Source organism: Hyperolius riggenbachi, chromosome 1 (assembly GCF_040937935.1).
Source record: "Hyperolius riggenbachi isolate aHypRig1 chromosome 1, aHypRig1.pri, whole genome shotgun sequence".
Taxonomy (NCBI): Eukaryota; Metazoa; Chordata; class Amphibia; order Anura; family Hyperoliidae; genus Hyperolius; species Hyperolius riggenbachi.
The window spans coordinates 170,488,492-171,008,940 of record NC_090646.1 but is presented as its reverse complement, the minus strand read 5'-3'; the positions used below and the strand labels follow the sequence as shown (position 1 = coordinate 171,008,940).

Here is a 520,449-nt window from a genome sequence, read left to right as displayed (position 1 = left end):
CCAAGCAATTTTCTACATTTCACAGGTCTCCCATTCATTAGCCAATAACTTTAGCAGTACTTATCACAAATAAATTATCTATACCTTGTTTTTTTTGCCACCAATTAGGCTTTCTCTGGGTGGTACTTTTTTGCTAAGTAGTATTTTTTTTTTTTTTGAATGCATTTTAAAGGGAATAAGGATAAAAAAGATGAAAAAAGTCATTATTTCTCAGTTTTCAGGCATTACCATTTAAAAATAAAAAAGTATTACTGTAGATCAAGCCCAAATATTTTATTAGTCTATATGTCCTGTTTATTTCAACATTTAACCACTTCACCACTGAGTGGTTTTACCCCCTGACCACCAGAGCAATTTTCACCTTTCAGCGCTCCTTCCATTCATTCGTCTATAACTTTATTATTACTTATCCCAATGAAATGAACTATATCTTGTTTTTTTCGCCACCAATTAGGCTTTCTTTAGGTAGGACATTATGCCAAGAATTATTTTATTCTAAATGTGTTTTAATGGGGAAATATGAAAAAATGTGGGATAAAATTATTATTTTTCAGTTTTCGGCCATTATAGTTTTTAAATAAAGCATGCTACTGTAATTAAAACCCATGAAATGTATTAACCCATTTGTCCCGGTTATAAAACCATTTAAATTATGTCCCTATCACAATGTTTGGCGACAATATTTTATTTGGAAATAAAGGTGCATTTTTTTCAGTTTTGCATCCATCCCTAATTACAAGCCCGCAGTTTATAAAGTAACAGTGTTATACCCTCTTGACATAAATATTTAAAAAGTTCAGTCCCTAAGCTAACTATTTGTTGTTGTTTTGTTTGTTTTTTTTTTATTGTATTTTTTTTTTTTTTAATTACAAAAAAAAAAAAAAAAAAATTGGGGAGTGTGGGAGGTAATGAGTTAATTTATTGTGTAAATGTAATGTTTGAATATGTAAAATGCTTTTAGGGTGTAGTTTACTATTTGGCCACAAGATGGCCACAGAGTGTTTGTTTACATACGACCTGTAAGCGTCCGGAAGGACGCTTACAGGAAGCAGTAGGAGGCTGGGAGACTCACAATGATCTCGCTGTTTCTGAAAGAAACAGCAGATCATTGCGGGGGCTAGATCAACGAACGGGAATGGATTTTCCCGTTCATTGATCTCCGGGCGAGCGGGCGGCGGCGTGCACGAGCGGCGGGTGCGCGCGCACGAGCGTCGGGAGCGCGGACAGCGGCGGTAGCGCGGAAGGTACGGATTTCTCCGTCCCTGGTTTTTTTAGGGGGGAAAAAAGGGGCGGAGAAATTCGTACCGCTGGGGGTAAAGTGGTTAAATTATCTTCCTAGTACAATGTATGGCGACAATATAATATTTGTAAATAAAGATGTATTTTTTTCCATTTTTTTTGCTTTGCACTTTACTAGCAATTACAAGCCGTATTCGCCAAAATAACAGTAATATACCCTCACGGCATACATATCTAAACTGCTAAGTCCATTTACTAGCTCCCACCCCCGTAGTTAGCAAGATGTGCCCCTTTATTACCCTCCACCCCCCATAGATAGCCAGGTGTGCACCTTTATCCCCCCCATAGATAGCCAGGTGTGCCCCTTTATCTCCCCCCCCCATTATAGATAGCCAGATGTGCCCCTTATTAGCCCCTCCACCATAAAAATCCCAGATGTGACACTTTATTAGCCAGATTCGCCCCATTGTCCCCCTACCCCCATTGATAGCCAGGTTTGCCCCTTTGTTCTTTTCCTCCAATAGGTAATCAGATGTACTTTCTATTCCACCCCCCCCCCCCCCCCCCCATGGATAGGCAGTTGTCCCCCTTTACCCCCCAGTATAGCCAGATGTGCCCCTCATCAGCCTCTCCCCCAGTATAAAAGATATATATGTGCCCCCTTGACCCCCCATAGATCGCCAGGTGTGCCGCTGTATTCTCCCCCCTCCCCATAGATAATTAAATGTGTCCCTTTGTCATTGCCCCCCCCCCCCCCATATATAGCCAGGTGAGCCCCTTTGCCCCCATAGATAGCCGAGTGTGCCCCTTTGTTGCCACCTCCCCATAGATGTCCAGGTGTGTAATGATCCAAGAAAAGTAAGTCTGCGCTAAGGAAAAAGAAAGGACACAGTTCAGACAACGTGGTGCGCTTTAACTATTGTACTGCCATATACACAAATTGTCCAAAAAATTAATGTTAATAAGCGCTCAGAGGCTAAGATAAAGTTCAGTCTCACAAGTCACCACTCCAGAAGTCTTCAAAACCGCTGTAAAGTAGATCCTATAAAGATCCAGGACACAAGACCACCTCCGCAGTATCCAGCCAACACGTCATATGAAAAAAGAGATACAGGACATAGCGTAATCCAGTAATACATCAAATGCCCGTCACCTCTATAGTGCACACTATCCCAGCACCTGGTGCAGTAACACACTCCCCCTGTGTGTCCGCACTCACCCAGATAGCCTCCAATCAATCCGGAGGTATGGATATACAGGCAACACGGGGATTAATGAACCAGTCACGATGCAGATCTAAAACTCAAAAAAGGCTCCAATAGTGTAAAACCATTTAATATAAAAGTTAAAATTTCAAGGATGCACTCACAAGGATCCGTAGGTCATGCGCATATAACAGATAACTTGAAGCGGTCCCGGATAGCCGCTGCTGCGTATGCCGCCTTGCCTCCTTGCGTCTCCTCACTACTGCCGGTCACGTGATGCGTAGCTCCGCCCTTGGGCCCTTGGGCGGAGCTACGCATCACGTGACCGGCAGTAGTGAGGAGACGCAAGGAGGCAAGGCGGCATACGCAGCAGCGGCTATCCGGGACCGCTTCAAGTTATCTGTTATATGCGCATGACCTACGGATCCTTGTGAGTGCATCCTTGAAATTTTAACTTTTATATTAAATGGTTTTACACTATTGGAGCCTTTTTTGAGTTTTAGATCTGCATCGTGACTGGTTCATTAATCCCCGTGTTGCCTGTATATCCATACCTCCGGATTGATTGGAGGCTATCTGGGTGAGTGCGGACACACAGGGGGAGTGTGTTACTGCACCAGGTGCTGGGATAGTGTGCACTATAGAGGTGACGGGCATTTGATGTATTACTGGATTACGCTATGTCCTGTATCTCTTTTTTCATATGACGTGTTGGCTGGATACTGCGGAGGTGGTCTTGTGTCCTGGATCTTTATAGGATCTACTTTACAGCGGTTTTGAAGACTTCTGGAGTGGTGACTTGTGAGACTGAACTTTATCTTAGCCTCTGAGCGCTTATTAACATTAATTTTTTTGTGTAATGATCCTGCCCCCTCTCCCCCTTAGATAGCCCCCAGATAGCCATTATGCCCCCCTCCCCTAACCTCCGTGCTGCGATCGGGCAAGCGGCATGGAGGATTAGCATGTAAACAGCTCACCTTGCCTCGTTCCAGCGTGATCGGTGTCCCCTCCGTGCATTACCGCTGCCTGTGTCATTATGCCGAATGGACCGGGTCCCGGCTTGATGGCGTCATCAAGCCCGAATCCGATCCATTCGGCATAATGACACAGGCAGCGGTAATGCACGGAGGGGAGGTTGATCGCGCTGGAACGAGGTGAGGTATGTTGTTTACATGCTAATCCTTCATGCTGCCCAATCGCAGCATGGGAGAAGAAGGGGGGAGGGGAATGCTAAATTACAGGGGATCGGGCAGGGGGTTAGAGGATCCCCTGGAGGGCATCCTTAATTAGTGTAGTTAGAGGGAGGGGGTTAATGAGCTCAGACGCGTGCTAGCACGCGTACTGTGCTCATTAAAGGGAACTGACTTATATTCACGTCATGTGGCTTTCAAGAGCCACTTACGATGACGTGAATATACTGTATGTAGGATGTGAAGTGGTTAATATGGACATCATAAATTTCACCATAGAGTTTGTGTTCATCTGACTGCTCTCTGCTAACAGATACTCTAAACAGCTGATTATAATGCGACTGGCTCACACACACTACAGAGCCGCAATTGTTTACACATGTAACTAGCTGAGTAAATAAACAGGCTGCTAAATAAGTTACTGTTTAGCAGCCTGTTTGTTTATTTAGTTAGCTAGTTAACTGGTTCCGGACCGACGCAGTACGAATCCTACGTTCAGCAGGTGGTTCTGTGGCTCTAACTGGACGTTGTTTCAACGTCGCAATGTATCGCGATTCCCCGCCAATCTCGCCGCTCTGCACCCGCTGCAGTTTGCTTGCTCTGCCTTCTATAAGACAGCAGAGCTCTGTAAGTAGGTCAGGAGCCGCAGGGGATCACATGGCCCCGGGAGGATTTTTTTAAAATAAAAATTGCACTATATTCTTCTGCTAGCACTTCGCTGGCTACTTATGTCCCCCAAGTGCCTCCGGTCCCCACCGATCGCCCCTGATCACCGCCATAATACTTACCCCCCCCCCCCCAGGGATCCTGCAATGGTGCAGCCACAGCCTTTACCTCAAGGCTTCGCTATGGAGAGGATCGGGACTGTGCATGACTTCGATGGCGTCATGTCCGATCATCGCCATAGCGACTAGTGAAGCTGGATCGTGAAGCTGCGGCTCTCATGGGATCGCAGAGGGGTAAATATTGCCGGCAGCGATCGGGGGGAGGGGTTTAGTTGGGTGTCGGGGGGCTTGGGCGACATAATTAGCTAGTGAAGTGCTAGCTTAGGCATATAGCACAAATTTTATTTTTAAAAAATCCTCCCGCGGACGCAGCCTCTAAAACTACATACCGCCAGGGGGGTTAAGGGGACAAAGTCAACTGGTACGGAAGTGGTTAACATGAAAAGCAACAGCATGGGGCTCTATAGTGTGTGAGCCAGCCACGTTATAATCAGCTGTTTAGAGAGTCTGTTAGCAGAGAGCAGTCCGATGCTTTCTTAACCTGCTGAGCGTTCTGTACGAGCTGAGCTCATCCGGAGACGCCAGAGGCTGCCGCTCAGGCCCTGCAGGGCTGATTTAGACGAAATAAAAAGGAGCACACGCAGCCGGCACTTTGCCAGCCGCGTATGCTACCTGATCGCCGCCGCAGCGCGGCGATGCGCCGCGTGCAGCGGCGAAAGAGGATCCCCCCAGCCGCCCGAGCCCAGCGCAGCCGGATCAAACAGTTCCGGCCAGTGCTAAGGACTGGATCGGAGGCGGCTGACATCAGGACGTCGGCTGACGTCCATGACGTCGCTCCGCTCGTCGCCATGGTGACGAGGAAAGCAAAACAAGAAGGGCTGCTCATCGCGGCCCTTCTTGTTACTTCTGATCGCCGGAGGCGATCAGAAGTGCGGATTAGGAGCGCCCTCTAGTGCGCTTTCATGCAGCCAACTTTCAGTTGGCTGCATGAAATAGTTTTGTGTTTTTTTAATTAAAGAAAAAACCGTCCGGTCGCCAGCCTGGCGATCTTAATAGAATGCCAGGCAGGTTAAAGAGCAAGCGACACTCATGCTAACCTAGAAATAAAAAAAACACATAAGTAGATAAATACTACTTCTACTTGTATAACAGATGTATTGTGCTATCCACTTAATGATTCCTGTGAATTTTATAAAGAAAAAGCAGAAAATCCTATTCTAGGCAGTGGCCATTTTGCCAAGCTAATGCTGACATATACTCCCTGACTCTTGTTCCCCCTCCCCTCTCTTTTCTTGCTCATTGGGTATTCATTAGCTGCCCTCCTCCCAGAGTCTTCAGACACTCCCACTGAGGTGTATACTAGGAACTGCACTGGTTTTGTTTTTTCTCCTCCAATCGCTGAGTCACTTCAGCCTTGCTTGTAAACACATTTGACTAGACGTGCTTCAGATAAGAAGCTAGGCAGGGAAATAAATGGAAGAGGAGGAATATATTATACAGTGGTTTGCAAAAGTATTCGGCCTCCTTGAAGTTTACCACATTTTGTCATATTACTGCCACATACATGAATCAATTTTATTGGAATTCCACGTGAAAGACCAATACAAAGTGGTGTACATGTGAGAAGTGGAACGAAAATCATACATGATTCCAAACATTTTTTACAAATAACTGCATAGTGGGGTGTGCGTAATTATTCAGCCCCCTTTGGTCTGTGTGCAGTCAGTTCCCATAGACATTGCCTGATGAGTGCTAATGACTAAATTGAGTGCACCTGTGTGTATTCTAATGTCGGTACAAATACAGCTGCTCTGTGACGGCCTCAGAGGTTGTCTAAGAGAATATTGGGAGCAACAACACCATGAAGTCCAAAGAACACACCAGACAGGTCAGTGATAAAGTTATTGAGAAAATGTAAAGCAGGCGTAGGCTTCAAAAAGATTTCCAAAGCCTTGAACATCCCACGGAGCAGTGTTCAAGCGATCATTCAGAAATGGAAGGTGTATGGCACAACTGTAAACCCACCAAGAAAAGGCCATCCACCTAAACTCACAGGCCGAACGAGAGCGCTGATCAGAAATGCAGTCAAGAGGCCCATGGTGACTCTAGATGAGCTGCAGAGATCTACAGTTTAGGTAGGGGAATCTGTCCATAGGACAACTATTAGTTGTGCACTGCACAAAGTTGGCCTTTATGGGAGAGTGGCAAGAAGAAAGCCATTGTTAACAGAAAAGCATAAGAAGTCCCGTTTGCAGTTTGCCACAAGCCATGTGGGGGACACAGCAACCATGTGGAAGAAGGTGCTCTGGTCAGATGAGACTAAAATGGAACTTTTTGGCCAAAATGCAAAACGCTATGTGTGGTGGAAAACTAACACTGCACATCACTCTGAACACACCATCCCCACTGTCAAATATGGTGGTGGCAGCATCATGCTCTGGGGGTGCTTCTCTCAGCAGGGACAGGGAAGCTGGTCAGAGTTGATGGGAAGATGGATGGAGCCAAATACAGGGCAATCTTGGAAGAAAACCTCTTGGAGTCTGCAAAAGACTTGAGACTGGGGCGGAGGTTCACCTTCCAGCAGGACAACGACCCTAAACATAAAGCCAGGGCAACAATGGAATGGTTTAAAACAAAGCATATCCATGTGTTAGAATGGCCCAGTCAAAGTCCAGATCTGAAAACTGCTGTTCACAAACGCTGTCCATCTAATCTGACTGAGCTGGAGCTGTTTTGCAAAGAAAAATGGGCAAGGATTTCAGTCTCTAGATGTGCAAAGCTGGTAAAGACATACCCTAAAAGACTGGCAGCTGTAATTGCAGCATTAGGTGGTTATACAAAGTATTGACCCCACTTTGCAGTTATATATATTTTTTTTTAATGTTTGAAATCCTGTATGATTTTCGTTCCACTTCTCACATGTACACCACTTTGTATTGGTCTTTCACGTGGAAGTCCAATAAAATTGATTCATGTTTGTGGCAGTAATATGACAAATGGAGATGTCGCGAACGGTTCCCGAACCGTTTGCCGGCGAACATATCTGTCTCCATGTGCTCTGTACTACTTCCGGGTCGCTATGACCCAGGAGAAGTACGCCTGCGCTGGCCCGGCGGTGCGTGTCCTAGATCGCGCTCCTGTTGCCGGGCACTCTCTGCGCATGTGCATGACATCATGAGTGACGTCACGCTCATGCGCAGCGAGTGCCCGGCAACAGGAGCGTGATCTAGGGCGCGCACCATCGGGCCAGAGCAGGCGTACTACACCGGGTCATAGCGACCCGGACGTAGTACAGGGCACAGAGAGATTCGCCCGGCGAATGGTTCAGGCCATCTCTAATGACAAAATGTGGAAAACTTCAAGGGAACCGAATACTTTTGCAAACCACTGTAGATAAAAAGAACCCCCAGCATTCAATTGTTTGGATTACTGAAGGGCCAGTGATCCTAAAGTATGTGTTAACTCCAAATCATAACGGCAGAAAACGTTTTGCAAGTTTTGATTGCAGGATTAGAATCTTTATCACTTACACTCAGACAGTTGCTGTTGAAATTTGATTTTTATGGTGACAATACACTTTAAGAGGAACATCTGATGTAATGACGCAGGAGAGTAGAGGGGTGTTAGGAGCTTTTTTTTTTTTTTTTTTTTTTTTTTTTACACAAACTCTATGGTGAAATTTGTGCTGTCCATATTAAATAACTGATGTGGGGATAATGGAACAGCATAATTTTTCGCCATAGTGCCCCTTTAACTCATCTATTGCCCAAAGAGCACTGTGGGGACAAGAGGAGCAGGTAAGATCACATTGGTATGGTAACACAGAGTGTACTATTATGGCTAGCAGGATTGCTATTCTTGATATAACAAGATGGCAGAATGTCGTTCATGTTTACAATGTGGACTGATGATGATGTCACTTGTAGACTTGATAAAATTATAGTCTGACAAGGGGAACCGTGTAATGTCCAGGTCAGTGATTATGGTGAATTTGGTGGAGATGAGGTCAGGGCGTGGGAAAGGTTAAAGAGCCTGGCAATAGGAGAAGCTGGGTGGCGGTGGAGCTGTTGTCATCTAATGGGAAATTGGAATCTCAGAGTATGATGGAGGGGAGGTTGGAGCAGAAGATGATGATGATGTGAGGGAGCCAAGAGGAAGAATTATTTGGGGCACTGAATCTAAAAAGCCTAAATTATAACCTCAAGTAGGATAGTAACTTGTATGGGAAGCTGCACCTTCAGGAAGGTGTAAATGAATACATGCACTAATAAGGTGGAGTTCTAGGGCTTTAAATCCGGTCCACAAGTTCCTTTTTTATAAATGCTCAAAGTTACATTTTCAGACATCTTCAAAGTCTACAATGAATGGCTTGTCTGGGTTCTTTTATGAAAGTCTCTAATTGGCTTTTTTGTGACCCAAGTTGGATGAACTTAGACTTGTGAAGAAAATGCTGAGATTAGATTTCTAAATGAAGGAGGCTTTTTCTATTACTATCATTTGTATATTCCTGTCTAATATATTTACTGTATTTTTTGGACTATAAGACTCGCTTTTGTGTGTGTGTGTTTGGGGGGGGGCGGGAGTCACTGCATCTCATGCTGGGCATACACGGCTCGAGAATGCGCCGGTATCGAGCTGTCGGCCGCTCATTTGCGCAGATCGATTCCCACTCGTCCCCGCGGGCGCTGCTAATCAGTGTTTCGTTTGCTCCCATTTTTCTCCCTGCCGGTATCGAGTGCAGAATCAATCCGGCGGGGTATCGGACAGGATGAATATTATCAATCGAGCCATCAGCGGCTCGATTGAGAATGTAAAAGGAGCCGTGTATGCCCAGCATTAGAGTCCAAATGCAGAGTTCCTGACTTGTGAACGCCTGCCAATACCTCCAATCGCTGCAATGTTAGGGACTCCCTGTACTGTGCCTATGGATGCACCAGGTTTAGTCTATATTATTTTCCACTGGTTTTTGTCCTCTAAACCTAGGTGCGTCTTATGGTCAGGTGCATTTTATAGTCTGAAAAATACTGTACATGGTTTGGGAACTTTGGCAAGTTATGCTAGAGTACAGGGGCAATTGAGCATGTAAGCAACACTGCAGTGAAAAAAATCTGACTCTCAGTGGGATATTTTTGCTTATTTACGGTTCAGTAAGTGTATTTCTTTCTTTCACATTTGGAATTGTACATGTTGCTTTGCTGAATAAACAGTTGTACTAGTTGTAAAATTAGATCTTTACAACAACTGAGCACCAGCAAAAAAAACTGGCTATTTTCTTTATAATCTGCAGTTCTTATTAAGAAAAAAAAAAAAAAAATTAGCCTAAAGACATTTTTTTTTTAAATTATGTGCATATGTTAAACAATGTCACAAACTGGGAGCTATGTATTGCGGAGGAAGGGGATCAACTAGACACCGGGAAAATGTATGGGGGGGGGGACGAGTCCTAGACACCAAAGAAATGTATAGGCGAAAGAGGGGCCCACAAGACACCAGGGAACTGTTTATTGGGGGGTGGGGCACTAAAAATTAGGAACTGTATAAGGGAGGGAGTGGGTCCACTAGACACCAAGAAACTGTATGGTGGGGGCACTAGACTATAGGGATCTATTTAGGAGAGTTAGATGGCCACTAGACATCAGGGAACTGTGTAAGGGAGGGAGTGGCAACTAGACACTTGTTGGTTGCTGAATTTGTTATTACCTGGAGTCCTCCAGATTACTGCATTTGTCATTATTTTTTAGTCCTCGTGATTGCTGCCATTTGACATTACTTAGAGGCCTTACAGTTGCAGGCATATGACATTACTTTAGAAAAAGAGTAGTACAATCTTACAAGGTGGGTATGGTGCAGGTACAGCACTGGTAAACTAATACAAAAAGAAAGAGAATCAGCACAAACCAGTATATGCTGTTCAAAAACTGCACAATTTATTTACATGATTATAATACCATCACCATAAATGTTAAAAGGTAGTATCAGTTATAAATCTGACACATTTTAAAGTAGTAAAGGCATACTACTTTAAATTGTCATTTTAAATTGTCAGATTTAGAGCTGATACTTCCTTTTAACATTTATGGTGATGGTATTATAATCATGTAAATAAATTGTGCAGTTTTTGAACAGCATATACTGGTTTGTGCTGATTCTTTCTTTTTGTATTTGACATTACTTGTAGTCCCTCTAAGCACTGACATCTAACGAATTTTACAGAGTACATGGTCATGTCACTGACCTGTCAGCAGAGGAGCTCACAGTCTAAAGGCCCATACACACGTCGGATTTGCGCGAACGACGGGTCGTTTGAACGTTCCGTCGTTCGCACGTTTCCGCATGAAATCCGGCGTGTGTACAGACTATCGTTCGGGAGTTAAGACTGGTTACCAGCGATCCGCCCGGCGGATCGTTGGTAACCAGTGTTATCTCCCGAACGATAGTCTGTACACACGCCGGATTTCATGCGGAAACGTGCGAACGACGGAACGTTCAAACGACCCGTCGTTTGCGCAAATCCGACGTGTGTATGGGCCTTAATTCTACCATAGTTATAATCTAGTATCCTACCACATTATTATGTATTTATATATTATTAGCATCTGATGCAGCACTTTAAAAGTCTTCTCACTCACAACCTAACCTATGTCATATGTATGGTAACTAGGTCTTTGTCCAAAGTTTTGCTGGGCAGACCCATTGTCTCTGAATTACACTGCTGCTAACTTCATGAATATTTGGCCCTGCCCATGACACATCGTGACCATGTCTACTTTCAGGTGTATGATCACACCCATTTTTTACCGCTGCAGTAAGCCAGCTTCCCTACCACTAGATCTAGCACCTTCTTAGCAAACTCCCTAAACAATGCCTGGAGCAGCACCAAGGAACTGTATAGGGAAAGGGGTGCAGTAGACCACTAGGGTAGTGTAAGTGAGGGGCCCACTCCTGGTTAGATGCAGAGAGAAGCTGGTAATGTATCACACCGCTCTGTTCCCATACACTGCTGAATATGCGGGGGGAGGGTTCGGTGGTATGGTTATTGGGTTGCGGCCCAGCTAGAGTTTTGATCTTTGGTGGGGGTTTGAAGGGTTTTGCCTTGGGGCCTGGCTGGATTAGTTCTGCTGGGGGCCCACAGACCTCTTGGCAAGCCCCTGGCCCTCAGTGTGTTCAACTCTGCATCCTCCTCTCTTCCACATATTAGTGTAGAGGAGAATGACAATGCATGGGTAGTTAGTCTCAGGACAAATCCCCTTTAAAAGCACAGTATGTGTGTTTAGAAATGCAAGACAGATTCTCTTTTGTTTTGAGAAATTTTGAACAACAATTCATTTTCCAAGAATAGCTGAATGGTTTCCAGTGAGATGATTCAGGAGATATTTAGGGCAATGTTCAGAAGCATCATTGTGAGGCAAAATGAGCAACAAAATAGAAAGCAGCAGCAATGAGCCATTTTCAAATTCATAGTTGGCTAATTATTCATGCACAGGTTTGTTCTTTTTCACAGTATGCAAAATGTACCAGTATTGTTTACAGAGTCTAGAACGTTGGCTCCTTATTCTGCCAAGCGTATCGGTTTCAGCAATATTTTTACAGTCTTTGTAACCAAGATATATTTCATTACAATTAAATCTCTGTTACAAATAGCAATTAAAGTCAAAAATAATTTATTGCAGTGGTAAACTATTTTTGTACGTTGTGTATTTTTGTTTCCTTTTGTTCTCTTTATAAGCTGCAGAAGTGTTTATTTACGTTTGCCTTTCATTTTAGTATTTTGATATTATTTCAATATGTTTTTTGCTGTCAGTTATTGTTGTGTACAAACTCTGTCAATGAGTCTGTCTGTATTGTGATGACTTGTCATGACTTTTTCTGTATTCCCATGTACATTCCCATGTATGCTATGAAGCTATAAACATAAACTGCATCTATCAAAACCTTTGCTTGAGAACCAAGCTATGCATTTTTTTTGTTTGATCATTCACTAACAAATTAAATTTAAGCTTGGTAAATTTCCAGCCTAGGACACTATAGTCATGATATTCTGACTGACATGCATTAAATTCTTCTAACTAACAACTCTCTACTGTGAAGATATGAAAAACAAATACGTGCCACAAGGCATGATAATATTTATTAATAGAATAACCCACATTACAGTTGCCTTTACCTAAAGAAAAGTGGAGTAGTGCATGAGCTGAAGGAGAACGAACTAGGTGCTCTCGCCGTGGCCAGCAGTAAAGGACGACCCTCAGTCTTATCCTGGTCCATCTACTTGGAGCAGCACGCGTCTCACCTCTCAAACGAGGTCACGTGACACTGCGTTTAGGGGGGGCGCCCGCTTCATCAGACCTGATGGATGGGCAGTACCCGAAACTCATAGCAACACGTAACCTTGTTTGAATAGTTGGACGCGCACTGCTCCAAGTAGAAAGACCGATCAGTGGTCCTCTGCGCCAAGGTCGGCAGTCTCTGCACAAGTGCAAGGCTGCGCTCCTGTAGCCCAGAGTGCAGCAAACACGTGAGATAAAAACCTTTGGAAAATGAGTAATCGATCTGCTGCATATATGTTTGGCAGGAAGTTTTGAAATATGGATCGTTCTAATGATGTTGTATACATGCAAATGATCATGTCATGCAAAAATGGTTTTATTGTCCATTTACTTCCCTTTTTATGCTTGCACTGTTCATAGTTAGGAAATATCTGATGATCTCATGCACACCTTATGGAAAGGATAATTGTCGAGAGAGAATATCCACCAGGATGGATTTGAGAGACCGATCTCTTTTGTCACTATCTTTGTAGGTCTTTTATAATGTTTATCTGCAGGCTCATTGTTGAGCGTTTGTCTTCCAAAGATTTTTTTTTATCTTACGTCTTTGTGCGCAGCAATTCCTTCTGCAACTTACTTTGGCCCCATCTTTCTTGATTTGTAGCATCACTCTCTTCAGTATGGCACTTTAAAGGGGCCCTGAGCGCTACATAAAAAAATTAAATTTGGGCTTATCTGGGGCTGCAATTCACAGTCAGTATGAAACGTGTTAAGCAACTATCCACTGTGAACTTAGCCTCAGGGTTCTTCAACACTTCTGGTACCTCAAGGAGGAAATGGTCACATGCAGTTTTCATCAATTCTTTGAAAACATTCCAGTAAGAGAAAGGGTCATTTCGTACTTTGGCCCGTATGCAGTTAACTTTTTCTCCTAGGAGATAACTTTTCATATTTTTAAAATATTGTGTCAGAAATGATCACCTAGGAGAAAACTCAAGAGAAAAAGTTAATCGCATAGGGGCCTTTGTTGTTTATATTGGGCAATAACACAATGCAATAACACATGTGAATGCACTGCCCATGCAATTGCATGGGCATGTGCACATCTGTACGTGGGGTAACTTTTGCAAAAATGTGTTAATTCCATAGCAACTGACCATGTTATAAAGTAATATGTCCATTTTACTCACACAGTCTGCAGGGCTGGCGCTGCCATCCAGGCAAAGGGGGCATTTTCCCAGCGGCCCCCGACCTGCCGACCTGAGGCTTTTTCCAGCCTACTGAAGTCTTCCTGGTCCCTCGCAGTCATCCCGGGCTGCTCAGCTCACCCGGTGTCCTCCTCCAGATGCTGGATGCATGGCCCTGTGGCCGGGAGTGCTCTGCACTTGTGCGGTAATTTAAAATTGCTTCTATGCATGCACAGAATGCTTCCAGCAATGGGAGCAGGATAGAAGAGGGCTGTGGACAGCGCCATGCATGCGCAGTGGCCGGCAACTTGCCAAGACGGAGGTGGATAGCGGAGCGCAGTATCACTGCCAGGGAGCAGGGCTATTTCAGGGGACTGGAAGAAGCCCCAGGTAAGTAACGGGGCAATTTTTTAAATTAAGTATTCCATTAAAACTACGTTCACACTGAGGCAATGCATTGTGGCGGACAATATAATCACATTTCTAACACAATGCACTGTAATGGTATGTTCACATTGGTGCACAAGCAGTGTGGTACAACATATTTGGCATAACAGAGCAGGCATAGTTACTGTTGTGGTGAAGCATACTTTTTCATTACCTATGTTTCATTGTATGCATCACAATGCGCTTGTAACGCACAATGTGACTTTCTCCTTCTATTGCATAGCAATCCTGTTTACACAGCGTGCGCAACACCCCAGTGTAACTCTAGCCTAGACCCCCCCCCCCCCCCCCCCCCCGTTACTCCTACTTAATTCGGCTCTGGTATCCTTTAAATGTTGGGTGAAGTCAAATAAAAAAAAATAGAACTCATAGTTATTTGTAAAACACACACACACACACACACACACACACACACACACACACACACACACACTCACACACACACACACACACACTCACTCACTCACTCACTCACTCACTCACTCACACACACACACACACACACACACACACACACACACTCACTCACTCACTCACTCACTCACTCACACTCACACACACACCTTTGTTTGTTTTAAGTGAACCAAAGACGAAGCACACTCATGTATTTTACCATATATATCAGTGGGAACATTAGAGAAAACGCTTTGCTCAGGAATCATTATAGCTGAGCCTGTCTTCTCTGATGTCTTTTCAAGCCCAAGCCTGCTCCCTTCTGGCTCTGCTATAATGACTCAGCTATAATCATTCCTGAGCAAAGCCAGACTGAATGCTCAGTTGGGGATTTTGTCAGGGCTGTTAAGAAGCAGGCTAAGCAGTGAAGAATGAAACAAGAGAGCAGGGTAGGTGTTTTCTCTAATGTTCCCACTGATATATATGATAAAATACATGAAGGTGCTTCGTCTCTAGTTCACTTTAGTAACCATTGCTATGGATTACAGCTTACCACTTCTCTATTATTATACAGTATCAAGTCATAAATATTTTTGATACAGAACTTGTGTTGCCAGTAAAGTTCCAATTTGTGTTTGATCAAAAAATTATCACTTAGATTTTTTTATGGGTTTTTTTTAGAGGAGCTGTCAGCCATACCATCTCAGAAAAAAACAAAATTTCGGCAATAGCAGGTGTAGCGCCTCACTGAGGCACTACACCTGCTATTGCAGAAATTCTGTTTTGTCCCCATGTTTATTGCCTGATGAAGCGGGCTGGGCCTGCAAAACGCGTTGCACTTTTTTGGGGTACTATTTAATAAATGTGATTGCTACTATTCAGACAGTATTTCGTGTCTGCTTTATGGAGGTAAGTCCACCACTTCCTCACAGCAAATTTTAAAGTTTTTATCCTGCTGGCACCTCTGTTCTCCTACTGCTAGGCCGTGTCCACCCCTGGTGGAGGGGTGATCTACCCCCTTTTCGCATCTACAGAGAGCGACTTCTTATCCCTGAGTGAGGACAGGTCTAATCTCCTCACCTGCCTATACAGTGGTTGCCTTTGTGGTAACCCACGTTTTGTGAGTATATTTTCTCACGATAACCTTTACTTCATTTATGCTTAAATTGAACCTTAAAGGGAATGTCCAAGCAAAATAAAAAAATGAGTTTCACTTACCTGGGGCTTCTACCAGCCCCATGCAGCCATCCTGTGCCCACGTAGTCACTCACTGCTGCTCCAGTCCCCCGCTGGCAGCTTTCTGACCTCGGAGGTCGGCGGGACGCATTGCGTACATTTTTACGCATTCCCGCTAGTGCAGGAACATTAACACATACATTTTTACGCATTACTGGTTTAATGCGTAAAAATGTACGCATTGAACCAGTAACGCGTAAAAATGTATGTGTTAATGTTCCTAGACTAGCGGGAATGCGTAAAAATGTACGCAATGCGTCCCGCCGACCTCCGAGGTCGGCAAGCAGCCAGCAGGGGACTGGAGCAGCAGTGAGTGACTACGAGGGCACAGGATGGCTGCATGGGGCTGGTAGAAGCCCCAGGTAAGTGAAACTCATTTTTTTATTTTGCTTGAACCTTCCCTTTAAGCCAGAAAAAAAGAGTTTTACTCACCTGGGGCTTCTACCAGCCCCCTGCAGCAGTCCTGTGCCCTCGCAGTCACTCACTAATCCTCTGGTCCCCCGCTGCCAGCTAGTTTCGTTTTTGCCGACAGGCCCGTCAGGACTGGCCATGCGTATCTTTTTCTGCATTCCCGATTGTAATTAGCGCTATTGCGGGCCGCAACACATACAAAAATACGCGTTGTCGCATATCTATGCGTGCGTAATGCGGCAACGCGTATTTTTGTACGCGTTGCGGCCCGCAATATCGCTAATTACAGTCGGGAATGCGGAAAAAGCTACGCGTGGCCAGTCCTGACAGGCCTGTCGTCAAAAACGAAACTAGCTGGCAGCAGGGGACCAGAGGATTAGTGAGTGGCTGCGAGGGCACAGGACTGCTGCAGGGGGCTGGTAGAAGCCCCAGGTGAGTAAAACTCAATTTTTTTTCCCTGGCTTAAGTGTCCCTTTAACATACTACACTATATTGGGCTCTCGGTTTCTCTACACTTTATCATTGTGATAAGTAGTGATAAAGTTATTGGCGAATGAATGGGAGGTGAAAATTGCTTGGGTGCGTAAGGTGAAAAACGACTAAAGGCTGAACTGGTTAAAGGAGAAGTGCATGAAAGTAAAATATTGCCTTGATATTTATTTGACCGATGCTCCATTTTAGAGATGTTTGCTAGACGTACACCATTCAGGAAATTAAAAATGATGACTGATTAATAAAGCAATACAGGATCTTCTCAAAAAATTAGCATATTGTGATAAAGTTCATTATTTTTTTGTAATGTACTGATAAACATTAGACTTTCATATATTTTAGATTCAAATACACACAACTGAAGTAGTTCAAGGCTTTTATTGTTTTAATATTGATGATTTTGGCATACAGCTCATGAAAACCCAAAACACCTATCTAACAAAATTAGCATATTTCATCCGACCAATAAAAGAAAAGTGTTTTTGAAACAAAAAAAGTCAACCTTCAAATAATTATGTTCAGTTATGCACTCAATACTTGGTCGGGAATCCTTTTGCAGAAATGACTGCTTCAATGCGGCGTGACATGGAGGCAATCAGCCTGTGGCACTGCTCAGGTGTTATGGAGGCCCAGGATGCTTCGATAGTGGCCTTAAGCTCATCCAGAGTGTTGGGTCTTGCGTCTCTCAACTTCCTCTTCACAATATCCCACAGATTCTCTATGGGGTTCAGGTCAGGAGAGTTGGCAGGCCAATTGAGCACAATAATACCATGGTCAGTAAACTATTTACCAGTGGTTTTGGCACTGTGAGCAGGTACCAGGTCGTGCTGAAAAACAAAATCTTCATCTCCATAAAGCTTTTCAGCAGATGGAAGCATGAACCCACTTTTGAACCAGAAACAGCGGCAGAAGCACCTGACCTGGGCTACAGAGTAGCAGCACTGGACTGTTGCTCAGTGGTCCAAAGTACTTTTTTCAGATGAAAGCAACTTTTACATGTCATTAGGAAATCAAGGTGCCAGAGTCTGGAGGAAGACTGGGGAGAGGGAAATGCCAAAATGCCTGAAGTCCAGTGTCAAGTACCCACAGTCAGTGATAGTCTGGGTGCCATGTCAGCTGCTGGTGTTGGTCCACTGTGTTTTATCAAGAACAGGGTCAATGCAGCTAGCTATCAGGAGATTTTGTAGCACTTCATGCTTCCATCTGCTGAAAAGTTTTATGGAGATGAAGATTTCATTTTTCAGCACGACCTGGCACCTGCTCACAGTGCCAAAACCACTGGTAAATGGTTTACTGACCATGGTATTACTGTGCTCAATTATCCTGCCAACTCTCCTGACCTGAACCCCATAGAGAATCTGTGGGATATTGTGAAGAGAAAGTTGAGAGACGCAAGACCCCACACTCCGGATGAGATTAAGGCCACTATCGAAGCATCCTGGACCTCCATAACACCTGAGCAGTGCCACAGGCTGATTGCCTCCATGCCACGCCTCATTGAAGCAGTCATTTCTGCAAAAGGATTCCCGACCAAGTATTGAGTGCATAACTGAACATAATTATTTGAAGGTTGACTTTTTTTGTTTTAAAAACACTTTTCTTTTATTGGTCGGATGAAATATGCTAATTTTTTGAGATAGGAATTTTGGGTTTTCATGAGCTGTATGCCAAAATCATCAATATAAAAACAATAAAAGGCTTGAACTACTTCAGTTGTGTGTATTTGAATCTAAAATATATGAAAGTCTAATGTTTATCAGTACATTCCAAAAAAAAAATGAACTTCATCACAATATGCTAATTTTTTGAGAAGATCCTGTAGGTAAACCATAGATGACAAACCCAATTATCTGTCCATTTAATGTATGATCAACGAAAGCAAACCTTCTGTAAAATTTATTTTCACCACACTGGCTTCCAAGGTCAGTTTGGTTCCAGAAATATTGCAAATGACTTTCTGCTGTTAAATGGTTTAAGATCTCATAGGGTCAATAGATCCCATGCCTTTTGTACCGTTCATTTGAGAACTTCCATCGATCATACAAATAATATGCCAACTATTGGATTATAGGAAACCAATTTCCTTCTACTGGTAAGTTCAAACTGTAATTTATAACATAGTGTTATTTATTTTGCCTGTGCTGGATATATAGCTTTACTCTGTTCCAGTAAACCATAGAAATATGGCACCATTTTACAGTTACTGATAAAGATATGTTAAAGCGGGATGACACTCAAAATAAATATCATATTACAATGAGTCCCGGTTTATCTGGAACTCAACTCACAAACCGCAGCAATCGCCAGCATCACTCAGAGTGGTGACGGCCAACTTCCTAGGCTGTTTGTGGGCTCTGGTGTGCTTTAAAGACTGGGTTCCACGGCTCTCCCAAGGTTAATATACTTTGATTACTTTCAATTACTGTACTTTAACATTTAATACTGAGTATATGGCATGTGTGTAGAGAGGGGTATAGTAATGTATTAGCTAGGCGTATTTTTAATATTGAGTCTCAAGCAACCAGAAAGCCACTTATCACCTGATCCCCCTTCACTGCCGGAAAACCGAGACTTCACTATAAAATGAAAAAAGTACCCTTAAAAATATATACAGTATGTAGTTCATTTTACACTGTAAATAAAGCATGATCATGTCCAACTCTGATTCTCAAACCATTTATGAGCTGCTGTGCATTCTGGGGCAATCTTCATGATCTGCAGCTGCCTCTGTCTCTGTTGGCACCCAGTAACTTTGAGTGATGGTAGACAGGAGTGCCTCTAGCCATTTTGTCACTCCAGGCGAGAAAACCTGTGGTGCCCCCCAACCCCCCCCCCCCCCCCCCCAATGAAAACACAGTAATTTTAATGCGGCAGCGCTTCACCAGAAAATACACCTATTGCAGAAGTGATTACCAGGAAATAATCGTAATGCGGCAGTGTTTCACCAGAAAATGCATGCCACCAATAGCTTGCCCGATTGATGAAGCAACCAATTTTGTGCTGCAATCTGTTGCATGTATTAATTGGACATGATGCAAGATGTGGGGTATGCGACGGTAACGGCGTGCTTTAATGGAATGAGTGGCGAACGCGATGGAAACCCCGGGCACTGCCCCCTCCAATGTAAAGTATTCCCGCAGTATACATTACCATTCAGTGTCCACAGCTGGTTATGTCTTTACAATGTCTCACCTACTCACGACCCACGTGGTTGCCGGCATATACATGGGTACTTGTGTGACGTCACACATGGCTACACCTACAGGTAACATAAACGCATGGGGCAGACTTTACATTGGGGGGCAGCATCAGGCCAGCAAGGAGGTGGATGTGGCTTCACAAGACTGATTCCCATTAGCATTTCATGCTGAAATCGATCGGGAATCGGCCTGCGGTGTATGGGCAGGCAACAGATCTTTCTCTGATCAAATTTGGTTGAACTCGATGAACGTATGTCTTTTTTCAACCAAAATAACTATGTAAAAAAAAAATTTGATCAGAGAGAGATCTGTCTCTTGATCCATCTGCCCATCATCACTAGATGTATGGGCACCTTAAAAAGCAGAACAACGTCATAGATAACTTCTCTTTGTGTGCACAGTACAGCCCTCACCCCCCCCCCCCCCCTCACCCACTGTCAGCGTGCATGTAGCTACCATATAGTTTCTTTACCCCAGCAGGTGGTCAGTGCTCTAATCAGGAGTCACAATCTCCTGACCTCCTGGCAGCGCTGATAAGAGCAGAGGAGGAGTCTCTCCTGACAGGCAGCTGTGCACAATGAGCTGCTCAGAGCTGTATACTGACATTACACAGTTCACAGCCTACATGCCAATATACTCAGCTTTAAGTGGGCTCACAATGCACAGCTGCCTCGTCCGGAGAGAAGACTCGTCCTCTGCTCAGCACTACTGCGGCTGCCTCCACTAGTCCCCCCCTACAGCTCACCAGCCTCAGACACCTCTGCCGCCTCGTTAGGTTCAGGGGGGGACACAAGACAAGAGGAGCACGATCTGGTAAGTCACGCAGGCAATGTGGCAAGCCTAGTCACTCCAAACTTATGGCTGGCGGGGTGGAGTTACAGGCAGAAGCAAGAGACAGATCCACATGCTCTGTGGCTGCTATCAGGAAGGGGCAGAGAGGTGGTGTGAACTGTCCATGTGCACTGTGTGGGTACATTGCTACTTGCTTCTGCTTGCATGAGCTTTCCCACTAATCCAGATCTGGCCTCCTTTCCTGGGTCATACAACAAACTTCATATGCAATTTAACATCTTGCTAATAGACTGTGTTTTCTATCGCTGCAGCTTGCATCAGTGGTTTGATTGAGCAGGACACCTCTATTGTTCTACATTGGACTGGCCACTTTATTTTTGGGATCCCTGACCACATTAGGTGGTCTCAGCTAGGAGCGGCTGTGTGTGGATGTGTGAGCAGTGGTTGTGCTGATTGTTTGGCCGCACTACGTGTGTGACATTTTTTATGATAGTGTTTTTGAAAAAGTTTAATTAATTAAAGTTTTTGTATTTTTATAGAAAAAGCCGTACTTGTTAACTTACTGCACATGCCTCCCAACCCCCCATTTCCCTTGATTTTTACGTTGCAGAGAGGTGGGGCAGTCCAGTAGGCGGCACAGGCTGAGCTGCCTGTCATAGAGGTGGCCAGCATAATAAAACAAACACACACAGGCTGCATAAGCAGCCGCGACGAGTGCCCCCCCCCCCCCCTGCGTTGTGTCCCCCCCACCCATGCGCTCCAGGCAAACATTTGTAGTTGCCTAGTGACAGCGATGCCCCTGATGGTAGAGATGGACGAAGCTACAGATCTCAAAGTAAGACTCATGAAGGAAGCCTGGTAAGTCTCCAGCATCTTTTGGGCTGCAGAGCTAGAACATAATACCCTAGAACACAGAAGCTTATTCTCTCCATAGGGTTTGTAAAGTAATTTGAGAATCAAAGAGTTAAAAGTAAGACTGGAATCATGCTTTATTTACAGTGTAAACCTTAGTATTGGGAAAAAAATCTAGGCACCCTAGCCTCATGCTAGAGAGCAGCACGACTAAGTGGAAAGCATCAAATCGCTGGAAAGGTAATTTACATTTCACTTATGATGACCTATAATCATCACAGAAACATGCCCTAGATCAGCAGTGTATGCAATGTTTTATGATATAGATAAACCTACCCTTACTTACGGTAATTTGTTTCTCATTTCTTTTGCCTCCAATTTTGCATGTTCATATGTAGTCCTGCCAACTGGATGGCGTACAATTAGGTCCATAAATGGACAATCGCAGAATAATTTCCATGGTGAAAAACCCCAAGTGAGCAACACTCTCCAGGGGTAGGCGTATCGATATCAAAGTCTACCATAAAAAGAAGGAAAGTAAACACAGAGGGTGCACTGCAAGGTGCAAGCCAGTTATAAGGCTCAAGAATAGAAAGACTAGATTGGACTTTGCTAAAGAATCTCTAAAACAGCAAGCACAGTTGTGGAAAAACAGGCTTTGGACAGATGAAACCAAGATCAACCTCTTCCAGAATGTTGGCAAGAAAACAACTATGGAGAATGCATGGACCAACTCATTATCCAAATAAGCTGTTCCTAATGATAACAAGCCTAGAGCATGGTATCCTCACATTAGCATCTGTAATACACAGTAGGAGGTGTGATGTCACTCAGAGGTCAGTGTATCGTGACCATGGTGCTTAGTTGCCAAATCATGGGGGTGGGATAGAGTGGAGAGGGTAGAGATCCCGTGACGCCTGCATACCCCTTACATTTCTTATCGTTTCATAAGGATGTGAAAGTTTGGTGCTCCTTGACAAATATATATTGAATCTTAGTACATGATAATTGGTGCTAAACAATTTCCAAGCATTTACTACTGTTTTTAATTAGCTAAAATACTAATTTGATGGTGTTTAACCCTCCTGTCGGCTGATTTTTTCTGCCAAATAGGCAGAAATCCGTTTTTTGTTTTTTTTTTTGTTTCAAGTAAAGCTACCAGAGTGGTAGGTACATGAAACACCACTAGAGGGCGCATGTGTCCCTCTAGTGCGATCGTCGCCGGCATCAATAGCCAACAGGGGAATGCATATATAACGCATTCCCCTGTTTGGCTTGGGATTAGGTCATGGACGTCAGCTGACGTCCTGACGTCAGATGCCTCCGATCCAGCCCATAGCGCTGCCTGGAGCTCATTGGTCCAGGCAGCGCAGGGCTCTGGTGGGGGGGGCCTCTTCCGCCGCTGCGTGCGGGCGATCGCCGCTGAGCGGCGGCGATCAAGCTGTGCGCGCGGCTAGCAAAGTGCTAGCTGCGCACACAGCACTTTAAATGGGACGGATCGCCCCACCAGGCATAGCCAGAGCTCAGCTCGGGCTTACCGCCAGGAAGGTTAAATAAGATTTATCATTTTCTAAAACTCTAAATTTGTTATTCTTGGTTAAGTATATCAAGCCCAAGTACCCCACCGGGAACCATTCAGAAGTACCCCCTGGGGCACGCGTACCACACGTTGAGAACCTAGGCACTACAACATCTTCATATACATATGTTCTTCCTTCAAAGCTATAGTATCATAGATAAGCTACTTTTAAGTTTCTTCACAAAGTTCATAACTACTTTTAGGAAAATGTGTAGGCACATGATTAGACTGTTGAATACAGGCTGATATTTTATATTTCCACCAGTAGACCTAAGCCCGTTTAAAAATGGGCTCTAGGTCTGGCTGTCACCGCCACCACATCAGTGCGCATGCGTGCGCACCCGCCCGGCTAACTGGTCCCGTCCTCCTGTCCCAACGGCTGTCCGTGCTGTGCACATGCGTAGTAGCTAAAAGCACAGACCCAAGGACACAGGGACAGGAGTATGCAGGGACAGTTAGGTTTTATTAGGTAAGATTTGCATTTAACTGACCAATAGGAACACAAGGTAGCACCTACTGGGTGTGTTGTGTGACTATATATCATCTATAGTTCCCTTGAAACTAAATGCAGAAAGATAAAAATCTAAATATTGCAGAAATAATGACAACCTGGCAAAAGTTTAATAATGCCACATTTCAGGGACTGGTCCTCTTTTTCAGGCATATTTCAGATGCGATTTATCTATAAAGCCTGATGAAAGACTCTGCATACAGACAGAGTGCAAACATGTCACTGACAAATGTTCTTTCAACATCCTGAAAGGAATAGACACAGTGACAAGGAAAACCCGCAAGAAGCTGCAATGAAAAAGGTTTTAATTGTGGAGTTGGATTTACCTCATTTAACATAAGGCAAAACATTTAGACATAAATTATATTATTTATTGGTTCACTTTAAAAGGTTGAAATGCAGCACTGCACATATTTCTGGACAGCAGATGCTGCACAGTTTATTTGGTAAGTGGCACACATCCACTCCCAGGCAGCAACAGAGTGGAGAGTTGGAGAATAGGGATGGTCAATGAAATGCTAATAATTCTGAGTTGATGTTAATTGTATGCAAGTTCATCCAACTTGGAATTGGTGCAATCAGATGTAACAGGCAGGAAAGCCATTACCCAATTCATCCACTACCTACACCTTAATGGCACAGAGGCACAGTCGGTTAGGTGCAGTGCTATTATTCAAGGAGAGGTGCCAAGACAAACACTGCCTCTAGTTTTCCCTTATACAGTGGGTTGCAAAAGTATTCGGCCCCCTTGAAGTTTTCCACATTTTGTCATATTACTGCCACAAACATGAATCAATTTTATTGAAAAGATCTGGATCTTTGATCCGAATCTCGGATCATTTTACAAGGGAAGCATTCGGGGGTGAAATGACTATCAGGACAGGAGAAGGGGACGGGGGTGGACACACAGAGAAGGGGAGAAGATGGACTGAGGGCAGGGAGTGGACAGAGAAGGTAGGAGGGACGAGCAGAGAGCAGAAATGTTTGTTTGCACACAATACCCACATGCTGCAATCATATGCTTTACATATATTTCACCTATATGTTCATCTGTATACTCCCAACTCCCATTCCCCAAAGCATTCCCAGAAGTAAAGTGCAGCTGTTTAGAGCAGTGCAGGGGGATCATATTGCCCTGCAATCACAGTGCCTGCCCTGTCCTAGCCCAGCATGCTGCCTGTAATGTTACTGAGCTGTGCCAAAAGTTTCCAATGTGTTCACTGTGCACAACTATGGAACAGACAGCCTATAATGAGCAGCACATTTCAGCCAGTATGTGTGCTCTACACATATCTGGCAGTGGCAGTGTCCCCTCTCTCTCATCTACCTGTAGCTGTGCAAGGCTACCTCCCCTTCAACAGAGCGATCCATCTCTGCTCTGCTTCCAGGACCCCACTGCCCGCTGAGAGGGGGCGTGTCGTTCCTGGCCCCGCCCCCTTTGCATTCCGAATCACTCATTTTGATAATTCGGATGATTCTACTCACAAAATAGATTCGGATCAAAGATTCGAATCGTTCATGATCCGGACAACGCTACAATGGAATGGTTTAAAACAAAACATATCTATGTGTTAGAATGGCCCAGTCAAAGTCCAGATCTAAATCCATTCGAGAATCTGTGGCAAGATCTGAAAACTGCTGTTCACAAACGCTGTCCATCTAATCTGACTGAGCTGGAGCTGTTTTGCAAAGAAGAATGGGCAAGGATTTCAGTCTCTAGATGTGCAAAGCTGGTAGAGACATACCCTAAAAGACTGGCAGCTGTAATTGCAGCAAAAGGTGGTTCTACAAAGTATTGACTCAGAGGGCCGAATAATTACGCACACCCCACTTTGCAGTTATTTATTTGTAAAAAATGTTTGGAATGATGTATGATTTTCATTCCACTTCTCACATGTACACCGCTTTGTATTGGTCTTCGACGTGGAATTCCAATAAAATGGATGCATGTTTGTGGCAGTAATGTGACAAAATGTGGAAAACTTCAAGGGGGCCGAATACTTTTGCAACCCACTGTATGCCCATGGTAGATTGTAATAGCAGTACAGCACCCATTCATATCACACACTGCTGATATGCATTGTTGTTGCCTACCAAAAAGTGTCCTCAATTCTTAGAACCCAATAAAATATATATTAACTTTCCAGTGTCCCCAAAATGCTTCCCACTTTCCAGTATTTCGACATCCTGACTTAGCTTTCCAGTGACCACCAACATGAATTCCAGCTTCCCAGTGCCTATGTGTCATGCCCCAGCCTACCAGTACCCCCCAAAATGCATTTCTGCATCCTAATGTATCACTGTATCATGACCTAATTAAACCTCCACTTCAAGGTAAGACTGTTATTTTATCCTATATACATCTTGTCCTTTGCATTTTTAGGGCACCTCCTCCCACCTCATATCAACTGAAAACACTCCTACTAGTGGTACGCTCTTTGAATATATATCCAGTGGTCCCTTCTTGTTTTTTTGTTTGTAGCACAACCCACCAGATCCAAAGGAAGACATCTTAACTGCATCTTAACTGCATGGAGACGGAATTCTCTACATGCTCGATACAGTGGTTGCAACCCTCATTTATGAGTAGTATGTGTTTGAATAGTTGTTGTCTTACATCCAGAAATACAGCAGAATCCCTTTATAGTGAACATCAAGGGTCCTGGCCAAGTTGTTTACTATATCAGATGTTTACTATCAGCATTGGTCATACATTGTATATTTATACAGGTGCATTTGCTGGGACCTTGGAACAGAGTTTACTATAGCAAGAGTTGGGTTCAATGATGTGCCAAGCCATTTAGGGTTGGAGTAGCAGATGCTCCACTTTATTTTTACCTGAGGAAGCGGGTAAGCCCGCAAAACGCGTCACAAGGTGGAGTTGTTTTTTTTTGTGAATAAAGAACTACTGTTTGAAAATTGGCAACCTGTGTCCGACTGCTTGCCCACCACTACCTCTTTTTAACGTTTTTAAAGTGTTTTACTCTATCTGGTGCCTCTGTATCATCGAACCCAATCATCATTTTCCACCCTTGGTGGAGGGGTGTATCCCCACCTATCTTCCTTATACAGAGAGCGACAATTTTACCTGAGTGAGGACAGGGTTGTTATCCTCACCTGCCTTACAGTGGTTGCCTATCGGCGGCCCATGTTTTTGAGTACAATCACATATTCACCTACATGTTTATGCTTATCAGTACATGCTGCTCTATTGGGGCTCTCGGTTTCTCTTATTTTTGTTTTACAATAGCAAGAGGTTTATTATATCAGTGTTTACTATAACGAGATTCTAATGTACTACACTTTATTGGTGCTCTTAGTGTTCATCTTCTGATGGCAGCCTGGCTACACTCATTAAAGTGAGAATAGCCTTTTTAAATATGGCTGGCACATTTCTACTCCTTCTGGCCATGGCTGCTCTGGATTTGATGAGCAGAATCAATATATTTCTTTTCTTGGAGCTTCTGTCACTAGATCCGGAGTTATATAATGGCCATATGCAAGTTACCAAAAGCACACTTTACCTTAATTAACAGTGCACGTCAGTGGAGCAAAATCTTGTTCTTTTCAGTAAATATTCCAACATTTTTTTTACATATGTAGCAAATTTAAAAAAAATCTCCTGAGGTTTGACTTGCTCTGGGAACATAAACACAAGAGGAATTCATGTGAGGAACTGAAGAAGAGCTGGAAGCACTGAAAGCTTCTCACTTCATAAAAGACTGCAGGAAGATTAAAGTATTCCGAACTTCAAAACTTTATGACCCATTGGTGCATTTACATTCATATACAGTATATTCTTGATACTTTTTTTTTTAACCATGATTTAAGTTTTTAGCTGTAGTAAGACTTATAAACGTCTACTCTTTTTTATATAAACCACAATACTTACACTATTAATCAAATTATATACTGGATATTCTTTCCTAGAATAATAGTAACTGGAATGTCTGAATGAAAAGCTGAATTTTCGCTGTGGGAAAATGCTGCAAGTGCTTTAAAGATGTCTCTGGGTGACTTCTCACACTAACTACCAGACATTTGTTTTCGTTTTAGTCATCTTAAATTGAGATGGATAAATAAATGGCTTAATTTAGGGTTCATAAAAATTGCACATACAGTACAAACACTAAAGACAAACATACCATACAGTAATCACTGGAAGCATGTCACTAAAGTAAATCGTGTGTGTGTGTGTGTGTGTGTGTGTGTGTGTGTGTGTGTGTGTGTGTGTGTGTGTGTGTGTGTGTGTGTGTGTGTGTGTGTGTGTGTGTGTGTGTGTGTGTGTGTGTGTAGTATATACACACACACACACACACACACACTTAGCACATTGGTCAGGATTCACAATGCTTTTTCACCTGTTTTCATCTTATCTATGTTACTTTTTTTAAGCTCCCAAAGAGCAAAAATATAATATCATTATGGTAAGAAAAGTAATATTGAAATGAAAAGTTAATCAGGAACAACTTACTTTGAGTAGTTGAAAAGTCCCATAGTAACATTGTGGTGTGACCATACAGTGAGTCTCACTGCAGTATGCCTCACTTCCACTGTAAATATTCAGATTGCCCTGTAAACACTGCAAAAGCCCTAACAGAATGGGCCACACCGCAAACAGTGTGTTAGCCCTATAGGAATATAATCGTAGCGGTGTTTTTGCCACTACTGGTGCTCTGTTTTTTCCTTTTTTTCTGGCTGCAATCCTTTCTACAAACTAGTGTAACTCAATAAATTAGAATTTAATCAAAATGTTAATTTAATTCAGTAATTCAATAAACAAAATTAAACTTGTATATAATATAAATTCATTGCACACAGGCCCATATTCAATTAGACGTAATAAGAAGTATTATTCAAGCTTCTTATCACTTGGCTTCACTCATGATTTACCAGCAAATTCAATTGCCAGCTTCACCTGAGCGATGTCCAGGCAAGAAGTGCCTCACTCAGGCAAATAGTAGCTATTCACCTGGAGCACTAAATTGACCAATGAAAATACTCCTCAGAAGGATTGTCATTGGCTGATACTCTACACCAATGGGGAGCCCTGAAAGAAGGCTCAAAGATGCTTTGCCACAACAGCTTTCCAAATGCTGTAGCGCTGGAGAGCCATTGAGTAGCCCCACATGCTCCCAGCGAGTAGCTGCGGTGCTGAGTGTGCTAATCAGAGGAGCAGCACTGCAGGTGCAAGGGGCAACGGAGCCGGGGTTTGCAGAGCAGAGGAAACGCTTTTTCTTTTTTTTTACGCTAAATAACTAAGAGTTCAAATGTGACTCCCTTTACCTATTTACAAAAGATGGACATCAGGGGCCTCCATAGTAAAGGAGGCTCATGATTGTCAAAAGAAGCTAAGTTCGCATTGGCGATAAAGACTTTTATCCTGCTTTGAGCAATTCTCATCCAGCGTACGTACAGTATATGTACACCGCCGGTGAGTTGGGCACAGGGTGAGCCAAATGACAGCTCACCCTGTTGCCGCTCATATTCCTGGAAGCATTTATTTATTTATTGTATTTATAAAGCACCAACATATTACGCAGCGCCGGACATTAGTTTAGGTTATCTGCCAAATATGTCATGCGGAAAGCTGGTTTGGATGATTGGAATGCTAGAATTAACATTTCTGTCAGAGATATTAACAATCTGAGATATGCAGATGATATCACTTAGTTGGCTGAAACTGAGGAAGGATTGAAGTGCCTAGTCATGAATGTCAAACAAGAAAGTTTTAAGTTAGTCTATTGCTTAGCATGAAGAAAACTATAGTCATGTCATCTGCTCTATTGTAACAGATTTAATCTTCCTGGTATCGAAGATCTCTGAAGATGGTGACTGCAGCCATGAGCTTAAAGTGAACCTCCGGACTAAAAATCTACTCAGCAGAACTGAAAAGGCTTAGTGTTTCTTTAACAGTTTCACAGCATCAGAACTTTGTTTTTCTTACCAAAGCATAATTTTTTAGCTGCATTTTTAGCTAAGCTCCACCCATCAAAGAAAAAAAGCCCTGGCTTTTTTTCCCTGATGTTGTGCAGAGCAGGATGGGATTTTCTATGTTTTTATTCACGTTGCCTAGCAACTGGGAGAGGTGCTCAGGACACAGGACAGTTGGAACTGTGTCTCATGCTCCCTGTCACCTCCTTTCAACCAAAAAGATGGCTGCCATCATGAAATCAAACATTTGCATGTTCTTTTAAAACAGTGTGGGTAAGAGATTATATTACCTATCTATTTTAATTAACATAACTAATGTAACTTAATGACAGTATGTTTGTTTAGGCTGAAGTTCCTCTTTAAGACTTACTGGTTGTTTGGGAAAAAAGATATGGCGACTTTGTGCAAGATACTAAAAGATGGAGATGCCCTCCCAGTAGTAACATATGGCTGTGAAAGTTGAACTATAAATAAGGTCATGCATAGAAAAATCGATGCTTTTCAACTGTGGATGTAGAGAAAGCATTTGAGAGTCCCCTGGGTTGCCAGAAGATCAAACCAGGCTATACTTAAATAAGTGTTGACTAGAAGGATTTGACACTACTATTAGTATTAGAACTCAGATCCCATAAGGAGTTAATTCACAAAGCTAAATTATTTTTCACCTGAACTGTAAGGCCTTGTTCACATCATTTTGTGCAGATGGCCGTGCGATCGGAATGCAACGCGTACGATCGCTCGCCATCTGCCCTGCTATGCGCTGCTGATCTCATTTATTACAGTGAATGGGTCAGCACTGCGCTTACAGACAAAATGTATGCAGCAGTGCGCCCAGCTCTGCCTCTGCTCTTCCCAGTCCCTGTCTCTCCTCTGCCCCTGCCATATGTTTGTATTGAAACTCAGTTGTCCCACTGCTCAGTCTGCAACTCATTTGGGCATGAAATCAATGAGTTCTTTGATCCTGGTCTGAAGAATATTGACCTTAGTGGCCTATTCACCTCGCAAACACTCCAAATGCTCTCCTTGGCAAGTAGGTTGTCATGAATTTGCACAAGTATAGCTCAGATGTCTTTAATGCAATTTATGTACAGTGACATCTCAGGTGCCTAGAACTTTCTTTTAACAGTACAGTGAAAAGTGTTTTCCACCTGGTGGCTCTCCTGGGATAATCTAGCAGATGAAGCTACCTGACCATTAGGGTATGACTCGCTATGACTAACTTGCAGGTGTCCTTCAATGTCTGCAGGCATGCAAACGAGATTTCTTTCCTCTGCTGATTTTACTGCCTTCAGTTGTTTTGCTATTGGTCTTGGTCAAGCTGAACATGACCCAACATTTTCCTTTTATAGTTGCTTTGAATAATCTCTCGAGTGATGATGGACAGCAGTATCTTGACCACTAGTGATATTCTGCCTCTAGCTTATACCACCCTTGTGTTGACCCACATTATGCCCTCCTTGAAATCACTCAGTTCTGTGGCACAAGGGATTCAAGGCATACTAATGAAATGCAGTACTCTGTCACCACATTGACATTTGTATACAGAAAGACAAATGCATAGTTATTACCCTACAACAGGGGTTCTCAAACTGGGTGCCGCGGCACCCTGATGCGCCCTGGGCACCTTTCAGGGGTGCCTCGGCATGCATCCCCATCCTTTATGTAATACCATCAGATAATGCAACCGCGCATTGATATACAATGTGGCTGCATTACCTGCTAGTTAAGTTTTAGTCCCCGCAACCATGGTTGAAGTTGAACATAAGAGGAATCATGGGGTCTAAGCATCACTAGCTACTTGGAGTGGGTCATCGCCTGATAAGGGTCATAACAGCATTTTGGTAGTTGTTTTTGCCGTGGGGTGCCTTGAAAAAATTTCAAAGCCATCAAGGGTGCCTTCACCCAAAAAAGTTTGGTAACCACTGCCCTAAAACACATTTGCATGAAATCCAAGGTGTCGCTTTACTTATGAGATTTCTCTGTTTTCACACTTACTAACCACTTAAATCTAACTAAAATAATAACATCCTACATTTTACTCCACTGTAATTTTTTACTTTACTAACCGTTTATAACAAATAGGTAACGTGTCATAAGTGACACATTCAGCATATGAAATTCTAGGGCCTACCCTCTCTCCTGTATGTTCCTGCTGGTACATTACTATACAACTCAGGAGAAGTGACAAGTTCTGAGGTATGCTACTTTGTTTCCGGTGACCAGGGGAGATGAACTGATCTAAAGAACATGTCTGTGACTGTAATGCCTTCTGCCTGGGGAGCAATTTGTATAGCTCTATTTTAATCTTCGGTCTTGGAAGGCTTCCTTCAACTGCCTAATAAGATTCTTAACCTCCCTTAGCTACTAGCCTCTGTTGCTCAAACTCCAAGAACAGCTTCTGACTTAGTGCGATGTGCTTGTTGTAAGCTGATTTGAAGTACCTGAGCTGTGTTGGAATGAGTACATTTTCAATGCTATTGAGTATTTGATTATTTGGCTGACACGCTAAATGCCAAGTTATTATGGCATCATTATTAAAACAATGGAGCTACATGCCTGCTACTAAACGGAATTAATCACCAGACGCGGTGTGACTGCTTGGGATATGTAGCGAATGGTAGCTATGTGCAATATTGGAATGTGCAATCCGGCTGTGATCCTGTTTAGGTCTCACTCTTTTGGCATTTGTTAGAGAAAATTAGATTGCAATTATACAACATTAGATACATTATTTTTATCAGCACCTTACTGTTTACTACCTTCTGGGCTCTTCTTGAGTTGAATTAACCTTTTAGTGAGTTGCAGAACATGGGTCTAATTAACCAGTTTTCCGACCGGCAACAGACCTCTCACTTTATATGCTTTTACTGCGGCCTGTGCCAGCCTTGCTCAGGACTGAGTTTTGATTAATCTGGCATTTTTAGTTGAGAGGTATTTTTTTTTACATTGCCATATAGTGTGCTGATTGCCATCTCAGTCTTGCAAGGAGCAGCAACATTCTGTTAGAAAACAATTAATTTTACTTGTCTTCTCATGTCTTTAAATAAAATATCAGTTTCATCAACTATCTTAAAATGCTGCCCCATAGAGGGTGATGGAACCATTGGCATTCGAGCTACATTAACATTGTACAATTGGTTGCCTGGTTACAGGCGCATCATTTGGGATGGAGGTTCGGGACTCTAGCTCCAAATCTCCTAACACTGTGCCGCAATTGTCAGTGCTCTGAATCTCTAGTGGCGCCAGTGTCTGTTGCTAAGGTGCCGCTCTCTCTTTTCTCTCTTCCACATCCTGTGTCCTCTTAATCAGAGTACAGTGCAGTGGTCAGTATCGATTGGTTCCCTAATATTGCTAATTTGATCATAACATTGTTTGTTACGATAATGCTGGCTGATCAGTTTCTGTTGTGCACATTAGTCATATTCCTTATTCCTTGACCATTTACAATCACAAATCAGTGGAAAGACAAATAAAAAGTAATAAAACAATGCATTTTTGAATTAATAATCTTAATAAAATATGTATTTGCATTTTTTAAAATTGTAATTGAAGTTTGACATTTAACACTTTATAATAAATAGGTAGGGGTTCAAACATAATCCTCTTTAGCTATTAACCTGGGAGAGGCTGGATATCTGGGCTTTATTGTTTTGGGGGGTTTCCGGATTCCACCATAGGACCACCATAGAGCCTACTCCCACCTGAGTGGCAGGGCCGGACCGAGGCATAGGCTGGAGAGGCTCCAGCCTCAGGGCACAGTGTAGGAGGGGGCGCAGAATTCATTCAGCTGTCATTCCTAATTGTGTTTGAAGCAGAAAGAAATAAGAAAAGGGGATACATGGCAGTGACTGCAAGCCAGATAACTAGATATTAAGGTGTTGGGGAGGTTGTGGGCCCTGTGGCTCCTCTTAGTCTAATAGCAATCAGTGTTTGATGGCTGGGGGGGCAGGGATGGAGGGGCGCACTTTAGTGTCTCAGCCTTGGGTGCTGGAGGACCTTGTCCCGGCTCTGCTGAGTGGCAACCATTTAGCGGCACACACTTGTATGGCACTGTATGACCTGAGGAGGTGCGATATTGCCCACATAACACATTGTCAAAATTACAGAATACATTTTGATCTGCTTATTGTTTTTGATTTTTGGGGGTAGTAAGGAACCTTCACTGACCCATTTTATATGCATGTGTTCAGATTAAGTCGGGTATAGGGGGAAGGGGGAGGGTGTATTCTTACTGCTGACCTTTTATCCTGGGCCACCCATGCCCTTGTTATGTTTTCAGGTGGAACTTTAAGGTAGGCCCCACCGTTTTCTATTTATTAAATAGTGGGTTCCACTGAGTTATATAATATTAAAAAAAGTTCTGGTATACATGTATTAGACCGTTTATTTAGGTATGCACCAGAGAGACCAAAAAAGGAGAGTAGTGAGCATATTGCACTACCCCTCCATCCTAATCTAAACCAGACCACATAACTTTCAGCATGTCAGAGTATGGTGCAAGGGAGGGAGGTTCCTAGCAAAGTATGATTGTCCCAAGCTGAGAGACTAGGGCCTCTTCCCCACCTTTCGTGTACCCCCAGGAAGGACGTTGGTGGGAGTTAGGGCGGATTATGGAAGCTGTCTTTAATAATAATAGGTCTTTACTGCCTGGAACACTCAGACCCTTGGTTGTCACTTTTCCACAGCATGGCTGTTCTGTTATAAAGTATATATGCAGCATCATATACATTCTATCACCAGCTAGCTCCCAATCTAATCCTTGCCATTGTCAGTCATTGTCTTATGATCTTATTGTTATCAACTCTAAGGTCAATTTTTGAGAGGATCCAATGAATGCTCTAAAAACACTCTATATAATTATTTTGCATTTAAAGTTATAGCATGTTGTCTTGTGTATTGGTGCTCATACTATACTAAGAATACATACTGTTAGCTTTATAGGAACATTATTCTCTCTCTCAAGCAAAATACCTTTCTGTTTTCCACTTTTTAGTATGTATTGAAGTTTATCCGTATAATGCAGTTTGAGACCTTCCTTTAATACAGAATAGGTGTCTTTATTATTCAGCCTCAAGGCCTCTCTATGGTAACCTCCTAATTTACTGCACCACTGCTTGTCCTTGGGTGATAATCATAGAATCATTATTTAAAGACTTCATGGCCTCCCTCTCCTATTAGTAAGGTTAGAAAATGTATGAACTCTGGCCTTCTTAAGGTCGTTAAGGACCATAGTTTCAAAGGTGTTCTTTGTTCATTACACTCCTGCAATGGATGAAATTGGGATCTATTTTTCAAAGCACTATGTTTGAAATAGTAATTATACTCTGTCACTGAGCTATTTCCTTTTTTTAATAGAATATGTTTTCGGAAATAATTATCCATGGGCATGAATTTATGTCCATTCTATGAAAGGGAGATTTCTGCAGAGGATAGTTAACTCTTACTTAAATTAACAATACCCTGCTACCAACTTCTATATTTTCTTTTCTTTTTTTTTGGCAAGCCACTTTCCTACTGTGCTTCTACATCTTTTGCAATTAAATATTAGGGCTGGTTCACACGGATGTCTACCGAGCTCGGCTCCGCATATAAACGCTGGTGTTTAGACACTGGCTTTTGAAGGCTTTTGGAAAGATTTCAAGGCTTGCGGTTTGGGTCCTTACCAGGGATGCTCGGATGTGCCTCATCCACGAATTCGGCAATCCGCGTGGTTGCAAAAAAAAAAATCCGCATTCGGCCCCGCCGCATGCGGATTTTCGTTCGCGTCCACGCAACCACGCGGATTTTCTGCCGTGAATCGCGTAATCACGCGTCGATTCCCGCCCGGAGGCGGATTTTCTTTTAACGTTAATAACAAAGCCCCCATACATGCTACAATCCCCCAAATAGCATGGATTATCGAGGTGATAAGGGGCAACATAACTTCAACATAAAAAATTCCCCCAAATTTTTTTTTTCTAGAGAAAATGGATTTAAAAGTGAAATCAACACTTTAAATGGGGCTATTAATTGGTAATAAGTGGTTTTAAAAAGGGATATAGGCGTTAAGCAGTCAAAGAGGTGAAGGCGAGTTCCAATGGCACTTGGCGGCGAAGGTACCGCTGGAGGAGGATGAGTGGCTGACGCCAAAAAGGCCCCAGAGAGGTTTTTGTAATTTTTTTTTTTTTTTTTTTTTTTGCAGCAATTAGCAATGACATCGCAGCAGAGTTGTCAGTGGACACGGGCAGTGTGAACGCAGAGTGCAGTGGTGGTAGCGACTGAGTCAGGAGAAGGACTATGCGGGCGGTCAGTTCAGCAGCACAGAAGGACCACGGCAACATACTGGTAGTAGTAGTAGCAGCACAGCGTCATAGTGCTGGCCAAAAAATTAAATGCACCCGGTGACCCGGGCAGTGATAACGCAGACAGAGTGCATTGGTGGTACCGTGGTAGCGACTGAGTCAGGAGGAGGAGGAGGACAAAGCGGGCGTTCAGTACAGCAGCAGCAGCAGCACAGAAGATCCATGGCAACATACTGGTGGTAGTAGTAGCATAGTGCTGGCCAAAAAATTAAATGCACCCGGTGACCCGGGCAGTGATAACGCAGACAGAGTACATTGGTGGTACCGTGGTAGCGAGTGAGTCAGGAGGAGGAGGAGGACAAAGCGGGCGTTCAGTTCAGCAGCAGCAGCACAGAAGGACCATGGCAACATACTGGTGGTAGTAGTAGCAGCACAGCGTCATAGTGCTGGCCAAAAAATTAAATGCAGCGTCATGGCAACATACTGGTGGTAGTAGTAGCAGCACAGCGTCATAGTGCTGGCCAAAAAATTAAATGCACCCGGTGACCCGAGCAGTGATAACGCAGACAGAGTACATTGGTGGTACCATGGTAGCGACTGAGTCAGGAGGAGGAGGAGGACAAAGCAGGCGGTCAGTTCAACAGCAGCAGCAGCAGCAGCACAGAAGGACCATGGCAACATACTGGTGGTAGTAGTAGCAGTACAGCAGCAGCAGCAGCACAGAAGGACCATGGCAACATACTGGTGGTAGTAGTAGCATAGTGCTGGCCAAAAAATTAAATGCACCCGGTGACCCGGGCAGTGATAACGCAGACAGAGTACATTGGTGGTACCGTGGTAGCGAGTGAGTCAGGAGGAGGAGGAGGACAAAGCGGGCGTTCAGTTCAGCAGCAGCAGCAGCAGCACAGAAGGACCATGGCAACATACTGGTGGTAGTAGTAGCAGCACAGCGTCATAGTGCTGGCCAAAAAATTAAATGCACCCGGTGACCCGAGCAGTGATAACGCAGACAGAGTACATTGGTGGTACCATGGTAGCGACTGAGTCAGGAGGAGGAGGAGGACAAAGCAGGCGGTCAGTTCAACAGCAGCAGCAGCAGCACAGAAGGACCATGGCAACATACTGGTGGTAGTAGTAGCAGCACAGCGTCATAGTGCTGGCCAAAAAATTAAATGCACCCGGTGACCAGGGCAGTGATAACGCAGACAGAGTGCATTGGTGGTACCGTGGTAGCGACTGAGTCAGGAGGAGGAGGAGGACAAAGCGGGCGTTCAGTTCAGCAGCAGCAGCACAGAAGGACCATGGCAACATACTGGTGGTAGTAGTAGCAGCACAGCCTCATAGTGCTGGCCAAAAAATTAAATGCACCCGGTGACCCGGGCAGTGATAACGCAGACAGAGTGCATTGGTGGTACCGTGGTAGCGACTGAGTCAGGAGGAGGAGGAGGACAAAGCGGGCGTTCAGTTCAGCAGCAGCAGCACAGAAGGACCATGGCAACATACTGGTGGTAGTAGTAGCAGCACAGCGTCATAGTGCTGGCCAAAAAAATTAAATGCACCCGGTGACCCGGGCAGTGATAACGCAGACAGAGTGCATTGGTGGTACCGTGGTAGCGACTGAGTCAGGAGGAGGACAAAGCGGGCGTTCAGTTCAGCAGCAGCAGCAGCACAGAAGGACCATGGCAACATACTGGTGGTAGTAGTAGCAGCACAGCGTCATAGTGCTGGCCAAAAAATTAAATGCACCCGGTGACCCGGGCAGTGATAACGCAGACAGAGTGCATTGGTGGTACCGTGGTAGCGACTGAGTCAGGAGGAGGAGGAGGGCAAAGCGGGCGTTCAGTTTAGCAGCAGCAGCAGCACAGAAGGACCATGGCAACATACTGGTGGTAGTAGTAGCAGCACAGCGTCATAGTGCTGGCCAAAAAATTAAATGCACCCGGTGACCCGGGCAGTGTGAACGCAGAGTGCAGCAGCGGGAAGCGACTGAGTCAGGAGGAGGAGGACAATGCGGGCGGTCAGTTCAGCAGCAGCAGCAGCACAGAAGGACCATGGCAACATACTGGTGGTAGTAGTAGCAGCACAGCGTCATAGTGCTGGCCAAAAAATTAAATGCACCCGGTGACCCGGGCAGTGATAACGCAGACAGAGTACATTGGTGGTACCGTGGTAGCGACTGAGTCAGGAGGAGGAGGAGGACAAAGCGGGCGTTCAGTTCAGCAGCAGCAGCAGCAGCACAGAAGGACCATGGCAACATACTGGTGGTAGTAGTAGCAGCACAGCGTCATAGTGCTGGCCAAAAAATTAAATCCACCCGGTGACCCGGGCAGTGATAACGCAGACAGAGTGCATTGGTGGTACCGTGGTAGCGACTGAGTCAGGAGGAGGAGGACAAAGCGGGCGTTCATTTCAGCAGCAGCAGCACAGAAGGACCATGGCAACATACTGGTGGTAGTAGTAGCAGCACAGCGTCATAGTGCTGGCCAAAAAATTAAATTCACCCGGTGACCCGGGCAGTGATAACGCAGACAGAGTGCATTGGTGGTACCGTGGTAGCGACTGAGTCAGGAGGAGGAGGAGGACAAAGCGGGCGTTCAGTTAAGCAGCAGCAGCAGCACAGAAGGACCATGGCAACATACTGGTGGTAGTAGTAGCAGCACAGCGTCATAGTGCTGGCCATAAAAATTAAATGCACCCGGTGACCCGGGCAGTGATAACGCAGACAGAGTGCATTGGTGGTACCGTGGTAGCGACTGAGTCAGGAGGAGGAGGAGGACAAAGCGGGCGTTCAGTTCAGCAGCAGCAGCAGCACAGAAGGACCATGGCAACATACTGGTGGTAGTAGTAGCAGCACAGCGTCATAGTGCTGGCCAAAAAATTTAATGCACCCGGTGACCCGGGCAGTGATAACGCAGACAGAGTGCATTGGTGGTACCGTGGTAGCGACTGAGTCAGGAGGAGGAGGAGGACAAAGCGGGCGTTCAGTTCAGCAGCAGCAGCAGCACAGAAGGACCATGGCAACATACTGGTGGTAGTAGTAGCAGCACAGCGTCATAGTGCTGGCCAAAAAATTAAATGCACCCGGTGACCCGGGCAGTGTGAACGCAGAGTGCAGCAGCGGGAAGCGACTGAGTCAGGAGGAGGAGGACAATGCGGGCGGTCAGTTCAGCAGCAGCAGCAGCACAGAAGGACCATGGCAACATACTGGTGGTAGTAGTAGCAGCACAGCGTCATAGTGCTGGCCAAAAAATTAAATGCACCCGGTGACCCGGGCAGTGATAACGCAGACAGAGTACATTGGTGGAAGCGACTGAGTCAGGAGGAGGAGGACAATGCGGGCGGTCAGTTCAGCAGCACAGAAGGACCATGGCAACATACTGGTGGTAGTAGTAGTAGCACAGCGTCATAGTGCTGGCCAAAAAGTTAAATGCACCCAGTGACCCGGGCAGTGTGAACGCAGAGTGTAGTAGCGACTGAGTCAGGAGGACAAAGCGGGCGGTCAGTTCAGCAGCTCAGAAAGAGGACCATGGCAACTTACTGGTAGTAGTACCATAACACCAAAAAATTAACCAAGGTAGGCACTAGGCAGGTAGTAACTGTCTTTATAAAGGCAGGCATAGTTAACAACAGCACATGCAGCAGCCACTTCATGTCCCCCTGTGTCCGACAATAGGGGCCAGGAACTCACCTTCCACCCAAGCCTGGTTGATTTTCAGGAAGGTGAGTTTGTCCACAGAGGCGTGGGAGAGCCGAGAGCGCTTCTCTGTGACCACGCCACCGGCCGCACTAAAGCATCTCTCTGAGAGGACACTGGAAGGAGGGCAGGATAGGAGTTCCAGGGCGTACTGCGAAAGCTCGCTCCAGATGTCCAGTCTCTTGACCCAGTACTCCAAGGGGTCCACGGGGCTGTCGGTGTCATTGAGCCCGCTGGATGACCCCATATAGTCAGACACCATGGTGGTCAGTCGTTGCTTGTGCTGGTTGGTGGTGGATGCTGTGGCGGGCACCTCTGTTCTGGGCTGCTGCACTGCATACAGGCTCCTGCTTAGGCTCTTCAGGTCTCCGGGGCGCCAGTTGCTGCTGCTGCTGCTGCTGGTGGTTGTTGTTATGCTGCTAGTGGCAATGGCAGGCACCTCTTGCTGGCTTGGCAGAGCAGTTACAGTGGGGGTGGAAGGCTGGGGGAATGCTTCCAGTAGTCTGCGCACAAGGGCCTCCTTCAACTGCCTTGTGCGTTGCTCGGTGGTGGATGGCGTCATTAAGTCTCCCAGCTTCCCCTTCAGACGGGGATCAAGCATCAAGGTAATCCAGATGTCCTCCCTTGAACGCATCTGGATCACCCGGGGGTCCCTGCGAAGGCAGCGCAACATGTGCACAGCCATGGGAAACAAGTGGGCCCTGCCAGCAAGATCTTCCTTGTTCTCGCCATTGTCCCATAACGCATGCCTGTCCTCTTCCTGTGCCATGTCGTTGTCCTCCTCAAACCGCCATCCACGTACAACGCCTGCTGCACTCTGCTCCTCCTCCTCCTCCTCATTCAGGTTAGGGACCTCCAACTCTTCCACTACCTGCTGTGAGCCCTCCTCTGAGCTGGACTGTGCTGCCATCTGCTCCTGTTCTTCCAACTGCCTCAGGGCTTCATCCCCACGCTCAATTAAATTGTCCATTGCCTGCTCCAGTAGACAAACCAAGGGCACCCACTGGCACACAGAGTCCCGCTCCTCACTGACCATCTTGGTTGCCTCCAGGAAGGGACTCAGCACCAGGCATACTTGCTGCATCAGTGTCCACTGAGTGGCAGTAATCATGGGGACTTGCTGGTTGCTGGGGACACTTGGGTCTAGCATGTAGGCCCTAAGAGCCAGCCTGTGCTGACACAGCCGCTCCAACATGGCCAGAGTCGAATTCCAGCGAACTGGCATGTCGATGATCATCCGGTGTTGTGGCCTTCCATACTGCTGCTGTAAGGTGGACAAGAGTGCAGAGGCAGTGGCTGACAGGCGGAAAAAGCGTACCACCGCCCGGGCATCCTGCAGCAGCTCGCTCATCCCCTGGTAGGTGCGCAAGAAGCGCTGCACCACAAGATTGAGCACGTGGGCCAAGCAGGGGATGTGCTGGAGGTTTCCCTGCTGCACTGCTGCCACCAGGTTGGCCCCGTTATCGGCTGCCACATACCCCACTTCCAGGCCTCTGGGGGTCAGCCACCTCCGCTCCTGCTTCCTGAGGGCGGCCAGGACGTTGGTGGCCGTAAGCCTCTCCTTCCCCAGGGTCACCAATTTTAAAAGGGCTTGGCAGTGCCGAGGCTTGGCGCTGCTGCTGCCGAGGCGGGCTTGCTTTCCGGGTGCAGAGGGAGTGTCGTGACAGGACCCTTCTGCATCCCCCCTGATCCCGCGTGGTGGCACCACTAGCTGGGCTGATGCGCTCTTGTCCTCTCTCCCTTCCATCAGTGTCACCCAGTGGGCCGTAAAGGACAGGTAGCGACCTGTCCCAAATCTGCTACTCCACAAGTCCATGGTCACGTGGACCCGCTTGCCCACAGAGTAGTCCAGGGAACGGGCCACGTTTTCCACCACAAACTTGTGGAGTGCTGGGATCGCGCTCCTGCTGAAATAGTGGCCACTGGGGACTTGCCACTCGGGGATGCCAAATTGGAGCAGCGTCCGCATGGCGCTCCCCTCCTGCACCAGGGAGTAGGGAAGCAGCTGTGATGCCATGGCCCGGGCCAGCAAGCCATTTAGTTTGCGGATCCGCCTGTGGCTTGGAGGCAGAGGCTTGGTCAGACCCTGAAAGGTGTCGCTCAGCAGGGTCTGACGACGCTGGGATGCAGGGGAGACAGAGGAGAGAGACGAACACTGGCTGCCAGCCTCAATGTCTGTGTCCTGAGTAGCCGAGGTGGAAGAGCGCTTGCGTGCTACTACTGCTGCTGCTGTGGGGGATTCACGACCCTGAGGGAGGGATGATGCTGCTGCGCTGGTGGGCCTTCTGCTCTCAGGAACCCCTGCCAGTAGTGCCTGCTTCCTCTTAAAGTCCGCATACTCGCGGCAGTGGCGGCTTCTTAGGTGGCCCTGGAGGGATGAGGTACCCATCTTGCTCAGACTTTTCCCACGGCTCAATCTTTTGCTGCATAACCTGCACACCGCATACCTTTTGTCATCAGTACATTCCTCAAAGCAATCCCACACTGGTGACTTTAATTTACTGCGGCCCCCACTAGCAGAGGGTGCAGCGGAACAATGTGTGGTAGTAGTTGCCGGGGGTTGCATGGTGGTGGTGCCGGCTGAAGCAGTGTCCTGTCTACTTCCTCCACGCCCACTGCTGCCGATGCCCCTGCCCCTGCCTGACATATGGCGATATCCTTGCCTAGGCCGAGGTGACTCGTCATCCTGCTCTGCCTCTGAACATTCTTCCACGGACTCAGCAGGCTGCACATAGTTAGGGTCCACAACGTCGTCATCATCAGCAGCATCATCATAATCCAGCTCTTCCTCTGACTCCCCCGCCTCCTCTTCTGTCCCTACATCCCCAGACACAGACCCCTCTTCTTCATCACCAGAACTCAACAATGCTTGTGATTGTGGCCCGATCTCAATCTCTGCCACATCAGTCCCCAGTAAGTCCTGAGCTTCTTGCATCAGCAGGTTCCCAGAAGCCGGACTGAGGGACAGAACGCTGTCATCCTGGGAGGGCTGCTGACCAGTGGGTGCTGGGGTGGATGTCACAACAAGCATGGGACGTTGGCTGCTGCTGCTGCTGCTGCTTGGAGTGGTGCTCACAGTAGAGGTCTGGGAGGAAGTCATGATGTCCATGAGTATGTCAGGTTCCATTTGCTCAACCACCACACGGGGACCAGAAACTTTAAAATATTTGGACAATGGCGTCCACTGACTCGGCCCATGCTTTGCTGCCCCCCTTTCTGCTGCATCACGACCACGTACAGCTGGGCGTCCTCTCCCTGGACGTGGAGCAGTCCCAGAAGTGGCTGAGGCAATTGAACTCCCTTTCCTCTCACCCCGCGAAACCCTGCCAGACATGTTGCTAGTAATGAATCACTGGATGCAGTGGGCACAGTACAAAGTCACTGAAGGATGCAGTGGGCACAGCAGTGGGCACTGGATATACAACTAGGCCACTGAAGGATGCAGTGGGCACACTACAAGGTCACTGAAGGATGCAGTGGTCACAGTACAAGGTCACTGAAGGATGCAGTGGGCACAGCAGTGGGCACTGGATATACAACTAGGTCACTGAAGGATGCAGTGGTCACAGTACAAGGTCACTGAAGGATGCAGTGGGCACAGCAGTGGGCACTGGATATACAACTAGGTCACTGAAGGATGCAGTGGGCACAGTACAAGGTCACTGAAGGATGCAGTGGTCACAGTACAAGGTCACTGAAGGATGCAGTGGGCACAGCAGTGGGCACTGGATATACAACTAGGTCACTGAAGGATGCAGTGGGCACAGTACAAGGTCACTGAAGGATGCAGTGGGCACAGCAGTGGGCACTGGATATACAACTAGGTCACTGAAGGATGCAGTGGTCACAGTACAAGGTCACTGAAGGATGCAGTGGGCACAGCAGTGGGCACTGGATATACAACTAGGTCACTGAAGGATGCAGTGGGCACAGTACAAGGTCACTGAAGGATGCAGTGGGCACAGCAGTGGGCACTGGATATACAACTAGGTCACTGAAGGATGCAGTGGGCACAGTACAAGGTCACTGAAGGATGCAGTGGGCACAGCAGTGGGCACTGGATATACAACTAGGTCACTGAAGGATGCAGTGGGCACAGTAGAAGGTCACCGAAGGATGCAGTGGGCACAGCAGTGGGCACTGGATATACAACTAGGTCACTGAAGGATGCAGTGGGCACAGTACAAGGTCACTGAAGGATGCAGTGGGCACAGCAGTGGGCACTGGATATACAACTAGGTCACTGAAGGATGCAGTGGGCACACAAGGATGTCACACTGTGTAATGAGATGCTCATATGCCAGCGAGCGAGCAGTGGGCACTGGGCACGGCACAAGGTCACTGACAGAATGAATGAACAGCGCTGGCAGAGAGTGGCGGCGCCGGCGGTGTGACTGGCTGCCTGCAAATAGTACAAGTGTATAACTGTCACTGGAATATACAAGTGAACACTGCAGCTGCACTAACCTGCCTGCCTGCACTACACACAGATAATCCCCACTCCCACTACACTGACTACACTGCAGCACTGAACCTGCCTGCACTGCACACAGTTAAATAATCACTAGACTCCCACACTCCCACTACACTACACTGACTACAACTAACTACAGCAATCACTCACTGACTAGCTAACTGTGTACAGTATAAGAGCAGTGTTAGCAAAAAAAACGCTTTGTTTTTAACACAATAAATGCACTTGCTCAAACAATAATGGCCTGGAGATAATCCTCTCAGCACCACAGTCTAGCAAGGACAGAGCTTTTCCATCATGGCCGCCGCTTTATATTCAGGAGGGGAGGGCATAGCTCCCCTCCTGTGATTGGTTGCTAGGGCCTGGCTGGGGCACTCTGATTGGCCTGCAATGTGTCACTTCCGCATAGTTTGACGCATTTCCGCAAACCACGACTTCAGCGCCGGGTTTCACGAGCGTGAATGCGGATTTCTGTCCACATTCACGCGAAGCCGAAGTAGATTTTCGTGGTTGAAAATCTATTCACGGCTTAGCGTGTCCGAGGCGGAATGCGTCAAAATGGTCGTGAATCCACGCGTAAGCGTGATCACGACCTGGCGGTGAGCACCACTGGTCCTTACACTTCTTTCCCGGCATTTACCACCTCTGAAAGCAACATGTTGCTTTTGAGAAGAGACGCAATGCCAGGATCTTCTGCCAGGCTATCATGAAAGCCTGTAAAAGCTTGTCCCGAACGCTCCCATTCACTTAAATGGGACAGCTGGTAGATCCAGATAAATGTCGCATCTAAACGCAGGCAGTAAATGCCGGGAAAGCGTCCATGTGAACCAGCCCTTAAGAAGCGTATGATAATCTCCAAAATGGGTATTGGGATTGTGTCTCATTGAAATGTTAGATAAAGCTGAGTATGTGTGTTTTTTATACAGTGTATTCATGTATTGAGTAAAACATTTTTGAACCTTTGGCCTTTTAAACAGCTTCATGTTAATTATCAGTTGCCATTCTTCAAGGTGGTAACTAATATCTCCACTTTTTGTTGTATTAGACAAAAGGTATCCATACACTCATAGATTGCCACCTGATGTGGCAAAACAATTGATCCCTTTCAGATCAGAATCTAATGCTGGGGATACATGGTACGTTTCTGTACGTTTCTGTACCGTGTATCGACCAGCTGATCCGGCCAGCTGATAATATTCAGCTGGCTCGAACATGCCGCTCGACCCGCGCACGCTCGATTCCCGAGTGGACAATGGCAGGGAATCAAGCGGCTGATAAGGACCGCCGGCGGGGACAAGCGCGAATCGATCTGCGCGGACGAGCAGGGACACGACGGGCACGCGGTGGGGGTCGATCCGGCGGCTAATCGGGTGCTGGATCAACCCGTGTATGCCTACCATAAGGAATGAGTCCTTCCTCACACAGCACATCACTGGCATTTTGTGGCCTGCAACATCGTGACCCACACCAGTCTTTTCAAGAAGTTTCAAAGCTTGAGCCAGAAGTTTGGACAGTGAAACAAAACTAAAGCCTCATACACACGAGGCACAAATGTCTCACAAGAGACAAAAAAAAAACAGCGACAGTTCGTCGCCAGGTCCCTCTGTGCAACAGCCGTACACACGGCGCACAGAGGGACAGAGATGCGGCGGAAGCTGTCGCCGAAGGTTCCTCCCCGTGCCGGAAGCTCCGTTCATGGAGTATGGGTTGCTGTCGCTAGTCCGCATACACACGCAGTACGCGTGGCGGACCAGCGACAGTCGCGGCGAAGTTGCCTGGACAGCTGTTGCCGGCGATTGGCCACGTCAATCGCCTTGGCGACAGCTCTGACCACCGACGGTTAGTGGCGCGCGCCTCATACACACGGGGGACCTGTCGCTGCTACATGCGCGCGCCACGTGTTTGTGGCGACAGATGTGCCCCGTGTGTATGAGCCATTAGATCAGAACAACAGACTAAAAAGTCCGCTATCTGCAGATTAAAATTGGATGTGTCTATGGACCTTTAATCCTAATGTAGCCAAGATGACATCAGCTTCCATGAAGAGCAAATGCTGCGGATATCTCACAACTGTAGTGACCCAGGACCAAAACACGCCAAGACAGAGCTTGTTATCAACAGCCTTTATGGTATATTAAACATTGCTGTTAGTTTACACAAAAAATTGGATGTCCTGAAAATGATTGTGTTCCTTAATTACCCCTACTAAATCAACATTTTAATAATTGTTACTAGATTTTCTCTAGATAGCAAACTAAATTCAATATTTAGTAGGGGCATACCTTTATTTTATGGCTGCGTGCATGTTATTATAAATTACAATTTTATCTGTACTAAGATATTGCAATCTTATTCAATAACAGTTTTATTTATACTGGCAGCTTTTATAAAGGTCAGAGGCGTTCTTTGAAGTAAACTGCTGTAGCACAGAAATAAAATGTAAGCATATAAATTATACTAGTAAACATGTGTGTGTTGGGCACAGCAACATGTGGAGAGTGGGACAGAGTAGGAGAGGCAGATACTGGGACTAGGAGATGAGTGGTTGGGTAAAGAATGTGAGTAATAGATTGTGGTAGGGGGATTTTTGGAGTGAGTTGTAATAGATGGCTGGATAGATAATTTCTGAGAGATCTGATTTCAATCATTTTTCTGATTGATTTTCTCATAGAAGTGAATGGAAATCAATCGGAAAAATTATGGGAAAATCGATCGCCCAAGTAAATCTGCAAAATTGGGGTTCATAAAGCATTACCGCATTCGGTAATGCAGAAAACAATTAACTTTACCGAGCACTTAGTAAAATATCAATTCATAAAAGCGGTTACCGCATGAAAAGCTGAAATTACCAAGCAGTGAGGTAAATTACCGACTTATGCAGTAAATACCTCAACACATGTCAGCAAATGTCAATTCATAAAGCCTACAACAAGTGGTAAAGCCACAAAGCAATACCGACTGCTTTGAAGTGGTGAAAAGAATGCGGTATCTGTGTGAGGAGACTGTGCTGGGAGCGTGACTCACAAGCAGAAGTAGTGATAGCTGCGACTGACTGGAGCAGAACGTCAATAGAAGCAGGCGATGTCTTCTGCAAGTGTGGATGATAGCATCTGATAGGACCCACAGCCTTCGCCGGTGGTGGGACAAGCTTTTAAACCCCCCCCCAGGCAGTAGCAGAGTGAGATTGGAACAAAACAGGCATCCCCTGAATACCTTAGGCTGTGTGTCTGTTTAACCTCTTGGGTACCTGTTTAAAAATATGTAGGAGCTAGTGAGGAAAAATAACCTAAGCATGGTATATGTAAAATTTCTTGGAAGTTAATCTAAGCTGTGGCAATTAAATAGAATGTTAAGAAAGACTAATACATAGATTTAGAGCAGATTCAGAGCAAGCAGAGGCAGTATAACAAAACATGTACATCTAAAGGAATGTTGGGATGCCTCTTATACTGCCCTCTGCATGGAACAGCTTATAACAACACAGAGACACCCCACTCTCTTCTGCTGTTTATGTCAATGGGCTTCGGTAATTTATCCCACTTCTATCGCACCTGTGACATTTTTTATGAATTAGCACACAAAAGTCTAAAATACCGAATGTGATATTTTCCCCACCAGATATTTTTTCATACAGCCTTTTATGAATTGACCCCATTGTGTTTTCCCAGCATAAAGAAAGTTGGAAGGTGTGGAATGAGGATGAGTAATGGCAGACAGTGACTTGATGTTTGAGAACAGTGTTTCTCAACATATTTTAGCTTATACCCCTTTAATAATGACTACATTACCCAAGTACCCCCTACTGTTGGTAGCTCCATCTCAAGTACTCTTTGACCAATATACTGTATATTTGTATTTGCATTTACCAAACATTTATTCTTCTACCAAAAAATGTCTGCAGACTCTGCACTTACAGACATTTTTTGGTAGAAAAATAAATGTTTGCGAAATACACACTATCTGCATGTGTTTAACACTAGTAGTCACAATACAATGTTTCTTGAATAAAATAGTGTAGGTATTTTAAAACAGACATTGATTGTGTAAGAATGAATGTTAGTTAAATATACACGCTAATCATGCTTTGTCTGAGTGTGTGTAGTGTTAGTAGTCGCAATGTTATGTGACTTATAAAAAAATGGCAAAATTATGCTTTTGGAAACAAAATGATAACAGATTCATAGTATAAAAGTATACACTCTAGTGACAAATTGGTAGTAGAGTCATACTTTAAAAGTTAGTGATATTGTAAAAGCTAGTTATACTTTAAATTGATATGCACACTTAAAGTGAACCTGAGGTGAAAATAAACTGATTAGATATTCAGTTGTATTTATCCTGCTACTCGTAAAAATGACATTGTTGTAGTTACCCCATTGTTTTATTTTATATATATTTAAACATTTACAAAGTAGATTGAATGTTTTGTTGTCTCTGCTCAGTGGCAGCCTATTAAGTGTCCCTAAATGAATATATGAACTATTGACCTTTTTCTCCCTCTGCTCTTTGCATTTTGCCAGGAAAACTTTTATGACTGTAATTTTCTTATCAGTGATGCTCACTATATTCCCGACAAGATACCAACAAGAGAGAAGCAGTCACTTCCATGAACCTGAGGTGAAAATAAACTGTTGAGATAAACAATTATATTTACCCTCCTACTCCTAAAAATTACTTTTGTAAGTATCCTATGGTTTTCTTTTATATTTAAACATTTACAAAGTAGGTTGAGTGTTTTACGGTCTCTAATCAGTGTTAGCCTATTAAGTGTCCCAGGGTGAAAATACATGAACTATTGACCTTGTCCTGTTTCTCCACTGTCCTCAGAAGTTGTATTTTGCCATTAAAACTTTTATGGCTGTCGTTTGCTTATTGTCAGTGATGTTTACTAAATTCCCAACAAGGTACTGACAAGACAGAAACTGTCACTTCCATGCCTAGGAATGAACTCTTTCAGGCAGAAAAATAAAACAAGTAACAGCCTGGTTATTAATATGTTTTGCACTGTACATACACATGTTTATCTCATCATGTCACGTCGCCTTGGGTACACTTTAAGGTCTCACTACAATTTATTATTACAGATTAGCACAATTAAATTATACGTGCTAAAGTACTTTCCATTTCTCAAATACAGACTCATAGTTTATTCAGAAATGTATTCCCATGACCTTTTAGGGTCATTTCATTCTGACATCGATTTCCAAGTGTGTGGTAATAATTAGAAAATCATATTTTCCCAGTGCAGGATTGCAAGAAAGTTACATTGTATTTTATGTCCTGTATACTATTAAATCTATACACTGCATCTAAAGCATTTTATTCGGTTCTGATTGTTTTCTTCCCTGAAAGATGTTCTAGAGATTTTATACTAAAACATTTTATCCACAAAAAAACAAAAAATAGTGAATGTTTTCAGTCATTATTTATTTGACTAATAACAGAAGAATCTTATGACGGGGCATTTATCTTAACCTGGAAGAAATGATCAGAAACCATCATGTACTGTTTATTAGGAAGAATCATCCCTTTCTTAAAGTGAACCTTAAGCCAGAAAAAAAAATGAGTTTTACTCACCTGGGGCTTCTACCAGCCCCCTGCAGCAGTCCTGTGCCCTCGCAGCCACTCACTCATCCTCTGGTCCCCCGCTGCCAGCTAGTTTCGTTTTTGCCGACAGGCCCGTCAGGACTGGCCATGCGTAGCTTTTTCCGCATTCCGACTGTAATTAGCACTATTGCGGGCAGCAACGCGTACAAAAATACGCATTGTCGCATATCTATGCGTTCGTAATGCGGCAACGCGTATTTTTGTATGCTTTGCGTCCCTCAATAGCTCTAATTACAGTCGGGAATGCAGAAAAAGCTACGCATGGCCAGTCCTGACGGGCCTGTTGGCAAAAACGAAATTAGCTGGCAGCGGGGGACCAGAGGATGAGTGAGAGGCTGCGAGGGCACAGGACTGCTGCAGGGGGCTGGTAGAAGCCCCAGGTGAGTAAAACTCATTTTTTTTTCCTGGCTTAAGTGTCCCTTTAAAGGGACTCTGAGCACCTTTCATAGGCATGCCTTTAAGCCAGACGATTTCCAACAAAGTCATGCTATGACCCCTCTGGAGAAGCATCTTGCAATGGCCATGTGTGTCATTTCCTCTTCCTGCTTCATTCAGTGATGCACTTCTCTAACAGAGAAGACAGGGGTGACCCAGAAGTTATAGCATAGCCAAGATGGCAGCCGCAATTTTTAAATTGAAATCGAACGAAAACTATTTGGTGTCGATTGGTGATTCAGCTACAGAAAGGTATGCATCTTTAAGTACTTTGCAGTACTGGTCGGAGTCTTAAAGGCATATCCATGAGAGGTGCTCGGAGTCCCTTTAAAATCCCTAGCCCTTTAAAAGCTCATGCAGTGTGAACTGGCCCTTTTTCCACTGCACAGCTGAATCGCAAAATCGCTAGTGATTTTTAAATCGCTAGGGTTGCTACATTATCATAGAAATCATGAGAAGTATTTTCCACTATAGCGATTCGATTTGTAAATTGCAAGACACAATCGCTTTCTGGAGCGATAATGCTATGCAAATGAAAAATCGCAATTGCATAACAAAATTAATGAAAAATCGCAATCGTGGGCGTTTGTGATTGCGATTGCTAGTGGAAAAGGACCCTGGAGGTACTGATATGGTGTTTTTTTTTATATAGGCTAAGGCTAAGGAAAACGTCCCCGGGGGGTACTCACCTCAGGAGGGGGAAGCCTCCGGATCCTAATAAGGCTTCCTCTGTCCCACGGGGGTCTCACTGCAGCCCTCCGAACAGCGGCCTGACAGACCCGACAGTCTGTTCAATATTTACCTTTCCAGGCTCCAGCGGGGGCGCTGTTGCAGCTCTTCTGATGGAGATAGGCGGAAACAGACGATTTAGGTCCGCTCTACTGCGCAGGCGCAGGAGACTTGCGCCTGCGCAGTAGAGCGGCCTGACTGAGATCGGCTATTTCCACCTATATTCGTGGGAAGGAGCGGATACTGCACCTGCACTGGAGCCAAAAGGTAAATATTTACATTGCCACCGCTCCGGGAGGATTTTTGCCGCCACTGTGGGACCGAGGAGGACGGGGGAAGCCTCGATCGGATCCGGAGGCTTCTCCCGCCCGAGGTGAGTACCTCCCAGGGGAGGTTTTTTCGTTATAGATTTTCTTCAAAGGGGAGGCACTTTGTGAATTGGCACTGACCATTTCTAGTGACTTAATAATACCTCAAAATTGAAAAAATGATTTTGTTCATAAAGGGTTCCAGCGTTCATTAAAAGTTACCTGATATAGCAGATAAACATGATTTTGTTTATAAAAGGCTGCGGATATAGCTGATAAACATGATTTCATTTATAAAAGGGCATCAAATGTAGCAAGTAAATGGAATTATGTTCATAAAAGGACGTTGGATGTCGCCAATGAGTGTGATTTTGTTTCTAAAAGACACTGCATGAAGCCGCTTTTAGGATATAACCCTAATCCTAACCTTAATCTCCTCCAGGGCCTAACCTTAATCCCCCATAGTGCTGCCTAACTTTAACCACAGTATTCAGTGAGATTGTTGTAGGCACAATTTTTGAAAGATATAACCGGTATTTGGCATGATCATTGTAGCCGCCAAAAATATAAACAATGTTCTGTAAACGGAAGTCTGTGGCAATGCCCTTTTTACACAGCGTACTCTGTCGCCTTTTTCAAATGATACCCCTCTTTAGGCATCTGCAAGACTGAGTATTTGTGTGCAAGATTATTGTGTCTGTTCTAAATTTTGCAAAGGCCTTTTTGGAAACCTTCTGACTTCAAATGAATGATCATATTCATGTCACCACTAACAATCTGATTGATTATAGTGGACTTTGCGGTATGTGACTTTTATATCTGATATTTTCACTATTTTGCTCTCTTGGTCTATTTTTTTCCTCCTAATAACCTTTTGCAGGTTTTATGAAGTGCTGTCAAGTCCCCCACCTGAAGTAAAGGTCATAACCTACATTTCCCAAAGTTTTCATTTTATAATATTAAAGTTTTTTTCTGTAAGGTGTGTTCAGGAGGAAAAAGCCTTGCTCTGTTTATCAGGTGAATTTAGTCCTTTTACATTTCATGGAGTCTGTTAAACCATATTTATACAAGACTGTCAATGCAATTATGTCAAACCAGGCTATTAGATTACTGTCAGGAGTGTAGCCAACTCCCAGTCCTTGGCCTACTTTAAAGGAAAATGGTGCCAGAAAATTGACTGTTATATTAACAAGGACTTTTTCACAGAAATTAACAACAGCCTGTATATAATACAGTGGGATGTGAAAGTTTGGGCAACCTTGTTAATCATCAGGATTTTCCTGTATAAATCATTAGTTGTTTTTCGATAAAAAATGTCAGCTAAATATATCATATAGGAGACACACACAGATATATTTGAGAAGTGAAATGAAGTTTATTGGATTTACAGAAAGTGCGCAATAATTGTTTAAATAAAATTAGGCTGGTGCATAAATTTGATTGATTCCAAAACCTTTAGAACTAATTATTGGAACTCAAATTGGCTTGGTAATCTCAGTGACCCCTAGCTTACATACACAGGTGAATCCAATTATGAGAAAGAGTATTTAAGTGGGTAAATTATAAGTTTCCCTCCTCTTTTAATTTCCTCTGAAGAGTAGCAACATGGGGGTCTCAAAACAACTCTCAAATGACCTGAAGACAAAGATTGTTCACCATCATGGTTTAGCGGAAGGATACAGGTAGCTATTTCAGCTGCCTGTTTCCACAGTTAGGAACATATTGAGGAAATGGAAGACCACGGGCTCAGTTCAAGTTAAGGCTCGAAGTGGCATACCAAGAAAAATCTCGGATAGACAGAAGCGACGAATGGTGAGTCAACCCACAGACCAGCACCAAAGACCTACAACATCATCTTGCTGCAGATGGAGTCACTGTGCATCGTTCAACCATTCGGCACACTTTATACAAGGAGATGCCGTATGCGAGAGTGATGCAGAGGAAAACTTTTCTCCGCCCACAGCACAAACACAGCCGCTCAAGGAATGCTAAAGCACATTTGGACTAACCAGCTTCATTTTGGAATAAGGTACTGTGAACTGATGACACTAAAATTGAGTTATTTGGGCATAACAAGGGACATGAGGAAAAAGAACACAGCATTTCAAGAAAAACACCTGCTACCTACAGTAAAATGTGGTGGTTCCATCATGCTGTGGGGCTGTGTGGCCAGTGCAGGGACTGGGAATCTTGTCAAAGTTTAGGGACGCATGGATTCCACTCAGTATCAGCAGATTCTGGAGACTAATGTCCAGGAATCAGTGACAAAGCTGTAGCTGCGTCGGGCTGGATCTTTTAACTAGACAACGACCCTAAACACTGCTCAAAATCCACTAAGGCATTCATGCAGAGGATCAAGTACTACATTCTGGAATGGCCATCTCAGTCCCCAGACCTGAATATAATTGAAAATCTGTGGTGTGAGTTAAAGAGAGCTGTCTATGCTCAGAAGCCTTCAAACCTGAATGAACTAGAGATGTTTTGTAAAGATGAATGGTTCAAAATACCTTCAACCAGAATCCAGACTCTCATTGGAACCTACAGGAAGTGAGAGTCAGCATTTATGCACCTACCTAATTTTGTTCAAACAATTACTGTGCACTTTTTGTAAATCCAAAAAACTTAATTTCACTTCTCAAATATCATAGTGTGTGTCTCCTATATGATATATTTAACTGACATACTTTATCATAACAACCAACGATTTATACAGGAAAATCATGATGATTAACAAGGTTTCCCAAACTTTTGAATCCTACTGTAGCAGCATACAAACAAAGATAAGCCTTTTACAATATCCTGTATGTAGTCATCTGTTAGCTCTAGATCTACCGTATGTAAAACATAAAGGTGGCCATACACTCGTTAGATTAGCAGCAGATAGGTCATCAGATAGATTTCTGATCTATCTGATGTGTTTAGGAAATTTTTTTACTAGGAACAGATTTCCAATAGATTTCAGTATGAAATCTATTGAAAATCGATCTGATGACATTTTTTTTGCCATCAGATTTCCATTAGGGCCAATGCAAAATGATAAGCAATCTCAACAGATCGACCTAGATTTTCCAGCCTGCCAGATTGATTGAAATCGATCGAAATCGATTGAAATCGGCCACAAATCGGTTGATTGGTCAATCGATTTGCAATCAACCAATCGATCGATCGATTTCGATCGATCGATTGGCCAAAAATCGGCTGAGTGTATGGGCCCCTTTAATTGCTATATAAGTCCAACAGCCACAGATAGGTTTGTTTTGCCTTTCAGTAATGAAGAGTAAAGGAAGCCACTTGAGATGGTCTTCAATACCATAGTAGGAGACCTAGTGTATCTACTGGCAATAATCTGGGGTAATAGGATTGTGTTATAGATAAAGGGACAAGTAGTGGTAAGCAAACATACACAAATCTGCTGGCCTCGACTCCACGTATAATCCCTACACACTGCAAGAATGCAGGAGTCACTCAACAAGTATTGAAAGTTCCTTAATCATTAATAAGCCTCGTGACTCTATAGGATAGCAAAGGTAAAAAAAATTACCTTTACTCAAAGCGAACGTGCATGCACCAATAATCTCAATAAAATCATTTAAAACAGAGAGCGCTCCAACTCTGCACTATGTATGCACCTGCATCCAGTCACATACACAACACACCTATAGGTACCAGTACCTAACCACTGGCCGGCCTCTTCAGGGTGGGGGAGACAGCAGGATACACATGCAGCAGTTGTCTATTAGAATTATGGAAAAACCAGTGAGCTCACGTGACCACTTGGACATTCCCGTGTGCGAATGTATCGCCCATCCATTTTTAGTGCATGCACTTAAGCTTGGAATAAAGGTGTTTTTTTCACTTTTGTTAACCTATACAGTAGAATCACAAGGCTTATTACTGATTATGAAACAATTAGTGGTAACAACAGATTTCAAAGGCATTCATTCGTTACTTCAACCCTTGTCTCCGTTCCTTGTGCTGGGAACACACAATGCAATTTACCATCCGATTCACGGTAATCAGACGATTATGTCCAACTCTGATCGAGAAAGGGATTGAGCTTGCAAAGTTATTATTGGAAATTCATCTCTTTATCGATCGGGAGCAGTTTGGACATGTACACACGCTACAACTTCCCCTCCGATCAGCCATCGATAGGATAGGAAATTGCATTGTGTCTTCCCAGCATTACTTAAAGAAAAACCATAACCAAGAATTGCACTTCATCCCAATCAATAGCTGATACCCCCTTTTTCCCATGAGAATCTATTCCTTTTCTCAAATCATCAGGGGGCTCTGTATGGCTGATTTTGTGGTGAAACCCCTCCCACAGTGTGATGTCAGCGCCTCACAGCTCTGAGGACTTGACAAAACTGTGGTAGCCTTGTTGCATTGTGGGAAAAAAAGCAAAAAAAAAAAACTGCCAAAAAAGCAAGCAGCATCTCCATACAGTGACATCACCTGCCAGCAGTAAAAATGTCACCATATGATAAATGTCTGAATGTAAATCAGGGAGAGGAAAGCTTTTACAATGGGCAAACACTGACTAAATCATTTATACATAATTATTGTAAAAAAAAATATTAAGCACTTTTTTAATTTATTTTTTTCACTGGAGTTCCTCTTCCTAAATCTGTGAGCAAGCATTTTAGTGGCAAGGATCCTGAAGAGTCCATTCTTCATGGTTTACTTTAAATGTCATCTTGAAGGATGGGTTGCTGGTGCAGGAGTGTGTCTGCTTGTTCAGGATTCATGACAATGTGGCACTTTCCATCGGGCATTTGAAAATGGAGAGTGTCTGGATATGCCATTACAAATGTGATCCTTCTTCTGTATCCTGTATAGGGTAGAGCATATTTTACATGTCCCTGCATTTGTAATCAACCTCAACAGAATAGTTTCTGATGGTGAATACTTTTGCTTTCTGAAGAATAATCAGAGATTTAGTTGTTGTTGGTTGTTGTTGTTGGTTTTGCAAACAAATATTATTGGTTGTTTGTGGCTCTGACCCTTCTTTTCAGAATTTGATCCCCAGTCACTCAATGATCAATTATAGCAGGTTTGAGGCCTCTGCCAGACTGCCATCAACAGTGTAAGAACAACTGCAATTTAAATATTCCCCTTGACAATCTGTAGGTGAATTTTGATTGGCTGTCGCAGGCTCCTCCAACTTTCCTGAATATGAATCCCACCTCTTGTTTCCACCTATTCCTTTAGATTGTAAGCTCACAAAGGCAGGGATCTCTCACCTTTTGTGTCTTGAAATTGGTTCATCATGTTACTTTTGTCATTGTAATTACCAATTCTGTATTTTGTATTGATTCAGTATTTTGTTATCAAATTTGTATATTGGTGTATACTATTGTCTGTATTATTATGTACCCCATGTTTGTTTCTTACTTTGTACAGCCCCACGGAATATGTTGATGCTTTATAAATCATTAATAATCACCCATTGACCAACTAGGCCAAGTTTGAGAACCCTGCCATTAAGAATGGCTGCAATTTAAAATTTTCCATGTAAAAATTTGGCTGTTGTTGGCTTCGTCCACTTTTTTGTAACCTTGACACATAGTCACACCTTGACAAAGGTTTGTGAGCTTTGCGGTCCTTGGCATCAATAATGTGAGAATGGAAGCAGTTTAAATTTTGCCATTGAAATCAATCAAACTAATCTGGCTGTTTGTGGTTACAATCCCTTTTCTAAGTTTGACCCCAGTGACCCAATGACTGACTGTACCAGGTTTGAGGCCTCTAATATTAACAATGTAAGAATAGGAACAATTTAAATATTCCCCTTGAAAATCAATTGATGAATTTTCATTGGCTGTTGTAGGCTCCACCCACTTTCCTGAATATTAATCCCAACCACCCAGTTACCAACTGCGTCAAGTTTTTGACTAACAGTCTAAAAATGGCTGCAGTATACATTTTTCCATTTCAAATTTATTAATTCTTTTTTATCTCAGTCACCAAGTGACCAACTGTACGAAGTTTGGTGACTGGCTTTATTACTGTGAGAATGGCAGCCTTTTACATTTTCTCAGTGACGTGAAAGGGTGAAATCTGATAAGCTGTTTGTGGTATCGCCCAGGTGTGCAGGGGGCGTGAGACCCTCAGAACATATCATCCCAGGTAGTACGGAATCTGTACACTAAGTTTCGTTGAAATCGGACACGTACACAAATTGTTTGGGTTTTTTTCTCTTGTTTTCGGAGCAGCAAATTTTTTCAGCAAGTACCTTTTTTTTATTCAAATATGATTGTGGATGTGGATGTGTGTGTGTTTTTCACTCTCTGGGCTATGGCATGAAGCTCCTGCTTTATGACTTATTTACCTTGAACTATTATTGCAGGTTTATACCTGTATCTTTATTTAACTCTATTATTATGTGCTGTTTTGATACAAAACTTTTTTTTTAGAATATTTTATATTCATCGCAATGATTAAAAATAAACAAAAAAACTTACACCAAGGCAGGTTCTCTTGCGAGTGCATATTATGAAGAATATTGAAGCATGTCTTGTGTCAGGCATGTCCTTTTCCTGGTATTTCTGGTATGTTATAAACACCTCTGGAAAGAACATTTGGTTCCACTAAGTATAACTTTTACTATTTCAATGTCAAAAATAAAAATAGTTATAAAGGCGCCAAACCAACTCACTGTTCACTGCTTCAAACGATACTGATTTTTGTTTCAGATAACATCGGAGTATGTTAAAAACCTCAGCGCTCGTGGCACATGTATGTACAAATACTACTGTTTCTCTGGTGCTGCAAACTCAGATATAGATCCAATCACACTTCTGCATCTCATGTGCACCCGCCACCACTTCAAAGGCAAATAGAAAAATGTAGTAAAAAGTATTTAATATTCTCATCAGCAATGAAAACAGATCCAGTCTCTTAGCAAAAAAGGTTCTAAAACTCACATTGCGGGCCCTAGTGACAGGCACCCAACAAATTTACAGTGCTTATCAACTAGTCATATAGTTTAGTGCCCTGCTCCACCCTACTGATTTCACCGTCTGGGCTTCCTCAGTAGGAAACCCCATCTTCTTGGCAGAACTATTACAACTTTCCCAACAACTGGCACACATAGCGTTTTGCATTTTGTCCAAAAAGTTCCATTTTGGTCTCATCTGACCAGAGCACCTTCTTCCACATGGTTGCTGTGTCCCCCACATGGCTTGTGGCAAACTGCAAACGGGACTTCTTATGATTTTCTGTTAACAATGCCTTTCTTCTTGCCACTCTTCCATAAAGGCCAACTTTGTACAATGCATGACTAATAGTTGTCCCATGGACAGAGTCTCCCACCTGAGCTGTAGATCTCTGCAGCTCGTCCAGAGTCACCATGGGCCTCTTGACTGCATTTCTGATCAGCTCTCTCCTTGTTCGGCCTGTGAGTTTAGGTGGATGGCCTTGTTTGGTAGGTTTACAGTTGTGCCATACTCCTTCCATTTCTGAATGATCGCTTGAACAGTGCTCAGTGGGATGTTCAAGGCTTTGGAAATCTTTTTGTAGCCTAAGCCTGCTTTAAATTTCTCAATAACTTTATCCCTAACCTGTCTGGTGTGTTCTTTGGACTTCACGGTGTTGTTGTTCCCAAGATTCTCTTAGACAACCTCTGAGGCCCTCACAGAGCAGCTGTATTTGTACTGACATTAGATTACACACAGGTGCACTCTATTTAGTTATTAGCACTCATCAGGCAATGTCTATAGGCAACTGACTGCACTCAGATCAAAGGGGGCCGAATAATTATGCACACACCACTTTGCAGTTATTGATTTGTAAAAAATGTTTGGAATCATGTATGATTTTCGTTCCACTTCTCATGTGTACATTACTTTGTGTTGGTCTTTCATGTGGAATTCCAATAAAATTGATTCATGTTTGTGGCAGTAATGTGACAAAATGTGGAAAACTTCAAGGGGGCTGAATACTTTTGCAACCCACTGTAAGTAGATAAATACTTGATCTACTTACATAAGACATGTATTGTACTGTCCACGTTTTGATTTCAGTGAATGTTATATAGTAAATGAAGAGAATTCTGTTCCTGGTGGGAACCATGTCTTTTGCTCACAGTTTAGGCTAAATCCTGATGTCAGCCCTTTACTTTTTTATTTTCTCCTCCTATCAATGAGTCACCTGAATCTTGCATGTAAACACAAGTGAGCAGGGGATTGTGTTTCAGATAAGCAGCTAGGCTGGAAAATAAATGGAAGAGGAGGAATATATTATAGATAAAAGATCCCGCAGCATGCAACTGTTTGGCACTGACTACTAAAGAGCCAGTGCACCTTAACCTTCCTGGCGGTATAAGCCGCGCAGGAGGTTTTCTCAGGCCCCGCTGGGCCGATTTGAGTAATTTTTTTTTTTTGCTGAACGCAGCTAGCACTTTGCTAGCTGCGTCAGCTCTTCGATTGCCGCTGTCCCGCGCCGATTCGCCGCATTCCGCGTCGCAGCACAGCCCCCCCCCCCTAGACCCCTGCGCTGCCTGGCCTATCTGCGCCAGGCAGCGGCAAGGGGTGGATCGGGACTCCCTTAGACGTCACGACGTCCATGACGTCGGTGATGTCATCCCGCCCCGTCGCCATGGCGACAGGGGAAGCCCTCCAGGAAATCCCGTTCTTTGAACGGGATTTCCTGATCGCCTATTGCCGGAGGCGATTGGCGGGGCTGGGGGGATGCCGCTGAGCAGCGGCTATCATGTAGCGAGCCCCAGGCTCGCTACATGATTTAAAAAAAAAAAAAAAAAAAAAAACGGCTGCGCTGCCCCCTGGCGGTTTTTAATATACCGCCAGGGAGGTTAAGTATGTAATAACTCAAAATCATAACAGCAGAAAAAGTTTTGAAAGGTTTTAAATTCAGGATTAGCATCTTTATTACTTAATACACTCAGACCAGTTGCTGTTGAAATTAGAGGCAAGCTTGAGTTCAGGTGGTTGTGTTGAGAAGGAGCTTCAGATGATATGGCCGTACTCCCTGCTCATCCCTTAAACCAGCTTCCACTCAAGAACTGGTCCATGATGGTATGTTTTAGGCCCGGTTCACATTAGCGCTCGCTATCCGGATTTTCCGGATCTGATCCGAACCGCATACTGTACAAACGGAACGTACGTTCTGCATAGCAATGTAAAGGCTATGCGGACGTTCACACGTGTCCGTTCCGTACAGTACGGAGCCGGATCGGATCCGGACTCTTTTCCAACATGCGCTATTTTTTGGGTCCGGCTCTCCGGCCCACGCACCCGGACCGGAGCCGGACCTGAGCCTGACAGCACCATCAGGAACACAGAAACCAATGGGGAACGGAAGGCACAGAACACACTGCCTACAAAAACCTGACGTTCTACCCCACTTCCTATGCGTATCCAATCGGCCATTTCGGATGGGGACACATGGGCCAAGCATGTCTGGAGTGGAGCAGCAGTGACAGACGTGCTGGAGCTGTTTGGCAGAATGTCGGAGGTGGAGGTGAGGCCTACAGCGGAGGAACCTGATTCTACACGTGCACCAGGTGCACCTTTTGCTGACCCCAACATTTTTTTTTTTAAATTTCGCTATTTTTTGCCCACGGATCCGGATGGCAGCCTGATGCATGCCTGATACAAACGGACCGGATCCGGATCGGAACCGTACGGTTCTGATCAGGATCAGGTCAGGATCCGATCAGGATCTGGTCTGTTTACTTGCCAAAACGCAAGTGTGAACGGGGCCTAAGAATTGTATATTTATAGGTTATGTTTTACATTTGTATATTTATTCCAGAACAAAATAGAGAGAACAAGAGAAATTGACATGGGGTATGTGCAATCAGAATTCCTGCATTTTAGCAGTATTAGTAGCTTGGTCATGTTATTTGCTATGAGGATATTTTAAGGCCAGAATAGTGTTTATATTTCACACTGGAGATAAGTATTTTTATCTTCATCTTTTGAGATTCAAAATCATTGCCAATTGGCATTTTAGTTAGCAGAACCCCACATTAAGTCTATCTACACTCAGGCTAAATATAGCTGGAAAGTGTCTTTACAGAACATTGTCATCAAGCTGATAGTCATAAACACCAGCAGGAGCAGCACATAGCAACATTTTTCCTTCGTCGGCAAGATCTATATGTAGCCATGGGGTGTGCCATACACTGTGAACACCTGCTTATATTATTTTGCTTTCTATTTAAAGGGTTAGCAGCAAACATTCAATGAGCTGTTTATCCATTTCACAGTCTAGAATGTTCCAACTCAGTCAATTGCATTTTTTAACATGATAAAATATCATGATGTTATTTATATCAAATGAAAACTCGGCTGCTTTACAAAAATGTTACATTTCCAGATGGTTAAGTTATTTCAGAAGCCTGCTGGAAACACGGGGTCATTCATTACTAATGACGTGACCAAAATTTAAACGCCAACATACACATGCTTGCTAACACGTATAAATGCACTACATTGCATTTCAAATAGGTGCTAATACATGCTGTTTTTGAGCAGAACTTCCAGGTGTGATAATTATGTTAATCTTTCTTTATAAAAGAACCAAGTTCCTAGTAAGTTCTGCCCTTTCCCCAAGGAAACAAAAAATATGTTAGTTATTTTTTTACTTGCTCATTTCACTTTATGGCCTGGCTCACACATAAATCTGCACATTTCCGGTGCGGTCCAGTACTGGCCTGTCCTGTCAGTTATGCATAAGCTCTGCATCCGTTTTCTATCAGTTCTACCTGGACCAGAAATATACACCCATAGAAACACATACAAAACTAATACAAAACTGACTTAATTGGACTTGAAATGTACACCTTTTATGTGTGAACACAATTATAGAAACACGTACAAAACCAAAAATGTACAGATTTTTGTGTGAACACAGCCATAGAAAACATGCAAAACTAATGCCACCTGTCAACAACTGACAGGACAAGACTGGACACCTTTTTATGTGTGACCCAAGCCTTACTTCCCTCCATTGGCAAGTAAGCAGTATAGATGAAGCACATACAACCCTAGGGAGGAACTGGACAGACTTTGCAGTCGGCTACAGGTTCTACAGCAGGGATGGGCTTCACCTAAATGGGGATGGTGCAGCTGCATTGGGGGAGAAGATGGCTAAACGGTTGGAGGAAATTTTAAACTAGGATCTGGGGGAAGCGGGAGGGTAAAGCCTCAATATGTAGACACGATAAGGTAAAAAGACAGTGGGAGCCTAACATTATGCGGGGTGGAGAGGGGGGTGGGGACAGTGTAAAGAGTAAGGAGGTTGGTAAAACTTCAAGTAGCCCATTTCAGGTAACCAAAATTAGAAAATGTGGTGGTAAAAATATAAAGTGCATGGTAACCAATGCTCGGAGCCTTGCAAATAAAATGGACAAACTAGAGTTCATTCTGAATGACAAAGGCTATGACATTGTGGGAATAACCGAGACATGGATGGATGAAAGCCATGACTGGATAGTAAATTTAGAGGGATACAATGTGTTTAGAAAGGATAGAGCAGGGAAAAAAGGTGGAGGGGTTTGTCTCTTTGTTAAGAATTCTTTTACAGCTGTCCTGAACGAGGAGATGGAGGAAGATTGTGAAAATGTGGAGTCCGTTTGGGTAAATCTTCATGGTGGAAATAAAAGTTGCCAATTGCTTATTGGGGTATGCTACAGGCCACCACATAATCATGAAGCTGCAGAACTGCACTTACTACAGCAGATTGAAAAAACTGCAAGCAAAAATGAGGGTCATAGTTATGGGTGACTTCAACTTTCCAGACATTGACTAGAGTATTGAGGCTACTGGTAAAAGCAGCAGATTTCTGGCATCACTACAGGACAGTTACCTGACTCAAATGGTAACGGAACCAACTAGGGGGAATGCGTTACTGGATTTGATCATTTCAAATAGACCAGATAATGTATCAAATGTGCAGGTTCAGGAACATTTGGGAAATAGTGATCACAACATAGTAACGTTTGATCTGGGGTGACTGATGGGGCAGAGGGACCACTAAAATTATGCATTTTAGAAAAGCAAAGTTCAACAACTCCGGCAGGCACTAAGTTTGGTGAACTGGGATAATGTACTACAAGGGGAGGACACTGAAGGGAAAGCTTTTAAACTTATTCTCAATCAACATTGTAGTATGTATATCCCATATGGAAACAAAAAATCCAGGAATAAAAAAGGCCTCTATGGGTGAATAGAAAGGTTAGAGATAAAATGAAGGGGGAAAAGAATGCCTATAAGGACCTAAAACAAGAGGGGGCCGAGGCTGCATTAAGCAATTATAAGGAGTGCAATAAAAGTTGTAAAAAATAAATTAGGCTGGCAAAGATTGAAGCTGAAAATCAAATCACTAGGGATATCAAATCTAACCTAAAGAAGTTTTACAAGTACATCAACTCTAAAAAAAGAAAGGTTGACTGTATAGGACTCCTAAAGGATGAGGTGCGGGAACTCAATGGTGGATGACCAAGGTGTAACGATCGGTGTAGCACAGAGAGAATCTGATTACCGGTGATCTGCAGTATCACTGGGAATACAGATATATACCAGATTATAGATGATCTGCAGTATCACCGATAATCCGATATACAACCTAACCTCTGGACACCTGAGAGGAGTGTTTGGTGCAAACAGTAATAATGAGAGGACTGGGCCTCAGAGCAGTAAGGAGTACTGCCCAATTCCTTCTGGACTCTCCCGGAGGGAGGAGTCAGGCTGAGAGAAGGAACGACAGAACGAGAGTGACACTCAAGAGGGAGTGTCACTATCAGGACTGGGAACCGCCTCTAACAGTAAGGTCGGTTCTCGAGGTCGGACAAGCCAGGTCGTAAACACACGGACAGACAAAGTACAGATTCAGAAGGCAGAGGCGAAGTCTAAGGTACAGGCAAGGTTCGGCAACAGGGTATCAGAAATATCGAGGTACAAAATCAGAAGGCAGATGCAGAGACTAAGGACGAGCCGGGGTTTCGGCAACAGAGTATCAGAATGACAAAGTACAGGATCAGAGTTCAGGAGAATGGTCAGGCAGGCAGAAGGTCATAACAGATAAGCACAATCAAACTAGTACTTTATACTATCAACAATTCTAGCTAAGTGTAGGATTACAGCTCCAGCTGGTCCCGGCACCCTTTCGGATCTGACTCAGGTCTGCGTGCTACCACGCAGTGATCGCAACGCCAGACAACCAGCAACTGAACAGCCAGCAGCATATATACCAGAACACTCTCCAGGCCCCTCCCCAAGTGCCGGACCAATGAGAGGTGTAAAAATTGTCAGCTGACCAGCCTGGTCAGCCTGACTCACTTCTGGCTGTTATATACTGTAAGCTCTGCCTCTGTGCGCACGCGCGTGTCACTCTGAATCTTGGTGGACTATCAGTCCCAGCCACACCAGTACTGTCTTGCAATGTATCCAGCGAACCAAGCGTGGGAGCCGCCGCACCGCTACCTACACCAGCGGCGGCTTCCCCACGCTCATCCCCCTTGTCAGGGACACTGTCATGCGGCAAGTCCGCCGCCTCCAATGCGGATTCCGCCGCTCCCAATGCGGATTCCGCCACTCCCAATGCGGATTCCGCCGCTCTGCCTATGCGGCATGCGGCGGTTTTTCCGCGTTGTGACGCCATGCTGGACGCGGAACCAGCCACCTCACCCCGAGAAACGGCGGCTTTTCCGCGTTTCTTCACAGTACCCCCCCCCCGCCGAGGAGTGGACTCCGGACAACTCCTCCCAGGTTTCTCGGGATGTAAGGCATGAGACTCCTTCCTTAACTCGTCCGCATGCATGCGAGTCCCCGGTACCCATTGTCTCTCCTCAATGCCATACCCTCTCCAATGTACCAGATATTGTACCGAATTCTGGACAATGCGTGAGTCTAATATTTTCTCTACCTCGTACTCAGGTTTGTCATCCACCATCACAGGAGGAGGAGGAGCGGGACCCACATGGACTGCAGGTTTAAGCAGGGACACGTGGAAAGATCTTACGCCCCGCATGCTAGCTGGAAGATCTACGGCATAAGTGACGTTGTTGATTTTCTTGGTCACAGAAAACGGACCCACAAACCTGGGGCCCAATTTGGCTGAGGGCTGTTTCAGGGTCAAATGACGTGTGGAAACCCATACTAAGTCCTCTGGTTGAAACTTCCATTCCCGAGACCGTTTCTTGTCAGCTTGACCCTTTTGACTTAGAAACGCCTTCTCCAAATTACTCTTAACAATTCCCCAATTGTCTTTGAGTGACTTCTGCCAAGCCTCCAGTGCTGGAAACGGAGTGGAGGCCACTGGCAATGGGGAAAACTTAGGCAATCTACCGGTCACTACCTGAAACGGAGAGAATCCCGAGGAGGAACTTCTCAAATTATTGTGCGCAAATTCCGCGAACGGCAAAAACCTGACCCAATCGTTCTGCGCCTCAGCAACATAGCATCTCAAAAACTGCTCCAGTGATTGATTGACCCTCTCCGTTTGCCCATTGGTCTGTGGGTGGTAGCCCAACGAGAATGACAGCTCCATGCCCATTTGATGACAAAATGCCCTCCAAAATCCCGACACAAATTGGACTCCCCTATCTGACACGATGTTCTCCGGGATGCCATGCAGCCGGAAAACGTGAATGACGAACAATTCGGCCAGTTCCTGAGCCGAGGGGAGTCCCTTCAGGGGCACAAAATGGGCCATTTTGCTAAAACGGTCGACTACCACCCAAATGACCGACATGCCTTCAGACCTGGGCAGTTCCCCCACAAAATCCATGGACAGGTGGGTCCATGGCTCACTCGGGGTGGGCAAAGGCTGTAACCTTCCCACAGGTGCCAGCCGGGAGGGTTTACTTTTAGCACATACCGCACATTCTCTGACATATTCCTTGCAGTCTGTTGCCATAGAAGGCCACCAAGCACACCTGGCAACCAGATCCTGTGTTCTGGCAGCTCCGGGGTGACCAGCATTCTTATGGGCATGAAACATTTGTAGAACCCGTAGACGAAACGGTAATGGGATAAACATAACCCCCTCAGGTTTTCCCTCAGGGACCTCCTGCTGAAAGGGACCCAAAACCTCTGTCCAATCCTCCCAGGTCTCTGTGGCTGCTAACACTAACCTCTGCGGGATGATGGACTCAGGAGCGGGGGGCTGTGCTGTCTCTGGTTCGAAACATCTGGACAGGGCGTCTGCCTTGATGTTTTTGCTGCCTGGAGTGTACGTGATTATAAATCTGAACCTTGTAAAAAATAAAGACCAACAGGCCTGAGGGGGACTCAGTCTCTTAGCCCCCTCGATGTATTCTAAATTCTTGTGATCAGTGTAAACCGTGATCGTATGTTCTGCCCCTTCTAACCAATGGCGCCATTCTTCAAATGCCAATTTAATGGCCAGAAGTTCCCGATTGCCTATATCGTAGTTTTTCTCTGCCGGTGAAAACCTACGGGAGAAATAAGCGCATGGATGTAATCTGCCCTGCAACCCTGACCGTTGAGACAGCACCGCCCACACCCCAATCTCCAAGGCATCAACCTCCACAATAAAGGGGTAAGACGTGTCTACATGTCTCAAAATGGGCGCTGAGCAAAACAATTTTTTCAGATGAGAAAAAGCTGCAACAGACTCAGAGGACCAGTGGTTGGTATCTGCCCCCTTCTTTGTAAGACTGGTAAGGGGGGCAATTATTGTGGAGTACCCCTTTATGAACCTCCTATAGTAGTTCGCAAAACCCAAAAATCTCTGCAAAGCCTTCAACCCCACTGGCTGTGGCCATTCCAAGACAACTGTGACTTTGGCAGGATCCATCGACAGGCCTGCGGTGGAAATCACATACCCTAAAAACGTGACGGTGGTCACCTCAAAAATACACTTCTCCACCTTGGCATAAAGCATATTTTGTCTCAACTTGTCCAACACAAATTTAACGTGGATCCTGTGCTCAGAGAGGTTGTTGGAATAGATCAGTATATCGTCGAGATATACCAACACAAATCTACCCAACACCTCCCTGAAAACCTCATTGATTAATTCTTGGAAGACGGCTGGCGCATTGCACAACCCGAAGGGCATCACTAAGTACTCGTAATGCCCGTCGGGTGTGTTTAAGGCCGTCTTCCATTCATCGCCCTTTCTAATGCGGATCAGGTTGTATGCACCCCTCAGATCTAACTTTGAGAAGATCTTAGCGTTTGTGACCTGCGTGAACAAATCGTCTATCAATGGTAACGGATAACGATTCTTTATTGTGATTTTGTTCAGGCCACGGTAATCGATGCAAGGTCGAAGACCTCCGTCTTTTTTCTTAACAAAAAAGAAGCCGGCCCCTGCAGGCGACCGGGAGGGGCGAATGAACCCTTTGGCTAGATTGTCGCGGATGTACTCCTGCATAGCCACTTTCTCGGGTCCAGACAAGTTATACAGGTGACCCCGGGGGGCATACAACCGGCACGGAGATCGATAGGGCAATCAAAAGGGCGATGAGGAGGTAACTTATCAGCCGCCTTGGGATCAAATACATCCGAAAATTCTGAATATTGCTCGGGAACCCCCTCCACATGAATCTTAGTCTGCCCTAATGTCACTTTCCCTAGACACTGCTGGGAACAGAAACCTGACCAACTGGTTAATTGTCCTGCAGCCCAACTGATCTGTGGCGAATGGAGCTGCAGCCAGGGCATACCTAAAACAATCGTGGAGGTAGTCATGTGTAATACAAAAAAACTTAAACTTTCCTTATGCAGTACCCCGATAATGACTTTCACCTCTGGTGTCTGAGATAGCGGACGGTCCCTTTGTAGCGGGGAGTCTTCCACGGCAGTAACCTGAATGGGTGGTTTTACTGGGGTGAGTGGAATGCCCAACTTCTCTGCAAACTCGGAACTCATAAAATTAGCTGCTGAGCCTGAATCAACAAAGGCCTCCGTGGCGTCAGATTTGTCCCCCCACGTAATCGTACATGGAAGGAGCAAACGTTTTTCTTTTAAGGGTATGAGTCGGGCGCCTAGGGTGCTACCCCCTACAACTCCTAGGCGGTAGCGTTTCCCGGCTTATTAGGACAGTTTCGTACCCTATGCCCTCCTTCAGCGCAGTACAGACAGAGTTGCTCAGTCATTTTCCGTCTTCGCTCCACCTGGGTCAATTTTGACCGACCGATCTGCATCGGCTCAGGAGGAGGCAAGACCGGAGAAGATGAGCCAGAGGAGGATGGCGTTACCAGGGGTGCAGCGGGAGGTGCCGCGTAAGATGTGTACCTGACACGATGACTACCCCTGGTCTGTCTCTGATGGCGCAGCCTGCGGTCGAGTCGAATGGCCGACGAGATGGCCTCATCGACCGTTTTGGGCTTGGGCTGGCTCAACATTAAGTCGGAAACCTCATCCGACAACCCAGACAAAAAAACGGTCCAAGAGGGCATAGGTGTCCCACCTGGCAGTCACTGACCACCTTCTAAATTCGGCCGCATAATCTTCGACTGGACCTTTGCCCTGCCACAAAAGCTTGAGCTTCCGCTCAGAGGTCGCGGCAAGGTCTGGGTCGTCGTAGATTACCGCCATGGCTTTAAAGAATTCCTCTACAGAGGTAAGAGCTGTGTCTCCGGGAGGTAGGCAATACGCCCAGGTCTGGGAATCGCCGGACAATAAAGTTTTAATAAACGTGATTCTCTGGGTCTCAGTACCAGAGGATCGGAGTCTCAATTCAAAATAGGATAACACTCTACTCCTAAAATTGCGGAAGTCAGATCTGTGGCCTGAGAACCTCTCGGGTACGGGCATCCGTATATCAATGCTAGGAGGAGATCGCACCTCATCCACTGACGTCTGGAGGGTTCGTACAGAGCCTGACAAAGCCTCAATCAATGCTTTGTGTTCACCCAGCACTCGATTGACATTATCCACCGAAGTGGCAAGTTCCCCCAGAGGACCAGTGCGTGCGTCCATTTTGGTTTGTGGTCTGGCGTTCTGTAACGATCGGTGTAGCACAGAGAGGATCTGATTACCGGTGATCTGCAGTATCACTGGGAATACAGATATATACCAGATTATAGATGATCTGCAGTATCACCGATAATCCGATATACAACCTAACCTCTGGACACCTGAGAGGAGTGTTTGGTGCAAACAGTAATAATGAGAGGACTGGGCCTCAGAGCAGTAAGGAGTACTGCCCAATTCCTTCTGGACTCTCCCGGAGGGAGGAGTCAGGCTGAGAGAAGGAACAACAGAACGAGAGTGACACTCAAGAGGGAGTGTCACTATCAGGACTGGGAACCTCCTCTAACAGTAAGGTCGGTTCTTGAGGTCGGACAAGCCAGGTCGTAAACACACGGACAGACAAAGTACAGATTCAGAAGGCAGAGGCGAAGTCTAAGGTACAGGCGAGGTTCGGCAACAGGGTATCAGAAATATCGAGGTACAAAATCAGAAGGCAGATGCAGAGACTAAGGACAAGCCGGAGTTCGGCAACAGAGTATCAGAATGACAAAGTACAGGATCAGAGTTCAGGAGAATGGTCAGGCAGGCAGAAGGTCATAACAGATAAGCACAATCAAACTAGTACTTTAAACTATCAACAATTCTAGCTAAGTGTAGGATTACAGCTCCAGCTGGTCCCGGCACACTTTCGGATCTGACTCAGGTCTGCGTGCTACCACGTAGTGATCGCAACGCCAGACAACCAGCAACTGAACAGCCAGCAGCATATATACCAGAACACTCTCCAGGCCCCTCCCCAAGTGCCGGACCAATGAGAGGTGTAAAAATTGTCAGCTGACCAGCCTGGTCAGCTGACTCACTTCTTGCTGTTATATAAGCTCTGCCTCTGCGCGCGCGCGCGTGTCACTCTGAATCTTGGTGGACTATCAGTCCCAGCCACACCAGTACTGTCTTGCAATGTATCCAGCGAACCGAGCGTGGGAGCCGCCGCACCGCTACCTACACCAGCGGCGGCTTCCCCACGCTCATCCCCCTTGTCAGGGACACTGCCATGTGGCAAGTTTGCCGCCTCCAATGCGGATTCCGCCGCTCCCAATGCGGATTCCGCCGCTCCCAATGCGGATTCCGCTGCTCTGCCTATGCGGCATGCGGCGGTTTTTCCGCGTTGTGACGCCATGCTGGACGCGGAACCAGCCGCCTCACCCTGAGAAACGGCCGCTTTTCCGCGTTTCTTCACACAAGGTAAGGCAGAGTTATTAAATGCTTTCTTTGCTTCTGTCTTCACAAGAGAAACATCACTGTTGCAAATTACAGATGCAGAAAAGTCTCAATCTTCCAATTGTAATATGAAATACTTAACGCAGGAAGAAGTGAAGGCAAGACTAAATAAATTAAAAATAGACAAGGTACCTGGCCCGGATGACATGCATCCTTGGGTTCTAAGGGAATTAAGTTCAGTTATAGATAAACCCCTTTATCTTTTTTTTTTACTCTCAAAAGGTTTTTATTGAGCCATAAAAGGTAAAATATGAGTACAGATTCTTACATAATACTGACAAGGTGAAACATACATGTCAAACCCTTGAGCTGGTACAGTGAAAGGAAAACAGGGAAGTCAGATTATCCCTTCCTGGAGTCTGTTAAATCAGTAATAGTCCAGCCATGGAAGAAGAAGAGTAAAACATACAAGAATTTCGGTTATTACAACCTATTTAACTTTAACAGAAACTTATATAACAAACAAGATCAATGAACGGAGAGCAGAGTATTAGATATTATTCCCTTGTCCCCCTTGGGGGGTGATGGAGAGTTGTGATCTGTTAGGGTGTGGTTCGTCCCGGAATGCATAGATTTTTACCATAATTAGACTTGAGCCATGGGCCCCATGTTTTGTAGAAGGGGTCTGTTTCATCCTTAATTAAGCCTGTTAAATATTCATTTATACAAATATTTGAAATTTTTGTTATTATCTGATCCCAGTTTAGCTTATGAGACAGCCATGAGTGTGCGATGTGTATTCTACAGGCTGTGGCTATTTTGGTATAAAGGAAATTCTCTGTTTTGGATAGTTACTCTGAATTTACATTCAATAAGGAGTTTAGTGGGGAGGGGATTATGTTCTTTCCACTAATCTCCTTGAAGAGCAAGGCAGTTTGCCTCCAGATATTGGTAACTTTTGGGCACTTCCACCATATGTGATAAAAGGTACCCTCCTCCTGACAGCCTCTAAAACAGTTTCTGGAATATTTGTTTGAATAGTGGCAGAGTTTTGTAGGTGTGAGGTATGTTCTGAAAAGTACCTTCAGAGAGGTTTCAACTAGGGAGGAGTTGCTTGAGCATTTATAGCAGTTCCTCCATATGGTTGTCCAAGTGTCCTCTGATATTGACTCCCCTATGTCCCTCTCCCAAGCCCTCTGGTATGAATGTGTTCCCATTTCTTGTGGTTTAATCAGTTGTCTATAGATTACTGAGATTGCTCTGGGTACTTCACCCTTCCCAATTAGATTACGTTCTATGACTGATCTCTCAAAAGGGAGTGATTGTGGGCCCTGACCTTTAATAAAATGCTGTATCTGGAGATATCTGAAATGTTCCCTTAGGGGCACACCATGTCGTGTTCTTAGTTCTTGGAAAGATATTACCTCGTTATTGGGGCATAGGTCCCTGAATGTACTAAAACCGTTCTCTGTCCACCATTCAAACTGTGTTGTACTTAGGTCTGGAGTGAAGTTTGGGTTTCGAGTGATCGGGATTAGTGGTGAATTGCTTGATATCAGCTTATATTTAAATCGTAGAGTATTCCACAATTTAAAAGCGTCTTTCGTCATAGGGTTCTTGAATGATTTAGGAAGAATGCAAGGATGGGCCATCCATAAGATGTCTTGTATTCTATAGGGAGAGGTATAGACATCTTCTATGTCTTTCCATTGTGAGTTGTGAGAGTTGAAGGAAGAGCTTAGAATTTGGGCTAATCTGGCTGCCTCTTGATATTTTATTAAATTTGGGGCTCCCAGCCCTCCCAGCTCCTTGTGTCCGTATAATATTGAAGCTCTAATTGAGGGCTTCTTTTTTCCCCATATAAATCTCCTCAAGTCCCTCTGAAGTGTCTCTAGTCTTGACCTGGGTAGTGATAATGGGATTGATCTAAAAAGATATAGGATCTTTGGGAGAACCATCATTTTAGTAGCAGTTATCCTGCCTAGCCATGATACTCTTAGCCTGCTCCAAGTAAGTAGTTTATATTTAATGTGTTTAATTAGTGGGTTATAGTTCAAGTCCAGAATTTTATCCAGGTCCGAGGTAAGGTGTACCCCTAAGTACTTTAGAGTGTACTCCTTTCATATAAAGTCAAAGTTGCCCTTCAGCTTCTCCTCTGTCTCTGGGTTGTGCTGTACCAACAAAGCTTCTGTTTTGTCTGGGTTGGCTTTCAGTCCTGACACTAGGCCGAAGGTCTTAAGTGTATTTAAAACGTTGGGGATGGAGATATGTGGATTTGTGATGGTCCGCGAAGGCGCTGCATTTATACTCCTTATTACCAATTAGGGGGCCCTGTATATTGGGGTTCATCCTTATATATTCTAATAATGGTTCGAATGCCAGAATGAAAAGGGCAGGGGAAAGAGGGCACCCTTGTCTGGATCCCCTTTCAATATTAAAACTTTCTGACTCAAAACCTGCGTTAAGTATATTGGCAGTAGGGTTGGAATAGAGTACTTTTAATATAGTTAAAAAGGGTCTGCCTATACCATATCTATTTAGCGCCTCGTATAGGTATGACCAGTTAAGTGAATCGAATGCCTTCTCTATGTCTACTGCCAGCAGTAGCATAGGAAGGCGATTCGTATGGGCATGATAGAGTATGTTACATAGTTTTCTTATGTTATCCGGTCCCTGTCTGCTTTTTAAAAACCCCACTTGGTCATTTTTGATTGGGCTAGGTAGTATATCTGTTAACCTCAAGGCTAGGATTTTGGTTAAAATTTTGTGGTCAATATCTATCAAGGAGATAGGCCTATAATTTTTGCATAATTTGGTGTCTCTTCCTTCTTTAGGGATCACTATTATAGTGGCTTTATTAGATACCTCTGAGATTTTGTGGCCTGCTCTTATTGATTCAAGGTATATTAGAAGGTGGGGGCTATAGTTTCTTGAAATTTTTTAAAATATTGCGGTGTTAAGCGATCTGGGCCAGGGGCTTTGAAGGGTTTGAGGCCCTTGATTGCTGAGGTTACTTCAGCTAGGGTGAAGGGGGCGTTTAGGGATTCCAGTTGATCCGGTGTTATTTGTGGTAGGGGGACCTGGCCACAGTTGCTTGTAAAGCTAAATGATCACAATTACCTTCTCTTTTAAGTAGGCAAATTTATATTCAGACTAACACTGATGAACCTCCCAAGATTCAGACTGCCATTGAGTTGTGTATACTCTTTTCTTCCCTGTAGGAGGTGTCTTTCTACCTAGTGTATAACTTGAAAGCTAATGTTCCATACTCACAATAATTTTTAAAAAAACTAATAAGAATTCTGGACACTGGGCAAAGTAGTAGTACATTTATTGTGCAGTTGCTCTGCACATATTTATTGTAGGATTTATATATGTTAGTTGCATGCCTTGCAACACCCTATAATCCCAGCACAATAGCAATATGTTTTTCTTCCCCAGTGTATCATTCATATTGATCTTAGCTGGGATTATTTCCTATCGCTCCTTCCTCTAGAGTCAAATTCCTGTAGAAAGAGCTGTTTTGCAGCTGTAAATTTCCTTGTGCACCAGAGGGGGTTGGTATTTATAAAAATTAGTGTTTATACAGAATAATTATTTTAAAAATACACCAAGAGGTGGATTAAGCACTGAAGTAAAACAGTTTTTCTATAGGACAGCGTTGTATTAATTAGATAGGGCATTATCATTGCATAGCACTTTTAGACCTACATTTCATTATTAGAAAGGGAATTTTGCCAAATAATTATGCTGGGGAATTTACAAACTCTGATTAGTTTTAATGCTGTCCAGGCAAAACTCTTCTCACTTCTTTTTGCCAAGGAAACCAAGAACTCTAATGGACTAATGTGAGCCAAGCGTGTACCTAGAAAAGAAAAAATAGCAGAGGCCTTCTTTTACCTCTTCCTGAAAATAATAATTGTTTACTTCTCCTTGTTTTTTTGTTGGGGAGGTTTACCCCACTTATGTAAAAATGGTGCTGGGATCCCATGAGGCAAGAAATCACATTAAAGGAACACTATCGATTAACATGTTTTTTTTAACCTGAGCTTGGGATAGTCTGTGAAGTGCTCCTAACTACTGTTGTATACAGTTCACTACTTATCTTTTTGTCTTTACTGTATCAAATTCCTTTCACACTTCACTGACAGACCATAGTGCTGGACCAATGAATCATGAGGGGAGGGGGAATCCCTCTCCCTACATCTGTTAACTCAGTGTGTACATTATACCTCTAGCAGATGACAGGTCTCACTAGCTTACTGTAGCTGCTTGTGTCTCTGAATGAGCTGCCTGCACTGAGAGCAGAGGAAATGTATCTTGTTATGTGCAGCATAAACTTTTGTAGTTGTATGTGAAACCTGATACCCAGACTCTTTATACTAAACATTTTTTTTTCTTTGCTTTGAAAGATAAATACTCTGTAGTCTCTCATATGCAAAGAACAGCACCGATGTTAAGGGAAAGATTAGGCTCTGTACATACTCACTCACAGGGGCTATGCCAACCCCTAACAACAGAATAAATAAAGCCAAATAAGGCTAAAGTAAAAAGTATGCAAAAGTATAATAAGTGTGAGGCCAGTTTCACACTGCGGATTGGTGGCAGCGGGGTGGTACGGCCCAGGGGCCGCACTGCCAACAACAGGCCTTCAGGGATTACCGCATTAGTACATGGTAATCCCTATCTGGCAGCCAGGCCAAGCAGGAAGTGACGCTCACTTCCTGTGGCCAAAGTGATCACGTGCGTGGAAGTGTACTGCTAAAATACGCCTCCGCGCATATGCGACGTGTAAAACATGCAGCGGGCATTTTAACACACACGCGTCGCCATAGACTTACATGACTTCCGGTTTGCGGCACGTTGCCGCAGAGCCCCACGGTAATGTAGGTTTGCCCTCACACATGGACACATGGAGTGTCAGAAGCTCTAACCAGTCAATACTCAAATAAATAAGGCCAGAGTGTTCACTGGAAGGGTAGATACTACTATTAAAACTCACATACTTTGGTCACATAATGAGAAGGCTGGATTATTTGAAGAAATCCTTGATGCATGGAAAAATTGAGGGCAAAAGAAGAAGAGGACAATAGAGGCTAAGATGGATAGACAGCATATGTGAAGCTATGAACATGCCTATGCAACAGCTGAAAGAAGCCATGATTGACAGAGCCATCTGGCATGCAGAAGTACATATGGTCACAAAGAGTCAGGGTCAGTTGAACAAATGAGGAGTCTTGATTGTGTTGCTTGTTCCTCAAATTTTATGTTTCTTATACTTATTCGATAATTTCTTGTACTGAAAACTTAAAATGGTTCAATAAAAATGTTGAAAATGAAAAATAATACCGTTTACACCGTAAATAGTTGTCAGACCCAAGCTCTTTCTAAGGTATGGTTGTTACTTCAGCTTGGGAGAAAGAATTTCATAATACATGTCAAAAACTGGAAATAGACAAGTCTCGAGTGTAATGCTTTGCAATGTGATTGCATAAGTAGACACTTGTGAGAACAGTTCTTCCTTTGGTAGCATGTAAAATCTATTCACTTCATTTCAAGGCATGTATGAAGTGAAATCACTGGGTGATGTTTTCATAAGAACGTACGTAGTTCCATTTCTTAGGCACTTTGTTTACCGTGTCTCAGACACCGAATGTGTGAGGAGAACTAAAAGCATTTGTGACTTTATTTTCACAATGGCTAAAAATTCAAATGTGGTTGATGTGTAATTCTCAGTTTCTTCAGAGCTTGGGCTCGTTTTCTGTGAAGCAATGCAAATGCTTTGTTATATGTAAAAATGTGCTCTTCAGACTCGAGGCGTTGATTTGAATGCAGTAAGTAATGTCTGTTCAGTTGATCTGTAACAATTTCCAAATGTAGCTCTGTAATTCCTAGGAAATCTCATCTACTTTATCATTCTTACTGCATACCGTTTTCTTCCAATCAGCACAATAGGATTTCAGCCCAGAATCTACATGGCATGTTTAAAATAGTGTTTATCTTAAGCCGCGTCTACACGGGGAGAGATTGTGGCGATCCGGCAGCTCGATTAGCCACCGATCACCTCTTCCGCGTGCCCGCCGCGTCCCCGCTCGGCGCGCGTGCGCGGGAATCAATTCCCGCTCGATTCCCGCTCGTCCCCGCGCCACGCCGCTTATCTGCCGCTCGATTCCCTGCCATTGTCCCCTCGCGGGGAGCGAGCAGGGAATCGGTGGTGCGGAGATCCGTCCTGTCGGATCTTATCAATCGAGCCGCATCAGCGGCTCGATTGATAAGGAGCATCGCGGCTGCATCTACGTGTGTAGATGCGGCTTTAGGCCTCTTGCACACTGCAAGCGATTCAGATTCAGATTCCGCTTTTTAATCGGTTTTTACTTCCAAATCAGATTCAGATTTGCAGTTTGCTCCCTGCACACTGCAAATCGGAATCTGAATCGGATGTAAAAACTGATTAAAAAGCGGAATCTGAATCGGAATTGCTTGCAGTGTGCAAGAGGCCTTATACGGTAGCAGTTTTTATGTGCTTTGACACCAGTTGTTTACCTGGACTGCCACCTTGCAGCATGAAGGTGGCCACTAATGATACAATTTGCCAAGCGATCGTATATGAATGATTAATAACATGAACGATTGAAAATGATCATTTTGCACCACTAATGTTGGCCACTAACGATCCAATTTATTGTTTTTCCAAACTTACCAAATGTATGTAATGGAAGGGTAAACTGAGTGAATATATTGGATGGATACTTCAGGCAGTCCCTTATATTACATAGAAATGGGAAGATTGGTCAACAAAAGTTTGAATCAATAGTGGGCACCTTATTGGACAAAAAATCATAACCAATCCGGTCAGATTGACGAGAATCATGCAAAAATGGGATCAATTCCATGAATCTGCCCAACGCAGTACAAAGCTGTGAGAACCTTGTTAATTTACCACTGAGCTTGTGCTCCTGTCCCTGTTTACACTCCTGCCCCACATCACTCATACAATGGAGGGATTTTCCTATATGTATATTTATTGAGATTTTCCTACATAGTGGCAGACACTAAAATGCATATATCTATGGAAATACTTATACTCATGCTAATTTGGAGATTACATAATAAATGCAGATTGGGAGTAACAGGAGAATAAATGAATATCAAAATGTTTTATAGAATAGTATAACAATATTATACAAGAAAAGAAAGAAAATTGCCTTCTTTTTTAATTTTTTGGGCATATTTTACCTGCATAATGAGCATTATGATGGACACCACTGACAATACCAATAGCTTTGTACTGCCCAATGCAGAGCATTGATCATTTACCACTGAGCTTGTGCTTCCGTTCCTCCTCATACTCCTGCCCGACATCAGTCATACAATATAGGGATTTTCCTAAAGAGTGGCAGACACTAAAATGCATATATCTATGGAAATACTTATACTCATGCTCATTTGGAGATTACATAATAAAATGCAGATTATGCAGAACATCCACAATTGGGAGTAACAGGAGAATAAATGTATATCTAGATGATTTATAAAATAATATAAAAATATTATGGAAGAAAAGAAAGAAAATTGCTTTCTTTTTTTCATTTTTTTTGATATATTTTACCTGCACACTGAGCATGAATGAAAAAAACATTTTCCTTAAATGTGTGACAAAAGGAAAGCCTTGACTATCCCCCTGAAAAGCAGTGCAGCTTTTGAATTCGTACATAGAGCAGCTAAGAAGTTATAATGAGCTGTATGTATAAATGAAGCATAATGCAAAGGTTTGTTCTTATCACCAATGTATGAAATGTGATAGCCTCAGTCATAAAGGAGTTGTGCTAACAGGAGAACTAGGATAAGAAGCAGAGGAGAGAATCTGTCAGCAGTACTGAGTTTAGACAACCTGTTACACAGCCTCATTAGAGTTGTGAAGTCAAAACCATTAAAAGTCAACTAAAACTGCCAAACCAGAAAGGTGGAAATCCAGTAGAAAGCTAATGAAGTCTTGTTCACAGATCATTCCTGCCTGAGAGCCATTTGATTGATTTGTGAAAAACAGTCTTAATCATTTTTCAATCAATACAACGATCTAATTTCTACCAAGGGCCGTCATTTCAATAGATTTTTGCTATATTCAATAATTTTATCTGATCTAAAAATATTAAAGGTATTAAATAGTGTATGCCTACTTTAAGAGGAACTTGACGTTAAAGGGATATATAGGTTGACATATTTATTTAATTTTAAACTATATATAGTACATTTCCTGATCCTCTCCCTTTAAAGAGACTCTGAAGCGAGAATAAATCTCGCTTCAGAGCTCATAGTTAGCAGGGGCATGTGTGCCCCTGCTAAAACGCCGCCATCCCGCGGCTAAACGGGGGTCCCTTCACCCCCAAACCCACCCCCGCAAGACTTGGTCGTCAACTTGGTCGTGAATTTTTTCTTCCTGGAGGCAGGGCTAACGGCTGCAGCCCTGCCTCTAGTCGCATCTATCAGACGCGCATCGCCACCTCTCCCCCGCCCCTCTCAGTGAAGGGCCGCCGCCTCTCCCCCGTTTAGCCGCGGGATAGCGGCGTTTTAGCAGGGGCACACATGCCCCTGCTATCTATGTGGTCTGAAGCGAGATTTATTCTCGCTTCAGACTCTGTTTAAAGGCGATTTGGCGGCCAATTGACCATCTGATTGGATTATTATCGAATCGGTGCCGCCAAGTACATACCCACTCGACGATGCAACCAATTTGCATTAATAGATCGGACCTGCTGTAAGATGTTGGGACGTCGTGGTCGGTTGGGATGCGCAGTGGTAAAGGCTAGAGATATCGGGATGAGGGACAAATGTGACAAAACCCCTGATGCTGTCCCCCTAATGATCAATGTGCTCCCCTGGCACAGCACACTATACATTACCAGGGCCGGATTTCTGGAAAGGCCACAAAGGCCACGGCCTAGGGCGCTAAAATCAGATAAGATAAGAAGGGTGGCATGACTTGGAGAGAGAAGAGGTCATATGTCAAAGTAAATCATCTCTTCTGGTCCCGCAGCGCAGCGCCCTGCTCTGCTGAATTCCAGAATTCCCCAATCCCTGCTTCTCTCTCTCACATTTCCTGATATGTTATAACAATCAGGATCAATCATAACTGTCACCATTCCTCTGTATGATAGACATACAGATGATGTGAGAAATGCCAAGGATTTACATTACAAAGCAGATAGAACTAAGTTACGCTGAGTTTTAATGCAGGCATTCACAGACATCAGTGAGCTCTGCTAGTTTCTTTACTTTCTCTTTTACAGCTTTGACACTGACCCAGCAGTTGTAAATTACTTTAACTAATCCTAATTTATGACTCTCTCTCTTTTTTTCCTAGCGAGCAGTGATCCTTTGTCTGATTCAGTTAACTCTTTCCTGGCTCATTTCTGTTCTTCATCTCCTACCATCTATGAGAACTGCTTGCTTCCCTTTCATTGCTAAACTGTGACTTTAAAGGACACCTGAACTGTTACTACCTCTATGCTAGTGTGTATGGTTTGGCATCCTTCTGCTTTCCTTTAGCAGTAAAGCATTGTACCATCTTAGCCATCAGCGAAAGCAGAACGTTTTGATTTAGGATGATACCATTTAATTGCTTAAAAGAAAAAGAGAAAGCTTTCTGCTAATAACCCTTCTTCAGACTTTGTTCCCGTATACTGTCTATATGTTAGAGCACACCACCATATGTACATTCAACATTCAAAAGAGATGCATAGATTTTTCAGCAAATATAAATAAATGTCATTCAGATGCTTTAAAGTGGAGCTGAACTCTTGCACAGGACAGAAGGAAAACAGAGACTGTACCATGTATGTATTTAGAGAGCCTGTCTAATTACCCCTTCTCTGTGTCTAATCACAAGTTGTAATTTATCTCTACAATGTGTCACCTGACTGCCACAACATCTAAGCTCATTTGAAAGCACAGGATGTTAAAAATATGTCTGCTTCCATAAAAGCAGGAAGTAGACACACTGTAGATTTATTGCAGGATTTGTATCAGCTGTAACAAAGAAATGTTTTTCTTTAAAGGTTATGTTGTTGCGTATCTTTTAGAGCAGAGAGGAAGTTCTGAGTTCAGGTCCACTCTAATTACAACAGAACATCCAAAGTGGGTCTTGACAGGATGTTTGCTACTTCTGTTCTCTGTTTTAGATGGGCTTCTCTCCATTGCACTGCCCTGCCACCTGTTTGTGGCTCGGACTGCAGCCAATCTCACAGAGGACAAAGAAGCAGCGCATGCTCTGGCCACTTACGCTCCCTGTAATTTCTTGCTCCTTCCCAGATGTGCACAGCAACCAAGGCTGGTACAGTGTTATGCATTCTTGACAAGTACCGGTCATACATCAGCGTCATTTCTCAATTATGCATGCCCAGAACACTATCGGCTGCTGTGCACATTCGGGCAGGAGCGCAAATTACAGGAATTATTTGTTGTCTGGGGGGCAGAGCAGCACAACTGAAATGAGCCCATTCAAACCAGTGATTGCTAGTCAGAGTGTTGGACAAAATATTTTTTTTTTGCGGGGGGGGGGGGGGGGGGGTGAGGGGCACTTGGTGACAGCAGGCCTAGGGCACTGGAAAGTACAAATCTGGCCCTGTACATTACCTGTCCATGGCTGCTACTGGCTCCTGGCTGGCTCCAGGCACTGTCCTCTGTCCATACACATATGTCACACATACACCCACGTTACTCTGGCAACCATGTGGGGCGTGTTTATGGATGGAGGAGCCCAGAGCAAGTGGTGGACAAGCAGTGGGTGTGGACAGGTAATGTAGAGTGCACTGGGCACCGGGGGAGGAGGGCACATTGATCATTATGGGGACAGAGATAGACCGGCGAGGCGGCGGATGCGGCATCACAAGGCCAATTCCGGATTGATTTCAGCGTGAAATTGATCAGGAATGGGCCAGTGGTATATGGGCAGGCGAAAGATCTCTCTCCGATCAGATTTGATCAGAGAGAAATCTGTCTCTTGGTCGATCTGCCCATACATCATCTGATTTATGGGCACCTTTATACTTTAGACCATAGACTCTGAAGAATCAGATTAGATGTTTCTGACAAAAATTGGAGAATATTAGCTGCAGGTGTGTCATTCACTCACTCCTTAAGCCAGGACAGCCAGGCAATTGGCATTGTTTAAAAGGAAATAAATATGGCTGTCCCTAAATACCTCTCTCTTCAGATTCCCTTTAAGGCCAGCCTCAGAGTGGAAATGTGGAAATTACCACAAATAAGCCTGGCCACTGATACAGTATATACAGTATCATATGCATACGGCATTTCACAAACACAGCTGCGATTAAACAGTATATTTCAGTGATATATGGAAATTCAACTCCTCCTGGCCCCTCTCTACTGTTTGACAGACACAAAGTATAATTAATAATTGTTCCTTACAATCCCAGTGATAATGCAGCTTTTGTAAAATTATGGAATTATCTTCTTACCTAAGAATTATACTACAAGCTTTTACTGGAGTATAAATAGCTAAGGTGCCGTTTATGAGACTTTCATTGCATTTTATTTCATTAAACAGCAATCAAATAAAAGATAAGGAAGCACTTTCAGCTACATTGTATTGAAACCAAGCAATATTCTTTATCTTGGCATTGCTTGAGTACATCGGGCTACCCGCAGTGCCTGAAATCTTCTGGTTGAAAGTATTCTGACACCATTCTGATTCCATCTTATTGGCAAGCCTATACGTTTCTACAGAGTCTTTCTGCCATTTCTGTAAGACCTCTTGCACACTGCATGCGATTCCGATTTTACATGTGATTCCAATTTGTGATTCTTAATCGGTACTGCATGCTGCGTTTGTTCTGCATTTTTCATCTTATGTTGATAGCATCCAGGGAAAATCAGAATCGTGAATCGGAAATCTGATTTGTGATTTTCAGTGTGCAAGAGGCCTAAATGTACTGTATTTCCACTGACCACAGTCCAATTAAAAAAATTGGATTTTCCAGAGCTCAGGAAATCACAGGAGCACCGTAAATTAACAATGTGATCGCAGTGCCCCATTTTCACTGCGGAGATCAGAACTGATGTGATTGAATTGCACTTTTTGCTGCAGTTTTCTTGTGTTTGTGTTTAGGTTGTAGTCTATTGGAGTGCATGAAAATTGCACCGTACAGACAATCATATCTGAAAATAGCTGCAATTCGCAATCAGATTGCAGTGTGTTTGCAATCACAATTTTTCAGTGGAAAAGAGCCTCAGAACTTCATTCTATTCAACCATCTGTTAGAAAGAAACTATTTACCAGCTCCAATGATGTATCTGGGGCACATTTATTGAGCCTTGTAGACACGCTTAGATTTCTTTGCCCAAAGCCATCATTTATCATGATCAAAACTGAAAGTGTAGCATGGGTACAGTGATCGGCTGAGTTGGATAATGCTCTGTCATCCGCTACTCTGATTAGTATATAGATTGACAGCAGACTGTCTACTACCTCTTCCCCTGTATTCCTCGGGGCCGAATCATCCACAAGGCAAACTTAGGCAGCTGCTTAGGGCCTGGAGAGCGTCTAGGGGCCTGCTGGATGCTAGCCCCCAACAAATCTTGGCAGGTGACCATCACAGGGGTCAAAAACTGCTATCTTGCCTAGGGCCCCATTTCATCTTAGTCCTTTTCTGGTATTGCTTATCACAGAACAGAATCGTTAGAAATAATTAGTTTTCTTTCTGATAAAGCGTTACCTCAAACAATCACAAGCTTTTTTTGCTGGTGCCACACCTCTACTATGCATGTCACATAAAAGGAGGGAGGATATAGTGATGAGAATGTCGTTCAAGAGACTGTAGCTACACACAAAAGCAAGGTGGATATTCATGACTGTAGAAATGTAAAACTAAGGTGACAGTAAACTGAGGGGACCTTGTTTAGCTACCCGCAGATGTGCAGTTGTAGTCGGACAATTCAATATTCTTTATAAAAGCCCGTATCCCAGGAGACATTTTGTCAGTGTATTGATATGTGGGATGTAGGGATTTGGGACAATAATTATGGTAAACACTGTCAAGCTGTAATAATGGCACCAGTATAGACAACAATGATAATATAATTTATGCCAGTTGCAACTGTATAATTAAGGTGCATGGATCGGCCCAAGAATAGAGGTGTTAGGTGGCACGAATATTGGTGGAGGGGGTTTTTAGTGGCAAAGGTGGTGCTGATAACAGTGGAGATTGTTGCGGAGCTAGGTAAGAGGCATCAGTAAAGGGAGGGCTCATGTGAGAATAAAGTTTAGTAGTAAATTCCAGTGGATATTGCAGCAGGGAGTGCCGGGTAGTGCTAGGCATTGATAGGTGATAGAATATTATCGGTAATGTTTACCAATATTTTACTATCAGAATCAACCACTGCTCAATAGAAGAGTATCAGTAATTTGACGAAATGCTACTAACAGCTTTCCCTGGCACAATTGTGTCTACACAGTGCGCCATATTTTCCTGATGCTGCTTTTACATGTAAACTGTGGGGAGAGTTGAGCTTATTAAACAAGGAGAGGTAGAAAACTGTCATTTTGGCCAGTGTTTTTTTTGTTTTGTTTTTTTGTCCTGATGCCCACTCACAGGTCCTTCTTCTCTAAGTACAAATGTATTTCATGACCAACTGGCACAGGAATGAAGCATCTTAAAGCGGTTTAAAACCCTGACATAATATTCAATATAAACATGTTTTCCTACTTTGTATATCATATTTGCATTTGTGCATAAGTATTATTATTCATTTAGAAATTATACGTTCCCAAAAGTACATTTTTTTTGCTTTGTGAGCTGACTTTGCATTTTATTAATAACTGGTTTATTAACTATGTATTGAATTCAGAAATACTTTCTCTGTATGTATCCACCAGCTTCTCCATAGTCAGAGAATGTGTCACATTCGTCACTTGATACATTTAGGTAAACACAAGATAACATAATCTACAACTTCAGATGCGTCCACATTTCACTGCACTGAACTTTCAAGCTGTGTGTGTAACCCTTTGAATGCTGGTCTAGTAAAAAAAATGCTGGTTGTACAGTATATAATATGCTGTAAATAATTTTTTAGAGCAAAGAAGAAATGGCTGGGTTATATTACGCTTTAAGAGGAACTTTAACCAATGATTGAATTTCATTCCAATCAGTTGCTGATGCCCCCTTTCCCATGATAAATCTTTACCTTTCCTCTAATAGATCAGATATGGTTGATATTGTGGTGAAACCCCTCCCACAGTGTGATGTCATTAATATGGTCCTGACAGTTTGTTGTCTGTGAACCTTGTTGCATTGTGGGAAATATGTGGGAAATAACAGCTTTTTCCAACTACCAAGCCTCTGTGCATAGAACACACAGTAGTGGTCATTCCATACAGATCACCTGTCAGAACTAAAGAAGTCAATCAGAAGTAAATCAGGGAGAGGAAAGATTTTACAATGGGCAAACACTGACTAAATAATTTATAAGTGAATATTGAAAGACATTTTATTCATTATGTTATTTTTTCACTACAGTACAGTTCTTCTTTAGACACAGTGCCAACAACCTTTCTCTTTTGTTGTAGCAATCTATTGTGGGAATTGCCGTGTGGTGGGCTACATGTACCATGTGGTTTAGCTGCTGGACTCTTTCATGCTATCTGTTTTATATTTTATTGGGGTCTTTTCTGTAATAAATTGTTTCTGCAGTTAAAACCCATTGTTCACAGTGGGTTAGTCACTGCATATTGTTAGTGAGCATATTTGTCGTAAGAATGGAAGGAGAATAAAACCAAGGTTCACCTTCTATTGAATTCAGTGGAGTACACTGCGAATTTATGTTTGCCCACATTTGCACATACAGTACATTTGCCAACAGTAGTACTTGGGCAAGTTCAGTCACCACAAGTCAACAGCAGTAGTTATAGCCCTTATGCAGCCTACATCAGTTCAGAAGAAGAAAAGGCCTTGTAAATGCAGTCAATCATCTTCACTAATAAAATAATACATGACCTTCATATCATTCCTTGGTGAACCAGAAGAAAATGATGCTGTGGGATGCAAGCTGGACCCTTTACATTTGCATAATGCCTATGCATAATTTTCTTCACCTTCATTGTGTTATCCACTCTCTTAGATATTATTGTTATTACTGCGATGAATCTTTTACTTACAAAGCACCGACTCATATTCATTCTTGCTGGAAGATCATGCTACGAAATACTTTGCGGTGACATAAATAACTTATGCAATACATTTAATGCAGCTTCTTTAGACTTATGTAGAATTCACTAGATACAGTATATATGTTTTATAGCCTTTCTTTCTGTATGCCAAGGCCATTTTTATTCTAAGAAGAATATACAAAACTATGTAATATGCCTACTAATATATAAGGCATGTTCCTTCTCTCCAGCTATGAGTTATGTTTTTTTCCATAAATGGCCTAAATTTAAAATGTCTGAAAACAAACCAAGCAACATATACGGTATGTGCTTTCAGAATTACACTCTGTTTTAGTGCAGTGACATTGTTAGGATTAAATAGCACATTAAAGTGTTGTTGATTTCTGAGTCTTTTAGCAAGTTACCATGCCATGCGCAAAGAAGTGTGTTAGGAATAAAAAGACCATTATTGCAAAAAATTGCTACATTTAAAGTGACCCTGTAGCTAAAAAAGAGCCCCTGGAGAGTACCTACCTTGGGAGGCAGAAGCCTCTGGATCCTAAAGAGGCTTCCCCTGTCCTCCTCACCAGAGGTGATCTAGTGGTAGGACTGCAGTAGCAGCTTTACACTCAGGTGAAAGTAACTGAGCCTGATGGGGTCCCCTCTACAGTGCAGGAGTGTGGTAGACCATAGTCATATGTCCATCATAGTCTAGGGCCAATTTAGGGAGAATCCAATTATCTGTATGTTTTTGGGATGTGGGAGGAAAACTGAGCGCGTGAAGGAAATCCATGCAAAAATGGGGAAAACATACAAACTCTGTGCAGATAGTTCTCGTGCTGGGATTTGAACCAAGGACCCAGAACTTCAAGACACAGGGCACCCGAGGTGATGTGACATGATGAGATAGACATGTGTATGTACATTACCAAGCAAACAAATAACTAGGCTATGTTCCGTTTTTACATTCTCTGCCTGAAAGAGTTAAAAATCAGGTATGCAAGTCACCGTTTCTGTCTGGGTCGGGACGGGGACGGACTATATTGTAACCATTACTGATAAGGAATTACAGTCATAAACCACTTTCCTGGCAGAAAATGGCTTCTGATAGCAGACAAGAGATAAAAAAGGAGCAATAGTTCATAGATTGTAGCTTTGGCATACTTCAATGTATGTGTCATTGAGAAGAGGCCATGAAACAGTAAAAACATAAAACTTAGATTTGAATATAACGTAAAACTGTGGGATAGCTGAAAAGGTCATTTTTAGGAGAAGGAGGATAGATACAATTGTTTATCTCATCATTTTTTTCTCACCTGAGATGTCCTTTAACTTTCACCTCCTAGTTCAGCAAAACGTGTGATTCATGCTGTAGGTGGCTAATTTTAGGTGGGAAGATTATGGCCATGCCCTTATTGGGCTGCATCCATCTCCTACTGTAAAAGAAACTATTGGCTCAAAGAAAAAGAAAATTACATTCTCACTATAGGACTTCAATTTTAGCGCTTTCAGTAATGAATTAGTAAATAATTAGAAGACTTGATGAACATATGAGCATCACAAATATTTTGTAAAGTCACTTAACATCTTCCCGTAATCTTGGCATTGGAGGCAGCCCGTATAATTGCATTTTCACTTCATATCTGTCAATCAAATTTTAATTGTAATTTTTTGCTTCCATTTTCTCAGTCTGTGTCAACATTCATTCTTCTGAGCCATCCGGATGGCTCCATTCCCTGCCAAGAATCAAGCAGCACAAATAGCCTGTACAGACTTGAGAGATTATAATAATAACAAAATAGAAAGCCTTTATTCTTGGAAGATTTACATTATTGAAACGTGCAAGTGGTGTGGCACAGTGCACTGACCTCAAAAGATAAATCATTACGCCAGTGGAAAATATTTGCTGAAAAAATGAATGGTTATCTTTTATTTGTATTTTTCTTCCAAAGCATTGCTTTTTGTGTATATTTCTGTTCTTGCACCTTATCTCAGACCAGGAAGTTTATTTTGAACATGTTCAGAATATGAGGGTGATTTATTAAAGCGAGCTATGCAGGGAAGGGTAAAACAATGATGCCTAATGGAAAGGATAATAATGGGGAATTCTCTGTATGGGACTTGACGCTTGGTGTATAAGGAGCTGGCTAAATATTAGTGACATAACTACAATTCATGGGGCCCCCAGCAAAACTCTGATGGGGCCTCCCATGTTCATATCCTTCCCTTACCTTCCGTTGGTGCCCTTCACGGCCCGAGGGCCCATCTCACAAGGGGTCATAACACAAGTGTGGCCATCATGGTCTTCACACCCAGTGAAGCCACAAAAACACCTGGGCCCATTTGCAATTCGCTTTTACTCCTGAGTTTTCTCCTAATTGATATTTTCGCTCATTGTCAATAAAATGCCTTTTAACCACTTGAGGACCGCAGTGATAAACCTCCCTAAAGACCAGGCCAGGTTTATGAGAAATAGGCCACTGCAGCTTTAAGGCCAAGCTGCAGGGCCGCACAACACAGCACACACGTGATCCCCCCCCCCCTTTTCTCCCCACCAACAGAGCTCTCTGTTGGTGGGGTCTGATCGCCCCCCAGGTTTTTGTTTATGTTTGTGATGATTTGCTCAGCTGCCTGTGCAGGCAGGCAGCTTTTTGACCATTGTGTAGGTTTGCATGCTGCAGGACTCTGGAAAGAAGAGCTTCTGTCAGTTTTGCAGCTTGTGCTTGCTGAGGAATTTGCATACGTTGTCATGCAAATTGCCTGGCCACATTCATTGGAGGCGTGTACTATAAGTACTATGTGTATCCCACAATGCTTTGCTGTTCATAAGGAGTCTTCCTGTGAAACACTCTGGAGAGTGTCAGCCATGCTCTTGGTTTGAAGATCAGCTTAGAGTAATTCCTGGAAACTGTGCTAGGCAGATTCCATAGTGCAGTTAGTTTATCTGTTTATCTGTTTGTTTGTTCTGTTGCTGTTGTCCTGTCCCAGCGGTGGTCGACAGGAAATGGTTCTGATCTCTGTTCTTGGAGTATAGCTGGTGCAGCGGTTGCTACCAGCTATCTCTTCTGTTCTGTCTCCTGGGATCGCGCTAGCCACTTTTCGCTAGCGCTGTGGATCCTTCTGTTCTGTCTCCTGGGATCGCGCTAGCCACTTTCCGCTAGTGCTGTGGATCCTTCTGTTCTGCTACTCTGTACCTGGATCGCGCTAGCCACTTTTCGCTAGTGCTGTGGATCCTATCTCTCGCTTGTCCCTGTTTTCGTGTGTCTGTCTTGTCTGCTACGACCGCTTGCTGGAGGCTCGGTGAGGTAACCGTTAAGCAAGCGTTCGCCTCCTCTGTTTCATGTTTGTCTGTCGATGGTTAGTTAGGCGTGCTTGTCTCTATTGTGCTTATCACGTGGAGACCGTGCATAACCACGTGCACTGTTGCGAATGAGTGCGGTGTTCGAGGTTAGCTAGCGTTTGTTATTTTCCGCATCTTCTCATTGTATTATTTGCTGTGCCTTTGCTAACCTCGTAGACGGAATTTCCGATTTGTATGATTTTGTCAAATATGGCTCTTGTACCTTTAAAAGATTTAAAAAACTTGAACCTGAATCAGCAGACGAATTTTTGTCTGAGTGTGCGAAGCTGTTAGCAAACCCTGAATTCCAATGCACCCCAGTGTCTACCTGGGCCCCTCCAAATGGTCTACATTCTGTTGGGGGGCGAAATGTCAATGTGGGCTTATGATGTGTTAGATCATACCACCCTGAGTCAAAGACCCCTGGAATTCTTGGCCTTTTTAATTCACAATTGGCTGAGATTACCTCAATTACCATACCCCCTTAATGAGTTGTTGTCAGCAGCTCAATCAGCTGTTCCATCTACTCTTTCATCCATAAAGCAGCCATCCAAAGCCTCTAAGTCTAAACGTAAAAGATCTAGGAAGGCTTCCCAGCGGAAAGATCCATTGCCCATAGCAACCACAAATAAAGAGGTTATTTCAGTCAAGTCTGAAATGGGCAAAACCTTTCAGTGTGACAATCAGTTCAATGTGTCTGTTGCCACTTCAGGTTTTAAACAGCAGACATGCAAAGTTGCAAAAAAGGGAAAAACAAAAAAGCGCAAGCATCTGAATAAAACACTCCCTAATGATGTGTATGATGATGTTGCTCAATCTCCAGGTTTTTTGCCCCAATCCAAAGCTTATGTGGATCCTGCTATAGGTAGGATCGCACACTATATTAAAGCAGTTAAAAAATCTGTTCTTGTTCCTGAACTCCACCCATATGGAGATTATCTAGATACTGGCCTGTTTGAACCCCCATTTGCTTCCTGGGATGTTGGGGCCTTGCTGGAAGAATTCGATTTTGATTGGAAAGCCTTTTGCGATTTTTACATTGCAAAAAGCGAAAATGTCTTGAATGCTTGTCTAGATTCAATGTACCTTCTGATTGATTCTGATGAATGTGACAAGGATGATGTGGATCTGGTGATTTATGTGTGGCAGACGATTTTGGATGAGTTGCACACACACCAACCAATTGATTGCAATAAAGAGACATCGTTGTCGGATGATTGTTCCTGCCTTTCTGGGGTAAAGCATGTGAGTCTTGACTTTGTGCAATCTGAAATGAATGAGTGTGCCGCTGTGGTTGATTCCTGTGCGAATCCTGAAGGATTCTCTCCTGACAGTGTGCAGTTTGAATCTGTGCGATCTGATGCCTGTTTCTCGGATGTTCCTGCAGATTGTGATCGGCATGAGTCTGCCGGTTTCCTCAAGGATGTGTGGGATCCTTTGTCATTTAGAAACAGATCTTTGAGATCTTCCATCTGTGACCCGGCTATGGGGAAAGTTTCTCGACTGTGCAGCGTCAAAAGTAAAATTAATGTGCCTAATAAAGTTTATCCTGATGATGTCGCTATTTCTTCTGCAAATGAGTCTCTGTCAGGGACTCGCTTGTCCCTGTTTTCGTGTGTCTGTCTTGTCTGCTACGACCGCTTGCTGGAGGCTCGGTGAGGTAACCGTTAAGCAAGCGTTCGCGTCCTCTGTTTCATGTTTGTCTTTCGATGGTTAGTTAGGTGTGCTTGTCTCTATTGTGCTTATCATGTGGAGACCACGCATAACCGCGTGCACTGTTGCGAATGAGTGCGGTGTTCGCGGTTAGCTAGCGTTTGTTATTTTCCGCATCTTCTCATTGTATTATTTGCTGTGCCTTTGCTAACCTCATATTCTGTTCTGATCTGCCTTGTGTCACGTCTGGCGATCGCACCTCTCACGATCGCTTTCCTGTTTCATATCTGCTGTTGTGTGTGCACTGTCGCGGGGTGGCGACTAGGTTGGCGCACACACATACAACCTGTCCCTTTGCTCGTCTCATTCGCAATCGCCTCTCTTGCGATTGCGTTCTGCACTTCGTACAATTCCTGTCTGGCATTTGTGGAGGTACAGAGGATTGGTTCCTCTGCACTCCCCAGCGCCTCTGCACTCCCCAGGGGGCTCTTCAGCCCGCAGCACAGATCAGAAATCAGGCAGGGCGATCAGACTTCCCCCCTTTTTTCCCCACTAGGGGGATGTCCTGCTGGGGGGGTCTGATCACCGCCGCGCTGCTGTGCCTAGTGGGGGGGGGGCTCCTCAAAGCCTCCCTCCGCAGCACTAGTCCTCCCTCTGCCTCCTTCCCTCCCTCTCTCGTCCCCTGTGTGCGGCGCAGGACAGAAAGCCGTCCTGCGCCGGATAGGATAGGCTTTAGCTTATCAGATGCCGGCGATCCCCGGCCAATCAGAGGCCGGGGATCGCCGATCTCCTCTACGGCGCTGCTGATCTTCCCCGCGTGTTTACATTTACCCTGCGAGCCGCGATTGGCGGCTCGCAGGGTGTTCACGGAGACACCCTCCGTGAACTGACATGGAACGTTTCCATGCAATCCACTTCAGGATTCAGGGGCGTAGTTAAGCGTACGCAGAATCCTGAAGTGGTTAATAATATTTTTTACTATTTTTGTTTTTATTTTATAATCCCCCCTCTCTCCCTCCCCCCGCCAGCCAACCAGCGTGTTCAGCTTTCATAGGCTTCAGACTATGACAGCCGATCACTTCCATAGCAAAAGAGGGGACAGCCGTGTGACAGTACAGTGCTGCCTCAGATCGCAGTGCTGTGCCAAGTAGAAAGACGGCGGTTGCGAACAGTCTCCCGAGCGGCGATCGCCAAGCAGGAGATGCGCGCGCAATCTGGGCGTGATCTCCTGCAGTAGCCGGCCCCAGGACTTTATGCCAATTGGCATTAGATGGTCTTTAGGTAGTTAAACCCCCAGCAAGCAAGAAGATATGCAAAATAATTTTGATAGTACTTTTTCACCAACTTTTAGGTACTTTTTCAATTGTAAAATGCTTAAAAGTTATTTTAAAGAGAATATGAACATTATTTCCTAGGAGATAACTCAGGAGAAAAAGTTAATTGCATATGAGCCATGATCTGAAGTATAGACCTGTATCCGAGGAAGGGAAGGTTCGTAGTCGGGGCCCCAAAACAGCACTTGGTCCCCCTGCGATCGCAGGCACTGCTCCCCTCTAGTTGTGCCCCTGCTAAATATGTAATATACACTCACAATAAGAATTACACCAGTGGAGACATTTTTGCAAACATTATTTTAATTTTAATGTTAAAAACAATATTTGCAAAGAATTAAAAAAATCTCCAGCCTGACTGACACCATCACAATTTGCAGAAGTTCTCTTTTCCTAAAAAGATACTAAATCGTTTGTAGAGCTTTCATCTTTGTGAAAAGTAAAAATAGCCAAATATGCTTACCACTTCATTACTGATCTTATTTAGTAAAGCATCCTTTCGCCCATAAGTTATAATGGGTTATGGAAACTACAGGTTGCTTAGTCATGCAAGGCATTCTGTGAAATGAGCAGTCCATAGCACAGCATGGATGAAGTGTGTTTTGATTATGGTGGTGTTAGTTGTAATACTCATGTCTATGAGAACCACAGAGGAGTGTGTCATCTGTTTGACTTGGTTTTTATTCAGAAATAGACTCCACAGGATTGGAAAATGTTTATTTTTCAAAGCAGCATCCTTCACATTGAAAACAGTTTTACAGCATTTCAAAAATGATTCAGAGACCAGTATCAGACTTCTTTGTGACATTGTTGTTAATGTTGTGCTCTATGGAGTTTTTCACCTTAGTGACTGAGGAGAACATCTTTCTGCATAGTTATTGAGAATTTCCTGAAATCACACAGTGCTAAATCTGGCCCATATGTAGGTTATTACCACTGTAGTCTCACCAACTTCAATTATTGCTGCCAATGCAACAGCAGCAACATACGGCCATGCATAGTCATGGAGAAAAAATAGATGTTATTTGTGCTCTATTATAAGAACTCTCTTTTCTTCCCCATGGCTCCATACATATTTATTTTCAGGACTTATACATAGAAGTCACTTATTTATGTTTCAGGAATCAGAATCAGGAATCAGGAATAAGAATCTTTATTTCGCCAAGCATGACAGGATCATGCCTGGAATTGGGTTTGGCACATACAGAGCTCAGCAATTCCAAAGACAAAAGAATAAAAATAACCGACAATAGTGCAATATACAGGAGATATACACGGTAAAGCATTGACAAGATAATACAGGAGCATGTAGCAAGAAAGTAAGTTCAGATCGCGATATCAGACTAAGAGAACAGTGCAGATGAGTGCAGCTAAAGCCATTACAGTTCCAGGCAGACAGGATGTCTGTGACAGGGCCAGACTGTGAACCTAAAAAGGAGGTGGTGGAGGCGGAACATGAGATGAGTTCAGGAGGTTGACGGCGGAGGGAAAAAAACAGTTCCGGTGCCTCGTAGTCCTGGTGGGGATGACCCGGAATCTCTGCCCTGAACGTAGGCGACTGAAGTAGCCCTGGCCGGGATGGGAGGAGTCGTTGGCTTCCTTGAGCACTCTAGTGCGCAGTCTTGTGTTGTAAAGTAGTTCAAGTGATGGGAGGGGTTTCCCGATGATTCTCTGCTGATCTAATGACCCTCTGGAGTTTGTGCCTGTCACTGGCAGAGGAACCAGCGTACCAGACCAGGATGGAAGAGCAGAGTATAGACTCTGTGGTGGCAGAGTAGAATCTTGTGAGAACCTGGTGGGGCATGCCGAACTTTTTCAGCTGGCGGAGGAAGAAGAGTCTTTTCTGGGCCTTCGCCAGGGTGGAGCTGGTGTTAGCCCTCCATGTCAGGTCCTTTAAGATGGTGGTGCCCAGGAGGCGAACACTGGTTACTCTTGCCACTTCAGTGCCATCAATCTGGATTGGTAGTAGTAAGGGGGCATGCTTCCTGAAATCGATAATCATCTCCACGGTTTTTGCTGTGTTCAGGACCAGCCTATTCTCCCTGCACCAGTGGCAGATTCTGTCTACCTGCTGACGATAGGCCCTCTCGTCATTATTGGTGACAAGGCCAACGATAGTGGTGTCGTCTGCAAATTTGATAACCTTGACCGAGTCTGCTGTGGATCTGCAATTGTTCATGTAGAGGGAGAACAGCATCGGAGATAGGACGCAGCCCTGTGGAGCCCCCATATTAGTGGTCCGAGGTTGAGAGGAGCTATCACCCAGTTTGACAGATTGTGATCTGTTGGATAGGAAGTCTGTGATCCAAAGGCATAGGGTGGAATGGACCCCGAGTGCTGCTAGACCCTCATGAAGTGTGCGTGGGCAGATGGTATTGAAGGCCAAACTGAAGTCCAGGAGGAGTATTCTGGCATACGAGTCTGGCCTATCCAGGTGGTCACTGATGAGCTCCAGGCAGATATTGATGGCATCATCAGTGGACCTGTTTGCCCTGTACGCAAACTGGAAAGGGTCAAGAAGGGCCGTGGTGGAGGACTTCAGGAAGGACAGGACAACCCTTTCGAGGGTCTTCATGATAACCGATGTTAATGCCACAGGCCTGAAGTTGTTGAGGTCGGTGACTCCCTGTTTTTTGGGGACAGGAATGATGGTGGACCCCTTTAGGCACACAGGGACTTTGCCCATCTGGAGTGACTTGTTGTAAATGGTGGTGAGGATGGGGGCAAGTTGCTCTGAACAGGCCTTCAGGCAGGCAGGGGACATACCGTCAGGGCCCGAGGCTTTCCTGGGGTTCAGTGCTGACAAGTGGCGTCTGACAACGGATTCGCACACCTCCAGGGGGGTGAATTTGGGCTCGAGGTGTGGACTGCTAGGGCCAGTGGGGTGACAGACGGTGACAGATGCCTCGCAGGTGAATCCTGGCACTCGAACCTGCAGTAGAAGTTACGGAGTTCCTCGGCAAGGTCGATGCTAGGGGTGGCATGTTGTGGGGGAGGCTTGTAATTGGTGACAGCTTTAAGGCCTTTCCATACAGCACGTGTCTCATTTGAGCAGAGGGTTTGTTTCATACTTTCAGCGAACCCTCGTTTGGCTTCCCTCAGTTCGCGGTTAAGGTCGTTTCTCGCCCTTCTGTATTCCACAAGATTGCCTGACTTATGTGCAGCTTCCTTGCTCTTCCGTAGTTGCCGCAGCTTATTGGAGAACCGTGGCTTATTGTTCGGGAAGACTTTGTAAGATTTTGTTGGTACACAGGAGTCCTCGCAAAAACGTATGTACGAGGTAACGTTCTCTACCCACTCATCCAGGTTTGGTGCTTCTAGAGCTTTCCAGTCAGTACAGTCAAAGCAGGCTTGAAGACGGAGCTTGGCCTCACTTGACCAGACTTTGGAGGACTTGAGGACCGGTTTCTGTGACTCCAGGCGCCTCTTGTAGGTGGGGATGAGGTGGATGAGGCAGTGATCGGAGGAGCCCAGCGCTGCCTGTGGGACGGCTTTGTATGCGTCCTTCAGGACCGTGTAGCAGTGGTCAAGTGTGGCTGAGTCTCTGGTGGGGCAGGCAACATGTTGGTGGTAGCGTGGTAGCTCATGGCGGAGGTTGGCTCTGTTGAAGTCGCCCATAACTATGAACAAAGAGTCTGGGAGAGAGACCTCCCACTGAGAGATGGAGTCACTCAGGTCAAGCAAGGCAGATTTGACATTGGCATCTGGTGGAATGTACACTACGACAAGGACGTATGAGGAGAACTCCCTTGGTGAGTATACTGGCCTACAGTTGACAAGAAGGGGGGGAGCATTTCCTGGTTAGAACTGTAATGTCGGGGCACCATGCGGAGCTGATGAGGAAACAGATGCCGCCACCTCTCTTTTTCCCAGACAGGGCAGTGTCCCGGTCAGCTCGGATGAGGCTGAAGCCTGGGCATTGAAGGTGCTCATCGGGGATGTCCTTGTGGAGACAAGTCTCTGTGAAGCAAAGGACTGGAGTGTTCGCATTGAGATCCCTCCTGTCGCAGAGGAGGAGCAACTCGTCCATCTTGTTGGGGAGGGAGCGAACGTTTGCTGGAAGGATTGATGGAATGGCTGACCTTAAACCTTTCCTCTTTAGCCTCACGAGTGCAACTGAGCGGCAGCCCCTATGCCGCTGTCCTGCGTGGAACCCTGGGGAAGAAGCCGAGATTAATTGGGTATGGCTCCAGACGAGGTCGTGTAGACGTGTGCCCTCGGGGGATGGAAAACCATATGCTTCCCACTGAAGGAGCTGAGATCTGGTGTGGGTAATGCGACTGGATGATGGAGTGAGGGGAGCAGGTCCATGGCCACTGACATTGAGTCGATGAGCGGGGGTAATGGCAGAGCGCCATTGGCTGCTGGTAGGTGGCATGGCCGGGAGTAAGACGAAACAACACTGACCATGAGCTCTAGTGCAGGGATCTGAACAGCAAAGAGCAACACAGACCAAGTCCATATAACCCAGAGCAGGTAGACAGGGCAACACAGTCCAAAGGCCCCAGTGCCAGTAATAAGATCAACGCAGACCGAATGCCTCAGAGCAGGAATAGATCAACACAGTTCCAATTCCCCAGAGCAGGTAAACAAAGCAACACAGGTAAACAAAGCAACACAGTTCAACTGCCCCAGTGCAGGTAAAGATCAATGCAGTCCAAATGCCCAGAGCCGGTAAACAGAGCAGCACAGTCCAAAAAGCCCCAGTGCAGTGATAACATCAACACAGTCCATATGCCCAGTACAGGTGGCAGAATAATGCAGTCCAAAGCCCTAGTGTAATTTCAGTGCATATGCCCCAGCCTTAGAAATCCAGCACTGTACATGAGGGCATCCAGCACAGGAACCCAGAGCAACAGTTCGTATGCACAGATCCCCCCCTTTGTATCATGGGAAGTTGGCAGTGTGAGATCGAGCCACAGCTAGGAACAGGGAGTAGCAGCAGGTGAGGAGGCCGCAAGCTTACCTGCTCATAGTGTGGGTGGCCGGGGGAATCCCATCCGGGCAGCGGTTACCATGGATACAGCAGAGCGGGGACCTTGATGGAGCAAGGTCTGTTTCCACGTGGGTGGTTGAGGTGCCTTGAGACTCCTGCAACTGACTGGATGCCTAGCGGTGGGGCTTGCTGGAGTGAGAAGGGGGGCATCAGCTGCATGCAGTGGGTGGCCTACCGTGTGGGGACTCGGTTGAGGGCTGGAGCTGATTGAGCGGCAGAGTGTGGATGTGTTGCAGGAGCGGGCTGCAGTAGGCAGGCAGTGAGGTTACTCTCCTGCAGGTGGTGCCGGTTAGCCGAGAGTCGCTGTCCGGATCCTGGTACAGCAGCAGCGGAGATGGATGGCAGGGGCCTCCCACCTGGTGAGCACGTGGAGGCTGGTGGCAGAGGAGTGCCGGGCCGGGATTCCAGAGGCCAGAGCGGGACCCTGCTAGTGGTGACGGGGGGGCAGCGGCAAGCTCCTGATGGAAGAGGGAAGCCCCTGCCCGGAGGGGTGGATGGCAGAGGGGAGAGCTGGTGGCTGAGGGTCCGTGCTGGGGAGCGGCGACGGCTGGAGGGAAGCAGCTTACATCTGGAGGTGGAGGGTGCGTGCTTCACGCCCTGGCATCGGCGTGCTGGAGCCAGGCAGAGGGAGCCTCTCGTCTTGATGGACCGTGGATCCCGAGGAACTGCTGTGCCCCGATCGGGATCTTCTGTGTTAGGTCAGTGGACACTGTGCGCAGAACCTTGTATACTTCTGCTAAAAACTACTGCTACTGCTGCTAAACTACTAAACTAAACTACTGCTAAACATAAAAACATAAACTGCTGCTACTAAATATACTACAAACAGCTAGAAAGAAGGAAGTTTCCAGGAGCCATGTGCCGAGGCAGCCATGGTCGGCGCCATCTTGATGTTCTTCCACAGGGACTCCAAGTGCTAGGATTATGCCATGCATATGAAAGAGCAAGACTTTACCTGCCAAGGGACACACACAGAGTTATTTTGTGGAAGTGAATCCACATGTTTCCATTCAATTTTTTTTTTATTCCAAGCAAAACCTTTCAGTGTGGTCTTAGTTGGGTGTGGACATTGGCTCTGTGAAGACGACTGCATCTCCACCTTACCTTCAGTCCCAATACCCTAATTTCCTTTGCAGACTTCACCTTATGTGGCTTGTCCCCACTCAGCCGAGAGATGACCGTTCATGTCGTCTCAGCACTTGATTACACCCAGGCTTTTAAGTACACAAGATATTAAGGCTGAGGGCTAGAAGGCCGAAGTACCACCAGAACTACACTAGACATGAACAATAGGCAGAATATTGGACAGTCCGGGTCAGCAACGAGAGATCAGAGGTGAGGTACAAAATGTTATCTACAGCAAATCCAGTAACAAGGCAAAGGTCATACATGGGAAATCAGATAGCACAGTACCAAAAATAATAGCAAGTCAGTCCAGGCGCCAATCCAGTAGTATATTGGGGCTTGAAGGGAAAGTTTAGAACATAAAGTTTAAGTATTTGGAACCAATATCGAGTTCTAAAGTTATGTAATGCTAAGATATTGCCACAAAAAAAAACAAATGCTCCTCCCCCTCATTTGTTTAGTTAACTCTGGCTCTTCTTGACCACATGTACTAATTAAAAAAAACTGCAAGCTACCAAGTAACTTGGACAAATATATTTCTATCTTCTGCACAATGGGTTTGATTCTATAAAGCGTGATAACTGCTATCACAGTAGTTATCACACGATCGGCTGGGCGCAGTGCTTATCACGCAAACAGCGGTAGTTGACGTGATAAGCGAAGGTTATCGCGTGATTACGTGCGGGTTTCACGTAAAGCGTGCACATGATCACGCGATAACCTTATCATGTGAACTACCGCTGTTTGTGTGATAAGCACTGCGTGCAACCGATCGCGTGATAACTGCAGTGATCAGTGCTGTGATGTAAAGAAGTTATTACGCTTTACAGAATCAAGCCCAATGTGTTCAAGTATTAGAACTCAGTATAATGATGTAAGCATCATGCAGGATCATGTTTCCAATTTCTAGGATGGGTTTTGTATGTAACAGTTAATCTCCTCACTGAAGTGTATTTTTTGGGCACAACAAATAAATATATTAAATGTTTGAAGGCAAATACATAGTTGTTTAGAGATTTTTACATTATAAAACATACTCATACATATATATTGTTTTGAATTATCATTTTATACTAATTAAAGTGACACTGAAGCGAAAAAAAAAAAGTATGCTATAATGAATTGTATGTGTAGTTTGGATAATTAATATAACATTAGTAGCAAAGAAAAGCGTCTCATGTTTTTATTTTCCGTTATATAGCTTTTTTTTTTTTATAACATTGCATCATTCTCTAATTGCAAACCACACACTGTATTTTAAATTATGAAACAGAGCAGAGTTAATGACCCTGTGACTCCTCTGCTGTAAAACCTTATCTGAAGCTGTCTTTCACTGTTTCTTTGATGTATAAGTGCTTCAGAAATTAGGACGGTCTCCGACCCATGTTGTGTCGGAGAGCTCAGAGAAGCTCTTTTGCATTGATAACAACTGAAGTTTCTTAACTCTTCCTGTACTGGAAACAATATGAGATGGGTTTCTTTGCTACTCTAGCTCTATTTCCTAGCTGAGCTACCCATAAAATGCATTATTTCATAAGTTTATTTTCACTTCAGATTCCCCTTAATCTACATAAATGTATCTGGGTGTAACATGTTTGGAATTGCCAGCATGAGTTGCTGAATACTGTGAAACAGAAGCTTAAATTAAATTTGCTATGGATCTATGACTCTGTTTGGACACCAAGTGTTACCACAGCCAACCTCTATTTAATTATCTTTCATTGTGATATCATGGAGTTGTACATAATTGTGGAGTGTGACTATGATTTCCCAGTGTCCTCTCTTCTGGAAATCACGGGCTCCTTATTTGCTTTCAAAGCTACTGGGCTGTATGAGAGACTCGTTTGGGACTTGGTCTTTCAGAAGTTGCTTATTAAGCATTACCATAGCCCTGTGAGTGTAACAGAGACATGCATGGAAATGTGTAGTGGGTGACTTTTGCGTTCTTATATAGTATACACTATTAGAAATCATTTATGCAGCTTTGAGCCCTGATCACTGCTATAATTACTTGTCAGCAGATTAGCATTTCACATTTATTCCTGCTCGCTGTCTTCTCAGAATAATAATTGCCTACAGTGACTTGTTTCATTTGGCTTAATTGCTGAACTAACTGACTCAGGGCTAGCGGGTTCATAAACATAAAAATGACTATATGAATTAATGAGCAACTGGACGGTGTGCCTGCTAAGAGATTTTAATTTTGCTTCATATTAATCAGTATGAGTGTATTTGTACTGTGACCATTAGTACTGCTCCAATATGAGCGAAAGCAGTGAAATCATTGTGAAAAATAGCTAGCCTAGCTACATGATAAAAAAGGGAGAAGTTGGGCTTTAATGACAAAAGATAACGTTTTACTATATGTCCTGAAAGCTAGAAACCTATTACATTTTTGGTAAATCTTATCCTTATATATTTTCATTCAAAGGATGAAATTGTTAGCAAGAACATCTGGCATCTCATTCATTAATAAACACTGTGTGCTATGCAAGGGTTCAAAGACTTTTTAAATGAAGACTGGAGCTTGTCAAATCACGTTCACAATCCCCTTGTTGTTTCCTAGCAATCTTTGCATGCTAATGTATTTGTGCTCATAAAATTCATCCACATCAGGACTAAGGATGAGTACAATTACCCAGCGTTGCTCCTTCTGGGCAAAATGTACTTGTATTCTGTGGAGAAGCAGAATTTACGCAGAATGCACTGAAGTCGCTAAAAAAAGCTGAATTTGCTTGATTTTAATGACTATTTAATTCCCAACTGAACCTTAAATAAGGGCTGGAACCCACTAGAGTGATTTTGTGAGCATTTAGAGAGCTATTCAAACCGCTAGCGATTTCCCTAAACGCTCAGCTAATGTTAATGGATGGGCCAAATTTCACTGGAGCGATTGTGATAACCAAAATCGCAAACACAGGACATGAAGCATTTTTGAGATTTAGCGTTTCTGCAATATAAACTATATAAACGCTGGCATAATCGCTCATTAAAACCTACACGGAGTGATTTTTCTAGCGTTATTACTGCACACTGTATCGTTATTACTGCACACTGTAACAAAAATAATATTAATTGAAAGGACCAATCAGAATTAAAAACGCTAATCGATACACAACAGCTCATGAAATCGCTTACAAACCGCTCATACAAAACGCTAGCGATTGCGATTAGCGATAGCATTTTGTAGTGGGTTCCAGGCCTTAAGGATGTTAAATTCTTAACGTACACATTGTCTAGGAAAAATTATAAGTATTAGATTTGGCATTGCATTTGGCAATTTTAAAACTGGTGTTATAGTTGTGCTTACCTGCAACTGCACACATATTCAGGAGGAACTGTAACAGCATATAGTACTGTAGGATGCAGTACATTATTCAGGATACCCACTTTTATGTTAAAAATCCTGCTTTCAGCATTAGAAACACTTCCTAAATGTAAATTGGTATGTAGTCCCGCCTTCCCACTTAAGGTGCCCATACACTAGAACGAATATGCGCAGATTCGACCAAGAGACAAATTTATCTCTAATCGAATCTGATTAGAGATAAATATGTCTCTAATCGAATCTGCCAATACACTACAGGCCGATTCCCGTCCGATTTCAGCATGAAATCATCCGGGAATCGGTTGAGCCGCCGCTGTCCGACCCGCTGCTGTCTGCCCCGCTGCTGCTCCCAAAATGTATAAGTGTATGTAAATTGTGTAGTGCATTTATACATTACCTGTCCTGAAGCAGCTCGCCGGGTCCATCCGTCCATCTCACTGGGTAAGCCGCTTACACGCTAGCGACGCATAGCATCTGACGTCAGCCGCTATGCGCCTTCGTGACGTCAGAGCGCCGCCGGCATGTATGTGGAACCCGGCGAGATGGACGGAAACCGCGTAAAGGCTGACACCGGACAGGTAATGTATAAATGCACTCACTGCATACATTTATACATTGCGGCGGCGGGGGTTTAGTCGTCTCGTCACTTGTTCGCGATTCGGCCGCTGTACCGCCGCGCACCCGACCAACCAACCTCAGCCCGAAATTTTCCAGCATGCGCTATCAACCGTGCGGCCAATTTCTGTACCGAAATTGGTTGCTTTGTCGGTCGGGCATGCAACTGGCAGCACCAATTTTCATCCAATTTCGATTATAATAATCGAATTGGATGGTTGATTGGTCACCTAGTGTATGGCCCCCTTAAGGCTTACCCTAGGCTGTTTATTATGCAGAATTCTCCCCCCCGCCCCCCGTGAAACGCGGCCCCCGGTGCCCTGGAAACGTCGCACGCAGTGCGCCTAAAATGGCATACTTAACTTTACACGCGATGCAACGTTTTCGGTTCGCAATGTGACTTTGCGTGCACAATGCGAATTTTTCTGCGTGATGTGACATTTTACACGCAATGTGACTTTTTACATGCGAAAATGGGCTTTTCACAGCCGTGCTAACAGTTTGCACTGATTAGTGAATCAAGCCCAATATGGGCAATTGAGCTCCAATACACCAACCAATGTGAGTGTATAATGACTGCAATTAGGCTGTGTAAGCCAAGATGGGCCTAGTTCAATAATACCTCTGAATCTCTTTATCAAGGACTTGGATTTAAAGTTACTTTAAGGGCATAATCAGACTTTTGCTGAATAACAACAATAACAATAATATTTATACAGCGCTTTTCTCCCTGGGGACTCAAAGCGCTGTATAGGCCTCACACCACTGACTGTAAAATTAATCTGTGGTGAAATTTCATGGAAATGAAGATCTGCTAAATCTGAACTGTGGAAAAGGTACATATATTTATTTGCCTTTGCAATCTGATGCTCTTAAAGGAACCTTAAAGAGTAACTGTCAGGCTGCAGAAGCTAATTTAAACCTCTATTCTCCTGTGTTAAACAGTTTAGAAGGAAGCCAAAAAGGCATTAGTGAAGATAAAAATCTCTCTTACCTTTGATGTGTGCTTATCAGCAAAGCTGTTAGACCCAAGCAGGACGCAAGCCGCATACTATACTGCAAAGCATTCTGGGGCCCTCCCCTCGGCTGCTAATGAGACGTTACAGCAGCTTGTAATCAGTCCAGCGCGTAGCACTGATAAATCTCCGGGCAGAGTACACTGCAGGAGTCAGCTATTGTTCCCAGCCACATGGCTAATTAATATTCACTGCACACTGTGTTATTCAGTACGAGCTTTTCTGTGATCAGGAAGCAGGGAGGACATGACGACACAATTGGCTTCATAGAAGACAGAAAAACATGGAACCTGCCACGAGCTGTCAGGAGCATCAATCTCTGCATATACTATATAAAAATTCTGTGAAGTACAAACGTGGACAGTGAAATGCATATGTAATGTAAGTACAGCCTATATTTAGCTACTGATATATGTGTTTATTTTCTCTGAGACCTTATACCTAACAGCTCCTCTTTAAGTCCAAGGCTTTGGAAAAAAGTGAACTAGGCACATCTGGGCATACAGTATCTAAAAAAGAAGGAGCGCTCTAAGTGCGTTACCCAGGATGAGACTTTTATTGCGCTTAAAAGTGATTACTTACAGAAATGAAGATTAAAAACGCTTATCAGCAGGTGGGCTACCCGCTACACCCCTCAGCGGCAAGGCTGCACGCGCTGTGGCCAGCAGCAGCGTGTCCGATGTACCAGGAAGCTCGTCTTGCGAGGCGGTGGGCGGGGCCTAGAATTGTGGTGCGTGTGACGTCATGACGCGTTTCGGCGCGCTGCGCCTTCATCAGATGACGTCACGCGTACAGGGAGGCGGATTTATATCCGCATAGATGCCGTAGTTATGGCAACAAGTGGGGAGAATTAAAACAAACTTTATTGTTCGTGCACAATGTGCGCAAGCTGGTCAGCTTGCTGTGTCGTTCGGGGATACACTGCTAAAAATTCAAGCTGGCTCACAGCGCGTACCCCTAGAGTACTTTATAAATTTTACAGTGATACAGTTAAGACAATATTGTAAAATAAACAAATATATAGCAACCTATTAAAAAATAATGAATTTAAAAAGCATGATATAAATATATAGCAACCTATTATAAACAGAAAACACCTAATATAATTTAGTTATTGAAGGAATTATTTTCTCTGAACCCAAGGCATGCCAGATATTATTACTATTGTAAATCCACAGATAAGAAAATAAAATAAAAATAAAAATGAAAACAGAAAATTATAAAAACCTATTTAACAGCCCTTCTATTTATGTGCGGATCTGATGCATACATGACAATGGTTCTGAGATGTACGGCTGAAGGAAAGTTTTGGTGATGGAATTAACATATCATAATGGAATACCATTAAATGGATGGGCTTGGATGGGCGGGGAGGGGGGGGGGGGGAAGGGGGAAGTGGAAGGAAAGGGTTCAGGGAGGGGGGGGGGGGCGGCAAGGATCATGTGGCCCACAATAATAATCGCACAGTGAATACTAAATGATTATTTATATGTGTGTATAAAAACCCCCACATGCAATCAGTTCTGCCATTGGGCTAATGGAATTGGCTACATACAGACATGGAATCGCACTGTTCAACCATTACGAGTTAAATAAACAGCTTTAACCGGAAATACATAGAATACTATGAGAAATATGACCAATTCCTACTATGGACATTATCTATCTCATGGGTACTCACCACCCTCATCTAGTGTCAGAAACTGCTAGGAATTATATTGGAAGCTGTGGAGAGAGATAGAAGCAACCGGTTTAATAAAGAATGCAAATATTCATAGGCTATAAAAAAATTATGGGCTTAAAGAACTATGGATAATGGAAGTATGCATACATCTTACATATAAGTGGAAATTTCTAACCCTTCGTTGAGACCATTTGGGCTCAAAGAATTCATTTTAAAAATCCAGTACGTCTCTCTCTCACAGAGCCTCTTATATCTCTCGCCTCTATGGAGGCTCTTGGAAATCGTTTCAAGGCCTAAAATGCAGAGGGAATCAACACTACTGGAATGGCATTCTTTAAAATGACGTGGGACACTATGTTTTTCACCTCCGTCTAGTATATATCTCTTATGTTCACCAAATCTTTGTCTGAGTGGACGCGTAGTGCGTCCCACATACTGTTTTGGGCAATCACAGGACAACAGGTATATCACATGATCACTGCCGCATGTAATAAATTGTTTGATTGTGACCTTTTGTTGTCGTCCATCTACTGTTTCTTTAGCTCTGTGTTTGATAAATGGGCAGCAACCACATCTTTTTACATGACATTTATAATTACCTGTGATAGCAGGAAACATAGTTTTAGATGCTTCAAGAGTTTTCTTAACATTACTCGGTGCCATAATGTTTTTTATGGATCTAGCTTTTTTAAAAATTACACTCGGTTTTTCAGGAAGTATGTCTCTCAACAGGGGATCTTGTTGTAATATAGGCCAATTTTGGGTTATTATCTTTTTGATTTTTCTGGACTCTTCAGTGTAAGGGGTAATAAAAGAAAATTCAGATCTCATAGAGGCCTTTATAGAATGAGTTTTAGGTTCATATGGTGTAGCACTGAATTCCTCCAGTGTGGCCTGGAGAGAGTCTGGCCTATAACCCTTTTCCAAAAATGTCTTAGACAATATTTCACCTTGTTTGTAATAATCCTCGTCCAATGTGCAATTACGTCTTAGCCTACGAAAATGGCTTCTAGGGATGTTTTCTATCCACTTTGCATTATGGCAACTAGATGCATGTAAATATGAGTTACCTGCTGTAGGCTTAAAATGTGTTCTAGAGCTAATCTCGCCATTATTGTTAAAATATAATTCTAAATCTAAAAAGGTCAACTCTTGATCGGAAACCACATGTGTAAATGCCAAACTAAACGCATTATTGTTACAATATTTTAAAAATTCTTCTAATGATTCACGATCACCTTCCCAAATTATTATGATATCGTCAATGTATCTGCTGTAAAAAATCAAATTCCTAGCAAATGGATTGTCTGTCCATATGTGTTGGCTTTCCCAGTATGCCATATACAGGTTGGCAAAACTGGGTGCAAATCCCGCCCCCATTGAGGTACCGCAGGTTTGCAGGTATAGTATATTCATAAAATTAAAATAGTTGTGAGACAGGGCAAACTGTAACAGATCCAGAAGAAATTGAGCTTGTGTGAATGGTAATGAACCATCTTGTATAAGAAAATATTGAACTGCCTCTAGACCTTTTTCGTGTGGAATGCATGTATACAGGGATGTAACATCTAAAGAGACCCATAAATAGTTTTGTTCCCACCTGTATTTTTTTATAATATCTAACAAATGGGATGAATCGCGTATATAGGCCTGTGTGGCCAAAACTAGAGGCTGAAGGAAGTGATCTACATATGCAGAAATATTTGCAACCAAACCCTCCATCCCTGCAACAATGGGCCTCCCCGGTGGGTTAGTGGCATCTTTATGAATTTTAGGGATGTGATAAAAGTAGGGGATGGAGGGGTAGGGTACCACAAGAAACCTTTTCTCGGATTCGTTAATAACTTCACCATCAAAAGCCCTATCAACCAAAGATTTCAGCTCATCAAGATAGGCCAGGGTGGGATCAGTTGGGAGTCTTTGGTAGGTACCCACATCAGATAACAGTCTTAACCCCTCTTTTTCATAATCATCGTAATTCATTAATACTATGCCACCACCCTTATCAGCCTGCCTTATTACTAAGGATTGGTTGTCTGTTAGCTGCTTTAGTGCATTCCTTTCCAGTGCATTCAAATGTGAGTGTTTTTTGTTGGAACTCTCCTTGCATAGACCTTTCATCTGGTCAAAAACAAGCTGGTAATAAGTATTAATAAACTGCCCCTTAGAATTGGTGGGATAAAAGATTGATTTGGGTCTAAATGGTGTGTAACGTATGTTGGTATCTGGAACAAACCTAAGCCAGTCCTCCTCTTCCGCTATTGGAGTAATGGAATCGGTAAGGGAGAGCCAGTTATCATCATTAGAGGGGAATGGAAGGGAGGAAGAAAGGGATTCTTCATTCATACCGTCAGGACTTGTGTGGTCAGCTATAATAGGAGTTTTGTGGGATTTTATAGCAAAGAACCTTTTGATAGTCAGAGACCTAATGAATCTATGAAGGTCCTTGTATAGCTGGAATTCGCTGGGTCTGACCGTAGGGGCAAAATTAAGTCCCTTCTGTAATAGAGATATCTCCCATGTCGTAAGGGCATATGAAGATAAATTAAATATTTTTATAGTTCAGTGGCTGATGTCTCTGCTCCTACGTTTTTCCTCTCTTTCTTTGATGGCTCGCCCCCCTCTAGTTCCCCGTCTGCATCTTCTAACCCTCTTTTTCTCTGGGTTCCCGGGGTGTGGGGGAGCTTTGGCCCTAAAAAATGATCTTGCCCTGGATCTCTCAGGCCACCATCTGGGCTTATTATGTGAACAAATGAGGTTGGCAAAGACTGGTCAGGTCCTGTGTTTGGCACACTATCTTGTTCAATTAGCTCCCGCCAGTGAGGAGGGACCTCACTGACTGTTTTCTTAAGAGGAGGGGGAGTTTTCAAAGTCCTGGTTTCATTAGTGGAACTCAAAATACTTGAGTGCTCTTGTCGTTTGGGAATGGCCCCTTCTCTATACCTATCTCGGTATCTGTCTGAATATTTAGGATGGTGGGTATTATGACTAGTCTTAGCTTTATGAAGTCTTATTGGGTCATCATCGGGTTTATAGACCTTATTGACCTTTGTATCCCTACCGGGATTTTTCCGATCTGTGTATGAATGTTTATTCCTTTCCTCGTGATGATAATCACTGTCTTTATGTAGGTTTTTTCTAAGGCGAAATTTATTGTCATCACGAGATCTTACATTAAACCCCTGTCTAGGAGATTGCCTTGCCCCTCTGGTGAACTGATCAAATTTGTATGGTCGCTTACGGGTTTTGAACGGGGACCTAAACTGTTTATATCGTATATTGGGGGAAAACGGTTTACCTTTATCCTTGTTGATAATCTGTTTGGAGATATGTTCCTCATCGTCAGGTTTAGTTGGACATTGTTTGGGAAAGTTGTTATTGTCAGGATTGAAATTTGTGTGAGTAAATTTATTGCCATCCTTAAGTGGTGATGACAATTTTTTAGGGTCATTACCCCATTTAAAAATATTACCTCGAGCATAGTCTGTCCTGTCTCTCTCACATTTCTTAAGCTTTTTATTAATTAATTCATCCTCTATTGTTTTAGTGGAAGCAGCAACTTTCTCATGCCATTCCGCAAACTCTTTCAAGGACTGAAATTTACTGAGATCTGATTCTATGGCAGGAATGACCTTTCTTACTCGAGATAAATTACGTTCTCTCTGTACTACAACTATCTTCATCCACTTTTCAGTGCATTCGATAGCTGCTTCTTTCCAAATGAGATGTAAATCAGAATCCAAAAAATCGCAATCATTCTTATTTCTCATCCCTCTCGGAGCAATTTGGGCATTGATATACTCCGAGAGGAACGAAGAATCAATCCACTGTGTGCGCTCATATTTCTTAGCATCTTCAAGTTCTCTAAACAAAGAAATCATATGCATTACATTAACAGCATGATTATGACCTTCTGTGGGTATAATGACAGATTTAGAAGTCCCTTGAGAGCCAGCTGTTATTTCATCTACAATACGTTTCATGTTGTTATGAATTTCAATTTTAAGTTTATCCCATTTAGAAATATCAGGATCATTACCGGAATTATTACCGGAATACAGACTGGACGTCATGGTGAAGGTAGTCACTGGTGGTGCTGCAAGGCGCTGACCCAATCTCAGCTGGCAACCAGAACAGTTAGACATTGGATGTGATTGGTCAAGGCTTCCTGGAGTTGAAAGCGCAAGGAACACTTTTTTGTCTACTAACATCTGGGCAAACACAGCCTGATTGCAGTCATTATGCAATTACATTGGTTGGTGTATGTGAGCTCAATTGCCCATATTATGGTTTAACATATGCATGCATGTCCTGTGATAGAGAGGGGTCTGTTTTATAAGTTTTAGAGGGGACATCGCTGTATTGTTTCAGATGGTTTACACACATACATTTTGAATAAATGGCCATTTATGATTATTATCTATATCAAGCAAGTCGACCCGACATCTTGCAGCATGTCCAACCGATATATGCAACCAATTCTGGCCCAATATTGGTCGCATTGTCAATCAGGTATGCAGTTGGCGGCACCAATTTTCATCCGATTCCAATAAACAAATTGGACGGTTGATCAGCCACCAATTCGCCTGATGTATGGCTACCTTAAAGTGAACCTAAAGTCAAAGGAAAAAAACGAAATTTACTCACCTGGGGCTTCCCTCAGCCCCCAGCAGCCGATCGGTGCCCTCGCAGCCCCGCTCTGACACTCCAGAACCCGCCGGCGAACACTTCCGGTTTGGCCGTCACCGGCTGACAGGCATGGGAACTCGAGTGATTCTTCGCGTTCCCAGCCTGTATATCGCCCCCTATGCTGCTATTGCGACCTCCTGGCCGCAATAGCAGCATAGGGGGCGATATACAGGCTGGGAACGCGAAGAATCACTCGTGTTCCCATGCCTGTCGGCCGGTGACGGCCAAACCGGAAGTGTTCGCCGGCAGGTGCAGGAGCATCGGAGCGGGGCTGCAAGGGCACCGATCGGCTGCAGGGGGCTGAGGGAAGCCCCAGGTGAGTAAATCTCATTTTTTTCCTTTGACTTTAGGTTCACTTTAAGAAAGGCCTAGAACATAATGCTAGCCCACTAACACACTTTTCCTGATCTTCCAAGTGCTCCAAATTCTAAGTACTAGCATTACTTATATGGATAGACAGTTTGAATAATTGCTCTAAGCTAGCTCTACACCGACTAATCAGTATACCTATACATAACTTTACTAAATTGTGGATAACTATATTAGGCCAATTATAGATTGTATATTTCACCAAAGGGTATCATAGTATCACATATCGTAAAAATCTTGAAAAACCTTATTCTGTGTTAATATTTATAGCTGTGGCAGATTTACAGCCATTGTGCAGATCTTTATTTCAGTTGTTAAACTTGGAGATGCACCTGTGAGCGGCAGTCACAATGGATTAGAGATTAAAAGGTCAAAGAATGTACATAAAATATAGTAACACTAACATTTGAAAGTGGCTTTGACATGCTGTGGCCATAGGGCTAAATCAATAACCTCAGCTATGTGATCAAGATGTCATATGTTGGACAAGTATCAATAATATTACTTAATTTATTACACACATGCTCTGACCTTTTTATTTCTAATTTATTATGACTGGTGTTTTCATTTAACATGTATCTGCAAAGTGCAGGTTTGTTGGGCTTGTATAATAATATTGGTAGCATAGATCAGAATGTCTGTAACAAGGCTAGTAACCAGATAAGTAGCTGTAAGACATTCTCACAGCTACTAATCAGATCCAAGCTTCTACTGGAAAATGACATTTCTGAGAATGACAGTTTGTGCAGCTGAAACTTTGGCATGATGATGACCAAAGGGCAAAGGTGTGAAGAAACACCTATAGCGAAAATCAGAAATACATCTTCATTAATCTTTCTATTCCAAGCTGCTGAGAGATAACTCTTGACTGGATGTCATGGTCTAACGTACATCAGGGCTTGGCTTTTCTTAAAGAGACTCTGTAACAAAATTTTCAGCCTTATTTCTTCTATCCTATAAGTTCATATACCTGTTCTAATGTGCTCTGGATTACTGCAGCCTTTTCTAGTTGCACTGTCTCTGTAATATATCTAATCTTCTTTTCTTTGCCAAGCTTTGTCGACCCAGAGAGGAATGCGCTGCTCTGCTGTGATAGGGAGAAGGTATGCATGCCCCCTGCATGCCCCCTGCAGGCTCTGTGTGTGTGTTTCGTTTATTAGTCACAGACAGGGTCTCTGCTCTCAATTTCAGCTTGTCTGAGAGGGAAGGGAGCTGCCCATGCTGAGAAAATGTGAGAATGCCTGACTGGAGTGCAGATAATTCACTATGTAATCAAAACTTGTAGTATACTGTAACATGATATATATATATATATATATATATATATATATATATATATATATATATATATATATATACACAAACATCACTTCCTGGTTAGCGGCCATGTTTTTTGTTTGTAAACACTGCCTAAAACTGGCGATTAAAAGCCAGGATCGTGGCGGGGAGCGGCGGAAATGGCAAAGAGGGATCCAGGAGATCACAGTGACTCGATTGATATGTTTTTTTATTGGACAAATCGGACAGTACAGATTCTCTTTAAAGTGTACCTGAATTCAGAGAATCACTTACAAATAAATCATATCATTCTCATATCACATCAGTTCTCTTTACAAATATGATTTGGTTGGTAAGTTTTGTTTGCGCTGCTGAAGCTCTTTTCATAAGAATTATATGTTCTTTACTGTTTTTCTTCCAATAATACTTTTTATTTCAGAATCCACATACAAACAAGCAGTGGCGTAGCTAAGGAGCTGTGGGCCCCGATGCAAGTTTTACAATGGGGCCCCCCAAGCACTCTATACATAACAATTTATACGGCGCACCAAAATCTGCCAATGGCAACTACAGTGTCAGAGGTGCAAGAAGGGGATGGGGAACAGTTTGTTAATGATTACCACTATTCAAAGTATCTACAGAAGTCATTATTATGCACATAGGACCAATAGAGAGCTAATTCTGTAGTTAAGGGAGGGCCCTTCGGGGCCCCTCTGGCCCAAGGGCCCCAATGCGGTCTCTACCTCTGCACCCCCTATTGCTACGCCCCTGCAAACAAGATAAACAGTGTACAATATGAAAGGTACCATGTATACATATAGCATGTCATTCACATAACAAGGTATAACGTGATGCATAGTGCAACTACTGTATATTGTACTAAAGAAACCTAAGTGGTCAGATCTTATTGCTATATTGATTACACATCCTGCCCATACTGGAGGTATTTGATACCCCAACCATTACCAGTATTACTTGGCTGGCTGGAGGTCCACTAATGCCATCAGTGACTTTGAAGTGATTGGAACAAGGGTCATAGGCCAACCAATCACAATGCTAGATGAAAGGATAATTAAATCGCAGCAAGAAATCTAGTGAAGGTATACTTTAAATGTTATATTAGATAGATGTTATTCATCTAATGATGTAGGACTTAGGATCTCAAGAGTATGCTAGTCATACCAAGAGTAGAAGAGCAGCACCTTGAGATATGAGAAAGAAAGAAGAACCGAGAGCCCAATATGGTGTAGTATGTACAGGCAGGAGGATAATTAGAACGAGTATAAATAAATACTCACAAACCAGGGTTACCTCCAGGCAACCACTGTATAGGCAGGTGAGGAGATTAACCTGTCCCCACTCAGGATTAGGAAGTTGCTCTCTGTAGATGTGAAGAAAGATGGGGTATCCCCCTCCACCAAGGGTGGATGTTAGACGTATTATATTTGAGAACAGAGGCGCCAAAAGGATAAAAACAATATTTAAAAGTTTTAAAATTGCTTAGGAGGCAGTGGTGGCCTTACCTCCTACAAGCAGGCACAACAAAACTGTGTATTCAAAAAATGGTAAGTTTATTGGTACACTCCAAGGGTAGATTGCAACGTGTTTTGCAGGTCAAGCCAGCTTCATCAGGCAAATACAGGAAGGAGTACACTATTAGGGGTAAGAGGCAAACATTTGTGTATGACCGGACATAATATACAATGTACAGGTATAAATAATAATAGTGGTGATCCATAATAGTAATAATAACCGTAATCATTATTATAGTAATGGTGAATATTGTACAGTCAAAATATGTTGCAATTAGTGTAATTTACCAGTGTCAAAAAACAGTGTCAAAAAAACGGGGTCAGGAAAACGGGGGATAGGGGGGGGGGGGGAGGGGGGAAAGTTTGAGTGGACGGGGGGAAAAAGAAAGGAGGGAAGGAATGGGGGGGGGGGGGTGGAGGGAATTTTTTTTAGCATACAGCATATCCATATGCATTATATACACCGCATGGAGCGTTAATCACGTTCACAGAAATGCACATATATGCACGCGAACGCACCACACATGCGTCCACGTACATATACATACACACCCATGCAAACACATTAGGCAATAATCAATGAGGTACTGGGTGTCCAATTCTAAGAGTGTATAAGGGTAGGGTAGTGAATATCAAAGTGCAGAAACAAGGGTCAAAGTATCATCAAGAATTACCAGCAGTATGTCCGGGTAGAACCTGGCGCCTCAGTAGCCAGGCACTACTGAACTGCCGCTTAAATAGTAGTGAGGAACGCCCTCCAATTCATTAGAATATGGGGCGGGCACTGGGTTTCCCGCCATGCGTACGTCGCGTCATTACGCAACGTGCGCATGCGTACATTGAACGTGTCATTGCGTCTACAGGATGCGTATATGTCGTCGCATACGTCTATAGCGCATGCGTATTTGTAAGGCGCCATGTGTAAGGTGGCGTGGGTTGGACCAATGCGTCTATAAGGACGCATGGAAGGCGGAAAAAACTGTGGGGCATGAATATAAAACAGGGATAGTGTACGGATGGAATAAGAATTCCACATAAAAACACATAAACATAAAAATAAACATAAAATTGGTATGATAAATAATCATAAATATTGTCAGCATAATAATAATATTAATAATCATAAGACAATCATAAAATAATAAAAATAATAATAATAATATTGAAATAATAAAAGTGATAATAACCATAGTAATAATAGCAATAATAAGACCTGAACGTATGACAAAGAGCGATAAAAGAGGCGACTAGTTAAAGTGGTCTAACACCCAGCATTTCAACTTTGCTTTAAAAGATTGCTTACAGCTTATAAACTATTATGCCAGATTTTTTTTTTAGCAGAAATTCAGTGAATGGATTAAACATGACATTTTAGTGCTGCATTTAGCTAGAAATCCTCCTCCGTGCTTGCTTGTTTAGTTACAAATGTATCTATCTACAATGTAACAAACAAACACTGCTCTGAGAGAACAAAGAGGGCTTCCCCGGCAGGCTTTTCAAAGGTCTATTTGTATTCCAAATAAAGATACATTTGTAACTACAGCTAAGAATGGATGCGGATTCCTAGTTAAATCCAACACTAAAATGTCATGTTTAACCCATTCAGTGAATTTCTGCCTAAAAAAAATCTGGCATAATAGTTTGTAAGCTGTAAGCAATCTTTTAAAGCAAAGTTGTAATGCTGGGTGTTAAACCGCTTTAAAATATATTGTTGATTGGATATGGTTAGTGAATTTTCTCTAATTGTTCGTTCAGACCCTCTGGAATGAGGGTTCTCAACATATGTATCCAGAACATTTCTCTCGCTTTCAGTGTCTCAAAAGCGCTGTGCTGTTGTTGGTCAATGGATTCTATGAGTGTGATGTGAAATAGAGTGGGGTCATTGTCGTGATGAGTGCCGAAGTGTGTGGAGACGCTGTGGAGGGGAAAGTTTTTTAGTATATTTCTTTTGTGTTGTCCAATCCGGCTACGTGCTGGTTGCGTGGTGCGGCCCACGTACTGAAGGTGACAAGGGCAGGAAATAATGTATATAACAAATCTAGAGGTAAAAGTTATTGAGTTTTTGATTGGATAATTGGTTTTGGTGGTGTTGGAACAAAAAGAGGTGGTGGCGTTAATGAATGGACAGGCTTTACATCTGCTGTTGTTGCATGGGTAGCAACTAGTGATGGGCGAACATCCAGATGTTCGGGTTCGGGGGGGTTCGGCCGAACATGCCCCCGATATGCGGCATGTTCGGGCCGAACCCAACCCGAACATGTCCCTATAGGGTTCCAGCATAAAGGGAGAGCATGCCCCGAGCGCGGGGGGGGGGTCGGAAATTCCCCCCACCCCTCCCCGCTAAGCTCTCCCTTCTGCTGGACCCTATAAAATTAAATCTAAGTCCCCCGAAGGTACCTTGCAGGCTGGCAGGAGGAGGGCAGGAAGCGGGCAGCCGGAGAGCATAGGCGCTAGTACCATCTGATACTTCCGCCCTCTCTCTGACACACTTCCTGTTTACATTTGTAAGTCACGTCAAGAGAGAGCAGAAGTACCGCGATGACGCGTACAAGGGTACGCGTCATCTACATGATGACACGTACCCTCGTACGCGTCATCGCGGTACTCCTGCTGTACTAGTAGCAACCTGGGGTTTTTTTGTTCTGTGGATTTGTGTTGGCTAATGGTGTCTGGAATTTGCTAGGAGGTTTCGCAAGTTGAGTGCTCTTCTGAAGGTGATTGAAGGTGTTGAGGGGATTAGTTGTCGCAGATAGGGGTCTTTTAGTAAGATTTCCCATCTATTCTTTAAAATTACCCCCCCCCCCCCCCCAATAGCTTCAATTACAACACAGGACCAACCTCACTCCCAAAACCACAACGTCACAATAATAAAAAAAAAAATCAATACCCATACACACCCCAAACTAAAAAAGGCAATTACATCTACTTCCCGTACTGGAGGTGACAAACCAGTCACCCGCATACCTCTAATAAACCCAAATTTCAATTTTTCAGGAAAAAATGCTCCATTGTCCCTATTACCTACCACATCATCTAAAATAGTTGAAACCAAACCCATTGACAATCCCTCCCCCACTCCACCAGAATCAGAACAGAACTCGCCCATTCCAGCCTCACAGATTAGCATTAATGATTTTGAACCCACTACCCCAAATCCCTCTGTTCACGACAGTCCTCGGCCGACCTCCACTACTAAACAAACTACCACCTCCCCTGCAGAGAATAACACTACCGTACAACCCACCACATTCACCCAGACTTCCATTGAGACTTTCTTTCAACCCACAGAAGGCCCCACTACCTCCTAAACCACTAGCACCAAGGCCGATATAACCCTGTCTTCAGCTTTTTTAGACCTACATGCCACACTGTCCCAAATCATTTTAGCAACTCAACTCCCCAGTCCCAAAGCTTCACGCATCATACTGCAACCAAAGAAAAAAAGGCAACTACCCGATTCCGAAAAAGAGGTAAGCGTGGTAAAAGAAAAACGGGGAAAACATTAATTACTACCAATCCCACCCCTGCACCAGAACAAACCAAATGTATCTTTAACCTATCCGACTACAAACTATCCCACTGTGAAACTACATTACTAGAGAAGGGATTATCCTTTTGCCCAACCAATCAGTCCAATATGTTTGAGATTTTTTCCGATCTAAATGCATATGTACGCAAATTAACACTTAAACGACGTTTTGCAATAAAAAAAACTAAACCCTTCCCCCCCCAATGACCCTACAGCTCTCATCATTACCAGTAACGATACAATACCAGTATGCACACTATCCCCCTCGGAAATCAATACTGAAAGATTTATCACGACACACCTAAAGGGAGGTCGAGATTCTACCCCACAGCTTCCAAAGGCAACTACATTGATACCTTTTATTCATTAGTACTCTACGACCTACAAAATATTCACACCGACAGTCCCAAACCCATATCAAACTTGACCCGTCAACAAAAAACAGCCATTAAGACATAACAAAATAACCACAACCTTACCATTAAACCAGCTGACAAAGGGGGAGGGATTGTCATTCTTAATACAAAAGATTATCTGGAAGAGGCGGAACGCCTCCTAGGCGATACAAAATATTATGCTACTCTGGACATTGACCCTACCACGGAGCTTAATAAGATACTGAAAACTTTCATAATAATGCCTTATCCAATAACATCATCTCCAAACGAAAGAAATTACATTATTAACCCACATCCTAAAACACCATTTTTTTATTACCTTCCCAAAATACACAAAACCCTAGTTAAACCACCAGGAAGACCTATCATATCCGGTATCAATTCCATGACAAGTAATCTATCACGTTTTGTTGACCAGCATCTACAACCCCATGTACGTTCACTCAGTTCTTATCTCAGGGACTCTTCACATCTCATAGAACTCCTCAATACCGTTACCTGGCAGGATGACTATGTTTGGCTCACTTGCGATGTAACGTCACTATACACAAACATACCACATTCCTACGGCATTTCAGCCATCAAACACTATCTATCTACCAATCTCGCTATGCCCTCCAGTCAACAATCCTTTCTAGTCCAGTGCACAGAATTCATCCTACAGAACAATGTTTTCACCTTCACAGATAAAATCTACCACCAAACCAATGGTACAGCTATGGGGTCGTCATTCGCCCCCTCCTACGCAAATTTATCTATGGGACTCTTAGAACTCCAAAAAATGGAAGCCAATAACCTCTTCACTGATAATATAGTTTTTTACAAAAGGTACATAGACGACCTCATTCTCATTTGGCAAGGCAATATCGATCTGATTCCCCTTTTTATCAATTATCTAAATTCTAACTCAGCTGGATTACAATTCACTTCACAACATAATCCTTCCTTGCATTGAATACTTGGACCTCATATTGTTTATAGAATCCAATACCATAAAAACCAAAACTTACTTTAAACCGGTAGATGCTAACAATTACATACATTTTGATAGTTTCCATCACCGTCCCTAGACCACTAACATACCATACAGCCAATTCAGAAGGATCCATAAAAATTGTTCAGATATTTCAGACTACAACACACAATCAGATATCCTGACACAAAAGTTCCTGGCACGAAAATATCCCAAAAAACTCATTAAAGATGCAAAATTTAAAGCCAAAACAATACCACCACATAACCCATCCCAGAACCATATCAAGCCACCTAGCGAGAATTGCTCCCAGTTCATCACACGATACAGTGCCCAACACCCTCAAATTCGTACAATTTTAACCACTTTACCCACCACTACAGTATATCTACGTCAGATGTGGCGCCCTCCAAGCCACAGCCACGTAGATATACTGACCTGGCTGCAGCCCTGCTGTGCACGGTCGGGTGTTCTTTAGAGCGCACCCTTCGGCACTGTCAGCTACAATACTAATTGGTGGAAGGGAACATGTTCCCTTTTGGCCAATTAGTCCACCCCCTCCCATGAACGATCGCTGCAGTAGTGAACTGCAGCGATCCTTCACTTGTCCCCCTCGGCGCACAAATAGTTTAAAAAATGCACAAGCAAGCAGCCACACTCACCTACCTTGGTCCTGCGACTATCCTGAAGCCTGATCGTCCGATCACCGCTCTGCAGTCAGCCGCATATTGCCGGAAACCCGGGTCCCGGCTTGATGACGTCATCAAGCCGGGACCCGGGTTACTGGCAATATGCGGCTGACTGAAGAGCGGGGATTGGAGGATCAGGCTTCAGGATAGTCGCAGGACCGAGGTAGGTGAGTGAGACTGCATGCGTGTGTATTTTTTTTAACTATCTGCACGGAGGGGGCTGACTGATGGGGGGGGGGGCATCTGGCTATAGATTCTTGGGGGGAGGGGGATATGCAATGGGAGGCATACATATTTACTGGGGGACATCTGAGTAACCAAGGGGAGGGGGGGTTACAAATTTTGCACATCTGGGCACCCGAGGGGGGGGGCATACCTTAATACTGGGGGCACATTTGGCTATAATGGGGGGCAGTGCTAATCCTGGGGGTACATCTGGCCATAATGGGGGTAATCCTGATCCGGGGACACATCTGGCTATAAAGAGGGGCACTATTTCTGGGGGTGCATCTGTCAATCTATTCTGGGGGTGGCAAACACAGGGGACTCATCTGGCTATGCTGGGGGGGCTGATATTGAGGACACATCTGGCTATACTGGGGGGGGGGGAGGGGGTGATACTGGGGACACATCTGGATATCTATACTGGGGGGACTTTAACTGGTGGCACAGTTTTTATGTCAATCGCACTTTATATTTTTAAACAGAAATTGGTCAAAATTGAGAAATAGTACATTTTTTATTTTCTCCCCTTTTTCCCATTAACATGCATAGAGAGGAACATTTTACTTGGGACCAAATACCCCCCAATGAAAGCTTAGTTTGTCTTGAAAAAAAAGATATATAGATCATTTATGTGGCACGAGTACAGATGAAGTTATTGGTGATTAAACAGGGACACCGCTAAAGCGTCAAAACTGCTCTGGTCAATAAGGGGAAAACAAGGTCTGGATGCAAAGTGGTTAAAGAATAGATGGGAAATCTTATTACAAGACCCCTATCTGCGACAACTAATCCCCTCAACACCTTCAATCACCTTCAGAAGAGCACTCAACTTGCGAAACCTCCTAGCACCTAGCAAATTCCAGACACCATTAGCCAACACAAATCCACAGAACAAAAAAACCCCAGGTTGCTACCCATGCAACAACAGCAGATGTAAAGCCTGTTCATTCATCAACGCCACCACCTCTTTTTGTTCCAACACCACCAAAACCAATTATCCAATCAAAAACCCAATAACTTGTACCTCTAGATTTGTTATATACATTATTTCCTGCCCTTGTCACCTTCTGTACGTGGGCCGCACCACGCAACCGGCACGTAGCCGGATTGGACAACACAAAAGAAATATACTAAAAAAACTTTCCCTCCACAGCATCTCCAGACACTTCGGCACTCATCACGACAATGACCCCACTCTATTTCACATCACACTCATAGAATCCATTGACCAACAACAGCACAACGCTTTTGAGACACTGAAAGCAAGAGAAATGTTCTGGATACAAATGTTGAGAACCCTCATTCCAGAGGGTCTGAACGAACAATTAGAGAAAATTCACTAACCATATCCAATCAACAATATATTTTAACTAGTCGCCTCTTTTATCGCTCTTTGGCATACGTTCAGGTCTTATTATTACTATTATTACTGTTGTTATTATCACTTTTATTATTTCAATATGATTATTATTATTATTATTATTATTTTATTATTGTCTTATGATTATTAATATTATTATTATGCTGACAATATTTATGATTATTTATGATACTAATTTTATGTTTATTTTTATGTTTATGTGTTTTTATGTGGAATTCTTATTCCATCTGTACACTATCCCTGTTTTATATTTATGCCCCACAGTTTTTTCCGCCTTCCATGCGTCCTTATGGACGCATTGGTCCAACCCACGCCACCTTGCGCATGGAGCCTTACAAGTACGCATGCGCTATAGACATATACGCATCCCGTAGACGCAATGATGTGTTCAATGTACGCATGTGCCCGTTGCATAATGACGCGACGTACGCATGGCGGGAAACCCAGTGCCCGCCCCATATTCTAATGAATTGCAGGGCGTTCCTCACTACTACCCGCCACCTCCTACCGCAAGTCTCCCGACGATGTAATTACAGTGTATGTGTCACTGAAATTACTGTATATTGGATCCCTGGCAAAGCATCTTTGAAGCTCCTGCCGGGGCTCGCCGTTGGTCCACTGTCGGAGCCAATGAAATGGTCCAGACAGTGGACCAATGGGGAGCCCCAGCGGGAGCTTCAAAGATGCTTTGCCGGGGCTCTGATACACAGTAATTTCAGTAACACATACATACAGCATCGAGGAACTTGGGCGTCTTTGCGTTGCACTGTTACATTACAGTTAGCTCTACCAACATGCTGCCACTCCCATTTTTCCAGCAGTTTATCCCTATTCTGGTCCAGCCTCTCAGTCAAAATTGAGAATCCTATATGGCCCTGGAGCCATAAAGTTTGCCCAACCCTGGTATAGTGTGGGGAGTGGAGGCACATGATTGTTTGGGGCACCAAATAGTTATGGGGGGGGGGGGGGGGGTTGACCCAGGTTTTCTTGCCTGGAGTGATAAAAAGGCCAGAGATGGCCCTGGGGGTTGGGTAAGCAGCATTACTCACCTATGGACGCTGCTCCTGTGTTCCTTTCATCCATCTGTAGGTTGCCGCAGAGACCCGCACACAGAGAACCCGCACACTGCCTCATTATTATTTTCCTGGAATAGGCGTGCATGCGCTCTCCGTAATGCATGTCCGGAAATGTGTCATCTCTGAACTCGCATCCACATCTTTCCGCATGAATTGTGGCAGAAGCGTGTGCACAACACTGCCAGGAAAATTAAAATTTGGCAGCTGCAGTTGGTTCATAGAGAAGATAGTGACCTCCATACAGGTCGAGGGCCAGAGTAGCAGCACCCTGTAGGAAAGTAATGACGATCACCCCAACCCCCACCCCGCACACTGGCACCCTCCATTAACAACCTCCCTCTTGGGAAGGTTAATTTTTAAAAAACGTTGCCCTGGTGCTCAGCTCGGTTTAAGCTACATACACGCAGTAGATTAAAATTGACCAGCATGTCCATCAAAGACCTCCTCAGGTGAGAATCTAGCATGTGTACAGTGGCCCCCGATTCTCCTTAACAAATTGTTTAGTGATCCACAAGGACATTGTTCTTCTCACTCACCCCGCCCACTCTGTAACACTAAAGGTTTATACACACCTACCAACTATTTGTAAAACTATCTACCAAACTTAGTTTCAACTGCATGCTTTCTTCTGTTCCAGAAGACATATCATCATCATTGTCCTTGTCGTCGTCATTTTCATCATCATCATCATCATCCTATCTCTTGTAGAGCAACTTACTCAATACTAATACGTTTTCTTCTTCGTATTTTTTTTTTATAAACCGTTAATATTCCACTTTGATATTTTCTCATACAAAAGATCTTTTCATGTTCTCAACAAGTATGCAGTTTTCTATGTCTCCTATTTATACATTGTTGGTAAAGCTTTTCAAAACTATGTTGCATATTAAACAAACAGTTAATGTGTGTAATCTTTTGCGCTGCATGATTCATGGCATAGCACAAGCTTCATCTTATCTTTTACAATTCACAATACAAAAGCTAAAATGAGCACTTGTGTTATCCTTTTTTCTTGCTGTGTGTCTAATCCTGCTTTAATGAGACTTTATCAAGTTGTCTCTGGAGGTGACTTTATAAGCCAGAGTAATTACAAAGGGCTTGATAACAGATCCTTTTGTTTTCTTCTGTCCTAAAAGCAAGATGTGATTAAAGGAAGAGAACTATACATACAGTATGAGATAAAAAGCACAAAATCTATTGGAGGTCAAGTAGCTATGTTTCAGGTTACTAAAATTTGGCCTCGTTATTAGTGATGATCAAGGAGACACGAAATCTATCAAATTTTGCGGCCTGATCATCCATCTAATTTTATAATGTTATTGGATGGGATGAACATCGGTGCCAAAACAAGCATGCCTGATGAATGATTCAACCAGTTTTGGGCCTCAATTGGTCGAATATATCAATCCAGCAAGCTGGAAAATCTCAGGCGTGCAGTGCCATAATGAACACAACAAAACTCCCGGCCACTGCCCCTCCCCAAATGTTAATGTGCCCCCTCCCCGATGCCCGTACATTAAAATCTCTCACCTGCCCAGCTGTTGTGAGTGTCCAGCTGCTCCTGCTTTCCCATTCACGCCCCGCATGGATGCCGTGTATAGCACTGGCACGTGTGGAACGTCACACAGCGCCACATGCTATACACTGCATGCTATCTCACCCCCTTGTGGGGTGAGAATGGGAGAGCAGGAGCAGCTGGTCACACGTGGAGGATGGACAGGTAGGAGATTTTAATACATGGGCACCAGGGTGGGGAACATTGACATTTGGGGGACAGCAGTGGAGGCGGGATTGTTTCCCAAGTAATTTTATGCTGAAGTAATTCGGGAATTGGCTTGCGGTGTATGGACAGCCAACATATCTCTCTCTGATCACAAAATTTTAATTGTATTATTTTATTTATTTTAAGTATTTATATAGCACTGACATATTACACAGCACTATACAGAATATATTGTCTTGTCACTAACTGTCTCTCAGAGGCACTCACAATTTAGTCCCTATAGTATAGTACAGTAATTGGACCAATTCAAAGCTACATATAAATTGCATTAAAATTGACATGGAAGCAGTGGCGTAGCTAGACATTATGGGGCCCTATAGCAAAACTTTCATGGGTCCATAAAATGTAGGCATTCTTGAGAAAAGCCACCTACCTCTACAATATGGATATCAGTTAACTGGGCAGTGGCGGCGCTACACTGGGGCTTGCCCAGGCTTCAGCCCCAGCTGGCAACTTGTTAGCCCCTCTTAAAGCCCCCCCGCTGGCCGTGGCCACCGCAAGTCTGTACTTGTCAGATGACAAAAAATGATCGAGGCGCCAGCCGCGCTAATAAGGGATGCAGGGGCCTGCTTTATTCCTCCCTCCCTCCTCCCTTCCTATGAATGCGCCCCCACCTGCTGTGAATGTCCCCCCCCCCGTAGGCAGTGTGTGCGGAGCAGAGCGGAGCGGTAGGTCCTCTTACCGCAATCCATGCTCACCGGCAACTAGTCTCTTGCTTCCTGTTTACCATGACGTCACAGGAAGCAGGAGACTAGTTGCCGGTGAGCATGGATTGCGGTAAGAGGACCTACCGCTCCGCTCTGCTCCACACACACTGCCTACGGGGGGGGGGGACATTCACAACAGGTGGCATTCAGAGGAAGGGAGGAGGGAGGGAGGAATAAAGCAGGCTCCCGCATCCCTTATTAGCGCGGCTGGCGCCTCGATCATTTTCTTCCTGTCTTCTCTCCCCAGGGCAATCTCCTCACACACAGGGGCACCTTCCTCCCCACCCACGGGCATTCTCCCCCCTCCACTGACGACCCCCCTACCCACTGGCACCCTCTTCCCCACCCACTGGCACCCACCTCCTACCCACTGAGACTATCCTCCTACCCACTGGCACCTTTCTCCCCCACCCAGTGTCACCCTCCTTTCCACCCACAGGTACCCTCCTCCCCACCCACTGGCACCCTCCTCCTACCCACTGACACCCTCCTCCTGCCCACTGGCACCCTCCTCCCCACCCAGTGGCACCCTCCTTTCCACCCACAGGTACCCTCCTCCCCACCCACTGGCACCCTCCTCCCCACCCACTGGCACCCACTGAGCTGCCCTGGGGCCCCCAGCCCACCACCAGCAGCCAGGCCTGAGCTGCCCTGGGGCCCCCAGCCCACCACCACCAGCCAGGCCTGAGCTTCCCTGGGGCCCCCAGCCCACCACCACTAGCCAGGCCTGAGCTTCCCTGGGACCCCAGCCCACCAGCCACGCAGGCATGAGGCCTCCAGCCCACCACCAGTCAGGCTTGAGGTGCCCTGGGGCCCCCAGCCCACCACCACCAGCCTGACTACATATACTGGGGACAGCTATACGCCTGGCTACATATACTGGGGACATCTATACACCTGGCTACCTATGCTGGGGACATCATGTCTATCATTATGTGCATGAACTGGTGAAAAGTTGTCCCTTATGTGCATTTACTGCGCGCAGTCTGTCATTATGTGCATTAACTGGTGAAAAGCTGTCCCTTATGTGCATTTACTGCGGAAACGCAGTCTGTCATTATGTGAATTAACTGGTGAAAAGTTGTCTCTTATGTGCATTTACTGGGGAAATGCTGTCTGTCATTATGTGCATGAACTGGTGAAAAGTTGTCCCTTATGTGCATTTACTGCGGAAACGCAGTCTGTCATTATGTGCATTAACTGGTGAAAAGCTGTCCCTTATGTGCATTTACTGCGGAAACGCAGTCTGTCATTATGTGAATTAACTGGTGAAAAGCTGTCTCTTATGTGCATTTAATGGGGAAACTGTCTGTCATTACATGCATTAACTGGTGAAAAGCAGGCTCTTATGTGCATTTAATGGGGAAACTGTCTGTCATTACATGCATTAACTGGTGAAAAGCAGGCTCTTATGTGCATTTACTGCGGAAACGCAGTCTGTCATTACGTGCATTAACTGGTGAAAAGCTGTCCCTTTATGTGCATTTACTGCAGAAACGCAGTCTGTCATTATGTGCATTAACTGGTGAAAAGCTGTCTCTTATGTGCATTTAATGAGGAAACGCTGTCTGTCATTACGTGCATTAACTGCTGAAAAGCTGATTCTTATGTGCATTTACTGGTGAAAGGCTACCTGTCATTATGCGCGTTACGTTAGCTGGTACAACTACATTAAAATTAGCCCCGCCCACATGACATCATGACCACGCCCAAATTTTCGCCGCGCCGCAAATCCCCCCCCCCAAGCCCGGCCTGCCAGCCCTCGTGCCCCCTTTGAGCCCCCCCAAAAATCTGAAGCTGAAGCCGCCACTGTAACTGGGAGATTTGCATTCTCATGTGTTCTACACTGCATATAGTCCATGAACACTTAGATAAAATTATAGAGTGGAGGAACATAAGAAAGTTAGTGAATACATCACCTTCTCTACCCCAGGGCCCCATAGCAGCTGCTATGGCTGCTATGACTATTGCTACGCCCTTGCATACAAGACAGAATTATTATATCTTTACCCACCTCTAATCGTCCTCATTAATCATAGCTATCTGTAATTGGTTGCATTGTCGATCAGGCATGCTCTTTGCAGCATCACCTGCCAAGTCAAGTGATGTATGGGCACCTTAAAAAGAAACCGTAACCAAGAATTGAACTTCATCCCAATCAGTAGCTGATACCTCCTTTCCCATGAGTAATATATTCCTTTTCACAAACAAATCATCAGGGGGCTCTGTATGGCTGTTATTATGGTGAAACCCCTCCCACAGGAACCTGTGAGGACCATGGTCCTGGCAGATTCCTGTCTGTGAACCTTGTTGCATTGTGGGAATTAGCGGTTTCCAACTGCCCAAAAAGCCAGCAGCAGCTACTTCCACTGACATCACCTGCCAGCAGTAAAAATGTCACCATGTGATAAATGTCAGAATGTAAATCAGAGAAAGTTAAGATTTTACAATGGGCAAACACTGACTAAATCATTTAGACATAATCATTGTAAAAATTAAGCATTTTTTAATTACATTATTTTCAATGGAGTTCCTCTTTAAGTCTTTCTGTGTCCGGCATCTTTTTTGAATTACCACTGCTAACGTCTCTACCCCTTGACACTACCGCATGCAGGGATGTCACTACATGTGGCAGTGTCACATGGTACAGGCACCTGCCTTGGAAATTTAAAAGGATGCTAGACACTTGAGGAGTCGTGTGACAAGTGAACCTGCAACACTCACCATATGTCCAGAGGGTACACATACACTTTGGAGGATAATGGCCGGGGGTCTGTCGGGTCGGTCAATCATTGAAAAAACAAACGCCATAACCAGTTTGCTCCCAATCAAGCCCTTTTAACCAAGATTTTTCCAGCATGCAATAGACTGGAAATTGATTGAAATGATGGACAGGTGGCCGTGTTGGGGTGGATATCAATGCCAACCATTGAGTAATGTATGGTCACTCTTACAGCTGTCTTCATCTATTGATACCAAGCTTTTGTTATAGAATGGTGGAGTAGCAGAATTGCCACATAGCTTGTCACCACTAATTTATATATTTTCAGCTGAGCTTCAAGCATGTATGAAAAATCTCCATTTAATCCAGTAAAGTTCTCAGCAAAGAACGAGTAATAGCATTGTGTGTGCAGCTAAAAACAATTACATTTTGTTGATAATAACGCAAGTAATCTTTGCCCAGCTCAACTGAGCAGTTAAACTGGTTATGGTGAAACTTGAAATGCGGCTCCATTCAGCTGTGGCGCAACAATTCCTATTAGGCATAAATAAAAATGCCCCCATACTGAAATTCAGCTTTCTGCTTGCTAAAGTGAAATGCATTGAAGTCATTAATTGAAGCAAAGCCAATTTAGAGCAGGCCTTCTCCATCGCCTGGATCCAGAAGCCTGAGCATCTAGTGTAGCTAGCAGGTTAAATAGGTTTAAAAATATAATTATTATGGATTTACATGGCACTGGCGTCTCTCAGAATGCTTTTATAAAGCACACCAAATAGTCTAGGGTCAATGTGTTGGACCACTGTGCTTTTGGGATGTGGAAGGAAAGTGGAGCACTCAGGGGAAAACTATTTCTTTAATTTAGAAGAAAAGACAAAAAACATTGATATTGTGTTTTTCTCCTGGCAGACTTAAAGCGCCAGAGCTGCAGCCAATTAGGGCCACTTTATAGGCAGTAGCAGTGTTAGAAAGCCTTGCCTAAGGTTTCCTCATTGAATAGGTGCTAGCTTACTGAACAGGAATTGCCAAGATTTGACCCCTGGACTCCTGTGTCAGAGGCAGAGCCCTTAACCATTACACTATCCAGCCACTGCCTCTTTGTATCACTAGAGAAGTCCATACTGATAGGGTGCTGTTCCAGGATGAGGCAACTATGATAAAAGGATTTGTAGTGGTCCCGACATTTTGCATGGCGCAAAACTTTGCAGACATTTTTAAACCACACCTCACCACAAAATCAAGCTAAGTCAAAGTGCTGGACCTTTCATAATCACTTAAAGAGAACCAGAGACAAAGCACCCTCATGTATTTTATTACATTTATCAGTGGGAACATGACAGTAAACACCTACCCTGCTTTTAGTTTCATTCTTATCTGCTTAATTAGTCTATTAGCAGCTGTGATAAGAATCCCCAACTGGCTCAGTCTAGGTTTGACCTGGAATCATTATAGCTGAGTCACTCTTCTGTGGAGTCTTTTCCAGCCCAAGCCTGCCACCTCCTGGCTCAGATTTCCTTCTTTGCATACTGAGAGCTGTGATGACATGGGAGGGGCTGCTGCTGCTGCTGAGAGAGAAGCTGTGAAACAGAGCAATATGATCTGTGTGCTCTGTGTGCCTCTGCATAAATAATGATGATGACTGCAGTTTCATTCCTATGAGAGACACTTCCTACAGGCAGTTGTACATCATACCAAAATGAAAGCACACAGATGAAAGGCTGTAGCAGCCATTCTCATATAGCCTAGATAGCAGCCTAGTCTCATATAGCCTAGACAGCACATCCAGAACAACTCATAACCCGGAAGCAGAAGGGATATGAGCCGGCGGCCATATTTGATTTTTCCTGGAGCAATAATGGATAAAAAACACTAAAAAAGGCACACCAGAGCGGCGAAATTATCAGGTAGAGCATTTATTCTTTACAAGCTATCGACTGATATGTTTATTTTGTGTGAAACGTTCATCTCTGGTTCCCTTTAAGCATTCCGCAGGCTGCCATTATAACTCATATGGGATGGGCGTCTCTGGTCCATTTAAGGACCAGACTATAGCCAACAGAACAGAACCCACTAAAAGCACCAACCTGACAAAATAATTATAATGAAGCAATAATCTTTGTATTTAGAAACTAATTTTCAAAGTTATAAAAACAATTAAAATCACACAAAGGTGATGTGGGGGGTAAATCCATAATATTACATACAGTAATATAAGAATGATAAATAACAAGGATGCCACTCTCTCAATATAATTATATATGAAAAGTCAAATAATACAATGCAAAAAACACCAGGAAAGGTATCGCCAGGAAAATAAATAAAGACAGGCCAGCAGGGAGGCCTGAATATGTGTCACAAAGTGCCAAAGTGAAGGAAGTCGTGCTTACATGTGAAGTAGGAGAGAAGAGGACCAAGGTTCACCCATCCACTGAAGCCCAGCGGCTGGGTGAACCTTGGTCCTCCTCTCTCATACTTTACATGTAAGCATGACTTCCTGCTCTTTGGCACATTGTGGCACATATTCAGGCCTCTCTGCTGGCCTGTCTTTATTCTCTGTTCTTGGCAATTTCTTGCCTCCTTTCCATTATTTTCTATCTATGTTTTAGGCAGTGTTTATTGGCACATATTACTGGTGTTTTTGCATTGTGTTATTTATTGACCTTTCATACAGTATAAAATTGTATTGAGAGAGTGGTATCCTTGTTATTTATCACTGTTATATTATGTAATATTATGGATTTACCCCCCGCATCACTTTTGGGTGATTAAAGAGAAACTGAACTGAAAATTAAAAGTCAAAATAACCATACACAGGTCATACGTACCTCCTGTGTAGTCTACTCATCAATTTCTTTCTCCTCTCCTATGTCCTGCTTGTCCACTATGATCAATGGAGTTCTCCATCCTTCATTTTGAAAATGGCCATTACACCATAACAGCTTTCTGGTCAACACACTGTTAAACTGTAACATCACCCACTTGAGCCATAGGGAAACATGGACATTACGTTTACGTGGCACATCAGTTGTCTTCTCAGCTATAACTGACAGCAACTGATATATTTCAGTTCTGACAAAATTTTGTCAGAACTGGATCATTGTCAGAAGAAAATGCTGAGCTTCTGCGAGGAACTGATGGCAAGGTAACTATGTAATGTTCATTTGAAGTTACCTTGTGTTTATTTTAAATAATTTTATGCAGTTCAGGTTCCCTTTAACCAACAGCAACTGATGTAGTGTAAAAGGACCCTGGGCTCCTTTTAAATTATGTCCATTGCTTTCAGTTATAACTGAAAGGCCAACTGTACAAGGTAATGTCTATATTTCCCTATGGCCTCTTTCAGGCTTCTTTTACGCTGAAAATCACAATTCCAATTTCTGATTTGCGATTTCATTTTGTGATTTTCACTGGATGTTAGCCACACAAGAAGAAATATGCAGATTGGACGACTCGCATCAAAAATTGTAATTGGAATCGCATGTAAAATTGCATTAAAATCAGAAATCAGAATCACATGTAGTGTAAAAGAGTTGTTTGCTGAAAAATTAAAGCTTTTTCACAATGCACTGCTATGGAACAACTGATCAGTGTAAAAAGGCCTTAGACATAGATTGGATGGCATATGTTAAATATTGCTGATTAAACCAAATCATACAGATCCATTGATACAATTATATAAACTGTACAGCTAAGCTATATTGTGTATATTGTGTTTTATTTTTTTACTTTGGTTCTAATCTTGGGTTCAATTTTAAAAGCAGGCCTTTTTGTTGGTACCTCCTGAGGCTCCTGATGCTGAAAGTCAAGTTTGAATTAAAGGACAACTGAAATGAGAGGGATATGGAGGCTGCCATATTTATTTTCTTTTAAGCAATACCAATTGCCTGGCAACCCTGCTGAACCACTGCCTCTAATACTTCAAACATGCAGCAGATCAGATGTTTCTGGCATTATTGTCAGATCTGAGAAGATTAGCTGCATGCTTGTCTCTTGTGTTATTTAGACAATACTGCAGCCAAATAGATCAGCAGGGCTGCCAGGCAACTGGTATTGTTTTACAGGAAATACATATGGCAGCCTCCATATACCTCTCACTTCAGTTGCCCTCTTAGGAGGGACCCGACCCATTTTGTTGGTGCTATCTTTATGTGGGCAAACCATCTTGAACACCTGAACAGCTAGCTATTGATGACCTATTTGGGGGTGGGTACACAAAACTTTTAGTTAACAATATAAATTAACAACAAGCAGTATGTCCATGGCTACCAGTGGATTAATGCCTCCCACAGAGATTACCAAAGTAAATAAGTTATCAATTATACACCTCCAAACTATCCTCAGCAAATATCTAGCTTACAGATTCCAGAAAGAACTTTAAGAGGAACTCCAGCGAAAATAATGTAATAAAAAAGGGCTTTATTTTTACAATAATTATGTATAAATTATTTAGTCAGTGTTTGTCCATTGTAAAATCTTTCCTGATTTACATTCTGACATTTATCACATGGTGACATTTTTACTGCTGGTAGGTGATGTCACTGGAAGTAGCTGCTGCTTCCTTATTTTAGCAATTGGAAACAGCTGTGAACAGTTATCTCCCACAATGCAACAACATTTACAGACAGGAAACTGCCAGCACCATGGTCCTCACAGTTTCCTGTGGGAGGGGTTCACCTCAATATCAGCCATACAGAGCCCTATATAGAGAAAGAGGACAAAGAACTGTACATAAATCTGCACCACCAATTCAATTATGCAAAAGTATAAACTTTATTGAACAACAAGGAACCATAAAAACAAGAATGATGAAGTGGTCACGTGGACCACACCACGCGTGGAGCATCCTTGTGCCTCCCTCTGCCTGAATCCAATGCTGTCACACTGTGTCATCTCAGTGGAACCCTGGGCCGGTATAGTATACTGTACCACTTGGTAGTTACCTATTCATAGCTGTATGCCTGCCTCAACACCACAATTTGATTATTTATTGCTTATCATTTGCGCTGATTTGAGCATATGCTTCACTCTACATTGGGCCACTTTTATTTCCTATCTTCTCTAGTACTTGCACCTTTATCAGGCATCTTTATTGTTGCATGACCCGGGTCTCCACTTCTTACTTGGGGCTCTTATTCTGAACCCCAGGCTAAGTGTATTTGCGGCTCAGGTATCACTTATTATTCAGAGGTAAGGCATTGTTAATCATGACATTATCATGCATTTTAAAAGGTCTTCTTCAGTGGTTTACAACCCTTTTTAAATGTTTTTATGGTTCCTTGTTGTTCAATAAAGTTTATACTTTTGCATAATAGAATTGGTGGTGCAGATTTATGTACAGTTCTTTGTCCTCTTTCGCTATATATGACTCTATATTCTGTACTTTGCACACCATTTGCAAATGGGTGTGCAGATGCCCTTGTCTATATAATGAGCCATACAGAGCCCCTGATGATCCGTTTGTGAAAAGGAAAAGATTTATCATGTAAAAGGGGGTATCAGCTACTGATTGGGATGAAGTTGAATTCTTAGTCACAGTTTATCTTTTAGGCCTTTTTCACAGTAGGACGTTGCGTTTTGATGCGACGTTAAAGTCGCAACACAAATTACAATGCAACGCCCCAAAAAGCCACCGCAACTTAATGCCCCATTATCGTCACATACAGTAGAGCATACAGGCAATGAAAAGTATGATTCCAAGTTATTACTGAGCATGTGCAAACAGTCCAACTCAGCTAATAACGTGTATTACGCACAGCATGCAGCACTTTCTAATAACGCTACACGTTACACACGAATGCAATGTGTGCACTGTGAATGTCGCACAGACTTAGTATTGCTGTGCTTTAGTCTGCGTTGAAACATTTTCTAACGTGCAACCTTAACATCCCACTGTGATAGAGGCCTAAAAGCAGAATGATATAAAATAAAGGTTTCAACCTTTAATATTCTATAAAAGTCTAAAAGCCTTTTTTTTTTTACCAGTTTGGGATTCAAGAGAGCTTTCCAGCACAGATGTATCCCCATAACAAGATGCTTTGCAATGAGACCGACTTGCATGTCTTAATTGAAAAATAACAAAATTTGGTGCTCACAGGGATGTTTTAATTATGTTTGTTACCAATCAGCCGAAAGAAACAAAAGTCTCTTAATCAAATATATTGCAATTCTCCAAGATGTTTTCTTCCTTCCAAAATGTAATATAGTGTAATCAGAATTAAGTACAGCTCTGAAAGATTACCATTACTCCATGGCGAGTTGTTGGGTGACTGGATTATTATCGGCAGTACAAGGTTTGAAACAATATTTCTTTACTGTAAACATGACTGTAATAACTGAATTGTTTGTGGCAGAACACTTCCTCATCAGCTCTCCAGGTCATGTTATTAAAATCCTCATCCTAGTGATATCGGTATTTGCAATTAATGTTGAATGTTTTGTTCCCCTTGCTAATAATATACTACTTTGAAAAACTGCTGCAAACAAATGTGATATATTTACTTTTTTGTGACCTTTGTTGTGTTGATGCCGCCCATACACTTACAGTGCCCATACACTATTTCTCAGGAAATTCAATCATCGGTCTCAAATCTGCTGAAGATAGTTACCCGATCATAATTTTGATTGATATCTGACAGAAGTCTACTGACATTACGGAAAGACAGGATGTTTTTCTGCTTGTCCGGGGGTAGGGTTGGGGTGCAGTGGTATCTATGCGGGGGTAAGGGAACCTAGGGCTGGTGAGACATCCCCCCTGCTAATGCTGTTCTCCATGGGACCTTATGCAGCAAAGCACTGTGACATACACCTCTCCAGCCGGCCTGCTCCTTCCTCTGTGCTTAAGTCATCTCCCAGAACCCATAGTAACCTGGTGGCATATATATATATATGCACTCACATACACCACTGGCTCTCAGGGTCACTACGGGTACCAGGATATGATGAAATGAGGAAGGAGCATGCTGGCTGGAGAGGTGAGTGCCACAGTGCTTTGCTGTGCTAATACACTGAATAAAGTCCCAGGGAAAACTGCATTAGCAGGCGGGACACCTGGTGGAGCAACAGTAATTCATTATCAAATTAAAATTAACAAATCTGTCTTTAGGGCACATCTAGAAAAGGTCTGCCAGTGTATGGCAGGCTTTATAGACAAGTGCACAGCTAGATATTTCAGCAGAAATCTTGTCTAGTATTAATCTTACAACTGCAGCTGCAAGCTTTCTACTGTCAGAGCAATGCAATTCTATGCAGAACCTTGATCAGATGCTGCTGCAGCCACTCACACACTCCCATTGCTTCCCAGCAGCTTTAGGCCTCTTTTCCACAAACTGTTTACAGGCAGTGAAATGCCTCTCAAACTCTCACAACTGCTTGCTGCTGCCTGGCAACTGCTTGTTGCTGCCTGGCAACTGCTTGCTAAGCACACAGCTCAACAGTTCATGGAAAAGAGGCCCTACTCCTGCCTGCTGATTTCCAATCCACATACGATTGATATTTTAATAGTGTAGTCAACAGAGCTCCCATGATTAAAGTGACACTAAAGCAAAGAAAAAATATCATATAATGAATTGGTTGTGTAGTACAGATAATTACTAGAACATCAGTAGCAAAGAAAATAGTCTCATATTATTATTTTCACTTATACAGTTTTTTTTATAACACTGCATCATTCTCTAATATTTGCAGTTTAAACATTACACTCAGCATTCTAAATGAGTTCTCCTCCTATATCCTTGTCGGAGTGTACATTCCTCCTGACGCTGATACCAAATCTGCCCTGCTGGAGCTAAGTGCGACCATCTCGCAGTGGGAGACATCCCAGCCAGACTCACTATTTGTCATCATGGGGGACTTAAACAAGGCCAATCTTCGCCGGGAAATGCCACACTACCACCAGCACGTGGCTTGCCCCACCAGGGGCATGAACACCCTCGACCACTGCTACACAGCACTGAAGGATGCCTACGAGGCTGTCCCAGAGGCGGCTCTGGGCTCCTCCGATCACTGCCTCATCCATCTTATCCCCACCTACAGGAGACGCCTAGAATCGGCAAAACCGACCCTCAAGACCATCAAAGTATGGACAGATGAGGCCAAGCTTAAACTCCAGTCCTGTTTCGACTGCACTGACTGGGAGTCCCTGGAAGCGCCAAACCTGGATGTGTGGGCCAATAACGTCGCCTCATACATCGGTTTCTGTGAGGACTCCTGCATACCAAGTAAATCCTTCAAGATCTACCCGAACAACAAGCCAAGGTTCACCAACAAGCTACGGCAACTCCGGAGGCGGAAGGAAGTCGCACACAAGTCCGGCAACCTGGAAGACTACAGGAGGGCGAGGAATGACCTTAATCGGGAACTGAGGGCCGCCAAAGGGGAATATGCTGAGAGGATGGAACAAAACCTGCGCTCAAACGATTCACGGGCCGTGTGGAAGGGGCTTAGGACTGCCACCAACTACAAGCCTTCCCCTCAACACGCATCACCCAGCCCAGAACTAGCCGAAGAACTTGGAAAGTTCTACTGCAGGTTTGAGAGACAGGAAGAATTGGGGGAGCACCTGGAACCTCTAACTCCGCCTCCACGCACCGGGGAGAACCTCACGAGCCCACCCCTCTCTCTAGCGGTGGGAGAGGCTGATGTCCTGAAACTCCTGTCAAACACTAAACATCAGGAAAGCCCCTGGCCCTGACGGAGTGACTCCAGCCTGCCTGAAAACTTGCGCCAGGCAACTCGCTCCCATCCTCTCCGCCATTTTCACCAAGTCACTAACTGAAGGGAAGGTCCCCGCCTTCTTCAAGAGGTCGACCATCATCCCTGTCCCTAAGAAACAAGGGGTTTCCGAGCTTAACAACTTTAGACCAGTGGCCCTTACGTCCGTCATAATGAAAACCCTGGAGCGAGCAGTTCTATCCAACCTCAAACTCTCCACCTTGCCCCTTCTGGATCCCTATCAGTTTGAGTATAGGGCAAACAGGTCCACTGATGACGCAGTAAACATCTGCCTTGAATCTATCTATGACCACCTGGATAGACCAGACACGTACGCCAGAATACTACTCTTGGACTTCAGCTCGGCGTTTAACACCATCTGTCCACGCATTCTGCAGGAAGAACTAGCTGCACTGGGAGTGCACCCAAGCCTACGACTTTGGATCACAGACTTTCTCACCAACAGGACCCAAATCGTCAGGCTGGGGGACATCAGTTCACGAAGTATGACCACGAACACAGGCGCGCCTCAAGGATGCGTCCTGTCTCCACTGCTGTTCTCCCTTTACACAAACAAATGCAGATCCAGGGCAGACTCAGTTAAAGGGACTCCGAGCTCAGAAAAAAAAGGCAAGTTGTACTCACCAGGGGCTTTTTCCAGCCCAGTGCTGGTCGGGAGGTCCCACGCCGGCGTCCTGGCTCCTCTCCTTCTCCCCGCTCCGGAATGGCTGGCAGGCCGCAGCCCGGGCGACACTCTCCCGAGTGTCGGGCTGCTTCTTCCGCATATGACGCGGATTACGTCACACGCCGGCCGCCTCGCGTCATCACGCCGGCCGGCGTGAAAGTACTGCGCATGCGCGAACAAAGCGCGCATGCTCAGTACTTTCACGCCGGCCGCCGTGATGACGCGAGGCGGCCGGCGTGTGACGTAATCCGCCTCATATGCGGAAGAAGCAGCCCGACACTCGGGAGAGTGTCGCCCGGGCTGCGGCCTGCCAGCCATTCCGGAGCGGGGAGAAGGAGAGGAGCCAGGACGCCGGCGTGGGACCTCCCGACCAGCACTGGGCTGGAAAAAGCCCCTGGTGAGTACAACTTGCCTTTTTTTTCTGAGCTCGGAGTCCCTTTAAGGTCATCAAGTTCGCCGACGATACTACTATCATTGGACTCATCACCAAGGACAATATCCAGGAGTACTGTCAGCAGGTGGAGAGAATCTCCCTCTGGTGCAAGGAGAACAGGCTGGTGCTTAACACCGCAAAAACTGTAGAACTAATTGTTGACTTCAGAAGGTCTGCTTCCACCCCACCCCCAATTCACATCGATGGTACGGAGGTGGCAAGAGTACCCTGCGCTCGCCTCCTGGGCACCACAATCTCCAGTGACCTCACTTGGAGTCCCAATATCACGGCGATACAGAGAAAAGCCCAGTAGAGACTGTACTTCCTCCGCCAGCTGAGGAAGTTTGGCATGGCCCAAGAGATTCTGACCAATTTCTACTCTGCTACCATTGAGTCGATCCTCTGCTCATCCATTCTGGTCTGGTACGCTGGCGCAACCGCCAGCGACAGGCACTTACTACAGAGGGTCATCAGGGCGGCGGAGAGGGTCATTGGGAGACCTCTCCCCTCACTTGCCCTCCTACACAACAAAAAACTGAGATCGAGGGCCCTGAAGATCACTAACGACCCCTCTCAGCCGGGCCACTGCTACTTCAGTCCGATGCCATTGGGACGGAGGCTTCGGGCCATCTACACAAAGACGGCTAGGCACAGTAATTCCCCTCAGCTGTCAGCCTCCTGAACTCCCTCCACGTACTCCCATCAGGGCACCCCCACAACATATAGAACTGTCACGGACAGAGCCAACTGCTGCTCTAGTATGTAAATTGGAAATGCAAATGTAAAGTAAAATGTAAATGATATTGAAATGCAAATGTAACCATCTGCTACTGACATGTGTAATTGTAAATTTCTGCTCCTGTTGCTCTATGTCTGATCTCTTCTGAGCCAAATGTACTGTGCCAAACCCAATTCCGGGCATGACCCAGTCATGCTTGGCGAAATAAACTATTCCTGATTCCTGATTTCACAGAGCAGGCTAGTAAACTTTTTAACTTTCCTCTGCAGAAAAAACTAAATACAGTGAGAGACACTTGAGATAATACATTTCAGAAGACAAAGCTCTCTGCAACTTTGAAAGTCATGGAGAGATCAGAGGCTCTTTGCATAGATAACAACTAAAGTTTCTTAACTCTTCCTGTACTGGAAATAATATTAAACTCATATCTCTGCTGCTAATGTTTTATTTCTTAGCTGTACTACACATACAAATCGTTATATCATAAGTTTATTTTCACTTCAGATTCCCTTAAGGCCTCTTTCACAGTGGGATGTTGCGTTTGATGCGACGTTAAAGTCGCACAACGTGCCCCTAACGCAGCGCATGTAGGTTATGAAATTGGACGTTATTTTGCACTGCGTTATGTGTCTCTTGGTGCGCCGTTTTAATCACATACTGATGGATCAAAAACGGCGCATGTGTTACATTTAAAAAAAAAAACATTACTGAGCATGTGCAACACACATAACGCAGCAGATACATTGCTAAACGCACAGCATGCAGCACTTTTTAAGAACGCTACACGTTACACACTAACACAACGTGTGCACTGTGAATGTCGCACAACTTTGCATTGCTGTGCGTTACTCTGTGTTAGGTTGCTTTCACAGTGGGACGTTACAGGCGCACGTTAGTGCAGCCTGTAACGCACCCCACCGCACAGTTATGAAAAATCAATGGGCTGTTCACAGTGCCCACGTTGCGTTACATTGTAATGCAAGACGTCAAGACAACGTACTGTATGCAGTACTTTATACGTGGCTAAGCCGCGTTAGACTGCTTGCACATGCTCAGTAATGTTGGGGAGGAGGGGAGAGTGGCCAGGCACATGGCTAATTAATATTCACTGCACTTTGTGACCTGTGCAGTGTTTACTTCCTGGAGCGGCCGCTCTGTGCGGCGATTGGCTGGCGGGACCACGTGATGCCGCATGCGTCCAAGAGTACACATCCCGGCATCACGGACGCCAAAGTGAGCTGCACAACGCAGCTCGCTTTGACGTCCACATCCAACACCACCAGGCATTGCATTAGGGGCACGTTATGCGACCATAACGTCCCCTAAAACGCAACGTCCTGGTGGGAAAGTAGCTTTACAGTATTTTATAATGTGCGACTTTAACGTCCCACTGTGTAAGAGCCCTTAAGGAAGATGCTGTTTTAGCTTATCCTCAGTGTTGCTTGCAAATTTTCGCCAAAGTAATTTTTACATAGAGAAAGCTATTTTCAATTTTGAGAATATATTCACAAAAATACATTGTTTTTTTAGCAAGATGGTCAAAGGAAATTATTTTTTACTGATGCGAAAGTTCATAAAAAAGCAAAAAATCAAAAAAAGCAAAAACCACTCCTTTTCACACGAAAATTCTTAAAAATTGCAAAAAAAAAAATCACTTTTTTTTTAACGCGAAAAATCCCATAAAACGTAAAATATCACAACCATACAGTATTTCAAAATGATTTTCAAAGGCTTTTTCGCTTGAAAGTCAAATGTAACATTATTTTCACAAAATTTATGCGAAAACAATATCACCATTTTCACTTATCACTGTCCTCAAATCCATATTTGTGTTATATTGCAAAGTATAGGTAACATGTAACAACTAAGGGATACTTGCTTACGCTATAGGTTCTAAATGTAATGACCAGGCCTGTGCCTTAAGGTTATACTGAAAGGCCCGGTGCACACCAAAAAAAGCAGATCCGCAAAATGCTAGCAGATTTTGAAACGCTTTTTCTTATTTTTCTGTAGTGTTTCAGCTGGCATTTTGCGGTTTTGTGAAGCGTTTTTGGTGTAGTAGATTTCATATATTGTTACAGTAAAGCTGTTACTGAACAGCTTCTGTAACAAAAACGCCTGGCAAACCGCTCTGAAGTGCCATTTTTCAGAGCGGTTTGCGTCTTCCTATACTTAACATTGAGGCAGAAACGCCTCCGCAATCCAAAATCTGCAGCAGCCCGGGAGTATGCGTTTCTGCAAAACGCCTCCCGCTCTGGTGTGCACCAGCCCATTGAAATACATTACCCAAGCGTTTCCACATCCGCAAGCGGATCGAAAAACGCTGCCGCACCGCTCTGGTGTGCACTAGGCCAAAGAGGAAATGTAACTATTTTTTTTACCCATAAAGGGATTTGCTTGTATTGCTAAATTTGAGGGGTTAGGACAGCACAGAAAAACAAAATAAATAAAAATACATTAGAAACTTTCTGGGCTTCAATAGTTTCATAATTAGTACATTTTGTTCCTTGAAATTGCGGCTTATTTATTTCATATCCAGCAACAGGGAGAAAATGATCTGTTCAGTGTCACTACAATGTTCGCATGCTCTCTTTAGAAAAGTTAGTCTAGAAACCATGAAATTCCAGACTAAAAATAATGAAAACTCCTAACATCCCCACTATTGCAGGATCCAATATTAACGGCTGAAACCCACTAGAGTGATTTTAAGAGCGTTTAGGGAGCGATTCAAACTGCTAGCGATTTCCCTAAACGCTCAGCTGATGTTAATGGATGGGCCAAATTCCATTGGAGCGATTGCGATTACCAAATCGCAAAACGCAGGACATGCAGCATTTTTGGCGTTTAGCGTTAGCGATTAGCGTTTCTGCAATTTAAAGTATATATAAACGCTGGTGTAATCGCTCATCAAAACCTACACAGAGTGATTTTGCTAGCGTTTTGGAGTTACTGCACACTGTAACAAAATTAAAATTAATTAAAAGGACCAATCAGAATTAAAACGCTAATCGCTACACAAGCGCTGGAAAATTGAATACACTTTTTAAAATTGCTCCTGAAAACGCTCATGAAATCGCTTGCAAACCGCTCACACAAAACGCTAGCGATTGCGATAAGCGATAGCGATTTGTAGTGGGTTCCAGGCTTAAAGCGACACTGAAGCGAAAAAAAATGATGATTTAATGAATTGTGTGTGTAGTACGGATAATTAATAGAACATTAGTAGCAAAGAAAATAGTCTCATATTTTTATTTTCAGTTATATCGTTTTTTTCTGTTTTTTTTTTATAACATTGCATCATTCTTTAATATTTCCAATTTACACACTACACTCAGCATTCTAAATTATTTCACAGAGCAGGCTAATTAACTTTTGAAAACACTACACAGATAATTTAATGTGTGCATCAAACCAAGTTAAACCTGACAAATCTGGCTTTGCAAATTTGGCCTAATTGGCTTCTCACGAGACATTGCTCATGCAAATATGCATGGGTGCGGACGGCCCTCCCCGGCGCTGGCCAAGCTTGTAGTTCCCAAGCAGTGAGAGTGCCCCCCCCGGTTGTATGGGGGCATTGGGAAGCCTCCCCGTGGCGCTCCTGGATAGTGCTAATGTAGCATGAACTAATTCCCGCAGGGCAACCGCTTTGCGGTATTGGTTTTTGACCCTGCATAATTTGGCATGCGAAAGCAAGTGAGCATGAGCTATGTCTCGTGAGTAGCCAATTAGGCCAAATTTGCAAAGCCAGATTTGTTAGGGTTAAACTTGGTGTTTGAAGCACGCATACATTTTCTTGTGATAAGTAATTAACTTTTGAACTTTACTCTGCAGAAAAACAAAATACAGTGACAGACAGTAAAGATAATAAGCTTCAGAAGACAGAGCTCTCTGCGACTTTGAAAGTCATGGAGCTCAGATAAGCTATTTTGCACAGATAACAACTGGAGTTTCTTAGCTCTTCCTGTACTGGAAACAATATTAGACTTATATCTTTGTTGCTTAGTGTTGAGCCAAAATTTCCGTAATGTCATGTTTCCTCAATTATGGACACGAATTTTGCCGCTACGACACGAATTCGTCATTTTGTAATTGCCATACAAACCGTAATTTGGAATTCCGTTTCATGTTTTTTATAGAAATAAAAGTTATTTTAGTTATGAAAATGGACGTAATTTTGTTTCTAATAGTAACTATGCACATGTAGGTAATGACTAAACTCAGGAAAGTCACTCATTGATTGCAATTACTGATTGCAATTACTGATAATGCAAAGGCCCCTGCACATGCTGTCGCTTTAAATGTATCAGAATGCTCTATCTGCAGCCACATCTAAGGTGCTCTTTGCCATCGTGCACTTAGCGGTCATGTTGAAATACTTGGTTTTGGGCCTTGCAATATCTGATAATGCAAAGGTCCCTGCACGTGCTGTCACTTTAAATGCATCAGGAGGCTCTACCTGCGGCCACTTCTAAGACAGGTGCGCTTTGTCAAGGTGCACTTAGCAGTTATGTATGCTGAGACACTTGGTTTTGGGCCTTGCAATATCAGATAATGCAAAAGTCCCTGCACGTGCTGTTGCTTTAAATGTATCAGGAGGTTCTACCTGCAGCCGCTTCTAAGACAGGTGCTCTTTGTCAAGGTGCACTTAGTGGTCATGCATGCTGAGACACTTGGTTTTGGGCCTTGCAGTATTATTATTATTTAGCATTTATATAGCGCCGACATCTTACGCAGCGCTGTACAGTATATATATTGTCTTGTCACTAACTGTCCCTCAAGGAGCTCACAATCTAATTGCCATTGTCAAATGTCTATGTATGTATCATGTAGTGTATGTATTGTAGTCTAGGGCCAATTTAGGGAGGAGCCAATTAACTTATCTGTATGTTTTTGGAGTGTAGGAGGAAACCGGAGTACCCGGAGGAAACCCATGCAGAAACGGGGAGAACATACAAACTCCTTGCAGATAGTGCCCTGGCTGGGATACGAACCGGGGACCCAGCGCTGCAAGGTACCTGCAAGTGCTGTCGCTTTAAATGTATCAGGAGGCTCTGGACTGGAACACAATTTCGAGAATGGACAAATCTCCAAAATTCGGATTTGTTTGTGTTACGTAAACGATCGTAATTATGAAAAATGATCGTAATTACAAAGTTCCCCATAAATGCGAAATTTCACATAATTTTGTAAAATTCACGAAATTTCGATTACGACCATAATTGTAATTTCACAAATTACGCAAAATTTTGCGTAATCGTAATTAGGTCATTATGCTCATCTCTACTGCTGCTAATGTTTTATTTCTTAGATGTACTACACATACAAATCATTATATCAAAAGTGTATCTTCACGTCAGATTCCCTTTAAGACTGGCCAGTCAGACACTACAATGATGGAAGTATGAAAGTATGCACAAACTGTGGGCCATATGCAATTCATTTTTTCACCTGAGTTTTCTCCTAGGTGATATTTTTAAATTTGTCAATAAAATGCCTTTTAACCACTTGCCGACCGCGCACTCATAACGCGCGTCGGCAAAGTGGCAGCTGCAGCTGCAGGCTGATTAATCAGGAAGCAGCCGCTCGTGCGAGCGGCTGCTTCCTGTCAATTCACGGCGGGGGGCTCCGTGAATAGCCTGCGGGCCGCCGACGGCTAGGGGGGCCAGGTAGGAGAGGGAGGGGGAGGATTTCGCCGCGGAGGGGGGCTTTGAGGTGCCCCCCCCCGCAACACCCGCAGGCAGGAGCGATCAGACCCCCCCAGCACATCATCCCCCTAGTGGGGAAAAAAGGGGGGCGATCTGGTCGCTCTGCGTGCACCCTGATCTGTGCTGGGGGCTGCAGAGCCCACCCAGCACAGATCAGCTACAACAGCGCTGGTCGTTAAGGGGGGGTAAAGGGTGGGTCCTCAAGTGGTTAAGCCAACAGCAAGCAAGAAAATACTCAACATAATTTTGATAGTACTTTTTTAATTACTTGTTTGTACTTTTTTAGTTGAAAAGTGCTGGAAAGTTATTTTAAATAGAAGATGAAAAATTATCTCCTAGGAGAATTGCCTATGGCCCCAAATCTCTGTTCTGCTTCTAGCCCATTTGTATTATGAATAACAGTTGGAGTGAACCAATGGCACACTTTCCAGAGGGGGCACTCAGAGCTCGCTCTGTGAGCATGTGAACCATCACCCCAGCCAGTGGCATAATGATCTGCCAACAAGGGAATTTGCTGTGGGGCCACCTGCAATAGGCCCTCTGAAGTGCAGGGCAGCAAGCTGAGCACAGGAGAGACATGACACACCTCTCGAGGCTCCATCAAAGATTTACCTTCCTCTTAGGCATCCTTGTCTCTAGGTTACATAAAGAAAGAGGACGCAGTAGTCATAGAGACAAATGAATTAATCCCGAAGAGGAATGTCAAGCTGCATGCTACTCTGCATATGGGGAGGGCATCAAATCTACCTATACTGTGGATACATCAGATTCAGGCTACCAATACTGGGTGCTTCTCTTGCTATCTATATTGTGGGGATTCTTCTGGATAACTATACGGGGGGTCCCTCTTTTTACCTTTACTGGGGAGGCTACTTATACTGGGGGGTTCATCAGGCTACCTATACTGTCGGGCTACTTCTGGCTACCTAGACAGGGAAGGGGGCACATCTGGTTACCTATACTTGCACTTTGCAAAAATTATGTGGATTTTGCGTAGCAGTTTGAGCACTTGGTCCAAAAAAAGTTCACCATCACTGGTGTAAAAGGTGTGTCAGTTCACGTGTGTGTTTTTTTTTTATTCTTTTTGCAAAAAGATAAGAAATATAAGTAATGAGATACAATGCACATGGGCCCATATGCAATTAACTTTTTCTACTGAGTTTTCTCCTAGGTGATATTTTAACACTTGTCAATAAAATGCCCTTTAAACCACCAGCAAGCAAAAGAATTATCAAAATAATTGTGACAGTACTTTTTCACCTTTTTGGTCCTTTTAACATTGCAAAGTGCTTAAAAGTTATTCTAAAAAGTTATTCTAAATCAAATATAAAAAATTATCTCCCAGGAGAAAACTCAGGAGTAAAAATGAACTGCATATGGCCCAGGATGTCTTCTTGCAATAGTATGCATAGTACAGGGTTATCCAAGGGACTGACCAGAGGAAAACACCAAGATTTCCATTTTAACCTCTTGAGGACCAGAAGTTCATACCCCCCTAGTGCCCAGGCCATTTTTTACAATTTTCCACTTCACAAATTTAATGGTTTATTGCTCGGTCATACAACTTAGGCCTCTTTCACAGTGGGACGTTAAAGTCGCACATTATAAAAAATTATAACGCAGACTATCACACAGCAATACAAAGTCTGTGTGACATGCACAGTGCACACGTTGCGTTGTGTGTAACGTGTAGTAATATTTAGAAAGTGCTGCATGCTGTGTGTTTAGCAATACATTTGCTGCGTTATGTGTGTTGCACATGTTCAGTAATGTTTTTTGTTTTTTTTAAATGTAACGCATGCGCTGTTTTCGTTCCATCAGTATTCAACGAAAACAGCGCACCAAGAGACACATAACGCAGTGCAAAATAACGTCCAATTTCATAACCTACATGCTCTGCGTTAGGGGACTTTAACGTCGCATCAAACGCAATGTCCCACTGTGAAAGAGGCCTAAGCCACCAAATTAATTTTAACCCCTTTTCTTCTCACACATAGAGCTTTTTTTGGTGGTATTTGATTGCTTTTGCTAGTTTTATTTATTTATTTTTATTAATAAAAAAACACATTTTTGAAGAAAAAAACTATTTTTTTTATTTCCCCCCTTCCCTAAATTGGCCCTAGACTAAGATACATACACGACACTATACATACATATAGACATATGCCTATGATAGGGATTAGATTGTGAGCCCCTCTGATGGACAGTTAAATGACAAGGCTATATTCTGTACATCGCTGCGGAAGATGTCAGTGCTATATAAACGGATTTATGTATATAAATAAAAAAATCAGCCTGACAGCGCCGATCGCTGCCTGGCAGGCTGATGGCTGGGGCTCGTTGTGTACAGTGACAGGAGCTCGCGCTAGTGCGAGCTCCCGTCACATCTCGCTCCTCGCGAGATGACACCATATGGCGTCCTGGAGACCTGAGAGAGCCACTCTCTTGCCGCCATCCTGAGTTAGGCGGTCGGGAGAATTCTAGCAGTAACTTGATTGCTGTTCAAGTAAAGAGTCTGTAAAAAGTATTATGCTTATGAGTTTGAATATGTACATTTGAAATCTGCTGAAATTCACTCTGCAGTGTTAATACAGTACTATTCTACCTAAGCCCGTTTAAAAACTGCATGTTAGTGCGCATGCGCGCACACGCCTGCCCGACTCCCTGGCCCCTCCTCCTGTCCCAACGGTTGTCTGTGCTGTGCACAACCAGGGACACACAACCATGAGGAGGATGACGCAGGGACAGTTAGGGATTATTATAGAGGATATATTAATAACACAAAACTCAGAAGATCTGCTATATCCCCAGCAGTCAGGAATAGAAGGTTTGCACAGGAGAATGATTCTTTTTTTGCCATGGAAAATACAGAAATTGTAAAAAAGTCCAAATTATTTTGAGTGATGCTCTCATTCTATTAAACCCATTACCATTTAATTAATGCTTTTAAATGCAGCACCAAGAGAAGAAAAATGGTGTTCACACTTCCAAAAACACAATATGTGTCAGATATTTGGAAGATACATGGACAACTGATTATTTCAATGTTATTTTCTATTCAACAGCTTTTCTGAATAATTTTAACTTGCATATTTATGCTGCAACATATTACGTATTTATTTGCTGACATATTTTTTTTCCTTTTACTATGCATATTTTGAGTTTTTCAGTTTAAACTTTGGTAAAGTAAAACTGGTAGGTATTGGCTATCCATACTATTTAGCCTGCTTCTGTAATTTAATAGAGGTGGAAGCAAAGAAAAAGTGTTTTTGATCAACCTGAAATTCTAATTTTTATGTTCTCTTTCCGTCCCTCTGGATAGATGCGTATGTACTGACATTGTGCTTTTTGTCTGTACAGCAAATATTGCAATAATGTGGTATACGCTATGCATCTATCCAGTAGATTGGCCTGTTTTGTGCTGAGACTGTATGGGCTCGATTCACAAAAGGGTGCTAACTCAGTTAGCACGCCTAAAAGCTTTGGTCGTGCTAAATAGGGTGCTAAGCAGTTAGCACGTCCAAAGCTTTTATTGATCGTGCACAAAGTTTAGCGATGTGCGTGAAACGTCGCACTGGGTGCGGCTAAAAATTCGCACCAGGTGCGCCCGAAACGGCGAACCGTGCAATGTTTCGGGCGCACCCGGTGCGACATTTTAGGAGCACCCAATGTGACCTTATCGTACGCACCGTGCTAAACTTTGCGTGCGCTTATTTAGCACGCAACACTTTACCCTTCCTAAAGGGCTTTAGGCATGCTAAGGGGCTTTTAGGCGTGGTAACTAAGTTAGCACCCTTTTGTGAATCAAGCTCTATGAGTTTGTGGTGTATGTATCCACTAGCAGAGGCTTTACTCCTGGAGTATGAAAACGGCATACACCGATTGGTACTTTGCAGAAATTCACATTGTTCTTTACATACTTCCCTAAACTAGGTATTAAATATCAATAAGTTGCGTATGAACATGAAGCATGAATAAACCTACTATCACTGTACAGTACTAATGGCAATAACATAGCTACATAGTAATATAGTTACATAGTAAATGACATCCGTCCATCAAGATTGTTTTGAAACATGTAGAAAAGGGTGCCACTACAGGCATGTTACTTTGTAGCCACAGTTTGCATAGTGGATCGGCCCCGCTATCTGCTATTTTATTGCCGCTAATAGACACTGATCATGGCTATTAACATAGCCGCCTATGTCAGCACCCAAACTATCGGCAGGCAAGGTTAGGCTTTGGCAGAGGGGTCCTTAGTAATAGGTATTGCATGTAGCGATCTTAGGTTTAGGCATTGCCACGATGGTCTTAGGGTCAGGCATCACCAGGAAAGTCTTAGGGTTGGACATCAAGAGGAAATGCTCTTGTAAGGGTAAGGTAAAGCCTGTTGCATGTGCATGATAATTTTAAGTAACTTTTGCCCCAGCCTTCCAACCTGTCCACCACTTCCCAACTATCCTTAAGATGGGCAACACCTCCCTAAGAACCATCCTCTATACTTATCCAGGTCAAGTGATTTCTTGGAAGAAGAGAGGCCACCTCACCATAGCAGCAGTCTGACCTCCTTTTGTTACTGTTGAAAGGGGTATGGCTTTTCCCAATAGTAGCCACAGATGTTAGTTAATTATTTTAAAGAGGCAGTAACTCAAAGCTGTCAGCATAGTTTCATGGCTAATTAAAAGGGAAAGCGCTTCAAAACTGTCTTGAAGAGACCTGGGCCTCAATAAAGGGGACATATGCCTGAAAGCTACCACCAAGAGACTATTACCCTATTAAAGGGCAATAAGTCTAAAGCTTTCATGTAGAGAAAATGTCTCAGAGCTGCCTCAAAGAGACTAGTGTCTTATTAAAAGGCAAAGTGCTTCAAAGCAGTAATAGAGAGACAAATGTCATATTAAAGAGGAAACAAACTCAACGCTGCCACCATGAGACTACTGTAGCATTTAGGAGATATGTACTTGAACATTGCCCTAGACCGGAGAACCAGAAGCCTCGTTTAAAATACAGTAGTTTCTAGTATGTCCTCAGAGATATTAAGTGTTCTTAAACTTCACTGCAGGATCCGCACCCTTGTAAATAAGAGATATGGGACTAGTGGTTAGCAATAACAAATGATGTTGATTCAGAGAAACATAACTGGCAATGATACCTGAAAGAGTACTGATATGAACAGTGCCATGATGGGATTATTACAGTGTTGGCTAATTTAGAACAATACTGCGCAAAAGGTGGATCAGCGCATCACCAGGCCGCCTCCGAATGGCCTCCAATCAGAGGTGCGCTGAGCATATACATAGGTTAGGATTTAGTTAGTGTTAGGTCCCCTCCCATGAAGGATGACTTCTCCGCAGTGAGAGGGATGAGTACTTAACAAGTTGCATGTAAGCTGTTACAGGAAACCAAGATCCTCCAGTGGTAGACAGGTTATGTGTATGCTAGGTGTGTATTTTATCCCACAAGTGGGGCTTGCACTCTCTTGCAGGTAGGCACTTATCTGTCTTTAAATAGCGCTGTTCATTTCCTTGCTATGTACTAATTTAGAACAATAACCTCATTGAGAGCTGTTATGTTTTCTACAAAGTCATTTTATTCTTCAGGGACTGTATTTAAAAAGTGCCGACAGAATTAAACATATTAACAACATGTCTTTACTATGCTCCTGGCAGTTTTAGTGTTAAACCATTAGACTAAATATATTTGAAGTAATAACATGTATTACACTTAAAGGGAATTCTGCCAAGGAAATTGGAAGTTTTATACTACTGATCCATGTATATGATAAAGAGTTTTCAGTGCAATTTCTGCTTCATCTACACTGAATGTAGCATGGACTAGGTTAGTACTCTTATCTTGCAACACTAGGATCTAATAGGTTCTAATTTCAAACAAGACACTATCACACCATCTGCTAGGAGTTTACATGTTTACCTCATGCTTCCTTTTTTTTTGGGGGGGGGAGGGGTGTCTTTTAATACCCAGCACCGGGTGTCAAATACCCTAGGGACGCCACCAGGTGGGACGCATACACCCGCCACACCCTTCTGCTCATTTCTGCTCACTTCAGCTCACACACATACTCCACACGTACTGACACACACACACACTGCATGATATTTAAAGAGAACCTGAACTGAATATAAAAAGTCAAAATAACCATACACAAGTCATACTTACCTCCTATGTAGTATACTACTCAATCTCTTTCTCCTCTCCTGCATCCCATTTATCCACTGTGATCAATGGATTTCTCTGTCCTCCATTTTAAAAATGGCTATTACCCCCTAACAGCTTCCTGGTCAGCACACTGTTAAACTGTAATATCAGCCACTTGAGCCATAGGGAAACATGGACATTACCTTGCACATTCAGTTTTAACTGACAGCTCCTGTATAAATGACAGCAACTGGTATATTTCAGTTCTGTCCAAATATTGTCAGAACTGGAAGCAATCACTGTAAGATGAAAATGGTGAGCCTCTGAGAGGAACTGACGGTGAGGTTATCATGTAATATTCATTTGCAGCTACATCATTTGTTTATTGTAAATTATTTTCCTCGCTTCGGGTTCCCTTTAACCATTGTATAATGCGGTAATTCATAATAATACCCAACACTAGATGAAGACTAAAAATATTACCCAGCACAATTATGAAACCAATGAAGCATAGAATATAGAGAGCACTTAAGGTTCTTCTTATATAAACTCTGCAATGTTTTTTGTCCATATTTATAGATTCAAAAAGCTTAAATGCAGACCAAGAATAAATAGTTGATGAGAGATTAGTATACAAACAAGTATTTTGGCTGTGTTTGGAAAATTAGTTAATTATTTAAAGCCTATGCAAGGCTGAACAGGTTATTGGTTATAACTCTGAAGCAGTTAAAGCAATTAAGGTGCAAAATAATCAAGTCTTACCCAGCTATTAGGCAAGCACCTCCCTGTAAGCTCACAAAACAGCACACATAGCATTACACTTCACTGGCAATATTCCCAATAACAACACAGGTGTACAGAATCAAGCTGTTGTTTACAAGAGAAAACCTTGTGAAAGGGAAAATAGATCCCAGTTGTACAGACATGTTCATATTGCATTTCTTAGTAACTCAAATTGTTACAAAAATGTAATACTGTAGTTATCAATTAAGAATCTGAAATTCAGGCAGATCTAGGTCATGTCCTCTAAAGATGTACCAGTGCTGTCAGTTTGCTAGGATTTTTTGTTGTTCTACATGATGAGGGCAGTTTACTTAAAGTGGTTTAAAACTCCGACAAAATATTCAACGTAAATGTGTTTTCCTACTTTTTATAACCCATACAATTATCATATTTGCATTTGTGCACATTTATTATAATTCATTTATAAATTATAATTTCCCAAAGTTCAGTTTATTTACTTTGAAAGCTACTGGTGCATTTTATTCATAACTGTTGTAATTCTGTTTTAAATACAGCCATCAGTGATTTCTGACCTGTGTATCACTCCAGGACTCATTAGCATAAGTTTCTGCACAGCCAGAGAATGTTTACTGAGGGCTCGTTTCCACTATCGCGAATCCGCATGCGTCCAACGCATGCGGATTCGCACATGTAATGCAAGTGGATGGGCCTGTTTCCACTGTAGCGTTTTGAGATGCGTTTTTTTTCAGCGGTGAAAAAACGCACAAAAGAGCCGCAGAATTCGCCTGCGAGTGGAATGCATGCAAATCACATGCAATGTATTTAATAGAGAAATCGCATGCGGTTTCCCCATGGGTTTTTTGTCGCGAATTTGCATGCGAATTCGCATAGGTACCAATGTAAATTCACACAGGCAGTGACATGGTTAAAATCGCATATACCCTCACCTATGCGAATTTGCGGCTAAAAACGCATGGGGAATCACATCCACATGCGAATTCATCAGCGGTGGAATCCAGGTGATTCCGCACCGCAATAGTGGAAACGAGCCCTAAATTGTATCAAGTAAAGAATGTATACGGAAGATAAGCTAATCACCAGTTCGGATGCGGCAGCCCCTGCAGGAGAAAAAGTCAGTCCTGTGATGTAACCCTTTAAATGCTATTTTACAAAAAAACAAACAAACACTGTGTTAGTATATTATATGCTGTAACTAATCTTTTAGAGCAAAGAAGAAATACTGGGTTATATTCCACTTTAAGGTCCATTCATACTACATAAAGCACCACCTTTTATGAAGCATAAAAGCATAATCAACATCCATTGTCTGAACCATTGTGCTATATAGCAATAAAAGTTCTATAGCTCTGTACATATGCTAGATAAAAAACAGCACACATGAGAAGTGGAACGAAAATCATACATGATTCCAAACATTAAAAACAACAACAACAAAAAAAAACCTGCAAAGTGGGGTGTGTGTAATTATTCAGCCCCCTGAGTCAATACTTTGTAGAACCACCTTTTGCTGCAATTACAGCTGCCAGTCTTTTAGGGTATGTCTCTACCAGCTTTGCACATCTAGAGACTGAAATCCTTGTCCATTCTTCTTTGCAAAACAGCTCCAGCTCAGTCAGATTAGGTGAACAGCGTTTGTGAACAGCAGTTTTCAGATCTTGCCACAGATTCTTGGTTGGATGTAGATCTGGACTTTGACTGGGCCATTCCAACACATGGATATGTTTTGTTTTAAACAATTCCATTGTTGCCCTGGCTTTATGTTTAGGGTCGTTGTCCTGCTGGAAGGTGAACCTCCGCCCCAGTCTCAAGTCTTTTGCAGACTCCAAGAGGTTTTCTTCCAAGATTGCCCTGTATTTGGATCCATCTTCCCAACAACTCTGACCAGCTTCCCTGTCCCTGCTGAAGAGAAGCACCCCCAGAGCATGATGCTGCCACCACCATATTTGACAGTGGGGATGGTGTGTTCAGAGTGATGTGCAGTGTTAGTTTTCCACCACACATAGCGTTTGGCATTTTGGCCAAAAAGTTGCATTTTGGTCTCATCTGTAGAGATGGCCCAAACCTCCGATTTTCGGTTCGCAAACCTCCCGCGAAAGTTCGGTTCGCGCAAACTTTCGCGAACCGCAATAGACTTGAATGGGGAGGCGAACTTTGAAAACTAGAAAAATGTATGCTGGCCACAAAAGTGATGGAAAAAATGTTTCAAGGGGTCTAACACCTGGAGGGGGGCATGGGGGAGTGGGATAGATGCCAAAAGTCCTGGGGAAAAATCTGGATTGGACGCAAAACAGCGTTTTAAGGGCAGATTTCACATTAAATGCTAAATTGCAGGCCTAAAGTGCTTTAAAACATCTTGCGTGTCTATACATCAATTAGGGAGTGTAATTAGAGTACTGCTTCACACTGACACACCAAACTCACTGTGTAACGCACCGCAAACAGCTGTTTGCATAGTGACGGCCGTGCTGGACTGGTGAGCACCATGGCGGGATTGCTCTTCCTCACTCAGTGATGTCAGGTAATGTCTGACTGCCTTATCAACTTTCAACGGTTCTTTCTCTACCATTATTAAAGCTTACATCTACTTTTTTAAATACTTGTTCTGCTTGCTGTTCAGTACCTGCAACGAGAATCTTTTATGAAGGGCAAGTCTGCCATTGCGAGTGACCACGGGTAATGGCAGAGGAATCCTGTTTCGATTCTGGTCCGGAGTGGGAGCCTAAGAAACGGGTACCACCACCACACATCCAAGGAAGGCAGCAGGCACGCTGTGGGCAAAGGAGCAGGAACGGCTACCACACATCCAAGGAAGGCAGCAGGCATGGCATGCACGTCGCGAGGTAGTGACCAAAAATGACAATACAGGAGGACTTTCGAGGCCCTGCTGTATGTGAGATTAATCAACTTTAAATCCTTTAATGAGAATCTGTTATGGAGGGCAAGTCTGCCATCCATTCAAGTGAAAGGTATGCACTGACTGCCAGGTATAATGCAATGTGCAGTCAAAGATGCAGTGAAAGGTATGCAGTGACTGCAAACAGCTGTTTGTGTAGTGATGGCCGTGCTGGATTGGTGTGCACCATGACGAGAGTGCAGGTGATGGCGGATTTCCAGCCCATATGGTCGCCGGGCTGAGGTAGCTGAATGACAGAACAGTGACTGTCCAGCTGATCAAATTTGGTCTGTCCACAATGAAGCAACAACCTTATTATCTTTGGTGTGCCACCCCCCGAGACACTCATATAGCCGTCGGTCATTGCTTCATTGTGATACACAAACCCCTTCACCACCGCAAGGTAATGATCATGAAGGGGAATGGGCACATGTACATGCCTTTTGTTTTGTTGTTGCAGCCGCAGCGCAGCCAGAAAAAATAGGCAGGTATGTAAATGCACCAGAAAAACTATTATAGCAGCCGCTGCTAGTAGCCGCTATAATAATTTTTCTGGTGCGTGTACATGCCTGCTTAGCATTGGCCTTAACAATTCAGGAATCTGCCTGGAGTCCTGGACTTTGTTGGTGGTAGCGGAGAAGGCAGTCAAGCGGCCTGCGGGCAGAGTTGCTGTTTGGGGAACGACTTAGTCTTGGGGCAGGAGGCAGCTACTCACACCGCGTGGAGGCAGAGATGCTGTGTGTGGCGAGTGACTTAGTCTTCGGGTGGGCAGTAGCCCTCTGGGATCCATGCCTCATTCATTTTGATATAGGTGAGGTACTGAACACTTTTGTGACTTAGGCGACTTCTCTTCTCAGTGACAATGCCTCCAGCTGCGCTGAAGGTCCTTTCTGACAGGACGCTTGAGGCAGGGCAAGACAGAAGTTGGATGGCAAATTCGGACAGCTCTGGCCACAGGTCAAGCCTGCACACCCAGTAGTCTAAGGGTTCATCGCTGTACACAGTCTCTACATCCACACTTAAGGCCAGGTAGTCAGCTACCTGCCGGTCCAGGCGTTGGTGGAGGGTGGATCTGGAAGCACTAAGGCGAGGCGTTGTACTAAAGTATGTCCGCATGTCCAACATCACCATGAGATCGCTGTAGCGTCTTGTCCTTGCCTGTGTGGACATGGGTGAAGGATTACTGGCAGTGGTACCTTTATTGCGTTGTGCTGTGACATCACCCTTATACGCATTGTAAAGCATAGTTGCCAGCTTGTTCTGCATATGCTGCATCCTTTTTGCCTTCTGGTGAGTTGGTAACATGTCCGCCACTTTGTGCCTATACCGAGGGTCTAGTAGCGTGGCCACCCAGTACAGCTCATTCCCCTTGAGTTTTTTTTATACGGGGGGTCCCTCAACAGGCTGGACAGCATCTTTTTTTACGTTATATATGTGACCATATATGGCATGACCCATTTCTATATATTATGAACCATAGATGTCTCATTATACATTTTAATGATGTGGCACTAACACATGACATAATCCATATAAAGTGGGAAGTTTCTCAATTATCTAATTAAGTATTCAAAGCATCCATTTACCCATGGATCTCTATTTGAGAACATCTCTTGAGAACATCCCTTCCTTTCCTTTTAAACCCTTCTTGCAATGAGAATAAACCACTCACAGCGACTTCATTTTAAGGAGGCTATCGTCTGCACGTCTTGTGGAGGAGGACTTCTGCCAAGACTTGGTCCCCGGTCCAAGTGGGACAAAGCCTTTCTGCTGGCCACCCCGTATGGGACAGTCAGCCACAGATCCAGGTGAGAATATTCCACGGCCGGCTGGCCATTTTTATTGAATGACAAGCTGAGTGCCCTCTCCCCCCACCCATTGTTTTTCCACCCATCCCCCACATCCCACTGTCTACTGCTGATTATATACCACCTAGAGTGGCTCCCAAGAGAGCAGCACCATCTGATGACAACTACACAGACTTGCACACAATTGTCAAGATCAATCCCTCTGTCCAACACAGGGGTTTAGGCTCCTTTCCTCTTCCCTCCATGTGTTAGACCCCTTGAAACATCTTTTCCATCACTTTTCTGGCCAGCATAAGTGTTTCTAGTTTTCAAAGTTCGCCTCCCCATTGCAGTCTATTGCGGTTCGCGAAAGTTCATGCGCACCAAACTTTTTCGGAAGTTCGCAAACCCAGGGCATCTCAGGGCATCTCTAGTGTACTGTTTGTCCACTGTGATTGATGGAATTCTCTGTCCTCCATTTTAAAAATGGGGATGACCACAGCTTCTGCATTAATGCACTGTTAAACTGTAATATTGGCTACCTGAGCTATAGAGAAACATTGACACTACCTTGCACATCAGTTGTTCTATCAGTTATAACTGACAGCAACTGATATATAACTAACAGCAACTGTTATATATCTCAGTTCTGACAAAATTTTGTCAGAACTGGAAGGAAGCGTTGTTGGTGAGCTTGAGAGGAAAATGAGAGGAACTGACAGCTAGGTAAGTATGTAACATTAATTCTAGACTTTTTGTTGCCTGAGGCAAACTAGTGAGGATGCACCCCCCTCCCCCGTGATTTAGAATGTTCACAAAGCACCCCACAATTTACTCTGCTTCATTTAATGTTCTCACATGACATGCTGCAGCTCAACAAAAAAGCACACTGGCTAGCGGTGACAAACAAACTGCTCACCCTCAGCCACTCTACTCCTCCTCAGTCAGGACAGCAGTGCCACCTCCTTCCTTCTGCTGTGCAAATCAAATGAAAGGCTGCTGCTCTCCTGCCTCCACCCGCCTCACTGTCAGACTCCTCACACAGCACAACAAGCTGCTTTTTCCCAATGATGACCTCTTTACCTCGCTCTCCTCTCCCTTTTCCTCCTACTCTGACTACATGCTGTACATGTAAACACAGTACAAAAATGCTGCCCCTGTAATCTCTGCGTCTGATACAAATGTTTCACCTTGCTTAGAGAACCAGCCCTGTTTGCAGGTACATCATGTGTTTTTTTAAATAAGGTTTTAAATAATTTTAAATAAGATTCACTTTAAGAAGTAAAAACAACATTCACATTGTGCTGTTATATTTATACGAAATGTGTAGTGTGATACAAAGTCTAAACAAGCAGGGAGGGAGACCGCTAAATCAGATCAGATCAATATGTCAGTGACATAATTATATGGCGGAACTGGTTTGGGCAGCCTCATCCTTTCCAAGTCCTTAACTATGTTATGTAAGCATATGACAGCTACAGTAAGTGAGAATTTATTTGTAAAATCAATGCCTTCAGGCTGCTGTAAACTTCTATGGAGAAAACAATATATAACTACACACGTTATTGAGTATACATGATTAGATTGTCAATATTTAGCATCAGGGATCCGCTTCAAAGCACAGAAATAAAAGATGAAGCATTCTGACTATTAAATTACCAGACTGTGTTATAGCCATATTAACATGCATACCAATCCCAGAGTAATTGGATTGTTAATGTTAATGCTTTCTTCTGACACTCACATTAATATTGAATATTAAATAAAAGCATAATGTCTCAAAAAACTTTGAGTGAACTTTTGCAGGAATTAAAAGTAAGAACACTAACACCCTTACATCAAAGCTGTGTCACTACATTTTCAAAATCAAATTGTTTCCATTGTAGTGAATCCTCTGTTGGAGGTCAGCTTAAAAAAAGAAGAGAAACGTTTGCAGAAAACCTGAAAATGCGACTTTCTTGTATCTTCAGTTGGAATTGAACTGGTTTTGGAAAGGGCTTTAGGTAGGACCAGTTTAAGAACTGCATGGAGAGGTCACTAGGAGCAATGACAGTGTTGGGCTTCGCCTGAACCTGAACTGAGGAAAAATGCATGGATGGGAGTGCAGTCGCAAAGAGGAAGAAAGTCCCGCCAGCAGTGGTGCGGTCGAGGAGGACACTACTGTAGTATTTGTTCTTATAAGGTTTCTTTTAAGTGTATCTGAACTCAGGACTAATGATGCCAACAAAAGCTGTGGGTAAGTTCTCCGTTACAAATATGATTGTACATACAGATTCTATTTGAACAGCTCTATCTTTTTCTCTCTATCGGCCAGTGCACACCAAAAACTCGAGCAGATCCACAAAACGCTAGAGGTTTTTAAAGCAGATTTTCAGAGCGATTCTAGGCATGTTTAGAGAGGTTTTTTAACCGTGTACATCAAAAAAGGGCGTCGGGTAAAAAGAGCGCGTGGTGTAAACGATAAGCAGTATTATCGTTTATAAAAATATTGTGTAGAATTTCGTTTACAAATAGTGTTTTAAGAATTTATAAATCATTAAATAATGTGTATGAAATCGGCAATTCTTAAAACGTTAATCTTCCCTGTTTCTAAACTGAAACTTATAATTACGTTTGTTAAAAAAACAGTATTATTTGTTTAAACATTATAATTATATATTGTTATGAATAATGTTGATTTATTGTTTATTATTATAATAAAATGTGAAAATATTGTTTATAACAATGATATTAATATAAGTACATTCATAATATGTGTTGATTAGTATTATGAAAATTGTACTAAAACTATACCTAACCCTACTCTCACATAGAACCCTCCCTGTACCTATCCCTAACCCCTAGACCCCCTGGTGGTGCCTAAACCTTAGACCCCCCCTGGTGGTGCCTAAACCTTAGACCCCCCCTGGTGGTGCCTAAACCTAAGACCCCCCTGGTGTTGCCTAAACCTAAGACCCCCCTGGTGGTGCCTAAACCTTAGACCCCCCTGGTGGTGCCTAAACCTAAGACCCCCCTGGTGGTGCCTAAACCTAAGACCCCCCTGGTGGTGCCTAAACCTAAGACCCCCCTGGGGGTGCCTAAACCTAAGACCCCCCCTATGAATAATAATGTTTTACAAACATTAATAAATGAAAAATTTAAATAAAAAAATTTAAATATTTTTTTTTGGGTGGATAATAATGTTTTAGAAATGTTTTACAAATAGTATTTGTAAAAAATATATTGCAATTTACGTTACGTAGTGATCGCTTTATTTTGTGAATAATAATGTTTTAACACAGTGAGGGTTAAAATGTTAAATAATGTTTTAATTAAATAGGATAAATATGTTTAGTATTTTTATAAACGTTATTTGTCACAGGCTCATTTTCTAAACGTAAATCATCACAAGCACAGTTATAAAACATTAAAAATCTCCGGGCGCCGTTTGTAAAACGTTAATAATTTCTGGCGCCCTTTTTTCCCTGTTCGGCGCCCATTAAACGATATTTATAATAGTAGTGAATGGGGCGCCCTTTTTGTCCACTTGTCTCATGCGCCCAAATCTCCTGCTTCCTTTTAACCACTTCAGCCTTCAGTCGTTTTCACTTTATGCATCCGAGCAATGTTCACCTCCCATTCATTAGCCTATAACTTTATCACTACTTATCACAATGAACTGATCTATGTCTCGTTTTTTCCGCCACCAATTAGGCTTTCTTTGGGGGGTACATTTTGCTAAGAGCCACTTTACTGTAAATGCATTTTAACAGGAAGAATAAGGAAAAAATGGAAACAATGCATTATTTCTCAGTTTTCAGCCATTATAGTTTTAAAATAATACATGCCTCCACAATGAAAACTCACGTATTGTATGTGCCCATTTCTCCCAGTTATTACACCGTTTAAATTATGTCCCTATCACAATGTATGGCGACAATATTTTACTTGGAAATAAAAGTGTATTTTTTCCGTTTTGCAACCATCACTATTTACAAGCTTATAATTAAAAAAAAATAGAAATATTTCATGTTTACATAGATATTTAAAAAGTTTATGTGTTTTTTTTTTAATTGTAATGTTTTTTTGTTTATTTTTTATTATTAAACATTTTATGTGGGTATTTTTGGGAGGGTGGGATGCAAATCAATTTTTTTTTTACATATTGGTCTATTTTTTAATTTTTTTTGCATTTTCATGCAGTTAGCTTTTTGGCCACAAGATGGCAGCCATGAGTTTGTTTACAATGACATCACTCTAAGCATAACACAGACGCTTAGAGTGAAGTCGGGGGAAATAGGAACAGAAAAACCTCAGCTTCCGTGCAAAGCTGACGTTTTTTCTCGGGGGGAGAGCAATCAGTGATCGGGCACCATAGCCCGATTCACTGATTGCCTGGCTAGCGAACCACGGGCCGGGAGTGCGCATGCACGCGTGCAATCGGCCACGGGGGCGCGCGGCAGTGCACATGGCCTCTTGGGCGTAGCTAGTACGTCCAGGAGGCCAAAGTAGTTAAACATGCCTAGCTTTTTTGGCATTTGGCATTTTTGTGTAGCAGATTTCATATTTTGTCACAGTAAAGCTGTTACTGAACAGCTTCTGTAACAAAAACGGCTGGAAAACAGCTCTGATCTAGAGTTTTTCAGAGCGGTTTTCCACTTTCCTATACTTTAACACTGAGGCAGGAACACCCCAGAAATCTAAAAAATGCTGCAGCCCCCGAGTTTGCGTTTGTGGAAAAAACTAACTTCTTTTGTGTGCACCAGCCCATTGAAATACATTACCCAAGAAGTTTTCAAACAGCTAGCGTTAAAAATGCTCCAGAACCACCCTGGTGTGCACCAACCCTTTGACTACTGAGAAAGTCAATATTAGTGCCTATTTGATTTAATGGGCCCGGCTCCACTAGTGTAAAGAAACTTCTGGCAGGAGAGCAGCTAATTTGGGTTTCTTTTCTTTTTTTCAAATTCTTTATTGAAAATTTTTTTTACTCCAGCATAAAAAATTGTACATCGACTAAGGCAGTGTATGATAGTTATGCTATAAAATATACAACATTGTCAAAAGTAGAGCCTTTGAGTGACTAGTTGAATGGGCCGTATGTTCATACAGTATAACATTTTTTCATCCATACTAGTTTTTGAGGTAAAGTAACTGAAACAGAGTCATTCTGTAAGGATTAAGCTATAAGAAACCCCAAGAGGTCCCTGAGTTCAAGATACTGTTTTAACTTCCAAACAGTGACCAAATAAAGCAAACAAAAATAAAGGTTCCTGGACATCCCTATCATAAAAGGTGAAGGAGGGGGAGAGCCTCAGATATGTGCTCGAGCTGAATGGTATACATAGGAATGCCATGTTGGGGAGAACAAAATTTTTAAACCTGCGGAGTAGCCTGGTGGAAAATCTGGATTATTGAGTATCGAGTGCAGAGGGGAAGGCCAAGGAGCCATATGGTGATGTATACCTACTCGAGCTAAAATCTGCAGAGTATTGTTAACTAGTGATGAGTGTGTCCAAATTGGTTTAGGAGTTTGAGAGATCCATGGAAGAATGTGTAACGGGAAAGGTGTCATAGCTTGTTCTATAAGGGTCCATTGTTTGGTAAGTGAGTTCCTGTTCCAATCAACCACCCTGGTTAGGACATCTGGGGTTGCTAGGCCGCCATCCTGTCTAGATCTGCATAGGATTTGATTTTGTATTCTTGGTGGTTTGCCTTTCCAGATGTATCTATTAAAAAACCTTTTGCGTCTGCCTCAGAAAAGCATTTGGAATACAGACCGGTAACGTTTGAAAGAGATAGAGTAATCTTGGCATTGTGTTCATTTTTAGGACCGAGATGCTACCAAACCAGGATAGTTGAGGGAAATCCCATTTTTTTTAGGTCTGAAGTGAGGGTGTCAAGAAGCGGTGGAAAGTTAGATTTAAAAATATCCCTAATATCAGGAGTGATCTTTGTACTAGATATGTGATATATGCCGATTTCCATGTGTAGGGAAATTGTGCCACTATTCGCTCCTGCATTGCATGTGGTAGGTTGACATTGAGGGCCTCACAACTCTCTCAACTTTGAAGAGAGAGAGATCGCCAAATCTAGAAAATCCCCGTATTAAGTTTGGAGGGGTTATTAGAGGATTGGCGAGGAAAAATAATAGATCATCTGTGTAAGCAGCAACCTTCTGTTGGCTATCCCCTATTTGTGGTCCAAATATGTCAGGATTCTGTCTAATGTGACATAGGAAAGGCTCCAGGGCCAGGGCAAAGATGAGAGGTGAAAAAGAACATCGGTGAGAAAACGCGGAAAAGCCGCCGCGTGTACTGACAGCAAGGCAGCTGATTCCGCGTCCAACGCGGCGGTCTGCACGCGGAAGCGTGCATCTAGTGACATGGCAGAACGCGGAAAAGCCGCCGCATGTAATGACAGCAAGGCGGTTGGTTCCGCGTCCAGCGCGGCGGTTTGCACGCAGCAGCGTGCAGCTAGTGTGGCTGAGCCTGTTAGTTCACACGGGTATAGGAATATACGCGCGCGCTGAAAGGCAGAACTTTTATGATGGCCAAGGAGGGATCAGCTGACCAGGACGGTCAGCTGACCTCAGTGCTGGTAGCCATTGGTTGATCACTTCAGGGTGGCGCCAGAGAGCAATGCACTATATATGGTTACTGCTGGCCACTCTCAAGTTGTCTGCCGTTGCGAACACTACGTGGAAGCACTCAGACCTTAGTCAGATCCAACAGTGTGTTTGAACCAGGAGGACCTGGGAATTCACACTGAGCCAGATTACTTGTGTTGTTATTCTGTTATACTTCAGACTAGTTCCAGAGTGTAGAGACCACGGACCTCACACCCAAGACTAGGGAACTTGTGTTATCATTCTGTTATACTTAAGGCTAGTTCCAGGGTGTAGAGACCACGGACCTCACACCCAAGACTAGGGAACTTGTGTTATCATTCTGTTATACTTCAGACTAGTTCCAGGGTGTAGAGACCACAGACCTCACACCCAAGACTAGGGAACTTGTGTTATCATTCTGTTATTCATCAGACTAGTTCCAGGGTGTAGAGACCACGGACCTCACACCCAAGACTAGGCATTGTTTGATATTTGGGGGCGGGGACACCAGAGAGGAAGTGTATTGGCGTGGTCGACCAGCGGCGAGGGGGATGAGACGGTCCGAGGTCCGGTTTCAACTCTAGCCCTGCCTGACGGCCACCATATGGGGGAGAGCCCATCCAAAAAACTCTGTGCGCTATTTTATCTTATGGACATGTGAGTGTGCATTTTTAACTTTTATTAAACAAACTGAATGGTTTTACGCTATGAGAGGCTTTGTGCTTTACTTTGAGGTGTATGCTTTATGAAGAAGTTGCTCTACCATTCAAGTGTGGATCGTAAAGGCTGGGGATCGCCTAAGAGTATCCCAAGGCGCAATAGACCCACCTGGCAGAGGGTCTGTGGATAAGGGTGAGTGCCCAGTCTTAAGGGTGTGGTGGAGGTGTATATGCACAGAAGCCAAGCATTAATGAACACCCAGGATCTAGCTTGAAGAAGTATATGGAACCGCACCGGATAGGTTATGGACACTTGATTCATGTATATGGTAGCAAGGACTTATTGAAGCAGTAGCGCGATCTAGTTTGTATAATTGTTTGATATTTGTTATGACCTGTTGCTTTCCTGACTATCCCTCTGCTTTCTGAATCGGTACCACGCATATCTGATATTTCGTTGCCAAACCCTGCCTGCCTTGGGTACCGAATCAGCCTTCTGTCTTTGTACTTTGTCTGTCCGTGTGTTGCCGACCTGGCTTGCCCGACCTCGAGAACTATCTCTCTCCACTAAGAGATAGTCTCCAGATCAGTCAGTGACATCCACCTTCAGGTGTCACTCACTCTCTAGTCCTTCCTACCTTCAGCCTGACTCCACCCCTTGGAGAGTCTCAGGTTGCAGGAAGGTTTCTGTACTCTCTATAGCAGTGTCTTCTGTACTGCCTAGGATCACCTGCTCATCAGGTGGTTCACTCAAAGTCATACTGTTACACCAAACACTCACAATACATATATATATAGGTGTCCAGAGGTTAGTACTATATCTGTATTATTGGTGATTCTGCAGATCATCCATAATCAGGAATAGATCTGTATTCTTGGTGATACTGCAGATCACCAATAATCAGATTCTCTCTGTGTGCTGACACATCGGTGTCAGCACACAGAGAGAATCTGATTATTGGTGATCGTTACAACATCCCTGCCACATTCCGTTATTAATATGAAGTGGCTCTGAAAGGGTCCCATTAACTCTAATACGAGCCGTGGGATAAGAGTACAAGGTACTCACACATGACTTCATTCTACTGCCTAGCCCTATGTGAGACAATACCTCTCTCTCTGGCTTCTCTTCCAGGTATGAAGCCCACCTGGTCCCAGTGTATAAGATGACACATATACGGTGCTAGCCTATTTGGCAGTATTTTGGAAAATATTTTAAGATCTATGTTCAATAGCGAAATAGGTCTGTAGCTAGTGCAGGTTGAAGGGTCCTTCCCTGTTTTATGAATGACCGTTATGTGGGATTCAAGAGCTTGTGGTGGGAACTGGGTTGTCGAGTCAGGGTCAGCTATATTATTAAAAAGGGTGCATAACTTGGGTGTTAGTATCGATTAAAATTTTTTGTAGTATTCCGCTGGGAATCCATCTGGCCCTGGAGCCTTACCCATCTTAAAAGGATACTGTAGTGGGGTCAGGGGACTTACCGATGCTCCGGCCCCGCCTCCGGTTCACTTCTGGAATTTCAGACTTTAAAGTCTGAAAACCACTGCGCCTGCGTTGCCGTGTCCTCGATCCCGCTGATGTCACCAAGAGCGCACAGCGCAGGCCCAGTATGGTCTGTGTCTGCGCAGTACACTCCTGGTGACATCAGCGGGAGTGAGGACATGGCAACGCAGGCGCAGTGGTTTTCTGACTTTAAAGTCAGAAATTCCAGAAGTGAACTGGAGGCGGGGCCGGAGCATCGGTGAGTGGCTGCGCCAACACAGGATGTCTGCGGGGGACCATTAGAAGCCCCGGGTAAGTTCAACTCATTTTCCCCCGACCCCCCTACAGTATCCCTTTAAAGGGAACCAGAGATGAAGCACCCTTGTGTATTTTACCATGTATATCAGTAAGAACATTAGAGAAAACACTTACCATGCTTTCTGTTTCACCCTCACTGCTAAAAGTATCTGTTATCAGCAGTCACAAGAATCCCAGACTGAGCAATTAAATCTGGCTTTGCTGGGAATGATTATTGCTGAGTCATTATAGCAAAGCCACAAGGGGGCAGGCTTGGGCTTGAAATAACACCACAGAAGACAGACTTAGCTATAATCTTTCTGTAGCAAAGCTAGACGGAGCAGCCTGACTTCTCAGTCGGGGGTTCTTATCAGAGGTGATTACAGTCAGATTACACAGAGAACAATGAAACAAAGGGCAGATTAGGTGTTTACTGTCATGTTCCCACTGATTTATAAGGTAAAATACAAGAGGGTGCTTCATCTCTGGTTCTCTTTAAGCTGTGAGATTACCCCCAAGATTTCATCCTGTGTGATGGGTTGCTCTAATTCCTCAACTGCCTGAGATTAAAGTTTAGGCATATTGGCGTCCTGGAGGTAATCTTAAATGTTTGATATTCTCCTTGTTAAACTAGATTGATTATTTGTGTGGTTTAAGTTATAGAGCTTATTATAGAAGCTTCTAAAAGCTGCAGCCATGGACTCATTTCTAATGTGTTTCTGAGAGTTCTGGTCAACTATCTGAGCGATATAATTCCTCTGTTGTTGGTGTTTGAGAGCTTTGGCCAGTAGTCTACCCGATTTTTTTTCCATGTGTAACGTTTGCGGAATCGTTTTCGCGGTCAGCGCACAAGATGCGCACTGACACAACAAAAACCTTCCACAAGCGTATAATTAAGTGAACCCAGGCTAGGTGCAATGCACCAGCAGAGGGCAATTCCCACCGGCAGATGGCGCTGTGGAGTGCAGACGAGCACAGCCTCTGCACAGCCACAAATGCCAGATGAGAATTGTACAGAACTAAGACAATGCGGGGCTGAACAGCCCTTAAAGAGAAAGAGCACAGGTACAGGATGAATGTGTGTTCACCAATCTAGTCGCGACCCTGTGACGGTGAACACACATCAGCAGAAAGAAAAGCAAGAACGCGAGCGCGAGAAAGGTGATCGCCAGAAGTGACACAAGACAGATCAGAACAGAACATGAGAGGAGCAAAGGCACAGCAAACAACAATGAGAAAACAATGAAAACAACAAACGCTAACTAAACGCGAACACCGCACTCATTCGCAACAGCGAACGCGTTTACAGCGCGATCTCCGCACGTTAAGCGCAACAGAGACAAGCACGCCTAACTAACCACCAACAGACAAACACGAAACAGAGGACGTGAGCGCTTGCTTAACGGTTACCTCACCGAGCCTACATCAAGCGTTCGTATCAGACAAAACAGACAAACGGAAAACCGGAATAAGAAAGGAGAGATCCACTGCTCTTTCCATCAGAGCGAGTGCGATCTGAGTTCAGAAACAAGAAAGGGAAGATCCACTGCTCTTTCCGCCAGAGCGAGTGCGATCCAGGTACAGAAACAAGATTGCAGATCAGAAGGATCCACAGCCGCCACCGCTAGAGGCTAGTGCGACCCAAGCAAGACAGGCAGATGAGATAGCTGGTAGCAACCGCTGCTCCAGCTATACTCCAAGAAAGCAGATCAGAAGGATCCACAGCTGCTACCGCTAGGGGCTAGTGCGATCCAAGCAAGACAGGCAGATGAGATAGCAGGTAGCAACCGCCGCTCCAGCTATACTCCAAGAAAGCAGATCAGAAGGATCCACGCCCGCTACCGCTAGAGACTAGTGCGATCCAAGCAAGACAGATGAACAGAAGGGGCTACCAGTAGCAACCGCAGCTCTGGTTAGCACCCCCAGACAGACAGAATGATTTCCTGACGACCACCGTTGGCGACAGGACAATCGCAACAGAGAGGCAATACAGACAAAACAGATAACAATCTAACTGCACTAGGGAAGCTGCCTAGTGCATTCCCAAGAATTACTCTAAGATAACTTCGACAAAAAACAGCATGGCTGACACTCTAGGAGTGTTTCAACAAACCCTGAAGGAATGACCAGCCAAGGACTCTGGGAAAACATGGGCTTTTATACTGCCAGCCTACAAAGGAGGCAGCTGGGTGATTTGCATAACCAATGTATGCAAATTCCTCAGCAGCAGAGCAGATCAGAAACTTGCAAAGGAAAGACAGGTCTCTCTTCCAGAGACCTGCAGCGCACAGACTAGAGGAATGGTCAAACAGCTGTCTGCCTGTGCAGCCAGCTGAGCGGATCATTACACCATGTAAGTAAAAAAGCTTTTGGCATCTAAAAGCAGCATTTCATGCTCTAAAGTTTAGAATTTCCTTAACTTTGTCTCTCGCTTCAGTGAGCTTGGTATACACCCCCGGAGTAGGAATCAGCTTATGTCTTTGTTCTAGGGCATGTATTACTGTTAGGAGCTTTGCCGGAGTGGCTTTTCTCTCTCTCTCTCTCTCTCTCTCTCTCTCTCTCTCTCTCTCTCTCTCTCTCTCTCTCTCTCTCTCTCTCTCTCTCTCTCCAGTTTGGAGCCTAGTTGAATAAGAAATCCGTGGATTGTACATTTATGGGCCTCCCATATCATTGAAATGGGTGTTTCACCATTTTCATTTGTTTTAAAGAAATGCTCCATTCCCCCCCCCCCCCCCCCCCCAATTTCTCCCTAATTTCCTCACTTTGCAGCATAGAAAGGTTTAATTTCCAATTAAAGCGTCTGTTTTGCTTCATTTTTCCGGCTAAGACTAGGGAGAATGGTGCATGATCCGAGTAAGTGATTACTCCAGTATCTGCTTTAACAGTATCAGAAAGGAGATTGTGCGATACCAAAATGTAATCAATTCTGGAGTATACTCCATGAGTGTTAGAGTAGAAAGAGTAGTCTTTAATGTTATTATGGGTGACCCTCCACACATCAGCCAGCTGCCGATCAGATAGGGTCTTTCGGACTTTTTTAATTTGGAAAAGGAAAGTCCAGATTTGGGACGTATCTAGCAGAGGATTCATAGGTAGGTTTAGGTCCCCACCTAATATAATGCTGCCTTCTGCAAAGTTGTCCACTTTATTTAAGAAGCTCATAAGAAAGGTTGTCTGGTCAATGTTTGGAGCGTACACTGAGCAAATGGTGTATTTCTGTCCATATATTGTGCATTTGAGCACCACATATCTCCCCTGAGAACTATGCTGTGTTCCTTTTTTATCTTTCTCTGCCTGAAAGAGTTAAATATCAGGTATGTAAGTGGCTGACTCAGTCCTGACTCAGACAGGAAGTGACTACAGTGTGAGCTTCACTGATAAGAAATTCCCTTTTTTATCTCTTTCCTGCTTTTAGAAGCCATTTTCTGCTAGGAAAGTGTTTTATAGTTGGAATTTCTTATCAGTGAGGGTCACACTGTAGTCACTTCCTGTCTGAGTCAGCACTGAGTCAGCCACTTACATACCTGATATTTAACTCTTTCAGGCAGATAACGAAAATCATCATGTCACAGGTCACTTCGGGTATCCTTTAACTCCTCACTCATGATAAGTAAGCAAATAAACTAAAGGTAGTTGGAACTCTGATTATTATTAATCTAACCAATATGAAGCCTAGGAACTATATTTAACATTTCACCACATATCAGAGAGTAATGTATGGAGTTAACCCAGTTCCAAATCTGAGGCATAACCTACAAGGTTAAATCCCTAAGATTTGTTTAAATCAAGGGTGGCGGGCAGATCCCAGCTGGCTCGTTAGCTCACCTGTAAACATAATGCAACCGTCGTCAGGTGAAAGAGCCAAGGAGCCAGACCGTAGCCCCTCTACATCCCAATCTTAAGAATGGAAGGCATATCATCATCAGCTCTTCTCCAAATCAAAGGCGTGGCGGCAAAGTGGAGTAGATATGTGGCGAGCCACTCAAACTATAACTATGGAGGTCGCCCATGGTAAAACATTTCCATTAGTGCCATAGTGCATCCTCCGCCCCACATTCCTGCTATAACCGCCAATTTTTGTTAGTATGTACCATCGGTGTGAGTCCAAAGCTATTAAAGAGACACTGAAGCGAAAAAAAAATTATGATATTATGATTTGTATGTGTAGTACAGCTAAGAAATAAAACATTAAGATCAGATTGTTGAGAAACTCCAGTTGTTATCTCTATGCAAACAAGCCATTAAGCTCTCCAACTAAGTTAGTGGTGGAGAGGGCTGTTATCTGACTTTTATTATCTCAACTGTAAGTGAACTGTTTACTTTTTCTCTGCTAGAGGAGAGGTCATTACTTCACACACTGCTCTGAAAGAATCATTTTAAATGCTGAGTGTTGTGTAATCTGCACATATTATAGAATAATGCAATGTTAGAAAAAACACTATATACCTGAAAATAAAAGTATGAGAATATTTTCTTTGCTGCTAATCTTCTAGTAATTATTCATAGTACACAACCAATTCATTATATCATATATTTTTTTTTTCGCTTCGGTGTCTCTTTTAGACACCTCTATGATGCCTATGCATGAGTGAACTATGCCTACAGATCTAGAAACACCGCTTTCTTAAACACCCCACCTTTAAAATACGTGGTGTAATAAATGGGATGGGGGTATACCTCAGGGCACCTCTTATTCATTGTATCATTGTAAGTGCACAGAACACCCCCCCCCCCCCCCCCCGGCCAGCTGGAGGTGGCTCTGACCCACACAGGGCGACATATAATCTCCCCGAGCATCAGAGTCATCCCCCGTGGGCCAAAAGGGGAGAGACAAGACCACCAACCAATCTCCTCACGATAAGAGTAGGTCACAAAGTAAGAAACTTTTCGTGACTGGCCTTCTGTCCAGTGTGAAATAGACCACGGGCTAATGCAAAGAACCCAGTCCAGAGCTCACGACTTTGTGTATGTGTCTTTAGATAGCCCGCGCGAAGTTGCATAAATGCTGACTGAATCAGGTTGGGACTAGTGTTGGGCGAACAGTGTTCGCCACTGTTCGGGTTCTGCAGAACATCACCCTGTTCGGGTGATGTTCGAGTTCGGCCGAACACCTGACGGTGCTCGGCCAAACCGTTCGGCCATATGGCCGAACTAAGAGCGCATGGCCGAACGTTCCCCGAACGTTCGGCTAGCGCTGTGATTGGCCGAACGGGTCACGTGGTTCGGACCCGAACGCGCTCTGATTGGCCGAACTGTCACGTGGTTCGGGTAAATAAATACCCGAACCACGTCATATCTCCGCCATTTGTCTGTGGGTTTAGCTTTGGGTAGGCAGGCAGGGTAGTTCGCGCTCCAGCCACGCTAGCCAGGGTCCCCCCCAGTCATTGTGTGTCGCTGCTGGGAATAGTAGTACACCGCTCGCTCAGCATTCTGTTTACTGCCACTCTGTGTACCTCGCTCAGCCACACTATATAGCATTCTGTTTACTGCCACTCTGTGTCTGCTGGGAATAGTAGTACACCGCTTGCACAGCCACACTATATAGCATTCTGTTTACTGCCACTCTGTGTACCTCGCTCAGCCACACTATATAGCATTCTGTTTACTGCCACTCTGTGTCTGCTGGGAATAGTGGTACACCGCTCGCTCAGCCACACTATATAGCATTCTGTTCACTGTTCTGTGTCTGCTTGGAATAGTGGTACACCGCTCGTTCAGCCACACTATATAGCATTCTGTGTACTGTTCTGTGTCTGCTGGGAACAGTAGTACACCGCTCGTTCAGCCACACTATATAGCATTCTGTGTACTGTTCTGTGTCTGCTGGGAACAGTAGTACACCGCTCGCTCAGCCACACTATATAGCATTCTGTTCACTGTTCTGTGTCTGCTGGGAATAGTGGTACACCGCTCGCTCAGCCACACTATATAGCATTCTGTTCACTGTTCTGTGTCTGCTGGGAATAGTGGTACACCGCTCGCTCAGCCACACTATATAGCATTCTGTTTACTGTTCTGTGTCTGCTGGGAATAGTGGTACACCGCTCGCTCATCCACACTATATAGCATTCTGTTCACTGTTCTGTGTCTGCTGGGAATAGTGGTACACCGCTCGCTCAGCCACACTATATAGCATTCTGTTCACTGTTCTGTGTCTGCTGGGAATAGTGGTACACCGCTCGCTCAGCCACACTATATAGCATTCTGTTTACTGCCACTCTGTGTACCTCGCTCAGCCACACTATATAGCATTGCGTACTCTGCCAGTCAGTGTGTATATTGCTGGGATCAGTAATACTCCACTCACCGTCAACCACTATATGAGCTCAACATGAGTTCCCCAGAGACCTCCGCTGTGAGCAGCACTCCCAACAACAGCAACAGCCAACGCCCCACGCAAGCTATAACATCCACCCCAGCAGCCAGTGGTCAGCAGCAGCCCTCCCCGGAGGAGAACGTTGTGTCCATCAGTCCGTCGCCAGAGCGATTAATGAGGGCTGCCATTGAGGAGATGATGGGGCCTGATGTGGAGGAGGAGGTCTGGCTCAGGCCAGCATCCCAAGTTAATGTTGAGGACGATGAGGGGTCTGTGTCTGGGGATGTTGGGGTGGCAGAGGTGGTGGGTGGGTCAGACTCAGGAGAAGAGTTGTATGATGAGGATGATGATCGGGACCATCTGTATGTGCCTCAGAGTCCGACCCCGGAAAACATGTTGTATCGTGTGTTTAGGTACTAAAATCTGCGTTCCCTCCCAGTAGTGTTGGGCGAACAGTGTTTGCCACTGTTCGGGTTCTGCAGAACATCACCCTGTTCGGGGTGACTATATAGCAGACTATATAGCATTGTGTTTAATGCCACTCTGTGTACACGGCTCAGCCACACTATATAGCATTGTGTTTACTTCCACTCTGTGTCTGCTGGGAACAGTAGTACACCGCTCACCCGCCACTGTATAGCATTGTGCTCTGTGTCACTGCTGACAATAGTGGTACACCGCTCACCCACCACTGTATAGCATTTCTGTACTGCCACTGTACTGCTGCCAGTCAGCGTGTACTTTAAGGATAAGTGAAATGAGGAAGAAATCCGGTGAAAGAGGGAGGGGCAAGGGAAGAGGTGTTTCCCCTGACGGTTCACGTACAGGCCACAGGGGAGCACCCAAGAAAACCCACTCAATACTGCCCATGTTGTCCAGGACAACAACCCTCACAGATCCAAAAGAACAGGACCAGATAATTACTTGGATGACCTCTCAAGCGTCCAGCAGTGGGTTAAGCAGCACCAGCACATCACGCACGAGGTCCGAGTCCTCAGCCAGTTAAAGTCTGGGCTTTCTTTGAAGACTGCACTGAGGATGTTACCATGGCGATTTGCAAGGTGTGCAAGACCCGCCTGAGCAGGGGGAAAAGTATTAACAACCTCTCCACCACCAGCATGAGCCGCCACATTCTATCCAAACATCCCACTCTGTGGGCAAACGCGGCAGGACAGGGTACCACCAGCAACACTGCCTCCCTTGGGTTCACCAGACTCACCACCAGACCCGCCTCAGCAGCAGCAGTAGCCCAGCCATTGCGTGGTTCACAACATTCACAAACATCAGACGATGCTGACACTGTCACTTTCCGGACTAGTGCTCTTGAGGTCTCCCAGTGTTCATCAAACACAACAACCAACAGCCCTTCGGTGTGCAGCGCTACGGTTGAGTTGTCTGTTTCTGAGAAGTTTGAGCACAAGAGGAAATTGCCAGCAAATGACCCCCGGGCCGTGGCAGTAACAGCCAGCCAGCATAGCCAAGCTTCTGGCCTGCGAAATGCTGCCATATCGAGTGGTGGAGACAAACAGCTTCAAGGGCATGATGTCAGTGGCCATCCCACGTTACGTGGTTCCCAGCCGCTACCACTTTGCGCGCTCTGCAGTGCCTGAGTTGCATGAGCACGTGGTCAGCTAAATAACCCGAAGCTTGAAGAATGCCGTTGCCTGCAAGGTTCACCTCACCACTGACACCTGGACGAGTGCGTTCGGCCAGGGTCGATACATCTCCCTTACCGCGCACTGGGTGAACCTTGTGGAGCCTGGCAGCGATTCCTCACCTGCTACGGCGCGGGTGTTGCCCACGCCGCAAACAGCTGGATAACAACAGCAGCACCTACCTCTCTGACTCCTTCTCCTCCAACGCATCTCAAAGCTGTACCTCATCCGGAAATGCTAACCCAGCACCAGCAGCAGTAGGATCGTGGAAGCAGTGCAGCACAGCTGTTGGCATGCGTCAGCAAGCGTTGCTGAAGCTGATCTGCCTTGGGGATAAGCAGCACACAGGGGAGGAAATTTGGAGGGGAATAAAGGAACAGACGGATTTGTGGCTGGCACCGCTGGACCTGAAACCGGGCATGAAGCTAGACACCTGGCACGAACTGGCAATGTACGCAATAGAGGTGCTGGCTTGCCCGGCAGCCAGCGTTATGTCGGAACGCTGTTTCAGTGCTGCCGGAGGCATCATCACAGATCGGCGTATCCGCCTCTCCACAGAAAATGCAGACCGTCTGACTCAAATTAAAATGAATCAATCCTGGATTGGAAACGACTACGCAACACTCCTGGACCCCAACCAAGTAACATGACCGATGAACATCTGGGATGGTTTAGCGTTTCCGGTCCCTGTTTATTGAACCTCTCATCTGTATTACATTTATGACTGCATGGCGGCAAAAAGCATTGCTGCTATATCCGCACGCTTTTTGTCCTCATGCAAGGCCTGGGTTGTTGTGTCTCACAAAGCGTGGCCTTCTCCTCCTGCGCCTCCTCCTGTTCCATCACGTGTGCTGCTGCTGCTGCTGCTGCTGGGTTAGCGTTGCCGCGTGGTCCCTGTTTATTGAACCTCTTATCTTTATTACATTTATGACTACATGGCGGTACAAAGCATGCTATCCGCACGCTTTTTGTCCTCATGCAAGGCCTGGGTTGTTGTGTCTCACAAAGCGTGGCCTTCTCCTCCTGCGCCTCCTCCTGTTCCATCACGTGTGCTGCTGCTGGGTTAGCGTTGCCGCGTGGTCCCTGTTTATTGAACCACTTATCTTTATTACATTTATGACTGCATGGTGGTACAAAGCATGCTATCCGCACGCTTCTTGTCCTCATGCAAGGCCTGGGTTGTTGTGTCTCAAAGCGTGGCCTTCTCCTCCTGCGCCACCCTCCTCCTGTTCCATCACGTGTGCTGCTGCTGGGTTAGCATTACCGGTCCCTTTTCCTGGAACCTCTTATATGTATTACATTTATGACTGCATGCCGACAAAAAGCATGTTACCTGTGCAAAGAAAACAGACATTTCCCGCATTTAAAAGACAGTTTTCCCTTTGAAACTTTAAAATCGATTTTCTCAAAAACTATAAGCTCTTTTTGCTAAATTTTTTTTTCCTCTTGTACCCACTCCCAAGGTGCACATACCCTGTAAATTTGGGGTATGTAGCATATAAGGAGGCTTTACAAAGCACAAAAGTTCGGGTCCCCATTGACTTCCATTATGTTCGGAGTTCGGGTCGAACACCCGAACATCGCGGCCATGTTCGGCCTGTTCGGCCCGAACCCGAACATCTAGATGTTCGCCCAACACTAGTTGGGACTGGGTGCCATTCCGTTTCCGAAGCTGTTCAGTGCTACACGGAAGCAAATTTCAAATATCCCCTCGATATATATTCTTTTGTAGGTGATAAGCCCTAGCCCACCCAACCTAACTGTACAACCTCCCCATATACTCTGTACTATCTAAATGATCAGGTAGTCATGATCATAGCGGTTCGGACATAAGGTACTACCACGAGGCCGTAACCGTCCAGGTCCTCAGCGCCATTTTGATAGACCTATGAAGAATGTCATCAATAGTGTGGATAACAGATGGCAAAAGGAGGAGACAGAAAAAAGTGGAATAACAGACTCTCCCGTGATTTGCAGGACAATAGTGTGAAAAAAGTTAAACATAAGAAACATATCTGTTTTGGTTCGCCTGTATATTTATTCATTCTCCTGTGGTTGTCTTGGCGTCTGCCTCTGTCTTTTCTTGCGTTGCGGTAAACCTATGAATACCTGTTCAGGGTGCCATTCAGGTACCTCGGCCTCCGGGATCTCAAGGGTGCGGAATAGGGTCAGTAGCTCTGATGGTGGTTTAAGGGTGAATGTGCGGTCCTTTAGTGTAATCAGATCTTGGAAGGGGAATCCCCATTTATAGGTGGCTCCATGTTCTTGTATGTGTCATAGGAGTGGCTGCAGTGCTCATCTCTGGGCCAAGGTACTCGGCGCTAGATCTTGGAAAAGACTGAGTTGATGGCCTTCATGCAATATCTCCACTCTGTGTCATGCGGCCTGCATGATACACTCCTTTACTCCAAAGTAATGCAGCCTGCAGATAACATCTCGTGGAGGTTCTACAGCTGCCGGCATGGCGCGAAGAGCGCAGTGTACTCTATCGAACTCGATCCGATCGTCTGGAGTGTTTCCAAGTAGAGCATTGAAGATATACATTAAGGTAGGTTGTAGCTGCTAATTATCGATCAATTCTGGAAGTCCTCTGATCCTAATGTTGTTCTTCTTGCTCCGATTTTGTAGGTCTTCCAGGCCCGTACGTAGTGCTGTGTTAAGTGCTAGTTGCTGTACTTGTGCTTCCTTGAGTTTAGAGATATCCTGCCGTGCTGCTTCTAGGCCCGATTCGAGCGCCGTTAGCCTGTCCGCGTGTTCAGTTACCTCCGTGCGGATGACTTGTAGTTCCGTTTGTGTATTAGCTGTCATCTTATCCGCTAAATCTGCTAGATCGTTCTTGTTTGGGAGGCTATGTAGATAATCCTTGATTTCATTCAGTGACCGGGTAGTTGACTCAAGTGTATCTGTGGTGCGGGCAGTACTAGCTGGGGAAGTATCCGCCATCTTAGCAGGGGCCTGGTCCGTGGAGATTAGGTACCTCGTTACCGATTGTTGTGTTTTGTTATCTTTTGATCGATCCTTGGCCATGGTATTCCTTTTCCTGGGCTCACCGGGCATGCCTTATGTGGCTTTATGAGGCTTTGAGGGTCGTATTCAGGGTTTTCAATACTGCATGAGTGAGGAGCTCAGTTCAGGCACGTCTTCACGCCACTATGTCAAGCTCTGCCCCCCTAATTTGGGTTTGTGACTTAGAAAACCCGGATTTGAATGCCAACACTACATTTAACGTACTGTACTTTCGTGCAAAATTAAATTGAAAAATGGGGGGAGCAGGCTTATGTAGTTCTCCTCATGCATACTGCTCCCCTGTTCTCCTTCGTCCCCCCGATACTGCCTACCGACCCTTCCAACTTGCTTCCTGGTTGAGTTGTTGCAAGTGACTGTGCAGGCGCTGCCCGGAAACGTGCGTCGTCAATCACGTGGCTGGGAGCGCTCTGCGCAGGCGTACTACGCAGTTGTGATGTCACAGGTGCCACGGATGCACGAACAAGGATGGAGGTTTCTGCTGGGCAGCGTCTGGGCAATCAGCCGCGACCACCCCGACCAGGAAGTAAGTTCAGGTAGACAGTACCGGAGGGGAACAGAGAAGAACGGGGGAGTGGTGTGCTTAAGAAGAGCCCACTAAATATGCCTGCTCCCCCCGTTTTTAATTTAATTTTGCGCTAAGGTATCCTTTAAGCAATACTATACCTATTTTCCCTAGGAATAGATACAAATTACAATCAAATGTTGCCTTCCTTAGAAGTCAGTGGAGTTCTCTGCAAATGAGTTCATGAATGTTTGTGGAAACGTTCATAAACAGCAGGCAAGCGGCACTTGGGCAGATTCACTCATTTCTATGCCCTTGCTTCTAGATAAATATACATAGCTGGTGGCAGATACATATTTGTAACAGGTATTTATACATTTGTATATATACAAGCAGCCGGGCACTATCTACACAGAGTTTGTATGTTCTCCCCGTGTCTTTGTGGGTTTCCTCTGGGCACGCCGGTTTTCTCCCACATCCCAAAAACATACAGATAATTGAATTGGCTTCCCCCTAAATTGGCCCTAGACTATGATACATACACTACACGATACATACATAGACATATGACCATAGTAGAATTTAGATTGTGAGTCCCTCTGAGGGACAGTTAAGTGACAAGACAATATACCCTGTACGGTGCTGGGGAAGATGTTGGCGCTATAAGTAGTAAATAATAATACAGTTTATGTGTTTGAGTGCAAGTGTGTGTAATCTACGTGTAATATAATATATGTACGTTTGGTGACTTTGTTTCACTATGTTGATTTGTTCATTTTAATGTGAGACTTGTTTTTCTGTTGACGACAAGAGACATGAAACACAGGCTCTCTCATAAGTAATGCAGAATCCATTTTCTGTTAGCGATACATTTATTTGATTAATTACCACATAACAGGTGGTAATCTATCAAGTAAGCATAATTTAATTGCATACATTTGCATAAAGAGCTTCATCCATAAAATGAGCTCATGTAGTCATGAATTTGATATACAGATGACAAGCCTTGTAATTTATTTTTATCATCTTCACTACAGAACTGCAAAACTACTAGAAAAAGGGTAAATATAAAGTGGAAAAAAAAGAATCTTCATGCATCATATCAGAAGACGTAGCACTCCCTCTTGTTATAAAGCAAAAACCAATATGCTAGCTTTGTGGAGGATAACATCTGCAAATTGCAGCAAGCAAGGAGGAGCAAAATTGAGACTGGTGTGTAGGAAACTATTAGAAGCTGGTATCCTTATTACCAGGGGCGTTCCTAGGGTCCTTGGAGATCGGTGGCACCTGTGGGCACAAGGTGGATTGTGTATGCGGCGCGCGTACATGGACGTGGACATACATTGAGTGGGCGTGGCCATGGGTGGGGCCAAATTTACATGAACTTAGCAGCGGTGTACGCTACAGATAACGGGCCTGCCCATCAAAATATTGGATGGAGCCCCATGTACTTTATTTAGATAATTTACAATCAGTATAGGCATAGATCAGATCAAAGATGTATACGCACATACAGTTTTGATTGGTCAATCACTGACCAATTTTAACACCCCCATGCAGTAAGTGGGCCAACAGACAATGAATTTGATGAACAGAGCTAAAATTGGCTAATCAAAATTGTATGTGTGTACCAGGCTTTACAGCTAATACTGTACATACTGAAAGTAGCAGGGATCAGCACACACTGCAGGTAGTTTACTATCAGTACAGGCACAGAGTAACAGCTTATACTGTACATACTGTAGGCAGCAGAAATCAGCACACTGCAGCTAGTTTACTATCAGTACAGGCACAGAGTAACAGCTTATACAGTACATACTGGAGGTAGCAAAGATCAGCACATACTGCAGCTAGTTTACTATCAGTTCAGGCACAGTAACAGCTTATACGGTACATACTGGAGCTGGCAGAGATCAGTACACTCTGCAGCTAGTTTACTATCAATACAGGCACAGAGTAACAGATTATACTGTACATACTGGAGGTAGCAGCGATTGACTCACACTGCAGCTAGTTTACTATCAGTACAGGCACAGAGTAACAGCTTATACTGTACATACTGGAGGTAGCAGAGATCAGCACACACTGCAGCTAGTTTACTATCACTATAGGCACAGAGTAAAAGCTTATATTGTACATACTAGAGGTAGAAGAGATTAGCACACACTGCAGCTAGTTTACTATCAGTACAGGAACAGAGTAACAGCATACACTACACATACTGGAGGGAGCAGTGATCAGACCACACTTCTGCTTGTTTACAGAGTAAAAGCTTACACTTTACATACTGAAGGTTGCAGGGATCAGCCCACACTTTGGCGAGTTCACACTCAGTACAGGCATAGAGCAACAGCGTATACTGTAGGTAGCAGAGATCAGCACACACTGCAGCTAGTTTACTATCCGTACAGGCACAGAGTAGCAGCTTACGCTGTACATACGCTGTACATACTGAAGGTAGCAGAGATCAGCCCACATTTCAAAGAGTTTACTATCAGTACAGGCTCAGTGCTTTTTAAATACATAATAATAATAATAATAATAATAATATGGTAGGACATTAGACTATGACTATGGTACTGCCCTTACTATGAAGTCTGTAAAGTGCTGCAGAAGAGGTCAGTGCTATATAAATACATAATAATACTATGGTAGGACATTAGACTATGACTGTGGTAGGGATTAGGTTGTGAGCTCTCCTGAGGACAGTCGGTGACATGCCTATGTGCTCTGTAAAGTGCTGCAGAAAATGTCAGTGCTATATAAATACATATAAATACATAATAATATGGAAGGACATTAGATTATGGCTATGGTAGGGATAATATATTGGGGCTCCTTTGAGGACAATGAGAGCTGCAGGAGATGTCAGTGCAGAGGACGGGGCACAGACAGAGACAAATTGTACACACACAACACAAATTGTACACACACACACTCTATATATATACACACACACACACACACACACACACTCTATATACACACACACAGAGTGTCAGACACACACACACACACACACACACACACACACACACACACACACACACACACACACAGAGATAGAAAGGAACACACACACGTGGGGACAGATGGCGGCACACAGCACACATGCAAAGTTTCCATACTACACACACACACTCTCTCTCTCAGCACAACACAGGTAGAGAAGGAAGGGGGAGGGCAGAGGGAGAGGGGAGAGAGAGACACTAGAAAGGAAACAAGTCAGACTAAAAGCCAGCCAGAGTATATTACCTCCCCCGACGTGCTGATTACCTGCTGCATGCTCGGTGGCCCTGGCTGGCTCTGGCTGTCAGTCTGCTCTGTGTCCTTCTCCCCTGACAGTCTTCAGCTTGCTCCACGCCACATATCCTCCTCAGGCTTCAGTGTGTGCTGGCTGGGAAGTGCAGGTGCCGCCGCCCACTGATTCAGCTCTCCTGGGAAACTTGCTGGCTGCTGCTGCCCATGCTCCCCATCAGTCCCAGGAACTTCAGGAAGACCGCACTTGCTCTGTTCAAAACGGCTGGGAGGCGGAGCTTCAGTGTGGCCAATCTTGGAGGTGACAGGGAGAAGGGGTGGAGCAGCTGGGTTGGTGCTACGCTGCGCTGGCCAATGCTGCAAGGGGAGCAGAGAGCAGCATAGCAACAGACGGGGACTAAAGTGCCCCGCATGACCCGACAGAGGTTCGTGGCACAGTGGGCGGAGATCCGTAGCACGTGCCTCGGATCTTTAGCCCTAGCGACGCCCCTGCTTATTACTGTAGATGGGCAACTAGCGGAGAGACTGATAGAAAGGAAATAGAAGAAAGGAAAAGAGTCTAAAAAGAAACAATAAAATAGAAAAAACTGAGAGCCCAATATGGTGTACTATGTTAAAGACAATTGGTAAGTGGTTTCGTGAGAGAATTTATACTCACAAACATGGGTTACCATTCAGGCAACCACTCAATAGGCAGGTGAGGAGATTAAACCTGTCCTCACTCAGGATTAAGAAGTCACTCTCTGTAGTAAAGAAACAAGAAAGGGGTTAGCACTCCCCTCCACCAGGAGTGGACACAGAGTATTTGTATGTAGAACAGAGGCGCCAGCAGGATAAAAGTCAATAAAATTTTTAAAAATTGCTTGGAAGAAGTGGTGGGCTTGCCTCCCAAAAGCAGACACGAGATCCTGTCTTCATATAAATCAATACATTTATTATACAGTACCCCAAAAACAGTGCAACGCGTTTCGCAGGCCCAGCCCGCTTCATCAGGCAATAAAAGTGGGGGCAAAACAGAATTTCGGCAATAGCAGGTGTAGCGCCTCAGTCAGGCAGGTGAGGCTGCTGGCGCCTCTGTTCTACATACAAATACTCTGTGTCCACTCCTGGTGGAGGGGAGTGCTACCCCTTTTCTTGTTTCTTTACTACAGAGAGCGACTTCTTAAACCTGCTATTGCCGAAATTCTGTTTTGTCCCCACTTTTATTGCCTTATGAAGCAGGCTGGGCCTGCGAAACGCGTTGCACTGTTTTTGGGGTACCGTATGATAAATGTATTGATTTATATGATGACAGGATCTCGTGTCTGCTTTTGGGAGGCAAGCCCATTACTTCCTCCAAGCAATTTTTAAAAATTGTATTGACTTTTATCCTGCTGGCGCCTCTGTTTTCCATACAAATAAAAAGGGACAATGGTGTGGATGTATTTAGCATGGGCAAAGGGACAGGATCATAAACCCTTATGCTGGGAAATGGGAATACACGGTAAATTTTTGCTGCTCGATTGAGCCATTTAGATGGCTTTAATGATAATTTCCGACATGTCCGATCTCCCACCCGATCGATTCCGCACTCGATTCCGTTTGGGGGACAATGGAAAAAGATAAGGAAAACAAGCGGAAGATAAGAGAATCGCCCACGGAATCGAGCAGGGACTCTATAGGGCGGCAGAATCGAGCCGCAAAAACTTACCGTGTATTCCCAGCATTAGTCTCCTTTTACACTTAAAGAGGAGCTGTAACATGAAAAGATCCCCTGGGGGGTACTCACCTCGGGTGGGGGAAGCCTCCGGATCCTAATGAGGCTTCCCACGCCGTCCTCCATCCGTCAGGGGTCTCGCTGCAGCCCTCCGTGGAGTCCGGGCAGCGGTGACGTCAATATTTACCTTCCTGGCTCCTGCGCAGGCGCTCTGACGGCTGTCGGCTCCGAACTATACGGAAATACCCGATCGCCGTCGGGTTCGCTCTACTGCGCAGGCGCAAGTTTCCTGCGCCTGCGCAGTAGAGCGGACCCGAATGAGATCGGGTATTTCCGTGTAGTTCGGAATGGAAAGCCGCCACAGCGCCCCCGCTGGAGCCAGCAAAGGTAAATATTGAAATGACAGTCGGCACAGTCGCCGGCTGTTCGGAGGGCTGTGGCGAGACCCCCGTGGGACAGAGGACGGCGTGGGAAGCCTCATTAGGATCCGGAGGCTTCCCCCACCCGAGGTGAGTACCCCCCAGGGGATCTTTTGAATGTTACAGAGTCTCTTTAATGTGTTGGTATGCGTTAGTGTGCGCTAGTATGTATTAGTACGCGTTGGTACACATTTATTCCATAGTAGTGCAATTGCTCCCCCCTCTTGGGCCGATCATCCACCCCTCTAATGTTTGGGGACGTCATCTTTGTTAATGTATGTCCCCACTACATCTTCCCTGTTTTATCTTCGGATCAATTTCTTGTATGCCATTACTTATACATATTATGTATGTTTTATTACAGTATTGGGGTACTTCCAGCAAAATAATCGTCTATGTGGTGTTCTCCTCTTAGGTAATTAAAACTTTTTATATACTTTCATATTTCGTTGTTTCTTATATTGTATTTTATAATTTGTGTATTTGTAACATGAGGGGCGGAAGGAGGTTGTATTTTGCTTGGCTCCACCCTTCCATAGGTGGCTCTGGGCCAACCACTCCCCCTGTCGTGCCCTTTTAAACCTGTGATGATCTTGCCATAACCATGCTATGATTAAGGATCGCTGCAGGTCCGAAACATGTTAGCTGAGTGATTCTGTGGCTGTTCTGGGATAAGTCCCAAATAAACTGTTGGATTGACCTTGAAGCGGACCAAACTTTCTTCTTTTCATTGTGAAAAAGATTTCAGTTAAAACGCGTATAGTGGGAACTGTGCCATAGGAAAACATGGGCATTACTTTAAAAATCAGTTTTTTCTTTAAGTTTTAACTATGAGCAACTGATTAAGTGTAAAAGGGCCCTTACGCCCAAGGCTGGATTTATACTTTTTGTGCCCCTGGCCAGTATGTCTTGCCTTGCATTTCATGTGCAGCAGTGCCCCTCCCATTCCATGTGCATCCCCTCCAGGGATCTAGTCCTGGGAAAAGAAGTGAGTGGACTCACTTGGAGAACCCCTGCGCGCGGCGCACCAAAAAATGGGCGTGGTCAGGCACACCATGGGCGTGGTCATGGATGGGGCCAAATATACATGACCTTAGCAGTGATGTAAAAGGTCTGCCGAGGAAGTTTGAGCTCTGCTGTAGTGTATCCCCCAAAAATAGATGTAATCTGACAGCATAGTCACCAAAAAGACACATAATCTGGTAGAAGTTCCTCCAAAATACAGATAATATAGAAGTGGTTCCCCCAAAATAGACAATGTGGCAGCAGCAGTTCCATCAACATACACATAATTTGGAAGCAGTTCTCCAAAATACGTGAAACCTGGCAGCAGATCACCCAAAATACACGTAACACTCAAAGGACATATAATCTGGCAGTAGTGGTCCCCCAAACATACACAATCTGGCAGCAGTTCCCCAAAATACACGTAATCTGGCAGCAGCCGTTCCCCTAACATACACATAATCTGGCAGCTGTTCCCCAAAATACATAGCAGCGGTTCCACAAAAATGCAGATAATCTGACAGCAGTTCCCCCAAAATAGGTACCCCCAGGTAGCCAGGTCTATAGGTGTCCCCAGTATAAATAGCCATGAGTATAGTAGTCCCCAGTATATGTAGCCAGGGGTATAGTTGCCCAGTATATGTAGCCAGAGGTATATGTGCCCAGTATATGTAGCCAGGGGTATATGTGCCCAGTATATATAGCCAGGGGTATATGTGCCCAGTATATATAGCCAGGGGTATATGTGCCCAGTATATGTAGCTAGAGGTATATGTGCCCAGTATATGAAGCCAGCGGTATATGTGCCCAGTATATATAGCCAGAGGTATATGTGCCCAGTATATATAGGCAGGGGTATATGTGCCCAGTATATATAGCCAGTGGGATATGTGCCCAGTATATATAGCCAGTGGGATATGTGCCCAGTATATATAGGCAGAGGTATATGTGCCCAGTATATGTAGCCAGTGGGATATGTCCCCAGTATATGTAGTCAGGGGTATATGTGCCCAGTATATATAGCCAGGGGTATATGTGCCCAGTATATATAGCCAGGGGTATATGTGCCCAGTATATATAGGCAGGGGTATATGTGCCCAGTATATGTAGCCAGGGGTATATGTGCCCAGTATACGTAGCCAGGGGTATATGTGCCCAGTATACGTAGCCAGGGGTATATGTGCCCAGTATATGTAGTCAGGGGTATAGTAGTCCCCAGTATATGTAGCCAGGGGTATATGTGCCCAGTATATGTAGTCAGGGGTGTAGTAGTCCCCAGTATATGTAGCCAGGGGTATATGGGCCGAGTATATGTAGCCAGGGGTATATATGCTTAGTATATGTAGCCAGGGGTATATGTGCCCAGTATATGTAGCCAGTGGGATATGTCCCCAGTATATGTAGCCAGAGGTATATGTCCCCAGTATATGTAGCCAGGGGATATGTGCCCAGTATATGTAGGCAGGGGTATATGTGCCCAGGTAGCCAGGTGTGCCCCCAGCAGGAGGGGAGCAGCACAGAGAAGGAGAGCTATGGGGACAGCGGGGATGGGCGGACATCTCCCCCCCCCCCCATCCCTCACCTTTGTGCTTCCCTTCCTGCCTCTCCCCTCCGGTGTTTTGAAATGTCGGGCCGGCGGCTAAAGTGGGCGGAGACTTACCGCGTTCCAGCCGCAAGGGACGCTCCGCTCTGTGTGCGGCTAGTCTGCTCTTCTAGCCGCACACAGAGCAGAGCGTCCCTTGCAGCCGGAAGAAGGTGGAAAGTCTCCGCCCACTTTAGCTGCCGGGCCCGACATTTCAAAATACCGGAGGGGAGAGGCAGGAAGGGGAGCAAGAAGGTGAGGAATGGGGGGGGAGATGTCCGCCCATCCCCACTGTCCCCATAGCTCTCCTTCTCTGCGCTGCTCCCCTCCACACAAGCCAGGGTGAACGGCGTCCACGCTGAAGAAAAAGTGGGTGGACGCCGTTCACCCGTGTCCATGCAGGACTCGACCCCTGATCCCCTCTTCCATGTGTATCATACATGTGCTGTAGTCCCACTCTTCCACAAGCAGCTTCGGTGGGCATCAGTTTCCCCTTTTCATGTGTTGCACCCAATTTTCAGCCTCCTCTTTCATATGTAGCAACCACTCTTTTACGTTCAGGTGCTCCCTTGGGCTGCAACCGCACAAAGCCCGGGTCTGTGTGGCCTTCTCAGAAATCAATCCCTGCTTGCTCCTGTTACTGTGCATTCTTCTAAGTCAGGCAGCCCCAGTCCGGCCATGAGGCAGGGTGAGGCAGGTTCTTCCTGCGGTGGAAGTGGGTGGGCGGCGCCTACCTGGCCGTGGGTAGGTGGGGGCACCGAGCTGGAGGGGCAGCGGGCACAGGGGCGGGGAGGGGGGGTCGGACCCCCCTCCTTCACCTGGGTCCACTCTCCCCCTCCAGCTATGAGCCCAGCGTGTCCCAGTGTGTCAGACAGCTGGCGGGTGAAATAATTATTCACCTCTTCCTTCCGCGTTCCAGTGTGCGTACCACCACTCGTCACTTCCTGCAATGCCGCCCATTGTACAGTGCCCCCCTTCCTGGCTGCTATCCCCTCCAGCTACCTATACTGGGGGCGATTATACTACCTCGTGGGGGCAGCATCCTCACAAGTTTGCCCTAGGCAGCAAAAAGTCTAGAACTGGCCCTGGAGCAAGGTTATTTACCCCAAAAGCATCTGTCCCTACCAGTGGCAGATGCTGCACTTTGGAAAAGGTGGAGGCTATTTCACCCCTCATTTTTCTTCTGTTTTCTACCCCACATATTCACTGCCATACAAAGAAAAAAAACAGAAGTGTAACGAGCGGCGGGGATATGACCACCGCCGTCCCCGCCGCTCAGCTCGGACCGCCGCGCGCTGGTCAGTCACCGGCGCATAGCGTCAGAGCTATGTGCGCACGTGGCCAGGGGCAAGACCTTTTACGCGTCTCGGCGACGCGTCAGCTGACCTGCGGGTCGACTGACGTCAGAGGGAGCGCTCCTCACCCCTGATTGGCCGGGCTGGCGGGGGCGTGCCTGGGAGTCCCCTGCCAGCATAAAGACAGCGAGCTGCCGGTAGCTCGCTGTCTGTTGTTGTGAATACTATGTGTTAGCGCTCAGACCTTAGATAGATCCGGTGTGCTTTGATCCGGGAGGAAACCGGGGATTTCACACAGAGATAGGAATTGTTTGATAGCTATAATTATAATTGTTATTATTGTCTTTATGTGTATGAACTTTGCCTGAACTCTCGACTATCCTTTTGCCTTGTGATTCTGTGCTTCTGCCCATTTGACCTTGTTGCCGACTTTTGCCTGAACTCCACTTTGATTCTGCCTGCCGATTCTGTACCTTGTCTGCCCATCTGTTGCCTACCTGATCTGTCCGACTACTCTCTCTCACCAGTGGGCCCTCGCCACTGGTGAGGTTACCACTGTGGTTCTATCTGTAACCTCCATCACCATTGGTGAGATTACCACTGAGGATCTATCAGAAAATGACTGTTTGCACCAATCACTACACTTTGTGCAATAAAGCTAGTGACTTTGTCACGTCTTACACGCCATTTGCTAACTATTTCTGTATTATTGGTGATTCTGCAGATCACCATATAATCAGATATAGTATCTGTATTATTGGTGATACTGCAGATCACCACATAATCGGAGACCTGTTATCCTGCTGACACGATTGTTACAAGAAGACTGCAAGAATAGAAGACAGAAGAACAGAAGAACGTGATAAATAGAAGAACAAATGTAAGAAGTATTCAGGGGATAATGATGGAGTAAGAAGAAAGAATTATATAGAATAATCATACAGAAGAAGTTGATGCTAGGAGACATAAGTTTCAAGAAGAAAAATGAAGGGTACATACTGTAAGTGATGAAAAAGTATTGTACACAAAAGAAAAAAGGATATACATAAAAATAAAAGCATAGAGAGGAAAAAAGAATTACACTTTTATTAATTATAATATGTTATTTTAACTTTTTGTATTTCAGTTCAAATGTAGCCATTTATTATAAATTAATATGGAATAAAAAAAATACACTTTTTACCTATTCACCTGGGATAGGGTAGACATTTACATCACACATGTGTGAAAATATGAAGTTATTCAGCCTATAGGACCACTTTGGTGAAAAATGTAAATGTAAGCAGCTAAAATCTGACAAAACCAACCAGTTTTGGACTATTCCATCTCCTCACAGGAGATTCTCAAGGTTTTCATTCTTTGTTTTCTAAAGCATTTTCTGAATGGTAGTTTAACTGCCAAAATAATAAGATACCAGCCAGCTACTCACTTGCACACTATTTTGGCCGTTAAACTTAGCAACTTCCGTTCAGAAAATGCTTTTGAAGACAAAGAAAACCCTGAGAAAACTAAGAAAACCTATATTGGAGGCACCTATACCAGGCTACCTATACTGGGGGCACCTATACCTGACTACCTATACTGGGGGCACCTATACCTGGCTACCTATACTGGGGGCACCTATACCTGGCTACCTATACTGGGGGCACCTATTCCTGGCTACCTATACTGGGGGCACCTATACCAGGTTACCTATACTAGGCACACCTATACTAGGCTACTTATAATGGGGGCACCTATATCTGGCTGCCTATACTGTAAGAATGTTTAAAATAAAATCCTGCATGGTCTGCCTTTCCAATTTCTGTTTTGAGGGGAGGAGAGGAGGAGCATCCAAAGTTTTTTGGGGGGGTATTCAAAGTTTTGCAGGGGGGCCCAGTTATTTCTAGTTATTCCCCTGTCTGGATAGTACAAAAAAACAGAAATAATGAAGTAATAGCTTTGTTTGATTGGGTGGAGCATTTAACCAATTTAGAAGACACGTCTGAGGATTTTTTACGGTTGTAACAATTGCTTGAGAGAGGGACCTGCAGGAAAAGGAAGAAAGGGCTTGCAGAGTTCTCCCCACTCTTCATTGAAGTTCTTATACACCGCTAACGCTAAGGTATTGGTTAGAACAGGGGTCTCAAACTCAATTTACCTGGGGGCCGCAGGAGGTAAAGTCAGGATGAGGCTGGGCTGCATAAGGGATTTCACACAAAAAAGTCCTCAAATGTCATTATTTACAGTTTTAATTATTTCTTCTGAACATGAAGTGTCCAAACTATTTTGCCTATTTTACCTTATAGTTCGCTTCAGTGCTCCCATTACAAGTAGTCCGTCGTGTCCCCGCCGCAAAACGAGGGCTGCAGAGCCCCCAAATCCCCGGGGGGCAATCCGCTGGCATTTCCTGGAAGGGGCAGAGCTTTCAGCTTCAGCTCTGCACCTCCTGACGTCAATCGCGGCGGATCGCCGCCTCTGAGGTGAGGAGAGGCGGCGATCCGTGCGGTGATTGACTTCAGGAGGGACAGAGCTACAGCTGGAAGATCTGCCCCTTAGCGCAGTCGTAGATGTTTGCCCGGGGGTTTTGGGGGCTCTGCAGCCCTCGTTTAGCGGCGGGGATGCGGCGGATTACTTGGGAGCACTGAAGCGAACTATAAAGTAAAATAGACAAAAATAGTTCGCTTCAGTGTCTCTTTTGCTTTTGCCGGCGCGGGCCACAAAATATTGTACCGAGGGCCGCAAATGGCCCGCGGGCCGCGAGTTTCAGACCCCTGGGTTAGAACATACTTTGTAGATTGTGAAAACATGGAAAAATATTTTTGCATGAGTGAAAAGGTAAGTTGTGCAGCAGCAACGTTCATTTGGTGTGAGATAGCAACTCATGCATAGTGTAGAGTAGAGGTATGCTGCCCTGTTGACTTATTTTCACTATACCCGTTGCCTGGCAGGCCTGCTTATGTCTCTGGTTGCAGTAGTGTCTGAATAACAAACCTGAAACAAGCTTGCAGCTAATCCAGTCAAAAACATCTGATCTGCATGCTTGTTCAGGGTCTATTGATAAAAGTATTAGGGGCAGGACAACCAGGCAATTTGCATTGTTTAAAGGAAACCTGAAATGGGGCAAGAGAAAAAATTATAGATACCTGGGGCTTCCTCCAGAATCCCCCCCTCCCCCCTTCCCCGGCTGATCACTCTCTTGCCGTCCTCCAGCGCTGCTTGGATCTTCCGCAATTCTTCCCGGAAAGTCCTCCAGTCTGGGATGTACTGCACATGTGTGGCAGGGCCTCGCATGCACCCGCATCATGTTCCCGTCACCAGAAGTGTTCTGTGCCTGCGCAGGAGGACAACGAAGGAGTGATCAGCCTGGAGGGGGCTGGAGGAAGTCCCAAGTATGCAGTTTTAATTGGCAATTTACATGCTCGGGCAATCTGCACTGCATATAGTCCATGGGCACCGTTAGAAGGTGGAGGAACACAGGAAAGTTAATAGTGAATACATTCAGTATCACCTTAGCCCTTTCTTCTCCAGGGCCCCATAGCAGCTGCTATGGCTGCTATGGCTATTGCCACGCCCCTGCAAGCATTTAGAATTTTTTACTCCTGCCCCATCTCAAGTACACTTTAAAAGGAAATAAATATGTCAGCCTCCATATTCACTCACTTCAGGTGTGCTTTAACCCCTTACCAGTTTAAACCATAAATCTATTCAGCTCCTCGTGATGGTGACAGGCATCCTCTGTGAAAATTGATCAGTTTGATACAAAGCCAATCTCATCTTGAATAATAATAATTAAAAAAATACATACATATAAAAGACACATCTCCCCAGCACTATTCTTACAATCTTTGTTTTCTTGAAGCACATTTTTTGTTGCTGATTTTTTATTTCTATATATAAACTATTACCTAATACCTACTTAAAGACATGAAAATCAGATGTGTTTTTACTGTTTAAAATGTAAAGTGCTAAACTGCACATCACTCCATAATGCACACATGACAGGTTCTGTGCCTGGTAATTTGCTTAGAGAGATGGAAATTATAGTGTTACTCTTGTCACATGTCTGACAGATCACACAAACACCTTTCCGAAGCTTTGCTTTATTGTGCTCTCATATAGATGTGCAGAAAGCCACACTTTCACAATGTCCTTAGGCCAACACACTTAACAAAAATATGCAGAAATGTCAGTTTCAGCCTACATCAGTAACTATAAGCACAGCAATGCAAGGCTAAATTCTGGGACTAGTTAACAGACTACAAGCATACAGCAAGCCATTAATCTCCTCTTGAGGCCAGTGATTGATGCTCATAACAGCTAATCACAGAAGCTGAAAGTGAATGCATTGTACACGGTATGGTTACAGTGTCTCCAGAACTATATGAACTAAACTTTTGGCCAGATTGCCAGTCATCATTGGTTCTTCTGTTAAAAGTGGTAATATTCATGTTATGGAATTTGAAGGCCATGGCACGAAAATCAGTAAGTATGTAGGAGACATGGATACCCCTTTTCAGTTGGTGTCTTTCCTGAGCAAGAATGCCTCTGGCAGTCTTATGAAATTGTCCTCGAACTTTGGCACAGCGAACTTTCATCAAAGTTAATTCACAAATTCCATTAACGAATATCGGAGATGGGCATTTTTGTTTTAAAAAAATCATGCAACCTGATCCGGGGGGCTTGCAGGATCAGGTAGCCTCAATTCCCACCACTCTCTGCTGCTCCTGTGGCCAGATATACAGTAGTGTTGTTTTTCGTGACCCCTGGAGTTACAATGTTGCAAGCTCTGGTCTGTGTGTATCATCGTAAAAAAAAAAAAAAAACACATATATTTACATTAAAAAAATATTATTTACATCCCACCCTCTGAAATATACCCACATAAAATGTTTGATAAAGAAAAACATTACAATAAAAAAAACATGTAAATATTTACCTAAGGGTCTAAACTTTTTAAATATCAATGTAAAGATTAAATATTTCTACTTTTTTTTTTGTATGATGAGCTTGTAAATAAGCTTGTAAATAGTGAAGGATGCAAAACGGAAAAAATGCACTTTTATTTCCAAATAAAATATTGTCACTATACATTGTGATAGGGACATAATTTAAACAGTGTAATAACCGGGACAAATGGGAAAATACAATACGTGGGTTTTAATTATGGAGGCATGTATTATTTTAAAACTATAATGGCCGAAAACTGAGAAATAATGAATTTTTTCTGTTTTTTTCTTATTCTTCCTGTTAAAATGCATTTACAGTAAAGTGGCTCTTAGCAAAATGTACCGCCCAAAGAAAGCCTAATTGGTGGCGGAAAAAAACAAGATATAGATCAGTTCATTGTGAGAAGTAGTGATAAAGTTATAGGCTAATGAATGGGAGGTGAACATTGCTCGGATGCATAAAGTGAAAACGACTGAGGGCTGAAGTGGTTAAAGATGCAGTGGCCCAATTTGTGAAAAATGGCCTGGTCTTAAGCCCGTGGTCCTCAAGAGGTTAAGAATTGTTTGCAGTCAATTGAAAACATTGTGAGTTTTTTTTCTGCCAATCCGATCAAAATTATCTGAGTTCTCTAATAATTCTTTGCAAAAAAAGAAAAATAGACCATTAGTGGCCATCTTTAGAGATTTACATATAATATTTTGACTATTATTCATGACATCAGACCTCTTGAACAACATAGGGAGGGATACAGATTATCTAAAAATATATAAGTACAACTTGCTCTACAGCAAGTACTGCAAGATAAAAAATTTTAAATTCAGCACTTAAAAAAGTTGCTAAGTGTGTCTTATCAGCCTAAAGATCAAACTGTGAATTTCACAGTTCTTAAAAATAATCCATATGGTGTTACATAGTGGATAAAATGATTCTCAGTGCACGATTCAAGGCTGTTGCTTAGCAACCAAAGCAGTGTAGCTTTCAATTTTTAACAGAGAATTTCCAAGACCTGATTTGAATTAGTCCATTGCAGTAAAAATGTACTTACATATATTGGTATTATATTTGCATACTGTCCATTATTGCATGCAATTGTGGCTCAGACAGATCTGTTTCAATCTCACAGCTCTCTTTTTTGCCATTAAGTGGTCAAAGTACACAATGATATTGACAAAATATAATCTATTAAAATTATGAAAAAATACAAGGGGGCGCTGCTATATATTTTAATAAAAAGTTATTTGTAAACAATTACACGTTGAATAATACACACACCCTCTCAGTGTCTAATTTTTGATGTGTACCACATATAATAATTATTTCTTCCTGCTGCAACCCACTAGGGTGGGATTTCCCTTTTTCTCACCACTGCAAGAGAAGTCAACTAGAATACATTAAGAGGGTGCGCTGGAAATATGCAGATCTCCACCACTTAAGGATCAGAAAGCTTTATTGATACAGTAGGTTTTCTACACTCTATATTCGTATTACCTTCATTCCACCATTCATGCCTACGCACATTGGTTTCCCATGAAAAATAAAAATTGTACTAAAAATCTAAAAAACTGTATAAAAAATTAATTCAAAAGTGCATATACATAGACCAGCCTCTCCTGGATAATAGCCTGTGTATTCCTGTAGAGTAATTTTTCTTCTTAGATAGCTAAAGTACCATTATTAGTCCACATGGGCTTGCCTGGGTCTTGCTGACAATAGATGCACATACAATATTCTCCACACATTTTGTTATCCTGGATGTGCAGGACATCCAGGATATACAGCCTTGCAATCACAGGACACCGCTTAATACAACACGGGCGGCAAGTCATAAATCAAGTGGCACGCAAGGAAGAATTGTAAGTAAGCAGGTGAGACGCACAGAGACATGGAGGAAGTGACCTCTCCCTGCCAGACCAGAAGTTGCATACCGGAGACAGCGCCAGATACATTAGGACAGTGAGGAGAGACTTTGCAGGCAAGAGCCCCGACTCACCACGCACAAGAGTATCAATCTGCAGGACCCCTGTGGACTAGCACCGCTTATTAGTAAGAAGCAGAGCTCCTTCACATAGATGAGATCGTTCCTCTGATCCAGCTATATGTATAGCTGTGTGACAAGTTTTTGTATGGTTGGTAGAGGCAAAATTTATGTGGAGTGCTTATAAAAAGGCGGAGTTTAGTGGATTTTATATCTTCCCTCCAGATCTCACAGATATAGCATATGTGTGGAGGACATTGTATGTGCATCTATTGTCAGCAAGACCCAGGCAAGCCCATGTGGACTAATAATGGTACTTTAGCTATCTAAGCAGAAAAATTACTCCACAGGACTACACAAGCTATTATCCAGGAGAGGCTGGTCCATGTATATGCACTTTTCCATTCATTTTTTATTTATTTTTCATGGGAAACCAGTGTGCTCAGGCATAAATGGTGGAATGAGTGTGATATGAACATAGAGTGTAGAAAACCTACTGTATCAATAAAGCTTTCTGATCCTTAAGTGGTGTAGATCTGCATATTTCCAGCGCACTCTCTTCATTTATTCTAGTAATCTATTAATACACAGGTGAATGCCAGGTCAGATAGCTGCTTTATTTATAAATTTCTTGAAAAAGTATAAAAGGAATATGATAACCCTATAGAAAAAGCATAAATAATCCATAAAGAAAAATGACTTCTGAAAATGATTCAATCAAAAGAGAACTTAACTGAAAGATAGTAGTAGGATAGTGTACTGGATAAGTGCACCACCTTTGACATGGGAGACCAGGGTTAGAATCCTGGCTAGGGTCAGTACCTATTCAGTAAGGAGTTCTAGGCAAGACTCCCTAACACTGCAGGGTGGCCTCTGAGCGTGTCCCAGTGGCTGCAGCTCTTGAGCGCTTTGAGTCTGACAGGAGAAAAGCACTATACAAATGTTCGTATTATTATTATCGGATTATAATAGTACAGGGGGTGGCAGGAGGAATAAATATATTACAAGAAGTCAAAATATAAAAGATTTAAAAAAAAATGGATACTCACTGTATAATTTGTTAATGTTTGATTCATTGATTGATTGATCTACGATGAGCCTGGCCTGTAGGTTAAAAGGTTGGTATATTTGGAGATATCTGTTATTTCCCTTAATGCAACAAGGTTCACAGACAGGAAACTGCCATGAACATGGCCATGATATCACACTGTAGGAGGGATTTCAACACAATATCATCGACATAGACTCCCTTCCCCCTCCTCTGATGATATATTTGAGAAAAGGTAAAGAAAAGGTAAAGATTACATTTGGGAAAGGTGATATTGGCAACTGATTGGGATGAAGTTCAATCCAAGATTAAAGCAATCTTGACATGGATCACTGTAAACATAACTGGTGGCACGTCTGCCACTTTAGTTATGCTCCCCACTGGAAGTAATGGGGCTCTTATGATTAAATATCAGTGGGTGCTTGGATTTTTACTGGTACAGACATCTAGCCACAGCTCTTTTTTTGTCTGGTCACAATAACCATGCATTCAGTACCTTATTCAGCATTATAGTGGTCCCTCAAATGTCAATTTACTAAGAAGGCACACTAAGCATGTGAAAAAAGGTTGGTTGTCCCAAAGTGGTGCTGTCTGGAGGTCAGGAGTAAAGGGGCAAGAGCACATATTTGTCTGGAACTCGTGGCAGCTGTTTCAGTCATGTTATGGCGATTCCAAAAGCTCTATACTAATGAGAGACAATTGGGATGATTCAACAGGATCAATTGCAATTTCTTTGAATTGTTTTTGGAGTGATTGAACTTCAATAATAAGTTAGGACCTCTTCAAAATATTTTTAGTACAAGCTATTTTGCAGCAATTTTACTACTCACAATCACACAAAAAAATCATTTTTATTGTAAGTCATATTTGGCAAAAATGCCAGACCATTGCTAGTTCTGCCATTTAGGGACATTTTACTTTTTTATATCAACTAGTGAGTTAGCCCGTTTAAAAACGGGCTAGGTCTGTCACTAAAACTGCTGCGCGCATGCGCGCACCTATCGCTCATGTGCACACACTTGCCGCATGCGCACCCCCTATGCACGCGCCCGCCGTGCCCGCCCCTTCTGGCCCCGTCCTCCTCCGGCTCTCTGCAGTGTCTCTGAATCTGTCCCCTCACATGTGCAGTGCAAAAAAGCACTGACACAGGGACGGACGCAGGGACATTAGGGTTTTATTATATATGATAGTTAAGTTATTTATTTTAGTGCACTAACAATTATACAACTTTATTCTTGTTCCCATTTTAAATCATGTTATAGAGCATCTGCCATCTAGATAACTACAGATCTGATGGATGTTGTTATTGTCTGAATCCCAGATTACCTAGAATTTCAAAGCGGCGATTTCACTCATAATTATTTCATGTCGAATAGAGATGACTGACCACAACTGAAACTGATTTTGCCACAAAAAAATCAAGATTTCCGAGTTATCCAAATTTTCACAAACACACCCACCACTTTAGCTAAGTACAAGCATTTAGTGAAAATAGACAGTATCAAGGGTGAAGTGTACCCTTCCTTACACCCTTTCATATTTACTATTGGGTGACCCCATTTTGTTCCAGCGCTTTTTCACTTTTTTAAACATACCGGTAAGTGTGTGCCTTCAGACATAATCAGTCTTCTGATTGACTGACATAAAGAAGGTATGGAGACATGGGCACTCAGTCAATTCACATTTTATTAGGATAGAAATAATTATATTGGCTGGGCATAGGCTTTAACCACTTGAGGACCCACCCTTTACCCCCCCCCCCCTTAAGGACCAGCGCTGTTTGTTGTGATCTGCGCTGGGTGGGCTCTGCAGCCCCCAGCACAGATCAGGTAGCAGGCAGAGCGATCAGATCGCCCCCCTTTTTTCCCCATTAGGGGGATGATGTGCTGGGGGGGTCTGATCGCTCCTGCCTGCTGGGTGTTGGGGGGGGCACCTCAAAGCCCCCCTCCGCGGCAAAATTCCCCCCTCCCTCTCTTACCTGTCCCCTCCCCGGTGATCCGGGCTGCACAGGACGCTCTCCGTCCTGTGCAGCCAGTGACAGGACGTCCCCTGTCACATGGCGGCGATCCCCGGCCGCTGATTGGCCGGGGATCGCCGATCTGCCTTACGGCGCTGCTGCGCAGCAGCGCCGTACAATGTAAACAAAGCGGATTATTTCCGCTTGTGTTTACATTTAGCCTGCGAGCCGCCATCGGCGGCCCGCAGGCTATTCACGGAGCCCCCCGCCGTGATTTGACAGGAAGCAGCCGCTCGCGTGAGTGGCTGCTTCCTGATTAATCAGCCTGCAGCTGGCGACGCAGTACTGCGTCGCTGGTCCTGCAGCTGCCACTTTGCCGACGCACGGTATAAGCGTGCGGTCGGCAAGTGGTTAAAGAGAAGCTGTTGGGTATAAGGTCTCAGAGAAAATAAACACATACATCAGTAGCTAAAGATTGGCTGTACTTACATTACATATGCATTTCACTGTCCACGTTTGTACTTCACAGAATTTGTATATAGTATATGCAGAGATTGATGCTCCTGACAGCTCATGGCAGGTTCCATGTTTGTCTGTCTCCTATGAAGCCAAATGTGTCGTCATGTCCTGCCTGCTTCCTGATCACAGAAAAGCTCGTACTGAATAACACTAGTGTGCAGTGAATATTAATTAGCCATGTGGCTAGGAACAATAGCGGACTCCTGCAGTGTACTCTGCCCGGAGATTTTTCAGTGCTGTGTGCTGGACTGAGTTACAAGCTGCTGAAACTTGATCCTGTAACTTCTCCTTAGCAGCCGAGGGGAGGGCCCCAGAATGCTTTGCAGTATGGTATGCGGCTTGCGTCCTCTTGGGTCTAACAGCTTTGCTGATAAGCACACATCAAATGTAAGAGAGATTTTTATCTTCACTATTGCCTTTTTGGCTTCCGTCTAAACTGTTTAACACAGGAGAATAGAGGTTTAAATTAGCTTCTGCAGCCTGACAGTTACTCTTTAAAGCAAACCTTAACTGAACGGGGGATAAAGAGTTTCACTTACCTGGGGCTATTACCAGCCCCCTGCAGCAGTCCTGTGCCCTCGGAGCCGGTCTGGAATCCTCCGGTCCCCGCTGTCCTTAGTTTTGTTTTTGACGACTCACCAGTTGGCCAGCCGCCATGCGTATTATTGGACGCATTCTCTACTGCAATTAGCGCTGTTGCGGACCGCAACGCATACAAAAATACGTGTTTCCGCATTACGCACGCGTAGATATGTGGCAACACGTATTTTTGAATGCACTGCGATCCGCAACAGCGCTAATTGCAGTAGGGAATGCGTCCAATAATACGCATGGCGGCTGGCCATCTGGTGAGTCGTCAAAAATGAAACTAAGTGACAGCAGGGGACCGGAGGATTCCAGAACGGCTCTGAGGGCACAGGACTGCTGCAGGGGGCTGGTAATAGCCCCAGGTAAGTGAAACTCTTTACCCCCCGTTCAGTTAAGGTTCCCTTTAAAGGGAACCAGAACCAAGTAAAATTATTTAAAATAAACACATTAGCTATATAGTAAACATAGGCGCCAAAAGAGTAAAATGAACTAAAATTGTTAAAAATTGCTTGGAGGGCAACAGTGGACTTACCTCCTTAGAGCAGACACCTGAACTGTTAATTTCAAAGTGACATAAGTTTATTAGATACTCCACACAGTGTTGCAATGCGCTTAACCGGTATAATCCTGCTTCCTCAGGCATTAAAAAAGGGAGTATGCACAGTAAATGGTCAGGGATGCCCCAGGTGCAATATTACAGTTTAACAGTGGGCTGACCAGGAAGCTGTTATGGGGTAATGTCCATTTTCAAAATGGAGGACAGAGAATTCCATCGATCACAGTTGACAAACAGGATGCGGAAGAGGAGAAAGAGATTGCTAAGTAGACTACACGGGAGGTAGGTATGACGTGTGTATTTTTATTTTGCTTTTAATTTTCAGTTCAGTTTTGCTTTAAAGGGGAACTGAAGAGAGAGGTATATGGAGGCTGTCATGTTTATTTCCTTTTAAGCAATACCAGTTGCCTGGCAGCCCTGCTGATCCTCTGCCTCTAATACTATTAGCCATAGCCCCTGAACAAGCATGCAGCAGATCAGGTGTTTCAGTGGTTCAGACTTATAAGTCTGATCTGACAAGATTAGCTGCATGCTTGTTTCTGGTTTTAATCAGATACTACTGCAGAGAAATAGACCAGCAGGGCTGCCAGGCAACTGGTATTGATTAAAAGGAAATAAACATGACAGCCTCCATATACCTCTCTCTTCAGTTCCCCTTTAAGAAAGGGTTTACATTAAGGAGGAAGATGAAGATTAGGAATCCGGAAGGCGTTAAAGGGGAACTTCAGCCTAAACAAACATACTGTTATTAAGTTACATTAGTTATGTTAATTAGAATAGATAGGAATTATAATCTCTTACCCACCCGGTTTTAAAAGAACAGGCAAATGTTTGTGATTCATGGGGGCTGCCATCTTTGTCATGGGGCAGCCATCTTTTTGGTTGAAAGGAGGTGACAAGGAGCAGGAGACACAGTTCCAGCTGTCCTGTGTCCTGATCACCCCTCCCAGCTGCACACACTAGGCTTCAAATGTCAAATTCAAAATGTAAAAAAAAGAAAATTGCACAAAAACAGCAGAACGAGAACAACAAAATCAGAAATCCCATCATGCTTTGCACAGCATCAGGGAAAAAAAGCCTGGGCAGTTTTCTTCTGTGCAGCTAAAAATGAGGCTTGTATAAGAGAAACAAAGTTCTGATGCTGTGAAACTGTTAGAAAAACACCAGGCCTTTTCAGTGCTGCTGAGTCGATTTTTAGTCCGGAGGTTCACTTTAACATAGAGTTAGGCATTTGGACGAATGTTAAGAGAATGGTTGTGTTTAGGGATCAGAAAGGATTTAATGTTTTGGGCTTTTTAGGGCTAAGTTATGCATTAGGAAGGGTTTTACATTAACCTTCCTGGCGGTAACCCCGAACGTAGTTCGGGGTAAGCCGCGCAGGAGGTTTTCTCAGGCCCTGCTGGGCCGATTTGAATAATTTTTTTTTTGCTGAACGCAGCTAGCACTTTGCTAGCTGCGTCAGCACTTCGATCGCCACCGCCCCGCGCTCGATCGCCGCTATCCGCATCGCAACACAGCCCCCCCCCCCCTAGACCCCTGCGCTGCCTGGCCTATCAGCGCCAGGCAGCGGCAAGGGGTGGATCGGTACTCCCTTAGACGTCACGACGTCCATGACGTCGGTGACGTCATCCCGCCCCGTCGCCATGGCGACGTGGGAAGCCCTCCAGGAAATCCCGTTCTTTGAACGGGATTTCCTGATCGCCTATCGCCGGAGGCTATCGGCGGGGCTGGGGGGATGCCGCTGAGCAGTGGCTATCATGTAGGGAGCCCTCGGCTCGCTACATGATATAAAAAAAATAAATTAATTAAAAAAACGGCTGCGCTGCCCCCTGGCGGTTTTTAATATACCGCCAGGAGGGTTAAGAGGGAAGGTTAGGGTTAGGCAATAGAAAGAAGTGTAACTTTTGGTCACGTGAGCGACTTTTACAGAAACTCTGAAGGAACTCTGTAGTGACATGTGACATGATGATATGAACTGATGTATTTATTATCCCAATCCTACTAAAGGTGGCCACATGTAATTCAACCAAATTGTTTATTTATTCTGTAAAAATGATTTATTGGATAGAAATATTGAATAACATTTTTTGTTTGTTAGAGAAATTTTATTGAAAAAAAACGTCAGATCCACACCTATAGAGAGGGAAGGTTAGTCTCATAGTATCTTCTGGATCCTCGCTCGGTATCTTTGTTCCAGTGCTGTACATGTTTAAATTTGTAGTCTAAGCACATGTGTCCCCAAAGGCTTCCAAAGATGGACAACTCCATACTGTGCATGCGCAAGTGCATGCACAGTACAGAGCCACCCGTCTTCACATAAACTCAGGGACACTTAGTGCTTCTGAAGCCTTCCAAGGATCCCCGAAGGTGTATTCAACCAGTTGGTTACATAACTTCAACAGTGGTGACTGCACTGGTACGAGAATTCTGAGAGAGGACCGGAGGCTCTATGAGATCCAGAGCCTTCCCCCTCAATAGGTGGGTATCAGACTTTTTTTGCTGTCGCTTCAATGTTGTTTTAAAAAAAAGTATCCAGAAATCTAAGGGCTCATTCACACTAGGGGCGTTTTCCGCATTTTTTCAAACGCAGGTGATTTTTAAAATTGGCTACAAAATGCTTGTGCAATGATTCCCTATGAGAGAGTTCACAGCTGAGCGGTTTGTTTCCGATCTGCTCAGCAAAGCGGTGCCTGTACCATTTTTGAGTCATTTTTACTATAATGGAAGGTATAGGAAAAATGCTAAACGCTCACAAAATTGCAGCAATTGCATTTTTAAGAATAAATACATTGTATTTATTCTTTTCTGGGTCAAAGAGTTCACTTTCTGACTTGCATCAGGGAGTGAATTATAAAACCGCTCTTAAAAAGCCCTTAGAAAAGCGCTTTTTACAAAAACGAGGGGTAAAAAAAAGCAAGCAAAACGCTTGCATTTGCGTTTTAATTTTTATGTGTGAATGGGACCTCAATGATACTTCTCTGCAGTCCAGATTTACAGTTCGCCCAGTAAGCTCATGGTGAACCAGAACTCCTAGGAGTGTGTAAGGGGCTGAAAGAGACCAAAAAGCCTCCTTACTAACATGCTATGCAAAACAGTTTGCCTTCTGTTTTGCATAGCATTTTAGTAAGGACTCAGAGGCTTTTTGGTCTCTGTCAACCCCTTACACACTGCTTGAAGTTCTGGTTCACCATGAGCTTACTGGGCGATCTGTAACTCTGGGTGTTTCAAATCCTACCTCATAGAGCCACATTAATCCATGCCATGCACTAAAGCGGATCAACCAATCCAAAACAGTCTGTATGCATGTTGGGTTATTGTGGCTCTGTGCATTTCACACATCATTGCATTCTAGCGGTACTGGAGGTGTGGTTAGCTATCAGGGACAACAAAGAGATGATTTGCATATTCAGCAGTGATGCATTGTGGGACAGCTCAGAGCTCACTCCAACCTGAATAATCACAAATACCTTGGGCTTGATTCACAAAGCGGTGCTAACTTACTTAGCACGTCTAAAGTCTTTAGACGCGCTAACCAGGGTGCTAAGTAGGTTAGCACTGGATTTCTCAATCAGATCACGCGCTAACTTTGCGCACGCAAAGTTTTACGCACACAAAGTTTTACGCGCGCTAAGTCCCATAGGCTTTAATGGGCACTTCTCACGGAGCGCCCTGCGCTCTGTGCAGTACGCGCGTAAAGTTTTATGCGCATAAAGTTTTGCGCGCGTAAAGTTTTATGCGCAAAAAGCTTGTTTAGACGTGCTAAGGGGGTTTTCACAGGCGTGCTAACAGTTAGCACCGCTTTGTGAATCAAGCCCCTTATGTTTTAAGAAGGCAAACTCCTGCAGTCCAAACACACAATCCTTTTTCTTACCTACTGCAATTTACAGTAGATAAACACTAGATCGAGAATTTTCAAGCAAAACAAAATGGTTGCATTTATTACTGCGATTTAAAGGAATTTCCATACATCAAGCTGTATTAGGCTGCTTAAAATATTTAAATTTATTTAACAGAGTGTAAAGATTAACGTGTATCATTTCTCTTTCACAAAGGAACAAGCAGAGCATATATTTTTTAGCAAGTCATAATAATCACAAACATAGTTCTGATAATATAATACTTTGTGTGGCTGACAACAGTTATGCTTTACATTATTGCCTTGTAATGGGTTGCTTGTTTTTCCAAGCTGTGATTGAAACCTAGACATGTATAAGATCGTCGTGATAGAAGACAATGTAAGCCATGAAACCTATGCATGTGTATACAGTATACATATACATCATTTACACGTTAAACAGAAAATTCTTAATTTTCAGTATGGTTAAGCAAGCACATTATTGTCTTTTCACATTATATACAGAAGCCTATAGGCAGACATGTGTAATCTACCTGATAAGAAAGTATAAAGAAATGTCGATATAAAAGATTGTCTTTGTTCTGCGTACTATCTGGCTCAGGTGATCGCAGATGTACATTATACTATTACAGTATCAACAGATCAGTGGCGTGCAGCACTCTTCTGGATTTGTGATTATACATTATTTTTGGCATCTCTCCTCCCATAAGTTCCCCAGTGACTTGTGGCTGTCATACCAGAGCATGCTCCTAAATAACTCAAGTGATTTAATATAGCAGTAAATCAGAATATTTGGCATAACACATATATTTACATTTGGCAGAACGATTTTAATGTAGCTCATCTGCAAGAAGACCGTGGGCCTGTGTCCTAGCACATGTGTTGTTTGCATTTGATTTGCATTTCCAAAGTTTTTCGGACTGGATCTTCTTAACCACAGTCTTAATTTTGAATGAATTCCTACTCATTTTATGAGCAGCGCTTCAATTCCTTCTGCTTATTTTTCCTTTGGCTTGCTCGGCATCCTATTTTGTACAAACGCCTTCTCTATTCTCTAGCATTTGATTGCCCTTTTTTTCTAATTTTTGTTAACTCAGTGCGTACCTGCAAATAGCTTTTATTTTAAAGTGGACCTGAACTTTTGCACAGGGCAGAAGGAAAACAGAGAAATGCACCTTGTATGCATTTAGAGCGTTTAACCTGTCTAATTCCCTTTCATCTGTGACTAATCACAAGTGCAATTTGATCTGTCAGCTGTCTCGGCAGAGCAGCTAATTTGTAAACACCGGATATTAACCCTATGTCTGCTTCCATGAAATCAGGAAGGAGAAACACTACAGATTTGTATCAGCTGTAACAAAGAAATGTTTTTCTTTAAATGTTATTATCCTGTTGCTTAACCTTTAGAGCAGAGAGGACGCTCTGAGTTTAGGTCCGCTTGAAACACAAATGAAATGCAAACAAAAAATGTACACTTGCCCTTTATGCTGCACCGAAGAAGAGGCTTTAGTTGGCACCCAGCTGTGTTTGGGAGCCTATACCATTATCCTGCTTGCTTTCTACTGCTATAAACGGCTAAAGTCCTGATCAATGCTAATCACTCTATTCACGCCGAAATATTTAGTGAGGTCATGCAGGGAACATGCAGCATATTCCTTACTGTACATAGAAGAAATGATAAAACTAGCTGAAGGTTCTAAAGTGGAAATGAAAAGCTTTCCTCTCTGCCTGAATGAAGCAGCGTCCTTGAAGTACTCCTCCTGTGTGTATTAGTCCGAGGCTGCATTCTTTCATATAGCACACCTGTTAAATCAGGGCTACGACATACAGAGAGAGCCATAGCAGAGACTTGCAGCTGGATACAAGAACCCATCATGGCTGTTATTGCTCAGCAGCTATACTGGATAACCACAGCCGCAACTTCAGCTTTAGATGCCAAAGATCACTTCATGTTTCATGGCACTAAAGCAAAGCAGATCACTATGTAGAAAATGAATTTCTATGGTATCCTGTACATGCTCTACATTTAAAGTGGAATTCCACCTTTGTTGAGGAAAAAAACAATGCTACCAATTCAGCACTACAAGTAACTAGGAATAATACCACATTCAGGCCCAGATTTACTGTACATCACAGAAACCCATAGGCACAAATCTCCTGGCTCCATAGACTTCAGCCTCCATGGACCTACAGAACCCGCTGAACCGCACCACAAGTGTGATGACTGTTACTCCTCCCTCACTCACTTCATCCATCCTAGGTAGCTACAGGTGTCCGTTAGAATTAGGTAGCCAGAGCTGTCCTCGGTATTAAGAGGCTAGAGGCACCCTCAGTATTAGATAGCTAGAGGTGCTCCTGACTGAAGGGAGTTCTGGTCAGTGGAATGTAGAGACCCGGGTGAGTAACCTCATTTACACTCCACTCTAGACATTCCATAGGTAAGGTGGGAGGTGAGTGAGCCGCCTTCCATCATCAGGCACCTATAGGCACATGCCTACAGTGCCTCATGGTAAATTCGGCATTGGCTACATCCTATTTCAAACTGCATACCTTAATTCTGAGCATTTATTTCCCAAATTTCTTTATCTTGATCCTAGTGTAGTCTGGAGTGTCCATATCTCTGTTAGTGCCTGTTTAAAAAAAACAAATAAAAAAAAAACTAACAAGACCTCCTGCTTTGTGCAGCTAATTACTCATGCAACACAAAAAAAAACTACCTGGGTGCCCTACTGAGTGCAGATTTAAAGCAAGAACATGAGTGTCCATGATGCTTACTTTCAGTTTTGGAAACTGCAATAATGAATATATATTTTTTTAAATAGGAAAAACAGTGGAACAGTATAAATACATGGCAATATATTAGTGACTCTGTTTAGTGTATATTATACAGGCTACATAGTGTACTGTGTACACAGAGTTTTCATAGATATTATCCTCCTCTGGACCATGCACACTTAAAGGGCAACTTTGCTGAATATATTTTAATTAATAAAATTAATTATATTTTACGATATTTATTTATAAATTATTTAGTCAGTATTTGCCCATTTTAAAATCTCCCCTCACCCTGATTTTCATTCTTAAATTTATAACAGGTGGCGACATCTTTACTGCTGACAAGGAGAATTACTGAGAAATGTTTGTTGTGTGTTCTGAAGTGAGCAGAAACAACATCTTGTCTCCCAGAGTGCACTGGGAGGAGAAGGCTTTGTGACAACATAGCCTAGGTTAAATCATTGGGAGGGCAGGATTACGTACCATTTTACAGCAATATATACATATAGGAAGTGTTTCTGATGCTGAAACCAGGATAATTAATGTAAAATTGGTTATCCTAAATATTACCGTATATAACATTCTACTATATATCTTTGTGGTGCCTAATAGCATAGATTTAACTACACCAGCTTTACGTGCTCCTGCTACAATTGCGCACCTGCACCACCATGAACTTAGCTGTTATTATACATCTGAGTTCTGTGCACCAATCAAGAGCCCCTGACCCAGAAATCATTTGGGATCACAGTGTGAGAACCGTAAAAAAAATTGCTCTGATCCTTTAAAGGGTTACTAAAGCCCTACCCACCAAAAAAATCAGTTTAACCTACCTGGGGCTTCTTGCAGCCCCCTGAAGTCATCCTGTGCCTGCGCTATCCTTCCGAGACCCTGCAGCAAGCAGTGGCGACCCCCTCAAAGCTGGCTGGTCTACTGCATATGCATACTAAACAGGCACAGTAATATTTAAAGGTATATTCCACATTGAACGGAAAATGAAATAGGAATTATTAATAATGTTTTAATCCCTAAACACTTAGCAGCAGAATAATTACTGAATAGCGTTCACATTCAACTTTAGTAAAAAAACAAAAAAACAAAAAAACAAAAAAAAAACAAAGCTGACTAAGGGCCCGTTTCCACTAGCATGGAAATTGGGCAGATTCCACAGAGTTTCCCCGCAGACATATCACGCTGGGAATTTCAATTCTTTTGCTAGGGATCTTTGTACAGCCAAAATTGGACTATAGGACCACTGCTACAATTCTTTTACATAAAAATAAGCCTAAATAGAAGCAAAACAATTGTAAACAGAATTGTTTCTCACTTCAGTTTATGATCGTTTTTGTAATCAAATGTGCCAGTTTAGCAAAACTGATTCACAAGGTTCTTGTGGACTGATTGGAAGTTTGACCAAAATCTTGCATAATGGCCCAATACGATTTTGTTCATCCCTAATCATAAAGGTATGGAACCTGCTGTAAATATATTACTGTTATCCGTATTAGTATTTTCTGTCTATGAGCTCATGTTAAACCAGAATTCCTGTCCTTATTCTCCATGTAATGACTTTATCATCTTCCTTGATACTGTGTATACCTGTGGTGATTATATTATGATGCATTGTACTACTTCTATAATAATTTCAAAATAAACAACAATTGCATTATTATTATGCTGGGAAAACCATTTCCCCCCTATTGTGTAAAAAAAACTTGAGGTTGAGCAATTATTGTTTACACACGATTTTTATGCACTTATTAAATGAGGAATGACCCATACCAATGTTCTTACTCAATGAGGCATTGCAAAAGCACTAGTAGTATGCAAGATACAATAAAACATAATTTCAAATGTCTATGTGTTGCAATTTCTTTGTTCTGAATGGTTGTTTACATTTTACTTGCTGTTCTCAATAAAAAAAATTTAGTACCAAAACAAACAAACCAAAATAATGTAATTTCTTTCTATTGTAAACAGGACACAGAGAGCAAGAGAACAGGAAGTAATTTTCTGACTGGTTATTACATTCCTGCACTTTGCACATCATCTTAGTGCCCTAATCTTTTATTGAATATGCCCTCATATTATTAAGTTATGTCCTCTTGTATGGGGATTCACATAAGCAGCACAATTGTACTCTTGTTATTGGCGTAATAGAAATTAGGTATGCAAGAGAGATTCTTGTAGGCATAAATATTTATTACTGTAACAGTAGTGGGATTTGTCTATGCTTCATCTGATTCCCTTTTCATTTAATGATTAAATTATCTCAATTATAGTGCTTCTGCGGGTCTTTGAAGCTTTATTCTGCCAATAATGTGACAAGTAACAATGCAGCTAGGAAGCTATGGTTACAGATATAAGATTCTGAAGAGGTTTAAAGCTGGCCATACACTTATAAATGGTTGGCAGATTTGACCATCAGATAGATATTTCTCTGGTCGAAATCTGATCAGAAAGGTATCAATTACTTTTTATAATAGAACAAACCCTGAATTAAAGTAAATAACACAAGAAAATCCCTCTATACTGAATCTCTATAATAAAACTTAACGTTTATTGGATTTTATTTAAAATGATCTGGCTGAAAATATCCTTCAAAACTTGCAAATATTGCTGGACCTACTCTGTCCGTGTGTATGGATAGCTATACTGCCATCCCAGGTCCTACCACAATATAGATAATGGTTAAATTACACAACCCACACCAAACAACCCGTTGTTTGGTGTGGGTTGTGTAATTTAACCATAGAGATTCAGTATAGAGGGATTTTCTTGTGTTATTTAGGTATCAATTACTGCCACATGAATTTTTAATAGATTTCAGCACAAACTGCTTGCCAGGTTCCCAGGTATCCCCCAATGTACCCCCCTCCCCGATCAAGCAGAGGGTTGGCAGCAGAATGTAGGCTCACCAATCCACCTGCGCACTTCTCAGAGACATAGCTGGGGGAGCAAGGGGGGACATCTGTCCCCAGGCACAGAGTAAATAGCACTGTTAAATAGGTTTGGTGTGTGCCTTTACAGCACACATACCTGCTGTCCCAGTCTGGACCACATCGTCCCCTGATGCCTTCTAGTCTACACAAAACCTGTGAAAGAAGCAGACCACCCACTCTCCGCCTCCTTTCAGCCCTCCTCTCCTCACCATTGAGGAGGGGAGGACTGTTTGAAGGCAGAGAGTGAGTGCTGAATGAGTGGAGAGCAGGAGTGAGCAGGGGAGAAGCTCTGCTCCTTCCTGCTTCTCTGAACTCGACAATATTAGGTGCCAAAGTACAGCCAGTAGGCAGCAGAGCAGAGGGCGGAGCAGTGGAGGCAGCAGGTGCGTGTGTTGTGGTGTTAACATTCCTATGGCGGGCTAGCGGTGCCTTTATAGTTTTATATACATAAACAGAGTACAAGGTATGGGATGGCAAGTGATTTTTACATTTGAGGGAATGAGGGCAGCATTATTATTTCATTACATCTATAATAACAATTTAGAATATATGTGTTGTGTTTGATATGTGGAATTATTATTGACATTATTAGGAAAATCACTTTGTGTAAGAAATAAGGATGTTTAGAAAACTGCTGGTTTACCAGGACATGTTGTTATATCATGTAATCCAGTGGGTGTTACTACCTAAAGGATAATTCAGTGTAAAAAGTAGTGAGATTACTGTTTTTCTACTAAGCTAATAGGGAGCAGGACAATTAGAACAAAGCAGAAGATTGCATTAAAATTGGGGACCGCACATGGAGGGGGTGAGGGTTGGGGGGTTAGTGCCAGGCTTGGCAGTAATGAAGAAACTAGCAAACAAATAAAGAATTTGCAAACGTAATAAAAATTTGGGAAATTTGGATGCAGGGTAAAGCGGAAAAAGGCTCACACTGCTCCTGCAAAAGTCTTTACACCAGCTGCATTAATTACTATTCCCCTTACAGTCCTCCATGGACTCTGTCTCTGGAAGAAATATGTAATTCGGCTTCCAGCTATTACTGGCGTAATTGAAATTACGGCCAATGGCGGCACCGGCTGCTCTCAAATTTCCAGCGCCGTTTTTGCCTGATTGAAAGAATTTGTATACAGTCCATTTGTATAGCTATAAAACCCATCTAGAATCTATTTGCTTGGCATCAGCTTCTCCATGTGAGATTACTTACTACAGCTCTGCACCTCATACACAGTTATTGGTAGCAGGCATTATTATAGACACATTCTGGGCGTATAATCACATTGTGCAGTGTAGACAGCCAATATAAGTATATCATTAATCATGCTGCATATAGACTTATTATACCCAGCTTCTACAGAGCCTTTCTAACTATGGCTTATGGATGTATCTAGATGTTTGTATGACCTTAGTTTCCCTGTTCTGATCTGGTCCAGGTCACTATCTGCATCGAGTGTGTATGTTCTCCACCTGTTTGCCTGGGTTTCCCCTGGGCATTCCAGTTTCCTTTCACATTGCAAAACTTACCAATGAGTTGTTTCCCCCTAAAAATTGGCATTCAAATGATGATAGGGACATCAGACTGTAACTACGGAACTGTAATAGTCGCGTAGCTAATTCTCCATCTATTCTTTCTAAACAAGTTTCTTGATTCTGTCCTTCTGTGCTATTCAATCCTATCTTCAAAGTACAATTGTTGCCTTAATTATTTTACTTTCTTTTCATCCTCTTCATACCCTACAAATATGACATGAAATGCATGTTTTACTGTTCTAAAACTCAAAAATTTCAAGGAAAGCATGATGACCTCCCCCCCCCCCCCCCCCTTATGGCTCACAACATGTCACCATGGCATTAGGAGGAGCAGCAAAAACGAACTTTGTCTCCATGCACTGAAAACCTTAGCTGCACTTCTGGCAATCCTATTGTGTGTTCCCTCCATTGCTGCCATGGTGCCTGTACCCTATGACCCGATTGCCTGTAGGTTACATAACCACATACATGCCATCAGGTCATGGGACACAGGCACCCTTGCAGCAATGGAGAGAAGACACAGGAAAAGCACCCCAGAGAACTATGCTCCACCAACACTCTGCATGGTTTGAGGGGAGCACATTTTAGATGGAGGGAGACTGACCGGGGGTCCATTGGTTGTCCCCAAATCAAACCCTGCTACCACCACAACCCCTTTTGAGCTTTTGAGCAAGGTCTTTCCAGCCTGTGCAATCTATAATTTTGATTGTTTTTGTCATGAAAATGATCAAAATTACAATTGGGGGGCCACATTGTGGTATCTATCTCTGGCACTTTTGATGATATTGATCAAATCTGCCGGGAAAATGTGTATGTACACTTTGGCGGGGCCTTCACATTGGTGAGTGGCAGATGCGTATCTTTAAGCGTGCAGGCGTGGCAGGTGCCCCAGGTGCCCTTCCTCTTCAAACAACGGGGGGGGGAGCGCAGTTGAGTCTACTGGAGTAACAATCACTCAGCAGCCTTGCCGTCTCAGTCTTTGTCATATATCTACATTAGAAGCTATGGAGAGTTGGGCTCTAAACTTTTCCCTCTGTCCCTGTCCTGGCTGCTCACCCTACCATAGATCATGTCTTAGTCCCCTGACATAGAGGCAGATGCTCCTGGTCTGGAGGTTACAGGATCTCCCATTCATTCCCCTCTCTGTCATTCACACATTCCTCAGCCTTATCTCGGTGTGCTGTATTTACTTACTATTACTTATGAAATTCTCTGTACTTTAACCATTACCCTGCTGGCATATTTGTGGCCAGCTCTTTTTTCTTGTATACAGTCTAGCTCAAATGTCAAAATGTACTTTATTTCTAGCTCAGTATCTACCTACTGATATGTAATAGGTAGTCAGGCTTTTGTTATGTTATAATCATCACTGCAAATGTTTCATTGTTTTGAGAGAGGTGGCTGCCATATTTTTTTCCTTTTTAAACAATACTAGTTGCGCGGCAGTCTTTCTGATCTTTCTGGTCAGTAGGGTCTAAATCACACACCTGAAACCAGCATGCAGCTAATCTTGTAAGATTTGTCATAGGCATTTGATCTGCATGCTTGTTCAGGATCTATGTACAGCAGGAGACATTGGCAGTGCTTCCAAACAGAGGCTGCACCCAAACTGACTACCTGCAATAGATGTGCAGAGCTCCACAATGTGGACTAAAATACACAACTTGCATTCAAAACAGGTACAGCAAAGGAGGATGTTAGCTTCAGTATAAATAATATGTGCACAAAATATTCCCTACTAGACTTCCCCACGGCGATGACGGGTCCTCTCGGGGAAGACCTACCGCTAATCTAAAGATAAAAACATGATTTTTTTCCTAGTGCTGCTAATCATAAAATGGTATACACATTTCTTCTATGGTTTAGGATCAGCAGGATAGCCTAATTTATTTAATAACTGTTACATTCAGGTATTTGTGTGTGCGTGTGTGTTATGATTGCGTGAAGGGATTACCCTACCTAGAAAGGTTAGACAGGATGCTGTTGATTGTAGGTGTCTGTGTGTGTGTGTGTGGGGGGGCAATTTTAGTATTTGCCATGGGCGCTGTCTTGCCTAGATACGCCACTGGTGAGTTGTGGTGTGGTGTAACTGACGCTTTGTTACGCACTGCTAGCGCATATAAAAATTGTATAAACGCACACAAAGGTTCATACAAAAAAGTCCTGCTTGTGGAAAATTGCATGCATACAACACTAGGACAAGTGTGAACATCCCCATAATGAGCTGCAGGATGGCTAGTTTACAGTCTGTGATCAGTACTACTGCATAGTTGGCTGCTAACAACTATTATTTAATAAAGTGTGTCCCAGAACAAGATCCACATTCCTCCACAGCTTTATTGATAGGCAGTTTGGACAGAAAACAATGATGAGGCAGCAACATTTAACTATCATCAAGAGTGGATGCAGACATGTTTTATTAAAGGGAACCTGAGGTGAGAGGGATATGGGGGCTGCCTTATTTATTTCCTTTTAAACAATACCAGCTGCCTGGCAGCACTGCTGATCCATTTGGCTGCAGTAGTGTCTGAATAACACCAGAAACAAGCATGCAGCTTATCTTGTAAGATCCGACAATAATGTCAGAAACACCTGATCTGCTGCATGCTTGTTCTGGGTTCATGGCTGAAAGCAGAGGATCAGCAGGACAGCCAAGTAACTGATATTGCTTAAAAGGAAATAAATATGGCAGCCTCCATATCACTGTCACCTCGGGTTCACTTTAAGGTATGGATTGGATCAGCAAATTCAGTAAAATCAGTAAATTAACCCTCTAAATTTAAAATCTCAATCCACAAAGGGCTCAGTATAAAAATATTTTATGTTTTTTTTTCATCTTTCATTACTGCAGCACACTGTGACAACTGCCATCGCAGCAGTTATTATTATTATTACTATTAATAATAATAATTGTATTTATAATTAAAGCTCCAACATATTACGCAGTGCTGGACAATAAATAGGGATACATACATTGCAACAAGGAGTGACAGAAAGAGAGGTAGCAAACGGTTATACAACATAGCACATGGTTATACATGCAATCAGGGTATAAAATGCGTTTTACAGAGACCCAGCAAAACAAGTCCGAGTTAGTCCAAGAGAAGGGTGTCATTGCTGGGGTAGTAAAATTAAGAAGGACAGGCTTACAATCTAAAGGGTGAGGGAGGGACACATAAGGTAGGACTGTGGAAAAGTGGTTGACTGAGAGAGTTAGAGTGTGGCCATTTTAAAGAAATGTGTTTTGAGGGCTAGCTTGAAGGTGTTGAAGGAAGGAGCGAGTCTGAGGAAAGTGGAGTTCCATAGGGTGGGGCAGCTCTTGAGAAGTCTTGTAAGCGTGCATGGGAATGAGAAATGCGTGGGGAGGTCAGGCGGAATGCATTGGAGGACCGGAGGGGGCGGGCAGGTATATATCTGTTGACGAGCTCAGAAATGTAGGTTGGGCAGGTCGTATGCACAGATTTGTAGGTAAGGCACAGAACCTTAAAACTGATCCTGAAGCAGATAGGGAGCCAGTGTAGGGCTTCGCAGAGAGGAGAAGCAGAGCGGTGGGAAAGATGGATGAGTCTAGCTGCTGCATTCATGACTGATTGAAGGGATGCAATGCATTTTAATGGGAGGCCAGATAGTAGGGCATTGCAGTAGTCAAGGCGGGAGATGATGAGGGCATGGATGAGAAGCTTGGTAGTTATCATGCAATCTGCCGTGCGCGAATGTTTGCGCGCGTAAACGATTGCATTCGCATGTAAACGAAGGTTTACGCGCAATCACTTGCGTGTTGCACGTGCGTGATTGCGCGCAAACCTTAGTTTATCAGGCAGTGTAATCCTTTACGCGCGCAAACCTTCGCGTGATAACTGCTGTGATAGAAGTTATCACGCTTTAGTGAATCAAGCCCAAGATGTGAAAGATGTGGAAGTCATTATACTATATAAACATTTAAAAAGCTGGCATTCATTTTGCAAAGGTTATGCATATAGAATGCCTGCTCACTGGTGTCCCCAGGCTGGCAATGAGAAGCACTGATGCTGACGCAAGGATTCATGTTTTTATTTCAGCACAGAATGTGATAACCATCTGGGTTACTATCAGAGCTTTCTGCTGTCATTCTGTAAACCATGTGTGTGCAGTTTTCATGTGAATTTGTGTTACAAAACATACCGTAAGCAAAATTCTGAAAGTATATCAATTTTCTTTCCCGTTTCCCCTCCATTGTTTCGCACTTCTCTCTTCCACTCTCTCTACAACCTCAAAAATCGCTGTTCATAATCCTGCAAGCAAATCACTTCAGTTATGCTTTGTTGAATTGGCAATTTTAAGTTGTTTACCTCTCAAGTCAATATTCACTCTTCTAAATTATATGTGTACAGTATGTTAACAGCTTTTGTGAATTGACATTTGAGTATATATTCAGTAAAATATACTGTATTAGTCAATGTTTTAGATTGTTAACTCGTGTATTGTGAATTGAGCCCAGAGTTCAGACACCTACAATCAGACCTGTGGAGCTTTATAAATTCCATTTCATTTAAAGCAGACCTGAACTCAGAACTTTCTCTCTGCTCTGAGGCTACTTTCACACCAAGACGTTGCGTTTTAGGGGACGTTAAGGTCGCGTAATGTGCCCCTAACGCAACGCTTGGTGGTGTTGAAGTTGGACATCAGATTGAGCCGCATTATGTGACTCTCAAAGCAGCCGCTTCAGGATAGTGATGTGAAGTCCGGATCTTTTTAAGGATTCGGATCATTCGAATTAGATCATTGAAAAGATCCGGATCTTTGAACCAAATCATTTGAATCATTTTGCTAGGGAAGCAGACTGGGTGAAATGACTAGCAGGACAGGGCTTTCCCTGCACTGTACATTCTGTATGCTCCTGTTTCTTCCAGACAGACATCCACTGTGAACCGAATCTTTCATTGTGATGATCCGGATGATTCGACTCACAAAAAAGGATCATATAAACAATTCGTTCATGATCCGGACAACACTACGAGTCCCACCACGAGTCACCACAGTGCAGTGAATATTAATTAGCCATGTGGCTAGTCACTGAGCATGTGCAAACAATCTAACGCAGCTCTATTGGGGTATAACGTACAGCATGCTGTACTTTCATTTAACGTGCAGCGTTATCCCCTAACACAACGTGTGCACTGTGAACAGCCCATTGATTTTACAGTGCTGTGAGTTAGGCTGCGTGACTGTAAACGTGGGACTTTAACATCCCACTGTGAAACCAGCCTAAAACATAAGCAACAGCATAATAATCTTTAAAGAAACACATTTCTTTGTTACAGGAGATACAAATCCTCCAATAAATCTGCAGTCTTGCTTTCATGGAAAATCACACACCTGAAACATGCATGCAGTAATCTTGTAAGATTAGTCATAGGCATTTGATCTGCATACTTGTTCAGGGTCTATGTACAGCAGGAGACATTGGCAGCGCTTCCAAACAGAGGCTGCACCCGAATTGAGTACCTGCAATAGATGTGCAGAGCTCCACAATGTGGACAAAAATACACAACTTGCATTCAAAACAGGTACAGCAAAGGAGGACGTTAGCTTCAGTATAAATAATATGTGCACAAAATATTCCCTACTAGACTTCCCCACAGCGATGACGGTCCTCTCGGGGAAGACCTACCGCTAGTCTAACGATAAAAACATGATTATTTCCTAATGCTGCTAATCATAAAATGGTATACACATTTCTTCTATGGTTTAGGATCAGCAGGAGAGCCTAATTAATTCAATGACTGTTACATTCTGGTATTTGTGTGTGCGTGTGTGTTATGATTGCGTGAAGGTATTACCCTACCCAGAAAGGTTAGACAGGATGCTGTTGATTGTAGATGTGTGTGTGTGTGTGTGTGGGGGGGGGGGGGGGGGGGGGTGACTGTAACGTGGGACTTTAACGTCCCACTGTGAATCCAGCCTAAAACATAAGCAACAGCATAATAATCTTTAACCACTTGCCGACCGCGCACTCATACCGCGCGTCGGCAAAGTGGCAGTACTGCGTCGCCAGCTGCAGGCTGATTAACCTGTCAATTCACGGCGGGGGGCTCCGTGAATAGCCTGCGGGCCGCCGATGGCGGCTCGCAGGCTAAATGTAAACACAAGCGGAAATAATCCGCTTTGTTTACATTGTACGGCGCTGCTGCGCAGCAGCGCCGTAAGGCAGATCGGCGATCCCCGGCCAATCAGCGGCCGGGGATCGCCGCCATGTGACAGGAGACAGCCTGTCACTGGCTGCACAGGACGGATAGCGTCCTGTGCAGCCCGGATCTCCAGGGGGGACCAGGTAGGAGAGGGAGGGGGAGGATTTCGCCGCGGAGGGGGGCTTTGAGGTGCCCCCCCCCCGCAACACCCGGCAGGCAGGAGCGATCAGACCCCCCCAGCACATCATCCCCCTAGTGGGGAAAAAAGGGGGGCGATCTGGTCGCTCTGCCTGCACCCTGATCTGTGCTGGGGGCTGCAGAGCCCACCCAGCACAGATCAGCTAAGACAGCGCTGGTCCTTAAGGGGGGGTAAAGGGTGGGTCCTCAAGTGGTTAAAGAAACACATTTCTTTGTTACAGGAGATACAAATCCTCCAATAAATCTGCAGTCTTGCTTTCAGGGAAGCAGGCATATTGTTAACAGTCAATCAGAGTAGCACAGGATTGAGTAATTACCATTTAGCTGTGTTGGAATTTGAATGTCTGCTGTCATTGGTGGATGTCCACATAAAAGCCTTTTCCTACTTGACCACTTTGCCTGTCACATTAATCAGCTTGCACCATAGCTGCTTTGCTGGGTCTTGTGTGATAAACGTTTGTTACTTTGCTTTGTACTTTTGTGAACGTGTGCTATTTCTGCCGTGGCAAATAGCAGCGTCTTTCCTGTCTTCTTTCGTGTGAACATACCATAGCTGCAGTTGCTAATGGTAATGCTCCTTCTAGTCCTGGCTGTTTTGACATTGGCACAACGGGGGTTGTCCACAGACCTCAGGAAGCACTCTGTTAATCTCGGGGAGTCACAGATCATCGTAGGAGGTCCATCAAGCCTCCAATCATAATCCAGTCCATACACAATCAATCGATTCCGGACTCAACCCTTGCATGCATAATCTTCAGAATTTATTGTAATAATGTATGTGGTTATACAGCAGACAAAAAAGCACAACGTTTCGGGCTACATGCCCTTTCTCAAGCACTTGAGAAAGGGCATGTAGCCAGAAACGTTGTACTTTTTTGTCTACTGTATAACCGCATACATTATTACAATAAATTCTGAAGATTATTCGTGCAAGGGTTGAGTCCGGAATCGATTGATTGTGTATGGACTGTTTAGACATTGGCCTCAATTCACTAAGCAGTTTAGACTAGTCTACTAATGGTGTTTAGTCTACTGATGGTTTGGTAAGTTGCATAAAAGGTGAATTCACTATTATCAAATGTTTTTTAGACCTGTTTTTAGACCTGGTCTAAACCATTTGGTAATTAGGTGGGTAAAGCAGGGGAAATTATCAAAAGATGCAATTCACAAACGAGTAGCTATGACTAGCATCCTTCTCCTTTGATGAGCTCTCCTCTGCATACAATTCAACTCCTGCATAATTAATTAAAAAGGTTCTATCCTCACATCTAAAATACCTCATTGAATTACTTTACCTACAGAAATCAGCTGGTCTAATCTCTGTCAGAAAAAGTGGGCGTGGTTACTCCTTGTTTGCCTTTGTGAATTGTGTAATTACTGAATGTTATGCTGGGCGTACACAGTACGTTTTTGTACCGCCGCTGATGGATCAATTGATAAAATCTGACGTGCTCGATCACCCGTGGGATCGATTCCGCGCTCGATACCGCGGACAGTACAATAGAAGAAAACAAACAGAAGATAAGAAGCGCCCGTGGGGACGAGCGGGAATCGATCCAGGCACCCGCGGGGACGAGCGGGGATGCGCCGGAATCAAGCCAGCAGCTCGATACAGCGGTACAAAACGTACCATGTATGCCCAGACCAGGTCTAAAAACAGGTCTAAAGCATTACACCAAACCATCAGTAGACTAAAAACCATCTGTAGACTAGTCTAAACTGCTTAGTGAATTGAGGCCATTGTCATCACCATGGTTGTGATTGGCAGATGCTCCTTCTGGTTGCTATTGGTTACATCCTGTAGATGTATTATTTTTCTTTGTGGAGTTACCAATCAAAGAATACCGGTTTTCATCTATGCCACCTGGCTTGCAGATCCTTCTTGTTTGGTTACGCTCCTTCCTGTTCTGTCCAGTCTTGTTTGTATTTGTGTGGACATTTATCATCTCTATGGTAACAATTGGATTGATAAACATTCCCTTATGTCTGTCCTTATCTAAGAGAGTATTTCTAGCACTGTCAATCAGTAGTGAATCACATGATTGATTTATCAGGTACTTGATTAGTACTTCTGAGACTGGCAACAATCATGTTATCAGCCGCGGGCCCCCCATGTGGTGGCGTGAGGCAGGTTCCTTAGGCAGCGGAAGTGTGAGGGGGTGGCAACCGCCTGGCTGTGGGTGGAGGGGGCGCCAAGCTGGTGGGGGTAGCAGCCAGGAAGGGGGAGCAGCGGGCACAGCGGTGGGGAGGGGGGGTTAGACCCACCCATCCCTCACCTGCAGCTCTCCCGTCCGCGCTCCCCCTTCCTGGCTGCTGTCCCTTCCAGGCTACCTATACTAGGTGCAACGATGCTACCTATAGGGTGGGGGGTGTGGCATCCTCACAAGTTTGCCTCAGGCGGCAAAAAGCCTATAACCGGCCCTGCATGTAATCATGCACCACGTTTGCTTCCTGTGTGAGTTGATCATGGCCAGCCACACAGGAAAGCACACGTTCATCAACTGGTAAATCAATCAGTTCTCACTAACGGAGAAATTAACTATCTCCAACAAAAATATTGCCAGCTAACCCATTAGCAACTTCAATAGTTATTTAGTTTCAGATAAGTTCACTGCTTTTGACCTCAGTCGGGTGAACTCGTTGTGCTATAAATAATTAAAATGCTTTGACCTCTCTCTAGGGAAATGTAAGAAATAAGAAATAAACAAGTGCTAAAAGAAATTGGCATGGAGCACTTGCAAGCCTCTAAATAAATTGATGGCTACAGGGCTAAAGGACAGCTGAACTGCGAGCGATATGGAGGCTACCAATTTATTTCCTTTTAAACAATACCAGTTGTCTCACTGTCCTGCTGTTCCTCTGCCTGTAATACTTTGTCATTGTCATTGAACTGGATTACGCACACAGATCAGATATTTCTGATAAAGTCCACGAGTCTTCAGTTGCAAGAAACGTGCTTTTTTCAGGTGTGTGATCCACATACTACTGCAGCTAAAGAGATCAGCAGGACTGCCAGGACATTGGTATAGTTTAAAAGGAAATAAATAAGGCAGCCTCTCAGTTGAGGTGTTCTTTAAAATACACCTATCCTGTTTGAAAAACAGGTATCAAAATGTCAACTTCCCTTTTTGTTAACCTCAATATGCTCTTTTGCTAATGTATGCCACATTAATTTCTTCAGTTAAGCTAAGAAATCTGGTTGAACAATGACTCGAGGGATATATTTTGTGTGTTTTTCATATTAAGTGTATTACATTAACATTCTTCAAAAACCTTACCACATATTTCCCTGTAGTCTCTTCTTACTTCCATGGTAACACGTAACCATAGATTCAATCATCATGCAAGCATACTGTAGAGAAAGACCACATATCATATGATATTCTAACTATGTAGTGCTTTGTAAATTCACACACAAGAGTTCTTTTTTTCATGTCATACCAAACTTGTAGATGAAGGTCAGTGCAGGCTTTAATAGGATTCAAACAGAAATAAGGAAGAATGCAACTTTTTTCTTCTACTGTGCGTGCAACCTTCCCTGTAGAGATCCAGGGCTAATCCAGTTCTGTTCTGCCTCCTTTTCACTACAGTACAGTACCAGGTCACTGCATTGGTGCTCAAATTTCCATTAACGAAGAACAATAGTGTTGGCAGTATCAACAGAATTACTGCAGTATAGTAAATCAACCCCAATATGTCACTAACTGTAAAATGAAGTGATCTCTATGGTGTTTTCCTCTATTCATTCTGTGTGTTCCTCTCTGTCCTATGGACGCTGCATTTCCTGTTGGTGGTGTATGATTTACCTTTGCATGTTTTTCTTCAGTAAAGAGTTCTATCTTGTTATACTGGGTGACCTTCTGTGTGTTCAGACCACTCTGCTCCTGACCATAAGAAACACCTAGGTTTAGAGGACAAAAACCAGGGGAAAAAATATATTAATATATACTAAACCCGGTGCATCCATGGTAAAGGGGCATCTTGTGGATTATGCCCCCTTTGTACCTCATGCTCCCTTGTACCTTTTGTGGCTTCCTGTGTCCTCCTCTGTACCACATCTGTCCTTCTGTGTCCCCCATGTGTCTGCCTCTGTTCTCCTTGTGTCCTCCTCTATGCCCTTTTGTGTCCCCCTTGTGTCCTCCTCTATGCCCCTTTGTGTCCCCATGTGTCCTCCTCTATGCCACTTTGTGTCCCCCTGTGTCCTCCGTTTGTCCCCCTGTGTCCTCCTCTGCATGGGCACAGTACAGGGAGTACCCGACATTGTGGTGGGTTTGAGGTTCGTATTTGCCGGCATTCACAAGTCAAGAACTCCCTACATTTGGACTATAAGACGCAGTGACTTTTCCCCCCACTTTTGAGGGAGAAAAAGTAAGTCTCAGGCCTCTTGCACACTGCACGCGATTCCAATTCAGATTCCGCTTTTTAATCAGTTTTTACATCCGATTCAGATTCCAATTTGCAGTTTGCTCCCTGCACACTACAAATCGGAATCTGAATCGGATGTAAAAACTGATTAAAAAGCGGAATTGGAATCACTTGCAGTGTGCAAGAGGCCTTATAGTCCAAAAAATACAGTAAGTATTGCAAGCTCGTTTTGTGGACCATAAGTTAAACATTAAATAAAACCTCACTGGTGACAAGGGTAAATGCTGTAAGTATAGCAGCTCTGAGGAGAGTCACAAGGTCAGTTGGAGACACTGAATGGGTAATAGGTTGGAATATTACCTCTTCACGCTGCAGGTGCGTCTTGTGGAACATCTTTCCCTAAGCTTAAAGTGCTCCCATCGGGCCCTAGCACAATAACGGCTTTATTAGAGGGAAAGCACTGAAAGATATGACACTGGCAACATGTCAGCCGCCCCACGCTCAACCATGACCCAAAGGCGGTCACGGAGAGGGGGCACCAGTGATGATGATGATTGGACACAGGAAAGGGAAGACTTGGATCACATTGAATGGAAAGATGACTCTCCAGTGCGGATATGCTCTGCACGGCCCGGGGAGTTGTCATTAGCTCCATGCAATCTCAAATACAAGTCGTTTTTGTGAGGACCAGGAAATAGGTCCATAGCTAGGTAATTGGTACATTTGTCATCATATTCTTCCTGTTATTAAAAAAAAAACTTTTTTGTTAATTGTCCTACTTCATAGAAGAGCAGTATGTAGGAAAGTGAGGCCTGATCTGTCTCCTCTTCTCTGTGTACGTATGCAAGAATAGTGATCTATTGTCCTCTGTAAATGGCAATTTCAGCATTAAATCAATTACTTACTACAGTTGGTAGAGACAGCATGGGGGTGGGGGAAACCTGGCACCAGCCGGAATGTGTATTATGTGGTTCATAAGACACTCAGATTTTCACCCCCACATTTTATGGGGGAAGTGCACCTCATGGAGCAAAAAATATGGTATCTTCAATATAAGAATATCTCTTCAACAACTCATATGCCTCTAAATTCAAATAAATATATCAGCATAACTCATAACTGCCCAATTTGGTATAATTGTAGTTTGTCATATTATTGTAATTTTACATAAATGACTGTTATTACTTCTTTTCATGTTTAGTGCTTTTACACATCCAGTGCAAGATTTATAATACTTGATAGAAAAAAAACATTTTTGCAGAGTGGTCAGCCTTAAAAGAATCTAAATTATTTGTGACCTATAACACCAGTACCTTAAATTGCAAAACAACACAGTGACTCAGTGCTACAAGAATGCTTGGAGTTAGTTGTAAAAAAATAATTAATTAATTAATAAAACAAGGACATGTTGTAAAGGCAGCAAAAGCTGTGTGAGGTGAGGGCTTTCTTTTTTTAAAGTTAACATAAGCTTACAGAACCAGAAGTACGGTATATATTATTTTCATTTCTTAATGTTAGCGTGCTGTGTTTAAAAAAACACTGTGATTCACAGTGATGTAATTGCGATACATGCTATGAGAATACATAGTGTAGGATGGGAAAAATGGGGTGTGTTGCCATAGCAACATTAGATGTGTGAAGAGAAAGATATGATTTGTTAACATTTAAACACGTTTGCAAGAATAATTATTCTACCATAAAACTGTTGATATTTGTGTAACCCTCATTTGACTAAAAAAAAAAAAAAAATTCCTGTGTGTGAGGTCATTAGAACAAACACAGGCCAAGAAGAACAAAGTTTAGGTTCTGGTTATGTCCATATGTATTTTTACTTGATGGAATATTAAACCATATTTGAGACACCATGATCTCTACCCCGGCCTATTAATTGGTAGCCTCTATGTGTAACTCTAACCATGTACTGACGGGCTATAATAATATCATGTTAGAGCCATTAATAAGGATACTAATGACTGACTATGATTCTCTATGCAGTTTTGTGGAATACCACATGTACAAAGATTTTAGCTGGGCAACACTGTGATTAGTGCTGTATATACTGAATACCATACTTAACATGGCGATTATAGTGTTCTACAGGGCTTTTATACAGGAAGTTGGGGCTAACCAAATTAACCTCATAACAGGCTGCAGAAAAGGTTTAAAAAAACACAAGAGAAAGTTGGAATACATGTAAAGCACCGATTACCATAATTCTGTATACAAGTCAAATTGGTGAAAAACTTTAAACATAAATGACCAAACGCGTACAAATGTCCATTTCCAGTAAACAGTCTTTCCTTCTAGTAAATCCCATTTTGTTTAAATTAAAACTTCAGGTTAATACTACATAATATTTAATTTATACACTATACATCAGGGCTGGATTTACCATAAGGCTCTGTAGGCACACGCCTACAGGCACCTGATGATGGAAAGGTGGCTCACTCCCCTCCCCAAGCACCTCTCTCCCTCTTTCCCTATGCAGAGTCCTGATGAGAGTGTAAATAAAAGGTTAATCACCCAGCTCTCACCATTCCACTGCCAAGATCTCCCTTCAGTCTGGGGCACTTCTAGCTACTTAATGTACTGAGGTTCCTCTAGCTACCTAATACTCGGGGGCATTTATAGCTACTTTATATTGAGGGTACTACTGGCTACCTAATACTAAGGGGCACCTGTAGCTACATATGACAGGCAAGGGAAGGAAGGGAGAAGTGACATCTGGGCCAGCCAGCACTCTTGCAGTGCAGTTCGGTGGGGTTTGTAGGTCCATGTAGGGTGACGTTTAAGGTTCCAGGAAATCTGTGCCTACATGCTCCTGTGAGGTAAATCCAGGCCTGCTATACATACAAATGCAGCAGTTGAGCATGACTGTAGTTATAAGTACAGTACGCCCCCGCAATGCTGAAAAAAGTAAGACCTCCCACTTAAAATGCACCATACAGCGCACTGACTAATGCAAATTTTAACCTCCACACTCAACGTCACTTGTTAAAAACATTCGTTAATCACACCCTAAAAGACAGTAGCTGCACAGGGCGGTGGAGCTTCTGCTAGCCAGGAGTAGTTCTACAAACTACCAGGAAAGGAGACTCCCAACACCAAACCTGTTACTCACCATGACAATGGGAACCCCAACATCAGATGCCAAAAGACATGCCAAGACAGGCATTGGGAGGTGATGTCACTCATTTTTAAAGTGACAGCATGGCATTGGAGACAACCTGAGTAGTCTTAAGTCACACTTGATTTTCGCCAAAGAGCTTACTGTTGGCAATAGGAATCACACACGGTGTGCGATAAAGTACTGCAAGTAGAACGTTTTTTTCCAACACGTAGGAGGCGCACTAAATGTGACCCAGTCCATTGATAAACATGGGCTGCCTGTAACATCTTATGTGTTTCTGCATATAGGAAACCCACATGCGATTGCTCCAGGCATGACCTCTGCCTTATTCAGAAGATAAAAGATTAGGGAAGGCGGTTCAACCTTCCATCAAAGGTGGTAAAACTAAAAATGTGTAGTAGGAGGCACAAAAATAATAAAGTACTTCAAAACAGTTTAACAGGAGGATAAGTGATGGGCCTACCTCAAGGAAGAACAGACCACAATTAACATCAAGGAAATATATTCATTCATAACAATGCGTTTTGTGGGTAATCATCCACTTCCTTAGGTCAGTCACATGCATTTCCTCTGTTGGTACTCTGCCTAGCTTTTATTTTCACTGGATACTTGATTGACCTGGGTAAGTGGGAACTAAGCCATAAAACAATTTGTTATGAGGTGATACATATTTTTTCTACCTTAATTGTGTTTTGTTTAAGGGCTGGTTCAGACGGATGTTAAAACGCCAATGTAATTACTCTAGCTTTTGAAGACTTTTGCAAAGCCTTCAAAGCTAGCGGTTCGGGTCAGTGCACTGCTTTCCTGCTTTTCCTACATGTTGCTCTGAAAACATGTAGTGAACATTCCCATTCATTTTAAAGGGACATCGGTAGATCCCGGTAAACGTCATGTCTAAACACCGGCGGTAAATGCCTATCCGTGTGAACCATGCCTAACCTTGGAGGTAAGTCACTCTCTTATCTGCCTTTTAAAGTTTAATTTTTTGGGGGGCACCTGCTACTACTAGTCCCTATGCTTGGTTATTTGGCACCAAACTAAAGCTTCCATAGACAGTGTAAGATCAGGTCAGAAAATCCCTCTCTGCCTTCCCTGCTCCTGGTTTACCTTGATTAGAAAAGTATGTCTGAGCTGGCTTTACCTCCCATCACCCTTGATGCATACGCATAGATAACATGCATGTGTTTCTTATATAACATAACTGCTGTTTATTGCTGTAAGTAAGTGAATTTTGCCTTTAGAGGGCAGCTGTACCTTAAAGTACACCTGAGACCCGGAGCGTGGCGAGGTAGCATGAGCAGCCGGGCACCACGAGGCACGACTGTTGATTTTGTCATCTTCCCTATGTACCATAAAACTGAAACATGCCTAAAACCTTGCACACACCTATGAGGCATGTCGCCCATCATGAATCAGTTCCCAAATCATCAGCTGACATGGTGGGGCTGAGGATGACAGATATGGTGTTAGCCTGCAGAAGTGCGGTGTGTTCTGTTTTTATGCGAGGGGTGGAGTGGCATGGACGTGACATTACATGGCCGGTGGGATAAGAATAATTCTCCCGCCATCAGTCAGCCGAAGTGATCTGCCAGGTGGATTGGTAGAGTCTCAGCAGAGGAAGTCGTTATCGACCACCTTGGCCGAGTTCCATCTAGCGTATGTATATGGTTTCACATTCCAGAAGCCATTTGTCAGGACTTGCCCTCATATTTAGGTGCTAATACTGATAAATGAAACCTAGGTAAGATTCCATATTTAACCTGTGGTTTCGACCATTAAAGCTATGAATGCTGCTATGGTGCATGTACCCTCTAAAGAACAATTTTACCTAATTATTACAGTTTGTCATTGGTTGGAATTTGATGTTATACATGATACTCAATAGGCCACAAGCCATTCCTCACTTGGAGGTTCCCTCTGAACCCTTCCACAACACATTAAGCTTGATGCACTCATTTTTTATTCCTTGTGTTAATTCGGCTTTCCTTTTTCTCGGCCTATCTATAAACAAACTTTTTCTATAAACTACCCTTTTCACGCATTTCAAGCAAAACAGGCACTCAGAGTATGTTTTTAAGATGAGATAACTAAGGGAGAAAAGCTTAGTGCATCAGCTCTTATGTGTGTATTTAGTATAAATTTTAGTGGTTGCAACCACACCCTCAATTCATCCATGCTTTAAAGGGAGTCTGAAGCGAAAATTAAAAAAAAATCAGATACTTACCTAAGGAGAGGGAAGGCTCTGGGTCCTATAGAGCCTTCCCGTTCTCCTCACGGTCACCGCGTTCTCTCACAGGCTCCCCCATTAGCAGTTTACCACCAATCGGTCATGGACTGCTCTCTTCCGCTTTCGCTGGGCTTCAGAAGTCTTCGGAAGCACTCAGTCTCCTGAAGACGGTCTGCTCCATGCACAGTACAGAGCTGCCAGTCTTCAGGAGCCCGAGTGCTTCTGAAGACCTCCGAAGTCTCCTGCGGTGGGAGATTGAAACAGAGGAGCCTGCGGGGGAACAAGGACAATGAGCCTTCCCTCTCCTTAGGTAAGTGTCTGGTTATTTTTAATGTTTTGCTTCAGACTTACTTTAATGTTACCTGTCTACACAGTGCAAAAATTGCCTGCATATATACCAACATGATGCAGACTTTGTATTGCAAATGCTAAATTAACTGATTTCTACTTTCACAAGCAGGGGTTATATTGTCATTATATACTTGCGAACGGCAGAAATTTTCATCTTTACATGTCATATTAGGCTTAAAAAAAATCTTTTTTTTTAAGGCACACATCCCTAAAACGTTGTTAATCACCAAGGGTAATATACATCTATAGCTATAGAGTCTGTACATTAAAAGCATGTAAGTGAAACCATGCAATGCCTCCATTATGCAGTGAAATGTTTCTTGTGTATATTACTGTACATATATATAGATATATGAAAATCTAATAAAATAGGTATAAAAGTAACATTTATAATAAATAGCACATTGTATATACCATAGCTATATATGAGTGAATAGGTCAAGTGTTAAAGTACAAAAGAGTGTAACATTCACAGTTTTTGGTGAGCAATGTATTTAAGTTGTTCTATGTGCCAAAAAACACATTTATCCACATGAATAAAATCAAATCCCATTACTGGTGAATGACAACGTGTGGTGGTGTGGCAGTAAGAGCCAAAACACAAAAAGATACTAAAATGTGTGAGATCTTCTGGCACAAAGATTCTGAAATGTCTTGTAGTCCATAAACAATGTAAACAATCACAGGTCTCAAGAACACAAATGATGATGAAGTGATTCATGATGATAGGTAAGTTTATATGCAATGGATTTGTGCTTTTTGGATATACACTTCCCACACACTTACTGCCATTAGTCAGGCAAATCATCATCCATTTTATGCTATTGGGCTTGCTTGCTTCAAAGATGTTTTAGAAACATCTGTGTGCATGGTAGACATAGCTATAGTCTCATAATCATCTTCTCTAGATCTAAAATCACAAAAGTTAAAGAAGAATTGTAGGTCCCTTTGAAAGTTTTTGTTGAGAAAACCGTAAAAAATTGGATTAACGCAAGTGGAGATCATTGCTGTTAGATGGCAGATCAAAAATAACAAGTTATGGTTGCACGTTGCGATGGCCTCGTGGTTCCAATCAAACACCAAATTAAAGATGAAGAATGGCAGCCAGCAGAGCGCAAATCCAACCACGATAGATAATAGCATGATATTGATTCTCTTTGTTTCACTGGATCTGTACTTATTGTCTCTTATCTTGTCCATCATGTTGTTCCTTCTTTTTAATCGGAGAAATATCTGAAAGAGTAACAAAATGTTAGTAGGTTTTACTTGTGCTTGCCTCTTTTCTGCTCTCTCTATTGTTCATGGCCACGTCATCAATCCTCATATATAATGAATACTGTAGCTAAAAATAACATAATTAGACAGCATGTTCTCCATATAATGTAGAAGTTTTGGCATGCCCCAAATATTACAAAATTAGGCAGCATGCCCCCCAAAACAAAATTAAATAGCATTTTCTCTAGATGACATAAATAGTCAGTATGCCCCTAAATAACATAATTAATCAGTGTGTTCCATAAATACCTCTGTCAGAGTATTTCTAAGATAACAAGACTAGGCAGTATGTTCTCAAATAAAAAAAAAATATATGGCAAATGTAGCCAAAATAAATTTAGTCAGGATGGCCCCTAAATTAATTTAGCTAATATGCGTCCAATGAACCAATAAACATGTGCCCAAAATAACATGTTTAGGCAGCATGTTCCCTCAAAAACTAAGTTTAGCCAGTATGTTTTCAAGGAAGAAGGTTAGGCAGCATGTCCCCCAAAATACCTAATCATCTTGTCCATCAAATAAGCTTGAAGGAGACAAAAGGAAACCGAGAGCCCAATATAGTGTAGTATCTCAGTGACAATTAGTCAGGTGTACAACAAAGTCACAGAGCCGCTCAGCCAGGCCATTGACCCGATTTTGTACCCTCCAAAAAATGTTTGCCTGATGAAGAGGGATTGTGACCCGTGAAACGCGTTGCAACTGGAGCTTTTAATAAAAAGTTACTTAATACTGTAACGTCCCATTGTCCGGTCTTTCTTTCTACGAGGTAGGTGAGTCCACCAACTTTCCCCTTTTAAACAATTTTTAATCGATTTTACTCTACTTGGCGCCTCTGTATTACTGCTTTACAAATTGTCCACCAAATAAGTTTAGTTTGCACGTCCCCTAATTAACAACTTAGGTAGCATATTCCAAACAAAAACATGATTTTGTTAGCACAGAGCATCTTTCTTGCAGTGTCCCCTTTCCTGTAACAGACCCCTTTTGTACCCCTTTTCTTGTACATAATGAACCCTCTCTTTAAATTATATTCTCTTTTGAGCCCTCTTTGTAAGTACAAATATCATTGTTCATAAGAATCATGTTTGGTCACACTTAAAGTGCTAGAATCTTTGTGTAATTGGGTTGTATACCTGGGAAAAAAAGAGGAAATAAAACAGACATATTCACCTCATCTCAACAATGTTCCTGATCTCATTGGTTGGGCTTCCTGATAATATCATAGTTTCTGAAAATAAATAATGAAATAAATAAACTGAATCTTCCAGCCAGTAGAGGGCACAGTGAGTACAGACAAAATAATATTTTATTAAAGTGAATGAAAAGGAGACCTGACTGAACTTATTCCATACTTTATGCCCATTACTGGCCAGAATATCCATGTTGTTTATTTTGTTCAAAAACTAAAGAAGGTTGCTTAGCCTGCTCAAGGAAATCACAAGAATAGTGCAGTAGAGGGTAATATGACTAGTTCCTTAAAGGTGGGATTATACTCTCAAACCTAAAATATAATTAACTACTCTTAGTTACATAAAGGAAGGGAGGGACATAGTGAAGATACAGGCACAGGGAGATTCTTACCTTTGCCCATGGCAAGAGATAAAGCAAGCTTCTACTGCTCTCTGCGGTGAAAATAAACCATTTAACGCACAGGGAATACTTGAGAATATTTTCAAATGTTCATTTATGCAGCTAAGAGTAGTTACTGATTTTTTTTTCAATAATGTAATTAAAGCCTTATGCTTTTTTTAGAAAGTGAATGATAATGTTCAGTGTAGACAGCCAAATTAAGGGGTACCGTGAGAAGGAGCAGTAGGTCAGTTGTGGAAATATTAAGCAGAACAAAACAATGCATTGAAACAGTCTCAGCAAATTTCAGTGCAATAACTAGTAGAAATCTGACCTGATCTTGAATCAAGGATACAGTGCACTGTAATGTATAATTCACCCACTTACATATTGATTGAGGGGGTATTAGTCAGGATTGGGTTTGGACTTTCACTGCATGCGTTCAACATATTTATGAAGGAGGAAATCTTTGGATTCATTCTAAAAATACAGGGTATATACTGTATAATATACACTTGCTGAGAAAGGTATTGGGAACAGCTGTGCATCCGTGCATTTTGTATTTATCTGCTTAGCCAATCATTTAAAAACAGTGCAGACTATAAGCGGTTCAGTTTGCATTCACTTTAAACACCAGTATGGGGGAAAATATAATGGCAATGATTTTGACCATGTTATGATTGTGGTTATGACCCAAGCTGGTTTAAATTAACAAAAAGTCTAGGCTAACATAGATACTCACTCTTTACAACTGTAACCAGAGAAACATATCAGAATGCACGGCATGCTGAAACTCTTTTGGTTTAATGCTTGTTAGTTAGGAAAAGAACACTAAGGTAGCTGTGGTCAAAAGGTCACCAAAACTGGACAACTGAAGGCTGGAAAAGTATAGCATAGACTGATGAATGCTAATTTCTGCAGTTGATAGATAGCAAGGTCAGAATTTGGCACTAAAAGAGAACTGTAATAAGAGGGATATGTAGGCTGCCATTTTTATTTCCTTTTAAACAATACCAGTTACTGGGCTATCCTGCTGATTCTTTGCCTCTAACACTTTTAGCCATATACACTGAACAAGCATATGCAGATTAGATGTTTTTGACATTATGTCAGATCTGAAAAGATTAGTTGCATGCTTGTTTCAGGTGTGATTCAGACACTGCTGCAGCCAAATAGATCTGCAGGGCTGCCAGGCAATTGGTATTGTTTAAAAGGAAATAAATATGGCAGCCTCCATATTCTGCTTACTACAGTTGTTCTTTAATAGAATTAATCTATGCACCTAAACTGCCATATGTCAGCAGTCATGGCTACTGTTGGTTTGGAAAGTACTAGAAACTGATTCATAGTGTGATTGTGCGGCAGAAAAATCTGCAGAAATTGTGTGATGTGATATCAGCATGATCCAAAATCTCAAAAAAAATGTTTCCAACACTAATGCCAGAAAGAACTGACTGAGGCTGTTTTGGAGCAAAGAGAGGTCCTACAGAGTAGAAGTATAGGGTACCCAATGAAGTTCTTAGAGACCCTTATCCAATTATCTCTTTCTCCCAGGACATAACTTTTGAACTCTAAAAATAGCTTTGCAGCACCTAACAATTGAACAAAAAATATTAAAAAGAAAGTAAAAAAAAGTACTATCAAACTTGTTTTGAGTATTTTCTTGCATGGTGGAAGCTTAAGGCTGCTTTTGCTCTTAGACACTTTCATTGCATTGCGTTAACCTTTCTGCATGCAGGGTAACGCAGCAGCAATAAAAGCCTATGGGGCCTAGTACACTTTACCCGTTGCGTTAAACCTGAAGTTTATCATCGTCTGCCGACCCACCACAGAGTCAACATCGTATTACCATTTGTTGGTGGAGGCAGTGCGGTACGCATGCCCGGGAACTACCCAAATATAACATGGAAGCCAGGAATCCCAGTGATGTACTTCCTGTCCAGCAGGGAGTACGTAACATCACCGGGTGAGAGGCGATAACAAGCAGCAAAGGGCGTGCGAGGGACACTATGCATATGACCCTGTGGGCGCACTCTGCTGCAGAGTCATATGAATTTAGCTTTTTGAATTGCAGTGTGATGCAATTGGGAAGAATATTGCACCACAGACACAAGGGCCAGGTGTAAAGCCATCTTTAAAGTTAATTTAAACGTAAGGTTTGAAAATATCTACACAGAAGGAAAGTTAATAGGATATGGGCCAGTGAGCGTACATATAAGAAACAAATGGTGCTGAGTCATAAAACGCCCCATCATATTTTTGCTTGGAAAGTGAAAATATTACCTTAGTATAGCATACGAAAATAAAGCAAAGTGGCACAAGGTATTGAACAACGAATAACAAAGTTGTGTAGGAAAGTCTGAATTCTTCCTTTGGAAACTCTTGTATGCACACGTATTTACCGATATACAAATCGATGCTTATATTCCGGAATGGTTCATCGGTCAAGGAACTGTACATCATGAATGGTAAAGAGCCAGCCATGGATACAATCCATATTGCCGTGATTCCAACACAGGCATGCCTGTTATTTGGTCTCCATCCGCGAGGATTTATAATCAACTGATGGCGCTCGACAGCGATCAGAACCAGTGAGAAAATGGACACCGTCACTGAAACACATTGTATATATTCATTCAGCTTACACATACCCTCTCCAAAAATCCAGTGATCCATAAGGGTGTAAACTAAAGTGAACGGGAGACACATTATCGTCGCTAACAGGTCCGAAAATGAGAGATTTACAATGAGGATATTGGTGACATTGCGCATTTCCTTTTGCCTCAGAATGATGATGATGAGAGCCAAGTTTCCAGCGAGTCCAAGTATGATTACGATCCCATAAGCCAATGATAAAGTAAACACGATTGCTAGTGGTAAAGTACAGTCATCAGGTGGTAAACCTCTCGATCCGTTCTCTGAAAATGTTGCAAAAAAAGACTGATTACTTATATCTGCTGAAAGATTCATCATGCTGATGTCATCCATGGATCCACTCTCTAAGGGGAAATTCAGTTACTTCACTGGAACAAATGAAGTGAGACTTTAGATTCCATTCTGCTGAAGATATCCAAGAGTCGTTCTAAACTTCCATGTCCAACCAGGAAACCCTTTAGAAACAAACAAAAAATTTGTATGTATTTTTTTTAATCAGTTTTTCTGACATAAAAATAAAATAAGACTGTTTTAAAAGCATCTAGTGCAGTGATGGCTAACCTTGGCACTCCAGCTGTGGTGGAACTACAAGTCCTATGAGGCATTGCAATACTCTGACAGCTCTAAGCAGGGCCGGCCTTTGACCTGAGCGACCTGTGCGATCGCTCAGGGCGCCGGCTTCCAGGGGGCGCTCCTGCCGCATGGAAGCTCCGCCCCCTGGTGCCGTGATAGGCGCAAACATGATGCCCGTGCAGCCAGCCACCGTGATGGAGGGGGAGCCGCGGGGAGGGCAGCCCGACCTCTCCCTCCCTTCCCCTCCGGGCACTCTCCCTGCTCCCCCCTCCGATGTACACTGCAGCAGAGCCAGACAGAACAACTCACCTCCCTGGTTCCGATCGCCGGCGCCTCTCACTTCCCGCTGGTCGCCTCTTCTACATTAGTTACTGATACACACTAAACTTCCTGTTAAGCAGGAAGTTTAGTGTGCATCAGTAACTAATGTAGAAGAGGCGACCAGCGGGAAGTGAGAGGCGCCGGCGATCGGAACCAGCGAGGGAGGTGAGTTGTTCTTCTTTGGCTCTGCTGCAGTGTACATCTGAGGGGGGAGCACGGAGGGCGGCCCGGAGAGGAAGGGAGGGAGAGGTCGGGCTGCCCTCCCCGCGGCTCCCCCTCCAGTATGAGGGGGCACCTACCTACCTACCTACTCTATACTGGGGGCACCTACCTACCTACCTACTCTATACTGGGGGCACCTACCTGTCTACCTACTCTATACTGGGGGCACCTACCTATCTAACCAATACTGGGGGGGGCAGCTACCTATCTTATCTATACTGGGGGCACCTACCTATCTAACCTATACTGGGGGGGCAGCTACCTATCTAATCTATACTGGGGGCACCTACCTATCTAACCTATACTGGGGGGGCAGCTACCTATGTAATCTATACTGGGGTCACCTACCTATCTAACCTATACTGGGGGGCAGCTACCTATCTAATCTATACTGGGGGGCAGCTACCTATCTAATCTATACTGGGGGCAGCTACCTATCTAACCTATACTGGGGGCAGCTACCTATCTAACCTATACTGGGGACAGCTACCTATCTAACCTATACTGGGGGCAGCTACCTATCTAACCTATACTGGGGGCAGCTACCTATCTAACCTATACTGCGGGCCACCTACCTATCTAATCTATACTGCGGGCCACCTACCTATCTAATTTATACTGGGGGCAGCAACCTATCTAATCTATACTGGGGGCAGTTACCTATCTAATCTATACTGGTGGCAGCTACCTATCTAACCTATATTGCAGGTACCTACCTATCTAACCTATACACTGGGGGCAGCTACCTATCTAACCTGTACTGTGGGCACCTACCTATCTAACCTATAGCTGGGACAAATGCCTATCTAGCCTATACTGGGGAAAGTATACTGGCTACCTATACTGGGAACACCTACCTGGCTAACCTATACTGGGAGGGATCTACAGCTGGCTACTTTTACTGGGTCACCTATGCCTGGCTACCTATACTGGGGGGGGACTTATAGCTATATGTCAGGATTCAGGATGGATGGATACGCCCCCCCCCCCCCCCATTAGTGTATGTGTGTGGTGCGCTGAAACGCGAAGAGGATGAATTGGGGGGGCACCAAAACCTGGTTATGCTCCGGGCGCTGTGAAACCTAAGGCCGGCCCTGGCTCTAAGCATAACTCGGGGAGGCAGAGACATGATGGGATTTGTAGTTTTGTCACAGCTGGAGTGCCAAGGTTAGCCATCACTGATCTAGTGCATATAGGAAGTGCAACTAAACATACAAAATATTAACAGCATTGAAGAAAGGGACAGCTTTATTTAACAGGCCTTCATAAGAAATCTGGAACTTATTCTTCATTGGTCACCAGAGTAACCAATTGTTTGCTAGATTCTGACTCTCTGTTGCTGTTTAGATCTTAATCTTGTAACAAAATGTGCAGGGTAGGAGAGTGCCTCATTAGCCCTGCTTACTTAATGACCCACAGGGTGAAATGGTTACATAGGCCATGGCCTTATGGGTGATGCTGTACATGAGGGTAGACCTGCACATGTAACTTCATTGAGCATTCACTGTAGACCTAAATTGACCTAATACAACATGTATCCAGATGTAAGGAACAAAAAAAATGAAAGATAATTTGTTCTTTCAGTCTGAAAGTATGACAGGAATACTAGTACCTTATTTTGTCTATATTCTTAAAAAAAAAATAAAGAAGGGTAAGAGAGAAGTTCTCAAAAGTGAAGATTCATAAAAACTTACTTTATAATGCATTATATAGAACAATTATTGGCATTAACTGAGGAATAGGATTAGCATATTTCAGCATATTAGCACCAACAGTGATCTGGAGGAGAAGATTGTAAATAACTAGTTAGGAATCCTAACTAGTTCACTTAGGAATAGAGATGATCAGAACAGCTGAAGTTTTTGTTCCTCCGGTAAATACCGAGTTGCATGCTCCTATTTTCATGTTCTGAATGCATTTTTTAAAGTCAATGTTGCCTACTTTTCTTAATACTAAAGCCCTATACATGCGATTATCATCAAATGTATGTTAGGGAGATTAGTAGAAACTTGGTAAAAAAAAAAATCAAAAAGACTGTGTAGTTTTTTTGAGAAAATGATTTTAAAATCACATAGGAACAATGGTTCTTATCTCAGTAAAATGACATATTGCTGCGGTACACTTTGAGATATATCAAGTTCCTGAATACATATTTTAAACATTTTAAGAAAACACCAAGCATCTTTAACCCCTTGTCACCCATGCAGGCTAGTATAGCCCGAATTCAGAGCCCCGACTGCATGGGGCTCCTCACCCTGAGCTATACCAGCTTGCATGATCCATGATATGGGGGGTTCTGGAAAAGCCTCCCCTGTCCCACAAAGCCCTTACCTATACTATAGACAAGGGGCTCATCCCCACTTCTAATGCCCAGGAGGAGGTGGGGGTGTGGGCCCATGTGTGGCTTATGGTGGAATCTGGGAGGTTCCCTTTAAAACTAATGTTCCCCTTGCATATTTCCACAAAAAGTTAAATATTGAAATGAAAATGTAACAATATAAAAGTATTTTAACTCGTTCTCAACCACCTAACACCAATAGGCATTGGGAAGGTAGACACCGGCGTTAGGACCGGTGTCAAGTCCTGGGGGCGAGATTAGCAGGGATTGTGCATCCCCGATTGAGTGTCGGAACTTGGCTATGTCAACAGTCTGCCAGCCGTGATCATTGCTGTCAGAATGTAAAAAAAAAAGAAATGGCCATTTTTATTTGTTGTACAGTGCTGCGATCTACTGCAGCACTGTACTGGGGACAGCCCTGTCACTTGTCTGTCCCCTGGATCAGCTCACTACGCAATCCCCTCCCGTAGGCTGATGCCTATGAGAGAGGATCGCCCTGATTGGACCTCGGGGGGAAGGGAAAAAATCATCCTTTTTATGTAAAATGTTAAATTAATGAAAAAAAATGACAGCCTGCAGCAACGATCAGAGCCCACCAACAGAGCTGCAGAAAAGGGCAGCAGGTTCATTTGGGTGCTACATTGTATGGTCGTGCAGCATACTGTTAAAGCTGCAGTGCACTGAATCCTAAAAAATAGCTTGGTCACTAGGGGGGTGTAAGCCTGTGGTCCTCAAGAGGTTAATATCCTTAATTAAAACTAAATTAATAATCCCACACCAATATCCTCAGGAATGATTCCACGCAGTATCTATTGGACCTTGATTGAAGATCCCCAATGTACATATCGCTTCTGGCTGTACGCATTTGCCATACTAAACTAGCAATCCCGGAATAGCATCTTTAAATGTGTTACCAGGGGCCCCTATAGGTCCACTTATTAAACCAACGAGAATCTTCATTGAGACTGAGGTTTCTCATTGATATAATAAGTTGACCAATAGGGAGCCCTGACTAGGAACCCTGTTCCTACCTATCGCCCTAAATTTTAGCGGTTGATCTTGAAAGTCAGCGCCATTGATTTCAATGTAATATGTCACAACAGAACTCAGAACTCAGAAACGTGTAATTTCCGAAATCTACTTACTTTAGCCATAGCTGTTCTGATAAATGTCTACAGTAGAAATCTCCTTCATGTCAAGAACTAAAGAAAGTTACTCTGCAGAGGTGATGGAACACCTTCAAAAATCTAGAACAGAGAAAGTTGTCCAGTTGATCTAAGTGAACCTCCAGACTAAAAATATACTCATCAAGACTGAAAAGGCTTGGTGTTTCTTTAACAGTTTCACAGCATCAGAACTTTGATTTTCTTAACCAAGCCTAATTTTTAGCTGCACAGAAGAAAACTGCCCAGACATTTTTCATCTGATGCTGTGCAAAGCATGATGGGATTTCTGATGTTGTTGTTCTCCTTCTGCTGTTTTGGTGCAAATTTTTTTTTTATTTGAATTTGAGATTTAAAGCCAAGCTCATGCAGCTGGGAGGGGTGATCAGGACACAGGACAGTTGGAACTGTCGCATGCTCCCTGTCACCTACTTTCAACCAAAAAGATGGCTACCCCCATGAAAAAGATGTCTGCCCCCATGAAATCACAAAAATGTGCCTGTTCTTTTAAAACAGGGTTGATAAGAGATTATATTACCTATCAATTTTAATTAACATAACTAATGTATCTTACTGACAGTATGTTTGTTTAGGCTGAAGTTTCTCTTTAATTTTCATTTAGATATACCATATCCTGGATAAATAAGTACTTTCACATAAATATCATTTCTACATGGTAAGAAGATGTTAGGGTTTAAATGGTGGGGTTTCCCTGTCTGCATTATCCCCACTCCCTTAGGGCCTTTTTCCAATACCCTGCGATTTGCGATTTGCTTCTAATCGCAAATCGCAAGGTACATTAAACTAATGGAAACTGCAGCAGCAATTTCCATTAGTGCGATCCGATTGCGATGCGATTTTGGTCAAAGCGCAATCGTCGTCCTGCCGCGTTTTGTATGCGATTGAGCTGTACTATAATGAGTATAGTAGCTCAATCGCAATCGCAATCGCATGGTGGAAATTGAAATGCGATTGCGATCGCAATCGTGATCGCAATCGCGATCGCATTTCATAGTGGAAAAGAGCCCTTAACCTCCCTAGAGTTCTGGACAAGCTCAGCTCGTCCAGAGATGCTAGAGGGCACCGCTCAGGCCCCGCTGGGCCGATTTGAATAATTTTTTTTAAAAACACGCAGCAAGCACTTTGCTTGCTGCGTGTCCTACCCGATCGCCGTTGCTCGCAGTCGATCTACCGCTACCCGATGCGAAAGAGGGCCCCCCCCCTCGGACCCCGTGCGCAGCCTGGCGAATTGCCGCCTGGCTGTGCTTTGGGGTGGATCGGGAGTCCCTGTGACATCACGACGTCCATGATGTCGATGACGTCACTCCGTTTGTTGCCATGGCGACGGGAGGAAGCCCTCAAGGAAATCCCGTTCAGAACGGGATTTCCTTATGGGCGTGATCGCCGGCGGCGATCAGAAGGGTGGGAGGGAATGAGCAGGAAGGGGAGAATCATGTAGCTGGCGCTAGGCTAGCTACATGATGTAAAAAAAAATCGGGTGAAAAAAACCCACGGGGATCAGAACGCCCAGCAGGTTAAAGCAGACCTGAACTCAGAACTTCCTCTGTGCTTTAAAAGATACACAACAGCATAATAACCTTTAAAGAAAAAAACATTTCTTTGTTACAGCTCATACACATCCTGCAATAAATCTGCAGTGTTTCTACTTCCTGCTTTCATGGAAGCAGACATATTGTTAACATCCTGTGCTTTCAAATGAGCTTGTCTGCCAGGGCAGCCAGCTGACACAGCGGAGAGATCAAATTACAACATGTGATTAGACATAGATGAGGGGGAATTAGACAGACTAAACTGTCTAAATACATACAGGGTGCATTTTTCTATGTTTTCCTTCTGTCCTGTGCAAGAGTTCAGGTCCACTTTAACAGGTGCTGCCCCAAACAATAAAGCAGTTTTCTTATGTCAGCTTTTAACAGCAGAATTACTATTGGATCCTTTTAACACACTGTCTGGAAACCCTATTTACTATTTAGAAGTGCAGCAAATTGCTTGCCTGCCACTTTGGACATTTGAATGCTGAATTGGTCCACTCATAGGCAGTCATTTTGGTAAATAATGATTTTCCCTTCTCATCTGTTTAAAATAGTCAGGAAAAAACATATGTATTGCTGGGTATGACCTACAGCATTCTTACAAGTGAGCAATAATGTTTTAATAGCTTTCCTGTTTACTATTCACAACAGAAAAAATCAAGTGAATATGAAATTAAATATTATCCATAAATGTTTTATGTTTGCCATTTATAGACAAAATCTCAAGCTCCAAAAATGCTGAAAGTTTGTGAATAGTGTGTGGTTTACACAGATGACGGAGGCCGCACATGGAGTCACAGAAGACTGACTGGTGCATTCCTACCTCTATTCTCACCGCCAAGACAATATTTCATTATTTTGCTTTGTTATTGTAGAGAGAGCCTCCAGACATGAAGCCATTGACAAGATTTCTAATAAGGAAATTCCAATAAACTTTACACCCTTTAGCAACTATTCATTTGTGAAACATACCTTTAATACAAATAATCAAAACAAACGTTGGAGCATGTATAATGGAAGGAGAAGTTTATTTACCCCTTTTGGCACGTATTAACTAGCACTGATGTTGTCAATGTCATTTCTGACAAGACTAAATTCTGGGCTGGGTCTTAGAGAAGAGCACAGCGCTTAAAGGAAACAGCTGCCAGCATGTTTATTCCAGGATTATGTTTACTATTCCAGCTGCCTCAGACTGCCAGACAGACAGATGGTACTCAGCACTGGATAAAGCATCAGAATATGTAGTACTAGCCGACCCGTGGCGTAGCATCCGCCGCATAAGGGGGTAGCGGGCAGGAAGGGGGTATTGGGCACAGCGGCAGGGAGGGGGGCCAGACCCCCCTCCCTCACCTGGGTCCCCCATGTGCACTCCCCCTCTAGCTTAAGTTCACAGCGGGGAGGGGGGTCTGACCCCCCCTCCCTCACCTGGGTCCCCCATGTGCGCTCCTCCTCCAGCTTAATTTTGCAGGGGGGAGGGGGGTCTGACCCCCCTCCCTCACCTGGGTCCCCCATGTGCGCTCCTCCTCCAACTTAATTTCGCAGCAGGGAGGGGGGTTGGACCCCCTCTCCCTCACCTGGGTCCCCCATCTGCGCTCCCCCTCTAGCTGAAGTTGAGCAGCAGCCACCAATATTAGTAAGAGGCAGCGGGTGGGGATGACTCACCTCTTCCGCGTTCCAGAGTGCATTCCACTGTCATCACTTCCTGCAATGCCGCCCACTGTATTGCAAGTGGACGGCATTGCAGGAAGTGACGACAGTGGAATGCACGCTGGAACGCGGAAGAGGTGAGTCATCCCCGACCGATGTGCCCAATACCCCCTTCCTGCCCGCAACCCCCTCCAGCTCGGTGGACACCCTCCAGCTCGGCGACAAGTCTAGGACCGCCACTGGGGGCAGGGTGCTACTTCTTCTTCTTGCTTGGACCGGCCCCTTCTTCTGCTTGGACCGGCCCTGGGGGCAGGGCGATACTTCTTCTTCTTGCTTGGACCGGCCCCTTCTTCTGCTTGGACCGGCCCTGGGGGCAGGGCGATACTTCTTCTTCTTGCTCGAAGGTTGAGGCACATAGCCTATTCTATATATAGATGCTGTCTTACTATTTTAAAGAGGAACTTTAACCAAAGATAAAAATTCATTCCAATCAGTAGCTGATACCCCCTTTCCCAGGAGAAATCTCTACCTTTTCTCCAATAGATCATCAGGGATGTTTGTGTGGCTGATATTGTGGTGAAACCCCTTCCACAGTGTGATGTCATGACCAATGTCCTGACAGTTTGCTGTCTGTGAACCTTGTTGCATTGTGGGAATTAACAGATGTTTCAATCTGCCAAGCAAGCAATATCTTCCTCTGTGCATAGAACTCTCATTAATAACCATTCCATACAGATCACCTAACAGGACTAAAGATGTCACCACCAGTGATACATTTCAGAATGTAGATCAGGGGGAGGAAAGATATTATAATGGGCAAACACTGAGTATATCATTTATAAATGAATATTGTAAAAAATAAGCAATTTTATTCATTATGTTATTTTCACTACAGTTCCTCTTTAAAGTGAAATGGAAAACTGCTTAAACAATTAGAGTTTCCCTTACCTGGGGCTTCTGCTAGCCCCCTGCAGTTGACCTGTGCCCTCGCAGTCCTTGATTGAACCTCCGTTCCCCTGCCACGACTCACCTTTTTTCCTGTAATGAAGGTTGACTTCTAAGTGGACCTCCATTGCGCCCTCGCCACACATATCCTAGTACGCATTCCTGTAGCCAGGAGCACCCTGCGCAGGTGCAGTTCGAGAAAATCTCTACTGTGCCTGCGCAGTACGCTTCCGACCACGGGAGCGTGAACGAGGAGGCGTGGGGCCATGGCCGCGCAGGCCACTTGAACTGTGCAAAGTGAAAGTGAGCTGCAGCGTGGGACCAGAGCATTGGTGAGTGGCTACGTGGGCACAGGTCAGCTGCAGGGGGCGGGCAGAAGCCCCGGGTAAGTGAAACTCTTATTTTTTCAACACTTTTCAGTTCCGCTTTAAGGTCTCCTGGAGAAGCAATAATCAAGTTTGGTCCTTGAGGGACTTTATTAATTAATGTGACTCATCAGTTTTTGGGTCACACACCTGAGTCAAGCATGGGTGAAAAGGGGTGAGAGTACACTTAATCTGAATACTCATTCAAAAATGAAACTAAATAAATAAATGCTATCATTTGTATTGGTCCATTCACACTGGGAATAGCAAAATGCTAGTTTTACTGACACGATTTTTCACGCTTTCTACTGTACTTGAATGCAACTTGTGCACCATCGAGCTTCCCAATACTTTAACATTGAACCACGATTGTGTAAAAAATGCTGCATGTACTAGGTATGCGATTTCTGAACATTGCGAATCGCTGGCGATTGCTGCAGTGAGATCACTGCCTTATAGTATACATTGCACTAGCACTTTTCAAAATGCTAGCAATCGTCAGTGATTCAAAGCACTGCGGAAATCACAATGAGAGCTTCCAAAGGTGAATGATCCCTAAAGAGTGTTCCTCTCACAGGCTCAAAGTGCTTAAGAGCAGCAGACTCTTAGGGTGGTCAGTAGACCATCTTGGTGTGTTATGTAGTTTCACTCAATGACTCCTTGCTGGTTCGGTTTACAGCCAGGATTCAAACCCTGGTCTCTTATGTACAGATAGGATAAGAAGAAACTCACGAAGGCAGGAGATAGGTACAGCAGCTGTGCAAGCAGCATTTTTAAAGGTAGACAGAAATAGTTTCCTCTGTTACGAAACAGGTTATAATGGCGCTCAGCATCGAAGCTGGGCACCCTCATACCACTAGTGTATAATAAGCACTCCACGCAAGAGTATTTCCGGGATCCAGTGATCACCAGACCCCGATTTAATCTCACTTCAAGTTGCTACGACTCGGAGGGGGAATAGTATTTAACACCACCGGGGAGTTTAGCAGCAGCAGGGAGAGAAACGTTATTTAGCTCGCCCGACGCCCAACTCACTGACTGCCCAAAAATATGTACACCCTCTGTTACCCTCTGGCTTTAAATTTAACTGAGGATTTGTAATACCTTGGTGTCAGGGACCAGAAAAAAATTAAAGAGAATGAAAATGAGTTTCTGGGGTTCCATAATTTGAAAAATAATATTTTAAATAAGGTAAAAACAGAAAGAGTTCATTTTTTTTTCTATCTTACAAAAAATGTGTCAGCGTGGCCCAGATACATGCTTACACATATTCTCATGTTCTTTCTTATCTCTGGGATATGCCGCATGTGGGTGTTCTGCATAATATTGGTTAATTAAATTGTCTTCAAATAAGCAAGCGTATATCTAATAAAACAGATGACTACATTTTGGTTTCCCCCTAAAAATAAGAACACTTTAAATACTATTACACTTGTCTGACTGCCTATGATGGACACTCAGAATCATTTACCTGTAAAGTGATTTAACAAACAAACTAGCAATTCTATATTTGTTTATAAATTACCTATATGAAGGCTGAATGCCTAATCACTTATAGCAGAAAATGACTATTAAATATAGTCCAGGTTTGCTGTACCAGTCCACTGTTCTCCATTTGCTATACTACCTTTGCCGCAGTGCTGTGCTGGTAATGATTACCTCTATATGTGCTTTGAATAGCGGTTTCCCTCCCCTGCTCACACCTTTCTAACCATTTTGGCTGTCATGTGCATATTTTGGTCTTCCAAATTAATAGTTATGTATAGGGTGGGTGGGGGGGGGGGGGGCAATGCAAAACTCACACAACAAGCAAAGCCTATCACTTCTAATATACTTGTGTCTGTTCAGATGAACTTTGTATTTTATCTAGGTAAAAAAGAAATGTATTCTTTATTGATTCATGCAAAGTTTGAGTTTAGTGATGGCATGTATACAACGAACACGTTCAAAACAAATTAGCTGTATGTACGGCATCATATCATTTGTTTTACAAAGGCAACCTATTATAAGTATCAGTTCAGGTCAAGTTGTACATATTAACTTAGGCAGAAGGAAAATTACAGATAATGGACAAAGCAAGTCAATTATCTAGAAATAACTAAGTAAAGTAAGTGGGAGGAACTCCATGAACTACTTCTTCTTAATCAGAAACGAGTGGCGTACAGGAAATTTAAAAAGAAGTAAGTAATGAATCCGCTGAAAGTTATAATGAATATGACTGTACAACTTTCTTGTTTCAATATACTTTTACTTAGCTGTGTTATGCTTTAAACCTAAGAAAAGATGCTGTAGCCTGTGCATTAATTACCACAGAGTACCACAACTCACTGAAAGGTTAGATCATTTAAAGAGAAACCGTACCCAAGAATTAAACTTCATCCCAATCAGTAGCTAATATCCCCTTTTACATGAGAAATCTATTCATGTTCACAAAAGGATCATCAGGGGGCTTTGTCTGGCTGATATTGTGGTGGAACCCCTCCCACAGTGTGATGTCAGGACCATGGAGCTGACATCAGACTGTGGGAGCATTGTGGGAAATAACAGCTGTTTACAACTGCCAAAAAGCAAGCAGCATCTCCTTCCACTGACATCATCTGCCAGCAGTAAAAATGTCACCATGTGATAAATGTCAGAATGTAAATCAGGGAGAGGAAAGATTTCACAATGTGTAAACACTGACTAAATCATTTATACAGAATTATTGTACAAATAAGGCACATTTTTTATTACATTATTTTCACTGGAGGTCCTCTTTAACCAATACATGTTTAATAGTTTTGTGTAGAGGGTATGATAATACTCCCAACCTGTTCATTATCTGACATAACCATTAGACCAGTAAGTAGCAGACCAGTTACTGGCAAGCAGTGCTTTCCAAGGTGCTGAACAACAGTTTTACAGCTGTCACAATACAGAATGAAGCCATTAATTGAATCTCAAATGTTAATTTTAACAACAACAACAAAAAAGTTATTCTGATGTGAGCAGGAAGAGTCCTGGTTAACATGTGTTCTTCTCTCACTTGTAAAACCAGCCTATTATGTCTGTCATCACTGGGGCAGCAATGCGTTCCAAGAGGAGAGGTTGGACAATGTTCCCCACTTGACAAGCCATCATGCCCAACTGCAGCTCTTTAGGCATTTTGTGGATGACCAGTAACTTAAAGGGACACTTAAGTTAAACAAAAAAAATGAGTTTTTCTCACCTAGGGCTTCCAATAGCCCCCTGCCGCTGTCCGGTGCCCTTGCCGTCTCCCTCCGATCCTCCTGGCCCCACCAGCAGCCACTTCCTGTTTCGGTGACAGGAGCTGACAGGCGAGTGATTCTTCGCGTTCCCAGACACATTAGCACCCTCTATGCTGCTATATGGTATATGATATATGCTATAGCAGCATAGATGGCGCTATTGTGGCCAGGAACGCGAAGAATCACTCACGTCCCCAGCCTGTCAGCTCCTGTCACCGAAACAGGAAGTGGCCGCCGGTGGGGCCAGGAGGATCGGAGGGAGATGGCGAGGGCAACAGACAGCTGCAGCGGGCTATTGGAAGCCCCAGGTGAGTAATACTCATTTTTTTTGTTTGACTTAAGTGTCCCTTTAAGGCATTACAATCTGATTTTAGTATAACAACTGAGAACTGAATAACAACCTGCTTAATAGTTAATTTTTAGACCCCTTACTCAATGGCAGCAAGTGTTAAACTAAGAAATGCATCCATGATGGTTATCTTATTAGTTTAATAAAAATATATGCTTTAATTAGAATACTATAATTTTACTCCTTCCTTGTGGAAAAACTTTGGTATTTTTCTTCTGAAGCTCTCAGGCATAGTTACTTATGTACAGTAACTGTCATAACCTAGATGTGTATAAATATGTGGGCAGGGGTTCCATCTGTTTGGTGTAAAAGTTTGAACAAAGAAGACTGGATACTTATGGCTCTTCAATTAAGACCCGGAAAAACTTCAAGCATGTCAAGGACAGCTAACAGGGCTCTTCAATCAAGCAGACAGAGGAAGACAAGCAAACTTAGAGTCTCAGAAGTATGATAAAGTAATGAAGGATTCTCAAAGCATTTAGCAAAACTAAATGAGTGATGTATTTTATTTAAAGAGATCATACAGTCTGAAATAATGGTCTGATCACTTTGTCATTTAAAAGTCATAGTTACCTGCTGGATCTGTTCCTCCCAAAAACCTCTTGGAGTCATGCGGCCACAGGCTTACAACACATAGCCCTGCCCTGCTGCTGAAAAAACACCATGGTGTTTTCTACCTTGAGTAGAGAAAATGTCATCCATCCAATGCTAAAATAACAGAAGGCTTGCTGAAGAAAGAGAGCATCTTCCTGTATCGATGCAAATGATCCTTTACTTTTTTTTTTTAACATATGGTGTTAAGAAAAACAAACATATCTGAGCTTACTATTTTGAAAGGCAAATGCACATTGAGGCATAAGTTAATTCCCTGTAGATCTTATATTAGTCTCTAAGCCACTCAGGAAAAACGCTCTGCGGGCAGCTGAAAGGGTGTAATATAAATCATATATTATTACTGAATTTGTGAGCATATATAAGCAGGGCTGGTTCTAGACTTTTTGCTGCCAGAGGCAAACTTGTTTGTATGAGCCCCCTCCCCCTTCCCCCTCGATTTGGAATGATCGCACAGCACCCGACAATTTACTCTGCTTCATTTAATGTTCTTACATGAAATGCTGCAGCTCAACACAATACCTTACTGGCTGGCTGTGAGTCTGTGACAAACAAACTGTTCCCCCTCAGCCACTCCACTCCTCCTCATTCAGGATATCAATGACACCTCCTTCCTTCTGCTGTGCAAGTCAAATGAAACACTGCTGCTCTCCTGCTTCCCCTCTCCTCACTTACTGTCAGACTCCTCACATAGCACAACAAGCTGCTTTTTACCCAATGACGACCTCTTCACTTCGCTCTCCTGCTGGGTTAGTGTAAACACATTACAAAAATGCTGCCCCACTAATCTCTGCGGCTGATGCAAATATTTCACTTTGCTTTATGAAAGAACCGGCCCTGTATATCAATACAAAATGAACACAGTATAAAATGAGATAAAGCAGATGTAGGAGACGCTAACATAGTTTAATATATCAAGCGCCATTTTGTCATATCTCTATTCTATTACTGCTTACAGATTTTTAAACAGGTACTTGCTACAAGGGTTAACAAAATTACTGCTTCCTCTTAACCACTTGAGGAACCTGGGCTTAACACCCCCCCCCCCCCCTCCCCCAGTGATCATGCCATTTTTTACGAAATAGGCCACTGCAGCTTTAAGGCCTCGCTGCAGGGCCGTACAACTCAGCACATAAGTGATTCCTACCCCCCCCCCCTTTTCTGCCCACCAACAGAGCTTTCTGTTGGGTGGGCTGTGATGGCTCCCAGGAGGTTTGTTTGTTTTTTTATAAATATTTATTGTTTATTTTTTTATAAAAAAAAGCTATTTTTTAAATTATTTTATACCCCTCCCTCCCTCTGCCAGCCTATGGCAGTGATTGGCTGCCATAGGCTTCAGCCAATGAGAGCTGATTGCTCTCCTGCGTCCCAGGGGGGACTACCGTGTCACAGGGCTGTCCTCAGTACAGCGCTGCTGTAGATCGCATCGCTGTACAGACTAAATAGATGGTGGTTTCACCATCTAACAGTCTCCTAGCAACGATCGCCGCTGGGAGACTGATGACGGATGACGGAGCGGAGCTCCGTCATCCAAGCGGAGATGCATCGACGGCAAATCCTCACCCCAGGACTTTACGCTGATTGGCGTTAGTCGGTCCTGGGGCTGCCGCCGAGATCACACTGATCGGTGTGATGCGGTCGGCTAGTATTTAAAGGACCACTATCATGACAAAATTGTAAAATTTAAAATACACACATGTTAGATGTGTTTTTGTCCCCAAGTAAAATGCACTATAACATTTTTTGTCTTCCTATGTAGTAAGTATGTATAGTGCATTTTACTCTGGGAGAAATATATGCATTTACAAGTATTTAAAATTTTACCATTTTTGTGAAAGTGGTCCTTTAATAAGCTTTGATTTATGTCAGTATGCCAAGCCACAGATAATGTGCTGACAGATGTGAACAATATTCCTCAGCAGAGAGGCTAACAGATCTTAGCTGTTGCTTTAGGGACATAAAGTAGCTATGAGCCTTTTACACGATCTTCTGAAAATACACTGGAGGCATGCTAGTCATATTAACATAGTTAGTTTGCTTGACAAAAGATATCCATCCATCAAGTTCAACCAGAAAGGAAAAAAAAATAACACCACCCTGAACCAGCATACAGTCCCAGTTGACAGGGCTGGTTCTAGACTTTTTGCTGCCTGAAGCAATCTTGTGAGGTCCCCCCCCCCCCCCCAATTTGGAATGATCACACAGCACCCGACAATTTATTCTGCTTCATTTTATGTTCTCACATGACATGCAGCTCAACACAATAGCACACTGGCTGGCTGCAAGTCTGTGACAAACAAACTGCTCACCCTCAGCCACTCCATTCCTTCTCAGGAAGGTACACACAGTGCAGAAATGCTGCCCCTGAAATCTCTGTAACTGACGCAAATGTTTCACCTTGCTTCATGAGAGAACCGGCCCTCCCAGTTGATCCAGGGGAAGGTGAAAAATCCTACAAGGCCTAGGCCAATTAGCCACACCTCTTCTCTGACTAACACTAACCTCTGCTCTCCTATGCCTAACACTAACCTCTCCTCTTCTATGCCTAACAGTCAGAGGCGTATCTAGAGGGGTGCAGGCATGGCTCTTGCCATGGGCGCCACAGCACCATGTCTGCTCCTGTACTGCTCCTGTACTGTGCCACCATGTCTGCCCCTGTGCTGCGCCCCATGCCTTCTCCCATTCCTTCCCATGATTCAGACCTAAGATTAGATTAAATCTGGGAAACATGGCTATTTAATTTATGTATGATGGGCGCACTTAGCTTAGTGTTAGAAGAGGATAGAGAGGAAATGAGAAGATACATTTCCAAAAATAACTTTAGCAATATCCCAAACCAAAGTACACAGGCAGCCATAACACATGTACACAAAGGATGATGTTTTTAGAGGGGAAGGGGGCTCTGACCAGGGAAGAGGGGGGCGCAATTTCAGTGTTTGCCATAGGCTCTATATTACCCAGATATGCCCCTGTTAACAGTAACCTCCCCCCTCCTGTGCCTAACACCAACCTTACCTCCTATGCCTAACACTAACTTCCCCTCTCCTCTGCCTAACAGTAACCTCCTCTCCTCCTCTGCCTAACAGTAACCACCTTCCTCCTCTGCCTAACACTAACCTTCCCTCTAATATGCCTAACACTAACCTCCCCTCTCCTATGCCTAACAGTAACCTCCTGTCCTCCTCTGCCTAACAGTAACCTCCTTCCCTCCTATGCCAATCAGTAACCTCCTCCCTCTGTTGCCTAACACTAACCTTCCCTCTTCTATGCCTAACACTAACCAGTTCCCACTTTGGATGAATTCTGGCTTTGACCGTAACGCATACAAAATTTAGATAATCCTGAATTAAAGAGACACTGAAGCGAAAAAAAAAATGATGATATTATGATTTGTATGTGTAGTACAGCTAAGAAAAAAACCATTAAGATCAGATACATCAGTCTAATTGTTTCCAGTACAGGAAGAGTTGAGAAACTCCAGTTGTTATCTCTATGCAAAAAAGCTATTAAGCTCTCCGACTAACTTAGTCGTGGAGAGGGCTGTTATCTGACTTTTATTATCTCAACTGTAATTGAACTGTTTACTTTTCCTCTGCTAGAGAAGAGTTCATTACTTCACAGACTGCTCTGAAAGACTCATTTTGAATGCTGAGTGTTGTGTAATCTGCACATATTATAGAATGATGCAATGTTAGAAAAAACACTATATACCTGAAAATAAACATATGAGAATAATTTCTTTGCTGCTAATCTTCTAGTAATTATTCATAGTACACAACCAATTCATTATATCATATATTTTTTTTTGCTTCAGTGTCTCTTTAACTCAGAATCATTTGCTAATCATTGACCATCCCAACTCTGGGACTGTGCAAGAGCTCCTCTTCATTTTATAGGAAAGTGGAATGTAAATATTCTGCTTGTAAAATTCTACTTGTAAATAAGGACGATTTATAGCAAATTCCTTACTGGTTAGAGTGAGTAATGTTCACATAAAAATGACAAGTCTTTTTTAATTACATTTGAGAATGCGATCAGAGAATTCTTACAATATTATTGCTTTTGACAGTCACAATTGTCTAATGAAATAAAGTAAACCTAAACATTTGGCCTTTTTTGAGATTTTAGTAGATCAGACTTAGGGCTGGTGCACACCGGGCGGCTTTTTGGGCGTTTTCAGATCCGCTTGCGGCTGCGGATCTTCTTGGTCAATGTATCTCAATGGGGTGGTGCACACCAGAGCGGGAGGCGTTTTGCGGAAACGAAAAATGCCTGGGTGAGGCATTTTTTGGATTGCGGATGCGTTTCTGCCTCAATGTTAAGTATAGGAAAAACGCAAACCGCTCTGAAAAACGGCACTTCAGAGCGGTTTTGCAGGCGTTTTTGTTACAGAAGCTGTTCAGTAACAGCTTTACTGTAACAATATATGAAATCTACTATACTGAAAACCGCAGCAGCAATCCGCAAAACGCTAGCAAAACGCCTCATAAAAATAAAAAAAAGCGTTTAAAAATCTGCTAGCATTTTGCGGATCTGCTAGCGGGTTTTGGTGTGCACCAGCCCTTATTGTGTATAAATAAATTCAGAGGATCTCAGCTACAGATATACAGTATTCCCCTATACACAGAGACTGGAAGGAGAAGCTTTGTCACCTGGATAAAAATTGTATTATTTTAAACTTACTGGAAAGTTTGACTTGAAGGAAGACACATAGAAACTCATTTTCAAATGGTATCTTTATGATTTAATGCAATGTTCTGCTCTGTTTGCTTCAGGGGTTTTCATTGTGAAGGCATTGTGAAGTGGTATATGACAGAAGTATGACATGGTTCTCTTTTGTGGGAGCTTTCATTAATACATTTGCCATTTCTTTCACACTTTCCAACTGCAGGACTGTTTCAGATACGTGGAGAATACAAAATCAAAACATATTGGGAAAATTGACCTTTTCATTTTGGTAGAAATTAGAATGTTCACAACGGAAGAATGATACGAACCAGGCCTGCCAATACACGGATATCCACAAAGTGACACAACTGGCATATGACGAAATATGTGTAATTTTATTTTAGTTGGTTTTTCCAAATATAGTTTCAATTGAACAACCATAAGTATATCAAATTTGTAACAATTACCACAAAAAAGGTTGCTCTACCAAAGCAATATACAACATCTGATACACAGTTACAATAATAATGTGCCCCAAAATCTGGGCTTTCCTCTTATTGGGCAACTTCAGCAGCTATAACTCTCCACATGTATAGTCACCCACTCCATGCACATCATGCATTACACATGTTAAACCCCCGAGGCAGGTCATTTCAGCGCACGCTCTTTCTCTCGCTGCGCTTGACCTGGTCGCCGCCATACGGAGTCTCTTTAAGTGCTCTATATATTATGCTTTATGGGTTTCATAATTGTGCTTAGTTATATTTTCAGTCTTCATCTAGTGTTGGTTATTAATATGAATTATTGCATGATATAATGGTTAAGGATCTTGTGTGTGTGTGTGTCCGTCTACATTTGTTCTTGCGTGTTTCTGAGTATGTGTGTGTGTGTCTGTTTATGCATGTGTGATTATCTTTGTGTTTGCAATTCTCTGTGCTGGTCTATTTTTCTTTTGTGAGTTTGCACATGTGTATGTCTATATCTAAAGATGTCTTTACTGGGGATGTTCATATGAAGAGTTAAAGAAAAAAAATAGCTTGAGATCAAATTTATATGGAGTTTTTCCTAAGCACACTAAAGGTCCCTTTCCACTATACCTATGCAAATCCGCATAAAAAAAATGCATGCGGATTTGCATGTATATGCAAATTCGCATGTGCCTTTGTATGCGTTTTCTACCGTGCGATTTTAACTCTTTCTTTACTTAATGATCAAGAAGGAAGCTGTAATATGTTAATTGAGGTTTTTTTTTTACAGGAATGAACATATTGTGGCTTACTTCTTGTCTGTTATGCTGTTATTCATACAGATGCAGCCTGTTTTGGGAAGCGCTGCTACCCCTCCCTGTTGTCCAAAAAATGTAAAATTGACCTTTTCATTTTGGTAGAAATTAGAATGTTCACAACGGAAGAATGATACGAACCAGGCCTGCCAATACGCGGATATCCACAAAGTGACACAACTGGCATATAACAAAATATGTGTACTTTTATTTTAGTTGGTTTTTCTAAATATAGTTTCAATTAATCATAAATATATCGAATTTGTAACAATTACCACAAAAAAGGTTGCTCTACCAACGCAATATACAACATCTGATACACAGTTACAATAATAATGTGCCCCAAAATCTGGGCTTTCCTCTTATTGGGCGACTTCAGCAGCTATAACTCTCCACATGTATAGTCGCCCACTCCATGCACATCATGCATTACACATGTTAAACCCCCGAGGCAGGTCATTTCAGCGCACGCTCTTTCTCTCGCTGCGCTTGACCTGGTCGCCGCCATAGACATATTGTTATTTTGTCTATGGCCACGCAGCAGCGCAACTCAGGTGCCGGCAAGTTGCTACGACTCAGAGTGGGAATATAAATGAATGTCGCCTGGAATTTGAGTGTCAGCAGGGTGAACCATCATTTGGCTCACCCTGAGCCAAAGTGACCAGGCGGCAAAAATCCAAGTACCCATCAAACCTATGCTGCTTCTGAGTCTCGCTTCCCACCTTAAAGGTAATAATTTGCTTTAGATCATACATTCTCTTTCTAAACAGTACTCTATCTTTGGCATTGTATGTATGTGTTTTAAATTAAACATGATTTGCCAGCGCAAAAGTCCGCGAGCGGCACTTCACGTGCAAACTGTTTAGCACGCCCGTGTTAAACAGTTAGCACGGGTTTGTGAATCAAGCTCCTACTGTGGATATGTCCATAAATTGGGAACTTTGCTGAAAGCTTTGAAAGACTTGAACTGTTTATTATATGTTAAACGCCTGCACAGACTCTCCACTGTTTTTCTAGGGTGGTTACCCCCCATTGTGTGGCGACCCATTTTGACTTTTTGTGTTTCTTGCACTTATTTTATGTTGAAGTTACCTCCATTTTGATTAGATTTTTTCTGGTTGTGTTATATTGATAGAGGAGCGCTCATAGCCACACTTTGAATTACAATTGTATTGATACATTTTGCAGTGGCATGCAATATTTAGCAACAAGCTTTTTCTGCTAATAATCTTTGTTCACTTTTTAAATCTACATTTTCCCCAATAAAGTAAGAAGAAAAGAAAAACAGAGTGAATGAGAATGTTTATCAGTTACATGGATTCACTAAACTAAAACTGCAGAGTTTATATAAGAGGAACCTTAAAGAGAATCTGTATTGTTAAAATCGCACAAAAGTAAACATACCAGTGTGTTAGGGGACATCTCCTATTCCCCTCTGTCACAATTTCGCCGCTCCCCGCCACATTAAAAGTAGTCAAAAACAGTTTTGAAAAGTTTGTTTATAAACAAACAAAATGGCCACCAAAACAGGAAGTAGGTTGATGTACAGTATGTCCACACATAGAAAATACATCCATACACAAGCAGGCTGTATACAGCTTTCCTTTTGTATCTCAAGAGATCACTTGTGTGTTTACCTTCTGTCCCCTGCAGCTCTCATGCACTGAATACTAGTGACAGGCTGTGAGGCTGATCCTTTCTTCCTGTCTGTAATTCCTCAGTATGTGTCAGCCCAGCGCCTTTCACAGCCTAACAGAGGAGGATTTTTATCCAGCTCTCTTCTCTCACTGATATCAGAGAGCAGAGACGCTGCTGGCTTATGTAAATAACACACACACTGGAGTGTGCATAGAGTGGCCTGGAAAGGGGTGTGCATAAACAGACCAGCACGGAAGAGTTGGCAGCCTTCCAGACACAGTGCGACAAGTCTGACAGGGGAAAGATACATTGATTTATTACAGAGACAGTGATAGTAGAAAGTGCTGCAGTAAGGCAGAGCACATTAGAACAGGTTTAGGAACTTGTATGATGGTAGAAAAAACGTTGTAATTTTTGTTACGGATTCTCTTTAAGTGCTCTATATATTATGCTTTATGGGTTTCATAATTGTGCTGAATTATATTTTCAGTCTTTATCTAGTGTTGGTTATTAATATGAATTATTGCATTATATAATGGTTAAGGATCTTGTGTGTGTGTGTGTGTGTGTCCGTCTACGTTTGTTCTTTCTGAGCATGTGTGTGTGTGTCTGTGTATGCATGTGTGATTATCTTTGTGTTTGCAATTCTCTGTGCTGGTCTATTTTTCTGTTGTGAGTTTGCACATGTGTATGTCTATATCTAAAGATGTCTTTACTGGGGATGTTCATATGAAGAGTTAAAGAAAAAAAATAGCTTGAGATCAAATTTATATGGAGTTTTTCCTAAGCACACTAAAGGTCCCTTTCCACTATACCTATGCAAATCCGCATAAAAAAAAAATTCAAGCGGATTTGCATGTATATGCAAATTCGCATGTGCCTTTGTATGCGTTTTCTACCATGCGATTTTAACTCTTTCTTTACTTAATGATCAAGAAGAAAGCTGTAATATGTTAATTGAGGTTTTTTTTTTACAGGAATAAACATATTGTGGCTTCCTTCCTGTCTGTTATGCTGTTATTCATACAGATGCAGCCTGTTTTGGGAAGCGCTGCTACCCCTCCCTGTTGTCTAAAAAATGTAAAATTACCTTATGGCTAGCTGCTCCCATTTGATATTTTATGTTTGCATTCTATTTTTATACAGAGGTTAGGGCTCAAGTGTGTAGTTGTAGCATTTGTTTTGAATACAAGGGGATATCCATAAAAGGCTGAGCAAAAAAAAATCTGGTTGGGAAAATACCGCATTCGGTATTTGAGACTTTTGTGTGCTAATTCATAACAATTTTTACAGGTGCGGTAGAAGTACGGTAAATTACTGAAGCCCATTGACAAAAACCTGTTCTTAACAGCAGAGGAGTGTAGAGTGTCTCTGTGTTGTTACAAGCTGTTCCCTGCAGTGAGGGCAGTAAGAGGCATCCCCACATCCGTGTAGATTTACATGTTTTGTTATACTGCCTCTGCTGGCTTTGAATCTGCTCTGAATATGTCTTTCTTAACATTCTATTTAATTGCCACGGCTTAGATTAACTTCCAAGAAACTTCACACATGCCATGCTTAGGTTATTTTTCCCACTACTTCCTACATATCTTCAAACAGGTACTCAAGAGGTTAAACAGACACATATTCAAGGGATGACTGTTTTGTTCCGATCTCGCTCTGCTGCTGCCTGGGGGTTGAAAAGATTGTCCCACCGGCGAAGACTGCGGGTCCTATCAGATTCCAACATTCTGACTTGTAGAAGACAGGGACTGTTACTATTGGCTCCCTGCTCCTGTCAGTCACAGCTTCCTCTGCTTCTGCTCCCAGCACAGTCTTTTCACCACTTCAAAGCAGACGGTATTGCTTCGTGACTTTACCGCTTGTTGTAGACTTTATGAATTGACATTTACTGACATGTGTTGAGGTATTTATCACACAAGTCGGTAATTTACCTCACTGCTCGGTAATTTCAGCTTTTCGTGCAGTAACAGCCTTTATGAATTGACATTTTCCTAAGTGTTCGGTAAAGTCAGCTGTTTTCTGCATTACCAAATGCAGTAATGCTTTATGAATCGATCCCAAGGTGTTTATGTTGCCTCTAGGGAGCTCTGCACGCCTCCCATTCAGATGCGGCCTGGTCTTAGGATGCGCTGACATTTCTCCCCTGTTGTATAAAAAATGTGTAAACCATTTTATGGCCATCTGCTCCCCGGTTCACACTATGCTTGTTTGGTAATTAGTTAGCGGTTAGGGTCCCTCCGTTCCAGAAGGATGGCCTCATCACAGTGGAAGGGTCCAGTGTGGAACACTCTGCATGCAAACTGTTTTGGAAGCTAACATCCTCCATTAATGCCATTTTAGTGCATCTGTTTTTGAATGCACGACGTGCATCCTGCCTATAATTAGGCTCTGCACACCTATGCTGTTAGTCATTCAGATGCAGCCTGTTTTGGGAAGCACTGCTACCTCTTCCTGTTCAGCAAAACTATATACTGTATAAAACATAGCAATCTAATAAACTGACAACCGGCAACACCAGGTAATATTCAGGGATGCTCATCCGGATCCGGGTACCCGGGTAAACCCGGGTATCCAACCATTTTTCTGCTATCCGGGTCGGATCCGGATCCGGATACCTGGGCCCAGATCCGGATAGCTATCTGCAGATATCTGCCCGCATAACTCGGGTACCCGCGGGTACCCGTGGATATCCGGATCCGGGTAGTGAAAGTAAGGAGATGATGTCACTGAGCCAATCAGTGGGCTCCCAGCAGAAGCCCTAGCAACCAATCACAGGGGAACCCTGGCCAGCCCCACCTGACCTCATTGAGCCAATCAGAGGCCTCCCAGCCTAAGCCCTGGCACCCAATCACAGAAGGGAACCCTGGCCAGGCCCCCTGTGTAATAAGGAGGGCTGGCAAGATGAGACAGATCGTCCTTGCTTGTGTGGCTGGCTGGCTGGTCACTGACAGACTTGCTCCAGTGCTGTTGGCTTAGCAAGTGCTGCCTGTAGAGTACATTTGAAATCGGCGCCGGTAGACTTGGGCGCAGGATACAGTGGTATATGGCTGATCCTGCTTCTGCACAAGTCCAGGCCGATTTAATTACTATTCCCCCTCCAGGCCGACATGGATAGTGGGGGAATTAAATAATTCGGCTTCCAGCGATTGCTGGAGGCCGAATTATTATTTTTTTAAGCAACTTCGGCTCCGACGTTACTCACTGAGCGCCAGGGCCGGATTTACAGCTCTGGAGCCTATAGGCACATACGCTCCGGCGCCCTAATCTCTGCCCATTAACAGGCCACACCCCAAATGCCACGCCCCCACTGTTTTGAAATTTAGGCTGATACTAGCAGGAGTCAGCAGTGGTAGGTGGGTGGGAAAGTGCAGCAGGTAGGTATACAGAGTGCAGAAAATAGTCAGTGGGGGTAGGTAGGTGGGAGAGTGCAGCAGGTAGGTATAGAGAGCAGAGAAGGCAGAGAAAGGAGTAAGTGGGGGTAGATAGCTGGGAGGGTGCAGTAGGTAGGTATAAAGACCAGAGAAAAGGGTCAGTGGGGGTAGATAGCTGGGAGGGTGCAGTAGGTAGGTATAAAGACCAGAGAGAAGGGTCAGTGGGGGTAGATAGCTGGGAGGGTGCAGTAGGTAGGTATAAAGACCAGAGAAAAGGGTCAGTGGGGGTAGATAGCTGGGAGGGTGCAGTAGGTAGGTATAAAGACCAGAGAGAAGGGTCAGTGGGGGTAGATAGCTGGGAGAGTGCAGTAGGTAGGTATAAAGAGTAGAGAGAAGGGTCAGTGGGGGTAGGTAAGTGGGAGAGCACAGAGAATAGGTATAGAGCAGAAAGAGGAGTCAGTGGGGGTGGGTAGGTACTAGGCAGGTAGGTAGGTAGGATAGCAAGTTAGCAACAGCATAAAAACCTTTAAAGTGAAACATTGCAAAGAAACATTAAAGAGAAACAATCTGCAGTATGTCTACTTCCTGCTTTCATGAAAGTAGGCATATTGTTAACAACCCGTGCTTTCAAATTAGCTGCTCTGCCATGGCAGACAAGGGAGAGATCAACTGACAACTTGCGATTAAACACAGATGACAGGGAATTAGACAGGTTAAACTCTCTAAAAACTTACATACAGGTTCCTTCTGCCTGTGCTAGAGTCCATTCAAGTCCATTGACAGCAGCTACCCAAGTGTTGGAGTAGGCGGGGTTCGGGGTGGAGGGGCGGACCTGCAGTAGATTCAAACCCTCTCCGAAATGCCGCCGAGCAGTTCCAGATGGTGACTGAGGGAGACTCGATGGGCAGAAGGACTAAGAGGATGGCGGTGGAGAGACGGATCTGGAGGAGCGGTGGCGGACGGTTGTTCTCTGTCCAGCGGCAGAGGCGGCATCCTCCTTCTACAGTAGCGAGCAGCCCGTTGCATAGGATGCTCACCGGAATTGATGTCACTCAGCAGTGCCTTCTGCGTCCCCTCCATGGTCACATGCTGTAACCATGGCAAGGACGCAGGGGGCGCTGCTGAGTGACGTCAATGCTGGACACAAGGAGTCAGCGAGCATCCTTTGATATGAGCCGCTTGCTGCTGCCTGGACATGGAATCGCCGCTGCCGCTGGTATGGAGGGAGGTGGGAGGGAGAAAGAGAAGAAGGCACTTTTGGTGGCCGGTGACTCACGCGCCTCTCACAAATGGCCCCGCCTGTAGGCACGTGCCTACTTTGCCTATTGGTAAATCCGGCCCTGCTGAGCGCTTCAATAGAAATTATTCCTATTGAAGTCTATGGAGGCTCCGGCTGCGCCCAAATCTAGCAGCGCTGAAAAGCACTGCTCCGCTGCCTGTATACAGTGATAAACCTAAAGCTTTGAGTGCTAAACATCTTCACTACACTATTGTTCTATTGTTTTTTTTAGCTAGCTAGCTTGAAATTGTTTGATTTCATTCACTCAGTTAGGTTCTGTCTGTGTCTGTGTCTGTGTAGGCCAGCAGGACAGTATAGGGAATAGGAGGATTTCTGTGTTATTGTATTGTAGTTAGTACTGCAGTTAGTTGTTATGGCGGGGGCCTGGTGGGTACACACGGTGCGTTCCCGAACTCGATTTCCCACTCGATTCCCGTCGACTTGATTACTTCTGACATGTCCGATTTGCGTTTCGATGGATCGTTAGGTCGATTCGCATGTAAAGTATGCCAAACTGACCTAACGATCCATCGAAAAAGAAAAACAGACATGTCGGAAAGAATCGAGTCGACGGGAATCGAGCGGAAATCGAGTGTGGGAACGCACCGTGTGTACCCACCATTAGACAGATAGTGTGCACTGTCTGTCCTCTACTCTGCGGTCAGTCACTCCATGCTGATTTGATTTAAAGTCCAACCTCGATTTTAAGTAAAAGTACCCCACATCATCTGGTGACATCATCACGTATAAGTTGTACTATGTCTGCTGGCACCGGCAGCCGGGGGAGGGGCAGCAAGGGCAAGAGAACAGGGAGCAACATTGCGGCCACTCTCAGAAGGTCTGCCGTGTTAGTGTCGACCCCAGCGGGCAGCCTACCCTCAGTCAGCGAGCTTTTCGCTCCAGGCGCCGCGATTGAACTCAGGGCTGTTAGCCGCAAGGAGTTTGAGGAGGATGTTTTGGGTTTTCAGGAGGGATGAGCATGAGGATTTCAAGTGGCTGAAGCAAGCTGGCACTGGCTCCCACCGCCACGGTGCCACAGGCCACAGCTGCTGATACCACCACCTATATTCAACCCAAAACACAATTGCGGTGCCATTTTTTGGAGGTGTCTGGGCTGAAAACTGTCATGTCCGAGTTGTGCGGTTGGACTTTGGACACAATGTGCACGACCGTCGACCGCTGTGTGGAACCTATCCTGATGTTAATAATGTACAGGCCCTTTTTTTTTCAATTTATGTTAACAAAATAATAAATTAGTGTTTCCCTTTAAAAAAAACCATGATGCTACATGCATCATTTACCCTAAAAACCCTTTTTAAAGCTATTTAAAGGGCACCTCTGGTTTTTCTATCCGGATACCCGAATATGTCGGGTACCCGCGGGTAATTTGGTCGGATATCCGAATTTACTCGGATACCCGCAAGGTCGGATCCGGGTACCCGGATCCGGGTATCTGGGTACCCGGATCCGGATCCGGGAGGGTATTAAAAAGTACTACCCGAGCAACCCTGGTGATATTAGATCTCTGTAAATTAAATGGATAACCTGTAATACCATCCTCGCAAGTTCTGTTTTGATTTTAACTCATAGCAACATTGTAGAGAATCAGTGAGAGATTAACTGCAAGCATGAAGTTACAATTCTTAGGCCCTTATTTAATTCAGTTTTTCTCCTAGTTATCTCCTAGGTAATATTTTCACACCTTGTCAATAAAATGGCTTTTAAGTGATCAGCAAACAAGAAAATAAATGCTCAGAATAATTTATACATTACTTTTTATGCCAACTTGTTGGTACTTTTTCAATTGCCAAGTGAAGAAAAGGTATTTTAAACAAGATGAAAAATTATCTCCTGGGAGAAAACTTAGGAGAAAAATTGAATTGAATAAGAGAGAATATAAAACACACACATGGGTACACACACACGGGTACACACACACACACACAAACTCGCGCTTCTATCAACAACTAGAAAAAAATATTACATCTTTCGTTTTGTTTTTTTGATACTATTTATACTACTGAGTAATGAGTAGGGGTCTGCTACAAGATCCCTATATTCGTTAGCCAGAGCAGGGGTACTTAGGCCCGGTTCACATTAGCGTTCCCTGTCCGGATCCGCCTGATCGGATCCGGACCGTATACTGTACAAACGGAACGTACGTTCCGTATAGCAATGCAAAGTCTATGCGGACGTTCACATGCGTGCGTTCCGTACAGTACGGAGCCGGACCGGATCCGGACTCCGGACACTTTTCCAACATGCGCTATTTTTTTGTCCGGCTCATCCGGCCCACGCACCCGGACCGGAGCCTGACTGCACCATCCGGATATAGAAAAACAATAAGAAACGGAAGCACAGAACACACTGGAGACAACACCGGACGTTCTACCCCACTTCCTATGCGTATCATAGCGGCCATTTCGGATGGGGACACATGGGCCCAGCATATCTGGAGTGGAGCAGCAGTGACACACGTGCTGGAGCTGTTTTGGCAGTATGTCGGAGGTGGAGGTGAGGCCTACAGCTGAGGACCTGATTCTACAGGTGCACCAGGTGCACCTTCTGCAGACCCCAACAAATTTTAATGTATTTTGTTTTTGTTTTTTTCCCCCGGGATCCGGATGGCAGCCTGAAGCAGTCCTGATGCAAACGGACCGGATTCGGATCGGTTCCGGATCGGAACCGTACGGTTCCAATCCGGATCAGGTCCTGATACGATCCGGATCCGGTCTGTTTGCATGCCAAAACGCAAGTGTGAACGGGGCCTAATTTAGTCATTTCATTATTGGATAGCACCATCAATTCTTGCCCCTTTATTACTGGGGCTCCAGGAGATAGGAGGAGACTTTTACCAAACTCTCCAAAATTATAAAATAATAGGAATGAATAAATACATTGATTTCATCTCTTTTTGAGATATAGGGATGGTATTTCATTTAGATGAAAAACACCCTAACATTTACAAAATACAGAACATGGAACAGAAACAAACAGTTGAATCTGCTGAATGCTTCCTCCACGTCAAACTTCAAAATTATGGTATAATATTTTCAGTGCTGTTGTACATCCACAAGAGCCATTGTTCATCTGCTGGCGTCAGTCTGTCTGAAGTAGATAGAAAACCTTTCATTTATATCTTTATTTATAATCTGAAAGAGGATCTTGGCTAGGTGATTTGCCCAAGTTATGGTAAACAATTTAAAATCTCAATTCAAAAGTCCATTAGGCAGTAATCTGAACAATAATGTCCTTACTTAGTTTCAATATTATTTCATGGAATGGTATGGAAAATAAGTTGAGAGCTTTAAGGAGAATAAATTATCATTTGCTTTAAGATTGAAAACGTACCTGTCTGGAATTGCAGCTTATTTAGATCTATTGCTTTCCCAAACTTTAGCTTAATGCCACCATACTGTATTAGTCGCCATATAAACTGTCTAGTAACCTGCCTGAGAAACAGTGCTCGTAAAAGAAACTCAATTTGGAATGCTAATTCATTAACAATAACCTAGAGTGGAAAAAATAAGCTGGCATTTTAACTTACCTGGAGCTTTTTCCAGCCCCCTGCAGTCCATCAGTGACCTTGCCGTCATTCCGCACTCCTCTTTTCAGCTGTAGCGCCCTTCTGACAGTTGAATGTACTGCCCTGTGCCGCGCACCTTCTAATTGCACTCTTGTGAACGAGAGCATTCTGAACTTGCACAGTATGGAAAAATGGCTACTACACATGTACAGAACACTCCAAGCTATGGGAGCGCAATAGAGGAGGCACGCGGCCTGTGCTGCACATGCTCAGTAACCTGCAACTAGTCAAGTTGGACAGTTTTCAGAAGGGCACTGCAGCTCAACAGAGAAGCACAAAATGATGGTGAGCATACAGAAGGACTGCGGGGGGCTGGAAGAAGCACCAGATAATTTAAACTGCCAACTGTTTTTTTCCACTTCAGGTTCCATTTAATTAACAAAGGTTTTAGATTTATTTCTAACATAATCTTAATTACCGTATATACTCGAGTAAAAGTGTAGAAATTTAGGTCTGAACCACTAAATAAAAGTATAGGGGTCGACTTATACAGGCAACACTGAGCACACTGAGTAATGTGTCTACTATTAGTGACATTCCCATTTGTAGCAGTTTATCCAGTGGTAAGGGACACTTTCTTGATAAAGGAAATGCCAAAAAAGCATCTTTGTCTGAAAGTCTTGCCACAGCAATTAACCCATTAGTAGCCATAAACAAGTGATGTTCAATAACTTGGGGCAGGGCTGCTGCAGCCGGCTATACCGAGCTAATAGTAGAGCCGATCCTGTGTCCAGATCAGATAAATATCAAGCACCCCCTGCGCCACACTTCCATAGGTTGCGGGTGGAACAGTGGCAGGCTAGGGAGGCACAACATAATGTGGTGCTGCTGCTGCAGCGCATGTAAAAAAAATAAAATAAAAATGGCTGGAAAAAGGTTAACAAGGAAAGCGGCTGGGAGAAAATACTGAACTGCAGGAAGTGAATAATTACTGCACTTGTGGGCCTGGAGGAGTTATTGACTGCACTTAAGGGACAGGAAGGGTCAATGGCTGCAATACTGTATGCAGTGCAGTCATTAACTCCTCCTGGTCCCCAAGTGCAGCTGGTATTTCTTCCTGGACCACAGCCATCAACTTTGCTGGGTAGACTGATACTTTAGTCAGTAAAAAATTCCAGCTTAAGATATTCCAACTAAAATGTTGGTGTCTATTTATACACAAGGTCGACTTACATTTTAGTATATTTCCCTTTTTTTTAATTGTTATCAGCCTAGAAGGTAGCAATGCATCTGTTGAACATTCGAGGTGTTCCACAAAGGCTTGAACGTTTTGGTAGTCTTCTGAGGGGCTAATTTATCTTCCCGCTTGTTTCTGTTTGTGATAATTCATATGTCGTGAAAGCTTAATAATTTTTATATGGTTTCAAGACTATTTATTTATTGTATTTATAAAGCGCCAACATATTACGCAGCGCTGGACATTAGTTTAGGTTACAGACAATATTTAGGGGTGACATACAGCAAAATGACAATACAGGAATACAAGAAGAACCAGATCACGCAGCACAGTATGAGTACAAGGTAATGCTTAGTCACTAGATGGGAGCATGGAGATTAGGCAAGTTAGGTTCACTCAGATGCATAGCATGAGTGCACAGTAATGGAGGTGGATGATCAGGTAGGACACAAAAGGAGGAGGACCCTGCCCAAAGGCTTACAATCTAGAGGACTTTAATACAAACTTAGAAAATATACCCTCTCATTTCTTCTACTGAATCCTTCCACCTCAGGGGAAACATCAATACCATCCATCACAACAGACGTAAATGTTAATTTTATAGAGAAGTGTGAACTTTTAGCAAAGCTTGCACCTTATATCCAGTAGCCTGAACTATATAGAAAATACATCTTTGAAAAGGCTATATAAAAATGCAAACACCTTCCGTATATGTTATTGAATATTTAGAACCCTTCTCTTTCTCCTAAAAGTACATTAAATCAAAATAATATGGACTAATGGATCCAATTAAACACTCTTTAATCCAGTGGGTGAAGGCAGATATATATTGATTGATGATATTGATTTCTTATTATCTTTCATGAACATGAATTATGTGCCATTAACGGTCTGTTAAACATGAAAAGCCCATGTCGTACATCTATGTCAAGCTTTCAAGTTATTAATTAAAATAAACTATTACTTAGGTAGTGAGTACAAGGCTTTAACAGACAGGAATAGGATTTAAGATGTGTAAAAAAATGCTGCCTAGGGAATACATAAACTGTCGTAAGTTAGTGACCCACAGCAACCAATCTAATTTCAGTTCATGTCAGGGAGAAATGAAGAACTGGAGCTTTCAATACTGGAAAACGAAGTAAAATCCCCCATAATTTGCCACTAAACTCTACATGCTAATTATCATTAAATTCCATAAAAAGAAAGTAAGTAAAAATACTTTACCCTTTAAAGTGATCTGAGCACCATTTTTTTTAAATGAATCTCCCCATAAGGGGTGTTCGTAAAGGTGTGTACCGTTGCAGGTGCGTAGGTTGGGGGGCAACATCATTACTTACCTACAGGATGCTGCTTCTCTGGGCTCTGGCCCATACGGCATTCTCCACCAGACCCTCAATATTTGGAGGATTTTTAAGCTCCTGGCAGTGCCTCTCTTTCACACATGCCACAATGCTTGCCAGGAGATGTTGTCCATGAATGTGAGTATGTAGCTGTACTCCACAGACTACATTCTGTACTCACATCCACAAACTACATCTCCCAGCTTGTCCTGGGGTCCATGCATGCATGAGAGACACCGCTTAGATCTTCAAAATCCTCCAGATATTGCCAGTCGGGTGCAGAAGAGGGCGAATGCAGTAAGGGCCCTGGGCCCGAGGAGCAGCACCCTATGGGTAAGTGATGATGCTTCCTTCAACCCCGCTTTCCACCCCAATGGCACATACCATTACGAACTTCTCTTATGGGGAACTTCATTTTTTTTTAAATGGTGCTCCGGGCACTTTAAAGTGATTCTGAGTTTAAATAAGGGAAAAAGTTTGAAAGCTAGATTACAGGTTCAAATGCAGAAAGGACCTGAGGTTTTAAGGCTGCATAGCCTTAGACCTTTCTTTGGTTATTAATCAAAGATTCACTATAAAACTTGGGAGTGACTGAAATCTTTGTGAATGCAAATATTGGCGTTCTACAGTATTAGACTTTAGAATCAGAATCAGAAAAAAATCTCACCAAGTACAGGGGAGGGGGGGGGGGGTTGTACTGGGAATTGGCTTGGCTCATACAGGTTCTGGAAGGGGGGGGGGGGGTTGGATGGTGAGAGTAAGGAGAGTAAGGGGGGGAGGATTATCCGAAAGTCAAAAACTGAGACTGCCACACTACGGCGCCACCAGTCGCACTTGGCAATCATTTGCTATCCCAAAGTAGAAGGAGGGGGGGGAGGGCAGAGGTAGGTGAAGGTTCATGGGGGGGGGGCTTGTTATCTATAATATATTCCTCCTCTTTCCGTTATCTCCCTCTCCTTCACAGTGCACTTCCTGGTATAGACCTCAGTGGGAGTGTCTGAAGACTCTGGGAGGAGGGCGGGTAATGAATACACAATTAGCAAGGAGAAGTGAGGGAGGAAATGATGTCAGGATTAGCTGCGTTCAAAGGTAACTAAGATGGATACTGTCTAGAATAGTATTCTCTGCTTTTCCTTTATAAAATTCACAGGAATCACAATGTGGACAGTGCAATATATCTGTAATGTAAATAGAATTAGTATTTATCTACTTATATATGTGTTTTTTTATTTCTAGGTTAGCATGGGTGTCACTTGTTCTTTAAAGTGTTTAAAGAAGAGGATCAGCAGGCAATCAGCATTGTTTAAAAGGAAATAAATAAGGCAGCCCCACCATCCATCACTGGCAATTTTACCTCTGTATAGTTAATCAACCATTGTGTCACAATCATCACTTGTAACAACGTGGCCTTTTTAAGCCTTGACAAAATGTAGGATAAGATCTTGGGGTGATTGAAATTGCCTAGTTGTTTTAGTGCTCTTGCAAAAAAGCAATGTTTTCTTTGTAGGTTTTAGTGCTCTACTTGTCACTGGGCATATATCTTTTTTTATCATATGGCACTGATTACTTTTTTTAAATATCACCTCTCCAAAGCACTGTAAAGTTAAGTACAGGTAGTCCTCAGTTAATGAACGAGATAGGGACTGTCGGTTCATTCTTAACCCTTAAGTCAGACAGCAACCTTTGCCCCCATTCTATAAGCAGAGTAGGCTCAGCGGAAGGCAGATAGGGGACATCTCACCTGTTCCACGGTGGTAGAAGGTCTCAGCGTGCTGCCCAGAAGCTGCGCGGCCCATCCTCTCTTTTCATTCACTGTCCTCCCGGCGGCTTCTCATGCGTTGCATAATGATGCATCAGGAGGCGCCGCCACTACGGGGCTTTTCCTGATTGCGCCATTATGCGATGCATGTGAAGCCGCCGGGGGGACAGTGAACGAAGAGAGAGGACGGGCCGCGCAGCTTCCAGGCAGCACGCTGGGACCTTCTACCACTGTGGAACAGGTGAGATGTCCCCTATCTGCCTTTCGCTGTGCCTACTCTTCTTTAAAAATGGTAGCAGAAGAGATAGTCCCCGGTTGCGTGATGTCATCGTGGTGGGTTGGCGGCCGTTCGTATCGGCAGGGCGTTTGTAAGTCGGGCGTTCGTAAACTGGGGACTACCTGTATGCATGTTTTTATTTCATGATAAGCCAAAATTATCAATTGTGAAAGTGGAGCAGCACATCTGATCAGCGATCGTGGCTCAACTGAGTGGCAGAACCCAAAAAGTGTCTATGGGGCCCTTCCTGTTTACCTCTGTACCACTTAAGTATGGGGTGCCCCAGGGCTCAATCTTTTCTCCCTTGCTTTTCATGAATTACATGTTACCGCTTGGAAAACTAATCCAAAAACGCGGCCTGACATACCACTGCTATGCTCACGACACCAAATTATACCTTTCCTTCAAGCCTGGTGTGACAGACCCAACTACAGCTATAAACGCCTGCTTACGTGAACTACAGCAATGGATGAGTGACAACTGGCTGAGATTAAATGCAGATAAAGCTGAAGTCCTCCTGATCGGAGGGCAGTGCATGAAAACAACACAACTTAACTTGCAGTCTTCACCACTGGGAATAGGAGGCACAGATCTACACAGCTCTGATCATGTGCGTAGCCTGGAAGTTATAATTGATGAGGATTTAAACTTCAGAGCTCACATCTCTGCTGTGGTGAAATCATCCTACTTTTACCAAAAGAACATCGCAAAAATCAAGCACCTCATCCCCCCAGAAGATCTGCCAACCTTAGTCCATGCCTTAATTACATCCCGACTGGACTACTGTAATGCTCTTTACACCAGCCTTCCAAAAAAATACTTGTACCGCCTAGAGCTGATACAGAATACTGCTGCCAGACTGTTAACCAACCAACCCCGTCACTGCCAGCCCTGCACTCCCTTTACTGGCTACCTATAAAATGGAGGGTTCTATTCAAGATCAGCCTACTGACATTTAAATCACTTCATAATCTGGGCCCTGGATACATGAAAGAAATGTTACCGCTGTTTAGCAATCCCTGCAATCTCAGATCCACAGGTAATAATAATCTAGTCATACCCAGAGTCCACCTGGAAGCGTTTGGTCCCAGAGCCTTCTGTCATGCTGCTCCTATGTTATGGAACTCCTCACCTCAGCAGATCAGGACAGTTTCACCTCTGTGAAACCAGTCTAAGTATTTTAAAAGACCACTATCGTAAAAAAAATTGTAACATTTAAAATACATTAAAACACATCAACAAAAAGAACATTTCTCCCAGAGTAAAATGTGCTACAAATGTCTCCTATGGTGCTGTCACTTCAGAATCAGAATCAGAATTATTTATTTCGCCAAGCATGACAGGATCATGCCTGGAATTGGGTTTGGCACATTACAGAGCTCAACATCTACAAGGACATTAATAACAGTGCATTAAACAAGAGAGATACATGATAAGCATTTAAACAAGATACAACAGATAGTGGAGGCAGGCTATGAGGGTCGGCCCACAAGTTCCAAGCGCGTCTGTGAGTCTAAGAACAATGGGGTGGAGATGAGCCGTGGGCGGAGTTCAGGAGATTGACTGCTGAAGGGAAAAAAGAGTTCCTGTGCCTCGTGGTCCTGGTGGGGATGACCCGGAATCTACGCCCTGAACGCAGGCGACTGAAGTAGCAGTGGCCAGGATGAGAGGGGTCCATGGCTATCTTTAGCGCCCTCTTGTGTAGTCTCGAGGTGTAGAGAAGATCAAGCGGAGGGAGGGGTTTCCCGATGATTTTCTCCGCTGATCTAATGACCCTCTGGAGTTTTTGTCTGTCCCTGGCGGTGGAACCAGCGTGCCAGAGCAGGATGGAAGAGCAGAGGATAGATTCTGTGGTGGCAGAGTAGAATCTTGTGAGGACATGATGGGGCATGCCAAACTTTTTCAGCTGACGGAGAAAGAAGAGTCTTTTCTGGGCCTTTGCCACGGTGGAGCTGGTGTTAGCCTTCCACCTCAGGTCGTTTGATATGGTGGTACCCAGGAGGCGGACGCAGGGAACTATCGCCACTTCAGTTCCGTCAATGTGGATTGGTGATGGAGAAGGATGATGCTTCCTGAAGTCGATAATCATCTCCACAGTTTTAGCTGTGTTAAGGACCAACCTGTTCTCCCTGCACCAGTGGCAGATACTGTCTACCTGCTGACGATAGGCACTCTCGTCTTCTTTGGTGATAAGGCCAACGATAGTGGTGTCATCTGCAAATTTGATGACCTTGACAGAGTCCGCTGTAGATCTGCAGTTGTTGGTGTAGAGGGAGAACAGCATTGGAGACAGGACGCAGCCTTGTGGAGCCCCCATGTTCGTGGTCCGTGGTTGGGAGGAAATGTCACCCAGCTTGACAGATTGTGACCTGTGGGATAGGAAGTCCGTGATCCAAAGGCGTAGGCTGGAATGGACACTGAGTGTAGCTAGACCCTCCTGAAGTCTGCGTGGACAGATGGTGTTAAATGCCGAACTGAAGTCCAGGAGGAGGACTCTGGCATACGAGTCTGGCCTGTCCAGGTGGTTGCTGATGAGCTCTAGGCAGATATTGATTGCGTCATCGGTGGACCTGTTTTCCCTGTACGCAAATTGGTATGGGTCTAGAAGGGGCGTGGTGGAGGACTTCAGAAAGGACAGGACAACCCTTTCGAGTGTCTTCATGATAACGGAAGTTAGTGCAACAGGCCTGAAGTTATTGAGGTCAGTGACGCCCTGCTTTTTGGGGACTGGAATGATGGTGGACCTCTTAAAGCAGGCAGGAACCTTGCCCACCTGAAGTGACTTGTTGAAAATAGTGGTGAGAATAGGTGCAAGTTGCCTAGAACAGGACTTCAGGCAGGCAGGGGACACTCCGTCCGGGCCAGAGGCTTTCCTGGAGTTCATAGTTGACAGGTGATGTATGACGTCGGATTCGTTCACAGCCATGGGGGGTGGGCTTAGACTCAAGGTGAGGTCCGCATGTGCCAGAGGGGAAGTGGGTGGTGACAGATCCCCCGCCGGCAAGTCCTGGCACTCGAACCTGCAGTAGAATTTACTGAGTTCTTCAGCAAGTTCGATGCTGGGTGGAGCGTGACGGGGGGGAGGCTTGTAATTGGTGGCAGCTTTAAGGCCTTTCCATACGGCTCGTGAGTCTTTTGAGCAGAGGTTTTGTTCCATCCTCTCAGCGAACTCCCGTTTGGCAACCCTCAATTCACGATTGAGGTCGTTCCTCACCCTCCTATATTCCTCAAGGTTGCCTGATTTGTGCGCAGCTTCCTTGCGCTTCCGAAGTTGCCGTAGCTTGTTGGAGAACCACGGCTTGTTGTTTGGAAAGACCTTGTAGGTTTTGGTTGGTACACAGGAGTCCTCACAAAAGCTGATGTACGATGTAACGTTCTCCACCCACTCATCCAGGTTGGGTGCCTCCAGAGCCTGCCAGTCCGTACAGTCAAAGCAGGCTTGAAGTTGGAGCTTGGCCTCACTAGACCAGACCTTGGAGGACCTGAGGGCCGGTTTTGCTGACTCCAGACGCCTCTTGTAGGTGGGGATGAGATGAATGAGGCAGTGGTCAGAGGAGCCCAGCGCAGCCCCTGAAACCGCTTTGAATGCGTCTTTCAGTACGGTGTAGCAGTGGTCGAGTGTGGCCGAGTCTCGCGTGGGGCAGGCAACATGCTGCTGATAGCGCGGAAGCTCGTGGCGGAGGTTGGCTCTATTGAAGTCGCCCACAACTATGAACAGAGAGTCCGGGAGGGACGTCTCCCACTGGGAAATGGAGTCGCTCAGGTCGAGCAGGGCAGAGTTGACATTGGCATCCGGTGGGATGTACACTCCAACCAGGACGAAGGAGGAGAACTCCCTTGGTGAGTATACTGGCCTGCAGTTAACAAGAAGGAGCTCAAGGTCTGGGGAGCATTTCCTGGCTAGTACTGAGATGTTGGGACACCATGCGGAGCTGATATAGAAACAGATGCCGCCGCCTCTCTTTTTCCCGGACAAAGCGGTGTCTCGGTCAGCTCGTATGAGGCTGAAGCCTGGGAGTTGTAGGGCCTCATCAGGGATATCCTTGTGGAGCCAAGTCTCTGTGAAGCAAAATATCGGGGTGTTAGCGCTGTACTCCTTCCTGTCGCAGAGGAGGAGCAGTTCGTCCAGCTTGTTGGGCAGGGAGCGTACGTTTCCTAGGAGGATTGAGGGGATGGGTGACCTTAGGCCTTTCCTCCTTAGCCTCACCAGTGCACCTGAGCGACAGCCCCTACGCCGCTGTTCCCCATCGGACCTTGGGGCAGAGGCAGAGATTAGTAGTTGGGCATGGCTCCAGACCGAATCGTGAAGTCGCGTGCCCTCAGGGAATGAGGAACCATATGCTTCCCACTGGAGGAGCTGTGCTCTGGAGAGGGTGATGCGACTGGTCTGTGGAGTGGGGGGAGCAGATCCCAGGCGGTTGACGTTGGGTCGTCGGGTGCTGGTGGAGGTGGAGAGCCATCGGCTGCTGGCGGGTGGCATAGCCAAGTGGATGGGTAAGGTCAGAAAGATCGGCCCAGACGATATGCCCCAATGCAGATAGCAGATCCCGCAGCCATGCAGGTTAACAGCCTATACGCCCCGGTGCAGTAAATAACAGTCCGTATGCCGCAGTGCAGAAATATAGTTGGATAACAGCCCATAAAGCCACAGTGCAGTTACATAGTAAAATAACAGTCCATATGCCACAGTGCAGTAAAATAACAGTCCACGTGCCCCAATGCCATTGGTTAACAGACTATATGCCACAGTGCCGAAAATACAGTTAAATAACAGTCCATAATGCCACAGTGCAGTTACATAGTAAAATAACAGATCATATGCCACGGTGCAGTAATATAAAATAACAGTCCATGTGCCCCACTGCCGTTGGAAAATCGACTATATGCCACAGTGCCGAAATACAGTTAAATAACAGACCATAATGCCCCAGCGCAGTTTCGTAGTTAAATAACAGTTCATGTGCCACGATGCGGTAAAGAACAGTCCATAGTCCACCGTGCTGTTGGATAACAGACCATATGCCCCAAGTGCAGTTAAATCGCAATCCATGTACCACAGAGCAGTTGGATGGTCCCAAACAGTCGATATGCTCAATACTAAGCGCAGATCTCGCAGTCAGTATGCTTGATGCCCCAGTGTAGGTAGAAAAAGTACGGTACAGGACATGTAGGGAGCCTGCTCACCCCAATTGTAGCTGGCAATGCAGGGCTGGCTGGCTGGGCCTGTTCAGCGGATACAGGGGACAGGGAGCGGCAGCAGGTGTAAAGGAAACAGGCTTACCCTTTTAGTGAGCAGGCGATGGAGGAGCCTGGAGGAGGGAAGAGGGGTGTTGCGGTTGCCGGGCGGTACGTGACCCGCAGTATGCCTGTGGGGAGGCCGGCCGTGACCCTTCCAGATGTTGGGGAACAGCAGCAGTGAGGTCCACGTGGATGGCCGAGGTGCCGATGCCCAGTCCGCTGTGCTGCGGTGAGGTCTGCTTGTATGTGGGTGGTCGAGGAGCAGAGCTGGTACCAGGGCTTCCCCACCCGATGCAGGGCCCAGCCAAAGAGGAAGCAATCCACGTGGTGGCACGTGGGAGCAGGCCTGCAGTGATGGCGGGCTGGAGCGGTGGCTCGCTGCAGTAGACGGGAGGGAAGCAGCGGCGCACAGCCGGAGGCGGAAGAGCAACGCGGCTTGCTCCTGCACCTGGCTGGAGACCAGCGTGAGGGGCCGCGGCTCTCTGTCGGCGGCGGATAGGATCAGCTCTCTGGCGGCGGATGGGTAGAGTCTGGGAGACCTCGCGGTAGGGGGACCTGGGGACACAGCCGCGATCTTCCGGTGGCGCCGGGATGAGGGCACTCTGCGGTCCAATGGCCCAGTGCGTTCCGATGGCCCAGTGCGAGCAACCTTGGAGCAGCGGGATCGAGCAGCTGGATGGAGGCAGAGGAACAATACCAGACCGTCTGTGTACCCGAGGGTGAGCAGGATCAGGAGGCCAGGAGGTATGCTACCTAAATGCTACTCTGCACTAACCTAGCCGACTGCAGGACTAGAAACTACTGACGAGAGCCAACTGGACACTAAAGCAAACTAAACAGACTAAAAAAGAGAAAAAAAGAGACAACTAAACAGACTAAAAATACTAAAAAAGAGGAAAACTACCGGAGCTATGTGCCGAGGCAGCCTTCCTCGGCGCCATCGCCTACTTACAGTAGGTAATAGAAATCTGATAGAACTGACAGGTTTTGGACAAGCCCATCTCCTCATGGGGGATTCTCGAGGTTTTCTTTATTTTCAAAAGCATTTGGTGAATTTAGGTTACTTAGTCCAACTGTCAGAATAGTGTGCAGAAAGGTGGTGCTTGTGGAGAGGGAGGGAGGGAGAGGCATCCTGCATCTTTGTATACATCATTTCCAGGCTTTTGTAAAGTATACATTAAATACTGAGAATCCCCCAAGGGATGGACTAGTCACAAAGCTGTCAGTTCCATCAGATACCACTATTACTGTCTGATATCTACTAACTACTGTAAGTGACAGTGTTATAGGAGAAAAGGAAGAATCTTACCGTACTTCTTATTTGTTTGTGTTTACATGTATTTTAAAATTTTTCAGATAGTGGTCCTTCAAGTATAATATGAATAATTTCAGTAACAATGACCATGGAATTTGCCACGTCTGATTCTGGCAGTATTTATAGGAGATGTATGGTTCTGTTTTATTATAAACAGGTTCAGAGGGAGGAAGAGGGAGGAAGATTTGAATGTAATCTATAAAAGCATTCATGGTACATCAAAATGTAACAGTAAATAAAAAATAAACTTGATGTGACTTGCATAGATCGCTTTAATTAAAACACCTAAAACAAATCACTAAAATATGCCTGCAACTGAAATCAATATTTATATTAAAACACATCAGGAAAATCAATGAAACGATTCACTGATGTGGAACAACTGCTGCACTATCACAGAAACCAAGGAACTTGCCACATATGCAAGGAATAGATTATTTACACTTAATCTTAATGACATTCTCAAATTATTTAATAGTAATTCATAAAACTTGTCTGTCACAATAAATGGTGACGCCATAATGAAAAGGTAAATAAGGCAGACGCCTCTCCAGCTGGTGTGCTGCTCTGTTGTAAAATGCACCTATAAATGTCCTATCATAAAAGTGAGATGTGTTATCAGCATTGTTACTCATTTTAATAATCTGCCCTCGATTCTCGCAGACACAGCTCCTAAATGTTATTCTTTGTTATACAGTATTAGCCCTACATAAACAGCTCAGTACACAGGGGCTGATTTATCAAGACCAGTGCTCAGAGAACTGGTGCAAAAATGAAGCTGCTGCTTCATTTAACCACTTCAGCCTATCTGGACGACTATAGTCATCCAGATAGGCACCGCTGGATGCGTATACGCGTCCAGTGTTTAAGCAGCGGATGGGCGCACATGCGTGGCTGCCGCTCATACCCGGTGGTATTACCATGCCAGCGGTTGGGGAAGGGAAGCAAGGCTTCCCAAAACCATTCGCAGTGCCCATAATGAATGGACATGACCCTGATCAGGTGCCATGTCAATTCATAAGAACAAACAAAACAAAAGTAAATTTTTAAAAAAAAAAATAAAACACTACCTGGTAAACCAGAATTGTGTTTCTAATGCCAAATAGTGGCGAAAAGGTCAATTGCGGACACCAGACACCTGCAGTAAAAGAAATAATAAAATGAATCCCTTCCAAAGGCCCCCCCCCAAACCTCAATAACCACGCAAACACATGAGAAAAAGAAATAAAATAAAAAAAACTGTAAAAAAAAAATCCATAAATTAAATAAATACATAGTTGCTTTAGGTACTCAGTTTTTTATTTTATTTTATATTTTCTAATAATATGTGTCATGAGGGTATATTACTGTTATTTTAGGCTGCTTTCACAATGGGACATTAAAGTCCCACGTTCCAGCAGCCTGTAACGCAGCCCAACTCACAGTAATGAAAAATCAATGTGTTGTTCACAGTGCCCACGTTGCATTACATTGTAACACTACACGTTGAATGAAAGTGCAGCATGCTGTGCGTTATACTGGGCTTTAGCTGCGTTAGACTGCTTGCACATGCTCAGTGACTAGCCACATGGCTAATTAATATTCACTGCACTGTGGTGACGTAACCTGGACTCGTAGTGTTGTCCGGATCATGAATTAATTGTTCATTTGATCCGGATCTTTTTTGTGAGTCGAATCATCCGGATCATCACAATGAACGATTCGGTTCACAGTGGATGTCTGTCTGGAAGAAATAAGAACATACAGAATGTACAGTGCAGGGAAAGTCCTGTCCTGCTAGTCATTTCACCCCCAGTCTGCTTCCCTAGTAAAACGATTCAAATGATTTGGTTCAAAGAGCCACATATTTTCAATGATCCGATTCGAATCATTGGAATCCTTGAAAAGACTTCCCATCACTATCCTGGAGGGCTGTTCTATCAGTATAGATAGAACTAAAACAGCGCACCAAGAGCTGCATAACGCGGCTCAATCTGACGTCCAACTTCAACACCACCATGCGTTGCGTTAGGGGCACGTTATGCGATCTTAACGTCCCCTAAAACGCAACGTCTTGGTGTGAAAGAGGCCTTAGTATATAAGGGCTAGCAATTAACGGGATAAAAAAAAAACCAAAACAGAAAAATTACACCTTTATTTCCAAATAATATATCGGCACCATACATTGAACTAGGGACATAATTTAAATGTTGTGATAGCCGGGACTAATAGGCAAATAAAATGGGTAGGTTTTATTTAAAGTAGCATTGCTTATTTTAAAACTATAGGAGATGGGATTGGAAAAAGTGTATTTTTTCATTTTTTTCTTCCATTTGCCTAAAAAATGCATTTAAAATAAAGTAATTACTGAAAACAAGTATCGCCCACAAAAAGGTTAATTTGTGGTGATAAAAACAAGATATAGAAAGTTATGGCCAAATGAATGGGGAAAGTGCTGTCAGGTAAAAATGGCTTTTGACCTACAGGTTACATGGCCTGTAGGCTGAAGTTTTTAAAGTGGCTGGATACAAACAAACAAAGAACATTTATATTGCGCTTTTCTCCTGGCGGACTCAAAGCGCCAGAGCTGCAGCCACTAGGATGTGCTCTATAGGCAGTAGCAGTGTTAGGGAGACATGCCCAAGGTCTCTTACTGAATAGATGCTGGCTTACTGAACAGGCAGAGCCTAGATTCGAACCCAGGTTGCCTGTGTCAGAGGCAGAACCCTTAACCATTACACTATCCAGTCACTATCCAGTGTACTAGTTAAGGGCACCATCTTTAATGTGGGAGACCAGGATTTTAATCCTGGCTAGGGTCAGTACCTATTCACTAAGGAGTTCAAGGCAAGACTCCCTAACACTGCAGGGTGGCCTCTTGAGTGTGTTCCAGGGGCTGCAGCTCTTAAATGCTTTGAGTCCGACAGTAGAAAAGCGCTATACAAATGTTCGGATTATTATTAAAGTAAACTTGTAGGAAGAAAGTACCCCTGGGGCGGTACTTACCTTCGGGAGGCGGAAGCCTCTGGATCTTAAAGAGGCTTGTCCTCAGTATAGGGGATTTAGCGATGGGACCCCCTGAAGACCTCCTTTTCGGTGCTTGTTGGTGAGTGCGCATGCGTAGTAGCCACTCTCCAGTTGGACTTGGGCAGAAATAGTCGAGCCACCTCTGAGGTCCGTTCTACTGCACAGGCATGAGTCTGGAGTTTGGTATTGTTATAGTAAAACTGCCCTCTATGATCGGAAAAAGACCTTTATATTGTAACAGGCCCGCCATCAGGGGGGTACAAGCGTGACTGCCGTCACGGGCCCGGGGCGGGCCTAGGGCCCGCAGCCTCGGGACCCCCCCCCCCAGGCATTAACCTCCTGAGAAGTCTTTTCCCACGTCCCCTCCCCCAGCGGCCGCCGCTGTTAATACCTTAACAGCGGCGCTCTCCCCTCTCCGGCGCGTACTTTCCAGCAGCATCTCCCGGCTGCTCTGTGTGAGGCGGCAGGAAGCATGGCTTGGTTCCCATAGTAACGGCGATACAGATCGCCGTTACAGGAATCCGCTGCCATGCTTCCTGCCGCCTCACACAGAGCAGCCGGGAGATGCTGCTGGAAAGTACGCGCCGGAGAGGGGAGAGCGCCGCTGTTAAGGTAACAACAGCGGCGGGGACGAGCACCACCTACCCATACTGGGGCACTATACTAACTATACTGGGGCACTATACTGGGGCACTATACTGACTATACTGGGGCACTATACTGACTATACTGGGGCACTATACTGACTATACTGGGGCACTATACTGGCTATACTGGGGCACTATACTGACTATACTGGGGCACTATACTGGCTATACTGGGGCACTATACTAGCTATACTGGGGCGCTATACTGACTATACTGGGGCACTATACTGACTATACTGGGGCACTATACTGACTATACTGGGGCACTATACTGGCTATACTGGGGCACTATACTGACTATACTGGGGCACTATACTGGCTATACTGGGGCACTATACTAGCTATACTGGGGCGCTATACTGACTATACTGGGGCACTATACTGGCTATACTGGGGCACTATACTTGCGCGCTATACTGGGGCACTGTACTGGCTATACTGGGGCACTGTACTGGCTATACTGGGGCACTATACTGACTATATTGGGGCACTATACTGGGGCACTGTACTGGCTATACTGGGGCACTGTACTGGCTATACTGGGGCACTGTACTGGGTATACTGGGGCACTATACTGGCTATATTGGGGCACTATACTGACTATACTGGGGCACTATACTGGGGCACTATACTGGGGCACTGTACTGGCTATACTGGGGCACTATACTGACTATACTGGGGCACTATACTGGGGCACTATACTGGCTATACTGGGGTACTGTGCTGGCTTTACTGGGCACTGTACTGGCTATACTGGGGCACTATACTGGGGCACTATACTGGCTATACTGGGGCACTGTACTGGCGCGCTATACTGGGGCACTATACTAGCGCGCTATACTGACTATACTGACTATACTGGGGCACTATACTGGCTATACTGGGGCACTGTACTGGCTATACTGGGGCACTATACTAGCTATACTGGGGCACTATACTAGCTATACTGGGGCACTATACTGGCTATACTGGGGCACTATACTGGCTATACTGGGGCACTATACTAGCTATACTGGGGCGCTATACTGGCGCGCTATACTGGGGCGCTATACTGGGGCACTATACTGGCTATACTGGGGCACTATACTGGCTATACTGGGGCACTATACTGGGGCACTATACTGGCTATACTGGGGCACTATACTGGCTACACTGGGGCACTATACTAGCTATACTGGGGCACTATACTGGCGCGCTATACTGGGGCACTGTACTGGCTATACTGGGGCACTATACTGGCTATACTGGGGCACTGTACTGGCTATACTGGGGCACTGTACTGGGCGTGCACAGCAGTCTGTAGGGGGGCCCAGGCTTGATGTTGTGTGAGGGGCCCCAAAATTTCTGATGGTGGCCCTGTATTGTAAGCCTGAATAGGCAACTGCACAACATGCTGTGCATGCCGTGAAGATTCAGGACATAGTGCCATACTCAGACGTGTTGGCAGAATTTATATTATATTTATTGTATAATGCAATTATATTACTTGGTGAAAAGTTATAGAAGATATATACTAGCGCGCTATACTGACTATACTGGGGCACTATACTGGCTATACTGGGGCACTGTACTGGCTATACTGGGGCACTATACTAGCTATACTGGGGCACTATACTAGCTATACTGGGGCACTATACTGGCTATACTGGGGCACTATACTGGCTATACTGGGGCACTATACTAGCTATACTGGGGCGCTATACTGGCGCGCTATACTGGGGCGCTATACTGGGGCACTATACTGGCTATACTGGGGCACTATACTGGCTATACTGGGGCACTATACTGGGGCACTATACTGGCTATACTGGGGCACTATACTGGCTACACTGGGGCACTATACTAGCTATACTGGGGCACTATACTGGCGCGCTATACTGGGGCACTGTACTGGCTATACTGGGGCACTATACTGGCTATACTGGGGCACTGTACTGGCTATACTGGGGCACTGTACTGGGCGTGCACAGCAGTCTGTAGGGGGGCCCAGGCTTGATGTTGTGTGAGGGGCCCCAAAATTTCTGATGGTGGCCCTGTATTGTAAGCCTGAATAGGCAACTGCACAACATGCTGTGCATGCCGTGAAGATTCAGGACATAGTGCCATACTCAGACGTGTTGGCAGAATTTATATTATATTTATTGTATAATGCAATTATATTACTTGGTGAAAAGTTATAGAAGATATATATTGGCGTAGGCTTACAATAACAAAGGAGTATAGTCACTAAACTGCAGCAAGCAGAATAACGTGCGTTAAGTTTTACGCACAATAAGTAGAGTGTAATGCATTGAATGTAATCAGGGGTGTAACTACAGGGGAGTAGCCTCTGCCACCACAGGGGGGCCCAGAGGTTTGTGGGGGGCACCAACTACTAACCTACCCTCCCTCCGATACTCCAGACCAGGTGTTTTTGTGGCTACACATTATGGGTGTGAAGATCCTGATGGCCATACTTGTTTTACGACCCGTGTAAGATGGGCCCCCAGGCTGTAAAAGTCACCAAGGGGAGGCAAGGGAACGGTTGTGAAAGTCATCAAAGTTTTTTCAGGGGCCCCATGATTTGTAGTTACGCCACTGCACTCTATTCATAGCACATTAAGACTTTACACACTTTGTTCTGCATACAGCAGTTTATTGAATAAATCCCATGATGTCATAACACTCCTGTGCCTCACAACTGCTTCAAACTCCACCTTATATGTTTCGTCCTACCAGGACTCATCAGGGGAAAGAGCTGTAGAAGCATTAGTCACCTAGTAATGTATCTTACACATGCAATGTATATGTTGAGAAAAAAATGATATCTTTGCACAGCTCGGAGAAGTGAGTTGGATACAAGTTATGATACAGTACAGAAAAAAACAAAGCAACCAAACCAGTTTTTAGCCGCACACTGCCACACTGCCACAGAGGTGCCTGGCTCTTCTACTGACCATATATGCTATTACTCCGTTGTTATTGCCTGATGAAGCGGGATCAAACCTGCGAAACGCGTTGCATATTTGGAGTTCATCAATAAAATATATTGACTGTCTTTACTACAGTCGTTGTGTGTCTACTTGGAGGAGGTAAGTCCACCACTACCTCCTCTATTTACCAAGAATTTGTTTTTTTAAGCTCATTTAGCTTCCTTTTATCCTTTTGGCGCCTCTGTTCTCCTGCATAATATTGAGTAAACCCTGGGTGGAGGGTTGAACCCCCTTTTTCTCATCTACAGAGAGTGACTTCTTAATCCTGAGTGGGGCCAGGAAAATCTCCCCACCTGCTTTTACAGTGGTTGCCTAATGGTAACCCTGGTTTGTGAGCATTAATATTTACTCTATCTAGTAACCATTTACCAGTACATATTACACTATTGGGGCTCTTGGTGTTCCTTGTTTTTAACATTGCAGGGTGTTCTACTGAGAGCTTGCTTAGTGGCACTTAGAAAGTGCTTTGAGCCCGACAGGAGAATATACAAATGTTAGCAATAAAAGAAAAAAAAATATTTCAAGAGTTCTTACAATATTATAAGATCAAATAAAAAAAAAATAAAAAAAAGATAGTTAATAAAGACGTTGCAGATGCTCTTTGCTTCACACTGTTATTAAAAAACATTTTGCCTACAATATATTCAAACATTCTAATTAATTCAGCACAGTTAACATTACTCACTGCCTGAACTGCAGTCACTAAATTAAACAACTGTAACACTGTTATCAAATTCGAGAATAGATGAGTCCAGGCAGTCAAGGAGAAAAACTATGGAACATATTTAATTTATGCCAAAGAAGCCAGAATGAAAATTGGCTGTCCTTTCCTCATTCCTCCCTAACTGTTATTTATAAATGCAAATAAGAAAAGGGGATAGTACATTTCTAGCATGCTGTGTGAGTCACCAGCATATGAAAGCTGTACATGCTGGTGGTTGCATCTGTAACTCTGCTTCTGAAGATCACGTTAGAGAGCAAGAAAGAAATATTTCTTAACCACTTGAGGACCGTGGGCTTTACCCCCCTTAAAGCGGAACTGTAAAGTTATTTTAGACACATAGTTTCACTTACCTGGGGCTTCCCTAAGCCCCCAGCAGCCGTCCTGTCCCGCGCCGGCCCTGCCCGAGCCGCCGTTCTCCCGCCGCCAGCTCCGTTCTGTGCCTTAGACTTCTAAGTCGACGCCAGCACAGCCCTGCCACGCGTATCTTTTCATTGCGTTCCCCTCTGCAATAGTGGGGACGCGAAGAAATGATACGCATGGCAGGGCTGCACTGGCGTCGACTTAGAAGTCTATGGCACAGAACGGAGCTGGCGGCAAGAGAACGGCGGCTCAGGCAGGACCGGCGAGGGACAGGGCGGCTGCTGGGGGCTTAGGGAAGCCCCAGGTAAGTGAAGCTATGTGTCTAAAATAACTTTAGTTCCGCTTTAAGGACCAGGCACTTTTTTTCCATTCAGACCACTGCAGCTTTCACGGTTTATTGCTCGCTCATACAACCTACCACCTAAATGAATTTTGGCTCCTTTTCTTGTCACTAATAAAGCTTTCTTTTGGTGCTATTTGATTGCTGCTGCGATTTTTACTTTTTATTATATTCATCAAAAAAGACATACATTTTAGCAAAAAAATTATTTTTTTAACTTTCTGTGCTGACGTTTTTCAAATAAAGTAAAATTTCTGTATACATGCAGCGCGAAAAATGTGGACAAACATGTTTTTGATTGAAAAAAACCCCATTCAGTGTATATTTATTGGTTTGGGTAAAAGTTATAGCGTTTACAAACTATGGTGCAAAAAGTGAATTTTCCCATTTTCAAGCATCTATGACTTTTCTGACCCCCTGTCATGTTTCATGAGGGGCTAGAATTCCAGGATAGTATAAATACTCCCCCAAATGACCCCATTTTGGAAAGAAGACATCCTAAAGTATTCACTGAGAGGCATAGTGAGTTTATAGGAGATATTATTTTTTGTCACAAGTAAGCGGAAAATGACACTTTGTGACAAAAAAAAAAAAGTTTCCATTTCTTCTAACTTGCGACAAAAAAAAAATGAAATCTGCCACGGACTCACCATGCCCCTCTCTGAATACCTTAAAGTGTCTACTTTCCAAAATGGGGTCATTTGTGGGGTGTGTTTACTGTCCTCGCATTTTGGGGGGTGCTAATTTGTAAGCACCCCTGTAAGGCCTAAAGGTGCTCATTGGACTTTGGACCCCTTAGCGCAGTTAGGCTGCAAAAAAGTGCAACACATGTGGTATTGCCGTACTCAGTAGAAGTAGTATAATGTGTTTTGGGGTGTATTTTTACACATACCGATGCTGGGTGGGAGAAATATCTCTGTAAATGACAATTTTTTAATTTTTTTTACACACAATTGTCCATTTACAGAGATCTTTCTCCCACTCAGCATGGGTATGTGTAAAAATACACCCAAAAACACATTATACTACTTCTCCTGAGTACGGCGATACCACATGTGTGGCACTTTTTTGCACCCTAACTGCGCTAAGGGGCCCAAAGTCCAATGAGTACCTTTAGGATTTCACAGGTCATTTTGAGAAATTTCGTTCCAAGACTACTCCTCACGGTTTAGGGCCCCTAAAATGCCAGGGCAGTATAGGAACCCCACTAATGACCCCATTTTAGAAAGAATACACCCCAAGGTATTCCATTAGGAGTATGGTGAGTTCATAGAAGTTTTTATTTTTTTGTCACAAGTTAGCGGAAATTGATTTTAATTGTTTTTTTTCACAAAGTGTCATTTTCCGCTAACTTGTGACAAAAAATAAAATCTTCTATGAACTCACCATACTCCTAACAGAATACCTTTGGGTGTCTTCTTTCTAGAATGGGGTCATTTGTGGGGTTCCTATACTGCCCTGGCATTTTAGGGGCCCTAAACCGTGAGGAGTAGTCTTGAAACCAAATGTCGCAAAATGACCTGTGAAATCCTAAAGGTACTCATTGGACTTTGGGCCCCTTAGCGTACTTAGGGTGTAAAAAAGTGCCACACATGTGGTACCGCCATACTCAGGAGAAGTAGTATAATGTGTTTTGGGGTGTATTTTTACACATACCCATGCTGGGTGGGAGAAATATCTCTGTAAATGACAATTGTTTGATTTTTTTTACACACAATTGTCCATTTACAGAGAGATTTCTCCCACCCAGCATGGGTATGTGTAAAAATACACCCCAAAACACATTATACTACTTCTCCTGAGTACGGCGGTACCACATGTGTGACACTTTTTTGCAGCCTAGGTGCGCTAAGGGGCCCAACGTCCTATTCACAGGTCATTTTGAGGCATTTGTTTTCTAGACTACTCCTCACGGTTTAGGGCCCCTAAAATGCCATGGCAGTATAGGAACCCCACAAGTGACCCCATTTTATAAAGAAGACACCCCAAGGTATTCCGTTAGGTGTATGGCGAGTTCATAGAAGATTTTATTTTTTGTCACAAGTTAGTGAAAAATGACACTTTGTGAGAAAAAAACAAAAATCAATTTCCGCTAACTTTTGACAAAAAATAAAATCTTCTATGAACTCATCATACACCTAACAGAATACATTGGGGTGTCTTTTTTCTAAAATGGGGTCACTTGTGGGGTTCCTATACCGCCCTGGCATTTTACAGGCCCAAAACCGTGAGTAGTCTGGAAACCAAATGTCTCAAAATGACTGTTCAGGGGTATAAGCATCTGCAAATTTTGATGACAGGTGGTGTATGAGGGGGCGAATTTTGTGGAACTGGTCATAAGCAGGGTGGCCTTTTAGATGACAGGTTGTATTGGGCCTAATCTGATGGATAGGAGTGCTAGGGGGGTGACAGGAGGTGATTGATGGGTGTCTCAGGGGGTGGTTAGAGGGGAAAATAGATGCAATCAATGCACTGGGGAGGTGATCGGAAGGGGGTCTGAGGGGGATCTGAGGGTTTGGCCGAGTGATCAGGAGCCCACACGGGGCAAATTAGGGCCTGATCTGATGGGTAGGTGTGCTAGGGGGTGACAGGAGGTGATTGATGGGTGTCTCAAGGTGTGATTAGAGGGGGGAATAGATGCAAGCAATGCACTGGCGAGGTGATCAGGGCTGGGTTCTGAGGGCGTTCTGAGGGTGTGGGCGGGTGATTGAGTGCCCTAGGGGCAGATAGGGGTCTAATCTGATGGATAGCAGTGACAGGGGGTGATTGATGGGTAATTAGTGGGTGTTTGGAGGAGAGAACAGTTGTAAACAATGCACTTGGGAGGTGATCTGACGTCGGATCTGCGGGCGATCTATTGGTGTGGGTGGGTGATCAGATTGCCCGCAAGGGGCAGGTTAGGGGCTAATTGATGGGTGGCAGTGACAGGGGGTGATTGATGGCTGGCAGTGCCAGGGGGTGATTGATGGGTGGCAGTGACAGGGGGGTGATTGATGGGTGATTGACAGGTGATCAGTGGGTTATTACAGGGAAGAACAGATGTAACTAATGCACTGGCGAATTGATAAGGGGGGGGGGGGGTCTGAGGGCAATCTGAGCGTGTAGGCGGGTGATTGGGTGCCCGCAAGGGGCAGATTAGGGTCTGATCTGATGGGTAACAGTGACAGGTGGTGATAGGGGGTGATTGATGGGTAATCAGTGGGTGTTTAGGGTAGAGAACAGATGTAAACACTGCACTTGGGAGCTGATCTGACGTCGGATCTGCGGGCGATCTATTGGTGTGGGTGGGTGATCAGATTGCCCGCAAGGGGCAGGTTAGGGGCTGATTGAAGGGTGGCAGTGCCAGGGGGTGATTGATGGGTGGCAGTGCCAGGGGGTGATTGATGGGTGGCAGTGACAGGGGGTGATTGATGGGTGATTGACAGGTGATTGACAGGTGATCAGTGGGTTATTACAGGGAAGAACAGATGTAACTAATGCACTGGCAAATTGATAAGGGGAGGTCTGAGCAATCTGAGTGTGTAGGCGGGTGATTGGGTGCCCGCAAGGGGCAGATTAGGGTCTGATCTGATGGGTAACAGTGACAGGTGGTGATAGGGGGTGATTGATGGGTAATCAGTGGGTGTTTAGGGTAGAGAACAGATGTAAACACTGCACTTGGGAGCTGATCTGACGTCGGATCTGCGGGCGATCTATTGGTGTGGGTGGGTGATCAGATTGCCCGCAAGGGGCAGGTTAGGGGCTGATTGAAGGGTGGCAGTGCCACGGGGTGATTGATGGGTGGCAGTGCCAGGGGGTGATTGATGGGTGGCAGTGACAGGGGGTGATTGATGGGTGATTGACAGGTGATTGACAGGTGATCAGTGGGTTATTACAGGGAAGAACAGATGTAACTAATGCACTGGCAAATTGATAAGGGGAAGTCTGAGCAATCTGAGTGTGTAGGCGGGTGATTGGGTGCCCGCAAGGGGCAGATTAGGGTCTGATCTGATGGGTAACAGTGACAGGTGGTGATAGGGGGTGATTGATGGGTAATTAGTGGGTGTTTAGGGTAGAGAACAGATGTAAACACTGCACTTGGGAGGTGATCTGATGTCGGATCTGCGGGCGATCTATTGGTGTGGGTGGGTGATCAGATTGCCCGCAAGGGGCAGGTTAGGGGCTGATTGAAGGGTGGCAGTGCCACGGGGTGATTGATGGGTGGCAGTGCCAGGGGGTGATTGATGGGTGGCAGTGACAGGGGGTGATTGATGGGTGATTGACAGGTGATTGACAGGTGATCAGTGGGTTATTACAGGGAAGAACAGATGTAACTAATGCACTGGCGAATTGATAAGGGGGGGGGGTCTGAGGGCAATCTGAGCGTGTAGGCGGGTGATTGGGTGCCCGCAAGGGGCAGATTAGGGTCTGATCTGATGGGTAACAGTGACAGGTGGTGATAGGGGGTGATTGATGGGTAATTAGTGGGTGTTTAGGGTAGAGAACAGATGTAAACACTGCACTTGGGAGCTGATCTGACGTCGGATCTGCGGGCGATCTATTGGTGTGGGTGGGTGATCAGATTGCCCGCAAGGGGCAGGTTAAAGGCTGATTGATGGGTGGCAGTGCCAGGGGGTGATTGATGGGTGGCAGTGACAGGGGGTGATTGATGGGTGATTGACAGGTGATCAGTGGGTTATTACAGGGAAGAACAGATGTAACTAATGCACTGGCGAATTGATAAGGGGGGGGGTCTGAGGGCAATCTGAGCGTGTAGGCGGGTGATTGGGTGCCCGCAAGGGGCAGATTAGGGTCTGATCTGATGGGTAACAGTGACAGGTGGTGATAGGGGGTTATTGATGGGTGATTGATGGGTAATTAGTGGGTGTTTAGGGTAGAGAACAGATGTAAACACTGCACTTGGGAGGTGATCTGACGTCGGATCTGCGGGCGATCTATTGGTGTGGGTGGGTGATCAGACTGCCCACAAGGGGCAGGTTAGGGGCTGATTGATAGGTGGCAGTGACAGGGGGTGATTGATGTGTGATTGACAGGTGATCAGGGGGATAGAGGTATACAGTACACAAGGGGGGGGGTCTGGGGAGAATCTGAGGGGTGGGGGGGTGATCAGGAGTCCCCAGGGGGCAGTTTAGGGTTAAAAAAAATAGCGTTGACAGATAGTGACAGGGAGTGATTGATGGGTGATTAGGGGGGTGATTGGGTGTAAACAGGGGTCTGGGGGCTGGGCAGGGGGGTGGTCTGAGGGGTGCTGTGGGCGATCAGGGGGCGGGGGGGGGAGATCAGTGTGCTTAGGTGCAGACTAGGGTGGCTGCAGCCTGCCCTGGTGGTCCCTCGGACACTGAGACCACCAGGGCAGGAGGCAGCCTGTATAATACACTTTGTAAACATTACAAAGTGTATTATACACTTTCCGTGCGGCGATCGTGGGGTTAACATCCCGCCGGAGCTTCCGTATGGCCGGCGGGATGTTGCGGCGGGTGAGCGGAGTCAGGCGCCGGCGGAGGATCGCGTCACGGATGACGTGATCGCTCCGCCCATGCCACTAAAAGGACCGCCGCCTCTGTGGGTGAGCTGGTCCTTGCGGGCTCCACTTCCCGGCCGCCCCTGTGTGTTAGGCGATCGGGAAGTGTTTAAAGTGGCCCATTCACTTTTTTAATACCAAAAGTAAATGACCTTGAGAAAAAGGATTGCATTGTTTAAAAGGAAATACATATGACAGCCTCCATTTCCCTCTCACTTCAGGTGTCCTTTAATACTGTAAATTGCAACTACATTCACATGTGCAGGTGGTGATAGGGGGTGATTGATGGGTGATTGATGGGTAATTAGTGGGTGTTTAGGGTAGAGAACAGATGTAAACACTGCACTTGGGAGGTGATCTGACGTCGGATCTGCGGGCGATCTATTGGTGTGGGTGGGTGATCAGACTGCCCACAAGGGGCAGGTTAGGGGCTGATTGATGGGTGGCAGTGACAGGGAGTGATTGATGTGTGATTGACAGGTGATCAGGGGGATAGAGGTATACAGTACACAAGGGGGGGGGGGTCTGGGGAGAATCTGAGGGGTGGGGGGGTGATCAGGAGTCCCCAGGGGGCAGTTTAGGGTTAAAAAAAATAGCGTTGACAGATAGTGACAGGGAGTGATTGATGGGTGATTAGGGGGGTGATTGGGTGTAAACAGGGGTCTGGGGGCTGGGCAGGGGGGTGGTCTGAGGGGTGCTGTGGGCGATCAGGGGGCGGGGGGGGGAGATCAGTGTGCTTAGGTGCAGACTAGGGTGGCTGCAGCCTGCCCTGGTGGTCCCTCGCCACTAAAAGGACCGCCGCCTCTGTGGGTGAGCTGGTCCTTGCGGGCTCCACTTCCCGGCCGCCCCTGTGTGTTAGGCGATCGGGAAGTGGTTAAAGTGGCCCATTCACTTTTTTAATACCAAAAGTAAATGACCTTGAGAAAAAGGATTGCATTGTTTAAAAGGAAATACATATGACAGCCTCCATTTCCCTCTCACTTCAGGTGTCCTTTAATACTGTAAATTGCAACTACATTCACATGTGCAGGTGGTGATAGGGGGTGATTGATGGGTGATTGATGGGTAATTAGTGGGTGTTTAGGGTAGAGAACAGATGTAAACACTGCACTTGGGAGGTGATCTGACGTCGGATCTGCGGGCGATCTATTGGTGTGGGTGGGTGATCAGACTGCCCACAAGGGGCAGGTTAGGGGCTGATTGATGGGTGGCAGTGACAGGGGGTGATTGATGTGTGATTGACAGGTGATCAGGGGGATAGAGGTATACAGTACACAAGGGGGGGGGGGATTTGGGGAGAATCTGAGGGGTGGGGGGGTGATCAGGAGTCCCCAGGGGGCAGTTTAGGGTTAAAAAAAATAGCGTTGACAGATAGTGACAGGGAGTGATTGATGGGTGATTAGGGGGGTGATTGGGTGTAAACAGGGGTCTGGGGGCTGGGCAGGGGGGTGGTCTGAGGGGTGCTGTGGGCGATCAGGGGGCGGGGGGGGAGATCAGTGTGCTTAGGTGCAGACTAGGGTGGCTGCAGCCTGCCCTGGTGGTCCCTCGGACACTGAGACCACCAGGGCAGGAGGCAGCCTGTATAATACACTTTGTAAACATTACAAAGTGTATTATACACTTTCCGTGCGGCGATCGTGGGGTTAACATCCCGCCGGAGCTTCCGTATGGCCGGCGGGATGTTGCGGCGGGTGAGCGGAGTCAGGCGCCGGCGGAGGATCGCGTCACGGATGACGTGATCGCTCCGCCCATGCCACTAAAAGGACCGCCGCCTCTGTGGGTGAGCTGGTCCTTGCGGGCTCCACTTCCCGGCCGCCCCTGTGTGTTAGGCGATCGGGAAGTGGTTAAAGTGGCCCATTCACTTTTTTAATACCAAAAGTAAATGACCTTGAGAAAAAGGATTGCATTGTTTAAAAGGAAATACATATGACAGCCTCCATTTCCCTCTCACTTCAGGTGTCCTTTAATACTGTAAATTGCAACTACATTCACATGTGCATTTGCTACCTTACGTGGTGAGTGGTAGCTAGGACAACTTTAACTAGAAATGGGTCTGCAGCCCTAGCAGAGAGGAAAAAGGGTTACTGAGCAGTGTTGATCTAGTCAGCAATATATCTCTGCTCTTTGCTTTTTTTAAAATGTATTTTATGTAACTGCTTAGTGCTTACAGTTAAACAGCTCTGGGCTATTGTCATTTCATTTAAAGGAAATCTGAGACAACAAAAATAAAGAATTTATACGCACCTTTGTCCAGTTCCTTTCAGGCTGCTGGCTCCCTCAACGTCCTCCTGGGCCGCCTCGATCATCCACTTTCCGTCCCAATAAATGCTTCAGTCGCCGCATACTGCACATGCGTGGCTAGGCTACACATAGCCGCACATGCAATTCTTTCTTTTTCTCATCTCAGGTACACGTTAAATTTGTGCAAATAGTCAGCTCCTCTATGTTAGAGGACAACTGTAAGGAGAGGGATATGGAGGCTGCCATATTTATTACCTTTTAAACAATACCAGTTGCCTGGCCGCCCTGCTGATCTATTTTGGCTGCAGTGGTGTCTGATTAACACCAGAAACAAGCATGCAGCTAATCTTGTCAGATTTGACAATAATGCCAGAAACACCTGATCTGCTGCATGCTTGTTCAGGGTGTATGGCTAAAAGTTTTATGTCTGGTACACACAATGCAATTTTCCATCAGACTGACGGTCAAATCAATTATTTCCAACAGGTACAATCTGATTTCCGATAATTTTACTGAACTATCTTCTATAGAACTGATTGGAAAATCATTCAGAAAAATGATCAGAAAACAGATCAAACCTGTTGTAATCGATTTGACCATCGGTCTGACTAAAAATGTCATTGTGTGTACCAGGCATTAGAGGCAGAGGATCAGCAGGATAGCCAGGCAACTGGTTTTATTTAAAAGGAAATAAATATGGCAGTCTCCATATCCCTCTCATTACAGTGGTCCTTTAACCTCCCTGACGGTAAGCCCGAGCTATGTTTGGGCTAGCCGCCAGGAGCTCAATGCAGAATATAGCTCGCAGCAGGCATTTTTACTCACCTCCTGGGGGATCCAGATATAGGTAGCTGCTCTACTTCCTGTCCTCCGAGGCTCTAAATCACTCTGGTGAGATCGCCATCATCGATCTCACTACAGAGTTACAGCGTCACCCAGAGGATGGAGGTAAAATTGCAGCGCTAGAGCCCAGGAAGGTGAGCGAGTGCTGGGGCTGCTGGCAGCTTTCTGGCAGCATGATTATTTCCTGAATTTAGGGTCTGAAACATGCTGAAAAGACAGATCCAGAAATAATCATCCGGCCAGGAAGGTTAACTGACATGTTCATTTGTGAATGCTATTTTGTATTTTATTTTGTTGTTTTCTTTTCTTCCTTTCTTTTCTTTACTTTCAATGTCTTTTTCAGTAGTCTGATAGTCACCTGGCTAGTAATTGAATTTGACAAGATGTTGTTCACTTACACAGTTCATTTGCTAAGGTGTCATAATTTGCTTACTGGCCATTTAACAATTTCACAACTCATTTTCAAACAGAACAGAAAGAAAAAGTTTGAAAACTCTGATGCAGCTGATATATGAGCAGTGTGCGCCGCCTGCTATTAGAGCTCTGCATGGTAGGCAGCCTTGTTGTGGTGTCAGATGTAGCATTAATCATTAGGTTACATTAGTCAGGCCCACACTTGGGCATTGTGTAGGCAGGGAAATTGCATTTTGCTGTAACTAAGATAGGCTGGTGAGAAATGAAGCGGAGAAGCTGCAGGAATTATTGAAAAACAATCAGGCCTGTTTACCAACTGAAAAGTACATTTCATTTTGTAAAAGTTCAACTCTTTCAGCCAACTGATTTACAGTTTTATATTTATATTCTCCGTCACGGCAAAGTATTCCTGCAAATAGCCGGTCCCTTCACTAATGGCTGCGGGGACCCCCTGTAATAGCCTGCTATATGTACAGGCTCTAAAACAGGAAGTAGGCACTTAGGAAGATTGTAAATAGGCTTTTTACTGGGATGTTGAAATAGCATATGTTTCTCAGAAGGTACATTCTGCTAGTAACAGGTATCTATTCTGTTGAAGGACGGTCATTTATCAGCAGCTGGTGGGCAGGGGTTCCAATTTCCCAAGAGATTGTTAACATACTTGAATCTCTGAGTGAAGCAAGACACTGATTTTCAATGAAAATAGGTAGCTAAGCATGCTTGCCCACACACCGGAAGTAGTATTAGGTAGTCATGTGAGGCTCCCAGATAATATTAACTAGCTATGCTAGCACACCAGATAGTTGTATTAGCTAGCCATGGGTGCTCTCCCATAAGTACAGCAAAGCCATTCACATGTCTTCCCAAAGCACTCCTCCATCCAATCTACATTACAGACTTCCTGTGAACCCCTGCTGCCAGCCACTCATGTGACCCACTGACATGTAAACTCAGTTCTTACATGCTTAGGGTCATGGGAGTAGCTGTAATGGGAGAGATGAAGGCACCAGTACATGCCAAGGATGAAGGGCCAGATGGAATGGTGAATTAAAGTGGTATGAAACGCATCATCTCTTCTTTGCTCTAAAAGATTATTTACAGCATAAAACCTAGCTACCTAAAATAAAGTGGAAGTAGAACAGCACTCAAACAGTTAAACACAGCACATTCTTCTTCAGTGGGAAGCTTACATCTGAAGTCGAAGCTGAGAGGAAGTGATTACATTATCTTGTTTTTGTTCCCTTCTCAGCCATTAGTAAACATTCCTGGAAGTGCTTCAGTTCAGCTGCATAGTAGAAAGTGAAACAGGGTCGAATTCTCATATTCAGGGTCTAATATCTAGATATTATAATCCGCCCCGAAAGGAGGAAGTGCGGTAGTCATGTGACCATGAATTGGAACGCAGCGTGGTACACTCCGTGGGACGGATTAAAGCAGAAGGCTCCTGGGTAAGTTTAACCCTCCTGCGACAATATATTTACAGGTTTATCATACAATTACAAAACATACATGTGTATTGACATGGACCAAAGAAAGGCAAAGGATACATTAAACTTCCAATACCAACACATACAGTATGTCACAGTGTCATAACATACACGGTTATAAGGTGTGATTTTACTATTTGTTCATGGGTTGCTATTCATATGTAACAGCAACATTTCTAAGATAGAAAGTCAACATCTCCTAGTATACCTAGAATGACTTGTAAGATTAGTTTATCCTATCTACATGTCCTAGTCAGGGCTACAAGTCTCCCTAGTTCACATTATTCAAACTGTATCCCTCCTTTTTTATTCCTATAAAAATACCCTAATTAAAAAAAATATTAACAACTTACAAGCATCAGGTCTCTAAAACAAACTATATTTGGACTATACATCCAAGAGATGCAATATACCAACTAGCCCACCACAATTTCTCAGACACTTTCCTAAATCAGTCCGAGGCCTCTTCTTTAAGGATGGCAGCATATTTATTAGTTGTCTGAAACTATCCTGCAAAGCCATATGGTCTTTTATTTTGTGTTTTTATCCTTTCACATTAGAATAGCTTCCTCAGCCTCCTGTAATCTATTAACACACAAGAACCTGAAAGTTGGGGGAGAGGATAGCTTCAAGCTGGCTGGGATAAGGCTCACGGTGTTTTTGAAGTATGATAATATATTTGGTCCCTGCTACAGGACCCTTTCCAAAATTAATTGTTATGCATTAGCACTTTCATATTGGCTGTAACGCACTAGCACTTTATATTATTTACTTAATATTGTATTTTTGCACAGTACTATTTCCATACCAGTTTACTATGTATTAATCTCCATAGGATGCCATGCACGTTATACTTCTTGATCAGTAGTGTTATTGATTCAGTGCCTCACCATACTATTTTTACATTATTTAGCATTTGCAGGCGAGACACATATTATTGAACCAATATAATGCTGATTTTGAGAATCAGGGGTGGAGCCTGTTACTATAATCAATAGAGTATTAGGAGCAGCACGGTGGCGTAGTGGTTAGTGCTCTTGCCTTGCAAGTGCTGGGTCCCTGGTTTGAATCCAAGCCAGGTCAACATCTGCAAGGAGTTTGTATGTTCTCCCTGTGTCTGTGTGGGTTTCCTCCAGGTACTTTGGTTTCCTCCCACATCCCCAAAAACATACAGATAGGTTAATTGGTTTCCCCCAAAATTGACCCTAGACTACAATACATACAGTACACTACACTAGACATATGACTGTGGTAGGGATTAGATTGTGAGCCCCTCTGAGGGACAGTTAGTGACAAGACAATATACTCTGTACAGCGCTGTGGAAGATGTCAGCGCTATATAAATAATAATAATTTATGGGCCTGGGGTGCAGACTCGATTTTAATTGTTTTTAATTTTGTGTTGTTGACAATAATAAAGACTCTTTGTAAGGTACTGCTGGAGTGGTGGAATATGTTTTTTTTTCATATGATAAAAATTAGAAGAACTACTTGTTCTTGTTTTTGGTATATATATTGTCGGTCGGTGACCCTAGTTCCTCTCATACTATTGATTCCTTATACAGGATTTATCTCCAGTTGATATGACTGGATGACGTTTGGGTTCATTGTTTTGGGTTTAACACTGACAAAATATTGTCAGAACTGGAAGGGATCACTGTAAGAAGAAGATGGTGAGCATCTGAGAGGAACTGACGGTGAGGTTAGTATGTAATATTAATTTGCAGGTACATCATGTTTTTTTTTTTATCAGTTGTCTGAAACTATCCTGCAAAGCCATAAAGTCTTATATTTTGTGTTTTTATCCTTTCACATTAGAATAGCTTCCTCAGCCTCCTGTAATCTATTAACATGCAACACAAGAACCTGGAAGTTGGGGGAGAGGGTAGCTGCCACCTGGCTGGGATAAGGCTCTTAGCAGTGTTCAATAGGAATGGGATCACTTCTTATACTTCTTAGTAGACATAGGGGCTAGGTGTAACAGGACATGCCATGGGCTTATTTCCAGTTCTACACCTGTTACTAATTTCATTACATGAATCACCATTTTCCAAAAAGAGACCACTGAGACAAGCCATGGGAGGAAGTGAGTGACAGGACTTTGGTGACGACAGAATTATTGGTGTCAGAAGAATCTTAAAATCACCCATGATAATGGTAGGGATTTCAGAGGACAAAAGCTGAAGGAGCCACGCAAAGAAATGGTCTAAGAAAAAAGAAGCAGGGCCTGGAGGGTGGTAGATAACTACAATTTGGAGGTTAGAAGGAGAGTATAGTCGGACTGCATGGACTTCAAAGGATGGTAGAATGTGAGAAGGAATAGAAGTGATTGGCTTAAATGAGCATTTATCAGAGAGGAGAATGCCCACACCACCACTATGTTTATTCCCACTTCTAGGAGTATGATTAAAGTGGAAGCCCCATAGGAGAGGGCAGCAAGTGAGACTGTGTCAGAAGGAGTCAGCCAAGTTTCAGCGACCCCAAAGAATGTGAAGGCATTGTAAGTGAATACATCATGGATTAAGGGTAGTTTATTACAGACTAAGCGAGCATTCCAGAGGGCAGCAGAGATAGGTGGGGTTTAGCGAGCATTCCAGAGGGCAGCAGAGATAGGAGGGGTTTAGTGAGCATTCCAGAGGGCAGCAGAGATAGGTGGGTTTAGCGAGCATTCCAGAGGGCAGCAGAGATAGGTGGGGTTTAGTGAGCATACCAGAGGGGAGCAGAGATAGGTGGGGTTTAGCAAGCATTCCAGAGGGCAGCAGAAATAGGTGGGGTTTAGCGAGCATTCCAGAGGGCAGCAGAGATAGGTGAGGTTTAGCGAGCATTCCAGAGGGCAGCAGAGATAGGTGGGGTTTAGCGAGCATTCCAGAAGGCAGTAGAGATAGGTGGGGTTTAGCGAGCAATCCAGAGGGCAGCAGAGATAGGAGGGGTTTAGCGAGCATTCCAGAGGGCAGCAGAGATAGGTGGGGTTTAGCGAGCATTCCAGAGGGCAGCAGAGATAGGTGGGGTTTAGCAAGCATTCCAGAGGGCAGCAGAGATAGGTGGGGTTTAGCGAGCATTCCAGAGGGGAGTAGAGATAGGTGGGGATTAGCGAGCATTCCAGAGGGCAGCAGAGATAGGTGGGGTTTAGTGAGCATTCCAGAGGGCAGCAGAGATAGGTGGGGTTTAGCGAGCATTCCAGAGGGCAGCAGAGATAGGTGGGGTTTAGTGAGCATACCAGAGGGGAGCAGAGATAGGTGGGGTTTAGCAAGCATTCCAGAGGGCAGCAGAAATAGGTGGGGTTTAGCGAGCATTCTAGAGGGCAGCAGAGATAGGTGAGGTTTAGCGAGCATTCCAGAGGGCAGCAAAGATAGGTGGGGTTTAGCGAGCATTCCAGAAGGCAGTAGAGATAGGTGGGGTTTAGCGAGCAATCCAGAAGGCAGCAGAGATAGGAGGGGTTTAGCGAGCATTCCAGAGGGCAGCAGAGATAGGTGGGGTTTAGCAAGCATTCCAGAGGGCAGCAGAGATAGGTGGGGTTTAGCGAGCATTCCAGAGGGGAGTAGAGATAGGTGGGGATTAGCAAGCATTCCAGAGGGCAGCAGAGATAGGTGGGGTTTAGCGAGCATTCCAGAGGGCAGCAGAGATAGGTGGGGTTTAGTTAGCATACCAGAGGGGAGCAGAAATAGGTGGGGTTTAGCGAGCATTCCAGAGGGCAGCAGAGATAGGTGGGGTTTAGCGAGCATTCCAGAGGGCAGCAAAGATAGGTGGGGTTTAGCGAGCATTCCAGAAGGCAGTAGAGATAGGTGGGGTTTAGCGAGCAATCCAGAGGGCAGCAGAGATAGGAGGGGTTTAGCGAGCATTCCAGAGGGCAGCAGAGATAGGTGGGGTTTAGCAAGCATTCCAGAGGGCAGCAGAGATAGGTGGGGTTTAGCAAGCATTCCAGAGGGCAGCAGAGATAGGTGGGGTTTAGCGAGCATTCCAGAGGGGAGTAGAGATAGGTGGGGATTAGCGAGCATTCCAGAGGGCAGCAGAGATAGGTGGGGTTTAGTGAGCATTCCAGAGGGCAGTAGAGATAGGTGGGGTTTAGCGAGCATTCCAGAGGGCAGCAGAGATAGGTGGGGTTTAGTGAGCATACCAGAGGGGAGCAGAGATAGGTGGGGTTTAGCAAGCATTCCAGAGGGCAGCAGAAATAGGTGGGGTTTAGCGAGCATTCCAGAGGGCAGCAGAGATAGGTGAGGTTTAGCGAGCATTCCAGAGGGCAGCAAAGATAGGTGGGGTTTAACGAGCATTCCAGAAGGCAGTAGAGATAGGTGGGGTTTAGCGAGCAATCCAGAAGGCAGCAGAGATAGGAGGGGTTTAGCGAGCATTCCAGAGGGCAGCAGAGATAGGTGGGGTTTAGCAAGCATTCCAGAGGGCAGCAGAGATAGGTGGGGTTTAGCGAGCATTCCAGAGGGGAGTAGAGATAGGTGGGGATTAGCGAGCATTCCAGAGGGCAGCAGAGATAATTGGGGTTTAGCAAGCATTCCAGAGGGCAGCAGAGATAGGTGGGGTTTAGCGAGCATTCCAGAGGGCAGCAGAGATAGGTGGGGTTTAGCAAGCATTCCAGAGGGCAGCAGAGATAGGTGGGGTTTAGCGAGCATTCCAGAGGGGAGTAGAGATAGGTGGGGATTAGCGAGCATTCCAGAGGGAAGCAGAGATAGGTGGGGTTTAGCGAGCATTCCAGAGGGCAGCAGAGATAGGTGGGGTTTAGCGAGCATTCCAGAGGGCAGCAGAGATAGGTGGGGTTTAGCGAGCATTCCAGAGGGCAGCAGAGATAGGTGGGGTTTAGCGAGCATTCCAGACGGCAGCAGAGATAGGTGGGTTTTAGTGAGCATTCCAGAGGGCAGTAGAGATAGGTGGGTTTTAGCAAGCATTCCAGAGGGCAGCAGAGATAGGTGGGGTTTAGCGAGCATTCCAGAGGGCAGCAAAGATAGGTGGGGTTTAACGAGCATTCCAGAGGGCAGCAGAGATAGGTGGGGTTTAACGAGCATTCCAGAGGGCAGCAGAGATAGGTGGGGTGTAGCGAGCATTCCAGAGGGCAGCAGAGATAGGTGGGGTGTAGCGAGCATTCCAGAGGGCAGCAAAGATAGGTGGGGTTTAGCGAGCATTCCAGAGGGCAGCAGAGATAAGTCGGATTTAGCGAGCAATCCAGAGGGCAGCAGAGATAGGTGGGGATTAGTGAGCATTCCAGAGGGGAGCAGAGATAGATGGGGTTTAGTGAGCATTCCAGAGGGCAGCAAAGATAGGTGGGGTTTAAAACTTTTCTATTAAATTGTACAGTATTACTGATTATAGTTTTCAGATTCCAGCCATTAAAGACAAAAGTCCTGGCCCACATCCTTTTATTTTACTGACCCCACTACAGCCATGAAGACAAAGGATAAGCATAAGAAACCAGATAGCTAAAAAACTTCAACAAGTCAACAATGAAAGACCAGATGCTTCCCTCTTGAAAGACCAGATTAAAAGTGAGACTGTATCACTTGACCTACTTATTCATTTGCTGTTGTATTTTACTGTATGTGATCAGAGCCTGAGAAAGCATTTTTTTCTTCTAATTAACTACACAGCAAGACCACTTCTCATTAAAGTTTAAATTGAACTCTATGGCTTCTTTTCCTTTTTCTTTTTTTTTTTGCTAGACTTGTGTTTTTAAATCTCAAGCTCAGGGGCGGCACCAGGGGGGTGCTTGGGGGTGCTCGAGCACCCCCTAGAATTGTCCAAGCACCCCCAAAGCACCCCCTGGAGTGAACTGACTTCAGGTGTCTAAAAGACGCCAAGTCAGTTCACACAGCGGCAGCCCGGAGCAGCAGGCAGGGCTACGGTAAGATGGCCGCCCGAAGCCCTGTTCTGCAGAATTCGAGTCTGCAGTGCATGGCTTCGGGCGGCCATTTTCCCGTAGCCCTGCTGTCAGCATGCAGGCAGGAAGTCTCGTGACGTCGGGAAGGAAGAGGATCGTGGGCGCGCGGGCGCTTCGCGCCACAAGGAGGTCGGGACAGGAGGTCGGGACTCGGGAAAGAAGGTCTTCTGGCTGTAGGTGAGTAAATGGGTTTTTCTTTTCTTTTTCAGGTGGTGCGGATTGTGCATATTGGGGTCATATCTGCTACGGATTGTGCATATTGGGGTCATTTCTGCTACGGATTGTGCATATTGGGGTCAATTCTGCTACCGATTGTGCATATTGGGGTCATTTCTGCTACCGATTGTTCATATTGGGGTCATATCTGCTACCGATTGTGCATATTGGGGTCATATCTGCTACCGATTGTGCATATTGGGGTCATATCTGCTACCGATTGTGCATATTGGGGTCATATCTGCTACCGATTGTGCATATTGGGGTCATATCTGCTACCGATTGTGCATATTGGGGTCATATCTGCTACCGATTGTGCATATTGGGGCCATATCTGCTACCGATTGTGCATATTGGGGCCATATCTGCTACCGATTGTGCATATTGGGGCCATATCTGCTACCGATTGTGCATATTGGGGTCATATCTGCTACCGATTGTGCATATTGGGGTCATATCTGCTACCGATTGTGCATATTGGGGTCATATCTGCTACCGATTGTGCATATTGGGGCCATATCTGCTACCGATTGTGCATATTGGGGCCATATCTGCTACCGATTGTGCATATTGGGGCCATATCTGCTACCGATTGTGCATATTGGGGTTATTGAACATGTTTTTTGTTCAAATCTGCTCACATTACGTGTATTTTCTTGAGAAAACCTGCACAATTATGTAAATTTTTTGGGGAAAGGGTCACCAAAACTTGGGCCCTCTGTCTTTGCGTTGCACTTTTAAAGGGAACCTGAGGTGAGAATAATATTGAGGCTGCCATATTTATCTCCTTTTAAGTAATACCAGCTGCCTGGCTGCCGTGTTGGTCCTCTGCCTCTAATTCTTTTAACCATAGACCCTGAACAAGCATGCAGCAGGTCAGGGGTTTCTGACAATATTGTCAGAACTGACAAGATTAGCTGCATGCTTGTTTCTGGTGTAATTCAGTTCACTACTACAGCCAAATAGATCAGCAGGGCTGCCAGGCAACTAGAATTGTTTAAAAGGAAATAAATATGGCAGCCACCATATCACTCTCACCCTGGGTTCACTTTAAATTACAGTTAGCCCCGCCCTAATCCGGTCATGACCACGCCCATTTTTTCGCCCGCAGGTTGTAGCCACACCCATTTTTTGCCACGCGCTCAGCTCCCCCGGAAATTGGTCCAGCACCTGCATAGCACCCCCTAAAAAAAATCCTGGAGCCGCCACTGCTCAAGCTGAAAAAATATTCAGCCTACTCATGTGATCATTTCCCTGGTGTTTTTCTTCAACAATATTAGTTCTGGGATCATGTAGCTGGCTGGCGCCCAACGTTAAAGCCACAAATTAATTTAGAGGTTTGCCAATATAATATATCACTGAATCACAAGTAAGTTGTGTGCTTCCTTAGTGTTTCCCTATGTCCAGTATCCAAAAGCAGCTTTATCTGTCAATGGCACCCACACTAAATTGTGTTTACTAGAAATATTATAAGTGCAGCAAATTTAAACCTGTTCTGTATTAAGACTAATTGCGCTTGTATTGTTTATGAGATGGAATCAATAAAAAAGCCTCTGGCTATCTGTATTTTCCATATCAGCTGATATTGATGTGTAAGATTGAATGGAAACCTAAACACAATGTCATGATGATGGGAAGAAATGATTTAATTGTGTATACAAACTAATCGGCTTGTTGCTGTAACAAGTTATATGTGATTCCAAGTGAAACGCAACCATCTAAATCCGTACAAGATGTGTGCTATGCCCTATTACCTACATGTCATGTCTAATTTGCACTAATGTTTATGGCACATTTGCTAAGCATTTTTCATTTACAATATGGAACTTCCATTAGGAAATGGGATTCTCCTTTCATCTCAGAGCAAGTTGTGACCTTTTCTTTATTTAAATGATGCTGCCATATCTGTCTCCAGTTTAAAATACATTGCGGTTGCAATGAAAATGAATTCAAAAGCAAGAGGTGTATGCTATGCTACTTCAATTCTTCCCTTAACCCCCTTGGCGGTATGAAAAATACCGCCAGGGGGCAGCGCAGCAGTTTTTTTTTAATTTTTTTTTTCTTAAATCATGTAGCGAGCCCAGGGCTCGCTACATGATAGCCGCTGCTCAGCGGCATCCCCCCAGCCCCGCCGATCGCCTCCGGCGATAGGCGATCAGGAAATCCCGTTCAAAGAACGGGATTTCCTGGAGGGCTTCCCCCGTCGCCATGGCGACGGGGCGGAATGACGTCACCGACGTCAGCGACGTCGGGACGTCATTGGGAGACCCGATCCACCCCTTGGCGCTGCCTGGCACTGATTGGCCAGGCAGCGCAGGGGTCTGGGGGGGGGGGGCGTGCGCTGCACCGGATAGCGGCGATCGGGCACGCGGCGGCGGCGATCGAGGTGCTGGCGCAGCTAGCAAAGTGCTAGCTGCGTCCAGCAAAAAAAAATTATGTAAATCGGCCCAGCAGGGCCTGAGCGGCACCCTCCGGCGGCCTACCCCATGTCACACACGGGGTTACCGCCAAGGAGGTTAAAGCAAAGATTAACATATGAGATAATGAATTTTATGTGTGGAACAGCTAAGAAATAGAATGCTAATAGCAAAGAAAAGAGTCATATATTGTTTTCCAGTACAGGAAGAGTTAGCAAACTTCAGTAGTTATCTATGCAAAAAAGTTTCTCTGAGCTCTCCGACCCAACTTGCGTCAAAGACAGTCCTGTTTTATGAAGCACTTAAACAACAAAGAAACAGTGAGATACAGGTTGAGATAAGGTTTTACTGCAGGAAAGTTTAAAGGATCATTGGCTCTACTCTGTTTAATAATTTACAATACAGAGGCCTTGATTCACTAACCGGCACTAAGCCAGTTAGTGTGCCTTATCACTTAGTGGGCACAAACTACGGCGCTAACCTTATCTGTGGTTAGTGTGCCTTATCAGATATTAGTGTGCCTTATCTGAGGTTAGTGTGCCTTATCTGAGGTTAGTGTACTTATGCACTTATGCACCGTTTAGGTCGCATCCTATGCAACCTTAAGGTCGCATCATGTACAGTATAGCGGGTGCGATGTTATCGTGCAGTGCGCGATGTAGCTTTGTACATCTTTTAGTGTGCACAAAGCTACTTAAGGGACACTAAGTTCAGATAAGGCACACCAACCTCAGATAAGGCACATTCACCTCAGATAAGGCACACTAACCTCAGATAATCACACTAACTCAGATAAGGCACACTAACCTCAGATAAGGCACACTAACTCAGATAAGGCACACTAAGCTCAGATAAGGCACACTAACCTCAGATAAGGCACACTAACTCAGATAAAGCACACTAACTCAGATAAGGCACACTAACTCAGATAAGGCACACTAACTCAGATAAGGCACACTAACCTCAGATAAGGCACACTAACTCAGATAAGGTACACTAACCTCAGATAAGGCACACTAACCTCAGATAAGGCACACTAACTCAGATAAGGCTTAGCGCCGTTTAGTGAATCAAGCCCAGAGTGTAGGTTGTAAACTGCAAATATGAAAGGATGATGCAATGTTATAAAAGAAAAGCTAATTAACTGAAAATAAAAATAAGAGACTCGTTAAGCACCAATCTGCAGTTGCTAACATTCGCAAGGTACTTACCATGCTAGATCACGCATCAATATATCCAAAAACTTGTAAAAATTAAATGTTTCTGTTTCTTGACTCGAAAAAAATGCATTCGATAACGTACAGTGGTCCTAGCTACAATCGTTTCTCAACAGAATGCATTTCCCCCCCCAATTTTATGGCCCTGATTAGGGCTCTTCAGGCAGATCCGGCAGCTCAGGTCTACAACCCTGGTTTCTTGTTGCAGCATTTCTCCTTGGAAAAAGGCACCAGACTGGGGTGCCCTTTGCCACCCCTGTTGTTTAACTTAGCACTGGAGCTTCTACTATGCATATTAGAATCCAAAGTCCAAGGTATGTCCGTTGGTAATTAAAAAATCCTACAGGCAGCATTCACCGATGACCTGATGATGTTTGTGTCGAGCCCTAAGGAGCAACTTCCTGTAATATTTAAGATCATTGGAGAAGTGGGCAAACTAAGTAGCTTTAAGATAAATCTCAGTTAATCTGAATTACTCTTTGTATCTAATATGAGGAATGAAGGTATGGAGATCTTCAGGTTAGATTTACCAAACAGGTTAAATATTTAGGAATAAATCTTGACAAAAACCCTTCTTCCCTATATACTCTTAATTAGGGATGGGACGAATCCACAATTTCTTCGAATCCGAATCCGGATCCGAATCTAAAAAGGTTCTCGAATATCTCGAACCTTTCGAATCCCGAATCTAACGAATCCTGCACATAAAAATTGTGCGATCCGTGGTATAGTTGCCCGCAGTATAGGTACCCAGGCATAGGTAGCGAGGTAAAGGTGCCTTCAGTATAGCTAGCTAGGTATGGGTGCCTTCAATATTGGTAGCTTTCAGTATAGGTAGCAAGGTATAGGGGCCTTCAGTATAGGTAGCAGGGTTTATGGGCCTTCAGTATAGGTAGCAGGGTATATGGGCCTTCAGTATAGGTAGCAGGGTATATGGGCCTTCAGTATAGGTAGCAGGGTATATGGGCCTTCAGTATAGGTAGCAGGGTTTATGGGCCTTCAGTATAGGTAGCAGGGTATATGGGCCTTCAGTATAGGTAGCAGGGTATATGGGCCTTCAGTATAGGTAGCAGGGTATATGGGCCTTCAGTATAGGTAGCAGGGTATATGGGCCTTCAGTATAGGTAGCAGGGTATATGGGCCTTCAGTATAGGTAGCAGGGTACATGTGCCTTCAGTATCGGTAGCAAGGTATAGGGGCCTTCAGTATAGATAGCACAGTACATGTGCTTTCAGTATTGGTGGGTAACTAGGTATAGGGGCCTTCAGTATAGGTAGCAGGGTATATGTGCCTTCAGTATAGGTAGCAGGGTATATGTGCCTTCAGTATAGGTAGGTAGCTAGGTATAGGGGCCTTCAGTATAGGTAGTAAGGTACATGTGCCTTCAGTGTAGGTAGGTAGGTAAAGGGACCTTCAGTATAGGTAGCAGGGTATAGGGCCTTAAGTATAGGTAGGTAGGTATGTAGGTAGGTAGGTATAGGGGCCTTTAGGTCGGTAGGTAGGTAAAGGGACCTTCAGTATAGGTAGCAGGGTATAGGGCCTTAAGTATAGGTAAGTATGTAGGTAGGCAGGTATAGGTGCCTTTAGGTAGGTAGGTACGTATAGGGGGCCTGTAGGTAGGTAGGTAGGTATTGAGGCCTGTAGGTAGGTATAGTGGCCTGTAGGTAGGTATAGGGGCCTTTAGGTAGGTAGGTAGGTATAGGGGCCTTTAGGTAGGTAGGTAGGTACGTATAGGGGGCCTTTAGGTAGGTATAGGGGGCCTTTAGGTAGGTGGGTATAGCGGCCTGTAGGTAGGTAGGTAGGTAGGTATAGCAGCCTGTAGGTAGGTAAGGATAGTGGCCGGTAGGTAGGTAGGTAGGTATAGTGGCCTGTAGGTAGGTAGGTATAGGGGGCCTTTAGGTAGGTGGGTATAGCGGCCTGTAGGTAGGTAGGTAGGTAGGTAGGTATAGCAGCCTGTAGGTAGGTAAGGATAGTGGCCGGTAGGTAGGTAGGTAGGTATAGTGGCCTGTAGGTAGGTAGGTAGGTATAGCAGCCTGTAGGTAGGTAGGTAGGTAGGTATAGCAGCCTGTAGGTAGGTAAGGATAGTGGCCGGTAGGTAGGTAGGTAGGTAGGTAGGTGGGTATAGTGGCCTGTAGGTAGGTATTGCCTGTAGGTAGGTATAGTGTCCGGTAGGTAGGTAGGTATAGGTGCCTTTAGGTAGGTAGGTATGTATAGGGGGCCTGTAGGTAGGTGGGTAGGTAGGTAGGTAGGTATTGAGGCCTGTAGGTAGGTATAGTGGCCTGTAGGTAGGTAGGTATAGGGGCCATTAGGTAGGTAGGTAGGTATAGGGGCCTTTAGGTAGGTAGGTATAGGGGCCTTTAGGTAGGTATAGGGGCCTTTAGGTAGGTATAGGGGCCTTTAGGTAGGCAGGTAGGTGCGTATAGGGGGCCTTTAGGTAGGTATAGGGGCCTGTAGGTAGGTAGGTATAGGGGCCTGTAGGTAGGTAGGTATAGCGGCCTGTAGGTAGGTAGGGATAGTGGTAGGTAGGTAGGTAGGTAGATGGAACCCCCCTCCCCCGCCAACCCCCCCACGGCCCCCTCCGTCCCCCGTGCCTCCTCCGCTCACCCCTGCATAATCTACTCACCTTTCCCGTGGAGCGCAGAGCGGCAGACCTCTTCGTTACTTCCCTGTTCCCTCTAGTGGCCGGACCGGCTCTTACTAATGACGTCATTGTAAGAGCCGGTCACTAGGGGGAACCAGGAAGTCGGCGAGAGGTCTGCCGCTCTGCGCTCCGCTATGGATAGGTGAGTGGATGCGGGCAGGGGGGGCGAGCGGAGGAGGCGCGGGGGTGTCGGAGGAGGACGAGTGCGAGCGGCGGATGCGCGGCGATGCGGCGTCGGGATTCGGCGGATTCGTATAGTGGAAAATGGCGTCGGGATTCGAATCCACGAATCTCGAATATTTCCTACTATTCGAGGGATTCGTGGATTCGCCGGATTCGTCGTCCCACCCCTACTCTTAATTATGACCACTTACTGAGAGATATAAAAGAGCAATTGGCACAGTGGGAAAACTTGCCCATAAATTTAATGGGTAGGGCGCCCTCATTAAATCTGTGAGTTTTGGGAGACTACTTTATCCCCTTCAAACTACTCCCTTACTCTTATAGCACATAGATATTCAGACCTTGGAAAGGTCTTTCACAAGATTCCTTTGGAGGGGAAGAAAAAACAGCTTTATGTAAGCTTAAGCTACCCAAACTGTTTGCTGGGCTAGGAGTCCCTGATGTTCCCACTTAGAACTTATCCTGCCTGTTTAGGTACATCAGGGATTGGACTAATCAAACCAATGTTTACTCAAATTACAATTTGGAAGCAGCATTTGCTGAGCCTTGGTCTTTGATGGCTATTTTACATACTCCATATAAAGACCTTCCTGTCAAACTAAGATTTCGCAAAGTAATAAAAGATACTTGGGCAGCATGGAAGGAAATTCGTAAATTGTTTGGCCTTCCTGTCCAGATCTCGAAATACATGCCATTATTTTATGCTGGCGCTTTATAAATACAATAAATAATAATAAACCTTGTTATGTCGGTCATCCTGTATCATTGTATATATTTATTGTTCGGTGCTGCGTAATATGTTGGCGCTTTATAAATACAATAAATAATAATAATAATAAAACATTATGGCTTCACCCGGGATTCCAGCCTAGCTTAGCTCATAAAGGATTTCTGGAATGGGAAGAGAGGTGGATATTGAAGCTGGGTAATCTGCTACATGTATGAGATAATAGATGGCATAGCTTCCTCAAACTTACAAAAATGTATGGTCTTCCTAAGTCCCATTTCTTATACTTCACTCAAATACGAGCCTTTGTGCACTCCAAGCTTCAGAAACTGTCAGAGGTATTTCGCATTAACAATTTTGATACATTTATTTCTCCAACCACGCTAAAAAGATTACTTTCTGAGATCTAAACAGATCTCCTGGTTAAACATTGTAAAAAGTAGACATCGCTGTGCTTTAAGTCATGGGATAAAGGTATTGCTGATCCTAATATTAGCAATAAAAAAATACAAGGAAACATGGTTGGATGTGAGGTTGGCAGAGAGTCACACCTTCGCATGATCCATAAAGCAAAATATGCTTTTAATCTTACCTATAAACAGATACCTTCTCATTATAAACCTTTTTGCCCTAAATGCTCTCTACCCCAAGCCGATATTTTTCACTGTCTTTGGTCTTGCCTTTACATAAAAATGTACTGGGCCAAAGATGCTATTTACATCTCATATATATGGGGTTTAGACCTTGAACTGTCTTCACAGGTATGTTTGTTTAATTTAACTAAACTATCAAATTCAGAAACTGAACACATCAATACGGACCCTAAAGGAAAGTCCTGCTTGTTTCATCTTATTCTTTTTGCAGCCAGGAAAACAATTTACAAATCCATCGACACCAATCACATGTGATTTTAAAGAGTAACTAATACACATGATAAACATGGACAAACTTGAAACCCTTTTACATAAACAGAAATCCACTGAAACCTTCTTCTGCACTTGGAAACACTTTATTGTCAATACTTATTCTACAAGGGAGATAAACCTTTCAAATACACTTCCTGGTACACAAAGGATGACTTAACAGGGACCCTAGGATGACTGAGAATTGTCCAAAATTAGTTTGCTTTTTATGCACCAATCTTGATGATGAGGGGTGGGGTTGAGGGGTTGTTTGGTTTAGGGTGGGATAGTTAATGGTTGGGGAGAAAATGACCTATCTTCTGCAGTTAAAAAACTGTACAATGGCCCATGTTGGGCACTTATTGTTTTTATACTTCTTTTTCAGTTGCTTGACTGTTGGAGATTGGTGAAAAAATCTAATAAAAGAAAATTAAGAGACTCTTTTCTTTGCTACTAATGTTCTATTCATTATCCATACTACGCATACAATTTATTATATAATTTTTTTGCTTCAGGTTTGCTATAAACACAACTTTGTTTATCCTGTCGGGTAAATGTAGATATCCCACGTTATGCCGAAAATAAACATCTGTGTGACAACATCAGCGTTATAAATTAAAACTGCATGCATGGATATAATGGTTTATTACTGTCCACTAATATAGCCAGTTGGACAAATGGGAAATGCAATTGTAACGGTCTTGTGTCGTAGCTCAGATGTCTGACTATGCGGTGATCTGCAGAATCACCAACAATGCAGATGCTACACCTGATCATGTGTGATCTGCAGAATAACCAACAATACCAGTACAGCAGACAAGGAGCCGAGTGTGTAGTGATTTGGTACAACCGCAACTTTAATAGATTAATGAGACCTCACCAGAGGGGCTGGTGAGGTACATCAGCACACCGACCGTGCACTAAGGCACAAGCTCCAGCAAGCTGGAGAAACAACACCGAAAAGGCTGAATCTCCCGAGGAGCGGGTGACTCAGAATGCACTGCAGCCAAGCGAACACCCGAGGAGCGGGTGACTCAGACTGCACTGCAGCCTAGGATAAATAATAATAATGAAATAACAGATCACCTAAGGAGCAGGCGATTAAGGCTGTATTGCAGCCTAGCAGATCCGCTTCACCAGAGGAGCTGGTGGAGCTCACACCTCACCAGTGGCGAGGGCCCACCGGTGAGTAGAATGGTCAGGCAGGCAAGGTACGGCAACAGAGAGGTAAGTATCGGTACAGAATCGTGAGACAAGAGAGTAAACGGTAATCAGGCAGAGGTTCAGCAACAGGAAGGTATGTATCGATACAGAATCATGAGACAAGAGAGTAATCGGTAATCAGGCAGAGGTTCAGCAACTAGGAGGCAGATAGGCAAAAGTACAGAATCAGAAAACAGGATCAGAGTCAGAGCAATAGCTAAGAGTCATACACAGGAGATCAATATAATAATCAATATCCTAGTCTAGGTGTGAAGTCCTTGGCATCAACACCTCGGAACTAGTCTAACAAATAAGCAGTAACAAAGTAGCAATATCCTAGACTAGGTGTGAAATCCTTAGCATCAACACCTGGGATCTAGTCTAAGGTCTGAGCGCTAACACGCAAGTATTCATGACAACAGACAGCGTGTGAATGAAGCCCGGAGGCTTAAGAAGCACAGGAGACCTCACTGGCACGCCCCCCTCCATCAGCCAATCCTGGGCGCCGTGGGACTCCTCTGACGTCAGCCGACCAGCAGGTCAGCTGACTGGCCTCCTTCCCGCATAAAGGTCCCGTCTGTGCGCGCGCACACGCGAGACGGCGACCCCCTGCACAATTGAACGTTCCGTCCTCGGCGTCCTAGACGCTGGACGGGCGGATGGCCGCATGGAGGCAGCTGCTGCGGCGGCGGTGCTGTTCACCGCAGCTGCCTCGTATATTACAGCAATCAAGATTTCCAGATCATATTCTGTGTCAGGACAATGTTGTGATTACTGAACTATCTGCTATTTATGGTACGGAGATGTAAAGACTAGCATGGTCTTAACAAATGACATTACACATAACGTGTCATATAGGGTTTTTTTCTTTCGTGATTCTTGTAAGGCCCAAGAATACCTAGGTGAGAAGTAGGGAGAGACCAGGAGCCCAATGGTGCAGTATCGTTAGGTATAGGGAGGATAAACACATATTAATATATACTCACAAAGGTGGGTTGCAGTTCCTGCAATCAACCTTTAGGCCTGCAAGGAATTAACCGTCCCTGCTCGGTACTCCAGGTCCTGCTGGATACAGGATAGTCGCTCTGCTGTAGTATGATAGACTTTTCCCAGAAAAACTGCAAAGCTATAACCTCCAAAGGAGGTTTGACTGGTAATGGGTAGGATGGAGGCGCCCAATGTGTGTTCTATTTCAGTATTTTTAAATACGAATAAAAAATTATATAATAAAAAGAGAGGTAATTGCTTACCTCTCCAGAAGATATAGACACCAGTTCAACTGGAAAAAAGTTTTTATTCAAAAAGCAATCTGACAACGTGTTTCACCAGTCATGGCCCGCTTCCTCAGGTCAATACAAAATGCCTTGATAGCATAGGGGATAGAGTGTGGGCGCCTCCATCCTGCCCACATGACGTGTCAGACTGTAGCACTTCTTCTCTTGGCAACCAAACATGTTAAACCATACAAATGAAGCTGATTGGCTGCTTGTAAGCAAGCAAAAGACAGTGTTTTACAGTCAAACGGTTCATAAATGGCTCAGATGGTGAAGTGAAGGAAACACTGTTTGTCACAAATAGGGGCTTAGCTAGATCGGGGCACTTCTGCTGAGGTTTGGGGTTCATGCCTCAAATCTCTTACCCAAATGAAGCACTTGCAAAAGGACAGCCAGTTAGGTCGCAACGGTTTTACACTCCAGTTCTATGACCATACTGTTCTTTTCTTATTGTAGCTTCTGTGTGTGTGTGTGTGTGTGTGTGTGTGTGTGTATGTGTGTGTGTGTATGTGTGTGTGTGTGTGTGTGTGTGTGTATGCTCACACCTCTTTCCTCAGTAATCAATACATAAAGAGAAGATGGAAATGCTAGTCCTCTAGTACATAAGGTAGGGTCAAGGTACTTTTTTCATTATCCACTTATTTTTTGAAATATACATACATTTGTGTAAGGTGCTGGCATAATGTTTTTTGTTTCATTTACTGGCCCCTAAAACATGTGGAAATTGTACTTTAACAAACCCACCACTATCTTCAATGGATTCTGAGAGCATCCAAAATGGGAAAGATACAGTCTGCAATATAATTCTGTTTTTGTAAAAAGAAATGCAAAACATGATTAAGCAATTACATCGGAAATATCATCAGTGGGCAACGCTATAAAAGTAAATTAACTTCAAATGCATCATTAAGCCATACATTGTTGTATGTTCTTTTCTGTTTTCAGCAGATATTAATCACATGACCACATAATGGATGATTGTATTTTTATTAATTCTAGGAATCTACTTAGTGTTGCACAAAGGAAATCACAAAGCAGTTTCCTTGGAGAGCTTACAATTTAATAATTTGATAAGATAAAATAGGAGGAAGTACACTAGCTTGGCAAAGGTCAGATTCATTCCTTTTTCTCATATGCTGGCCTGGAAAAAGCAGAAACCTTTCATCTTGGCCATATTTTATTTATTTACAGCACTTTGACCTAAAAGTGTCTCGGTGATGGGATGGACGTATGTTTAAAACTTTTTCTTCTGAGATCTGATGAAGTGTTGGAAAAAATCCAGGAAACAGTGTGTATCATTATGTTCTGCGAAATTAGACCGCCGCTCAAAACCAGAGCAGCTATATTAATGTTTTTCCTGAGTTTTAAATAATTTAAACCGGAGCAAATGACGCTATACCCATAAAGATGAATTAATAGAAAAATAATTTGAAACACAAAAACAATACGGTAAACTAATTTGTGAATATAAGAGTAGTTTTCAAATGGCTGCTAAAACGATCCTGTTTTTATTATTATATTGCAGTTACATACAGCCGACAATTTTTTGCGGCGGTTTACAGTCTACATTGAACAATTCATATCCATAACTCTTTCTCTGTGATGCACAATCTAATGTATTTACTGCAATTTAAAGGCAATTGAGGCAAATCTAAGCAGCAGTTTGAGGAAATCGACACAGAATTGGGGAGAATACATACAATTTCCTGGCTAGGATTCAAATTTTAGTACTGCAAAGCAAGAGTCCTTATTTCCTAGATCTCATGCATCCACCTGCAAAAAACTGGAGATGCCACTAACCCCGAGAAATGTCTCAGGAAGAACGCTGGCCATCTCACAGTCATCACCTCCTCCCCAAACCCTCCAGTTGTGGAGAAGATCCAACAAACCCCAAGAAATGTCCTAGGAAGAATGCTGGCCATCTCACAGTCATCACCTCCTCCCCAAACCCTCCAGTTGTGGAGAAGATCCAACAAACCCCAAGCAATGTCGTAGGAAGACCACTGTTTTTTTTCACAGTCCCTCCCCCCACTTGCCATACTTGTCCTACTCAGTTATGAAGAAGATACCACAATATGCAAGCAATGTCTCATGAAGACACTGGGCATTTTTCAGTCATCTACTACACCGCCACCTCCCTATATCCCCATGAGTAGCTCTTGCCATGGCTACTAGAGGAGATTACACCACACTATGTGAGCAATGTTTCAGGAGGAGCACTGGGCATTCGATAGTCACCCTCCCCCCTTCACCCCCACCCCTTTACTTTTTCCCGATAGGTAATTCTTGTCACTCTCACTTTACTTGTTTAAAACATCAACAATATGACTCTGCAGTTTTCATTACCACTATATAAATCTTAATCATATCTATGTTGTAAGTGGCAAATTCAAGGACAATTACATGTGCTGAACAGTTGGCCATTGGACCACTTTGAAAAACATGCATTGGCACATCACAAAACATGCCAAAAAAAAACACATTTTTATTCAAATTTTGAGGAAGCAAAATGGCTGTCTTTGCTGTGAAACTGAAATTTAATCTATGTAATTAAGTCTGTATCCTTTACCCTACATTTAATATACATACATTAAGTCTGGGCCCTTCTGGCTCACTGGTCTAGCTATTATTACTACTAGCAAGCCTTGCTGCCTTTTCTCATTCAGGTTTACTGCTGTATCTTATGCACGATCCTTGCCCATTCTAAGCTTCAAATAATAATAATAATTCCAATATTTATATAGCTCTTTTTTCCTGTCGGACGCAAAGTTCTTGCAAGGCAACTACTAGAGCGCACTCAGTAGACAGTAGCAGTGTTAGGGAGTTTTGCCTAAGAACTTCAAAGACCTTAACCATTACATTATCCAGCCACCACTGTAATGTTAGGGCAAGTGTTGCCAAAAACTCTGAAAGTTTTATGTGCTGAAATCCATATATTCATAGATCTTGGACAGCTGTATATTGACCTTGAGTGGTTACTGTGTGATACAGTCAGAGGCGGACATAGGCCCATGCAGACCGTGCAGCCGCACAGGGGCCCCATGTCCTTTAGGGCTCATGCCATTGGACCATTTAGGGCTTGATTATCCTCTAAGCTTTCTCCTTGTACTTATCTCTGAAACAGTGATCATAACTTGTACACCAGTCATATACGAGTTTAAAATGTGTGCTACATTAATACAGTGACTACAGAATGTGACCTAGGTTCATGTACTTCTATCTTATCGGCATTGTTTGGATCTGACCATGATCTGTTATGACCACACCCACTCACATGGGGCCCGCTTCATTTATTTTTGCACAGAGGCTCATTGTAGGCTTTGTCCGCCACTGGATACAGTACTTTCTACATGATTCAGGTACTGTAAGAATACAAGGTAGAAGAGACATACAGTATACTCTACATAGGGGTTAGTTTATAAAAGAGAAAACAGAGGAAAGGGATTATTTCTGGACTGGCCTTTCTGAAAAATTTACATACCAGTAAAAGTGGTGTTTTCACTTCCAGAAAAATGTCTAGGGTAAATGGACACAATTTTCACCATACAGCAAAACAAAACAAAAAAAAAACAAAACAGAGTCTCTATGTATAGAATCAATAGACCTTCAGAAGTAAACAAACCTATGATTAGCCACACTAATGGTGATAAAGAAGATGATTGGTAAGATATCTCTGGCCAATAAGGGTCTTTCTTGTCATCTGGACAACTAATAAGAGGCTTGTATATTTCTTAAAGCCCACCTAAATAAAAAAGATGTTTAGAGCAAACTTGTGCTGTCCTTTGGATGGGTTTAGTTACAAGGTGTCGGTGATCTTTCTGATTACGGTGATTTTAGGGGTAAACATAACATAATTAACCTCCTTGGCGGTCTATTACAAACCGCCAGGGGGCAGCGCAGCACTATTTTTAAAATATTTTTTTTCTAAATGTACAGCAGCATCTCCCCTGCCCGCGTCGATCGCCTCCGGCAATCTTTGATCAGGATATCCCATTCAAAGAACGGGATTTCCTGAAGGACTCCCCCGTCGCCATGGTGATGGGGTGGGATGACGTCTTTGACGTCATGGACGTCGTGACGTCTAAGGGAGTCCCGATCCACCCCTCAGCGCTGCCTGGCACTGATTGGCTTACCGCCAGGAAGGTTAAGAATATGCTGGACTATTATAGAGATGTATATTAAAATAGTAACATTACATATGTATAAATGTAGTCATCATTGTTTATTACAAATTACTGAAGGGGTCCGGAGACTGTTTCATTATGGTGCCAAATTAATGGTGTCACTAAGTTCAGAAACATTACAGCACTTCCCTCTAGACCAGGGACCAATCAGCACTTTCTTGAAATAAGGATGGACAATCAGCAGTCTGTTTATTTGTGAATCACCACCTAAAGGACAACTGAAGAGAGAAGAATATGGAGGCTGCCATAATTAGTTCCTTTTAAACAATAGAGTTGCCTGGCAGCCCAGCTGATCTATTTAGCTGCAGCAGTGTCTGAATAACACCAGAAATAAGCATGCAGCTATTCTTGTCAGATCTGGCAATAATGTCAGAAAAAAAACTGATCTGCATATGCTTGTTTGGGGTCTATGGTTAAAAGAATTAGAAGCAAAGAATTAGCAAGGCTGCCAGGCAACTGGTATGGCATATCCCTCTTTCTTCAGTTGTCCTTGAAGGAGTTATGCTAGGCACACACGATGCAATGTTCTGACAGATTTACTGCAGATCAATTATTTTCAACAGGTCCGATCTGATTTCCAATCGATTTTCTATTCACTTCTATGGAAAATCGATCAGATAATCAATCGGAAATCAGATCAGACATGTTGAAAATAATCTATCTGACAGTAAATCTGTCAGAAAATTGCATTGTGCGTACCTAGCATAAAATGTATGAGCACTACATCATCGCTACAAGCGCTATAACAGTTGCACTCCCATAAATATACATTACTAAGTGGTGGCAGGACCTTTCTATTAATGTATTAAAAGTACACAAAAGCTATTATTTATCTTAATTATTTCTGCAGCTGTCAGCTGTACTGAAAGTGACCCAGACCGAGAAATTTTATAATATCTGCCAAAACCAAGATGAAGGAAATGGGAGGATGTTTTTCTATGCCATTAAGTGAAGTTGTATACTTCAATCATTAATTCAGAAATGTAAACATAATTGGAGGCTGAAGCAAAAATAGGTTCCCTTCACTCTTTTTTTTCCTTTAATAACCCACCCTGTATATTCTTGGAGCTACATACGAAAAGCTTTATCGGCAGCCACATTTTTTAACTTACAACAATTATTATATGTTATGCAATTTATATGTTAACCCTTTCCCGGCCAGTCAATTTTCCTAAACGCGAACATCTACTGCTGAGCGGTTTTTAGGGATTTTGCACTTATTGTTTTTTTCTGTAATGAATTGGGCTTGAACACTGAAACAAAATGTTGTACTTTTTCTGACGATATAACAACATTTTTGAGTGAAATGTATTGGAAAAAAAATGAAATATTTTTCTGTTGTGTTTTGTTCAAAGAAAAATTACATTTACTGACAAAAATGTTACTGTTTGTGAAAACCCTGATTTTGCTGAATCCAACGGTACCAGATATGTATTGGTATCCCACTTTTCTGTCCTGGAATAGGTGCTGCCAGTACGGGTAGCCAGGTATAGGCGCAACCAGTATAGGAATCCAGGAATAGATGCCCCTAGTACAGGTAGCCAGGTATAAGTGCAGCCAGTATAGGAAGCCAGGTATAGGTGCCGCCAATACAAGTAGCCAGGTATCGGTGCAGCCAGTATAGGCAATCAGGTATAGGTGTAGTCAGTATAGGTAGCCAGGTATAGGTGCCGCCAGTACAGGTAGCAGGTGTAGGTGCCCCAGTATAGGTAGCAGGTATAGGTGCTCAAATATACCGGTAGGTAGTAGGTTGAGGTGCCCACTGTAAAGGTAGCCATATAGTTGCCCTAGTATAAGTAGTAGGTATAGGTGCCCCTGGTAAAGGCAGCAGGTATAGGTGCCACTATGGGAAGGGGGCCGACATCATCCTCCCTCCCTCCACATGGGCCCCCCTCCTGTGGCCCCCTACAGAACTGGAGTGCAGCGGTGCAGTGTGTAATTACTCACCTGATCACTCGCTCTATGCGATGTCCCCTCCCCGGCAGCTGGCTCCTCTCTGGCTGCCTGATCTCTGTATGACGCGTAGCAATCAGGTGTCAAACATTGAAACAGGAAGAAGAGAGGAGACAGCTGCCAGCGAGTGACACATGGCATGGAGAGAGCAATCCGGTGAGTAATCATACACTGACCGCTGATCCAGGTCTGCAGGGAGGCAGAGGAGAGGGACCCATATGGAGGGAGGGAGGGAGGAATGATGTCAGCCCCCCTCCTCACTGCTTCCTGTGGGACAAAATGCCAAGTAACATACTAGGTATGTTGTTGGCAGTTAAAGCCCTTGCCTGACAAAATGTACATCTTGGAATTTAAAGGGTTAATCACATCTGTTTACAACTGAAGTGTCCTTATTAGACACCTTAACCTGTTAGGGAACAGTTTTCTATCTTTTGTCTGTTCCAAGCTTTACGCCTACACACATTTCTTGAACCTATTGGGTCACAGCCTGCATCAAAGAAGACCTTGAATGACTATATTGTGCATTCAAGAAACTGTATAATATTGAGCTTAAACAGGGCTAATACAAGCATTCGGGCATTTTATCTGTACAAAGCATTCTGTCAATATTCAACAGCTGAAGCAGATTCACGAGTGCCTGACAGATTGATCTCCTTGGAAGATACAAGCAATTCGACATCATTTATGTTTCATTTCTTGATTCTAGCCTTTGCAGCAGTGCCAGAAGATAAAAGAATACAAGCATATTTAGCCCTTCAAAATCGCTAGCAATATAATCTGAAAGGAAATATCACAGTATATGATCTAATATGGGCTTTTTTGTGAAGTATTTTATTTTTAAGGAACATTTTACAACTGTGTTCCATTGTCCTGAGCTCAAATATCTTACAGCGCAAAATACATTTTCTAAATCTGTACTTCTTGCAACTGGGAGATCTGTGGCACTTGGGCAAATGCTGTGCTAGTGACACAAACACTACCTAGGTATTTCCCACATCTGTAGCTTAAAGTTCACCTTAGCCAGGGGCATAACTACAAAGGGACCAACTACAACGTGACTTCCTCTGATAAAGGGGTCCATTCTGCAGATCAGATGTTTTTGTGGCTACACTTGTTATGGATGTGAAGCTTATGTTTTATGACTCTTGCAATGTTGGTTTCCCAGGCTGTGAGGGTCACCAGAGATAGTCATGGGAAAGGTTATTAACATTCGGAGGTCCCATCAAAGTTTTGCTGGGGGACCCATGTTTGTAGTTAATTATGCTCCTGACCTGAGAATAAATCTGTAACATACACATGCTTGCTAGTTAGATGAAAGGTCCCCAACTGTCCAATTAGGCTTCAAATGGGATGAGTTAGGGGAGATTCAACATCAAGGCCCTTATCAATTCACTTTTTCCCCTGGGGGGAATTTTCACACCTTATTAATACAATGCCTTTTAAGCCACCAGCTAGCAAGAAAATAATTTTGACAAAAGGTTTTCAGCTTTTTTTTTTAACAAAGTGCAAAAAGTTATTTTACACAGAGGTTGAAAAAAATATCTCCTAGGTGAAAAACTAGGAGCAATAGGTGAACTGAATTAGGGCCCAAAGCACCGAAATGCCTAATAGTAATGAAATAATTAAAAGAATAACAATTAAATATAGGTAAATATATTTACCGCCCTGAAATTATCGTTTTGAGTGATACAGGAAAAAAAAGCTTTTTTTACATGAATCAAGGTGGATTATTCGAAGAAGGTAAGTCACACATATATATCTAAATATTACTGTCTCAATAATTGGAGACTCTTATTACACAGGATGGAGCTTCTATCATGCATCATGGGGTTGAAATAATGCCCTAATATCATACCCCCTCCAATAAAAAAGCTTCCTTTGACATGAAAGGCATCTTCTACGGTACCATGTATAGTGAACTATTCAATATACCTGTGCTCACTGAATTATATACCACGTCTATATACAGAATTAGAAGAAAGAATTTCGAATACATTAAAGGATATGTTTCAAGATAACTTGTTCTACCCCCTGCACATGGAAAGCTGTGCTAATGCTAATAAACCTAAAATGCCTGTTTTTGTTTTGACCCGAAAATAGTTTGCCACATGACCTGTGACCAGATTAACTAAACCAGAATAGTAATATACACAACACCGAAGTGTACAATGCTTTCCCCCATACATGCAAAAAAGGACACGTGGAAATTTGTGCGCCTAGAAACAGGAGACAGTTGAATATTGGTAAGTTTACTGATATCCTCCCCTTCACAGTGCTATTATGATAGTAAAATATTGGTAAATTATACCAATATTTTACTACAGCTAAACCTCACCTTATTCTCACCCAGAACCCTCCCGCTACCTATGTTTAACTCCTATTATTCCCCCTTCTGATATCTAACCTTAAACATCCCCTCTTTGTGTCTAAACCTAACCACCTGTCCCCCATGCCTAACCTTAACCATGCTACCTCTATGCCTAATCTTAACTGTCCACCCCATGCCTAACCATTCCAATTAACCATTCAGAAATGCCTATCTATAACTAAATACACCCCGCCAATCCGTCACAAAAAAAACAAAAATTTGGGGGGTGTTGCCATAGGTGCTCATATAAATAGCAGCTATGGGTGCCTACCGTGGCTGGCGGGTCCCCAAATTTCCTGTCTCTGCCTATCACCTTTCAAATGTCTATCCTAAATTTACAGTAACAATCAATTCTGACTAAGGATTTTGAATAGTGAGGTTGAGCTTAATGTTAGACAATTAAATTTTCCAACTTCTCACATGAAATGTTATAGTTGTGTAATCACAAAAAAAGTTCCATTAAACTAAAAAATTGCATTGTTTTGAATGCTTGCATTAATCTGACTCTCTTTCATCCTTGAGATTGTTAAAATAGTTGTATTTACTATTGATCAAGTGTAACAGCTTAGCAGCTAACAGTTGATTCTAACACCTTTCCTCTGCCTAACATGAATCCACTCTGCCTGCTTGAAACCAAGTTTCTCCTCTCCAATGCCTATCACTAACCAACTTTCTGCAATGCCTCTCCCCTCTCCGATGCTCACCCTCTGCCTAACGCTAACACTAGCCTCCACTCTCTCCTGTACCTAACACTAACATCCCCTCTCCAATGTCTAACACTAACCTCCCCTCTCACACGCGTGGTTGCGGGTGCCGAAACCTTGCTCGCTCTTAGATTGAACCAGCTTTTGTTTGTAATTGGCCTGGATGGCCTATTCCTTCCAGGCCCATTTCACTATATATTTACACAAATTATGCTTGGAAAAGGGCAGGTGGAAGCCCGAAATGGACATTTTTTAAATAATAAATTGTTCACTTTTTGCAAATCAAGGATGGTTTTGTTCTTTTTTGAAAGTACTTCCCAATACATACTATTAACACAAACAACCTTATTCCTCTACCTAACAGGTACCTCCATTCTCCTATACCTAACACTATCCTCCCCTCTTTGATTCCTAATACCTCTCCCATCCAATGCCTAACACTAACCTCCATCAATTTATACTAAACACTAACCTCCTCCCTCCTCTGCCTAACACTACCCACTTACCTCCAATTCCTAACACTAACCTCCTCTCTCCAATGCCTAACACTAACTTCTCCCCTCCAATGCCTAATACTAACCTATCCGCTCTGATGCCTAAAACTAACAGCTCCTCTGTCTGCCTGACACTAACCTCTCCTTTCTGATACCTAGCATTAACCCTTCTAACTCTTAAAAGCAACCACGGTCGAATCAGCTGTTAGTGTTTTTCTGTGGGAATCAAAGCAATTACACTCGCTCCTTGGGCTAATATGTACCTCATAAGTACCTCATTGTTTATAAAATAATTTTGTGTGGGACTAGCAATTGTTTGTTTCAACAGTCACCAATGGCATAACTACAGTTCATGGGGCTCCCCAGCGAAACTTTAAATGGGGGCCCCAATGGTCACACCCCTTCTCTTGCATCCCCTTGGTGCCCTTCATGGCCTTGGAGCCCATCTCACAAGGCTCAAAAAACAAGTGTAGACATCATCATCTCCACACCCACAACAAGTGTAGCCACACAAATACCAGATCTGAAGTATAGTCGCCTGTATTGGAGGTAGGGAAGGTTAGTAGTTGAGGCCCCCCCCAGAGCTCTGGGACCCCCTCTGATGCTGCTCCTCTCTAGTTACTCCCCTGACAGTCACTCATCATTATTACTACTGCCAGTTACGTTTTGCTTATTCTATTTATGTTTTATTTAAAGTGGACCCAAATTAAAAATACAAGATTTCAGAAATAAAAACTATTTTCTAAATTATAATAATAAATAGCAGCCTTTTTTCAGCAGCATGATGACAAATATAACATATTTTACATTTATTGAAGGAACCCCTCCCTTCCTTTCATGGCTGCCACCTGTATAACCCTAGTAATGAAAAGAGAAGGGTGAAAAGCATGCACTGAAATGATCATAGGTTTGAAGGAGTGTTTATGTATCTTTGTATGTGTCAGAGTGGTGCAACTAAATATTTTGAATTAAAAAAATGTTTGGTTTGGGTCCGCTTTAAGATACAATAAAATTGATATCATAGCTATAAATTGCAGATCTGAGAATACAACAGTCTAATAAGTGGCTAATTCTAAACTAAGCCAAACAAACTCTCCCAGACTTCCGCACACATAAAAATTCAGCAGCTTCTCCACATCTGTCAAGTCTTTTAATCTGAGCACAGCACAGGGAGCTCTCTCTGCTACTGAAATGCACTTTGCCGGCTGCACAAACATTTTACCACCCTCCTCTTTTTTGACAGCGCACACTAAATCCATTTTTTACTGTGCTTACCCTACAAAACATAAAAGAGAAAGTTAAAGGATTGGGGAATTGCTTAGGCTCCATTTGATTTTGCATTTTGAAAGCAAGGGTGTATTATTTTGATCACTGGAGACATGAAATCATGCACCCTTCATGTCTCTGAATGGAAAAAAAAAATCTGTATTATAATGCAATATAAAAGAAGAACTTTTAGAAACAGTCAAGGAATGTTGGCTTTCAATTCCTGTCTCCTAGGTCTACTTTTAACGTGCTGCAGTGTATGGCTAAATAACTTTCTTTTGATAACTGTCTAGGTCTAGTATGTACTGTCAAAGTCCTTAGCTGTAGAGAGGAATGCAGAGATCCAGTCTTCCCCAATATATTTAATTGAGTGATAACATTGACTCTCCAGATATTTATTGAAGTGGATTTACTGGGTATGAAGCCCGACTGATCGATGTATAACAGATAAAATGGCTTTATTTAACCTTATGGTAATGACTTCAATAAGAAGTTTATAGTCTAGATTAAGTAAGGCTATTGGGCAATATGGGCCACATTCTTAAAGATTTTTCCCAGGCTTTAAAACAACACCACTTGCCATAAAACAAGTCAGGAAGTGTTTGATTAATTTGTTTCATTGGTATACTTACCCGTATACTGTATATAGGCATTTGCTCACACCTTTATAACATATGCTATAAACATGTCAGCCTTTTATCTCTGTCTTTTGGTTGCCTAATAAAATAATTTGGAAGCCACCCATCGGTGTGTGCGGATGTTACTTCTTCTCCTTCTAGTACTGCTGCCTGATTCCAGCACCTTGAGACAGAAAGAGTGAGCATAGCTGTGTTTTCCCACTTTGTTTGAACTGTAATTAAAACCCACACATTTTATTTGTCAATTTGTCCCAGTTATTACGTTAACATTTAAATTGCCCATCGTACAATGTATGGTGACAATATTTTATTTGGAAATAAAGGTGTGATTTTGGTTTTCTCATTATACTCTATCAATAATTCCAAGGACTGATTTGCAAAATACCCTCATGGCATACATATTTAAAAAGCTAAGTCCCTAAGGTGACAAGTTATGTATTGTCTTCTGAAATGTTTTATTTTTTTTTACAGTTGTGTTATATGGGGTCAGGGAGGCAGCAGAATGTGTTAATGGGCAGGTTACAGGGAACATTTATATTTTATTTATTTATTTTTGTAATATTCTCTTGGCCACTAGATTTCCACACATTTTCCTGTCTAGTTAGAACGCAGCTCCAGCTGCATTTCAGCCAGCAGGAAATGACAGTTACTATAATTTACAATGCAATGATTATTGTTGTTCATTGCAACAGTGATCACTGTCACTTTAGACACTTAGATTGTCTTTGGGAACGTATGTTTCCATTCACCAATCTGTGCACTACCGCAGGAGGCCATAGGCACTGGACATAAACAGTGAGGGATAAGTATCTACGCCCCTGGGAGCTCAAGTGCCATTTTCAGGGATGTAGATACTCGTCTCGGGGGGAGGGGGGAGGCAAGTGGTTAACCAGCTAGTGGCTGGACAGTGCACTGGTAAATGGCGATGCCTCTGACACAGGATACCAGGGTTTGAATCTCTGCAGTAAGTCAGTACCTATTCATTGAGCAGACCTTGGCAAGACTTCTTAACACTGCTACTGCCTATTGAGCATGTCCTAGTGGCTGCAGTTCTGGCACTTTGAGTCCTCCAGGAGAAAAGCGTGATATAATTGTTCTGTGTCTTGTCTAATATAGCCTACTATGGCCTTTATTCAATTCACTTTTGCTCCTATGTTTTTTCCTTTTTTTCTGCAATTGAAAAAGTACCAAACATTAGTTAAAAAAGTACTGTCAAAATTATTCTTAATATTTTTTTTCTTGTGCATTTTATTGAAGGTGTGAAATTACCTTAAAGAAAACTTAGGATAAAACGTGAATTGAATAAGGAAATATCATTATTTTTCTTTATATTGGCTCCTGGTAATTAGCTGCACAGCTGTACCAAGATATGTATAGGACTAGACAAGATTCAGTTCATCTGCAGGTGGGCAGAACCAGGTGTCCCTTGGGTGCAGCTGCCACATTCATGACATGATATGAGCTATCACTAACTTGCATGTGTTTACATATTCTGCCATCTGGCTGCATCAAAATGTAGCTGAAAAGTATTTGTTGGTCGGCAAGTGGAAAGCTGAACTGCATAGCAAGTGCACAGTTCTGCTGTTCATGTTAAAAATGCCTAGTTATATTCTATTTCACTGCATAATGCTGTCAACCCAAAATCCTTTCCAGCATTACATGCTTGTCTATAGGATGAAAAAGAAGATTGATGTCCCATTTCTATGTAATCAGTAGGTCATTGGCAGGTCAGTGATCAAGCTGAGTTACATAACTGAAATATGGAAAGGTGAGCTAATGTACTTATGGATCATAAATAATGACCATCACAGTCTATATATAATTGAAAACAACATCACCCACATAAAATAGCTTTTGCTTATATGAAGGAGTTTAGAAAAAAAATACATTGAGAACAGGGTCCTTGTAATGTTATATTTCAGCCTAAGTACATATAGGAATTGCTTTCTTGGACACCTCTGGAAAATAGATGTAATATTTAAACCTAACAGTATCCAGTATGTTACTGTTTCGTGCAATCTAATGGCTGTATGGAAAAATAAATGTGGATATTAGCATGGCTGTATACACTTACTGCTCGGATGCTGCAGGCCTGACACTATGCTGTTCAGAATAAATCTCGCTAAGCTCCCTCGACACATCACAATTCTGCAGCGACCACCTTTCCAAAATGAGACTCCAGCAGCAAGTCGTTAGGACAATATCCAGACTCCAGGATGATCTGGTAAATGTAAAATACAAATGATCCACCGCAGCTGCTGGAGGAGGAAAAATGATTCTGATAATATCCAGAACAATGTTCCTAGTGAAAACTGTTTCTTTTTAAAGAGGAAGCATTACATCGTAATCTCTGAATTCTGTATAAACATACGTTAACCCATTGCACTAATCGATATTGTTTAATATATTGTGTATAGCATATCAAATATAGCCCCAGAGTTGCACAAATACATAGTGACTCATCAGTAAGGAAAACCTTTGTAGCTGAAATATATAACATTTGAGGAGCCCAACATTATAACTGATCATGTACCCCCCCCTCCATTCGTGTGTCCCCCCCCCCCTCCTTTCGTGTCACCACCCCTCCCAATAGATTGTAAGCCTTTGGCAGGGCTTTCTCCCCTTGTGTAATTGTGCACATTACCCTGAATAACGTGGACTTGTAATATTAGCACTACCACTCCAGTGTATGATCCTGCATTGTATTACTACCTGTATTGTGTTGTGTATCTTCTTACCTGTATTGTTGTATCTATTGTCTATTACCTGCATTGTGCTGTCGGTCACCCCTGTTATTATTGTCTGTATTCCTATGTATTGTACAGCACTGCGTAATATGTTGGCGCTATATAAATCCAATAAATAATAATAATAATACCCTGTACTATGTTATTCTGCATTGTCTGTTGTCATTGTTAGCTAATGCACTGAATAAGACCATCCCCTGCTAGTCTTAAGGTGGCCATACACTTGTTAGATTAGCAGCAGATAGATCATCAGTAGATTTTTTGATCTATCTGATGTGTTAAGGAACATTTTTTTACTAGGAACAGATTTCCAATAGATTTCAGTATGAAATCTATTGAAAATTGATCTGATGGCATTTTGTTGTCATCAGATTTCCATTAGGTCCAATGCAAAATGATAAGCAATCTCAAGAGATAAGCCTTAATTTTCCAACATGTCAGATCGATTGAAAAAGATTGAAATCGGACACAAATCGATCGATTGGTCAATCGATTTCGATCGATCGATCAGCCGAAAATGTTTACCTGTTCATCTAATTATACCATTTTGTGTTCTACAGGTCTCTTACAGGCTGGGAGGAGCCACACAGGGGCTATAGCAAGTGCCTGCAGGATTCCTGACATTAATAAAACTTGGTTCCCAATGCAAATGAATTTGTCTAAGACAGCTTAGACATATACTAAGAGCACCTTACTCCTACAGATACTTTCATATGTAGGTAGAAAGGTCCTCGCTCTCTCCTGGATCTCTTCCTATCTATATAGGCGCTCTTTCACAGTCTTTTACTCAAATCAGATCTCTTCTCCACATCCTTTGTCTATGGGGGTACCACTAGATCAGAAACAGATCAGACAGGCTGGAAAATATTGATGAAAATTCCAGCCATCGTTCTGTGTGTATGTCTGATTCCAGTAACATTTTACGCGAGATCGATATCAAATTGGAAAATTATCGAAATTTGAAAAAAACTGAATGATATTGTTAGAAGGATGGCTCATTTTAGATGATGGTCAAGGAATCAACACTGATGGTATTTCTGAATACACAGCTGAATTTGCAGCATGGTTGGGGACTGGACCATTCTCTTGAACAAGTGGGTCCTTTAAGAAGCTGAGTGATGGGTCCTCGTATGAATATTCATGTAACTGGAGCTCTGGAAGCCTCATTTCAAGTGCTGAGCACAGAGATTGCAGATGCCAGTCTTGTCAGAAGCAGACAGCCACTATCTTGAGAATATACCTTTTGGTGGACCACAGCTATTTCTGCTAACAAATGGGGTCTGATGTAGCTCTTATGATAATGATGATGATGGAACTGACAGCATTGAAACCCTCTTTTTTGTGAATCCAACTTCCTTACCCAGGACTTTGCTGCTGTGCAATCGGGATGGTCAATGAGGTGAAAACAATTTAGAGTTAATGTAGCACTATGCAAATTTTGCTTGCAAATTTATGTAGTTTGAACATGAACCAATCAATTCCTGCTGAGGTAATATGTGATTGGTCCATTTTCAAGCTGCATAAATTTACATACAAAATATGCATAATCCTGCATTAACTCAAATGTATTTTCATCTCATTAACCATGACCCTCCGTAACGGTTAAACTTCCTCCCCTTCCTATTCCTGTTTGTTGCTCTGCTGGTCCATAATGTTAACCCATGTGGATCAAGCACCTTATCATTTACCATCTTGTACTCCTCTATTTCGTAGATTGTAGCTCACAATGGTATTTTCTCTCAGACAAATCCTGTGGAGGGCTAACCACAGACACTGACCCACCCTGCTGTTTTCCCTTGACCATACTTCTTCTTTTTCCTCCTCGGAGGAAAATACAGGTTAGAATTTGTCAAGTGATGGCTATTTGACTGCATTTGTGATGCTGCTACAGTATGAAGTCAGAATAGTTGAAGGGAACCTGCACCCCTGGTTTTCCCCCATAACAGTATACTGTAGTTCATTTGATATTCAAGTAGACAGCCAAAGCAAAAGAACAGGATAAAAATCAAACCAATAAGGAAATACAATCTGCAACAACACCGAAAATCTGGATGTTGGGTAAATGTGTGCATATGTACCTGTGTACTGTACAGACATGCTTGTTGCAGTAGAAAAAGCAAACAGCGCTTTACCCAGGGGCAGGGTTACACCTACACCAATTTGTCTTAACATATAAATGAACACAGTTACTGGACTGCCATGTGGATAATAAACATAAAAGTGAACAAGAGTGCATTATTTACAATGTGTCAAACTCAACATGTTTCGCCCAAATATGGGTGTCATCAGGAGCACAGCAGACAAGTCAGTTAACTCTGGTTTGGGCTTTATGCTGTAGATAATATTCTGTGTTTTTGGCAGGGGTCATTGTTTTTTTTTAATTGATGTGTCTACACTAATGTATTGTCTACTGTGCTCCTGATGACACCCATATTTGGGCGAAACATGTTTCGTTTGAAACAATGGGCTTGATTCACAAAGCGGTGCTAACTGTTTAGCACAGGCATGCTAAACAGTTAGCACGTGAAGTGCCGTTCGCGGACTTTTGCGCGACCAAAGTGCCGCGATTCGCGCGTTCGCAGACTTTTACGCGCGCAAAAGTCCGCGAACGGCACTTCACGTGCTAACTTTTTAGCACGCCCATGCTAAACAGTTAGCACCGCTTTGTGAATCAAGCCCATTGTATATAGTACACCCCTGTTCACTTTTATGTTTACTATGTACATGACAGTCCAAAATCTGTGTTTATTTATATGTTAAGACATATTTGTGTAGGTGTAACTCTGCCCCTGGGTAGTTAGCGCTTTTGGCATTTTCTACGGCTATCTGTACAGTACACAGGTGCGGATTAGTTCATTTCGGCCGAAACTGGGCGCCGTCATAGCAGCAATGCTATGATGCGCGCCCCGCATATAGGTAATTCGGAGCTCTGACGGCTGCCAGTCCCCGAATTACATCTCCCTCCGAGTTGTGACAACTTGGAGGGGGAATAGTATTTAACGCCGCCTCGGAGTTTAGCGGCAGTGGGGAAAGCCGTCATTCGGCTCTCCCCGCGCTGAACTGAGCGGCGCCGAAATAATATGTACTCACACAGGTGTATACACACACAGTTACCCAACATCCTGATTTATATGTATCACAGATATTACACATGGACTTCCTCCCATAACTATTAGCAGGTGTCCTGTGGCCAGCCACTGAAACACTCAGGGCAGCCATATACACAGACCGTATGCACAGGCGAGCTACACCCCACGCCGTAGTGACGTTTAAGGAGTGTGGGGGGATCAGCCAGGAACCCCTCAGTGAGGTCCTGTGTTTAATCATTCTAGCAAGACAATCAATTGGTTTTTTTTTTTTTTTTATGTGTGAACACTGTTTTTAAGCACGACAGTAAAAGTTATGTTTTAGTCTGTATAGTAGAAATGTGGGTACCCTCAGGGCTTTGTCCTTAGGACCGCATGTGACAAGGAAATACAATTCAAAGAAATTTGTGTTTAAACTGATATTATTTCCAACTGAATATTCTTTTTAGTCTAGTACATTTAAGCTGTCTAGACTCCTACTGCTTTGGAGAAGCAATAGCACAAGAAACATCAAATATGTTAACAATACTGGCTGTTTAATGGATTTTGTCAGTTTACGCTAATGGAAGTGCCAAATGGGATGCTGAGTAAACAACAGTTAACATCGGTCAGCTACGTACTGTGAATAGTGGTGCAGTATGAGAGAATAAAAGCCATATTTTGCAATATTTTCTGAAACTCAGTTTGCAGCAGTAAACAAAGAGCAGTCACAACAATGCTGACATTTCTCATCAATTGTTTCTTGACTTCCCATTTAGAAAACAACTTAAAGTGGATTGCCAGGATTTCCTCTGTGCTAATTGCCTTAAAGGGAACCTGAACCTGAAGTAAAATTATTTAAAATAAACACTGATGTACCTGCAAATGAATACAGTAAAATCCCTTTATAATAAACTGCAAGGGAATTTACTATATCAGAATTGGTCATACATTGTAAATTTACACAGACGAATTTGAGAACTGAGTTTACTTAATCCAGAGGGTTACTATATCAGCGTTTACTATAACAAGCTTCTACTGTATCACATACTTACCTCACCGTCAGTTCCTCTCAGAAGCTCACTGTCAGGAACCGGCCCGCGGCACGCCTGCGTATACGGTTCCCGACTGCGGGTTTGACCAGACTGAGAGGGGAAGCAGCCTTAGTCAAGCTAAAACAAGGCTGGAACCCCTCAGAACACCTCTCACTGCCACCACTAGCGGTTCGCTAGACACTTCCACTCTGCTGTCGAGTCCTCAGCGCGCACTCCGCATTTTCGGATTTGGGTCAGCTTTGCGCTTAGGCCAAATACGGGAACGCCACGCACCCACACACACACACAGTTGCAATCTTACACTGTCGTGAAGCAGAGACCCACTAACAGTCGTTCCGAACGATACTGTTAGCCACTCTGCTGTCGCTACTCGCACTGGCGTTGTTCGTACGTTGGGTCAGCTGCGCGCTTAGGCCAATGTATGACAAACGCCCCCACACACAATGCAATTACAATTTCATACGGTAGTGTTGCTCAAACATACAACTAGGCATGAACTTATACACGGTTACACTTCAGTCTCTTCTAGGCTATGAGTGTTAGTTTAGTACAGCAGAAGTCAAGCTTATTAAATAATAATTTAATATTCCAGAAAAACATAGAACAGTGCAGAACTTAATATATACAAAAAGATTACAAAAAACAAAGTAAAAATAGTTACAAGATAAAAGTTACAAAGATAACACACCAAGCAATTTGCTTACCAAAAATACAGGAATCCAGATAGAAGAACCTTGGACTTTGGTGGACGGACACAATTCTGGTTAGACCAGGAGTTCACTAGCTTGGGCCAGGAGACCGGCTGCCACTACCGTCAGAAGAGAACTGATTTGAGGTAGATGTCCCCTGGTTTTTATAACGAAATATTCGCCTCGAGGCTGTAAGCCTGTGTGGACGGGGGGAAGCTAGATTTAATTACATCCTCAGTCATAATTGGATCTCCAGAGATCTAACATCCACCTGCGAAAAATGTACAATAGCCCACATACATGAAAAGACTTCCAATAGATGTAATTTACAGGTTATAGCTTGCACCTCCAGGCAATAATTCAATTTCCTCACAATGAAATAGTGTTTAACACACATGCCAACTTTTGGTGCAGCTACTCTTCCTGACTTAGCCTACAGTTCTTCACTTCCTCAACAGAAGTGTAAATGTTTCAAGTGTCAAGGACTTCAACACACTTCACTTCTGCCATTGTCTTATTACCCCAAGCATTATTCACTGAAGTCCTCTTTAGATGCAAATGTAGGTCTTTGAAGTTCCCTGACTATGTCCTGATTGGTATAATGGGACAATAGGGCTTCTAATTAGCTCCCTGCTCTCCGAGGAACTGAGGGTAATTGTATTCCACACTGTCACACAGACAAGTACAGCTTCCCCCAAAGCCAGATGATGACCCATACATACGCATCTGAAGTACAGTACATAGCAGTCAGACAGGCAAATGAAAATATTATCCTTACACCATAAGCACCCCAGTATATTCCTGACACGCCCCCTCTTCCAAATGGCGCCGGCAGATGATTCTAACGAATCGTCCTGCCAAAGCCGACACTGACGGCCGGGCCTGGGGGGGTAATTCCTTAGCTCCAAGCTACAGGACTGGAAAGCTAGGTCAGGTTGCTGCAATGTGTCATTGCCCCTGACAACCTGATGTAACCAACCAGGGGAATGAGGGTCAGTGACAACCGTGAATTCGCGACCATAGAGACAGTGCTGCAGCTGGGGGAGGGTTCCAACCGTCGCTACACGCACTTTCTCTATAGTGGCAGGAGCTATCTCTCGGTCCCTTTGGGGATCGATTATCTGCTGGTCTGCCTCTTCCCCTTCGGACAGCTCCGAGGGAATAACTTCCCAGAACCCTCTCAGCCCGCCCCTCCCAGCTGGTGACCTGCTGGCTAGCCCCCTGAGCTCTTCCAGGCTGCTGTCAAATTGAACAGCCCCAGAGAGCTCAGTGCTGCCTGTCACACATTCTAGGAAGGCTGCAGATGGAGAGGCTCCTGGGCCCTCAGGGCCAGGTTCCGAATTAGATGTGGCTGACCCAGCAGCATTTGCCACTTCGGTGGACAGTCCCTGTGCTGTAGACTCGCTAGCGCTGCGGGTTACCACGGCAGCTGAGGGAGCGCCCACATTACACACATCGTAAATCACATCGCCTTTGGTCTTGAAACCATCTGAAGGGGGAGGATCTGGCGTGGTGCCATCTGCCCCTTCAGTGGACAGTCCACCTGCTGCAGCCCAGCGAGCGCCGCTGGTTACTCCTGCAGCTGACGGAGTGTCCACATGACACACAGCATTATGTAGCACAACACAGGTGACATCAGCATAATCAGCCCTACGTATATGGTCATTTGGGCCCTCACATAAAACATCAACATTATCTGCAGCATTATACACAGTGGTACTCAGCACTTCACCAGTAGCATCAACAGTTCCTGCATCGATCGCATCGATAGTCCGGGCGTCATAAATGACATTATCAATTTCTGCATTGTTTGTATCAACATGTCCCACTCCAGGCCTAGGCACTGGAGACTCACTAGGGCTGGCTCCTAGCATACAGTCCGTAGCCCCTGGGGCCTCGCCAGCACTCCCCACTTGCACAGCATTATCAAACAGTACCTTGCAAGAGTCCTGAACTTCTGCTGGGGAGGTGGGCTCCACAGGGTTTGGAGCAGGCTCATACCGGGCCACTAACCGTCCCAGGTCAGTACCCAGCAAAACGTTGGTGGGGATTTTGTCAGTTACCCCAACTTCTTTCAGTCCGCTGCCGGCCCCCCAATCCAGGTGGACCAAGGCGGTGGGTATTGCTGGGGTGACACCCCCAATTCCTCTGACAGCAATCATTTTCCCAGGTATGTACTGCTCTGGGTTCACAAGCTGGGGATGTATGAGAGTCACTTCTGCTCCAGTGTCTCTCAGCCCAGTGGCAACTGTACCCCCAACCGAGACAAGCTGCAGATTCTCTGCATAGCCAGTGGCATTCCTGGTAGCACACAAAGCCGTTGGGACTTCACTGAGGTTTGAGGCCTCACTGGATTTTGGGGCCTCCCTCTTCCTCTCTGGGCAAGTCATGCTGATATGACCCACCCTGTCACATTACAAAGCATTTCCGAGTGTCAGTGGTTGGTTGCCTGAATCCAGGAGACAGCGGTGCTTGCCTCCTCTGGGTGCTGGGTGAAACAGGTTTAGCCATCTGTTCTCCTCTCCAGCTGGGCGTAGTAGTCCTCCGGGACTCAGGTGCTCTATGGGCGGTGTAGGCATCGGCCATTTCCGCAGCCTCATCCACTGTCTTTGGTTCTCGATCCAGCACAAACAGCCGGACCTCAACAGGACAGGTGTGTAGGAACTGGTCTTTTATCATCAGCTCCTGCAGGGCATCCAAGGTTTTAACTGACAGTCCTTTTAGCCACTGCTGGAAGGCAGTGCGCAGGTTGCAAGCATGATCCAGGTAGCTGTCATTAGGACCTCGCTGCACTGTCCTGAAACGTTCGCGATACACCTCTGGCGTGAGGTGGTATCGCGCAATAATGGCTTTCTTAATCGCCTCAAAGTCTGTTTCTTCCTCCTGGGGGAGACTCACAAACGCCTCCAGGGCCTTGCCTCTCAGCCCTGGTGTGAGGTATCTTGCCCACTGCTCACGGGGCACCCCATACTGCCGACAAGTCCTTTCAAACCCCTGTAGGAAAGTGTCTATGTCAGAGTCCTTGTCCATAGCGGGGAACTTATCCAGGGGGATTCTGTGGACTCGCTCACCTTCGCGTTCTGCGGGTCCAGCAGACCGGTTCTGCTGCTGAAGTTTAGCCAGCTCCAGCTGGTGTCGCCGTTCAGCTCTTCCTTCCTCTGCCTGTCGGTGCAGTAGGATCAGCTTTAGGCGCAGTTCAGGATCAGCCGAGTTCAGTAGCTGTAGATCTGCTTCCAGAGATGGCGTCTCCCTGTTTGGTGGATCATCCAGGACATCGTCTCCACTTGCATTCCGTGGCGGGAGCGATTCCTCCTCTGGCGTGTCGTGAGCTGCATCCGCTGACGTTGAAGCACGGGCTTGCTCTGCCTCATCATGCTCCTCGAGGGCACGAACCAACTGCTCCTTAGTCTGGCCGCTCACCGTCTCGATGCCTTTGTGCTCACACAGGTGGAGTAGCATCTCTTTATTTTGCCTTGCATAGCTGGATGCTTTCTGAGCCATCGTGTTGCAAAAAAGAAAAAGAAAAAAGGGGGGAAGGGAAAGCAAATACCCAGTGTGTACCTTTGAACAAAAAAAAAACGTATATAGATTCTGCACTGAGTAGACTTCTGTAGGCTAGTTGCTTCTAGCAAACTTCCAACCTTTAGTACTCAGAATAGCGAGCTAAACTGCGTACTAATGTACCAAACGATCCCACCACTGCCACCAATTATGTCAGGAACCGGCCCGCGGCACGCCTGCGTATACGGTTCCCGACTGCGGGTTTGACCAGACTGAGAGGGGAAGCAGCCTTAGTCAAGCTAAAACAAGGCTGGAACCCCTCAGAACACCTCTCACTGCCACCACTAGCGGTTCGCTAGACACTTCCACTCTGCTGTCGAGTCCTCAGCGCGCACTCCGCATTTTCGGATTTGGGTCAGCTTTGCGCTTAGGCCAAATACGGGAACGCCACGCACCCACACACACACACAGTTGCAATCTTACACTGTCGTGAAGCAGAGACCCACTAACAGTCGTTCCGAACGATACTGTTAGCCACTCTGCTGTCGCTACTCGCACTGGCGTTGTTCGTACGTTGGGTCAGCTGCGCGCTTAGGCCAACGTATGACAAACGCCCCCACACACAATGCAATTACAATTTCATACGGTAGTGTTGCTCAAACATACAACTAGGCATGAACTTATACACGGTTACACTTCAGTCTCTTCTAGGCTATGAGTGTTAGTTTAGTACAGCAGAAGTCAAGCTTATTAAATAATAATTTAATATTCCAGAAAAACATAGAACAGTGCAGAACTTAATATATACAAAAAGATTACAAAAAACAAAGTAAAAATAGTTACAAGATAAAAGTTACAAAGATAACACACCAAGCAATTTGCTTACCAAAAATACAGGAATCCAGATAGAAGAACCTTGGACTTTGGTGGACGGACACAATTCTGGTTAGACCAGGAGTTCACTAGCTTGGGCCAGGAGACCGGCTGCCACTACCGTCAGAAGAGAACTGATTTGAGGTAGATGTCCCCTGGTTTTTATAATGAAATATTCGCCTCGAGGCTGTAAGCCTGTGTGGACGGGGGGAAGCTAGATTTAATTACATCCTCAGTCATAATTGGATCTCCAGAGATCTAACATCCACCTGCGAAAAATGTACAATAGCCCACATACATGAAAAGACTTCCAATAGATGTAATTTACAGGTTATAGCTTGCACCTCCAGGCAATAATTCAATTTCCTCACAATGAAATAGTGTTTAACACACATGCCAACTTTTGGTGCAGCTACTCTTCCTGACTTAGCCTACAGTTCTTCACTTCCTCAACAGAAGTGTAAATGTTTCAAGTGTCAAGGACTTCAACACACTTCACTTCTGCCATTGTCTTATTACCCCAAGCATTATTCACTGAAGTCCTCTTTAGATGGAAATGTAGGTCTTTGAAGTTCCCTGACTATGTCCTGATTGGTATAATGGGACAATAGGGCTTCTAATTAGCTCCCTGCTCTCCGAGGAACTGAGGGTAATTGTATTCCACACTGTCACACAGACAAGTACAGCTTCCCCCAAAGCCAGATGATGACCCATACATACGCATCTGAAGTACAGTACATAGCAGTCAGACAGGCAAATGAAAATATTATCCTTACACCATAAGCACCCCAGTATATTCCTGGCACTCACCATTTCCTGTTTACAACAAATCCTTCCAGTTGTGGCAAGATTTTGTCAGAATTGAAATATAGCAGTTTCTGTCAGTTATATATCAGTTGCTGTCAGTTATAACTGAAAGGACAACTAAGGAGCAAGGTAATGTCTATGTTTCTCTATGGCTCACAAGATCGATATTACAGTTTAAGAGTCTGCTGACCAGGAAGCTGTTGAGGGGTCATCCCCATTTTCAAAATGGAGAATTCCATTGATCACTGTGAACAAACAGGATGCAGGAGAGGAGAAAGAGATTGATGAATAGACTACATGGGAGGTAAGTATGACCTGTGTATGTTTATTTTGACTTTTAATTTTCAGTTCTGGTTCACTTTAAGATTCCCTTCCTTATTTAATTAATATCCTTCTCCCCTAAAAAAATAAAAATAAAAAAAATAATCCAGGTAATGGTGAAGATCGAGCTATGTTGTCACTCAGCTTCTTCTGGACTTGTTCCTAGGCAGGTGCATCGTCACAGTCACAATGTTTTTTGGAAAAGGGGTGGGGAGCTAATGCCATTCTCTGTCCTACTTTCTAATATTATAGGCAGTTGGAGAAGTATCTACATTACTGGTGATGCTGGGGGCACTTAGAGTTGTGGTATGTGATGCTGGGGGTCATAGTATGTGCTTCTGGGAGTGTGGAAGGGGCTGTTCATTGTTAACTATTGGTCATCAGGGGCCCTGATGAGTCCTATTGGATGACATGGCGCAGGGTGGAGCCAGTGCGCGTTGACATAATTACACTTGAGGAATAGAGAGCTCGTGTAGTTTGCATGCTCCTTGGAAAGTTCACTGGTGGGACGCCGCAGTGTTTAAACTTACAGTGCCCCGAAGATCTAACGTGCTGCGCACCTTACCTTTTATGGATCCTTGTAGATGCTTGCTGGAATAAACTTTTATCGGTGGAATCGTTCCTGGGTTATCCTTATTGGCTGGATGACAGCCTAAGTGCTAGATCCACCTGGTGTATGAGGTGACAACTATCCTGTGAGCCCCTGCCTGATTGATTGAGGATTCTGATGTTATGGTCACTGTGTGCTGCTGACCTTTTATCAGTTACAGTTACGGTATTACTCTATGGGAACTTTGTGCTTTCTTTTCAGATATTGATCACTGTGGCGTTTGCACTGGTATCTTTATAGACTGTATTTTATCCTGGAATCTTATCTACGTGCGAACCCACTATCAGTTGTCGATACCGGACTCTTTATGTGCTTGGCACGGTATATCTGAATGTCTTGATTTTGTCTTTATTAAAATCAATAGGCCAACTAATAGTGCGTATAACAGCTCCTTTCAGAATAGTTGGTAGTCCAATGTGGAGCAACGTAGCATTTCGGAGCTTTGCTCCTTTGTCAATCCCTCTACACTGTATTTTAATGAAAACTAAATTCAGTTGAACATTTTAGATGGTGCAGGTCGTTTTAGAATTTTTCATGTGACCGATAAGCAAGAACATATCAACAGTGTTCCTTGAAAACGGGACTCTTTGTAGCCTCCGAAACAACTGTTGTCTGGAATGGTAAACTGTAATCACTGTTGGATTTGAGATTGGTGTACTGATCACTAAGTTGTATGTGGTATTTGAGTTGCTGCCAAGCATTCTGGTCAAGCACCCACCGCATTTCAAAGGATTGGTGGTGTGCCACTCTGACATTGTACTGTATGTACTATATTCTTAAAAAAAAAAAATCTTTAATGTTCACTGTGATTTTACCAATCATACAATCCAGCAAAATAACCAACTAAGGTTTCTGCAATGCACATGGCGTATCAATAAGAACAAAAGGCAAGATGAATAGCACTATGCAATGTTCTTACTTAGCCAGTAGGATGTTTTATTTCTATAGGCTAAAAAATAAAATATACAATTTATGTAGACTTTGCTTATGTTTTGGATCCTATTGATATAAAAAATGATGTATGACAATTCTACGTATAATGGGTGATATTTGGAGAGCGCACACTTTGAAGAGTTATATGATGTAGGATAAGGAAAGAAGATTTTCAATGTCGATTATTTTTATTTTCTAACCAAATAAAGCTAAACTTCAAATAATTAAATATGAAGGTTAATTGTCTCTATATTAATTTCATTTGTAAGAAACTACTACTGCTTTTGTTCGCTTAGTGACAACTTTTTTGTGCTGCTCCACAACCAGGCACAGATTAACCTCACAGGAGCCTAGGCACAGGTAGAATTTAGGCACAGATGTCCTGGCACATTAGACTTCGCCCTCCATGAACCATGAATGTACAAATCCCCACAAAACTGCACTGCAAGTGTGCTGACTGAAGGGAAATCTTGTCAGTGGAATGCCGAGAGCAGTGTGAGTAACCTCTTATTTACACACTCATCAGGACTCTTTATAGGGAGGAAGGCACTCGGGGAGGGGAGTAAGCCGTCTTTCCATCATCAGACGCCTGTAGGCACATGCCTACAGTGCTTTATGATAAATCCGGCTGTGTCAACAACTCTCAATGGGAACTGTTCCTGTTGATTATCTCTAACTGACTTGTTAAACTTCTTATCAGGGCAAAGCCCCTTTCTGCAGTATCATTAACCACTTTAAGAGCATTGATGAAGATTTTTAGCATTTTATAGTAATAAATAATCTTGCACATCATGGATCCCAAACAATTCAAATAATGGCTTTGTATGGCTGGTAACAAAATCACCCAGGTCTTCCTTTGAAAATCTAAATTTTTATTTTTGGATAACTTTTTAAATTCTGGAATATCTTTTCCATCTCAGCCTGAATAATAAGTTCAGCCAGTAAAGCCAATCCAACAGAATTGTATGGCAGGTACCACAGGTGTCTCCTAGCTACTTTTACCTCACTTTCCTTAATATTTCTATCTGGGTAAAGGTAGGCACCTTTAATTTGATTTTAACCTTGAAAATGGGAACCTTTACAGCTCTGAAACAACTGTCTGGAATAGTAGAATTTAATGGCTGAATTCCCACTAATCAATCCAATTGATTCCATTACTCTGATCAAATTGGCTAGCGGTAATTCAGCTGTTAATGGGTACCTTAAGAGTTCAAAAGTTGTGGCATATCCAATCCATGTTTTAGAGTTGAATCAACTTACAACCGCTTCATCCCGAAAGCAGATATGTGCAGTAGCTGCACCCCAAGTGGATTGAAGGTTGTCTGAGGGGGACAGTGGCACAAAGGAGGGGACCCCTAAGACACTGAAGAACCTGGAAGAAGCCCCAGGCAAGTGAAAGTCCACTTTTTTGTCCATGTTCTTGTATGCTTTAAATTGATCTAGAATTCCTTATTTTTCCCGAGGATATTAAAAGGCAGATAAACAAGGCATGAGTTTGACTTTCATAGTCATATTTTCTTGGAATAATGCAATTACCTGAGATAAGAATGCTATATCGGTACTTTAACAGTCGTCTAAGAAACCCACCTGCCCACAATTCCTACAATATTGCGTAAATAATGTCTGAGAATTTAGTGACTATTTTAGATAGGTACCAGTTCAGTAATATCTTCTGAAAACATTCCCAATGTGCTGTACAACAGGAGAATTTTGTGATGAAATTAGCGGCTGACATGACTTGATCTACTGTTAAATAAGTCTTACATTCTGTAGCCCACCTGTTTAGGCAATTGATTGGATTTAGTTGTTTAATTCTGAGCACCAAAGTGCTATTCCTTTATGTAGTGCAATAAGAGAGCATATGAAGGAATTTATTGATCTAGAAATATTGGGAATCAAACATTACACTGAGCATATAAAATAAATCTCTAAGTTGGAGATAAGTATTAAATTCTTTCTTTGGAACATCATATTTCTCTTTCAACCCTAGAAAAGATCTAATGTTTTAGTGACACATTATCAAAGTGTAATATTACTCACAGACGTGGCTGCCAGCAGCTCCGGGCAGCCGCTCACTTCCGCCTTGTCTGGCGGCATCCTTGGCTCCCCTGTGGCCGTGAGCCAGTGCGGCGCTTCCAGCCAAGACCATGGGTGAGCGCGCACAGCTCGTGACAGCCTTTATAGGCTGAGGAGACGGGTGTGAGGCTGGTCAGCTGACACAGCGGTCAGCTGACTCTGAGAAAGCCTCTGATTGGCTGGAGGTTTGGGGGCGTGCTTGCACTTTACTCAGTATTTAAGACTTGGCTTGTCAGTTCCACGCTGTCAGTTATAGCTTTCAGTTCTCTGAGCGCTGAACCTTGCATACTACTGAGTTTAGTTAGTTATCCGCAGAGCTATATATATATTGCAGACACTGCTGATATATATGTACTCTAGTTAGTTCAGTACTGTATATTGTTTATTGTACTTATCCTGATTGTTATTCTGTGTAAGACCTGGCATGCCCTCTACTTCGATTAAAGTATCATCCCTTTGTACTTTAGCCATCTGATTACCAGTGTATGAACTTAGCTTGTTAACTGCCCTTGCTCTGCTTTAATCCTTTTGTACCGCATATTTCTGACCTTACGTGTATGACCCCAGGAAACGATCTGACTTCAATTTATAGTATACTCAGTGTACACTTATACCAGCGTTACACCAAGTAAATATAAGTCCCTTTAGTGATTATTAATTTTTTGGATAGGAAACCAAATGTTATAACAGAGGCCAATGGTGATCAATTAAAGTGCCATTGAGGCGTCCTGAATGTCACCTTGTAGTCTGTAAGAGCCTAATGTTTCTTTAAAGGGAAGGTTCAAGCAAAATAAAAAAATGAGTTTCACTTACCTGGGGATTCTCCCAGCCCCATGCAGCCATCCTGTGCCCTCGTAGTCACTCACTGCTGCTCCAGTCCCCCGCTGGCAGCTTGGCGACCTCGGAGGTCGGCGGGACGCATTGCGTACATTTTTACGCATTCCCGCTAGTGCAGGAACATTAACACATGCATTTTTACGCGTTACTGGTTCAATGCGTAAATTTTTACGCAATGAACCAGTAATGCGTAAAAATGTATGTGTTAATGTTCCTGCACTAGCGGGAATGCGTAAAAATGTACGCAATGCGTCCCGCCGACCTCGAGGTCGCCAAGCTGCCAGCGGGGGACTGGAGCAGCAGTGAGTTACTACGAGGGCACAGGATGGCTGCATGGGGCTGGGAGAAGCCCCAGGTAAGTGAAACTCATTTTTTTATTTTGCTTGGACATTTCCTTTAAAACTGCCAGTTTACTGGCATCTATAGAAAGGCACCTTCGACAATTCAGAGAAACAAAGTACAGTTTTTAATCTTATTGTCCCATAACAAGATTGAGGGCCCTTTGTAAACCTTACCTGATCTACTTTAATGATAAAAGGTGGAACCTGCAGAAGTCTAGAGGCTATCACTTTTGCATATACCTATTTGTTGCAACTAATCAGTGATAATGGTAAGTAGCTTGAAGGGCTGCTGGGGTCTTTTTTTTTTTTCTTTTGCCCAAACCGGAATCTTAGCTTGAAGATACTCTTGTGGAATATCTCCCTTTTGAATAAAGTTTTTAAAAAGATTTACCAATTTGGGAGCGTGTATGATGCTAATTGACTTGAAATACTCATTTGTATAGCCATCAGGGCTTGCTTTGTACTTTATTCTGATAGGGCCCATGTGAAGGTTCCATATCTAATAAAGCCAGATTTTACAAAATACAGTCCAAGCTTTCTGGATCCTCTGTTTTCTTCAACAATGCCAAACCCTAGTAAATCACTATTTGACTAAACCCAATTAAAATACTGTTTAATGCTTTGTTAATTTTCACTTAGAAAAACAATCACAATCATTCATTTTCATTTTGTAGTTCAGTTTTGCATATATTACACTGTTGTATTCAAACAATTAATCAAGAAATCATCAAGCAAGACTGGCCATACAACACATTGTAAGTAACCGGCATTACAAAAAAAAGAAAGGGCGTCAAGTTGTTAGAATTTGTGTTTAATTCATCTGTAAAATTGAAAAATGCACTTGATTAGCTGTTGATCAAACGTTAATAAAAATAATTCAATTTGTGTTTTTAAAAGAGTATTATATTAACTGAAAATGTATTTGAAGCAGCCAGTCGTATCTAGCTTCTGAAATGCAGCTGTCAGAATGCTGGTAAACAACATGACAGTAAAAACCTGTTCACTTATGAAGGGTCAGCCTTTATATGCTGCCCCCAACTGTTTTTTCACTGAAACTGCAGCACTGAACAAAAATTAATGGCCACCCATTTGTGCTCTGCTCCATTAAGAGCCTTAGAGGGAACATGAAGTAAGAGGCATTTGGTGGATGCCATATTTATTTCCTATTAAGCAATCCACTTGCTTGGCAGTCCTGCTAATCTCTTAGGTTGCAGTAGTGTATGAATCACATCCATGAAACAAGCATGCAGGTAATCCAGTCAAACTTCAGTTAGAAACACCTGATCTGCATGCCTGTTCAGGAGCTATTGCTAAAAGTATTAGAGACAGAGGATCAGCAGGACAGCCAGGTAACTGGAATTGTTTTAAAGGAAATAAATATGGCAGCCTCCACATCCCTCTTCCTTCAGGTTCCCTTTAACTGTGCACCCAGCAGGTTACACAGAATGGTCTGACATGTATTCTATGCATGGTGAGCACACAGGATGATGTCTAATATCTAATCCCGAAGGTCCACAAAAACGTAAACAGACCTCCAGGAAGGCCAATTGTAAGTGCAATTGAAGGGCTGACGGAAAAATTATCGATTTGGATCGATGGAAAGATTAGGGGTCTAGTTACATCGCTCCCCTCCTATGTGCAGGACTCTAATGATGTCTTGCGTCTCCTGGATGTTTTGGTTTTGGAACCGGGTGACATCTTGGTGGGAATTGACGTGGAAAGTCTCTATACGTCTATTCCCCATGAAGTGGGACTAAAGGCAATGGAATTCTTCTTGGGAGATGTGTACCCCGATACCCCCGTTCATAACGAGTTTGTGGTGAGAGCAATGAGGTTTGTACTGGAGCACAATTGCTTCCTGTTCAGCAACACCCACTATAGGCAGGTGCGCGGTACGTCGATGGGAGCGTCGTGCGCACCTGCCTATGCCTGTCTACATCTAGGCATGTGGGAAAGAATGGATGTATATACCCTACCGGAATTCGACATGCATGTAAAAATGTGGCTTTTATTGATGATGTGCTGGTGGTGTGGAGGGGTGGAGGGGGGGTGTGTCAGAGTTGGAAAAATTCTTGGATCAACTCAATTTAAATCAACGGAACATCCACCTCACGTATACCTACAGTATGGACGAGATTTCGTTTCTCGATCTGAGGATAGTGAGAGATGGAACAAGTTTGCGAACCATGACGTTTCGCAAACCGATGGCTGGCAACACCCTCCTCCACGCCACCAGTCACCACCCTAGGCATCTAATCAAGGGAATACCTACCGGGCAGTTTCTTCGCATACGAAGAAACTGTTCCAATGATGGAGATTTTAGACGTGAGGCCACACAAATGTATGATCGGTTTAAGGATCGGGGGTATGGACATAAGGTGTTGTGTTCCGGTGCAGAGAGGGCCCTTCTGACAGCACGCAGTGATTTACTGCATAAGCGGGGGAGGGGACGAGAGAGAGGAGGAGAGGACACACGAAAGGGGGACCTATGCCCAAGATTTATTTCCCCATATAATTCAAACTGGTTACAGATCCGTGACATTCTCAACCGCCATTGGGGAACTTTGCAAGTGGACCCCATATTAGGGCCAATTGTGGGAAAAAGTCCTATGATGGTGGCCCGACGATCATCTAACCTGAGGGATCACTTGGTTCACTCGGACCTGTTGCCACAATCAACCTGGCTGAAAGAATTTTCTGGCAAGGGAATGTATAGATGTGGTGGGTGTGTTATGTGTGAGTATGTGGAAGTGGGCAAGAACTTTCAGGCACCACACAAAAGCAAACAATGGGAGATTCGCTCCTTCATAAATTGTAATAGTGAGTGGACGGTATACATCATTCAATGTCCCTGTCCCCTAATATATGTGGGCATGACCACAAGAAAACTAAAAACGAGAATGTCAGAACATGTGAGCAACATCAATTGTGGAAAAAAATTAAACGGTGAATACAGAAGCTCCCTGGCGGAACATTTCTGTGAGACCCATGGGGGTTCAACATCTGGATTCAGGTTTAAGGGTATATACAAGCTCCAAGGGAACAGGAGAGGTGGAGATAGGGAGAGACTACTTTTGCAACATGAGTGCAGATGGATTTATTTATTGGATTCATTGGCTCCGAATGGGTTAAACCAGGAATTATGCTATACCCCGTTCCTATGAACAGACTGTAACAGTGACTGTTAATATATTGTACATGGTCAGTGAGCATGTGACAATAGAACTTTGAGAACTAATCCGGATGAAGGAGCAGGCAGAATTGCATTGAGCTGTATGAAATGTATCATGTTACTATGGAGATAAGCATGCGGTGATATCCGCAGTAAGGACTATGGATGACACAATAGCCACGCCTCCTAGGCGTGTCTACGTACGCATAAATTACTGTACTGCCCCCCACGCCACGCATCCTGACGAAGCTCGCAGTGGGCGGGCGCAACGCGTCGGTGGGCGGGGCTACACCCCGTTGTGCGTACTGAGCGCTGATACAGGCCGGCCGGCCGCGCGGCAAGCTAAACTACACTGTCCCTATCTCCCCGGGCCAGGCAGGCTGGCGAAGAGACTTGTGAGCCAAGAGGGGGAGTAACCCAGCAATCCTTACGAGGTAACGGCTAGACAAGCTTCATACAGCACTGCCGGAAGCCATAGAGGTGAGAGGGGAGAGGAGTGATATCGAGGAACACCAGGAAGTGACTGTGACGTGGAGAAGCTGTCCGTGTTAGTGAGGTGGTAAGACTCAAGAGGCAGCAAGCCTGTCACTAGATCTGGTGGTTATAACTTAAATCGTCTGTCTGCGCAGAGCCAGCTTACGGTCTGCCTCCGAATCATCAGGCAGCTATACCTATCTCCACACTCTGAAGATCAAGGACAATTGGTACCGGTACCAGAGTGAATGGAGTGTTTGTGGATGGCTGCGTGTTGAAGTGTGAGGAGCGCTCCGCACTATTTTAAGTGTTTTTAGGGCAGTATAGTAGTGTGCCTTTGATACCCTTAGTGACAGTAATAAAGGTGGTTAATAAATGTTGTATTTCCTGAGCTGCAGCATAGTGTTTTTGTTATTTAAGTGAGCACACAGGATGATGTCACTATACACAATGCACAGAGGGAAAGACTAGGCCTGCCCTCTACAACTTGGTGGTAACATGGAGATGGAGTTATCAAGGAGAACATACTGCATAAAAAGTGTTTGGTGCCAAGATCTGGACAAAGTCACCTCTGAGGCAGCGGCAGTGTGAAAACAAGGGGCAAAGCCAAGAAGAGAGATTTATAACAAGTAAGTACAAGTATGCATTTCATAATGTATACATTGCCCTTCAACTCCTGCTTCAGTGCCCTTTTCCATAATTACATTGCACTGTAAACACCACATTTTCAATTTCATTTTAAGCAGCACCAACATAGATACTCTCATATAGTCTTCCTGTAGTAGAAAAATAAGCACTATAACAAGCCCGAACAGAGGCAAGAAAAAGGTGTGAACATAAGGAAAATGCCCATCACATGATCCTTCAATACTGTATTCAGTTCAGGGAGTGCACACTCACGAAATTCAAATTCACTCAACTTAGTGCATGGATGGAGAAGGAAGTTGTATCAATTTACATTAGTCTACTACACTCGACTAACTATGAGGGAGGGCTAGCCCTGCAACTTTTGGGAGTTAAGGGGTCCTGCTTCCTTCATTCCTCCCACCAATGTCACGGCCTCCTTCATGCAATACAGCCACAGTGTCTATTCCCCTTGCCCTTGCAGAGTAATACCTGCTCCAGCACTGGGTCCTATCTGTCCTTCTATTACACAAAGCCATCTGCTGTCACTCCTTTCCATCCTCGTTTCCTTGTTTATCACATTGACATCATGTGACATGCTGAAAACTCAGGAGAAGGATGAGTGTGAGTGGCATCGCGTGGCTGCACAAAAGACGAGGAAGGATCAAATCCAAGCCTGGAGAAGGTGACATACGTTCTCTTCAGGGTTGTTTTGCATGGTGAAAGGAATCTCATAGTGGCTGTCAGATGGTGTGTGGGTAGAAGGGAGGAATGGCAGCACCTTTGTTACAATGGAGCAACAGAGGAGAATGGTGTTAGCACTGAATAAGGGTGGGAGTGGAGGTGAATGTTGATTGCACTTATTATCGAGTTAGTTGGAGAATGGTGGTAGTACTCGTTATGGGAGGAAGCACGTTCGCGCCTCTTATGGGGAAGTCGGGCAATACTTGCTATGTCTTTGTGTGCATATGTGAACAGGGAATGGTGGCATCAATTGTATTATGGGAATGCGGGGGAGGGGGGGGTAGAACAATGTGCCTACTTGTTATGAGGGTGTGGGGTCGTGGCCAAAATTGTTATGTATATGTGTGTGGGAAGGAAGGAATGGTGAAAACACTTGTTATGAAGGGAGAATAGTGGCCACAGTTAACATGGGGGACTGGATTAGGTAAAATGTGGCAGTACTTATTAATATAGGGGTATGGAGGTAATGATGACCACACCCCTTATGAGTAAAGAATAAAAGTGGCAGCACATGTTATGCGCAAAGAAAGGTACGGTAATGGTAGTTGCTGCTTGTCCCAGCAGGGATCATTCCTCAAAGTGGGCAGGGAGATATGGGGGGGGGGGGGAGCTTGATTTGTAATTATGCTCCTCACCTCGAGTCAGGCAACGGCGCTGGAAATTTGAGTGCACCAGGTGCTGCCATAGGTCATAATGGGAATTATGGGTATAGCGGCGCTCAGGCGGTAATTTGGGTGCCGTCAAGAGGCAGAGCCCAAGTTACAATAAAAACAGCTTAATTCGACCGCCAGCAATAGCTGGCAGCCGAATTACATCTTACCTCACAGTCCACGGCAGCCTGGAAGAGAAATAATAATTGGCACCGCCAGAACTTTTGCAGGAGCAGGGTAAGACGTTTTTCTGCTTCACTCTGTGCCCACATTTCCTGGGGCCTTAACCCCCCTGGCGGTATGAAAAATTCCACCAGGGGGCAGCGCAGCAGTTTTTTTAATATATATTTTTTTTTAAATCATGTAGCGAGCCCAGGGCTTGCTACATGATAGCCGCTTCGGCGATCTCCAATCAGGAAATCCCGTTCAAAGAACGGGATTTCCTGGAGGGCTTCCCCCGTCGCCATGGCGACGGGGCGGGATGACGTCAGCGACGTCTGGACGTCATTGGGAGTCCCGATCCACCCCTCGGCGCTGCCTGGCACTGATTGGCCAGGCAGCGCACGGGGTCTGGGGGGGGGGGCGTGCGCCGCAACGGATAGCGGCGATCGGGCGCGGGCCGGCGGTGATCAGTGTGCTGGCGCAGCTAGCAAAGTGCTAGCTGCGTCCAGCAAAAAAAAATTATGTAAATCGGCCCAGCAGGGCCTGAGCGGCACCCTCCGGCGGCTTACCCCGTGTCACACATGGGGTTACCGCTAAGGAGGTTAATTACATGTACACCCTCCCCTCATATAGAAAAAATGGGCATACTGGTGCATTCTTCATTGTAAGGAAATGCTAGCAGTTTTAAAAAGTAGACATTATTTTTGGAAGGCTATAACACATTTTTACACACTGCATTTCACCTTCAGTTTCATAAAACTATTTTTAAAAAGTTTGCACTATGCAGTGCTTTTCTGTTTCAAACGCTCCCTCGGGGCACAATTCCATTAGCATTTTCTTTTTATAGTAGCTTACTTTAAATACAGGTGCTCAAGATTATTGAAGCTGATTAACATAATTACACTTTTAAGTCAGACTTAAGACATTCAGAAATGAAAAGGAAGCTACAGTATATCAACCTAGGTGAATAAACAGAGACAATCTCTTCAGCCTCTTTTGGTTTATACAGAAATGTAAAACAATGGTCAAAGCTATTTTTGCAGGCATCACAGTATGCAACATAAAACAGACAGACTGCATAAACATTTACAATACAGTATGCTATACAAGACGGTTCAAGATATTATCTACAGTTTATCTCCAATTAAACATTTATCTTAAGTGAAACAATAGCTCTCCAGGAGCACGTTACTTTAGGGGACAATAAATTAAATGCTATCAATAAAGATGCCAAATTATTTTAGAAAAACGATATCATAAGCACATACAGTTTATGTTTTAAGTAGAATTTCATACGTCAGTAATGTAATAGTATATTTTACATGTAAATGTATACATATACAAGTACCGCTACGTGGTATTAAAGAGAACCAGAGTCAATAAAAATGTAATAAAAAAGTAAATACTTACCTAAGGAGAGGGATCCTCCAGGGGCTACGCACGCTGTCCTCCGACTCTCTGCCGTTGCCTGGGACCTTCTTTAACATCGGGGCCACGATCCTCTTCTGGGCATGAACATGGCCGTGCTGCAGCCATGCATGAGTGGCTCCGGCTTACTTTGGAGGTGTGGCCTTACTCGCACAGGTGCAGTGTGGCCCCTCTCGTGTTTGACAGAAGACACTCCGGGAAGACTCTATAGAATCTGGAGGCGTCCCTCTTCTTAGGTAAGTATGTGATTTTGTAAGTATGTGATTTTGTACCAAATTTTCAGCTTCAAGTATTAAAGTGCAACCCTGGCCACAAGTCTTTTTCTGGTCAACATACATCTCTTTAGAACATCTGGTCAGCCTCCACTTCACCAGCCAGCTCATACATCAAACTTCTCAGAAGGTTCTGTTTCTGCTCTGTGCCCTTTGCAATAACTACATTATGATGTAATGCATGCAACAGCCTAGATACACACTTGCAATTTCCATTGTTCACTAGGAATCACGGCTCAATATCTCAGGCAACAGATTGTGGCAGAGTTCTATACAAATGAGTTGCTAGCCTACAGGTTAGCGACCCATCTGTTGCTATGAATGGAGGCAGAGGCATTACAAGCAGTGCATGTTGGAACAGCTTTCCAAGGATAGGAGGAGTGGTGATAACCAGTGGCGTAGCTAAGAAGCTGTGGGCCCCGATGCAAGTTTAACAATGGGGCCCCCCAAGCACTCTATACATAACAAATGATACAGTGCACCAAAACCTGCCAATGGCAACTACAGTGTCAGAGGAGCAAGAAGGGGATGGAGAACAGTTTGTTAATGATTACCACTATTTAAAGTATCTATAGACGTGATTAATATGAGCACAGGACCAATAGAGAGCTAATACTGCAGTTGAAGGAGGGCCCCTCTGGCCCAAGGGCCCCGATGCGGTCGAAACCTCTGCAACCCCTATTGCTACGCCCCTGGTGATAACAGTGCGATATGGACCACTCAGGGCATTGAGGGTCGCTAAGGATCTGGTATTCCAGATCTTTAGGCAATGTCAATCAGCTGCATGATTCTTTATCGACCACCTCAGATGACATAGCTTAATAAGCCCCTCTCTGAACTTGTTAACCTTTTCATCTGAGATGCTTCAGGTTTCATGACTATATTTTTGAAACAGGCTTTTTCACCTAAGAAGCCTTACTGCATATTGCAAAGGTAACATTTGAGTACTGTGTTTACAAAGCTACCAGATGGTATATTTGGGATTTTGCCTAGAGATGGACAGGTTAATTAATACAGGTTAATTAATACAGCTCATTTGCTGAGCAGTATTTACCTATCTCCAATGGAGCGATTACACCCAATCCAAAATTCCCTCACTTCCAGTTTCTGGCTGTTAGACATCCAAAATGAACTTAATAAAGCAAGGCTCATTACATCAGCCTGTCACTGTCACTACGTTCAAGGTAACAACAATAGAATGAATGCATTAAGTAGATGGCTTATAAATTCAGCAATTTTTACTAAGTAGAATGGACGGAAAATTAATTCTATAGCATATCATTTTAATTAATCTGCAGTCATAAATTAGCCCACTCATACAATAATCAATAACTAATCTAACAGTACTGGGATCATATGAGCATAACCACATTATCATGCTTAAAGATAAGTATGCTATAGATATGCAGCAATGTAGATGTATCTTGCCTAGGCATCGCTGCTTCATCCATACTTCTGTCTTTGGTGCTGTAAACAGCTAACAAGGCTTGTCATGCCATGAGGAGCAATGCTATCTGACATTTAGGAATTCATTATTTTCCGGCATTCCAGCCTTTTCCAAACTACATGTTGCCAGTGCATTTCTATGTCACATTACAGTTCAGGGTAACAGCTGTGCTTAGAATTATACATTGTAGCATACGGATGAACCACTGCTAAAGCTTATTGAGCCACCTAGGGTCAAACTGCATCTGAACTTACAAGTTCAACTGCTGCTGATGTGAAGATCACCAGGGCACACAGTGTGTGTTGTGTGGGGGTTTCTCGCATAGCTAAACTGTGTGTGTGTGTGTGTGTGTGTGTGTGTGTGTGTGTGTGTGTGTGTGTGTGTGTGTTAGTTGGGGTGTAGATAAGTAAAGTGCAAGATATTTGTGAGTGAGGTGGCTTAGGTACTTAACATGTAGGTGTGTGAGTGAAGGCTTACATAAGTAAAGAACAGGTGTATGTGTGTGCATGGGGAAAGGGGGGAGTGGAGTATAGGGGTGTGTGTATGTGTGTGTGTATGTAGAAGGGTATGTGTGTGTAGAAGGGTATATGTGTGAGTGTGCAGATGGGCATAGGTAGGTGTGTGTGTGTGTGTGTGTGTGTGTGTGTGTGTGTGTGTAAGTGTGTAGTAGGGTATATATATATATATGTGTGTGAGTGTGCAGAGGGGTATAGGTAGGTGTGTGTGTGTGTGTGTGTGTGTGTGTGTGTGTGTGTGTGTGTGTGTGTGTGTGTGTGTGTGTGTGTAATGGTATGTGTGTGTGTGTGTAATGGTATGTGTGTGTGTGTGTGTGTGTGTAGAAGGGTATGTGTGTGTAGGAGGGTATTTGTGTGTGTGAGAGTGTGCAGAGGGGTATAGGTGTGTGTGTGTGTGTGTATGTGTGTGTTTAGAAGGGTATATGTGTGTGTGTGTGAGTGTGCAGAGGGTAGAGGTGTGTGTGTGTGTAGAAGGGTATATGTGTGTGTGTGAGTGTGCAGAGGGGTGTGTGTGTGTGTGTGTGTGTGTGTGTGTGTGTGTGTGTGTGTGTGTGTGTGTGTGTGTGTGTGTGTGTGTGTGTGTGTGTGGTCATTCAAAGTAGGGAATGTATGCACATCTGTACGTGAGTATGCTATGTGTAGAGGACACCACAATCACTAGTATGTGTGTGTGTGTCTGTCTGTGTGTTTGTGTTTACATGGACAAGAGTGTAAAAACTTTAGACATACACATATACACTTCTGTTACTACAATAGGTCAATATAATACACCCAATAAACTCTACAGAAATAATAAACCGAGTGTGTTTTATCATGCTGAACATACATGGCAACGCATGGGGTGCTGCAGAAGAATGCTCTCTTTGATGCTATAAATCCACAAAAGAGTAAAAGGTGAGAAGCTGTCAGTACAGATGCCCATAAGGCATAAGCAGCAGACACTGCGAGCTGCTGTTCTGGAGGCTCCTATAGGGAGATTCAGCAGCAGCAGGTACCACTGATTGAATAATATCACTCTGTTTGCAATGGCTACACAACATGCTTCAGAAAAATAAAGCAATCATCAAGCCTAATTATTAAGACACTAAGACTTGCAGCTAATTCTAACATCTCTCCAATTCAACAGGAGAAGGTGTCAATATATATATATATAGCCACAGAGCATATACACATTAAAGGCTGACTTGGTGACATTGAGCTGTTACACGGATCTTTACCTGATCTCAGCAGAAGTCAGTAGAAACTGATGTTCTCTTATAGTTAATAGAGTTGTCAATGCACACACTATAGAGCACAATAAAGTAAAAATCCACTTTACCTTGGCTAGGAATCTGTGTCTTCTCCCCGCATATGCAAATGATGAGTATATGGCGTGAGAGACGAATAACGCATGTAGAGAAAGAAAAGGGGAATGGGGCATAGCTCCAGTTTTTCCTTCGCTGGAGACTGTAAAGATTGTAGAAGATTTAGCGACGCCCCCCAGAGCCTCAGCTCCGCCCACCCCCTCACATTCTGCTGATCTCCCAAGCTTTCACATCTTGCTATGCTGGCTGCAAACCTATCACCTTCACATTATCCATCTGGGGGTGTGTTGCTTAGTAATCCTGAGAGAAATGCAATTAGATATCAAACCACAGGAAAAATACTGCTGGAGCTGGCAACAGCTCTGAAGTGTGTGGAAGTTTGGATTGCCAGGCAATATATATATGTCCCTGTAATATGTGTGCAGGCCACTGCCACCTGGTGGCTAAATGCATCAATTATTCCCATACTGGGTTCAGGAATCAAGCGCAGATCTGATCATCACCAGCACTGTATGACAAGTGATCATCATAGGAGGGTGGAATGTATGGAGTGATATGGAGCAGTATATATATATATATATGTATAGAGTAGCTAGTATCAGATGATCACACTGTAATCTGAGTTCAGACAGGACAGGTATAATGATAGCTGCCTGTACATACGGCTGCGCACAGAGCAGGTCATACAGAGAGGCTGGGGACAGCTGCGAGGATGATAAGCGGGGAAGGTTATCTACCTTCAGCACCTTGGACAATGCTCCACGCTGCGCTCTATAATCCATCAAATTCCGAAGCAGACGTGATAATAATAATAGAAGCCCCAGCCTCTCTTATCATTGCAGCACCATCTCAGCCTGACACGCTACATTTCAATCCACGCTGAATTCCAGAACGTTAATAACTCATCCTAAACTCAAGCGCCCACTCTGCCCCGTCATCCCTGTTCAGCCACCCATGCTAAGTAAGCGTTCCGCGTACACCAAGAATTAAATCACAGATGCAACTAATGGTGCCCACTAAGGATACAACCTTTTTTCTACAATCTTACTAAATCCATGTAGTAGAAGGGTAACCTGAATAAGTATACTTTCAATGGCTATTTAGGTAGTCTCTCATGTAATGTTACATGGAAATGGTACATTTGGACAAAAAAGAATGTATCATTAGTGGGCAATCTAAAGCGAGACTTCCATATGTATTTCCTTTTAAGCAATACGAGTTGCCTGGCAGTCCAGCTGATCTCTTGGCTGCAGCAGTGCCTGAATCACACACCTGAAACAAGCATGCAGCTAGTCCAGGCAGACTACAGTCAGAGCACCTGATCTGCATGCTTGTTCAGGGTCTATGGCTAATAGCATTAGATGCAAAGGATCAGCAGGAGAGCCAGGGAATCTGCATTGTTTAAAATGAAATAAATATGGCGTCATCTGTATCACCCTCCCTTTAGGTTCCCTTCAAGAAACACAAAGCACAGCTTAAAACGAGAACCCTCATTAACACCCAGACTGTTGATGTGGGGGGGGGGGGGGGGGGGGGTAGCTGAACTATAGGAAGAACAAATGCTTTGATCTTCTGTACACTGTAACATATCTTCTTCTGTAGGAGTCCTATACTTGCCAATGCCATAGGTATGTTGTGATTAGCAGTAAGTGCCCATAATGCAGCAGCAGCCTCTGCTTTGATCCTCTGTTGTGCAGAAGAATCTTTGCTCCGCTGTTTGGATATAAATTCAGTCAGTAGTCAGTGTATGATTTTGTTCCCGATGCCTCGTAGTCGGCATGTGTCCATCAAATGCTCATACTCTGACAGTATAATTGGAGAAGAGCTGATAGGAGCTGAGCAGCACATTATTAACACAGAGCTGCGCGTTATGAGCCCAGTCTCCTTCTCAACTAGTATAGAGGAGCTCAGCATGCCAGCCTACAACGTATGGCTGTAATGCTACAGTACATGGTGTATTGATCATAAACTAGTAGTGATCACGTTGCCTAGCTTTGTCACACTTCTCCTCGGCTCTAGTACAGCCACACAGATGCTCGTCTGTCATTGGGGGGGGGGGGGGGGGTGATCAGTTGCTTCAGTTGCTTTCATACCATCCCTTTAATTACTGGCATATATACATGATATAGGTCTTCTGATGTAGTGTAGGCACTGATTATGTGTAAACAGCCCCAGAACCGGCATAATATAGATGCGTCAGTGTGTAAAGGGATGATTTGGTGACCCTTGGGGTTGACACTCTGTACATTGGCTATATGTAATAAGGAAAGATCATCACACAATTATGTCACACTGCATAGCCATCGCCATGGATCTCCAGGCTCACAAGAATTCCATTGACTTTGCAAGATAATGAAGGCAACAATACATGGTAGAAGTGCTCATTTGTATGCAGGTTTACAGAGGCACAAAAACAATAAATTCATCGAGCCACAAGGTGGCAGTGACCTGCAAACGTACTACAGGGACCCACAATAACACGCTGCCTGGCGATCCAAACTTCCACTCACTCCAGAGCCGCTGCCAGCTGATGCTTTGCCTGTGCTTTCACGTCTCATTGCATGTCCCCGGATTGCTAAGCAGCGCACCCCCCGGCAGGTAACGTGATGATGTGCTGTGTGCTGTGAGTGATGATGATCAGCCTGTGTGTGATGCTCGTGTGAGTGGAGTGCAGCTTTAAGGGGCGTAGCTCACTCTTCCACAATCTTTACAGTCACACAGTGACAAAAATAACTGGAGCTATGCCCCATCCTCCCTCTCCTTCCTCTCCACGTACTGTCCATCTCTCACTGTATATGTGCACAGAGAGCTGAAACTGGCATCTCATCAAGGTATGGTACCCTCTTCTTCCTATATGATTTATCTCCTGGTGTCATTCTCCCATCATGTTTACAACTGTCTTTTCTGCACCAGAACAGTTTGGAATTAAATGCCTTTTATATCCTACTGACTTTTTTACAGCCAGGTGATTGAAAGCATCTCTCATGCGCTCCTAGTCTTTACTTGCCTGGAGACTAACTGACACAGTAATACACTGACTCAGGTCCATACACCTGCTACTTGCATAATGTGATTGAATGTTGTGCTTACTCAAGTAACTACTAGTATATTTGCATAGGAGTGTCTATAAAAGTCCTGGCTTTAACATTGAGGGATTTTTTTTTACAATTCTCTATTTAAGTACAAGGCTAAATATAATTCTAAGGCTAAACATAATTTTAAAAGGAAGTCCTTGCTGTTACTGACTGTTAGATCTGGGCTTTAATGACTGTTAGATCCCTTAGCACTAATTACCGCAGGCATTTTCCTTTAAAATATACAATCAGATTTAGAATAAAGAAAATAGACAGTATTGGGTATATGGAATTCAAGGTTTTAATTAAGTCCTTTAGTAAATACTCTCCCATAAACAAACTCCATCTATTAATAATAAAGTGCTCTACCCCAGGCATGTATTTTAGATTAGCTATACCTTTACAGATAAACAAAGATGATCATTTTTGTTACAATTCATAATAGGCATTTTCTTGCCATTAAATATAAGTTGTACTTTATAAACCATGCTCTGTATGCCAAGTAACTCCTTAAATATACAGAAGCACCGTTTAATCAGTAATTCCAAATATGTGATTGTATGTTGCATGTGAGTGTGGGTTGTTATTAAACGGTAGATTTGCCTAACATATGTTTTTTGCCTATGTGTTTGTGTAAAAAAATGTTTTTATACGATGTGCTATTTACAGAGATATTCAGCTATATTCAACTTATTCATTCAAAAAAATTGCAATTTAATGCAAGTCTGATGATGTAATGACTACTTAGCTATGCAATGGGGCATACCAATGGTACATTAGAATATTACTAAAATAATTCTATTCAGATAACTTTATTACATCTCAATATATATATATATATATATATGTATATATATATATACATACATACTCCTCTTGTACCAGTTTTTTTTAGAGACATTCTTGTTAAGAAGCACCAGGTGATGACATCTGGAGTGTCACTTTCATGCTTCCACTTCGCTGGAGCTAAGATAAGGCAGCATTGTCCTAGAGGTCTATATCAATAGCCCCTGCAAATATCACGGGGATTACTGTCCTACTTTTTTAAGTTCAATGAAACCTGTAGTCTTTTCTCTTACAGAAATTTAACGAAATACAGTTGAATCCCTTCTGAAGTCAACTACCCATTCCCTCAATTAATATGCGCCCAACGCATTTCGAAGTTTTTGGAACGACTGAAATTGGAAGGGAAGAGAATGGGCAATTTTGCTCTCAGCTCATTATAACCAACAGCCAATAAGAAAGGGGTACACTTTCTGTACTGTCTTAGGAAGAGCACATAGTGTAATTTGAACCATATCACAGAAAAGTGTCTTCACCTCCACATTCATTGAAGTATGCCAGAGCTAAAATGTATGAACTATTGACCCTTTTTATCTCCTTCCTGCTCTCAGAAGCTATTTTCTGCTGGGAAAGTGTTTTATAGTTGGGGTGTTGGCTTCATAATAACCACATTTTCACTTTTGTCTATGATTATTTCAGACATTTATGCAGGTGTCTGAGTTTTCACATGACTGTCTATTTGAAAATAACAGAATCAAATGTAAAAAGTGTCTTAACAGGGCATAGCTTTCCCGGTAAGCACTTATAACAGGGCAGGGTCTGTTCAGAAATCATAAAAGTGTAACTGTCAGGCATAAAATAAAAAATCAATTCTTTTATCTTATCTTATAAACAAGTAATAAGTATGCTAACCAGCAGAGGCGGGACAAGGTCCTCCAGCACCCAAGGCTGAGACACCAAAGTGCGCCCCTCCATCCCTTCCACCCCAGCTGTCACACACTGATTGCTATTAGACTAAGAGGGCCACAGGGCCCACAACCTCCCCAACACCTTAATATCTAGTTATCTGGCTTGTAGTCACTGCCATGTATCCCCTTTTCTTATTTCTTTCTGTTTCAAACACAATTAGGAATGACAGCTGAATGAATTGTGCTCCCCCTCCTACACTGCACCCTGAGGCTGGCCTGGAGCCTCTCCAGCCTATGCCTCGGCCCGGCCCTGCTAACCAGGCAATCCAAAAGTTAAAAATCACTCTTACTTATCTTCTCTTCTCCATAAAACATCATTCCCCAGTTTCCCTGGCTCTTATTTGGTACATCTGCCGCACAAAGGAAGTTACAGGGAATGCTGGGTTTTCTTTTATTTTTCTTCCTTACTTTCCCCACAGACATAACTAATGCAGCCTGATTGGATGAAGCACCTTGTTTCGCCTACCACATCTCCGTTCCTCTCTGATTGGCCAATATTTCTCATGCTGAGACAATGCACTTTCTACTGCAGAGCTGGGTGGGAGTGTCTGAAGACTGGGAGGAGGGCAGGCAATGATACACAGACAGAGTAAGGGAGGAAATGATGTCAGGATTGGCTTCAAGATAGACACGGTCAAAATGGAAAATCCTAAGAAGGATTTTCTCTTTTTTTACTAAAGAAAAATCACTAAAATCAAAATGTGCAATACATATGTTATGTAACTAGAGCAGATATTGATTTACTTATACATGTTTTTTTTTTCTCAGATAGTATGACTCACAGGTCCTCTTTAAAGCAAATGTGAGCCGAAAATAAACTTATGAGATAATAAATTGTATGTATAGTACAGATAATACATAGAACATTAGTAGCAAAGAAAATAATCTCATTTTTATTTTCAGTTTTATAGCTTTATTTTTAACATTGCATCAGTCTGTCACATTTGCAGTTTAGAAACCACACTCTGTATTTTAGGATGTAAAACAAAGCAGAGCTAATGACCCTTTGAACATTCCTGCAGTAAAACCTTATAGCAAGCTGTCTCTCACTGTTTCTTTGCCGTTTAAGCTTTTCAGAAAACAGGACTGAGTTTGACCAAGTTGGTTGAATAACTCAGAAAAGCTATTTTACAGACAGTAAATAACAACTCAAGTTTTTTAACTCTTCATGCACTGGAAAATAACATGAGACTCTTTTCTTTGCTATTAATGCTGTATTTGCTATCCATACTACACATGCAATTAATTATCTCATAAGTTTATTTTCGCATCAGATGTGTTTTACAATAACAGTGAATCAACTTCTGCTGCTTAAAGGAAAAGTAAGGCTTTGCTACAGGTAGTATTACTTACTTAGTTAGCAGTGATAGTTTTCTAACTGCTCACCTGAACCTGAAAGGGCTCCCATAAGTTTCTAGTTGTATAGGAGTCAGGTGTCTGCTGCAGCTCCCTCCTCAGCATGTGACTTTTCTTTAACCTCTTTATTGGTGAAGAGGCCACAAAACAATAAGAGTTGGCAGTGTGTCATCAATTCTACTACCAACAGGTTCCCATCACAACAATGCTAGGTTCACACGATGCAATTTTTTCTGACAGATTTACTGTCAGATCGATTATTTTCAACATGTCCGATCTGATTTCTGATCGATTTTCTGTTCACTGCTATAAAAATCGTTCAATAAATTGATCGGAAATCAGATTGAACATGTAGGAAATAATCGATCTGACAGTAAATCTGTCAGAAAATTGCATCGTGTGTACCTAGCATGGTGTTCAGGAGAGCAACGTGTTTTGGAACTGATCACTAGTCTGGTATGTAAAGCTGTAATTTAAAAATATACTGTATATATACTTTTTTCATCTGGGCGGGACCACTTTTTGGTAATTACTGTTTTCATATACATAAAAGTTAGGCCTTCAGAGGTAGCCAGACTTCTACCTAGCTATACTGGTAACAGGAAAGCTATTGGCTGCCCAAGACTTTCTGCCAATCAGCACAGTTATGGCCATTGTGATAAATGCACGCTTTGCAGCCATACGGTGCACAGAGAAATTACCCTGTGCTCAGATATTGTAAAGGGCACCTTGTTACACTTAACGAGCGTCCCACTCAACCCACCTGGAGCCCGGCGGGTCCAGTAGCTTCAAAGTACGAGATTCCTGCACTTTGATTGGCCCTGTAGGCTGCCTGTCAAGTGGGGGAGTGTGGAGAGGGATGCTTTTTTTTTTTTTTTTTAATTAGAACTTTTTTTTTTATTAAGAGAGGTTTTATTGTAGCATGAAAAAGATAAACAGAGTACATAAGCATATCATGAACAATACAAAATTCAAACCGAGAGATAGCAGGGGAGCATGAACAAACATATGCAAGAAAAAAAAATAGGGATGATACGCCTGGAAAATGGGGGACTGAAACCACCCTACTGAGATTCCAGGGATCACCTTCAAGGTAACGTCTAGCGAAATTGGTAAGCCCACCAATCCTGCGTCAAAACAGAAAAAGGAAAAAAAGAAAAATTCAAACAAAATAAAATAAAACAAACCGAAACATTGTGTGTATATATATATATATATATATATATATATATATATATATATATATATATATATATATATATATATATATATATATATACAGTCCAAAGGAGGGCAGCAGCTCCACAGGCGGAATAACACTCTCCTGGTGGTGTGCACGCAATTGAGGGTGCCCAGTTCCCCTAAAGTACAACAAAAAATCCAGAGAAAATCCAGAGAGAGATGAGCATTGATAAAGGCTGTAGACAGCCGAAACATTTGCTGCTGTAAGATGTATCATTTTGCTCAATAAACTGAGCTTGTGTGCTGCAATTCTCTGGATTATATATATATATATATATATATATATATATATATATATATATATATGGGACCTGACTTCAAGCAAAGGACAAGAGTCATATAGAAAGAGAGAGTCCAGGGGGGGTACAATAAAAGAAGGATCATGTGGGAGTATCAAGCTGTCTATAACGTCTCCAAGATTTTCCCAGATAAGGTCAAATTTAGTAAGAATTTCAATGCTGTAGTAATAAATCCTATCCATGAGCATAATTATATCCAACCTCTGAGTGACCAATGAGATGTTAAGAGTAGGGGATTTCCATTGGAAGGCAATACTCCATTGGGCAGCAAGGAGCATATATCTATATAAGATACGGAAGTTGCCAGGTACTTCCTCATTAGGGGTATATAGGAGGGCCTGAGAAACTGATGGAGAGAAAGGGAACCCAAACAACTGGCGAGCCATCATTTTCCAGTTGTCCCAAAATGTTATAGCTTCAGGGCATTCCAAGAAAATATGCACAAGTGTACCTTCTGATCCACAACCACGGTAGCAATGAGGAGGTATTGATGGATAAAATCTATGTAATTTGGGGTATAGTACCATCTAAAAAGAAGCTTAACTACTTGCCGACCGCCCCCAGCCGATGGGCGGCGGCAAAGACTGGGCCTAAATGACCGCAATACGCCCATCGGCCGGAGGCGGGCGTGGTTATGCGGCGATCGCGTCATTCGTGATGCGATCAGCCGCCGGCGACTGGCTCCGCCCCCCACGCGCTGTAACCCGCCGGCCGTTCGGAAGCGCCAGCGGGTTACTAGCACCCGGATCGCCGCATGGATTAGGTATAATAGGCTTTGTAATGTATACAAAGCCTATTATACAGGCTGCCTCCTGCCCTGGTGGTCCCAGTGTCCGAGGGACCACCAGGGCAGGCTGCAGCCACCCTATTTCGCACCCAAGCACACTGATTCCCCCCCCCTGCCCCCTGATTGCCCACAGCACCCCTCAGACCCCCCCCCCCCTCCCACCCACCAGACCACTGTTTGCACTCAATCACTCCCTGTCACTATCTGTCAATGCTATTTTTTTAACCCTAAACTGCCCCCTGCTTTCTCCTGATCACCCCCTGTCACTGCCACCCATCAATTACCCCCTGTCACTGCCACCCATCAATCAGCCCCTAACCTGCCCCTTGCGGGCAATCTGATCACCCACCCACACCAATAGATCGCCCGCAGATCCGACATCAGATCACCTCCCAAGTGCAGTGTTTACATCTGTTCTCTCCTCTAAACACCCACTAATTACCCATCAATCACCCCCTATCACCACCTGTCACTGTTACCCATCAGATTAGACCCCAATCTGCCCCTAGGGCACCCAATCACCCGCCCACATCCTCAGAACGCCCTCAGACCCCAGCCCTGATCACCTCGCCAGTGCATTGCTTGCATCTATTTCCCCCCTCTAATCACACCTTGAGACACCCATCAATCACCTCCTGTCACCACCTGTCACCCCCTAGCACACCTACCCATCAGATCAGGCCCTAATTTGCCCCGTGTGGGCTCCTGATCACTCAGCCAAACCCTCAGATCCCCCTCAGACCCCCTTCCGATCACCTCCCCAGTGCATTGATTGCATCTATTTTCCCCTCTAACCACCCCCTGAGACACCCATCAATCACCTCCTGTCACCCCCCTAGCACTCCTATCCATCAGATCAGGCCCAATACAACCTGTCATCTAAGAGGCCACCCTGCTTATGACCAGTTCCACAAAATTTGCCCCCTCATAGACCACCTGTGATCAAAATTTGCAGATGCTTTTACCCCTGAACAGTCATTTTGAGAAATTTGGTTTCCAGACTATTCACGGTTTTGGGCCCGTAAAATGCCAGTATAGGAACCCCACAAGTGACCCCATTTTAGAAAAAAGACACCCCAAGGTATTCTGTTAGGTGTATGACGAGTTCATAGAAGATTTTATTTTTTGTCAAAAGTTAGCGGAAATTGATTTTTATTGTTTTTTTTCACAAAGTGTCATTTATCACTAACTTGTGACAAAAAATAAAATATTCTATGAACTCACCATACACCTAACAGAATACCTTGGGGTGTCTTCTTTCTAAAATGGGGTCACTTGTGGGGTTCCTATACTGCCCTGGCATTTTAGGGGCCCTAAAACGTGAGGAGTAGTCTAGAAAACAAATGCCTCAAAATGACCTGTGAATAGGACGTTGGGCCCCTTAGCGCACCTAGGCTGCAAAAAAGTGTCACACATGTGGTATCACCGTACTCAGGAGAAGTAGTATAGTGTGTTTTGTGGTGTATTTTTACACATATCCATGCTGGGTAGGAGAAATCTCTCTGTAAATGGACAATTGTGTGTAAAGAAAATCAAAAATGTGTCATTTACACAGATATTTCTCCCACCCAGCATGGTTATATGTAAAAATACACCACAAAACACATTACGGCGATAACACATGTGTGACACTTTTTTGCAGCCTAACTGTGCTAAGGGGCCCAAAGTCCAATGAGTATCTTTAGGATTTCACAGATCATTTTAAGACATTTAGGTTCAAGACTACTCCTCACGGTTTAGGGCCCCTAAAATGCCAGGGCAGTATAGGAACCCCACAAGTGACCCCATTTTAGAAAGAAGACACCCCAAGGTATTCTGTTAGATGTATGATGAGTTCATAGAAGATTTTATTTTTTGTCACAAGTTAGCGGAAATTGATTTGTATTGTTTTTTTCACAAAGTGTCATTTTCCGCTAACTTGTGACAAAAAAAATCTTCTATGAACTCACCATACTCCTAACAGAATACCTTGGGGTGTCTTCTTTCTAAAATGGGGCCACTTGTGGGGTTCCTATACTGCCCTGGCATTTTAGGGGCCCTAAACCGTGATGAGTAGTCTAGAATCCAAATGCCTCAAAATGACCTGTGAATAGGACGTTAGGCCCCTTAGCGCACCTAGGTTGCAAAAAAGTGTCACATGTGGTATCGCCGTACTCAGAAGAAGTAGTATAATATGTTTTGGGGTGTATTTTTATACATACCCATGCTGGGTGGGAGAAATATCTCTGTAAATGGACAATTGTGTGTAAAAAAATCAAATAATTGTCATTTACAGAGATATTTCTCCCACCCAGCATCTGTATGTGTAAAAATACACCACAAAATACATTATACTACTTCTCCTGAGTACGGCGATACCACATGTGTGGCACTTTTTTGCACCCTAAATGCGCTAAGGGGCCCAAAGTCCAATGAGTAACTTTAGGATTTCACAGGTCATTTTGCGACATTTGGTTTCAAGACTACTCCTCACGGTTTAGGGCCCCTAAAATGCCAGGGCAGTATAGGAACCCCACAAATGACCCCATTTTAGAAAGAAGACACCCCAAGGTATTCTGTTAGGAGTATGGTGAGTTCATAGAAGATTTTATTTTTTGTCACAAGTTAGCGGAAAATGACACTTTGTGAAAAAAAAATACAAATCAATTTCCGCTAACTTGTGACAAAAAATAAAATCTTCTATGAACTCATCATACACCTAACAGAATACCTTGGGGTGTCTTCTTTCTAAAATGGGGTCACTTGTGGGGTTCCTATACTGTCCTGGCATTTTAGGGGCCCTAAACCGTGAGGAGTAGTCTGGAAACCAAATGCCGCAAAATGACCCTTGAAATCCTAAAGGTACTTATTGGACTTTGGGCCCCTTAGCGCAGTTAGGGTGCAAAAAAGTGTCACACATGTGGTATCGCCGTACTCAGGAGAAGTAGTATAATGTGTTTTGTGGTGTATTTTTACATATAACCATGCTGGGTGGGAGAAATATCTCTGTAAATGACACATTTTTGATTTTTTTTAAACACAATTGTCTATTTACAGAGAGATTTCTCCCACCCAGCATGGGTATGTGTAAAAATACACCACAAAACACATTATACTACTTCTCCTGAGTACGGCGATACCACATGTGTGACACTTTTTTGCAGCCTAGGTGCGCTAAGGGGCCCAACGTCCTATTCACAGGTCATTTTGAGGCATTTGTTTTCTAGACTACTCCTCACGTTTTAGGGCCCCTAAAATGCCAGGGCAGTATAGGAACTCTACAAGTGACCCCATTTTAGAAAGAAGACACCCCAAGGTAATCTGTTAGGTGTATGGTGAGTTCATAGAAGATTTTATTTTTTGTCACAAGTTAGTGAAAAATGACACTTTGTGAAAAAAACAATAAAAATCAATTTCCGCTAACTGTTGACAAAAAATAAAATCTTCTATGAACTCGACATACACCTAACAGAATACCTTGGGGTGTCTTTTTTCTAAAATGGGGTCACTTGTGGGGTTCCTATACTGCCCTGGCATTTTACGGGCCCAAAACCGTGAGTAGTCGGGAAACCAAATTTCTCAAAATGACTGTTCAGGGGTATAAGCATCTGCAAATTTTGATGACAAGTGGTCTATGAGGGGGCAAATTTTGTGGAACCGGTCATAAGCAGGGTGGCCTCTTAGATGACAGGTTGTATTGGGCCTGATCTGATGGATAGGAGTGCTAGGGGGGTGACAGGAGGTGATTGATGGGTGTCTCAGGGGGTGGTTAGAGGGGAAAAAAGATACAATCAATGCACTGGGGAGGTGATCGGAAGGGGGTCTGAGGGTTTGGCCGAGTGATCAAGAGCCCACACGGGGCAAATTAGGGCCTGATCTGATGGGTAGGTGTGCTAGGGGGTGACAGGTGGTGACAGGAAGTGATTGATGGGTGTCTCAAGGTGTTATTAGAGGGGGGAAATAGATGCAAGCAATGCCCTGGTGAGGTGATCAGGGCTGGGGTCTAAGGGCGTTCTGAGGGTGTGGGCGGGTGATTGGGTGCCCTAGGGGCAGATTAGGGTCTAATCTGATGGGTATCAGTGACAGGGGGTGATTGATGGGTAATTAGTGGGTGTTTAGGGTAGAGAACAGATGTAAACACTGCACTTGGGAAGTGATCTGACATCGGATCTGCTGGCGATCTATTGGTGTGGGTGGTTGATCAGATTGCCCGCAAGGGGCAGGTTAGGGGCTGATTGATGGGTGGCAGTGACAGGGGGTGATTGATGAGTGATTGATGGGTGATTGACAGGTGATTGGCAGGTGATCAGGGGGGATAGATGCATACAGTACACAGGGGGGGTCTGGGGGCGGGGTCTGGGGAGAATCTGATGGGTGGGGGGGGTGATCAGGAGGGAGCAGGGGGCAGTTTAGGGTTAAAAAAAATAGCGTTTTTAGATAGTGACAGGGAGTGATTGATGGGTGATTAGGGGGGTGATTGGGTGCAAACAGGGGTCTGGGGGGTGGGCAGGGGGGGTCTGAAGGGTGCTGTGGGCGATCAGAGGGAAGGGGGGAGGGTCAGTGTGCTTGGTGCAGACTAGGGGGGCTGCAGCCGGCCCTGGTGGTCCCTCGGACACTGGGACCACCAGGGCAGGAGGCAGCCAGTATAATAGGCTTTGTATACATTACACAGCCTATTATACACTATCAGTGCGGCGATCCGGGTGCTAGTAACCCGACGGTGCTTCCGAACGGCCGGCGGGTTACAGCGCGGGGGGGGGGGGGAGGGGGGGGGGGGCGGAGCCAGTCGCTGGCATAACCACGCCCGCCGCCGCCACCGCCGATGGGCGTATTGCGGTCGTTTGGGCCCAGCCCTTGCCGCCGCCCATCGGCTTAAGGCGGTCGGCAAGTGGTTAAACCTGGGTTAAAAAATGCCTTTTAAACCAAAAGCAACGACCAGCAAGCAAGAAGATACTCTTAATAATTGGATAGTATTTTTAACCTAATTTTGAGTACATTTTCAAATTAAAAATTAATAAAAAGTTATTTTAAAGAGAAGATAAAAATGTATCTCCTAGTTTCCTAGGAGATAACTCAGGTGAAAAAAGTTAATTGCATATGGGCCATGACTCCTTTTTCCAAATAGCAAGTTGTTACCTCCTGTTCCCACCCCTCCCATACAGCTTATGTTATATCCTGTCTCTCCTTTTCGCTAGTTATTATGGTATACATACTATTCTCCTGTCTGTCCCCTAAATATATTATTGTAGGCATATATAACTAGTGCTCTATCCTGTCACACACACCCTTTTCCCCATTATAACACATAAAGTGCTCCTTTCCCCTTTATTATAAGAAGTGCTTGTTATCTCCCAAACCCACATGCGTAGTAAGTGCTTTTAACATGTTATCCACTATCAACATATAAGTGCTATATGCTGGTTTCCCCACCCCATTCTTACTAGTGCTGCTTCCCTACTCTACCTCCCCCTCCCCTACAGTTATGATATATATTCTTTCCCCATATCATATGGCAATTGGTGAACCCTACCTCGCAGTATAGCTAGTAGTAGTTTTCCCCCATTATAACAGGTTATGCTTCCCACTCCCTTCCATCCCCTTTAGAACAAATACTACACACTCTTGTCTTCTTCCCCTCATTATAACAAATACTGCCTCCCTCCCTGCTCTCATTATAACATGTGCTGTTACTCTCCCCCCCCACACACACACACACCTATTATAATAAGTGCCTCCTTCTTGTCAAATGTAAATTCATATAGCAAATGCAGCCCCCTGCCACTATTGCTAAATGCTAATGCAGAACTGTACATTTTTTAGCATGTAGAGTTGCCAAATTCTGCTGCTGGATTTTGTCCTCTTCGATTTATGTTCCCTCCGCCCCTAGGCTACAAATATACAGCTGGAGCAGCAGCTAGGATTATCAGCAAGATCAGGTAGTCATATTTACGTAAATATGCTCCATGCATTGCTCTGCACTGATGATGGTGGCATGGGCAGCATTTATTAAATGGGCTGACATGGTTGACAGGTTGGAAGCTTTTATTAAATGAGAGTGGAACCAGTAAATTCCAACCAATATTCTTCACATCAGCCATCTCTAGGCAGTGTTACTGGACCTAGTGGGTTATTCAGCCATGATAACCACGGACATACAGCATATGGCAGACTTGCTATCTGCCAACAGTATGTTTGAGCCATAGAGTCATAGACCCAAGTTCTTACCACTGCTGGGACCACTTTGATCTTCACGTTCCTCATTTCTAGTTTATCTTTTAGGCCCTGATACTCCTCCAGAAATTCATATTCCTTCTTCCCTATGCTGCTCTTGTTTGTCATTGTCGGCGACACCTATTTCAAAGGATCAACTTATATCTGTCTGTCACTCTATCTAGAAATCCCAATCTTAGCCTTGCTATTCTGGAATCTTGCATCTGGACTTTAGGAGCTTAGCCCATATATTGTGCATTCATGTCCCCGGTTTGAATCCCAGTCAGGGCACTACCTGTACGGAGTCTGTATGTTCTTCCCGTATATGCGTGGGTTTCCTCCAGGCACTTACGGTAGGTTTCTTCCATCAACCCAAAAACAAAAAGGCAAGTCAATTGGCTTTCCCCAAAATTGCCCCTAGGCTACGATACATACACTATATGATACATACATAGACATATGACTATGGTAGGAATTAGATTGTGAGCCCCTCTGAAGGACAGTTAAGTGAGAAAACAATCTACAGCACAATTTTATCCTCCACCACATTGTTTCTGAACTGTTATATTGCTTTATGGGGTATCATTTCATATACCGTCATTACATTTAAACTACCTAAACACTTACCCTAACTCAACTCAACACGGAAGTTGTTAAATTCTGAAAGTAAACACATTGTTCATTGTAAATTATATGTATTACATTTTGTATTTTATCTTATGTTTTCCATTTTTGTTTTTCGCAAAATGTATTTTTATTCTTTTTTTCATAATACCAAAGTGCAGCACACTTCCCACGCTATTTATTTGAATACATTTCACAGTTTCATTTCTCATAAAACAGACAGTGATTACATTGGGTTTTAAAACTACGAATAGAGCACATTTCTTTGTACGTTGTCTTACTCTGTTCTTTCCAGAAAGTCTCTACCTTTTTACACAACAGATTGCTTATCTACATATTTTGTGTTGTGTAATGCAAGGTGAACACAGGTCCCTCAGGTATTCTTCCAAAAGACCTACAGCAGTGGTTCCCAACCTGGGGGCGATCGCCCCCAGGTGGGTGATTTGGGTTCTAAGGGGGGGCGGTAAATTTGTGGGGGGCGACAGGGGGGCGATCAGTATGAAAAGGCAGAAAAAATAAAGTGTCGCAGTGTCACTCGTTTTTAAGAAAATTATGGGCAAAAAATATGATCTGTATAAAATATGCAAGTGTGCATGATAGAGTTGCGTAATTCCTCAGGGCTCGTTGGTCACGCGCCGGTGTAATGTCAGATATTGCAGCCCGGAAGCAGCCTTCCTCACTGAGTATCGTGCATGCTCAGTGGGAAGTTAGATATTATTTACCTGAAATATTTCCGCTTCCGCACCACGTACACTCCCGAAATTTTCACGGGAGGGAGGGGACCCCCAGATCTAGCTCTGTGTCGAATTGCAGCCCCCGAGCCCCGCTAGTTCCCGAGATAGGTTTGCTGCAATCAGTCTCGGGAACCAGCGGGGCTCGGGGGCTGCAATTCGGCACAGAGCTAGATCTGGGGGTCCCCTCCCTCCCCTGAAAATTTTGGGAGTGTACGTAGTGCGGAAGCGGAGATATTTAGGACGTTTTACGTGGCTGCACAATTTAATGGGACGCAGGCTCCTACTGCGCATGCGGGGCTGCACAACGTGCGGGGCTGCAATAGCTGACATTACACCGGTAAGGGAATTGGCGCAAAGTAGTTGAGTCACCGGCTATTTTTAGCTGGCAAGGTCACAGCGCTACCCCCTCCACTGGCACCACCACCTGGCATAAGGGTATACCATACTAAGAGAAGGGGGGCGACAGAGGTGAGTCGTCTTCCCCTAAGGGGCGATACCTCATAAAAGGTTGGGAACCAGTGACCTACAGCAACACTGAAAGAGTGTAGACATTATATTGGCTGTGTACTACATGTGACAACAATCTCCTATATTCTCTATATGTCTGGACTATGGGATATGGTTGCAAGACGGAAGTCACATCCAGGCACAGATCTGTACCAGATTTTTCGCTGTAAGACAATACTTGTATAGGTAAAACCCAGGATATTTGTGACAAAATGTCTTAAATGTCTTAGGTTCCTCCACTTGCAACTTCCTTTGGACAACGGCTAGACCTAAAATAAAGCTCTCTACATTCAAAGAAACCTGAACTAGACTGAAATCTATAGCCTTTTATGTACCTGGAGCATTTTCCAGCTCCCCTAGTCTGTGATGTCCCTTGGCATCCTCTGGGTCCCCTCTGTTCTCCCACTGGCTGCTCTGTTAGATGGATGACCTGAATGGCAGTTGTGGCCCCATCTGCTTGGCCCCATCCACTCAAGTGCCTTGGTCACGCTCACGTCGCCAGGAGCAATTTGCGCGAGTGGGGTTCATTCTCCCAAGAACCACACAACTCCACATGCTCCTGATGCATGCCAAGTGATGATCAGTCACCGGCGTTATGCAAGCATGCAGCTGCTGGGAACAACAGAGGATACCTGATGTGGCACTAGAGCAGGAAGATATTACATTGCTTCCTGTGCCACTTTGCAAGATGGGAAGAGGTTGCTGGAGGAAAATGGTGTATGGGTGCATATGTGTTTTTTTTTTTTGGGGGGGGGGGGTGGGGCATTTTGATCCTGTGGAGCCGCATGACAATTTTGCTGGGAAGCCCCCCCGGGTTGCTGTTATGTACCAGGACTTTATATCAATGGTACATTCTTGGTTGCATGCTTCCTATGCATAGATAAACCCTTATGATGTTCGAATTTATATGTATATGTTATGGCCAGAACCCGAAGTGTGGCCACTTCGGGTTCTGGCCGGCCAATGCGCGAAGTGGCCGCAGCGCAGCGGCCAATGTTAGAAATGGAATGTTTCCTTTTATTATGAATGTAGTTTTCCGGCCGTCTCTGGCCAAAATGTAGCAAAACAGTTCGTTCATTAAATGAAATGAAGCTGGCGGCAATGTAGAAGGATGAAGCCGCCCGGCTTCTGCTCCGCCTCCTCTCCTCCGCCCCTGCCTCTCTCTCTCTCTTCTCCCCGATACTGGCAGCGGGGGGACATGCGTGTCCCCCCCCCAGAGTCGTTCGTCGCGGCAGGCAATCCTGTCGTTCGTCCCTGTAGAGCGGGTGCTGGCAGAAGCAATGTCTGCAGCCTCCCCGCTCTGCTTTCCTGGCGCCACGAACGACTCTCGGGGACACGCGTGTCCCCGCCGGCTGCCCGAAGAAGAGAGAGAGAGAGAGAAGAGGCAGGGGCGGAGGAGAGGAGGCGGAGCCGCCAGCTTCATTTCATTCAATGAACGAACTGTTTTGCTACATTTTGGCCAGAGACGGCCGGAAAACTATATTAATATTAAAAGGAAACATTCCATTTCTAACATTGGCCGCTGCGCTGCGGCCACTTCGCGCATTGGCCAGCCAGAACCCGAAGTGGCCGGCCAGAACTAGAAGTGGCCACACTTCGGGTTCTGGCCGTAACATATATACTGTTATTATACACGTTTGTTAACTTCTTGTAATACTATACATATTTAATAAAGACTCTCCCAGTTTAAAGTAAACCTGAAGTATTTTTTTTCATATTTTAATTTTAGATCCTAACTGCATGGTACTCACAAGGGGGTTGGCAGTATTTCTACCATTTTTTGAGTCCCTTCTGGCCCCCCCAGCACCCCTTTTTTCTCACTGACCCACTCGGTTGGAAAATCCCAATACAGGAAGAGGCAGAGCTGTTCTCCATTGCTCTGTCTCTTGGACGTCAATCGATTCCATCTCCGCCCATCTCCGCTACTTCATATCAATATCGCCGCCCATCCTGTGCATGCTCCCAAGGCTGTAAGATCACAGCATCTCAGCACTCTGGAATACAGTGCAGAGAAGCTGCCACTGTGGGATATATAGATCAATCTGCATCCACAAAATAGAGGTATAAATTGGCAGAATTATAAATATAAATTGGAGCGTGCAGCATGCATGTGAATGTGCGCACTCATAAGCTGACTGGAGCCGTGACCTGGAAGTACTTACATTTTACAGGGTATGTGGCCATTTTAAACAGGATTCCCAGATTTTTCAAAGCACAAAATAGCAGTGATGGAGGGGAGGCAGAGCAGCGGGAAGCACGTGATTATGTTGGGTTTAATTAGAGCTACCCAGCTATGTATTTTTATAAAAATCTATTTAAGATTCAGATTTGCTTTAAAAAATGGAAATCTGTAATATAAACACATAACAACAGGATATCCTGTGCTTTTTGTTAAATTACACTTTTGACATTGTATATGGTTTACTTACTAATAGCTTAGTTTATATTTTTATTATAATGACTTTACCATTACCATTCACTAACTAGTTGAAGTGCTCTTAATGTTATCGCAAGTGTTTTTCCAAGTCATTAGCTTAATAATACAGATAATTGTCCACATATATACCTAACAACATAATTACAAATAAAGCAGCAACATAGTACTGGAAGTTCCTCTAATATGCATGTATAATGGCTATTAGGTACCGCCAAGGGCAAAGCTGGCTTATTCTGACTACATGTTTAGGGAGGTGTAGGTTTCCTGATACCTCCTAATGAAAATCCAAAATGTCAGAAGGATTGTAGCTAAGATACCCTGAAAGTGTTTTATTTGGCAACAGTGTTTTAAAATGCTTCTACACAGACATAAACAAGTTTGGTGGACTTCAGTCAGAAATGCTTGATCAACATGCATGTTCAGTATTTATGGCTAAAAGTATTAGAGATGGAGGCTCTGCTTGACAGCCTGAAAATCTGCATTGTTTAAAAGGAAATAAATATTCCAGCCTCCATATCTCTCTCAGTTCAACTGTGCTTTAACTTCTCTATAATTTGAACAGCTGTTTTCCCAAAAGGACCTTCCACAAAGCTGCTACTTTCGTTGCATTCATTTGAAAAGTGCTAGAGGCAAAAACCTGTGGAAAAAACTATACAAAATCTGGTGCGCCCAGGTTCCAGGAGTGTATTGTAGATGTTCTCCCATCAATTATTGTGTCCACCTCCTTTCCCCCTTGGTGTCCTCCTCCTGTCCCCCAGTGTCCTCCTCTTGTTACCCAGTGTCCTCCTCTTGTTACCCAGTGCTCCAGTATCTGCCTCCGTGTCCCCTAGTGTCTGCCTCCGTGTCCCCAAGTGTCCACCTCTGTTCCCTTGCTACACTACCTGTGTGTGCTGTAATTAGCGACAGTAGCTTCTTGTATTATTCACCTAACCCGAGGGTGCCCACACGAGCAGTGGCTCCTCTCTCACTCACTCCTTCCCCTTAGTGTCGGTCACACATGTGATGACACAAGCAGGAAGTGCCGGCACTAGGGGGAGGGAGTGAGTGAGAGCGGAGAAGCCACTGTTTGCTGCAGGCACCTCGGGTTAGGTGAGTGATACAAGTGGCTGGTGCTCAGGGGCACCGATAGCCTTTTTGTCACTCCAAGCAAGAAAATCTGTGGAGACCCCCCTTCCCCCCTCCTCCCCACACACACAGCACCAACAGGTGTATATCAATGGCATGCAAATACAGATATTGGCAGGCCTTCTGGCATCCTTTTACATCCCAAAACTGGAAGGTGTAGAGCACTTTGGGCACACGGGTGCTTAGAAGAGGGCATCATGTCTGTGGATGGGGGTTGGTGGCACACTGGTGCTTCTGGAAAGGGGGTTGGGTTTCTCTGGCTGTTGCTGGGAAAGGGGGGGGGGTAAATGTGACATTTAGTGCTGCTGGAAGGGGGTGGGTTACACTAAGTACTACTGGGTACAGGGGGTCCCAATGAGTGCTGGTGGGAGGAGGGGTGAGACTTACAATACCTCAAGATGCAAACATATGTTGTTTTCAAACAGAAAAACTAAATACTGAGCCATATTAATAAAAAATGTATATGTAATATACATGAATAAACCCTGTCAGTCTGAGCGTCTGATAAGGCGCAATGAAAGGAGCCAATATTAAAAATAATAGTGGGGAGCATGGTGGCGTAATGGTTAGCACTCCTCCCTTGCAGCGCGGGGTCCCCGGTTTGAATCCCAGCCAACTCAACACCTGCAAGGAGTTTGTATGTTTTCCCCATGTCTGTGTGGGTTTCCTCCAGGCACTCCGGTTTCCTCCCGCATCCCAAAAACATACAGATAAATTAAATGGCTTCCTCCTAAAATTGACCCTAGACTATGATACACGACACATGCATAGGACTATAGTAGGATTATGCTGGGAATACACAGTTCATTTCTGCCATCGATGGATGGTTCGATAGATAATTTCCGACATGTCAGATCTCCCGTTCGATCGCTTTGCGGCTTGATTACTGATAGAAGTGAATGGAAAAAGATAAGAAAAACAAGCGGAAGATAAGAGAATCGAGTGCAGAATCGAGCGGCAGAAACACAACGTGTATTCCCAGCATTAGATTGTGAGCTCCTCCGAGGGACAAAGACAATACACTCTGTACAGTGCTGTGGAAGATGTTGGCGCTATATAAATACTAAAATAAATAAATGGGAGGAAGCCAGCACTAACAAGGAACCAGGTGGTCTCTCTACGCACAGGGGAAGCAGACTGATAGACAGCAGGAGGGGACTGACAGAGGTGACATGGACTTGCAGTCAGTGTTACCTCTCTGTGAACAAACACTCCACATAAGGCCTCTCCTTATGCAGACAAATAAAAAACAGCACTCAGCACCTAATGGGGGAAAGTGGCTGCACAAATCTCCCCCTGCTGATGTGTGACTTCCTCCACCATAGCACTACAGGCACAGACTCTTCCAGCTTAGGAAGTTAGTTAAAGCAGATCCGAGATGAAAAACAAACTATAACAAGTAACTTGTCTATATATCTTATGTAAAGTTTAGATAGTTTACACAGCAAATCTAGCTGCAAACAGCTTTAATAGAAAATAAATGATTTTTTTCTTCCTGTGATACAATGACAGCAGCCATGTTGTTTGTAAACATTACACACAGGCAGGCTTATCTGCACCATCAGCACTCAGACTGTGAAAAAAAACCTAATCCCCCCTCCTCCCTCCTCCCCTTTGCCTCTGAAAGCAATGGCTAGTAACACCTCCTCCTCCCCCTGCCCAGACTGAGCTCCCATGAGCCCTTGCTACTGCCAAGGCTCTCTGAAAACCTGTGGGCGTGGTTTATTCAGTTTATAGGGAATTAGAGCATTAAAACAAAAACAAAAAAGTCTTTGGCTTGAGGAATGCCCTATAAACAATAGTAAAGGAACACAATTATGCAATGAGTAAAAGTTCACCTCGGATCCACTTTAAAGTACACTGTCAGCCAGGCCCAACACATATAGAGAAACAACAGATGCCATTAGCTGCTTATCAACCCAATTAACTTCAGCTATTGTTAAAGGGTTGTAAAACAGTAAATCATGGTGAAGCAATGTGAACCCCTGGAGAGCAGAGAGAGAGAATATGTTCCCTACCTCTGGACAATCACACCTGAGCAGCTTGTCCTGGGACTCCAGTGAGTGCTGGTGAGAGGTCATATCAGATGCTCTCTAGAAAGAGGGAAATGTTGGAATTAGCTTGCCTTGCAGTCAGATCTCCCAGTCCCAGCAGGCAGCCTCAGATCAGCAGGGGGCTGTCTCCCAGCCACGATCCTCCTTACCTGGCTTTCAAATCTCCCGGGAAGTCTCCTTACTGTGCAGAAAGGGGGCAGGGCCTCTTCCCTCCGGCAGCCACATGGTCCTGTACGCACAGACAGCCTGGGTTTAGAGAAGGAGAGGTGGAGAAGAACAGTGTTGTTCTGCTGCTCTATTGGCTGAGGGAGGAAAAGGGAGTGTGTATTGAAGTTGAAGCACTTCCTAGCACACGGTGAAAGCGTGCGAGTGCTGTAATCGGCCGTATTAGAAAAACTCTGTGCTGTTTTATAAAGAAGAAAATTTGTAAGTGTTTATACATAAATAAATATCACTGGTTTTACACTATGTGAGGCATTTGCTTTGAGGTTACAAGTGCATGAAGGTCGACATCTAATGTGAAGGGATAACAGAAGGAGATTCAGCTCCGGTGGTGACATACAGCAGTTCGGTGTGGTGGGGGGCGGCCCGAAGTGTCCCACAGCGCTTTCAGACTTAGTTAAAGGTCTTATCTTCTGGTGAGTGTCTGTACACCGGGTGCTGGTGGAGGATAGAGGAAGATAAGAAGTCTTTGTTGTTACCTTTGCAGATGTGGACTATGCGGTTGAAGCCATTTTTTATTCACATGGACTTAGTTGTGTAGCGCTTACCTTCTGTTGTGTTTGTATAGCTAAGTGTGATCAGAAGGGGCAGCTCCAACTTATTATTGGACTCTCTTAGAATCCTGTTTATGTGTGGTGTAGTGCTGGGCTCCTTATACATAGTGTAATGGTAGTAGCGGCAGGGGAGAGGGCACCCCAGGCCGTTGCTTGTACTGCCTATTGCTAGAAGCGCCCCTGCTGGTGCTGCTAATTACAGCACACACAGGGAGTGAAGCAAGGGGACATGGAGGGGGACACTGGGGGACACCGAGGCAGACACAAAAGGGGACGTGGAGGCGGACACAAGACACGTCGGGAGTGCAGCAAGTCCCGACATGCGGCGGGTTGGCAGTTTGTATCGGCAGGCAATCCTAAGTCGGGGACTCCCTGTATAGGACACCCTGTATTCGGACTATAAGACCCAGGGACTTTTTCTCCCCACAAAAATTGTTTATGACTTACATTTTATTATTGATCACCTGAAATATCCTTTGAAAGGATTCCACAACTTATCCTCAAGAAGAAGAAGCCCTCTTGTGCACCACCGTGCACATGGGACAGCAGCTGCAACTATGTTGTCAATAACTCCTTTTTCACTAATCAGGAATAATCAACTGTATATTTAGTGACCAACATCATCAACATAGCTGATGACAAATCTCTGGTAAAATGACTAGGTCTCAAATTTAACTAAACAACGGAACTGCCCTTGTGGTTGTATACCCCATTCATGTTTATAAAATAACCCTGTTTATCTAAAAAGGTCAATTACATGGTGGAGTGTACTGCCAATAGTTAATATGATGATGACCATGGTATCTTTACCCACATTGATGAGTGCTAGCTGAGCCCTTATGCTAGGGATGGGCCTTCAAAGGTAGAGAAACTTTCTGACTGGCATTGGCAACAAGGCAGCTAATCAGAGACTTTGCTTACCTCCAAAGGCCCAACCATTCTAGTAAAAGGTTGGGGTTACCTGTTCGTTTCAGCTGGTTCCCAGCTCCTGTTGCCCAGTTTGGGCAAGTGAACTTTGAACTGTACTGAGGCACATTCCAGCATCACTGCCCAGTCACTGGCAACAGTTTTGCCATACCACTGTCTGTGTCTTTTACAAAAGCTTACGCGCACAATAAAAACAAAACAAAAGAGCAGATATAATGCTTGCCATCAATTCTAGCAAAATGTAAATCCAAGCTGAAAGTGCTGCATTTTTATCAACAAAAGTGGGATTTCTTTGTAATGTAAGATGAAAGTGATGACCACTATCATGAATGGCATGACTGGGTCACAACACTTGCAGTCTTTAGATGAAAGGATGCTATTTTGTTAGTTCTACTGAAGCAGAGTAATGTTATTCCAAGGTCACCATAGAAAAGCACTGTCCTGCATTACTGATATATCTGAATGGGTTTGCATTTCATATACAGCGGATGATTAACAATGTTGCGCAGCCTGCTCTGGCACTCATGTTGGACAAAGTTGACACTGATATTTTTGGTAAAATTTCATTCTATTTTTGACTTACTACGGCAAGTATTAAAAGATGTGATCCTTCATATTAGTATGGGTTGGCGTCTGCAATTGCTAGGTGGTACGAGATTGTTTCCTGCTCAGCCCTTGGTGTGGCCATGATGTGCAGAGAGTTATGAACATGCATGACTCTCTGGTCACAGAGATGCAAATAATTCAGAGTTGATGCAGGATTATGCAAATGTTGTATGCAAATGTATGCAGCTTGAAAATTGAATGAATTTCATCTAGGCAGAATAAGATGGTTCATTTTCAAGCTGCATTACAATGTGAGGGGGCTTACGGTGCCATTTAGTTAATAATAGCCGGTCTCCGACTTAAAGGGACCACAGCCTCCTAGCTGATACACCCATGTGGCCTCATCAGCATTAACCCCAGATGAGAATATTCCGTGTTGGCTGAACATCTTTCTTATTTGCTTCCCTGAGTGCAGCACTGCTTGCAAATTTTTGCCAAAAATGCTATTTTCGGCTTCAAGAAAATCTTTGCAAAAATAGCTTGTATTTTTGCATTTTTGCAAAATCGTAAGAAAATCAATATTTTACCAAGATAATTCATAAAAAGTGCAAACATTTGAAAAAAAAAAAGATTTTTTTTCACAGTGAAAATATTTTAATATGAAAACACATAAAATCAATTTTTTTACCACAAAGATTAATGAAAAAACACAGAAAACACAAAAATAACAAAACCTATTTTTGATGGCATTTTCGCTAAAATATGACTTTAACATTATTTTTGCAAAAATGAATGCAAAAAGAATATTGGCATTTTCCCTCATTACTACCTGAGTGCGCTCTTTTTCTTTTCTGCTCCTACAGAATATCCAAACCACTGCACAGTGGAATCTATGAAGCAGCACTTATCCACTTATGCCCACACAAAAGACCTGCCATCCCCACACACCAATCTAGATCGGTTCTCCATCACCCACAGGAGGAAAACAATTTCCCAAAATCTGTTTATTAATGAGGCATACAGATTTCCACCAACCAAGAGACACCAAGTTAAACATTCTTTATATATGCTGCCTTGCCTTTGTTGTGTATCAATGTCAATCACACCACCAGCATTGTACATGCAGGTTAGTCACATACTTGTATGTATATCTGATGTGCTAGGGTTTAATTCTGCATGTTTTCAATGCACATGCTTATAAAGCAGCATATTTTGCTCCCTGCTATCAGCTGCCCCTTAGGCATATCACACCATTGCAATAGTATCAAAGAAGTAGATGCGCAGTGTGACATATGTGGCATTGCACATCCATGCACCCCTCCCTCCATTCTTCATCCTTCTTCACTAATATTTTCAGACCTTCTGAGCAGTGTGCATGGGGCTCTTCCCACTTATTGGTAAATAGTTGCTGTCCATACTTTTGGTAATTCCCCCTCCCCACATGAGTTAAAGGATCTGTGAACCTGTAGCAACCACCAGTGAGAGCTATGTGAATATTTCATTTACTGACTGCGTATTTGCCATGAGTCCCCATTTTTTGTATATTAGTTAGTAGACTTTCTTACCTTACGTGCTTATGGTGCCTGTTGTTATTCTCTTTTAAGCTACTTAAAGTGGTCTGAAACTCCAACATAACATTCAATGAAAATGTGTTTTCCTACCTTTTATTACTCATAATTATCATATTTGCTTTTTTGCATAAGTAATATTGCCTGTTTACAAATTAAAAGTTTCCAAAGTGTAGTTTATCGTACCCTGAAAGCTGCCATTGCATTTCATTCAAACTGCTTTTTATTATATATTAACATCTTCTAATGAGCTTTTCTGAACTGTGTGTGTGTGTGTGTGAGTGTGTGTGTGTGTGTGTGTGTGTGTGTGTGTGTGTGTGTGTTTCTGAAGCACAGAGAGTTCCTTTTTACTTGTTAGACTGTGTTTACACACAATGTAACAAGATTGGAATGTAAACAAATATACTGTTATCTACAGTTTGGATGCGGATTGAAGCTGAATAGCAGGACAAAGTGCTTTTGTTTAACCATTTTAGTGATGTTCTGCTAAACAAAAATTCTGGAATAGTAGCTTTCAAGCTGTGAAAAATCTTTTAGCGCAAAATAGAAATGCTGGCTTTCAGACCACTTTAAGGCTAAATGACTCATACTAAATGGTGTCCTTCAATGGCTGAATGCTATTTGTAGGAAAATAAACATTCAATAATAGCTTTACTGCAAACATTTTATGTAAGTGCCACAGCTTTATCTGCCAAGGTTTGGAACTATGTTTAATAAAAGAAAACATAGGGAGCACAAATCTAACAGGCATAACCCTATATGTAATCACAATGAGGATTAAAGGTAGGGTCTTTTAAAAAACAACAAAAATAAGATACAGTGGAGACCATTCCTTTTCATCCTACATCTTTTATTGTTTTTTATTTCTAGGCTGTTTACGTGTATTCCCTTTAGCCATTTATACTGGAGCATTGTCAAGCTTTTTCCCTCTACTGATAGTATGAACATACTGTATATTTAATAAAATGCATTTAGGATTCATATGTTGTAAAAAATATTATATGCACATGCTCTGGATGGTGTCCCTTGGTGAGACCACAAAATATGCTTAAGTTTATGCCTCTACAAAACGTTAAAATATTCAGTTTGTCTACAAAAACATTTTTTCTAACACAGATTGTGACTTTTAAATGAGAAACATATGTTTTTAATACATGAAAGAGATGGACTGGCCCCTACATATCTAGTTTTTTTGTTGATATTTAAACAGTGTTTAATAAAGGATTGTATTTATTTTCTATGAATTCTCATTGTGATGGCTTATAGAGTTATGGCTGATCACTTATCTTTCCCTATTTAAAGTGTCAAGGGTTCATTTTTTCTTTCTTTAGCCACTTCAGCTCTAAAGGTTTTTCCCCTTAAAGGGGACCTTGACTCATAACTCCTCTCTGTTCTAAAAGATACACAACAGCATAATACCCTTTAAACAAAAAACATATATTTGTTACAGCTGCCTGATACAAATCCTAAAATACATTTGCATAGTTTCTTCTTCGTGATTCATGGAAGCAGACATATTGTTTACAGCTTGTGCTTTCAAATGGGCATATCTGCTTATCTGCCATAGCCAGTCATGTGACACGGGGAGATCAAATTACAATTTGTGATTAGACGCAAATGAGGGGGAATTAAACAGGTTAAACTCTCTAAATACAATCAAGGTGCATTTCTCTCTGTTTTCCTTCTCTCCTGTGCAAGAGTTCAGGCCCACTTTAAACACCAGAACAATTTTCACATTTCAGCACTTTCAGCAATTACTTTATCTTTATCTCACAGTGAGTTTTTTTTCGCCACATATTAGGCTTTCTTTGGGTGGTACTTTTTGCTAAGAACTATTTAATTTAATTTTGCTACACATTTTAAAGTGAATAAGAAGAAAACAAATAATTATTTCTCAGATTTTAGCTAATGTAGTTTTAAAATAAAATATGCTACTGTAATTAAAACCCACATATTTTATTTGCTAATTTGTCCCGGTTATTACAATGTATGGCGTCAATATTCTATTTGGAAATAAAGGTATATTTTCCCATTATGTGATTTTGAGTACTCTAACAATAATGTAAGCCCTTATTTGCAATTTCAGTTGTGTTATATGGGAGCATCATTAATTAATGGGGTTATTATAGGGATAGGAAATTTATATTTGTTTTTTGTTTTTTTTGGCTAATGTCCCCACACATTTTCCTGTCTGGTTAGAATGCAGCTCAAGCAGCGTCCCAGCCAACAAGAAATGACAGTTACTGTCATTACATGTAAAGATTCCTATTCCCCAATCTGTGCACTACCGCGGGGGCCACACGTATGCATGCGCACAACAGGAGTAAAGAGACAGGGATGTGGATCTATGCCCCTGGAAGCTCAAGTGATATTTTCAGGGACTTGGATACTCGTCCCGCAGGAACGGAAGTAGTTAATATTGAGGGGTGCAGGGGAAACAGGACTGGGCTAATAATACAGATTTCAAATATACTTTTCAATCTTTGATTTTGAATTCTTGAAAATAACGTTTTTTTTTTGTTTTTTTTTTAATAAATAAGAAATAGCTTATCTTTACAAAGACAGCTAAAAGCAAAAACTATTAAAAATATGTAATAGGACTTGCCTGTCAAAAGTGTTGTAAGTCTGTCCAGGGAATCCTTCAGTTCAAATGACTCTCGAGGTCGAATTACTTTTATGAAACCTGCCAAGTGGCAAGGCATCAACAGCTTTATAGTTTTGTACTGTGTTGAGTAACGCAGTCATCTGACTTTCAAACACATTTCTTCGAAATCTGCTTGAGATCAAGTGGCACTAGGTGGTATCAATTGCTATTCATCCATAAATTAAAAAAGGAGTTATTGAGGAGTTATTGATTGCTGAATCAGACTTCTATTAGACTATGCATGGCTACTTTTGTTATTGATTGCTGAATCAGACTTCTATCAGACTATCCATGGCTACTTTTGTTATTGATTGCTGAATCAGTCTTCTATCATGGCTACTTTACAAAGCTCACTGTGCCTATTTATGTACATTTCAATAGGGAAATGTAGGGTGCTGCTTATCACATGGTATCAAGCCAGGTAGGTAGGTGATGTCAACTGGTAGGTGGGTGGCACCACCATCAATAACAACAGTGGGGAATAATTTACAATTTTGTTTTTCCACGCCCAGCATTTTGGGATCACTCAAGGATGCTTTTCTTAAAGCGGTATGAAACTCAGCATTTCTTCTTCGCTCTAAAATATTCTTTGTAGCAAAAAAAAAAAAAAGGTACTACCAGTAAAAACAATGGTAGGAGTACTGCATTCAAACAGTTAAACACTGCACTTTCTTCTTCAGTGGGAAGCTTAGCATGGTTGCTGAACTTGAGGAATTGATTACAATAGTAGCTGATGAGAAAACAAACAAGATAATATACATACTGCTAGCAGTGTCACAGCTAAATACAAGCCAAAAATGTGCACAAGAGAAGACACATTGGGCTTGATTCACTAAGCCGTGCTAACTCATAGCATGACCGCGCTATGCTCCGCGCGTGTTTTACCATGCATAAATCATTACGCACGATATAACAAACATTTGCGAGGGTTCACGCAGCGCAACATGTACTTTTGTGCGTGTTTTGCTGCGTGAAAGCGTGCAAATGTTTGTTATACCGCACAGTTTTATGCGCGTTAAAACACTCGCAAAGCATAGCGTGGCCGTGCTATGAGTTAGCACGGCTTTGTGAATCAAGCCCATTCTCACTGGATACATTGTAATATATAAATACAGCAGCTATGAAATAAATTAGAATGGCAGCTTTCAGTGCACATATACTGTACTTTAGGTAATTTGTAAACAGACAGTAATTTTTGTTCACAAAAGCAAATATAATAAATGCATGGGTAATAAAAAAAAATAGGAAAACATGCTTTTATTGAATGTTTTCAGAGTTTAATCCCGCTTTAAAGTGTAACTGTCGGGCATAGAATCAAAAATCAATTTTTTATTTTTATCTGGTAAACAAGTAAAAAGGATGCTAACCAGGCAATCCAAAAGATAAAATCAATATTAATTTTCTTGTTGATGAATGATCATTCCCCAGTTTACCGGACTCTTTTTTGGTACACACAACATTTGGTACACAAAAAGGAAGTTGCAGGGCATGCTGGGTTGTCCTTTTTTGCTTCTCTATTACCCCTCAGACTTAACTAATGCAGCCTGATTGGCTGAATCCTCTTTCCTGATTGGCCAATATTTCTCATGCTGAGAGAATGCACTTTCTATAGTGACGGGCGGGCAAAGCAGGCAGAGGAGAGTAGGGCAGGAAATGACATCAGGATTGGCTTCAAAATGGCCACACTTAAAATGGTAAATGCTTAGAAGGATTTTCTCTTTTTTTTTACTATAGAAAAATCACTAAAATCAAAACGTGGACAGTGCAATACATATGTTATGTAAGTAAATCAAGTATTTATTAGCTTTTATATGTGTTGTTGTTTTTCTCTGAGGTAGTATTGCTGACAGCTCCTCTTTAAGGTAATAACATATGAAGCAATTATAGCCCAGGGAGGACCTTGTCACTTGCTCATGCACTGTGATCTGTGCATAGAGCAGTAGGAGGTGAATGGACAGAGCACATTGTGAGCTCCAAGGCCTTCCCTGGGTTATAGTTACTTTGTATGTACAGTACTTGCCTTCACATGGAAAAGGAATCCTTGAGTCTTCTTGAACTTTTGGATTATGAAAAAAATATTTTTCTGTGCTTTATGTACGAGACAGCATGTTGGAAATTATTGCCCACTTAAAGGGATACTGTAGGGGGGTCGGAGGAAAATGAGTTGAACTTACCCGGGGCTTTTAATGGTCCCCCGCAGACATCCTGTGCCATTGCAGCCACTCACCGATGCTCCGGCCCCGCCTCCGGTTCACTTCTGAAATTTCAGACTTTAAAGTCTGAAAACCACTGCGCCTGCGTTGCCGTGTCCTCGATCCTGCTGATGTCAGCAGGAGCACACTGCGTAGGCCCAGTATGGTCTGTGTCTGCGCAGTACACTCCTGGTGACGTCAGCGGGATTGAGGACATGGCAACGCAGGCGCAGTGGTTTTCAGACTTTAAAGTCTGAAATTCCAGAAGTGAACCAGAGGCAGGGCCGGAGCATCAGGGAGTGGCTGCATGGGCACAGAATGTCTGCGGGGGACCATGAGAAGCCCCAGGTAAGGTCAACTCATTTTCCCCCGACCCCCCTACAGTATCCCTTTAACTTTTCTTTTCACCCAAATTATCATTCATTACATTTTAGAAATTACTGCTGCACAGACACTGCTTTAAAGCAAACATGAAGTGAAAATAATCCCATGATACAATGAATTGTTTGTGTAGTACAACTAAGAGAGAAAACATTAGTAGCAAAGAAAATAATATCATATTGTTTTCCAGTGTAGGAAAAGTTAAAAAAAAACTTCACTCGTTAGCTATGCAAAAAATCTTCTAGCTATGCAAAAGAGCTTCTCTGAGATCTTGGAACCACTGGGTCTAATACAGTCCATTTTTGAAGCATTTAAATAGCAAAGAAACAGTAAGAGCCAGCTTGGATAAGGTTTTACTGTAGGAAAGTTCACAGGGTCATTATTTCTGCTATGTTTTAAAGTTTAAAAGACAGAGTATGCTTTTAAAACTGCAACTGTGACAGAATGATGCAATGTTGTTGAAAAAAAAAAGCTTTATAACTGAAAATAAGAATATGAGACTCTTTTCTTTGCTGCTTATGTTCTATACACCATCTGCACTAAACACACAATTCATTATATCATAAGTATTTTTTCGCATCAGGTTTGCTTTAAAGAAGAAAGAAAAAGACAGAAAAGACAGAATCATACAATTACATTCGCTTTTTTTTTTTTTTTTAATACACAGTTTTAATCATGCACAACTGGACCAAAGGGTTGAAATTGATGTAAGCCTACTAGTCACTTGACTTTAATAACACCAAGTGGACCAGATAGTGGAATTCTATTTGTGCCTACTTTGCAGCTTTGAGTTGATAACATTAGATGATAAATAATTTTCAGGAAAAAAAGTTTTTATTTTCAATTTATTTAGAAATAAACTATTAGGATTTAATCTGAGGCACCTGGTGAAATGATGTACACAGCTGTCATCTTATACATAAATCTGCATCATTTAGAGGAATAACATGACATGGCTTACTACCTTGGTAAAATCGATTGTCAAGTGTCACGATTGTGGAACTTTCCCCGTGATCAGCGCACAACGCGTGCGCTGACACGGCGGAGATCCTCCACAAGCGTATAATTTGCAGGAACCCAGCAAAAGGTGCTACGCACCTGTAGAGGGAAATTCCTGTCGGCAGATGGCGGTGGGGAGTGCAGAGGAACCAATCCTCTGTACCTCCACAAGTGCCAGACAGGAATTGTACGAAGCGCAGAATGCAATCGCAAGAGAGGCGATTGTGAATGAGATTGAGCAAAAGGGATAGGTTGTATGTGTGTGCGCCAATCCAGTCGCCACTCCGCGACCGCGCACACACACAACAGCAGATACGAAATAGGAACGCGATCGCGAGAGGTGCGATCGCGAGACGTGACACAAGGAAGAACAAGATATGGAATACAAGGGTAGCAAAGGCACAGCAAATACAATAAGGAGATACGGAAAATAACAACCGCTAGCTAACCGCGAACACCGCACTCATTCGCAACAGTGCACGCGGTTATGCGCGATCTCCACGTGATAAGCACAATAGAGACAAGCACGCCTAACTAACCATAAACAGACAAACATGAAACAGGGGACGCGAGCGCTTGCTTAACGGTTACCTCACCGAGCCTGTAGCAAGCGCAGCGGACAAGACAGACACACGAAAAACAAGAACTAGGCAGGAAGGATCCACCGCTCTTCCGCCAGAGCAAGTGTGATCCAAGCAGGAACATAGATCAGAAAGATCCACAGCCGCTAACGCTAGCGGCTAGTGCAATCTCAGCAAGACAGAACGATTCGCTATCAACCGCCGTTGGTGATAGCGCAATCGCGACCGACAAGACAGAACAGAAGGATCCCCAGCGCTCGCACAAAGTAGCTAGCGCGATCCCAGGAAACAGAACAGAAGGATCCCCAGCGCTAGCACAAAGTAGCTAGCGCGATCCCAGGAAACAGAACAGAAGAGATAGCTGGTAGCAACCGCTGCACCAGCTATACTCCAAGAACATAGATCAGAACCATTTCCTGTCAACCACCATAGGGACATGACAATGGCAAACAGGCAAGACAAGACAGAACAGGCAATACAGATAATACAACCTGACTGGGCTAGAAGGGGAGCCAAAAGCAACCCCCAGGAATTAACTATACTCAGGGCTGTATTTAGGGTTTGGGCTCCCCTAGGCACCCCAAACCTATGGCGCCCCCCCCCGAGGGCGTCGCGGCGAAAAATGGGCGTGGCCACATAATACAGTGGGCGTGTCCATAACATACAGTGGGTGTGACCAATTAAAACTTCCTAGTAAGAGTGCAGCCCAAAGTCAAAGGCCATGTTTTCTCCCCGGGTATGAGTAAAGTGACTAGGGTTGCAACGGTATGAAATTCCACGGTATGATAACCGTCAAAAAAAATACCACAGTATGACGGTATACGGTATTATGCAATTTTTTGGACCAGGGCCCCACCTCCTTCCATTACATTTTGTGCCCCTCCACCCCAGTGTGGGGTGCCCCACTCCCTCGGGAACTGTAAAAAGGCTCACCCTATTCCTGCAAAAGTCCTGATGGCGTGATAGGTGTAGCTAGTAATAGGTGGTCGCAGCATAGGTAGCTAGGGATAGGTGAAGCCAGGGATAAGTGTGGCCAGAAATAGGTGGCCGCTGTATAGGTAGCCAGGAATAGATGTAGCCAGTAGTTGGTGGCCGCTGTATAGGTAGCCAGGAATAGATGTAGCCAGTAGTAGGTGGTCGCAGTATAGGTAGCCAGGGATAGGTGTAGCCAGAAATAGGTGGCCACTGTATAGGTAGCCAGGGATAGGTGTAGCCAGTAGTTGGTGGCCGCTGTATAGGTAGCCAGGAATAGATGTAGCCAGTAGTTGGTGGCCGCTGTATAGGTAGCCAGGAATAGATGTAGCCAGTAGTTGGTGGCCGCTGTATAGGTAGCCAGGGATAGGTGTGGCCAGAAATAGGTGGCCGCTGTATAGGTAGCCAGGGATAGATGAAGCCAGTAGTAGGTGGTCGCAGTATAGGTAGCCAGGGATAGGTGTAGCCAGAAATAGGTGGCCGCTGTATAGGTAGCCAGGGATAGGTGTAGCCAGTAGTAGGTGGCCGCAGTATAGGTAGCCAGGGATAGGTGTAGCCAGTAGTAGGTGGCCGCTGTATAGGTAGCCAGGGATAGATGTAGCCAGTAGTAGGTGGCCATAGTATAGGTAGCCAGGGATAGGTGTAGCCAGTAGTAGGTGGCTGCAGCATAGGTAGCCAGGGATGGGTGTAGCCAGTAGTAGGTGGCTGCAGCATAGGTAGCCAGGGATAGGTGTAGCCAGTAGTAGGTGGCCGCTGTATAGGTAGCCAGGGATAGATGTAGCCAGTAGTAGGTGGCCACAGTATAGGTAGCCAGGGATAGGTGTAGCCAGTAGTAGGTGGCCGCAGTATAGGTAGCCAGGGATAGGTGTAGCCAGTAGTAGGTTGCCACAGTATAGGTAGCCAGGGATAGGTTTAGCCAGAAATAGGTGGCCGCAGTACAGGTAGCCAGGGATAGGTGTAGCCAGAAATAGGTGGCCGCAGTATAGGTAGCCAGGGATAGGTGTAGCCAGAAATAGGTGGCCGCAGTATAGGTAGCCAGGGAATTGTTCTAATGACTGCATCTGCTCAGATACTGATAAAGAATCGTACAAGGATTTGTAGACAGTCCCTATTCAGTATATGGCAGGCTCTTGTGTACAGCGCCCAGCCACCAACCTCTACCCCTCCCCAAGTGTTCTGTACTGTAGTGATGCTGGAGGAGTCTGCAGAGCCAGTTCTGCTCCATCAGAGATGGACAGCGTGAGTGTAATAAGCTGAGGCTGGGAGCACACTGTATGTCCGTTTTCTGTACGTGTTTTCTGCACACCATGTGTGTCTGTATGTGTGAAAACATGCAATTTTTATCACAGGAGCTAATGTAATTGATCGAGAAAATGCGTGCAGTGGTTTGCTGCGGTCTGTTCTGATCTGCATGGGGAAAACACATTCAAGTGTGCACTAGCCAATTGATTAACATTGGTTCTCCGGTTACCTGTGCAGAAAGTGAAGGGGGTAGGGGGGCCCCATCCAAAGTTTCGCAGGGGGGCCCAGTGACTTCTAGTTACGCCCCTGCTGGGCCCCCTTGCAAAAATTTGGATGGGGTCCCCCCCATAGGTGCCAAATAATCGTAATGGGGCAGCGTTTCACTATAAAATAATCGTAATGCGGCAATGTTTCACCATAAAATAATCGCAATGTGGGCAACATTTCAGCAGAGAATAACCGCAATGAGGGCAACATTTCAGCAGAGAATAATCGCAATGAGGGCAACATTTCAGCAGAGAATAATCGCAATGAGGGCAACATTTCACCAGAGAATAATCGCAATGAGGGCAACATTTCACCAGAGAATAATCGCAATGAGGGCAACATTTCACCAGAGAATAATCGCAATGAGGGCAACATTTCACCAGAGAATAATCGCAATGAGGGCAACATTTCACCAGACAATAATCGCAATGAGGGCAACATTTCACCAGAGAATAATCGCAATGAGGGCAACATTTCACCAGAGAATAATCGCAGTGAGGGCAACATTTCACCAGAGAATAATCGCAGTGAGGGCAACATTTCACCAGAGAATAATCGCAGTGAGGGCAACATTTCACCAGAGAATAATCGCAGTGAGTGCAACATTTCACTAGCGAATAATCCCAATGAGTGCAACATTTCAGCAGAGAATAATCACAACGTGGGCAGTTTTTCAGCAGAAAATGTCCCCAGTTTAGGTAGTAGGTTTATAGGTGTCCCCAGTTAGATAGTAGCTAGGTATATAGGTGTCCCCAGTTAGATAGTAGGTACATAGGTGTCCCCAGTTAGATAGTAGGTACATAGGTGTCCCCAGTTAGACAGTAGGTACATAGGTGTCCCCAGTTAGACAGTAGGTACATAGGTGTCCCCAGTTAGACAGTAGGTACATAGGTGTCCCCAGTTAGACAGTAGGTACATAGGTGTCCCCAGTTAGATAGTAGGTACATAGGTGTCCCCAGTTAGATAGTAGGTATATAGGTGTCCCCAGTTAGATAGTAGGTAGGTATATAGGTGTCCCCAGTTTAGGTAGTAGGTATATAGGTGTCCCCAGTTAGATAGTAGGTATATAGGTGTCCCCAGTTAGATAGTAGGTAGGTATATAGGTGTCCCCAGTTAGATAGTAGGTAGGTATATAGGTGTCCCCAGTTAGATAGTAGGTAGGTATATAGGTGTCCCCAGTTAGACAGTAGGTATATAGGTGTCCCCAGTTAGACAGTAGGTATATAGGTGTCCCCAGTTAGACAGTAGGTATTTAGGTGTCCCCAGTTTAGGTATAGGTAGTAGGTATATAGGTGTCCCCAGTTAGATAGTAGCTAGGTATATAGGTGTCCCCAGTTAGATAGTAGGTATATAGGTGTCTCCAGTTTAGGTAGTAGGTATATAGGTGTCCCCAGTTAGACAGTAGGTATATAGGTGTCCCCAGTTTAGGTATAGGTAGTAGGTATATAGGTGTCCCCAGTTAGATAGTAGGTAGGTATATAGGTGTCCCCAGTTTAGGTAGTAGGTATATAGGTGTCCCCAGTTAGATAGTAGGTATATAGCAGTCCACAGTTAGATAGTAGGTATATAGCAGTCCCCAGTTAGATAGTAGGTATATAGGTGTCCCCAGTTAGATAGTAGGTATATAGGTGTCCCCAGTTAGATAGTAGCTAGGTATATAGGTGTCCCCAGTTAGATAGTAGGTATATAGGTGTCCCCAGTTTAGGTAATAGGTATATAGGTGTCCCCAGTTAGATAGTAGGTATATAGGTGTCCCCAGTTAGATAGTAGGTATATAGGTGTCCCCAGTTAGATAGTAGGTATATAGGTGTCCCCAGTTTAGGTAGTAGGTATATAGGTGTCCCCAGTTTAGGTAGTAGTATCAGTGCTGCAGCTAGCTAAATCAGCTTACACCAGCAGTGAAAGGGTTACACACTAGAGACAGAGAGATGCTGGACTGTGTGATCAGGGCTGACATGTGACAGGCAGATAAGGCAAATTAAGTTGAGAGGAGGTGTCGTCTTACCATGGAGAGTGCCCGTGATGTTTGTGCAGCCAGTGTCCCTCTCCCCTTGAGCTTGATGAGGCAGGAGGCTGGGATTGAGGGAGAAAACCTGACGCTGCGCAGAAAAGCTGCAGACATCAGGCAAGACAGGGACCCTTGCAGAGTCATTTTAGACGAGCTGCCTGCTAAGCTGTCAGGAAATGAATTATGCAGCTTCAGGTCGCACTTCCGACCCTGCCCGCCTGCAGTTCATTGGCCAGTGGTTTGCTCTGTCACACACTCACAGGCTCAGCCCCGCTGAAGAGGAGGTCGGGACTAAACCACTGCCAGGCATGGATGGGGAGGGCAGGTGCCAGCTGCAGCTACCCTGGGCTGGACCAGACTCGCCCCCAACCCCCCCCCCCTCCCCCCCTCCCTTAAAAAAAAAATAATAATCCAGAGGTCCACTCCAGAGGACCAGAGGAAAAATTTTAAATACATTAAATAACACACCATATAGGAGGCCGCCCCCCCCTGAGGGGCCGCCCATGGCACCGGCCCACGGGTGCCTCTTAAGAGATACGGCCCTGACTATACTAGATAGCAATGGCTGACACTCCAGCAGTGTCCATCAGGAACTGAGCAAGGAAGGGAAATGACCAGCAAAGCATTGTGGGAAAGACATAGTACTTATAGTACACGCCTCCAATGAATGTGGCCAGGCAATTTGCATGACAACGTATGCAAATTCCTCTGCAAGCACAAGCTGCAAAACTGACAGAAACTCTTCTTTCCAGAGTCCTGCAGCATGCAAACTTACACAATGGTCAAAGGGCTGCCTGTCTGCACAGGCAGCTGAGCAAATCATCACATCAAGGTAACAAAAACATTTTTGAGCTAAGAGTTTTATGGATAGGCTGTTCGTAATCTGTACGCATTTGAGGTTTATGAAATGTCTGTAAAAGCTCGCAATCATTTTCTTGGTTGATAAACTTGAATAAAATGTCATGGTCTGTAATTGAAAGTGCACCTGTAGCTTTGGAAGAAGCATTTTGCTGTAGCCATCGAAGGCAAGCAATGTCTTTGTTTTTTATTGAATGATTTAGGTTTTTTTTCCATGTGGCTGTTAGTGGCACAGCAATTTTATTATCTCTTTATCACCTGTTAGTTCAGAGCTGGCCAAACTTTAAGCAGCCCGGGCCGCATGCTGTGGACCGGAGGCTGCGTTCCTTAAATTCCAACCTCCTCCCTCCCTGCAGAGTTGCGAGCGAGCAGCAGGGATTTGAAACTCACCTTGATCCCCGATTCCCACGTCGCATCTCAATGGCAATAGAGCATAGTATTGACGTGACGTTGGGATGTGCCAGCGTATTGCACCCTGGCTGCCAGTGTGTAATATGCTGGCAAGTCCTGGCATCACATCATGTGACGTACTGTTGCCATGGAGATGTGACGTGGGAATCGTCGATGAAGGCGAGTTTCAAATCCCCTGCTGCCAGCTCACAACTCTGCAGGAAGGGAGGGGAGAGAGGAGAGGAATCCAGCTATCCGACCCGCGGGGCTGTAGTTTGCCCAGTGCTGTGTTAGTTGATATCAGTAACCACTTGTGTTTTGTGCACTGATGCTGATTGAACCTTAAAAGGATTTTAAACAATGCTTGTCAAACTCTGAATGCAATGGGTTTTTTACCATTGGGTAATGGTGACCACTTGTTTATATGCACTTCTTTGATTACCTGACAAGGTAGTGGTTGCACGCTGTGGGGTGTATGCACAAAACTGTGTACGCCAACTTTGCGGAAAGCGTGGCTGCACAATGAGTAGAGCAGAATGCAGTACATTACATGCAATGCAATATGATCTACTCTAAGCCTCAATTCACAAGGCTGTTTAAGGTCTACTATCACAAAATGTTTAAAATTTGAAACATATGTAAACATGTATACATAAGATTGCATTCTTCCACAGAAAAATGCACTATAAATTGCTTTTTTTTATTATAAGCTGTTACTTACAGCAGGTAATAAAAAGCTGTCAGGTATGACAGGTTTTGGACTACTTTGTATTTTTATAGGGCATTCTCAATGTTTTTTCTTTACAAAAGCACTCCCTGGAAACGATCCATACAAAATGCCAACCCCCTTATTGTTTGCACACTTGCCATTAAGTAAATGTGGTTTTGTTTTTGCATTTGAAGTAAATCTGAAGCAGTGAGGGTACACTTGCAGGCCTGACACTCTGCATTAGTGCCTCTGAGGAAATGGCTGTCAGGCCACATGTGTACCCACACTGCTTCAATGTTTGTCTATTGATGTGGCTTTGATCTTGGAAATTAATAAAGCCTGGCTTTTACCTAGTGCCCAGACACCTTCTCCTATATTTTATGTGTAATCAGGCCCTTAATGCCTGGAAATGTTTAATGAATTATGTATGAAAAGAAACAAAGGTAGAATCAGCTCACCGGTCAGGATAAAACATCAGATCTTTATTGTGGAACTCGGATAAAAGGACCATCAGCAATAACAGCAAGAAACAACTCACGCGTATCGGAGCAAACATATCTCCTTAGCCAAAGCTTTAATCCTGATCGCTGAGCTAATTCTACTTTTTGTTCCTACTCAAAGTGAAGCAACTGTATTGGTTTGATGGGTATTGGTTTCAGTGAATTTTTCACTTTGCTATACGTATAAATAGTCTCTGTTTGTCTGTAGCTATATGCTAGTCTTTTCAAATGTGTTATAATAAGGTTTACAAAAGCAAATGTTCAGCTGCATTTGACTTATGGAATTTCTTTTCATCCTGCTCTGTCTGTGATGGAAAAGCTTGAACTGAGCTATCCAAGGTGCTAGAGGCAGACAGTCATTTCTCAGGAGGTAATCTGTGCGAATGCATTTATTTTACTGCAGGCTTGTATAAAGTGACAGGTGGGCTGCTGAAAATCATTGTCCTCTATTAGCAATGCAGATTGTGGCATATTTTATAACAACATCAAGCATGGAAAATATTTTACTGTTGAAAGGTTTGCTAACCTGCACAATGACATGACAGCTGAAATCCAAGTAGTTGCTGGGACCAACGTGTGTGTTTTACTTTCTTCTGCTTTTCATAAATGATTACTGAAAAACACCAATACTTGTAATTCCGGAAATTGATTTTTGTGATCATTTGCATTTTGAGACTTTTTTAAAAAAACTAAGAAAACCATTTTGCCTTTTCTCTAAAAATGGAGCTTTTGCAAAAATGATTTGAATTTGGTAGGGCACCACACATCCCCCCAAAATTGTGCAAATTATTATTTTTCTGAAACTGATTCTGTGACAGAAGCATAGTTTGCATTGTGAGAACAATTCTGTGATTTTTTTTCAGGGTTACCCCCTCTTGTAATATAAAAAAAAATACAGGTGCATTCATTTAAAACAGGGTACCATGTACCCCTTTATTAAAGTGGTCTGCAACTCTGACATAACATTCAATAAAAAATTGTTTTTCTACTTTTTATTATTCATACAGTTATATTTGCTTTTGAGCACAAGTAATATTGTCTGTTTACAAATTACTAGTTGCCAAAGTATAGTTTTTCTTGCCCTATTGCATTTTATAACAACTGCTTTTTATTATATATTATCTTCTAATGAGTTGTTCTGAACTGTGTGTGTGCCTGAAGCAGAGACAGCTTCTCAGAAAGTGTTTTTTACTTGTTACAGACAAATGTATCAACATTGGAATGTAAACAAAGATACTGTTATCTTCAGTTTAGATGTGGCTTTGAAGCTGAATAGCATGAAAAAGTGCTTTGTTTAACCATTTCAGTGATGTTCTGGTAAAAAAAAAAAATCTGGGATAGTAGCTTTAAAGCTGTGAGGAATCTCAAAGTAGACATGCTGAGGAGTACTCCCCCCCTCATTCTCGCTCTCTCTCTCTTCTCTCTCTCTTCTCTCTCTCTCTCTCTCTCTCTCTCTCTCTCTCTCTATATATATATATATATATATATAAATATTGTACAGCGTTGGATTGGCCCATATATGTAGAAATTGTAGTTACAGTATACTAAGTAGATATACTATGCTGTTGTTAAGCTTAGTCTTCCATTCTGCTTCCAAACCCAATCTGGGTCAGTATTCCATGGTAAAATAGATTTTTAATTAAATTAAGGTCACTCAGAATGCGTAGCAAAAGCATCAAAGGTGCATGTAAAACATTTCAAATGCAGATTAAACTACTCTCAAATATAGGCCCAAAGCACTCTTTTTTTCTCCTCAATCTGCTTTCAAAGCTATTTGACACTTCCTTCTGCTTCTGCTGCCTGGCTACACTCACTTTAAATTCTTTCTTCAAATTGGACTTTGAGGCATCACATTTCATTTGCAAAGGAGACAGTTGGTTAAAGAACTGATTTTGGCAGGTAAACGTGGAAGATCAATTGTAGGGTCCAGGGTGAACTTGTGATGGTTGGCAACATCTGAATGTACTGATAGCCCCATTCCCCAGCCTTGAAGCAGACCCATTCATTGCAGAAATGAATTTCCTCAGGAGAGAGACATACTGATGGACAGTTATAGGGTCTCTCATACCTGGCAGTGGTCAGTTTCCTCTGTCAGGAGTGGGACTGAATGATGACAGTTATAGGGTCTCTTATGCCTGGCAGTGGTCAGTTTCCTCTGTCAGGAGTGGGACCAAATGATGACCAGTTATAGGGTCTCTTATGCCTGGCAATGGTCAGTTTCCTCTGTCAGGAGTGGGACCAAATGATGACCAGTTATAGGGTCTCTTATGCCTGGCAATGGTCAGTTTCCTCTGTCAGGAGTGGGACTGGCTGATGGACAGTTATATGGTCTCTTATGCCTGGCAGTGGTCAGTTTCCTCTGCCAGGAGTGGGAATGACTGATGGACAGTTATAGTGTCTCTCATGCCTGGCAATGGTCAGTTTCCTCTGCCAGGAGAGGGACATACTGAATGACAGTTATAGGGTCTCTCATGCCTGGCAGTGGTCAGTTTCCTCTGTCAGGAGTAGGACCGACTGATGGACAGTTATAGGGTCTCTCATACATGGCAGTGGTCAGTTTCCTCTGTCAGGAGTGGTACCAACTGAATGACAGTTATAGTGTCTCTCATGCCTGGCAGTGGTACATTTCCTCTGCCAGGAGTGGGACCGACTGATGGACAGTTATGGTGTCTCTCATGCCTGGCAATGGTCAGTTTCCTCTGCCAGGAGTGGAACCGACTGATGGACAGTTATAGGGGGCCATATGCAATTAACTTTTTCACCTGACTTATCTCCTGGGAGATAATTTTCATTTTCTCTTTAAACTAACTTTTCACCATTTTACAATTGAAAAAGTACCCAAATGTTGGTGAAATAGTACTATCAAATTCATATTGAGTATTTTCTTGCTGGCTGGTAGCTTAAAAGGCATTTTATGAGAAGTTGGGAAAATATCATCTTGGAGAAAACTCAGGTGAAAAGGGGAATTGCATATGGGCCAGTGTCTCTCATGCCTGGCAATGGTCAGTTTCCTCTGTCAGGAGTGGGACTGACTGATGGACAGTTATATGGTCTCTCATGCCTGGCAGTGGTCAGTTTCCTCTGTCAGGAGTGTGACCGACTAATGGACAGTTATAGAGTTTCTCATGCCTGGTAGTGGTCAGTTTCCTCTGTCAGGAGTAGGACCGACTGATGGACAGTTATAGGGTCTCTCATGTCTGGCAGTGGTCAGTTTCCTCTGTCAGGAGAGGGACCAAATGATGACCAGTTATAGGGCCACTAAGCCTCGCAGTGGTCAGTTTCCTCTGTCAGGAGAGGTACCGAATGATGACCAGTTATAGGGTCTCTCATGCCTGGTAGTGGCCAGTTTCCTCTGTCAGGAGAGGGACCGACTGATGGACAGAATAGGGTCTCTCATGCCTTGCAGTGGTCAGTTTCTATATAGGGTTTATAAAGTTCTTAGAGATTTATTACCTCACATTTCACGAGAACAGAAAATGAGTGTACTGTACACCTTTTATAAGAATTTGTTCAACAGTTGATGTGTTTTTATGAAAAGGAGGAAAAAATAAGGCAGTCTCTACTGAGTTAGAGTTATAAACCTATGCCTGGTAAATATAAATGAAAAATCCAAAACAAGCAATAAAACAGCGTGTAAAGTAATAAGTCTTACTTTGAGCTAAAAAAAATCCTAGGAAACACAGTGGAAATGATCAATAAAAAGTCAAACTAAAAATGAGATAAAGATTAGAGAATATATACTTAAAAATATATTCTTAAAGCAGCATATACAGTACCGCAGCCAGCGGTATATTTTCTAATGGGTCAAAAACATACTTATTAACCACATAACGACCGCCCCCAGCCGATGGGCGGCGGCAAAGTCTGGGCCCAAACGACCGCAATACGCCCATCGGCGGGGGCGGCTGCGGGAGTGGCTATGCGGCGATCGCGTCATTCGTGACGCGATCAGCCGCCGGGGACTGGCTCCGCCCCCCGTTCGCCGTAACCCGCCGGCCGTTCGGAAGCGCCGGCGGGTTACTGGCATCCGGATCGCCGCTGCAACAGTGTATAATAGGCTTTGTAATGTATACAAAGCCTATTATACTGGCTGCCTCCTGCCCTGGTGGTCCCAGTGTCCGAGGGACCACCAGGGCAGGCTGCAGCCACCCTAGTCTGCACCAAACACACTGATTTCCCCCCCCCCTGCCCCCTGATCGCCCACAGCACCCCTCAGACCCCCCCCTGCCCACCCCCCAGACCACTGTTTGCACCCAATCACCCCCCTAATCACCCATCAATCACTCCCTGTCACTATCTGTCAACGCTATTTTTTTTTTAAGTCCCTAATCTGCCCCCTACTCCCTCCTGATCACCCCCCCACCCCTCAGATTCTCCCCAGACCCCCCCCAGACCCACCCCCCCCCCCCCCGTGTACTGTATGCATCTATCCCCCCTGATCACCTGTCAATCACCTGTCAATCACCTGTCAATCACCTGTCAATCACCCGTCAATCACCCCCTGTCACTGCCACCCATCAATCAGCCCCTGATCTGCCCCTTGCGGGCAATCTGATCACCCCCCCACACCAATAGATCGCCCGCAGATCCGACATCAGATCACCTCCCAAATCCATTGTTTACATCTATTCTCTCCTCTAAACACCCACTAATTACCCATCAATCACCCCCTATCACCACCTGTCACTGTTACCCATCAGATTAGACCCTAATCTGCCCCTTGCGGGCACCCAATCACCTGCCCACACGCTCAGATTGCCCTCAGACCCCCCCCTTATCAATTCGCCCGTGCAATATTTACATCTGTTCTCCCCTGTAATAACCCACTGATTACCTGTCAATCACCCATCAATCACCCCCTGTCACTGCCACCCATCAATCACCCCCTGTCACTGCCACCCATCAATCAGCCCCTAACCTGCCCCTTGCGGGCAATCTGATCACCCACCCACACCAATAGATCGCCCGCAGATCCGACATCAGATCACCTCCCAAATCCATTGTTTACATCTATTCTCTCCTCTAAACACCCACTAATTACCCATCAATCACCCCCTATCACCACCTGTCACTGTTACCCATCAGATTAGACCCTAATCTGCCCCTTGCGGGCACCCAATCACCTGCCCACACGCTCAGATTGCCCTCAGACCCCCCCCTTATCAATTCGCCCGTGCAATATTTACATCTGTTCTCCCCTGTAATAACCCACTGATTACCTGTCAATCACCCATCAATCACCCCCTGTCACTGCCACCCATCAATCACCCCCTGTCACTGCCACCCATCAATCAGCCCCTAACCTGCCCCTTGCGGGCAATCTGATCACCCACCCACACCAATAGATCGCCCGCAGATCCGACATCAGATCACCTCCCAAATCCATTGTTTACATCTATTCTCTCCTCTAAACACCCACTAATTACCCATCAATCACCCCCTATCACCACCTGTCACTGTTACCCATCAGATTAGACCCTAATCTGCCCCTTGCGGGCACCCAATCACCCGCCCACACCTCAGAACGCCCTCAGACCCCAGCCCTGATCACCTCGCCAGTGCATTGCTTGCATCTATTTCCCCCCTCTAATCACACCTTGAGACACCCATCAATCACCTCCTGTCACCCCCTAGCACACCTACCCATCAGATCAGGCCCTAATTTGCCCCGTGTGGGCTCCTGATCACTCGGCCAAACCCTCAGATCCCCCTCAGACCCCCTTCCGATCACCTCCCCAGTGCATTGATTGCATCTATTTTCCCCTCTAACCGCCCCCTGAGACACCCATCAATCACCTCCTGTCACCCCCCTAGCACTCCTATCCATCAGATCAGGCCCAATACATCCTGTCATCTAAGAGGCCACCCTGCTTATGACCGATTCCACAAAATTTGCCCCCTCATAGACCACCTGTCATCAAAATTTGCAGATGCTTATACCCCTGAACAGTCATTTTGAGAAATTTGGTTTCCAGACTACTCACAGTTTTGGGCCCGTAAAATGCCAGGGCAGTATAGGAACCCCACAAGTGACCCCATTTTAGAAAGAAGACACCCCAAGGTATTCTGTTAGGTGTATGATGAGTTCATAGAATATTTTATTTTTTGTCAAAAGTTAGCGGAAATTGGATTGTTATTGTTTTTTTCACAAAGTGTCATTTTTCACTAACTTGTGAGAAAAAATAAAATCTTCTATGAACTCACCATACCCCTAACGGAATACCTTGGGGTGTCTTCTTTCTAAAATGGGGTCACTTGTGGGGTTCCTATACTGCCCTGGCATTTTAGGGGCCCTAAACCGTGAGGAGTAGTCTAGAAAACAAATGCCTCAAAATGACCTGTGAATAGGACGTTGGGCCCCTTAGCGCACCTAGGCTGCAAAAAAGTGTCACACATGTGGTATCGCCATACTCAGGAGAAGTAGTATAATGTGTTTTGTGGTGTATTTTTACACATACCCATGCTGGGTGGGAGAAATCTCTCTGTAAATGGACAATTGTGTGTAAAAAAAATCAAAAATGTGTCATTTACAGAGATATTTCTCCCACCCAGCATGGTTATATGTAAAAATACACCACAAAACACATTATACTACTTCTTCTGAGTACGGCGATACCACATGTGTGACACTTTTTTGCAGCCTAACTGTGCTAAGGGGCCCAAAGTCCAATGAGTACCTTTAGGATTTCACAGGTCATTTTGAGACATTTGGGTTCAAGACTACTCCTCACGGTTTAGGGCCCCTAAAATGCCAGGGCAGTATAGGAACCCCACAAGTGACCCCATTTTAGAAAGAAGACACCCCAAGGTATTCTTTTAGGTGTATGATGAGTTCATAGAAGATTTTATTTTTTGTCACAAGTTAGCGGAAATTGATATGTATTGTTTTTTTTTTCACAAAGTGTCATTTTCCGCTAACTTGTGACAAAAAAAAAATCTTCTATGAACTCACCATACTCCTAACAGAATACCTTGGGGTGTCTTCTTTCTAAAATGGGGTCACTTGTGGGGTTCCTATACTGCCCTGGCATTTTAGGGGCCCTAAACCGTGAGGAGTAGTCTAGAATCCAAATGCCTCAAAATGACCTGTGAATAGGACGTTAGGCCCCTTAGCGCACCTAGGTTGCAAAAAAGTGTCACACATGTGGTATCGCCGTACTCAGAAGAAGTAGTATAATGTGTTTTGGGGTGTATTTTTATACATACCCATGCTGGGTGGGAGAAATCTCTCTGTAAATGGACAATTGTGTGTAAAAAAAATCAAATAATTGTCATTTACAGAGATATTTCTCCCACCCAGCATGGGTATGTGTAAAAATACACCCCAAAACACATTATACTACTTCTCCTGAGTACGGCGGTACCACATGTGTGGCACTTTTTTGCACCCTAAGTGCGCTAAGGGGCCCAAAGTCCAATGAGTACCTTTAGGATTTCACAGGTCATTTTGCCACATTTGGTTTCAAGACTACTCCTCACGGTTTAGGGCCCCTAAAATGCCAGGGCAGTATAGGAACCCCACAAATGACTCCATTTTAGAAAGAAGACACCCCAAGGTATTCCGTTAGGAGAATGGCGAGTTCATAGAAGATTTTATTTTTTGTCACAAGTTAGCGGAAAATGACACTTTGTGAAAAAAAACAATTACAATCAATTTCCGCTAACTTGTGACAAAAAAAAAAAATCTTCTATGAACTCACCATACATCTAACGGAATACCTTGGGGTGTCTTCTTTCTAAAATGGGGTAATTTGTGGGGTTCCTATACTGTCCTGGCATTTTAGGGGCCCTAAACCGTGAGGAGTAGTCTTGAAACGAAATTTCTCAAAATGACCTGTGAAATCCTAAAGGTACTCATTGGACTTTGGGCCCCTTAGCGCAGTTAGGGTGCAAAAAAGTGCCACACATGTGGTATCGCCGTACTCAGGAGAAGTAGTATAATGTGTTTTGGGGTGTATTTTTCCACATACCCATGCTGAGTGGGAGAAATATCTCTATAAATAGACAATTGTGTGTAAAAAAAATAAAAAAATTGTCATTTACGGAGATATTTCTCCCACCCAGCATGTGTATGTGTAAAAATACACCCCAAAACACATTATACTACTTTTCCTGAGTACGGCAATACCACATGTGTGGCACTTTTTTGCGGCCTAACTGCGCTAAGGGGCCCAAAGTCCAATGAGCATCTTTAGGCTTTACAGGGGTGCTTACAATTAGGCACCCCCCAAATGCCAGGACAGTAAACACACCCCACAAATGACCCCATTCTGGAAAGTAGACACTTCAAGGTATTCAGAGAGGAGCATAGTGAGTCCGTGGCAGATTTCATTTTTTTTTGTCGCAAGTTAGAAGAAATGGAAACTTTTTTTTTTTTTTTTTTTTGTCACAAACTGTCATTTTCCGCTAACTTGTGACAAAAAATAAAATCTTCTATGAACTCACCATGCCTCTCACTGAATACTTTGGGATGTCTTCTTTCCAAAATGGGGTCATTTGGGGGGTATTTGTACTATCCTGGAATTTTAGCCCCTCATGAAACATGACAGGTGCGCAGAAAAGTCAGAGATGCTTGAAAATGGGAAAATTCACTTTTGGCACCATAGTTTGTAAACGCTATAACTTTTACCCAATCCAATAAATATACACTGAATGTTTTTTTTTTATCAAAGACATGTAGCAGAATAACTTTCGCGCTCAAATGTATAGGAAATTTTACTTTATTTGAAAAATGTCAGCACAGAAAGTTAAAAAAGTCATTTTTTTGACAAAATTCATGTCTTTTTTGATGAATATAATAAAAAGTAAAACTCGCAGCAGCAATCAAATAGCATCAAAAGAAAGCTGTATTAGTGACAAGAAAAGGAGGTAAAATTCATTTAGGTGGTAGGTTTTATGACCGAGCAATAAACCGTGAAAGCTGCAGTGGTCTGAATGGAGAAAAAGGCTCTGGTCCTTAAGGGGCGAAAAGACTGTGGTCCCGAAGTGGTTAAATAACAGTTCTTTTATAATATGTCAAGACTAGAGATGGCCCGAACCTCCGATTTCAGGTTCGCAAACTTCCGCAAAAGTTTGGTTTGCGTGAACTTTAGCGAACCGCATTAGACTTCAATGGTGAGGCGAACATTGAAAACTAGAAACACTTATGCTGGCCACAAAAGTGATGGAAAAGATGTTTCAAGAGGTCTAACATCTGAGTTTTTGCATGGATGAGTGGGATAGACGGCAAAAGTCCAGGGGAAAAATCTGGATTTGATGCAAAGCAGTGTTTTAAGGGCAGAAATCACATTGAATGCTAAATTGCAGGCCTAAAGTGCTTTAAAACATCTTGCATGTGTATACATAAATCAGGGAGTGTAATTAGAGTGCTGCTTCACACTGACACACCAAACTCACTGTGTAACGCACCGCAAACAGCTGTTTGTGTAGTGACGGCCGTGCTGGACTGGTGCGCACCATGGCGAGAGAGCAGGCTGTGGCGGTTTTCAAGGCCATATGGTCGCCGAGCTGTGGTAGCTCAATCATAGAACAACAGTGACTGTCCAGCTGATCGAATTTGGTCTGTCCACAATGAAGCAACGACCTTACTATCTTTGGTGTGCCCCCCCCCCCCCCCGAGACACTCATATAGCTGGCGGTCATGGATTCATTGTGATACGCAAGCCCCTTCACCGCGGCAAGGTAACAATCACGAAGGGGAATTGGCACATGTACATGCCTTTTGTTTTATTGTTGCAGCTGTGGTGCAGCCAGAAAAATTAGGCAGGCATGTACACGCACCAGAAAAATTATTATAGCGGGGCTGCTGCTAGCTGCGGCCTTAAAAATTCAGGAATCCGCCTGGAGTCCTGGACCCTTTTGGTGGTGGCGGAGAAGGCAGTCAAGTGGCCTGCAGGCAGAGGTGCTGTGTAGGGACCGACTTAGTCTTAGGGCAGGCAGTCACATGGCATGCAGGCAGAGAAGCTGTGTGTGGGGACTGATTTAGTCTTCGGGTGGGCAGTAGCCCTCCGGGATCCATGCCTCATTCATTTTGATAAAGGTGAGGTACTGAACACTATTGGGACTTAGGCGACTTCTCTTCTCAGTGACAATGCCTCCAGCTGCGCTGAAGGTCCTTTCTGACAGGACGCTTGAGGCAGGGCAAGACAGAAGTTGGAGGGCAAATTGTGACAGCTCTGGGCACAGGTCAAGCCTGCGCACCCAGTAGTCCATCGCTCATACTGTCGATGGTTCTTTCTCTACCATTGTTAAAGAAGGCGTACAGCCGGGGAGTCAGGGTTTGAGTGCGGTCCGGAGTTGGAGCCTGAGAAACGGCTACCACCATACATCCAAGGAAGGCAGCAGGCATGGCATGCAAGTCCCGAGGTAGTGACAAAAAATAACAATACAGGAGGACTTCCGAGGCCCTGCTGTATATGACACTAATCGACTTTACTACCTTTAACGAGAATCTGTTATGGAGGGCAAGTCTGCCATCCATTCAAGTGAAAGGTATGCACTAACTGCCAGGTATAATACAATGTGCAGTCACAGATGCAGTGAAAGGTATGCAGTGACTGGTATTACAATACAATGTGCAGCTGTCACACAGGTGCAGTTAACAGGTATGCTCGGAGTGGTATATTACACAGTGTGCGGTCACACAGGCACTGTGAACAATTATACAATGACTGGTATTACAAATGTGCACCTGTCACACACACACACACACACACACACACACACACACACACAGGTACCGGACAGGCGCAGTGACACTGCGTGCGCTCACGTAGGTAGGTGGGTGCACTGTAAACAACAGGTAGGTATATGCAGTGATGGGTATTATAATGTGCACCTGTCACACACAGACAGGTACTGGACAGGCACAGTGACACTGTGTGCGCTCACGTAGGTAGGTGGATGCACTGAAGTGATCAACAGGTAGATATATGCAGTGATGGGTATTACAAATCTGCACCTGGCACAGTAGTAATTATACCACCAAGGGGCCAAAGGCCAGCTGCGACTGACTGACACGGCTGTATATAATGCAAGTAGGCCACACACAAAAAAAAACAAATAGATCACAAGAACAAGATTACCTCTCAAAAGAGCTCTTGAGGGGTGCTTTTTTAGCAATAAGAATCAGCAAGGAGCAAGCTAAGAAGCCTACAAGAGCCTAACTAAGCTTTCCCTATAGGTCTCTGCACAGCAGCTCTCCCTTCTCTAATTACTGCAGGCACACAAGTGAGTAAAAAGCCTCCTGCCTTTTATAAGGGGGGGATGGGGCTCCAGGAGGGAGTGTAGCCTAATTGGCTACAATGTGCCTGCTGACTGTGATGTAAAGGGTCAAACTTGACCCTAATGATGCACTATGGGGGCGAATCGAACTTCCTGAAAAGTTTGCGGTTCTCCGTGAACGCGAACCACGGAAGTTTGCCGGGAACCTTTGCCGGCGAACAGCTCGGGCCATTTCTAGTCAAGACTGTGGTCCTCTCCAGTAACACCTTGCATTTTACAGAGCAATGCTTTTCAAATCCAATCTGCCTGCATCTCTAGTATGGTGTATTTCATGTTTATATTTTTAAGATCAGATATGGTAATTTTTACTATTTCAGCCAACCCGAAAGAGACAAAAAGTACCAATAAATGAATCCTAGAACAAAGAAGCAATAAAATGGCTCATAAAATGCAAATGTATATGCACAGATCACATAAACTGAGTAAAGAATATGCTTTGCAGTAAAAGTCTAATGCACCAAAAGGTTGATTCACAAAGCTTTTCTTATAAATCATCTCTCATCTGTTTTGCACCTTATATATATTCATTTATTTTTTTTACAAACCAACAAGTAAATAAGTATTACCTACAGTGGGATGCGAAAGTTTGGGCAACCCTGTTAATCGTCATGGTTTTCCTGTATAATTCGTTGGTTGTTATGATAAAAAATGTCAGTTAAATATATCATAAAGGAGACACACACAGTCATATTTGAGAAGTGAAATGAGGTTTATTGGATTTACAGAAAGTGTGCAATAATTGTTTAACCACTTAAAGGGAATGTCCAAGCAAAATAAAAAAATGAGTTTCACTTACCTGGGGCTTCTGCCAGCCCCATGCAGCCATCCTGTGCCCTCGTAGTCTCTCACTGCTGCTCCAGTCCCCCGCTGGCAGCTTTCTGACCTCGGAGGTCGGCGGGACGCATTGCGTACATTTTTACGCATTCCCGCTAATGCAGGAACATTAACACATACATTTTTACGCATTACTGGTTTGATGCGTAAAAATTTACGCATTAAACCAGTAATGCGTAAAAATGTATGTGTTAATGTTCCTGCACTAGCGGGAATGCGTAAAAATGTATGCAATGCATCCCGCCGACCTCCGAGGTCAGAAAGCTGCCAGCAGGGGACTGGAGCAGCAGTGAGAGACTACGAGGGCACAGGATGGCTGCATGGGGCTGGCAGAAGCCCCAGGTAAGTGAAACTCATTTTTTTATTTTGCTTGAACCTTCCCTTTAAGCTCTCAGTCGTTTTCACTTTATGCATCCAAACAATGTTCACCTCCCATTCATTAGCCTATAACTTTATCACTACTTATCACAATGAACTGATCTATATCTTGTTTTTTCTGCCACCAATTAGGCTTTCTTTGGGGGGTACATTTTGCTAAGAGCTACCTTACTGTAAATGCATTTTACCAGTAAGAATAAGAAAAAAAATGAAAAAATATATTATTTGTCAGTTTTCGGCCATTATAGTTTTAAAATAATACATGCCTCCATAATTAAAACCCACATATTGTAATTGCCCATTTGTCATGGTTATTTCACCGTTTAAATTATGTCCCTATCACAATGTATCGCGACAATATTTTATTTGGAAATAAAAGAGCATTTTTTCCGTTTTGCATTCATCACTATTTACAAGCTTATAAAAAAATAGAGAGAAATATTTCATCTTTACATAGATATTTAAAAAGTTTAGACCCTTAGGTAAATATTTCTGTGTGTTTTTTTTTATAGTAATGTTTTTTTTTTTTTATTAAACATTTTATGTGGGCATTTTTGGGAGGGTGGGATATAAAAGTGTTTTATTTGGGGAAATATGTGTGTATGGTAATGTTTTTTTACTTTTACTTGTAGTTTTACTTTTTGGCCACAGGATGGCAATTTCGATTTTGTTTACATGACGTCACTCTAAGCGTACAATGTACGCTTAGAGGGACATAGCTTCAGAAAAAAGCAAATCTTCTGAGAGAAGCTGTCGCTTTTTCAGCGGGGGAGAGGAATCAGTGATTGTGCTCCATAGCCCGATACATTGATTCCGTGGCTACCGAATCCGCGGCCGGGAGTGCGTGTGCATGCGGCCGGGAGCGCGCCTGTCCTCCTTGACGTTTTTATACGTCAAGGAGGACAAAGTGGTTATACAAAATTAGGCAGGTGCATAAATTTGGGCACATATTTAGTAGATCCTCCTTTTGGTTCCAATGAGAGTCTGGATTTTGGTTGAAGGTATTTTGGACCATTCCTCTTTACAAAACATCTCTAGTTCATTCAGGTTTGATTGCTTCTGAGCATGGGCAGTTCTCTTTAACTCACACCACAGATTTTCAATTATATTCAGGTCTGGTGGGGACTGAGATGGCCATTCCAGAACATTGTACTTGTGCCTCTGCATGAATGCCTTAGTGGATTTTGAGCAGTGTTTAGGGTCGTTGTCTTGTTGAAAGATCCAGCCCTGGCGCAGCTTCAGCTTTGTCACGGATTCCTGGACATTGGTCTCCAGAATCTGCTAATACCGAGTGGAATCCATGCGTCCCTCAACTTTGACAAGATTCCCAGTCGCTGCACTGGCCACATAGCCCCACAGCATGATGGAACCACCACCATATTTTACTGTAGGTAGCAGGTGTTTTTCTTGGAATGCTGTCTTCTTTTTTCTCCATTCATAACGCCCCTTGTTATGCCCAAATAACTCAATTTTAGTTTCATCAGTCCACAGCACCTTACTCCAAAATGAAGCTGGCTTATTCAAATGTGCTTTAGCATACCTCAAGCAGCTCTGTTTGTGCTGTGGGTGGAGAGCTGTGGGTGCATCACTCTCTCATACAGCATCTCCTTGTGTAAAGTGTGTCGAATGGTTGAATGATGCACAGTGACTCCATCTGCAGCAGGATGATGTTGTACGTCTTTGGTGCTGGTCTGTAGGTTGACTCTGACTGTTCTCACCATTCTTTGCTTCTGTCTATCCGAGATTTTTCTTGGTCTGCCACTTCGAGCCTTAACTTAAACTGAGCCTATGGTTTTCCATTTCCTCAGTATGTTCCAAACTGTGGAAAAAGACAGCTGAAATCTTTAGAGACCCCCATGTTGCTACTCTTCAGAGAATATTAAAAGAGGAGAGAAACTTACAATTGACCCCCTTAAATACTCTTTCTCATAATTGGATTCACCTGTGTATATAGGTCAGGGGTCACTGAATTAGTTCTAAAGGTTTTAGAATCAATAAAATGACAACAGTGCCCAAATTTATGCACCTGCCTAATTGCATTTAAACAATTATTTCGCACTTTCTTTAAATCCAATAAACTTAATTTCACGTCTCAAATATCATGGTGTGTGTCTCCTACATGATATATTTAACTGACATTTTTTATCATAACAACCAACGATTTATACTGGAAAACCATGACAATGAACAAGGTAGCCCAAACTTTCGCATCCCACTGTATATGGTTGAAAAGTAATGCTAAAGTAAAGTTAGTAACAACTTTTTTTGAGTAACTTTTTGATTTGGTAAGTCCTGATAAGTTACTATGGACTGATGCACAAACCTACCGTAATACTGCCATGCTTAGACAGCGCATGACAACACCAACGCAATTAGCGCAATCCACAGTACATGGTTAACGTGCATTAAGCAAGTCACGTAACGCTCATTACCATAGCAATGCTCGCTTTACCCATGCACCGCAATTTGCACTAATTGCACAGTGCACAGTACTCTGCTCGCATTACTGCTGGTAGTATTACTATGCGCTGCCTACGCACGGAAATATTACCATAGGTTAGTGCATCCGGCCCTTTGTACTGTAGATAAGGTTACAAATAAAACAGGGGAGACAAGTCCTAAGATACGTTTTGTGAATCAACTCCCTAGAGAGCTACAGTCAACTATTCAAAGTAGGATCTAACTGCAGAACAGATATATACAAAGCTGGCACGTTAAAAAGTATTCTTTATTGTTTCTTGAATTAAAAAGGCCAATGTTTCGGAGCCACATAGGGCCCCTTCAAGGCATGAATTGCTCTAGGCAACTATCTGTCTGACGCTCAAGTACCAGAGTTCAAGAAGTAAATGTCTCTGAAATGTGGGAGTTATGCTAGGTACACACCATACAATTTTCTGTTAGATTCTTCTGTTAGATTTACCTACAACATGGAAAAAAGCTATCTAGCAGGTAAATCTAAGAGAAAAGTCTAACAGAAAATTGTATGGTGTGTACCTAGTATTAGAGCTTCCCACAGCACTCACTAATGCAATGTGCTTCCAGTGAGCAGCTGCAGCAGGATACTTTTGGATGCTTTTAATATATTGGTTACTTTATGAGGGGTCTCATCCTCTCTATTTGCTGTAGTACTCTAGATATACAATAAGGACAAATCCTATAGTGAGTACGAGACAAAACCTTTAGATTGCTAACTACAGGACAGTCTTTTTTTGCATGATCACTGTATGAACATGATACTCAGCTGTAGCATAAAAGATCCAAACAACTTAATTTTATTATTTATCTGTCTGCTGTTATGCTTTTAGAATTTACTTCTCAGTCCTGGAGCATATTAAATCATATTAGTCAGTGTTGCTTACAGGTTTTCAAATGTTTGAACTAGTGTTTGTGCCATCATATGCATCTTCCAAGGCAAGAACCCTGTTTTTAACCACTTAAAGAGACTCTGTAACATGAAAAAGATCCCCTGGGGGGTACTCACCTCGGGTGGGGGAAGCCTCCGGATCCTAATGAGGCTTCCCACGCCGTTCTCTGTCCCACGGGGGTCTCGCTGCAGCCCTCTGAACAGCCGGCGACAGGCCCGACTGTAATTTCAATATTTACCTTTGCTGGCTCCAGCGGGGGCGCTGTGGCTGCTTTCCTCTCCGAACTACACGGAAATACCCGATCTCAGTTGGGTCCGCTCTACTGCGCAGGCGCCGGAAACTTGCGCCTGTGCAGTAGAGCAGACCCGACAGCGATCGGGTATTTCCGTGTAGTTCGGAGCCGACAGCCGTCAGAGCGCCTGCGCAGGAGCCAGGAAGGTAAATATTACGTCACGGCTGCACGGAGGGCTGCAGCAAGACCCCCGTGGGACAGAGGACGGCGTGGGAAGCCTCATTAGGATCCGGAGGCTTTCCCCACCCGAGGTGAGTACCCCTCAGGGGATTTTTTGAGGTTACAGATCCTCTTTAAGCTCTCAGTCGTTTTCACTTTATGCATCCGAGCAATGTTCACCTCCCATTCATTAGCCTATAACTTTATCACTACTTATCACAATGAACTGATCTATATCTTGTTTTTTCTGCCACCAATTAGGCTTTCTTTGGGGGGTACATTTTGCTAAGAGCTACCTTACTGTAAATGCATTTTACCAGTAAGAATAAGAAAAAAAATGAAAAAATTCATTATTTGTCAGTTTTCGGCCATTATAGTTTTAAAATAATACATGCCTCCATAATTAAAACCCACATATTGTAATTGCCCATTTGTCACGGTTATTTCACGGTTTAAATTATGTCCCTATCACAATGTATCGCGACAATATTTTATTTGGAAATAAAAGAGCATTTTTTCCGTTTTGCATTCATCACTATTTACAAGCTTATAAAAAAAATAGAGAGAAATATTTCATCTTTACATAGATATTTAAAAAGTTTAGACCCTTAGGTAAATATTTATGTGTGTTTTTTTTTTATAGTAATGTTTTTTTTTTTTTTATTAAACATTTTATGTGGGCATTTTTGGGAGGGTGGGATATAAAAGTGTTTTATTTGGGGAAATATTTGTGTATGGTAATGTTTTTTTACTTTTACTTGTAGTTTTACTTTTTGGCCACAAGATGGCAATTTCGATTTTGTTTACATGATGTCACTCTAAGCGTACAATGTACGTTTAAAGGGACATGGCTTCAGAAAAAGCGAAGCTTCCGAGAGAAGCTGTCGCTTTTTCAGCGGGGGAGAGGAATCAGTGATCGGGCTCCATAGCCTGATACATTGATTCCGTGGCTACCGAATCCGCAGCCGGGAGTGCACGCGCGCGATCGACCGCGGGAGCGCGCGTGCATGCGGCCGGGAGCGCGCCTGTCCTCCTTGACGTTTTTATACGTCAAGGAGGACAAAGTGGTTAAAATAAATCTAGGACAACCTAAGTTTTTTTTTTTTTAAAGTTCAGAGTTCTCATTGTGGGAATTTTTATGAGGCTGCATTTACACAACTACTAATTAACAATTGCTAATTCACAAAATGTTATCAATCCCTGTCATGCTTCAGTATTACACAGAGGGCTTGCAAGCTCTTACCACTTATCAGTTTTTATGAAATCTAATTCAGGTTTGCCGGACTACTCATAATATAACTAAAGGAGAAGCTTGGAGAGGTGTTAGTAAATCAGGCCAAATGTCAGAAACGTTAGGTTTTTGGAAGTAGTTTTGGAACCAGGAAATCAGAAGACATATTCAGAGTCATGGTGCAGGAGGATAGGAGGCGCCCTAGAGGGTACTTGTAGAGTGATGTACGAGGTAGAAAATGGGTATATGTAAAAAAGATTTGAAAATCAGCTGGTTCAACGATATATCGGTAATTTGTTAGTGGTTGCTGACAGTATATACCCCAGTCATAGATCTGACCGTTTCAGCAAGCTATGGATATAAGTGCGTGGACAGATCCTACCTTAAATAAGTAGTCAGTCCCATAGTATACAATATAAAAGCTTTAATAGGGCACTTCAGAAAATGACAACGCGTTTTGCGGTTACAACCGCTTCATCAGGTCGTGTACTGTGCCTTTAAGAGATAGAACAGACAGGACACTAAGACACAGGAAAACATCTCATTTGTAGATTGCAATAAAAAACATATGTAATAATCATAAAACATGTACATTCATAGATAATAGTAATCACACAAATAGATACACAATATAAAAACTCACAGTGCCTTTCTGTTAATAATGAGGTGCATATTGCTATAAAAATTATTGCATATCACATGTATACTAGGTATAGGTTCAGGAATTGCACATTTAAAAACCATTAGGGAATTTCATGCCATTGCCCAATAGGCCTCTTATCTCCAAAAACGTGAGTGTAAGGAACCAATATAAATATATTAATAAAATGTATGGAAGATTGTTGAGGAGGCAGGGTTTAATCCTTTTGTGAGAGACAGCAGGGAAATCCTATCTGTCACCTAACGCTGGACATACCTAGTTACTACTAATACAGTAACCATACTATGTGGTTGCGGGGAAGTGTAGCAATAAATGTGTTGGGGTAAATAGCGTGCTGAGACGGCACGGAAGCTATAGGGCTTGGTCCTTCAACACAAGGCCGAGTGGGGGACGGTACTTTCCCACATGCGATATACAGTGGTTGCCTTACGTGCAACCCGGCTTTGTGAGTATAACTGATCTTTTCTTACTTTTGATTAGAGCCGTACGTGAGATAACACACCAGATTGGGCTCCCGGTTTCTTCCCATTCCCTTTTCTCTATTCCTTTAGTACATATTCAGAGTCATAACCCCAGACAGAATAGGACAGTACAGCTGTCAGTGTGGGCATTGTGCATGTAGAAATGGCCTTCACACGTCAGCAAATACACTTTTGGTGTTCAGTCTGGCATTTGCAGAAATATAACTTTTGTTGTGTGAATACTTCATCCTACTAATTACTGAATCTGAGAGAGCCTAAGCGCTTTGAGTCCTATGGGAGAAAAGCACTATAGAAATGTTATTGTATTATTGTATTATTGTATTGGTGCTGGAGCTCTCTATACATCCTTTTTCTGGATCTAACTGCTTTCTGTTACCAGGCTAAAATCCAATTGCCTATTGGTGTTAACATTATTTTTATTAGGTCCAGCAAATGTGGCCAAGAAGCCAACGTACACCTCTTCCATGCTTTCCAACTTTACTTTCTATAAGAATAGTGTGAAAAGAATATCCATTCAACTTTACCTAATATCTCTTATGAATGTGTTTACATTCAATATTATGTATGACAGCGCTCCTCTTCTATCTCCAATATACCTGCAAGATCAAATGCTGAACATAGTGCATTACTGTCATATGTTTCAAACACCTTGTGTGCTCCCAGTGTCTAAACGTGCGTTCACCCGTGATGCAATCCAAGTGTGTAAATCATCCACACCTCCCCTCTGGGGTAAATGCTCACCAGATGTATGCTGTTCATAGGCCAACGAGATCTCTATTAAGAATCAGCCACTTGTTGATGTAAACTTCAATTGATTTAATCCAATCCTCATAAAAAAAATATAAAATGACATAGCATAAAACCTTTTTAAAACCAACAAAAGCCTGCGCTCAATGCGCACTCACGTAGTTCTGTAGGGTCACAAGCATATCAGGCTCTCTAGCCCAGCGGTATTGCCCTCTCCGCGGATTCGGCGTCCCGTCCCCGCTATGGCTTCCCCGCGTCTTTGTCAATTGTTTTGGGTGGTTCCGGCGATGTAGTTGCCTGCTCCTTGTGACGTCAGACGCTCCTGGCTCCGCCTTACGCGTTTCGTCCGTGCGGACTCATCAGAGGCTGACGTCACAGGAGCGGCCGACGTCTTTTATATCAGGCATTTCCTGGTGTTGAACCGCATGTCCAATTGCGTCCAACTTCCCGTACGCTATGCTTTCAATTTCAGTCATGCGTGCTGGGCCGCCATATCCCTGCGAACTGATTGGTTGCTGACAGGACATGGCGGTTCCGTGTTTGCATGTATAAGATGGCTGTTCCTCAATCTGCTGCCATCTAGTGGCCTTTTTCGTTAACACCATTAACTTAATCATAGACTCATAGTAACAATCCATAAACATACCACTCTGGCGCCACGTTCTGGCCTTAAAAAATTATCATTATCTACACCCTATGATATTTATCTGATTCCCTCCTATTAGTGCATCATAGAATTTGTATACACCTAATCCTTGATACTACGCCTTGCAGCTCCAGGCCCAGCCATCCATCATGCTGACCGTAACTAGTGTCGGAATACTGCTGGGCGATAATTCGTCACTCATTCACTGAATTCATTGTACACATCCTATTTACATTACATATGATCATTGTGCGTTTCCCTATTGGCCCCTGTTTACACTGGTGGCCTAAAAAGACCTGCTTACAGGGGGACAATCCTGTATCCACCAGAGGTATACTCCTCTAATTATACCCGGTGCCCTTACTGGCCCTACATTACCCCATGTTCAATCCTCCCCTATCCATTTATTATGTGGGCTTGCCCATAGTATATGTGTTTATATGTGGTACAGGATTCTCAACACACTTGGTATGTTTATACATCATCCCAATGTTGTGCACCCTTTATTCTCAACCCCTGTCTACCTAATTCCCAACTGATGGGTTAGGGCCCTTTGCCTTAAATACTAGCGGTACCCAGACTCCCAGCCTATACAAATTTACATATGCTCCATTCTATTGTTTATTTATTTGCCTGACCTACCACTGTGCCCCCTTAATTTGTTCCCCACTTTTTTTCAATGGATCATAATCGCTCCTTCCTGTTGTTTATTTCAAAGATCATTCGTAATGTAGCAATTTAAGTCGAATTCCACATTCAGGCCTCCTGGGGTTAATGTTTTAAGATGGAATATCCATCTTCCCTCAGCCTGTGAAATGTCCCTCACTCGGCTTGATCCTCGCCATTTTCTTATGTGGGCTTCTATGCCCATAAATGCCATACCGCTGGGGTCCTTATTGTGGAATAATCTAAAGTGGTTGGATACATTGTGTGTGGTCAATCCCTTGGAAATGTTTGCCACATGTTCCCTAATTCTTTCATGTAGTTTTCGTGTTGTTCGTCCCACGTATTCCAAATTACAGGGACATCTAAGGAGGTATATTACCCCTTTTGTGTTGCAAGTGATGCATTGTCTTAATGTGATCCGTTGTCCACCATTAGTGGATGTAAAATTGTCCCCTCTCAGGGGTTGTGCTTCTTTGCATCCCTTACAGTTTTTACATGGAAAAAAACCTTTCTGACCAAGTAGGTCTCCCGTTTTGGTTTTCGGGGGGTTGACAAAACTCGGTACCAACCTTGATCTTAAATTTGGGGCCTTCCTATATATAAATCCTGGTCTGGTAGGTACCGAATTTTTTAGGGTGCCATCAAGTTGTAATATATTCCAGTTCCTTCTGATGATTGTTTCTATGTCCTTATACTGGCTGTTGTAATTCAACAGAATATCAAACTCCCTATTTTTCTGTTGTGCACCTTTGTCCACCTTATTGCCCAATAGTTTGATTCGATCTGCTGCTGCCACCATTTCTACCTGTGCCTCCAGGTCACCTTTATTGTAACCTTTTTCTAAAAACCTCTGAGTCAGGATCTTGCTTTGATTGTTATAATCCTCCAAATTGGAGCAGTTTCTCCTAATCCGCATAAACTGCCCCTTGGGGATATTTTCAAGCCATTTTTTATGGTGGCAGCTGGTTAATGGAATGTACCCATTTTTGTCCGTGGGCTTGAAGAATGTTTTGGTATTTAGTTTCGTCCCCTCTTTCTTAATTATCAGATCCAGAAATTCCACTTGTTCCAAAGATTCATGGAACGAGATTTTTATTGGGGCCCAATGATTATTCGCTTTTTCACAAAATATATCCAATAACTGTTTAGGGCCTCTCCAAATAAAGAACAAATCATCGATAAACCTATTCCAGGTGATAATGTACTGAGCCCCCTCCGATATCAGCAGCTCTTGCTCCCATTTGGCCATGTATATATTTGCTACAGAGGGTCCGAATTTTGCCCCCATGGCACATCCCGCCTGTTGTAGGTAGAATTCCTTCTCATACCAAAAATAATTGTGCTTTAATGCATATTCCAAAAGCTGCATAATAAATTCAATTTGCCTTATCTTTAGTTCCCCCTGTTGGACCAACATTTCCTTAACTGCTTCCATCCCCTTTTGGTGAGGAATCACCGTGTACAGGGACGTGACATCACCAGTGACCAACCAATCATTTTTTTCCATCGTAATATGTTCCATTCTTTGTAACAGGTGTTTTGTGTCCTTTAATAGAAATGGCAGTTGGACAACAACCCTTTGCAGGAAAAGATCAATGTATTCACCTGTTCTTTGCGTTAATGACCCCACCCCACTCACAATGGGCCTTCCTGGGGGGTTCTTTTCGTCCTTATGGATTTTTGGGTTATAATATATGACAGGTATCCTGGGGTTCGTAGGGAGGAGGTATTTTAATTCATTCGTAGTAATAATGGTTTCCTTTTCCCCTTTTATCAATAGGTCTCTAAGTATCTTTTTATATTCATTGGTCGGATCCTTTTTTAATTTTTTATACGTTTGTTGGTCCCCTAGCAGTCTATTCATCTCAGTTTTATACTGTTGGGAACTCAAAACCACTAAACCCCCTCCCTTATCCGCCGGTTTAAGGATGAGATCCTTATTTTCTGCCAATTCGATGATCTGTTGATTAGTCTGACCCGCATTTCTTTGTTTTTTAACCTCCAGCTTATCCAGATCTTTCAATATTGCTCTTTTAAATGTGTCTATTGTACCCTCTTTGGAACAGTCCTGTGGGTTAAATAGGGATTTATTCTTTAGTCCTGTATGGACATATTGTTGACTAACAGGGTTGGCCTTAGTGGTGGGACCTCCTCTGTTTAGGAAGTATTTTTTCAGCCAGGAGCGTCTGACGTCACAAGGAGCAGGCAACTACATCGCCGGAACCACCCAAAACAATTGACAAAGACGCGGGGAAGCCATAGCGGGGACGGGACGCCGAATCCGCGGAGAGGGCAATACCGCTGGGCTAGAGAGCCTGATATGCTTGTGACCCTACAGAACTACGTGAGTGCGCATTAAGCGCAGGCTTTTGTTGGTTTTAAAAAGGTTTTATGCTATGTCATTTTATATTTTTTTATGAGGATTGGATTAAATCAATTGAAGTTTACATCAACAAGTGGCTGATTCTTAATAGAGATCTCGTTGGCCTATGAACAGCATACATCTGGTGAGCATTTACCCCAGAGGGGAGGTGTGGATGATTTACACACTTGGATTGCATCACGGGTGAACGCACGTTTAGACACTGGGAGCACACAAGGTGTTTGAAACATATGACAGTAATGCACTATGTTCAGCATTTGATCTTGCAGGTATATTGGAGATAGAAGAGGAGCGCTGTCATACATAATATTGATTTATTAGACTGTGGACTGTTGCGATAGCGAAGACTCGATATTTATATTTAAATTGATTCAAGTGGACATTGAACAACTGGTGGGCTGATGTGGAGTACAGTGGGCGCAGTTTTTCATAAAAAATGTGTTTACATTGTTCCTCAAAGTCTCCTTCACCAATTAATAGGGTGGAAATTATGGAGCACTGGAGAGGCCTGAAAACAATCCCAAGCACTAAATCTTCGGTGCTTTGCTGAAGTCCTGCAACAGCAATTGGGGACTTTCAAAAAATAGTCCTATGTGTTTCCTAATGATTTACTGTTTACATTATGAAAGAAAATGCTTTTTTATTTTGGCCAATCACCCTATCACCCAGGATTTCCTATGTGCTTAATCACATTTCACAAAAACATTTGGAACTTTACAAAAACATGTTTAACGCAAAAAAAAAAAAAAGTTAATACGGCACACAAGCATTTTGTCAGAACACCTTGGATAGTTTAAATAAGCATAAAGCATAAATATATTCCAGCTTAATGATACCATGATAGAGTTAAAGATCCTTTTGGCATTGCAATGTCTGACTCTGTTGCTTCTTTTACCTTTATCTTTAACTTTCTCTAGAATATGCTATCCTGCTCAGATCTTGTAGCTGAACTGTTTCGGTTTGCTGTCTGATCTTTGACTACAGCACATGTAGCACTAAGAATTTTGGGTCCATGGGTTTAAGTGAATATGCTTCCAAATTATATTTGTGGGAAAATACTCCATTACACTCCTTTATGTTTTTATGTTGTTTAAGGGGACATAATGTTTAGGAAAGAGGAAAGGAGACACTGTCTGAATATGTTGTTTTGGGGGTATGCTTCCTAATTTTGTATTTTTGAGGGCTATACCACCTGTCTTATGTTTTGCTTGGGTGGTATGCTGCTAAATTAGGATGCTCAAGGATACATGCTGACTATCTGTGATGTTTTCTGGGTACATACTGCCTAATTTTGTTTTTTAGGGACATGTCTGCTTAATTGTATTCAAGATAATTAAGAGTTTTTTCCCTTGAGGAGGCTTTGCACACAGTTGCTTAGGAGAATGCCCATGGTTTACATCACTGCTAGTTGAACATAAGCATATACATTTTTTGGGCCACACCCACACGCTATCAAGTCCACACACACTTTTTACAGCAGTGTGCTGCACAGAATCCCCTCTGTAGGTGCCCCAGATATTCTGGGATCTAAATAACATCTTGACTGTATCTGCTGCTGCTTTTTAGAATGGTTGGCCTGCTACATCCTTTCCTGTGTGTTTAGAATATAATTGTGGCCTGAAAAAGGTTCCATTCCTTACCTGAATTAGTTTGGGTTTGCTGACCTGTGAGTGAATTACCAGTTTGATAGTTACATTGCATGCATGAACCCACAGTGAACTTTTATTTTTAACTGAATCCATGTTGTCCTTATAAAAGCATTTTAGTTGTTGGACCTATGCCAGAAGGGCATTTAAGGTGCAGTCCTAAAGCTAAGAGTTAAAGAAACAATACTGATGAGGTTTACAAGTCTGAGCATATTAAGGTCATTACAATGTCCAATTTATATTGATTATGTCTGTATGGTGGCTTCTTGTCCTTCAATAATTTGTATATAGCCTGTGCATGTGTATGCATACGAAAGAGTGCTAATGTGAAAATCTAATAGACCTGATTCATTAAACCAAAGGATTGCAATTAGTGATCTCCAGCTTAGTATAGCTGCCAAGACAGTGATCTGTCCACTACGTGCAGAAACTGAGGACTCCTGCAGCTTTCTGCGCAGACATCAAAAGTCAGGACCAGCTCCTCTAAATTAAATACAGAAAAGTGCATTGCACTCCCTGGCTGGCTGTGCATACACCATCTGTCAAATGATTGTGCTGCAAACCTGCAGTATGATGCCTTGCAATCAGTTTCAAAAGGTTTAGAACATTGCCAGGAAGGCAGAGCCAGAAAAAATGGGGCTTCATCTTCTGGCCATTACTAGCCCACATAGTTTCTGACATTGGAATGGTACCTTGCTACGGGGGCAATCAATCCTATGTCCCTTGTTAGGCAAAATGTTCTCAGTATCAATGACAAGGGTTTCTTCTCGCCCTCTGTGTGTCCTGTAATGAAGGTGGGGGCAATACAATGCTGGAGGTCATTAACCACCCTGGCGTTCTATTAAGATCGCCAGGGCGGCTGCGGGAGGGTTTTTTTTTATTAAAAAAAAACTATTTCATGCAGCCAACTGAAAGTTGGCTGCATGAAAGCCCACTAGAGGGCGCTCCGGATGCGTTCTTCTGATCACCTCCGGCGGCCAGAAGTAACACGGAAGGCTGCAATGAGCGGCCTTCCGTGTTTCGCTTACTTCGTCGCCATGGCGACAAGCGGAGTGACATCATGGACGTCAGCCGACGTCCTGACGTCAGCCGCTTCCGATCCAGCCCTTAGCGCTGGCCTGAACTATTTGTTCCGGCTGCGCAGGGCTCGGGCGGCTGGGGGGACCCTCTTTCGCCGCTGCTCGCGGCGGATCGCGGCAAAGTGCCGGCTGCGTGTGCTGCTTTTTATTTGATCAAAATCGGCCCAGCAGATCCTTAGCGGCACCCTCTGGCGGTAATGGACAAGCTGAGCTCATCCATACCGCTAAGGTGGTTAATGGGGAGGTCATCAAATAGCCCCTCTTACTCAGATACAAAGATGAAAAGGATATCTCAAGAGACCTCTTACCTACAGGGAGTGCAGAATTATTAGACAAGTTGTATTTTTGAGGAATCATTTTATTATTGAACAACAACCATGTTCTCAATGAACCCAAAAAACTCAATATAATAATATCAAAGCCGAATATTTTTGAAAGTAGTTTTTAGTTTGTTTTTAGTTTTAGCTATTTTAGGTGGGTATCTGTGTGTGCTGGTGACTATTACTGTGCATAATTATTAGGCAACTTAACCCATTCGCGTTCCGTCGTTTTCACTTGAGAAATGTTCACCTCCCATTCATTAGCCTATAACTTTATCACTACTTATCACAATGAACTGATCTATATCTTGTTTTTTCCGCCACCAATTAGGCTTTCTTTGGGGGGTACATTTTGCTAAGAGCCACTTTACTGTAAATGCATTTTAACAGTAATAATAAGGAAAAAAGGAAAAAATTCATTATTTCTCAGTTTTCAGCCATTATAGTTTTAAAATAATACATGCCTCCATAATTAAAACTCATGTATTGTATTTGCCCATATGTCCCGGTTATTACACCGTTAAAATTATGTCCCTATCACAATGTATGGCGACAATATTTTATTTGGAAATAAAGGTGCATTTTTTCCGTTTTGCATCTATCACTATTTACAAGTTTAAAATAAAAAAAATATAGAAATATTTCATTTTTACATTGATATTTAAAAAGTTTAGACCCTTAGGTAAATATTTACATGTTTTTTTTATTGTAATGTTTTTTGTTTTTTATATTAAACATTTTATTTGGGTAGTTTTGGTAGGTTGGGATGTAAACAAGAGATTTATAATGTAAATGTGTGTTTGAATTTTATTTTTTTTACTTTTAGTTGTAGTGTTACTTTTTGGCCACAAGATGGCGGCCATGAGTTTGTTTACATGACGTCACTCTAAGCGTAACATACGCTTAGAGGGACGCATGGGGGACGCTACAGCCAGAAAAAGCACAGCTTCCGAGAGAAGCTGTCGCTTTTTCAGCGGGGGAGAGGAATCAGTGATCGGGCACCATAGCCCGATTCACTGATTGCCTGGCTAAGGAACCGCGGGCAATCGGCCGCGGGAGCACGCGGGAGAGCGCATGGTTCCTGGACGTAGAAACTACGTCCAGGAACTAAAACACGTTAATAAAGAACAAATATATACCCATTTCAATTATTTATTTTTACCAGTGAAACCAATATAACATCTCAACATTCACAAATATACATTTCTGACATTCAAAAGCAAAACAAAAACAAATCAGTGACCAATATAGCCACCTTTCTTTGCAAGGACACTCAAAAGCCTGCCATCCATTGATTCTGTCAGTGTTTTGATCTGTTCACCATCAACATTGCGTGCAGCAGCAACCACAGCCTCCCAGACACTGTTCAGAGAGGTTTACTGTTTTCCCTCCTTGTAAATCTCACATTTTATGATGGACCACAGGTTCTCATTGGGGTTCAGATCAGGTGAACAAGGAGGCCATGTCATTAGTTTTTCTTCTTTTATAGCCTTTCTTGACAGCCACGCTGTGGAGTACTTGGACACGTGTGATGGAAATCATGTCCTGCATGAAAATCATGTTTTTCTTGAAGGATGCAGACTTCTTCCTGTACCACTGCTTGAAGAAGGTGTCTTCCAGAAACTGGCAGTAGGACTGGGAGTTGAGCTTGACTCCATTCTCAACCCAAAAAGGCCCCACAAGCTCATCTTTGATGATACCAGCCCAAACCAGTACTCCACCTCCACCTTGCTGGCGTCTGAGTCGGACTGGAGCTCTCTGTCCTTTACCAATTCCTCCACGGGCCCATCCATCTGGCCCATCAAGACTCACTCTCATTTCATCAGTCCATAAAACCTTAGAAAAATCAGTCTTAAGATATTTCTTAGCCCAGTCTTGACGTTTCAGCTTGTGTGTCTTGTTCAGTGGTGGTTGTCTTTCAGCCTTTCTTATCTTGGCCATGTCTCTGAGTATTGCACACCTTGTGCTTTTGGGCACTCCAGTGATGTTGCAGCTCTGAAATATGGCCAAACTGGTGGCAAGTGGCATCTTGGCAGCTGCACGCTTGACTTTTCTCAGTTCATGGGCAGTTATTTTGCACCTTGGCTTTTCCACACGCTTCTTGCGACCCTGTTGACTATTTTGAATGAAATGCTTGATTGTTCGATGATCACGCTTCAGAAGCTTTGCAATTTTAAGAGTGCTGCATCCCTTTGCAAGATATCTCACTATTTTTGACTTTTCTGAGCCTGTCAAGTCCTTCTTTTGACCCATTTTGCCAAAGGAAAGGAAGTTGCCTAATAATTATGCACACCTGATATAGGGTGTTGATGTCATTAGACCACACCCCTTCTCATTACAGAGATGCACATCACCTAATATGCTTAATTGGTAGTAGGCTTTCGAGCCTATACAGCTTGGAGTAAGACAACATGCATAAAGAGGATGATGTGGTCAAAATACTCATTTGCCTAATAATTCTGCACTCCCTGTATTTGAATTATGTTTAAAAGTGTACTCAGTAAATCACATAGGGCTTTATAAACGTCTATCCCCACGGAAATCTGTAGACAGAAATCCTGCATTATGCTAAGACCTCTTCCAAATTTTAGCTACAACTAATATATCTAACTAGAGAACTCTAAATCTAAAATATCTAAAAAAAAAAAAAATGCGTGGACTTACTTTAGCAGAGCCAGGTATTTCTTAAAATAGACCTGCAATGTAAGTATTGTGCATTAGGGTCGGTCGGAAATGCAGATTTTGCAGAAATTTCTGGAAATGTTGATTATCGACACAGCATACAGATAGAGCATGTCAATTTCCAACTTTCCAAAACTTCTGAATAGTTACTCTAATTGGCAAAATACGTATACATAATGCGGCATTTTCCGCGAGAAAAAAAAAAACAACAAAACATAGAAATGTTGAGCCAATCAGAAGATTCAAAAAATACTCTTTATTATTGGTCTAAAACTATCCCAGCAATTCCAATTTTCCAAATAACAGAAATTCGGAAATTCTCAATAGTATTAGACCAATCAGATAATGCAGTAATTTACTGTGAAAATTGGAAAACCACAGACATTTTAGGCCAATCAGAAGAATCAAAAAAATAATTGGTAGTATCTTGCGATAGGTCTATAATTAACGCAGCAATCCGATTTTTGTGGAAAAATTCTGCATTCTCTGATTGGTCCAGTGCTTCTGTGTTCTGTGATTGGGCTAACATTACCAAATTGCAGTAAACTGGATTTCTGTGGAATCACCAAGGTAATTACCAAGTTCCAATTTTCTAATCAGAAACCTATTTCCAATTCAAAAAATCTGAAATTTTCATTTAAACGGAAATTTCCTACCATCCCTAATGTGAATATATTACATTGAGAATTCAAGCATAATAATCAGGGAGAACACTTTTCAGCATTGCAATCTTTTCTTTAAAATGGTCACAGCAGCATCAGCCAGACCTATAGAGGCTGCTACTACCTGACTCAACTCAGTTTCTTTAACCACTTGCCGACCGCCCACAGCCCATGGGCGGCGGCAAAGTGGACGCCTAAAGGACCGCAATACGCCTCCAGGCGGCGCGTTCTTTAGGCATGCCGGGGGAGCGATCGCGTCATTGATGACGCGCGCTTCTCCCGGCAACTGGCTCCGCCCACCCGCCGTAACATCCCGCCGGCCATACGGAAGCGCCGGCGGGATGTTAACCCCGCGATCGCCGCTACAAAGTGTATAATACACTTTGTAATGTATACAAAGTGTATTATACATGCTGCCTCCTGCTCTGGTGGTCCCAGTGTCCGAGGGACCACCAGGGCAGGCTGCAGCCACCCTAGTCTGCACCCAAACACACTGATCTGCCCCCCCCCCGCCCACTGATCGCCCACAGCACCCCTCAGACCCCCCCTGCCCACCCCCCAGACCCCTGTTTGCACCCAATCACCCCCCTAATAACCCATCAATCACTTCCTGTCACTATCTGTCAACGCTATTTTTTTTTAATCCCCCCCTGCCCCCTGCCCCCTCCTGATCACCCCCCCCACCCCTCAGATTCTCCCCAGACCCCCCCCCCCCAGACCCCCCCCCTGTGTACTGTATGCATCTATCTTCCCTGATAACCTGTCAATCACCCGTCAATCACCCATCAATCACCCATCAATCACCCATCAATCACCCCCTGTCACTGCCACCCAACAATCAGCCCCTAACCTGCCCCTTGCGGGCAATCTGATCACCCACCCACACCAATAGATCGCCCGCAGATCCGACATCAGATCACCTCCCAAATCCATTGTTTACATCTATTCTCTCCTCTAAACACCCACTAATTACCCATCAATCACCCATCAATCACCCCCTATCACCACCTGTCACTTTTACCTATCAGATCAGACCCTAATCTGCCCCTTGCGGGCACCCAATCACCCGCCAACACGCTCAGATTGCCCTCTGACCCCCCTTATCAATTCGCCAGTGCATTAATTACATCTGTTCTTCCCTGTAATAACCCACTGATCACCTGTCAATCACCTGCCAATCACCTATCACCCATCAATCACCCCCTGTCACTGCCACCCATCAATCAGCCCCTAACCTGCCCCTTGCGGGCAATCTGATCACCCACCCACACCATTAGATCGCCCGCAAACCCTCCGTCAGATTACCTCCCAAATGTATTGTTTACATCTGTTATCTTCTCTAAACACCCACTAATTACCCATCAATCACCCATCAATCACCCCCTATCACCACCTGTCACTGTTACCTATCAGATCAGACCCTAAGCTGCCCCTTGCGGGCACCCAATCACCCGCCCACACGCTCAGATTGCCCTCAGACCCCCCCTTATCAATTCACCAGTGCATTAATTACATCTGTCCTTCCCTGTAATAACCCACTGATCACCTGTCAATCACCTGCCAATCACCTATCACCCATCAATCACCCCCTGCCACCCAACAATCAGCCCCTAACCTGCCCCTTGCGGGCAAACTGATCACCCACCCACACCAATAGATCGCCCGCAGATCCGACATCAGATCACCACCCAAGCGCAGTGTTTCCATCTATTCTCTCCTCTAAACACTCACTAATTACCCATCAATCACCCATCAATCACCCCCTATCACCACCTGTCACTGTTACCCATCAGATCAGACCTTAATCTGCCCCTTGCGGGCACCCAATCACCCGCTTACACGCTCAGATTGCCCTCAGACCCCCCCTTATCAATTCGCCAGGGCATTATTTACATCTGTCCTTCCCTGTAATAACCCACTGATCACCTGTCAATCACCTGTCAATCACCCATCAATCACCCCCTGTCACTGCCACCCATCAATCACCCCTGTCACTGCCACCCATCAATCAGCCCCTAACCTGCCCCTTGCGGGCAAACTGATCACCCACCCACACCAATAGATCGCCCGCAGATCCGACATCAGATCACCACCCAAGCGCAGTGTTTCCATTTATTCTCTCCTCTAAACACCCACTAATTACCCATCAATCACCCCCTATCACCACCTGTCACTGTTACCCATCAGATCAGACCCTAATCTGCCCCTTGCGGGCACCCAATCACCCGCCTACACGCTCAGATTGCCCTCAGACCCCCCCTTATCAATTCGCCAGGGCATTATTTACATCTGTCCTTCCCTGTAATAACCCACTGATCACCTGTCAATCACCTATCAATCACCCATCAATCACCCCCTGTCACTGCCACCCATCAATAACCCGCTGTCACTGCCACCCATCAATCAGCCCCTAACCTGCCCCTTGCGGGCAATCTGATCACCCACCCACACCAATAGATCGCCCGCAGATCCGACGTCCGATCACCTCCCAAGTGCAGTGTTCACATCTGTTCTCTACCCTAAACACCCACTAATTACCCATCAATCACCCCCTGTCACTGCTACCTATCAGATTAGACCCCTATCTGCCCCTAGGGCACTCAATCACCCGCCCACACCCTCAGAATGCCCTCAGACCCCAGCCCTGATCACCTCGCCAGTGCATTGCTTGCATCTATTCCCCCCTCTAATCACACCTTGAGACACCCATCAATCACCTCCTGTCACCCCCTAGCACACCTACCCATCAGATCAGGCCCTAATTTGCCCCGTGTGGGCTCCTGATCACTCGGCCAAACCCTCAGATCCCCCTCAGACCCCCTTCCGATCACCTCCCCAGTGCATTGATTGCATCTATTTTCCCCTCTAACCACCCCCTGAGACACCCATCAATCACCTCCTGTCACCCCCCTAGCACTCCTATCCATCAGATCAGGCCCAATACAACCTGTCATCTAAAAGGCCACCCTGCTTATGACCGGTTCCACAAAATTCGCCCCCTCATAGACCACCTGTCATCAAAATTTGCAGATGCTTATACCCCTGAACAGTCATTTTGAGACATTTGGTTTCCAGACTACTCACAGTTTTGGGCCCGTAAAATGCCAGGGCGGTATAGGAACCCCACAAGTGACCCCATTTTAGAAAAAAAGACACCCCAAGGTATTCTGTTAGGTGTATGACGAGTTCATAGAAGATTTTATTTTTTGTCAAAAGTTAGCGGAAATTGATTTTTATTGGGTTTTTTTCACAAAGTGTCATTTTTCACTAACTTGTGACAAAAAATAAAATCTTCTATGAACTCGCCATACACCTAACGGAATACCTTGGGGTGTCTTCTTTCTAAAATGGGGTCGCTTGTGGGGTTCCTATACTGCCCTGGCATTTTAGGGGCCCTAAACCGCGAGGAGTAGTCTAGAAAACAAATGCCTCAAAATGACCCGTGAATAGGACGTTGGGCCCCTTAGCGCACCTAGGCTGCAAAAAAGTGTCACACATGTGGTACCGCCGTACTCAGGAAAAGTAGTATAATGTGTTTTGGGGTGTATTTTTACACATACCCATGCTGGGTGGGAGAAATTTCTATGTAAATGGTCAATTGTGTGTAAAACAAATCAAACAATTGTCATTTACAGAGATATTTCTCCCACTTAGCATGGGTATGTGTAAAAATACACCCCAAAACACATTATACTACTTCTCCTGAGTACGGCGGTACCACATGTGTGGCACTTTTTTACACCCTAAGTACGCTAAGGGGCCCAAAGTCCAATGAGTACCTTTAGGATTTCACAGGTCATTTTGCGACATTTGGTTTCAAGACTACTCCTCACGGTTTAGGGCCCCTAAAATGCCAGGGCAGTATAGTAACCCCACAAATGACCCCATTCTAGAAAGAAGACACCCAAAGGTATTCCGTTAGGAGTATGGTGAGTTCATAGAAGATTTTATTTTTTGTCAAAAGTTAGCGGAAAATTGATTTTTATTGTTTTTTTCACAAAGTGTCATTTTCCACTAACTTGTGACAAAAAATAAAATCTTCTATGAACTCACCATACTCCTAACGGAATACCTTGGGGTGTCTTCTTTCTAAAATGGGGTCATTTGTGGGGTTCCTATACTGAACTGGCATTTTAGGGGCCCTAAACCGTGAGGAGTAGTCTGGAAATCAAATTTCGCAAAATGACCTGTGAAATCCTAAAGGTACTCATTGGACTTTGGGCCCTTTAGCGCAGTTAGGGTGCAAAAAAGTGCCACACATGTGGTATTGCCATACTCGGGAGAAGTAGTATAATGTGTTTTGGGGTGTATTTTTACACATACCCATGCTGGGTGGGAGAAATACCTCTGTAAATGACAATCTTTTGATTTTTTTACACACAATTGTCCATTTACAGAGTTATTTCTCCCACCCAGCATGGGTATGTGTAAAAATACACCCCAAAACACATTGTACTACTTCTCCCGAGTACGGCGATACCACATGTGTGGCACTTTTTTGCACCCTAACTGCGCTAAAGGGCCCAAAGTCCAATGAGTACCTTTAGGATTTCACAGGTCATTTTGTGGAATTTGATTTCCAGACTACTCCTCACGGTTTAGGGCCCCTAAAATGCCAGGGCAGTATAGGAACCCCACAATTGACCCCATTTTAGAAAGAAGACACCTCAAGGTATTCCGTTAGGAGTATGGTGAGTTCATAGAAGATTTTATTTTTTGTCACAAGTTAGTGGAAAATGACACTTTGTGAAAAAAACAATAAAAATCAATTTTCCGCTAACTTTTGACAAAAAATAAAATCTTCTATGAACTCACCATACTCCTAACGGAATACCTTGGGGTGTCTTCTTTCTAAAATGGGGTCATTTGTGGGGTTCCTATACTGCCCTGGCATTTTAGGGGCCCTAAACCATGAGGAGTAGTCTGGAAATCAAATTCCGCAAAATGACTTGTGAAATCCTAAAGGTACTCATTGGACTTTGGGCCCTTTAGCGCAGTTAGGGTGCAAAAAAGTGCCACACATGTGGTATCGCCGTACTCGGGAGAAGTAGTACAATGTGTTTTGGGGTGTATTTTTACACATACCCATGCTGGGTGGGAGAAATAACTCTGTAAAAGGACAATTGTGTGTAAAAAAAATGAAAAAATTGTCATTTACAGAGATATTTCTCCCACCCAGCATGGGTATGTGTAAAAATACACCCCAAAACACATTCTACTACTTCTCTTGAGTACGGCAATACCACATGTGTGGCACTTTTTTGCAGCCTAACTGCGCTAAGGGGCCCAAAGTCCAATGAGCACCTTTAGGCTTTACAGGGGTGCTTACAAATTAGCACCCCCCAAAATGCGAGGACAGTAAACACACCCCACAAATGACCCCATTTTGGAAAGTAGACACTTCAAGGTATTCAGAGAGGGGCATGGTGAGTCCGTGGCAGATTTCATTTTTTTTTTTGTCGCAAGTTAGAAGAAATGGATTCTTTTTTTTTTCTTTTTTTTTGTCACAAAGTGTCATTTTTCGCTTACTTGTGACAAAAAATAATATCTTCTATGAACTCACTATGCCTCTCAGTGAATACTTTGGGATGTCTTCTTTCCAAAATGGGGTCATTTGGGGGGTATTTATACTATCCTGGAATTCTAGCCCCTCAGGAAACATGACAGGGGGTCAGAAAAGTCATAGATGCTTGAAAATGGCAAAATTCACTTTTTGCACCATAGTTTGTAAACGCTATAACTTTTACCCAAACCAATAAATATACACTGAATGTTTTTTTTTTAATCAAAAACATGTTTGTCCACATTTTTCGCGCTGCATGTATACAGAAATTTTACTTTATTTGAAAATTGTCAGCACAGAAAGTTAAAAAAAATCATTTTTTTGCCAAAATTCATGTCTTTTTTGATGAATATAATAAAAAGTAAAAATCGCAGGAGCAATCAAATAGCACCAAAAGAAAGCTTTATTAGTGACAAGAAAAGGAGCCAAAATTCATTTAGGTGGTAGGTTGTATGAGCGAGCAATAAACCGTGAAAGCTGCAGTGGTCTGAATGGAAAAAAAGTGGCCGGTCCTTAAAGAGGAGCTGTTAGGTATAAGGTCTCAGAGAAAATAAACACATATATCAGTAGCTAAAGATTGGCTGTACTTACATTACATATGCATTTCACTGTCCACGTTTGGATTTCACAGAATTTGTATATAGTATATGCAGAGAATGATGCTCCTGACAGCCCATGGCAGGTTCCATGTTTGTGAAGCCAAATGTGTCGTCATGTCCTGCCTGCTTCTGATCACAGAACAGCTCGTACAGAATAACACAGTGTGCAGTGAATATTAATGAGCCATGTGGCTAGGAACAATAGCGGACTCCTGCAGAGTAATCTTCCCGGAGATTTATCTGTGCTGTGAGTTTAGAAGCTGCTGAAACTTGATCCCGTCTTCTCCTTAGCAGCCGAGGGGAGGGCCCCAGAATGCTTTGCAGTATGGAATGCGGCTTGCGTCCTCCTTAGGAGCTTAGCTTTGGTGATAAGCACACATTAAATGTAAGAGAGATTTTTATCTTTAGTAATGTCTTTTGGCTTCTGTCTAAACTGTTTAACACAGGAGAATAGAGGTTTAAATTAGCTTCTGCAGCCTGACAGTTACTCTTTAAGGGGTAGAAAGACTGTGGTCCTCAAGTGGTTAAAGGGACTCCGAGCACCTCTCATGGGTATGCCTTTAAGACTCCGATCAGTACTGCAAAGTACTTAAAGATCCATACCTTTCTGTAGCTTGTGCTCTCCTCTTTCATCTGATGCCTGAATAGCCGTTCTACACCAAATAGTTTTTATTTTAAAAAAAATGATAAAAATATTTGTACAAACAAAAATAAACATGTGGGGAGCGATCAGACCCCACCAACAGAGAGCTCTGTTGGTGGAGAGAAAAGGGGGGGGGGGGGAATCACTTGTGTGCTGTGTTGTGCGGCCCTGCAGCTTGGCCTTAAAGCTGCAGTGGCCTATTTTACTAAAAATGGCCTGGTCACTAGGGGGTTTAGCACTGCGGTCCTCAAGTGGTTAAAGGCATGCTCATGAGAGGTGCTCGGAGTCCCTTTAAAGAGGAACTTCAGCCTAAACAAACATACTGTCATTAACCAGTTCGCATTCAGTCGTTTTTCACTTTATGCATCCGAGCTATGTTCACCTCCCATTCATTAGCCTATAACTTTATTACTACTTATCACAATGAACTGATCTATATCTTGTTTTTTCCGCCACCAATTAGGCTTTCTTTGGGGGGTACATTTTACTAAGAGCCACTTTACTGTAAATGCATTTTAAAAGGAAGAATAAGAAAAAAACGGAAAAAAAGTCATTATTTCTCACTTTTCGGCAATTATAGTTTTAAAATAATACATGCCTCCATAATTAAAACTCACGTATTGTATATGCCCATTTGTCCCAGTTATTACACAGTTTAAATGATGTCCCTATCATAATGTATGGCGACAATATTTTATTTGGAAATAAAAGTGCATTTTTTCCGTTTTGCATTCATCACTATTTACAAGCTGTTTGTGAAAAGTAATAGATTTCTCATGTAAAAGGGGGTATCAGCTACTGATTGGGATAAAGTTCAATTCTTGGTCGGAGTTTCTCTTTAAGGGTTAGGTACCAACAGGAGAGGGTTCTATGTGAGAGTAGGGATAGGTTAAGTCATAGTAAAATATCAGTAAATATTACCGATATTTTACTATATGAAAGTAGTAGAATATTGGTAAAACTACTGATATTCTACTACCGTTATCCTGTGCCCTTTTAAACATGCAGGATTTTCAATAACAACAAAAAAATAACATTTGTAAAGTGCTTTTCTCTCGTAGGTCTCAAAGTGCATAAGCATGGCTTAGACCAATAATTGGTTAATGGGTAAATTGTGGTACAGAGGAAGAACTCTTTAAGTCTGGAAATGCCAGGCTAAACAGGTGGTTTTTCAGTCTGGATTTGAATAACTCCAGGGAAGGGGCTGTCTTTACTGTGTGTGGTAGGGAGTTGCAAAGGGTAGGGTCAGCATGACAGAAAGCTCTGGCTCCAAAGGATTTTAGGTGCACTCTGGGAGTGACTAAGTTTATGGAACCTGCTGATCTGAGGTTGTGAGAGGTGTGGTGCAGTTTCAGCAAGTCCTTCATACATCCAGGGCCCTCATTGTGCAGGGATGTGAATGTCAGCAGTCCAATCTTGAAGGGTATTCTCCATTTTACAGGCAGCCACTAGCCAGTGTAGTGAGCGAAAAATCAGTGTAATGTGACAGTTGGTTTTTTACCAATCTGGCAGCAGTATTCTGTACTAATTGCAGGCGGTACAGGTCCTTGTTTGGGAGGCCTGCATAAAGGGCATTGCAGTAGTCCAGCCGTAATGTGGTAAAGGCGTGAACTAGGGTTGGAAGTTCCTCTAGTGCAGGGGTAGGGAACCTTGGCTCTCCAGTTGTTAAGGAACTACAAGACCTACAATGCACTGCAGGAGTCTGAGAGCCACAGTCATGATTAATAAAGGCAAATGCATGCTGGGATTTGTAGTTTTATCACAGCTGGAGAGCCAAGGTTCCCTACCGCTGCTCTAGTGGAATGAGATGTTTAATTTTTGCCATGTTCTTCAGATGAAAGTAGGAAGATTTGACTACAGACGAGATTTCGTTTCTGAAGCTCAATTCCCCATCAAGGCTGCGCACAATGTCAGCGCTGTTTATGCCTGAACTTTCAATCCTGATTGGTGTTGATTTAGGATAGAGCTGTTTTGATGCCAAGTGCTGCCTTTGGACTACAAGGGCCTCAGTTTTGTCACCATTCAGTTTCAACCAGTTGTCATTCATACACACCTGTACCTCAGCTAAGCTAGAATTTATTTTTGGAGTCGGGTCTGTTCCACCAGGTTTGAAGGACAGGTATAGCTGCGTGTCATTGGCATAGCATTGGTATGTCAGGCCATGTTGTTGGATAATTGTACCAAGTGGTAACATGTAGATTGCAAACACCAGAGGGGATAGGATTGATCCTTGTGGAACTCCGAATTTTAGAGGTGCAGGGTTGTACATGACAGGTCCTAGGATAGTCTCTGTGTTCTGTCAGTCAAGAATGATCTGAACCACTGGAGGACTGAGCCATTGATGCCACAGTACTCCTGCAGTCTGTTGAGCAGGATTTCATGGTCAACTGTATCAAAATCTGCTGAGATATCCAACAGGATTAGGATGGAGCATTCCCCTCTGTCCCTTTCCATAAGCAGATCATTGCACAATTGCATAGCTCCCAACTGTCCCTCTTTCGGAGGGACAGTCCCTCTTTGGGAGCCCTGTCCCTCTGTCCCTCTTTCCTCCTCATTTGTCCCTCTTTCAGGACTTTGTCCCTCTTTCTAAGTAAATATATGTATTTCTCTGCTTAAAAATGTGTTTGATTGACTCTTTATTCCTAGCCTTGGAATTGATATATTACTAATTTTAAAATGTTAAAATGAAGGAAAATGAACCAGGATAGAAAGGACCAGTGTGGTTTGAATTATAAAACAACATATTTTTTTAATAAAATCGTTATGGTATGCATGACTAGGGGTGTGACGGGGGCATGGCCATGGGTGTGACAGGGGTGTGGCTTAAGTGTCCCTCTTTCTTATCTTAAAAAGTTGGGAGGTATGCAATTGGATGAGGGCTGTTTCACAGCTGTGGTGTTTCTTAAAGAGAACCCGAGGTGGGTTTGAAGAATATTATCTGCATACAGAGGCTGGATCTGCCTATACAGCCCAGCCTCTGTTGCTATCCCAAACCCCCCTAAGGTCCCCCTGCACTCTGCAATCCCTCCATAAATCACAGCCACGCTGCTGACAAACAGCTTGTCAGAGCTGGCTGTGTTTATCTCTATAGTGTCAGTCTGCTGCTCTCCCCGCCTCCTGCAGAACTTCAGTCCCCGCCTGCATCCCTTCCCTCCCTGCTGATTGGAGGGAAGGGACGGGGGCAGGGACCAGAGCTATGCAGGAGGCGGGGAGTAGCTGAGACTGACACTACAGATGTAAACACAGCCTCACAGCAAGGCTGTGATTTATGAGGGATTGCAGAGTGCAGGGGGACCTTAGTGCGGTTTGGGATAGCAACAGAGGCTGGGCTGTATAGGCAGATCCAGCCTCTGTATGCAGATAACATTCTGTAAACACACCTCGGGTTCTCTTTAAGGCCAGATTGCAGAGACTCCAGGATGTTGTTTGCTGTGAGCATGGCTTCAAGCAGATAGACAGCCTTTTCAAATGTGTGCCTCAAAGTTGTTATCAAGACAATAATAATAGTTTTATCTCGTAAAAGTTTTATTTCCCACTTATTTCTGATTCAGAAGTTGTTAGATTGTATTTTGAAATCTGTGCCTGGAGATAGTTTTTAAGGAACACCAGACAGTTATAATTGCCTTAATATAGATTATCTGCTTATACAGTACACATTAAGCTAAGTCCCTTTATGTCTATTGTACTTTTACTGCCTATTGAACAAGGTAAGTACAGCAGAGCAGACAGATTATACACAATTCATGTCAAGGCGTAGATTAAAATTTCAGCTGCTTCGTAACACATTTGGCATGTCAATAGCTGTATTATGAATGTAATTCTAAATTCATTTTCTGAGTAGCGCTGTGAATTACTATGATCATATAACACAGCCACATAATTGGCAAGGATTTTCTTATTCTTACACAAAAGGACTGCATCTCTAAAATCAGTTATGCAAGCCTCTATTTTCAATAAGACGTTTTTCATTGAGCTGAACATTTCTTAAGTTTAACTTATAACAAATCTTTGTAGCTATCATTTGCATGCATCTATTAAACAATGATATTGCTTTTCCAATAGTATTTCATTATTCTGATATGAAGCACCTTTTCTTAAATATTAAATATTATAGTCAGTGAAATTGTATGTATTTCAAGAAGAAATATGGCCCAAAATGGGTGGTGGTTACTTTTAAATCAAATTACAGAACTGAACTCTTAAAGCAAACCAGTTATATAGCTTTTTTTAATAACATTGCATCATTCTGTCATATTTGCAGCTTTTTTTAATAACATTGCATCATTCTGTCATATTTGCAGCTTACAAACCACACTCAGTATTTTAAACTATAAAATAGCGTCAATGACCCGTTGAACTTTCCTGCTTCAGAAAACAGCACTGTATTTGACCTACGTTGGGTGGAAGAGTTTAGAGAAGCTCTTTTGCATAGATAACGAATTCATTTCTTATCTCTTCCTGTACTGGAAAACAATATGAGATTCTTTTCTTTTTTCATTATTGTTCTATTTCTTAGCTGTACTACACATACAATTCATTATTGGCCGATATGCAATTCACTTTTTCTCCTGAGTTTTCTCCTAGGAGATAATTTTTCATCTTTTATTTAGAATAACTTTCCAGCACTTTTCAACTGAAAAATTATGGAATAGTAGGTTAAAAGTACTATCAAAATTATTTATTATTAATTATTTTGCTTTCTGGTGGCTTAAAATGCATTTTATTGCCAAGTTTAAAATGATCACCTTGGAGAAAACTCAGGAGAAAAAGTGAATTGCAAGTTTATTTTTGCTTCAGGTTTGCTTTAAGCTGGCTATACGCAATACAGTTTTGCTCTTGATCGGAACAAAGATCGATATTATGTTTGAAAATCCAACAATCAGACAGTGTTCCGATCGTAATGTCAATCATAAGTACTTAAATCCACAGTTTATGATCGATTATACGTTATTGTCCGGTCGAACGTCTAATTGGGCAAAAAAAAAAATAAAAAATAGTTTATTGCATAGCTACCTTGAAACTCTGTACATTGCAGCAATAACTTAGCCTGTTTTAACTAACTGGCAGTCGTATTCCCTCCATTTCTCTACATGACAGTGAACACATAGAGGGTGGTTTATGCCCCTTTCAGAACTGAGAGACTGTGTAACTACCCTTTTACTCACTTGAAAAGTTATTTTTTAACAGTGTTATTTTAATGCTTGGGGGGTATACTTTCTGAGTCAGCGTGTATACTCAAGACTGGAGTAGAGATGGCCCGAACGGCGAACAGTTCCCGGCAAACTTCCAGTGTTTCGCGATCGCGGAGAACCGCAAACTTTTCCGGAAGTTCGGTTCGTCCCCATAATGCACCATGAGGGTCAACTTTGACCCTCTACATCACATTCAGCAGGCACATTGTAGCCAATCAGGCTACAATCCCTCCTGGAACCAATCCACCCCTTATAAAAGGCAGGTAATGTCAGGCCACCAAAACAAGGGTCTGTACGGCTCCCTTCAGGGAGGGGGGCTCTCTGGCTACCTAGATGTAGACTCTCTGGCTACGTGCACTGGGGTCTCTAATGCTCCCTTAAGGGGGGGGTCTCTAGCTACCTACATGGGGGCTCTCTGCCTAACTACTGGGGGGCTCTCTGGTTACGTACATGGTGGCCTACACGGGGAAGCTCTCTGGCTACCTATACTGGTAAGGGGCATCTTAAACTGAGGAGACTGCATCTGCCTACCTAATACTGGGGGCTTTTGCGGCTAACGTATATTGGGGGGTTGCTTCCAAGTACCTAATATTGGGGGCTCCTATGGCTACTTATACTAGGTGGCTGCATCTGGCTAATTAATATATTGCGAGCAACCTAATACTGGTAGTACTGCAACAGTGTGCCCAATGTAACGGGGGTGGGGGCCCAATTTATAGACTCTCACTCCTGGAGCTTTATAGCCCAGAAACTGCATATATACAGTATATATATATATATATATATATATATATATATATATATATATGTGCTGTATATATATATATATATATATATATATATATATATACATATATATATATGTATATATATATATATGTATATATATGTATATATATATATATATATATATATATATATATATATATGTATATATATATTATATAAGATACAATTTGAGCACTTTGAATAATAAGATATTAGATGAGATTTTTAATTCTGTATCTTGATAATGCATTGTTGTGCACCTTAAAGGGGACCTGTAATATTCTAGATGCTCTCTTCAAAGAGGGAAAAAAAATATTAAAAAGCCACCCACAGGATTCACCTTGACAGCAATAAAGATGCCGGGATCAATGTTAGATTTAAAATTGTAAATTAAAGTGAAGAAAGATTTTACAATGGGCAAACATAAATATAGCTATGTACGGTATTCATTGAAGTGAAATTCCAGACTAAAAATCTACTCAGCAGCACTGAAAGGGCTTGGTGTTTCTTTAACAGTTTCACAGCATCAGAACTTTGTTTTTCTTACCCAAGCCTCATTTTTACATAGTTACATAGTTATTTTGGTTGAAAAAAGACATACGTCCATCGAGTTCAATCAGTACAAAGTACAACTCCAGCCCGTCCCCCACATACCCCTGTTGATCCAGAGGAAGACGAAAAAAACCCCACAAGGCATGGTCCAATTAGCCCCAAAAGGGAAAAATTCCTTTCTGACTCCAGATGGCAATCAGATAAAATCCCTGGATCAACATCATTAGGCATAACCTAGTAATTGTAGCCATGAATGTCTTTCAACGCAAGGAAAGCATCTAAGCCCCCTTTAAATGCAGGTATAGAGTTTGCCATAACGACTTCCTGTGGCAATGCATTCCACATCTTAATCACTATTGCTGTAAAGAACCCTTTCCTAAATAAATGGCTAAAACGTTTTTCCTCCATGCGCAGATCATGTCCTCTAGTCCTTTGAGAAGGCCTAGGGACAAAAAGCTCATCCGCCAAGCTATTATATTGCCCTCTGATGTATTTATACATGTTAATTAGATCCCCTCTAAGGCGTCTTTTCTCTAGAGTAAATAAACCCAGTTTATCTAACCTTTCTTGGTTAGCGAGACCTTCCATCCCACGTATCAATTTTGTAGCTCGTCTCTGCACCTGCTCTAAAACTGCAATATCTTTTTTGTAATGTGGTGCCCAGAACTGAATTCCATATTCCAGATGTGGCCTTACTAGAGAGTTAAACAGGGGCAATATTATGCTAGCATCTCAAGTTTTTATTTCCCTTTTAATGCAAAATTTTGTTCGCTTTAGCTGCAGCGGCTTGGCATTGAGTACGATTATTTAACTTGTTGTCGATGAGTACTCCTAAGTCCTTCTCCAAGTTTGATGTCCCCAACTGTATCCCATTTATTTTGTATGGTGCTAGACCATTGGTACGACCAAAATGCATGACTTTACATTTGTCAACATTGAACTTCATCTGCCATGTATGTGCCCATATAGCCATCCTATCCAGATCCTGTTGCAATATGACACTATCTTCCTGAGAGTTGATGATTCTGCACAATTTTGTATCATCTGCAAAAATAGCAACATTGCTCACTACTGCATCTACTAGGTCATTAATAAATAAATTGAAGAGCACTGGACCCAGTACAGACCCCTGTGGGACCCCACTGCTAACAGTCTCCCATTTTGAGTACGATCCATTGACCACAACTCTTTGTTTTCTGTCCATTAGCCAGTTCCCTATCCATGCACACAGACTCCTCCCCAGTCTTTGCATCCTCAACTTTTGCACCTCATAAAAGCTGAGCATGTTAGTCAAACAGGACCTGTCTTTAGTAAACCCATGTTGATGCTGAGAAATAAGATTATTTTCTACTATGAAGTCATGTATAGTATCTCTTAGTAACCCCTCAAATAGTTTGCATACAACTGATGTTAAGCTTACAGGTCTATAATTTCCTGGATCAGATTTTTTGCCCTTCTTAAATAATGGGAAAACGTGGGCTGTACGCCAATCCACTGGGACTCTGCCAGTTGCAAGAGAGTCACAAAACATAAGATAAAGGGGCTTAGCTATAACTGAACTTAATTCCTTTAGGACCCGAGGATGCATGCCATCCGGGCCAGGTGCCTTGTCTATTTTTAATTTATTTAGTCTTGCCTTTACTTCTTCCTGCGTTAAGTATTTAATATTACAGTTAGAAGATTGAGACTCTTCTGCCTCTGTAATTTGCAACAGTGCTGTTTCCTTTGTGAAGACAGAAGCAAAGAAAGCATTTAGTAACTTTGCCTTACCTTGGTCATCCACCATTGAGTTCCCACCCTCAGCCTTTAGGAGTCCTATACAGTCAACCTTACTTTTTTTAGAGTTGATGTACTTGTAAAACTTTTTTGGGTTAGATTTGATATCCCTAGCGATTTGATTTTCAGCTTCGATCTTTGCTAGCCTAATTTCTTTTTTACAATTTTTATTGCACTCCTTATAATTGCTTAGTGCAGCCTCGGTCCCCTCCTGTTTTAGGACCTTATAGGCATTCCTTTTCCTCTTCATTTTATCCCTAACCTTTCTATTCATCCATAGAGGCCTTTTTTTATTCCTAGACATTTTGTTTCCATATGGGATATACATACTACAATATTGATTGAGAATAAGTTTAAAAGCTTGCCATTTCCCTTCAGTGTCCTCCCCTTGTAGTACATTATCCCAGTTCACCAAACTTAGTGCCTGCCTAATTTGTTTGAACTTCGCTTTTCTAAAATTCATAGTTTTAGTGGTCCCGTGGCCTATCAGTCACCAGATCAAACGTTATCATGTTGTGATCACTATTTCCCAAATGTTCTTGAACCTGCACTTTTGATACATTATCTGGTCTATTAGAAATTATCAGATCCAGTAACGCATTCCCCCTAGTTGGTTCCGTTACCATTTGAGTCAAGTAATTGTCCTGTAGTGCTGCCAGAAATCTGCTGCTTTTACCAAAATGGGTAGCCTTAATACCCCAGTCAATGTCTGGAAAGTTGAAGTCGCCCATAATTATGACCTCATTTTTACTTGCAGCTTTTTCAATCTGCTGTAGTAATCGCAGTTCTGCAGCTTCATTAATATGAGGTGGTCTGTAGCATACCCCAATAAGCAATTGGCAACTTTTATTTCCACCATGAATATTTACCCAAACGGACTGCACATCTTCGCAATCTTCTTCCATCTCATCGCTGAGGACAGCTGTAAAAGAATTCTTAACAAAGAGACAAACCCCTCCACCTTTTTTCCCTGTTCTATCCCTCCTAAACACATTGCATCCTTTTAAATTAGCTATCCAGTCATGGCTTTCATCCATCCATGTCTCGGTTATTCCCACAATGTCATAGCCTTTGTCATTCAGAATGAACTCTAGTTCGTCTATTTTATTTGCAAGGCTCCGAGCATTGGTTACCATGCACTTTATATTTTTACCACCACATTTACCAATTTTGTTTACACGAAATGGGCTACTTGAATTTTTACCAACCTCCTTAACCACTTGAGGACCACAGTCTTTCTACCCCTTAAGGACCAGGCACTTTTTTCCATTCAGACCACTGCAGCTTTCACGGTTTATTGCTCGCTCTTACAACCTACCACCTAAATGAATTTTGGCTCCTTTTCTTGTCACTAATAAAGCTTTCTTTTGGTGCTATTTGATTGCTCCTGCGATTTTTACTTTTTATTATATTCATCAAAAAAGACATGAATTTTGGCAAAAAAATGATTTTTTTAACTTTCTGTGCTGACATTTTTCAAATAAAGTAAAATTTCTGTATACATGCAGCACGAAAAATGTGGACAAACATGTTTTTGATAAAAAAAAAAACCCATTCAGTGTATATTTATTGGTTTGGGTAAAAGTTATAGCGTTTACAAACTATGGTGCAAAAAGTGAATTTTCCCATTTTCAAGCATCTATGACTTTTCTGACCCCCTGTCATGTTTCATGAGGGGCTAGAATTCCAGGATAGTATAAATACCCCCCAAATGACCCCATTTTGGAAAGAAGACATCCCAAAGTATTCACTGAGAGGCATAGTGAGTTCATAGAAGATATTATTTTTTGTCACAAGTAAGCGGAAAATGACACTTTGTGAGAAAAAAAAAAAAGTTTCCATTTCTTCTAACTTGCGACAAAAAAAAAATGAAATCTGCCACGGACTCACCATGCCCCTCTCTGAATACCTTGAAGTGTCTACTTTCCAAAATGGGGTCATTTGTGGGGTGTGTTTACTGTCCTGACATTTTGGGGGTGCTAAATTGTAAGCACCACTGTAAAGCCTAAAGGTGCTCATTGGACTTTGGACCCCTTAGCGCAGTTAGGCTGCAAAAAAGTGCCACACATGTGGTATTACCATACTCAGTAGAAGTACTATAATGTGTTTTGGGGTGTATTTTTACACATACCCATGCTGGGTGGGAGAAATATCTCTGTAAATGACAATGTTTTCATTTTTTTTTACACACAATTGTCCATTTACAGAGTTATTTCTCCCACCCAGCATGGGTATGTGTAAAAATACACCCCAAAACACATTGTACTACTTCTCCTGAGTACAGCGATACCACATGTGTGGCACTTTTTTGCACCCTAACTGCGCTAAAGGGCCCAAAGTCCAATGAGTACCTTTAGGATTTCACAGGTCATTTTGCGACATTTGGTTTCAAGACTACTCCTCATGGTTTAGGGCCCCTAAAATGCCAGGGCAGTATAGGAACCCCACAAATGACCCCATTTTAGAAAGAAGACACCCCAAGGTATTCCGTTAGGAGTATGGTAAGTTCATAGAAGATTTTATTTTTTGTCACAAGTTAGCGGAAATTGATTTTAAGTGATTTTTTTCACAAAGTGTCATTTTCCGCTAACTTGTGACAAAAAATAAAATCTTCTATGAACTTACCATACTCCTAACAGAATACCTTGGGGTGTCTTCTTTCTAAAATGGGGTCATTTGTGGGGTTCCTATACTGCCCTGGCATTTTAGGGGCCCTAAACCATGAGGAGTAGTCTTGAAACCAAATGTCGCAAAATGACCTGTGAAATCCTAAAGGTACTCATTGGACTTTGGGCCCTTTAGCGCAGTTAGGGTGCAAAAAAGTGCCACACATGTGGTATCGCCATACTCGGGAGAAGTAGTACAATGTGTTTTGGGGTGTATTTTTACACATACCCATGCTGGGTTGGAGAAATAACTCTGTAAATGGACAATTGTGTGTAAAAAAATCAAAAGATTGTCATTTACAGAGGTATTTCTCCCACCCAGCATGGGTATGTGTAACAATACACCCCAAAACACATTATACTACATCTCCCGAGTACGGCAATACCACATGTGTGGCACTTTTTTGCACCCTATCTGCGCTAAAGGGCCCAAAGTCCAATGAGTACCTTTAGGATTTCACAGGTCATTTTGCGGAATTTGATTTCCAGACTACTCCTCACGGTTTAGGGCCCCTAAAATGCCAGGGCAGTATAGGAACCCCACAAATGACCCCATTTTAGAAAGAAGACACCCCAAGGTATTCCGTTAGGAGTATGGTGAGTTCATAGAAGATTTTATTTTTTGTCACAAGTTAGCGGAACATGACACTTTGCGAAAAAAAACAATTAAAATCAATTTCCGCTAACTTGTGACAAAAAAATAAAAACTTCTATGAACTCACCATACTCCTAACTGAATACCTTGGGGTGTCTTCTTTCTAAAATGGGGTCATTTGTGGGGTTCCTATACTGCCCTGGCATTTTAGGGGCCCTAAACCGTGAGGAGTAGTCTGGAAATCAAATTCCGCAAAATGACCTGTGAAATCCTAAAGGTACTCATTGGACTTTGGGCCCTTTAGCGCAGTTGGGGTGCAAAAAAGTGCCACACATGTGGTATCGCCGTACTCGGGAGAAGTAGTACAATGTGTTTTGGGGTGTATTTTTACACATACCCATGCTGGGTGGGAGAAATAACTCTGTAAATGGACAATTGTGTGTAAAAAAATCAAAAGATTGTCATTTACAGAGGTATTTCTCCCACCCAGCATGGGTATGTGTAAAAATACACCCCAAAACACATTATACTACTTCTCCCGAGTACGGCGATACCACATGTGTGGCACTTTTTTGCACCCTAACTGCGCTAAGGGGCCCAGAGTCCAATGAGTACCTTTAGGCTTTACAGCGGTGCTCAAAATTTAGCACCCCGCCCACTTGCCAGGACAGTTAACAAACCCCACAAATGATCCCATTTTGGAAAGAATACACGCTAAGGTATTCCATGAGGGCCATGGTGAGTTCATAGAAAATTTTATTTTTTGTCACAAGTTAGCGGAAAATGACATTTTGTGGAAAAAAAAAACAAAAGAACACAAAACCGCAATTTCTGCTAACTTGTGACAAAAAATAAAACATTCTATGAACTCACCATGCACCTCACGGAATACTTTTGGGTGTCCTCTTTCCAAAATGGCATCATTCGTGGGGTCTGTCCTGGCATTTTAGGGTCTCTGCAATCATTACATGTATGGCCAGTATTAGGAGTTTCTGCTATACTCCTTATATTGGGCATAAGGGTAATGCACTGTGGGCTGAAAGGAAAAATGAACGTCAAACAATCAATCAATATGGATGAAAAAATATCTGCCAAAAAAATTTGAAAAAAAAAAAAAAGAGGAGGAAGGCGTCTGCCAGGACATAGGAGCTGCCGCCCCAAAGATCCAAACCCACCAGCTCGTATGCCCTGGCAAACCTGATTTATCCATTCACACCGATCGATGTGGATGAACAAATCATTGCCAGAGTTCTTTTTTGATACAAAGTGTTTGCCAAAGCATATGAATCCCCAACACCACTCCTCGGCCCATATGCCTCGGCAAACGTATCTTTTTGACTGCGGAGGAAAAATCTCGTCCTGCAGCGCTGCATGCACCGACTTATGTGTAAGCTGACAGACGCGCAATGTTCTGTCAGGATGCACCATCAGTGCTGCAGCTGATTGGTCGGTCTGGATAGAAAAAAGAGAGAAGAAAAAAGACAAAACAATACAAAAAGGAGGGGAAGGCGGCTGCCAGGACATAGGAGCTGCCGCCCCAAAAATCCAAACCCACCAGCTCGTATGCCCTGGCAAACCTGATTTATCCATTCACACCGATCGATGTGGATGAACAAATCATTGCCAGAGTTCTTTTTTGATACAAAGTGTTTGCCAAAGCATATGAATCCCCAACACCACTCCTCGGCCCATATGCCTCGGCAAACGTATCTTTTTGACTGCGGAGGAGAAATCTCGTCCTGCAGCGCTGCATGCACCGACTTGTGTGTAAGCTGACAGACGCGCAATGTTCTGTCAGGATGCACCATCAGTACTGCAGCTGGTTAGTCTTTTCGCTCGGTCCACCTGGAAGGTTATTGGATGGAAAAAGAGAAAAAAAAATACAAAAAAAAACCAAAAAACAAGCAAGCAGCAAAGCAATTGCTTCATTAACATTAATAACCTTTGAACTTTTTTAATAAAAAACTTAACATTGCAAACCAAACATTAACTTCTTTGCTTACTTGTTTTTTGTTTTTTTTAACTTACCTCCCGAGGACAAACCTCTCCTCCCCCATGGAACAATGTGCGAAGTGCAAATCGCACAGAGTTGTGGCGAAATACATTACGCAATTTTGTCCCAAGTGAAAGGAGAGGTTTCTGACAGCCCTGTGTATTAGGGTCTCTGGAAACCCGATGTTTGGTTTCACACTGCATATTGACATATCCGGTGGGTCGAGCCCGCCGCACCGTATCGTCCAAAACAGACCTTCAGGCAATACCACAAGAGTAGCATTCGGCCTAGTAATGAACTGCATCGCCATAGACTAACATGACTTCCGGGCCGATCGATATTGCCACAGAAGCCACGCAGTAACGTAGGCATGCACTAGCGTTGAGTCAAGCACTTCCGGCGTAGGGGGGACCGCAAAGTGTGACTTTTGCTAGGCATTTTGCCCTAACGCATCGCAGCAGTGTGAAATAGCACTGAGAGACCCTTGTGTGCCTACCGCTGTGTGTGGAGTTCCCTACTCTCTAATAGTGTACCTGCTCGTGGTACCTCTCAAAACACTCCCCTAGGCATAGGCCAGGCTGGTCAGGACAGGTGGGACAATAAACAGTGGTGTCACGCCTTATTCCAGCCCTGCTGCAGACACGACAGCGTTTTCTTCGGATTCGTTGACCTGGGGTAGTCGGAATTGGATAGGCGTAATGCCTTCCATGCAGCCGGCTAGTTGCATCTTGGGGTTGGGCCACGGCACCTCCTGGATACAGGAGTTCCATCACGATCTGTTTATTAAATTGAATAAACGAGCCAGTTCTCCCAGCCTTACTGTAGAGAACAAAGCTGTTGTAAATTGCCAATTGAATGAGGTAAAAAGACACTTTTTTATACCAGCGTCTTGTTTTTCGGGCAACTAAATAGGGCGCTAACCTCTGGTCATTGAAGTCCACCCCTCCCATGTTAGTATTATACTCGTGGACGACAAGGGGTTTTTCAATGACCTCAGTTCGCCGTTGAATTTCAACTGTCGTGTCTGCGTGAATGGTGGACAGGAAGTAAACCTCCCTCTTGTCCTTCCATTTCACCGCGAGCAGGTCGTCAGCACACAAGGCGGCCCTCTGCCTCCGTTGAAGTCTGGTGGTAATGAGCCGTTGGGGGAAGCCCCGGCGACTAGGCCGCACGGTGCCACAGCATCGGATTTTTTCTATTTTTAAGTGCTGAAAGAGGGCCACACTTGTGTAATAATTGTCCACAAAAAGATGGTACCCCTTCTGGAACAAGGGTGACACCAAGTCCCACACAACCTTTCCACTGCTCCCCAGGTAGTCAGGGCATCCGACCGGCTCCAATTTTGAGTCTTTTCCCTCATAGACCCTAAAATAAGATGTATAGCCTGTGGCCCTTTCACAGAGCTTATACAGTTTCACCCCATACCGGGCGCGCTTGTTTGGGATGTACTGTTTGATGCGAAGGCGCCCGGTAAAGCGTATGAGGGACTCGTCTACGCAGATGTCCTGGTCAGGGGTATAAGCATCTGCAAATCTGGATGACAGGTGGTCTATGAGGGGTCGAATTTTGTGGAGCCGGTCAAAAGCAGGGTGGTCACTTCGATGACAGGTTTTGTTGTCATTGAAGTGCAGGAAGCGCAGGATGTTCTCAAATCGTGTCCTGGACATGGCAGCAGAGTACAGGGGAACATGATGTGCTGGGTCCGTAGACCAATAAGACCGCAACACATTCTGCTTTACTAGTCCCGTGTGAAGGAGAAGGCCCAAAAAAAATTTCATTTCGGAAACTTGGACTGGTTTCCACCGAAAAGGCTGGGCAAGGAACTTTTCCGGATTGGCGGTTATATATTGTGTGGCCTTACGGTTGGTCTCTGCCACAATTAAGTCCAAGAGATCCTGGGTGAAGAACAGATAGAAAAAGTCTAGGGCCGATACTAGATTATCTGTCTCCACCTGGACTCCAGACTGGGCGGTGAAAGGGGGAAGTACGGGTGCGGCGGAATCAGGGGATTGCCAATTTGGGTTTGCCAGCACCTCTGGTAAATTAGGGGTAGTACGGGTCCGTCTTCTTGGTGGCTGCGACTGGGATCTTACTGCACGTGCCACTGAACCAGTTTCAACTTCCATGCTGGTGCTCGCCACTTCACCAGGGTTTACGGAAGTACTGGTGCTAGGTCCAGGAGATGTTGTGCTGCTGGTGCCTGCCCCACCATGAAATCTCAGACCAGCACGAACACCACTCTGCTGCCCTTGAGGCTGATCCTGCGCCACCTGCGGTCCAACAACATGGGGTGTGGTACGCCTGGCTTTAGCCGGGACCTCAACCTCGTCATCACTATCGGTCAGTGAGCCACTGCTCAATTCAGGTTCAAACTCTGACCCGGAAGATTCGTCGAATGAGGCGTCCCAATCGTCCTCATCCGACTGGGCCATGTACCTGAGAACCTCATCATCGGAATACCCCTTTCTTGCCATGGTGGGCTACTAAATTTAGGGGGTATTCCTCTGAGACTACGCAGCAAAAAGAGCACCTACCTAGCAAAAGGGAGTATTTGAGAGGTAGAAAGCTGTGGTCACTGAGTTTTGATAAAAAAAATAAATCAAAACTGAGGTTTACAGTGCCACAGCTATTGTACAGTGTTTTTTGCAGTGATCAGAAAAAAAATTCTGTCACTGCGGTGGGGCGGGCTGAACGCAAGTGCAGGCGAGCGATCAGGCCTGATCGGGCAAACACTGCGGTTTTTTTTGTGGATCCTAGTGACCCTAATAGATCTGACTGCGATCAGTAATGATCACTTACAGATACTATATAGTACCAATGTTGATTAGCGACAGTGATGACGCTAATTAGTGACTGTGGTGCAGTGGGCTGAGCACTAACTGACACTTACAAAGGGGCCTAGCTAACTGGCCTAACTGCTAACACTAGTGATACTAAAAAAGTGACAGTTTTCACTGATCACTGTTTTTAGATCACTAGGATAGTGACAGGGGGGTGGTGGTGAGTGGGGAATCAGAGGCAATCAGAAACAATCACAGGAAAATCAAAGGCAATCGCAGGCCAATCACAGGGCACTCAATTCACGGGACAATCAAAGCCAATCACGGGACAATCAAAGCCAATCACAGGCCAATCAAACCAATCACGGCACAATCAAAGCCAATCGCGGGACAAAGCCGATCACGGGACAATCAAAGCCAATCACAGGCCAATCAAAGCCAATCACAGGCCAATCAAAGCCAATCACAGGCCAATCAAAGCCAATCACAGGCTAATCACGGGACAATCACGGGACAATCAAATACAATTACAGCACAATCAAATTGAATGTCAGCACAATGAAATTGAATGTCAGCACAATCAAATGCAATTACAGCACAATCAATTACAATGCACTGGGAAGGTGATTGGGGGGGGGGGTCTGAGGGCGATCAGAGGGTGTGGGGGGTTGACTAGGTGTCCGCACGGGGCAGACTGGGTCCTGATCTGGTGGGTGGCAGACACAGGGGGTGACGATAGGAGATCAGTGAGGGATTACAGGGGAGAATAGATGTAAACAATGCACTGGGGAGGTTATCAGCAGGGGATGGGGGGGGCTGAGGGCAATCTGAGGGTCTGGGTGGGTGATCAGGTGCCCCCAAGGGACAGTTTAGGGTCTGCTCTGATGGGTGGTGGTGACAAGGGGTGATAGGCAGGTGATAAGCAGGTGATAGACAGGTGATCAGTGGGTAAGGCAGCTGTATACAAACGTATACAGTATACAGGGGGGTGGTCTGGGGGGTGGTCTGGGGGGGATCTGAGGGTAGGGAGGGTGATCAGGGAACCCTAGGGGGCAGTTAGGGACCTACCCTAGGGGATAGCGTCCCTAGATAGTGACAGGGAGTGATTGATGGGTTTTTAGGTGGGTGGTGGGGTGCAGATACTGGTGTGCTGGGGTGGTCAGGGGGGGTTCTGAGGGCTGGGGTGGGCGATCGGGGGGTCTGGGTGGGCTAAAGTGTGTGTTGCTGTGCTTACTGTCAGGGCTGCCGTCCTCTCTGATGGTCGCACGACGAGTGACCATCAGCGGAGGAGGCAGCCAGTATAATACACTTTGTTACAATAACAAAGTGTATTATACACTCTGATTGGCCAGATCGCGCAAGTTTGAAACCCGCCGGCGCTGCTGATTGGCCGGCGGGTTTCCAAGTAGGGTGGGCGGAGCCTATTGCCGGCGGCGATCGCGTCATTGATGACGCGATCGCCGCACAGCCACCGCTGATGCCGCCCCCGCCGATGGGCGTATTGCGGTCGTTTGGGCCCGGACTTTGCCGCCGCCCATCGGCTGGGGGCGGTCCTCAAGTGGTTAATCTTTACACTGTCTCCACCCCCTCTCAACCCCCCATAATGTTAGGCTCCCACTGTCTTTTTACCTTATCTTGTCTACATATTAAGACTTTATCCTCCCGCCTCCCCCCAGATCCTAGTTTAAAATGTCCTCCAACCGTTTAGCCATCTTCTCCCCCAATGCAGCTGCACCCTCCCCATTAAGGTGCAGCCCATCCCTGCTGTAGAACCTGTAGCCAACTGCAAAGTCTGCCCAGTTCTCCAGGAACCCAAACCCTTCCTTCCTACATCAATTTCTCAGCCACTTATTTAACTCCCTAAGCTCCCTCTGTATCTCAGATGTAGCACGTGGCACTGGCAGTATTTCAGAGAACACCACCTTGGAGGTCCTTGCTTTAAGTTTATATCCAAGTACCTGAAAATCATTTTTGAGGACCTTCCATCTCCCACTAACTTTGTCATTGGTGCCAATGTGTACCATGACAGCTGGGTCTTCCCCAGCCCCACCCAATAATCTGTTAATTCTTTCCGCTACATGCCGAACCCGAGCACCCAGGAGGCAACAGACTGTACGGCATTCACGGTTTCTTCGACAGATTACCCTATCTGTGCGCCTAATAATTGAATCCCCTACCACCAGTACCTGTCTAGCCTTAGCTGCACTCCTATTCCCTTTCTCGTTACAGCAGTCTGCCCCTTGGTTCCTAAGGAGCACATCCTGCTGCAGCATTGCTACTCCTGAATTATCCTCCCCAATATTACGCAAACAAGCATACTTATTAGTGAGGGACAATTCGGGACTAGCCTCCCTGCCACTTTTTCCCCTACCCCTTCTAACTGTGACCCAACTAGCGGCTACCTCTGCTTCTTGCTCCGGCTTTACTCCACCCACCTCATCTTTACCGATTCCATCCAGTGTCTGGATCGTGAGATCCAAGCTCATCTCCATGTTTTGTATGCGTCTCAGTGTTGCGAGATGCTTATTTAGCTCTGCGACTTCCGCCTCTAACTGAGCAACACGCACACACCCAGGGCAACAGTAAACATTTAGCTGCACAGAAGCTAAGCTCCGCCCCATTAAAGAAATCTACCCAGGCATTTTTACCCTGATGCTGTGCAAAGCATGATGGGATTTCTGATATTGTTATTCTCGACTTCTTGTTGCCTAGCGCACGCAGCTGGGAGGGGTGATCAGGACACAGGTCAGTTGGAACTGTGTCTCATGCTCCCTGCCACCTCCTTATTAGTGTTGGGCGAACAGTGTTCGCCACTGTTCGGGTTCTGCAGAACATCACCCTGTTCGGGTGATGTTCGAGTTCGGCCGAACACCTGGTGGTGTTCGGCCAAACTGTTCGGGGTTCGCCCGAACTGCAGAATGCATGGCCGAACATGGCCGAACAGGGCCCCTGTTCGGCCGAACAGGGCCCTGTTCGGCCGAATACTGCCCCCCTATGCCCCCTATGGGGTCGCAGGCATAAGGGGGGAGCATGCCCCGATCGCGGGGGGGGTCGGAAATTCCCCCCACCCCCTCCGCTAGCGCTCCCCCCTCTGCCCGCTTCCCCATACAAAAAGTTTGAAACAAGTTCAATAGTACCTGGCTGGTGGCACTGGCTGGCAGTGGAGTGAGGAGGAGTCCGAGTAGCAGAGTGACGTTGAGGCCGGGCAGCGGGCGGTTCAGCGCTAGTACCCTTGTGGTACTTCCGCCCTTTCTCTGACCTCACGTCCTCTGCATACGAGGGTACGCATCACGCGTACCCTCGTATGCGTCATCACGCAGAGGACGTGAGGTCAGAGAAAGGGCGGAAGTACCACAAGGGTACTAGCGCTGAACCGCCCGCTGCCCGGCCTCAACGTCACTCTGCTACTCGGACTCCTCCTCCTCCTCACTCCACTGCCAGCCAGTGCCACCAGCCAGGTACTATTGAACTTGTTTCAAACTTTTTGTATGGAGAAGCGGGCAGAGGGGGGAGCGCTAGCGGAGGGGGTGGGGGGAATTTCCGACCCCCCCCGCGACCGGGGCATGCTCCCCCCTTATGCCTGCGACCCCATAGGGCCCCCAAAATGGGCATGTTCGGGGGTCCCATTGACTCCCATTGAGTTCGGCGTTCGGGCCGAACATGCCGAACATCTGGCCCATGTTCGGCCTGTTCGGCCCGAACCCGAACATCCAGGTGTTCGCCCAACACTACTCCTTATAACCAAAAAGATGGCTGCCATCATGAAATCACAAACATGTGCCTACTCTTTTAAAACAGAGATTATATTAACTATCTTTTTTAATTAACATAACTAATGTAACTGAGTGACAGTATGTTTGTTTAGGCTGAAGTTCCTCATTAAGTTGTATTCATATAAAGTTCCTTTAAAGAAACAGAGAAGGAAGATTGTTCCTTCCTTCTTTGTCACCTGTATTTATCAGTGATGCAGTGGGTATGCCTTAGTTTTGACTGGTAGAAGTTACAGGGTATACAGTGATGTCCATGCTGACACCACATCCATTTGAAATGCAGTGTGTACCAGTAATAGTTTTACCGCACTTGAAAAGGTTCATGTCACATTTCTCAGTCAATACATTTTGCCAGTTAACAACAGTAGTGATGAATGTACATATAACGTGAAAGAGACAGAGAAGGCAAATGGTGAATTGTTCTATGAAATTCATTTTGCACACAGCACTGTCTCATTTGTATTTGTCAGCTGCTCTCAAAGTCATGTCCACCATTATTTAGAAGCAATAAGTTTCATGCACCCCAACTGTTTGTAAATGGCAGAAATGCCAATTTAAGCAGACATTGGTGTATAAGAAAAAAGACAACCCCCTTCCTTCCACAGCATTATCACAGATGGAGCAGGGACAAAATGCAACCACTTAAAGAAAACAAGTGCTTTAGAGTGCCAGACATTACTTAAATTCAATGACTGTAATGGAAGAAAATATTTTTTAGAAGCAGCACAAAATGAGAAAATCCATGAATTGAAGGGAAGTCCCTGGTCAACTTTATTATTTCTGCTGTTCTTTTTGTTCTGGTGTCTGATTTTAGTTGTTGTTTTTTATACAAGTTCTTAGGATTGTTACCACTGATTTTTTTTACAACTAGATATTTTAAACGATGTTACAGAGTACCCATTAATTGTTGTTTAATTTCTGCTCCATTTAGCTTATTTTTGTATTGTGTTTAAAGAAAAGACTGGGTTTTGTTGGATACAATAAATTAAATGAATACACATATATAAATAAAAAATAAAGTAAGCAAGGAAAGAGAGTGCAAAATCATTTAAAATGCATTTTGTGCTAATTTTAATCAGATTAGAAAATAATATTTCAGGGCCGGTTCTAGCTATAATGGGGCCCTGGGGCAAAAGTAGCCTGGGGGCGCCTGACCTCTGTCCTCCTTCTTGCAGCCTCTAGCACAGTGGCCCCTATGCTCCACAGTAACTATTCCCAGCAGGAACATAACTCTTTCTCTTCCTTTGTTCCTCATCCCCCTCATCAACCCCCCCCCCCCCTCTGCTCACAGCATGCGGAGTGGAAGCGCAGCAGCATCACTCACCAAAGGTGCAGCTACCCAGGACTCCACACTCCCATCTGTCCCCAGCTACAGCACAGCACCTCCTTCATCGCAGGCACTGAAGTGACGTCATTTGCCTGCATCTACACAACAAGGGAACCATGGCAACATGGCGTGGATAGGCAGGACGAGTGGCCACACTGCAGGTTGAGGTGATACACCTCATGAACTATGTTTTTCTGCCTCTCTTGCTTGCGCCTGCTGTCTGCCACCACCACATGCGCTGTGGCTGCATCACACCGTGGCCAGGGCCGGCTAGATTACATTTTAAAAGGGCCAATTGGGGAAGTCTGGGGGCCCCTACAGACCCTGGGGTAATTGCCCTCTTTGCCTTTATTGTAGCGCCGGCTATGTAATATATTTAAAAGGAAGATTCTGCATTTTGCTAAACAGTAGAATCCTGTTATAGTATACTTTGATATAGTAAACCTTTAGCTATACATTAGTAAACATCCCAAGGCCTTGAAAATTCTCCTTTAAGAATATACAATGTATGGCTAATTTTGATATAGCAAACTACCTGGCCAGGTTTCTTGAAAATTACTCAATTGGGATTTTACTGTATTCCTTAAAGGACTTCCAAGCCCAAAATGACGAAAATGACACTTTACCTTTTTATCTGCAGAGTCCACGGAGGACGCCCTCCGCGTCCTCCGCTCTGTACTGCCGTCAATCTAGTCCTTTTAGTCCCCCCAGGGCTTGTCCCGACCCCACCGAACGGGTCACATTGTCATTCCACCCCTAAGATGGCCGCCGCCTTTATCCGCGGCTGCGCAGTACGCTTTGCCGCGAGTGCGGCTGTACAGCCTTTAGCCCGCCGCGCCCGACGTACGCTTCAGAAGGATGCCGGGAACCACTACGCGGCAGGAGGCGGGCTAAAGGCTGCGCAGTTGCACTCGCGGCAAAGCGTACTGCGCAGCCGCGGATCAAGGTGGCGGCCATCTTAGGGGTGGAATGGATGCAACCCGTTCGGTGGGGTCCGGACAAGCCCTGGGGGAATGAAAAGGTCTAGATTGACGGTGGTACGGAGCGGAGGACGTAGAGGGCGTCCTCCGTGGATTCTGCAGATAAAAAGTAAAGTGTCATTATCTTCATTTTGGCCTCGGAAGTCCTTTAAAGGACATCCGTGATGAAAATAAACTAATGAGATAAACAATTGTATCTATCCTTCTCCTTCTAAAAATGACTTTTTTTTTAGTTATCACACAGTTCTATTTTATATTTAAATCTACTTTTTAAGTTTTTATTGTTTTATGGCCTCTCCTCAATGACACATTCATTGAAGTATACCAGATATAAAATCTGTGAACCCTTTTTATCTATTTTCTACTCTCAGAAGCCATTTACTGCCAGGAAAGTGTTTTATGGCTGCAATTCCTTATCAGTGAGGGTTATGATATAGTGTGACTCAGTCTGACATGGTCCCGACCCGGACAGAAATTGTCACTTGCATACCTGATTTTTAACTCTTTCAGGCAGAGAAAGAAAAAAAGAAACACAGTATAGTTATTAGTGTGCTTGGCACTGTACATACACATGTCTATCTCATAATCTCACATGTCACCTCGGATGTCCTTTAAAGCCAAAAACACAAAGTCAGGCAGACAGCACATATAAACTTTTCCAGCGTTTATGCACAGTACATATTGGGCGTTGCTCAAATAGTGCTACATGCATATGTATGTAACACAAACGCTGCAGTTAGTGAATCTGCCTTGGTGTTTTTAATGTACATAAAAATGCTCATGTTATGTAAACAATGGGGAAACTTAACCGCTTCCGGACCAGGCTAATTGAAATCTACGCCCTGTTTGGGACCTGTTATCCCGATTGTGTCGTTCTCCAGCTGCTGCAACCCACTTGCTCTGCCATCGCTATGACAGCAGAGCTCTGTGACCCGGTCAGGAGCTGATTTCCTGACTTGCTCACGGAGCTCTGCTGTCATAGCAATGGCAGAGCGGATGGGCTTCAGCAACAGGAGAGGGTCGTGAACAGCGAGAGCGACAGGTCCGTGCGGCGTGACTTCAGTGAGCCCCGTTTTTTGTACCAGCAGTCTCTGGTCCTAAAGGACCACTATTGCAAACATTGTAAAATTCAAAGTACATGTAAACATATAAAAATAAGAAGTACATTTTCCTAGAGTAAAATGACACTTAATTTACTTTTCTCCTATGTTGCTGTCACTTACAGTAGGTAATAGAAATCTGACACCAGCAAGCAAGAAAATGCTGTTTGGTACCTTTTCAATTTCAAAGTGATGAAAATTTATTTTAAATAGAAGATGAAAAATATCTCCTAGGTGAAAACTCAGGAGAAAAAGAAAATTACATATGGCTCATGTTCTGTTAACTAATGAAAAAACTGACATATGCAACACGCACATACAGTACATTTTACTTGCTATCAGTGAATAGACCTCATGGTTACAAAGCAGCATATAGTATATAACGTTCAGTGTCATCTATATTCTAAAATGAAAAGGTACTGGATTAAACACAGTGGCCCATATGCAATTAACTTTTTCTCCTGAGTTTTCTGTAAGGAGATCATTGTTTTATTTCTTTAAATTAACTTTCCAGCACTGTGTAATTGAAAATGTACCAAACCCAGTGCTGAAAGTGCTGTCAAAATGATTGTGAGTATTTTCTTGCTTGCTGGTGGTTTAAAAGGCATTTTATTGACAAGGGGTGAACATATCATCTAGGAGAAAACTCGTATATGAGACATACAGTGGGATGTGAAAGTTTGGGCAACCTTGTTAATCGTCATGATTTTCCTGTATAAATCGTTGGTTGTTACAATAAAAAATGTGAGTTAAATATATCATATAGGAGACACACACAGTGATATTTGAAAAGTGAAATTAAGTTTATTGGATTTACAGAAAGTGTGCAATACATGTTTAAACACAATTAGACATGAAACATAAATGAAATCAATATTTAGTAGATCCTCCTTTTGCAGAAATTACAGCCTCTAAACTCTTCCTGTAGGTTCCAATGGGATTCTGGACTCTGGTTGAAGGTATTTTGGACCATTGCTCTTTACAAAACATCTCTAGATCATTCAGGTTTGATGGCTTCCGCGCATGGACAGCTCTCTTTAACTCACACCACAGATTTTCAATTATATTCAGGTCTGGGGACTGAGATGGCCATTCCAGAACTTTGTACTTCTTCATCTGCATGAATGCCTTAGTGGATTTTGAGCAGTATTTAGGTCATTGTCTTGTTGAAAGATCCAGCCCCGGCGCAGCTTCAGCTTTGTCACTGATTCCTGGACATTGGTCTCCAGAATCTGCTGATACTGAGTGGATTCCATGCGTCCCTCAACTTTGACAAGATGCCCAGTCCCTGCACTGGCCACACAGCCCCACAGCATGATGGAACCACCACCATATTTTACTGTAGGTAGCAGGTGTTGTTTTTTTGGAATGCTGTGTTCTTTTTCCTCCATGCATAACGCCCTTTGTGATGCCCAAATAACTCAATTTTAGTTTCCTCAGTCCACAGCACCTTATTCCAAAATGAAGCTGGCTTGTCCAGCGGTGCTTTAGCATACCTCAAACAGCTCTGTTTGTGCTGTGGGCTGAGAAAAGGCTTGTTCTGCATCACTCTCCCATACACCATCTCCATTTGTAAAGTGCTCCGAATGGTTGAACGACGCACAGTGACTCCATCTGCAGCAAGATGATGTTGTAGGTCTTTGGTGCCGGTCAGTGGGTTGACTCTAGCTGTTCTCACCATTTGTCGCTTCTGTTTATCCAAGATTCTTTTTGGTCTGCCACTTCGAGCCTTAACTTGAACTGAGCCTGTGGTCTTCCATTTCCTCAATATGTTCCTAACTGTGGAAACAGACAGCTGAAATCTCTGAGACAGCTTTCTGTATCCTTCCCCTAAACCATGATGGTGAACAATCTTTGTCTTCAGGTCATTTTAGAGTTTTTTTGAGACCCCCATGTTGCTACTCTTCAGAGAAAAGTGAAAGAGGAGGGAAACTTACAATTGACCCCCTTAAATACTCTTTCTCATAATTAGATTAACCTGTGTATGTAGGTCAGTGGTCACTGACCTTACCTAGCCAATTTGAGTTCCAATAATTAGTTCTAAAGGTTTTGGAATCAATAAAATGACAAATTTATGCACCTGCCTAATTTTATTTAAACAATTACTGCACAATTTCTGTAAATCCAATAAACCTTATTTCACTTCTCAAATATCACTTTGTGTGTCTTCTCCTATATGATATAGTTAACTGACATTTTTTTATTGTAACAACCAACGATTTATGCAGGAAAATCATGATGATTAACAAGGTTGTCCAAACTTTCGCATCCCACTGTAAATCTATAGCTATAAACAACATGAAATATGTCATATCTGTAATATAAGAGAAGCAGATAAAATGAGTTCATATGCCTAAATAAAACCATTTAGACTATAGTTCTCTGTGATCTTTTGTGATCACGTCAGCTAAATTGCCAGAGAGATGTCAGTACAGAAAATAGATGTTATGTTGGGGACTCATGAACAACCAAAGTAATAACTGTTCACCTAAATAAATCACCAATAAAGACAGCGGTAGTCTGACAAAAATTGTTTAGACTTTAATAAATATGATAAAAGTTATAAAAAACATGTTTCACTGCTGAAAAGATTTCTTAATTGTATCAGTTTATAATTATGCCCTAATGGACCTAAATTGGCGATAACAGTGAAAAAAATTTATTGGTTTATAATCATGCCCCAGTGCACTTAAATTGGCAATAACAGTGAATAACTATGTTACACTTTATAATTATGCCCCAGTACACTTAAATTGGCAATAACAATGAATAAAATACATCAAAGGAAGTTACATAGATTATTCAAGAGTTTCAGTTTAGACCTGTTGCTTTTCCCTGATTGTGCTACTGATTATATGTTGTGCATGTATCTGTGTAATGTTAGCACACTGAATACAAAACAGATGTTTAAAACTAGCAATGAGTGGGAACATTTAGTGGAGTTGATTCTACAGTGGAATCTTCACTTCTGACTTAGAAAGAATTCCATGGAAATGCTGATCTGTGTTCATCATTTTACACAGTGCTCTTCTTGCTACATTCACTTTCCGTCAGGGCTATCTTGAAAATAGCCGATTTTCAAGACGTGTAATTGAAATTACCAAAAAATTGGCTTCAACTTCGAGTTATTTGCATCTCATTCACCAACCCTGATTATGACCCAGGATATAGGAAAGGCATTTTGTAATCAGGAGGGTGATTGTGTTTTTCCTTGGCTTATCTCTGCTGTTGTTGCAGATAAAGCACACAGGCCCTTATTCAATTAACTTTTCTCCTAAGTGTTTTCCCAGGAGAAACATGTTCATCTTAGCTACAAAATAACTTTTCAGTGCCTGGCAATTGAAGGAGTACTGGAAAGTAGGTGAAATGTAATATCAAACTCAATTTGAGTTTGTCTTGATTGTTGGGAGCTTAAAATGTATTTTATTGTTTAGGTGTTAAAACATCTCCTGTGAGAAAAGCTAACTGAAGAAGGATCAAAGTGTGAGATAATATGATTATTTTATCACATTTACGACCATTGGGACAGCCAGGTACAGGTTATTTGCACTGATTTACAGAGTTTTGCTATACAAATTCTTGCTCTAAATTTAGCTGTTATTTTCAGTATTCTGATCTTGTTTACTGATGATAATAAATACATTTATTAAAGCACACCTGAACTCTGGACTCTGACAGCACCTGCTATGCCCCATTCACGTGCCTCCTCGATCACGCTCCGCATTTTGTGCTTGCCTGGTTTAGAAGAATTGTGACCGCACATATGCAGAACACTCCTGGCACAGATCGGACAGAGCATGCATCGTAGTTGTGCCCCAGTCTTTTTAAAGAGCAGTGCTTAAAGAAGCTGAGGGTCACTTAAATTATAGTGGTCTGAAAGAAGCCTCAGGTTTTTTTTTCTTTTGTTTTGGTTAAGTTGTGTACTTTTTCCTAGTACTGAAAATCATATTTTGGGGAATTCAGAATAGTGAGAGACCCTAATTTTACCCAACAAACAGGTAAAATTGATTACTCAGTAAATTGAGGGATCCCATGCAGAGCAGAATCCTCAACCAGGCAACCTAGGCAGGTGTCTGGGGCCTAGTGAATGTCCTAGTGGGATGGGACGCCCATCAGCCACCATCTCTGACCTCTTTCTACTTCAGCTTACCAAAAAGACCACAAGGGGGCCCCAAATCTACTACCTTGGTTAGGGCCCATTACATCTTCTTGGTCACGGTTTCTCTTTGACTATACAGATGACCTTATTCCCTAGCAAAGTGGTCCTCCAGCATGTCCGTCTCACTACTCTGATTCCATTCCACCACTATTTTAGTGACCAAGCTGCCTCCTCCCATTACCTTGATCCCTCTGCATTAGTCTCCCAACCATTCATATTGTCTTCTTCACTAGTGCTGTCCATTCTGGTGCTCAGTGGTCTCTTCTACCACTGTCCCTTTCACCACACGCAAAGTGAGCAAATGGAGCATTCTCAAATTATTTGCAGTACATACAGTACTTCTGTTTATTCCACCTGGCATGTGTCTAGATTTGCTTTGCTACCACACAACACCATTCCTGCTGTCTTTCAGCCTTGTTCTGCATATACGATAGCATATATTCACAACAGGATGGAAAGATGGAGAATATTGTGGTAGACAGTGGATAACAACAAAAGGTGGCTGAGCAAAAACTGGGAGTCCAACCGCTAAAATGAGGAATGATAGCTAACATAACAACTCTAGAGTACTCTGTATATACAGTACATTCTGCATGTAGATAAGGGTTGGAAGGTAGAAATGCATTAACCAAAGGGATGATTTGCATATTCAGAAGTGATGCATTGTGGGAGAAATCATATGCCCACTCCAAATTTAATAATCGCAAATACATTCTGCTTTAAGAAGGCACAATTCTGCTTTGCTTAGCATATAGGTGAGAGGGCTTTTTGGTTCTTTTTAGCCCGTTACACGCTCCTAGGAGTTCTGGTTCACCATGAGCTTTCTTGGCAATCAGTAACCCCAAAAATTAACCGAGGCTTCCATTAGTGTAATTTTGTCCTGAGGAAAATCTTGGTTTTGGAGTATATACAGTAAGGGAAATACATATTTGATCCCCTGCTAAATTTGTTTCTTGCAGTTGGTCACCAGGTTTCCCTACCTGCACACGGCAATCTTACCACTAGTTGGTGCATCAGGCTCATAGCCATGCAGTCCATAAAGTGGCGCTTGGTCTTTCAGTTGAAGCTACACCTCCCTGCAGACTGAAAGCCTATATTGGCTGTTAATATCTGGATTGGTGGCATGCCTTCAAACTGACTAGGGTCATGGGGGAAGGTAGGATAGTAGGCAGATTTAAGCTAAATACTCACCACCCGATAGAGGAAGATGGACTCAGCGTCATCTCCCTGAAGATGATCATTCCACGATCCTTCTTCCGGCCGGCAGGTATGCGCGACGTCATGTGGCATTACACGACAGACACCAATGGGAAATTAAGCTACCATGGTACTTTGCGCCGAGTTGTCGGGGATCTTACAGATCCGATCTGCAGTTATGGCTGTTATCACTGTGTGCCGCTAAACATCTTGATCTCGTGCCTGTACCCACGTTGTGAAAACGCGGAAACAATCCATCATCTATCAAAAAATCGTCAGTCGTCAGAAAAATCTTTGGGGAAATCCAGTGGTGGTGGGTATGTGCCTTTAGATTGCTGAGAAGGACATGATGATGTATAAATTGACCCAGCAGGCATCTTCCTTTTAATTATACAAAAACTGCAATTGTTTTTACAAAACTACCGGTAATAAGATAAATATATTATTGTGTTACATGTATATAAAAACTGTGCTTTTGGCTTTAAAAAATATGTCATGGTCTTGACAGAATCACTTAGGCATTTGAATATCTGATGCAGTATTTGAATGTATCATTTCTATATTGTGGATGTCCATGTGATATATTTATTATTTTACAATTATACAGAAAAACTTGAGGATGACAGCGCTTGTACTTCACCAACAAATGCTAATATGAAACTGTGTCAAAATCAAACTGACAACATGCCATGAAAAGAATGTACAACAAGTAATTGGTTGCAGCCCACAGCATGTTGGCAGAAGAGAATCATAGCAGATATAAAACCAGCCACATGCGGTGACTTAATCACAGTACAGAAGATTGCTAAAATAAACTATACAGCAAACCTATCACTCTGCGAGACTCTGGTGGTTTGTCTTAATCCCAAACCTTTCACGGATAGTGTTTATTACTGCCCAAGGAAGTAAGCCGGCAGAATCTGCAGTTTGAGCCACATCAAAGTATATGCTGTAAAATACAGGAAGGCTTCAGTAAATTAAATCAATGCGGACAATACAGGGTTCTGATTTGGGCTATACTTTATGTCACTTTGTTATGCACTTATAATGCACTGCACCTTTTATTATTTTCCTGACAAAGCTTTTTTTGTAATAAGCGAAACATGTTGCTTTGATGGGTGTTTGATTGTTAGTGGTGGGGTGACTCCTATCTGTCATTATCTGCGCTATCAAGCGGTGCACCAGCAAATGAATCAGAATCAGAATCAAGTTTATTTCGCCAAGCATGAAGGGTCATGCCCGGAATTGTTTTTGGCACAGTACAAATAGCTCAGGAAGAGTACAGAGAGAGAGACAGCAGTGAACAGCAGGCATCAGGTTAACAATACATTGTCATATACATCAGGCATATACATCATATACATTGTCATATACATCATAGGCATCAGGTTAACAATACATTGTCATATACAACACGTTCCCAGTGTGTCGCTGAGATGTCTAGTAGTTAGTAGGTAGTCAGTCTTATGGGCTGGTTGACTGGTCAGCCATAGCGCAGCTAGCGTCACCGCTCGTTGGTTGATTGACCACCCTTGGACTGCACTTGCTTGGGTATTTCTTACCCAGTACCTGACAGGTTATAACACTGGGAACTTATATTTCTACTCTATGATTTCTTTTGATGTATCTAATATTATAGAGTAGTTGTATATGTGGGTACGGCTAACAGCACAGCATCAATTATATTTGGGCTGAGCCTGTATCCCATATGTTATAAGACTATTTGATCCCAGTGATTAGACATATAATTATCTGTGGAGTACCCCACCTAATGTTATGTGTTTATGGTTATGGATTCATGGCCCAGTTTTTACTTATGACTTATTAAAGATTATGTTTTAGGAACTATAGTACTCAGTGCTAATGAAGGGCTAATAGAGATCACCTTGGTCCCAGTGTTTTGTAGTTACATACCCTTTCTCGTTTTGAATATTTCTAGTGTTTGTCTAAGTGAGACCTTCCATCCCTCTAATCAGTTTTGTTGCTCGTCTCTGCGCCTGCCCTAAAACTGCAATATCTTTCCTGTAATTCGATGCCCGGAACTGACTGGACACCTGTAGGCAATTACAAATAAAAGAGTTTATCTTACCCGTGGCTTCTAACTGCCCCCTGCAGCCATCTTGTGCCCGCACCAGGACGAAACAATCCTCCGGTCCCCCGCTGCGACTCACTTTAATGTCGCCGGCTACTGTGCCTGTGCAGTCCTGGCTGTGTGTGTCCTCGTACCCGCTCATGTTGCCGGAAGTGTCCTGCACAGGTGCAGTATGAGGTTTTCTCATTAAAGCCGGCAAAAAACCAGTGAGCCGCAGCAGGGGACTGGAGGATCGTTTTGTCCCGGCGCAGGCACAAGACAGCCAAGAAGCCCCAGGTACGTTAAACTCTTTTTTTTGTAATTGCCTACAGGTGTCCTTTAAATTGTATCTGCCATTTATGTGCCCATACAGCCATTCTATCCAGATCCTTCTGTAATATGTCATTATCCTCCTGAGTTGATAATGCTGTACAATTTTGTATCATCTGCAAAAATAGCAACATTATTTTCTACTTCATTTTCTAAGTCATTAATAAATAAATTGAAGAGCACTGGACCCAGTGCTGACCCATGGCACCCCACTGCTAACAGTCACCCATTTTGATAATGACCCATTGATCACAACTCTTTGCTTTTTGTCCATTAGCCAGTTCCCTATCCATGCACACAGATTATTCCCCAGTCCTTGCATCTTCAACCTTTGCATCAGACCGATGTGGGGAACAGTATAGTTGGTATATTTTTTTGTGTTAGATGTCACAAAGAAAGCACAGAGGTCAGCTTTCTTAATAGCTCTCAGTCATTGATGGAAGCTTATCTGAGGGATTTCAAGGCGTGCATGAAAAAAGAGCGCCGTGAAAAAAGGGCCTGAGTTGATTACAAAATGGCACTGGTTATTAACGAAATATGATAATGATAAACATCATTGTCAAACTTTGTTAATGATAAATACCATTGTAAAAACAGATGAGAAATAATAACGAAAATATATTAATGTTAAATATCGTTATGTAATTCAACAATACTGTTTAACCCAACCCTACCCTCACACAGCACCCTCCCCTGGTGGTGCCTAAAACTAACCACTCACCTGGTGGTGCCTAACCCTAACCCCCCCTGGTGGTGCCTAACCCTAACCACTCCCACTGGTATGCATATTGTTCGATATTTTTATTTTAAATGCACAGAAAAGTTATTATTTTGCCTCACTCAGGGTAACATGAACACTGGTAACAAAAATATCATGTGTTATACATATTGATCATCCCTATAATGGGATACTTTTGCAAGGCTGTCCAATAGAATCAAGCTCTAAAAAGTCAATACACAGAAGCAGAATGCTGGCACTATCCAATGCAAAACGATCATTTATTGTAGGGTCAGTCTAGCAAAATCTAGCTTAACCAGACAATTGTACAGCTACCAACAGCGCCATGTGCTTGGGTCACTGTGCTTTTAACATCGGTGCGGAGGTGGGTGGTGGGTCACTAGGATAATTGGCAACAGCCGTTTAGTGTCTCTACGGATGCTTGGTCACGCTGGGGTCGTAGCTCTAAAAAGTCAACATTATGAATAGTAAGGTATAGGGAAATAGTTTTCTGTATTACTAGCAAGACATTATTAAATTTGGTGCTTAAACTGGATTTGCAGTCATACATTGTAAATAGAATGGACATATGGCTTGACCTCTGTTATGTGTATGATCTATTTATGAAACAGACTAAACTAGAAGCTGGAAAGTAGCTTTAGATTTAGCCAAACAAAATCACAATGGACATTTGAGAATGCTTGTCTTTGGGCCATCCATGAATCTTGTAATATGAGATAAAATGCAACATTCGGGTTCTGACTTGCTAACTGGTGGGTTGGCAGTGATCGGTGATCATTAAATGATCCAGCAAAATTGCCTTGGATAAGCTTAAAAAAATCAACTGCTATTAAGTGTTAAAGTGTATCTGAAATAAACTAAACACAAGGTTTTATACTTACCATTGTAGTCCTTGGGCTCCATCATGGTTTATCTGGTCCCGTCCATTTCGCCGCTGGCAGCCCTGTTAAAGGCCCTGACTGAGCCAGTGAGGGACGACTGTGCAGGTTGCGCTCCCATGGCTGGGAGCATTATGCACGTGTGCAGTTACAAGCCTTAGACCTAACTGCAGGTCCAGAATGCTCCCAGCTCCAGGATCACGACCAAGGAGGTATGCAGCAAAGGACCCGCATACGCAGCAGTCCAGGGCTGACAGCGAGAGAATGGAGTGGCCTGGGAGGATGGCAAGGGAGCCCACAGTGATATAAATCCTTATGTAATGATTATCTCAGGTTTACTTTAAAGATATGCAACACTTGCCTGTTCATATCAAACCAATGCTAAGGTTGCTCAATGCTAAGGTTGCTCAAATTTCACTCATATATCTTCTGTGTGATTTTGGTCATGTGAACTGCAGGGAGCACTTTTTTCTTACTCTCACACCAACCTTGATTTATTGTAGAACTTATTGTGGGGCAATGCACCTTTCAACAGCCCTCACTCTCATCTGGTTATTAGATTCATTGCACACTTAGGAAGTTAATAATCATTATTATTTTTTATTATTCTATGTTAGAAAAAAATAATACTATAATACTGTAAAACTCTTTACATAGAGGATACAGGTAGTGAACAGGAACATCTGTGTGCGCTTTGCAGCAGTAAATGGATAATTTTTCTTGCAAAATTATTCTCAGGGTGCTTATATGCTGATTTATTTAAATGAAAATTAACCTCAACAGTATTTCTGTAGCTAAGCAACAGTAAAAAGTGTAATTTTAGAGAAAGTAGAGATGGTTATGAGCATAAAATGCTTAGACAGAATATAAGCAGGTTAGCCAGTGTTTCTGGGTTCCTTATGATCATCCATGACACATTGTTACATCAGGCCCTCAGTGTAAGGGATTTTAACCCCTTGCCAACCGCTCTAAGCTGATTGGCGTGAACGCAGCGGCAGCCCCAGGACCACTCCACACCAATTGGCGTGAAGTCCTGGGGTGGGGGTTTGCAGGGGATTGCGTGCGCTGATGCACGCGCATCTCAGCTTGAATGACAGAGCTCCGCTCCGCCATCAGTCTCCCAGCGGCAATAAGACTGAGACTGTTTCGCCATCTAATAACACTGTACAGCACTGTGATCTAAGGCAGTGCTGTACTGGGGGAGACAGGAGCAATCCGCTGATGACAGGAGCAATAGGCTGATGCCTATGACAGCTGATCGCTGTCATAGGCTGGCAGAGGGAGGGAGGGGTATAAAAATAATAAAAAAATAGCTTTATTTTTTTTAAAAATACAATAAATATGTATTAAAAAAAAACATCCTGGGAGCCATCACAACCCTCCAACAGAAAGCTCTGTTGGTGGACAGAAAAGGGGGGGGGTGTCACTTGTGTGCTGAGTTATATGGCCATGCAGCGAGCCCTTAAAGTGAACCAGAGACGAAGCACCCTCATGTATTTTACCATATATATCAGTGGTATCATTAGAGAAAACATCTACCCTGCTCTCTGTTTCTTCCTTCACTGCTCAGCCTGCTTGTTATCAGCCCTGATAAAATTCCTGACTGAGCATTTAGTCTGACTTTGCTCAGGAATCATTATAGCTGAGTCTGTCTTCTTTGATGTATTTTCAAGCCCAAGCCTGTCCCCTTCTGGCTCTGCTGTAATGACTCAGCTATAATAATTCCTGAGCAAAGCCAGACTGAATGCTCACTCAGGGATTTTATCAGGGCTGTTAACAAGCAGGCTGAGCAGTGAAGGATAAAACAGAGAGCAGGGTAGGTGTTTTCTCTAATGTTCACACTGATATATATGGTAAAATACATGAGGGTGCTTCGTCTCTGGTTCACTTTAAAGCTGCAGTGGCCTATTTTGTAAAAAATGGCCTGGTCACTAGGGGGGTTTAAGCCCGTGGTCCTTAAAGTGGATCCGAGATGAACTTTTACTCATTGCATAATTGTGTTCTTTTCCTATTGTTTATAGGGCATTCCTCAAGCCAAATACTTTTTTATTTTTGTTTAAATACTCTAATTCCCTATAAACTAAACAAGCCACGCCCACAGGTTTTCAGAGAGCCTTGGCAGTAGCAAGGGCTCATGGGAGCTCAGTCTGGGCAGGAGGAGGGGGAGGTGTTACTAGCCAGAGATTTCAGAGGCAGAGGGGAGGAGGGAGGAGGAGGGGGGATTAGTTTTTTTTTTCACAGGCTGAGTGCTCAAGATGCAGATAAGCCTGCCTCTGTGTAATGTTTACAAACAACATGGCTGCTGTCATTATATCACAGGAAGAAATAATCATATTCTATTGAAGCTGTTTGCAGCTAGATTTGCTGTGTAAACTATCTAAACTTTAGATAAGATATAGAGACAAGTTACTTGTAGTTAGTTTTTTATCTCGGATCCGCTTTAAGTAGTTAAAAAATGTCTTTAATGTCAATGTCAAAACAACTCTGCAAAGTGAATTAAATTAATAATAATTAAAATTAAACATAAATAAAAACACAAAAGAACTGATTGTGTAAGTTTTCACCATGTCAATATATAGTAGGTCTCTGTTAGAATTCCCCATCTGCAGTTTTTCTCCACTTTGAAATGAGTTGGGGCAGAGAACTGCCAGTGTGTACATACATACATACAGAACACACGTAAGCTTTACCGCAACATCATTATATCTTTTATGTAAGTGCAGGGTTAGATTTTCCATATTCCACACCATAGGTTCATATTAAGAAAGAACTCCCTCGGCTGATGGTTGATTTCATAGCAGGTCATAGAGTAAAAGGGATAAGATCCTGTGGGACTTGGATGGGATGGAAGGGAGGAGTTAGGTTGAGCTTCTGTGTTAGGTCAAACTTCCTGCTTGATGGTTGGATCACCAGGGGATTTTTACCATCCAATACCGGTGAAACAGTAAGATACACTGGTATAATACTTACGGTCTTGAAAAATCCCTAATTGCTGAGCCAAACGATCGTCGACCTCCAGTCTGCCTTAAAACTGTGCCTGATAAGTATCTGTTTTTTACTCTTTTTAATCCGCTGTATTGCTTAAGTTTTTTACATTCTATGAGGAATCATTAAAGTTTTTTGGACTTTTTGCTCAATGTGAGTTGCTCCTGTATTTATGCTGTCTATTGAATTACCTCTATCTCTTCCAATTGTCTGGAGGTTTCACCGATGTGTTGACAAGTATTGGGCAAACATCATGTGTGCATCAAAATGTTCTCTTTTTTGCTATATAATACTGGAGTGGCTTGGGAATGCTTTAAATGTTTTTTATTTATTAGGACCAGAAATCTAAAGACACTTTCTTAATTTGTCTTTTAGGATTTTTTAAATATTCAGTATGACTGAATCAGGAAGAACTGTTTAATCACATCTAAAAATTAAAACAAAGCTTGTTCTGAACTGATGTTCACTAAACGTGTATAAAAAAAGCAATTCCAGGAAAATCAAACCTTTGTACAGACAGTGCATAGAATGAGTACATTCTATGCACCGTCACACTTTCTGACTCTCTGACAAACTCCCTTGTGAGATTTCTCCTGAGTCCTGATGCTTTTATTCCAGGTCTACTTCCCTAAACCTTCAGTAGAAGATAAGTCATTATCTTTAAGCTCTGAACAAAGCGTGAAAGAATCAGAATCTCCTTCAGGTTGTTGTTTTCTATGTTGCTTTCAGAAACGTTTGTTCTTGCATATTGCCACCGATGACAGTTGTCAGAAGGATAAACAGTGAGGAGAAGTCCACATTTTACAGCAGAAACAGAAGCTTTGAGAACACCTGTTACAGTGGCAGCTGCTAAAGGTGGATTTTATTTCCCATGGGAGAGAAAATAATGAGAAATCATCCCTAGATACTTACAGGTAGCAAAATCTAAGAATGCTATTTGATCCGTCAGCGCTGCGTTTGCATTAAAAAAAAACGCCCCCCCATTGACTTGCATAAAAATTGTGACAAAATTGCAATTTTTTAAAAAATCACGATCGCTGCAATTCTTACCACGATTTTACCACATTTTTTTTTGCATGTCAGTGGGAGCATTTTTTAAAAATGCAAAAGCATCGCTGACGGATCAAAAAGCGCTCTGCAGTGTGTCTCAGGCCTAAAATAGTAGGCTTTCATTACATATTCAAAATTTGGCTTCCACTTTAAAGAGGGCTTGGCCTAAAGTAAGAAAAAGACATGGCCACTGGGAGAGGAAGTTGCAACTTAAAATGTAGGCTGCTACTGTTACATATCTGTTTTCACATCCCTTACTATTGTAGGTCCTACCTGCTGAACCATTTCCTGGCTTTGGGCAGAGCTTCCCCTTCCTAGTTCTATGATCATATTCCTAGCCAGTTGCTAGAATGAGAAATCTCAAGTGTGGAGTGGGGGGGGGGGGGGGGTGGAATTAGCATATATTAGTATTTAAGATATATTAAAATATTTAAATGACTGTAACCTTTCACCTTTTCAACTAGTCACAATGTGTTGTTGTTTTTTCAATTTTTTTTTCTGCAGAGATTCCACCAAATAGATTTATTTTGGTGATGTTTAATAGTTACCAGTGAAGTTGGAGGAGTGTAGTTTGTCTGAACAGGGAAAACTATTCTTGTGTCTGCAAATTCCAAATTCAAAGGCCATTAAAATCAATTGGAGAGAGAAACAGGGTGACACTTAGGGATCTGTGGCAATTGAAATAGTTGCTATGGGCTTCCCAACCTGGCTGACACTTTCGTCTGAACTTAGACTACCAATCTTGGGTTCTTTCATTATATAGTGGTGGCCCTCCATAGGGCTGTAACTCTAATGGGCCACTTATATGGCTATATGATGGTTGCCATCTGTTATTTTAGCAATTAGGCCTCAAATGAAAAATATAACTAAACCTGTTTTATTTATTTTTTTATTGTGAATAGGGAGTGCCCCTGGCAGGACAGCACAGTCCTGGTGGGGAGACTCCCATGCACATTAAAATACCCTTGTTTAGTGTAACTTTCCACTGTTTTCACTGATGTTATTTCCTAAGCATGATCAAAGACTTATCATGAATTTACCAATGGATGAAGGGCAGCGTGGCTTTTTGTTGGGATAATGGGGCAAGCCTATAAAGACTTTGTGAAGAGACCATTATAGATTCCATTGTGAGACCCTCATTAGCTTTGATTACAAAGGGGGGCACTTGTAATACTGTAATACAGCAGTATATAACATACAGGCCCTTATTCACTTCCCCTTTTCTCCTAAGTTTTCTCCTAGGTGATATTTGTACACCTTATTAATAAAATACTCAGAATAATTTTGACTGTACTTTTCCAAGTACTTTTTGGTACATGTTCTAATTGCAAAGACAAAAAAATGTTATTTTAAACAGAAGATAAAAAAAATATATTGTAGGAGAAAGTTTAGGAGAAAAAGTGAATGAATGAAGGCCATTATCTTTTAATGGCACTTTAAAACCTTTGTGGGAATGGGTAAGGATCACTAATGTACTCCTGCACTCATAAAGGTACAGACTAACCAGCAAGCTCATGGTGACCCAGAACTCATTGGAGTGTGTAAGGGACTGTACTCATAAAGGTTTTCGATTCTATCATAAATCCCTCTCTCCCATATTGTTAATCCTCGGTAAAGATAATTAATCCAGGCACCATTCGTGATCACTTCATGATGATACAAAAACATGAAAATTAAATTTGACCCAAAAGTCTCTACAGAGTCTTAACACTTATTACTGTAATTTATTTTTAAAGGGACAGTTACGGTAACTGAAAAAAAAATGCCCAAATACTTACCTGGGGCTTCTTCCAGCCCCCTGAAGTCCTCCTGCTTCCTCACTTGATTCCGTGCTCCGTCATTCCTCCACTGTCCCTCTTGGTAAGCCAGTTTGCCACCCTCTGCACATGCGTAGCACTGGGCACACGCTTCTTATATAGCGCTCTCATGACCGAGAGCATTCTGCGCATGTGAACATGGCCGGGAGCGCATTGGAAAAGGACCATGGCACAGGGCTGCGCATGAGCTGATTGGAGGTCAGGGACCAGGGAGACTTCAGGGGGCTTGAAGCCCCAGGAATAACTGCCCATTTTTTTTTTCAATTAAAGTTTCCTTTAAAGGGACGAGCAGTAAATAAAATCAAAATCTGAACTTACCTGGTGCACATGCACCATACTGTCACGCCGGCCGCCGTGATGACGTGAAGCGGCCGGCATGGTGACGACTGACGTCATCTTTGTGAAAGAAGGAGCCCGACACTCGGTCCCAGTGTCGCCGAGAGCCATTTCTGAGCAGGGCCTGCGAGAAGAGCCAGAAGGACGCCGAGGGACCTCCCGACCTAGGGTGGGCTGGAGAAAGCCCCAGGTAAGTTCAGATTTTGATTTTATTTACTGCTCGGAGGCCCTTTAAATACTCTTTTCGTCTTGGTTACAATATGCTTTAAAAGGGCTTGATTCACAAAAGGGTGACAACTGAGTTATCACACCTAAAAGCTTTGCACGTGCAAACATGCATGCTAGCCATTTTGCACTCGTGTTGCGCGTGCAAAGTTTTACCGCTCGCGTGTTAACTTCTATCGTGCATATGGCGTAACGCCGTACGCGCGTTACCCATTACAGTGTATGCTTAGCACGCCCGTGCTAAGCTGGTTTGTATGCGATGTAATGCGCACAAAACTTTACACGGTTTGCGTGCGTAAAGCTTTACACACATGATAACATGTACAAAGCTGCTTTTCACTGGCGTGCTAAGTGTTAGCACGCTTTATGGATTTGAGCCCAAAGAGTGCATTAAGTTGACTTTTTCATACCTTTTATTTTGTGTTCAATCTTAACCACTTGAGGACCTAGGGCTTTCTACCCCTTAAGGACCGGCCACTTTTTTTCCATTCAGACCACTGCAGCTTTCACGGTTTATTGCTCGCTCATACAACCTACCACCTAAATGAATTTTGGCTCCTTTTCTTGTCACTAATAAAGCTTTCTTTTGGTGCTATTTGATTGCTCCTGCGATTTTTACTTTTTATTATATTCATCAAAAAAGACATGAATTTTGGCAAAAAATGATTTTTTTAACTTTCTGTGCTGACATTTTTCAAATAAAGTAAAATTTCTGTATACATGCAGCGCGAAAAATGTGGACAAACATGTTTTTGATTAAAAAAAAACCCATTCAGTGTATATTTATTGGTTTGGGTAAAAGTTATAGCGTTTACAAACTATGGTGCAAAAAGTGAATTTTCCCATTTTCAAGCATCTCTGACTTTTCTGACCCCCTGTCATGTTTCATGAGGGGCTAGAATTCCAGGATAGTATAAATACCCCCCAAATGACCCCATTTTGGAAAGAAGACATCCCAAAGTATTCACTGAGAGGCATAGTGAGTTCATAGAAGATATTATTTTTTGTCACAAGTAAGCGGAAAATGACACTTTGTGAGAAAAAAAAAAAAGTTTCCATTTCTTCTAACTTGCGACAAAAAAAAAATGAAATCTGCCACGGACTCCATGCCCCTCTCTGAATACCTTGAAGGGTCTACTTTGCAAAATGGGATCATTTGTGGGGTGTGTTTACTGTCCTGACATTTTGGGGGGTGCTAAATTGTAAGCACCCCTGTAAAGCCTAAAGGTGCTCATTGGACTTTGGACCCCTTAGCGCAGTTAGGCTGCAAAAAAGTGCCACACATGTGGTATTGCCGTACTCAGGAGAAGTAGTATAATGTGTTTTGGGGTGTATTTTTACACATACCAATGCTGGGTGGGAGAAATATCTCTGTAAATGACAATTTGTTAATTTTTTTTACACACAATTGTCCATTTACAGAGATATTTCTCCCACTCAGCATGGGTATGTGTAAAAATACACCACAAAACACATTATACTACTTCTCCTGAGTACGGCGATACCACATGTGTGGCACTTTTTTGCACCCTAACTGCGCTAAAGGGCCCAAAGTCCGATAAGTACCTTTAGGATTTCACAGGTCATTTTGAGAAATTTCGTTTCAAGACTACTCCTCACGGTTTAGGGTCCCTAAAATGCCAGGGCAGTATAGGAACCCCACAAATGACCCCATTTTAGAAAGAAGACACCCCAAGGTATTCCGTTAGGAGTATGGTGAGTTCATAGAAGATTTTATTTTTTGTCAAAAGTTAGCGGAAAATGACACTTTGTGAAAAAACACAATTAAAATCAATTTCCGCTAACTTTTGACAAAAAATAAAATCTTCTATGAACTCACCATACTCCTAACGGAATACCTTGGGGTGTCTTCTTTCTAAAATGGGGTCATTTGTGGGGTTCCTATACTGCCCTGGCATTTTAGGGGCCCTAAACCGTGAGGAGTAGTCTTGAAACGAAATTTCTCAAAATGACCTGTGAAATCCTAAAGGTACTCATTGGACTTTGGGCCCTTTAGCGCAGTTAGGGTGCAAAAAAGTGCCACACATGTGGTATCGCCATACTCGGGAGAAGTAGTACAATGTGTTTTGGGGTGTATTTTTACACATACCCATGCTGGGTGGGAGAAATACCTCTGTAAATGGACAATTGTGTGTAAACAAATCAAAAGATTGTCATTTACAGAGGTATTTCTCCCACCCAGCATGGGTATGTGTAAAAATACACCCCAAAACACATTGTACTACTTCTCCCGAGTACGGAGATACCACATGTGTGGCACTTTTTTGCACCCTAACTGCACTAAGGGGCCCAAAGTCCAATGAGTACCTTTAGGATTTCACAGGTCATTTTTGTTTCAAGACTACTCCTCACGGTTTAGGGCCCCTAAAATGCCAGGGCAGTATAGGAAGCCCACTAATGACCCCATTTTAGAAAGAAGACACCCCAAGGTATTCCGTTAGGAGTATGGTGAGTTCATAGAAGTTTTTATTTTTTTGTCACAAGTTAGCGGAAATTGATTTTAATAGTTTTTTTTCACAAAGTGTCATTTTCCGCTAACTTGTGACAAAAAATAAAATCTTCTATGAACTCACCATACTCCGTACAGAATACCTTTGGGTGTCTTCTTTCTAGAATGGGGTCATTTGTGGGGTTCCTATACTGCCCTGGCATTTTAGGGGCCCTAAACCGTGAGGAGTAGTCTTGAAACCAAATGTCGCAAAATGACCTGTGAAATCCTAAAGGTACTCATTGGACTTTGGGCCCCTTAGCGTACTTAGGGTGTAAAAAAGTGCCACACATGTGGTACCGCTGTACTCAGGAGAAGTAGTATAATGCGTTTTGGGGTGTATTTTTACACATACCCATGCTAAGTGGGAGAAATATCTCTGTAAATGACAATTGTTTGATTTTTTTACACACAATTGTCCATTTACATAGAAATTTCTCCCACCCAGCATGGGTATGTGTAAAAATACACCCCAAAACACATTATACTACTTTTCCTGAGTACGGCGGTACCACATGTGTGACACTTTGTTGCAGCCTAGGTGCGCTAAGGGGCCCAACGTCCTATTCACAGGTCATTTTGAAGCATTTGTTTTCTAGACTACTCCTCGCGGTTTAGGGCCCCTAAAATGCCAGGGCAGTATAGGAACCCCACAAGTGACCCCATTTTAGAAAGAAGACACCCCAAGGTATTCCGTTAGGTGTATGGCGAGTTCATAGAAGATTTTATTTTTTGTCACAAGTTAGTGAAAAATGACACTTTGTGAAAAAAAAACAATAAAAATTAATTTCCGCTAACTTTTGACAAAAAATAAAATCTTCTATGAACTCGTCATACACCTAACAGAATACCTTGGGGTGTCTTTTTTTCTAAAATGGGGTCACTTGTGGGGTTCCTATACCGCCCTGGCATTTTTCAGGCCCAAAACCGTGAGTAGTCTGGAAACCAAATGTCTCAAAATGACTGTTCAGGGGTATAAGCATCTGCAAATTTTGATGACAGGTGGTCTATGAGGGGGCGAATTTTGTGGAACCGGTCATAAGCAGGGTGGCCTTTTAGATGACAGGTTGTATTGGGCCTGATCTGATGGATAGGAGTGCTAGGGGGGTGACAGGAGGTGATTGATGGGTGTCTCAGGGGGTGGTTAGAGGGGAAAATAGATGCAATCAATGCACTGGAGAGGTGATCGGAAGGGGGTCTGAGGGTTTGGCCGAGTGATCAGGAGCCCACACGGGGCAAATTGGGGCCTGATCTGATGGGTAGGTGTGCTAGGGGGTGACAGGAGGTGATTTATGGGTGTCTCAAGGTGTGATTAGAGGGGGGAATAGATGCAAGCAATGCACTGGCGAGGTGATCAGGGCTGGGGTCTGAGGGCATTCTGAGGGTGTGGGCGGGTGATTGAGTGCCCTAGGGGCAGATAGGGGTCTAATCTGATAGGTAGCAGTGACAGGGGGTGATTGATGGGTAAATAGTGGGTGTTTAGGGTAGAGAATAGATGGAAACACTGCGCTTGGGTGGTGATCTGATGTCGGATCTGCGGGCGATCTATTGGTGTGGGTGGGTGATCAGTTTGCCCGCAAAGGGCAGGTTAGGGGCTGATTGATGGGTGGCAGTGACAGCGGGTGATTGATGGGTGGCAGTGACAGGGGGTGATTGATGGGTGGCAGTGACAGGGGGTGATTGATGGGTGATTGATAGGTGATTGACAGGTAATCAGTGGGTTATTACAGGGGAGAACAGATGTAAATATTGCACTGGCGAATTGATAAGGGGGGGTCTGAGGGCAATCTGAGCGTGTAGGCGGGTGATTGGGTGCCCGCAAGGGGCAGATTAGGGTCTGATCTGATAGGTAACAGTGACAGGTGGTGATAGGGAGTGATTGATGGGTGATTGATGGGTAATTAGTGGGTGTTTAGAGGAGAGAATAGATGTAAACGCTGCGCTTGGGTGGTGATCTGATGTCGGATCTGCGGGCGATCTATTGGTGTGGGTGGGTGATCAGATTGCCCGCAAGGGGCAGGTTAGGGGCTGATTGTTGGGTGGCAGTGACAGGGGGTGATTGATGGGTGATAGGTGATTGGCAGGTGATTGACAGGTGATCAGTGGGTTATTACAGGGAAGGACAGATGTAATTAATGCACTGGCGAATTGATAAGGGGGGGGGGGGGGTCTGAGGGCAATCTGAGCGTGTGGGCGGGTGATTGGGTGCCCGCAAGGGGCAGATTAGGGTCTGACCTGATAGGTAACAGTGACAGGTGGCGATAGGGGGTGATTGATGGGTGATTGATGGGTAATTAGTGGGTGTTTAGAGAAGATAACAGATGTAAACGATACATTTGGGAGGTAATCTGACGGCGGGTTTGCGGGCGATCTAATGGTGTGGGTGGGTGATCAGATTGCCCGCAAGGGGCAGGTTAGGGGCTGATTGATGGGTGGCAGTGACAGGGGGTGATTGACGGGTGATAGGTGATTGGCAGGTGATTGACAGGTGATCAGTGGGTTATTACAGGGAAGAACAGATGTAATTAATGCACTGGTGAATTGATAAGGGGGGGTCAGAGGGCAATCTGAGCGTGTGGGCGGGTGATTGGGTGCCCGCAAGGGGCAGATTAGGGTCTGATCTGATAGGTAAAAGTGACAGGTGGTGATAGGGGGTGATTGATGGGTAATTAGTGGGTGTTTAGAGGAGAGAATAGATGTAAACAATGGATTTGGGAGGTGATCTGATGTCGGATCTGTGGGCGATCTATTGGTGTGGGGGGGGGTGATCAGATTGCCCGCAAGGGGCAGGTTAGGGGCTGATTGATGGGTGGCAGTGACAGGGGGTGATTGACGGGTGATTGACAGGTGATTAACAGGTGATCAGGGGGATAGATGCATACAGTAAACAGGGGGGGGGTGGTCTGGGGGGGGGGGTCTGGGGAGAATCTGAGGGGTGGGGGGTGATCAGGAGGGGGCAGGGAGCAGGGGGGGATAAAAAAAAAATAGCGTTGACAGATAGTGACAGGGAGTGATTGATGGGTGATTAGGGGGGTGATTGGGTGCAAACAGGGGTCTGGGGGGTGGGCAGGGGGGGGTCTGATGGGTGCTGTGGGCGATCTGGGGCAGGGGGGGGAGAAATCAGTGTGCTTGGGTGCAGACTAGGGTGGCTGCAGCCTGCCCTGGTGGTCCCTCGGACACTGGGACCACCAGGGCAGGAGGCAGCCTGTATAATACACTTTGTAAACATTACAAAGTGTATTATACACTTTGTATGTGGCGATCGCGGGGTTAACATCCCGCCGGCGCTTCCGTATAGCCGGCGGGATGTTGCGGCGAGCGAGCGGTGACAGGCGCCGGCGGAGGATCGCGTCACGGATGACGCGATCGCTCCGCCCATGCCCTTAGAAGGACCGCCGCCTCTGTGGGTGAGCCGGTCCTTCAGGGCTCCACTTCCCGGCCGCCTCTGTGCGTTAGGCGGTCGGGAAGTGGTTAAGAGTTGTTTCCCCGCAGGCATCTCTTGTGTTTACTGGTAGAAATTGGCAGCACTCCTAATCAGGCTGCATTTAGCCACCAGGGGGCACATCTTTGTTGGTAGTCATTTCAGGTGCAGCCTGATTAGGTGCGCTGCCAGTTTCTACCTGTTCCCAAAAAAAGTGTAAGGCATTTTATGGCCAGCTGCCCCCAGGTTCACACTATGTTTTATTGTTAGTTAGTGCAGGGCCGCCATCAGGGGGGGGAGAACCAGCATTGCAGTGATGGGCCCCGCCTGTTTTGAAGCCCCCAGAGGGCCCGGGCCCCCCCTCCAACGCGCGCGGCACCTGTTCGATGTGTTACCGGGTCCCGCTCTGGTCTCTCTGCCTGCTTCTCTGCTCGTAGTTAGAGCAGGCTACAAGAAAATGGCTGCCGATGTCCACAAATGCAGACATCGGCAGCTATTTTTCTGTAGCTTTGCTCTAAGTATCAGCAAGAGCAGAGCTCTACATTGGAGCCATGGGAGGCGCTTGTCCCCCTCGTGCCCCTCCTGACGGCTCACTACTCAGGAGTCGTGACACAATAGCAGAGGTAAGAAGTGTGCATTCAGCACACGGAACAAGTCCTGCTGTCTGCAGTCACGCCCTCCCCCTCTATCTCCTGACAGAGCGGCGGCAGAGCGGTGTGTTTGAATGGGGTGTGAAAACACACACAGAGCCTCCTGTCTGCTGCCCTTCTGCTCACACAGCCAGAGACACAGACATGCAGGAGCAGAGCAGACGCTGCAGCATTGCTGAGCATGCTGCATGAGAAGATCTCGTTTCCCCCTATGTTACCAGCAAGGCAAGTGAGCTCATGTGTGCCCAACTGCTCCTGTCTCTCATGCTATTTATCATCATCTGTGTCCTGCACAATACAACTGGCTGCCCTCCATAACTGATTTACCATTGCATCACCATATAAACTAGTGATTACAGTATAGGTCAGTAGTGTAAGGGAAGTCACTTGAAGAGTCCAGGATACAGATGATTAGTTGCAGTGACGTGAGCTGAGATAGGGAAGCAGTGAGGAGTCCTATTATGCATTGCTGTACAGAGTATCTAGTCATGTCGCTTAACTGTCCCTCGAAGGAGCTCACAATCTAATCAATACCATAGTCGTATGTCTATGTATGCATCATGTAGTGTATGTAGCATAGTCTAATGCTGAATACACACGGTGCGTTCCCATACTCGATGAGCCGCTCGATTCCCGTCGATTTGTAGCTGCTCGATAATTTCCGACATGTCTGATTTGCGTTTCGATTATTCGTTAGGCCGATTTGGCATACTTTACATGCTAATCGACCTAACAATCATCGAAATGCATTTGGAAAGAATCGAGCGGCGGGAATCGAGCGGCGCATCGAGTGCAGGAACGCACCGTGTGTATCCAGCATTAGACCACTTTATGGGGAAGCCAATTACCTTTCTTGAAGGCACCTACTTCTGGCTACCTGTACTGAGGGCATCTACCCCTGGCTATCTATACTGAGTGCACCTCTACCCTGGCTACTTACCTACCTATACTGAGTCTGAGGGTGTTTTATCGGGGATGGGGGGGGGCGTGTATGATGTGTCATGGAGATCTAAGCATTTGGCGTGACATGTCACGACTTCAAGAAAGTTGGGAACCACTGTTGTAAATGGTGGCGGGCATGGGGATGTGGTAGCTAGTGGGTGGCCAAAGCAGCCAGTGGGTGGGCCTGGGGAGGGGGGCCCATACCGTATGATGTGTGAGGGGCCCCAAAATTTCTGATGGCGGCCCTGAGTTAGTGGTTAGGGTCTCTTCCACATGAGGATCCCTCATTGTGGTGGAAGAGTCTAGTACGGAACACTTTGCGCACAAGCTGTTCTTGTAAGCCAACATCCTCCATTTTGTTGCATCTGTTTTGAATGCAAGTTGTGTAACTTGCCTATGTTTAGGCTCTGCACATCCATGCAGTTATTCATCTAGATGCAGCCTGCCTTGGGAAGTGCTGCCACATCCTCCTGCATCCTCTTGCAGGACTTTAAACTTTTATTCTTACAGCTGTAATATAAATGATCTGTTTCTCCTATTATCCTATTATCCTGTTTATCCTATTCTCCTATTATCTCTAGACTCATTCATATAAGAGAGTCTGCCAGCTGGCAACAAAAAATGTTGTGTATGATAACATTTAAAGAGAATCTGTATTGTTAAAATCGCACAAAAGTAAACATACCAGTGCGTTAGGGGACATCTCCTATTACCCTCTGACACAATTTCGCCGCTCCTCGCCGCATTAAAAGTGGTTAAAAACAGTTTTAAAAAGTTTGTTTATAAACAAACAAAATGGCCACCAAAACAGGAAGTGGGTTGATGTACAGTATGTCCACACATATAAAATACATCCATACACAAGCAGGCTGTATACAGCCTTCCTTTTGAATCTCAAGAGATCATTTGTGTGTTTCTTTCACTCTGTTCTCATGTACTGAAGTTTCAGGCTGCTCGTTTTTTCCTGCAAACAGCTTTGCCCTTGTCTGTAATTCCTCAGTATGTGAAAGCCCAGCCAGCTCAGAGGACGATTTATCCAGCTTGTAAAAGATAAGAGAGAAGAGAGAAGCTGCTCTAATCCTAAATAACACACAGGCAGTGTGCAGAGAGGGGCCTCGAGGGGGGAGATGCATCACAGAACCACAACACTGAAGAACTTGGCAGCCTTCCAGACACAGGCTGACAAGTCTGACAAGAGAGAGATACATTGATTTATTACAGAGACTGTGACAGTAGAAAGTGCTGCAGTAAGCCAGAACACATTAGAATAGCTTTTTGAACTTGTAGGATGATAAAAAACAGGATGCAATTTTTGTTACGGAGTCTCTTTAAAGGGAAAACATATTTTAAAAAAGTATAAGTTAAAAATTGTCCCCATTCAACATTCAATTGAATGACAAAATAGAGATAAAAACAAGAGAACTTGCAGTGCAGTTTATAAGCCAAATCCCCCAGGCAAGAAAGGACAACATGTCTCAAGTGATAAATGATAGTGATTAACCAATTTATTGCAAATATATTTTTATAATGATGATCTAATGTAATGTTCATTCTATGACAAATTTATGATGCCTGAATGAAATCCATCAGGCTGAAATTAGAAATGACAATGATGTCATCAGTATATTAATATTTATGAATTGAAAGCAGATTTTCAAAATTGTTTTGCAATGAGTCAGTGTTGGTTTCAGAAAAATGGGAAATAAAAATAAAAACAGGTTGTTTTGTTCATTTCACATTTCATAATGTACAAGTGGCTAGACATGGCAGGATCTGGTTGTGTGAGCCAAATATTTGGCCCAGATTGTTCCTGCATTAGATCGATCACAATCTCTGCTATACACAAGTATTACCAAATCACTGTGGCTAAAAAAGTCTGTATCCTAACTACATTTCTGCACCCTTTCAGGGCACTAGAAGGTGCCATGTGAATCATATGATAAAGGGACACTGTAATGAGAGGGTGTGAAGGCTGCAGTGGTGGGCCAAAATTTCGCACATGCGAAATTTTGCATAGAAATTCGCAATTACGCATTGTAATTGTAATGCAAAATTCCAGAGAAAATCGTAATTAATTTCATATGTAATAGTAGTATTTCAACATTTAATTTAATTTGTCTCTTAATTTTCGCAAAATTTCGCATAATTTTGTGCTGAATTTAGAGGTTAATAGCAAAGCCCCCATACATGCTATTGCTACCAAAATTACTACGTATGTTAAGCAGAACAGTGGGTATCAGTCACAAATATAATTTTTCAAAAAGTCCTTGTAGTTTTTGAGAAACTCGATTTTAAATGCAATGAAAAATGTTTTTTAAACTGTCATTTTTCTAAGTTCAAAAAACATTTTTTACTTGCATTTTTAAAATCTAGTTTCTCAAAAAACTATAAGGTCTTTATGCAAAATTATTTGTATGACTTGTAGCCACTATTCCCCTTAATATATGCAGGTATTCCCCGGTTAACGAACGAGATAGGAACTGTAGGCTCGTTCTTAACCTGAATCCGTCCTTAAGTCAGAACGCTGTGCCTTCTCTGTCCCCTGTGCTTCCAGTGTCCCCCCTCTGTGTCATCTCTGCCCCCCGTGCCCCCTTTCCTAATACAGAGTATGTGCAGCAGAAGCGATTACAAGTCTTACCAATAGCATGTATGGGGGCTTTGCTATTCACTGCTAAAACTGTCAAGAAATTACGAAAAATTTCACGAAAATGTTATGCGAAATTACGAATGACTACACTAAATCAATAAAATTTGCAAAACGTAATTACGTATAAGCGTAGCAAATAAGCGTATAACCAGCAAGTCTCCTAAAAATTTTGAAAGATATTTCATGGTGTTTACAGCACTGTTGTACACCAGTTCATAGACTGTACAAAAGGTTTACCTTCATGATGCTATGGTGAAACCAATACAACTACAATGGCCCATATCATGTTAACTTTTATCCTGGGCTTTCTCCAAGGAAATTTTTTCAAACCTTACCAATAAAATGCATTTAAAGCTCCTACCAAATGACTAAAATTATAACTTTTTTAAGATGATTTTTAGTACTTTTTGAATTGCTGAAAAGTAAAATTATCTCCTGGGATAGAACTCGGGAGCAAAGTTACCAGTAATTGGACAAGGGCCAAAATGTTATATAATCTTGAACCAAAACACTTAGATTAAATCCACAACATTCATTAAATTATGTTTGCTTTTAATTCCCAAATGGCTTTGATGAAGTTGGTACAGCTCCCTATTTGCGGTTTTATATGCAGTGGCTTTTATTGAAAAATACAAACGGTTAAGATATACTGCACAGTAATAATGATACAATAGGAAGAAACACCTCGCATTGGGAGCTGTCATTGTAAAAGTCTTGGGAAAAAAATTCACAGATCATATAAGCAGTATGCTTTCAAGTCATCAATTCATTACCACTATAAAGTACATCCTTCTTTTGAAAAGCTTTAAATTTCAGTAGCAAGCCGATACTTCGGACTTCAGTAACTAAAAATAAAAAGTGAACACCATAAGACCATAAACTCAGTTTAGTATATACTGTAATTTACAGAAGCTTTAAATCTACTACATAGAAACAGCTTCCCATTATTTTCCCTTTCAGTAAACAAGATTGTTGTATAAAACCCTGTGTATTCTGCACTGCAATAAAACAAATCCTATGAAAAAGACTGGACATATGCTGATTCCTTGTGGAGGAGGGATGCCCCTGTAGGACTACGCTCAATGCACCTCACCACAACTGAAAGGAGAATGAAATAGAAAGGTGTATGCTTTAAAACTCATACACACGTCCAACTTAATGCACAACCAACCGCACAACATGACCAACCGCACAACAAGTTGTTGAAACAACAAGTACGTACACACGCCAACCAACTAAACAACCAACTCACTTAAATACTATGCGGGCAAGCTACACGACAAACTGGACAACATCTCCGCACTTAAAAACAACAAAGTTAATCAGGAAACATCCATGCACATGTATATTTTCTATAAACTGCCTTCAGTTCTTTTACCTCTACTCTGAGGCTTGACTTATTTCTTATGAAGCACATTACAAAGATCTTCTGCCTCTGATTTAAGGATTGACAAAACATTTTAAGCACTTCAGGACCATAGGCTTACACCCCCCCCCCCCCCCCTAGTGACCAGGCTATTTTTACTAAGTAGGGCTCTGCAGCTTTAAGTGCTCGCTGCAGAGCCATACAAGTCAGCACACAAGTGATCTCTCCCCCCTTTTCTGCCCACCAACAGAGATTTATGTTGGTGGGTTCTGATCACTGCCGGCATGTTTGTTTATTTATTTCTATATTTGTTTATTTTTTTTAAATTACATTTCCCTATTTTTAATTTATTTTTCCCTCCCTCCCTCCCCCTGCCAGCCAATCACTGCAATTGGCTGTCATAGGCATCAGCCCATGACAGCCAATCGCTCCTGTGCCTCCCACACAAAAAAACGCTAAAAAAAACAGCTAAAAACGCTGGAGGACTTCAATTGTGTGACTGATAGAGTCTTGAATCATAAAATGTAACCTTTAACTAGTCATAAAAACATGCATGTGAACAGGTATCGTATATGCTTGCATATAAATGACCTGAATATAAACTGAGTTACTAACTTTTCCCTTGAGAAACCCAAAACATAGTTTAACTTGAGTAGAAACCTAGGGTAGAAGCCTAGGACACCACTTTTAACGTTTCATACATAGCAAACATGCGTTATGCCATTGTGTACCTTCATCCTCCCCAGCAATATTATAATGTGGCTGGTGTGTTTCCCCTATTCTCCCTCTACCTTATATTATGCAAAGCAAGTAACCGCAACAGAGCAGAACCACTTGTCTAACATCAGGTCCCTAAGTTTGCTTGTGACATCGGGAGCCTACAGAGAGACAAATCTGCACTGTGGTCGGAGAGGCACAGTGTGCAAGTAGAGAAGAGAACTTGGTGATAGACAGGTAATTCTGCTCCCCTGCACCCTCATTGCATAATGTAAGGGGGTAGGGAAAAACACACTAGCCATGCTATATTGTTGCCAAGGGGGAGAGGGGAAGGTACACTATGGAACAATTTGTGTTTGCCGTGGGGGGAGGGTACACAATGGTACAGTTCATGTTTGCAAAATGAGGGGGGGGGAGGTATAGACACTTGGCCACAATACACATTTGCCCATAGGAAGGAGAGATACACACTAATCACACTACTTACAACATAGTATAGACCAAGATCAGTGGCGTAGCTAAGGAGCTGTGGGCCCCGATGCAAGTTTTACAATGGGCCCCCCAAGCACTCTATACATAACCATTGATACGGCACACCAAAACCTGGCGATGGCAACTACAGTGTCAGAGGTGCAAGAAGGGGATGGGGAACAGTTTGTTAATGATTACCACTATTCAAAGTACCTATAGAAGTGATTATTATGAGCACAGGACCAATAGAGAGCTAATACTGTAGTTGAGGGAGGGCCCTTCGGGGCCCCTCTAGCCCAAGGGCCCCGATGCGGTCGCTACCTCTGCACCCCCTATTGCTACGCCCCTGACCAAGATGCTTTTCTAATGGGCATTTTGGATGCAGATAATGTCAGTTCATGTTCGAGAACATACGGTAAGTATGAAAATAGCCAATACGTCCTGGTATTATAACCAGTTTCAAACGCAGCCCACAAGAACATGTTAAATAATATTTTAATCTGAAAATAATATAGTATTGTAAAAATGCATAAATTTATATGACAGTATGACAACTTGAATTTAAGTAGTACATGACCTATAATTAGCTGTTAACATCAGCATATTGCCATGTGGGAAATTAGCAGCCTTTTAGAATTTTAGCTTCTGTCTGGCTCCTACAGTTTACGATGCAAGAAAACACAGAGCAGACTACTGTTTGAAATAAAGGTTTGTGTTTTGCTCTTTCAAACCTTTTACTTTCCCCCAGGCCATCACGTTATACAAGCTTTAGTTTGCTGTGCTTATGTCTTCACAGAAAGGGGCAGTGAGAAAACAGCCTTTAGACGTTTTAATGTGTCATACTGTAATCTCATAAAATTAGATCAGATTAACTAAACTCTTATTTTGCTATGTATATAATCTAGATAATGCTTGACATTTTAGTGCGGACTGCGGAGGAGATGTCCTTGAAGTAACGTAATGGAATAACTTACATAATTCTGTTTCTTTCAGGAAGATATTGGGCTGATCCAATTCACTTTTTTCTCCTAAGTTTTCTCCTAGTTAATATTTTACATCCTACCTAATAATAGGCAAGCGTCCCATCGTCTGTCCGTGTGTCAGTGCTTTTTAGCACTGCACATGTGCAGGGACAAGACGCAGAGACACTGCTGAGAGCCAGAGAAGGACTGGGCCAGAAGGGGAGGTAGTGTGTGTGCGCACGCGCGGGGGCAGCGTGCGCGCACACGGCGGATTACTGACAGACCTACCCCATTTTTAAACGGGCTAAGGTCACTAGTCTAATTAATAAAATGCCTCCAGCAAGCAAGAAAATACTCAAAATTACATTGACAGTACTTTTTCACCTACTTCGTACTTTTTCAATTACTTAAAAGTTATTTTAAACAGAAAATAAAAATGATCTCCTAGTAGAAAACTTAGGAGAAGAAGTGAATTGGATCAGGCCCTTTGATGTATACCTAGAATTATGTTTTAGCTTCAGAATGAAAGTACCATATTTTTCAGTCTATAAAACGCTCCTGATCATAAGATGCACCTAGGGTTAGAGGACAAAAAAATATACTAAACCTGGTGCATCCATGGTAAAGGGGCATCTTGTGGATTATGCCCCTTTTTCAACTCATGCCTCCTTGTACCTCTTGTGGCTCCCTGTGTCCTCCTCTGTCCCCCTTGTGTTTTCCTGTTTCCCCCATGTGTCCGCCTCTGTCCTCCTTGTGTCCTCCTCTATGCCCAATTTGTGTCTTCGTTGTGTCCTCCTCTGTGCTCCTTTGTGTCCCCCTGTGTCCTCCATTTGTCCCCCTGTGCCCTCCTCTGCATGGGCACAGTACAGGTAGTCCCAGACATTGCGGCAGGATGAAGGTTCGTATTGGCAGACGTTCACAAGTCAGGAATTCCCTGCATTTGGACTATACGACGCAGTGGCCCATATACAATTTACTTTTTCTCCTAGGAGATAATTTTCATATTCTCTACAAAATAACTTTGAAGGATGTTACAATTGAAAAAATATCCAAAAAGTTGTCAGAAAAGGACTATCAAAATTATTTTGAGTATTTTCTTGCTTGCTAGTGGTTAAAAATGTATGTTTCATACAAATTAATGTACAGGGCGTATTAAAATTTCACCGTGGAGAAAACTCAGGAGAAAAAAAGTGAATTGCATATGGGCCCGTGACTGTTTTTCCTCACATTTGGGGGAGAAAAAGTGAATCTTATAGTCCCAAAAATACAGTATGTACCTTACAATAATGTATTTCAGGTGTATGTATTTAGCTAGCCATGTGGTTAATTAAAAAATTAAGTAATTTTTTTTATACTCAGTGTTCGTTTAAGTATAACTTAAGTGTTCATATTTGAAACAGCAAAGGGTTAAATAAAATGGGTTCTTCTATTGTATAGGATTCCTAGGGTCTCTCACCAGAACATGATAAACAGTGGGTATATTCTGCATCTGTTGGTGGTGTACCCACTCCGGAATACTGTGAATTGGCTGAGATTCTTTTCCAAGTACTTGCTGATGTGAGAGGGGCAACTGGATAATGTTTGAGCCACTGACTAGGGTTAGAATCCCAGTCAAGCTAGTACTTAAAACATGACTTTCACATTCTCAAAAATCACACTATATTACCAACAATTCATATGTAGATAAGAGTACCCCTCCTCCCAAACATAAATATTGATAAGACATATTGTAGGTCTGCAGGCATTTCCGGGGATAATAGTACCAACTTAGTATAATTCAGGAAGTCACGTGTCATTGATTACACCTTAATATTTGAAACTTTTGAACATAGTTAAAAACAGACCCATTTCACAAATACATGGTTATAAAAAGGAACCATCATTATGGTCCAGGAATAAGCACAATAAATATCACCATTTCACAAGTATATGTTTTTCTTCACAGACCTTATTTGGTCAAGTAAAGCAGAGCATCTATCTTGTTAGAGGTATAAATGTCGGAGCTGGGAAAAAAGGGCGCAGGCAGCTAGTGGACAAAAAGGGCGCCGCCATTCACTCCCATAATAAATAGCGTTTAATGGGCGCCGAGCAGGAAAAAAGGGCGCCGGAGCTAAATAAAGTTTACAAACGGCGCCCGGAGATGTTTAATGATTTATAACTGAGCTTGTGGTGATTTACGTTTATAAAATGCACCCGTGCCGAATAACGTTTATGAAAATACTAAACATATTTATCTTATTTAAATAATTAAAACATTATTTAAAGTTTTATCCCTTACTGTTTGTAAAACATTATTATTCACAAAATAAAGCGATCAGTACGTAACGTAAATTGCAAAATATTTTTTGCATCCACAATTAGTAAAACATTATTATCCACATAATAAAGGGGGGTCTTAGGTTTAGGCACCACCAGGGGGGTCTTAGGTTTAGGCACCAACAGGGGGTCTTAGCTTTAGGCACCAACAGGGGGGTCTTAGGTTTAGGCACCAACAGGGGGGTCTTAGGTTTAGGCACCAACAGGGGGGTCTTAGGTTTAGGCACCAACAGGGGGGTCTAGGGGTTAGGGGTAGGTACAGGGAGGGTTACTTAGGCACCAACAGGGGGGGTCTTAGGTTTAGGCACCAACAGGGGGGTCTTAGGTTTAGGCACCAACAGGGGGGTCTTAGGTTTAGGCACCAACAGGGGGGTCTAGGGGTTAGGGGTAGGTACAGGGAGGGTTACTTAGGCACCAACAGGGGGGATCTTAGGTTTAGGCACCAACAGGGGGGTCTTAGGTTTAGGCACCAACAGGGGGGTCTTAGGTTTAGGCACCAACAGGGGGGTCTTAGGTTTAGGCACCAACAGGGGGGTCTAGAGGTTAGGGGTAGGTACAGGGAGGGTTATTTAGGCACCAACAGGGGGGTCTTAGGTTTAGGCACCAACAGGGGGATCTTAGGTTTAGGCACCAACAGGGGGGTCTAGGGGTTAGGGATAGGTACAGGGAGGGTTCTGTGTAAGAGTAGGCTTAGGTATAGTTTTAGTAAAATTTTAGTAATAATTAGTAACTTATTACGAACGTAGTTATATTTATATCATCGTTATAAAGAATATTTTCAGATTTTATTATAAGAACAAACCATAAATGAAGGTTATTCACAATAATATACAATTATAACAATTAAACATATATTATTGTTTTTTTAATAAACGTAATTATAAGTTTAACTTTTGAAACAGGGAAGATTAACGTTTTCACAATTTCCGATTTCATAAACATTATTTAATGATTTATAATTTTGTTAAACATTATTTGTAAACGAAATATAGCACACTATTTTTATAAACCTTATTAATGATTAATTATTATTTAGAGTTTACACCCCGCGCCCTTTTTGTCCGGGCGCTCTTTTTGTACGTACGCATAAATGTCCTCTATCAGCCATCAGATCTAATACTCAAATTCTCTACACAACTTTTTTATGCATATATATTTCAGAGCCAAGCACTAGGCTCAACGCGTTTCGTGAAGGTAGAAACCTCACTTCCTCAGGATATGTTCAGTTCTTGAAAAAAAACGATTAAATGCCCCTTAATGAGGGGTAATCCCTAAATGCTGCTTAATTAGAGATAGCCCATAGACACAACTTCAGTGAATATTTAGATGTGAGCATAAATTATTGGAATGACTCATAGACCCCCTACAGCATCAGCATGGAAAAGAGAGAGCACTGTGAGAGTGTTGCTAGAGGGGCAGGTGGATTGCATTTGAGCCATTTATTAGGGTTTGACTCTCAGTCAAGCCAGTACGTAAAACAGTAAGGAGTATGTGGGCAAGGCTCTCTAATGCTCCTGGTCGCCCTTTGAAGAGTGCTGTAAGTGGGTGCATCTCTAAAACTAACATTTTCCACCAGGAAAAAAGTGCAATATGTTATTTATCTTGTCTTAACACTGTTACATTGCAATGCCAAATGATCATACATCACAGCCAGGCCGTTATCTGAATGGAGTTTGTAGGTTCTCTTATGTTTTCATGTGTTATCTCCAGGTGCTCCAGTTTCCCCATGGAACCAAAATATAGTAGGGTAGTTGGCTTCTCACAAAATTGACCTTAGAATGTTATAGGCTTAAGATTTTGAGCTCTGTCTCTCATAATACATTTAGTAATTTTACTTGTTCAAGGTACTCTTTAACTCCTTTGGGACTGCCTAAGCCTGATGCAGCATAGTTTTAACGATGCCAGCTCCCATGCATGGGACATGATGGCACATCCTTGTTGGCATAGACATTATGGAGAGATGTTAAATTATATTACTTGCAGTATGTTTGTGTCAATATTGGGATCGTTTTTTTCCCTTACTTCCTGTCTCAAGTCTCTAGAACCTCCATAGGTTTACATTTTTTATTTTGAACCCTGTTGAATTTCATGGAGAGGAAATTAGGGTCAGTAATAAAAAAAAATTAAAAAACGTAATGATGTATAACATTTTCCCACTCTGCTTTCTCAGTCTATACAGATGAGATTTACCCACTGCTTATCAGGACAGAAAGTAAGGGTGAATTCTTCCCATAAGGATACAAGCCAGTTAAAACACCAAAAAAGGTTTAACCCCTTTCCATATTATCCATTATTAAAATATGTTTTTTTCCTGGACGTAGAGTTAAAGACTGCACATAAACTGTGGGCATATATACCCTGTTTAGTTTTCAGTGGTTCGGTTAGGGTACTAACAAGGTAAAACACCAAAAAAGGTTTTAAGCCCTTTTGCATATTATACAAAATTAAAATACATATTTTTCCTGAAATTAGGTTAAAGATTGCACATAAACTGTGGACATATCATCTGTTTAGTTTTCAGTGGTCCACTACAGGGCCATATACTGGGATGGAAGGGGTGTCCCTCAAAAAAAGATCAATTGATTTTGATTGGCAATTAAGGGATAAAATAAACAAGAAACAGCTTACCTGAAGAAGTAAACCACTAGCATAAGAACACTAGGTTATTTAATGAAACACTAAATGCATTTCGCTGGTCACAGCCTGCCTCCTCAGGTTAATACAAAATGTTGTAGTAAAAACTTAAACTCCCAAGATATCTAAAATGTGAAAAAATAAATATGTATAATATAGGCATTTTGATAAGAGCAGGGGTATAAATTATTTATGAACAATTAAAAATACAATCCAATACAAAATCCATAAAAAATAAAAATCCATAAAAAAAAATAAAAATCCATATCCTTTTCACGATACATGATACAATAAATGTTCAAATTTAAAATGAATTATCTTTTATAGTTCATGACCCATTAGAAATTAATGTGTGTAATTCATACAGCCTAATCCAGAGCCTATAGTTATATCAAGCATCTTTTATTGGAAATCAATTATTATTATGCATAATAATAACAATACAAATTATAATAATGATGATGATAGCAAACATTATAATACATATTCCGTTCATATGAATTTTGGGTTGCGGGCAGTTACAAGTGTGGATTTTACAACTCCCACTTGTGAGTAATTTTTATTCATAAAGGCATACCTGGTATAGTAAATTGCAATACCATGAAGGGCTCCTGTGTTGTATGTGTTTTTGATCCTCTGGAAGGTCCTTGGAACCACACCAGATTGATTTTTTTTTTACTTTGAATCCTCTTATTTATCAACAACAACACTGGAGGAAACACCTGTCTGTGTCTTCAGTCCAAAAAAGTGTATGGGTGTGCATTTTCCTGTACCTTTTTCTGCATTAAGTAAAGCATATTTTGTCATGTAGACTTCACAAGCCAATCAATACTACTATGGTAGGATGCTGTGACTTTTACTTGGGTTTACTAATTACTTTTCTTTGTATTTTAAAGCAGTGCTGTGAAATGGATTTGGACGTAAAAGACTTTATTAATAGAACAGTTACAAAGGAAGAGAACAGCACGTTGGATGCAACAGCCACCAATTTTCCAGCATGGGAGGATTACAACAGCAGCGTGGATGACATACGATATTTTCTAATCGGGTTGTACACTTTTGTAAGCCTGCTTGGCTTTATGGGAAATCTCCTCATTCTACTGGCTATTTTCAGGAAGCGCAAACAGAAAACTATAATTAACTACCTCATTGGAAACCTGGCCTTTTCAGACATTCTGGTTGTTCTTTTTTGTTCACCGTTTACATTAACATGTGTTTTGCTTGACCAGTGGATTTTTGGCGAAGTCATGTGTCACGTTGTGCCTTTTCTCCAATGTGTCTCTGTCCTCATCTCTACCCTAATGCTTATGTCTATTGCCCTGGTTAGATACCATATGATTAAACACCCTCTCTCTGCCAACTTAACCGCCAATCACGGGTACTTTTTGATTGCCACCGTCTGGACTTTAGGCTTTACCATATGTTCCCCTTTGCCAGTTTTTCATAAAATCATAAATTTGAGAGAAGCATTCAATCTAGAGCCTATCATGAATAGTTATCTGTGCATTGAGTCCTGGCCATCTGATTCATACAGAATTGCTTTTACCATATCATTATTGCTGGTGCAGTACATATTACCACTGTTTTGTTTAACCATAAGTCACACAAGTGTGTGTAGAAGCATAAGTTCAAGGTTACCTAACAGAGATATCAAAGTTGAAGAAAATGAGATGATTAATTTAACCCTCCAGCAGCCTAAATCTAAGAGATCCGTGGTTGAAATGTGTAGCAGTCGTAGGTGGAGTTACTCTTGTGTCCGCAAGCACAGGAAGCGCTACAGCAAAAAATCAGCCAGTGTTGTCCCAGCAATACTGAGACGACACCAGGAAAGTAATACAGGGGACATCCCAGAAACAACAACCACAGAAAGGAGCCACACAATCCCCACTAGTGTTCATACCGTTCCTTCCAGCCTTTTTTTACCAGGAGTGCCCATATGCTTTGAAATGAAGCCAGAAGAGAATTCTGAGCTCAACAACATGAACTCCGTCTCTAAATCCATAACCCGAATAAAGAAAAGATCTAGACGCGTCTTCTGCAGACTGACAGTATTGATCTTGGCTTTTGCTGTCAGTTGGATGCCACTTCACCTCTTTCACCTTGTAACAGATTTTAATGCCAATCTAATTTCCAATCGACATTTCAAATTAGTTTATTGCATCTGTCACTTGCTTGGCATGGTCTCCTGTTGTCTAAATCCCATACTCTATGGATTTTTAAACGATGGTATAAAGGCTGACTTGATGTCTCTCATCCAGTGTTTCCAGGTATCATAGGCTAGGATGCAGCTGTTATTTTGTTTCATCTTAAAACAAAGCTGCAGCAAGCTTACCTTCAGGGCTAAGTAAATGACTGATCCTGGTTTGAAAGTTAGCCATGTGCCAAAATAATCCATTCACTACTGGTCTCTAATAGTGTCGACATGAAATTTCCAACCAGCTTTACAGTATTGTGTATGATCTCTATGAGGTCAATTTTAGTATTTTTACTGGTGTAAAAATGACATGCAGTATTTTTGTTGTTGTTGCTGTTATGTATTTTTTATGTATTTATTTTATTTGCAGTAACTATGTATGAGTTTAATCAGGATGTTTATTGTTCCAATTAAATGAATTCATTTAATTATCGATTAAATGATGTATTATTAAAAAGTGAATATTTGTTTCAAGGGGTTTAAGATGTTGTACATAAAATACTTTTTTTACATCAATAGTTCTTATATTGATATAAACGTGTTTGCAGGAAAATAAACAGATATAAGCTTTAAATTTGCAACCATATCTTCATAAAAATGTTTGATTTTTTTTCCTCTAATTATTATTTTTACGAAAACATAATTATATTTATGGAGCAGCTGTCATATTGTACATTTTTTGTAATATCATTAGGGAGTCTGGCTCACTAGTTTATTGTATATACTAAATGTATATTTTTACATTTTTCATACCGTACATTAAGAGCTTGCTATTGAGAAGATATTTTATCTCATGTGTTTTAATTTGTGAAATCTATACTATGGATAAATGCTGTTGCTATGTTACAATTTTGTGACTTTACTTTGCATCGCATTACAGCTTTATGTAATAAATTTGCTCTTTATTTTATAATAAATGTTTGCCAAAAGCATTTTAGAGCTGCTTTTGAACTGTACTGTGTGCAGTGCCTTTTAAAGAGAACCTGTACTGAGTAAAATTATTTAAAATAAACACATGAGGTAACTTCAATGAACATTAAATAGTTACCTTGCCATCAGTTCCTCTCAGAAGCTCACCATTTTCTTCTTACAGTAATCCTTTCCAGATCAGACAACATTTTGTCAGAACTGAAATATATCAGTTCCTGTCAGTTATATATCAGTTGCTGTCAGTTACAGCTGAGAGGAGAACTGATGTGTCCATGTTTCCCTATGGCTCAAGTGGGCGATGTTACAGTTTAACAGTATGCTGACCAGGAAGCTGTTATAGGGTAATAGCCATTTTCAAAATGGAGGACGGAGAATTCCATTGATCACAGTGGGCAAACAGGACGCAGGAGAGGAAAAATAGATTGAGGAGTAGACTACACAGGAGCTAAGTATGACTTGTGTATGTTTATTTTGTTTTCTAATCTTCAGTTCAGGTTTTCTTTAAGCTATTTTAATATTTATTTGTTACTAGTAGGGCTGGAAAAATGTGCCACCTATTTCTCCTCCCTAAGAAGTGCCACCGCCCCATTCCACCCCCTGCAAACAAGTATTTCAGCCAGTGCCTCTCCCTCACCATTGGGCAAAGTGTGTGTTCCTCAATTACCCAGCCCCCTCCCCACCTTCTGCATTATGCAGCATGTGTGCAACTAAGCACATTTACTTGGGGCCTGATTAATTAAGCTGCTCTGCTAAAGCAGCACAGCTCAATGTGCAGTAGTGCTCGCTAATCCACGCTTTACATAGCAGCGCTGGCTGCTATGTAGGAGCGTGCCTTCTCTTAGTTACACGCATTGCTTCCTTAGCAACATGCGAAAATTTCAATGCGGGCGGTGCTGTGAAGTAACACTACAGCAATACTTCACTAACAGCCGAAACTATGACAAATAACATGTTAATTGTCATGGTAGCCGTTGTTAGTGAAGTATTGCGGTAGCGTTACTTCACAGGACCGCCCGCATTGAAAGTTACATACGTTGCTAAGAAAGCAATGCGTGTAACTAAGGGAAGGCACGGTAGGCAGTCGCTACCGCGATACTTCACTTACAGCCGCTACTATGACAATGAACATATTCATTGTCATAGTAGCAGCTGTTAGTGAAGTATTTCGGTAGCGATACTTCACAGGACTGCCCGCATTAAAAGTTATGCTTGTTGCTAAGGAAGCAATACGCCTAACTAAGGGAAGGCACGCTTCTACACAGCACCAAGCACTGCTATGTAAAGCGAGGATTAGCAAGCAATACTTGATGAATTAAGCACTTGGTCTATAGCCTGGTCCCTTTCTCTTCTTGCACTAAGTCTCTCCTAGTTACATGCGGCTGCATCTACCATAGGTTTCTAATGTCACATGACATGCATTGGCAGCCTATAGAGTGATGCTGCTGCACTGTGGTAGGAGAGTTAGGGTGCAAAAGATGAAACTACCCTGCAATAGATCAGATAATTGTGCTTCCACTGTGCTGTTCTGCATATACAGATATTGCCTGCATCACCCCTAGATGTTGCCACCTGAATCCAATGATTCAGGTGGCTTCATGATAGGGCCAGCCCTGGTTAATAGATGAAACAAAAATTAGACTTCCATTGGTGTATCTGTGCAGGATACTGGAATATGTTTATTTCTTAAATCTGTGCTTATAAGGACCACATATAGCATCATATTTAATCTGCATCAATCAAATGTACTAACAAATGTGCAGTCTAAGGATCTTGATGCCCGTTCCTCAAGCAGAGTAGGTGCAGTGGAAGCCACATCAGGGATGTCTCACCTCTTCTATGGTGGTGTAACGTCCCATCGTGCTGCCTGGAAGCTACGCGGCCCTTCTTCTCTCCGTTCACTGTTCCCCCGGTGGCTTCTTATGCGACGCGTAATGACGTAATCAGGAGAAGCCCTCTAGTGGCGGCTCCTCCTGATTGCATCATTACATACGTAATGACGAAAGTTACATACGTTGCTAAGAAAGCAATGCGTGTAACTAAGGGAAGGCACGGTAGGCAGTCGCTACCGCAATACTTCACTTACAGCCGCTACTATGACAATGAACATATTCATTGTCATAGTAGCAGCTGTTAGTGAAGTATTTCGGTAGCGATACTTCACAGGACTGCCCGCATTAAAAGTTATGCTTGTTTCTAAGGAAGCAATACGCGTAACTAAGGGAAGGCACGCTTCTACACAGCACCAAGCACTGCTATGTAAAGCGAGGATTAGCAAGCAATACTTGATGAATTAAGCACTTGGTCTATAGCCTGGTCCCTTTCTCTTCTTGCACTAAGCCTCTACTAGTTACATGCGGCTGTGTCTACCATAGGTTTCTAATGTCACATGACATGCATTGGCAGCCTATAGAGTGATGCTGCTGCACTGTGGTAGGAGGGTTAGGGTGCAAAAGATGAAACTACCCTGCAATAGATCAGATAATTGTGCTTCCACTGTGCTGTTCTGCATATACAGATGTTACCTGCATCACCCCTAGATGTTGCCACCTGAATCCAATGATTCAGGTGGCTTCATGATAGGGCCAGCCCTGGTTAATAGATGAAACAAAAATTAGACTTCCATTGGTGTATCTGTGCAGGATACTGGAATATGTTTATTTCTTAAATCTGTGCTTATAAGGACCACATATAGCATCATATTTAATCTGCATCAATCAAATGTACTAACAAATGTGCAGTCTAAGGATCTAAGATCTTGATCTAAGTACGAAGTATACATGATTTTCAGTTATACAAAGTGCAATTTCATGAACATCATGAAACATCAGCAAATAAACCTGAATAATCAGCTCAGCCAAGTGTCCATGTGTATTATTATGGAGCAGGGGGTTAGGTGACAGCAGGTGGCCTTCCAAAAAGTAAACTTTGGCTAATATGTACCAGGGAAAAGTAGGACAGAAGTAGTACCATGGACTACATTAAAGGGTAGTAGCAAGTTAGTACTTTTTTTAATTGGCATTTAGTGATGTGATGCAATTCTCTCCTAAACATTTTAGTAAGGAGACTTTTTGATCTCTTCTTCATCTCAAGAGCGCATCTTGCATTCCTAACTTTGGCTTAAATTACTTTTTTCCTGGAATTCAGCGTGTACTCCTTGTTTATGAAGCCTGATGATATATGTGAACACATAGTACCAGTCCTACTTAGAACTTGCCTGTGTGCACTTTTTTTTATCTTTTTATCTTTTTGTTATTGCCAACTAGGTTGCCAAACCAGTGTATAACCTGTGCACTAGTAGTAACCTCTTGAAAATGAATGCCAGCTCTTCTGAAAACTTTTTGGAGGATATAAAACTTTAAGTATGGCTGTGCAAACACTTATCATAGCAGGATATTGATTAAAAAGTTCCATAAGTCATTGTTTTTGTGTGGAGGGGCTGGACAAACAGCAGTAATACAATTGTGATGTTAAGTATGCATACATGAAAAAAAAGGTGCCTGGAAAATAGGGGGCAGGGAATTGCCACTAGTAAAATATCGCTACAATTAGCGATATACTACTGCTGAATTCCGATAGTAAAATGATTACTGATATTTTACTATGGCTAAACCTAACCCTACTCTCACATAGAATCCCCCCTGGTGGTGCCTAACCCTAAGCCCCCCCACCCCAGTGCTGTCTGATCCTAAGAACCTCCTGGTGGTGCCTAAACCTAAGACCCCCCTGGTGCCTAACCCTAACCCCTGTGGCGTCTAACCTTACCTCTCCTCCTAACCCTTAATAAACCCTCTTCCGCAAAGCATGCAGGTAGAGAGGTAAATTTTGGCACCTGCTATGCATGCCGCAATTCACATTTTTGCAAGGTCCTTTACTATGCCACTAATCAGGCATCAGCGGGCGCTGAAATGTACCTCCATAGCTTTTTTCCATAAAGGTGGCGCCTTTTTTTGCCGTAGGGGTTTCTGCGCTCTTTTCTCATGTCTCCATTAAATATGGCTCAGATTTCAGAATAAGATTTTCAACCTTTAAACCCAACATAAGAATATTAAACTTCACAAAAGCTCTACAGGTAGCCCCCGACTTACAAACGCCCAACTTACGAATGACCCGCCGATACGAATGCCCGCCGATCCGCCGTGATGATGTCACAAAGTGAGGACTACCTCTTCTGATGCCCGTCCCTCAAGCAGAGTAGGTGCAGTGGAAGCCACATCAGGGACATCTCACCTGTTCTATGGCGGTGTAATGTCCCATCGTGCTGCCTGGAAGCTACGCGGCCCTTCTTCTCTCCGTTCACTGTTCCCCCGGTGGCTTCTTATGCGACGCATAATGACGTAATCAGGAGAAGCCCCCTAGTGGCGGCTTCTCCTGATTGCATCATTACGCGATGCATAAGAAGCCGCCGGGGGAACAGTGAACGGAGAGAGGATGGGCCGCGCAGCTTCCAGGCAGCATGATGGGACATTACACTGCCATGGAACAGGTGAGACATCCCTGAGGTGGCTTCTGCTGCGCTTACTCTGCTTAAGGAATGGGGCAAAGGTGGCACAAGGGAGACACACAAGGGGGCACAAGTGACACACAAGGGTGCACAAGTGGCACACAAGGGTGCACAAGTAAAACACATGGAGGCACAAGTGACACACAAGTGACACACAAAAACACAAACACTTTGCACCGCTTTGTGAATCAGGCCCCAAATATAGTTCAGCTGTCTCACTAGGATTTTCATGATATTTTCTCAGTTGCCTGCTAGACAAAAACCCAAGGTTTGAAGAGAGCTTACAAAGCATCAAACGAACCTCATTGTTGGAAGGTATCAGTTAGGAGAAGGGTACTTAAAATGTCCTTATGTCCATAGCATTAAATATAGGGGATAACAGTAATGTTGTCAAAAACTGGATGTCCCTTTAAATCCATTGAAATGACAACAAATCTAGTCAGGAAGGATGCCAAAAGACCTACAGCAACACCGAAGAAGCTGCAAGATTTTCTGGCAAGTATTGCTTGTGTACTACAAGGGACTCAGGGACAACACTCTCCCATTTACTCCATGTGTCTGGATGATGGGGTAGCGTTGCAAGATAGAAGCCTCTTCTGATAAAGAAAAACATCTAGGCAAAGCTAAAATTTAGAAAAACATGACATCAGATCTCCCAAAAGCATGTATAAAAATGTAGATTGGTCTGATAAGATCAAAGTTCAACTTTTTGGCCACAACTCCAAAAAGGTACATTCTATGCAGAAACAACAGTTTGCACCACCAAAAATAACACCATACCCATGGTGCAGCATATTGGTGGGAATATCATGTTTTGGGGTTGTTGTTTTTTCAGTTGGAACTGGGACTTTAGTCAAGTTTCATGAAAAGCAAAACTTTACCTCCCTGTGTACAAGTGGGGGACCAGGACAGGTAAAGGTAACTTAGCTGTCTTGCTACTTCTAGCCACTGCACTCTACCCACCCAACACTGGCACCTTCAGAGTTGGAACTTCCACTGTGACAGTGGAAGAGTTGGCAGATGGAGAGCAGCAGCTAGAGGTGACAATAAAGGTAAGTGAACTTCCCCTGCCTCTGCCCCAGCCCCCAACTTGCAGACAGGCAGGTACAGATTTGCTTTTCAAGAAAATGTGCAAACTCATTCTTACTGCTAGAAATCTGATGGTGAAGAGGAATTTTATATTTCAGCATGGCAATGACCCCAAGCATAACAATCAACAGAGAAATAAGTTCACCAAAAGTAAATAAAACATTTGGAATGGCCCTCCAGTGCCCACACCTAAATCCAAATGAAAGTCTGTTGGTTGACCTGAAGAAGGCTGCACACAAGAGAGGCCCTCTGAAAGACTGGCATGCTTTTGCAAGCAAGAGTAGGCAAATATTAATATTAATTAAAAGGTGCTTAATGGCAGTTTTACTGTAGGATAGTTAATGGACCCCATGCACCTGTTCTGAATGCAACTAGCTATTGTACTTTTTTTAAATAATATTTTTTCCACTAACAGATGGGTTTATTTTTCAATTAAATCGTCTGGGTAATAGGTCACATTAAAGGTGGAAAAAGTTTTGAAATAATTTTTTTCCGGCAATCTTTTCCTGGTCCGTCCTGCCTGTGTGCGGCATATTGGAAGTGGTGACTCCTGGCTTAGTTGTTGCCCAGATGCTGTACCATTTGTTGCTTTATATACAGTGCAGGTGGTTGATTCCTGGTTTAGTTGTCCAGAAGATGCTGTTCCATCTTTTGCTCTCTATACGGTGCAGATGTACTCAATTGTTTGCGAAGGCCTGAAGAAGGATCTACCCGAAACAAGTCGACGTTGTTGACTTATTAAACAATTGATCTTGTCATGTAATTTTTAGCCCCTTTTAATGGGATGTTATTTCTCAAGATGAATTTCTTTGAAGATCTGTGAATCAATTTTTGCACATTTTGATATATTAAACATTTAAAGAGACCTATAGATCAGTGCTGCTCATCCAATATTCGGGTATCCGAACTACCCAGATAATCCAAACTTTTTCCACTATCCGAACTTTGAATTGGAATTCGGATATCTTTGTAAATCCGAATAGCACTATCTGAGCAAATTCAGATTTTACATGTAAAATCCGAAATCCGGGCGGATAGTTGGTTAGGATATCCGAGCAGAGGCCTTCAATGGCGAAAATCCCTTTCGGAGGCATTCAGGCCTAGAGAGAGAGAGAGAGAGAGAGAGAGAGAGAGAGAGAGAGAGAGAGAGAGAGAGAGAGAGAGAGAGAGCTTTGGAAGCAATTTAAGCCATTTACAGGCCTCTTCCGGTTTTCTATCTGGAAATCCGAATCCGACCGGATATTCAGGATATTGGGTTTGGATATCTGATTCTACTCGGATACCAAACAGTTCGGATTCGGATATCCGATTCGGATCGGGATATCTGGGTATCCGGATCCGAATTCAATTCGGATTTTGAAAAGGGGTATCCGAGCAGCACTGCTATAGATGACATAATTGCTGTATTTCTACTTACCCGGGGCTTCCTCCAGCCCCATAAGCATGGATGTGTTCCTCGCTGTCCTCCTAAGTGCTGCCGTTCAGCCGCAGTCAACTTTCGGTAAGCGGCTCAGTCGGACTCAGTCTGACTGAGTGGCGTCAGCCGGGGCCTTCTGCGCTTGTGCAGAAGGTCCGCCACTGATGTCACTGAGCTGCTTACCAGGGAAGATTGCGGCTGAACGGTGGCGCTGGGGAGAATGGCGAGGGACACATCCATGCTTATTGGGCTGGAGGGAGCCCTGGGTAAGTAAAAATACAGCAATATATCTCATCTCTGGGTCTCTTTAAGCTCATCTTTAAAAAATGTTTTGGTCTCTGCAATTTATTTTTTATGTATCTATCCACATACCTGTTGTCCTCATTGCATCGAGTCAAGGGTTGCAGGGATTCTGAAAAGGACAATTGAAACTCTTCAGTTTTTGACTTGACAGCTGTATTCTAGGAGTTTTTTTTCTGGGCAATGGAGTTATGCCATAAATTTGTTCATACACTATTTATGGATGATATCCCTGATTTATGAACATGTTCTGCAGTGACGGGATTTTTTTATACTTTTTGAAATAAAAGTAAAGAAAAGAAAATACGATCCCTAAAAAGCATCACTCTTAAAATCTCTATTCAGTGCACTTCCAATAAACACATCTTTTCTAGATCTGTTGAGAGGATGCAAAGTTATTCCATTAAAATCTACTATCGCAGAAACAGAACTACTGTATCCAAGAGAACATACATCTCTTCAATGTTACAACAACGCAGAGACTGGAAACAGAGAATTGTACAAACAGCTGCAATGTCAATTAATTCAAAATAAGATAAATAGAATATAACTTTAAAAGTCTGTGATATGTGGATGAAAGCACAAGAGGACACAAGCCAGAGCACAGCTACACGTCCTTCTGTGGTTAACCTGTTAAAGAAAATCAGAACTGGATGTTCAATTGAAAGGACTGACTTTTTATTTCTACAGAACGTTTTGATGATGAATTTCTGTAACATCACTTTGAAGTTTTTTCTTTCTTTATTGTGTTTTTTTTTTTTTCATAGAACCTAATGTTCTATGAGGGGAAGAAGCTGAACTTCTAACTGCCAACGACAACAAGACATGATTAACCCATTCGCGTTCCGTCGTTTTCACGTGAGAAATGTTCACCTCCGATTCATTAGCCTATAACTTTATCACTACTTATCACAATGAACTGATCTATATCTTGTTTTTTCCGCCAACAATTAGGCTTTCTTTGGGGGGTACATTTTGCTAAGAGCCACTTTACTGTAAATGCATTTTAACAGGAAGAATAAGAAAAAAATGGAAAAATTCATTATTTCTCAGTTTTCAGCCATTATAGTTTTAAAATAATACATGCCTCCATAATTAAAACTCACGTATTGTATTTGCCCATGTGTCCTGGTTATTACACCGTTAAAATTATGTCCCTATCACAATGTATGGCGACAATATTTTATTTGGAAATAAAGGTGCATTTTTTCCATTTTGCATCTATCACTATTTACAAGTTTAAAATAAAAAAAATATAGAAATATTTCATCTTTACATTGATATTTAAAAAGTTTAGACCCTTAGGTAAATATTTACATGTTTTTTGTTTTTTTTATTGTAATGGTTTTTTTTTAATAGTAAACAATTTATTTGGGTAGTTTTGGGAGGGTGGGAGGTAAACAATAGATTTATAATGTAAATGTGTGTTCATTTTTATTTTTTTTTCCTTACAGTTGTAGTTTTACTTTTTGGCCACAAGATGGCGGCCATGAGTTTGTTTACATGACGTCACTCTAAGCGTAACACACGCTTAGAGTGACTCATCGGGGAGGGAACAGCCAGAAAAGGCACAGCTTCCGAGAGAAGCTGTCGCTTTTTCAGCGGGGGAGAGGAATCAGTGATCGGGCACCATAGCCCGATACATTGATTCCTTGGCTACCGAATCTGCGGCCGGGAGTGCGCGTGCACGCGCGGGACGGCCGCGGGTGCGCGCGGGAGCGCGCATGGTTCCTGGACGTAGTTTCTACGTCCAGGAACCAAAATAGGTTGATATTAAACTAGACAAGACACAAAACATTTATATTGCGCTTTCCTCCTGGTGGACTCAAAGAGCCAGAGCTGCAGCCACTAGGGCGCACTCAGTAGGCAGTAGAAGTGTTAGGGAGTCTTGCCCAAGGTCTCCTCACTGAATAGATGCAGGCTTACTGAATAAGAAGAGACGAGATTCGAACCCAGGTCTCCCGTGTCAGAGCCCTTAACCAGTACACTATCCCAGCCAAGAATTTGGAGAAAAACAAAGGTTGTTTTAAAGGGCACTAAGCACCAGTACATCAGTTGGCCGCACTTCAAAGGATCCGCCTGTGTAGCACGCTCTCGGTCACAATGGGTTCTGGGAGATTCATGCCGGGAGCTGTAATGCGCAGTTGTGTACAACTCCTGCCAGGGGAATGTATGGACTACAGCTGTCCTCACTCTCAGCGGCTATCCTCCTGCCTGTCCTGTCTCCTCCTTACGCAGCTGTGATGGTCCTGGGGGGGCATGCTTTCACATCCACTATTTGGAGTGTTGTGAGTGAGCCCCAGGCAGGAGGACTGCCACCACGAGTGCCCTCTGCACGCCTGAAAGGAAGCTATTGCGCATGCATGAGGGCAATTATTTCCGGATCTAAGGTCATCACTATTATTAGTCATGGACTGAAAACAGACAGCATAGCAGCGGATCGGCGGCAAAGGGTGGGGGTGGGGCAAACGGAGGGCACAGCCTGAGAAAGAGACAGATGATGAAGCACAAAAGACATTTAGGCCCATATGCAATTAACTTTTTCTCCTGCGTTACCTCCCAGGAGATAATTTTCATGTTCTCTTTAAAATAACTTTTAAACTTTTTACAAATGATAACGTACCCAAAAGTTGGTGAAAATGTACTATCAAAATTATTTTAAACATTTTCTTGCTTGTTGGTGGTTTAAATTTCCTTTTATGACAAGGTGTGAAAATATCACTTAGGAGAAAACTCAGGTACATCAGGCCCATCATAATTATCTCCTATTGCTTTTTCATGCCACATTTTTGCTCAATTATGAGATCGTTGAGACCCAAATAGTGATGCCCATTAAAAACTGAAAATTGATTTTACTCTGTTGCTACTTCTGAAAATGGCACCAACCTTTATTTTCATGTTGTGGCTGCATGCTGTAGTGGAGGTTCTGACTTATGGACCTTCTTTTTGCCAGCACTATGGACCATTGCAGGGATCCCAAAGACTTTACAAAGGCAATGCTTTTCCACATGATTTTTGCTTTTTGCATAAAACATTAGTCCATGATAAGTCCACCTTTGTTGCAAAAAGATAAACAAAATGGAATTTGGTAATTTTTGCTCATCTCTAGGTTTGTAGGGCACCAGAAGACAGAAACCCAGGGCAATATATCACATCTTGCAGGAAACATGCAGTATGAGACTGGGAGGAAAACACCCTGAAGCTCTTGGTAAGAAACACAACCTAGATTAATCAAAGACCGTGGACAGGCATCTCAAAGTGATTAAATTGCTTTATTTACTACTTCCCTGTAATTAAAATGTGCAGCTGAGTAGCTGCCCAGTCCATAACAAACAACAGCTATACCAAACGTACAGATTAAAAACAAGGCAGTGGTGTGAGCATAAAGTATACAGAACAACTGCAACCTCATTTCTCCCAAGCTGTGTAAATAACATTGTTACAATATGCACTTTTACCATCCTTATATAGAAAGCAATAGCAACTTGAATGATGGTATGAGCACAAAATATACTTTTCATTCATTCATTCGTGTTATTACATAGGATGATTAAAGACCAAGATTGCTGTAGGCAATAGGGATAAGCAAATCTGCCAAAAATAAATGTGTGAATCTCCCCAATGTTCATGAAGCTCTGCAATCTTGTAGGCAAATATTCAACTAGCTTTTAAAGAAAAAAAATGTGCCCAAGATGCAGAATTTAGTAGAAATGTGCACAACATTATCCTTTTTGATAACAGTAACACATAATTATGTACAAATGTGCACAATATCAACCTTTACAGTAATTATTATTATTTATTTATAAAGCGCCAACATATTCCGTGGTTCTGGTAACAGTGACAGTGGCACCAACATGCACAGTATTAAAGAGAACCTGAACTGAAAATAAAAAGTCAAAATAACCATACACAGGTCATTCTTACCTCCTGTGTAGTCTACTATTCAATTTCTTTCTCCTCTCTTGCGTCCAATTTGTCCACTGTGATCAATGGAATTCTCCATCCTCCATTTTCAAAATGGCCATTACCCCATAACAGCTTCCTGGTCAGCACACTGTTAAACTGTAATATCACCCACTTGAGCCATAGGGAAGCATGGACATTACCTTGCACATTCAGTTGTAACTGGCAGCTGTTGATATATAACTGACAGCAACTGGTATGTTTTATTTCTGACAAACTATTGTCAGAACTGGAAGGTATCACTGTAAGAAGAAAATGGTGAGCTTCTGAGAGAAACTGATGGTGAGGTTAGTATGTAATATTCATTTGCAGCTACATCATGTGTTTATTTTAAATAATTTTACTCGCTTCAGGTTCCCTTTAACCTTTATGGTAGCAGTATTAAAGCACAGTTATGTATACAAATTCAGAATATCCTTTAGGGTAACAGTAACCTACATATTAATAATAACTCACGCTATGATATTTCAGTAATGGAAGTGACTTTTTACCTTTGCTTGTGTAGTGTGTGTACAGCTAAAAAATATTCACTGATACTGTCCCTATATAATCATTCACTCATTCACTCTGTCAACCTAATACCACACTTCCTGTATCTGTATGTGGCAGAATAAAGGCAGGAAACAGCATAAGAAGCCCTCCCACTCTCCCTCTTATGAAGGAAAATACCATCTTTGAGTGGTTCTATATGGACTAATTCCATTGCCAAGATACCTGAGAACACTCCATTGAATGCAGAAAAGGAAATAAGCAACTCCCCCAAAAAGAGTTGTGGCCTTAGGTTCATAAAAAAATCTTGTTAAGCGAATCGGCTACATTTACCATGAATCTCCCCTGCTCATCCAAAATAGATAAGAATATTGTGAGCTACTCCAAAGTTATTTGCAAAAGTCATATGCAGAAACTGGCAATGTTCCACTGTCCATGGTTAGAAATGTCGGAGGATGCTGTTAAAAAATACTACTGATGTTCCAACCCATGCACCACTTCCATAAGCTGAATCCAATAAACTGTTATCAAAAGATAACAAGCCCTATAGGCATGAATTAAAACTAACCTTTATTTTGCACTTTAAAACTGGGATAATCAGGACAACATAAAGTAAAGGTGCCCATACACTCGTCAGATTGGCAGCAGATAGATAAGAAATGCATCTGATGATCTATCTGATGCGTTTTTAGAACATTTTTTACCAGGATAGAATTCCAATAGATTTCAGTTTAAAATCTATTGAAATTCGATCTGATGGCATTTTTTTGCCATCAGATTTCCATTAAGGCCAATGCAAACTGATAAGCAATCTCATCAGATCGACCTAAATTTTCCACCCTGCCAGTTCGATGGAAATCCATCGAAATCGATTGAAATCGGCCATCGATCAGTCGATTGGCCAACCGATTTGCAAACGATCGATCGATCGGGATCGATCGGTCGGCCAGAAAATCGGCTGAGTGTATGGGCCCCTTTAGGCATAAACATGCCAGTGGGTTATCCTGCTAAGTATCCACAAGGGTCGTAAACTGTCAATGGCTAGCCTGGGAGGAGGTAATTAACCTTAGCTGCAAGGCTTAATCACTAATTAAGAGTGTCATCTATCTCAGCATCCTTCTCTACTCTTGCTTCCTACTAACATGCAAAAAACTGTTTAAAGGGAACCTGAAACAAGTGAAATTATTTAAAATAAACACATGATGTAGCTGCAAATGAATATTACATACTTACCTCACTGTCAGTTCCTCTCAGAAGCTCACCATTTTCTTCTTACAGTGATCCCTTTCAGTTCTGACAATATTTTATCAGAACTGAAATATACCAGTTGCTGTCAGTTATAGGTCAGCAGCTGTCAGTTACAACTAAATGTGCAAGGTAATGTCCATGTTTTCCTATGGCTCAAGTGGGTGATATTACAGCTTAACAGTGTTTTGACCAGTAAGCTGTTATGGGGTAATGGCCATTTTTAAAATGGACAGAGAATTCCATTGATCACAGTTGACAAATGGGATGCAGGAGAGGAAAAAGAGATTGAGGAGTAGACTGCACAGGAGGTTAGTATGAACTGTGTATGGTTATTTTGACTTTTTATTTTCAGTTCAGGTTCTCTTTAAACCTATGTACTGTATTTTTCAGAATATAAAAAGCACTTTTTCGTGTGTGTGTGTGTGTGTGTGTGTGTGTGTGTGTGTGTGTGTGTGTGTGTGTGTGTGTGTGTGTGTGTGTGTGTGTGTGTGTGTGTGTGTGTGTGTGTGTGTGTGTGTGTGTGTGTGAATATCAAATTGCTTATCACTCTCTGCGCCCACATTAGGCTGGGAGGTTGGGGGAGACACACAGGGAGGCAGGAAAGAATGTGGCACTGCTGGGCATGTTAGAGGAAAAAACGGCCGCCAAAAAGTTAAATAGCAACAAATGACTCCATTCACATTTTCAGCTCTTCCTCACATTTGTAACCATGTGAAGATTATCTATGTAACGGTTACATCTACTTCACGTGTTTTTAAACAATCATACCAGGTAATCAATCTATAAAATACTCACAAAAAGAAAATTGTCTTTCTATGGCATCTGTACTAAATTACTCATAAGAAAATACCAAGAGCAACATAGGAGAGAAAATGTGTCACATTATCATTCTCATTAAACCTACCAGGCCTTCTGGAATTCAGGGCACTAATTAAAGTGAATTGTGAAGAGCTTCATAGTTCAAGTCTTATTTACAATGTCACTGTCCAGAGACCTGTCATAGGCAGGTGGTTCATCATTAAAGGGGCACTATGGCGAAAAATTGTAAAATATAAAATATGTGCAAACATAGACAAATACGAAGCACGTTTTTTTCCAGAGTAAAATGAGCCATAAATTACTTTTCTCCAATGTTGCTGTCACTTACAGTAGGTAGTAGAAATCTGAAAGAAGCGACAGGTTTTGGACTAGTCCATCTCTTCATGGGGGTATTCTCAGGGATTTATTTATTTTCAAAAGCACTTAGTGAATGGCAGTTGCTCTGTCCAACTGCCAAAAAACTGTGTAGTGAGCAGGGAAGCTGGCCAGCATAATTGTTTAAATCCTTTTTAGGGTATATCTTTAAAAAGAATAAAAGCCTTGCTGAGAATCCCCTATGAAGAGATGGACTAGTCCAAAATCTGTGGCTTCTGTCAGATTTCGACTACCTACTGTAAGTGACAGCAACATAGGAGAAAAGTAATTTATGGCTCATTTTACTCTGGAAAAAAGGTACTTCTTATTTGTCTATGTTTGCACATATTTAAATGTTTTACATTTTGCAACATAGAGCCCCTTTAACTATTTTTCGTAAATGCTTCTTTAAAAAATGCCACTTTTTGTATGACTTCATCTAGAATGTAATTATTGTTCAACAACATAACTATAAAGATTGTTATAGCAAACTAGTGGGCACTAACAAGCCCAGAAAACAACGGGTCTATGCTACTGCCCTCAGATGGCAGTGAAGCACATACGGGTCTGCTGTGTTCATATTACCAGCTGGGAGGTACAGTGCACACTCCTCTGCATTGCTGTTGACAGTTATGGTGTGCAGAGCACTGCACATCCATTCCAAGCAAGTCATTGAGGTAGCACTGCACCAAACTGCCATTGGTGTGGATGTTGCCCTACAAGAGAAGGGGGACATCAGGCAAGATGGGTTGGGGGGGCTGATGTGGGGGAGTACACAGTTGTGGGTACCTGTTACGGCTCCCATAGACAGTGTATCTGGTGATCACTTTTGGCAGCATTTACAAATGTCTGGACACAAATCTGAAACTTAATTGTGCCTTTTAACTAAACTGAGTGAAAGCAAAGGATAGTCTCTCGCACAAACACACAGTGATTAGTGCACAGACTAGTTAACTACAGTATATGCAAAATATACAAATGTAAAAAACTCAGCTAATCACATTACAGGATCAGATGACAGGAGCAAGGTCAGGAAGCAAGCCAAAAGGCAGCCATACACTGATCGATTGCCACCAGATCGACCAACAGTTAGATCCCTCTCTGATTGAATCTGATCAGAGAAGGATCTAATGGCTGCCCATGCACTGCACACAGATTTTGAATTGATTTCAGCATCACAATCTGTGGAGCTGCCGCCTGCCTCAGGTTACTCTTGCTCTCCCCGCCAGCAGCAATACATTACCTGTTCTGCTGGCACAAGTCTCCGGGTCCATGCTCTCCCTTTCTCTGGCTGGCCTTCTTCATCTTCTCTTCACTTCCTGACCCGACCTGTGAGAAGGGGAAGCTAAAATAGTACAGCGCCCTCTACCTCTACTGTTTGAACTTGCAGTTTCCTGTTTCCACAGGGGTAAATTGGGTGATTGTTCATGATCCCAAACTCCTTATAGGACCCCAAGTCAAAGATTTCATATGTCATTTCACAGTCAGTACAGCTCAGAAATGTAATGTTCCCCAGGGGTTAATTTTACCTGGACTGTCTCTGTGTATGTGTTTTTTTTTCCACCAATAATTATTACAGGTTGTCCTGTATTTATTACAAATAGATTTCACTGCAGTTGTGTATATGTAGCTACTGTCTAATTGCAGATAATTTTTAATAAATCCAAACCAGGTTTGTACTAATCTGAAAATAATCTACATAATGGTTACGCCCACTTTATGTATTCTTAAACGATGGCAACAGTTAACAAGTCAATTTATAAAAAATAAGAAGAATAAAAGTGTATTTTGGTTTCATCTGTGCAGATTCCAGGCATAAAATTACTCATAAGAAAATGTCATAAATAGTAGAGAATAATATTTCACATTATAATTCTTACTGAAGCTACCAGGCTTTCTGGAGTTTAGGATACTAATTAAACAGAGATTTTGAAGGACCTTATGTCCTATCTACAAGTTGATTGTTCAAGGATCTGTCATAGGCAGGCAGACATTCATGCAGTGTTTTTCCAAAATCCTTTTAGAATATGCTTCCAAAATATGATGATTGTTTAACAACAGCATTATAATTATATTTGCAGTAAACTGGTGGTCGGTAACATGCCCTGCAAACAATGGTTCTATTTTACAGCCACTACTAAAGGATGACCTTTGAAATTCTTAAAGTACACCTGAAGAAGGATGTGTAGGCTGCCATATTTATTACCTTTTGAACAATAACAGTTGCCTGGCAGCCCTGCTGATCTCTTTGGCTGCAGTATTGTCTGAATCACACACCCGAAACAAGCATGCACCTAATTCAGTCAGAGCAGCTGATCTGCATGCTTGTTCAGGCATGAAGGCTAATAGTGTGAGTTATTGAGGCATAGGATCAGCAGAACACCCAGATAACTTGCATTGTTTAAAAGAATTACAGTTTGTCCAGCAAGCTCATGGTAAACCAGAACATCTAGGCGTGTGTAAAGCCTCGTATACATGCCTGACTTAAATCAGGCATGTACGGCACCCGACGAGTCTATGACCTCCGATGCCCAACCTACGAGCGATCCACCAGATGGATGTGACCAACCCTAGTGATGCCGAATCCCCCTGCTGATCCCATTGTTTGTGCCGCTCCCCTGCCGGCTGCGTGACATCACTGTACTTCACTTCTGCAAGTACAGTGGGCAGCATTGAAAAAGGAGAAGACCTGTGGAATGCAGCGCTCCGACGCCTGGAAAGGTGGAAGAAAGACGTGAGTCATTCAATTCCCGCCCACTGCCGCTGACACACAGCCATAATATCTGGAGGGGGAGCTTGGAAGGGGGGCCCCAAGTGAGGGGTATCTGGCCCCCTCCCCACCACTGTGTGCTCTCTGCTCCTCCTGGCTAACCTTTACTGGGGAAACTGTACTACCTATGCTCGGGGGCAACTATACTACCTATACTGGGGACAACTTCACTAGCTACCTATACAGAGGCAACTATACTACCTGTACTGGGGGCAACTATACTAGCTACCTATACTGGGGCAACAATACTACCTATACTGTAGGGCAACTATACTAGCTACCTATACTGGGGCATCAATACTACCTATACTGTAGGGCAACTATACTAGCTACCTATACTGGGGCAACAATACTACCTATACTGTAGGGCAACTATACTAGCTACCTATGCTGGGGCAACTGTACTACAGGGAGTGCAGAATTATTAGGCAAATTAGTATTTTGACAACATCATCCTCTTTATGCATGTTGTATTACTCCAAGCTGTATAGGCTTGAAAGCCTACTACCAATTAAGCATATTAGGTGGTGTGCATCTCTGTAATGAGAAGGGGTGTGGTCTAATGACATAAACACCCTATATCAGGTGTGCATAATTATTAGGCAACTTCCTTTCCTTTGGCAAAATGGGTCAAAAGAAGGACTTGACAGGCTCAGAAAAGTCAAAAATAGTGAGATATCTTGCAGAGGGATGCAGCACTCTTAAATTTGCAAAGCTTCTGAAGTGTGATCATCGAACAATCAAGCGTTTCAATCAAAATAGTCAACAGGGTCGCAAGAAGCGTGTGGAAAAACCAAGGCGCAAAATAACTGCCCATGAACTGAGAAAAGTCAAGCGTGCAGCTGCCAAGATGCCACTTGCCACCAGTTTGGCCATATTTCAGAGCTGCAACATCACTGGAGTGCCCAAAAGCACAAGGTGTGCAATACTCAGAGACATGGCCAAGGTAAGAAAGGCTGAAAGATGACCACCACTGAACAAGACACACAGGCTGAAACGTCAAGACTGGGCCAAGAAATATCTCAAGACTGATTTTTCTAAGGTTTTATGGACTGATGAAATGAGAGTGAGTCGTGATGGGCTAGATAGATGGGCCCATGGCTGGATTGCTAAAGGGCAGAGAGCTCCAATCCGACTCAGACGCCAGCAAGGTGGAGGTGGAGTACTGGTTTGGGCTGGTATCATCAAAGATGAGCTTGTGGGGCCTTTTCGGGTTGAGGATGGAGTCAAGCTCAACTCCCAGTCCTACTGCCAGTTTCTGGAAGACACCTTCTTCAAGCAGTGGTACAGGAAGAAGTCTGCATCCTTCAAGAAAAACATGATTTTCATGCAGGACAATGCTCCATCACACGCGTCCAAGTACTCCACAGCGTGGCTGGCAAGAAAGGGTATAAAAGAAGAAAAACTAATGACATGGCCTTCTTGTTCACCTGATCTAAACCCCATTGAGAACCTGTGGTCCATCATAAAATGTGAGATTTACAAGGAGGGAAAACAGTACACCTCTTTGAACACTGTCTGGGAGGCTGTGGTTGCTGCTGAATGCAATGTTGATGGTGAACAGATCAAAACACTGACAGAATTCATGGATGGCAGGCTTTTGAGTGTCCTTGCAAAGAAAGGTGGCTATATTGGTCACTGATTTGTTTTTGTTTTGTTTTTGAATGTCAGAAATGTATATTTGTGAATGTTGAGATGTTATATTGGTTTCACTGGTAAAAATAAATAATTGAAATGGGTATATATTTGTTTTTTTGTTAAGTTGCCTAATAATTATGCACAGTAATAGTCACCTGCACACACAGACATGCCCGTTTCTAGCCCCGTGCGGGGCGTGCTACCGCCCGGGGCGCTGTTGGGAGGGGGGCGCTGTAATGGAGGGGGGGGAAGCACCGTAGCTGCGGGGAGGGCAACCCGACCTCTTCTCCCTCTCCCGGGCCGCCCTCCGTGCTCCCCCCTCAGATGTATAGTGAGCAGCAGCAGCCAGGGAGGGAGCGCTGTATACAACATACCTCCCTGGCTCCAAGCGCTAATCTCTCGCCGCCGGTCTTCTTCTCTCTGCATACACGCTTATACACACGCTGCTTCCTGTTTAGCCGGAAGCAGCGTATGTATACGCGTGTAGGCAGATGGGAGAAGACCGGCGACGAGAGAGCAGCGCTTGGAGCCAGGGAGGTATGTTGTATACAGCGCTCCCTCCCTGGCTGCTGCTGCTCACTATACATCTGAGGGGGGAGCACGGAGGGCGGCCCGGGAGAGGGAGGGTTGCCCTCCCCGCGGCTACGGTGCTTCCCCCCTCCATTATGGGGGGCACCTGCCTAATCTAACCTACGCTGGGGGGCAGCTACCTATCTAACCTATCCTGGGGGGCACCTACCTAATCTAACCTACGCTGGGGGGCAGCTACCTATCTAACCTATCCTGGGGGGCACCTACCTAATCTAATCTATGCTGGGGGGCACCTACCTAATCTAACCTACACTGGGGGGCAGCTACCTATCTAACCTATCCTGGGGGGCACCTACCTAATCTAACCTACGCTGGGGGGCAGCTACCTATCTAACCTATCCTGGGGGGCACCTACCTAATCTAACCTACGCTGGGGGGCAGCTACCTAATCTAACCTACACTGGGGTGCAGCTACCTATCTAACCTATACTGGGGGGCACCTACCTAATCTAACCTACACTGGGGGGCAGCTACCTATCTAACCAACACTGGGGGGCAGCTACCTATCCTGGGGGGGACCTACCTAATCTAACCTACGCTGGGGGGCAGCTACATAATCTAACCTATACTGGGGGGCACTTACCTAATCTAACCTACACTGGGGGGCAACTACCTATCTAACCTATACTGGGGGGCACCTACCTAATATAACCTACACTGGGGGGCAGCTACCTATCTAACCTACACTGGGGGGCAGCTACCTATCTAACCTATACTGGGGGGCACCTACCTAATCTAATCTATGCTGGGGGGCAGCTACCTATCTAACCTATACTGGGGGGCACCTGTCTAATCTAGCCTATACTGGAAGGGGGGGGGGCAGCTACCCAATCTAACCTATACTGGGGGGCACCTACCTATCTAACGTATACTGAGGGGAGCCTACCTATCTAACCTATACTGGGGGGCAGCTACCTATCTAACCTATACTGGGGGGGCAGCTACTTATCTAACCTATACTGGGGGCACTTATCTAACCTGTATTGGGGGCACCTACCTACCTAGCTAGCCTATACAGGTGACAACTATACTGGCTACCTATATTGGAGACACCTACCTAAATGACCTATACTGGGGGCACCTACCTATCTAACCTATGCTGGGGGCAACTATTCTGGCTACCTATATTAGAGGCACCCACCTAGCTAACCTGTACTGGGGCACCTACCTATCTAACTTATACCGGGGGCGCCTGCCTAACCTATACTGGGGGCAACTATACTGGCTACCTATACTGGAGGCACCTACCTGGCTCACCTATAGCGGGGGCAACTATACTGGCTCACCTATGCCTGGCTACCTATACTGGGGTACCTATTCTTGGCTACCTATACTGGGGGGACCTATACTAAGGGAAACTAGACCTGGCTAACCTATACTGCGGGCACCCATACCTTGCTCCGGGGGGGGGGGGGCGCAATTTTTACACCCTCGCCCTGGGTGCATTTTAGCCTAGAAACTGCACTGCACACAGATATCCCCCTAAAATAGCTAAAACTAAAAACAAACTAAAAACTACTTTCAAAAATATTCAGCTTTGATATTAATGAGTTTTTTTGGGTTCATTGAGAACATGGTTGTTGTTCAATAATAACATTATTCCTCAAAAATACAACTTGCCTAATAATTCTGCACTCCCTGTACATGTGCTGGGGCAACTATACTAGCTACCTATATTGGGGCAACTATATTACCTGTACTGGGGCAACTATACCACCTATACTGGGGCAACTATACTACCTATACAGGGGGCAACTATACTAGCTACCTATACAGGGGGCAACTATACTAGCTACCTATACTGGGGCAACTATACTACCTATACTGGGGGCAACTATAATATCTATACTAGGGGCAACTATACTAGTTACCTATACTGGGGCAACTATACTACCTATACTGGGGCAACTATACTAGCTACCTATACTGGCGCAACTATACTACCTATACTGGGGGCACCAATACTACCTATACTAGGGGCAACTATACTAGCTAACTATACTGGGGCAACTATACTACCTATAGTGGGGGTAACTATATTTGCTACCTATACTAGGGCAACTATATTGGCTATACTTGGGGCAACTATACTAGCTACGTATACTGGGGGAGTTATTTTAGCTACTTATACATCTATGCTGGCTACCTATACAGTGGTCAACAATGAGCTTGATTCACAAAACGATGCTAACTGTTAGCATGCTGTGAAAAGTGCTTCGTGCAAAATTTTGCGTGATAACGGTTATCGCACGCAAAAATTCGCGTTCGTGTGTTAACGCAAATTTTTCGTGCGTTATGGAAAATTTGCATTAACACGCGAACGTGAATTTTTGCGTGCGTTAACCAGTTTTACGCACGAAACTCGCTGTGCTAACATCCGTGCTAACAGTTAGCACCGTTTTGTGAATCAAGCCCAATATTGGCAACCTATACTGGGGGCAACTATACTGGCTACCTATACTCGTGCAACTATACTGGCTACCTATGCTAAGGGCAACTGACTACCCTATACACGGGGCACCTGTGCCCGGGGGCTGGCTTCAGGCAGCAAAAAGTCTAGAACCGGCCCTGCTTCTAAGAAGGCAAACTTCTGTTTTGCATTGTTTAAAAGGAAATACATATGTCAGCCTCCATATGTCTCTCACTTTAGGTATGCTCTAAGCGTGGTCAGGCACTGATCATGGATGTTATGGTACAGTCTCTTGTACAGCTACAAAGGAACATTTAATATGTCTGCAACTAATTGATAGGCCTAAGCTTTGTTACATGGGAAAGGGTGTATTCAGCATTGATGTAATGGGTCCTGGTTGGAGACTGGAGAGCAGTGGAGAATACTGGAAGGACTTGTCATATTAGCAGTTGTGTGGCAAACTGCACATCACTTTGCACTACTGTTGCAATCATGATTAATACACTCCCATTCCATGCAAGTGATTGGGGCACAGCATCAGATAGCTGTAAGATTCATTTTTTACAGTTTATTTACAGTGCAGCACCACACTGTCATATGATGTCAGTCTCATGCAAGCAGCTGCATTACGAAGCCTTTTCTCATAAACTCGGGTCATTTGGGATTTATTTTAAAAAAAGAGACTCTTCATGCTTGATTTACTAAGAAATCTCAGGAGATCTCTAAGCATCTCCAATGGGGATATCATTAGTGATTCGGAAAACCTATTCATCATTTAATTAGCAGTTGTCTTCTATTATGTGATTTCATTCCTTCTATGTGATTTATGCGTTTTCACATTTTTCTGCAATATGTACATGTTAACACTGAAAGCCAATTTTAACCAATGAGCCTGTTTACATCTAATTCCTTTCTGTGTGGTCTTCAAAAAAAAGTGACAGTTTTCAGATTTTTTCCCAGCCACTTTTTCCTTTATGGGCCCCCACTACTGACCTTCCCTTCCTCCGATACAGAGGGTTATACTTCAGATCAGGAGTTTTTGTGGCTACACTTATTATGGGTATGAAGATCACAATGGCCAAACTTATTTTATATTCCTTGTGAGGTGGGCCCCCAGGCTGTGAGGGTCACCAAGGGAAGGCAAGGGAAGGGGAGTGAACATGGAGGGCATCAAAGTTTTGCTGGAGGGCCCCCTGAATTGTAGTTAAGCCACTGGCAGAAATGTGCCTATTTTTACACAATGCCCAGAAGACCATAAAACGAAAGAGGTTTTGCTGTTGACAAGCTCCACTGTGGCCTTAAAGGGAACCTAAAGTGAACGTAAAGTGACCAGTTTAGCTTACTTGATGCTTTTCCCAGCTGCCTGTAGTCCTCCTGGGCCCTCGCTATCTTTCAGCTCTCTTCCATTCATCAGTAGTGATGATCATGCCTAGGAGCATTCATGGATAAGCATGTGATAGGTTTGGTCAGCTGATAGATATGTAAGTCTCTGATTGGCTAGACATGATCATGTGCTAAAGCAGGATGTGATCACAGCAAATCAGAGCTTTGCAAATCTATCACCTGATCAAACAGATCACATGCTTCTCCATGAGTTCTCCTAGACATGACCGTCACTATTACCCTCCAGAAGCCGCATGCATTGCCCTCGGCCTCCGGATCACGTTCCCATGGCCGTGAGCATTCTGCACTAGTGCAGTTCATAAAAACTGCTACTGCGCATGCATCAAACACTCCCAGGAATAAGAGCACAATCGAGGAGAGGCACAGCCTCCTGTAGTATAAGGGTAAACAGATTTTGAATACTATGAACAGATTGTGTTGGTAAGCTCTCACACTCCATGGAGGCGGTAAAAGTGATCAGTGATTGGCCAGTCAAAATTAGAGGTGTGTACCAAGTTTCAGGGTTTTCCACTATTACTAGGATCATATTGCACTATGTTAACATTTACATAGATGATTATAAAGTAGTCTTGGTGTGAATGCAGCTGCATGCAGTGTCTACAGTCGTGGCCAAAATTGTTGGCGACTCAGAAATTCAGAAAATCAAGTATTTCTCCCAGAAAAGTATTGCAGACAGTAATGCATGCTTTGCTATACATGTTTATTCCCTTTATGTGCATTGGAATACAACAAAAAAGTGAGGAAAAAAAGCAAATTGGACATAATGTTACACAAAACTCAAAAAATGGGCTGGACAAAATGATTGGCACCCTTTCAAAATTGTGGATAAATAAGATTGTTTCAACCATGTGATGCTTCTTTAAACTCACCTGGGGTAAGTAACAGGTGCAATTTAAAAATCACACCTAAAAGCAATTAAAAATGACAGAAGTTCAGTTAGTTTTTGCATTGTGTGTCTGTGACTGAAAGACTTGAGGAGAACTGTCTGAGAACTTGAGAACCAAAACTGTCGAAATTATTACTGGCCATGACTGTATAGCAAGGGTCTCTTTTTTTCATTAAATCCAGAACATCCTGAGATTATTAGGAAAAAAAAACTTGCATGCATAAAAGGATGGCCATTTTTTAATCACGTCTGCAGCTAATTACTCCTGTAAAAGGTGGGAGTTTCTGGACCATCTCATAGCAGCTGTGTTCCTAAAAAAGCACATAGAGTACTGCCGCTAAGGTTACGAAGAAATGCAATCTATTGTACCCAGACTGATAACTGCTCACCTCCAATCTCCTCCCCATATCTCACCTCTCTTCCCTACATGACCTCAATGCGCATGTTAACGAGAGTAGTAGTAGTAGTAGTAGTAGTAGTAGTAGTAGTAGTAGTAGTAGTAGTAGTAGTAGTAGTAGTAGTAGTAGTAGCAGCAGCAGCATCAGCAGCAGCAGTAGTATTTGTTGTTGTTATTAAAAGTTAATCGAACAATTAATGTCACTAAAGTGTTCCTCAAATAAGCTCATAAATGATCTAATGTCCCTGCTGCAACCTCAGGCCCACTTGGGGGAAACATTTTACTTACCAGAATGTTTTGAGCATATTTTGAGGTTTATAGTTTGGTGAAAAGTAGAGAATCGGCACCAGACGTCTGACTAGCTGTAGAGGGGTGGCAGGTGCAGGGGCTGTGCTTCCGAAATGAAGAATCAAAGCGTCAGCAAGAGAAACAGAATATCCAGCCACCAGCCAATACTTGCAAAGTCACCTTTTATTCACCCCTCACGCCCTCCGACATATAGTACAAGATTCGGGCCTAACTGCTGTTTGCCAGGAAGTCCTGTCTCTGAAGAAGCAGGAGTTCCTGGAAAACGGCTATTAGGCCAGAATCTTGTATTGTATGTCGAAGGACGTGAAGGGTAAAAAAGGGGCCTTTGCAAGTATTGGCTGGTGCCCGGATCTTCTGTTTCTCTTGCTGATATTTTGAGGGTTGCTGGATCAGACCAGTATAGGTGGTCACAGTACCAGGTCTTAGTGGTGCTTTAGTACTTATTAACCAAGTAGCGAGATAATGGGTGTTAGGCAGAAGAGGGTGAGTGTTTCAGCATATTATAGTCACATATTACACTTAACAGGGCCCTGGACAGGAACATTCTATGCAGGCAGCATCATTCTAACTGCTTTGCATTGAAGGGATTGATGGGATTTATTCATATCTGGCTTAGCTGACCTTCAAACAATATATTAAATTAATGTTCAATTTATATCTCATTACTTAAAAAGTGCTTGATTCATTTCAAGTGTCTTGAGACTGTCAAAGACTTGATGTCTGATAGCTGCTAGTTAATTAGATAGAATGAATACATTCTTTAACAATGTTAGGGAATATCTCCCCTTTTATTAAGAAAATAGATTAATAACGCATGTATTCCATTATAATGCGAAAAGGCTTATCACCATATCTTCCTTTTCATATAACAAGTCAGAACACCTTAGAAATGTGTGAACTACATGGATAGCATCTTCAGTTATCATTCAGATGAAGACTCATGATCAGTCATATTAATTACTTTGGTTCTCAGTGCCATTTCTTGGCTTCACTTATTTGACATCAACAATGTGCTGACAGAACCTACCTTACAACAGAACAAGCATGGTAAGTACAGGCAACTTTTTACTGTTCTTTTTAGGAAGGACTAACTTTAGAAATGATGAGATCCCTCTCTTCCCAAGTATGCTAGCCAGGCATGCTCAGATGTACCAAAATTCGGTTCGGGTACATTCGAATTCGGGTCCGCATGACATTCGAATTCGCCTTCGACCACGAAATTCGGTTCGAGTTCATATTCGGTTCGAGGTTACGCCTAAAAATTCGTTAAAAATTCGTATTCGTGAATTCGGGTTTTTTTTGTGTGTTTTTTTAAAGTGAATTCACATTGAAATAGGTGTACTTAAAAAAACAAAACTGAAAACGTTACGTGTGGCACTGGCAGCAGGCAATGCATTGTGTGGACCCTGGCGGTGGGACCACTGACAGCAGCAGGATAAATACAACAGCAGCAGTAGGAGGAGGTGGAGTGACGTGTGGCACTGGCAGCAGGCAATGCATAGTGTGGACCCTGGCGGTGGGACCTCTGACAGCAGTAGGATAAATACAACAGCAGCAGCAGGAGGAGGTGGAGTGACGTGTGGCACTGACAGCAGGTAATGCATAGTGTGGACTCTGGCGGTGGGACCACTGACAGCAGCAGGATAAATACAACAGCAGCAGGAGGAGGTGGAGTGACGTGTGGCACTGACAGCAGGCAATGCATAGTGTGGACTCTGGCGGTGGGACCACTGACAGCAGCAGGATAAATACAACAGCAGCAGGAGGAGGTGGAGTGACGTGTGGCACTGGCAGCAGGCAATGCATAGTGTGGACCCTGGCGGTGGGACCTCTGACAGCAGTAGGATAAATACAACAGCAGCAGCAGGCGGAGGTGGAGTGACGTGTGGCACTGACAGCAGGCAATGCATAGTGTGGACCCTGGTGGTGGGACCACTGACAGCAGCAGGATAAATACAACAGCAGCAGTAGGAGGAGGAGTGACATGTGGCACTGACAGCAGGCAATGCATAGTGTGGACCCTGGCGGTGGGACCTCTGACAGCAGTAGGATAAATACAACAGCAGCAGCAGGAGGAGGTGGAGTGACGTGTGGCACTGACAGCAGGCAATGCATAGTGTGGACCCTGGTGGTGGGACCACTGACAGCAGCAGGATAAATACAACAGCAGCAGTAGGAGGAGGAGTGACGTGTGGCACTGACAGCAGGCAATGCATAGTGTGGACTCTGGCGGTGGGACCACTGACAGCAGCAGGATAAATACAACAGCAGCAGGAGGAGGTGGAGTGACGTGTGGCACTGGCAGCAGGCAATGCATAGTGTGGACCCTGGCGGTGGGACCTCTGACAGCAGTAGGATAAATACAACAGCAGCAGCAGGAGGAGGTGGAGTGACGTGTGGCACTGACAGCAGGCAATGCATAGTGTGGACCCTGGTGGTGGGACCACTGACAGCAGCAGGATAAATACAACAGCAGCAGTAGAAGGAGGAGTGACATGTGGCACTGACAGCAGGCAATGCATAGTGTGGACCCTGGCGGTGGGACCTCTGACAGCAGTAGGATAAATACAACAGCAGCAGCAGGAGGAGGTGGAGTGACGTGTGGCACTGGCAGCAGGCAATGCATAGTGTGGACCCTGGCGGTGGGACCTCTGACAGCAGTAGGATAAATACAACAGCAGCAGCAGGAGGAGGTGGAGTGACGTGTGGCACTGACAGCAGGCAATGCATAGTGTGGACTCTGGCGGTGGGACCACTGACAGCAACAGGATAAATACAACAGCAGCAGGAGGAGGTGGAGTGACGTGTGACACTGGCAGCAGGCAATGCATTGTGTGGGCGGTGGGACCACTGACAGCAGCAGGATGAAAATGAGTGCAGTGTAATATGTTGCCGCTTTAGAAATACAATAAATACATAAATAAATTGATAGGTAAATTAATGCAGCAGGCCAGCAGGAGGAGGAGGAGTCCGGTAAACAGTAACAGACTACAGCAGTAATAATTAACTAAACTAGTACTACTAGTACACAACTAACTAGAATCCCTAACCTACCTAAGCTAGTAGTAGGCTAAGGCTACCTAGGCTAGCAGGCCTAGCCTGCTCACAGACTAACACTAGCCTAGCACAGTATACACTATACACTAGCTGACTAAAAACAATTAAAATACTAGCTAACTATATAAGACAACAATAAATGTGTTTAGGAGGTGTTTAGGAAGCAAAACGCTAGGTTTGGCAGTGAAAAGCACTTGCTCAGACATAGCACAGCACTGGAGAGAATCTCTCAGTACCAGCAGCAGTCACACAAGTGCGTGGCTCCGCAACATGGCCGCCGCCTTATATAGAGGAGGGGAGGGCCAGGCTCCCCTCCTCTGATTGGTTGCTAGGGTTGCCAGCTCCTCGGCAGGAGGACTTCTGATTGGCCCAATCACGTCATCCCCGAATCCCGAAGCCGAAACCGAACCCACAGCTCCATCCGGCCGAATTCCAGCGCGCGCATTCGGCATGCTTCGTATTCGGGTTTGGCAAGGAATCGCAGCATTCGGGTTCGGGTTCACATGCGGCAAACCTAAAAAACACCCGAATTTTTCTGAGAAACTTCGCATTCAGGGTCCTGCTGAGCAACCCTGATGCTAGCTAATTTATGGCTAGACTTGAAAATAGTTTCTTCCCTAGCATCAAGTCATGGTATACATGGTAAGAAAAATGTTTATTCAGTAGAAAAACTAAAAACAATCTTCAAAATTTCTCGCAATACCCCCATATCACCAGTCTGACCCTCAGTATTTATCTTCCCTAACCTTATCGAGTTCTTGCACATCACAATTTATATACAGAATGTAAAGATTTTCATGCCACAAACCACAGAGCTCCAGATTACTTCTGGTGGATGAGGTTTCACCTAAAACACATAGCTTTATTCTTACTTTTATAGTATATAGCAGAGGCGGACATAGGCCCGTCCAGGCCGTGCAGCCGCACAGGAGCTCCATGCCCTCTAGGGCCCATGCAGCTGCACCACAGTTAGGGCAGGATTATTCTGTCGGATCTTTTGTGTATTTCTCTCCGAAACCCAGGAGGACAGTGATATTTGCTTGTAGTCCAGTCATACACAAGTACGAAATGTGTGCTACATTACACAATGTTAGAGATGGGCCGAACCTCCGATTTTAGGTTCGCGAACTTCCGCGAAAGGTTCGGTTCGCGAAAAAGTTCGCGAACCGTAATAGACTTCAATGGGGAGGCGAACTTTCAAAGTTTTAAAAAATTCTATCAACTGGAAAAATGATAGAAAACATGTTTCAAAAGCTCTAATACCTGGAGCCCCACCTAATTGAGTGAAATACACATCACTGCTGGAGGACCCTCCCTCCTCCAAGCAAGGTCCTTTATACCATTTGCCTACCTACACTTATTAGTTATGGGACAGCTGCTACACACTCTGCTAGGGAAATTTTAATTGGCCTCCTCCCTCCTCCCCTTCTACCTATTCCCTCCTACCGGAGGGAGGAGGAGCTCTTCTGCCAGGGAATTATACTATTTTAAAAACCAGTATACATCATACCATAGCTGGGGATACATACATGAGTATACATCATACCATAGCTGGGAATCGAACCCAGATCTCACTGTGTGGTGGGCACATCACCCTAAGCACTGTACCACTACAGAAGTAAGTGAAGCTAGCCTAAAATTTAACATTTATGCTCAATGCAATAGAACCATTAGGTTGCTTAAAGGAGAACTGTAGTGAGAGGTATATGGAGGCTGCCATATTGATTTCCTTTTAAGCTATACCAGTTGCCTGGCAGCCCTGCTGATCTATTTGGCTGCAGTAATAATAATAATCCAAACATTTGTATAGTGCTTTTCTCCTGTCGGACTCAAAGCGCTCAAGAGCTGCAAGCCACAGGGACGCGCTCAAGAGGCCACCCTGCAGTGTTAGGGAGTCTTGCCTTGAACTCCTTACTGAATAGGTACTTGACCTAGCCAGGATTCAAACCCTGGTCTCCCATGTCAAAGGCAAAGCCCTTAACCAGTACACTATCCAGCCACTGTAATGTGAATCACACCAGAACCAATACTTTTAGCCCTAGACCCTGAACAAGCATGCAGCAGATCTGGTGTTTGACATTTTTGTAAGATCTGACAAGATTAGCTGCATGCTTGTTTCTGGTGTGATTCACACTACAGTGGCTGGATAGTGTACTGGTTAAGGGCTCTGCCTTTGACATGGGAGACCAGGGTTTGAATCCTGGCTAGGTCAAGTACCTATTCAGTAAGGAGTTCAAGACAAGACTCCCTAACACTGCAGGGTGGCCTCTTGAGCGTGTCCCTGTGGCTTGCAGCTCTTGAGCGCTTTGAGTCCAACAGGAGAAAAGCACTATACAAATGTTTGGATTATTATTATTACTGCAGCCAAATAGATCAGCAGGGCTGCCAGGCAACTGGTATAGCTTAAAAGGAAATCAATATGGCAGCCTCCATATACCTCTCACTACAGTTCTCCTTTAAGCAACCTAATGGTTCTATTGCATTGAGCATAAATGTTAAATTTTAGGCTAGCTTCACTTACTTCTGTAGTGGTACAGTGCTTAGGGTGATGTGCCCACCACACAGTGAGATCTGGGTTCAATTTCCAGCTATGGTATGATGTATACTCATGTATGTATCCCCAGCTATGGTATGATGTATACTCATGTATGTATTCCCAGCTATGGTATGATGTACCAGCTATGGTATGATGTATACTGGTTTTTAAAATAGTATAATTCCCTGGCAGAAGAGACCCTCCTCCCTCCGGTAGGAGGTAGGTGGGAGGAGGGAGGCCAATTAAAATCTCCCTGGCAGAGTGTGTAGCAGCTGTCCCATAACTAATTAGTGTAGGCAGACAACTGAGTCAAATGGTATAAAGGACCTAGCTTGAAGGGAGGGTGGGCGGGTTCTCTAGCGCTGAAAGCAGTGTGTTTGACAATAACATGTCTGCTGACAGTGAAATGTAGGGTAAAAATTTTGCTTAATACAGCATTATAGGGCGAATCGAACTTCCGCAAAAGTTCGCGAACCCCCAAAGTTCGCCTGGAACCGTTTGCAGGCGAACCGTTCGGCCCATCTACACAATGTAACCTAAATTCATGTACTTTTGTTATCGACGTTATTTGCATTCAACCGTAATCTGATATGGCCACTCATATGGGTAGATTCTGCACAGGGGCCCACTGTTGGCTTTGTCCACCACTGGTATATAGCATCAGCTATATCAAGGCGTGCATGAAAATAGGGCGCCGTGAAAAAAAGGGCCCGGTAAGATAACGAAATGGCGCCTGAGGATAACGAAATCTGATAATGATAAACATCATTGTCAAACTTGGTCAACGATAAATACCATTGTAAAAACAGAGGGGAAATCATAATAAAAAGATAATAACATTAAAAATCGTTAAGTAATTTGACAATACAGCTTAACCCAACCCTACTCTCACACAGAACCCTCCCCTGGTGGTGCCTAAAACTAACCACTCCCCTGGTGGCGCCTAACCCTAATTACCCCTCCCCCCGTGGTGCCTAACCACCTCCTCTTGGTGGTGCTTAGCCCTAACCCCACAGAGGTGCCAAACGCTAACCACTCAATGGAGGTGCCTAACCCTAACTCCCCCCCCCCGTGTTGCCTAAAACTAACCGCTGCCTGGGTGGTGCCTAACCCTAACCACTCCCCCTGGTGGTGCCTAACCCTCTGCAGAAACACCCTTTTACACATAGAAACGATAATATCTTTGAAAACGTAAAATCTGTATATCCAAACAAAATAATATGACAAAAATTATAAAGTTGCAATCTTCTAAAACGATAACATACTTCAAAAACTGTAATGTTCTAATGCTGTTAACGATATTTCTCGCGGCGCCCATTTTTCTGCGGTTTTCGCTGTATTAACGATAACTGCATTAGAGTCTATGGCAGCGCCCTTTTCGTCCACCCTCAGCTGGCGCCCTTTTTTCCTGCTACCGTCCCAAGTTAAGGAATGAGATAGGGACTGTAGGTTCATTCTTAACCTGAATCCTTTCATAAGTCAGAACACTGACCCATCTCTGTCCACTGCACCTCCACTGTGACTCCCTGTGCTTCCAGTGTCCCCCTCTGTGTCACCTCTGTTCCCCTGTGACTTCAGTTCACCCCCCCACCACCACCACCTCCACCACCACCACTGTGTTGTTATTTATTGGATTTATCCAGCACCAAAAAACTACGCAGTACTGTACAATAAATAATATTACAGTCAAGGATAACAGGGATGACTGACGACACAATGCAGAAAATAATCAATAAGATACACAATGCCAGTTCATGCACTGGAGTAGTAGTCCCAATATTACAAGTTCACATTATTCTGTGGGTAGAGTGCACAATCAAGTATGATACACAAGATGAGAGGGTCCCACCGAAGGCTTACAATATAGAGAGAGGGGGTGGTGACACAAATTGAGAGAAGCTAATTGTTCTCGGCAGAGAGAGTTAGGGCAGCAGTGAGGTGGGGTAGGCCTTCTTGAAGAGATGAGTTTTGAGGGCTTGTTTGAAGGTGTTGAAGGAGCGGGCAAGCCTCGTGGACAGTGGGAGATAATTCCCCAGGATGGGGGCAGCTCTAGTGAAGTCCAGATGGGTCGTCGCTTAGCTTCCGATTGGAGGAAGCTAGGGAGGCAGAGGGTGGCGGGGGGAGCTGCGCTATGGAGGATGCGGGGGAGGCGATGCTTGAAAAAGTTATTGACAGGCTGAGAGGTAAACATCAGGATAGCGACAAGCAGATTGTCACTAGCCTGGTGATATTTTCAGGGGGCACAGCAGACCTCAGGGGTGGGGGAGTGGGAGCTAGCGGCAGCAATAGAGAGACACAGAGGCATGTCATGTCATGGGTCCTCTTAACATTTAATACATCCGCCTCAGGTTCTCTTTAAGGAATAGGGTGGGGAATAACAAAGGTGAATGTGGTCATAAAGATATCTGATTTGAATTAAATCCATTTTGTGTTGAATAAGATAATCATTTGCAGTTCAGAGTTAGTTTTTTTTTCAAAGGAATACTGTAGGGGGGTTCGGGGGAAAATGAGTTGAACTTACCCAGGGCTTCTAATGGTCCCCCGCGCAGTTACTCACAGATTCTCCGGCCTTGCCTCCGGTTCACTTCTGGAATTTCAGACTTTAAAGTCTGAAAACCACTGCGCCTGCATTGCCATGTCCTCGCTCCCCCTGATGTCACCAGGAGCATACTGCGCAGGCCCAGTATGGTCTGTGCCTGCGCAGTATGCTCCTGGTGACATCAGCGGGAGCGAGGACACGGCAACGCAGGCGCAGTGGTTTTCAGACTTTAAAGTCTGAAATTCCAGAAGTGAACCGGAGGCTGGACCGGAGCATTGGTGAGTGGCTGGGTGGGCACAGGATGTCTGCGGGGGACCATTAGAAGCCCCGGGTAAGTTTCAACTCAATCTTAAACCACTATTTAGTCATAAATTAGTTTCTCCACAGAATTCTATATGTAAGTTGGTCAGATATTTAAGGTACGATTGATCAAAGCAGGTAGCATTAATAATGCTGAAGTACCGAACGCGATCGACAATGGACGATCGTTCTATCGCCCAAGTGATAAAACTGACAGAGAGGAGTGTGGTGTAGAGCGGAGCACAGCTGAGAGAGGCTAGTGTTTGGTGTAGGTAAGGTAGTTAGTGTTGAGAGCAGGTGGGGGGGGGTAGTGTTAGACATATATAGGAATCAGAATCAGAATTAGTTTCTTCGCCAAGTACAACAAATACTGTACCCCTCCTACCCCCCCTCAGACTCGCTTCCTCCTTCAACACTTTCAACCAAGCACTCAAAACACATTCCTTTAAAATGGCCTACCCCCCATCTACCACACTTTAACTCTCTCAGCTGAGCACCTTCTCCACAGCCCTACCTTATGTGTCCCTCCCCCACCCTTTAAATTGTAAGCCTTTGGCAGAGTCTTTCCCCCTTAGTGTGTCCGTCTTGGTCTCGCAACCCCAGCTATGTCACCCTTCTTGTGGACTAACTCAGACTTGAATCGCTGGGTCTCTGTAAAATCACATGATCATGCATCTTATACCCTCTCTGCATGCATAACCTTGTGCTATGTTGTATAACTGTTTCTACCTCTCTGTCTGTCACCCCTTGTTTACATTGTATGTATCCCTATTTATTGTTCAGCGCTGCGTAATATGTTGGCGCTTTATATATACAATAAATAATAATTACTGGAATTGGTTGGGGTTCACATGACATTGGCAATGTTACAAGGACAGACATTGCATTAACAGACATAGTATTGACATTTGACAGGACATTGCATTGACAAAAGCATAGAGATACAACATCAAGTTGGGCATAGACACCTCTATTGGAGGGAGGGGTACGGTCAGGGAGCACTTCCGACGGCTAAGGTGTTGAGCAGCTCGTGATGACCGGGAAGTGTTCACAGTGGGCAGCAAGGAAACAATATCTGCCCACCAGAGGCTGGAGATCCACAGGCACAGCTGGACGGATGTGGAAGGAGGAGCTTAATTTGAGCACTGCTTGAGGAAAGAAGGTCCTCCTGCGTCTGGTGGTCAGGAGGTGATGGTTCTGTAGCAGCGGCTCGTTGGATGGAGTACAAGGAAGGAGTTCAAGGAAGCCCCTGAGAGTTAGTATGAGAATTAGGTTACAGAGAGTGATAGTAGAATATCTGTAATTATACCAGTATTCTACAATCGGCATTACCTTGTGTCCTTTTTACACAGCGCCTATATTAAATATCTGAAATATATTTATGCTGCCGGATACAACTGCAGGTGCAGCAGGTTTTCTAAACCTTTGATTTCCATGGACTGTGGTTTACATCAGGAATCATCAAGAATTTGTATATCCTTGGCAGTGAAAAGGTTAATAATGCTCCCGGTGCGCCATGATTTGTATTTTGTGAAACCTCTCTCGCTCACTGCTCATATTTACGAGTAAGGAAGAGACAAGCGGCTGCACTTAGGAAGGACCTGGAAATTCTGGCGGGCCCCAAGCAAAGGCAAAATGTAACTTTTCCCCTAAGAATCAGCTTCCTCACAGTTCAGTAGGCCTGCCTTCATTAGCGTCATCCGTGGATCAGCTTGTCTAATAGGAGATAAAGCATTGCGTGTGATCTTAAGCTGTGCTCGCAAGAAGCACCTCCACTTTCCATTAACAGAAGCTCGATGGAAAGGTACAATAATTAATGTCTTTCAAATTGGAGTTAAGCCAAACTGCTGGTCTAGAAGCAAAGCTGCTGGAACAGGGGACTTATGTAAATGCTGCCTCAAGGTGACAGAACCAACGTGTTTTTATTCATATCCTTGGCTGTGAAAAAAAAAAGATAACAATTACAGCTCTATTCTTGGCCAAATTCTACATAGCAGCAGATACAATGGAAATAATCAATAAGAAGCAAAGCCAAAAAAGAGCTGCTTTTGGCAAACAAGGATAAAATCGCTGCCATTTTAGACATGTTTACCTAAATGTACCAGTGATACAGAAGCATTACAATGCTCCAATATGTATGTTTACTCCACTGGTATAAAAAAAGCCCAATGGGTTTAAAAACTAAAGGAGTAAATCTGGATGTGCATCAACTATTTGAAAGTTGCATAGAGCATATTGAAAGAGGAATAAATCATTTTAAATTGTAATGAGTGAAAAGTGGGTTAGCATGAAGTCTTAACTCACATCTGTGATTTAAAGATTAGGAACTTAACCAGATACACCCATGACAATACAGAGTTTACTTTTCATTTACTGGGATTGAGTCTAATGATAAGTAGGTCCATACGGGACAGATGCAACATAACAGGATGCATAATATTAAGATTTCTGCAGCTGTTAGGTAGCAAAATTAAAGCATTAAAATATTAGCACTCCCCACCATTTCCCTCTAGATCACAGTATGTAACCCATCATCATCTTCTAATCCTCAGACAGGCTTTATAGCAGTTTGGTGAGAATTTCCTCATTTTTTGTCCTGGTAACTTGGACTTAAGGAGGCACTGTAGTGACATATTGCAGAATTATTATTATTATTATTATTTAGTATTTATATAGCGCCGACATCTTCCGCAGCGCTGTACAAAGTATATACATATAGTGTAGTCACTAACTGTCCCTCAGGAGCTCACAATCTAATCCCGGCCATAGTCATAGGTCTATGTATGTATTGTAAAGTTTATGTATCGTAGTCTAGGGCCAATTTTTAGGGGGTAGCCTAATGCAGTACATTATTCAGGATACCCACTTTTAAAGCAACATTCCTGGTTTCAGCATTAGAAACACCTACCGTATATATTGCTGTTTCTTGAATGTAGCCCTGCCCTTTCTATGATATTTAGCCTAAGCTGATTATCTATGTGGAATTCTCTGGTAGACTGGGTATATTTTTTACTGACTTCAGAACTCTTAGTAATCAAACAATCTAACCTGACAGGACTAAAGATGTTGCCATGTTCAGAATGTAAATCAGGGTGAGGAAAGGTGAACACAGACTAAATAATTTATAAATGAAGAAATAATCAATTTTATTCATCATGTTATTTTTACTACATTTACTCTTTAACATTTAAAGAACAACTGTTAGCCATACAATGCATTAATAAAAAAAAACACACAAGCAAGTAGATAATTACTTGCGCTACTTACTTAACAGATGTATTGCGCAGTTCACGGTTTAATTCAGATTTTACAACGTTTGGAAAATCCAGTGACTTCTGGTTCTGGTGGTGGCCATCTTGGATCCCATATGCTTAAGTATTTCCCCTGGCATCCCCTCTCCTCCCCGCACTATTACAGAGCAGAGTGGGGAGTGATAAAGGCAGCGCAGACCAACTCACCTACTAATAGTTCCAAGCACTGACGTTCCCATGCATAATCTCTGCACTACCACCGCAGGCAGTGCAGAGAGTATAGACGGGAACTCCAGCGCGTGGAACCATAAGGAGGTGAGTCTGTGTGTGCTGGCTTTATCCCTCCCCGCTCTGCTCTGTAATAGTGTGGGGAGGAGAAGAGATGCCAAGGGGGCATGCAGGGGGAGAAAGATGTGGCTGGAGCGCGGACATGGCACACTGCAGGAGGGGGGCCGAGGACAGTGGCCTCAATTCACGGAGCATTATCAAACGTTTATCAAACACTTTATCAAACGTTTGATAATTTACCTCATGGGTAAAATCTCACTAAGGTGTTATATATTTGTTGAACGATTGATTGGTAAAACATTCGATAAATATATAACAGCTTAGTGAATTTAAAATGAGATTTTACCCATGAGGATAATTATCAAACGTTTGACAAAGTGTTTGATAAATGTTTGATAATGCTCCGTGAATTGAGGCCAGTGTCAGGGGACAGCTTCTGGCCCCCCTTCCTGTGCCTTAGCAGCTGGCAGTGACGAGAGTGACAGAGACTTCAGCAAATCAAGGCTGAATTTGCATGTGAAGTCACTTCTCTTTTGCGGCTGCTACTCTGCGTACTATATTAGAGCCAGGGGGCATGAGCAAGAGCCAGCGCATGCCTTCAGGAGTAAGATTCCGGTCAATCGCTACCAAAACCTCCAGACACAGGAACAGCTTTTTTCCTCAAGCGGTAACCATACTTAATGCTGAACCACGTTAGAGCTGCTAGGACTTGATAGTAATCAGCACAGAACTGTAAATGAACAATTCTCACATTGCTTACTGCCACTATACTTATAATGTCCTTGACTTGTAATATACACACTATCTGTCCTTGTATCGTTTTTGTTTGTGTTTGTTAAGTAACTGCCAAGACAAATTCCTTGTAGGTGCAAACTTACTTGGCGAAATAAAATTGATTCTGATTCTGAAATCAATTAGCAAAAAAGGTGAGATTGATTTTAGACTTTTATATTGCCTCTTTAGCATCCATTTTACTTGTAGAACAGCTACTTATAGAGAATTGATTTTAGATTGTATGCCTAACAGCTACTCTTTAACACTTGAGAGAGTTCATAAATCTTCTCTGTTCCCCCCCCCCCAAAAAAAATAAATAAACATTTGTTTGGTGCCATGACTTCCAGTATATTTAAATTGAAAGCTTTTAGCACGGCTCTCCCTCCTTGTGTATCCTTCCTGATCGTGCATGCTGCCCCTACGTTTTGGAACTCCATACCTCAACAGATCAGGACAGCTCCATCCCTGGATGTGTTTAAATCCAGACTGAAAACCCACCTGTTCAGTTTGGCATTTGCAGAAATATAACTTTTGTTGTGTGAATACTTCCTCCTACTACCAATTACTGAATCTGAGAGAGCCTAAGCGCTTTGAGTCCTATGGGAGAAAAGCGCTATAGAAATGTTATTGTATTGTATTGCTCACAGAACAACGTGAACTTACTTGGACTACTACTTGTCAGGACTCACTGATATGGGATTCAGTTACACACTGTATGCAAATATGTCCGACTAGCTAACACTTCCAAAGAGTGACCTAAACACACACACTGACTCTTTGTAAGTAGATTTTGCATACAATGTGAGACCTGAATTTATGCCAGCAATCCTCTGCAAGACAGGTAACAAGGCACAGATAGTATATGAGTAGAACTAGTAATAGTCACCTGAATCTTAGTGGCAACAGCAATCCAGAAGATAGCAGGAGATGCAGGTTCCGGGACCAGGAGAATAGACCAGGAGCAATCAAAATCCCCCATAAATCACTAGCGCTGGCAATTTATAATGTGAACAAGGCCTAATACGTTTTTTTTTCAATTTTCTTTTTATTGAAAGAAAATTTTGATATAACAATAAAACAAAAGATAATGAAAGTAAAAAATATGTAGAATCACATTAAAATTGTGAGTTATAAAATGCATTACAAAGGATTATGTCATGGAATGGAGAAGAATCATCATAAGGCAAGAAATATGCAAGGCAAATACAGGAGGTCATAAAGGTTAATGCTGTTGGCTACATCCAGAGGTATTTGGGGGGGCTGGTAGGACTCAGGCGATGTTTCTGAACCTGAACCCTTATTTTAGGGATATTGATGGAAGTCAGTGATCCAAAGACCAGGTGGACCATGGGCCCCACATACTGAGAAAATTGGTTTGTTGGAAATATATGAAGTACTGTATATTTCTGCGTATAAAACTTCTTTTTAACCCTTGAAAATCTTCTGAAAAGTTGGGGGTCGTCTTATACGCCAGGTGTCATTGATGCTGGGTGATACGCCCTATCCTGTTACCGCCTCTCAGATCTCCCTGCTGAGGGAGCGCAATCTATACTTCCATACCGCTCTGATAAACAGGTAGACAAGGAGAGCTGACCAGTCTACTTAAAGAAAACCTGAACTGAACATTAAAAGTCAAAATAAGCATACACAAGTCATACTTATCTTCCATGTAGTCTACTCCTCAGTGTCTTTCTCCTGTCCCGAATCCTGTTTGTTCACTGTGATCAAGGGAATTTTCCGTCCTCCATTTTGAAAATGGCTATTACCCATAACAGCTTTCTGGTTAGCACACAGTTAAACTGTAACATCGCCCACTTGAGCCATAGGGAAACATGGACATTACCTGGTACATCAGTTTTCCTCTCAGCTATAACTGACAGCAACTGATATTTTACTGACAGCAACTGATATATTTCAGATCTGACAAAATATTGTCAGAACTGTAAGGGATTATTGTCAGAAGAAAATGGTGAGCTTCTGAGAGGAACTGATGGCAAGGTAACTATGTAATGTCCATTTGAAGTTACCTCATGTGTTTATTTTAAATATTTTTACTCAGTACAGGTTCTCTTTAAGGAGAGTT

At 43.5% G+C, this 520,449-nt stretch overlaps 2 protein-coding genes across 5 annotated transcripts; one reads left to right on the top strand and one right to left on the bottom strand.

Moving 5' to 3' along the window:
* Positions 1 to 223,123: 223,123 nt before the first annotated feature.
* On the bottom strand, positions 223,124 to 344,254 carry NPY1R (neuropeptide Y receptor Y1). Its single transcript, XM_068269447.1, has 3 exons — positions 343,943 to 344,254; positions 227,821 to 228,647; positions 223,124 to 223,926 (listed from the first exon to the last, which is right to left on the bottom strand). Exons 2-3 carry the CDS (start codon positions 228,523 to 228,525, stop codon positions 223,510 to 223,512), a joined length of 1,122 nt encoding a protein of 373 aa, XP_068125548.1. The 5' UTR covers positions 228,526 to 228,647; positions 343,943 to 344,254; the 3' UTR covers positions 223,124 to 223,509.
* A 2,189-nt stretch (positions 344,255 to 346,443) lies between these two features.
* On the top strand, positions 346,444 to 480,504 carry NPY5R (neuropeptide Y receptor Y5). 4 transcript variants are annotated; one of them, XM_068269420.1, is made up of 2 exons: positions 346,444 to 346,526; positions 478,809 to 480,504. In XM_068269420.1, exon 2 carries the CDS (start codon positions 478,818 to 478,820, stop codon positions 480,183 to 480,185), a length of 1,368 nt encoding a protein of 455 aa, XP_068125521.1. In that variant the 5' UTR covers positions 346,444 to 346,526; positions 478,809 to 478,817; the 3' UTR covers positions 480,186 to 480,504. The 4 variants fall into 4 exon arrangements, with proteins under 4 accessions (XP_068125521.1, XP_068125537.1, XP_068125529.1 ...); XM_068269436.1 differs by having other exon boundaries at positions 346,455 to 346,526; positions 478,806 to 480,504; XM_068269428.1 differs by lacking the exon at positions 346,444 to 346,526 and adding an exon at positions 346,588 to 346,759.
* The last annotated feature ends 39,945 nt before the right edge of the window (positions 480,505 to 520,449 follow it).

Coding starts and splice junctions, on each gene's coding strand:
- NPY1R (XM_068269447.1), bottom strand. CDS start 228,525: ATGGATGACATCAGCATGATGAATCTTTCAGCAGATATAAGTAATCAG. Junction 223,927..227,820: donor TTTTCGTATGCTATACTAAG/GTAATATTTTCA, acceptor TTACTCTTTCAG/ATATTTCTCCGATTAAAAAG.
- NPY5R (XM_068269420.1), top strand. CDS start 478,818: ATGGATTTGGACGTAAAAGACTTTATTAATAGAACAGTTACAAAGGAA.